The sequence below is a fragment of the Sturnus vulgaris genome, chromosome 3 (genome assembly GCF_052056855.1).
Source record: "Sturnus vulgaris isolate bStuVul1 chromosome 3, bStuVul1.hap1, whole genome shotgun sequence".
Classification (NCBI taxonomy): domain Eukaryota; kingdom Metazoa; phylum Chordata; class Aves; order Passeriformes; family Sturnidae; genus Sturnus; species Sturnus vulgaris.
This window is the reverse complement of record NC_142245.1, coordinates 48,026,602-48,507,567: the sequence shown is the minus strand read 5'-3', so window position 1 is coordinate 48,507,567 and position 480,966 is coordinate 48,026,602. Positions and strand designations below refer to the sequence as shown.

Here is a 480,966-nt window from a genome sequence, read left to right as displayed (position 1 = left end):
TAGAAGCAGGATGCCATACAGTGCAGGCTGGTGAGAGGTGACAACTTTCAGGAGGGGTTTGGTGCAGAGGAGGATTGTCACAAAAAACTAGGGGGTGGAATGGCTGCTAGTGTAGGTAGACCTTGAAGATTATATGGGTCTGCAAGCTAGTCCATGTCAGGACTTCTTACATAAATACCCTTCCTTAAAGGAAGGTTTCCTCTGTTTCTGACATCCAAGGCAGCTGGTCCTCTAGGCAAATGTTGAGCAAGATTATTGTCATGTGCTTCACAGAAGAGCATCCTTATAACTCAATGGATAAAGAACTGGGAAGACCCTGCTATGATTCCTTTTCCTCCCTGAAGAGGATGAGCCACAAACTCCACACTGTACACCCCCAGTAGCTCCTGTCTCCCTGGATCCAGCCCAGCAAATCAACTTCTGCTGCCAGAAGCTAGGGCCTGGGTAGGTAAAGCCCAGAGTGGCAGCAGAGGTGTGTGGCTCAGGGGCTTGAACCCAGCTCCCAAAGTAAACCCCCAGCCTACCTTCTCTTCCTGAAAATAAACTGTGCAACTGCAGGATCTGTGAGAGGCTGCAGTTTTACTAGTGGAAAATTTAGGCAAAACCCAATAAAATAAATGAAGCAATTCCAGTAGAAGCCGGGCAGACACTGAAAATAGTGTCTGGAGCCATAAAGGCTGCAGAGCTAAAGCTACCATGTTACAATTCATGGGAGGAAGCACTTACCCACAGGTGGTGGAGAGAAGAAGGAAAGGTCAAGCACTCTAGCAGACATAAAATCTTTCCTGTTTAAGTTTCTGGAAAGCTTTTCTTCAAAATACAGTTTTGCCAAGTATCTTGTTTCCTGATTCAAATAAATCTATTTTTTCCCCATCAAATTAATTTTACTTAAGCTAGTTTGTCAGGAGAGAAAATTCAAATCTCAACTTATATTTATATTGGGGAAAAGATGAATTTAAAAAAAAAGCTTGTTGACTATTAAGTTACACTGTGTAACTGCCATAAAAATTTGCAATATGTATGCCAAGAGGCACTCAGGTAACACTGAAAAGCCAAAAGAGGGGTTGTTCCATTTTAGACATCTCATTTTAAAACCAGGGGGAACTTTCTGCTAATTTTCAGCATAGGAATTTTTGTGTTTTGTGGGGGTTTTGGATGTGTTCTGGTTGCATATAAATGAGATCCACACACTTCTGGTTGGACTATGTTTTATGATCTTACTGAAGTAAGAAAGCACTAAATCAAGTTTGCCTTCAGTGTGTTAGCAAACAGAAGAGCAAGAGTACAACATCACCTGTTTATCCATGGACTGTGAAGCTCAGTGGGTTATTGCTGGTAAAGTCCTAGGAGGATGTTACAGTCAAATTGAATTTCAAAAAGTCATATTACAAACTGAATCCTTCAGGGCTTTGTGTGTATATCTTCTCACTTTGATGTAGGGCCTACATTTCTGGAAATTGGTTTAACAAACCCTCAGTTTTTGTGAGGTTAACACTATCAGGATTGCAGGAAGAGTATCAGGAAATTTGAAAATATAATACTTTGGAGAGGACAGAATTTTTCTCTACACTTGTATTTTCTGACCCTGTGACTAGGCCCAGGAGTACTGTTTCTTATATTTCTGTGATTATCAAAGTCAATGCCACACTGAAGTCTGCTACACAGCCTTAATCAAGAACTGCCATTTTTTGAGCAATGGTATATTTTGCAAACAATAAGAAAATAGGTGCTTCAAAATTGTTCTTGGTCTGCTTCTTGGTTACTAGAGGAAATTAATCGGAGATTAACAAAATCCTGGCATCTAGAGCAGGCCAAAATTCAAGGCTCAGACCGATTTCAGTGCTCAAAACACAAGTCTCTTTCCTATTTTGTCTCAGTTTTTGTTTTACTAAATTTAAATAAAGAGCAGTTGAACAGTGATTCCAAAACTGTAGAAGTGTCAAAACAAATCCTGGTGCTTTTTGTATTTTGAAGCAAACATGCTAAATTTAATCAGCTACTAAAGCCAAATACTTATACTTACCAGTAAAAGTATTTGTGTCATAAAAACAGTGCTTAGACTCACATTTAGTGATACCATTATTTACACACATTTTCTTATTTCTGCCATACTCCCAGGAGTGCTCAGAACCAGTTTTGGCTGCAGTATAAATTTCTGAAGAGTTATTTATTTATTTTTGCTTATTAATTGTGAGCTAAACACTGTATAAAGACCTATTCCTATAAAATACTGAGAAGAGGTGTTTTCTTTATATCTAATTCCTTGATTACTTTGCACGAGAAGTCATGATTGCACTGCAAGGGAACAGAAAGGAAATCTATACATGCTGGAGGTCTTTCTCCTGACTGAAGTTCTAATCATCTGCTTGACGTCATGGAATTTTACAAAGGTTTAACCAATGTCAGTCCTGCCTTTTTCTTCTTAATACTGTTTGATTCGCATCTGCATTTAATCTCTGGTAAAACAAATCAGAATTTATGGAGTTTACCCCACAAATTGAGAAGTTTCTTCTCTTGTCTCCTTGTCCACATACAAAGTACATGCTAACAAAGCTGGTACTTATCTAACACCCTTACTCACTATGCCTTCTAAACAAATAAAGATATGAATCCAAAGGCAAATATAAAAAAAATCCATAGAATAGCTAGTCCTGTGTATCTTGTGGGTATTGCAATAAGAAAAACAAAAATGTTGATGAAGATCTTACAGGAAGAATGAAGAGGGCTCTCATCGCTGCCTAGGTACTATTCAAGGGGGATAAATATAAAACCCTACATTAGGACAAGAATAATCAGCTGCATAGAGTGGAAAACAACTGGCTGGTGGCATTTCTTCTTAAAAGAGCCCATGGAATGAACTGAATCACAAGCAGAAATCAACACTATCATGCTGTTGTGAAAAAAGCAAACACAATACTGAGATTTCTAACCAAGAGTAGAGCCTGCAAGATGTGTGAAATAAGCCTTTTCTGTGCTGTACTCAACAACAGTAGGGCTTTATCTGAAATACTGTATATAGTTTAGGCACTGCACACCAAGAAGAATATGAACCACTTGAGAATTCAAAAATTATTGATGATGATGAGAAATTTAGTACAATAAAAGTTCCACTAAATGAGGTGGTTTAGTCTCAAGAAGAAAATGCTCAGAAAGCGACATGATATTCCTCACAAATGAAAGGCTCTTTGAAAAAGAAGAGGAAGAATGTCAATGCCTATGTGCCATGGATTATTTATGTATTAGAAAGGGGCTTTTTAGACCCTGCCCACCTTCCCATATTGTTCTTCAATTGAAACATGGAAGCTCTCTATCTGGATTCTAGAAGTATTCAGAAAGAAACAACAGCACAATTGCAATTAGAGTAACAATGATTGAGAAGTATCTCACTGTAAATATTTTACAGGGCAACAGACAGTGATAAAATGTGAAGATCAGATCACTGCTAGTGGGTGCTGTGAAGGTGAGCACATACAGCTGTAACAGAACAGCCATGTATAAAATCCAACTACAGCTGTAACTACAGGAGACGCTGCTGGGCCTTGTCTTGTAGAAGAGTATGAAAATAATCATATAGCAGCCACCATGTGTTGGCGATCATAAAAAAAAGCTAATACAATCCTTGGATATGTGTACAGGGAGGAAAATTTTAACTTTACTTCAGCACCTGTCAATGGAATGGCTGCTGCTACACTCAGTCTACTGGGTACAATTCAGGATTAATGCTGCAACTTGGAGAAAGTTCAAAGAATTGTCAAGGGAATGATTCAGGTGTTGGGTAAAAAACCACCTACTTTATGTATTGATAAGAGATGGTTAAATTAGTCTTTTTAAATCCTTACTAGTTTAAGCAAGAAGAACTGCTAATGGGTTCTTCAGTCCAGCAGATGAACATATGACCTGTGTGTGTCAGCACACTGATTTTTTGTTTCCTTGATACTAGTTTTCAAACAGATAATGTTCTTTAGCCTGATTCAAAAGGCTGCTAGATGCATATTAGAGGTAGGACACGGAAACCAGCAGGTAAAAGGGTTACTGGAGAAGAGAAAAAAAAAAGGCCAATCTTTTCTGGCAGCAGTGCAGACATCTTGGAGATTAAAGTAACCACGTAACAGTGGCCTAGTATACCTTCTTATGCAGCACAGAGAGTTTAGAACAAAGGCTAACCTAGCATTCTGGATTAATGAAGCCAGACATTTACAATCTGGTCAAACTGAGGCAAAAGGTCCTTTTCTAGAGTTCTCCTCCATAGGAGTGCTAAATAACATTGATATGATGCATTTGAGCATTTACCTCCTTTGTTGCCCTATATATGTCATCTTCCCTAAATATCTTTGAAATGTTCAGCTTTATTGTGACTTGTTCAAAGCAAAATTTCTCGTGAATTTCAAACATTTAACAATTGAAAACAGTAAGGTTTTGTTTGAAAAAAATATAGTCACGAAGAGAAAAAAGAAAAATAAGATACGTTCTGACTGAAAAGAAATCTGCCAGATGTTACCATTTTCCAGCAAACTGAGTTTACCTTCACTGGGCCACATGTATAGATACAAATAAGAAGCCACCAATTATCTTTCCTACCATGCTTTTCAGGGATTATTTTGCCTCCCATAAGCTGCACGGACACTCTGTGAGCCAGAATCTCTGGTCCAGCCAAGTCAGGTTCCAGGCAAGACTGATGGGTAGAGCTAAGGTAGGTTTGAATGACATGCAAAGTCCTCAAGTGCTGCAACTCCCCAGGATGCAGACCAATACCTGAATTAAACAACAGACATTCATTCTAACTGATATGTAGTTTCCCACAGTCCTGAAAGTCCAAATATTTAATCTGTCCTGGAAAAAACCTCCCCTAAAAATACATGATAAATAATGGATTCTCCTGCCACACACCTGCAATAGACTTCTCAGTACACGACACCAAATCTATTTTTGTAAAAGGACAAATGGAGCCAATTGAATGATTTCACTGGCTAGTGATTTCTTTGAAATAGTTTATCACATACATGAAAATACACTGCATTGCCTCACTTCAGAAGTCATCTTTGTTTTCATTTTAACTAAGTTATAGCAATTATCTTGATGACTAAACTCCAGCATGTGTGAATTCAGTGGCATCATAGAAGCTATTGTATATTCACTACTTTTGTACATACATATGCCTCCAGCTGTCAGGAAGGCAGCACTGGAGAAGTTAATTATACATGTGCAATATTTAAAGGTTGACCCACAGGTATCTAAGAGTTGTAAAAGACTTCTAGTCCAACCTCTTAATCTCCAACATGCATATAGACAGAAGCACACTCATATCTAAATCCACATCACATAGAGGAGATTTAAGTTCTTCAAATTTAATTAGTGTCATTTAAATAAGAAATCCACAAAACAAACTCAAGTATTAATGCTGATTGCTGGAGCATGCCAGCATTTCACAACAGCTATAAATGTGGGAGAGTCAACATTTTTGCACTCCTCCTCTTGCAGGCACAGCTGAGGAATGTTCAGACACTCTCACCCACAGCTATATTTGGCACATGTCTCAAGTGCAGAAGCAGCTTTATAAGTTATACTCCAGACAATGGAGGCTTAGACATATAACTCACTGGACTGATGCATTCTTGTGTCGTCTGTTCATTTAGTATTGTACAGAATAGACATGCATCTTTGGTCTCCAGCTGAAATATAACTGCTCTCAAAGAATATTGTTTTATCACCCAGTTATATGCAAGCATATAAGTTGGGAAGGGTAATGTGGTATTCCTAGATCTCCTAAAAGATGATTTTAAGTTTACAGTCAACCTATGAATTGAAGTTTCTGGGCTTATATGTTTATACTGTTCCTTTCTGACCATCTGTGACCCACTGCAGAAGGTCACATTAATAGTCTTACAATCGGGTTTCATTGCTGATATTATTTTCAAGGTGCTTTCAGGTGATTTCAGGAATGCTGTCTCCTTGTTACAGTGCAGAACTGCGATTCAAAGTACCTAAATGCTATTTTTTTACCCTCTCACTGGTTTAGAGGAGAACAGTGGGTAATCCTCCAAGCTAGTCCAAATAGAGTTTCTATTCTTTTTAAAAAATGAGGACAGTACTGTTGACCTTTGTTGCTTTGAGACCTGTTACTGAGACCTATAAATGCTAAATGACTACAACTCAGAATTTACTCTCACTACAATTGTGTGCAACAGCTGTACGCCATCAAGCCAGTAAGTAGTCCAGAAAACTTGCATCCTTAAGGAGTTATGAAGGTAAAGCACAATCTAACACATTAAATAAAATACAATTGTGATGGAGTAACTTCCTCTACCTGCCATATCTGATGATTTCTAGTAGCCCTCTGGGAAGGCCAGCTTGATCCTCTTTTCTGACTAGATGCATTTGCAAATCACTGGTAAATGGTCTCTTCCAAGTTATTAGATCTCTAGAAGCACAAATAAAGTAAATGTGAGTGATATAAATAGTCTTTTCCACACAGGAAGTATAAAGTTCCCAGTTTCAGTTCAGAAGGATATGAACCTAAAATATCCTTTAATTTTTATGATTTTTCAATGTGCATATCTAGATGTAATGTCCTGGATTACTCATACTTTGTTTATAGTTTCAGTGGGGACTCTTTAGTGAATTTATTATTTAGATCCCCAGAAAGGAGTAGGAATGAAGCAAGAAGACAGGGCTGAAAACTCAGGTCCAAAACATTCAGAACTAAAGATTGATACAAAAAAGGAAAAGCAGTTTCCTTATTAAGTACAATAAGATTCAGAACAACTGGTTTAAAAGTTTTTAAAGTCACTTTTCAATTCTGGAAACATTATAGACTCAGAACAGAAAGAGGGTCAGATCTTACACAAAATTAACTACTATGACTCTGAGCAAAATTAATACCTCTGTTCGGTGGCCCACAAGAAGAAAATAATTCAAATAAAAATTGGGATGGAATCACTACCACCCCAGGAGATCATCCTGCTGATCTGAAAAATAAAAACCCAAATAAAAATATAGTACTGCTACATATAAACTTAGCACTAATTATGTTCAATTCGGCTGTATTCAGCAACTAGTATCTTGTCATCCTAAGTGGGCATGACTTACTGCAGGTACTTGTTTAATACAAAAATCTTCCAGACATCCTAGAAAATTTGTTGTTAAGGCTTCTGAATTGGCCTAGAAGTTACAGCTTATATACAGAGTTTACTTGTGCTTCACATCTTTACAGATACCAGTATTTAATTTTTAAACTGAAAGTAAAATGGAGCCAGAAAACTTTATTAAGACTTTAACCAATCCATTTAAGGCAAGTTACTCTAGTCACAAGATTGAAGCTCCCCTGCTGCATACTTCTCATTACTTCTTTCCCCATCTATAGTTGATATTTTCTATTTTGCAGAAACAGTGTTCATAGTTTATGGGCTGACATCCCATCTTTCCTTAGTTCTCCCTTCTCTAGACTAAACAATGCCAATTCCTTCCATCCTCCCTCATACTGCCTTCTAGACTGTTGCTCATTCTTTTTACTTCTCTCTGGACTGTCTCCACGGCCTGTGCATTTTTTTTCAAGTACGGTGCCCAAAACATTACTCCTTGCTACTGGAGAATGGCAAGGAGAGTGGGAGAAGCACTTTACACACCCTGCATAAAATATATGTACTCCAGAACTGCTTTATTTGGCTTAAATTTGGAGATGCATGGTAAGTGCTGGGAGATTTTTGAACAGTTCAGGTGAAGATGTCTGTTCAGAGAATCTTTCCTTCTGAAAGCTGAGTTCAGGTATAGATTTGTGATCAGGGTCCTAAGGGTCTTATTTACCAATCGGTAAATATGTTTTTCCTTTACTACAAGGCATGCCAGCAAATCAGGAGTAAGCTCCAATTCACTATCTTTGTGCAAAATGGTCCCTAGTTTCAGACTGTGCATTTTACACAGCATAAAGCCTTGTTACTTCTGTGTACCTTTAGGCTGAAGCACTGTTTCATGAAAGGCAATTGAATACCTATTAACTGGATTTCACAATTAGCTCTAAAACTTTACACGTAGCAATGGGTTATGTACTATGTATATTTGGTTATGAAAATAGTTAATGCTCTAGACTTGTGTGGTCTACATATTCATTCTAATAATTGGTAACACATCCCCTACTCTTACTTTGCTGTGTTGCCTTAAATTGTGCTGTGATTTTTGAAGAGGATTTGGAACAGATCTTAATGAGATTTTCTACCAGAATTGGAAGGATTTTGTCTTTCAAATACTTGCCAGAGGCCAGTGGTCTATTATAGCTGGTACTGGGCAAACATGAAACAAATTCAGCAAGTTGGGCTAATGTTTTTAAATACCTGTGTTGATCCACAGATGTCAGTGAGTCTCAAGAAAAATAGAACTTTATGAAGCATCTAGCCTCACAATCTCTTAGTGCTTAATTATAGCTGTATAACTTTGCATGGGAAAATAAAAGTGGGGCTACACATCAAATATTGTCCTTTGCTATAGAGGAGGAGAGGTAGAATAAGTATGCTTTAAATTACTGTTCCACTTTCATGGTGGCACTAAGAAGCAAGTCTAAAACTTAAAAGAGGGAATGAAAACAAAGTCATAGCTGTAAAGTTCAGTAGTTGCTGTTCCCTTGAAGACAAATAATGACGTCAGTGAGCTAACTTCAAGGCTGAGTAAGTAAGATTAGAATAATAATCTATACCCAGGAAATTACAGAAATCTTCAGTGGGCTGTTTTAAAGACAGACCAAACAGTCATTCATTTTGGGGAAATTGCTACTGCAGAGTATTGTAACTTTTCCAGAAAATTCACAAAATTCCTTTTCTCCACTTGTCACTGCTGGCTTAAAAAGCAGATAAGCAGAAGGCATTTTGATGGTTTAATATATAAATAAAGCAAAATGCAGGTTAGAGCAAAGAAGGGAAGCCTTTCATGTCGTTTTCATTGAGGAAATAGCATAACGGCAGCAAAAAACCCCCCCAAAAAAAAATCAACCAACCCCAGAACTACACTTTCACTACTATAACTTACCTGTTATGCAAAGCTTTTATGTATTTTAAAGAATTGTATAAAATAGAAACCTGAGGATATGCAAGAGATGCATTAGTAAAAATACAGTGATATTTAATATGTAGTTTGTATTTATTCAGCTAAGCACTGCCAGTAGGTATACTTTTTTTTCCTTCTTCAAATCCAGCTGAAATTTGACTTAAAAATACTGACCCGAACATAGAAGCATGATGTTCTTGCATGCCTGAAGCTAGCAATGTTGTGAAATCAAAGTGGGTAACATGAAGAAAAGTGACAAAGTCTCTTGGTCTTTATTGTCAGACAGAAATTTGTCCCACACATATCACTTCAGGATTCTGGCATTGGCAAAATGTGCATGCCAGACACAGGAAACCAAGAAAAACAAGACAAACCACAGAAACTTCCAAAACTGTATCATTTTTATAGTTTAGTGACAAGATGGATGTTCTCACTGTGACTGACCTCCAAGAAGTAGACTTTTAAGCCAATACAAATATTAGCTTATTTAAGCCTCTGAACATAGATATAATATTGAACACAGGACAATCCAGCTTAGTTTTCATCAGATTTTAAACCATTAACTGAACTCTACTTGGCAATTTACCTTATTAAAAAAACCAACCAAACAACAAAATTCACAAAACAAAAACCCACCAAAAATGTTCAACGGTTTCTTGTGTTTAGTAACCATAATCTCAGAAGTCAGTGTTCTCTATATTTAAACTAGAAGTTATTTATAAATCAATACTTATGTTATTTAGCTCTTTTTAAAAAAATGTCCATTGTAAGTCAGGCGAACATTGAAGGTCATTGTGTTTGCTAATTAAAATGGTTTTAATACACTAAAGTTAGCATTAACTAATTTAAAATGGTCTTCATTGGAGAAAAAATGGTGAGACGAAATATCTAAAATTGTATTTAGTTTAACAGAATTAGCTAATTGTTAAAAAAAGGATGCTAATAGCTGCTAATTGGCCTCAAAATATCCTTATTCACATGCATTCATAAAAATTACTCTACAGTATTGATTTGTATGAGAAGGAATAAAAAGACTTAAACATAAACATTCAGTTGAATTTGGACAAGTCACCTATAGTTTCAAAACCATGACTGGATTTGGATGATCACACTCTCACATTAATTCTCTGTGATACTGAATATTTATAGGTCATAGAGAATTCTGATGATGGAATGGACAGCCAGCACTTTCAAAAGTGAAGTTAGATTAGACCACCATTAGTAAATTTAGTTTTTCTGGGCCAGATTTACCCTTTTAATATGGTATAGCAATGCTATCCATTTTGTAAGATTACTCTGAAGTCCTGCTGATAAAATTACAAATAGTAGTTATAGACATTAAAAAGGCATATTTAGTATTTTATATGAGATTATATAAAGCAAGCAACACACAGTCATGCCTCTGCTTGCCATTTGCTTTCAATTCCTCCTACTCGCTTCTTGTTTTCCAACTACCCAACTTTCAAATACCAGTCTCCTTCCTCCATATTTTTTTTCTTTCATTGTGTTATATTTTATCCTCCCTAGGCCATCATAACCTGTAACAATTTTTCCTATTCTGATACTTAATTTTTACTATAGAATATTACCCTACCCTATTAAACTCAGGAATAAAGTCTGGCACTAACTCATTTGCATTTTGTGTTATTGTATCTTCCACAGAGCAAACACTAAATAAATCCACATTGAACGTTTAAGACTTAAATGCTATTGTATGCTTACATGTAAGACATATTTACATGTAATGTAACAGATGCCTCTATTCCTGAGAAGAATCCTCTGGAATGTGTAGTAGTACCCACGACCTCCAAAACACAAATCAGGAACTATACCAATGTATTTTTAAGAAATCTGCTTTAAGAACATACAACGTAGCTTGCACATAAGATAATCCCTTAAAATCACCTGTCCTTGATAGCACAAAAAGTAGTTTGTCTCTTATGATGATCCACTAAAGCAGGAACAAGTGGCCCTTTTTTGATTGAAGAGGCAGGAAAGAGGCAAGGATGCACTGTACAAAATAACCTAGCAACTCCCATACTGACAAATAAGCAATGGATGAAAATAAACTGTTTTTATGTTTTCCCTTCAAAGACACATTCTGTCATTTTTATTTTATTTGTAGGAACACATAAAATTCATCCTAGGCAATAGTTCTGTGACTGGAAACACAAGTATTTATCTCTAGCCTACATTTGTAACATCATACCTGATACAATTCTCACTGAAGATCAACGTTAAAAAACCTGCTTTTCAGCAGTAGGGATTTTCTAGTGGTGCACGTATGAGAGAAAGTCTGTCCTAGAGCATCATTGCCTCAATTCCTTGTATCCTATACCTTCACCACAAATGTAAAAATAAGAGGGCTGATCCCACAAATGTATGCATAATATTCTTTTAAGCAGCTTTGTAATTTAATTCAGCCTGTCACTTTAACTTCATAGATAGAAATTCTCTTAGAGAGAAAAAAGAAGTACATTGCAACCTAGAAACCTCTGCCTCTCATAGGTAATTTCAAACTTGAAACTCTTGCAAAAAGCTCAAAGGCTCAAAGAAAGTATTAATCTCAGGAATAGAAAAAGATATATTTCACAGGTCAAGATACCTTTTTGTACCTCCATCTGCTGCAGAAATAATATCCATTCCTAGAGATAGAAAAGTTTCAAACATACCTTTACAGTGACCCAAATCCTGATTTGGTAGGTAGAAATCTGAAATCCCATCTAACTATTTCATGGTAATTGAGCCAAACACAAAGACTCGTCTCCTGCATTCTCTTTAGTTGAACACTGAAGTTTGGCCTGTTGTGATTACAATGCTATTTTGTAACCCTACCTCTGAGGACGAGCATTTTGGATGTCTGTTGTTGGAGAAGATAAAAGTAAAACAGACAGGTTAAACAGAAGAATACTTTTTTTTTATAGCATTCTATTAATGTGAGAATTTGGGCACCAGATATTTGTGATATTCATTCTGCAGATCCCAAGTTATTCCCAGCACCAACACGACTGTATGAAACAGAAAGCTAACTGTTGAGAGAGCAAACTTTCCCTTACACGAAAAAAGTCGTTATCAAAGTGCTGGAAATATACTGCAGACTATTATGCACACTTCACAGCAGTTTTAAACCTGTACTGAAGCCAGATTAGTCACAAAAGGAAAAAAGAGGCAAAAAATGATTAATTATTACAAATTAAGACACAAACTCGTTTTGCTGCTCTTGTAGAAACTTGGATTGCATGTCATGTGAGACCTACATAAAATGCCCAGGGGCAACTAAAAATCTTTGGAGAAAAACTTGGCATGGGGACTTTGAACAGGAGAACAGAAGAATCTGAATTATTTTATTCCAGTCAGTATAGAACTGTACCTTTGAATTCATGCTTTTATAAAGAAATGATAAATCACTAGTCAGACTAAAGTACATCGCTGGTTTTCAAAGCATCTTTTATATGTTGATGAAATAGCCAAAAGGTAAATTTTTGACAATGATTAAAAATCCATCCCATCATGAACAGCATGCAGTTCATTGGAATATAGCTCTCTGAACATGACTATGTTCCAGATGATTAAAGATTTCTTCTTCTGTCTCTGGAGTGAGCTGTATATTATCTTTGATTGGAGACAAAGGATCTGACTTTCTACAAGAAGGAAGCTTTTCATATTCTCTGCAGAAAAAAAACAAAAGCAAACCGAAGAACGTTATGATTATTTTGTGTTTGTAACCACTGGCCTGTAAGAATATACAGATTAAAACAAAGCAAGACCCCCTCACCTACCTATCCACTCTACCTATGAATAAGTACAGAATAAAAATTTCTCGTGCAAAGTTTTAGTTTCAATACAACTGAACTACTTCCCTGAAAGTGACAGAATGACAGCTGTTAGCTTTATTTATCAAGGACTGTATATACCCCATCCTACTTTGGGTTGTACATGCTTCCTTAACATTTAAGTCTTCTGAATAAGTGTAGTTTTATATATATCTCCTATGAGTCTTGACATTAAGGCAGAACAGATTAGTGTCCCACATGATTTATTTGCCATAAGGTAATGTAATCATTAAAACATAAGGCTAATTTAGAAATATCTTAAAATCTGGGAAAAAAAAAGAAGCAAGTTCTAGCAGTAAAAAACCCCAATTTGTAAAATATGTTGAGAAAAAATCTTCTAAAATCTAATAAACTATTTCTTACATAGAAAAATATATATCCTCAGTATAAATACCCAGAGATTACAAACCAAAAAAACTGGATGGATAAAATGTGCATGGTGGGAGCCAAGTCTTGCAGCCATCTGCAGAGAGTGCTAACTAGGCTCACACTGTTCTATGTGCCTGTATTCTGATAAATCCAAATTTATGAATTTTCTCCCTGTGTGCACCCCTGGTCAGACATTCTCAAAATAGAGGTCTAGCAATAAATACACAAACACTTTCACTTCCTCCTTGAAACTGTCAGTCATTCTTACACCCCATAAGAAAGATAATAAAAAGTAAGATTTTTCAAAATGTAAATACCATAAGTCATATTTTTTAAACAGAAATCAGTTTTGTGTTTATAATAACCTACCCTACAGCCCAAACTTACTAAAATACATTCATCTGAATTAACACATGCTCACCAATATCAACATTTACGACTCAGTGCAAAGAATACTTATGTCCCACTCACATTTGGTTTCAAGTCAGTGAAAATAATTTTATTTAAATAAGACTTATTTATTCAAAGTTGAGATTGCTACTTAAATTTGGGAGAACTTTGCCACCAGGAGTTTTTATCGGAGCCTATGGAGATAGTGTAAGCTAGAATATCTATACTTCATGTTCTCTTTTACTTTTTTAAAGTAATAATTGCCCTTCAAATTCAAACCTTGAAACTATTTTCAGGAACTTCAAGTTAGACAAGTCATCTCCACAAGGAAAAGCAAGAGCATTTTATAATGTGCAAGAATGTCTCTTGTAACCAGGTACTCCAACTAACAGAAATATTCCATCAACTCATCTTGAAAGCAGAACACTTCTGACAATCAGCCATCTCCAAATGTGAGGGACACAGAGTTAAATAGAAGTAGTCTGGTACTGAAATTTAGGAATTTTAATGCAGCTTTTGCATTTAGGTCAAGAAATTATTTTTGATGTTTGATGGCAAACAATGGCAATGATTTTCATATCAATTATGGTAAACTAAATGTAATTATCAATAAAATTCAGTAAGTGAATTTTTAGCTGAGAGGTTTTCCTGATTACAAAGAAAAATTTAATTATAAGAACATATTTGCTAAACACCGTGCTTCATGTTTACATCAATCTTAGGAAGTTATAAATTGTATGTAGAAAATATACAATTTTTCACTGTTATCCTTATTGAACTGTATGGAGAACATGTAGAGCCTGCTTTGAAAATTGTTGCTTTGGGAAAAAAGCATGCAGTGTACTAAGAAAAGCGTTAAAGCAACTCACCTTTTAAATTGGAAGCTTTTCCAGAATTCACCAATAGTGGATTGCAGCCCCAGTTTATTTTCAGTGTCACAGTCCTTTCTCTTCTGCACAGGTGACAGTTTCCTGCTTAGTCCACTTACTTTAGCTCGTATCAATGGCTTGAGCTTTGTTACCATATGTGACTTTATATTACTATATTTATGTAATCCAGGAACCTGTGGGATTTTAATATTGCAGTACACATAGTTAAAATGCCAACCTGCAAGCAATAGCTATAACGCTGCAAAGTTTGTAATCAGAAAAATAAAGTGTTTTACATTGTGTTGAGATAATGCAACCTGAAATGCCACAAAGTATATTTAAATAATCTATAATCTTAAAAATGGCATATCAAACACAAGACATACTGCAGCTCTAAGAGCTGGCAAACCAGCTTCCATAAGTCTTTGTGTTAAGGTTGTAAATACTCATTTCTTTTGAGTGCAGTTTTTAAAATCTACTGAATATTTATTTTTCATCTGTTTGAAGACTACTTGTTATGCTCTCATGCAATGCCATCCTTTAGAATTTTAAGAGAAACAACTCTCTGGTATCACTCCCTGTGACACTGATTTCATGAAGATGGAGCCATAAGCAAGAGCACAGTTAACAGTATGATAACCTCAAGGATCGTTAGACCTCTAGCTGGACCTTCTTATCCAGTTTCTATACTAGGAGCTCGGAAAAGCAACCAGACTTAAGTTGGGGCATCTCAGCAGCCTTTTCTTCAAAGAGAATTCATAGATTAGTCCTTTCTGAAACATAACAGCATTTTGCCATTCCTCCACCACACACATTTGTTATACATTTTTTCGCACCTCAAATATTGTGTTTGGTTTTGGTTCCTATCTACAAAGAAGACATTGAGGCACTGGAATGAGTCCAAAGACAAGCAATAGAGCTCGTGAAGGGTCTGGAGCACAAGTCTGATGATGAGCAGCTTAGGAGGCTGGGGGTGTTTAGCCTGGAGACTGCCCGAAGGGAAGGTGTAGCCAGGTGGGGTTGGCTTCTTCTTCCAGACAACTAGGAATAGGACATGAGGAAACGGCCTCAAGTTCCACCAGGGGAGGTTTAGACCGGATAGTAGGAAAAATTTCTTCCTGCAAAGGGTTGTAAAGCATTGGAACAGGCTGCCCAGAGAAGTGGCAGGATCACAATTCCTGTGTTCAAAAATTGTGTAGATATGGCACTTCAGGATACAGTTCAGTGGTGAACATGGTAGTGCGGGGCTGACACCTAAACCTGACTTCAAAAGCATTTTCCAACCTTAATGATTCTATTATTGAAATTACATTAATATTAATTAATTATTAATCTACCTAAATATATTAAGCAGATCTTGGTATTCTAAGGAGGGAAAAAAAGTGTTTAGAACGTAAGCTAAATATTTGAACAAGAATACTAGGACGAATAAAATAAAATCTTAAAACTGCCTGCTTTATAGTATTTTGCTTTTTATCTATCACCTTGGTATTTTGCAGCAGGTAAAGGCACTCAAGTCCTATGTAGCCCTGTAATACTGAATTATGTCAGAGCTATAACTTAATTTAGCTAACCCAAAAGTAGGCAAGGCTGCATGGTGAGCACCTGCTAAGAAATTTAATGCCAGAGCAGAAGGCTCTTTGCTATTATCAGTATTAGCCTCTTCGCTGGGCTCACAGCAATTGTGAAAAATAATTAGCAGTAAAAATCACAGCTGAAATAGTATCACAGAAAAAAACTTGAGGTCTTGGGGAGATCAGTATCACATAGGTATTTGTTAGTAAAAAGCTTCTACTAGTTTTGACATTAAAATTGCATAGGTAGCACTTCACAGTTTGGACTGGAACCACAATAGGAACTCACAAAATTTTCAGATTGCCTCCCCCAGTTATTAAATTTCTCTAAGTAAATCTACATAGCTGATATTCAGCTTCAAAATCAGAATAAATTATGCATTCCATGATTAACTGCTTCTTCCCCAAATCTGGAATTCATTTTCCCCTTTGGTATCTTCTACTATATTTAACACCAGCAAACACTTCCCTTGTTTTACACTTTTAGGATCCTAATGAGTATCCTAACAAGATTTTAATAAATTATAAAAGAAAACCAAGCCAAAAGTGCTGCTCCTTATCTCTACCTTCCCTCTCCTATGGTCTTACTGGTGCTACAACTCACAGGAGTCCAAGAGTCTGGCTGGGCCTAAGCTACAATATGACTGACTTCGTGGTTGTTGTTGTCAGGTTACTTTTTGGCCAAGACAGTTTTCTGGTGCAATTTTTTATAATTATTAATACCAGCACATAAAGGAAGAAGAGAGAATTCATGGCCATGAAAATAAGTGGTGGAAATCCTCCTACTAGCCACTTGCTTTAAACTGACCCTATTGTCCTCAAGATTTTCAGCAGTTTTTGTTTTCTGAAGGGCTCCAAGCTTGCATAAATTTTATTTTTATATGATGCTTATATTACATCAGTACTTCCATAATGTGATCCCCCAATATTTAATATATTCATTCTCCCAATATACCTTCTAAGATGAGCAAAATAATGGAAAACATATTAAACACAGCCTTAAAACCAAAGTATTATGAATTCTGAATTCTATTCAGGACTATTACCTGGCTCAGTCTTGCTGAGGAAAAGCAGGAAAAACGTTAATGTTCCAAAACACAAATGTAACTATTTCCTTAACAAATACGTTCCTAACAATGACCGCAAGATGTCACTATTTTACACAACATACAATAGTCTTGTCTGGCAGTGAGAAGTTTGTGATTTTTAGCCTGCCTACAAGAAAACTTAGTAAGGGGCATATACAGAAGGATGAAAACATCTGCCTCTTTGCTTACTCATCTTTTGGCCAATTCTAATGCCAACACCTAAGGTGTCAGAGCTGTTAAAGTCTTAGAAGTCTTCATCAACTAGACAAATACATTAAGCTCTTAGAAATGTTCCAAATACAAGGAACATAAGTTTATTCGTAGACATCCAAGCCAACACAGATAAGTCAAATTACAGTTGCATCTTGTGACTGTATCTGGACTGTGAACATTATTGCAATTTATATCATAAAACCTGAAGTGAGTTTTCTTGCTTTACACTTAAGTGTTTAAAATCCCCAAGCAATTTGCAACTCTGTTATCAATCATAAGTGGTGATATTTCACTCCAGCTCCAGGGTAGATGAACAAGAATATAACTGTCTTGCCAACATTTGCATTGCTTAAGTCTTTCATTACAAGTTCCAAAATGAACTAGTAGAAACTGATTTCAGAGTTTAGTAAAGCTCAAAATGTTAAAAGAATTCTTACCTTGGTCTTTATGATTGTAGTTTTTTTGTTAGTTTGAACAGTAGAAAATAGCAGAGACTGAGAACATTGATCATCATTCAGTTTTGAACTAGAATCAGGTTCCTTCAAGAGAAAATTGATCTAGTTTTAAAACAAGTTGTCCTTTCATAAACACAATATATGTTTTCATAGCTACATGTATATACTTTAAGTTACAATGTTTTCAGCAGTTCTAAGAACTCATACAAAACCCTGGGCTTTTAGCAAGCAACACTACAAAGGCATGCATATGCTTCCAAAAGCACTTCGAGGACTAAAAGCAGAGAACAAAAGGTTGCCTACCAGGTGTTTTTACGAGGCACTGCAGTGATAACAGCAGAAAGACTCAAGACAAACTAAAACCAGAGAACACATTTTATTTAAGCTAGTATGTCAATCCATTCTGTACAATTATGTTAAGCATTGACATGAATATGATCATTCTGTGATTCTATTCAGAGAAGTTTTGTTAGCACAAGCTACATCATCTGTATGGCACTATTCTGAAAAGGAGACTTCACTGCATAGTTTCTTTTATAATTTAAAGGGAAAACAAATGCTGAAATAATGTCTAATTTTCTTACCTTTGCACCTGAGCTGTTGTTGGACACTTGTAGGATTTCTGAAGACTCCAAACTACATTCTGATGGCTCACAAGACCCATGAGACTCTGATGACTGTTCCAGTTCTATTAAGGGGGAGGACTCTTCCTCCAATTCATCACACACTGCCCCATTAATCTGATCTTCCTGGGATACAATGCAGTTGTTTCTGTGTTGGGGAAACTGCTGTGAAGATACAGTATGAGATGGACCAAGATTTCCTGAGTTACTTTTGAGGCTGCTCAACCACTGGGAACAACTTTTCTGCATTTCTCCAGGAGGTGTAAGGACAGTCCATGATGATTTTTCAGTTTCTGAAAACCCAGAAATGTCTTCAGCTACATGTTTTACTTCCTGTTTCTGGCAATCCTGCTCAGCACCTTGAGTTAGATCACCATCTTTCTTCTTTGCTCTACTGTCAAATATAACTGCATCATTGCAGAAAAACCTAAAAGAAAAAAAAAAAAAAGGTGAAGGCAATGGGGAAGGAAGAAAGTTATGCAAATGAGTATGTCCTCACCAATCAATTTTATTTTCACGAATACTTGCAGACAAATTTTTTTGGCAATGAGAAAAGTCCCTCAGGGAGACATTTAGTTAAAAAAAAAAAAAAGCAGGAAAAAGCATCTATAAAAATGGCAGTCTTTGACTGAAATACTAAGAAGATTCTTCACCTGAAAGAGAAACATCTAGAAATCCTACAAAATGTAAGAATACATTAATTAATGAGGATAAAGCTAGTAGTGAAATACTTCAGCACCACGGATCAAGGAAAATAGAACCTTTCTACTGTTTTTGTATCCTATAGCAGCAGCTCCTGAGAATACTGAGCACAGATTTAGAGAAGAACTTGTCGTCAGTGACAGCTCGTAATTTTTGATGCAATAAAAAAAACTTTCAAAAACTTTCAGTTCAGAAAGGTGTGCTTTAAAACTAAGGCATTAAGACTGCTCTGTAAGATTGCCCTGCTCAAAAATATTCAGATTATTTAAGATAAAAATTACAGAATAATAGACTTAATTGTGATAATGTTTTGTAAAACAAATTAAAGTAGTTATGGCCAAACAACAACAAAAAAATCTAACAAAGTCCCATTCTCAAAGTGCTGCTGCAGAGATCAGCAGCATCAGCTGAATGGGATGGGATAAGAATAGTTATTTGTCAGAGTATGAACAGGTTTAGCTTTACAATAAGCCCTGTCAACTTAAGTCCATGAATTAATTAACAGCTTACATATTTGACAGAGTAGCTACCCTGGAAAAAACCCAGCCAATTCCTAATTAATTTTGAGACCCAGAGATATTGAATATTTTCTTGAGAGCCACTAAATTGATAACAGAGCTGGAGCATCTTTCCTACAAAGACAGGCTGAAAAAGTCAGGACTGCTCAGCCTAGAGAAGAAAAGGCTCCAGGGAGACCTTATAGCACCTTGCAGTACCTACAGGAGAGCTTACAGGACAGTTGGAGAGGGACTTTTCACAAGGGCATGTAGTGACAGGACAGGAGGGAATGATCTCAAGTTGAAGGAGGTTGAAATTAAATATTGGGAAGAAATTCTTCTCTGTGTGGTAAATGTGAGCGTGGTGGCACACTGAACAGGTTGCCCAGAGAAGTTGCAGATGCCTCATCCCTGGAAGTGGACAGGATCAAGCTGGATGATCTTTGAGCAGCCCAGTCTAGTGAAAGGTGTCCTGACAATGTCAGGGGGGTTGGAATGAAATGATTTTAAAGGTCCCCTCCAAACCAAACAATTCTATGATTCTCTCATGAATAGTCTACAAATAGTCTCAGTCTTCACTTCCACAGTAAAAAAAAAATGAACATTATGTGTCTCACAAGTAGATAACATGCCTAGCACAAAGGATCCACCACCTTGGCTGAGATGCAATACAGTTGCACAAAAAGTTTGAGGTAGCATTTTTCCTATGTTCAGTATTCAGGCTATTTTAGCAACCAGGACAGCAAATAGTGTTTTGCTACATATGAAAACATATGACATTACCATACCTGCTTCTTGTTCCAGGAACAACTACAGCATCCTTCTCTTTGTTTTTCCTTTGTAAAAAGGAAGCAAATTTATTTCTAACTCTGGGTAGGGAGTTAGAGCTTTCTTGAGTGATGGAAATTCCTGGAGATTCAAGGCTTTGTATTGCTGACACACTCTTTTGTGCTTCAACATCAATATCATTCTCCTTCTTGATTCTTTTTGTTTTTGAAAATGAATATTGCTTCAACAGATCTCCATCTGAGACTTCTTCTGAATCTAAAGACAATTTAAACATCACTGTAGAAGCACATTCTACAATTAACCAGTTATGAGAGAACGAAACATGATATATTTACTCTCACAGGCTTAAAAACATAAGTAAAGTCTGGTAAGAAAATTATTGATAATAGAGTTTAGATGTCTTAACACCATTGTTTTCTAGTACATAGGCTTAAAAATAACTCAGTGATAAGGTAGATGGAGTGAAGGCAGACAACTACAATGAAACTACATTTGATTTAAGGCAGGCTGCTAAACTACCTACAGACTTTGATAAGCAAGGGAATAGGAAGATACCACGAGTAACAAAGGAAAAAAATAAAGTCCCAGCAGTAGAATCAGAGGAAAACACTTAACATAAAGCACAACAGGAACAAAAACGTGCCTCTTCTATTCCAAGCCCACAGTTTATTTGAGCACGTATAACTCAGGTGGTGTGGAAGACAAGATATCACAGATGCACTAGAGGAAGTGAAAAAATTGGCAGAAAGAGCACCTATACAGGGGATAGAGGCAGCACAGTCTGAGTACAGAAAATATACTTTATGTTTTCTGTCTGGCCTAATGTCAATGCTAGGAAAACCAGGCTGCTTTAACTTCTTCACAAACCATTTTAAGATAGAAATTAAAATCAAAACTACATCAAAATACAGACTGTATTAAACATAACTTGAAATTGAAACCAGCAGAGTTTTACAACAAACCAAAGAAAGTTAAAATCAAGTCCTGTTGAAAGTCTGCTGTCACCCTTAATCATTATCTAGGCTTCAATATTATGGCTTGTTCATCTTGTTGAATGTTATTAACTGTATTCTGTTTTCAACAAGAAAGAGCTAAGCCTCTAAAGCCTCATACCATCAAGTACAAGATAAAATCCATTCTTTTCCCACAGCCTTCTACCATTATTCATATACTTAATATAAACATACCACTCCTTGGCCTTTTTGCCAAGAGCTCTTTGCCTGCGAACTTTAGTCCTTTAACACTAATTATTTTCTCCATGCCTTTGGTTATTGTTTTATCTGGGAAATGCATTTTAGGAGGAGCAGGATCTTCAGTGGAGCCAAACTTGTATTCTCTGCTCCAAATGCTATTGACATGATTATCACGTCGGTCATTCCAGCCAGAACTTCTCTGCTGCACAGGCTGCAAAAAATAATTAAAAACCAAAACATAAGTTTATAATCTTGACTTCTAGATATGATTTCCTGACTTAGCATACAAGGAAGGAAATGCTGACATTTCTATATCTAGTGACATATTCTACATAAACCTTTTTTTGTTCCCACAATGCTCATGCTTTTCATACTTTTTGTTGTGCTCCCATGATGTCTTCATTTCAACATGGCACAAGTGACTAACTGCTCATCTCAGACCAAATTTAAAGTTTAAAATTTATTTCTATTCAGGAAATAATTTCAGATTATTCTTGGAAGAAATCCAAAACTCTTTAAGAATTTTCTCTTCAAACCAGTTACTTCTGTAAATAGATTCAAGGACTTACCAAAAAAATCTGAAAGTATAACAGATATTAAAGTCAAATGTCATGAAAAATAAAACTTTACCTTTAATAAGAGTGAGAATTATGTGTGTGGGAGCACACAGTTTCTATAATACCAGAATAGCTTTCACTGGCAATTTGTTTGTGGATAATATTCAATCATATTTTCCCATTAACACTCAGACCCACATCAAATTCTTAATATCTAACTTCATAAAAAAGATGTTACCTGTGCCATGTCGGGGTTATAGTTGTCAATTTGTTCCATTGTATTGATATCAATATTGCCAATAGCAATTTGAAAAGCAGTATCATCACCAACATGTCTGTTCCCATCATAGTAAAGGAAAATATCTGAATATCACATTATATTTCAACAACTGTACCACAAAAGTTAGAACACCCATTTTTCAGCTAAAAAGTATGGCTAGAATATTAACCCAAAGGATTAATGCCACTACTCTGGACTCAATCTGATGTAACAGCAATTGTAATAGATCTTTGGCAAATCATGAAAGTCAATATTAAATCCTTCAATTATCAGCAGGAGAGGCAGCAACGTTCTCCTTCCTAATTTCTGCAAATGCCAGAGATTAGATGGCTTGAACATACAAAGCTAGTAACTACTTTAACAGTCTTCCTTCATTTTTCTTATCTTCCATGTTGAAATTTATATTGCACAGATGTGGCAAAATGTTACCTTTTACGAGATCTCTCTTCCTATAGAAAACAGGAAATGCTAAGATTAGAGACTGAGCACAAACTGCAAGAATTAAACTTGAAGAGAGAGGCAGAAATTCAAGACAGCTATAAAGTAAACAGTTTATATTTAAACTGTATTTAACAATTTGTTTTCTAAAGAAAACAACCAGATCAATAACTTCTGCCTAAAACCATGTATCAATAATAGGTCACTTAGTTACCCACTGCACTTAAAAAAAAAAAAAACAACACAAATTTAAATCAGAGTAAAGGAGAAAAGAAGAAAACCCTCACAAAAGTTTGACTGCAGAAAAGCCAGGCTTTAGTCAAAGCAGGGTTGCAACAAAAGAAATCCAAGTACACCACAGATGGAACGAACATTGTAAGATACCACATCAGCTCAGCCTTATTTCCCCATTCTGCTGTTTCAACACAAAGGATACCGTCCTGCATAAGTTAGTGCTTCTGGATCAATATCATCTCCATATGCATTCAGAGGAACTAATTTTCTGTTGACAGGATCAAAAACTAACTGATACAGGAATGTATTATTAGCTCGTGTAAAACCCTGTATGTATTCTTCTGATACTGTTATATTTGTCTTCAAGTACTGCCCCATTTTTTTAATAACCTGTCAGAAAAAGAAATAACTGTTTCATTTTAACAGGTCACATAAAAGGTTAAATACATTTCAAGTATTATCTTTTCTTGTAATTAAATGTAGAATGAGCGTCCTACTGCAACAAGCAGATGCAACTTAAAAAGGGGAAGGAAAGAAAATAGAACTTTGTACATTATTTTCCCACTCAAATTGTCTACAATTACATAAATAACACAATTCAATTTTTATATCTTTCTTCAACAAATAAATCAAAACAAAATGTGATCAGAAAAACCGATCATCTCCTTAATGTGGATTTATTTAAACTAATGCACATCAAATTTCTATCATTCATATTATCAAGACATATACACAGTATGTGGGTGCTCTTACAATGGAAAAAAAACCAAAACAAAACTAACCAGAATAAACCCTAGAATTTTGCTCAGAGTTACATTAAAGCAAATAATTATTTACATGGCAAAAGTTCAAAGTTCCTTTTACTTCCTCAAAAGCCAAACCAGTTGCTTTCACGTGAGCTCTATATGATACAACATTTTAAAATTAAAAAATCATAGTTCTTTGTCTGTGAGAGAAAAAAATAAAATACACCAAAACACACAAGTAATTTAAGAAAGAAGATAATGCACAAAGTTAATTAAACTGCATATTAAAATGCTTTTCTGGATTAGATTTACCTGCCTCCAGAACAGCCCCATGAGGTATTCTTATTAGCTCTTAACCTCTCTCCTCCCTTATTGCCCATACAGAAGTTATGCCCACCCTCTTAGCCTCTGTATTTCCTAATAAAAGATCTGTTTTAATTCCATACATGGACAAGAAAAAAACCACCCTATATTAATTTGTTTTGCATCATATCACACTTTTCTTCCATACTGTTTTTAAAATGGAAATGTCCATATCCATACATATGCCATTAAATAAGATTCCCAATCTCTGCTCCTCCCCCACACAGATACATCTGCACTTATAAAAAAGTAATAGTCCATTGAGCAATTCTAATAACTAATCTGCAGAAGAAAGCAGTAGTAGCGGGGTGGAAATCAACGTCTTACAAAAAATCAAGTTTCTCTTCAAACAGAATATACCCTCAAAGGATTAAAACAATTCTTTACCTAAGTTTACTTCAGTATATTTCTTATAAATATGTAACAGCTTCAAAACTTAAGTTTAGTTCAGCATCTTTTTTTAAGCCCAGGTAAAAAATACTTTTTCGTATTCTCCTCAAAATGGAGGAAGTCAAGAAACCTTCATATTTTCAATTCAGTGTTAAATTTAATATATACTGATACAGGCTCCCAAAAACCAAAACGGAGTTTACCTTTATAATATCTGGATTGTTGGCTAATTTTAGTAACTTGCATGCTTTAGCTAACCCAATTCCATGAATTGAAGGGAGGTAGTCACAACCAGAGAGAATACACATGTAGCGGAATTTCTCTTCTGTAAATACATTTCCAAGCTGCTTGCAGTTTCCTAGTCGAGCTTGATCTATCTCTAGCCCATTTCCAAACTTGTCAATTTTCAGAAACACCTAAAAGTTAAGAGGAAGTGAAAACAATAATTTTTGACCATATAAGGTGGTTCATTGCACTTGGTGGAAACAAGAGAGGCAAAGTTCTATTCTCCTCTCTTCTGTTTCCCACATTTGCTGCAGAAGAATTAATCTGTACATCAAACATATCTGGCAACTTCAAACTCTGCTTTTCAGATATCAGCAAGAGGTAAAGGCTATTAGTATTTTCTTTCATACCTTTTTACATCCAAAAGCCAAAAGATCAGAGTCTTCTGTAATTATAGCTTGAACCATGCCAGTCTTATTAAGATAAGCCAGCTGAGCATCAGCTTCATAAGGAGCAACAATACAATCAACTCCCTGAGCTCGTGCAGCCTGTACATAAACAAGAAGCATACAAGTACTTTGCATTAATTTTCAGTAATTACCTTAAGATATCTCAAAGCATAAAAACCTCTACATTAAAAAGTCAAAACCATGACCTTTTTAATCACATACCCATCCTGCCCCCAGTAAGAGTCCAATATTTCATAGTCAAAAACTCATCTTTTAAGCAGTTCAGATCTATATACACTGGTTTACAAAAACAACCTTTCCTATAGTACTATCGCCACTGCATCTGACCACAAGTGACAGCTTCAAACCCATCCAAGTCATATTCTGGACAAAGAAGAACAGTACTAGAACAAACAATAGTTTTTGATAAAGACCCTATGACTGCATTGAAAGTATAGCAAAAAACTACTAGAACAACTTTCAATCAGTCAAATTTTTTCCGCAGTCCATGCTTAGAAACTAGACAAAGGAAAAATGCAAAAAAACCGTTATTTTTTGTGCTGCGAAGTAAAATGGGTGCTATCAGATTCAGTTCACAGCAGTAGGAAGAGATGTGTTTTGTTTGACACACCATTATTATTTACAGAAATGGGCATAATAAACTTCAAGTTTGTTAATTGTGCCCAATTAACACAATCCAATATCATGCAGGACAATTAGAGACTAAGTAGGTGGGAATACTTTCCTATATAGGAGAGGCAGTGATGTAACCACAAAAATGCAGAGTATGTTATGCTACCTATTGCAGAGATTTTTTTTTAAACTGGCATTATTAATAAAGCTGACAACTTACTTTAATAACTTCATGAGCCATAGCATGGGTAATATTTACACTGCGCCCAAAACATTCTCTAGCTTCTGACAGTCTCCCTTCCTGCAACAATTGTTTCCCCTTCAGAAGACTGGCCTGACGCCTCCTAAAAGAAACACAAAAATATCCACCAATCTCAGATTACTTTTCACTTATAGAACAAATAGTTGAACGGACTAAGAGAGATGGGTAAGGGGGAAAAACTGCAACATCTTACAAATCTGGGCTACTTCATAATTTTTTAAAACAAAAGAACAACTAGGTCATTGCATTCACATGGACAATTAGATTTGAATGTTGACATTCATAAAATTTTCTCAAAAAACAATGACAAATAGGAACTGAAATCTGCAGTGTAAATGAAGAAATGCACCCACACAGCTAGCAGTAAAATATTTAATGGAAGTTGGGAGTATCTGATACTTATTGATTTAGACGACAGAAAATCTAATTTACTTAATTTCATAAATCGGAAATTGTTCATTTCATGCCGAAGGAAGCACATGTCTCAGGGGAATTCATAAATAACAACTACTACTGAAAAATTCTCATAGCTTCAGTGAAAAGTCCCATTTATAGGGACCTGAATCCAAATTTGAAACAAGTTTATCTTGTTAGTTATAGCACAATATGAGGAAAGGGTGCTATTTTAAAATAAAATTATACTGGGAAAAAATATTTTTGTCCAGAGATCACAGGTGTGGTTAAACTAAAAGCCTCTAATACACTACAGGAACTACTGCTGAAAGGTTTACTTCCTTCCTCTACAAAATGGCTTTCATATGAAGTGCATTTCTATTTTAGGAATAAAACCTCTAAGAAGTTTGTATGATTTTAGATGTAAATTTAAAAAAATATCACACTATATTGCAGGAGGGTTTACCAGAACTTACTTCCTAGCTGAAGTTTGAGGGTTTTTGATTTTTACTGTAGTGATAAAACTGTTTTGCTTGCAAATCAATACAGTTCAGTACTTACTCTCTTCGTGCCTTTTCCACTTCCTTCTTAGAGGGTAGGGTACATCCATCAAATACCAAAATTGGTTTAATTCCAAATGAGAGGAGCATATGAACAAGTTTCATACAGAAAGCTACATAACTGTATCAACAATAACAAAAGTAAGAAAAAAAAAAAAGATAAACTTTATTGTTAACCACAAGTCCATTACATATTTTCCAGTTGCAGGAAAGGAGAACTGTAGGACTAACTATTGTTCAAAAATCATAACAGGATGAATATTCTCCCAGTATCACAAAAAACTAAGAACACTCGAATGCAGTTTAGTTGGTTTTTTTACCAAGAGAAACAATCCACCTACCAATTCAGAAGTGGGCTGACTGCTCCTCTCTCTTAGACAAGATGAAATAAGAATTCAAGTATAATTCAGTTGATTTTGCTACATTAGGATTCATTATTGACAAAAACTTGACCAGTTAAAACATGGATTGTCTTTTTACTTTCAGCAACTCAATTAATAATGGCCAGGGAAACTGGAAGCAGACAAGCACAGTACGCGACCTTTCCCCAGAAAGGCAGAATAAATGCACTTTTGTAGAAATGGAAGAGATGGGGTTATTTAATCTCTCCTTGTAGAACTATCCACTCTTCTCTCCAGATAATGGAGAAGCCATACAAACCTATCTTCCCATACTAAAAATACAGGCACAATACTGAAAATATTCCAAAAGACGTAAAGTTCCCCTTCTGTACAAACTGTGAAGATATGGCCCAAGAGGAAATCCTCCACTGCCTTCAAAGCTCATCCCTTGAAAAAATATTTGTTGGCATTCCAGATATTATTTATTCCCTCTTACCTCTCATCTTGTTACCTGTTATTTCTACAGATCTGTATGAGATCATGTTATCAGCAGCACAGAACTAAAATCTAATAACTGCTGTAAATAAACTCTAAGCAAGCAATTGTAGCAATGCTCAAAGAAAAAAAACCGCAATTTTATTTTAAGGATACTGTTTAAAATAGCAAGAGCAACCTTAGCAGAGGAAGGGAGAAGGAGAGTGGGATTTAGAAGCATTTAGAACACAAGGATATGAGCACTGAAGAAACTGGATTTAAAGCTACTGAAAAATAAATGATTTTTGAAAGACAGGAGCAAATAGCACTGTAGCTATATAATAACCTTCATCCAGATGAATTTTGAAGTATGAAAGGACTCTATACTATAGATAAGGTTCCAGTCTAGGATCATACGTGTATGGAAACAAGATTTACCCACAAAGTATTCATGTATTCAAATTCAGCCATGCCAAAGTTCCCTATGACTATTTCTCCTGACAGTCAATTTTTTCCTCGACTGAAGTGTATCCTATTCTCAGGACTCTGAGGAGCCTCCAGTATCTTCAAGGCAGGGTTGGATTGAAACTTCACAGTTCTTCAAATTAACATAAGCAGCAGTAAATACTTGATTCCATTTGTAAAGCACCAACTCTCTCTTGCCTCCAATCAAACATTTGAGGGATCCAAGGTCCCCTGGGTGGTGCCAAGCAATAGGACAACAGGTAGCAGGCAGAAACCAAAACACAGGAATTCCACTAGAATATAAGTAGAACTTCCTTACTGAGCAAGTAACCAAGCACTGAAACAGGTTGGCCAGAGAGGTTTTCGAGTCCCTTCTCTGGAGATATTTGAAAGCCATTTGGACACAACCCTGAGTAATGTGCTCTAATGGAACCTGCATGAGATGACATCCAGCAGTCACTTCCAACCTTACCTATATCCAGTCTCTACAAAGAGTTCAACCCACATTTCCAGAGATGGATAAGAAACGCAAATCTGATCTAAGGTATGAGCTGAATCTGAAATATGACCACAATTTCTGTTCGCTTCCTTCCCTAGGAATATAACTGCGTAAATGTGTTTTAGAAAAACTACTTTAACTAAAAACATAGTATGCTAAGCAAAAAATCTTACACCTTATTCAGATCACAACACATCTCTCAAAATTTCTTGGCCTCATTACAACCTTTGTCACAGAAGTATTTACAAATTCCCTTTGCGTACGAAAAAGGTGTTTGAAAATAATATTAAATTTGAAATTAAAGAATTGCACGTACAGAATTTCATCAGAGAAATTATAGCTGAGATGGAGACATGTAAGAAAAAAAACCCCTAACTGATAGAGCCTTGGGTATTCTAACAAAAAAATATTTTGAGAGTCTTCCTCCCCAGTATGTATTATTTTTTTTTCATTTTACACAGCTGGAAAGCTGCTTATTTATCGCCAAAATTTTCCATTTGTAAAGAGTTCAACTCAGAATTCAGAAGCAATAGTAAGAAGCGAACTGCAGCATCTTAGTTTTCAGTTCAAGAAACACCAAGTTAACAAAACTTTAGTTTGTAAAAGGGTCGAGACTTAAACGTGACTTACAGATCCGTGGGCTCCCCTCGGGCCAGCTTCTCAGCACAAGCGTAGGCGCCTTTGTGCAGCCAGCAGTAGGTGTCCACAGCCACCGTCAGCCCTTTGTACTTCTTCACGTGCGAGGGCTCGGCAGCCTCCTTGATAAACTGAAGCAGGCCCTGGATCCCCATGATGCCGCAGAGCGGCGGAAAACGAACGGAGCGAACACAAAGCCGAATGCTTTGTGCTCCTGACCGGCTCTCTTGATGTTCGCCCGAGGGCCGTCCGGTCAGCTCACACACGGGCCGCTGGGCCACGCCGGGGCCGCGAGAAGCTCCTGCCGGTGTCCCCACGCATCCCGGCTCGGGGCCGCCTCCCCACGCGGCGGCGGCTGGACCTCGTTGCGGGCCGGCACTGCCCGGGGAGTGGGGCGAGAGAAGGAGCGAGGAAGGACCCAGAGACTGGGCCTGGGCTCCCGCTGTGCTCCGCCTCGCTGGGGCAGTCACGGCTCCTCCGGCCCGGCTCAGCTCAGCTCAGCTCGGCCGTGGCGCGCGGCGGTCGCCCCAGGGCTTTCAAGCAGCGCGCGCTAAGCGCGGTGGCCCCGCCCCGCGCGCCGAGACTACGATCCCCATGGTGCCCCGCGCGGCCCCGCCCGCGCTGCGGCTGCGGCTGCGGGAGCGGGAGCGCGAGCGCGCGTTCCTGACAACTTTCCTCACAGCCGGCGTGCGGCGGACACGGCTCGTGGATAACAACGGGAACGTGACACTTATCAACATTAAATGCGCAGAAACCAAAAGGCCCGCAGAGTTTTAACAGCACAATGGGCTGTAGCCAACGCCGTGAGAGGGGAGGGGCGGGGCTGGCGCGGGTCCCTGCTGCCAAGGATCGAGCGAGGGACAGATGTTATTTATTGTCACAGCTCTGAAACCCCGGGCTTAATGTGAGAACGGATAGCCAAAATTACAATTATGTGATACGTGTTCTTTTTCTTGTCAGTTAACGTAAGGGTTTGCTTGCAAAAATAAAAACAAAAACTGCAGTAAGATGTAAATTTAGGCCAATATCTACCAGACAAGCGTTTCTTTTTCTACATGCCATTTTGAAGTCTGTGCAGTATCTAAGAGATACTTTGACTCGGTGACATGGATGACTCCGTCAGCAGTGTAGAAAGCAAAGTAAAATCAATGCATTCTGGAAAGAGCACATTCGAATTACAACTTTTCAGCTAAGAAAAGCATAGAAAAAACTTGGCCACAGTGACAGCACGAGATATTTTAATGTTGAAAATATTGATTGAATTCTGCTTTGCGAATTCTTTATTCACGCCATGATTCTATGTATGACACACTCCACAAGTTTAAAATCCAATTGCAGTTAGAATTCCATTTGGATTATGTTCACTTCTCTTAAGAATATGGTCTTCTATCACTTCTGACATTTCTTTTTCTATCAAACTGCTGTGCTCATGGGAAGAAGAGAAATCAGAGTAGACAATGAAATCTACTGATATAATTCAAAATCTTACGTGCAATTCAATTTAGTATTCTTTCGATTATTTTCTGTAAATTATGTCAAGAATAGTCCTAAGGGGAACCTCAGAGTCAGAAGCACTGGAGCGAATAAACGTGCATTAAAGGAAGCCAGAGGTACAGAACTCTTGACCAGCTCAGATTTTCCTTTTCAATTCCTTCACCTGAAAGGATGGATACTTTGGCATTGACGAGTTAGCACAACATACCTTAACAATCAGTTTATTACAAATATCTTCAGCCATGTATATAGCAATATGACCCACGCTCATGACATCTCATAACCTCTATAAAATAACAGAAGCTTGATATCATGAGTCAAAGGCTTACTTGGTTTCAGTAGAGCTATCTTGACTTAAAACTGGCTAAAGATACCGATCTTTAAGTTCAACAGTGTTTCTTGGAAGAAAGCAGTGAGATGGCAACATTTTAGTGAGTTATTCCTTTGAAGAATACCGTAGTATTTCAGTTTTATTTCCCATAGGTACCAGATGAAACAGGGAAGCAGCATTATTGTGCGTTACAAGACTTGTAGTAATGTAGAGAATTCTTTTCTTTCACAAGTAACTCCTGTATCAGGAGAGCTGGTAAGACTAGAAATTACTATGCCAAACCTGTGCTGTGGGTTTTTTCTTTCCCGAGCAGTTTTGTAATAATGACTTGCAGAATATATTTTAAAGAGATCTCGAAGTAGAAAGTACAGCAGAAACATTTTGTTTTCTTTGCAACTGCTTTCTGTCATGTAATAAAAAATCCAGAAGAGCTATTCTGAGTCCCTGTTGACTTCTAATAGAAATTTGAGATAGATGTCCAAGATAAAAACACTAAAGTACCTCTAGAACTGCTTGTTTCTCAACACAGCTCTCCTAAAGAGAGGAAATGGGATCACTGTCTGATGTAAATGTCTAACTTTACACAGAAAACTAAAGCAAAATTAAATTTGTCCCTACTGTGGACAACAATGGGCAAGGACATCTTACAGATTTTTACTAAACTTCCTTCGGTGCACTGTCTGGCACAGCTGGAAGTGTCTTCATACAGTAGGTTAATATACGCAGAATGAAAACTGGCCCTTTGCTGAAGCTCACAATCAGACCATCAGCTTTGGTGATATTAATAGATTGGGTGTCCGGTTTACACTAATTTTTCCAAAATTCAGTGAATTTCTTATTACTGCTACTATATTGTTTTCACTGCTGAAGAAGTTTATCACTTTTATCTCAAAAAGTTGGTTTGGATGTTAGTTGGACTATTTAATCAATTTCTTAGAAAAGAAATTTGGTTTCTCTCTGATAGGTGGCACTATTACATTCACTGCACCCTTTATCTCCCTTTTATTGAAATTTCTATTTATGGATTATATATTTTTAAAGCCTTTTTTAGCTTAGCTAAGAAGTCAGACTTTAATACCACAAGCAAATTCATAAACAGCTGTACACACTTGAGAGAACTTTACAGAATGACATCCTTAAACTATATATAGTAACAGAGGAAATGTTTTTAAAAGATCCTCATTTATCAGGAAAATATTATATGATTAGTGTTAATAAAGTTATTAAAAACCTAGATTATCTAGTTAACATAGTTTTGATATGGTTATCTGTGATTATGTTAGTTTAGTAGCTATTCTGAACTTAAGTGTGGCTGTGCTACTTGTGGCAAGGTTTTTTTATCTCTGGAAATGTAATGTCAGTATAGAGGAAAAAAAAACAAAAACCATGTTAAACTGTAGTATCTCAGTGCATATTTTTCCCTTGTGATCTGTCGTTGTGAAATCATACATCCGGGTGCTGTGGAAGCCTCTGTTCCTTGTAGCTGCCTGGCTCAGCCTGGCCCCTAGAGGCTTCTTGGGACATCTGCAGCCGAGTTCAAGGGGAAGTTCAGTTTCGCTTTCGAAGAGGTAGGAAAAATTCTCTTAATTTGTAGATAAATCTTCAAACTAGTCCTGCAGTCATTACTATCACTTTAAATTACTCTTGATTTGTTTTTGACCTCACAATAACACAGGTGTCTCCAGACTCTCCAAGTCTGTCCAGAACTTGAGCTGTGCCAAGGTGACTTTCTTCAGTTTGGGAATTATACAGAGTTCTCTCTCCATATGTTATTAAGGGCATGATCTAGTAGCATTAATAGCTTGGTTTATTAATTAACAAGAAATTGCAGAAAGACAAACTGCTGCTAATAACCACAAACAGCTTGCCATGCTGTGGGAAGGGAACAGCTGTGTCATCGTATTTAAAAGAGCCTGAGACTGAAGAAACACGAGTCCTTCTGGAGCAGGTGAGCAGCCTCGGGGGCGTTGTGTCGAGTTATTTAGATTGGTGCTGGACCCCCTTGCACCTCAGGTAAGCTGTTCCCAGACTTACACATTCTGCATGTGTAGTCTATTTTTCTGAGAAGAGGGATTTTGAATAATGTTTGACAGCTTTCCTTTCCTTGGTGTTTCTGGTACCACACAGTGAACTAGCAGGTGAACGTCTGTTTTTCAGGAAAGTCTACAGAAACATGAACCATACAGGGCCTTGGATAAAATCTTGTTTAAACCAGTAGCTCAACGAAAAGGACCTCTTAAATAAAAGCTTAAAATGAAACAAAAAAATATTTTGTCATGAACAGAAAAACTGTAGATGAGATTCTCCAAAATCTGATTCCAGCTCACAGACTTTTATGGGACTTTCAGCCCAAAAAGAAGAGTGGAAGACAGATGTTTATTTTTCACGTACAGGCTCCTCAGAGTGCGGTGCAGTGGGCAGGAGAGATTATCTCTAAAGATCCAGCAGCACTCCCTCATAGCAGGAGAAGAATATTTTGCTGCGTTATTTGGGTGAAGTTGCCTTCTCCCTTTCTTAGAGGAGGCAGCTGATGGCGGGCGCTTCCACAGTGCCTGCTGCCCTCTCAGTATTACTGGCTGCTGTCATACATACTCTCAGGCCAGAAGTTGGGGATAGATTCGTGCTGATCTTTCTTACTCGTTCCTTTGTCTGTCCTATCCTCTGTATTTCTGCAGGTGCTGTAATGATAGGGGTGAGACCAGACAACAGGGTACCCCGATTCATCTGCAAATGTCTAAATACTCCTCAACTGGCCTTTAATGAGGTTTTTTTCTTTTACTCTCAGAAGTGAAAAGTATCCTTTTTTATTCTGCTTTTCACTGACTTTACAGGTTCATGTTACAGCTACTGGATACAGTTATATTCAAGACACTGATCTTGCTAGAGATACCTTCAAACCAGAAAGGCCTGTCAGCATCTTGTTAAATTCCAGCTTTCCAAAAAATGACATAATTAGCGAGGACTTTAAAATATCTTAGGTCACTTGAAGAGAATGGAGACTTGCAAACTAAAGAGAACAAAGCCACTACTTAATGCACTCACTCGTACCTATCTATAAAGGTGTTAAAGTAACTCAGTCTGGAACATAGTTAGAACTTTGTAGCACTCAATTTTTATCAGTCTCATTATTTTACACAAGCCTGTTCATGCAAGTGCTGGTCTGGACTGACATAGCCTCTAGTTTATATCACAAAGATATTTCATACAGGTCAATGACATACAGATGTTTTATCATTTTTTTTTAGAATTTTCTTACATTTCAGAGATGAAAAAAAGAGAGGCTTTAATTAAAAAAAAATCAGATATTTTTCTGGGATGATTCTCTGGAATCAGATAGGGTGGTCAAATATTGTTTGTGCTTTCTAGAGAAATGGGGGAAGACCAGTAATCTACCATTTCCTTTGCATATATTACATCTAGCCATATTTAAGTGCCCTGTTAATTTCTGTTTCTCATATAAGTGTTCTTTGTGCTACATGGAATAAAACTAAAATAGGTTAATCATTAACTAACTATGCCAGTAGCAGCTGAACAGTCTCATGGGCTCCCAGCTGTAAGTAATCTACAGTCTATTTTTTGCTTTTTTTGTAGGTACTGATATATTCCATATTGCTGAGTTTTCCAGCCGCAAATGAAAAATATGTATTTATTCCTCCTTTCCATTTTACCTTTGTTTTTAAAAGTCACTGGCACCAAAGATGTTATATTTGGTCATAATAATTTCACAGAATATCAAGTGGGCAACATGAACCTCATTCTCTCTGTCCCACATGGTGGGTCATTGGAACCTAAAGACATCCCTGATCGAGAGGCTGCCTGTTGGGATGAGAAGACATCCTCTTGTATTTTCTCTCATGACTGTCCTCCTGGAAGTATTCAAAATTCCAAGAAATGTAAAGTGTCTACCAACCAAGACAGGTATACTATAGAGGTGGCTCAGGCTCTTGCTGAAGAAATCAACAGCATTACTGGTGGCTTTTTTCCACATATCATCATAAACCACCTACAGAGGTTCAAGATGGATGCTAACAGGGAAAAGGAAGAAGCCTGCTTTGGAATTCCCCAAGCAGAACAGGCCTGGGAGGACTATATGGGATTTTTGACCACTGCAAAATCACAGATGTCAAGGGGCCTAATTCTGGATATCCATGGACAAGCACATCCTGAAAGGTGGATAGAACTAGGTTACACACTTTCAAAAACTTCCCTTAACTCAGGTGTTTTTTCTGCACTGAATTCCTCAATTAGCCATCTGGCCAGTCAGCTGGTCAATGTGTCTTCTGAGACTTTGGTTGCAGGGAACAGAAGTTTGGGTAAATACATCGAGGAACAAAAGAAGAGTTATGTTTGTGTGCCTTCTCCATCCAATCCTAGCCCAAATAATGGAAACTATTATAGTGGTGGGTACATAACAAAGACTTTTGGCTCCCGTAGTTCTGGCACCATTGATGCCATTCAGCTTGAACTGCCCCAGTGGGTGAGGGCAGCTGAAGAGCGTCACAGATTTTGTAAAGCACTGGCAAAGGCTGTAATGAAATTCTGGCAAACTAACTACTGCAGCCAGTACAAGCACAAACTTCTGCCATGCTGAAAGAGGCTGTCTTGTTAAGATACTTTTCCTTAATAGTGATCTGGAACAATCAAACAATTCATTCACCTGGAACATTTAATCCTGCAATATAATTGTGGATGCTGGTAGAAAGAAATCATTGATTGCTGATGCAAAGGAGTGCATCAACACAGAGGAAATCCACAGTTAATACCAACAAATCCATTAACACACAGCTTTGTACTAGACCCAGCATTGAAAAGACTGCTGTAAGATGAGTGGGTGCAAGTATCGCTTACCTGTCCTTAATTTCTTTGCAGTCTCATCCTCTGTTTTTGAAGCACACGATAAACAACTAATCTTCTTCTAATAAATTTTCTGCAATGCCTTAGTGGATTATCTGTTCAAAGAAATTAAATGTCTCTGCTTTTCGTTTGACACTTAAGAAAGACAGTTGGATAATGTCATTGCATAAAATGTTTGGAGCCAGGACCAGTTTCCATTTGGTGCTCATAAAGGGTTTGGAAGTAAACAGTAATGCTGAGCAATGATATGCAGTCTGATCTATTTTGGGTTTTTTTAATATAATGAATTAGGAAAAAAAGATCTGATAGCACTTACAGCACTGTAATTTTGACACACTTTAAACAGTATAACAGTAAGATGGTGACTGGGTGGAAAGCTGATAAAGACAGCACATGTGCATTTTTGACAGTTTTCTTTACAGCATGATTCCCTCCTGAGAGCTTGTCTATTGATTTCATTCATCATAGGATTAAACACTTGATTGTTACTGGGAATAGTACTACATTATAGATAGTTTCTGCACAGTGGAGAATATAGTGGCATGAACAGCCATGACTACAAGTCAGCTCCTAGAAATCACAAGCAAATTATAAAGAAAACCAAAGGGAGAAAGAAGCAAGACTGAAAAGGGTACCATTTGAAAATTAAGAACATATGAAATCCTTACACTGCTAAAAGTTTGGTAAAAAGAAAATATCGAGTAAATGGTCAGTTTTGAGGCAGTAAATAATCAGTTAATAAACTGAAGAGAAGTGGGATATCTGCATCTTACAACCACAGTAAAATAATTTAGGCCTGACTATTAGTAGGGAAAATGCCAAAGAGAAAATACTACATTACATATGATAAAACATAACACAGAGGAGCATCAAAATAAATGGGTAAGGATCTCTCTGAACCTGAACTGTGCATGTTTAATAATCTTTGAAGACTATGCAATTTTCAGGTAGCTGAAAGAGACTTTATGTAGCTTTCAAAATGATACAGGACAAAGAATTGCAAGAATGTTACCTTTCATATGCCAACTGCTAAATCATGGGTCAGATGAAATGAACACAAGAAGTAAACGGCAGACCACACTTCATCTGGTGCCGCTTGGTTTGTCAGACAAGTCTGATTTGAGTTTTGATCACAAAGTTGGCTAATGTGGTGGGGTGACCCTGGCAGGCACCAAGTGTCTGCCCAGTTTCTTGCTTCCTTACTTCTTCCAGTGGTATGGGGAAGAGATGTGGAAGAGCAAAAGTGAGAAAATTCTTGGGCCACAGTGAAGACAGTTTAATAGGTGATGAAGCAAAGCTGCATGCACAAGCAAAGCAAAACAAGGAACTGCTTACCACCAGCAGGCAGATGTCTGTTTAGCTACTTCCTGGGAAACAGGGCCTCAGCACACATAATGAATGGTTACTCGGGAATACAAACACTATCTCCATGAACGTCTTGGTTCCCTCCCCCATTCCATGAGGATGTTATATGGTATGCAAAATTTCTGGTCAGTTCAGGTCAGCTATCTCGGATGTGTCCCTTCCCAGCTTACTCACTGGGTGTGGGAAAAAAAGCACCTTGTTGTGCTGGCATTGCTCAGCAATAGCCAAAACACTGGTGTGTTATCAACACTGTTTTATTTACTAATCCAGGACACAGCACCATACAGGCGGCTAAGGACAAAATTGCATTAATCCCTGCCAGATCCAGTACAGCTGATGATAAGAATTTTAAATATACTCCCACAAAATATTTTGCAGTTATCCTTAAATCCATCATAGCGTTGTAACAAGTCAAGGGCAGGTAAATAATTGCAAGTCATTGTATATTCAGTTTGTGAGAAAAATGTCTTTTCAAGAAGGCCAGTGGATCAAACACCATTCAATACCAATGATATAGAAAACCTGCTATTTTCCCCAAAATACTAGGTAATAATATCACTAGTTATATGCATTATTCTAAGTACTCACTAAGGTGAGACACTTGGCACGATTTGTATGTTTAGACAAAGGATGAAAATATGTTCTGTGCTCTGTGTCATGTTGTGACAGTGTCTTGGAATGCTGAAATGCAAGAAAAGATTGGTGGCATCATGATGGATAATTAATTGAACATGAGCTCAGCAGGCACTTTTCTGGTTTAGAGGATGAACACACTCTTTGAAAGTGTAAGCAAGAAATGAACAGGCAAAAACAGCAGGGCATATTAACTCTTTGTTGACTTTATGATTAATCTGGTAGGAAAAAAATATTCAGAAGCTCAAACTGGACAAATGAAGAAGAGAGGAAATCAGTGATTTTGACATAGAGAGTAACTGTTAGCAAATATACATTAAATCAAATGGGCTTTTCAATATCTAGTTAAAATCATAAAGATTTGTTTTCTCTATGTTCCACTTAATCATGAAATAGATTTAAATGTAAAAAAAGAAAAGAAAAACAGAGAAAAAATAGCAAAAGAAATCTGCTAATCCACTTTAATGAAGATGCAAACTACATTTATTTGTCTTGACTCAATTCTTCAATGGAATCTGGATCCTTTTCCCGTCCCTTGTGACTGGACTTCTCAGCTTTGATCCTTTGGAGACCTTTAAAAAGTTTCACGAAGTAATTAACATACCGAGGTGAATATACCAGATTGATAGCATTTTCTAACACCACAGACAAAAAATATGTTCTTGTGCACATAGCTTACAGAAAATGTCTGATTTAATTTTGTTGTAAATCCATTGCAGTGCCATTGGCTTCAGAGTAGTTGCTCCTAATTTCCCAAGGCACAGGAACCTCTGTATTTTATTTTCTTTTTCAGGAAGAAAACAAAACACAGAATTCCAAAGTACATTAATGGTCAGAACAATAGCATACGTAATGTAAATATGTAAAAAGTAGCATAGCCAACTATGGCTCCTGAGTTTTTTTCTGACATGCTGTAATGCTGCATGTACAAGGGTTAGGTCATATATATTGGAATGCAGAGTATCCTATTAATCCCTAACCAGCCATCTGGGATCCAATTCTTATCCAAGTTAGTTCTCTAGGTACCCTCTACAGAAGGGAATCAGCACCTTTGCTAGGGGTGATTCGTTTCCTCCTATGACATGTGGGATAGACAAGCCTGTGGAATATTTGGATCTTGCTCCATAGAAGAAAAACCTAGGAAGCTTTGCTAGACAGCTTGCAATAGATCAGATCATTAATACCCATAAAATATTACTATCTTACAATACCCAAAGCTTTGGGCAGATGGGAATCAATAGATTTGGGGCTGGTTAGAAGAATTGAGTCTGAGCAAAACATTAATGACATGAGGTTGAACAGGAGGTGTAAATATCTGCAGTACTCACTTTTTGGCATGCTCACTTCAATCGGATTCTCAAGCTGCCACCGAAGTTGGATAGGTAGTAATGCAAATCATGGTAGAAAATTAAATTGACAAGCAGACAATTAACAGCAGAATGTCAGAGTATGTCACTGGAATAACATACAAGTGCTCATGGTGATGTATGAATGCCACCACAAAGGGTAGAAAACACTTGTGCTTACCTCATATATAGGAAGAAAACCAAATATTGCACCAGCCTCTTTGCTTACAAACTCAAAAGTTTCCAAAGTTTGGAACTGACCAAGGGAAGCAAAAATAAATGCATTAGTAGCTGAAGACAAAAGGTAATGAAGACATTCTTACTACAACTGCAATGACTTTTAAGGTTAAAGCCAGGTAATGATGGAAGAGCTCCACTGATATTCAATTAGAGTAGTAGGAAATGTATGTAATGAAATCTAATTCTCCTGGCTTCTGATTTCGTAGGAACCCTGAAAGAACTATTGTATGCAACCAGGGAGTCACTGTTATCCTAGTATTTTCACACATCCTTCAAGTAAACTTAAGATATTTAGGTTTCCCTTTGAAGCTGAGAAAAATTCTAGGGTTTCTTTTACATGTTTAAAACAGTGGATCAGTTTGTGCTACCTTCTAAACGGAAATTTTAAAATGTGAAAAATGAGAATGAAAACACAGACATTTCTTAGATCCCTGTTTTTGCATTTTTGTTCTAGCTTGTCCATTGAATGAGAAAGATATGTAGGGTTATTTACAGATAATTTTTAAATGAGAAATATAATTTTATTTCCTATACGTTGCACAGAACATAAATTTGTCATATACATAAGCTACCTTTTCAGAAGCCAGAGCTTTAAAATACTTGAAGCCGTGAGCTGCTTCCCCATGTCCAGCCTTTTCTAAATCTGAAGGTAATCTGGTCAGTGACTTCCACCTGTATGGAGAAGACAAAAAATCTGAAGTTCCTATCAAAATGACAGTTATGAAAACAATATTCTTATATGGCTCCAAAAGGAAATTATTTTTAAGTATAAATGATTTCACATATCTTCAAAATATAATTTATATTAGGACCTTCATAGAGTGGTTTACTAATACTTGTCAATCCAGGTATGGCTGTCACATGTAGAAGGCAGGAAATCTTAACATAAACACAATTTACAAAAGACATGTACTTACTCACTGATAATGGCTTTTCAGCACTTCCTGAAGTTCTGACTAGAACACCTGAATGTGACTTTCATAACAGAGGTGTCCTCTGCTCATATGTCTGGTTTCCAAAGTTAGTCATGAGAAGAAATTCTCTAGAGTGTCTGTTAGCACAGATTAACAGTTGCCTTTATAATCAGAAAAATAAGTCAGGTCACACCAGCTAAGGAACTACAGGGAGAAACTGAGACCAGTCTTCTACACAGTTCTATCTACCTGCTGGCATTTTTCAATAGCTCTCCTGAGATGCTTGTTTAAACTGTAAGCACTTGTGCTGTTCAAATGGGTTTGTGCCTTTTCCAGTACATGCACATTTGGGGAACACTTTCCCACAGTTTTCTCCTGGAGAAGCCGACTGGTCATGGATTGGCCAGGTGCATTGTTTGCTGGGTAAAAAATGACTGGATGGCCAGGCTCAGAGAGTGGTCATGAGTGGAGTTAATTCCAGCTGGCATCCAGTCACAAGTGGTGTTCTCCAGAGCTTACTGATGGGCCAGTTCTATTTAATATCTTTGTTGATGATCTGGAAGTGAAGATCGAGTGCACCCTCAGTAAGTTAACAGAACACAGTAAGTTGGATGGAAATGTTGATCTGCTGGACAGTGGGAAACCTCTGCAGAGGGACCTGGATAGGCTGGACCAATGGGCTAAGGCCAGCAGTATGAAATTCAATACGGCCAGGTGCCAGGTCCTGCCCTTGGGTCACAACAACCCCTGATAGCACTACAGGCTGGGGGCAGAGTGGCTGGGAAGTTGCCTCGTGGAAAAGGGCCTGGAGGTGCTGGTTGACAGTGGCTGAGCCAGTGTGTACCCAGGTGGCCAAGGAGGGCAATAGCACATAGTCACTAGCTCAGTTGGTAGAGCATGGTGCTCATAATGCTAAAGTCGTGGGCTTGATGCCTGTATTCATTCACTTTGGAACTGGACTTGATGATTCTTGTGGGTCCCTTCCAACTCAGAATATTCCGGGATATTCAATCAGTGATATAAAAATAGTGTGGCAAGCAGGACTATGGGTAATTGTCCCCCTTTATTGGCACTGGTAAGGGACACTTCAAGTGCTGTGTCCAGTTCTGGGTCCTTCAATTCAGGAAGGATGTTGAGGTGCTAGAGTGTATCCAGGGAAGGGCAACAGAACTGGTAAAGGATTGAGAGGACAAATCTTATGAGGAGCAGGTGGGAGAGCTGGAGTTATTTAGACTAGAGAAAAGGAGGCTGAGGGGAGACCTTATTATCTCTAAAACTGCCTGAAAGGAGGCTGTAGCCAGGTGGGGGGTCGGCCTCTTCTCCCAGATGACAACAGGACAAGAGCAAATGGCCTCAAGCTCCACCAGGGGAAGTTTAGATTAGATATTAGGAAAAATTTGTTTGCTGAAAGGGTAGTCAGGCATGGGCACAGGCTTCCCAGGGAGGTGGTGGAGTCACTGCTCCTGAAAGTGTTCAAAAGGCATCTGGATGTAGCACTTGAGGGATATGGTTTAGAAGTGAATATGGTGGTCCTTGGTTAATGGTTGGACTCGATGATCTTAGAAATATTTTCCAACCTTAATGGTTCTATGATTCCATGAATATATATCTGTTAATAACACTTGTAACGTGATTTGTTAATTGAGATCCTAAAATGTTATCTTAGTAATGAATATCGTATGAGTTATCCAATACCTGAATTATACTAGCATCACAAAGACAAGTGACTTGACAATTGTGTGCATCCTGCAAGGAACAAATCCTAGCCTTCGTAAGTAACACAGCCTTTTGGTTGGCTAGTTCTCTGCTACAATATTTGGTACAGTTAATCCAGAGGAATCAAGTCACTCTTGAGGTGACAGCACACAAAGTTGGTGGAATGATAAGACTGAAACTTTCTATTGCACAGAGTGTGGCTGCTTTTTTTCCTCAGCTCTCTACACAGTTAAGCATTTCTCATTTTCTTGCTCTTTGTCTGTTTAGTTAATGTGTTTAAATGTGTGACAGCCATTCTCCTTTACTGAAATATTTGAAGAACCCTCAAAAAGTAGTCAGAGTGTGACACAGGCAGGTAATTTATGGAAAGTTTCTTTCAGGTTAGCTGACTCAATGATAGTATCTTTGGTTCCAGAGGTTTCAAACTGGCTGCTGACTATTCAGAGGAACTACAGGGGTCCTTCAAACAGTCAAGCACTTGTCTGTATTGATGAGTTACTGTTCTGACTGCAGTGACACTACTCATATTAGTGAGAACTTCATGGAATAATAATTATTAGCAGGATACCAAATTAAATGTGGCAACAGTAAAGCACCTTAGAGATTTTCCCTTGTCCCAAATTGCTTTGGTTGAAAGGCAGCCTAAGAATCGACATGGTATATGAAACCTTACCATTAAACAATGCAGGACTTTTTAAGCCTCCTGAATAGTTTTTTTCCCTATCTGGATTACTTTGTTACTTAAGACATTGTGTGCATTGCCTTTGAAGATGCCCTCTTTAATCCTCTTTAATATTTCTGTTCACTTGGTCAATCCACTAATTAGTGAACCAGGACTAGAAATATGTACTTAAACTAAAGAGTCAAGGCTCTCTGACTTGACTTGTAACTAACCCACATCCCTTAAAAACTCTACCTAGAAGAACAGTTCAACACTGCTATTGAACACACATTTATGCCAGTTTCAGAATGCCATGATCTGTGAATCTGCTAGGCATGTATGCGAATGTATCCATAACATCCCAACAAATTTAAGATGACCACTTCCTAAACTGAAAGATTAAATTTGGTTTATTCTTTTAGAAGGATTTGAGTTTTGCTTGAAACTATTCACATTAAGCTTTTTCAGTAAATTTTTGGAGATCCAGAAATATAGCAACTTTAGGAATTTGAAAGGTAACAGGCTGCTAACCTGAACAGCACATATAATATATCACCTCTAATTAGGCTAAAAGCTGAGACAAGTATCTAGTCATCACTATTGCTAAGTTCAAACCTTGAATATCACCTAATCCTGAATATCACCAAATCATAAAAAGGAAAAGATTCATCCATACTGGGTCAAAAACCATCTTTAGGAAGATTTTTCCGAATAAAATAGTAATTCTAATTTTCTTCTGGCCTGCAGATGAAAGGTGTTTTTAAAGCATATTTTCAAAACTGATGCCCCAATCATACATGCATGTAAATATATGAGATCTTACTTGTCTCTGTCCAGCATGAGAGGATATTTAACCTTCTTTTCCATATGTTTGCTCTCCTCTTTAATTATAGCAGGAAAATTACTAACATCAGAAGGTAAAATCAACCGACTGGTATCTGATAATTCAAACTTCCTGGCTTGTCCAAAGTAACCGAAATAGTATCCAGTCATGGCATGCCAAAGTCTACAGACATAGTGGAAGCAGTGCCAAAGGACAGAAAAGAAAAATGGATATTTTTAGAAGTAGAGCAGAAGTGAGATAATATCTGTGTACATTATCAAATTCTGCAGCACTGTTCTAGAGTTCAGTGTGCTAGCCATAAAAAACATCAATGAGATTGTTTATATAATTTAAATAATTTGAGAGTGGAAAAAAAAATTCAGAAGGTTGTTGTAAAAAACAGAAAGAAAACCAGTTCATGCTTGTATTTATGAAAATGAAAAGTAAATGTACCAAAATCCTGAATTGTTCCTGTGGTAAAGTGCTGCCACCAGTGCAGGATCCTACACAAAATTTTTTTATTTATACTTCCAGAAAACCGAAAGAAACCCCTTCAAATGTACTTGTTAGCCAAGAAGGAGCTATAGTTGCCTATGAAGTGTCTTCAAGCTTCCATGGTCTAATTGTATACACACTGATTAGATGCCATGCTTAGGATCCATGTCAATTTAACAAGTATTGAAAGCTAAAATAGGATTAGAACAGGAGGTAATTTTTAAAATGATATAGCCATTACCTATGTGTTCAAAGTAAAGCAAGGGCTGAAAGAAAATGACAGTCTGCAAAAGATCTGACTTCCAGAGAAGTGTTACATTAAAACCAGCTCTTTTGGGTGCAGAACAGAAAATGCACTCAGAATTTTACTTTTTTTTAAGTTCTAGCCTATATACAAGTGCAGCAAGAAAAGGAACTTTGAAGATAGCTCAACTGATTTGCCATAGCGGTAAGAAGTGTTAGTTATTTTATACCTGACTGAACCATCAATGGATGCTGTCACTATCACATTTTTCTCCTCTTCTATAAATAATTCAACCACTTCAGTAGCATGCGCCCTCCAGCAGAGCTCCTCCCTTATCTCCTGAGGGGAAAAAAGCAACATAACCACATTTGAGGCAGTTCTGTACCCCACCATGGCTGCTAGCTTAGTGGATTTATTAGTGTGTCTTTCTGAAAATTAGAAGAGATGAAAAAATAATCCCTCCATGAAACAGCCTGCAAATGGCATGTAGTAGAAACACCACCCAGGGGACATGAATAAATTCATTCTTAATATACCTTCTTTGAACACAATGAAATAATGTTAACACCATTCTACTTACACTTTTCTATTTTTTTTTCATAGCATCAAGTTATTATTTCAAGCACAAAACATGATTTTTATATACAGAAAACATTTTTATCCCTGTAGAGCTCTGCATTTTTTTTTCTATTTGTCTGGGTATACTGTTCAAGTTAAGAAGATCTGAAAGATAATTCTTTACATTTTTTTTATTTCGTGGATCTTCTAAGAATGAAGCCATGTTCCAGCGAATAATATATCCCTCTGTTTAAGAAAGGAGAAAGCAAAACATCAGTAAGTTTCTTCAGTTCTACACCTTCACTTGTTGGTGCCGTTTACTCTCAGTAGACACTGGGCAGAATGAAGCAGAGAACACAGGTCAGTTAGTTTATAGTGAATACAACTATCTTACAGGCAAGCTCAGAGTACAAATAATGGACTGTTCATGAATATGCAAAGAAACACATATGCTAGTTGTGAACAATGTGTCATTAACTGGATAGGTTGAAATGGAAGTAAAGTAAAACTTTTTCTTTAAATTATGAGAGTGAGAAACAAGAGTCATCTTATCAAGACAGTTGTCTGTTGCTCAGCCGAGGTATGAGAGCTTCCTGGGGATTACATTGTTTTTCAATCCTGGTAAAATGGACAAAGTTTAATTGTATACATAATGAATGCTTAGTATTTTACAACCTTTTAGTGCACACATGTAACACTAGAATCAAAGAACCACCTTCCTTACTACCCACACCTGCTCTGTTTCCTAGGCTCCCTCTTTCCTGGTGAAGTTGCCTCTTTTAACTTCTACTACAAGACAGAGGGATATTTTGTGTAATTCCAACTTTCAAAACCAGTCACATCTGATTTCTAGGACTGTACATTTGCAAGCAAGGGAGCAGGCAGGCAGAGAAACTGACCTTATCATAACAATGAAAAATCTGCCGTGGGGAAAGGAAATTGGTAGCAGCACTGTAGATAAAAGAGAAGAGTGTGGAAAGCATGAAAAGCAAATACACAGTGACACAAAGACAAAAAGGCAAAGGGAGAGTATCAAATGAATAGATAGTAGGGCGGATATTTTCCAAAATTAATTGAAATACTGTTCAGTGCATGTTGCCTTTCTGAACTCATTTACACATTTGAATCAGAGAGGAGTGGAAACTCCATATCATTCTCAGTATAAAAGTCAAATTATTGCTCAATTTTAAAACAAAAGGGGAAAAATCCCTTGTTCCATCCAATATCTGACCACATAAGAGCAGGAAGCTGGAAGTATATCTTTAAAAAGAAAAGTGACACATTATGTCAGACACAGAAATGGAAAATTGCCAGGGTGATCCCAATGGTTTGAAGAAGAATCAGAGAGCAGATAAACTTTTGAAAATTCTGCCAAAGGAAAGCCAGACGTCACGTGAAATTAAAAGTCTAGTAATGAGCTGCTAGCATAGAAAAGTGCTTTTCCTATATAGCTGTGCCATTATTGTGCACTCCATTTCAGTGTTTGAATCACTGCCCTTGGTAAAGCCCAAGTTGCAACTTTTTATTTAGTATTATTACCATGGAACTGAAATGTTTGCTTGTTCTTAGCAATATGCCCTTGGGACCAATATCAAAATTTAGATGGAAAGTATATTCAGGGCATGTGAATGAAGAAAATTTTAGTGTCTTTTATGAAAACAATTCTACTGATAACACTATAACACTAAGCTTTAATCTACCATCATTTTATAAAACAAAACACCTTTTACATTTATTTAATTATAGCTTTGACAGAAAAAACCTAGCAGCACTTGGATCATTGTTTCCACATTTCTGGCACATTTACAGCATGATATTGTCTTGTCCTACTGACTCTCCTGAACAGAATGATTAACATGTTTACTCACTTTTACTGCCTGCCAAAAGAATTTTAGTGAAGATGTCTGTACACAGCGCTGTCAGAGGACCTGAGGGATGTTCTGAAAATGGCAGAAGTTCTTTCATCAAGTTTCCCTAAAACAAACAAACTCCACATATTTATCTTATAACACCCACATTAAAAATATAAATTCATCCGAATTCGAGTGCCATTGATTTTATCTAGTCAACATTATTGAGTTCATATCTATTCAGAGAGCTGCTAAGAACGTAAATTCCTAAGTCTACTGGATTGCTGTCTCTTGTACGTTGAAAGGAGAAGCTGTTTAATTCTTTGGGCAAGTCAGTCTAGTTGTGCCTACCCCTACTTCATCACTTACCCCTCATTTGCTATGGGATAACATCAGTATGCCCCTCATTTGCCATTGAAATGTTGTTTTTTGCTGCAAATGGGCCCAAAATGTCTCCTTCACCAATTTGTTCTATTTTTCAAGTTAGCACCAGTAGATTTTCTCCATTATTGCCTTTTCAGCATTGAGAGGATGTGAGGGAGAGTGTCTTGCTCATAAGGAGATTCTTATTTTGTCATCCATTTAAATAATGATAACATTCCAGTGATAACACCACTGGTATACGAACCTGAAGATTCCTATAGGAATCTAAGCACACTAACTGTGAAGAAAACAAAATTCAACAAAGCTCATACCTACTATACTTGGATACATTTACCATAATTTTCTATTTTTGCATAAAACATCGGCAAAGTTACCTCACCATCTTTCGGAAAAATTCTTCCCATGACTTGTTTTAGCTGGGATTCCTGGTAAAGCCTTACATGGCTGACTTTTTATGATCACTGTCTGCCACAATGACCTATATTACCAATCAACCAATCATATAGTGGTTCTTTCCCTCTTGCTGTAGTCACTTTGTGTATCTTACTTAGAGTAACATGATGTCTGGAAGTCTTATAGATCTGAGGTGATATGACAAATAAGCCTGTGCCATTTGGCTGCATGACTGGCTTTTCAAGCCCGTAGCAGCTGTAGATGCAATGTGTTAGGACACTGTTCTCTCCTGGCTTGTTACCCTACTAGTGCTAGCTGGCTTGTACAATTTTCCAGACATATTTATCCTCTTTCGAGAGTAGGACACTCTGTCTTGCCTATCATCCTTTCTTAGAAGGTAAATGTTGTGGGTGAAAAATCAAATTCTAGACTTTCACATAAATTTAGAGTCAGTTTGTTATACTTATTTCAAATCATGTTTCCTTGCTTTCCACTTGCCATTAAGCCCTGATGCAGTTACGAAAGCAGAACTAATTTGTGTCTATGGAAAAAACTGATAACCAAAAGATGCAATAAATATCTGCACTTGCTGCTGCAATTCCTAGTTAGAGTGCAATTTTCCAAAGATTCGTGGAATTATCTTCTCAATGTTCCAGTCCCATCCCAAAGACATTCAGTTAGCTACCTGAATACTCCATAGGCGGATACAGCTGCTTTCATGGGCAGAAGCCAGTATAGGTGACTGTCCTGCTTTAGCCTTCAACAACTGTACACTCATCTCTGGATTTTGGGAGTTCTTACGGCTAGGTGTTTCTTCTGCTTTGGAACACAAATGATCATGTATTTTCTCAAAAGGTTTTAGTATTGCTTTTCAATGCATGGAAATTACATAACACTAGAAAAAGAATGACATTTGAAAATAAAGTGCATTTTCAAGATGGCATTATTTTTAAAACATTAGAGGTATGGATAAAGACAACTGAAAAGAAATGGGAACAATCTTCATTATCTTATCTAAACCAGCCAGAACTATTGCTCAATGATGCAGGGGAACCTTATTTAGAAGAGAGCCATAGATTTTACAGGAACTGCAAGCACAAGTGAGAATGGAGGAGGAGTGCAGGACATCAGGACAGCTACCAGGCAGATCTCTGCATGAGGCTTCTAGAGATAACAATGAATTCAGCAATGAAATTTAATAGCTAAATGACACTTAATAATTCTGGAATCATAGATTTCTATACTTATTTCTCCAACTGAAAACTTTTGCTAAATGCAAGGAGATTTAGCAAAAAAAAAAAAAAAAAAAGGGTCACAGAGACCCTTTTTGAGTTTCTGCTGTGACTTTCCCAGAGCTGGAGATGCTGGCAGGATCTTCACAGACATTCAGCAGATGCAAGACCTAACATGAGTGTCTACTTCATTGGGCAACTACAAGGCTTACAAATATTCTAGTTTTAGGGAGTGCTTTCTTTCCCAAATAAATTAATCTTAAATCCATATTGCAGATCAAATTTCTTATTATTGGGAAATTCTGCTTTCCAGGAGAGGATTTCTAAGGGATTCAGAAGAATCTAGAGGATTTACTTCTTGCAAATTCACCAACTCATTTACACAGCTTTAACTCTTACGCACTACGCTCTCTTGATTATGATTTTTTAAAGACAGATACCATAATGAAGAATTTTTTTTCTAAAATTTCACCTAGTTTTGAAGCTTTTGTGAGGTCATTTACTGATGCTTGACTCAAGTTGGCTCTTCGTATACAATTTCAATAATTCATTGCTTCAATATTTATGTAGAAGAAAAGTGTGCATAGTTGACATTCTTAAGCTCTGAAAGTGCTATCATGTCTACTAGGAGAAAAAAGCAATTAAAGTCTTGCATATCCTGCATCCTGGCCTGGCTTTTGGGAAATAACTGCAAATCAGGAGGGAGCAGGAGATGATGAGATCTGTCATCCATATACCAAAGGTATACCCAATTATTCTAAACACAGTTTGTCAGACAAACTGACAAACTCAGTTTCTACAATAATCTGGGCAGAACTCATGGATCTGCATCAAAAAGAATGAAAACTGCTTTCCATACCTGTTTTAATTTCAGTATTAATTTCATCACTTTCTGCATTTTCCTAAAAGAAAGGAATAAAATGTAAGAGAATTAGGAAGTGGAATTTGGGTGTACACAGAACAGTTCACTAGTTGAAATGATTTTAAAAACGTATTTTTTTCAGTTGGATTATTCAAATATTTCTCAAATTTCCACTGAGTATAAACAAGAAACATTTTATTTGAAGATAATCAACATATTAACAAATCATTAAATTAATGAGAATTAAGGAGCATGTCAAACGTAAATTTGGCTGAATAGTCTTAATTTCTTAAGACAAGCAAAGTCAATCACTTACAACCATGTGAATGTAACCTAGATCTCTCTGAGAGTGTAATTCAGAACCTGCATATAGTCTTGTTACTGCCTTGAGCAAAAATTAACGCAGTGTATAAATACATTTATACATATACAAACATTGACTCATGTCTGCATATTCAGTAAGAGAATTTTCACAAATCCTCATTTTTTTCTTGCCTCACAGGCTTCTGAGGATCCCTAAGACTGACAGTAATCAGTATACTGACCTCAGAAATTGCCAAGTCAAATAAGGCAGGGAAAACTCGGGCTGCAAGTGTTTGAGGTATTTCAGAAGAGGATAAATCACTTAAATCTCATCCTACACATTTATACGTAAGGCTTGATGTATGGGACTTCTAGGGATCTTTTTAAAGCTGCAAATCACTTTCCATTTGTTATTCTAATGAGGACACAGCACAATGTATTGGGTACTTTAGTTTGCAGATGGCAATTAAGCCAGTGTTTGCTCGGGAATCTACCTAAGTACCTTGTTCTGCAGAAACAACATGCTGGTAAGAATCTGAGAGTTAGCAGGATTTTCCTCTTTTTGCCTACTTACTTTTTATTGCTCGGCAAGTATGGCATGTCCTTCTGGCATATAAGGGCAAAAAGTGTCAGAAAAAACATAATGCTATCCTTAGCAAAAATATACTGATTGAGATACTGATACAATGATGGTAAAAAAAAAACACAAAAAGAAACAAACAAAACCAAACAAAAAAAGCCCTTTCATTTGAAAGAGTGTTTCCGAGCAAGTGTGGCTGCAATGTAGAAGTGGTTCTGCTTTTATTCAAGTACTTCATGATTTGTCTATTTTATCTTCCCCTTGAATCCTTGTATATCCCCATTTGAAAGTCAGAATTACTAGTGATAAGTATCTGCCAAACACTTTGACAGGCAGCTATTCCATGTGTCACAAAGCCAGCTGACTAACAAAGGATTCTTAAAGCACTGCCACAGTCAGTTTAACAAAGCTAAATAAAGTTAATTTCTTCATAATTCTTAATATTAATTTTGCAGATGCACATGGAGGGATTTTAGTACGTTACAGTACTTTAAAACCAAAACCGAAAAGAAAACAGAAATTTGTTTTGAATGCTACCAAATCCATCAAACCACCATACCTCCTCATGCAGGTCCAAAGAACTTCCCTGCTCCGAAATGGCACTGGCATCACTCCTCACAGAAGGAGTAGGGGACATGGCACTTCTTTTCCTGTGTGAAAGAAATTATTGAAGATCACTGACATTCTTGAAGATACTATTTGATATCTGGAAATCAACATCATCCAGCATTAAAAAGGTATAATAAAATAGTACATGAACTGATTAGACTGATTCAACTATGGGTCATTGATTTTATATATATTTTTTAAAGTTACTAGGCAATATTTGCATATTACACTGCCAACCTCTCCAGGCAGGAGTTTTGAGCTAACGAAATCCATAGTAAATGTAAAGTAACATTGGTATTCATCCTTAAGGCATGAAAAGGAAAAATTAACTGCATGCCTATGGCTTGTTCCCTTTCATTTTATACAGTACTTTCTCTGCAAATAGTTTTCAATTAATTACAGAAACTTATTTTCTAATTTGTTATGAAAACTCTCAATAATGAGGTATTGTGGAAGAAAAGAAGGAAAAAAATGGATGTGATCTTCAACGGTTTTTTTTCTGAGTCAAGAAATGTTCTGACTGTTAATAAGTGGTTCTTGCCACATAGCACACTAATGTCAAGGCTGCTCTGTTTTTGGCAAGAGTATCTGAATAACTGGGACAGTTAGAAAGTATGTGGCTGGGGTAGTCCATTTAAATTTGGTCAGGTGGCCATAAATTTGCAATTTTCTGTGTTTGATTTTACAGATTTGCTATCATGCTTGAACATTTTTTTGTTTGTTTGTATGATCAAATTTATCCAGGTATCTTCCCAGTAAATACAAAACATCCTAAGACTGTATGATTTTCCAAGTCACTGTATGATCCTCCTGTTTAAGAACAGTAAAAGCTTATAATCATTTATAAAAAATCTATTTATGAATTTTAATAACTCAATTTTTATTTAGCTAGGATTTCTTAAACTAATTGTTAAGTTATAATGTCAAAAAGAGAATTTATGTTCAATTAAGTAACCCTGACATCAAGTAGCATAAGCCATTTTAAAGCAACATAAGACTGTAAACCAGCTTAATGGTTCACAAGAGCAAAAAAGCTGTCTAGTTGTTAAAAGCTTAAAGCTGCATAAGTATTTAAGCCATACTGAATCCTTTTGGCTATCATTGCCTTTGCATATCCATTGGAAGACAAACGTTTCTGAAATGATGTGCAGGTGCAATGCCTTTCTTTCAAAATGAGCATATTTAGCTAAAATTCTTTTTTTCATGAAACACTACCAACCTATGGAAGCTTCTAGATTGTTTTAAGAGGAATCTTGTGGCTACTTGTGGCCTACTTCGATGTGCTTGCCTCTTTGCTGAGAGTATCTAAAAGCAGGAGGATTTTATCAGGTCTAAAATAAAGAAAAAGCCTGCTGCCACACAATTATCTCACAGAGATAAAAGAAGTTATGGTACACTGGAAAACTGATACTGGGCAAAGGGTACGTTCTGTTGAATTCTTCAACATAACTGAGACTTATGAGATCATTTAGAGGAAAAACGGAGAACTGAATGAAAAAATAGCACATTGTTTGACAAGCATTATGATAGTTTAAGAATGGGTAAGCTAATTAACTATATGGACTTGCATTGATTAAATAAAAATAAATTCTCAATTCAATTAGATTTTATCTCATATTCTCAAATTCTTGGAGAAACATTACATCATTTACAACATTACTACAACAAAATTCCAAGTGACTTTGCCTGTCCCCAAAGAAGATCAAATACAGTTACCTGGAAGAGGAAACACTATGTATGAGGAATAATATGGCATTGACACCAGAGCCCTGGTTGTCTTCAGTAGTTTTACCCCTGAAAACAAAGATATTTGTACAGGATATGTCAGATAGGTTGTGTATTGTTCCAGAAAATGCTTCACATTTAACTTGTAATTAAAAAAATTTTAAACTTTTCATTTCCCAGAATGCATGCCGACTAAAGTTTTAGACAGTTTTTCAGAATCAGTGAATCAGTTATGATGGTTTAATGTCAGTGGAGAGGACTTACAGAATGTGCCTGTGCCAGGAAAACCAGGTATCTGATGGAATGATAAAAATTTCATTCAGCCAAGTATTTTCTTGAGGATTAGTATTTCAGAAGAAAATGAAGTAACTTAACTAGCTAAGTTAGTGTTAGCAATGTACCTTTTTCCTGGCACTCAAACAGTGATGTGAACCCTAGGTAAAGTACTCTATTTACAAAGCATTGACTTTCCTGTCTTCTATGCTTCAATATAAATTGTATGACTCAAATATGGGGGAGTAAATATAAAGAAAGAGCCACAGTCTGAACTGCAGTAAAGGTTTGATTATTTTCCATGGTACAGAAAACTCACCTCACTTTCTCACAAACTTGCCAATTTTATACATGAAGGATGAAGTGAAACTCGTGGGTAGGATAACTAAATACTGACTTTGTATGGTCCTAAAAGACATGTATTCCTTCAGTAACACAGGAATACTGCCATGCTGCTCCACTCAGTGTAACCGGACATATTGCCATTGTTCAGTTTACTGACGTAGCAGCTTAGTGGGCATATGAATATCTGGACCCATCCTATGCTCACTCTTTGTCACTTTCTCTGAAAGATCTTTACTCTCAAACCTCCAAAATCGCATCATGTTTCTTCTCATTGAATGTGACTTCTAGTCTTCTAGGTATGGACAGTGATCGAGATATGATAATGTAGAACATCTGCAATTATCATCTGAAGCAGCATTACTTCCAAATGTCCTCCCAAACACAAAACTTCCAAAATAAGGATGTTTCTCAGCTCAGTAGCAGCCTCTACACAATGACTAGAGTGATTTATATTGTGAGAATTTCCTTCAGTGGCAGTGCTGAGTTATGTTAAAACATTATTTTTAATTACATCATCTCTTCCCCAGATGACTCTCCTGATCACTTCTCCTACCTTTAATGTCAAGATTAGCTGGTAAAGTAATTTGAAGTGGGAGGGAGGAGGGCCCACATAAATTGCTACTTTAATTCCTGCTTGTAAATCACCCTTTATATTTGGGCATATTGGAATTTCCTGTATGCCATTTGAAAAGTTTGTAGGACATACAGGAGATCAAAAGGCATGAAAGTAATACTTACAGGCATTTCACAGAGGCAGATTCAAAATCCCACAAATTTATTTCACCATTTGCACTTCCTGTTGCTATCAATCTGCATCCTTCTACTTTTAAAACATCAAAACACTTAATATCCACAGAAGATAAAAAAGTCTACAAAGAAGATTAAAAGAAAAAATGGAGTAGGACTAAGAGTGGAATACTACAGATAGTGAAATATTTTAAATTAATCTAATAAGATACCTAAATGGACAGTGTCTACAACAACTGCATATGGGATGCTATTTTAATACTATTGTATTTGAGCTACATAGAAGCACCAGAGGAAGCAGAGAGTGAAAGTATTAGGATACTCCCTGCTGCAGAGGACAAGGGCCTCCAACCTGACCTGCTTTATACAACACAGTTGCAATTTGAGCATGTGAAAACAGGTGTAAAGGGCTAAAGATTAATCAAAAGTAGGTATCTGTGGAGATATTCTAATCAAGTAAAGGAAGAAGTTACCAAACAGAGATATAATGACTTTTCTATAAACATCATCCACATCTGTTACACAGTTAGTGAAATTTTACAAGACGGGACTTAAGTCTTGTGGACTATTCAAATTAAATCAAAACATAAATTGAAACAAAAATTTGACATTTTACTTTACCAAAGCAGTAAGAGGAGAAAATGGAACCACTCTGATACTCAGTTTGATCTTTCTGTGCCACTACTACTAAAGGTCAGCCTAGCTATAGGAAGAAAGACATTTCTAGAGGTGTTTATGAGAGAACCTCAACCTTACACTATATTGTGTAGGAATGTGCAGTGTATGTTTAGAGCAACTCTAACTCCTTAATTATGGTGATAACCATGCAATGGACTTCTAGGAAGACATAGCCCTTAGTCACTTTCTTACGTGATTTATTACGTGTATTTATTTCAGTGTACTAAAAAGTCTGTAATCACAGAATCATAGAACCTATAAGGTTGTAAGGGACCACAATGGGAAATAATTATTTGGTTCTTGTTTCATTGCTAAAACATGAAATCTTTGTGAGTACAGTAAACATTTTACTTTCCAAACTTCTGTAAATTATGTGAAACTTTGAAGTGTTTCTCACCTCTGTATCATTTCTCATGGAACTGGTGTTACATAGAAGCCGAATCTCTGGAAAAAAATCTTGTGTTTCTAAGGAGCTAGGCTTCAGGGCCAGATACACAACTGGATTCCTTCGTGGAAATGGCACTATCTCAGAAAGCACCCATGTGACATATAGATCTGTTTGAGCTGAGTCACCCTGTTAAAATAACTGACTTAATGAAAGAGGAAAGAAAAGATTTCTTTATTCATAAAGAATTATAGCAAGCGTGTATCCTGTTTAGATACACACTTAAAATATAGCTTGTTTTCTGTGACAAATATTATCTTAAGAAGCTCTTCTTATGGACTAAACACCATCTGTAGTAACAATACCAATATTTTAAAGCCCTTACCTCACAGGATCTGTAACTAATGAAACCTCAATCACAAATGAATAAGCAAACTCTAGGAAAAAATTATGAGAATGCTGAAAACCAGTGATGGACTAATAAACATTTTAACAGTAGACAGAAGGGCAAAAAGCTAAGTTGACTACATTGAAAAAGTAGATTGTTCCTTGACAGTTTCTAGAAGATTATTTACTAATTAATAAAAAAGTCTTATTTTACTTCAGAAATGAGGGGCTACCAAATTAAATTAGTGGGGGGGAAAGAAGCATATTTGAAAAACCTGAATGATTTTTATCTTCCCTCTCTGCTCCAAAACAATAACTGCATGTTGATCCTCATCAGCCTTCAGATATACTATCTTCAGCACTCGATGCTCATCATTGCTGTGTTGTGCTAAAGGCAAGGCTTTAACTTCTTGCCCACTTTCAAACTCCCAGATTTTCACTGTTCCTGCACAGGAATGACAAAAATGTAGAAAAGGGAATGAACTTTTAGCAATAACCTGTGCTGCAAATCCAGAAGCTTAATTTGGATCAAACAGGGAAAAGAGAAAGAAAGAAAATCCAATCTGAGGTCAAGAGCTAGGTCACTGGTCTTTCAAAAATTCTAACTGTGTGTTTCTTAGCAAAGCAGCTGTAGGGATAAAAAAAACTTACCAGAAAACATCACTACCCTCTCAATTTTTCTATCTTTTTTCCACGTCTTTTTTTTTGTGCAGCCCAGGATAAAAGATCTCTGCTTACCTTACTTCTTACAGTTTCTGAATAACATTATCAGAGAGCAATCAGAGTGTGGGCTATCTGGCAGAAGACTTTGGGTTCTGAGCGATAGCAATGAGCAGAGGGACCCGATTGCTGGATTTTTCCCAGAGAGCTAGTGGGGAGAAGAAGCTACGAAATTTTCTTAAGAAAAGCAATTAATTATGTGTAACTTTTCTTTTGTAAGACTTGACAACATTCACCTTCTCCTGTGCTCTTAAGATCTATAAAGGGTGCAGTCTCTGCTCCCAGGTAGAAACAAGGAATATTAGCCAGTATGTTGTGTGGAAAAGGCTATAATTTCCTCGTCATGAGAGACAGCTTTCGTAAGTTTCCCACATTTTAGAAATTCAGGTGTGTACTCTTGAACATTTTAATGTAAGAATTATTCTTTCATGTTAACAGATGCTAAAATTATTAAAGCTTCCTGCACAATTCAATGTGTACTTGTGTTTTGGAAAGGTCTGGTCACATTACCTAAAACTCATGCACCCTTAATACCAGACATGAAAAATACAGGAAACATTTATATCTGTATCTCTCTCTCTCACTCTCTCTGCCTTTATCTTCTAGTGTTCAATGACTTCTGTTCAATGATTTCCAACACTATAAAATTGAGCTTAGAGAGTAGAAAACTTTAGAACTACCATTCTTCATCTGCAGCCATTTAGTTATAGATCTAGATCCTAAGTATTATGAGGAAACAACTTGTCAGACCAAGAGCTTTGAAGACAATCTTTCAAAGAGTAATAGGCTAAAAAAGAACCAGAGCCCAAGCAGCCAAAAATCACATCTCTGTGAACCACGTATCAAAGAGAACCCAACCAAGACCCACCCCACCCTTCTACAGACTGAGAGCTGTGCAATCAAAATTAATTCTGTCACTGAGACGGTCACAGCAAAGATTTCTGTCTGCTAATGCTTATGCCATATTAAAAAAAAAAGGGTAATAAAAAGTAGTAAAGGTAAAAAAAATTGTAGTAATTATTTAATTGCTTTACCATCACATGCCCCAGTAGCAAGATAAACCCCATTTATTTCAATGGCTGCACAGGTCACCTCAGTATTCAGCCCATGTGCATCTTCTATTTGATATATTTGAGATCCTGTTTCTACGTCCCAGACCTAAAAAAATAATATGATAGTTATTTTTAATACATCCTCTAAAACCAGTCACACAATATGTTCTACTGTGATAGGAGAAATTATGGCCAATAGCAACATTTTGTACTGAAACACAGTATATTTTCCCTGAAAATGTCCCCCTCTCTGGGGAAGCCACCCAGGCAAGGGGAGGCTCTATGTTTTACGTATGCTGTGATAAAGACCCTTGTTAAGTTAGAGAGACTGACATTAATTAGAAAGTGTTTTTTACAGTTTCAAAGCAAAGAAATTTGACTAGAAAGAATTGTTTGAGTTACAGTTTCTGTGCAGAATATACAAATGAAGCTTTTCATAAACATTTGGTCCAAAAATGTAGAAACAACTGTCTCTGATCATTATTGAATACTTTTAGAAACTTAAGCAACACCTTATAATGAAACACCAGTACAAAATTTGGCCACTGTAGTGGGATCGCTCAGATTCAACAGGATTTATCAAGTAGCCACTGATTTCATACACACTGTAGTCTGATTTTCTGTAGCAACAAGTGCTCTGAATTCTCTTGCGAGTAATAGTGTTGCAGCCATTGTGGTCTAAGGAAGGCAGAGTTTACAGTGACAAATAACATCTTTAGACAAAGTATAAACTGAACAAACCATTACACACACAAGCCTTTCTCCATGGAATGCCATGCATCACCAACTGACCCAATAAAAGATGCTACCTCTCCCTACAAATTTTGCCATCTAATGTACAAACAGCTGGTGAAAACTGCAGGTTTTCAGTACCTCTTATGATTACTGTAGCACTGTTAAAAAGAAAAGTTGGATCTTCTGAAACCAAATAGGGCTCACGGCTACCACTTCTTTGGACCCCAAAAATAGCCACAAAAACACCTTTGAGCGAAAACAACTTTGAATAAAAATTACTAGTAACTTATCAAATTACTGATATCTTATTCCAAATAAAAAAGCTGAGAATTTTATTTTTCAATATAAAGGGTGAGGGTGACAACTTACACTCACCTTCAGAATTGACTCAGTGCAAATGCTGAGAATCTGGTGAAAAGCTCTGTTGTAAAGCACAACATTTAGGCTCTTCTCATGTGTCTGAGGCAACTCTTTTAAATCTTGTATCACATTAGCTAGGGGATAAATATCAATGACATCTGAACCTGCACAAGGTGAGAGAAGTGACAATCTATACATTTTGTCCATGATTACTTTTCCTGGAAATGAAAAGATTTCATGTAAACCATTTGGTTCATATGAGTTCTTCTGAAGAAGATATGGAGAATTTTCTGTTTTTTGAGAATACCTGTTCTCTGAAGCAGAAAACATTCACACACAGTTCCCAAAAAAGTCAAACAATGGCTAAGTAGTTACCTGTCGTACACAGTTCTCTGCCCACCTTTGATGAGATTGACATCCTGACTGCAAATTAGAAGCCATAAATCCTCCAGTCGCAGACTTGGTTGGCATGAAATGGAATGAACCCAAATACATAAAACTCTAACTGGGAGATCTATCACTCAAATAAATTCTGGTTTCTGCTTTCTGCTTTCTTAGACATAAAGCAATTCTATCTGCAGGCAATGATGATGTCTTTCAAGTACCTTCTGTTATACAGCACTGCAGTTCTGAATGGTGTTTTCCAAACACCTTCCAGTACTCTAAGATCAGAGGTGGCAGAGGCAGACAGAGACAGTAAGACAAAAGAAAGGACAAGTACAGTACTCTCAAGCCAGAGTGCATAAGCAGTCTCCCATTGCAGCTCCAGTATCCCTGCCCTGGTATCCCTGCTGACCTACCAGCACAGGAACAGCAGTGAGTACAGAGCAAAGGAGCATTATGCCTAATCCTTGGCATAAATCCAGGCACAAAGGCCAGCAGCTTGGAAACAGACACAGAGGGAAAGCTATGGCAATATTCAAATGAAGCATGAAGGTGAGCTGTGATTTATGAACGTTAGTGAAGTACTAAGTGAAAATCTCCTCTGTGAAGCCAGGTACACAGCAATGAGAATGAATTCACTCATACAGCCTCAGTCTCTTGCCCTCTTCAGTGGCAAGGAGACATTCTCTTAGGCTCTTAATGGAATGATTAACAGACTCTAGGACCAGACTTTTAGAAATATTTAGGTACTTACAGAACCATTGTTTATAAGGGCAAATTACCTCATTTTGTCCAGGATTGACCTGTATAAATTCCCGATACTGCCAAGCCTTGAAAATCTCACAAGCATAAATTTGAAATGAAGACAATATCTGTATCCTTTAGTGATTAAAAAATTCAGTAGAGACCATCAAATCACTGAAAACAAAATGTTTCACATTCATCTTCTCAGATCTGACAAGCTTTGTGCCTTGTTCCTAATTCAAGGACAGAAAAAGCTGTCTCCAAAGACAATCACTTTATTTGCCTGGTACATGTCAGGCCTCTATAGGCTCAGAACATAGCTGTCTTTTTTGTGACTACATCTCTGGGGCAGACAAACCCTGCCGATTTAAAGACCCTCTGCCTTACATATAAAAGGCTAACGTCCTTAGTGACAACTGCAAAGTTCTGGTCCCTCAGAGTTGCCAGGGTCCCTGCTACAAAGTCAGGAAACAGAGCACAGAAACCTCAGGTTCAGTTCCCACAACATTTTATCCCTAATCAGTTGGGCAGTGAGTCTGTTGATACCTCAGGTTGTTGGTCTGTTTTTAGCTACTGAGTTAAATAAAGGGTTTGAATATACTTGTGAGGGCTCCACAGAGATTGCATGCTGCTGTATGTTTTCATCTCCAAAAAGGAGGTGGGTCCTAGGGAAATAGTTAGGGGGAGATCAATACCTTAATAGTTTTCAAGAAATGACAAGTCTATATAACAACGTCTTGAGTTTAATTTCGCTGTGGGAGGCTCATCTTGCCTTCAGAGAAGCCTTTCTCATCTCCTTTGGCTCCTGCTGTTAATTCCCGTGCTGCATATTTTCATGCCATTTTCAACAGTGAAATTAACACCATGTATTACCCACTTTAAAATAGTCTTAATGTATAATACCCTCGTCTCCCAGTACTCTGTATATTCTCATATAACCCACTCCTGTACTCAACTTCAGTTGTCTTTAATCATAAAGAAAATTGGATTCTAGGAGAAGGGGCATGCTCTCACACACCAGCTGTAATAACATACCTGTGAAAAGCATGCCATGATCATTGTCAAATACCATAGGAAAGGCATTCATCTCTTCTGGAGTTCCATTACTTTCATAGAAGACCTGCAGTGGTGATAGAGTCTGTATATCCCACACTCTAAAAACCTAGAGGGAGAGAGAGAGGAGAAAATCTAGTACTGTATCCTGACTGGATTTTCAACTATTTTGTTTCTATGACATTAATATTACAGCTGCCAATGAAAACCACATTGTTAAAAAAGTACATCCCAAAATAAGCAAGAAAAATATCAAAGGTATCTTTATCCCCTTTTTACTAAGGATAAAATGCATAGAAAGGCTGAATTTTGTAGTCATGACCTGACAAGTCCACAGCAGAAACAGATCTCATGGAAACTGGTTCTACCCCTTAATGACAAGATGTCTCCATTGTGTGTCATACTTTTCTGTCACATACAGATAAATGCCACTTGTTTAAAAACTTGTACATGAACTAGAGTATGAAATGGTGTGCAACCAAGATAAATTTCAGGGGGTACTGGATAAAGAAATTCCTGAAACCTTTGACTGACAGCAGATATTGGTAAGGAGCATTAGAACTTACCTTCAGGTTCAATGGAAAGCACAGCATCTGCTTCAAACTCTAGAATAATTGTAGGTTAGCAGCACTTTTCATCTTGCCTGATCAAAAGCTGTGTTGAACTTACTGCTATCCCATGCAAACTATTTTTAATACTTCAAGAAATGATGATTTAATTTCTCAGATCCCATGGCCTTTATTATGGTGTATCTCTCTGCAAGATAATTTTACTATGCTCTCAAAAGTTATTCTGTCATCACATCTACCTGCAAGTATTATTCAGCTGTCATTACTGGTGAGTCATATATAGGCATTTATGCAAGTTATTTTTATTCATTCAATTTTGCTCTTATTATGGCATCACTTTTAATTGGGATTTTAACACAAAGACACATGTCGGTACAACATCAACACACTAATCAATACTCTGAGTGTTGTGGGCCTTGACAAAAGTCACAGACTGATTTTAAAGGATGTTACTGTGGCTCCATCAAAATTCTGAAAAGGAAGGGAAGAAAAGGAACAGATATATCAATCAGTGTTTAAGCAAATCACCTTTGGCACCAGAAAGTCATATATGAGTGGTCCAGAATGTTAAGTAGAAGATAATTTCTCCTTAATATTTTGTTTATTTTCAGGAAAACTCAAAAAGAAAGGACTCCAAATTTTTTTTTCTGAGAATAATTTTTCCCTGAGACAGTACTGAGTTAAAAGAACCATGTCCATCACATTCCTCTGATCGACTTCTGATTACATGTCAGAGTTCATTCACACATGCAATTTCTAAAGCCTACAAAGAGCAAAATGGTCAGAGAGAAGCCTTGAAACAGGAAATCCATTTGCATAGGAAAAAAATCATGAAGCTCTTTATCCAGCTGAACAGCAAAAATTGAAAGAAGAATGGATGATGAGAATTGAGAAAGTTAGGGCAATATCACAGGTGGATCCCCAATCTCAATTCTGGTACACTCACAATTAGGGCATGTAAAAACATTGGTAAGAGCTGAAAATTAAGTAAAAGTAGGTATCTGTGGAGATACTACAGTCAGGTGAAAATAAGAAGTCACGGAACAGAGATAAACCTTCCTATAAACATCACGCAGATCTGTTACAGTGTTAGTGAAATTACATAAAACAAAAATTGAAGAAAGAGAATTCTAATAGTCTAATGGACTATTCAAGTTCAGTTGGTCAAAAAGTGTGACATAGGTTTGACATAATGTCAAAGCAATAAAAAGAGAAGAGGGTTTTATGGCACAAGAGAATATAAGAGCTTCCTGTGCCATTTCTTGCTGCTTGTTCAGCTGTTAAGGCCAGTAGCACATTAAGAAAATGCAGTCACTTAAAGTGACAGCAAAAACCTAAATACATCGCAGCATTCATAAATCTCTTCCCTGCCTTATTGCTGCTTTTTTCCCCCAGCCTGTGGGCAGGGATGGGGAGATTACATAAACCACTGTTCCACATGAGTAACTCCCACAAAAGGCATCACCAGCATGGCCGCAAGACACAATGTCAGTGCTGCTCATCTGCATCAGCACACAGACTGTGCATGAATCCATGCATGAAGAGAGGCAAAAAAGACATACTTATTTAGAAATTAAGAAGTGACTAGGGGGAGTTGCCTTCGGAGTGTTTTGTTAATACTAACTTTACTGTCCTACTTATTTATTGAAGAATTTCCCACAGCAGCCTGAGAAATACCAGGAATCCCTGAAAACCTCTGAGAACATATTTTTTTTATGGCAAAGTGCTTTTGGACTGTGTCTTCTGAAATGCAAAACAGAGACTATATACAAGCAAACAAAACATATTAGGGAGGAGAAGGAATGTGGAAAGAAGGTGCTTCAAGTGCTATTGGAAACAACACACCCTTTCAACTTCATAGGGAAAGATGAGCTGTACTTCCAGCAACAGTATATATACAATATAGAGAAATTTCGTTTGGTTTAGCTGTTAGCAGAATTGTCTTTGACCCACAGACTTTTTAAGTTAGCAGAGCAGGGATACTCGCCTGTGTTCCCACATTGTGACCAGCCTTCTTCACACAGTTGGTATCTGGCACACAGGGGCATTCAAGGAATGCACACTGCATCTCTTTCCTCTATCTTGGCTGCAACAGCCCCAGCAAACTGTTATCTTCTCCAGGACTGCAATCTGCAGCAGTTCCTCTGTTCTGGGGTGCTCTTCTCATGTCATAAATTTTTCAACCCAATAGCAAAATCACATAGTTACAGATAGAATTTCCACAGACACTGATAAAAATTGGGAACCAAATCCCCCAGAATTCAGTGGGAGTTCTTGCCACTGAGACCCATTCTGAGCCTTCTAACATCCCCTGAATAATTTAAATGTCTGTATTTGCATTCATAAACATTTTCCTCTTGGGCACCACCTTCCTTCAAGCCCTAAAACTCAGAACACATTAAAAGTCTGAACAATCTTTTCCATTGGCTCTGAAGACCTTGTTTTATGAGCTTGTAAAACTAGCAACACATCTCTCTTCTATTTTTCTCAATACACTCAAAGACAGACAAAAGGCAAAAGATTCATCTTAACAACTAAAACGTGAAAAGCAGAGGGAAATAGAAAACAGATGTTTAATAGGGCCAGAAAAACCGGTAAATAAATTTCTTACATGCTCTCAGTACAATAAAGTTCAGGCTTGGGAACACTTATCTCTTGCCAGGTTTCTATGCAGATGCTACTGTGGAAATACGCTTTGATTTTCGAAGAAGCAAACCCTGTTCTCCTTTCTGTCTGTAATTAACTGAGATAAATAAAGACTAAAGAAGTTCAGGTTTTGCTCTCCCCCTTCTCCCAACAAAACATAATCCCTTCAAATTTCTGCTAGTTAAGAATAAGTGACTTTAAAACACTGTTCTATGGGAAATATCTCAACAACTCTCTAGAGAAAAAAGTAACTTTCTTTTATAGTTCTTCCAAACTGTCACATTCTGCTGATATTTTTTGAAAGTTAAAGAATATTTGTTTTTTGAAGAAGTCAACTCTCCTCAGTTTTACAGAATGGTGATGCTGCAAGTCTTTAAAAGGACTTAGGAAAAAACACTCATGCAGTAAAACTCAAAATCCTACACTTGTGGGGCAGCAAGAAGTTGCGCTAGCCACAGTATTCACTGTAGGCACAGACAGGAAGAGTAAGGAACAACTGAAGTTGATTTTTTAAAAGCATTTAGTTTATCTGCTCCTATTCGCTCTCCTGTTCACGTTTGAGAGGGTCATTAAAGGCTCCTTGGTCTAAATGAAAAAAATCACAAATTCATACAGAACATCTGAGGCCTCAAAGACTAAAATCACCAGGCATGAATGTCAAACTGCAGTTCTGCTTGCCGTGTTAAGTTATCTGCGGAGAGCGCCTATATGTCTTGTGATCCCTGAAGGTGATCCTGCAAAGTGCTGCTGTCACAGTAAGAATACTTAGGAACAAATTGATGTCAATGGGATTACTTGTGAGGTTAAGGCAAGGAGGATCTAGTTCTAATCATATTAATGCAATGTGGTGCAGCAGCCAGTACTATAGTTACTGCCTTATTAAGATATTAACTTGACAAAGCTCAAAATTATGAGCATTTCAAATCACAGATAATACCATTAACCTAGTAGTATATAAAATTACTTACTTTTCCCAAACATGAAGGGATGCTGTAAAGAAATCAAACTGTTGTTTGCAATAGTGAGTCTAATTACATAGCAATGAGCCTGAAGGATATTTATTGGGTGCTGCTATTGAGAGGGTATAAATGCTCTGCATGTCTTGTCTCTGTACTGTGTGGAGGATGCACTGACAATAGACATACCTGATCCCTGCTGCAAAGACAAAATAACACTCAACGCTTCTGGAGAACAGCTTCAGCGGACATGCAGATGGTGTGGGGGTCAAAAACAGGAAGCTAGAGGTGTAGGACAGAGGTGGTTGCCCATGAACACCTGAATCAGAAGAGTTAAAATGCAGACAGATTCCTTCTGTCAATCTTCAACCAATCTTAGAATAATTTTCTCACCTTAGACAAAGTTTTTGAAATAATTTAACCTTTTCATTGAATGACAACAGTTGTGATTGGAAGGGACTGCTGGAGATCACTTTGTCTAATACCATAGTTCAAGTTAAGCAACACAGAGCAGAGCCATGTCCAGATGGATTTGAAATACCTCAAAGGAGGGAGATGCCACAACCTCTCTGGGCACCCTGTGTCTGTGCTTGGTCCCCCTCATAGTAAAGAAATGTTTCCTGATGTCCACACAGAATCTCCTGTGTTTCAGATTTCATTGTCTTTGTTCTGGTCACTGGGAGCCACTGACATCAACTTTGCACTCTTCTTTCCAATATTTATCTAAATGTATGACATCTCCCTTGAGACTTCTGTAGGATTTTGTAGTGGTTGTGTTGTTTATTTTTTTTTTCCTTTCATACTAAGGCACAGTGTGATTTGAATATTAGAAAATGGGACATTACAGAAATTACAGAAAATTGAGTATCCTACATGAAAAGTCTGAAGAACATTCAATGCTATTGAAGGATTATTCAATATAAGAGAAGAACAAAATTCTTAGTATCTGGGAAAAACAAACCAAAGAGAATAAAGGCACAGCAGTAAGAGAACTTTGGTTTCAAAGCTATAAAGAAAAAATGTGTCTGATATAGATGTGGCCACAATTTTTGTGAAGGATGACTGGAGCAGATTTCCCAAATGCCTCTTTTTCAAATTATCTAGATTAAATTTAATATTGTTATACAGTACATTCCAGTAACAGCCATGATTACCAAAGGTTTGACATAAATTAAGCAGTGTGTTTCCAGCTGACTTGCTCTCATTTTTCAGGAAGACAAATGACTGTACTATAAATATATCCTTATAACAATATCATGTACTTTCAAAACTGGTTAGACAGACATCCACACTAACAGGCATTGATAAAATCACCTGCTCAGTTCCAGATTGACAAAGACACTTATGACTTCCCACAGGGATATTGCCCAGCCAATATTAAGCAGATGAGGAGAGAGAGGACAAGAGGCTGATAACATCAAGGGTTGAATAAATTAGCTAAAGTCAGAAAATGAAAAAACTAACAACATATCTTACGTCCCTTTATTTTCTCTGAAATGCTAAAAATCTACCCTCAGGTTGTGTAAGAGTAAAGCTAACATGTACAACAGAGTTACTTTAGGATAGGCAAATTTTAGCAGGGAAATGTTTATGTGGTTGCATCATGTTGGCTGCATTTGATTTTGAAGAAATTATGAACGGAATGAAACTCTCCCATGTCCCAGAATAGAGAGATGAAAAATCCTTGCTTGTTGTGCTGCTCTCCTGCTGTGTGTAAATGTATGCATTCCTCTTTAGCTACCAAAACTGAAATTACTTTTAAAAAGAAAAAACTCAAAGAACACTGCCTTCACTTGTTTAAAACAAGGGGGTTGCGTTTACAAATGATACTGTACAGTAGTTTAAAGACTAGGAATATACTCCTTATATTAGCCTACTGATCATCAAACAAGACTGTTTGTTTTTATGAATTGAAGCCTGTAGGCTCAAATCTTGTTCTCCTGACTCACTCAGGTGGTCTACTTCAACCAAACCCACTACTGGAAATGTTCTAGTAAAATCAGTGAGACAACTGGTGAAGTAAATTTTGCCTTTCTGACTTCCATTGACAACTCAAGTAGGCAAGACATGAAGTTGTAGCCTCCACTGTTGAAGTTGTGAATCCCCACTCTGCACTAAGTGAGAAAGAGTGGTTGTCACTGCTTCACAGCCTTTTAAGTATAAGAGTTATTCAGCCAGGTCTGGTCTCTGCCATTTAGCCTTAAACTCCTTGTTTCCACAGAGTGTAAGATCATCTTTCAGATAATGCCTACTTCCTGCCACATCTCCAGGCTTAATAGCCCCATGCCTATGAGTGGGGTTTTTCCTCTTGATGCTTCCTGAATGCATTTAATCAGTTCTGTAATATGAAAAAAATTAAGTAATAAATGCTCATAATGCAGGATGAAAATAAAAATGGCCAAACTATAGAGAGACAGGGGCAATGAAGGACTGAGTGACATGAAGGAGAGGAAAAAACTAAACACAGCAGAGATTTCCTATGCAGTATTCTTCTACTTGTGCTGAAGCATCAAGTCAGTTTTCCATGATTTCTTTACCCCACAGACTGTTCTCATATTACCACACACTCAGTAAAAGTAATTCTTCTGTTTATTTGGCCCAACAGGAAAAAAACCACCAAAACCAATAGTAATTTCTATTAAGTTAGAATACTGGTATTTGTAGAAAATTGCATTAGTGGTAATGTAATAACCAGGCAGACCAAGTACCTTCATACATGACAATCTTCCCTTGCCTGGCTTGAAACATCCAACTCGTGTCATAGTTCATTGTCTATCTAGTGTATCTTAAAGCATCTGAAGATGCTGCTTAGCTGTAATTCCAAGTCCAAAGCTGGCTTTTCTAAAGGACTTAATGTATTCTACAGCATTTATTGTCAATAAAAAAGAGGTTGCTTCAGTGCTTGAATGAGCCATACTATTTTACTTTGTAGAGAAAAGGTGTAAAATAGTTCTAACAGTAGGAAATAATCACTTATTCCTCTTTTTATAGCTCCCAAATGATAAATATCAATGGTGCTTCAATCACAAATCTAGAGATAGGCTTTGCCACTCATCTTGAAAAAAATGTTTCCTGAAAACTGCTTTAGTGGCTTCCACAGAATAATTCCAAAGTGTTATATACATTTGCATTCACAGTTATATGCTTTTACTTTTATGCCAATAATCTAATCTATGCCTATAACATGCTGACACTTTGGCAACGATTCCATGTATTATATCAAAATCTGAGTCTGTATTTTGGTACAATGATACAAGGAATGAGTTAATATCTTCAGAAAAATTTAACAGTTATTACTTTATGGAAATATTTTCAACCAAAATGTAAGTCAAGACAGACACACTGTAAGTGTAATTGTGAGGAATGTAGTTCATGTCTGTCTGCGGTCTATAATTTAACATACAATTGTGTTTGTGGGAAATCTCAGCACAAGATTCAGAGCATGTTCCTATGATTAGGAACACATAGATCACATCAATATTTTAGATTTTCTTGTAAATTCACTTAACTTAACTGCTGAAGAAAAAGATGCAGCTGTGGACTACAGCTGTAACTGCACCTATGCAAACTGCTAGCTCGAAGGTCTTCACAATCTGGAAGATCAGGAACAAACTTATTTCCATGAATATTATACTTTGGAGTAAGGTCAGCAACACAGAATTATGAAAATTCCTGCTTTGGCCCTCCCCTCCACCTCAGTGTCAGTACTATGGAAACATTAATTTATATGACTAAAGGTCATATAGAAATTATATACAAATTAATGTCTCTGCCTAATTTGTAGGTATTCTTATGTTATAGACCAAAAAACTAAGTTTAATTTTTGTGATAGTAGAATTAGAAAATTTTTAATAGCTGCCTGGCAACTTCTTTACTTATAATTAGTCCGATCAAGAAATCCTTATAATATTGGAGCAAACAAAATTCTTATGTGCTGGAATAGTTAAAGAAATCTTCATTTTCTTAAATAGAATGATTGTTTGAATCCAAATTCCAAGATAGTTTCTGAATTTTTGTATAAACCATAATATATATTTGTGTCCTATAGTATCGACCTAAGGTTAATTCCATCCAATAAATCTCCTAGTACTCCTGTAATAGATGTGTCAGATTTGTGACACAAATGGTCTTAAAATCACTCACTGCAGGTTTTGAGCCCTTAATTCAGCCATTACTTCTTTAGACTGCAACACGTTGATGCTGAAACAAAAAGCCAATGTCATTGGTCCCTTACTTTTGAACTGTGTAGTTCAAATCAACTGTATACAGGCTGCAGAGACATTCTTGTGAGCACATTTTACACTGCAAAAAGTATCTTTACAATGAGAAGGAACTTTTCAATACAGTTCAAGAAAAATAGCCATACAGTTTAAAATCAGTCTGAATCTTCAAATGAAACAATTATTTAAGAAAGATAATAATTGCAAATCTTGCTTAAAAAAAAATACTCCCTACTTTTTGCCTTGTTTTGCAACTTGAGTTGAAAATGCCACAATAAAAAAACTTTTATTTTAATATGGATAGCTGATACAGTGTAGGTTAAATTTAATTTTGGGAAGGTTCTGAAGAAGTGTTAATTTAATTTTCCTAAGCTTTTCTTCTAGTTCTTCTAGTTCTAGTTCTGTTCAAACACTTACTGTAAAATCTATATTAAGAGATACAATGCTTCTATGAGATCACTGGCCTCTAATTTATTTTCAGTAAAGATATATATTCTGTCCTTATTTTGCTTCAGAGGCCTTCTATATCACAGTCACTGAAAGATGGAAACAGAGAAAACTATTTTGATTTTTTATGTTAGGCAGATTGAAAAGCAAGTTGCTCTTTGTTTTTTAGATGGCAACAAAGTAAATGCTAAAGTATCATTAAAAGTTCCCTGAGAAGTTGCACACATCTTTATATAATTCCTGGTTCTTGTCTGCCAAACACAAATGTGCTTTAAGCAGGTTGAAAGCAATCCTGTTATAGCTGACCTCCTTCTGCTATTTGGTATACCATATTTCTTCTATAGATTGTGTATTTGAGGTACAGAGTGATAAGCACTTTATTTGAAAGTCTATGTTTAGACTCCTCTGTGAGGAGATGTAATTTCTTTTTTTATATAGTTTTCACTATGACCAAAAGATTTATCTGACAACTTGAAAGTCCAGGAATTTATGTCTATTTTTTTTTTGAGAAATGCAATTTCAGCCTTACAATCCACTGTACTATTTAAACACACATGGCTTTTAATTAAAACATACTTCCATATATTCATTTGCAGGTACAAGTGGTCTTGCTGATGTCATTGGCACTATTCAGCTATATTTAGTTAAGATCTCATGTGTCCACATAGTTAGAGACTTTTAAAATGTATTTTGCTTTCTTATAAATCATCCTATTGAATCATAGAAAAGCCCAGAAGGGCCCTCAAAAGATCTTCTCATTTAGTGCCCCAAGGGCTTCACTCTCAGTTGCTTTTTCATAAATATCTTAATGTTCATTCATTCCCTTTAAGTCATGTCTTACATCTTACTTCATTTTTCCTACATGTATAGCTTGAGGCTGTCAAAACCCTCCTTAATTCACAGTAATCTATGCCTGTAGCAAAGTTACAGTTATCTACAGAACAGACAGGTATAGATTTATATGAGTGAGGAAGGGGGAAGGGTTATGGCTCCAGGATTATGTGAAGATAGGAAATTTTTATAATTTATTTTCAGCTAGTATTACTTTTAGAAATGTGTGGGGTTTTTTAAAGAATAAGATTAAAGAAGTGAAAATGTGGTATTTACTGCCACCACAATGAGTAGTGGTAAGCAATTATAGCAGAAGAGTGACATGGGCAGGACACATAGTTCAGCAATATTTCGTACATAACTCAATAAAAATCTGGAAACCTTACAGATGGAGGGATATCTCAGCAGACTAATCACATTAGGTCCTTATTGATTCATAGAAGCTGTTTTTCATAATCATACCTTTGATTTTCATGACCATTCTGAAGTCTAATACTTCTGCTCAAGCACTGCAGCTTTAACCAGTTTGGCGTAACTGGTTAATTTAATATCCATCCTCTCCACTCCATCATTGTAGATGCTAATAACGATATTGAATATTGTTAAATATTGAAAATATGGCATTGGACCACCTTGAAAGAGTTCTATAGCCATTCGCTACTCCTTCAGGAGCTTCTTTTTATTTTTGCATGTATTCATAGAAGTTTTTATTCTTCCCTGAGAAGTCTCATTTTGACAAATCATAAAAATAACCAACAGCATGATTCCACCAATCACTTCTCGTATACCCATCTCTTTCCAGCAGAATCTTGTGTTATTACTGATTTTATTAGCAGTCCTGCTCATGGTCAATCCTTTGGATCAGTAAGCCTTGTAAAAGGCACTGGTTAGAAAGAGATCAATAGTAGAACATGATATATAGAGACACCAGAAAAACTCCACCTTATGGATTTAGTAGGCTGGTAGGAAGACAGAAGTGCAAAAGAACTGTAGGAAATTTTTGCAGGCGACCACTACTGAATGAAGCATTCGAGGTTCTGTTTTAAATCTATCAGTTGATAAAGTAATACAGAAATTATCAGAATGCTAATATCTACTATTGTAAGCATTCTTTTGTCACACTTGTGAAGACAATATGTCAAATAGTTCCATTCTAGTCTTAATTCTCAACATAAAATAATTTGGGAATTTTAACTTAAAGCCTTTTTATTACAATAAATGAACTGATAACCAATTGCTATCAGAAGTACTTACTAAAAAATAGATTCCTACTTGAATTTGTAACATTGATTTCACAGAATCGCAGAATCATTTAGGCTGGAAAGACCTCCAAGATCACTGAGTTCAACCTCTGACCAAGCACTGCCCTGTCAACCAGATCATGGCACTATGTGCCATGTCCAGTTGTTTCTTAACACTTCCAGTGATGGTGATTCCACCACCTCCTGGGGGAGCCCATTCCAATGTTTACTAACCTCTTCTGTAGATAAATTCTTCCTGATATTAAACCTAAACCTCCCCTGGCACAGTGTAAGACCATTTCCTCTTGTCCTATTTCTAGGTGCCTGGAGAAAGAGGCTGACTCCCAGCTGGCTACACCCTCCTTTCAGGCAGTTGTAGAGAGTGATAAGATCTCCCCTCAGCCTCCTTTTTTTTCCAGGCTAAACACCCCCAGCTCTCTCAGCCACTCTTCATACGACTTGTGTTCCAGACTCTTCATCAGCTCCATTGCCCTTCTCTGCACACGCTCCAGCACCTCAAATGTCCTTCCTAAAGTGAGGACCCAACACTGAACATAGGATTTGAGACGTGGATTCACCAGTGCTGAGTACAGGGGGACAATCACTGCCCTGGTCTTGCTGGCCACGCTATTGCTGATCCAGACCAGGATCCCATTGGCCTTCTTGGCCACATGGGCGCATTCCCAGCTCAAGTTCAGCTGCTGCTAGCCAGGAATCCCAGGTCCTTTTCTGCTGGGCAGCTTTCAGCCACTCTTTCCCAAGCATGTAATTCTGCCTGGGATTGTTGTGGTCAAAGTGCAGCTCATACTGTTGGCCTTGGCCCATCAATCCAGTCTCCAGATGCTTCTGCAGAGCCCTCCTCCCCTCCAGCAGATCAACAATCCCCCCAGCTTCGTGTTGTCAGTGAATTTACTGAGGGCACACTTGGTTCCCTCATCCTGGTCATCAATAGGGATATTGAACAGGTCTAGACCCCGTATTAATCCCTGGGGGTCACCTCTACAGACTGGTCACCAACTGGATGTGGCATCATTCACCACCACTCTCTGGGCCTGGCCATTCAACCAGCTCTTAGTGCAGCAAAGGTGCACCTGTGCAAGCTGTGGACTGACAGCTTTTCCAGATGAATGCCATGGTAGACAGTATCAAAGGCTTTGCTGAAGTCCAGGCAGACAACATCCGCAGCCTTACTCTTGCCCTTGCCTTGATCAGGTTGGTTACCTGCTCATAAAAGGAAACCAGGTCAGGCAGGCAGGACCTGCCTTTCCTGAACTGTGCTGGCTGGGCCTGATCCCTTGGTTGTTCCGTATGTGCTGTGTGATTGCACTCCAGATCTTCTTTTCCATAACTTTGCAGGGCACTGAGGCTAGGCTGACAGGCCTGGACTTCCCTGGATCATTCTTCCATCCCTGTTTCCTCAAGGTTCAAAAAAGTGTTTTACCTTTGCACAGGAAAGGCTGATGACATGTTGATCTTTTTCATTTGTCACAATTTCCACAACACTATGTTTGTGTCCGAATAGCTTCCCCACAGGACTAAAATTAACTACAGGATTCCACAAACGAAGGATTCTGTCATTACCTGAAATAAAAAAAGAATATATAGACAGAAAGATTGAATAGTCACTTGTATTACAAATTATCTTTGTAATTGAGAGCTTAGTGTTCATAAGTTGGTGATTAGCTTTTCAAAGCCTTTTTGTTTTGCTAAAGGAATGGCAGGGACACTGAATGGGACTACATGGTCTAGTTCCAGAGGAGCAGAATACTTTAATAGAAATACAACTGGGGCTCATATTTTGATTCCTTCAATGATGTAATTTAGAAAAGTGTAAAAAAATTTTGTGTCCAGCTAACCAGGACACAAAGGAGGAGGAAGGTGAACATGCAGAAAGGAGTGGGCATGAAAGTTGAGGACAGACAGAAAACAGTAACTGCTGATGACTGAGTTTTTAGTAAAGTAAATGAGAATAGAGGTGAATGTTTGGTACTATTTTGCTAATAGTTTCCATAAATACCTCAAAACACAAGGATGTTAAAAATGTATTTTAACTTCCAATTCCTGGCAAATATTGCAATTGTACAAATTATAGGCATCTAGCTGAACAGTCTATTTTTACACACAAGAAATGATACAGCCACATTTTGTCTAGATTTCTGTTTGAATTCTACATTTCTCTCAGCTTAAATTGAAGAGCAAAAAGCAAAAGAACTATAGACTAGGAAGTATATGCCCTAAGAGAACCAGCTCAATTATGTTAAGCGCTCAGCTCAATTATGTTAATAATCTTCATTAAGCTTGTTCAACCTACTGTCATTAGTCAGCCACTCCATTTCTCTCTCCAGAAATCTATTCCTTTCCTTCTTAATGCAGCAATATGTGATTTGTTTGGGAGCACCCCATCTCCCTTTTCCACCATTAAACAATATTGTTCTCTCAGTAAAATTGATTCTACTGTTTATGTGGCTTCTCTCTAAATGAGAGAGGCTCGCTGAAGGAATCATCTACTCTTAAAATAGCTACAACAGAAAGACATTTTGATTTATGCAGGTTCATTTCACAAGTGTGACTGAGAATTCAACTATGCAAACAGCTGTACCAGTACAATGAAGGCAGAACTTCTGCACAGGCAAGGAAGGCCATGTGTAAGTAGCTGACTGGCTTGAAACTTCCAGGGAAAGAGATTCTTTTTTTATGCAAAACTACTTTAGACAATCTATATGCTGTAAGCATGGCAGAAAGTAGCTTAAATAGGTTATAACTGCACAAATGGTTTATGAAACCCTTTTGGATGGGGGAACTCCAGAATGTGGTGGATGTCCCTGCTCACTTCTTCAGAGTTTGTGTTAGGCTGTCCCAGACATGCCCTGCAAGTTAGCAGAACCCTTGTGAAACCCTTGGGTTTAGGGTGAAACATGTCCATGGGAGTAAAACTCAGCTTGCAGACCTCCCATGAGAAGGACATGAAATACAGTTGCCAGAAGCCTCCAGTGAGACTGGTGAGATTGGTTACAGTATTAGAGGAAACAGACATTGCTTCAACAACATACCCCTTACCAACCCCAGATGGAAACTGTCATGTCTTAAGATGGTGGAGAACTGGGCAGAAGCTGTTGACAATATCTGATCAACTTGACGACCTGCTGGCTGCACTTCTGAGGAACAGAACCTTTCCTGGTCTTCCTAACTGCTCTGTTCTTTATATTCCTGAAGTGATGGCAGATGATTGAAGGGGAGGAGAGTGTCCTTTAATTCTGGCACAGAGTTTCTTTTAAGAGTAGAATCACTAATTATATGTCATTTACTTTAGATATTAACAGGAAGATCAAGTGACATTTGGGAAGAAAACCCTTCCTTACATTGAAAAATACTGTTTGCTTTTCATGTGAAATAGCGGATAAATTTTAATTCCTTTTACTGATGTGGAGATAATGGTAGATTTTATTATAGTAATGTGCTCTCTTCTCTCTTTCTGGACTAATGCCAGATTGGCCCTAACATTCACTGCTACACTGGAACATTTCCTGGAACATTTGTTCTTTCCATGCTCCAAATATGCCTCCAGGATTCAGAACTCTGAAAGTGTGGGTACCAAGCACATTCAAGAAAAGCTTGAATTAGACGATCTATTCAACAGCAATTTTTAATGATTTTGTGGAATCAGTGATTTGAACCAAAACAGATTCAGTTGTGTGTGGTTCTTTCCATGTTAAATAATTATAAAAACAGATGCTTAGAGTTTTTTTGGAAGTGAGATTCTACAGCCACAGCTCTATTCTAGCTAGATGTTATGGACTCAAATATCTTCTTTGAACATGTGATGCTTTGTCAAACTATCTCTCCTGCTGACACAGTTTTGCAATTTGTGTGGTATTACAAGCCTGCTGAGATGTCTGCATTTCAGTGGTGTTGAAAACCACTAGAGAACAATAACATATCTGAATGGAGAAATACTAGGCTTAGCCTGGCATCCTCAATAGATTGTAAATGAAAAATATACCTCCTGGCTTCTTTCTATGTTGCTACTCTCACACAGAAACTCTTTATCCTTTAAAATAACTTGTCCTTCTTTCAAATCTGTCTTTCAAATAACCTTGCCTTATAATGTCTGCAAAACGTCTTCATAACAGTCAGACATCTGGTGAACTAGTTTATCATACTGTTTTTTCTTTGTGTTTCCTTGTCTGTTCTTGTATTTAAGACGGCATAATAGAAAAGAATTTGCTATGCTTCTGAGAGCTAATCTTAGAAGAGTTCTGGCCATTTCTATCACTGGGATTCCTGGGAATTCCTGAAAATATACTTGTTCCAGGAATTCACAAAGGAAACTGAACAAGCACAGAGTCGTTCCTTTTACTGGTCTTAATCTGTTATTGTTAGATTTAGAAATCACTAATAGCTTTTCTTCTGCTTCATTGCCTACAGGAAAACAACAGCCAGATTTGAAGAACTAATATGGTTAGAAGTTGAAATTAATACAGAATAAGAAGAAAACCATGTAACTTTACCACTCAGTGTAATATTAATGCAAAATGCTACACAGAGAAGTTATTTTAAACTTTTCTGGGCTCTATATTTTAGACCACTATCAGGCTTTTATCATTTTACTAGTTGAATTCTAGCCTTTACCACGAAAAACTCAGTACCAGGTTTGTTTTTATCTTTTTCATTTTTATAAATATAAAATATCTAGAAGACAAAATTAGGTTGTGTCACAGAATTGACAAACTCAAGAGCACAACCAAATACAAATAAATGATGGTAGAGTGTTTCAAAATAAGACTTCTTTAATAGTCACAGTAATAATTTATCACAGTATGTAACATTCCATTTGTGCTACAAACACCTGGCTAAATAACATTAAATTGGAGCTTACTAAAATGTTTAGCCAATTTATCCCTGCTGAATACTTTAGAAGCTAGCCTGCAATCAAAGGCTGTATTTTTCTTTTATGTCAATTGCCAAATGAGACAAACAAACATAGCTTTTTACAAATGTTTGAACATGTCACCAAGAAATTTATATATTATGATTATTTACCTGAATTATTATGATTATTTACCTGAATTATTATGATTATTTATCTGAATTATTTACCTGTTATGGTCTCTCATTTTTAGGGTATATTACAGGTAAAATTGCAGGCTACCTAATTAACAGGACTATCTTACTTTAATTTTGAAGTTTTAGTTTAAATCTGTCATTAACTGGATCATCAGTGTTTCTCAACTAGTCAACAGTGAGATTACATTTAAGATACAGAGGCGAATGTAGTGTGCTCCAGCCTGACAGTGTGCTGTGCCAATGTGAGCAGTGTACTCTATTAACAGAGCACAGAATTCTACAGCTCAGCTTTTGAAGGCTTTAGTAGGGGGGTCTTTCAAGACCTGTAGCATTATTTTAAATTCTGGGTGCAGCTTCATAGTAGGCCCTGACTGATCTAACTTCACAGTGAAACTGAAAGAGATGACCCCACTCTGTCTTTGTCTTTGGACATGCATTCCAACTGTGTTCTGGGACTCTTCGTAATACAGCTCAGGAATAATTTCCTTTCATATTCAAGGGGAACAGCAGGGCTAAGCTTTGTGAAGGAGGGTGAGAGGCAGGAGGATGCCCTTCAATAATAAGATGAAGGATGGTGGGTAAATAAGCAAGACAGGATTCCAGCTCAAGGGTATGTAAATATTAATGGACAGGAAGATTGTTAGAAGTAAGTACAACTTCTTAAACTTCTTCAAAAATCATCAAAATCATCATTACAGAGTCCCTAAACACAATATTATTAAACTTTTCCATGTTGCTTACACTTTCAGTACTTTTGTGCAGTGAAAGTCAAAACAAATTAGAATTCAGCGTTGAGAAAACTCATCTGCTTCTAAAATGTTCTGATTAGGGATCTGTTTGGATGGGATAGAAGCTCCTGCATTCTAAGTCTATCCTCCAACCATCAAAAAAAGTATTCAATGTAATATTTTCAAAAGTCCAAGCTCCATTTTAAATTGACAGTATTTTTTTTTGCAACTGCCACTAATCAGATCACATCACTGCTCTAATTTTTGCTCTAATAGACATCAATGGTATTCCTTGTTGTCACTTTGCTAGGTTACAGAAAATATACTTTTTTAATCTCCGCACAATGGTGCAGTTAGAGCTTAGCTCTGTTGGTTAGTGCCTGCTGCTGTAAACACCAAGACTGTGAGTTCAGTCACTTTATGGGCCATTCACTAAAGAGTCGGATTTGATGACCATTATGGGTACCTTTCCCCACACTTTTTCTATATTCAACTAATCTTTCTCAAACGTGGTTCATACGAGCAAGACAGAACCAGCACGTGTACTATGGGCAAGTGCTGCTGCATGACTGTCCTATTCCTCTTCTGTGCCACAAGTGTTTACTGCTGGTCACTGACAAAGGGGAGTGAGTGCATTAGGCAGACCTTTGGTCCGACATACCACCGCTACTACAATTTTCTTAGAAAGTTTATCCAGATCTTTCTCTTCTGCTATTTCTGGAAGAAGATTTTTCAGTGTATAAAAGAAACTTCTTCTAGTTCCTGCGTAATTGACCTTCTTTCCTATTCAGACCACCCTGGTTTTATTACTATAGCAAAATCCTCCTGTTGTACATGTAGGAAATACTGACCACATTTGTTCAAGAGGACCTCCCTACTTTGTGTCATCAGTAAATTTCCCCAGACTACTTTTTTTTGTGACAAGGTAATCAGTGTAAACAGTATCTCCTCCAAGGCTAAACCTCAGAATTTTCACTAACACCCCTTCTACAGCTGTATTGCTTTTCCTTTAAATCTTGTGTCTAGAAAATCAATAGAACTGCCTGATATTTATTTTGATACCTTTCACAGTCTTCCTTTTGTTAAACAGTTACAATTCAACATGAATTGCTTTACTTCCCATATATTGCCATGTGTATTATCAAGGCTGGACAGCAGAGTCTTGGCCATTTTTTTAGTTCTTGTTGCATATAGATGTAGGAATTCATATGTTTGCTATTGCATTTTTTAACAAAGTTTTAAGCAATAAAGACTTGAAGAAAGCAGCATCCATACCAATTGAGGGCACCATCCTATCAAACAGAATATATAAATAAGATTGCTGCCATAATCCAGCAACATTTCTGCAGCATCAAACACGACCACTACAGTAGACAGGTCCATAAAATTATTGGATAACAGGGAAGAAGTGGATGTAAGAGTGCCATTTCTGCAGTCTCCTTTGGGAGAAAGAACAAACAGTAACATTTTGGGGAAACATGATCAGAGAGACCAATGCAAAGTATTAAGATGGGCCAATGTGACTGCTTAAGATACCAAAGGATGGTGAAAGAGTAATAGGTTGGAGGTTCTGCTGAAACTGCAAGGAATAATGTGTATAACCTGGTCAAGGCCACTGTGACTTGAAAAGATACCTTAGAGTAGTCGAACATACTGTTCCTTCTGTTTTATTATATAAATGATACTTGAATCAAACCCAGATGGAGCCCTTGACAGACTCCTGTCAGGAAGTATATCTCTTCAGACAATGGCTGACAGCAATTAAAAGCAAGGCCTCTGTTTCTTCTAATTGTAGCCAGAAGCCAATGTTGAAATTCTTAAGATGCTAACTCAGCTTTATTTGATCTTATTTAACTCAAATAAAAAAATTCACAATTTTTTCCAAGAACAATCTCTTGGAAAAAACCCAATACTTACCTCCAGTGACAATGACTTTTGCCTTTCCACAGTATGTGAAGGCATTTACTCCTTTAGGGACAGAAAATTCCTTTACAGGTCTGCAATCATTAATAAAACAATCATGTAAGAAATATTTGGAAAACACAGTCTACAGTCATTCTGCCTTATTTTTCTGTAGTATACAGAACAGCTGTTTCCATAATGTATGCAATCTCATGTTAAAAGCAAATTGATTTATAACAGAGACTTAGAGGGATACTGGCATCAACGAAATAGGAACAGAGTGCACTTCCATTAAAGAAATAAATATCTGATCTGCACACCTGAATCTTTTAACAGGCAAACTCCAAATAGACTCCTAAAATGGTAGCTGTTACCAAAGTAGGCTGTACACAAGTCTGTGTGCTTAAAGCAGTTCATCACTGAGGAGGTACCACAGAAACTGTCTGCCTGTTTCAGACATGGAGGTCTACTGTGATCTCAGTGCTACATTAAGCAAGTGCAGTTACTTTTCGGTTGCTTCTGTATAATGTACTGTATAATGAATAGTCTTTATATGATCTATTTTGCATTGTAGGACTACAGGAAGAGACCACAAGTATCTGAAACTCAACAGTTATTCTATTACGTTTACTGCTTCCATTCCCATTCAAAGCATGGGAATTCAAACAGCCAACACAGACTGAAATTGACTCATTGCCCCTTCTAAACCCTTCAAAACCTTCTAAATCCTTTGAGCAACTTCTGCTTGTCTCTCCAAGTTTCATCCATTGGTACCAATGAGTGAATATTTTGTTCATTTTTGGATGTAGTAAAAGCAGCATTAACACCTATCGTTCCCAGGAAACAATGACTGCCAGTGTAAATAAGCTAACTGAGAACTAAATGAGAATAATTTTTTCCTTTGAAATTCAGACAAGTATTAGTTCATCTACTCTGGGCTAGAGTAGCCAATAATATTGAAAACTGTAAATACGGGTGGCAGTAAATCTGACAAAAGACTGGAAACTTTGAGGATTAATGAAAGAGCTTGTTATTTCTAGGCAGGTGTATATAAAAGGTTGTTTGCTTCCTATTATTTAGAGGAAGAAAAGATTTCTTTCCAGAGGTCTAATAGAGAAGTCTTAATTCTCTTGACAGTACAAAATAACAATTAATTAATTTTAATGAATGATTAACATATTTCATAAGGTTTTTTCACCTTTTATACTTCTATATAACTGTTCATTAGCTCTTTAATGAAGTCTTGATACTACTCCAAGATCAGTGGGAATAAGGGATTCTGGCACTGTGAAGTCCTGCCCAAGCCATGGCCTTGCAAGAGAAGCACCTTGTCATTATATCCATACCTCTCTTTTTTAGATACTTTACTGTAAAAAAATATTATAGCTGTTCACCAGCCATTATTGGCAAACAAACCTAAGTCCCTTAAGAGAGAAGGTGCATTGCATCCTTCTTTGAGTACAATAACAATACCTTGGTACAAAGTTAATTGGGGAAATTCCTTTTGTTAGAATCAGTAAATCATATTTTTAAACTAGTTACTTATTAAATGGACATTACAAAGTGATTTGATCTATAGATATTTCTAGGACTATTAATTTCATTTTAATAGCTGTGTAATTTTTAAGTTGTCTAATTATAATTTCGTCTATCTACTGTGAGAAACCACTTAGAGATATGTACTTACTGCAACTATAGCCAGTGTGAAATGAAAAAGAACTACCAAGATAGTTGCAGTTTATGTTCTGCATTGAAGTGTATGACACTAGCATCTACTCTTTAGACTAGGCTTTTGGCTCTGCAGACTTAGTCTTCTTTCTCTTCTAACTAATTCTATTTTTCCAAAGCTCCCAACAAAAACAAACAGGATTTCTCAGCTTTTCAGCTGACATGGTATGTGACCTTGGACAATCAAAGTGTTTCATAGTTCACCTTCCCCATCCTCAACAGACATGCAATACTCATAAAACCCAAACTTACTGTATTGATTCAAGAATAGCTACAAGAATATTTACAGCCTGTGTTATACAAGAAATAAAACAGATCATAATAATTGTAGCTACTAGCTTTAAAAATCTATTAATCTCTCTGGATGTACCTCACAGAAGAATTGAGAAGCTGATCTAATATTTACAATCTTTTGAAACATTTGAATGAGAAGTTCTATTTGTACGTTATTTATAGGTCCTTCTTACATCAAACTGAATTTGTTTTATATAATCGTGCTATAAATTTTTCTAAATTCACAGACTAATTAGGCTTGAAATCAGTAAAATCAGCTAATATCACTGATGAGCCATATGAATAAAGACTTGGCACAAATAAGGAGGCCATAACCTCTTTTCTGCTGCATGGTAGAACCACTTCACAGCCCTCAGAATAAATTGTGTTCTTGGTTTAGTCTTGTTTAATTCAAACTTGTGAAAATACAACTGAAAATGAAATTTAGTTGAGTTTATTTTTGACTGGGTATAAATTTTAAATGAATGGATACATGATATAGGTATCCAATACATATAACTAATAAATTTTCTAACTAAAATTTGCTTGCTCAGGAGAAATTGGAGGAGACAACACTGTCAACATAACATATTTTAAGGGCTGTGAGTACTGAACATCTATGGACAGTCCTCTCCCACATCAAAAGCTAGCACACCAAAATATTCAAGCATTTAAACAAATGTATTTTTGTTTTTTATTAACAATGCTAGTAGAAAAGGCAGATTCAATATAAGAAGATCACATCTTATGAGGCACTGATCTCCAGCAGAGATATAAAGCAGAAGATCTATTGTTTTCTAGAAGATGTCAGATACTTACAAGTGGTCCTCCAGTCGCTTTATGTCATCCAAAATAAATGAATTAATACTGTCTGTGGAGCAGGATCCAAAACATTTTAGGGCTGAAAAATACCTAATCTTCCCAACCCAGTCATCATGCAGCTTGCGTTTAGGACTAAGGATACAAATGGAGAAGTTATTAGGCTACAGTAGCAACTACTGTGATGTGTCCGTAGGTGGACAGGGATTTTGTCAGTGAGATTATATACATCAATATATACAACCAATGCTAACATTTAATATTCAGGGCAGATACAGAACCACTCTTCCAGCTCAAATGCAAGCAGAGATAAAGTCAGGATTGAACCATGCACTTTTCTAGTCACAATCGTGCTTCCATCTCATTGGGCACAATAAAGCTGATCCTTTGTCAAACTGGATAACAGCAATTGTGAATTTTCCCCTTGAATTGTATTCTGCAACCTCTCAGTTGTAAGATCTCTTGTAAAATATTCAACTGAAAATGATGGCATTTCCTTTATGCAATGACAAGCAAATCATACTTACTGCAGTCTGAAACATTATTTTGGTTAGATGGGGTTAGTTTATAAACAGAAGCTTAGCCTCCACTTAGGGCAAACAAAACCCAAATTAAAAATAAAATGTAACAGAAGACTAGTAATATTTTATCATAAGCAACTTACATGTCAAAAGATTCGGAGTCCAAGACTTTAAATTGTGATTCTTTTCCGGCTCTAGATTGTTTCATTATGAAGTCATCATTGGTGATCGTAAGCAGATAAACATAACCCTTATCATCTCCCATTAAGATGGTATCCTTAGCCAGGTTATCTGCCATAGTCACCGTACAAACACAGAGCAGACAGTTTTTCATTGGTTTGATGACAAAGCCATCACTCTGTGGAATATGGTAGAGAGTTTATTAGATATTGCATGAGGGCCCTTAAATTGAATCTATCATGCTTATCTAGTTACATCAGCACTCAAATCTTGACTTCTTTTTTTCAAGCTGCCCCTGTGTTAGCTGTTTCCTGGTATCAGAAACTCATGGAGGACCATCGCAAAGTGGAGTTAAAAGCAAATCCTAGAGGTTTCAGCAAGACTTTGTTTCATAGGCAGCATTTTGCATTTCAGTGAAGAAGTATTAATTAAAAATCTAGGAAGGATCTCTGCATGCTATGTAAGATGGTGTATTTGCTAAGACTGTATATGGTTTCCTGTTCAAAAATAAGATGCTGCCTACAAGAAAATTGGAAATAACCAAATTAAAGAATAATTCAAATCGCAAAATACAGCAGTAATACACAGAGAGAATCTATAACAGAGTTCTAATAAATAATACAGCCTGGGAGTGTCAAGTGTACCAATATGGGCAGGTGTTTCAATTTTTGCAGCACAGAGATAGTGGGAATGAATACAGTTGCAAGACACTGTGGTATTTTGCTAGATGGCGCAGGAATGGGATTTTGGGTCATCTGCATTACACTATTTGTTCTACTGCCTGATTCCATCTCTTATTTGATTAAAGCATCCTTCCAACCTAAACTGGGAGCTGTTCACATGCCATAGGAATTAATTGCCTCAATGGTGTTTCTGTGTAGCACAGAAACATTAGAGACACAATAGAGATAGAACTGTCCATATATTATTTCTGTAGTCTTGAAAGAGAGCTGCACCTATTCATCAACAGGATACCTGCAGCTCTCACTGATGTAATGAGTGGAGGGAACTTGAAGAATAATAGGTGGAGACTAAATATTTCAGCACTCTTCCAAGAAGTCCAACTGGATTGACAAAAAGACTTAAATTGACCTGTCTGAACTTGGGAAGCAGCCTTTTAATATTGGAAAAAAAATCAAATAGTAAGAAAATGTTATCCTAAAAATAATACTTTGCTTCTCCTTATCATCTCAGCTAACTTGGAATTTCTAAGTCCCAGGAACAGGAAGAAAAAGCTAAGATATGGGTCAGTAAAAATTCATGAGACACTAAAGAAAAATTTAATAGTTTGGACATATATTATTAACATCTAAATGTTTTTTATCTTAGAAATTCCTGAACAAAACACAGCATATGAAGAAATATTTTCTTTAAATTGGGAAGTTACCTCAAAAAGAATTTTATATTTCTTGTAATACGTAATTTGTGTTATATTTCTTGTAAAACCTGTTCCTTGATTCTTAATAGTTTCTGAGATATATGTATGCCCATGCTCACATTTTAGGTATACAGGTGCATGTGTGTGCACTAGATACACAAGGAAAAGAAATTCTTTGGAGGTTTGTTTGCCCCATAGTGTAAAATTTTTCTTTTTCTTCCAAACTTTTAATACACTTTAATAATCCCATTTGGCATGTAGAGAGTATACCTCCTTTAGTGTTTCACTGAGCTCCTACAAAGACAAAAGTTAGAAGCCTTCATCCTGTTAGACCAAAGGGGTATGAAGGTATATTGGAAACAAAGACTGATCAACTTTCAGGCTTAATTTTGGCATTTGTCTGATCCAACATAATACCTGGCTCTCTTTTGATTGATAGTCCCAGAGAATGACTGTGCTTTCAGTTACAGCCACGACATATTTCAGATTAGGCAGGAAATCACATCCATTGATCCAAGTAGGATCCTGATGAAAATATAAAGAGTAGCTAAAGAAAGATTTTCTCTGTAAATTTATCAACTTTTCTATCATGTAAGCACATATTTTAAACCATTTCCACATAAATCACATATACTCTGCACTAGCACCTGCTAGGTCTAGTTCCACTAAGAGTTCTAAATCCAGGAATAGCTCATACATGAAGTTACAGAGGCACCAAGCTCAACCTCTGTTGTCAATGACTCACCTGAGAGGCACAAATGTTGCACAGGAGAGGACACAATACACATATACTGTTAGTTGAACTGTAATGACACTCTGGAAAAGCACTCAGAGCAGAGAAAGCTTAAGCTAAAACATCCATAGTAAAGCAGATTAAACTTTTACCTGGATACAGTTTGGTTTGAAACAAAAGAAATTTAAAGGCAGTCAAAATTGCAGCTATAAAATTAAAACTGAATATGAATTATTATGAAAATAAGTCACTTTATTAAATAATTTTAATTCTCCCAATAGGTAGATCAACTATTTACAAATATATACATCTGCCCATATTAAGCCATTGTTCAAGTATATCTCCTATTATACAGGTATTTTCTCTTGCAAAGTATAGATCAGACTCCTGATGCTTCTACTTTCATTTCTATTGTTGCACACAATATTGATTTTGCGCTTAATGTAAAGGGTCCAAAATCCTGACAGAGGATATCAACAGTGTTGCAGGAGAAAGCTTCTCTCCTTCCTAATGATGTGTTGGAAAGTGGTAATACATTTATAAGGATTTTTTGTGCCCTTTACTGCAATAAACATGTGGAAAATGTCAGTCCTGCAGAGGTCTTGTGGACTGTTTGGCAATTCTTATGGAAGAGGTTGTTAACTGTGGCTTTTTGAGGTTCTTATAATACTGTCAGATACCAATGACTAAATGGCTTGAAAAAGATGATTTTACATTTGTAGTTGTCACTAATTTATTGTGTTGGCTTGTGATGATGGAGTCAAAGTAACAGGTTTCAGCTTCAGAGGAAAGGTTATAAGAATTTCTCTTCTCAGTGCTGCCATACTAGATAGACAAACTAAGCAGCTGACCAGATCAACCTTTTCATTACTTTCTTATTCCATCCTGTCACTCAAGTGCTCTTACCTTTCCTCCTCTGTTTTTAATACAGCTTCTGTTTCACTTTGCCTTACTTATCCATTGGCTCTGTTTATGCCTTTCTAAGCCATATTTAAAAGACATTGCAGTTCCATTTTTGAAAGAAGTAATTTGTTCACTACTAGTAATCCCACCATCATTCAGCAATGATTCTATGCTGACTACTATTTTTGGGACCTGTCAGCTGGACAATTGTTAGCCAATGCAGCCTACTGATTTTTTGTCCAGTGGTTATATTTTAAAACAGGACGTTGTGTGGTGCTAGGCCAAATACTGTATAGTTTTAAGTGTATTATATTTACGCTTCTACTCTTCACTCAGTCACATAATCTCATCAAGAAATGAAATCAGTTTTTCTTGAAGTGACCTGTTCTCCATAACATCCCTGTAACAAATATACCCATAGTTCATGTTCCTTTTATACCATCACGATGCTAGGAAAGTTCTGATGGCTGCAGTCCACTGGATTTTATTTCTAGCACTACTGAGATTCAGTCTTTCTGGCTTAATATCCTCAGGGCCAAGACCTCTGCTGCTCTGCTTGAGTGGATCTCTACTCAGAAACACCTCAAGAATGAGAACATCGAATGGAAGAAAGCATAGGAGCATAAGGATTGTTACACACATCAGTATTTGTCAATGAATAGAGGGTTCAGAGTCTGATAACTTATCTCTGAATAAGTCCTCAATTCAGTACTTTACTTCACTGGCAGGAAGCTGTACACAAATATATAGCTTCATCAATTAGCTATTGATGCCAGTATTGATGATGATGTTAAAACAGCTGAAAATGGTGTAATAATGATAGTGAGAAAGGAATGTACTGTTATTTCTGCAGATCAGAAGAACTCAAATGTAAGCCCCGAAAGGCAAAGTCATCTTTCTCTGTTCATCTATTTAGATATTAATCATAAGCTACTATTCATAGTCGTACATCATGATCATTTGATGCTGAAGTTTTCAACTAGCATTGTTCACCATATCTTTAATAAATAAATGGTAGGCGATGATTTACACTCTTATAAGATATTGTGATTTGATTTTTAATAAATGTTTAGATAAAAGGTATTAAGATGCAAAGCTTCCATTTTTATAAGCATGCTTTACATTAGAAAAACTGTGACCAAATTCTAAAGATAAATCTCTCAAAGAAGCCTCAAGTTAACAAATTTAATATCATCATATATTTCAACTGTCTGGAAAGCAGTATTTAGTATCTCAAAGAAATCCAGAATTTTATTTCATTTCAATTTGTGAATTTATATTTAAAGAACAGCATGGCTTAAAATATTATGTCCTACAAACAACAAAATCTTTCAATAACCATCAAAAAGTTCAGGAACCTCAAGTCCAGTAAAAGTTCCTTCAATTCTTTTTTCAGCACAGTAGTTAGAGGAAAGATGAGAAGAAATTAAATTGAGCAAGGGCAGAACCATTTAACGCAAACACCTAAATAAGAATATTAGATAAAAATTCCAATTCCATAAGATAAGGCAGAGCACAAAGCAGAAAAGGGTAATTTTTAATTAAGCCATCTGAACATTTTGTAACTTTGATACAAAAAAAGTGAATATAATAACTTCAACAAAGGTAGAAGAAAAAAAACCACAAAATCTTTCAGACATAGAGTCAAAGGAATTTCATAAGGTTGTGGGCATGGGTTTCTCCTTTCTTTTCACCAGCTGTCAGCTCCCCAGTCAATCAAATGTTCCTGGGAAGCCAAAGACTTTCCCCTGGAAGACTTTACAGTAGAGATTATGTTCAGCAGTAATGATCTCAACTGATCAAATAATCCCCAAGAGCAATGATCCTCCATCCCAAAGACGGAGAGGAATTCAAACTATTTTTAACCTACTTCTTCCTGTCTCTAAGAAAGGCTGAAAAAGTGGAAACATCTTAGCTGGGAAAGTATGGGAATATGGCCTGTAACAACAGTGACAGCAGATCAAGGCTGCCCACACAGATCTGATGCAGAGCTGAAACAAGTGGATGCTCACAGATACTAAAACTACCAGCTTTAGTATTGTATTTGTTAGGAATCACAATCCTAACCATTATAGTACCATTATATTGCACCATTATACTGGAAGATACCATTATGTTAAACATATTCTTCTTTTGCACGTTTTATGGCAAAGATGTCCTTCAATGGTGCCTAATACTGCCACAGCTGCCAAATATTGTCCTACTTTCACAGCAAAAAGCCCTTCACACTCATAGAGGAATCATTTTAAGACAAGTGCGTAGTGCTCAGAATGGAAAGCGACCCTGCAGCCCACTGCATCATCCTTGCCTTGGTGTCTCTCAGGGAGATCCTACCTTTGCATATCTGAACTGGGGAAAGTGGTTCCTGCAAGCAAAGCAGGAATGACTAAAATTCACTCCTGTAGCACTACTGTAGAAGAAACTCTAATTCTAGTCAAAGTTTCCAAAAGTCAATTGGTCTCAAGAATATTTCTCAGAGTTACCTCTCTGCACTGATTCCACAGGTCAGATTAGCCCTTGCAATAAATTAAATGCAACTCAGGCCCAGAGCTGTTTTCTGAGTTGGAGTGGTAGGGCCTCTGGTGTGGAGTACTTCTATTGCATTTTAGAACTCCCACAATATGTAAAAGAGAACCAACAAAACACACTGCCTCCTGGCACATGACACCTATATTGACTTCTAGGACAAGGGGTCATGTAACTTTGCTAAGACTGATGTCTCTTGTCTACAGGTCATCTGAAAGAAGCTCATTAACTAAAATCTGCAGTGATACTCCCAGGGTAAGTATGAGGTTTTAATGTATACACTGTGTAACCAATCATCTACCTAGAAAAATGTAGAACTGTTTTTCATTAACAAACTTAAAAATCTACTTATTTAAATTCTACAGTGATAATTGAAGTTTTGGATTTTTGAAGAAAAAATTCTGGCAAGGTAATGGGTCAAGGATAATTTGACAGAAAAAGAAGGTTTCATCTATCAGAGGAAAGAAATCAAGTTACTCAATTGTTTCAATAATTGAAAGGAATAAATTGCAACTATTTGACCTACAGCACCCTATGAAAAATCATGCAGAAGTCTCAAAGTTAGAAATGGCATTAGAATAATGCTCAGTTTCTAATTATTTCAATTTAGTACATGCTGATTTTTACTTAAAGTTATTTAATAGGAAGGAGACAAAAAATAACTTACTTCAACATCGATGGTTGCCAGAACCTTCATCTGAAAAATCAAGAAAGATATTGTCACAATAACAAGGTACTTCTTAAATTAGAAGTCTAAACAAAGTAATCTCTCCTCTTCACAGGCAGATCAGAACTAAGTGCTAACTGAAAGAGGAGGTGGTTAAGATCTCAGAAAGATCTTAACCTGCCTGCTGTCTGTTCCCCTTTTTATTGTGAGGAACTTCAAACTTATCTTTCCCTCACAATGGTTTCATAGTTTCTGGTTTGGTTTGGGGTTTCTATATTGGGATGTTGAAGTGAGCAAAATAAGTAAAAAACCCTCACTTTAACAATGTACACAGTACAGATTAGCTAGTCCTCTGATGGAATTGTGCTTTTAATGGTTATTGACATCTAGAGCAGCATCAGCTCCTGTGAGAAACAGGATGTGTCATATAGAAACCCAAGTTAATGCTGCCCCAATGCCATGCCAACTAGTGCCAGCAAAATCCCCGGCAGAGGCAGCACTTCAGGCTGCAAACAGGAATACCCCCATTGGTACAGCATCTTTCACCAAAGGTAACTACTCCAAGACAGTGTAACACGTGGCTCAAAACCTGAAATGTTAAAACCATCATCCAGCAGAGATAGGGTTATCTTCCATGTCTTTTAACAAAACTACTAAGTTGTTAAAAGCAGTTTCAACTTTTTCCCTTCTGAAACACCCACAGATGATTTTTCACCTCCTCTCGCCCCTGCCTCAGCCCCTCATCAGTAATTATTCAATGGCACCTCATACCCATCCCAGCAATTCTACATTTGATAAACCAAGAAACTAGGATCAAAGTCTTTCTTCCCATAGAAGTGAGATGCCAGGTGTTATCATGGACAGCCTTTGAGCAGAGTTTAAGAGTACTGTTAACCAAGAGATGCATATCCATGCACTGTATAAGACTTAGTTTTATCTACAGTAACTAAAATGTGTCCTTAAGGCTGCCTACTCCTACAGGTCTTATGTGCTGGTCAAGGCAGTATCCATCTGAGAACCTGAGAAACTCAAGTGTCTCATATTCTGGAGTAACTTGGAAGTAGCTGATGGTGTAGAGCTGTATACAGGTGTTGAGTCATATTAGGCCCACATTTGTTGCAGAAAGCAATGCTTAGCCCTCAAATAGAATCATGGAATCATAGAATAATTAAGACTGGAAAAGATCTTTAAGATGATCAAGTCCAACTGTAAAACTAACACTGCCAAGTCTACTGCTAGATCATGTCCCCTGTGGCCACTCTACACAGAGTATCTTTCGAATACTTTCAGGGTTGGTGACTCAACCAGTTCCCTAGGCAGTTTCAATGGACAACCCTTTGGATAAAGAAATTACTCCTAATATGCAATCTAATCCTCTCCTGGCACATCCTGGGGCTGTCATAATGCCTTAGTCATTTCCAGAACATAGTTTTCTAAGTGGGAGTTGAGTCCTCAATTCACTGTGTTAAGCAGCTGAGTATAAAATCATTTACACTGCGATCACTGATGTCAGATAACATCAGTCCAGGCAGCAATTCAACTTGAAAATAGCAGGGGCAGGTGGAGGGGTAGGGAGAAGAGCTCTTTTTAATCTTATATTTGGGAAATTATTTTTCATAGGTACATAAGAGGGATAACGTTCTGGAGGACAGACTTTCAAATAAATTTTCAGCATTTACCAAAACTGCAGTACTGCTTTGTTATTTACATCCACAGGAGTGCTTTCTTGGTTTAAATGATCCTGTTATAAGCATTATGCACTAATTAGCTAGAACCCCTAGAAAATATTAGTGCTGCTTTCAAGTTTTACTGCATTGCCTGAAATAACTTTTAAGAAACTGGTTGCATTAAAATTGTACAAATGTAAAGCACCAATGAGCAAAGACGTGTGATAGCCTGGGTTTCTGCATGACATATTCCATCTCATAGCATCTACAGGTGCATACCACTAAACAGTAATATAATCATCTGGGAATTTATGTGCAAACTTCAGTTTAACAGCATCTTAAGCCTGAATTTCTACTTATAACGGTACAGATCTCCTTACATTTTACTGATGAGGCAGGTAACTCTGAGCGAGTGTCATGCAGACTTGTAAAACGCCTGACTTTCAAGCTTCTAGATGTTGCTGTATTGAATAAAACTTATTTGCAAACAACTGTCTCTGTCCATTCTAGATATTTTCAGTAACTGTAGAAAATAGTTAATTCTCTGATTTCCACTCTACATCTAAAAGTTAATTCCAATACCATATTTTTTATTTAGGGAAACATTTTCTAAACAGAAATGCAGATTAATTGCTATTAAATTAATTTCTATGAAGAATGTCTATTATTAGCCATCTCTACCTTTTATCAACTTGTGGGGAAAGAATAATGCATACTTCCTGCTGTACTTAAAAAGAAAGAAAAATTTAACTTTGATAAGAAAGATATGTAGGTTTTTTATGGGAAAATTTGAATTCTAGATCACAGTCCACTCAGTCCCCCGATGTACTGCCCAATGGAATAATAAAAGAGTTTGATTTAGACTTACCTTTTTGCTAAACATAGTTAGCACTCCTCTCTGAGAGGCTGTTATTGTGAAATGCAGAAGGGGCACCTTCACTATACCCTTGATCACATCTTTTCTCTTGACAACTGTCAATAACAAAATATTACTCTTCATCTTACAGACACAGAAAACAGAAACAAATAGAACTATTAGTAAGGAAAACATAAACAAATGGGACTATAATAGTAGGAATAGTTTCTCATCTTGAAATGCATTTTATTACCATATGCAAGGCAGTGATGCAATATATAACAAATTATCCCATACTTGGTTTAATCATGTTGCATTTTAAATATCATTAATATATAATTCTGGATGTGCCAGTTCTTCCTCCATATTTTTCAAAAAATACAGAGAGACAATGAGTAACTGCATAAATAAAGAGTCTGTTTCAGAAAAATTCATAATTTCAAAATAATTTAGGAATATGGAGAACTGGGAAATGCAGCGGTGGAGTGTTCAATGTTCAGTAAAAACCCACGTATTCTGGAACACAGAAGAAGAAGAAGAAGCATAAATAAGCAAAGACATGTGATCTTATCACTCTACTTTCAAGAAAGTGAGAAACACACTGCATTAGAAAAAATATAGTTTTTGATGTAAGACGAAGTATGCCACCTGAATGAGTAATCTGCCGTTTTTCCGATACAAGCAAAACCGTGCTTTCTTTTGATGGGGAAGACATGCCATCACTTTCTCTGGTGAAACAGCCAAAAATCTAATCAAAACAAAATAGAACTAAACAAGTAATTTATTGTAAAACTACTTCTGGAAAATATATGTATAAAGTCAAATATGTATCTCACATTTTAATCATTTAATATTCTTTCATTAAGTACCTTAGTATTATTTGCTTTAGCCATTAGCTGTCAATATGACTTTAGACTGCTGAGATCTGATACTCAGGCAGAATCTTTCTTCAATGTTTGTAAAGAAGTCAGCTTACACAGGGCTTCTAGGAATACAGCCCGCCATTTTTTAAAGTTGTTAGTACAGTTTTACTTTGTAAATAACCATATTCAATTTTCATTTTCCAGTTCTACCTACCTCAACTAGGAAAAAAAAAACTAGCAAAAGGCATACAAAACAGACAACTCTGTATTTATAAACTGAGACATGGAATGTAGCATAGTTGTTTGGCCTACACACAAGAGCTTCTCCATAAAGATATGCAGATTCCCATTTGCTTGAAAAAACAATTAATATAAAGACAATTCGTAAAAAATCCTTTTTTGGCCATCTCTACAAGTCTGACAACGTTCCATTTGTACTCAACATTATGAGGATGCCTGCACAGGATAGTCAGGTTAAGTAGCTTATTTCTGCTCCAGGGTGTGAAATTTTCAGCTGAAATGCTCTACAAATCTCAAGCTGTGTACCCAAAAGTAGTTTAGTAATTTCTTTAGGAAATTAGTTCCACTTAGCTGTACAGATTTTTTAAGCTTCTTTCCTCATAATATGGACATTGTAGATACTTCCTTTTATGAGTTCTAAAAGCAATACCCCTTTGGATGGGAGACAAAATGTTGTATTTTATTCTAGTTCAGTATTTTCTTATTATACAATAGAGCTCCCTTTTCATTCTTTGAGAGATTCATATGGACGTCTTTCAAAAAAATACTCTCACACAACGTTACTCATCTTTCACTTCACAGCTCCCTCCTTCTGTATACACAATTACTAGCTATCATACATCCATGGTTTTCAAGAAAGTTTATACACAAGCCATGTTAAAAGACTGTCATTAGTCAGCTCACATTTGGTAAAATTTGAGAAATGCTCATAGAAAGGGTTCTGGGGAATTTTATCCCAAGGAAATCACACACAGATTTCAAAAGGAAACTAAAAAGGCTTAACCTCTTTTTCTACACCTCATACTGTGCTTGCTTTGTAATTATGTAGCTGAATTATTTATGTAATTTGGTTACTAGTCTGACTGCATTAGAAATTCAGTAAGGTTTTGGAGTAAATGATCCACAACCTAGCAAACATACAGAGCTTTCCTTACTTCTCTTATAAACTAATGAGTCTGAACATAATTTGCCACTGTTCTGCTACCCTTAACAATGGACAATCAGTCCTTCAGACTGTCACCTATTTTCCAGATTTGCCTCAAGCCCTCCTTGAAGGAGATCTTTAATGGCTAACATGAGCAAAATCCGTGAATAATGTGACACTGTAAGTAAAAACAATGGTTAAGAAAGGTAGTAACCAGAAATGTTCCCATACAGAACCTTATTAATAGAAATGGCTGAACATACTGTTTTTAGGATGATATTAGGAAATCACTTGATAGCAATTGTTGATAACATATAAGGAACAGGTGTTGGGTATCTTCAAGGTTCCAATATTACCATGATGTTCCAGAGTAACGTAAAATGTAAATATGCTGACAAATTTATAGCTCATGTCACTTGCTAATACCCTGTCCCAAGACTTTAGGTCCAGCAAGGATTTGCCATGTATACAATGCCTCCCATGCTATCGTAGGAAAGTCACTGTGTGCTGGAAGTTACGTCCCTTCTGCACAATTCTGTCTTTGGGTAAGAAACAAACAAACAAGTCTTGTAGCAGTAAATGATGATGGCTGCTCTTGATAAGGATTGGCTCTAACAATTTAAGAATCAGTAATTTTTATAGAACAGTTGCCTGAAACACTACCCATGGGAAATACCTTAAGAAAAGACACCTTTCTAGGGCAAGCATTCATTTCTCATAACATGTGCAAATAAAAAAGAGCGCCATGTTTAAAAAAAACCTGACAAAGTACTTTCTCACAAAATATGAAAACCTAGGTGTTATGGAGATAACCTTCTTAGGTGGATTCAGAAATAAGTTACAAAAGGATAGATTAAAAATCCAGGAAAGGATATTAAACAGAGTACATTTGTAACTCTGGCAGAGGAAATCCTTCAGATATGTGCAGATAGATGCAAAGAGAGTAAATTGGATCTACTGGTTCATGGTTACCTCATTCTTACACGCTTTTTACAAAGATTTGCAGTTTACCACTATTAGAGACTGAAAAATTGATTACAAATATCTCATTCATCTACAGGACTAAATAATATATGCAGAATTCTCTGGTTAAAAAACTCTAGCAAAATACTGCTCTACCTTTAACGCTTCATATTCAAAGTAAGGGCCAGATTCATGCTGTGAACAGGGGAAGAGAAAGGCAAAGAAGCAGAGGTAAGAAAAGAGAGGAAAGGAGAAAAAGAGGAAGCATTTCTGAAGGTTTAGCTAAAGATAGACTTATCCTCAGAGCACGAATGGCATACTGTAGTCATAAGAGGTTTTGCATTTTGTCAAGAAGCCTGAAGACAGTGCACATAATTGAAGCAGTTCTGAAGACCTGAATACATCCCGGCTTCAGGCAGCTAGGATAAATAACAATAAGAGAGTGCCTCATTATGCCATGGAGGACATGAACAACAGACTCATGAACAACACACAATCAAAAGATAAATACTGTCACCATTTAAAATTCTAATTAGTTTTTCATATTCAAGAAAACTTTAGAAATACTTACCTCAAGCCATTCTGGCTTTTCATCAGGGTTGCTCATAACCTTCCTGAAAAAGGCCTGAACATTCTGATCCTTGACTGCTGGACCAAAAAGTGTTCGTATGGTTGTATGGAACTTCTCATAGTCTATCTCTTCTGTATGGGAGGAACAATGTCCATACAGTTTAAAACTGGCAAGCTGCAGATTCCTTTCTTATCCACCCTACCTCTGGTTTTATTTCTCCTTCAATACCAATAACATGCAAGTTACAGCTTCTCACATTGTATTCACTAAAGCATTTGAAAAGAAAAAATCAGTCCTAGTATTTGCTCTTTTCAAAACTACCTAATTTGCAATGCATGACAGGAAACAGATAAAAGAATCAATACAAATTTCTCAGTTCTTTTTTCTTCCCTTACTTATCATAACTCTGATCTGGTTTTTTTTGAACCTGAATGTTGTGTGGGATAAAGTTTATCCTTTCAAGAAGCAATAGCCACTTGCATTGAGAAAAGCAAAATTTTACCCCCATTATTTACAATTAGTAACTGTATTTACATAATTCATCAAGTTTGTGCTTTTATGGAAACAAGTTAGCATCATGCTAACTTCTAAATGTGGCAGCTGCACCAATGATATTTTCTGAGTGATCACCATAGCCTCATAATTTGGCCAGAAATCCTAACAGGAGGAGAAAAGAACTTTCACAGTGCAATCTCTCTATTTCCTGCAAAAATCAAATAGTTACAGTTAGGACATTAATTTGAAGGAAATTATAATCTTTCTATGATATGTCCTCTCCATGTGAAAATTACACTTTTCCATCTGAATTAATATCTCTCACCATCATCTTTAATATATGAGTCTGAACTCTCCTTGGTCTTCTGGATGATCATTTTTTCAACTAGATTCTGGAACTGCTCCAAAGCATTCTTGAAATCAATCAATTCAAGAGCAGTGCAACTCTCCTTATCACGATCCTTCTTTCCAGACATCCTTTACTAAAAGAAGACAAGAGGGAGAGCGCTTCTTAAAGCCATGTCCAAGCCTTGCTTTGTTTCTTTAACTCCCACATGTCATGCATCATTTGAGATGCAGCTGCATGACAAGTATACAAACATTATGTAATAAGAAAGAGGAGACCCTGGCTTAGCATCTCGAGCTGGCAAACAGTGTAGTGAACTGTGGAAATCATAGCACCCCATCACATCACAGAATCCTACTCACTGAGTGCCCCCAGGTCGTGAACCACGATCACTAAGTAACCTGGCATGTTTTATTTTATCTCACATAATTGGTGACAGAAAGACTTCATGCTTTTTTTCACAGAATAGTTAGGGTTGGAAGGGACCTCTGGAAATCATACAGTCCAACCTCACTGCCAAGGCAAGGTACTTAGAGCAGGTGACACAGGAACGCATCCAGGTAGTTTTTTAGTGTCTCCAGAGAGGTATTTCCCCCCAGCCTTTTAGTAACACTTTGCCAAATGTTTCTTTGGGGAGAGAGATGAGGGGTGGAGAGCATTTAGCATGTATTAATTGCATGAAAGCTCCACTTTCACGTTTATGTTACAGATCAATAAATATCAACCATTTATCATTACACTGACCACAAAACTTTGTTCTAATGTATAACTTGTGGTAAGGTGCCAAGTGTTGATCTTCAGACACAAAAAGACGGAGAATCCAACATGTTTGTTTCACAGGGAAATTACACAAACTGTTAAAGTTTAAGTCTCTTTGCGTGGCTTATGTTTCCTTTCACCAGTTCTTGTAATATCTTCACTAATTTAGTTGGTACATTCTAGTATTGGGGCCTTTGTACCTCGACAACTTCTCCTTTCCTTTAGGTTTCAATGTAATTGTGATTCTTATCCACATTTTTTATCTTTTCAATATCTTTAAAAGATACTGATGCCATGTTACTGAGCTATACTATAATAGGCAAATGATGAATTTCAGACTATTTGTTAAACTTACTTTTCTGTAGACCACACTGATCAATTTTTTTGTATTGTTCTTTAGCTATTGATCTCCAGATCCACTTTGCTATTATTTCACCCAAGGCTGATGCCAGGTTTACTGGATAAAGCCTTCTTGAATTCCTGAGCGTGGAGGCTTAGCTCTGTGGAGATTCTGGAGTGGAAAAGGAGAAATTATATTTTATATTTCCTCATGGCAATCTAAAGGATTGATATCAAACAGACATGTTTCAAGAATATTTCAGTCACTTCTTCAAAGAAAACAAAACAAATTAAGGCAATAGTCTTCACACAACTCAGCGTATCAGCTAAACAACATATTTGAAACATAGGGAAAGCAACTTATTGATATCAAACAGTTAATAAAAAATAATGCATGGAAACACCTCAGCATGAAATAGCTAGTTCTTCAGGGAAAGTTATGTCTCATGAGATGCTACCTAACACAAGCAATCCAACAGCTTGGAATTCTATCATTTCAGGGGGAAGAACCCAAAAGTTTCTGGGTATTTTTGCTCTACTGCAATGAGCATTTCTTTTAGAAAGATTAGAAGAGCATGGCAGAGAAAACTAGCAATGATGCCTGGAAAAGGGAGGGATAGCTTGAGGATACATTTTTTGTTTCCAACAGTAATTCTCCAGGAAAATACTTCCTTTGTGTGTCAAGATACTCAGTGGCTGGTCAGATACTATATCTTGATCATAGTTGTGGTGTATTTGACATAGTGCCTCCAGCTGAATTCTTGTTATGCTGTGCTTCCTGTTGATTAATATTTCCAGTCTCTCTCATCTAAGCTTGTATGACATCAGGTTGTATTCTCATTTCCCAGTTAATATTAGTGGTTTAAGGTTCATAAAGGGTATTAGCATCCATCATCAGAATAGCGAGATTAAGAACAGAAAGCCATGTTTTGTTCTCTTGCAAAAACCCATGCAGAAACTTCATGTTATGTAACATAATTAAAACACAAAGAAACACCAAATAAGGATCATTACCAGCTGATTCTGTTGTCTTCAATGTTTAAAATAAAAAAAAAGTACAGTACAATTTAAACATAAGATGTGGTGACTGAGTGGACCAAAAAAAGAGAAGATAGGAATTGCATTAGAAGATAAGTGAAGTCTAAAAGGCAAATTCAATATTTAATTGATGAGTCAGGAAGTCCTTGCATTAGCAGCCCTACAGTAGCATTAACTGTATGAAAAGCATTTCCTTCACTGCCTCCCTTACTGATAGTGTGGAAAGCACTGGATATGGAGTATGACATAATTGATGTTTATTCAGAAGTTGAGTATCTCAACTCTTCTCTTCTTACTACATGATCTTATTAGTCTCAATTATTTGAAATTCTCAGATACAAAGATAATTATATGTCTGTATGGGTGCAGAGAACAGATGCAGCAAGTTCATTGTAGGACTGGCACACGATTTTAGAAATCAATAATTTTCAATCTTTATCTCAATAACTACCATACGTCTATGAAACGCCATGCAAGTTTTAAATTTCTGACCATGTCATTTGACAGCACATAACAAATAACCCAACAAATAACAGAAGAAGACAAACAGCAAAGATGATAGATCTTTCCTGCCTGTACCAGGTTGCCAGTCACTCTTCCTGGCAGTCTCATGCAAAAGCAAATTCTCCTCAAGTAAAATAATGGCTGAGAACAGTCCAAAGTGGATCACATAGTGGATCTAAACTGGCCTTAGATGTCCCTAAAGAGGCTGTGGGACATAAAAGACTTTGTTTCTGATTTTGGTTCAGATAAAGGCCAGCCATTTAAAAACAAAAAAAGTCAAACCCTGAGGATAGATAAGCTTATCCATCCTTTGTTATTTCTTCCTTATAAACATCCCATTAAACCTAGCTGTGCTTAAGGTGAATCAGGATAGAGTTGCTTGAGTTCAGAGACTGAACTCACTGACCAGTATGGGGATGGGTAAGTAATACATTTTAACACTGTAAAATTAAATTTTTTCTATGAAACAGTGTTTAAAGGGTGCTATCATGTTGATATTTTAATTAGCTTACTCTTTTTTTTCTACTGGCACAATTTTCCACTTTTCTTTTGATACTAACACCCCATAAGCAGCATTGCACTCCTTGCTATAAAGTGCATCTCATCCTCTATGTCATTAACAGCAGCTGAAATGACCAAGTGATAGTTTTAAAAACTTTATTTCCTATGAACTATATATGGATTTGTATGTCGAGTTCTGGAAAATGACAACAAGGCAGTAAGTTTGTAAACACTTTCACTTTAAGTTGGTCACACTAACAAGATGCTGCAGCATAAGTATGAACTACTATGCAAGGTTATTCCTTAAAAGAAACCAGTTTATATCACAAATGAATTTAATAGCATTATTGTTGCAAAGACTGGTGTTGCTGATCTTATAATGGTCATACAATGCTAGTGTTTATAGTTCAGGCTGTCCTATGAGCTGGGTCTGTACAACCAAGGTCAGTATGATGTCAGCAGGGACAAGCATGTATCATCACTTCTTTTAACTTACTCTGCAAGAAACAAGTGCAACAGAGGCATCAATATGCATCTATTGCCTGAGCACATAGCACAGTCCCACACAGGTTTCTCTAGCTAAAATGAAGTTCATCTCATCTTACTTAGGCACCCAGAAGTTAATTATTCAAGTCATCTTATGGGCCAGTCAATAAACACTTCCAGAGGGTGATTCATCTTACTGGTCTTAGGAGCTTAACTTTCAAATGCATCATTTAGGTGAGATGAATCACACCTGCAGCTAGTACAGCTCTTTGTACACATGTCAGGTATACCAGAGCTCACAAATTATGGAACGGGCTGCAGCAACTTCCAACTGCAGCACAGATGCTCTGACCCTCGCCATCACCTTCCAGGACTACCTGAGTCCCTCTCTCCCACTGAAAACACCTCTGCTTGCTTCAATGAATCGTGTCTGAACCAAGCACTTCTCTCAGCTCAGAATATTCTCACATTCTTGCAACATTTGCATGTTACCTGCTTTATGATTTAAAGTTCACATCCCAATATGGACCAGATTATACACGTAGAATCACAAGTTCTGCAAGACGAAGCCCTAGCTTTAAATCTTTGCCATTAGGGTTGTGCATTTTGAGTTTTTTTTACTTAAAAATTGCATTATCAGCAAGTGTAGATTTATATTAAAAGCCTTGTTATAGAGCCAAGAGGTTAGAAACAGATGAAAAGTTTTTCTTCTGTCCACAAACTCACACTTGCTCTGTAGATATACCCTGCAGCTATACACAGATACAGTGAATAATCACTCAGCTTTCACCTGCCTGTAAGGCTAAAGAATAGCAATATGTAACAAAAAAATATGCCAGAAGAACACTCTAAAAAAAAAAATAAAAAATTTGAAGCTAGGTAGCCAGAGTTTTTGGGAAGTTTTGGTTTTGACCAGCCTGTATTCTCACTCTATACCATGCCCTTTGAAATAAATAAGCTTACAAAGTTCAAAACAGGCCTCAAAACCCCAGCATTACCTGATTCCTAGAACAAATGTATTTGATATGGACAAAAGCTTGACTTTGCTGCTCACTCTGCTTGTCAGGAAAAATGGAAAAGAGCCTGTGACTTCAAAGGCACACTAGCAGAAAACACAGAACAGAGAAAATGAGTGAAAGCAACACATAAGTCAGTGAACCATAAAATGAAAGAGATCTCTTGAATGCGTTGAAACGTTCTTTTTCCACTCCACAGTGTTCTCACTGCAAAAGCCCAAAAGTTGTAACTGGTGCAGTTACAACTGGGAGTCATATTTGTGGTTTGTATTTCTGCCCAAGCTTAGAGAGTAGCAGTGACTTTGAAAGTTTATTAACTCTTCTTCAGACTCTTCAGCTCTAACAAGTGACACTAAATGCTCTGGTGTGCTGAACCACTCCAAATTGCTAAGTACTATAAAGTTCTGAAGACAGTCCCAGACATCTGCAAAGTTTCTACTTTTGAATTATTAGTTCCAAGGATGAGTTTTAAGTTTGTCTTGTGCATATGTAAGCATAGGTTGACCACCTGAAAAATTACAGCCAATGCATTCTTCCATCCCACATGAATTGTGCATAAAAGACAACACCTTTAAAGGACACTTGCAGAAAAGGTCTAGGAAGTCCTTGGGAGTTTCAGAGACTGTTTTTGTAGAACAGGAGTGGGACTGTCTATTCCTGCTTCTTGTTGTACATTTTTAATTCCATGAGCTCAGCTACACACATGTTCAGTACTTTGACACACTTCCACATATACTTTAAGAAACGGGTTCCGGTCTATCGTTTTATGCAATGGTTACAGTAAAGGTAAAACCCTTTTTGCAGCAGAAAAGGATTGACTAAAGAATTAGTTAGATGACTAAAACCATAGTTGCATTGATTCTAGAGTGGGTTAGGTAAAACAGAATCTGGACTAGAACTGGGGTCAGGGTTCTGTTTCCAGCTTTTGACCTGATGATATAATAAAACAGTATTTCTTTTTGTTGTGCCTCATGTGAGAAGGGACACTGCAAGGAAGACAAATGGAACTCTCCTCATGAAGTATCCAAGACCACTTGAATAACATTAGCAATTTGACAGTATTAATAATGTGATCTTCACAAGTAAAGCACTGGAGAGATTGCACATCTATGGATCTATTTAGTTTTGCTATGCAAAAGCCCAAACCAGGAATTCTGAGATATGATCTTTATAAAATGCAAGTTATGGGTTCTCTTATCTTCTATAAATTCAAAGACATCTAGAGGGAGTATTTCTGACAGGTGCAATGGTGAAATACCTCTTAGAAACCCTAAGTATATAATGGAACCTGCCAGTGGAGTACTACTCAATACATTAAATTTTTCCCATTCTTCTTACCACCTTTTCTCTCCTTTCATTTTGCAGGGATAAAAAGATACACAATTTAAGATTTTCCCTTACAGGTAGAAAATAAAGATGTCTTGTTCTCAATGAGGTGTAATATTAATTTGGCATGGTCATGCCATTGTTAGACTTTCAGAATGCAGTGACTGTCCTAAACAAACTGCGCATTGACCTAATATTTTTGTACATGGTCTGTCATGTACAGGTAAATTTATTTTCTGGATGAGGAAAGACAAAATTATGTCTTCTCAAAAACTGATGTTTAATGATGTGGTCTATTACCACAAATTTTGGAAGGTCATGTGATTTGTAAATACAGCTTTTATGGTAAAAAATATATAATTGATTTTGAGAAAGGAAGCTGCTCCTTCCTCTGCAATGAGAAAAGCACGGTCGACCATTGATGAAGAAACAGACTGAACTAACTTCTTAAAGTCTAAGTTACTGATTACATTATATATGAGGGATTTAACAACATGGATCATAAATAAAGTTAACACCAATAAGAATAGGTACTTTAATCATTGTTTAGTTTTTCTGACCTATGACTTTATTCCTACTGCCTTGTATTACAGCAGGAATTTGTCATATAAAATGTACTGCCATGAGAAGCCATAATTTGTATACAGGTTTGCTTTGAAAGACATCAAACCTACCTCAACTATTCATGTTTTCAGTCTCAGTTCACCCCTAGTCTAGATCATTTAATACTACCATGTATAAGAGAAGAAAAAAAAAAGGTATTTTTTTACAAGATATGTATCCATTAAAATATTGAAATTCTGTTGCTTTCACAGCTGTTTTTTTGTTGTTTTTTAACTAAAGTAAGAACAGACCTAAACTGAAAGTTTTCTTAAGAAAGGCTCTTAAGAAGGCTGTCACATACGAACACACATTAAAGCAAACAAACTAGAGGTCTTCCTGCGAGGAAAACCGATCCGGCAAGGCGTTTTGTGTGTAGAACCATGGTGAGGAAAATGCCCTGTACAACACTCCGGGGTGGGTTGGGTTTGGAGACAGTACAGGCACCCTAACACAGCTGAGGCTCGGGACAACACCCACCACTAACAGCAGCCAGAGCTGTACACAGGCAGCCGCAGTATTCCTGGACAGCACACGCTGCAGACAAAGGTATAAAATAGGCGACTTCACGGTGCGAACTGTGGTGCCTTACTTGCCCCATGGCTGACGAAAAACAAGTGTTCACTCACACCACAGGTTTGCACGGGCCGTGGCGTTGCCGGGTCGCTTCGTGGAGTTCCAACTCCTAGAGACAAGCTGCGAGCCCTGCGGGGAATCTCCTGAGAAGACACTGTTGCCATAACAGGACTTTTCATGGCAGGACATCTGGGGAAGAAGGCTAAATACCGGTTCTGCCTTTTCCAGGAGCTGGCCGCGGAGCAGGTCTGCCCAGACGCGACCCCCGGGCGGGAAGAGCTGCTCAGGGCAGCCGCGGCCCAGCCAAAGCGAACAGAGGATTTTTAAGGAAGAGGAGACAACAACCACATCCCGGCCACAACGGGGCTGCTCACCGCGGCAAGAGGGCGAGCAGAGCCGGTCGTTCAGAAGGAGCCATTCCCGGGCCCGGGCCCGCCCCGGGGCAGGCGAGGGCGAAGCCACTCGAGGGCGCGCCCTCCGTGGGCGGGAAGGCAGCGGGGACTCCTCCTCCTCCTGCCCGGAGCATCGGCGTGCGATGGGGCTGGGAGCGGGCCGGGAGGTTTAGCCCCGCTCCGGCCGGGAGCCATGCCCGAGGGGAACGGCACGGCCACCTCCAGCCGCCCGGAGCCCGCGGCGCCCGAGCAGGAGGTGCCGGGCGAGCGGCCCCTCTTCAGTGCCGGCACCTACGAGCTGCTGGCGCTGCTGGTCGCCACCATCGGCATGCTGGGCTTGTGCAACAACTTGCTGGTGCTGGTGCTCTACTACAAGTTCAAGCGGCTCCGCACGCCCACCAACCTCTTCCTTGTCAACATCAGCCTCAGCGACCTGCTGGTGTCCGTCTTCGGCGTGAGCCTTACCTTCATGTCCTGCCTGAGGAGCCGCTGGGTGTGGGACGCCGCCGGCTGTGTCTGGGACGGCTTCAGCAGCAGCCTCTTCGGTGGGTGCCGGGGCCGCGGGCGCCGCCTGTCCCTCCCTGTCCTGCTGGGTCCCTCTCTCCTCACCCGCTTGTACCGGCGGTCCCGCGCTCTGTCCGCGCTTCCCAACCGCCCCAACCGCTCCCTGCCCGCCCCGGCCGCTCCCGCTCTGTCCCCGCTCCCTGCCCGCCCCGGCCGCCGCATCCCGCGGGGCAGTCCGGCCCGGGGGGTTCAGTCGCCGCCCTGGCTGGGGAGGGGTGGTGATGTGTGGAGCCGGCGCTTTTTGGTAAAAAGAGAGCAACAGTGCTGGAGAAAACGATCTGAAGCAAAAAACCAAATTATGCGGGAATCAGTTTTTCGACCTCCCGCCTTTGCCTGTGTAAGGTGTAATGGGACATTTAGGGAAAAGGAGAGCAGAGCTGTTGGAAGAGGTCTCGAGTTGACCGAGTGATGCGCAGAATTCATGAGCATAAATCACTGTATTTTATAGGAGGAAGTGCTGCAGTCTGTGGATAAGGAATGCTTATGGCTCTGGGTGTAGGGTCAGCAGTGTTCCACCTCCATGGAACAGGTGGAAAGCTGCTCCCCAGCAGCCTTCTCAGTGTTGCGACTTGTCTGTTTATAAAGCTACATAGTGTGTGGCAGTGCCTTGAATTTCCTTATCCATATGTGAAATTCGGGTACCATATTTCAGTCGTAACGGTGTCACAGTTGGGCTTTGGGAAACCACTAATTTCCGTGAAATTTTAGCACTTCAGAAGGAGTACTTACACTATTTCCATTTACAAAACCTATAAGCTGTTCACTGCTTTCCTTCCTGAAATGAATGCATACCCTTTGCAGAAACCTGCAGAAGAATACATTGCAGTCCAGCTATGTACGTGCAGCCTCTTAAACGGAATAATGCTTTTTCTTTACCAGTAAAGGATGCTGCAAAATAAGAGACTAGTGTGTCTGACCAGGAATGAAATCTAAAGCTCGTGTTAGATACTTCTTCTTCTAGCAGAGGTGTATAAACTAGAGGTGGATCACAGTGCACCCATTGGATGTGTATACACTGAAAATTGACTCTAAGGTGACACATTAAAGTCTTCAATAAGATTTGTAGCTTTCCTGCATACATAATCTTTGTTTCACATGGCTCTGTGGTCTGCATTTTGTGGGCTACTCTGTGAAGGTGCATGGTTGCTCATGCTTGATTTGACTGCTGCTGCATAGTGCAGCTAAAATTTTATGTCTTGGAAGTTATGGTGGGTGCAGGATGTAGTCAATCATTTTGTGCAGTTTGGTACCAGATGATTTCTGCAGTGCACAGATCTCAGACATTTGTGTAGCTGTTGGTATCAGGGAAAGTACTAGAGAACCTTGCTGGCATAAGGTTGTCTCCATCATTCAGCCTTTTCAAATTCTTGAGAAACTAAAGTACTTGTCTGCCAAGCAGATGCTGCCAGACAACTGAATGTTAATCTTACACAGGGGTGTAAAGTACAGTTCTGCTCCTACCATTATCTCTTATATATTATACTTAATTTATGTTGGAGGCATTTTCCATAGAGATTCAAAAAATAAGATACATAGTAAGGGTAAAAACCCAGACTATAATAATCTCGTGCCATCTTCTGAAATAGTAGAAATAGAAACAATGAGGTATATAAATTGGTAAGGAAATTGCTTGATCACATGTGACTTTCAATTTGTTTATTTTAAGGTGTGCTACATAATTTGTTACTATAAATATATTTAGTGTTGATGCTTTCCTGCATCCCTCTATTTAAGATTTTTTTTCCCAAAGAAAGTAGGTAAATTCATGGGCCTTGTCTAGAGAGTAGCCAAGTTAGCATCTGTGGTTTGTGAAATTATGTCTTCCCTTGATTGGTCATGCTGTGTTCCTCTTCCATAATGTGCTTCATTGGGAAGAATCTTTTTTATTACTATTATTGTTAGAAAAGTGTGTGTTTGTGTGTAGTTGATCATATGGAAGTGGAGATTAAATGCACGACTTAATGTTCAGGAATGATGCCTTAGTTTACTTTTTTCAGCATGTAAAGCAATAGAAAATATTTAACTTGACTATCATAATTGAATCTGATAAAGTGATGTCTAATTTTAACCTCCACAGTACTATTTTCATATTGTCATCTAGAAATAGAAGGATTGTTCTTTCCTTTTTGAATATAAGTGGTTCCCCACCTGCATAGAAAAGCAGGGGCATGGCAATGCTGAGGAAAAAAAAATTACAAATTATGCCCCGCAGATAGCATCATACTCTGTTTGCCATCTGGATTATTGCTACCATGGCTTCTATTTTCATTTTGTAATGTGTTTATGGAAAAAGCAGTAATTTGAAGGTTTTTTGTTTGTTTGTTCCTGTTTTGTTGTTGTTTGGAATTAGGTATTTTGGTTGGACTTTTTTTGAGTTGTTGTTTGGGTTTTTTTTTCCTTTGGGAGTTTTTTTGTAGTTTTTTTTCCTGAATTTTATTTGGGTGGGTTTTTTTGTTTGTTTATTTCCCCCCCCCCAGTGGTGAAGACACTGATAAAAGATTTCATTTAGCGTAACCAGGTATTATATTTATAAATATATTTCTCTTATATAAAACAGCTTAAGTCACCTGTTATTTTGAAGTGATAGTGGTAGGGAAAGTAATGTAATGGAAGTCTTACATGTGTATTACTTACAAGTAATAAAAATAATACTTACAAATGTATTACTTACTTCTGAAAGCATAACACTCTCCCCAAGAACTTTTGAGAATACAAGGTACATTCGTTGATCAGACAACATACAAAATTGACAGCTTTGAAAAGTGAAAGTCTCATTAACTAAGCAGAGTACTTACAGATTTGCAGTGTTGAGTTGCTCAGTAAGCCACAGTGACATAAAAAAGATGTTTCTGGAGTAAAGTGGTGGTAGCTCTGATGCATGGATATGGAGTCTATTAAATCATAACAGATAATGTGAGCTTGCTTTAGTGGTGTGGATATGTTCTGGAGTTGGACCCAGTCTGGATCATTTTAGATAAGATGACCAAAACTTCTTTATTTACAGCTTTATTATTTCATTCTTGGGTATGATCTTGGATATTGCTACATGAGCTTTCTGTGCTAGCCCTTCAGGTCTGAAGGCTGTTTAGTCTTACTTTCCATCCTTATGCATCTTTTTTAATTGGAAGAACAACCCCTAAGACCCAATACATGGTGCAAGTTGTTCTCTGCATATGTTGACTTATTTATAATAGGTTCCCCTGATAGTAAACAAGTTTGGGACAAATTATTACATCTGCTTGCTTTTTTTTTTTTTTTTAAATAGGATTTTAACTTTAAATTCAGAGCTAATTCTCAACTAATTTAAAAAATCAAATTCTTTGTAGTTACTGTAGTTAATCAGGAATCACGTTGAAAAAATGATTCAGCAGCTTTATTTAAAATTTTCATATGTCATTAGGTTTTTCCTCATTAGGTTTTTCCTCATACTGTTTCGAAAGCCAAGATCAAGTATTTCTGTGTTCCTCTTAAGGATTTCAATATGATTAAATACGTAGGTATTACATATGCTTAAAATAAACCGGTAGCATCTATATTTTCAGAAGCCTTCATTACATAATAATAATAATGACAACTTTTTTCCCCCCGATAGATACGAGGGCACTCTCTACACCTCTAATAATTTTGCATTGAAGAATTGAGCATTTTCTTTGTAAGAGTGCTTCTCATTTTGCTAGCCAGTTGGAAGCATGTTAAGATCCAGAACTTGGACATTGTAAGTAAGCAGATGTTCACAGTTTGAAACATTTAAGTTGAGAAGACGGCAGCAGGACTACAGCTTGTCTGTCTAGGAATAAATGGCTGGTTTTTGTGTTCCTCACAGTAATCTACTTCTGCATAACTTTATCGTGAGACAAGCCTATGTAGTAACATCTGCTCTTGACTTGCATTGCACAGCTCAGAACCTGATGTTTGTGCTACTGCCTATGTTTTCTGTGACTTGAAGATTTTCAAAGAGCCTTTAGAAGGTGCAGAGGCCTGCTTGCTACAGTGCAAAACTGATCATTTTGACTACTGAACATCTGTCATCATCACACAAATAACAGTCCCTGTCATTAGAGACTGAATATAGAAGACGGGGTTTTTTACTCTACTACAAAGCCATTCTTAGCACCTTATATTAGTGTAGGGAAAACGACATAAATGATTACCTGACAAGTCTTAGTCTAAGCTTTCCTGACGTAGTTGTCTGTTTTAGACACTAATCCCCCTTAATTTTGTTTCACTGAATTCCAGTGTTTATTTTTTTACAGGTGATGTATCCTGGTGTGAAATGATAGCTGCACATCAATTAAGTGATGTATTTATACCATGAGGGTCACCTTTCTAAGGAGGTGTGCAGTCAGCTCTATGTTGGCCCTACTGCATCTGCCACCGTCTCTTTATGTAAAAAGCTTCTAACTCTTTCCCTGTCTGCAGACAATCAAGCCATAAGTAGTAGAGATCTGTGTAATCTCTTTATCTGATTTAGCAGTTCAACTCTGGGAGGTGTGCTGTCTATCACTGACAGCATAGCTTTTTGGTTATGATTTCCAGAGAAGACATCTGACAGCTAAACATACCCAAAAGTCTTGGTTAGCAGACATAGATAATTTCTTTCTTCAGGTAAGAAGGTAATTGTAAAATACAGGATCAAGGTGCCATGATCTTTGTGTGTATCTCCTGGGTTGTCACAGATATTCAAGGGGTTTTTTTTGAATGACAGTGACTGTCAGAACTTGATGTGCACAAGAGAAATTTGTGTACTGCTCACCCTCAGGCAGCGGGTGTCTGCTTTAATGCCTTCAGTACATAGAAATAGGCCCTGAGGGTTTTGAGGTAAGCTAGTCTTATCACGTGGAGCATACACACATAACCCCTTACGCATAAATCACTTCAGCTAAAATTAATGGTAGCTAAACCATTGGCCAGTACTGGTGTTCTAACACCTTCTAAGTTCAATTGTGCAAAGGAAGAAAGGAGTGGCAAAACTGGTTGGTAGCAGGAATGGTCTTGAAGAACAGGCTCCAAAACTCTTTATCTGAGGCAGTCTCTTCACAGAAGATGGCACGGTCAGGGTGTGCTCTGGGGGAGGCTTTGTATCATTAAACCTTGTTTGTGATTGAAAGGCTACTGTTACTGAAGTGTGATTAGAGACCTCTGTCTTTCCTAACTGCAAGCTGTTTCTGTAAGGGTAAAAAAACTACTGCCAGCTTTTAATGTCAAATTAATTAAAAGTATTATGTCCCTTCTGGACAAATTACCACTGCAGCAGCTAGATCTCAATGAGCTACCAAATCAATTTTGATATCTACGTGTATACTCCATTACAGTAACGTGAACTAGAGGATGGGAAAAATTGCAAGAGTTTTACAGACTCTCCCGTGAAAAGCTACTGTGTGTACAGCTGAGGTTCTTTTGTTTGTTTCAAGGCACGCTGATACCACCACCGCCACACCCACCAAATACTGAAGTACGGATTAATTGCTTGAGAGCATCTTGTGGACCTGGCTTCAGTTACAGCCTGTTCATCTAAGGCTCTTCCCTGCACAGTGACAGCGATGTCCTGTGCCACTCTCTTGCATTACCCACGTATGTTATATGCACTGATTTAATCTCACTAAAAACATTTTCTGTTTTTACTCAGCAGATAGTTTTAGGATCTTGTGTTGCAAATAGCTGGAGGTTCAATCAGCGTGTTTTTTTTTTTTTTTCCCAGAGTAAGTTAATCACTTGGAATATTGAGTCTGGAAGAGGTGATTTATTTCACCATAATTTTATAGGACAGCTACATATAAAATATACTTTAAGTCTGTTATGTCTAAGAGAAGTGATTTTTCACCTACCTAGATTTGAATGCAAATGTTAAAATTGCTTTAAAAATTAGAAGTGATACATAACTGGTGCCTAAAACTTACTGTAATGACAAATTGCTGAATTCAAATAGACTGGTTATATATTTTGTAGTACAAAACTAGAGATTGCAATAACAGTTTTTCTTGCCATGGATAGGAAGTTGCTTCTACTAAAGTTTTGCTGTCTAGCTTTTCAGATGTGAAAAGAGGTAAAGAGGGATTGCAGAAGGATGACTTTTTTCTGTGATTAGGTATGCAAAATAGTCATTCAGCACTTGACTGTAGGGCAAGGATTAATTGATATAGAAAATAATATGGCCTTTGATGGAAGCCACAGTCTGTCTCAGAAATGGATCTTATTTGCTACATTATGCTGCAGTTGCTCTGTAGAGATGCTCAGTCTTCAAGAATATTTGATATCACCTCTGACCAAATTATAGTCCATGCTTGGGGCAGGGGCTTAATATGAAAATAAGGTGTATTTTGCATGGAGAGGGCAGAAGCTGTTGTGATTGTTCAAACTTTTTGAAACAAACACTTCAGTTCGGAAGGCACTGCAATATTTTTCTTCTAATTAAGGATTCTAAAGTCAGAATATACGCATTGTATGGTATAATGCAATACAGCTTAGCTGTGTTTTGCTGTCTTCTCTTTGATGACCTACACTCTATGCAGATTGAAGTATTTAACGATGTATCCTGAACTGACTCCTGGAAAAGCCCAGAATATGGAAGAGATAATTATCACATATGGCACATAATCAAATCTACACTAAATGCAGTATTTCAGTCGGAAAACAATACAAAATGGCAAAAATGAGAATTTTCTTCATAAACATCTGAGTAACAAGAAGCAGCTTGTCAGTGCTCCCTGATTCTGTGTGGCTGACTGCTAGAGAGGAAGAGGAGTTGCAACATAGAAATTGCAAACTAGTGGTTTAAACAAGAAGATACTTCAGTTTTCCTACATTTATCTACAGCTTCAATGGTAATGACCCCATTTGTGTTAGGGTAGTTGCCCAGGCTTAAATCAGAGCTAAAACTAGCAGCAATTCCTAAATACAAAGAGTTATTTTTATAATCAGCACTTACAGATAGGGTATTGTCTGAGATGAAAATCTGTATATCAGACATGCAGTCTCTGTAAACAGTGGGCAGTAAAGTCTTTCTGAAAGAGCTATAAACAGTGAATTGCTGATAGAGTAAATCAACCCTCAGAATCTTGGGTCTTAGCCTTGAATCAAAATATGTAGATCTCCAGTGCCTCAAGAAGCATAACAAAATTTGTTTCAGATGAAAGGTAGAAATTGGTTTGAAATGCATATTTTTACTAAGAGGGGGCTAATAGCCAAACAATAACCATAATGGCTTTCTGTAACAGATTTGGTTTTTTAATCAGCACACATTTCATCATATTAAAATATGCAACTCACTCAGGATGAAATTTAATAATTTCCAGAAAAGCTCCTGGAGAGGAGTGGGGGCATGGAGGGAAGTAAAATTCAGTGCTTTCCTCTGCACTAGAATACAGGACCTGAATGAAGCATAGAAAATGGAGCCATATGCATGCATAAGTCATATATATCTTGTGCTGTGACCTGCATTTCCTGCCTCATGTCTGCGTGCTGCCAGACAGTCCTTGAATACCAACAGAACAGGGATTTGCATTTTGATGCATACTGTCCAACAGGCTGTCCAAGGTCCCATTTACAGTTCAGGGAGGAAATTTCAAGTATGTCTTCGAAGAGCGGTGGTTTTATACAGAAAGGGGCTTGATAGAGCATTGCTTGAATATGTAAGTGCATATACTGATTTTTAGACATATTGAGCATCCAGTGACTTCCTTGAGAATGTCAAGGACTCAGGAAATTATTGCTTGTGAACACCTGTACTTTCAGCCAAGCATGTGTGCTTTTGATTACTTTGTTATGGCTAGAATTCAGCACTCATAAAAGGGATGGGGAAGTATTAAGACCACACAGGGACATTAGTCATTGAACACCATTCAATGAAGGAAGGTGGTAAGGAGCAAAAGGTTAATTTAAGTATTCTGACTCATCGTCCTGAGGAGCTGTTCTTTCTCTTCACTGATCAGACAAAGCTGCAGTGCACTATATAAGCAAACCGAGCCTTGAGTGATATGATTTTCCTCCATAAACATGTCGGACTATCATAACTGTCAGGTAAACTTTTGTAATTCATAATTTTTGGGGAAGAGAAATGGAAGGGGTATTTGTTGCCTTACCTCGTTTTTTATTGAATAAAGCATTTTATTGCTTTTATTGAATAAAGCAACTGCCTGTGTAAGTGTAGAATAGTACCTATAAAATCCTGTAGTCATTTTGTAATGCCTACTAGTATTTTGCTTAGATCCACATTGTTCAATGTATTTTCAGCATGTCAGGTCAGAAAAAAAGCATGAAGGACAACTTTTCAACTTCATTTTTAAAAAACCCACCAACAAACCCAACCTTAGGTCTTTGGAAACCTTCTGGCCCACATTTGCTAGTCTAATTTCAAGCTATGAAAGTGAAATTCTACAGCAATGATTTGTACAAGGAAAAAACCCACAAAACTAAATGTGAAAGGTTACTGCATGGCTAACAATGTCTACATCTTTTTGTGATGAAGGTTTAAAGATAACTAGAAAAAAAATTGTTTCATTTTAAAGAGTTCTAGCAAAGAGTGTTGCACATTTTCTTTTAGAGAAGGAAATTCCCTTAATCAGGAAAGTTTTCTAAGCTCACCTCTTATAAAAAGGGAATCCTTTCATAACTGCAGCATAAAGTAACTTTCTTAAAATCCTAAAGGATATCCTACTGTGAGATACTTGGTTAATAATAAACTGCCTTTGCTGTTGAATACCTTTATAAGGAGACTGTGTTGTTCTAAATTTTGTTACTCTTAGTTGCCTTCCTAAAATCCATGTTGCTTGTCCTTCTGTAATTTGTTGTCATTAGATGTTTATCCTTTTTTCAAAGTGAGATCAGGTTTCTGCTGACTAAAAAAATGGTTATTCTCTCTTTGGTAGTGAAATCTCCACAGTTTATCTTCTTACAGTTGTATACATGCATGTTATGGCACATATGGATGTACCTGGAGAAATTAAATGCTATGCATAAACATGGAAAAATACCTGTGCTTTGTATTAGATAAAATCTATACAGATTTAGACACAGATACTTTATAGTCTCACCGAATGCTGTGAAATACACCCTTTTGTTATTTAAGAGCCTGTGTTTATGAGCTTGATGACTGAATCATAACAGATTTCAGGTGTCTAGCAGTGGCCTGATGGCAATTTGGTTTTTTGATCATCAAGTGTTACAGACCATTGAAACAACATCCTTATATTCTAATCAAGGCAGAATTGCTTCAACTTCATGAAATTATAAAAGTGTCTGGATAGGGTAATACTGAGAGCTGAAGATAATGTGTGATTTCTGTTATAACATGCTGATAATTGTGTAGTGGTTTTGAGATGGACAGAAAAGGAAGAGAGTGCATAAATAAACAAGGAGTGATATTTTTATGAAAGCAGCAAGATAGGAAAGGACACTCAACTGAATGTCTTTCAGATGGGACACCTTCAGCAATGTAATGCTTTGCCTTCCTGGTTCTTTCTGGAATGCAAAGACTTCCAGGATACCTGGAAATAAATTGGAATTATTCTAGTAATTTTGTTCACATTAAAAGTGCCCACCTCTGCTTTTACTTGCTGAAGGCTTTCTTTAATTTCAGTCTCAATTCTCAATTCACTAAGTTTCCAAGAGATTTTTTTATTGCTGATTATCTCAGTTCTATATTATAGCTTTTTCTTTTTAATATCCTAAACACCAAGAGCCAAAGGAAACCACAAACCCCAAAGGAATTTATGTATAACAACAATAAACCATACAGCAATTGCCAGTAGAAAAAACCCCAAACCCTGGACCATGATACCTCACTTAATTAAGTAATTCTTAGGAAGAAGTATTGACTTGGTCTCTTTTTGCCTTGTCCCACTTCTTAGCCATTGTACATCCTGGATCAGATGTCAGTTTCCTACTCTGAGTAGTTTGAAGTCGGTAGTTCTGTTTGGCTTAGTAGTGAGTAATGCACAAAAAATCTTATTGGTGTTAGATTCATAATATGAGCTAGGTCATTTTGAGTTAACCTGCTAGCAAAGGAAACATTTACCAAGAGGAGTTCAGTCCAATTTACTGTATGTATGAATCACTTAATTGATTTTCTTTATTTTTCTTACAGGAATTGTTTCAATTATGACTCTCACTGCTCTTGCCTATGAGCGCTACATTCGGGTGGTCCATGCCAAAGTGATTGACTTCTCTTGGTCCTGGCGGGCTATCACATACATCTGGCTGTACTCACTAGCCTGGACTGGAGCACCTCTTCTGGGCTGGAACAGATACACACTGGAAATTCATGGATTAGGTTGCTCAGTGGACTGGAAGTCAAAAGACCCCAATGATACTTCCTTTGTGCTCCTTTTTTTCCTTGGCTGTCTAGTAGCACCTGTTGGGATCATGGCCTATTGCTATGGCCATATTCTGCATGCAGTAAGAATGGTAAGTTAGTTCAAATAAGACTTAATGTAATATTATCAGGGAAAAATGTTGAAGCTGTATATTAAGGTTGGATCCAAACCACATTTGCACTCTCACTTCCCATTAAAACTTTTGAATATTGGATGTTAATCTGTGTCAGGTACCATGAGATAGGTTGTAGGAATTGGGAGAGAACCAGCCTAGCGCTACTGGGGTCTATTTGTTGTGTGATTTTACTGGGAGGAAGTAGGGAACTGCTTATGCTTACTAATCCACATCAGATCCTCACCTGAAAATTTCATCCAAATCCTCAGTATGAGAAAGTGTTAATGATTCATATTCTGTGGGTAGTTAGTCTGGACCCAGTCAAGTTTATGGTAAACAGTATTGGCACAATGCATAATTTGTGGAGTATGTTCATGTGCATATCCTATCTTTTCCTTATTTTATGACTCAGGTAACATGGGAACCTGCTGTCTAGTATTCTGCTTTAGAGATTAAGGACAAAGATAGAGATGCAGATAATTTTAGGGTAACAAACTATGTGACAAAGCAGTACAGAGAAATCTATGAATTTTCTTTTCTCTAAAGATTTTTTCCACAAATCTACAGGACTGTGTAACTAGTCATAGGACCACTAATGTAAACTGAACTTGCTTATGCAATCGCTTGAGGGCAGCTTGTTTTTCTAAAGTACTTATAACTGCGGAATGCTTTGTTATATCTCTGGATTTGTTGTTTTCTAGCAGATTGGCTATTCTATTTTTTCTCAGCTTGTATTTTTACACTTAATGTAGAGAATAAAATCTGAGAAACATGATGTAAACTTCCAGAAGAATTGTGGTGTAAAAGAGAAGGTGTATGGTGTCTGTGACTTAAACTAAAGGAGTGAGTCAGTTACTTATAAATAACTGTAGAACTATCCAGGTTCAAGTAAAACATAAAGCTATTTTACTTTACTATTTTTTCTCTACAGCTTCGCTGTGTAGAAGATTTCCAGACAGTTCAAGTGGTCAAACTTCTAAGATATGAAAAGAAGGTGGCTAAAATGTGTTTCTTGATGATATCCACATTCCTTATTTGTTGGATGCCCTATGCAGTTGTCTCCCTCTTGATAACATATGGCTATAGCAACCTTGTAACTCCAACAGTAGCTATCATCCCATCTTTCTTTGCCAAGTCAAGCACTGCTTATAATCCAGTTATCTATATCTTCATGAGTAGAAAGGTAGGTACATTAAAGATTTTCTTGTTTGAATTATTAGTTGCCAGTATCATAGCTGTGGAATTTAGATCTGATGTACTTTAATCTGAGAATTTTTAAAAAATGTTAACAGCTACGATAAATGGTGACAATCTAGAAGAAATAAAATCCCTGATGGTACTTAAATACCACCATATTAGAAATTTAATTTGTTTATATGTGAATTCAAACATTTAACTCACAAAAGAGACAGGAAAGAGTGTCAGAATTTAAATGTCTAGTTTTGACAGTTTACCTGTGAAATGGATTTGCTACTAGAAGATTTCATCTGAATCACCCCCTTACCATAGTAGAACTCCATCTGAGAAAGTTTAGAATAATCAGTGTCCATTATTTAGGAATAAAAGAACTTGCCTCTGACTTCTGTGTTATAGCAACACAAGGAGTGATACTGGAAGTGTAACATGCACATTGTGAACTTCTGAAACTAAGATAGTATAAAGGTATCTGGTGTTTAATAGAATCCCTTGACAAAGGGTAAAAAACCATGAATGATTGGTGGAGGGGTTTTGCTGAGTTTTCCTTACCTTTAAACCCATTATAGAGATGGACTTTTCTGTGATTTCCTACACTGGCTTGCAGTTGCCAGGCAGCAGCTCGGGCCAGGCAGCAGCCTGTAGGAAGAGGCACAGGTCCAATCAGCCGTGCAGGCAGCCAAGCAAAGCCTGAGTGCAGCTCAGGTCAGGACCAAGAGCAAAGGGGAGCTTAAATGCTTTCCTGAGTAAAAGCAGGAGGCCTCCTATGTGGCCTCTTGCAGTTCTTCCCCCACACCTCATTTCACAGCAGGCTGATCCACAGTTACACAGCTGCACAATATCAGAGTTATCCTGGATATGGGAACCTAACAACAGTCACCTTCAAAAAGGCTTTTTTAACAGAGTGACCTTTTAAATACACTAGCACTGACTCTGTACCTGGTTGTCAGGCTGAGTATCTTATCTCAAAAACATTTTGTGGGTTCTGATACCCAGCAGCAAATCAAACTTGTACCAGGTACAATGCCAGTAAAGACACTGTCAGGATAACTATCAATCATTGGAACATGCTTATTGGAGATGCATTGTGAAGTATTTTTCTCTTGCCTCTAATTCCAGATTAGGACCAAAATGATAATGTTTTTGTTTAATGTTTTTTGATTATTTTACTCTCAGAAGGAATCCTAAAACAAGTTCTCTACAATAGCCTTCCTTTATCTGACCTGCTTCTAACATGCTTGTACTTTCTAAATTCTTTGCTGTCCTGAGGTAGACCATTTCCTCTGAAGTTGTCAAGGCTTCCACATGACCATTCATTCTCTGAGATTATCCTTCTATGAGATTTTGTAATTAGCTAGGTTCCTTTCCCAAAAGGACAGACCTGTTGCATTCCCTACGTCTGAGTAGGATTAATTTTTCACAGCAAAACCTTGTTCCAAGTTGGTGTGTCAGATTGCTTCTTGCACAATATCTGGGAAAACAGAGGTGCTGGCCATGCAGAATAATACAGAGTAGTATGCAACAAAGCTAAAGGGAAGGCTGTTAAAAAAAGATGTCCTACCCCCTTTTCAGAAAAAAGAGGCATTGTTTCCCACCTGCTCCTGGATGTTTGTTGTGTTTGGGGTTTTTGTTGTTCTTGTTTTGGGAGTTTTTGGTATTTTGGTTGGTTGATTGGAATGTATGAAGAAGACTTCAGGCAAGTCTTGTTAAAGGTTTTTAAACAAAGGGGAAGTTGCCCTCTTATTTTTTGTAGAACCAGAGTTCTTCCCCCAAAGGCTCATATTTGAGCTTTAAATGTGTGCAGACATGAACTGCTGAATGAATGCATCCTATAACCTTCATTCCTGGACTTTTGTTTTGTTGAAGGGGAGACCATAATTAGAGAATTAATACAGTGTTATTACTCAAATTTCCATCCTCTGTGCTGGTGTGAGCTTTCACTGAATACCTCACATAATTTAGTCACACAGTAGAACAGACTTCCTGTGTCACAGGTAGTTGCTAGTTATCTGAAAGACTTCTGTTCCATCCATATTCAAGGGGAACATTTGACTTCTGTGTTACAAACCATTGAAGTTTCATTTTACATCTGTGACAAATGCTTTTGTTAAAATTCCAGACCCTGGAATTACTTAAAAGGAAGAAAACATCCCTTTGTATCCCCTTCCTCCTATTGCTCCTTCCCTCTGTATTCTTCTGTGAAGTGTTCACGAGAATATTCTTTCCTTGCTGAATCTGATGTGTGATCTTTGAATATGGAAACAAAACCTGTAGCACACTTTGGAACCTTGTCCCCTTGTCCTCTTGTCTTTTGCAGATCTTGTAGATGTAAAATATTCAGTTGCATTTCAGTGCCCTCTGTTGGCTTGGTGATCCTCTTCAGATGTAGAGAAAAAAGTATCCACTACAAAGGCACCATGTTCTGTTACTGAAACTCACTCAGAAGATACACAGAAGTCTCTTATTTTGAGTCATTTACTGTAGTGTGCCCTTCACTTGCTTGTAGGTGAAGTGAATGCTTAGGAAGCTGAACATCATTCTGTTTATTCTCTCTTGCAGTTTCGACGCTGCCTTTTGCAACTCCTGTGCTTTCGCCTGATGAGATTCCAGAGGACAATGAAAGAGACACCAGCAACAGGGAGTGACAAACCAATACGACCAATAGTTATGTCTCAGAAAGCAGGGGACAGGCCAAAGAAGAAAGTGACTTTCAGCTCTTCCTCTGTCATTTTTATTATCACCAGTGATGACACTGAGCAAATTGATGACAGCAGTAAACACAATGAGACAAAAGTAAATGTCATCCAAGTAAAGCCATTGCAGGGATGAGCTGAAGAGACATGAGAAAGAGATGGATTTCAGCCACTAGACTGTTGAGGCTGGGGACTGGTTTCAGAAGCAGTGTCTGTGGGCTGCCAAAGGAAACCACATTATTAAGCTGTGAAATACTGAAGGGATTCAGCATTTGGAGCTCTCCAAGTAGTTCACTTTTGGTCACAGTACAGAAATCTCTGCTAAAATTGTTGATGGATGTCATTACTCTGAATTTTCTTAAAGCATATTTTATGATTGCCATTCAGAACTTCTCATATTTTAATGTTTTCTGTATATTGAGCCTTCAGTGAATAATTAAATGGATCTTATTCATATAATTTTGTTCTCAGTGAAATATTTTTTCCCCACCAACTAGGACATGATCTGATATTTTAGCTTGTTGGCTACATCTTGAAGGGAAGTACTAGGACCAGAGAAAACAATCGTATTTTAGTGTTTCCGTTGACCTCTCTAAAGATCAATAGAGAGTTTGTAAAGAGAAACTACCCCCTGTTTTTTGTTTTTGTGTTTTGTTTTTTTTGTTTATGAAGGTAAAATTTGAGTAATTAACAATAAGTATGTGATTCTTTATCAGTTGATGTACAACATGTTTACCACACTGACAATCATGTAACAATATATGAAAACTAAGCACTAGAAGTTGTACTAAATTTCTTATCTTTGTTTGAAGTGCAGTCAAATCAGCCAAAACTTTATTAAATGATTTTCAATAAAATAGCAAGATTTAATTTCCTTTCATAAAAGGAAATGAAACAAGAAATCAACACATGAAGTGAAAAGACAAAGAAAGGAGATATAAAGAAGTGAAATGAAATTGAAAAAAAATGAAAATTCTTAGGAGAAGTTAAATTTTGAAAGGGAATGGAATGAAGCACAGTGAAATGAGCCAAAACTTCATGAAGTGATACTCACTGAAATTGCGAGATTTCATTTCCTTTTGTGAAATGAAGAAATTCCATCAGGACAGCGTACTGAGATTGCTCACTCTACACTTTTGGAATCCGGGCCAGCCATGGTGATGGGGTTTACAGCAGCAGTGGCAAGTTGCCATTAGGGTTCGGGTTAGGGTTCAGAGAACTGCAGTGTACAGCTCCAGGAAAACTGGGGCTGGAAAAGGCATGCCAAGGCAATCCTGGCAGGGCACCAACTTTGCTGTTCCTACATCTTTCTAATCTGGACCTCAGCCCCTGTGACAAGATGCCACTAGGCCTAGAGTTGAGGTTAAGAGAGGAAAAGAGTCTAGAGCTCCAGGGACACTGAGGCTGGAAAATGCATGCCAAGAGGATTATGGCAGGGGCACAACATTGCTGCCTTCACATCTTGCAGATTAGGGCCATAAATGGGAATGGGCACCTCAGCTACAGCCCTGAGTTTGCTAAAAGGTTAGTGTGAAAAAAATGAAATTCTGAAAGGAAGTGAATGGAATGGAATGACTGAAACTTTGTGAAATGCTACTTATTGAAATGGTGAGATTTCATTTCCTTTCATGAAAAGAAAAATTTTCATTGAGAGATTAAAAAGTGTGGGGCTGGCAATGTGGGCACCCTGCTGTGATGCCCTTGCAATGCCTTTTTGAGGGTCAGTGTCCCTGGAGCTGTAGGCTGAATTAACAACCTAAAACTATGTTTTTTGATCTGTTGGCGGTAAGTTTTTCTTCTGTCATTGGCTTTGTAAGTGTGGCTCTGTGAAGTTAGCGTGCTGCAGTCCTATTTGCTCATCTTTTAAATATAACTATTTTCTGTACTTACTGCAGCACTGTTTCAAAATTCACACCCTGCTACGGAATTTAAGTGTTGTAACTATGAGTCTTTAAGCAGCATCAGGTTATTCACAGTTTTCTCATACTTTAAAAAAAATTGAAAGTCCATCTTTGGTCTATTCTGGTGTTGTCACAACTGGAAAACTTATTACGGTGTAGGTGGAAAGACCTTTTTCTCCCATTACAGGCAATGGACGATGGTTAGAGTTAGTATTTGAACAATCAGTTGTTCATAGAGTAACAGAACTGCAGACAAAGAAATAGGAAAAGAAGAAAGTGGGAAAGACAGAAGGATAAGAAGGGATGATAAGGGTATATAACTAATGAAGACTTTAAATAAACTAGTTGGTAAGAACATTCATGACCCTGTCATGCAAAGGGAAATTATGGGTGTGGTGAGTACCATGGTAACCTCAGAGCCAATTAATTTCTCTTAATGATGTTTTGCTTACTTTGTGCACTAATAGAAAAAAAACACAACCCATATAATGATTTAGCTAAAATTTAATTTAATCTGCAAATGCAGAAGCCTCAGTTTACCTGTTGCCTCCCAGCACCTGGTGTTTCAAGACTGTTGGGAGGCATTTCTGCATCTTCTTCGTTCTGGGGAAGGGATCCTCTCTCACCCTGTGTTTTGAGGCAGTCATGAGTCCTGAAGCAGTGCCCATTGACTTACCAGTGCTGGGGGGCTTCTGCTGCTGCGCTGGATCCCATGGAGGCAAGAAGCTGCAGGATGGCAACAGATCTGCTCCACAGCCCTGTGACCTTCCTTCTTTTTCAGTTCCTAGAAGAAACGATTTGTGCTGAATATATCTAACTTCCTACAGAAGAGTTGAGCCTTACACTATTAAGACTTACTTTTGTATCAGAGTGATTACATCAGTCAGGAGATCAGTATTCACAAGCATTCCGTTTTTGCTCATGTCCTGCATAACTTTGGTCTCCTGCTGCTGTTCCCTGCTAGAATTCTGCATCAGCTAAGTGAATTGGATATGCAACCACCATACTGTGCTAAACCACCCAGAAAGAGCAGCTTTTAAGAATACATTTCTCCTTGGCTTATATAAACAACCTTCAGCTCAAGAACAGAATTTGACTGTCTAATATCCAGAGGTAAGAGATGAGAAAAGTCTGGCTATGATGGTGGAAGGTTTCACAAACTCACATTTCATGCACATGCAAACATCTCAGTTTGAAAATATCTGCAGTCAGGTATTTCTTATGTCAGTCTGTATCACCACAGTTAAGTTTCTCATGAAAGAAAAAAAGAGGACGCTGAGGCTGGAATTGTCCCAGAGGATGTGAATTTCTGTTCCTGCTGCTACTTAGGGTTGGCAGTAGGTGCCCTTTTGGGGTTAGCCTGGTACTTGCCCATGTCCCCGTCCCTCCCTGGGTGGCGGCAAAGATGGGATGAAAAGCAGGAGGGAGAAGCGCACAGCTGATCTCCGTTTTTTTCTGCCGTAGGCAAGCAAGCTCTGTAGCCTTCGAATTCCACTGGCCTAATGCCCAAGGCTGCCTTGCCTGCTGCTCTGACCCGGCTCTGCATTCCATTTATCCAAATCAAACATAAAGAATGCTCTTTTCTCGCTCTCCCCTAACCAGATTAGTATTGAAGAAAAGCTTGTAACACGTTAAATCTGAAGAGGAAATCGAATTAATTTTTAGTACAAATGAGAAGGCACGTTATTAGCCATAGTCTCAGAGTGAAGCGCTGCCGGGCCCTGGACCTTTTTCCTCGCGTTTCCTTGCATTTTCCAACAGTGTTTGCGCACCCTCTTGTGGCTTGCTCAGCCCGGTGCCTGCTGACTGGAGAATGAGCCTGCCATCCTAAAAAAATTGTTTTCCTTAGACATTTCCTCTGCATATGGGAAGATTCAGTGTTTCATGTCTATTGTATTTTGTTTATATTGCATATACTTCTGTCTTTGAAAAATTATAGGAAATAGATATCTGTAACTAATAGGAAATCTGGTCTGTCATAGTGATAATTTGAGGACGTTATGTCTTTGTGCATTCTGAGAATCCAGCCAGATAGGCTGGTTATATAGATTGTGTAGGCATGGTGCTGGAGCAGCATATTAAAATACTTCTAAATCAATTTTTAACCTTGCTGAACCTTTCTCTGAGGGAAGGTAAAATTCCATCTGTTGCTTCTCAAACGAACCTGAGGTCTGCTTTGTGGGGGAATAAAGCGTATGTGTATCGATTAGCCATGCTGGTTTTCACCACTCTATCTTCATAGATAAATGATTGAGACTAAAGCCAGGATATAGCATAGAATTATTAAGCCTTATTTAATACGCTTTCTGGCACCCTCTTATTTATCTCTATTAACTGAAATTCTGTTATATTAGTGAGCTTCCAGGTGTAACTCAGATGGGAATTTGTTTCTGCGATGGACAGCATGGATGAGGTATTGAGTCATCAGTAAATTTGCAGATAACTCTAAGCTAGGAGCGTGTGTTGATATGTTGGAAGGTAGGAGGACTTTGCAGAGAGACCTGGCATTTTGGCCACAATAACCCCCTCAACATTACAGGCTGGGGACTGTGTGGCTGGACAGTGCCCAGGCAGAAAGGGACCTGGGGGTGCTGTTTGACAGCTGGCTGAACAAGAGCCAGCAGTGTGCCCTGGTGGCCAAGAAGGCCAGGGCATCCTGGCCTGTACCAGGAACAGTGTGGCCAGCAGGAGCCAGGAGATCATTCTTCCTCTGTACTCAGCACTGGTGAGGTCACAACTTGAGTGCTGTGTCCAGTTCTGTCCCCTCAGTTTAGGAAGGACATTGAGACACTGGAGCACGTCCAGAGGAGGCAACGAAGCTGGAGAGGGGCTTGGAACACAAACCCTGTGAGGAATGGCTGAGGGAGCTGGGGATTTTCAGCCTGGAGAAAAGAAACTCAGGGGTGACCTTATCAGTCTCTACAGCTTCCTGAAAGGTGGCTGTAGTGGGGAGGATTGGTCTCTTTCTCCAGGCTACAACTGACAGAACGAGAGGACACAGTCTTAAACTGTGCCAAGGGAGATACAGGTTGGATATTAGGAAAAAGTTTTTTATGGAAAGAGTGATAAAGTACTGGAACGGTCTCCCTGGGGAGGTGGTGGAGTTACCATCCCTGGATGTATTTAAAAAAAGATTGGATGTGGCACTCTATGCCATGGTCTAGTTGAGGTGTTATGGCATGGGTTGGACTTGATGATCTTGAAGGTCTCTTCCAACCCAGTGATTTTGTGATTCTGTGAGCTGAGGGAGTAATGAGAAAATACTCTTCATCTTCATGTATACCATTGTCTTCATGGTTTACCCAAGTGACTTGCAACAATATGCCTTCAATACACTGCACCTTTCATTTGATTTGCTGTGTTGGTGTGAGTTGAGTATTGAGTACATGGGATGGTCCATGACTGATATTTAGAACAGTGTTAGTGCAAATTCTATCTGCAATTACTCTTTCCTAAGGCATGCTGAAGCCTTCAGTAAGAGACCATTACACAACTGAGCAGGGTTTTCTTTCCTTATTCCAAATATGCATTTATTTTAGCACCCTTTCAGTAATGTCTGCTGATTGGGTCTAAAGAGAGTTTATACTTGGGGGCTCTTGAACATGAATTCTAATTCTCCTCCTAGTGGTAAAATACAGAAGAGGATTGGATTTTTATCCACTTCTGAACCCTTTCAGCACTGAGCTTAAAGGATTTTTTTGGTAGATAGTGTCAGTACAGTACCTATATATCACAAAATACCAGTGTACACCTCAGTGTCACATTATGGCTCCTATTAATCATGACTTATGGCTTTACAGAGATAATTATAAAATAAGCGTTTATTTGAACCCATCAGAAATCAGTGAAACTTTACAATTCACAGAACTATGTATGGTTTTCACTTTCTCAGTTGCCTAAAAGCTTCTAAATGAGGGGCTAGTAGGACAGGAGTGGGAAGCAAAGTGTGGGAAGACATAATTTTCAAAACCATTAGAACAATGCTCTTTCTTCTAATGTGAGATGATGGTAGCGATATGACTAGTAAGTACTTGGGATGTTTAAGAGGATATAACAGCATCTAGAGATTCTCAGTAAACAAATACTTCAAGTAAGATATCTATTTATGGCTACACAAAATAGTCCAACTCATGAATTTTAGATGTATTTAAAATTTTAAGTAAAAGCTTAGGATTTGGCAGTCTGTCTCCTGCCCTGGAGCTATTTCTATTAAAGTTAATAGCATGTCTGGTTTCCAGAGAATTACTTTGAAATGTACTGACAGTGGGGAGCATTTGCTTTGGCAACTGTTTTGAAATGGCTTATTGGTACCTACTGCTGCAATAAGGTATGATAGCATAATAATCATATTTATTTTGAGTTTTCTCAAACTACATTTTATGCATTCAGGTCAGGGTATTGTAAGACACTCAGCTTTTAAAAGAAATTTGGAAGACCATACGCTGCCAATTTCCAAGGTGCATGAGAAATTAGTGATTCAAAAAGGACATGTTGCTACCTAAAGTGGACAGAATGTTTCCCAGGAACAGTATGTCCCAAACCTGAGCTTTTGAACATCAACTCCTAATAGCCAGTCCTTGAAACACTACAAAGAGGCACATAATGATCATGTCTTTCTCTGAAAGATAATGAACAGAAATTACGTTGAAGATGTCAAATATCAGAAAGTTTGATATCCATGTCTTCCTTTCTTTATCTAGGCTATTATTGTCATTAGAAGTAGAATTTTCAGACTAAAAAAGCATTATTGTTTTTCTGATTGATGTCTCTTAAATATTCTTTCTCGGAGGGGATTTTTAAACTAGTTTTAATATTCTTTCATCAAAATTATATTATTTTCTAACAGAAAGGTTCAGATGTGTGGACTCTGCTAAGTTAAGAGGGAAACATAATATATTTGAGACCTTGCCTTATTGCAAGGAGGTTTGTGAGGGCGTCATGGATTTAGCAGTGGGAAAGAGAACTGAACTGGTACATACAGAAATTTTTCAGAGAATGATGTTCAAGTGAGACAGCACTTTAAATCTAATATATCTAATATATTGTACATTTATTCTGCACATAACACACAGTTGTATCTGAACCCAGGGGATTCACTGATCCTGAGAATATGTCAGCTTCCATTGGAAACAGCTTGAGATATGCATCAGTTACATAGCAAGACCATTTTATATCCAGATGAGTCATCCTGCAGAGGGAGCCATTGGGTTATCAAGCCAAACAAGACTGTTGCGTTTTTATTGCAGGAATTTGACTTTTTTTGTGTGTATGTTCTTGATAGGTCATTGGTTTTGTTTGTTTTATAGTGAGCTTGGATGAATTACTACAGATTTAATTTTATTCAGGCTTTGCGACATTTTGCAGAAACTCATCACTTGAACCTTTTGTCCTTCCTAGAGGTGACAGTTGCATGCTTAGTGCTTTCTCTACAAAGGAAACAAGATAGGAAAAGAGATTCATCCTGTTCCAAAGTAGCAAGGACAATGCTTAATTTGTATAAAATGCAGAAGATCTCACGATGGTACAAACTCTCCACAGTGTCATATCTGGGTTTAGACTGCTCTGTGCAGATGGGAGCAGAATTCTGCTGAGGAAAAGAGAACAGTTATTTTCATGGAAAACAAGACTTACTATCAGGGACTGTCTGATGTAACATTTACAGAAAAGGGATGGTTTTACTGATGAGAATTTGATTTGTTACTGATTCTAATTTTAATTATATTGTACCTCACCATTGCTATACTTCCCCCAAATCAGAAAGCTGCACTACTGTTTTTTCTTTGCCAGTCTGCTAAGGTGACTATGTCTGGAATTGCCTCAGATATTGGCAGTAGACCCATGCTGAATTACAATTACGTCAGACAGTTCCTCTTGGGAAGCTAAAGCTGTTACATTTGTATTATATGTGGACTGAACTGGAAAATATAGAGCTAAGAGATTTTTAATTCCAAATAGAGCTTCAGGAGATGTTTTATGCTGCAGCACATAACTATTTGAAAGTTAATATTCTACGTTGGACTGTCAGATTTCAATGTTCAGTTAAAGCAGTTATTTTGCTTTCTTCCTACTTTAATGTGTCACCAAATTAGGAACTGCACCCATTTCAGAACAATACCAGTCTGAAGAACATAGCAAGTAATTTTCACCATGCCAGTCCATTTCCTAATGTTTGGCATGCCTTTCCCTTTATTTGGGAGCCATTTAGCACCTATGAGCAAAATGGATTTGTGAACTGCAAGACTTTGTGTTACGACAGAAGTGTCTTTCTTGGAGTCAGTGTATGTCCAAGAGAGCTTCTATTCTTTTTAAAAACATTATTTTCTCTAATTAACTGTAAGGTTGTGTTGCCTAGAAATAGTTTTCCTATATTTTCTGGCTCTTGTACACCCCTGTTTAGATAATACTGGAGAGTTATCTCCTTGATTGATTTCTCCCTTCTAAAGATGAGAGATGCATGCTTTAATTTTAAAACAGGATTGTTTTTCCTTAGCATGTATTTTTCAGACCAGAGTTTTCAAATATGTCTAAATTTTGGTCAGATCATAATGAGAAATACTGACTTATAATATCCTTCACAGTGATACTTTTCCGAATATAACTTGCTTAAAATTAAGGACAAGGATTGCTAATATTGTCTTACACTGAGAATATACATTGAAGGCCTGAGAAATATGCTTGGGGAGGAGGAAATACCAGTAGGTAGGTAGTAGTAGGTAGGAGGCCAGGAATCAATATCAGTACTGCAAACTGTTCTTCCTATTCCCTTTCTACCCAGTGAAGCACAAGTTCTTCTGGTTTTCCATTCTCCACTGAGTCACTTTCTGGCTCAGTTAAAATTAATAATTCATAAAGGCAGAGTGAAGGTTTTTTTCCACGTGCTTCTTGGACTGTACTTCAATCTACTGTATAAACATGGAAACCTTTTCACAGCAATTTCACATTCCTGTAAAACTCTATGCTAGTACTTCAGTTAGGTTTTGGCTTTATTTTCTCCCTAGCCCACAAATGTCTTTGTAGGTCAGTCATCTCAATGCTACTTTAAAAGGCTTTAGAAAAATATGGCCGGGCAAGCAAAACCTCTTGTCTTTAGCTCTTCAAGATGAATTAATAATGATGCTACTTCCCACTGCATGTCCAGAAGTCCTGAAAATAACAGCAATTTTTTACTGACAGATCTGATAGATAGAAACTGCCTGCCCTGATATGATACAGTGTTGTTCTGTCAAACCTGTGTGGTACAGACAATGATTTTACTCAATCATTTGTTGCCCAAGCAGACTGCTAGGAAGAACCAGCAAGGTTCTGGTCTTACCTAGTTCCCACAGGGAGACTCAGGTAATGACCATTGACACAGTATTTTTGTAAAGTAGCAGTATTACTAAACAGAACTATTGGCTCACTTTGTTACTACAATTTCAATTTCTTAAAAAAACAACAAACCAACCAGCCATGACTCTAGATAGGCGTTCAGCTTATCTTGGAGCAGCTACATATGTTTGATTAAATGCCAAATTCGGAGAATTTCATTGCCTGTATTGACTGAAACTATTGATGGCAATGCTCATCAAAAATGCATGGCCTCAAGCTGTTGTTCCACCAGGGTGAAGTTCTTCTGTAGGTCCTATATTAAATTTATCATACCCGTGGATGTCTTGAATATCCTAGAGCATCTCAGGTGTCAACAGGCACCTCTATGGATGCAAAAGTATGGAGAATTAGATCTCTGCTGACTTCAATGAAAACCTATGTATTTTTCTCATACCTGAGCATTTAAATTTTATGTGTCCAAATATGGGTGTCTGAATGTGGGCTTGAATTTTCTCCCACCTGGCTTTTTAAAACAATGAGTGGGTCATATCATTTAGTAATTGAGTTTTATTGCGGGCTTCTTTTTCCTTCCTCTTTCTTTCAATGAACTTCACCCAGACACTTTGGTTCCCAGGCAGCTAATCACCTGCCATCCAGGCTGTCATATGTAATAATGCTTTATCCAGATGCATGATCTGGCCCAGTATTTACAACTATCAGGTGGCTACACAGTTTGAGGCAAGCTGTTGTCTGGAATGTGCTCTGTATGTGTAACTTGGTCGTTGCTGGTTTCTCCTATGAGTTTGACACTAATGAATGCAATTCCACTAAATGGTGTAATTTCCTTGGAATGGTGTTCTCTGACTGAAAAGCATTGCATTGAAATATTTTTGGCTAGCACTATTTGAGAAGAATGAGACAAACAGAGGTCCTTCAGTCTTTTTTATAAATAAAAAGTCTTTAAACATGTTTATGCCATCCCAAGTCAGTAGGGATTTTTTTTTCATTTCAAAGTGAGCAGCTGCTGAAGTATTATGGGCTTCAACAGGAGATATTTAATGCTACTATAAAAGTAGCACAAAAGATGGAGGGAAGCTGTTGAGAATATTACTGTGGAAAACCATGTTCTAACCGAAATAGCTTTCCTTAGGAACATATAATTAACTTGAAAAAAAAATTTGACTTCTTCACAAGGAGTAAAGCACTGTCAATTGAAAAATTTTGTTCCTGAGAATCTTTCAAATCCAGTGCTGTTTGTTCCTTCATACTTGTGGTAGTGTTCTGAATGTTAAACAGTTTTCAACTTGGTTTCATCAGTTTGTTGGCAACTGGTGAAAAGGAGATGCAAAATGCTGCCAAATCAAGATTGCAGTAATTTGCATGCATTTCGCATTTGGGGGAAACTGTATGAGATGCAAGGCAAAAGAGACCCCAACATAAAGCTTCTCCAGTACAATCTACTTTGCATCTGGCTTCTCCATCACTGTACTGCCTGATCACCCCAAATTATCCTCACATTTCTGTACAGAACAGTACTGTATCTTATACAAATAACCAATCTGAGAACAGGCCCCACAGGACAGTCTGTAGCAGCAGAAGGAGCATTTTTCTGTAGTTTAGTGATCTGTGAACCCTCCTACTCATGAAAAGACAATCACTACAACAGAGATTTGAACCACTTCTCTTACCAGGCAAGAAGATATTCTTATTGCTGCTAACAAGAATAAGATAGCAGTTCTTGATCAGGACACCACAGGGGGGTGATTTTTCTGATGGAGAAAAGTAATTCTGATGGAGAAACTAATTGTCTTCCATTAAATAACTTGTAATCCCAAACTTCAACATTGCTTTCCTTAACAGCTATTTTAGGTTTCAAGAACATTTGAAAGTTACATTTAATTCCAGTGTCTAATTATTTCTTTAATCTTCATTTTAAAAAGCTGTTGAGATAAAGGTCACAAAATGCTAACTATAAATTTCTCAGGTCACTGCCTTTCTAGAATTCCTTTGCTGTTACTAGAATGAGCAAAAATGTTATGACTGCAAAATGGATTAAATATGCCAAAATATGTTTTTACTCCTACTATCCTAGCAAACATGAAGATCACAAGACATAATTGTTTAGCAGACATTTTTCTATGGCTTGATCAGCTACTGAGTTAATAAATGAATCCCTTTCAAATACAATGTAAGAGGAATGTCAAACATTTTGTTTTATCAGCTAATGATGTAGTTTCAGGGGACACTGGTAGACATAGTGGTTATCTTTTTTCCATAGTGCAGCACAAAATAAGGCATTATCAAAATTCAAAACTTTAAAATGCTGAACATATAAAAGCTAGCTTTGTCTGTCTTGGAGAGAGACATTTCCTTAACTCTGCGAAAACAGAGCTCAGGGGTTGACTGCTTTCCCAGCTTGTTTTAGTCAGACTTCATCATCTGTTAGATTTCCCTGCAAGCACTCTTACACTTGGCTCTCGGCATTACACTACACCCTGAACAGCAGCGAGATTTGGAAACTCATTACTAAAAGGACAAATGTAAGCGCTTTGGAAATGAACTTCTTTTGGTTTGTTTTTGTATTGTGCCCATCGTGGTTAATGTTGACCCTAAGTATTTGACAGGTGACATTACAAACCATGACATCTCCTATGGAAAGGAACAGTATTGGCACGCTCATTCATTATGGCAGGAGTCTAGCTGAAGGAAATTTTGGCACCTGGAGTCATAGCTCCAAATGGAAAAGACAGATCCCCATAGAGACTGCTCAGACTGACCTTGGGTAATAAAATACCATTTCATGTTCACGGACGTTAATCCACCATGGAGTGGTTTTGTCGGCAATGCTAGTAGCACTGCTTCAGCTCATGCATGGTTGATAAGCAGAAATGTTAAATGGGAAAATAAATGTAGAATAAAACAATGTGTTGCGAGTACTTGGATGAAACAACAGCCAGAGAAAATCAAATTAGAGAGCAAAATCGGTCTGTGGCTGTAAAAAAGGTTTTGGCCTGGGCAAGGCCATGGGTGGGCAGTGAATTATGAAGCATCAGAACCATAACTGTGGCAGGGCAGATGGCTTGTGGCAATAAAGGTGCTACCTAGGAATTAGGAAGGCAGGTCTGTGACAGAGAGCTGGGCAGGAGGTGAAAGCAGGGGAAGCTTAGAGAATCTGGCAGGAATTTAAACGTCACAGAAATAGCTGTCTTTTCCTGCCTCAGGCTATCTTTCTGAAAATGGGCTAGCTACTGATAGTGTAGATCCTTTACGGATGATATACAGAAGCTATGTTTTAGCTGCTAATTTGCCAGAGATGTCACTCTGGCAGATTTCAGAAAACCCTGAAACCTGTACCAAAATTAAATAAGAAACTCTATTTAATATGAGCTGAATGGTGATTAGTTGTCTATAGTTCAGTTTGCTGGGTCAGAGGAGAATACATCTCACGGGTTATTTGGTTGATATCAACAGTGCTTGCTCCCCACAGAAGAGGCTGAAGTCAGTGTGAGATGGGTGTAGGCAGTGCCTACAGTTATTTAACAGATTAAATTGCTTTGGCCATCTTTGGATTTGTTTTTTAAACGAAGTTATACTTTTTCTTCCCCCTCTCTTTTGCATTGGTTTTGTCAGCTGCTGTTGTTTACCGGAAGCATTAGGAGAGAAGCAAAACTACAGACCCAGCAGAGTTCCTCAAGGTCAGCTATTATGAGGTTGTTGTCTATAAACACCATTGTGCACATGCTGTCAAGGTCCACAGGCTTTTCATTCCCAGCAACTGCAATTTTCTGTTAGTGGTAATTGGAAGGTAAATCAGGGCCTTATGACATCAAGCCACTGAATCTGTGTTTCACTTCTATTCTCTGGTTTGCCTGAGCACAGAGAAGCAGTTAGTATGATTTTCATATTAACTCATCTTAATGCTTAAGGGTGCTTGGATATCACAAAGGATCACTGGAATTCAAGGACAGAAAAAAACTACACCACAGACAAAGAAATTCATGTTTTTTGAGGCTTTAAACACAGTAACAATAAAACCAAATAAGAAACAGTTATATGAAGTACTCTGGCCTGTTGGTGACCCTTTCAAGAGAGCAAATTAATGAAGATTAAACTCCTCATAGTTGCTTGTAACAGCAAGCTCAGACCCATGCTGGTGTCATTTTGCAATAACATTACAGAGAAGTAGGGCTGCCCTTCTGTGTACTCTCTAGAGTTAAGCAGAGCTGGCCACAGGGCAACCCCGGGCTTAAGTGCAACAATCTCACTTGGAAATGTTAACTTACTGCCTGACTATGATGACCCAGGAGACAGAATAAAAATTCAAGTGTCAACAGATGTCCATATGGCTGGGTCTCTAAGTATGCTTAGTGTGTAATTTACCCAAAAAGAAAGCTTTGACTGCTCTGTGTTAGCTTCTGGCTCTGCAGATGGGCCTTTGCTTTTCTTTCACCATCACACTCCTTCAGCAGTATGTGACCTGTGACTAGCAATGACAACATTTTCTTAGCATATGCTCTTTGTAACACATGAGATAAAAATTGGCTTTCGGGTGCAATGCACCCAAAACTGCACCCAATTGGCTTTTGGGTGCAATGCTCCCAGCTCAATCCAGTACCTCCATTCCTACCTGCATTTATATCCATGTCAGTGCTTCTTTTTTGACACTAGCAGAAGTGCATACTGTCCTAGATTTCTTTTCCAAGCTGCAAAACTTACTCTCAAACTATAGTTACCCTGAACAAAGCAACAATGGAAGGTTTAAGCTGTAAAGGAATACAATAAGTGAGGAGTGTCTTCAGTTAAGAAACTTAAATAACTTTTTCTAGTCTTGATTGTCTCTTGCTACCCACAAAAGCCATGATGACATAGTTGTCTTTAAACCCAGACTTGTGTTCTGGACTCATGCTGGGAGTTCAGCTTGTTAGATATGAGAAGATATTTTTCCAAATGGATTACAGATTTTGCAGAAGTAAAAATTGGGACAGGTTCATATCTGATGTCATTCTTTAAAGACACACCAGTGCTAAACCTACTGTTTAAAAAGTCCCTGCTGGAAAAGCAATCAAAAAATCTGAATTTACATTCTTTTTCATATCAGTATCAACCTAGGGGTAGCCTGCCCTATAGGGTCGTTTTCAGCTGCAAAAGACTAATGAAGATGCCTGCCTTTAGTTCAGGAAATGCATCTTCCAGTTTCAGTGACAAAACAGCTAAAAATTTAACCCGTTTCTTCAGTCCACAATGTGTAAGCATGTTGTGGGGAGAGGGCTCCTGGCTTGGGGTTACAGTATTAAGTAATGGTGTTTTTTCCACTTTTTAATGTTTTAAATGTGTGGCGGAGTAGTATCCCTCAACTCATTTCTGTCAAGTAGATGTGGCAGCTAAACCAAAACAAGTGGGCTGGCAGCTGTCAGTGGAGAGATGTTATATATAAAGCCTTCACAGGAAGCATTTTGCTGTCAGCTGCACCAGAGATGTTATGAATTGAAGTGGCCTCCAGAGCGAAATTTCCTCCCTAAGCTAACTGGGCTGGTCAGCAGCATGGCTAAAATAAAATTTTGAAATCCTAGGCATGAAGTATTGCAAGCAGAGACCTACCTGGTTGTCCATCTTGTGAGAAGCAAAGATGTCAAAAAGGAAAGAAATGGGACCCAAAGCTGGGGAAAGGGTCTGGAGAGACCATTTTGCCTCTCTTGCTACTGCTGAGTGATCAGAAGGCAACTCAACAGCCACTGGTGGGCCTTGGGTTCCCTCTCTCTTCCATGTTAAAAATACACTGGTTTCCCAAAATGTCCAATACCTTGCAGTCTTTCTTAGGGTAGAACCCCCTCTGCAGTATTTGTACATCAATTGGTGACTACCTTAATGATGCAAAGGTTTAGTCAGAAATGTCACCTTGGAAATAAAGTCACTAAACTTATTAGAATCAGGTCCTACCTTATTTTGTGGGTCTGAGGTAACTTAAATCCACCTGAGAGCTGTAGTGAAAGTATCCTGCTTCATTAATTAAATCATAGGTGAAATTAAAATAGTGTATTCTTGAGGACATTGGAAGCCCCTGATGCCGTTCTCAGTTAATTAGCATTTGCAAACATGATTTGCAGCATGGGTGGCTACTCAGTCACCACCACACTGCTCTCTTCTTTCTTCTGAAACAAAAAAACTCTATGAAAACTGGGTTTATGGCTACTTTTGTGGGCAGTCTTGGTGTGTTAGGAAAGCATGTTTCAGTGAAAAAGGTAGAGAGGTTTTGGGCTTGAACATCTGTCCTCTGTAATTAAGTGTAGTGAGAGGCACGGAGCTGTCCAAGGACATGAGAGGACAATTTCAATGACAGGTTTTTACGTATGTCTTAGCATAAAAAAATTCCACTATTGTTATCAAAACAGCTCTAACTCTTGGAAATACTAAACTCAATAATATCTGCAAGCTTACAAGTGCAAGGTTTAGGAAGGGGAGAAAGGGAAATGTTGCTTGAAGGTTTCGTTAGTGTGAAGAGCTGTTTAATTAATCAGTGCTGGTATCTATTTATCAACCTGACAGCTGCTTCCCTCATCTCCATCCCACTGTTTGTTGACACCCCATTTGTTTCTTCACTTTTGGAGAATGGAACATTAAGGCAGTAAAAAAATGGTGCAAAATGTTACTGCTATGGGAATAGTGTAAATTAAATCTTTCATTGATTTTTCCTGAAAGGGAAGGTGACCCTACCCTGTGTGAAGCTGTAACCATGGCAGCAGATCTAGTCACTGGGAAAAAAATGATGCTGCTTTTACAGTGGGAGGTGGAAATGGACATTCTGAGCTGAATGTTTTCTAGCCCATGATTGGAGCTGGAGACCTTTTCATTTAATAGGCTTTGACTTTCAAAACAGATTAGGTTACTCTGTTTCTTACAGAAAAGGTGTCAGTGGGAAGAGACCACATTTGATAATTGGGCTACACCAACACACAGAACTGAGAAGAAACAAAGAAACTTGCATTAGAAGAAAGCCAAATCCCTGATGATAATTTCCAATAACAGGTGTCAGGGACACAACAGTGTCCCAGATAAGTAGGGATCAACTGTTACTTAGATAAAGGTTTTTTACATAATTGGCTGCATAAAGGCACCTTTAAGCATTGAAAAAGGACCTGGAAGCACTGAAAAAGAACCTGTATGCAACCAGGAATTCAGGTCATAGCAACTACAGGGACCTGTAAGTCTCTGAAGTCCTTTCCAAAGAGATAATTGTCCCTATTTCCTGGGAAAGGGGGCAGCCTGGATACTGAGCCAGCAAGGCCAGCTTGCTTGCCTAAAGCTGAAAAGAAAAATCTGTGCCAAATCTGTGCCAAATCTAGTGCCGGGAAGCAGGGTCTTCAAGTCTGTTCTCAGAGTATTCCTGATCCTACACCACTTGCCCCCACAGCTGCCAGAGTGTAGTCCCAAGCTGTGCACTATGTGGTTAATTAGAGACCTCTGTCCCTCTTTCTAGTCACATCAATAAAAGTTGGCTTGGACTCCAGAAACAGAAACTTGTTCCACAGCAGCATTTTGATTCAAAACTAGTTTTGTAATCCCTGCTGTGCTACAGAACCATGGTAAAATTAAAAACACTTGCTCTTCTAATGCCAGTTAAGAGAGAGACAGAGACTTATGTACAAACTGCTGCTTCTGCTTTTTTTGGATGGCTGTTGCTCCATAGAGAAATTCTCTGCAGTAATACACATTCAATTGGAACTCAGAGGAAATAAGAGAAAACAGTAACCAACTCCAAATGTAGCATTGAAAATCTGCCAGTATCAGGAATTCTGCCCACTGACAGAGCTGGACATTCTGCATGCTTTACCCAGTATGTTTTTTGTACACAGTATCTAAGGGTTTCCTTTTTGAAATCCAGATATCTGATCCCAAACTTCCTTACCATTTGCACAAAAGGCTGTGGCCCTGCCTGTGCTTCCTGCAGACCTATCAGGCATAAGACTTGCTGCAGAGGCCAGTCACATTTCCAGTGGAGCTGTTAAGAAATGTGTTTGTCAGGTGGTGACTCTTTTTGCTCCAGTAGAGACATCCCACTGGGTTTGTATCTACAGCACTGTCCTCCTGGCCAAGCTAAGGGGGAGAGTGACTGTAAGCAGACAATAAGGGGAAAGGGAATTTGCTTCAGTAGGCACAGAGGAATGTTAGAGTCTTCAAAAAAGATTGGTTTGAGGATAATGATCAAAGGAGAGAAGCAGAGGTCAGAAAAAAAGGCAAGTGTGAAGGCTAGAGAATCAGAGGATGGGAGAAAAAGAAATTAAAAAATACAGCAAACACTTTAATGATCTTGCTTGAAGATTTCAAAGGAGGAGAAAGATCAGACTTCCTTCAGTGCTGGGTCATTGCTGAAAGACTTCACTCTGATCCTCAGAAGATGCATTTTCCATCCTGACAGCTAACACATGATTGTTCAGGCTGAGTGGCAAACCTCTTCTTCAATGCACTAATCTGCTATTGGAATTTCTCTGGCACCATATTTTTTTTTTAGTAGAAATTGGAAAAGAAACAGAAAGAGAGAAAAACAAGGAGATCTCTCTGCTTCCCTTTCATAGGAATCTCTGCTCATAACTAATTCTGACGCTGTGTAGCGAGTATATCTATCTATCTATCTATCTATCTATCTATCTATCTATCTATCTATCTATCTCTATATCTAGTCTATATCTATATATCTCCATAATACTAAATGGGAAAGGGTAAAGGGAGAACTGGCCGCAGAAAGACAGGAAAACAGAAAATAATAGGACAGAACATTCAGTGGCAGGAGAACATCCACAAAGCACATTAGGGGACATGAGAAGAAAATGAAAACAATGTGGTTTTGGGGGGGAAATGCTGATGCAGATGGACAGATTTAGGATAGAAAATAGCAGATACAGATATAAGCAGTTAGTGGATGCATAAGGTGAAGCAAGATTTTGTCCCAAACTTCTATTTGGGCAGTAGAAAAAACTTCAAGTATTGTCTCTGTTTTAGCAAAAACCCCTGTGACAAATACCTTTCAAATGAAAGCTTTAATGAATGTCTGTTGGTTATTTTTGCACAACCTAAGCAAAACTAGCAACGCATATTTCTAAATGACTAAAATAAAGATTGTTAAAAGCCTTTTGCAAGATTAACTTTGTGTGACTCAGGGAAGTATATTGAAAAAGCATAATCATACTCCCAGTAGGACATGAAAATGTCCAGTTTTACAGAAGTACTTGATTTTTGCTGTATTGTGATCAGTTGCATATTGTACCTACATTATGTTGAGTGTTTTTGAATTGTGAAGCCACATAATATGGTACCTGCATATTATTTATAAAATCCTCATTTTGCTTGGGAAAGGTGATATTAGTAACCCACTGGAGGAGATGCTTCAATGCTGAGAGCTCAGAATAGTCCACAAAATGTTCTAGTGTGACCACACTACTAAAACATTCTTTAGGCTTTGATATGGCTCAGTTTCAATGCAGAAGGTAAACATCAGTTCATATGCACATTTGAATGTATGCTTATGTGCAGGACAAAAGGATAAACACAAGTACACATGCAGAAGGCAAAGGAAAACTGCTGGTGTAGAACATAGACCTTCATTAAAGAATTGTAGCTGTTACTGTATTATTGATATAAAACCTCATGGTTTGGATCCTGAAGATGCTAATCGCTGCTTTTGATAATATACACATGTTCTTTGGATCAAAAATGCATTAAGCTCCTAAAAGCTCTTAGGAGATACCTGCAGCTCTCTCTGTGACTGCTGTGTGGTCACAAACTGAGCCAACAGGGGATGAACAAACTAATGAGGAAGGCTTTAGATGGAGATGACAGAGATGAACATCCAGGTAGGCAGAACCTGAGGCAAGTTCCTGTTAGTCTGAGCTTACAGAAAGCACCTGTTTCAAAGACAAAGCATACCAACAGTGAGAATAACAATTAAGTGCTTCGAAACTGGCCTTTCTTACAAACCTTTTCCCCTTGCCTTTCTCCTTCTCCTCTCCACCACCCTATGTGCTGTATTTATTTGGATAGGGGATGCATGCCAGTGCTTGAGATGTGGTTTATTTCACCATACTGAGTAAGAAATCAGATCACAAGGAGCAGAGACTTTTTTCTAATGTTAATTAAGAGGTCTGCTGCTTTCATGCATGTGATTCACGCTGAAGATCTCAGATGCTAACTTACAGTACAGAAAAACAAACCCTTCCCTGTCAAAACTAGAGGGTGAAGAATGCCATCAATATGGGCAGGTGCTTGAAGAGATCCATGGGTTCAGCTTTTTAGGGGTGTGAGCTGCCTATTAATTGGTTAGACTAACTGTATTAAATTAGATAAATATTAAAATTCAAGTGTCAGGATAACAAATAACATTGCATTATAAAAATCATACAGAACACAGTCTTGCCTATTTATTAGATATATGCTTTTTCTTCTATTTAACTCAAACAAAGTGATCTTTGCCAAGGCTATATTGTATCAAATACTCTGTTGTATTCATCTTTTTGGCTCACGAACAATAATTCCTCAGGGAAACCTTTCTTGGTCACCACCTTGTTTATGCAGACATGTAACTTGAATGTCGATGATCTTTTCTTGTCATTATTTATTCTTGTTCAGAGTAGAAAAGCATGCAAATGTCAGAGACATAGAAGCATTTCTAAGCAGTGAGCATTGTCCAGGGTCTGCTGGTTTCCTTCAGCAACGTCTTTCACTTCACAGTTCAGTCTTTCACAAATAGAGGGCTGCTCCTAGAGATATCGTGCATAGGAAGAGGAAGGCTTCGCTTAAAAAAGTACCCAACTGACACAATGCAACATGTATTTCTAAAATGCTGAAGAGGTCTAGTTCGTGTTTTTCTTATGCTTGACAATTCCTGTCTGTTGACACTTTGTTATTTGTATTGTGTTAAATATCACTCTATCACTACTAAACATACCAAATATTGCACGGGGGTGAGGTCTGACACCCTTTGTTTTGTATAATCTTAAAAGGTGAACTGTGCAGTTTTTCAGTATTTCTCTTTCGAGAGCATGGTTTCCATGTCATCCTTACAGGCTACATAAGCCATCACATGATATTGTTTCATGGACTGAAGAAGAGGATGTAATTGAATAACAGCTATGAAAGATTAGTGTCCATCAGCATGTATTTAAAATTACATAGTAAGACTGTGTGCAGGGGAGTCCACCAGTGTTGACACCCTGCCTGCTCTTCTGGCCAGCTCTGAACTGTGGGCCAGAGGAGCACCTTGGAATAAGAAAGACAGAAAAGCTCAAGAAGAGGGCTGACGCACAGACTGACAATGATTTTTCATTCTTGCATCATCTTCAGCAGCCAGATCAATTTATATTCACATGAGTTTACTTTAAATTTTATCCCTGGAGGAACAACCTTCATGAAGAAGCCTTCATGAAGAAAGAGCTTCCTGGTATCCAAGAGTTAACATGATGACAGGCCCTGAGTGTAACCCTCCAGGATGTCCCTTGTGCTGAGACTGGGCCCTTCCAGACAGTGACTCCTCCAGTGCAATACGTGGAGTGCTGACATCACCAGCCACCTTATCCCTCCTCTAGCCTCTAATTTAGGGTACCTTGCAGCTCCAACACAGAAACACTGCTCTTCCCACTCCTGTATTGACAGAAGGGCAAGCTCATGAAAGGGTAAGAAAGCCAATGTTATTTGGAAACACCTTCAGATTTCTCGCTTAATTCAGCTGTTCTGGGACCCCTGAACCAGTGTGCATAAAAGCCACCCCAGCACCTAAGTCAGGAAGCTTATTTGCCGCTTTCCTTAAAAACACTGATGCAGATGAAAATCTGTCCCCTCCTCTCTTCTTCTTTCTTTTCTGGTGCAGTGTTAGGGAATCAAAATGCCAGGCAGAATATTCAGCAGCTAATAGGTGCAAGGATGAGCAAAATAAAATAACTAGGATCAGTGGGAGCAAGCTAACCTTATTCTGTCAGGAAAGACGTGAGTAGATGTATTAGTAGACAAAACAATATTTGGGTTTGGATTAGGTGTACTGCCCTGAACTCATTGCAGTCAGGTGAAAAACAATATAAAAATTAAAAAACAGGCCAGTGGCAGAAGGGAGGTTTTGCTTTTCCCCAGGCCAAACTAGAAAATTCATGCATACCTTCCTAGAACTTATTCTGTAAGTTCTATAGCATCCTTTCTGTGACTGGGGTAACATCCAAATGGAAATGTTTTCATGACAAGTATAATAAAAAAGTGGCTACTACCTAAGTTTCATCAGATGCCTCTGAGGTACTAGTGGAGATAAATCAATAAAAATTACTTGTTCAAATAAAAGTCATAAATTAATTAGATGTCTGTCATCCTTGATTAAAAATGTACACCCCTCAAGATGTCATGGCTGAAAAGTGGGAACCACACAAAAATTTCCCTATGCAATAAAATACCTTAGGATCCATCCTATGAGGTCAATAAAAATGACCTCATTAATCTCCTTCTGAAGCAAATACGTATTTCATCAATTAAACTGATAGACATCTCTAGTTCTGTTGGCTCAGAAAGGATGTTTACTTTCCTACCTGCATCTGGCCTCCTACATCAGACAAGACAGATGACTGCAGTGTATAAGCTTTTTCCCTGCACAGTCTCTGAAACAGATTGAGATCTCTAGACAGTGATGCACATTGGGAACCAGAGGAGCAGCCCAACAGATGGCTTGGGAGACTTCAAGCCAGTTCTCAAAAGCAGTTTAGGAATTAAGGAGCTGATGGGACTTGTGTTTACTTGAGAAATGGAATTTTAAAATCTCCTGGATTACCACTGATTCCAAATGTTGGCCTCAAACCTAGTTCTATTGAGGATACAGGGTGAGCTAAGAATATTCAGTGGAACTGTGTGGGTGTAAAAACATTTCCAGTTTTTACAGCTATTTAGATTACTGGGGAAGGTTCTGTATGTCTAACTGTTTGACTTGTACACAGAGGTCATGGATCTTAAGTACAACATTTTCAGAGCTGCTGAACCAGATAAGCAGAAGGATTTGGTGACAGATAAAGACTGTAAAGACATTGAAAAGGAAGCTAATTTGGTAAAAATGCAGAGAGGTTTTAGAAGAAAATCTTCAGAAATTTTCAGGACTTTTCAGATTACTGTGAAAAAGTACTGGCTGGAACCCCAGTTACTTTTATTTGGAATTTTATTTCCATGCACAGGAAGACCAGAATACTAGATGAGAAGATTAAAAGGCAAATTCTGAGGAAAAAAAGGTAGGATCCATCTGAACCAAAGCAAAACATCTAAGCCAAAATGCTGACAGCAGTTAGTTGTCTTTGAGCGGGGGACAGAGTAAATGTGACCCACAGCCACTTGATATGAATAAAAAGAATCTCCTAGTTAGAGATACTTGTTTAAAAAGTATCTTTCTGTCCTGGAAAGTATGTAAGATTTATCACTGAACAGGAATGGAGTCAGACAACTCACACAATTTTCAGAAAATACCTCAGTGAGGACAGTCCCTTCCCAGTGGGGAGCAGCACCATGCCAGAGGCATCCACAGAAACATTACCAAGGTCAACACACAGACAAACGTGCTCAGAAATGCCTCAGGGGCAGCAGCACCATACTGCTGAACATCCCAGCAGGGGAATGATGCTGAGGACACATTGCTGGGGAATTGTGGCTATTCCTCAGAGGAACAGGTAGCTTTGCTAGGCTGTTATTCTGGGGATGCATGAGGAAGGGATGGTGATGCTGCTGCAGAGAGAGACTAAGTCCTGAGTTCATGTGGCAGAGGATATATGTAGGCCCAGAATTGGATGGCTCCTTTGTAGCATTATCTGGCTTATCTTCTCATCCAGGAAATGAAGCACTTTCATTTCCAGAAGAATTTGTGCCTACAGCAAAAAATCTTGCTTAGAAGTTGACCTCACATTAATAAAAAAAAGGCCTGGAGGACACAAAGATAGGCAGCCTGAAGTATTATCTGCAAGAAGCTTCCTTGAATCACAGTAAGCTCATAATTCATATTAAGCATTAAAGACACATAATCCCCTCACTTTTATGATTTTATCATTTTTCTACTACTTTGAATCTAAGTAATAAAAATAAATGCAAGGATCTTTCACATGCTATTACTGCAGGTGATACTGTATCTATTTGAAAAGCTACATCTGTTTTTAATTTACACTTAAGCTCCTTTCTACAGTGTAGAGGGGCCTTAAAGGGTGTAATTTATACTCACACACTTCAAAGGCCCTTTACATTGCCAGTGTACCAAACAAAGCCATGGCAGCCTCCATGAAAAAGGAAATTGGGCATGGTTCCTCTTAAAATGAACTTCATGGCAGATCTGCAGCCAGCATTGAGAGTGGAAGGGCACCTGGATAGTTGAGGATTAGGAGTACTGTGTAGACCAGTGTCCATGAAGCTTTGTCCTTTACCACACATCTGTCCTCTCTTTCCCTCTCTCCTCTCCTCTCCTGCTCATACATCTTTTGCAGCACAGAGATCTCACAGCTAAGTATAAGAAAGAGGAAGAAAAAATTATTTTATCATGATTTCATGTGATCTCCTGGGTAGGTAAAAATAAAGTTGTTAAACTGGTGACCATGCATGAATCTCACAGAAGTGACAGCACCAACTCCTCTGTGCTTTCCTTATATAGCAGAACTAAAAATAGGCAATACGATATTGGCATGAGATTTTATAAGACTGTCTGTGTTCCACTGATGACAAAGAAACGACATGGCACTATCCATCCCAGTGCCAGAGAAGGATATGGCATGGAAGAAATTACATCAAGAGCAACAAGAAATGATAGGGAGCCTTTCAACAAAATCTTTTGAGGAGATTTCACTGGGGAGAGCAGGAGACTGAGTGGTTAGTGTGAGGCTAGGATCAGCAGGAGACAGGAAGCAATCAGTGTTCTATAGTGAGAGCAGGCATGCCCCCTTCTTCCCCTCCATATGACAGAGACAAGGTATTTTTAAAAAAATCTGAATTCTGAATCTGATATCCAAGAGATTACTCTGGTTTCAATGTCAATGACTATACTCAGACAGCACTAATGATCACTCTCACTATCTTGTCTTTCTTCCTGCTTCCCCACAACACTGCAAACATATCTTGAGACATATCTTTTCTTATGGTTTCACTCTAGTATCAAAATCTCTGCATTTGTCATCAAAAAGAATTATCACATTCTGGCCAATGCCAATGAGAATGAAAATGTAGTGAACAAGATCTATGTAACCTCAGTGTAAAATTATTTTTCAAGAGACACATCAGCAGTGTGAGGACTGAGAGAGGTAGTAAAAGCCACTCACAATCAAGAAATAAAGGGGTCCTCTCTCACCAGAATTACAGCTTTGCATGCTTCTTGCCTCAGAAGAGTTTCACAAGATAGGCTGGGAGAAGTTCTGACCCAAGCAGACCTTCCATAAGTCTTTCCATAAGAAATTTCCTAACAGAACTATCTAATAGATCGATCATGCAAAAGCACTTCATGACTGCTATTGCTTTCCTAGCCCACAGTGATGAGTAATTTCTCATTTCCTTCCTTCTTTCTTCCACAGGATGCAACAAGGCAGAGCAGATTGCCAAGAGAGCAAATGAAGGGATGGCACCAAAAGCAGCTGTCAAGCTTGGATTCTTAGATAGGAACAGTCTGATCACCAGCAAAGCCTACAGAAATATTTGGCTTTGAGTCATTTTCTCAAGCACCATGGGGAACAGAAAAAGGGAGGGCATAGTAGTGAGGGAGATTACTGCCTGTTTCATTTTGCTGTACACGAACATCTTTAATGTGGAGTTGAGTTTTTCATGCACATAACATACAGAAATCTAATATGATAAATATGAATCAGATATTTCCCAAATGCTCAAAGAATAGTGTTCCATTTGAGATCACTGCATCATGACAAAACTGTAACTATCTTTTGTAGTTTGAATACACAGTTAACTCAAAAGGAGAGTTATTCCCATGCCAGATTAAGGCATGAGCATACAAAGACTCAAGCAGCCTGTTCATTATGGAAATTTTGCTACTTGGGTCGGGTCTGCTTTCCTAATTTATTTCTGTGAGCTTCACCTGTATGATTTATTAATTTCTTTCAGCTTTTACCTTTGATATCTGTTTTGTATTTCTAAAGGGTCTCAAGAAATCAGCGTGGTCTCATGGTTGCTGTTGTTGGTCTCGCATACTGTTAAGTACAGACACAAGAGACACTTCCAATGATCTTTCTAACAGCAATATAAGTTGGTTCAATGCTGGTATGATATCAAGCATGTGGCGTGGCAACTTTCCAGTTTTTGTAGGAGCTGGCAACTAGTATAGCTCCTTAATAGAACAGCAACATATTTCTCTTTCAGATTTGATGTTTCTGAATGTCACTCTTGTATTGTTGATTTATAGAGATCTTTTTTCTTCAAACCCAACCAGAGCAGTAGATATATATGAAATAGATATTACATACTCCCAAAATAATGCTTTTCCCCTTGATTGAATCAAAATTTATGGGAAAGCAATGTAAAGTTTGTCTCCTTTAGGCCATTTTATAAAGTAAATCAAAAGGTTGGATCTCTTTGAAAGACAAGTCTTCTAATTTTATGCAGAACATAGCACGGTGCACTGAAGAATAAGGACGGTTGCTAATTTACAAATACTCTTGACTATATATTTACTTCCTGTAAGAGATTGTCATTTCACTGCCTAATTTGATAAATGTGAATGAATGATGCATCTGTACTGTTCACTGAAAGGTATGTGCAGATTTCTCTTCTAATATTTCACTTGAACACTCTAATACCCTCCAAACCTACATAAAGTGGGAAAAAATCTAATAATAAAAGTACTGCAAATGAGATTTTAATTGGACAGAGCCAGGAAAGACAGTCAGTCGCTCAGCAGTCTTACCCCTGTTATCTCTCATGAAGAAAGAGACAGAATTTGGTGGTCACTCTTAAAAAAATCAGTATTTGAGGGGCAAGGTCCAATTTAGATAAAAACAATATTGTGGCTTCTGCATATTTAACACAGAAGTGGCCCCTAATACTGGTGCAAATGTAAAGAGTTTTGTAGTCTTCCCAGGCTCCTGGGCTGCAGGTGAGAAACCTCCAGGGCTGCATGAGTCGCTGTGGTCAGTGTCACCCAATTTGCACTGGGCTGTGTTATAAATAACTCCCAGTTTTCTGCTTGGCTTGTTCAGTTAAAATAGCTGCCAGTGATGCCCACAGATTTGTAGCTTTCATGATGTTTCAGGTCCCAGTTCACCTAACAGCTTCACCTTTGCCCCAACACCATCTATTTTGCCAGAGACGCTGCAGTTGCATCACGTTTGTTTGCCCTGCCCATTTGTAGGGTTTCAGCTCCTCAAGTGAACAGAAAGCTGAGTTTATTGCAGTTAAGATTTCTGCTGTCTCCTGACTTGACCTACGTGGAAAATGGAGAAAAAAATATCCCTTAGTGCAGGTGTAAAGACTGAGCCATGGGAATTGCAGCAGCATCTGAACTTTGCTGTGTTGACAGAAACAAGCCCAGAAGGGCTGTTAGGACATCTGTAAGACTGCTGTGTCTTACAGGCACAACAGTCCTGCACAAGTGCAATTTGGTCATTCACAGACATATCATCCTCATGCAATGGACAGATTGGGCTGCAGTTTGAGATTATCTCGTTTGACATTAACTCATTACAAAGAATTCTTTAGACAAAGGCTTTTCTTTTCCCCATCAAGGAAAGCTGATTTTTTTTCTGTATTGAAGAAGAGGCTTGAATTTTTCAGAGAAGAATCATGTGGAAATGGCTGGGAAGTGGCTCACCTTGGCTCAATTGTCTTGAAATGTTTTGGACATCAGCTATTTGTTTTAATGCACTGTAGGCCCATTCTGTGCACAGCAGCTTTGAATGCAAGCAGAGAAATGGCCACTTAGACATTTGTGCCCTCAGACTTCGTTCCACAGACAGAGATCTTGTCCACAGCTGGACCTGGCTCCTTTCCGAGCAAATGAAAGGGAGAAGGCAGGGGTCCCTCTCTGATGTGACCTGTCACTTGTGTCCAACATGTTGAAGAGTATTTCTACTTTCTACAGAATATCTACATCAAAATATTAGAATATGAGGCTTTTGTTGAATGACTGTATGGTAAATACACCAGATATTTATTGCAGTGTATTAAATGGCTTTGTAAGACCAGAAAGATATTTTTACAAGTATTATATCCTTTAGCCACAATTCGGACTATAGAGCAATTCTTGGATAAAATTCTGTAGGTAGTATTGAAGTTTCACAGTAAGTGATCTGATTTAAAGGAAGCAGAATGGTTGCTAAGGCCTAGAGATGATTAATTTAGATGCAGGGTTTAGTCCAAGTACAAGGTTGAATTTAAAGATGTAAACAGGTTAATTGCCAGTGTGACACAAACCCATATACAATTAATGGATATGATATTTTAAAATGTACTTGTGGATAATGTTTTCAGAAAAGCAGAAAAACAGCAGTAACAGTGAATGTTTTTCCACTCTGGTGCACAACAATGCTATTATAATTTCCTGCAGTTTTTAAATGAAGTTCAACCACATTATCTACAGTAACTATTTGTGTGTGTTTGATTAAATTTATAAATAGACCATCAGAAAATAAAATTATGGGATATAGTGGGGAACACAACAAAACTGAAAAGATGAAGGACCGTTTAGAATGAATAAGAATACATTGTAATGGATGAAGTAAAACTAAAAGTGAAAACAAGGACACAGAGGCACTTTACCATTTCTCATGATTACCATTTCTTTCTAAATGGCTGCTAAGCAAAGAGGCTCGAATGATGGGTATGCCGTACCACAGGTTTGTTTATTTTTCTCTGTATTCTGCTTAGTTGTAATGCTTGTAATCAAATTTATTCTGGCAATAACAATGTATTCAGTGTGCTTTTCCAGATGGGAACCCCTATCCCTTGTTAGCTTTTGTAGTTCTGTGGCCAGCTGGCAACAGAAGCAGTGACATGACCACAGTTCCACTGCAATCAGGAAAGGGGATTTAGGAACTAATAAAATGTTGCTCCATCCCCACTTCTTGTGACAAACTGCTATTTACTATCTGTGTGCATTTTGGGTAGAACACCCAAATAGGAAGTTATGAAACTTCTCCAATATGTTAATAAGAAGTAACTCTGTAATTAAATTAAATGAAAGGAAATGTAGCAGCATGTCAGAAAATTTTCAGAAGCAGATTGGATCAGATGTTTTTCTTTTAGTCCAGAAAAAAACCCCAACAACCTCTTAAAAAAGATTGTTTGCTTTTCTGTGTTGGATGTTTTTCTTTCCTTTTACTTGCACAATTTTTGCTCATGTCAAGTGGCCAATCCAGGAAAGCCTAATCCAAAACTGAAAAGGAAACATCAGAAAACATATTTTGTTTCAAGAAGGAAAAAGAAGGAATTGAGATTTTTCACTGATGGTTGTCAGAATTACTGTGTCTATTATCGATTTAATGTTTTTTGTTTTTTTAAATTGATGAAAATCTCAAGGCTTTGCCATATTTTCTACTTATTTTTTCTGGTAATAGATATTCAGCTGGAAACAGAAATTTGTCAAAATGTAACCACTGGAGTTTCCTTGACCCAGTTGCCACTGGTCTATATTGAACCGCCGTCTTCCTGCTACTGGGAGAAAGGAAGTTCCCCTACATGCTGAGACAGAGCAAAAACATCCTGACAAAACTCCAATGTATTTGCACTCTGATGCAAACCAGCACACAGTAGAGTGGGGACAGCTGGGGGAACTCAGTTCCTTCTGCTCTGAACTAAATTACAAATTATGGCATGCTTTAACAACTTCACTGAGGTCTGCTCTCACCTTGTCATGGAATTTCTGTTCGAGGCAGCTTGTTCTGCAGCCTTTAATAGGAGACAAACCACAAATACAGCATTTATCATCTGTTTTGGGTGATAACCTATGTTGCTATAAATTCTCATCTGTTCTAGCAACATAAAAGGCATTTTAGTGACTGTAATGCTTTTGGAACGTGTTTGGTCAGCGGCGCTAGAATCCGAGTTCTCACAGGTCTCAGGAAGGTTTGCACATTACACATGTTACTGGTAAGTCCCTGAAGATAAAAGGATCACTTCTTGTGCAAAGGGATAGTTCATATTTCTGGTGCATCAAATTGGGACTTGTCAATACTGCACAGAAACATGTCTAATTTATCACAAGGATCTTAATATGTATTTTTGTGTTTGGGAAATAAATGCACACATTATTTGTATAAACTACTGAAAAGCTACCAGATTAAAATTACCTGCTCTCTCATGCAACTGATACTGATGATCTAGGTGTGACAGCTTTTAGATACCAACCTCTTTGCCATCTGGTCTCCCAGAAATGAAAAAAACCCTTGCATTTGCTCTGAAAACAGCTATGCCATATGGCAGCACAGTACCTTTTAAAATTCTGATGGCTGAAGTATATCCTTTAGTTTTCATGAGTGTTCTTGAAACTGCTTTGCAGACATCTGTCATTGGAATAACATCTGTAATACCCATGTAAAAGTGTGTAATTTTTTTCAATATTCTGATCCTCCTCTTCTCTAACGGATACCTTTTTCTTATTCATTCACCAAACACACATAAGATTATATGTTCTCATGAATATATTTGACCTTTCAGCTGCTAAACACTATGCAGGTTCAATGGCTAATGCATCACGATTCCTTTGTAAAGTGTTTTGATTTGGCCTGCAGTCAGAGCACTGGAAATAATTCTTCACCTTAGCTTGACGAGAAGTAATTGTGTTAGTTTTAGTAATTGTGTCAGTTTTTGAAAATGCATTCTAATTTAGGTCCAAGTAATGCTCAAATTTCAAGCAGCTAAGTCCCCAGCTGACATCTCCTATTTAGACAGAATGCCAGCTACTAATCTACACTAAAGATCAAATTGTAATTTTCCAGACTGCTAAATTAATATGGTTTTAGCCTTGATGAATTATAACAAAAGTATATTTTTGCACGAACTGTAAATTGTCTATAATGCATCTGTAAGAAAATGTCACTTCTCTTTCTGCATAGGCATAGGCAAAGACAAAAGTATGTGAGTGTGAAGCAAGGAGAAAAAAGTGCAGAAATCTCAGTGCTAACTAGTGGCTTTAAAGAAGGCACTTCCAAGCATCCTGTGGCAACCCTGCTTACCTTTGATGTCTCTTGTTGGGCTTCTAACCTCAATGTGAAAAACAAGTCGAGGCAGCTCTCAGAAGTGCAGAACAATCTCTGCTCCTGTTGTGATGAAAGAGTCAAGTGTGGTACCCATGCTCTGTCAAGAGGTAGCCTGCCTGCAGGCAAAAGACAAAAAATGTGCTAGTGTGAGAATAATTAAACAAACAAATCTGGTTTAGACAAAAGCAGAAACTTTCCCAACACTAATCTACTCCAGATTGCAAGGAAGTGTTTAATAGCTTTCTTTCAATTCTCAGGGGATCACTGTAAAATCAGAAACAACAAATGACAGAGAAATAGAGGGCAATCTTTTGCTCTGGGTTAACGTTAGCTGCCAGGTTCAAAGACCTCAGGATCATATCTACACAGAGCTGTTGGATGTAAGACACAGGGCTTAGATGGGAGTTGTGTCACAGTAAAGAACTGCCTTAGTGGCTGTGGTCATGCAGGTAATATATGAGCAGTTCTGAGCTACACCACAGAGAGTGAAGTTTCTTTTAACTCTTACGTTCAAAACACTGGGAACACAAGCAAATTCCTTTTGTCCAAAGTCACATTTCAATGGCATGCTTGGCTGCTCTCACAGGGAAGTAATGGGGAACAGGAGGCTAAAATGTGACTGCTGCTTTCCCTATGGGCCAGCAGATGCCACATTGAGGTTACACAGAGGGAAGGAGTGCAACAAGGAACATGCACAATACCTGGAGGAAATGTCTCTGAGGAGCCTGGACCTACCAAAGATAGCTGCCACAAGCTCAGGTGTGACCAGACCTCCAGTCTCTCCAGCACAACAGCTATTTTCAGCCTGGCTTGAATTCCTGAGATAAAACAATTTCTCAGCATGGGTCAATCCAGGCCAGGCATCATTGGCTATGCTTGGAATGCTGACTTTTCCTCTTTACTTAAATCATGTTTCAACTCCTCAACTGTATGTCTTGTCAACTGCAGTAGTCTGTAGAAAGGGCTTACTTTCTGAGAAAAAAATCACTTTCTTGTTCAGCCAAAACTACAGGCTAAGCTAATCATCCTAGACAGCAGTACATACCATACATACCAGAGCTAAAGACAACTATTGTTACAACAGAAGACAATTTCAGCTAAGGGATGGATCTTAATTTTATTTTGCAATTACACAAGTCATCATTACAGTACAGGTAACTGGAGTTGTGTCAATATATCTGTTTCTCCCGCACACTCCCCGTCTTTCTTTTCTCCGCATTGAAAAGATATGAAATCTCATAAAAGCTGTGTTTTCTTTTTGGGAGAGAAGGCAGCCAAGCTCCAGGGGTTTGGTGTGCTTGAATTAACCTGGCCTAATATGCTGCCTCAATCTATCTGTTTTTGAATTCCCTGGCCAGCTAAAAACACCTCTTTTTGATAACACAGATCTGTTTTGTCAGCTTTTGATTTCCCTTTTCTCCCCTTCTTACCTATCAATCTGTTACTATCTGCTAGCTGTCATCTGTGAAATACCAGCAAAACAAGATGCAGTTATGGTTTACTGGCACACTCTGGTAGCATCTGCTCTGGAAGAAAAGAACACGCAGATACCCAGGCCCAGAACTGAGGATTTATCTGGCACGCAGCTTGGTGTGGAGCCAAGGAATGCCAAGGAATGGAGCACATTTGGTGATGGGAATGCTCTGCTGGGGACACTTGTGTGGTTAAGAATCTATGAACAACCATGATGGATCAGACCAATATCCTTCTCCAAATGTGGCCAGCAACAGATGCAGAGGAAAAACAGAGGTGAGATTTGCCTAGAAATATTTCCCTAGTTCATGATTTGCAGCTTGTTGAGTTCCCAAGACCAGCTAATATGGTTTTAGTATTTAATAACCTGACATATTTTTCTATATATTTGGATTCAGTTGCTCCACAGCTATGAAACTTAGCACCTTCAGCGTCCTGTGTCTCCAACATTAGGAGATTAATTACCCATTTTCGTTAGTAATTAATCTGCAAAGGCCAAATTGTCTTTCGGGGAGAGCTAAGAACTTCACCCCTTCCTTCTTTCAATCCACACAAATATACTCCTCTACTCTCAGACCTCTCAGCTCTATTTTCCTGTTGACCATAAGGGGCCTCTTCCTACACCCTTAGCAGATGTTTATCCAGTCAGGGTGGGCATGAAGTCCCTGAATTTGCTGCTGCAGTATTACAGATGAAGATATATATGATTATATAAGGTATATCTATCTCTTTAAGATATGCATAGATCTATGAGGAGATACATACAGTGATATAGTATAGATTAAGGCAACATCTGGGTACCCTAAGAACTGCAGAGAAATCGCTTCTTGGCATGCTATGGGGAAATTTGCATTTGTGCATTCCCACCACTGATCCAGCCTCCAGCACTCAGCAAACACTTGTTCAGGAAGCCAACAAGGCTGATGCAAATGTAGAGCTCCCTGCTTCTGTGCAACTGCTGTGTAACTGCTTCTGTGCTTCTGGCACAGCACATCTGGTCCAGATTTCCATTTGGTAGTCTGTTCCTCTTTTAACAAAAGCTTTGGAGAAAGATCCAGGTAAAGAAATTGTTTCACCTGTATATGAATGTAGAATTGCAATTTGCCTTCATGGTGCTGCACAACTAGTAACTTTTTTCTTGGATAACAGCATAATATATTTTTTATGAATATACAGAAACAGTTCCTGAGCCATTATCTGTCATATCTGAGGTAGCTATTTATACCAGCTGCAGAATTGTCTGCTGCTTCATTTTCCCAATACATTTTCAATACAAGTTTCCAATGAAATCGAATGAGAACAGTAATAATAAAATCTTATTTAATTATGGTATCAGCTCACTATAATTTTTCTAAACCATTTTCCTAAATTGTCTAGCTTTTTACCAAGAATTCTATTAAAAGCTTCCAGATTTTCATTTAGCTTCAACAGCAATTCACCCTCTCCTAAAAATGCAATGCTGGAATGCACATGAGAACCTAACATATCCCACAAAAATAGTTTAAATGAAAGCAAAAAAAAAATTTTGGAATATTTTGTAATCAAAAAGTCTTTAGTTAAGTGTTTACAGTTTACTGCCAGTCAGACTTACAAGTGTTTCAAACAAGACTGCAATCACTTATAGCAGTGTGTTACTGAAATAGATTAGGAGACATGGTGGCTCAAATAAGATATCAATTAAATGTATCAAGCCATCACAACTGGCAAAGGCAAACAGCTCAGCAAGATGTAATCACTTCTAAATGATAAATTAGTGGCAGAGGCAAGACAACAGTCAAGGTCTCTGAGGCCTCACTTTTTGCCCTTGTTTCTTGATCACTTTGCTTCATCCTACATCTGTAAATTTTGGTCCTGGCCATGGTTTCTTTCCAGTGAACAAACAACATTTGGTTCACTTTGAACAACAAACTTTCTTATACTTAATCAGCCAGTTTATTAGACCATGAAGGAAAATTGGTCATGACTTCAGTTCCTGTACTGCTGGAATTAACAAGCTGGCTGATGCCAGCACTAAACTTGGAAGTGCTAATGGTAATTAAAATCTATTTTCAAATACATCTGACAGTTTTAAGGTGAAGTACTTGTTGTTCGTGTGAATTTCCAAACTGTGTATAAAAAAAGTGCTGCTTTCTTCATGAAGGTGTCAGGTGTGGGAACAACATAATTAGTTATTAATTAATTATTAATTCCCTCTGATATAGCATTCGTTCTCTTTTAAGGGGTTTACGGCTGTATGCGTTCTCCAAAGTCTTTGAGTAAGGAAAGCTTGAAACAAGAATTTACAAGCATTGTTAATTTCAGTTACTCTGTTTTACATACACACACACATACACATATCTATGTATATATCTCAGAAAGATATGACAAAATAGTGCTAATATTGAAGCTGACATAAATTATCAGTAGTTTATTATCATTTGACAAACGTCCATGTAGCCCAACCAGTCAATTTTCTCTCAGGTGAATCTGGGTAAAATACTTCATATTAACAAAGTACTCTAACACCTAGCTCAAATGGGACTCTGTTCTTCCAAAAGGTAATATTAATTATTCAACATATTCACACTATGAGGGATGGAAAATAAGGGGAGAATAATCATACTTTTTTTCCACTTCGTTTTCTAAGCCTGCTTCCTGGCTAATTCAATCTATTGGATCAGTAGGAGGGACATAGGATAGATTAAAAAAATGTTGACTGTGAGATCACCAGGGGATTTGAATTAATGTTCTTTTGCACAGAGTGGAAGCATATGGGCCACAAAGTGCAGCTCTCCTTGGAAAATTACTGTCAAAACAGTACCATCTCAATTAACATAGCTGCTGACTTGTGAAGCAGGAATCAGATTTTTACTTGAGTTAACCTTCAAAAAGCAGTTTCAGAGTAACTGCTTACTAATAAGTTCTTGCTACACCAACAATATTGCCTAATAATAGCTTATGCAAGTCACACCTGTACAACTCCACAAGTGCTTCTGTAGCATATAACATTCTATAGCCCCCTTATGATAATGAGAAGGAAAGTTATATTCATCCACCCCGACAACTGCTATCAAGATCCCATTTTCCTCCTGTAAAATGGGAAAGCACTTTTGATCAAATACCCTGCATATAAATAATGGAAATTTCACTGTATGGGCTTACTGCTCAATTTGCCTGCATTTCAGCTGATTTCCAAGGCTGAAGTTGTCTTTGTAGCTAATCAGGCACAGACATTTCTTTTTGACATTTCTCCCACAGATGTTCTAGCTGGCTTCCCCACCAATTTCCATGAAAAACAGGGAGGACCTCTTATGTGTAATTTCCTTATGTACAAGCTATGAAATGTTTTATCTGAAGAGATCATTAAAGACTGAAAGTTAAGCTCTAAGGATAAGAGACTGCTGCTAAAGCTTTACCTACACATGAACTAAGACTGCAGCCCACTAAGTGACCTTTTCTGCAGAGGCCCCTACCCCTCTCAGCATGTACCACAAAGGGGTCGTGAGGAATTCTGTTCAAAGTACTATCAACTTCCACCATTAAAAAATGACAAATTTTGGTCTTCTTCACCATACTAAAGAAAAATAGATATTCCAGCTATTAAAAATGCATGCAACAATTGCATGAATTTATTGCATCAATTTATTAAAAACCTCAAAACAATGGTACTGCCTCAAGAGAAATTTTTATCTTTCTAATAATTTCACTAGGTCTCTGACCTCATTCATCATGCATAAAGAAATAAGTCTCCTACACAAATGTGACTAGTGCAGATTTTTATAAGGAAGAACATCAGGATACCAGCAGAATGTGCATCTTCAAATACCTAATTAGCTGGTTCTTTATTGTGTCTATTACACCTCATGATCCATGCAGCATACAATTTTTTTTTGCATATCCATCAAAATTTATGTAATTCATTTTTAGAGGCACTAGAGATCCTGAGTGCTAAATATAAGAACTATCTAAGGAACCTCTTGTACAGAGGGTAGCTCTGAAAAATGTTATTCAAAGGTGTATTGACAGGGAATTTTCTTTTGCTTCTGTATGTGCAGGTAAATGTTTGGGCTTGTGAGTATAGTGCACGCAGATATGCTCTTAAGCAAGAAAATTGCTTGAGAGGTTGGGTTTTGGTCTGAGTAAAGGGTTTGTCCTAAATTCAGAGTAATCCTATTCCATAAAGCTGCTATCACTAGGTCATGCATTCTGCAGCTGTCTTTGGCAAATATGTGAGGAATACCTCATATATTTTGAGGTTCCCTGCATTCACTATGTATTTCTGCAGCCCTCTGGAATTAGATGACTTATTCTTCTCAGATAAAAAAAGCAAACCATTTGCTCCTATTTTACTCTCTTTTAACATTTACTTTATCTATACAACGTTATGAAAAATGTTGGTGTTTCCCCTTGCTGTTAAATGTAAAAGCCTCGTGGTTTCTTTGAAAAAGATAACTGATGAGCTCAGTTTAGCACACCTAATTGCTTTCTTTACTATTACAAGAGTCAATGCCACGCAAGTAACACACACACACAAAAAAGTTACTCAATAAGGACTAAGTACATTGTGTCATAGATGGTAATTCAGCATCCTCACACTAAAACTGAACGAGATATTTATTTTTATATTTTGGTTACCCTGCTTTTTTAATAATTGCATTTATAAATTTTAAAGCAAATAATTGTTAAATGCTGAGCTTTGCCTGAAGTCATACGAGAATCCAGTCATGAATCTTTGGACAATAGGCTACAGTGTAAAAATCAAGGCAAAAAATGTTACTTTTCTTGATTCTTCTTTTCCCTTTCTCTTTCACCTCTTGTCCTTTGTGCTTAAGGGCTGGTTTCAGCTGAATGTGAAAAATTTCTGCAGATGACACACCTTTCAATGGACATTTCAACCTTTTAAAAGCAAAGTAGTTGGCATTATAGTTTTGCAACTCATGGTAAGGAAGGACACCAATACTCAGACACTTCAGTTCCTAATTACAAGAGGATAAATGGACACAACATTATTAAGCAAAATAATTTGAACAGCATCAAATGCAATAAATGTTCCATAGGAAATGCATTTGGTGAATTTTTAGGGCTATTTACCATAACTTGTTCAGGAACTATAATTTATTTGGTACTCTATTAAATTATTTTAACCCTTTTTTAAATGAATAAAGTTACTCAATTCCATTTAACTACAGAATAGTTTTTTAAAAAGCAATTTGCAAGATCTAAACTCTCAAACATCTTTTTGTTTGTCTCCTTCAGTTTATTTCTCTTATCCAGCTTTTTATGAGTCATTTGAATTGCTTCTGAATCGCAAACACATTTGGGTGATTTAGAAAACAACTATAAAAAGAGGGACCCCTCCTGGATTATTAAAATGACGGCCGTAAATCTAGGACTGCAGGATTAGTACTGACCTTCAAAGGGAAGGTATCCTTCAGTTCCTGTTGCTATTTCAGAATTTGTATCCTGAAAAATGATGCAGAATTGCTGAAAAACTTGCCTTTTCAAAATGATTTAGTTATTAACAAGTCAAGAATGTGTTTTCCATAAGGAAATTACTTCTTACTTAAAAAAATACAATTCTGTCATGAATACAGTAAGTTAAATGCTGTTTTTTGTGTAAGGTTTTTGAGGTTAGAAATGCCTTTTGGCTTGCATTTGCTTTCTTTGCCAACAGGAAGGGATAAACACAGGTGTGGAAGTGTCTGCAAACAGCATAAGTAGGTCTGTTAAAGCAATATAGAACATTGCTCTGGGGGAAGAAAACAAGCTTTTTGCAACAGAAAAATGTGTAACAGAGAATGGAAGATCAGCTGCAAAGGAGAATGAGCCATTGCCTGGACATCAGGATGAAGTGAGCAGAAGTACTGCACAGAAGAGCCTGAGCCTCTTCAGTCTTCTGCTGAAGCTGGGTATATCCTACTGTGCCTTGGAAAATAAAGCCACATGGGATGATTTTGCTTCACACACTCACAGCACACACAAAATGTCTTGCTGATTAATATAAAACTGTGTGCAAGTGGCTTATGCCACCAGTTTTTTGACTGATGCACCTCTAGTGGAAGATGTAGACAAGCTAGTGCTATAAAACTTTTTTCATCCCAGACAAAGAAGGAAATCAGTGCCACGTCTGCCCCAAAACACCAAGATAGTCAAAAGAATATCCATTGCCTTATCCAATTTCTGGATTTACAAAGAGGCAGTCAGGATTTTCACAGCTTGAAGGCAAGTGAAAAGGCAGATGGCAGAGAAAAGCTTTCCAGTGGGGGCCAGAAACATCCCCCCCCCCCAATCCTCTGACCATGGAAATCACAGGGAAATCATCCTTCTTATACATCAGAATGTCTAAATTGGGCTAGAGTAGTATAAGGACATGGTCACACCTCCTGATAACATGGCCTTTGGCTCTGTGCTGTGGGGGCTCAGGGGTTTCCTCTCCTTTCATATAACCACCTCAGTGGGGTTGAGAAGCAATGGGAAAAGTTCACAGATCAAAATACTGTAATTCCATCTCACGAGGTAGCACTACAACCAGGAAAGGAGATCCTGTACATGAAGTAGCTGGAAGTCACTCAGTCCTGAGGAAGAGGGCTGCCTCAGGAGACACCAGGGTTCAGAGGCAGAATGGCAAATCCACTTGGCCATACCCTTTCCCAGTGACATCAACAGGAATTCCACCAAGTGGTCAAATCTATTTTGCCTTGAAGCCCTGCTCTATGTTACACACTAGGGGCTTCACTTTTGCATTGGATGTAACTAAAAGGTGAGACAAATATGAAAATTCTTCTATCTGGCATATGCCTATTTTAAACTAGATATTACTAAAATCCATTGCCTGTTTCCACCTCTGTCAAAAGCTGTGTACATCAGACCTCTTATGGGATGTCCTTGAGAGTATTAATTCCAAAATGTCTCTGCTCTCCTTTCACTATCACCGGGCACTCAATTCCAAATCTTCCTGTGTCTCCTATGGGAATAAATGTGTTTTGTCAAGTTGTAGAGCTATCTATTTCAAAACTTTCCTTTTCTTCTAGCAACTGTTCCATTTCCTCAACTCCTTTCATATTTTTATTTCTTTTTAATAGCAGAGAACAGAATCACTGAGAAACAAGACTTCCAATTACTGTTTTGGTATAAACTCCAGTGCTTTTGGAACATAGGTACCATTCTAACTGTACTTTGACTCTGCATCTGCTACTGTTAACACCCACAATAACCATATATTAACTGAAATTTAAGGCAGCGGCCTCTCTTCTAGAACCTGGCAGGAAGAAACCAATATTTAAGCTTTATACATCTCTGTGTGCCAAGACAGGTATATGGGGAAATCTTCCTCCATGACAAGGGCAGTAAATCTATTCAAAAATTCAAACAGAACAGAATATGCAAAACTAAGTGAAAGAGTGGCGTATCTGAATTCTAAAATAAATTTAAAAGTCTCAGAGTTAATGACATAAAGACCAGGTACAGGCCACAAACAGTGCATAGCTAAAATGTTATTGTGGAAACAAAAGAAAAAATAAACCCCACTGTAAATGTTGAGCAATTGCCTTGCCAAACACCCCGCTGACCTACTGGAATGTAAAAAACTGTCAAACTCCAATTTCATAATCAAACTCCACCTTTATAATCTTCTGTGTTAGTCTGACTAAGGCAGAGGTCATCAACAAGCAGGCTAACACTGAGAATGAGAAAAAAAGGTGCCAGGGCTATTCCATGAGGGAGTATGAGCAGAAAGAGAGGTGGCCCCAGCACAGCGGTCAAAGAGCAGGGCACAGTCCCACTATCTCTGGAGACAGCAGGTGAAGACAGTCAGTGAAGATGGGTACTGAGAGCCCATTCATCAGAGCCCCAAACATGGTTAAGTGGTGAACTGGTGCTTCCAGGGATTCTAGTGAGGAGTAAGAGGACAGAGCTGGAAGCAGTGCTGGAGGGAGGGTTGCAATGCAGTTTCAAGATGCACACAGGAGACAGGTACACCTGCTGACACTGCTCAGGGCAACTGACTGGTCTCAATGCTCTCACAGCCCTGAAACAGCAACATTTACACACAATGTGCTTTACTACAACTTCGGTGCACTTTTGTTAAATAAAATGCTGGTGATATGTGATGCCTTATCAAAGACAGTAGGGCTGTTTCTGGATTTTGGTCAGTTTATTACCGTTGTTTCATTTTTTTTGCAATGTGTGCTTCTTTTTGATAATGTGAAATAATCTGAACAATTATGAGGCTATTAATTAAAAGGAAAAGCAAGCCTGCCAACCATATGAATAAGAAAGTGTTATATCCTTTGAACTCCAGAAAGTACGCAGGAGTAAGCCACAGGCCTTGTCCGATGAACCACAGAAAGAGAAGCAGCACACTCCGATGCCAGGACATCTTAATACTAGGCATAACGAGGGGCAAAAGGCAGAGATACCAAACAAAGTATTGGGATGTGCACACTTTGTTAAAAGTCACAAAAATAGCGGTGTGTAAGAAGCAACTGAAGGCAAGGTCTCTGTAGAACGCTATGGACACAACCAGGAGCAAAAGCAGCTGGGGCAGGAAAGCTGCGAGCCCGAGGGCAAAACTCCATTTGCTCTCTGCTGTCAAGTACAACATGTAGAAATAGGGAGAGAAGTTATGACGGATATCCCTCCTAGTCAAGTGATAGAGGTAGGCATGCTCCAAAAACTCCCAGCCATAGAGGCGATAAAATGCCACAGTCAAGGCAGCCAGCACGGATCCGGCAACTGTTCCAAAGAGCAGCACGTCGCAGTTCATCATCCCTACAAAAAGGCGCCAGAGGCGCGCCATGAATGTGAACTTGGCCGTTTTGTCGCCCCGCGCCCCATCCGCGCGGCCCGGCCCGGTGCGCAGGCGGAGCGCTATGGGCAGCGCGTAGGTCAGGGGATAGATTTTCATGTGCACGGCCAGCCCGTAGCACACGGCGGCCTTGCCCACGCTGCCCGCCTCCACCCAGTACAAGGTGGCGAGCACCAGCAGCGCCACCAGCGCCTCCGCGTTGCCCCGGCTGGACACGGCCATGGGCAGGGGGTTGAGGAGCCAGGCGGCGGCGCAGCACCCCCAGGCGCGGCCGGCGGCGGCCCCCCGGCGCCGCAGGGCCCGGTAGGCGACGACAGCAGCCGCCAAGTCCCCGGCCACGAAGAGCAGCTTCCCGAAGGCCTCGGCGAGGAACACGTTGGGCGTCAGGAGCCAGGCCAGGAGCGGCGTGTAGCGGTACGTGGCCCGCCCGTAGGGCGAGCGCCCCTCGGTCACCAGGCGCGCCGCGTCCGTGAACACCCGGTAGTCGACGTCGGTGTAGCGCACCCGCATGGCGCGGTCCTGGTGCAGCCCGTACAGCACCAGCGCCAGCCGCGCCAGCAGCCCCACCAGCAGGGCTGCGCCCGTGCCCGCCATCCCTTCCGCGCGGTGGGGGGAACGCAGGAGCGGGGACACGCGGGGCGCGGGCGTTCCCGGCGCGGAGGGGGCGCGGGCGGCCGCGCTCGGAGCCGCTTCCGCCGGTGCGCGCGGGGAAGAGGCGGCCCCGCGCCTGCGCACCGGAGCCGTGCCCAGGCGGGGCGGCCCCGGGCTCACCGAGGCCCGGCGGGGAAAGGGGCCGGGCCCCGGGCGCTGTGAGGGCGGAGCCCGTGGCGGGCGGCGGGCGGCGGTGCCTCTGCTGCGGGCTGGGAGCCTGGCAGGGCGTGGGCGCCGGTGGCCGGGGAGAGCTGCGGGGTGCTGGCACCGCCGCCGCCCATTGCTCCCTCACCGTGCGGGACCTGCCTGGCTCCACGGGCGGAGAGGCGGCAGATACAGTAGTAGTTAAGTAAGAAGGAGAAGGAAAAACAACATCTGCTATTTACCTTCCGCGAGTGGTTGTGTTTTGCCTAGATATGTGAGCTCTCTCTAGAGCACTTAGGTGAGCTTCCTGCAACAGCTGATTTCTCATTTACTTAGATCAGGAACAGTATCGTGAAAATCGGAGCTTAGAGAGAATTACTAACAACAAAGGAATTAATTCCACTCTATTTTGAGGGCCTATTTTATATGCTTTTCAGATAGTTTTCCTATCTAGATGTTTGCCATCTCCCATTTGAATTGTGGCTGATTGAAAAACAGGAGTATATTACTTATCACTATTGCGGGTCCTATATTGGAACTTAGAAGGGATTTTCTCAGAGATGCTTTATTCGTCAAAAATATGCATTTGCTTGTTTAGTAGTTAATTGCAGCCACACTCTGCTGAATGGTTTCATTTGGGAACATTTTGGGGGCTGTAGCGTTGCTGGCTCACATCACTTAGAGAAAATACTCTGCTTTCTCTCTGTTCTGGGGACACCCATCAGAGAACTGGGAGCAGATCTTTTGCATTTGGCAGAGGCATCTTGGAGGGTGGCCTAACTGGTAGGATATTCAAGGGACAAAATATATTTTTGTTCGTGTGCACACAGCTATTAATTTTTATCTGTAAAGGCTGTTCTGTGTATAACAGTACAATGGGGTATAATCTGAGGTATCCAGTTGGAGAAGCTTAGTAACTAACTAACCTGGAGAGTCAGGTACTTGCACATTTTTTACTAAATTGGACATTTTCAATAGGAAATCTAAGGGGAATTCTCCATTAACTCACCATATGATGTCATTAAGTCCTAAAACTGATTGTTAAGATATTTCTGGGAAAGGGAATGAGGGTGGTTGTTGATCCTTGGTAAATAATTGTTTAGTCACTACTGCTGTTCTACTTTAGACCAGGAAAGATTGGTAACATTTTATTTTCTTTCCTCTTTTATGTATCTTGTGCTATAATGATTGGGGTACTTTTAAAAATGCTTCCATCACCATGTGCAGTGTTGTGCCCAAATGGGCACATTGTTGTGTCAAATCACTGGGACTGAAATAACTTGGAAATACATAGTACTAATGTTTTTAGTTTGGGAAGGTTTGCAAAGAACTATTCTTGCTATCTGCCAGCCTCCTCCCAGGATTGTTTGCTGTTTGGTTGCCTTCCTGGATAGAACATGTTTTATTATTTCAGAGCCTTTGAGGAAGCTGTTCATAGTCAGATCAGAACACATTGTAGTTTATTTGCTGAAGTGTCTAGGTTTAATTATATTGGTGGAAAAATACAAATTTAATAAATAAACTTAGAAGTATGCTGGCGTCTCATGGTTTTCTTGTCTGCTTCTGACAGTCTGTTTTCAGACAAATTTTTATTCTTATCTGAAGTTAACAGAAGTTGTTAAGCTGTCGGTAGTGTCTGTTTATCAGGATTCTAAAGAGGAAAAAGTAGGTAATTTAATTCTAAAGAGTCATGAAGTAAATAAAACTGAAAATCTGCCTTACCTATTGCATATACTGTGACTGTATGACATTGCCTGAGCTGGAAAAAGAATTGATTTTCCTTATCAATAATTTAACATCTTCAAGATATGCTTGAAGCTCTTTGGAGAATTAAGATTTGGCTCAAAAATGCATTTGGCTTCAGATTTGATACCAGCTTGCTTAACCTGATTTGTCATGTACTGTAGACTTTAATGCAGGAAGGAGGGCAGTCTTATTAAAGTTATAAATCTGTTGTTCCTGTAAAAAGCTGCTTTTATTTATATGTCACCAGGAGCCACTTTTAGAAAATGCTGGGAGATAAAAACTAATAGAACTGCTGGGACTGAAGCTGATTGATTCTGGTGCACATGAAGGTACAAACAACATGAAAAAAAGTGTGCAGTTGCCATAACATAAATAGGAATACATATATACATGTGTATTCACATGGGCATAAAGGTTTTATTTCACTACCTGCCAGGCATTTAGTTTACATGCTCTCAAAAATAGACCGTCTTATGAACTGAGGTCCAAATGTGTCCAAACTTCCAAATGTGCTTCTATTGCCTACTTGTGATGGGGGATTATAAACCTGAACTCAAATATTAACTTCTCGCTTCTATTTCTGTAATAGAGACTACCTGAACAGCACCAGGACATATATTCCATAAACTATCTCCTGTGATCTGCCACTACTTAGGATTTACACAGCAGTGACAACATTAAAAGGACAATGAACTCGGGGCTTTGTTATGCCAAGCATTCTAAAACCTAGTGGGAGTTTTAACCATCTGAAAGCCAAAGTACAACTGGAGGGTGGCAGCTGGAGTGAAGGAGGCAGTGCCATGCTTGTTCCTGCTTAGCCAGGGGCAATCCTCACATTTGGTCAGGTTCTTGCCTTTCGGGGATTTACTGTCCACACTAAGGTGGAAAGTTACGTTTTGAGAACGATTAAGGTGAGGCTACTGCCATCAACAAAGATGAGCCTATGGCTGAAACCTAGATCTGATGAATACAGTAGGGCTAAATATTGGAGGGACTAACAGGTTAAATCGGAGAACTCTGAGGAGAATATAGAGGGTAGTGAAGGTTATTAATTAGAAGATGATTCTGTTGAAGAATCTGTAACATAAGAGAGACATTGTGATGGTTAAGAGTGCAAGGAAAAAGAACAGGTGCTGAGTTGTGAGAACCTTTCTAAGATTCAGGTGACCTATAGGGCCAGACAAACTGGAATATCTGAAAAATTATGGAAGAAAGAGAAGTAAAAGGCTTTGTAGGAGGAAGGCAGTTGGATGATCCTTCCATGTGCTGTATTTTAGGTCATTCTACGGAGATACCAGGGTGAGACATTTCTCATGCAAGTCTCCTCTCATAATCTAATTATTAATGGCTAGCTATACTTTTAGACTTTGTTGTTATGAGATAAAATTTGATCATAAGGATTGTATATTTGTCTATAAGTTGTCATACTGCATGTATGCAGTGACACGAGTCTGTATGTATAGAAGGTGGTAGGAAAGTTGAGTATTTAAGGAAATAAGGAAGACACTGGGCAATAGCTGGTATTTAGTGTTCAGACTTCTAAAAGGGGAGACTGCTGTGCTATAAAGTATCAGAGTTCCCTTTTAACTTGGGTTTTGAACTCAGAATGTTTCCTTACATGAGAATACTCCTGCCTAATATATTTGTAAATTGACAGTAAGTTTTTGATAATATGAGAAGTACAATCTGTTTCTTGCAGCACGTGAAATTCTGTGGAAAAAGTGACTAACACTTTTCTTAGATATTTTGGGGTTGATCAAATAAATTGGTTTTGCAAATAGTATTGATGCCTTTCAAACACTTGTAGTGTGTTGAATTTTAGATATTATTAGCAAAAGAGAAATAAGATTATATAAGGAAGTGTTCGTTTCTGCATTAATACTGGAATGAGTAATACAGGAGGGTTTGCAAAAATTAGCTGAAGAACACATTAGAGCTATTCACAGAAGAAAATCATCACTATAAATAAAAGCCACCACTCCCCTTTAAGCTTTTTCTGTTAATGTGTTTTCTTAAAACTGCCTGATAAATCTATACCCTTTTTCACACGTTGTGTTGTAAATGTGGCTATCTGGAGAATGTGATGATTTGAGTTGTAAAGGAATTCTTTTTTTTCACCACATTATGATTTCACACAGTACGCTTTCAAGTGGTGTTGGCAGAGTTCTGCTTGCAGTGATTATGCTGATTGTATGTCAGTGTATTAGGTAAAATTCTATCCCTTCAGGGAAAATAAATACTGGATAAAAAGTAGTCTGTAAGGAAACCTGTTCAATTTACCATTAGAAAGAAAAGATTATGTCTGAGAAAACACATGTGGTGGCAAGAATAAGTCCACCAAAGTATGATGCTGGCCTAGGGGGCAATTGCAAAAATATGGCTTGTTTTACTTTAAGGCCATGGTGAGTCTGAGGTGAGATATGGTGAACAGGATTTGCCTGCATCTAAGATGGGCAGTGCCCGATTCTCACTGCCTAACTTGCAATGCCAAAACGAGGCACTTTCCCCCTTTGTACACAACTAACTTCTATAGCTTTAGCTAACACTGCAGGCAGCCCAGTGGATTTGGACTCCAGAAGTGGGAGCATACAACCAAGGATTGTATTGAATTTTCTTTACATTCTGATTTTTTCCTATTCACTTCTGCTAATAAAAGAATGCAGAGAGAGAATTGATGAACCTAGGCAAAAGAGAAACTGGAGCCAAATGACATATTATGGATTTAGAAGACTGAGGGTTTCTGGCACCAGACTGCTGGTTTCTGACCATTTTGCAGAGCCCAGTGACACCTCTAGAAAGCACCTGTGAAAAGCTAAATCTAATTGTGTTAAGCATCACTTCTTGCCAGCTTTGAATGTGTAAGGGAAATATTTTGTGCATTCTTTTTTCTTTGGGAGGGGAAAAAAGACAGAACTTGAAATGTAACTTTGCTGTTCTCTGGCTGTGTTGTGTTTCCAGTTACTCACTGAGGTAAGAACAAGTAACTGTAATTACAGATAAAGTCTCAAACTAAATCTTGCAGAGTTGGCTGATAGGAACACCAGGTACTATTCTCATCACCTCTGTTTCTTATGCTTCTGTGCATCAGATGGATTTCCAAGGTGCTTTATTTACGATAGATAGAAATATGAGTTCCAAGTCTTTAGTGCAGATGGAGCAGTTATTTTATATAGCACTAAAAGGTTTATAAATTTATGCAATAAAATCAGTGATGCAGTTTCCTACTTTTGGCTTCATGGTCAAAATTGATCAGTTGATCAGAGAACTTAATATCTTAATTTCTTTTATAAGACAAACGTCTTACTGTTTCTTCTGACTGTAATCCTGATGACTATGTTACATGTACTTTGAATACTAGGTGCAAACATTGAAAGTCATAAAGAAAAGGTCTCTTAACTTTCTCACTTCTTGAAGGTGCTTTGATCTGGTCACAATGAAAACAAAGGGAAGATGGTTGGACAGGGATAGGGATATAGTTGAAAGTGGGTATGGGGATCAGTAGGAGCACATGCTTCTCTTTGGATGATTTTCATTGGGGAAATCTCACATGCTTGGGCAAGAGATTTTTGTCCTACCACCTGCTTTATTTGTGCTCACACAATGCCTTAACTGTTCACACAGACAGAAGACTGAAGCAGTATGCTATGAGAGATTCAGACCTGCGAGCGTTGTACTGGACAATAAATATAAATAAAAGCAGATGTCTTTCTGATTATTATTTATTCTACTCCTCTATAATACGGTTCAGCCTAACTATTTTTCCAACAATGGCTGTGCAGCAGTTTAGAAGCAGCTGTTAGAAAAGGCAGAGCTCAACTTCTAGGACTGACTGTGCTGGAAGGGCTCCAGGGATGCTGTTTTTGAGGAGCTACTGCACGTGGGTGTGTATAGAGACCCTGGGACTCCTGTGGGAATGATGAAAGAGAAGAGGGAATAGCTTGCAGTTGTTTAGTATCCTGTTCTTGACTGGGGATGTCTAGGAGGAGGAAAACCTCACCTGCACTATTTCTCTTGGGTAGAATGAAGAAACATCCTTAGGAGAGAGGAGCAGCTATTGGGGAGCTGTGCTCTGTAGAGATATGAGTAGTCCTCTGGTCTACCCACAGCTGATTTTGCCTTTTGCTTTCAAGTATGTTTAAGATCCATCTACCTAAATAGATGTCAGGATTAAAGAAAAACAAACAAAAAAACCAACAAAGCCCACCCACGTTAGCTTTTCTCAAAAAAGGATGCTCTGAGAAGTGGTTGGTACTGCTAGCAGGTATACAGTGTGTGTAGAAAAATGAGAATGAAGATTATCTGGGTTTTTGCATCCTCCAAAAGTTTTGAAAAACGCAGTTCTCTGTTACAGTAAGCTTCAAATACTTCCTCTGCAAAGGGAATGAAACATTCTTTTAGCTGGCTTTGGTGCTTTCGGCCTTAACTAATAAAGGGCCTCCCTATCTTCTCTCATGAATGAATTACAGCTGGTTAAGTAACTCTTTAAATATCTTTTGAACTCTTACTATTGTTAAAATTTTACCCTTCACTATTTTCTAGGGGATGGCATGGCCTTCTAAATAACTTTTGGGAAAGAATCCTCATTTTTTCCTAAAGCCCTTTAAGAGCATTTATGGGAAAATGAGGATCTGTCTTTTTAATGCCATTGTCTTCCTCTTTTTTATAGCTGGTCAGACAGATCATCTTGAAAGTGTCCCTGAGTAATAATTCTACCTTATTATTCCTTTTGCAGTATCCTGTTGTATTCTGCATAGTGGTTAAGGTGCCATTGTACTTGGCACTACAGAATCATAAGCTAAAGAGAGCTGTCCTAGAGAGTCAGCTGTACAGGATGTATCCTTCATTAGCTGTCTGTGGAAACTCACCTTTTTTCTTCCCAGTACGTAGCGTTTTTTATCTCCTAAATATTTAGCTGCTCTTCATTCAATCTCTGGCATTTACTTGGCCGGATCTGTTGCTTGTGAACTACTTGTCTGAGCTCTGCCTCTTGCTGTAGGTGCTGGTGCTTCTGCAGCATATAATCACCTGGCAGGAAAGTTCATCCTGTCTTTGGTGCTGTCTTTGGCAGTCACAGTTCTTAGAATATAGAATTATACTGTCCCCTAATCTTATGTACATGTGTCTCTTTACTCAGACTTCAGAGCTTATTCATTCTCTGCTGATTCAAAGTGACAGCTGTGCCATCAATCTGTTTGTCAGTTTTTTTCCCATTTGGTGTGTTGGAGATGCTCTGCTTCACACATAGGCTCAGGAATGCTGTCTGGCCCCTTGTGCTCTGCAGGTCTGCTGCACCTGAATCTGGAGTCAGACTCCATTAGTGTGAGCACTCATGGTTTCAGTGGCAGAACTCCTATCATAGGAGGGAAAACCCAAGGAAGAGAATTCAGGCAAGCAACGTTTGGAGACGTGGGACAATTCATACATAGTGTTCTATATCTGCGATGCAGCTTGCAACAGACATCACTCATTTCAGTATTGCTTGTCTTTCTTCATTCTGGTTACTGTTGAATTTCAATATTTGTCCTTGCTGACTGCCACATTGCTGAGTTTGACAGGTTGTTGCCAGAATTTTAGTCTGCTGACGTAAACTTTGCATATATTTAAGTAGAGATTCAACCTGTGGTTATTCTATGTCAGATCCTGCTTTGATTGTGTATAGTGGAAGACTAGGAGAGGGTGTGTTTTGAAAGAAAGAGGACAGCTATATCTCATATTTATTTGATGAATCTTTCAAAGATTGGCAAAGGTTGTGCCAAAAAATACAGTATGAAAATATCCCCTGGATAAGATGTATGTTGTGTTGAATACTGATGCAATGAAAAGTAACCGTAGTTTTTCCTTATTTTTATTACTGTGTATTGGTACAAATTGTAAGGTAATTGTTTCTGTAAAAAGAACAGATTAGTCAGAACCTAATACTTAACCAGAAACCATGCTATTTAAGGGTGACGGAAATTGTCAGATTTCCTTGAACAACCAAGACTGAAATCAAGCAAAATTAACATTATGTTGAACTGTATGTCATGCTTCTACAGAATGCATAAATTACTTGCAATGAATCTTATTCCTCAAATGCTTTCTGGGGTAACTAAGTTATTCCTAAAAATTAGACGAAAAAATACGTTTTCTTCTTCTAGCAAAAAGTCTGCTGTAGTAATTTTTAGCTAGGATAATCCAGAGACAGTTGAAAAGTGAAATTTCTTCATCAGTAAATCTGTGGGCTTCTTCAGGAGGACTTCTCTGCTAGGTTTTAATTCTTGTTAAAATCATTAGAATTTTTAAAAGATGAAACAGTTCTTTGTACAAAATGACTAGAAAAAAATTTTTTTTAGTTTTGTTCTGTATTGTTTAGGCTGAGTTGATGTATAAAGACAATTTTCCTTTCGGAGAGCCAGGCTGTTTATAGAATTGCATAGGAAAAAATTGAGCAGAACTTGCCCAGGGAATATTGCTACACTCTTCCCTTAGCACCATCAACACCGAAAGATTCATTTATTCAGTGTCCCATTTGATTTTCGTCTGAATTTCAGAGTTCAGACTTCAATGAAGTAAGAGTATCTGGAGCAGAAAGAGATACCATGTTGAGGTTTGAGTTACCCATATCCTTTGATGTCCTAGTGCAAAACTTGGTGTATATTTTATTTTCCATTTGAAATAAATCAACATATCGACCCAATTCCTTGGAGAATTCTTAAAAAGTAAAAAAAAAATCATAATGGGAATTTATCTCTAAGCCTAAGTCAAAAATGTTGCATCTGTTTTTCCTTGCACCTCACAACGAATGGTTGTGACTTTTCATGTGACCATAATAATCACAGGGACAACACACATTTTTGTTTGAATGGATTTAAAAAGAAAACTAAGAAAGTTTTCACATAAAGTGGGGAAAGTTCTAATGGATAATTCTAACCTAGGTTGTTTGTTTTAACTTTTAGGCGAATAGTAACACATTCTCTGTACTGTTTCTCCAACCCTAACAATTTACAAATGACCACTGATGAAAAAAATGATATAAAACATTTTTATTACCAAAGTAATTTGACAGTTTTATTTTGTGGATCTTTATTGTCTCTTTCCATGACTCTCCAATTTTGGAGCTTTATTTTAAAAATAAAAGAAATTTTCTGCCACTCTATTTGGAGAGGGTAGAAAACAAAGCAAGTTTTCTCGGATACTCTTCAAACCAGGAAAAATCTGCTTGTGTTATCTTTGCCACATTTTCTGTGGGTTGAACAAAACTCTCTCACCAAAACTTTGACTTCTGTGGAGATATTTGGAAAAACTTCAGATACTGCCATCAGTCTGGGAGTTGTGAAACTAGTGGGTAAACAGGAATCTAGAGTGCTTTCAGCACTCTTCTACTCTGCTCAGAGCACTCATAGTTGACATGATAGGGATGGTGTAATCACGGGACCATTTAGGTTGGAAAAGACACTTAAGGTCAGGTCTAACTGTAATGGTACTGGTTCATTTCCTTCCTGCCTTTTGTAGGCCTGGGATATCTGCCCTTGCTGTAGATACACTATTCTGATGAGAGAGGTGGATATGAAATAGAACTACTAAGAAGAACTTCCAGCAAGGATTTGTGCTGGTGAATTCAAGTATTTTCCAGGTGTATGCTTCATGCTAGTGACAGTGGTACGTACTAAGAGGACCATATGGATTTATCAGGTTATTTAAGAAAAATCATCACACTGTGTATGGAAATGGGAATATGTTTCTAGTAGTATCTGTAATAGCCTCAGGAACAGATCGGTGTGTGTCTTCTCACTTGGTTTTCAGGATGCTGCTTTTGGGGTTACTAAAAAGCAGTGGAGAAGGTGATAGAATAGGCCATTTCCTATAAAATGGGAAATTAAGTTCAGAACAGAAACATACTCTGTTTCTTGAAATAAATAAATAAAAATTAAGCCAAATACTAATTAAGCCAAATATGGTCTATTCGTGTGATAGATTTGCTCCCTGTAGCATTCTGTCCACTTTTGATTTTTTGGATATGAAGATGTTTACTGGCAGGTTAGGGGTGGCAAGTGATGTCTGGCTTTGATTGCAGCATAATCCATGTAGAGGTGCCAGCAAATGGGCCTGTGTGCTTGGAACAAGTCATAAAGCAGATGTGCACAGTCAGTACATTTGTGTGAGGTTTACTTTGAGATAATATTTACTTATACAGTGGAGCATGCTCCTATTGTACGATGAAAGTACAGCCAATAATGCTGCACTGAAGAATTCCTTTTTTTCTGAAAGTAAATATATTGTTGTACATGGAGCAAGGAGAAAGAAAGAAAGATTAATATCTAGGAAACACGTGTGCAACAGTTCAAGGCTCTAGATTATCAGTCTTCCCAAGGAGTTCTGATTGCACTGATTATTATTTTTTTAATCTACTCCAGGTACATCATGATTTATCTTTTATTACATATCAGCATATGTGGTGATGTTGCTGTTGTAATTCTCTGGCAATGCAATTAACAATTATGACAAGAATTACTCATTATTTTCCATATTGCTTTTTGCTTAAATGAAGAGGCATATAAAATTGAAGGTAATCCAATTAAACTTGGCAGACTGTTGGTAGTTTGAATTGTTTCAAAGAAAATGACTGGAGAGAAGATGAAAAAAACAGTAAAATTAGAAGTCTTACTTTTTTTTTTCCCCAAGTTCTTATGAAAAGTCTTTGGCTTGGTATTAACTATTCCATGTAACAGTCAGTTTGGTTTGAATGTCATTGAGGACTGTCTCCAGCTTCTGTTTCCCAAGGGTCTAGTTGAATCTTTTTGGAGGTGTACTCAATTAAAGATTAATAGCAATAGAGAAGGGACTGTGGAAGGGTTAACTCTAAGGCATTGCAGGCTTGACTTACTACCTTTTAGAGATTAATTTGTAAAAAAGATTTTTATGAAGTATTGAATTTCATGAACTACTTTAGTCTGTTCCCATGTAAACTTAAGCCTTCATTCTTTCAACCTGTGTTTGTAAGTTTGAATAAATGAAGTAACACTAAACTCAGACTTTGGTTCATTATCACAAAATACAATTCACCTCAATAATTCTCCTATTATTTTCTTTGAATGAGATAATACAGTATATCAAGTTTTCGTGTATGTGTACAGTCTGTAGTGGTATCCAGGTCAGCAGTGCAGAATTGTGCTAGACCTAAGGAGGATTTAAGAACTGAGTGATTTTCAGTATGTTTTTTGCTTCAGGAAGGTGTTAGAAACTCTTATGTAGTATAGAACTGAATGGAATTAACCTAGGGTTATGTTACAAAGTCTTTGCAGTCTGACAGTTCAATGTCTAGCCCCTATGCTAGCTCTCTACTTTTCCTCTACGATTATATGGGAAGAAGTAGATACCTCCAGAGAGCTGGTGCAAGTGAATCTGCCAAACTGATTTACAGAGAAAGATAGACAAGAAAAATACTTTGTTTCCTTGTGTCTTTCATATATTCTTACAGTAGACATTAGGTGTGAAAATATGAGATAATGTAATAAGCTAAGTTTACTCCTTTATAATTAGTAAAAAATAAGGTTTAAAAGGGGGAAAAATAGATCTTAACACAGGGTTATATACTATTACATTCTGTTTCAAATTTTTGCTGACTGAAGGGCTTGCATTTAAAGGTTGTTCTTAAGGAGGAAAAAGTGTTGGTTTGGGTAATAATAAAGTTTATGCTATTCTAGTTCAGACTGCCAATCCACATATAAAACCCCATACTTTTCCCCCCATAGTCCCAATCAATTTTTTTTTCCCATGTGGCCAATTCTGAATATATATATGAAAAACCAGTAAATAATTTGTTATTAATTCACAGCAATGTCTATCTGATATGATTTGATTGTCCATATAAGTAGCTCTAAGACTTTTGTAAGTCTTAAATTTTTGCTTCAGTGATATGTGTTATGTAATAAAGCAGCTCTTCCTATTCCAAGAGGGAAGACAGCATTTAGACTTTGCCTTTTGTTCTGAGGAAAAATGTATTTCTTCTTCAGATAAATGGTTCTGTTTATTTTCTTAGATTACATCTTTTTCATCTCCTGTCCTCTTCAGCTTGTGAGCTGAGAGCTTGCTGAGACATGTGAGATACTATCTTTTACCAAAATACTTTAGAAGAGGAGTGGGAATTTGCCACGGGTTGATGAGTTTGCTTCTTAACCCAGAAAGTCCAAGCACGTAAAAATCACCCCTTGGTCTTCCTTCATCTTAGACTTGTCATAATTTGTCCTTATGCCTAAATTGATTGTACAGCTGAGAGAGGTACCTTTGTGGATAAGTGACTACAGGATTATTCAGCAGTGTAAAGCAATATCTGTCTTCTTTCAGATTCCTGTACAATCTGTCTCTCTGCCTACACACCAGCTCTCACTTCTAGCTTCTTTCCCTGTTCCAGTATCTACTGCCTCGTATTCTCAGTTCATGTCCTTTTGTTGGAGCCAGTATTGCTTTCTCCTGGAGTTTTTGTGGTGGCCTTTCCAGGAGGAAAATGCTTCTTTGCTCTTCATCCAAATCTGTTCCTCTCCATTTCTTGTGGAACCTTCATATGAAATACACAAATTGCTTCTCCCTAAAGGGTAGTGGTTGAAAGTATGGGATCTGTAACCTCCAACTTGGCTGATAACAGTCCAAAACAGCAAGGACAAGGAAATGCCCAATCACTGCAGCCTTCACCATCTTCTTGAAGTCTTCAGGAAAGTTCAGGCTACGACTAACACCTTTTGTGGGAATAAATTTAGCCCAACAGTTTCTGGTAGATTTCTAAGCAATTTCAACACTTTTAAGAGAAGTGCTAGACAGCTTTAATAGATGACTTGATGATATGACCAGCCTTTTGTATGCTTGGTTATTCATTCCCTTACCATTGCATATTTTATCTTGGCAAATGAATCTTGTCAGCACAATTACATCATGCTGTATAAGTCAGGAGGCTTGCTCACACATTAAAATTCATCCAAAACATAACTGAGCCTTGGTTAATGGAAAGGAGAAATTGTAGTCTGAAGCAAATAATTCTTGCAGCAAGAACAACCAAGAACTATTTTTAGAAGATGTTGAGCATGTACATTTCTAGAGAGCCAAAGACTGCTCAACGTGACAGTGCTTGTCATAAAATCAGTAGGAGGGATACCTGCTTAAATTTGGAAATGAGAAAGAGTATCTGTATTAAACTGAAAAGGTTATTTTTAAGGGTGATGCTCTGGCCTTTGTGATTTTTTTCAGTATTAGATGTGTTATTTTCACAAACTGTTCTAGTTCACCTTTTTTCTCCCTCCCTTCCCTCCCATGTTTTTTTAAGGAGTGGAAAGGAGTCACACGTCTTTAGTGCATCTTTAATGTGATAGTCTGAAAATAATTCTAATAGTCACACTAACTGTGATGAATAAAGAAGCTGCTGTCTTAAACGTTGTTACTTTTGCACTGCGCCATCACAAATATATCACTCTCAGAAAAATTTGAGAGTGCAATCTTTTTAAAAAGACCTTGATTACAGCTCCACCAGCCAATTCTTGTGCACTAACTGGAATATGGATGGGTGAGGGAGAAATAATCCGTTTGGACCTTAAAACCATCTCTGTTAGGAAACCTAGCAGGGCTAGGGATTATGTTTTAGCACTGCTTTGCGATTCCATATTCAGTGAATTTCCTGGTGTGATTTTCACTTGAGGCAATTGCTTTTTTAAAATTTTTTTCTGACAATACCTTCTGATGGATATCATGGACTAGCAACTATTTTCAATAAGAAAGAAAGCCCCCTTGTTTTGAGGGCGTACAGATTAGCCATATGGATGCAAACTGTTGTGCCACACTTCCCAAAAGTAAGTGAATGGAGAGTACCCTCTTTCATTTCCCATAGAAATGCAGTTCTATGGCCCAGTAAGACAAGGACTTGGTGATAGGACTGAGGTCTTAAAGGATGCAATAATGAAAATAATTGATGTTATTTTCTGTAATTGAAGTAGTAGAAGAAACAGAAGTATCTTGAGGGAGCTGGCTGTTAACTTGAGTCTGTAGCAGTATGCAAATATTGTAGGTAACAAATGCAGTTAGAGTTCTCCAAGAATAATAATGTCTGTATTTCTAAAAAGAAATCTGAATTTTTAATTTTATTTTATAAATGGAAACTACACCATCTGCAAATAGAGAGTGTTGTCCATAGGTTTTGAACCCAGAAACCTCAGCAAATTCAGGAAATTTTGCCTGAAGTTGGTGAAACAACATGAAAAGCATCTGTATGTATAAAATCACCTTCACTTAGTGCTGATATTCAAGTATGGATCATTGTTCAGAAGTAACAGAAAATAACTGATTCCTTAGCCTTCTAGTTTTCCCCACAAGGCAGACTAATTATCTGCACTTGAATTTCGTCAGAGCAGGATCTACCTTTCAGTCTTACTTAAATCCAAAATGAAATGATGAATGTATTTGTTAGATTAAAATACCAGGCACTCTCCTTTTAGTGAAACAACGCTCACAAATCCTATGAAAGGGTTTGTATTGAACACTGATTTTTGAAAATCTGATATTATTTTCCTATAGAAACAGTATTTTCCTAAAAGCCTGCAGAAAATCCAGGTCTCCATAATTTGTAGAATGTATGAAAGTACTTGCCTTACATGCTGCATGTTTCAAAACACAAAGCAAATGCAATTTTTCCCTTCCAAAATAATACATCTTCTGCTTGAAATTGCATAGTTTTTCCTGTATTTTGGGTCTTTTATAAGTCATTCTTTCTTGTCTCTCTCCCTCAAGCAAAACATACTGCTATGATCCTAGGAATACCACACCTAGCTTTTTTGAAACATTAATGTCTTTAGGGAGAAATGCCTGTTCGGCTAAAAATGTTTTTTCTTTCTCTTACTGTGTTCCCACCTTCCTCTTTGACAATAAAATCCGATTTTGGCAGTAAAATCCTTCAATTCTGTTTTTCATCTACCTGTACTTAACTTACTATGGTCCAGAAAGGTTTTGTACTATTGTCTCTTTCCTTTAAATTCATGGCCCTAATTTTGTCTCTCATTGTTCATCCGCTTGTTTCATACCTGCAAATTTCTAAGTTTTATTTTGCTCCCTGTGCCAGAGTGGCTGCCTTAGTGCTGTTTGCCAAGTAACACATTTCAAATTACCTTCTCCCGTTTGTGACCTGGTGTAATTGCACTTTTCTCTCCCATAGTTATATCTTGTATTCATATTAAATGTTTCTGTTGTTGGATGCTGCTGGAATGAGGTTTCAAAGAAGCCTTCTCAGGTGGGATTCCACAGGGTCTGGAGACCAAAGCCCCTTTCCTTACTGTACCTCAGGGAGCTGTGGTTTGCCAGGTAATTGCCATGAAATGGGATTTTGAAAGCTGTAGAATTACTAAGCCTGTCCTCGCCTATGGGGCCTTGCTGTTCAAGTCAGGAAGCTGTGGCTGTCCTGAGAAACGCTTCTGGATTTTTCTGCACTTTGGGAAGGTGTGCCTTGCTTGCAGCCCTGTTCTGATACTCTTGAATTCTCCTGAGCTCCTGCCTGCCTTGGTAGCCTGGAAAGTCAGTAAACCAATACGGAAAGTATTAAAAAAATAAGAAGTTCATGACTGAGAGAAAGAAAACTGGACGAGGAAGGAAAAGGGTGATTGCTGCTTTAGCACCAATTACTCAATCTCAGCACTGTAGCTGAAGGGTGAATTCAGGCCCCAGTGAGCAAGTTGGACTTTGAGTTCCCTACAGAAGAAATGAGTTTTTCAGGTCAGTTAGCACTCGCTTTGTGAAGTCAGTGTGTTCTTAACGAGGGGAACAACGCAGGAAAGGAAGAAGGTAGTTTCTTGGCAACCCATAACTGACTTGTGCTGCCAGAAGCATAACTAAGAGTTAGAGCCCTCCAATAGTCTGTAATGGAGATATTTCTCTGATAATCATGCTTTCAATCTTTTCCCCATCTCTTTGACAAATATATTGGGAAGATTCTACAGTTTATATGCATGTCCTAGATATAACTTAATTTGCAGAAAGTGAAATTCTTTATTTAGAACAAGAGACAGCCAAACAAGACCCTGGACCCAAACCTTTGTATTATATCCCACTGGTACAGGTAGTAAGAACTATGTAAATTGGTATCTAAAGATGGATGCAATAAATAATGTTTGCTTATAAAGTGAATGGTGAAGATTCTATTTTTTCCCCCAAGTCCTATAATTTAATTTTCAGATGCAGTTAAAACTGTTAATAATTACAAATCACAAAGCGTTTGGTGGCCTGAGCTATATTAATCTACATGAGTAATTCAAGTATGTTCCTTTTAACTAAACACATTTTTTAAAAGTTAAAGATCTGAAAAAAATTAATCATGCATTGTGTCCCACTTTTGATGCCTTAGAAAACTCCTTTTTCTATTCCCTTTTTTTGCTTCTTCTTATGTTTAATTGTAATGTTTTATATACTCTTCCAAGAAAATCTTCAAAAAGATGTTGTCAGTGTTAAGTGAAGCCAGTTGAACTTTACCATATGGACAGGTTTCTTTGTTGGTAGGGATGCTTTATTTGGCTCAGACATCAGTGCTGCATTTTTTAAAGTGATTATTTATTTTTAAAGGAAGAGATACGAAATAGCACCTTTAAAATGACCTGTTGGAACTTTAGAAGGTCAAACCTGATTTCTTGCCTCTTAATTATGGTGCTTTTTTTTCCTAGGCATGTTTTATGCTAGGATGATTTAAACAGGTTATAGAACTACTTGGCTTCCACTGTGAGAGTAATAATGTCTTTTTTGGCAAGAGAGCTGGGTGAAGAAGGATTTTGGAATACTGAAGAAAAATTAGTATGTTGAAATAGCAAAACTCCTCACCTCCTTAAGCTGATGGATGAAGCTATGAATATTTGGTATCAGTAAAAACTGTGACAGCATTTTCACTTTTAGGAAGGAGGACAATGGTGGTTTGAGAAGTAAGGAAGAGCCTGTGAGGTGGGGATGCCTCTATTACAGTCTATAGCAAAAGCTGAATAAAGCATCTCATTTCTCTGGAGTTGTAGGACTTATTCTGCGAGGATTTTTGTCCCAGAATGAGAACTGCAGTGTAAGTTTGGCTGCTTAGACATGCAGTCGTTGCCTCAAAGCACACTGCTCTCTGCATCCACAGACTGCCCAACTAACTGTAGAGCAGCAATTCTTTGCTTTTCTGCAGACTGCAGCAGTCAGGAATCAGCACTGTGTAGGAGGAGGAGGAAGTGTGACTTCTGTCCTGTTCATTTCCCTCTGAATTGCTGGTATGGAGAGGTTATCCAGGTAGCATTGCCCAAGTGCTGGGAGAGAGGCCAGAGTGAAGAGGATGGAATTGGATGCAGCACTTGTACCCTGTGATGATGCCATTATTACCTGGTGATATTTAGAATTGAAACGTTTTCATGTTACTGTTAATCTTCATCCATTTGAGTTCGTGACTTTATTCTTTTCCTACTCTAATTAACAAATACTGATCTTCCATTGTCACAGATGCCTGCATTTTTATGCCTGCCCACAAATTATTGGGATATTGTGTTTAGCCTTGGGGATGAGGCTGGGAAGGACAATCAATTGTCTGTGTTGTGACTAGCAAAGCACTGTTACAATCTTTCGAACATTAGGAATAATATACTGGAACATGCTTATCCAAACCAAAACGATATTTAGTTGGCTAAAAACGTGGTTAGGTTGGTGTGTGTACTTGCCTTTCTATATCTGCTGTTTGCTTCCTGGATGTGAATTTCTTGTCTGATGAAGCTTGCTGTGAAAGTGATTGTTGAAAGTGATTGTTACTTTGCAAGGTATTTTCAGTCCAAATTATAGGGTTGGTTCCATATTTCAAGGTCCTTCCTCTTATGTGTTTGCAAATTTTGATGTTTTAGGAGAATGGAAAATACTTCCGATGATGAGAACTGAAATGGTAATATGGCCATAGAAATAATCTCCAAACAACTCAGGAAACATGAAATCAACTGGGAAAAGCTGTGTCTGAGTCTGTGGACCTAATCACTGCCCCTCCTGAATATCTGCTGTACACCTTGATTGCTGCTATTTGCTTGGTGAGCTTTTGGTCTGAGGTGAACCAAACCAAAGCCAGATTTCACTTGTGTTTATTCTTCCACTATCAAATACAAAACCACTTTCTGTGATGAATTTATGCTAGACAAAAGTGCATTATAATGACATAAAATGACATCTATTACATATACTACATATCCAGACTGGTGAATGTAGAACAAATAGTATCATGAGGTCAAATGCACAGGATAGAATCTTTGCATTACCATCCTGTAGCACTATCAGGTGACAAGAGACTGTATAAGAGAGGGAGTGTGAAAGAGCTGTGAACAGTGCTTTGAGTTTGTGACTGTAAATTTCAGTTCCCTCTGACACATAAAAGCCATTTACTTAGGTTTCTAGCCACCCTATTGTGGCTTTTTCTGCCTTTAGAGAGATCCCTGAAATCTCTTGTGGCTTAGACTAATAAATTAGCTTTTCATATTGCAGCCAGTTTTGTTTCTTACTAGCTGAACTTTTTCCTAGATACAAAGCCATGTTCTCCCTATCTGAAAGTTACTCAGAACTTGTTCCCTAATTATTTGTGGTCAGGAAATAGATGTTATCAATTAAATTTAAAGACTAGTTGTCCTTGTCCAGTAACAGTGGACTCTTTCTACTCTGTACCTATATTGCTCTTCTTTTTTTTTTTTTGGTCCAATCTCCAAGTATTTTGGTTTCCTATGACTCCCTGAGTCTTACCTCCATTCTCTTTTCTTTGTTGAGATGAAGAGCCAGATGCATTCTTCTTTTCTATAGTATTCAAATTTTTTTCAGTGTTCTTGGATTTAGTTTTAATTTTTATTTCAATAACTTTTTCCTGAAAATCTAACCAATTTGCAGAGAAAGTGGAATCAATGCTTGTTTTCTGAATTGTCTTCCTTGCTTTGTCTCTTTCATCATTCTCTTACTTTACCACTGGAAGCTGCATAAGTTTCATTTGGCATACAGTCATTGAGATAGTGAAATCTGATTTCACTAAGCTTCCTTATTAAATAAGTAGTACTGTCCTTCCCCACTGTGGATCATTTTCCAGTCTGGATGTATTCATGCTGCCTTCCTGCCTTCACTATTATGACCTCTTTATTAATCTTCCCCTATCTCTCTCTCTTCTGTTATCCACAGGCTAAATATCTATCCATGGCTAAATATCTTTCTTTCCTCCCATACAAGACAAGCCTTTATACTGTAAAAATCTCAAGCTGGATACCTGATAGCCTTGCATAAAATTTTAGTTCCCAGTCTAGCACAGCAAAACTCTGCTTTCTTTAGTACCAGATTATTTTCCTGATCCTGTCTGTCTCAGTTCTTCTGCAAAAAATAAAGTGTAAACCATTGCTGTATTGGGGGGAAAGTAATTCTTTCATGCTAAGCATTTTATCTGTCATACCTCAACAGGCTTCAGTCTGCTTCTTGTACTTGAAGAAAAACCTAGTTAAAAGCCAAATGCATATATCCTTGTGTTAAGCAGTTCTTTAACTACAGAGTGGTACTGTGCACAGTTCCAAAATTCAGACATTTTGGAAAGAGAGTACACAAAATATGATTTCTTCTCCTACATGTCTTGGATCTTTTAATTTCATTCTTGTTTTTTCCTCACTGCCTGGATATTTCAAGGCTACTTTGTTTTCCTTGCTTGCAAAGTGGCTTGATATTATAGTTTAGTAAAGATGCATTTTTACTCGCTGACTCTCAAATATTGAAACCTGAGGCAAGTATTAGTATACAGGGTTTTTGTGAGACTATTCTTGACTGTCTAAACTATTCTGAATGACTACTTTGAACTACTAAATCTGTATGTAGTTTAGATACACTGTTTTAAAAAAATAAATAGCTTGTTACAATTTTAGATAATACAGCCAAGGTTTTGGCCCTTTTCTAAAAATAATTTTTTTTTTCTCAGCCAACTATTTTGGTCTATACATCTATACTTTGGAATTTAAGGAAGTTTCCTTTAATACTGGAGAAATTGTATAGAAGTTGAATGTTTGCTAATAATCTTGTAGGCTGAACTAAAACAGTCTTTGTGGTAAGGAGAGCATTCTGAGAAGGACTTGTGTTTATACTGTGGTTTGGAAAAACCCAGCAAACCCACATCCCTTTTTTTTTTTTTTGTTAAATGGGACTATTTAGCCATCATAGACACCTGCTTATTTTCTTTTTGTAATTTTTGTCCTATGAGTTTCTGGAGAATATTTTTAAAATAAAGCTCTCCTTTTAGCCTGAATGCTATGTAGAATTTCAAAGAATGAAAACTCCATTCATTTTCCTGTGAGAGAATGACTATATTTATTGTGTGTACTTGGATATAAATGGATGAAGATTGGTTCAGTTCGTGATGCGCAATCAGCAAATTGATTCTGGCTGATTTAAATCTTTAGAAAAACAAAGCAACCTTGGGGGGAAAAAGCTGTTTTATTCTATTGTCTGTGGATATGAGGCAGGGAATTCATCAATGCTAGAGGGAACTTCAAAATGAAAGGTGGGGGAAGGAAAGAAAAATGATGAACGAAGCCTGTTAAATTGCTGAGGTCTCATTTTCTCCAGTGCATGCAGCTCAGTGAATTAATGAGATTAAGTCACATCAACTCTGGTTGCTGGAGGGAATGAGCAAAGTGGGCAATTTCAGTAGTAGCTTGCATAGGCAAGTTTGATACTTGCAGGCTACCTATGATGGTGTGCTGCTAACATTTGAAGCTATTTCCCAACTTGATAGCTGCCACAGTTTTTATTGTTTTTGTGGTATGTGTAAGCTTATCTTGCAGTCTAAAAAGTATGATGTAGAAAAATTGTTTCTTAGTAAGAGAAAACACCTGTGAGAACTGACAAAAACCTGCAGAAGTCAACCAGTATTCTGTGGTTTTGGCATTTACCTATTCAACAGGAGTTTCTAGAAATTCTGTCTCTGTGTATAGAGGCTGAGATGAGATACAATAAGGGACAACTTCTACTTTTCAAAATTTCTCAGTTGCTCCCTCATTCTCCTTATGAACATTTTAAGGTATTTCCCCCCAAAACCGTTTCAGCAGCTTGCAAGAACCACCCCCTGCTAAATGTGTGAGGGTGTCTGGATTTTGTTTGTTTTCTCCGTGTTTTCTTCTGCTGCATTATTCTTACTTATCAGCTCAGTTCTTTGCCACATAAATTATTCCTGCAGCTAGTTCTCAGCGTTTCCTGATAATTCTGTTAGGAGGTCTTTTGACAATTAATCTGTTCTGGTCTGTAACCATGGCATTCTCATACATAGTGCTCTTTCCTCCCTTCCTTTATAGGGCTTCTGAGTCCTGCTTTCTCTGGTCCTTTCATGCCAAAAGATTCTAAATCAATGTCTTCCTAACTAATCCTTAATAAGTGGTTTATTCTATTTTGATCTGAGCAAGTGCTGTCCTATGAATCAGGCCTGCCTGAGAGATTGTCTTGAGGAATGAAGGGGAAGAGTCTGTTCTTTGGTTGGTTGGAGTTTTTTGTTGGGTTAGTCACAAAAAAACAATACTATGGATATATTTTTTTTAACCTGAGACTACTGTCAGATTGAATTAAGCCAGTAGTGTGGGCTAAAAGCATTGTAGCTAAATTTACAAAACCACAATCGCTGGGTTTTCTTTCCTTACTTTGTATGATCTGCTCAGTAGACACTCCTATGTGAAGTATGTGGCATCTGAAGATGCAGATATTAACTGCTCATCTTTGCCTCTGGGGAGAGTGTTGTAAATGCCAAGTGATAAGACATGCTGAGAGCAACACACCCTTATTTTAATTATTTTATCTGAAGCAGAGACAGAATGTCCTATTTTGTGAATTCAGGGTTTGTTTTGTGTCAATAATAATTTTTTTACACAAAATGGAAAACATCCCCAAGAGCTATTTTGGAAGTTGGGACACCAGGATTGTGCTTGAGTCAAGGCTGTTAGTATAATGAGATCCAAATTTGATTCAAACCTTTTTTTCTTTTTTTTTTTCCTCCCTGCAGATTTGTTCTATCTGTCCATGCTTGATTGATTTATCCAGCTTGTAATTTATTGTAAGATCAGGACTTATTAATCACACGTCTTCCAGGCAGTTTTGAAGGAATGTGGTGTGATGTTTCATTTCTGTAAACACACTCACTTTTTGATGGTATGATGTTGTATAACCAGTTGTGGTAACTCTTCTAGGTGGAAAAAAAAATCTTAGTGGTGTGTCAGCCAGCTATCGTAGCCTCTCTCTCTTTGCCTGAGAAAGCTTGCCCTCTTCTGGGTAAAGTTAGAACTGGAAAAATTGTCCGGACTTAAGTGGAATTGCTTGAGGTTGTTCTGCTTTGCCTGTTGAATTTCCATGGATAGCTTTGATGGGCCACTATATTGACATAAAATTCTATGTAACTGTGGATTTTCTGTTACAATAACAGTAAGGGATAAAATTTGTTGCATTAAGGTTTCAAATATATGCAAATTGTACTGTGTTCTCTGTGGGGGTGTATATCTATCTTATCTATCTAGCTATCTATCTCATACTTAAAAAAAGATTATGGGATTATGATCTTTCCCTATTTCTAATAATTTTGCATTCCTATGAAATTACATCTGTCCAAGATGCATCTCTTTTCCTATCGGAACAGAATTCTTTTTGTTAAATCCAGATTTCTTTTTAGTTACCTTCTTCTTTTATGTTCTAAAAATATTTCTGGTTTTTTTAACTCCTTCCCTAACTGACAGAATACCAATTGCTTTGATCATCAGCATCATAAATTGACAAAGATAATTAATGTTTCAATAAGGTTGTAAGGTAGGTGACAAGCCAAATCCCTAGAGCGTAAAAAAAATGCCATGAAGAAAGTGGTGAAGTTTCTAAGTCAGTCCTGGGTTCAGCTAGAGAAAATATATACTGTAACCTGTAATCATCACGATGACATTTGAAGACCTGCATTAAACAGATTGATTGCAATTCACTCCTGAAGGAGCAGGTGTTCAGATCTCATCAGAAAGGCCAAAGACTGGGCCTGGAATCACTAGGTATGTGCTCAGAGCCTGGCAGTGAAACACTTGTGGTTTGGTAAGGTCACAAATATATGAGTTCAATCAAAGTAGGCAGATTATGCTTAACTGGCTAGTGAAAAAAAATCTGGGTTTTATATTGTAAGGTAGCACAGTATTAACTCATGTCAGTGTTTAGAGCCCAGTTAGCATGTTTAAATTATTTTAGTAAATTTGAATGTGGTTGTTTATAAGGCTCTAAAGCTTTAAAAACTTGGTCATAGAACAAGATCATGCTGTGCTAAGAGCTTGCACAGCATGTCTTTACTCCAAGGAACATTTAGTCTAGGCATAAGATGAGATAAATTGATGGATGTAAGCGTCATACTGACATAATGCTACAGCATTGGCCAGCAGGACAGACAACAAAATTTCTGATCATATCCAGATAGATTGTTGTACACGTCCTAACATAATATTTTTACTTAAAAATGCCACGTACATGTGATGTTACTGGAATATTTGAGTTGTACTGATAGTGAAAGCTAAACACAGAAAATGTAGTCACCACCTTGCTCAATCATGTATACTTTATTGCCTTGTTAGATAAAGCTGCCCCTTGGCAGCCTTTCCCCATCATCTTTGTTTTATTAATGAGTAGTTTTGCCTTGCATTTTGAAAAGGCCATTCCTCTTCTGGCAGACCATGCTTTCTGGGGAGGCTAATGCTAGTTGTATATAAGTGATGACTTTCAACATGGGAAAGATTGCAAGTAATTTATAAATTAAAGCCTTTTATAGGCTATTGAACAAACACACCCAAGTACAATAGAATGAGACTATCCTGTTACACATTTTAAAAATAAATTATTTTCTTTCGACTTGCATTTATGGAAGTAGTCCAGCCCAGGGTTTCTTTCACCATGAAGTGACGGTAAAAAGGAAATTCTTTTGGGTTGATTCTGGTCTTGTTTTCTCTTCTGTTTAACCCCATTAGAGTTTAGAGTTCTACTTCATTTAGACAATGGACATGCTGGTGAAAAAAAATTGGTGTGCTTCAGTGTAGCAGGTCTGTAGTTGTGAGATACATCACTGAGATGTTTAAGGTATTCCTCTGGCTCTGAGGACAAGATTAGAAACTATGTGGAATACAGTTCCTTTGATGACACTGGAGAAATACCTATTAACTTCCATGGGCCCAAGTAATTGCTTTGCTTTAGAACTGCATTTATTTATTTATATCAAAATAATTTGATTATTTTCAAAGAAAAAAATAAAAACCTTGCTTATTAGTATAGGATTTTGTATTTTACTTGTAAAATAATCAGAATGGTTAAAACAAAGTTAAAGCAAAGGCAAAATTGGAGGCAGCATAGCCAAAAATCTAACTCAGATGGGGATGCTTCTTCCTTTAGTTTTAAGGACATTCTCAGAAAATAAAAACTTGGGAAATGTTGCTGCCTAAAATAATCAGATTTGTTGGGGAGCTTTCCAAAGACACATAACTGCTACCAAATATCTATTCGCAGAATACCTTATAGAAAGTAAGTAGTTTGAAGTCAGCTTTTAAGCAACTTCATGTAGGTAGTCCAAAAATTGTAGTACAAAACAGTTTAATTTTATGTGGGCTTTTTTGTCCCTTAATTAGCAACAAAATGAGGCAGAGTAAGAAAACAAATATTTGATCTCATTGGAAACTTGCTAATGTTTGATTGTTATGCCCTTTAACACAATTACTATGTTAAGTGGCTGGCAGAATGAATGGAAAGAATATGTCTTATCAATATTTTTAAGGATTTTCCTCTAGCTCTCTTAAAGGGTAAAATTATATTTGAATAATATTTTGTGCAGTTTCCATTTTTACTTTGAAAAAGAAATTTAAACACCAGTCTGATAAATGAGATTTTGAGTTTATTTTGATGCCATAGAACCACAGGGGTGTCACTTGTGTCCTTAGCAGATCTTGGGAGGCATTTCCCTTGGCTTCTAGTGCACCTGTCAGGCTTACAAAATCATATTGCTGAGCTCTGAACACTGCAGTGCTGCTCGTCTGTGTGAAAGCAAGGGAAATATAGACTGAGATCTTTATTGCTGGTTCCCATTTCTCAACAGTAGACTGGGCTGATTCAGAGAATCTGTTGGAAGATTAATATTTTGATTCTGACTTTATTAACCTCACCGAGATGCTAGTGTATGCCAAGTGAATTTTAGTGGGAAACAGGTCTTAGTTCTCTGTTTAATCTTTGGTTTAATAAATTCCTCTGCCAACTACTTTCAACATTGATACTTCTTCATTTTATCCTTGTGCTGTTGAATTCTTTCCTTTGTTCTCTTCCACCTCAAAACTCCAGAGTTCTCTCTTTTCTACCCCATTTGTTTTCACATTTCCTTTTCCTTGTGACATGCTAAATTATTCTCCTCTATCAAAGTTGAGACACACAATGTCTGTCTGCTACAGAGCTCCTTTTCTTTGCTGCCGATGTATCTCGCTGAAAAGTGTTCTTCTTGTGTCATTTCACCTTTTGCAACTTCTGTCTCTGAAAAACATTCCTATTTTTGATGGAGATAATATTTCTTTACTCTGGTTTTCATTCGAGGACCATTATCAAACTTATGTCTTCCTTTTGTCAGCTCTCCAAGAAGTCCAGATCAGTTATGTCCTTTTTCCTTCATTTCGTTGTGGCCACTGCAATTCCCTATTGTTGCTTGAGCTAATTTACCACATCCTCTGTTGAAGTATCTCAAGGCATCTACAAAGTTTGGAAGAGTAGTTAAAAGTAGTTGCAGTAGGTGATAATAACATACTTATTGCAGGATAATGATGGTTTGAGGCTTTCTGAGATGTGAAAAAGGTAGAACAAGTAGGGGTGAGGGTGACCCAGTATGCATGGAAACCTCTCTGATTGAATTGCGTGATTTACCAGTACACACAAGATGTGCTGTACAATAGAGGATTCTTTTGCAAGATCATTCTTGTAATAGAGCTACTGTTTCCAGAAAAGACACTTTTAATAGGAGATATACCAAAGCTTAACCACTTAAGTATCTTGTGTTCATGTGGATGTTGAGTTCTGGGCATTTCAACCCCGTTGCAAAAGTGGTATTGCAAAAGTATTCTTGTCTGCATGTGATGAGGAAGTAAGACTGACAGACCTGGTCTTTTTCTCTTATCATGGCCAATGCGAGGCAGTTGCCCAGGACATAGCAAAACAGTCCCGAGGGTGTCTTGAGGTGTCCTCAGGGTTTCTTCCTATCTGCCTGAAACAGACTCATTCTCTGCTCTCTGTTCCACTGCTCAGGGAAGTCTGCAGTGCCAAGAGAGCACAGGCTCTCCTTAGTTTTCACTGAAAATAATACATGAGGCGTCCAGCATAAGATAGAGGAAGAGGCAGATTCCCTGTTGCTGTCGGTAAAGAAATATGAAGGAGGCGGCACAGTTTCCCCAACAACTCCCCCTTTCCTTCCCTATCCCATTAGCCCACATTCTCTTCCTGCCCAGCCCTCCAGTGATGCCTAATCTCATTTTCAGGGGCTGCTGCCAGATCTGCTGGCAGCTGCAGTTTCTTGGCCGCGGTTTTCGGTGAGGGAGCCGAGAGCGCTGAGGAAGAGGAGGAGAAGGAAGGAGGAGGAGGAAGGCTGTGCCGTGTGGCGGAGCGGCGGCAGCGGCAGCACCTTTGACGTGCCCGTCCCCCACGTGACGGCCGCTCCATTGCGGGGAGGGAGCTGAGCTGCCGCCGCTCCGGCAGAGCACGGGAGAGCCGCAGCCTCGGCGGCGGCAGCGGCAGCAGCGCCTCCGCCCGCAGTGCGTGTGTGTGCGTGTGTGTGATGAGCGATCGCCGCGTCCCTCCGCCCGCTGCCGGCTGACACCCACCGCGCGGGGCGCGCCAGGAGCAGCAGGAGCAGGCGAGGAGCCGCGGCAGCGCGCAGTGACCTTGGCCCAGGAGGTAACCGAGCGGGCGGCTCCGCACCCCTCCGCGCCCCCGCCCCGCGCCTCCCACGGCGGGGCCGAGGCCCCGCTCCCGCCGGGGCCCCCGGGCGGCGCCGGCGCTGCCGCCGCTGTCCGCGGTGCTGGAACCGCGGGCTCCGCGCCGGGCTGCCCGGGGAAGAGCCGGACCGCCCGGCCTTGGGCCGCCCGGAGCCGGCGGGCGGACGGGGAGCAGCCAACCCGAGCGGTCTCGGGGCTCGGGAGGGCTCGGGAGCTTAGTGCTCGGAGTAGGGCTCGGCGGCTCTCCGCGCTCTCCGCATCCGCCGGTGTGGTCTGTAGATGGAGCACATTCTTACACCTGCGTGCAAAGCCAGAGCTACGGCATGATCCGAGCTCCTGCTTAGTGCAGCTCCCGTGTGACCCGGGGGAGGGCGGGGAGGAGACGGGGCTGGCAGGGAGCCGGTGTTTGGCGGTAAAGTGCGATGAAAGTAGGTGAGAGCAACCGGAACGGTGTTCTGGCTTGTTTCTTAATTTTCCCTCGTCACCTGCTCCCCTGCCCCGGAGTATGTACCAGCATAGATGTGCTGGTGAATTACAGGGAGCTCAAAGCGTCTGGTTTGCTTTTCGTGCGTTTGAATGTTGTGAAAGTTGCTACGACCCGAGCTGTGAGCGGAGGGCACTGCTGAATTCACGTCATGGGCCGAGTCCGTCCTCCCAAAACTGGCCTGGAGGGTGGAGAGCGTCCCTTGGCGAAGCCCGTGCAGGGGAGGAAGAAGCGCTTTGTGAGGAGGCGTCTGTGTGATGTGGTGGTTAGCGATGTGTCAGGGTTCTGAGTGACAATTCATTAGCGTTTAAATTAGATCAGCACGTTACATCCATTATTTACCGGCAAAAGAGCTTAGTGACAGTAAATGGTGAATTAGCAGCTTTTCTCCAATGTAAATATCTGTTGGAGTAAGAGCATACAGTGACTTTGATAACATGTAAGTCAGGTCCATTAATCATCAGGGAAGCAAGGAGACCTGAGGCGATGCCCTATTGAAACCACTTTTACCTTTTGCAGTGCAACATCCAAAAGCGGATCAAATCTGTGGGACATGGCACAAGGAAATAATTATGGGCAAAGCAGCAATGGGGTGGCTGATGAATCCCCAAACATGCTGGTGTACAGAAAGGTAAGCCTTTGTATTTTTCAGAAGCTGAGGAAGGTGAAGTCCTGGACCTTTTGCCTAGCAAGTGAAGCCATTATTTTTGCTGTTTCTCTCCAGTTTCTTGAATAGAGAAATGAATGTATCTGTTGTTTGAAATGATAAAATCTGCACACGTCAACTTTGCATCTTGTTCAGAAGCAGCTGCTTTTCAATTTGAGATACCTGATGTATTTCAGTTACTCTCTGCATTGATACATATGATACATGAAGGTGGTGACATGCCAGAGACTGGACCATGTTTTGAGGTCAAGTGTTCACTTTAAAGTTTATTTGTAAAACGGTTCCATATGTATTAAAGCTAAATATCAACTGTACAATACAGTATCCTGTCTCGTGCAGAGAAGTTGGAACCATTAAGTTATTTAATATGAGGGGAACAGCTGATTAAAGATCTCGCCTATCTGCAATTGCCACAAGTAAAAACCCCCCGAAAACCATACACTTTAGAATTTTTCTCTGAGAAGACTTCCAGTGTAGTTATTCTTACAACATCAATACACAAAATTTCCAGGTATTGAACTCTAATAGTGAGGCTTATTTAGTGATTATGCTTTAATTTAAGTGAGAGTAAATGCTTAGAGATTGTGAGATGCCTTTATAAATTTTTTTAAAAGCCTTAATTGCATTTAGGAAAAAAGAATAACAACACACGTTCTAATAATAATGGAGAAAACATAATTTTGCTGTTGCAAATTAAAATAAGTAATTATGCAACTGCTTGTTTATTCTTAGAACACAGTGCTTCTTAACTTGTTTGTGGTCGTTTTTACCAGGTGGAAAAAATCAATATTTTACTTTGTTAGAGGCATTGACTTTTCCGCTTACAAGTTAACTGTAATAGAAAACATCTGATATATAATCAGTTTAGTCTTTGAGGTGAACTGAAGTATAAACTATAACTGTGGTAAGTGTTATTTTCTCAGAAATTAAAAAATAGTCTCAAATTGAAGTCTGATGCATGCTTTTTCTCTTCGTGTTTTCAGCTATGTTGCTGATTTCGGTTTATTGTGTCTGCTATTTTGTGAAATTAGGCTCCTTTTATATAAGTCAATGAATTTATGAACCTAACTGTGGTTATCCTTCTACAAATGCACATCTAGAAGAATACAGATTACCTTGCCATTAACGCCACAAGTGTGTTTCAAAAGGCAATTGCATTTAAAATATGCTGTATATATGAAAAGCAATATACCACATCTTATATTGTTCGTTGCAGGTTTTTGATCTTTCTAAACAGAATCTTTCTACATTTGCTATTTACTTCAATGCTGGCAAAAAGGTATTTTCGCAGCTTATTTAGTACACAGAGGGACCAGCTTATTTAGTACACAGAGGGACAACACAGAGAAACTGTTTCTCTCTTCCTTTAGTGAGTTTGGTAAAATCTGTAGTAAAATTTGTGACCTATGGTATTTAGTATGACCTTATGCCAAAATTTATCATTGGCTCTGGGCAGTGTCCATCGCCTTTGAGCAGCATCCAGATTGAATGGAACAGCTGGGGCGAGTGACGACAGTCCCCGTGATGCACAGGAGATTTGAAAATGAGGAGTGGGAATAGGACACACCACCTCAGGTGTAATTTCAGCAAATCAAGACATAAAACACGTCTTTTGTTCTCTGCAATACATCTGTAAAGGGATGATACGAATTTGTGTCCTTCAGTGCAGCAGTGGTCCTTCCCTTGTTGTCACTAAACAAGAGGTGCTCTGAATATTAAACTTTGAAAAATACTGGCCTTCTACAACAAAATAATAGATAACTTTTCAAGACATCTGCCTTTTCTTGAAATAGGATATTGATGTAAGCAAATGTCCTAAATTCTGGATCTGGAACATAAGAGGATAGTCAACTGGAAATCATTTCACTTTAGAGTGTATAATTCTTTAATAGGAACAACTAAATCATAGGATTCCTTGTAATACATTTGAAAACACAATACTTCTCTCTCTGTCTGTCATTGTGCTGGGAACGAAAGCACTGTATGAACAAAGAACTAGATCTGACACCTTAATGGAGGACTCTCTTATTTGGCCAACTGGAAAAATATTAACAGTTTTTAGAAAAAAAAAGTACATGCTATGGGCTGGGTTCAATCTGAACTGAATTTGAAGTCTTATGTTTTGAATAATGTTGCTGAAATTCACAAAGGTGAAAATGCTTTCTTCTAGTAGTTTATACGTCAACAGATGGGAATGCACACATTTTGTGATATCTGTACCTACAAAGAATAGATGGAACATCTCTTACTTCTGTTAATGAAGAGTTAAAATTTGGATATGCTGTGAAGGCTGTTATTTTGGCTATAAACCACAATTTTGTAATCTGGTAATTCTGCTAGTCTGTCTAATTTACAGACACAATCTGAACTAAGTATGTTCTGTACTACATACAGCTCTGTATTGCCTAAATCTTGATTCTGTCATGAGTATTTTATAAAAAATTCTATACAGAATGAAGTCCCAGTGTTTTCAAATTTGGTTTTTAAAGCTCAGTTGTTTCAAACTCTTGAAAAAAATTACTGGTTTTCTATTTTTTTGAATGCATTTGTTTTTGATTATTTGCTTATTTGAAGAATTGAACAATTGATAATCAAATTGTCATCTCAAGTAATATAGAGTGTAGATAGTCTCTTATTTTCATCAGTCAGCTTTTATTCCTAGCTGAGCAAGGGTTTCATTACATTGTGCTTCCAAAAAGGAATTTAAAAAAATCAGCATAAGATAATTCAATATTCAATACACACATAACCAAGAATTACTTATTTGAATCTGGAAAAGACAGCAGCACAGATAAATAGTTCCCTATATAATTTTTACTCTGCCTTTTAAGATGCTTGTATCAGTGTTTTTATGCCTTGGGGAATAATTTTTATTTTAATAGAATGTCAGCTGCATTATTCTTTTTGTCTATCAGCCTAATTATAAAGTAATGACATGTGACACATCATTGGCACTGACATACCTTAGAAAAAGTCCTGAATTTTTCTGCTGGTAGCCTGAGGTAAATATGAAAAATGTAAAACCCCTCCTTTTATTTCCTCTCTGACAGAGTCCATTCCAGCCAGCAATTAGAAGAGATAAGACACTGAAATCCATAGTCTTTTAACATCACAAATTGCTCATGCAGAAATCTCATGTTTTGGCAACACTAACTTGCTGGTACAAGCTAGGTCTTAGGGAAGAAACTTGAGATGTATTAGTGTAGTAGAAGGCCCATACTATGAAGTTTTTCTAAGTTTCAGAGCCTGACCTGCCTTTTTTTTTTTTAATTAATTTTAAATCTCTGCACACAATTAAAAGAGTAAGAGTTTCCTGTTAGGAACTTGTATTTTAGACCTACTGCTGGTCTTACTAAACTTTCTGGTCTGTGCTTTGCTTACTTTTTCAGTCAAACATATGCTGCAGCTATTAGGAGTTCTGATTTGCAAGTTTGATGGTTATTGTATTGCTGCCTCAACTAGCTTCATTTGAGAGCTGATAGCTTTATTTTGTAGCAATAAGATTATCCTTGTCTGAAAGGTAATATTCTTGTGACTGACATTTTGGCAGTGGGGCTTTCAGTGTTCTAATAAAGATAATGAGGTGTTTGTTCTGTTTCTTTGACAATGGTGGAAAGTCATATATGCCAGTACTCATGTATAGCAAGGGCTGAATTTGTAGTCTCAAACTCCATAGTTTAACATGATCTAATATTCTTCATAGACACCACACCTTCAAAGCATGATACTTTCCAATATTGTTGGAAATGACCAGTAGTCATGCAGGGACAACATTTGAGGGAGCAGTGACACCATCTAATAACCATTCTCCATCTCTGCTTCCACTAGAGATGACTTCCAGTATAAACTGCTCTGTTCTCATGTGGCCTTTATCAACTGCTCCCTAAAAAGATTGTTGGAAGAAAATGGTATCATGGAGAACTGTGTTCCTTAGAGCCTGTGAGACTAAGAAGGACATTTTAGGTGGGTTTTTATGAGTGCCATCACTCTGAGAAGAGAAGAATCACTCTGATACTACACGTTTCTGAATATGCCGTGACATTCTGTGAAGGCATCTTGTTTGTTACTGCATTGGAAAAGGCAGAGTGCTCTAAGGTACTAGAGATAAGTAGTGTGGGGTTTTGGGGTTTTTTTGTGTGGTTTTTCCTAGTGTGTTTATAATTTTTAAAAAATTATTTATTAAATTACAGTAAACCTCTAGATTATGATGTTTCTTCTGAGAAGAAGAGTGGCACTGGTGTGAGTCTGGTTGATGGTCTTGGTGTTATTCTAACACTCATCATTATAGAGTTAATTGATGGGGAAGGGTCGACATTTGTGAACCATGGGACTTTCTGCTGTAGGAAGGAAATAATTTACCCTCCTATCCAATAAGTTATCAGGAAGTTGTAGTCCTGGAGTAGCTGGTTGATAGTGAAGTAAGCTTTTGCACAGGGAAATGTAGGGAGTGGGAACTTAATAGAGATGGACAGAATAGCTGGTTGATGCTGTGGAGTGACTTTTGTTTTCCTCTATGCTCTCACCCTCATGTTTTGTAGCTATTCTCTGTGCAGATTCATTTTGCTGTATCCTCACCTGGAATGGTGATAGTTAGTACTAGGTGTAGCTTGTATCTAAATTTCGTCATCATTTGTGATAAAAGCAGTATAAAGGATTTGATTGTCTTCATAACCATATAGAACAACTGAAAATTCCAAGGAAATTCCATTAAAAAAATGTGTCTGAGTCTGTAGGTGCCTAGATCAGCAAGAGGGACACTTCTCCTGTTTTGATGATTCCTGCTGGTGTTTTCCATCCTTTCTGTTCTGCTCTTCCTTCCACTAGGTATAGAAGTACATCAAGTGATACTGCAGTGAGAGATTCACTGCTGCTTACTGTTCTGAGCTTGATGTGCTCTCATCACTGGTATTACTGTCAAATGCAAAAACCCCACAGCATTCTGTGCCACCATGTTTAATTCTTTTCTCCATCCCACATGTGCCATCTGAAAAATGTATGTGCCTGTTTTGATTGTGCATTGTCATTTTCAGTTGCTCTGCTTCTTTCCTTTGAAGCAGTCTACATTTGTAGCTATGGAAACAATGATGCTATTGAGAGTGACGTGCAATATCGAGGCAGAAATTGTTTGTTTTGGAGTTTTGTTTTCATTCAGTTCAGGCTTAAAACATTCTTTGTGGACTGCAGGAATTTTTATAGTAATCTCTATCATATCATAATATTTGACAGGTCCCCACAAAGCTGGAAATAAATGGTGGGGACCATTTAGTTCCATGTAAATACAACTTTTTAAAATATGCTATTTTCCCAATTCAGGAATCTCAAACCAATTGAAGCATAGTTGCAACTTTTAGTACAGGAATCACTACACCTACTTCTTCAAATCAGTTTGTAAAAGCTGCTAAAAGAAAAGAAATTTAGTTAATTTCCACAGTAAAATGAGATTTTTGACTTTTTGGTCTTGATTGCCACTAGGTGTAAAAAAAAATAAAAATCCCAAGTCTAACCTAGAAAGAACAAACCAAAGTAAACAGCAGAATATATTTATTTTTTTCAAACATACTTTAAAATTTTTCTCACAGGGTTGCAGAAAGGTAAATCGTGCAGGTATATAGTAATATAGAGTGTGAAAAATGGCCAGTTTTCAACTATTACTCTAAAAGATAAAGCTTTTTGAAAGAATAGAATTATTCTCTGTGTTACAGATAGCTAAACTGAGATGCAACAGTGACATATCAGAGCAAAGGAAAAGCTGGAAATCCTTTTATTTTTGGTAAAAAAAGGTGCAAACTGTTTTCTACATAAGAGGGAGCCATTAGGGCTAAGGCTGCAAAATACTACCTGGAGTGGCATCCATTATTCCTGCTTTTTTCCCCCCCTGTATGGATTCTGTTTGTTTGTTTTTCTTTGTTGTTTGTTTTGGGTTTTTTGTTTGTTTTAAAATGGAAACAGATTGCAGTAGTAGGGCAAGAAAAGTCTGGATTTTAATGATGTTAATATGAACCGTACCAAAATGTATAAGGAAAGAAAATTTTGAGGGTGGGCTTAGTACTAGTAGAGGTGGACCACTTCAGAGAAATGTCTTCAGCTGAAACTTTGAGATGATGATGCATGGAAGAAAAAGTACATGTGCAATTTCCTGTGGTGAAGGAATCAGCTGAGAATTTTGATTTTTGGTGAGAGATTGCCAGCAGCTACAACTAAAAGCTGAAGATAAAAAAGGTTGAGCTAGTTATTAAAGTATGTGTTGGTTATAAGAGTAACTGGAATAGATATCGTGGGAATGAGGCTGGCTGGGAAGCCACAGGGGACATTGGAGCTGAACTGTCTGAGAAGCAGACTTGGGAACTGCAGTTTCATTTGGCATGTGAGAACAGCCTGGGTTAGTGCAGGACAGCAGGCAGGCCAAGAAATAGAGCTGTAGGAGCATCTCATAAATTCATTGCAACTGTCAGGGGAAGCTTTTACTAGATAACATTTGGAATTCTTACCTGACAGGAATGGGACTGTGGCATTTGGGCTATTTAGACACTAAAAATTTGGGGCTAGTTTTGCTTGCATGTGTATTTATTTGTGTTTGAAAGCTTCCTTTTTCAGATGCTGCTGTGGATCTTTCTCAGTTTGTAATGCTGAGCATGTCTTTGAGAAGACAGTTTTATGGGCTTAGTTTCAGAGAAGCTGTCTTGTCTGGGAAAGTGGTCAGGGCATCAAAAAAACAGTGACATCAGTCTTGCTTTCTCTTACTGTTATTGCCTTCTTACTGTTATTCCCTCAAATATACGTCTGCCTAAAAGTTTATTGCTGATGATTAGAAACTGGAAAGATGACACTCAATGTAATGTGTATTTTATCCATATTTTTCCAATGAAGAGGCCTATTTTTCAAGATTTTTATAGTTCTACTATTTCTACTTAATTGAGGATATCTTGATAGCTGTCAAATGAAACTAGAGTCTATTAGATCCATGGTGTCATTCAAACAAGAAATGCTTTTGGGGAAGGCTCTAAGAATTTATCATGTAGTATTCATATCAAACGTGCGCTGGTTTGAATCTGAAAAACCTCAATCAAGAGCCAAATAAACACCAAGAACCATCTGGATGGAAATTTATCCATTGCAGTGAAATGATCATTCTCCTGGCATTCATGTACTGTTTTTACTGAAACTGGGTAAAATGGGACTTTTGAAGCTGTATTAGCTCTTCTGCGTCACTTCTGCTGGAGTTGTGTGTTTGCTTTCTTTCTCTGACCTGTGCTGAATCCTGTTGACTAATGGAGTGTGAAGTTCTAGGGAGATTGTGCCGCAGAGAAAGAGGTAGCAAATAGAGAAGATCTCTTCACAATGCAGTTCGGATGTACAAGGATTATCTAGATGAAAGTGAAAACTGCTCCCTGTAACATAGAAGGAATTTTTTTTTTCTCATCCACTTATTCTTGATATTGAAGATGGTTGTATAATGTGAATGTACATGTGTGTATATGCATATCCTCTCAGCCATGCAGAGTCCTGCTGCCTTAAGACCTATTGATTATTAATTCATAATTGAATAGAGATGACCAAATGGTTGTATTAAAAATAGATAGTATTTGTATTTAAATATATAATAGTTTTTTTACAATATCTCACGTATGTGATATAACACTATTGTACATTGTCTTCCGTCTCATGAAAATGAATTGCACTGAAATATTTCAATTAACTTTGAAAGCACCCTTAATTCTGATGGAAAACTACAGTTTTCCTGATTTCCTTTTGTATCAGGATGAATAAGCAGTTTACTGAATGCCTTTTGAAAGACATTAGTGCTTCTTAACACCTACACTTCTCTAAACTAGAAACTGCAAGAAGTATTACTCTTCTGTGAGCTAGATTCTGCCCTCAGATGTAGATTCATGGCATCTCTTGATATCAGCAGGAACCATACTACTGCATTTGATATAGAATCAATATCAAAAAGAAGAATGACAAATCTTAATAGTAACCCTCAAAATTGCAAAATATTGTATCAGGTGTTTTCCAGTAAGAATTGTCTTTGTGTTGTATACTTTGGTCTGTACAGAGGGGAAAATACAGAACATTTTGTGGCTGTACTGCAAACCCTCTGATATTAGCATATTTAGTCCTGCAGGTATAAGTTCAAAACTGTGAAACAGGATGGCTTCTTAGTAGCAAATGCAGAACTTAATGTGTGAATAATGAATGCTATTGTATAGGGCTCTTCTAAAGTTTCTGTATGTCATGAGTAGTTTATTTTAGCTGTCATCTGCAAAATAGGTGGTCTGTGGTATAATTAAACAAGTCTTAGTGAAATTCTGTAAAGATCTGTTTACTCTGTGCAGAGTACCTTAAGTTTGTCAAAGTACTACGTTAGATGGTAAAGTACTACCGTTATAGGCATGCAATTTTAGACAACCAGAATACTATAAACAAGTGTTCTATACAGGTGCTCACAGCACTACTAGTTTTCAAATTCTCAGTTTCTTTAAGGGTTACTAAGCAACAAAAATTCTCATTCAAGTCACTAGGAGCTAAAGGTTTTTAGTACCATTTCATAAATCACATTTGTGACTTGGTGGAGTCATCACACTACCTGCCTGAAATATTTAGATTCTGACTCCTGTGATCTGGACAGCATATCAGTCTATCACAGTACTGGAGCCATGCTAATGCCCGGTAAAGTTAATGCACTGGTTTGGTTTCCAAAAGTAAGAAGCAATACCTTTGTCTTGTTTAAAAGATGAATAACCTATAGAGTGTTTTATCTGTGCTCATTTCTTAAAAATCTGTACCGCAAGAATAGTACCTCTGCTACAGGAAAATATTTTTTCAGAGTTTAAGCAATGTGCTGCTCTACAGATAGTTGTGCCCTGAAGCACTTAAGTTTGTTTGTTAGTTTTGTTGGAAAAAAAATAGTTCTGATCTTGCTTTCCCTTTACCACCAACTCCACTTCTATAGCATTATTTTTGGATGTTGACATTCATGTTCAGCAGTTTACTGAACACACTGTCCTGTTCTTAGGTTGAGGTAGTGTTTCTATCTCATTTTGAGGTACATTCAGAAGAAAAGCCTGTGGAAATGTTCTATTTATGTAGCTGTATTTGTATTTATCTGTGATGTATCTGAGACTGTCATGCCATCAGCTCTTTAACAGACACTATGGTGCACAACTGGTGACGCAAGCCATAGCTGCTTTTGTTGTTTCTGGGATTCTTTTGCTTTACATTTGTTTTGCTCCAGTATCTGAGGGCTAACTTTGATTCCAAGATACTGGACTTGAGAATAATTTCTAGTTCCCTATTCCAAAGTTTAGGAACTCTTGACTATAAATTACAGAAACTAAGATGTGCTGTTGTGCAGTGCAAAGCTCAGGGCTTTCACTTGCCATCTTTATATAATACATGTATAAATGTAATTTTAAATGTATTGAAGGTTTATACTTCTTCCTTTCCCTTCAAACAGGAATTCTACCTTTGTGTCCTGTGAAATAGTTTATTTCAATAGATCATTATATGGGATTTATTCTTGGTCACTTTTGGCAATATTAAAGGATACAGAGTGCGTTCAAGGACAAAATGCAGAGAGTGAGGCATGGAGAGAAAAATATTAATGGTGCATCATTCTGTCGTTTACAATACACTGTATTCATGTGAGCTACACCACCAATTTCTCTGGCTGGTGAATATGGCAAGGCAATCAGGGATGACCTGGACCGCCGGAATTCTGCAGGTGCTTCAAGAAACGGTGCTGGAGCTTCACTAGGTGGTGCTCTTCCTCCTGGGTAGGGAACACACATCCCACGGGGATTCTGAGAGGGATTCTCTTGAGGAAAGAATGAATCCGATCTCATAAAGAGGTCTTCCATGCTAGATGGTAATGTTGCTGCCGCTGCCCCAGTCAAATTGCTGCTCAAGTCTTTTGATAGTGTTTTTTAATTCATTGATCCTTGTTCTGTGGTTTCCAGGGTAGGAAGTCTCCACTGTTACCTTGTGTTCGTCAGTCAGTATAAAAACTGCTGGTAATTGTCTGCACTGGTGTTGCACATGAGAGGCTGCTGGGCTTAGCATTCTGTTGGCAAACTGAAAGTATAATTTTTGTGCTTAAGATTTGCAATCTAAATATAAAATGAGAGGTGTCAAAGTGATTTGGGGAGACCAGTCAGGAAAGGCTGGTTAATTTTCGTTTTCCCCTCAATGCATGGAATGGTCTTTGTATCACCTTCAAAATAGTGTTTGAGTATCACCAGAATAGAGCTTAAATTTGCTACAAATTCAGTCATTCACATGATTTGGTCCAAATGTCAATGATTTTATTTTTTATCTTGACAGGTTTTTAGGAAGAAGAAGTATGTTCTCACTTTTCTCCCATATCCCATCTTTTTGACTTTTGCATATAATCCATATAGACATGGATTATATATCTATATATATAGTAAATGGATTTTAGCTGAGTAGGCCATGGCTTATATGAATATATTAGCATCAGTTTAAGTTATGGCCATATGGTTGGTTGCATTATATTTTTGCCCTATTATTTTTCCAAGCTATCTTGATTGTATTTACAAGATGGACTGTTTCTGTACCTACATATTGGCCACTTAGACTTAGAATGTTACTAGAAATGCATTGTTGCTTATCCTGGGGACATCTTTGAATGTCTCAAACCTGTAGTGGATGCAGTTGAGGGTAAAGGTGCCTCCTCTGTTTTATTTTTTTGTTTTAAAGCTAGGTTCTTTCCTATTTACCTTGTAGAAGTAGAGGTGCAATTTTGCCTTATTTATGTGGCCCTAAGTGCAGAGTAACTGCTGTTCTCACTAAAGTTATTAAGATTAATTCCTTAAAAAGTGGTGCCACAAGCTTTCTGTGTTAGTGAAGTGCTACTACAGAAGTTGTTACACTGGGGCTGGGGCTCTGGTGGTGGTGTACTCGTGTGAATTCCAGCTTTTCTTGTTTTCCATTGAAGTACACTGTAGAATGAATTAGATGAAACATTAAAAAAATATAATATTTTCCATTTTCCCTTCAAAGAAAATAAATTTAATGATGACTTTTGAATGACTTGGTACTCCCGCGGACTAAATAACTTTTTACAATTGATATATCAATTGTAACATGGACTTCTAATGCAGTGAATAGTATCTGACAGGTGAGAATAAAGGACATAATAGTCATTAGCTAGCATAGCACCTTTTTCCTAGAGATGGTTGGTGTCTTGAGGACATAATCTGCATTAGAACACTGTGGCAAAACAGTGCCAGAGAGCATGTTACTGTAGAATTCAACAGTAGCCACAGTCTCTGCCAAGGCTAGGATGATTTGTGATCAATGTTCTTTTACATCACTGTCCTATTGCCACATCTTGGCTGATTGCCTCCCTATAGGGCTGAAAGTGATCATGCAGGGGGAGACTGAAAGTGTGAGAAGTTGTCTGGGTTGTGCTGCTGAGTGGTTTTGAATAAACCACTCCATATCAAGTGACCTGAAAGGCATATAGGCACTTTGTGCTTAACTCTGGATACAGAAAAGTAAAAGGTAGGTATTATTTTAAATAATATGTGAAATAGCATTTATCTTAAAAGTAAATGACCCCTTTCCACTTCTCTAAAAAGGAAGATTAGAACAACAGAAAGTCTTGATTTGTGCAGGGCTTTTGAAACCATAAGCTCCTCATGACTGCAGAATTCTTGCTATGCTACCAGAATGCATAAGAGCAAGAACTTAGTTTAAAAGTTGGGTACTGGAAACATGGATATGAATAATTGTTCTTCTGTTGTGTTTGAAGAAATGCTGGTTATTCTCTGCCTTTCTTTCCCATCTTCGATTTGGAAGTAATTCAGGTGAATTATGAAGGCACGCTGATGATAAGATTAATCGTGTTTTTGAACGTTATATAGTACAGTGATGGCAGTTTTGCAAACATTATTTCCTTATTTTTCTGACACACCTTTTTCCAGATGTTTTTCACAAGATCTCTGTGATTCATTACAGATCAAAACTTTGATGAAGTGATTTTGTTTCCCTTTTGAGTTAGATTTCATCAACCTGGAAAATTTTGTCTCCCAGTGGAGCGTAAGTGTAGACACAGTGGCTAAATCTCCACGTAGTGTACTGATAATATACTTTCTAGAGTCGTTGCTTCTGTTCCTTTACCTGCTTCTAATTCTTCAGTAAGTGATGAACAGAGGAAAGGAGATGTACATGACCTATGGTAGAGGCCCATCTGTGAAGACCAGATGGCATATTTAACAAATTTTCCAATGATTTGGTTATTTTCCCTTCCATTTCCTGTAAATTGTCTAGGGGAAACTCATGTGCTGAAAGAAGCAAGAATGATGGAAGTGCTGACCTTTATTGACAGAATAGCATTTTATGCTTTATAACCACTGCATCCTAATCTCACTCTGTAATGCCTCTAAGTGCTGTGTTCAAGTGCTTGTGTTTCTATGGAAGCCAAACACATGGGGTGTTGGAGTTTTTTGTTTGTTTGTTTGTTTTGTTTTGTTTTAAATTCATGCCACTAAAAACTCAGAGAATATCTGTAACTGATATGTGGAACTACATTTGTGAGATTTTGCTTTTCAGGAATTTGAAGCTAGTCAGAACACTGAATGGGTGTCATGGTGAATGTAACTCACGGAACATTAATCCATGCCCTATTTACCCCAAGATTTAATTTTTGTAACATATACTTTAGTTGTATCTTTAAGCAATATATCCTAATGTTCATGATGCTGAAGCAGACTTTCAATTTACATTCATATGGAAAGAGTGAGTCTAATATGGATAGTGTCGATTTGAATGAACCTATGCTGCTTCATACACAGTATTCTCATGAAACATGATTATACCTACAAATCAAGTGGCTCGTTTGTTTCTTTTGCTTGGCGGTTGTGGTGGGTTTGTGGTTTTTTGGTGGTGTATTTTTGTTTGCTTTTTTTTTTGTGTGTGAATGTGTACCCATGTAGGATATTCTGGTATTCTAGTTTTGCCTAAGTTGTGCTCTGGAATGATTAGCTTTGCCAATGATATAAAATATTTTCCTCTCTTTGGATTAGTGTCCAGTTTCTTTTTCACTTTTCATAAACTTTTATAAAATAGCATTAAAAACACCTTGCTATATCACTTCCAAAATCCATTATACTAAACCAATATATTTGTCAAAAACACCTTCACATCTCAGAGGCTGTGAGTTTTTTGATTATAAGTGGCAAATTATAACACTAAAATCAATATCCCTTTAAACTGTTTTTTTTTAGAATGTTGCTGCGTGCTAATGAGGTTGAGTCATGGTCCTAGACACTGCATGATTTTGAGTCTGATGCTATGTTGGGTTTAGTGCAGCTTCTGACTGTGTCCGCAAGACATACGTGACAAATTACAGTTTGAGACTAACCAAGATTTTCCTTCTGCAATCACAAAAACTTTTATAAGCCCTCAGACATCTATTTTTGCAACTTCAGTTCTATTTTCAGTGCTTCAGTTCGGTATAGAAATCTAATAAATCCTTTAATTTGCATGATTTTATTGCACTGAAATTTAAACCACGTTCTCTGAGCATGGGACCAAATTAAACACCACACACAGTTGATATGGGCTAAAGAAATGCAGCTTATATACAGAGGCAAGATTTATTTCTTAGTCTAATTAAAGTATTAGCATCCTAGTCAGAGTTTTTATTTGTCCCATTATAACATTTTACACAGATAGACTCTCATCCCTAATTATCCTATTGTATATCCTTCTCTCTATTCCTAATTATCCTATTATTGTTAATTTCAAGAAGTTTTAGAGCTAAAACTCAAACATGAGCAGTTTAGTATCCATTTCTTTCTCTGGTGTTAGGCTCTTTAGGTCCCTAAGGTCAATAATACCAAGTTGTCTTCTAGAAGGATGGTGAAGGACCTGCATCCTGATAGAAACAGTATAACATTGATGTTAAGTATTTCTTCCTCTTAGCTCTTGGATCTGCTTGTATTTCTTGTTTTGTGTTTGCTGACCTGATCATATTGCTTGCTCTTTATTTTTTGCTTCCCAAGTTCTATTTTTATATCTGAGTTTTCTTATATAGGTCTTGTTTTACCCAGCTACCAAGTCTGCATTTCTTCACCAGGAATTTGACAATATATGATTTGTGTTTTCAGCCCTGGAGCCCAGGTATCAGCCTATACCAGTACCAGCAAAAATATATGCTATCATCTGTTGCTTGATCTTTTGAGAGTTTCTGTAATAAGACCTCTACATTTCTGTAACAATATTCAAGCTTCTTTAACATAAGTAATGATTTATTAGAACATCCTTGTTATCCCCTTGTATTTGGGTAACTGAATTGTTAACTGTACAAAAACAATGATCCAAAATAATATCTGTGTATTTACTGATATATGTAGATATAATGTTTTGGTAATTTCTCACTGTTAATTTTGTTGGTATGTTACCAAAAGTCCCCTATAACAGTTTTCACAAAAGAAGACAAATTAATCTGGTTGAAAATACAATGACCTTTAAAGCTTCTAAATTTTTGTCTTTTCTAAAGCAATGAGAGAGCCACAGGATTTGTCTTCTAAATCTTATGTAGTCTACAATTTGTGGACCAGAACACACCATTTACACATTAGTAAAACAGAGGTAAATATAACAAGTCAAATCCATAGCTGTTATCCAAAAATAATCACTTGTGCAGACTTAGACTCTCGATGAGTGTAATCTAAGAGGCCCTGTTAAAAACCATGACCTTTAGCAAACAAATGATTGTTTCCACTCAAGTCTTATAACTGATGCCTGACTTTGCAGCAGTTTGAACTTTGCAATCATCTTGAATGCTGGAGAAAGACCTTATTAAATGAAAAGCAGAAGCAGGATGATTTTGGACATAATTTGAACATCCTCTTGGGTTAATGACATTTGCAGTATTAATCAGAGACCCTGAAAATCAGAGTTGTTGATGCCCAGAATAATTGAAGCATCTCAGCTGACAGTGTTGATGCTCTTGAATTTGATATACATGAAAGACAGTTTATTTGCATGTAACTTTTCTTGTCTTCAAGTGCACTCTGTCATCATTGACTATTTTAAAGAAAATCTAAGAATTTAATTTCCATTGTGAGGGTACAAAAATATGTATTTTCTTTTTTATATTAATCAAGCAATATTGCTATGAAAGCTACAACTCAGTAAATCAACTAACAGTTGCAAGTGATATTTATAGAAGCTCTGTTGGAACCATATGTCTTCATAACCACTGCAGCCAATGACTTCTGTTTGTTAGTTTTTAAGCAAGAAAATCTCTCTGAGCTTATTTTAATAATCGTCTACAAGGGCCTTTTTCAGTTTTGGCTGTTCATATTTTTTCCTATCTTGAAGTGCTCACCAGATGCTGTAGTTCAGATGAACAGAGTCTTTGATTGTCAGTGCTTCACTAATATGACAAGAGAAAATGCCTTTTATCTCACAGCCTGACAAATTGATTTTTTCCTGCAGGGTACTGTTGGATCTTACAGCTTAAAAGTGCTCCAGTAATGTCCCAGATATATTTCCATTTACTGTTCCTTAAATGGAATTTGCAGTTTCTGAATTTTGCCTTTTTTGGAGCCTCTTTGAAAAAAATAAGATTTTTTTAATACACAAAAAGGTGAGGAGAATGTTCTATACATTATTTCATTACTAACTTCAAGCACACTCCCTCAAAGGAAGTGTGTTTAATTTCTTTCACTTTTGAAATACTTTGAATTCAAATTTTAAAATGAAGTTCCAAGGTTGCACAAAGTTTTGAGATGTTTCTATTACTTAAGTTCATTTTTCAAATGTTTTTATTTTAGAGGAATGATTGGGTGAATGAAAACTAAGCTGTACACTTGTGATTTTGCTTTGAAATATATACTTTTATCAGTCCAAGTCTCCTAAAAATGATGGGATTTTTGCAAGCACTAATTGGATGAATGGATGATAGACAGCATGAAAAAAAATACTGAGTAATATTATCATCTCATTTTATTATATGGAATTAATGTGCTTGGAGAAGGACAAGGGAAATAAATTGTTTAGGGAAATAAATTGCCGAAAGAGTACTGGCTTCTATTACTCTGGTTTGATCAATCAAACATATGACATTGTTATTCCTTTTTTCAGTTGCTGTAAAGATCTTGACTGTTATTCTGTTTGAGAGGCTCTTAAGTTTGAAGCTTGTTGCTGTCTCATGTGTCTCTTTATGACCACTTGCACTCACTATTTCAATCCTTGTTCATCATAAACTTTGAAATGCTGAAATACTACCTGTAGATACTTGTTGGAACAAGTATTCCTGTAACTCTGTTGATGACTGATCACTTAATGCACAGGTTAGTGTATGCCTTTGAACTATTTTAGTATCCCAGTTGCAAAATAAAATAAATTAATAGTGGCAGCATAAACCACAAGATCCTGATTGAGTGGTCAAATTTTAAAACTGCCAGAAAATGGCAGTATACTTTTAGGCAGTATTCTGAACCACAGTTAGTAGAAAATAATAAAACATTTTTCTGACTGCATATCCATGACACTCTGAAATTTGACAAATATGAATAGCATTGCGTAGGTCAGAATGAGTTAGGTGACCTTTAAATCTCTCTTCTAACCTAAACTATTCTTGTATTCCATGAAGTCGTCTGAAGGTGCATTTCTTTGTAGGGGGATGGAGTGGTGGTTTTTTTTTAGTGTAGTTTCTTTGGTTGGTTATTTTTTGTAGTTTGTTTGGATTTTTTGCTGTTGTTTTAGTATCAACACTGGTTCTCGAAGTCTTAGCAGGAGACAGACTGTTGCCGAGCATTTATGTTGCCAAAATGGTAAGGCAGATCCATTCATTAGTAGGACTACATGGCTACGTATTTTTAGAACCTTCCTGTAGTTCAGTTAAGGCAAACTGTGTGATTTGTCTTTGACACAACAACTAACAGATACAATTTACCATGCTGCTGAGCTGACTTTCAGCATGATCTGGTTTTTTACCTCCTCTTGCACTGCAGAATGTTTGGCTTAGAAGCAAAACACTTGGCAAGGTTTTCTAGTTGAAGGATGCAGGCCTTTATGCTGGTGGGTACAAAAGCTGGAAGTATGAATTTGGAGGTTCCTTAGTTTCCTTCTGAAAAAAAATCTACATTCAAAGAGAGGCAGATTTTTTTCTTTTTGTTTTGGTTGTTTGCTTCCCCATAAACGGTCCATCATCCAACCACCTAACTATAATAAAATCTCTTCCTGTTTTTTCCAAATGTTAATTGCCCGTGTTTTATAAAGTAGAGTATACACATTTTAACTGAACTAGTATTTTAGAATTCACTTTTAAAAGAAATTTTAATTAAATTGTATTTTGTTTATTGGATATAAATCCAATTTTGTTGGTAATTAGTTTCATTAATGTTGCTTTGCATATGGAACTATTTATTGTTTGATGACTTTCTGGCAGGTGTGCTAACTGACATTAATTTAGTGGTTGATATCATTCTAATTTATCAGTGTTCTCATCTTAGGCTCCATTGTATTTATATTTAACTACCTGCTTTACCGCTGATAAGTATCTATTGGCTCACCTACTTACCTGCACATTACTGTATTGATCTCTCTTCTTATCTTGCATTTTGTACTCTTGTACTTGAGTCAATTTATTCCAAGGACACAGAGTACTTTTCAAGTCATTTAAACACACAGCAGGAAGATTATCCAGGTGATAGTTTTATCATTGATTTTTATAAAAGGGACTGTTGTTCTTTATTCTGAGCTGGCACCTAAGCCTGACACAGCTGCTCACTCTCTCTTCTCCCTTATGGGATTGGGGAGAGAATCAAAAGGGTAAAACTGAGAAAACTAGTGGGTTGATATAGTTTAACAGGGAAAGCAAAAGCTGTGTGCACAAGCAAAGCAAACCAAGTAATTTATTCACCACTTCCCATGGGCAGGCATTTGTTCAGCCATTCCCAGGAAACCAGGGCTCCATTATGCACAAAGGTAACTTGGGAAGACAAATGCCATCACTCTGAATATCCCCCGCTCCTTTTCCGCATCTTTATATGCTGAGCATGTTACTGTATGGTCTAGACTATCCCTTGGGTCAGTTGTCCTGGCTCTGTCCCATCCCAATTTCTTGTGCACTGCCAGCACACTTGGTGGGCTGGGGCGAGAAGCAGTAAAGGCCTTGATGCTGTGCCTGTGCTGTTTGGCAATAAATAAAACCCCCCTGTTTTATCAACACTGTTATCCTCACAAATCCAAAACATAGTTCCATACTAACTGCTTTGGATTGTAGTCTAGTGTATAGGGGTTCCCACAAGCTTCCAGTGTTCCACAACTATGAGGTGTGGGTTTTATTGCTTGAGGACTGATGGTATTGTTTTGCAAGCTTGGAAAGAATCCTTCAGCAAACCTGCCTGCATTGCACCAGGAGGCAAGAAGAGGATAAAAGGCTTTTTAATTGGATAATTTAATGAGTAGACCCAGAGATAACTTACGACTCAAGTTTTTTGTGATGCTACTGAAAAAGTTTTGTGTAGTGGTAAGTGGCTGAATTTTTGTCATCTTATTACCTTCCTGTGAAATGTAAAGTTCATAACACCAGTGGTATCTTAGTGCATCTTAACATCCAAAGCATAATGCTCTTGTTATTGGTTCTGTTATCCTTCTTCCTGGTGCTTAATTTTCCTGTTTTTATTATCTTGCTCCATCTTACCATATTCTGAATTGGTAAACTGTCTGAATTTCTTAGTATGTGAGTGGGGTCCTTCTAAATAGACTGTTATGCAAAAATAACATACTCTAAAACTCTTGGAAGTAGCTTTTAATATATTCTCTCCTTGTATGCATTTGCACAACTAGGAAACACATCACCTTTTTAAAAAGTGAAAGTGGCTGCAGCCACAAAGATACTAATTTTGGTTACTGTTGCAGATTTGTGTGTCTCCACATAACTGTGAATTTGTAAAAATTTGGTGACTCTTTCTTTCCCTGCTTAACGTTTTCTCAAACAGGCTGTGTTTAACAGCTTCCTTTTTCAGGTTATTCATGAGAGTGGATGAAGTGACTGGTTAAGCAACTGTACCCTGCAAATTCGGTATTTAATAAATGTGTAATGATCTTGTCTGCTTGGTGAAGTGAGACACTCCAGCCAAAGTTTGTTTTCAGACAACAGAGTTCCATCTGCATAAACCAGTGGAAGATTAACAAGAGATTCTTTTACCAACTGTTTCCTCACCAGCTCCTCACCAGTTAACACAAGAAAAAGTCTTCCAGGGCTCTGCAATAATTATTTGTCCACTATCATAACAAAAGATTTATTGTATAGAACCTTTTATTTTCTAAAATATTAGGCTGTTTTCCAGTGTATTGAAGTAATAGACCTCCCACACTGTCTCTCAATATACATTATATCCAAAACATGCCGAGATGATAGGAAAAGCTGTGACCAGTTATTTTCTTATAAAATGAAACTATTCTGTAGATAACTCTCCTAATCGATCTTCTTTTAAAGAAGGCAAACATTAATTTATTGTCTATTTGATTAGTTAATATTCTCTTGCAGAATATCTCATGATTATCTTTGTCTTGTGGAGCCCATTTGTGCCTGCTTCAGCTGACAAAATTGTTCCTGGTACCCACCCTGTTGAATACACTTCAAAGAGTGCTGCAGCACTCTCTGTAATGCAGATTATTCATTGTTGTTTATCTTTTGGTCCGTTTTCTACTTTGTACTAAAATGGTGGAAAATTTTGATTGATTTACTCCCCAGATGTTTTATGTTGGTGAAATGATATTTGGGCAAAATAATGCCAACTCTTTCACAGGCTGTGAAATTTTCTGCTATATTCCATGTTTTGTACAAAGACGTATAAGGTTTCTGTGCTGTCACAGTGCTTCTGATGAGTTAGCTTCCAGAATTGCTGTTAGGAGCCATCCATGGAATTCAGGCCTAAAGTGTGTGCATCACTTTTTAATTTATGTTCTACTTAGGGAGGCTGTGTAGATGTGATCTGAAACTCTTCACTTACAACAGCACCTTTGTTTTCCCCTTATCCTGTGAAGGTACTGTGCCTCACAAAACACCCCATAGTAGACGCTTTCTAAGTCCAAGCTTTTTGCGATTGGAGTTCTCCTATCACCATGGCACCTTTGCTTCAGAGGTACAGTCACTGTTCTAAGTTGATAATGAATGCTTTTATTAGTTGGCAAGATAAAAACACATTTTCTGAATTTATATAGCTACATCACGAAGCACTGAGTTTTGAAAAAAATCCAAATGAGATTCTCTAAACAGCTCTGAAATTTAATCTCTTGGCCAAGTCATATGCAGTACACTAAATACTTATTAAGGATAATCTGTTTCTACTTTTAGAACAAACATTAAATGGCAGATGCCCATAATTCTAATACCAGATGCCCTGATGGAAAGGATTTGTGACCTAAATACTCCTGAACAATTTCTTCCCTAAATGCACATTCACAGTGGCACATGACTTAACTGATCTAGGTAACTGGAGAGAAGCCTTTATCTCTGCTCATGTTAGGAAACGTACATTGGCAAGGTGCCCTTGATACCATTCTGTTTGCATGGAATAGAGGAGGTAAAAGTGCAGAAGGTATGGAGTTGCTCTGTTTAGTGAAATCAGTTAAAACACTCAGACTCCAACATAGAAGTCTGTAAACCAGTGTTTTAATTGGAACATGAGTGTGCTAGAGACAAGTATATTGCTCACCTTCTCCTGAAGAGGAACTTTTGGGTATTTTTGAGTTGCTTCCTATTGTACACTGAAAGGGCTCATAACAGTGCTGATGTATGCTAAAAGATAAGATTCCTTGGAGGAGAGAAATGGTTATGAAGACAGAATGGATGCATGAGGCCTGTTTTTTTTCCTTTACAAGCCATTTAGAAGTCCTAGGCTTGCTGCAGAATTAATTAGAGGAAGTTCTTTTGTACTTTGTTGTACACAAGGTCAGATTGGATTGCCATAATGGTCTCTTGGAGCTTTGTATTAAATCAGAGTCACAGTTTAACCCTGGCTAGAAAATAAATAGCAGACAGCTGCTTGCTCACTCCTCTGCCTTCTGGGTGGGGAGGAGAATCTGAATAACAAAAAGTAAAATTTGTGGGTTGAGATAAGAACAGTTCAGTCATTGAACCAAACAAAAATATAGTAATAATACTAATGAAAATAATGATAATAATAAAAACAACAACAATAATAATAATAGTAATAATAGTAATGAAGAGGAGAGAGAGGAATAAAAACCAAGACAGTGATGCAGAATGCAATTGCTCACCACCTGCTGACCAATGCTTAGCCCCCCAAACAGTGATCAACTCCTCTTGACCAACTCCCCCAGTTTCTATACTGAGCATGGTGTTCTGTGGTATGGAATATCTCTTTGGCCAGGTCAGGTCAGCTGTCCTCATGATGCTGCCTCTCAGCCTCCTGTGCACCTGCTCCCTGCAGAGCATGGGGAACTGGAAAGTCCTTCTCTTAGGGTAAGACCTGCTCCACAGCACCGAAAGCATCAGTGTCTTACCAACAGTGTTCTTGTGCTAAATACGAGCCACAGCACTGCACCAGCAGGAAGAAACTGAAATCTATCCCAAACAAAAACAAGACAAACAGTCAAAGGAAATTACACTTTCCTATGAAATTCTAAGATCTAGGTTACCTAAACTAGAGAAGGTTACTTTTGTTTCATAATGACTTGGCAGCTTTGCCAGTAAAATAGCCTTATTTTTTTCTTTCTTTATTTATTAAACAGAAGTTATTATTTTCTGAAAGTCCTTTATTTTTCCTGTCTGGGGCTGTATGTGCTGGCAAATGTCACTTTGAGACACGGTCCAAGAGATCTCAATCTGTGGTGGATTCTAGCATTGTTTTAAAGCCCAGCGATAATCAGCTTTAGCTGATGGAATGGCTGTGTGCTTGTCACTGGCTATTGTGCCCCAAACTTTGGGTGAAGGGCTACTTATTTACTCTCCACTGCTGGTTGCATTTGCAATTTTTTAAATGAAAAAATCTGCTGTAAAGTAACTCTGGCTTGAAAAAATTATTTTTTCCCCCCACCTATTAATCTGGATCCTGGCTGACAGGGAAAGTTTTGTATGCATCTATAGTGTCCTTTGAAGTAAATGAAAAAAGACTTATTTTCCCTTACAGAAATGTTTCTTCTGGGTTGGTGGCTGAATAGTTTGTCACAGATATCATCCAGTCTAAAGTTTCAACATTGAGAACCATTCAAAATATTTATCTTCATAATCTCCCCCACCTTTTATTTTTATTAAAATTCTCCCATGAATATATTTGCATTTTGTCCAAAAAAAACCCCAGTAAACCAAATTAGTTAAACATAGACTAAGCAATGGCCTTGCTATAGTTAATGTCTCTCTGTGTATATTTTATATTTTGAGGTTAAAATTGGTCCTTGAATCTAAATGGTCTAATGGTCTCTCTTTTTTTTAATCCTCCTAAACAATTACTTTATGATTTGATATTTCTCTTACCTTCTTTCAAGTATTTTCATCTTTTCTGTCTTTTTGGTTTTTTTTCTTTTCCCATCAGTTCTGTTTGTCCCTTTCATACTGCCAGGCCATTCAGGAATGACATGTGGTAATGCTTTGTTGGAAATGTTCCGATTTTGCTCATGGATTAACCTAAAAATACTGAACTATGATGCTTTGGTTAAGGTTTGTTTACAGTGCCTTTCAACAGATCAAGTGGAAATTTGATCTGTAATTATTAAACCTTATCTCCTAATTCTAGTTATTTACTAGATGTTCATATGAAAAATTGCTGTTCACAGAAGAGAGGAACTAAGAGGAAGGAAATAATAATGAATAAATAACTTTTTTATTAGAGTTTATGTTATCACTGAACATGTTCTGCACTTCTAAATTATGTGATATTTAAATTTATGTATCATTTCTTGGGAATAAGAATGCAATGTAGATGAAACTGCAGTTGGTGAAACTTGAGCAGAAACTTCTACATTTATTTATTGACAGTAAAATTAAATTACTTTCTAAGGACCTCTCAATACAGAAAAGGTAACAAATGTGACTGAAGCAAATTAATTTGAAGCATCTTTTCATTTGTGGGAAGTATTTTCCTTCTTTTTGCCTTCCTCTACTTGCCTATTCCAAAGCAAACAATGCTAGAATGCCAAAGACAACTTAGCTGCTGTGGTGGAAAAAAAAATACTGGGAAATCTCAGTGTGAAATAACAATAAAACATGGTGTTCTGGTCGAGTAACAAGGTAAATTAACTCCCTTCTCTTTGTAGCTTGTAATGGTAGAGGCAGGAAAAAAATACCTTAGACCTGTAGAAAGCAATAAAAATGGACAGTCTGTATTGCAGTGTGTAGACAATCAAATAGTTCTGTAAAAACCTTGGTCAATCAAATAATTTTGTTACTAAAACTGTAAACTAAGTTATTTCTGTGACTCAGAAGGCAATAATGCCTCATGATGTGAAACAAAAATTCTCCTTCATCTTTGATACTAGTATATAACTGCAAATTTTGACTGCATTATTTGGAAAATATTCTTTTGAACAGAAATGCAACTAATTAGTTGGACAATGGGCTTGTTTTGTTTGTTTGTTTGTTTTTTTCCTTTTAGGTGATGGCAGGGATTTACAGTAAATTTTGTTACTATACAGGAGAAGTACAACAGGAGAAGTTTACTTATCCCCAGCACATGTTTTAATAAGGTCAGTGACCAATGGCAATGCTTCTTGTAGGAACAGTGAATCTTTGGAGAATTTAATCAAGATGGAAAACAAGATTTGGAGGTATCCAGTTCCTCTCTCAGATACTCAACAGGACAAGAAATTTCCAGTATGTTTTCTTTGAGTCAGTGAAGTAGCACCTATCCTCAAAAGCACTGTAATATAGTTTTCAGTAAAAATACCCTTTAGAAAAAGGTCTGTGTGAGAGTCATATCATTCAGGCACAAATTGGGACAGGATTGTAATAAATTGGTCTTCAGGATATTGCATGTCAACACCTATGTCTGCAAGGCAGAGGGTACTTATTGCACACTATGACATTTGAATTGCCTATCAGCTGCCCATGGAACATTCTAATGTACAGAAATATCTCATATTTTTACAAATTCAGGATACAAATTTTTTACAAAGATCAATGAGGAAACAGAAACAGAAAGATGCCTCCTTTCAAACTATCCTCCAGTGTATGACAGAGCTGATACAGAATAGTCTGCAGTATGTAAAAGAATAGCATTTTGCCTGAAAGATGGGTTTGACTTGCAGAGTATTTTTAAGAATGAGTTTATACAGCTCATTACTTGTTAAGATGGAAAGGTGAGACACATGACTAACTCTTTCATTGCATTTCTAGCTAACTCAGGAAAGTATTGTCAAGACTATGCTGGACAATAGGATGTTTTTCAATAGTGTAGGTTTACACTAGTGCTACAGCAGGTGAGCACACACTGATATGGCTGGTTTTGGAGTCATGTGTACATACGCAAATATTACTTTTTAAAATATATATAAAAGGCTGAGTGATGTAATAATAGGTTTGAGAACACCTATTATTATTGCAAACAACCATGCCTCGAGAGAAGTACAGAATATCTTTTACAGAAAACATGATGGTGAGCAGGCAAATGAGTCCCTATTGACTTGAGTGGATGTAGCTGCCATAATCATCTATAGGAACAAGTTCTGTTACTCATTTATCTACATGAAGTACAGGGGATGGAAAAAAATGGATGTATGCATATGGAAATTCAGTTCCTATCAGTGTAGCAAATAAGGAAGAATTTAGAATTATTATGGTGTGCTGTAACTGAGTATTGCTTGTGAGCATCTGTGAAATTTACTCCGTGTTCACTGTTGAAGTATTTGTACTTATAACACATTTCTCATCCTTCCTGTAATTCTCATTTCCAGTGAGAATTCCATGAATGAGACTATATCTTATGTGTGAAAAAAAGAAAATCTTTATGCTGGAAGCTAGCTGTAGAATCTGGAGAGATTGCAGGCAGACTTTTTCTGATGGGATTACATTCCAATCTCTGCAGCCTCCTTCAGCTCAGTGGGGCTTGCAGCTAGGGAAGACGTGCTTGGGAAAAACCCCAAGAAATTTTCCTCTCTTCTCTAATGATAATCAGAATACTTATTTTGGTCTTCACTTCAAGTATAAATGTATTGTCTTTGAAGATGGTAAAGGTAGAAAACTTTATGTGTCTGTTCTGCATTCTGTGGTGAGTCACAGGGATTTGTGCTTCATAGAGATACTGTTTATATAAATATGCTGTAGTTGGCCCATTTTGTTTTCGATCATGTTCTTGATTTGACCCTAATAGTCACATTTTATTTAGAAATGTATTTTGCTTTCTTGCTGTTTGTTAGTTAACAAGCTAGGAGGGTTGTAAATGAATTAAATAATCCTCACCTTTCTCCTTTGGAAGGTAGTGTCTGTGCAATTGTGTAAACTTCTTAAAAGGAGTGTATGAATGAATGAGAATCTTAGCAAGTAGCAACTTCCCAAGCTCAGTGATCCAGGAGACTGTGAAAAAATCTCTGCTGGACTTCCTACACATGAGTAAGGGCTCATTGAGAATGTGAATGGCTGCAGTGACTATGAGATGATAGAGTTCAAGATTCTGAGATGAAGGAGCAGGGCAAAAAGCAAGATCACAGTGACGTCACTTTAGGAGAGCAGACTTTGACTCTGACTTTGGAGATCTGCTCAGTAGAGTCCCACAGGATAAGTACTCTGGAGCAAAGAGGGACCCAAGAAAGCTGATTAATCTGTGAGTATCATCTTATCTAAGCTCAAGAGCAGTCCATCTTCAAGAGTAGGAAGTCAGGAAAAAAATGTCAGAAGGTCTACATGGAGTGCCTTTCAAAACAGACTAACAAAACCAAGCATGCAGCAGGTGGAAGCAGGGATAGGCATCTTGGGAGGACCAGAAAGACACTATTTGAACATGTAGACATGGAGTTAGGAAAGCCAATCCCAAAGGCAACGAGACCAACTTCTCTAAGTACAAAAGTGGCAAACAGATCAGTAGTGAAAATGTGAACCTGCTGCTAAACAGGGCAAGGTAGGAAAGGCTGAAATACTCAATTCCTTCTTTACCTCAGTCTTCTAAAAAAGACTGTCCTTCAAGAAACCCAGGCCCCAGAGACTAGGGGGAAGATCTGGAACAAAGAAAAGGTGCCCTTGGTGAAAGATGATCAAGTTTTAGCAAACTGGACATACATGAATCTGTGGATCTTGAGATGGGAGGCACCTACAAGTGCTCAGGGAGCTGGTTGGTGTTGAGTTGTAATTGAGTGTGAGGCCACTCAATTATCTTTGAATGATTGTGGTGACTGGGAAAGGTATTTGAAAACTGCAAGAAAGCATCACTGCTATCTTCAAATAAAATAAGGAGGACTCAGGGGACTACAGGCAAGTCAACCTTGAACTCTGGAGAAGTGAAAGAATAAGTAATACTGGGAAGCCTTTCCAGGCACATGGAAGGCAAGAAGGTCATCAGGAGTAGTCAACATGGATGCAGCAAGGGGAAGTCCTGCTTGACCAGCTTGATAAACTTCTATACTGAGTTGACTGGGTTCCTAGATGAGGGTGGAACAGTAGTATTGTCCACATTTACTTCAGTAATGCTTTTGATAGTGTCTCCCATAGGATCATCATAGAGAAGCTGATGTAGGAGGAGCACACAGTGAGGTTGACTGAATACTTATGGAATGGCCAGGACCAGAGGGTGTTGATCAGTAACACAGAACTGTTGGAGGCCAGTAACTGGTGGTATGCCAGGGAGATTTTTAGAGTCCTAAGTTTAATATCTTCATTAATGATCTGAATGATGGAACAGAGTACCTCCTCAGCAAATTTGCTGATAACACAGAACTGGCAAGAGTGGCTGATACATCAGAAGGTTGTGCTGTCATCTAAAGGGACCTCAGTAGGCTGGAGAAATGGGCTGACAAAGACCTCATGTAGCTGCAGCTGTAAAGTTGGTCCTCAGTGTTGGTTGATTTTATAACAAAAAATGCAATAAAAGTGCTAAGCACTATGCAAAGGTAAGCATTGTTCTATATGATTTCCTATGCATCGGTAAACATGGGAAACATACAAACTCATTTGTCAGTCAAAAGCTTATATCTCTCCTTCCACTTCCCATCATCCTGCCAAGTCTTCTCTCTTTCATGAGAGGCTGAATATGATGTGATACTTGCTTTAAATTATTTCCTAAATAACTCTGTTACTATGGTAGCAACTGCTGCTGCTGCTGCTGCTGGAATTTACATGCAGAGCACTCCAGTCAGGAGATTTAGAGAAAAGTAATTTAAAATGGTCAAGTTTGTCAGCATTTTTGTAGCCTACCCACAAAGCAGTTCATTATGCATCTCTTTGCTAGAAACCAGATGATCTGTTATGACAGGCACAGTTAGCAATATAATAAAAGAGAAAGAAAGGCCCAAGCTATCTAATGTAGGGTCTTGGTTAATATTTTTAGTTTTTGCAGAATGTAAGTTGCTATTGTGTAGTATGATCAAATGATAAAGTGCAATGGCATTTTATGATTTTGCTTACAAAATAAGGCTGAGTTCTTTGAAAGAAAAACTTTTTGATTTTTACTTTTCAAATTAAGACTATATCAGTATACTACTTTTTGAAACATTCTGACATTGCTTTTAAAAGTGTTGAGGGACTTCTAACCTTGTACCCTGACCCCTGCTTTCAAAGGTGAAGCCCAAGCATTGCCACATCTGCTTGATTTTCAGGAGTGGTTTTATATATAAACTGAAGAGAATATGAGTAGCTGAAAGGGCTGAGCTTGTATTCCTCCTTAGACTTTGCAGTGAAATTGTAGCTTTTTCCTGAGTAGTAGTAGTGAATGTTGTAATTTTGATTCTATGAGAATTAAATTTGTACAACAGCACTGAAAGTTCATGACAAAATGAAATTATGGATTTGAAGATCTACTGGTTAAAAAGTTTGTGTCATCCCTAACACTTAACATTTATTCACCTTTTGTTTAATACTCTTCACTTTCTGAGGTCTTCAGTCAGTAATCAATTTAACCTGCAGCATTATCTCTGAAGGACATCTTCTGTGGATATGAAGCAGTGTATGTGTCATATGGTATATATGGCAGGCACATACATTGACTTAATTTGTTGATATCTATAGTGGAACAGGAAAGAAAGATGGGCTATCTTAGGCCATTCCGTGTGACCAGAAGCTTTTCCCATTCTGAGGCAGCATTGTTGCTCAAATGGTACAGGTTATTAATTAGTAAACAATTCTCTATTCTTATAGTCCATATAGAAACTCCCTAAGAAAGGAGTCCAGAAGTTGAGAAGCCATGCATAACTGGCCAAGAAGTGTCTATATTGTTGTGACCTATGGAGAAAATCAGTGTCCCTTAGCAGTTGATTAAGGTATCAATCTACTTTCTCCCCAAGCGGCTTCAAAGCCTCTGTTACCTTAACTAAAGCAAATAAGACCTTCATTGCAGTAAAACATGAGTTAACAACAGATACGTAGTTTTTCCCTAGTTTAAGTGGTTTATAGGCCCTTTTTATGTAGATGTACAAAATAAAAATAAAGGTTCTACTCTTCAATGAAGAACTAAATGTTCCTTTAGTTTTTGCTGTGATATATAAGCCTAGGGCAAATGAATGTAGATCACATCTATCCATTTTACTTACCCTTAATCAGTCCTTATTTTGAACATAAGAAAATTTTTGCTATTTCACAAGCCTTGGAATAAAACTCAACTTTAAAAGCCAACTGATTTTCTTTTGAAGTTTAATTACAGATATTACATTGGGATGATTTGAAATTAAATTTGGCTTGAAATGAAAACTCAAAGTACATATGACAAATATGTCCTGGTTTAAGTATATTCTGGAAAATAAAAATCACCTAATTCAAACTGTTTTGGGAAATTGCATGGCATATACTATGTTTCCTAAGAGGGTTCAGCCTTCCTTCCTTCCTTCCTTCCTTCCTTCCTTCCTTCCTTCCTTGAATGTGATTAAGGTGTGTTTTATACGTTTCTGGAAATAAATGTGACCAGTGGCAGCACTGCATTCACACTGGCTGTTAAGATTGCTAGTTATGAAGATTTGATCTAACAAAATGTTACTTAACCTTGTCATACGCAAAATCAATCATAATGCAAATTTATGCCCTCAGAAAAACCACTAAATACATCCTTAAATCTGTGCTATAGTATGTAAAACAGAGAACTATTAAAATACAAATGGAGTACGTGCAGCTTTAATTGGAGACTTTGAAGCAGGATTTGAATTTTAAAAATTCATTTGCCTGTGAAATCATTTGCAACAAACAGCAGTCTATCCATGAGGCTAAATGGAAAATGCAAGTGCAAAATAAATGCACTCATAAACTATTTCTTTTTCTACCAATGTGTACAAACTATTTCCCCAAAGTGAGGTGGAGCAAATATGTGCCTTCAAAAACTTCAGGGCTTTGATTGCCATAATAAATTTTCCTTGTATGATGACTTGTTATGCCACAAAAGAGATAGAGCAAGCTCAGTTTCAATAATATCTCTATTAAGTCTGGAATAAAGCAAGTCATAATTAAAGAGTGCCTGAAATTTGTTAAACTTCTGTGTAAACTGTTACAGTTTGAGAAACTCTTTGTTATGTAAAAATAATGAGGCAACCTACAAAGTTGACATGCCTTTGCAGAAGAGAAAATGTCTTAATGTATTTCTATTTGCAAGCACTTATTTATGAGGTAATGAATTGCTGAATGAAATAAATATAGTATGATGCTTTATCAGTTTTGCTAATCAAATACTCAGATGACAGGATTGCATGGCAAACTTGCAAAAGTTAAAAGTCTTGATGAGTCTCTAATGATACTCCCTTTCGTTTGCTATGTGTAAGAGATTCCAAAATGCTTCCCTGTGCAATCTGTCATTACACTATACCTGAAATGAAAAGGGCAAATCTGGAAGAGTCTTGGTAGGATGTGGTGCATTTGGTGGAAGTCTTGATACCTGGTTTTGACTGGGAATGGAAGAACAGAATGTAGGGTAAGTATCAAAGAGGTCACATTCTAAATCCTCAGGTCTTGACCTGAGTGTCATACACTTTATGAATGTATCATTAGTCTTGAACAAATGTGCTCTAGATGGTGTAGTTGAAAGAGTAGTGTGTATAAAAACAGTCTCTCAGGACTAAATGCAGGATGCAAACAAATTGTTTCTGTAAACTTGCAGACTTCAAAAACTCTTGCCTTTTGCCATCTGCCTTCTCTGCCAGCTTTTAACTATCTCTGGCTTTACTGGCTTGCTTATTGGTAGTACTTTCAAACTTCACTATCACCATCATTAAGTTTCTTGGAAAAAGTGCTCAATACATGATTGAAGATGCATGCTGAATTTGCACCTAGGACTGGTACTACCCTGAGCAGAATTACAGATATTTGGGGGTTTTTGGTGATTTTTTTGTTTTTTTTCCCCCAAGTCTGGTAAGTGGGATTTGTTCTCATTCTGTAAATCAATGTCTGCATTTTTACTGTAGACATTATTATTTCTTTTTTCCTTGTAGGGGCAAAAGGAATGTATGAGAAAGAGTAAGATTTCAATGCTAACACCATATTGACAGTGACAGAATACTAGTTGAGCTAGAACCTCAACTAGGGTTGGAAAAGGAGCCATCCTAGATGTTAGTTTACCTTAATATTAAAGGAGCTTCTGATCTGACATGCCAGGTTTTACACTGCTAACAAAAAATTTGAGAAATAAAAATTTCCTAAAAGCTTGTAAATGACCAAATATTTTGACTGTTCTGCTTATGCAGAACTTGACTTTGCTTGGCAAGGAGACTTAAAACATGGTGTGGTAATATTTAGGGACACTCTTCACCCTTCCTTCCCTCAAAGTAATACTTTTAAAGATACTACCTATATCTTTAATTCTTCTTTCAGTTCAGCCACTTATGAAGTTTGAGTCCCATATAAAGTAATAGTAACAACCCCTCACACTTTTCAGAGTTTTTTTGGTTTTGCTTCTTGTACACATTACAGGTACTTTTGAAGAAGATTTCGACGGCTGCCACACTTGTTGCACAGATTAAAAGTTTTTTTTACTCATGCCAAATGGGCTCCAAAATAAAAATTATACTCCAGGAAATAGCTGTGCTACCAGTAAGACAATCTCCTATTTTCAGCTGTTATGCGTAGCAGGCTTTTGGACAACTTGATAAATGGGATAATTCATTTTTTTCACTCTTCCTGCAGGAAACCAAAGACAGGCAGTCTTAAATTTAGTGCCTTGAATGTGGGACGCTCTATGGAACTAGGAGGTGGCCACTGTCTCATAATACCTATTTGTTTTTACTTGTCCAACTCAGAAATTCAGGATGTGCTTCTGACTCTAGGTCAGTCAAGATTGCCTTTAGAGGAGGCAATGATTTTCTCTACTGCTGATGGAAGGAAGGAATGTAAGAAAGAGATGTTATAATTCTTTGTAAATTAAAAGTAATGATTAAACAATAGGCTTTAACAGTAACAGTAATTTTTGACCAGGTCCATAGATCTAGCATTTTAAATACTTCTACGTGGAAAGACATGCTTTTATGAAGAGGTAGTTTAATATATATGCAATCTCTAATGTTTTTTAAAACTGATTTTAAAAAGAAAACAATCCCAAGAGAATCATGCATGCTTTGCAATAATTATGTAATTATGTAAATGAGACCATTGCAGTTTTAGACTGTAAAATGTCCAGTGCTGCTTGTTAGGACGAAAAGTATGTTACTGGGAAGAATGTATGCCTTCGAGCATAGCATAGCTAATGTCCTTTTTATGTAATCAAATAATCTTGCAGATTTCAAGTATCTCTAACATTCCCTTAGAACATAATGCAATACAAATGCAATCAAGATTATGATAGTAGTTCTTGTGGAAATCTGTTGGTGGTAGCTTACTAACCAGAATTTTTTTTTGTTTGTAGATTTTGAAGTTCAAGTCATATGCTTTTCAGTTGTGTATAGTTCAGCACAAATCACTGAATGCCAATGAAATATGTTCTTTATTGAAAAAGGCTTACATTTTAGGTGTTAAAAATTAGGAGACTTCATACATTTAAAATGTCCACTTGCATCAGCATTCTTATAAATCTTTTAAGTTGAATTTGACAAGCTTCAAAGGCAGCCATTTCTGTTGATTTTTGAGAATTACATATCCTAGAATGCTGTAAAGCAGTGCAGCATTATGAGACAGAAGATGGGAATAAAGCCACAGCACACCAGAACAAATAGGTTAAATGCTAAATATTTTACCAAATAATCTCGGTGCTGTTTAACTTTCTTGTCCTGAGACAAGGATTTCTTTTTCCTCTCTAATCCATTAGATTAATAGATATAGATGGCTTCTGTTTATTTAAGGTTTTAGACACACTCTGTGCCTCTCATAATTAATCAGTTTGGAGTAAGTTTTCAGGGTACAAACCTCACAGTGCCCAAAATGCTGCATTACATTTCTGCACTCATCATAAATAGAGACAGTTTGTTCTGTGGTTACACATAGCAGCCCACGCAGGAAGTAACTGATTAAAAAGAAAGGTCTCTGACCTAGTCCAGAGCATGAACCGTTATGAAACTCCATATCAGACCAGGTTTTTAAAAACAGTTCTCAATGTCTGTGAGCTGTTTTTATGCACTAAGAGCATATACTAAAAAAAAAGGTGACTTATAATTTTAATAAAATTTCACAAAATGCCAAAACACACATTTTCTTGGAAGAGATGGAAAAATGAAAGGAAAAGAATGAGACTTTCTTAGGTAGTACCATGAGGGAGAAATTGTCCTTTTATGAAATATGAATTTCCTGCTTATCATGTGTAATGGTATTTTGAGGTCAAGTAAAATGGCAAGCTCTCTTCAGAACATGGTGAAGATAGCAGAAAAATCTGAAGATAAGAAGTGATACATATCAGAAAATCCTACTGTTTATTCTAAGACCAGAGAGAAACTGTGATTAAGCTCTTATTTAAGCTATAGGTGACCCAGTTAAAGTTTTGTTTGTAACAGAAACTATAACTTTAATCAAGTCTATTTATAAATTCTAATTATGTTTCAATGTGTATTTAAGATTGAAAATATATTTGTGCTTAGCTGGGGGCAACAAGTTGAAACTTGCTATAGGCAATTTTGTGTGTGTGTGGGAATGAATGTAATAATGTAATTCTGTTTGCCTTATATTTTAATCGATTAAAAAATTGGTGTGTAAGTCTTCATGTATTTTTACCTTGTCAAAACTACTTTTTATCATCTTCATCTATCCAAAATTGTTTGGGTTTTTTTTCCTATATATGTGCAAACTGTAGCTTCCTGCAGCTTGCTTTGGCTTTGCAGAGAGGGATTCCATACTACAGGAAAAAAAATGGAAGCAGAAGAAACTTCTGCTTTCCTGTAAGATAATTTACCTCTAAGGAGTTTTATTATTGTTGGGGTTTTTTCAGTGAAGAGCGGAACACAGTGGTTGCTAAAAAGTAAAATAGTTGACTTTAAAAGAAATGAGATTTGCTGTTTATAAAATAGTATCTAAAAATGAACCGAAAAAGTACATGAACACTGCCTTCTAGTAAAATTAGTGAGGGAATGGAAATGACTATCACCCTGAAAATAGGAAACTGTATCACTTGGCCTTAGACTCATAGGCATGGTCTTTGTTCTTCCCCACTGACATTGTTAGTTTCATGGAGCAGTCTCACATATTCCTTGTATTTGCCTTTTATGGAAAGAAATATTATGGGTCAGATTAGAAGTAATGGATGTAACAACAATCTACTTATTGGAGGAAAATCTATGAAATGTTTACATTTCTGGATCAACCAGAAAGCTAAATTAGAGCCTCAAAACAATACACAGAAAATAGCACTCCTTCCTTTTTCCTGTTCCTTGTCTCTAAGTTGTATTTTCTTTAAAGAAAGTTTTGTGAACCAAAGGAAGAGTCAAAGAGTAAAGAAGATGAGACAACTGGAGATAGAGGAATTGATGCAGAAGAATAATAGGGTGCTCCAGCTGAACAAGTGAGCAATGAAACTGTGTGTGTCCATGTCTTCCTGCATTCAGAAGAATTTAAGTCTTAAGTTCATTTTAAGCAGGACTCTAACCATGATTTGTAGGTCTAATAATTTTCCTACCTCTAGCACTTTTTCATTGTCTGCAATATGCTGGAAGAGTTTTGACTTGAACTACCTGACTAGGAGAGATGTGAGAAATTGCACACTTCTCTTTCCCTATATTTCTTTGTGTAAAACCTGGATTATTTAGGTCTTGTTTTGGTTTGGTTTGGTTTGGTTTTTTTGTGGGTTTTTTTTTGTGTGTGTGTTTTTTGTTTTTAGGGGTTTTTTTTTGTGAGGGAGAACCCTGTTTTAAACAATACTATGCTTCTGGCCTGTTCTCCAAATGACTCATGTGACTAGAAAAGGAATGAGTGATTAGAGTTCTAAGTGTGTGATGGCTACTGCAAGTCAAAGGATCTGGCCTACATTATGCCTCTTATCACATGGTTCAGACTTGCTTTGTTGCAGACTGGGAGCATTCTTAAAATTATTCGCATGCATTTATAAAAGTACTTACTTTCATCTGTGATTGTGATTAAAAAAAAGAAAAGAATTATCTCCAAAGCAGTGGAGAAGAAATTGAAATTGATTTAGTGTCCATGGCCCCAGTGACTTCCCAATCTAAGCTGTAAGAGCTCTTTTATCCTAACATTCTTTGTTTTAATTGAATAATGTTAAAATTCTATTAAATGCAAGGGAAACAAAATTGGTTAAGAGTCTAGAGCGCAAGTCCTACAAGAACCATCTGAGGGAGCCAAGGGTGTTTCTGCTGGAGATAAGGAGGCTCAGGAGAGACCTCATTGCTCTCTACAACTGCCTGAAAGAGTTTGTAGAAAGGTGGAGGTTGTTACTGGGTTCTCCCAAATAACAAGCAATAGGAGAAGAGGGAAAGGTCTACAGTTGCACCAGGGGAGGTGTAGACTGAATATTAAGAAAAATTTCTTCACCTAGGGGGTTGTCAAGCACTGGAACAGGCTGCCCAGGGAAGTAGATAAGTCTAAGTTTAAATACCTCTGGAGATACTTAAATGATGTGAAGGAGGGGCACTTAGGAACATGATTTAGTGACAGACTTGGTAGTGCTGGGTTAATGGTTGGATTTGATATCTCAAAGGTCTATTCCAACCTAAATGATTCAATTATCTGAAAAATCTGGAGATTTTACCATTAAATTGTATTATGTTTTCGTGGATTTAAATTTTTCTTGTTACAGTTCATTGTCAGAAACAAAACTTCCATTCTTAGGTAAGTACCTTTTTTTGATAAGCACAGTTAGGCAATTGTCATTAACACCAGCACCAGCAGCTCTTTCCTCTAACTGGTAGAAATAACAGAATTACATTTATAGAAGAATATTTTCTGGGGACATGCTTGAGTGACACCTCAGTAAAGATCAAACAAATTACATTTTCCATGGTAGTTAGTGCATGGGCTTCATTGATCCCAGCTTGAACCACTACATACGACCTATATCCTGTCTTTTTCCTCTTGTCCCTCCTCCTTGTTTCCCTAATACATAATATTCAAATATATAAGAAATAATTTAGTATTGTCATCTCTGATTTTCACAGTCATAGTAGGTAGTAATTATTGCAAAATGGCAGTCGTAGTAGAACTCCAACCATCCTTGCTCCAACAGCTAGAAAATTACAAGGTGTCAGTGTGGCACTTTCTATATAATTACATTGATACTGTAACTTAATTTTCATACTTTGAATGAGTTTGCAGTTTGGTTTTTTCAAGGGTGCCTAAAAGTCAAACATCAGAGTGCAGGTCTTGAGATATGCTGCTGTTACTACAGCATTTAACATTGTGTATTGTAACATTTAAAAATGTTTTTTAAGCTTTAATTTTTTCCCCTCATAGAAGGAAACAGTAATGTGACAAAGAAAAAGTACTTGCTGAATAAGCATTCATTATTTCTGTACCTATTTCTTGTTCATATGAATACAGGAATACAGACAGGTAGGAGGTTTGAGAATTCTTGCCCTTATTCAAATACAGAATGTTCTAGTGTCTGTGCAATTTCAAGTTTTGATTGTCATGAAAGAGATCTATGGCAGAAATGTGTCCAATCAGCAGAGTGCAAAAGTGAACAGACCTATTGCTTAGCTCAGGAGAAGATTTCTGGTTTGAATTCTTAAAGATTCATGGTTATGAACAGGAGTGCCCAATACAGCCCATTGGATTTCAGGGTAGAACGACCTCTGTGACTGGCCAGGTTTCAGGCTGGTTTCTATTCTAAAATGCAGGAGCTGTTTTAATATTAACATAATAATTTTTAAATTTTCTTTTTATTCTTGGAGTTATTGGCTTGTCTTTTTTGCTTACTTCTTCTACTCCTTCCCCATCACTTCTTTGCAGACAGTAAATGTTATTTTCATTTATGTGGCAGAATGCATTAAGTTCCTGATAAAAATGGAATAATGCCTTAATGACAAGGATGTAAATCAGTAGGGATTAACTGTGGCTTTCAATGTTGTTGTTAATGAGGTGCAACTTTAGAGGACCTCTGGACCTGCTTCAGGCTCCTAATACTGTTTCTAAAGTTTCATCATACTGACATCTGAAGTCAAACTGATATATTTGGCTATCAGCACATTCTGCTTACGCATATAACACATATTTAAACTTGTATGGTTCCCCTGTGGTATCCAAACCTTTGAAACTCCTGCTGATCTGAGTCTCACCATCACTCTGCTCCAAAATTGTGTACTTCATTTTGATGCACCCTTCTGTGATCAAACTTTGTCACCAAGGAACAACGTTTCTGTATAATATCTAAGTGAACGGTGTAGGCCTGAAGCTAATCTCTGTTTCTCCAGTGAAGGCAAAGTTCCATCTCTTGCTGAAGATATAAAAGTTGTTTGTCCCTAATTTGATACTACAGCAAATTAATTTTGTCATAAAATTCTGTGAGTTCAGGTTTGTGTTCAAGAAGTCAAAGCCTAGAGCCCCTTAGAGGTTCATGATAGTTTGTTGGATGCTGTAGAACCTAAATAACTGTGGACTTCGAGAAAAATCAGTAGAATTGGTTCAGGGATTAAACTGGCTCTAAGGTTTCATGACCCATAATGTGTATTTTATAGTAGATCAAACCCATTTGTAACTTCATTCTAGATTTTCTGATATCTTCAGATTGTCTGCTAACAGCATCTGTTAAAAAGATCTCTTCTAAAGAAATGGATTGTGACTGTATGTTTGAAGAGACCTCTAGATTTTATACTTGTAGAAGGCATTAGGAACTCTGCTTGAGTAAATCCTCTGCTCTTTACCCTAATTATTTTTTTCCAGTGGAACTCTCCTTCAGTTTTGCGTGCATGAAGTAACTTGTATGATATAAGTATGCAAAATTTGTCCCTGAATCCCTAGAATGCCTAGGAGAACACAAACTGGAATCTCTTGTATTCCTACAGTTCTTGTTGGCATGAGATCCAGGGACTGAGGTTTCTTGCTTTGGTTTTATCTGCTATGCCAAGAGCCAAGTGAACAGGAAGGTATGAATTGTTCCTGCTAATGTAGAGCTGAATTTAATACATGTGTTCTGCTTTCTGGAATTTAAAAAAAAATCCTTTTAGGAACTACTTTCGGTTTTGATATCTCTGAGATGTTTGAGCAATCTACCTTGAGAGCGCTGGAGAATGATGGTCAGATCACTTCAAACTGTAACTCACACTCATACTCGTATTTGGTTTAAGATTGAACTCGAAGTGATTTGCAATGAGTGCAAACGTCCAGATCTTGCCAAATTTGCCTCAGTTCTCCAATCTTTTTTAACACCACCTCCAACATGATTTAGAATCAAGTTATATTTTTTCTGCAGTCATACTAAGATTGCAGTGGGTATGTAAGGCTCTTCTGAATTTGGCCAAGGCTGCTAAGTGGCTGCTGGCACCTGTTTGTCAGGGATTATGGCATGTTTTTTATGGTTGTTGTAAAAATTTTGAGTTGCAGTTGGGAAACAAAAAGCTTTTTTAAAATGATACATATCTGAAAAAATATACATTGTGAGAACATGTTGTGTTGAATACTGAGAGCTGTGTTATGCATTCCCTGCAAGACAGAAAGGCCTGCACCTGGAGATTTTCATTGATTTCAGATTAAAACTTGAAATTGAGTTTTGTACTTAAAGTTTTGAATATGAAAATGAGTAGTGGGATGTCACGTCCTTCCTGCTGATAAAGTTTTCAAAGGCAAATCATATCTATGAGTTAGAAATAACTGAGGCTTATTCTTCACATTCTCATTCTCATTCTAAGAAAATGTAGGAGAGAGATTGGTTTGCCTGAAGAGCATATTTGATTAACCATGAGACAGTTAATGCTGATGCTGAAGTGAAATGGAAGAATTCATAGTTCTGTGTTCTTATGTTACGGTTTATGCAAATTCAGGCAAACATGACTTCAACAGCCTAATTGCAGTTTATGATTCTAGGTCTTATTTCCTACCAAAAAGCTACACTAGAATTATATTTTTTTATGCTACAGAATCTTGATTTTTTACACAGATGTGTGGAAAACTCTACAGCTGCAGAATTTTAAAAAAGCCCCAGGCTTTAGTATGGTTTGTTATTTGATTCTGGTGCTTTACTAATTATACCTCCACTCTTTTATAAAATATTTGGAATACGTCATTCAGGAAAGTATGCATATTTCTTTTAACATGTTTTGTTAGATAAAAAACTTCTTCTTCCTCTCTAGTTTTAATACCAGTTTTTTCAGCTGCTCTGTCCCTACCTGCAGGTATACCCATGGAAGTCTAGCTGCACAGGGTGAATTCTACCTCTCTTATGCTGTGCCTCCCATAAAGTTTTAACTGTCTTTTGTTAAGTCAAAGAAATGAAGGCTGCTTACAGCATGAGAAATAATTGGGAGTCTGAACACAATTTTAGCATAACTTTACCTGTGTCAGACCATTTTTATGCCTTTGATTATATGACATGACATATCTTCAATGGATTAATGCCTGTAAGCAAAGAGGAATGTTTGAAGCAGGGGAGTCTGTTCATCAGAGTGTTTTGTTCCATGACATGGCTCCAAGCACCCTGAACAGAAAGCACCATATGCTTTGCAGTAGGACTTGAAATTTGTGAGTGTATGTAGATGCTGATGAGTTACAGTAAATAAAAATATGAATTCAAGTTTGATAAGGGAAACTGGCCTTGAAGACCTATGAAGTATGCTCAGGTTTGAGACAGCTTCTGCTCCCAAGTGTTACTGCCAGGTGTGTCTAGCTGTAAAAAGACAACTAAAATTGAGTTGTAAGAATAGGGATTTTTTTTTCTATTTTGAATTTTATCTTTAACAATATTGTGAACGTAAAAGTACGAGAATTATTGCATGAAATTGTCCCTGAAATAGAGATAAATCAGATATTTTGTTTCAGACTTAGTGCGCTCCATGCAGCACTATGATGACTAACAGATAGCACTCTTTCTGGAAAATGTTATTTTCAAATAACAAAAGCCAAAATGCTTGTGTGATGCATTATTTAGAGGAAGGTGAAATTGCTGAGCAGAGGTGTTTGCATCAGCATGAATATTTGACTCTGGTTTGAACGTATTTTTAATTTTTACTGATGGTGGGATTAGACATGATCATCCAACTCATCACTGGGCCTTCTTCCACTTTTCAGAAGATAACTGCAGGCCAGTTATCCTGTTCTGATGAGCTCATGAAACAGTTCTTCCTGCACCACAAAACACATTCCAGCACTTCATAATAAACTGCATATGCTGCCAGATGGTAAAAATGTGAAGCTTCTTAAAATGTTTAAATAGTTTAAAATATATGCTGTCTCCTTTCTCCCTTATTTTTCTCCTTCCTTAAGGTTCTTGCTCACTTCTTTCCCACACCTTCCCCCATACTTTTATGACTTCACTCTCAAACACCAATTCTTCTTTTTCCACCCCTTCACCCAGCTGCTTCCATTGCTCCTCCAACTCTTTAATTCCATTCTCAGCTTCGTTTTTGTCTGTCTTTTTGCTGCTCTCCTAATTTTAAAGCTTTTAATTATTTTCTGCAATTTTAATCTGATATTGGAACTCTTCTTCCAATTTGTCTTTATAAGGTTCTTCATGAGTTGTCAGTTCAGAGAGAAATTAGAGGGGTGAAGTTAACACTTGGCATTTTCTTCAGGTGTCCAGTGGTACTTAAATCATAACAGAAGTTCATCAGTTTTTGCTTTCTGTTTATGAAGATGATGTAATATATTTATTGCTAAAATCAAAGCAGTTCTGTACCTTAATATTGACAACAGATGTGTTTTCCAGAAAAAAATATCTGAAAGGCTAAAAGACCACTCCTTGAAATGTATCTTTCTCAGACTCTGTTTTTTCCTTGGTCTGTTTGTACTTTCACACCAAGTAAAATAAATTCTGAGAGAGAAATTTCAAGAGACCTAAAATGCGTTTGCTTTGTTTTGAATGAAATTCTCAAACTTTGTCTTTCCCTGAGTATATTTTTTGCAAAATACAGCATTATCACTCAGATCTGTTTTCTCATCTCCTCTCCATAAATCCTCTATTTTCATGCATTTGATGAGGTGCATGTAAACTTTTACCAGTCTAAAGTATCCATCTTGGCGTCAGCTTTGCAAATCTCTTGGTATATTGGGAAATGTGACTTACCCTTTATGTGAGGAGTATTTGGAAACACAGAAAAAAACCCATTGAATTCAATAGGGAGTATGTCACTGTATCTCTTTTTTAAGGTATGATTAGGGTGCAGCGAAGAATAAAATACCTTGAAGATAATCTCTATCAATTTTCTAGTGTTCAGTGAATATTTGTTTTCAGCTTCATATTAGTTGGTAAATATGCATGTGTTCGGTGATTTCTTGCTGGTTTGGAACATGTTCTGCATCCTCCATCCCTACACAGCCATCTCAGCCTCACAAATAAAGACCTAAGTGTAGCTCAACTTTTAATCATTTAACATAAATTATGACAGGAAATATTGTTTCATTTCAGCTCATTCAAATGGTTCAAAATTGTTGAATAATCCAGCCTAGTTTTTAGTGATTTAATTTGACTTTGAACCTTAACAATGATGTAGGCAAACCCAAAATATTTTAGACTTTTTTAAACTGCCTTTATATTTCTGCATAACAGAAATGTGAAGATTTTTTTTCCTGTCATTTTAGGACTGAAAATATGTTTGAAATCTTTCCTCTTTCTTCATGGGACAGGAAAAGTCTTGGTCTAGCTCTTATAGCAACTGATGGGTTTCCTGTTAAATTTTATTGCATATGCAAGAGTTGGGATTTTTATGTAGACTTGAATGGGAGCTGGGATATTTTAGTGTGAATGAAAAGGACCTGATTCTCCTTGTTTCTGTCTTCATGTCTAGTGTCCCATCTCCTTAGCCAAATGAGGCTGTGTGAAACCCTGACTGAAACAAGATGTTCTTTTGAGCATGTTATACGTTCCAGAGCTATAAATTTAGGACTACTGGATTTTTGCCTGATGAAACCTAGACAGATATGCAGGTGGATGTGTTGGAGAGTACACATGAAGTAAAAAAGTTTTACTAGGGATCCAACCACTATATATACACTCAGTCAACCCAGCTGCTGGACTGCACTCAGTGGGCGGAATGATGCTGGAGTTGCTGGAATGCTGCAGGCCGTGGCTGGGACTCTCAGTTTACTATAGACATGTGGTTGATTTAGTGCCTTCAGATTCTCTTTATGGTCAATGAGGATAAACAGATACTTTGTGGGATTTGATTTTTTCCAGCCAAATGTAGATGTTCTCTTTAGCAGAGGGAAATCACACCCTGGGCTAAAAAGAGAGCTCAGTAGGATTGGCTTACAGGCAGATGTCTGCATTGCCTGATGAAATCTATTCAGATGTCAGCAAATCAAACATAAGTATATTCCCTCACAAGAGAGGGCCGAAAGCTTTGTAGTCTTTGTACCCTCACTGTATTTTCCAGGTCCTGCCTAAACCCAGTTTTGTCCTGTTGCTGTAGCTGAACTTGTGTGAGGACAGAGGCCGTGCAATAAGAACCTGATATGAAGACCCAGAGAATAAGCTTGTCATCAGAATGAAGTGTTTTTCACATGAGATGTGCATTTCAAAGCTTAGAGAATCTGTAGCTTCCTGAATAAGAACACAGGATCTGTTTGCAGAATAAAATAAATCACATGCCTCAGGCTTTAGTTACATGGTATCAGAAAAACAGAAACATTGGGGAAAGAAAATGAAAAAAGGGGTGAACAAAGTCTCTCTAGCACTGCAGTGTAGGTGGGAGTCTTGCAGAGGACTGAAGGAAGTGCTGTATTGGTTTTCTAGAGGTGTTTTTAAAGAACTGAAGAAAGAAAATCTTTCATGATGATAGTCCTCAAAGTGTTAATGGGCTGCTAAAATAGCTCAAGGCTGATGATGGGAAGGATAGACTTTTTTTTCCTTTGAACAGCTGAAAGTATTCTTTTTTTTTTTTAACAGATCTGTGCAATAATAAGTATTAAACTAAATAGTGAATAGTGTGATAAGACTGTAGACAGCAGGATTTTAAGTTGGTCTTGATTTCGGAAAGGAGTGGGTGATTTACCTCTTGATGAAAACCCCATTTTCCAACTGAATTTTAGTGCAGAGATTGAAGAGTAGATTATATTTGATAAAATGCAAACCAAATGTAGAATGGGGATTTTTGTATCCTATCAGAGGGTGTAAACTTTATAAAAGTGCATTGCTGCTGTTGCCAGCTGTATAGTCCGTTGTCAGAGGAGTTGACAAAACCCAACAGGACGTGTAATGATACCTTCTCCCCCTTAGAAGAATGACTCACTACCCTGCTTCACTTAAAGATTTGTGGTTAAAATCACAAGTGGTAAAAATGCACAGATGGTTAAAATGATCTCTACTGATGATTTTGGGAAATTAAATGTAGGTGAACAAAACTTGTCCAAGCTTTGGCAAGGCAGGGTTGCAAAATCAGTCTGCAAAATACAGGAAATGTCTGTGAGGTCAGTGAAACTCAGGTAAGATGTGAACCCCATCATGTGTAAGGATGTTCGAGGTAGGATTATACCTGGAAGGTCCTGTGCAGTGTCTGTGTGCACTACCTCACTGCTTTCTGTGCTATTTCACAGAGGAAAACACTGCTCTGTGTCTGGCTGTGACAAAGATAGCCTAAATAACATAAACTGTGGCATTGGCTAAGCTCTGAACCAAATGTGAGGTGGCTATGTTTAATTTGAGAGTAGTAGCATTCTAAAGGCTCTAAGCTATGCTCTGTGAACTTTAGGAAATGTAATTTGCACCATTTTTCCTTTTGAATGGAGGGTATATTTTATGCATCAATCTCTGAATCTTATGCAATTGAGGCTTTTTCTGACATTAGTACTCATATTTCCCTTGGCATTTCTTCAGATCTCATGCTTTCATTGAGGAAGAGTTTGGCAGGAGGGCCTGTAGGTTAATCCTGCTACCCAAGAAAAGTTTTAAAGGGTTTTTTTCTCGTTTCCTTCTGAACCTTTGTTACAGGTAATTTGTAGCTTGCAAAGGAAATTTGTATAGGTCATTTCCTTCAGTCACTGACTGGTTGCATAGAGATGTATGAGATGGGTTTGTATCTGGGAGCTGATACTAACTGTGTGGTAGTTCATTCCATCTGTATTTTTTTCATAAGGAATTGCATCTTATCGAGAGAAATTTTATTTGGATTTGTGCATTAATTTTCTTCCTTCAAAGAAGATTAAAGATTAAAGGCATATTTTCTAGCAAAAAGATTATTATTATTACTATTACTATTACTATTACTATTACTATTACTATTACTATTACTATTACTATTACTATTACTATATTACTATTATTATAATTATCTGTTTAAATCCTGTATTAAAGGTGTGTTTTTATGGCAGTAGAAGTATGTCTCATTAAGCATTGTAGCATGAAAGCATTTTCCTAACTAATAAGTATCAGAGCAACCAGCTGATCCACAACTGCAATCCAGAATTGCTTGCTGACTTGTTTAGGCTGAGCTGACACTGACCTTCACCTCAAGCTCTTATCATCTATCCTGTCTCTTGCTGGCATAGTGCTTAGTCCCACCATGCCACTTTCTTTCTTTTGCGGGCTATGTCTCAGAATTCAGATATGTCTAAATGACTTTTACAGCTCTTAAATCAATTTTTTTGAGAAGTGAAATAAAAATCATGATTTGGCAAGTTGGAAGATGCCAAGGGAACAATTTTTTTTGCTTCTCGTGGCTCCTTGTCAGGGACATTTCTGTCAGGTGTCATAGGATTGTTAGCATGAGTTAATGATTAGCTGTACAGCTAATCATCTAGCCTCTATAAAAACTGGTGAAATACATCAAGGTTAGAATTCTTTTGCCTGTATCTCTGAGAAATGTTTAATGTCTTTGGAGATTTTCCATAATATTAAACAAAATGGAGACCAAATCTCAAATGGCGTTTGTTTTGTAGGTGAAACTCCTCAAAGAAGCAGAACTTCTTTGGGGCAGGGCTTTTCTTTGTGAGATTGTAAAGAGAGATATGAGAATTGCTTGATGAGCTTGTTTTTTTAAGGGTTTCAAGATACATGAGTCTCCTTTTTGCCTATGAAATGAAATCTAAAATGCTACTGAGGGGAAGCTCATTTATACTCTGAAAACTAGAGATAATGGGCAGCCTGCCTGCTCATGCAGCGCTTACTGTGTTTCTAACTTGTTATTGTTGTATCAGATGACATGGTGTTATTTTCAGAGTGGCACTGTGGGCTTTGGGGAACTTTCTGGTGACTGGAAGATAAAACTATCCTTTTTTTTCTTTTTTTTTTCTTTTTTTTTTTTAATTCAAAATACACTGTATGCCATAAAGTATCAGAAATAGAAAATAATTGCTCTTAGATTTGGAACACATGTAGCTGTGTTCACATATATTGTGGAAGAAAATGCCATATATATTGTGGAAGAAAATCATAAAGGATGAAGAGGAGAAGAATATCATATTGACTCACATGCATGACCTGAAAGGAAAACCATCTTTAGCACCTCAAACAACAATATGACTCTTTTTGCATGTGACAAAATAATTTCTTTGAATGACTAGATGAAGTCAAATCCTGCCTTTTGATAACTTGTTTTTAATGAAATTTGCTGGGTCATAGTTAGCCCTTGAGATTGCCTTGAGTGGTCAAGAATTGTACCACTTTGTTTATACTTGTGTTGATGTTATAAAGCTAAATAGCAGCATTATCATGGGAGGAGAGTTGACACTGTTTTTTTGAGGCGGTCTTATTTAACTAACATTACAGGTAGTAACAATACCACTTTTTTATAACTCTCAAGTTTAGTCTCAACACTAATATTCTCACTATTGTGACAGTAGGAAGCCTCAAGATTCTTGAACTGCCAGTAAAAGCTGAATTTAATTGTTTTGACAGCGGTCTAGTCTTCTGACAGTATTTATTTATTTATAGTACCATATACTTTTTCTGTGACAATAGTTCTTGACTATCTGTTCACTGTTGGAGTGTAAGTCCTTGCAGTTCTTTTGTGCATAAATTTTGTCCTGGTTGTTACTTTTAGATGTTTACTAGATGGATACTATCTGGAGAAGGACTTGGGCAGAAAGTTTTATTTTCTGGGCTAGGCAGCACTGGTCCTTTGGGAAAACCTCCGTGAGGGTCCTTGCAGGAGTGCATGTGGACTGCAGCTGAAACTTGCTGTTGGACAAGAAGACTCTGCGAGTGTTTAATTTTCTGTTGTCTTTGCAATTTTTGGTATATCTTTTTTATTACTCCACTTTAAGCTATCTTTAGGCAAATTGCAAATTGTCTTTTCAAAGACAATTTGCATCCTGATATAAGAATAAACTTTTTACTGTAAGAATAAACTTTTGCTGGAATGACCTCCCTAGGAACATGGTGGAGTCTCTGTGATTAGAGATTTTCAAGATGTGACTAGACAGAGTGATGAATAATCTCATTTTAAGGTTCCCTTTGCTACAAAAATTTGGCCTGGAGGATTTCTTGAAGCCCCTTCTAACGTGAGCTGTTCTACTTTTCTAAAATTTACTGTCAGTTATTTTGTAATTGCGTTAACGGAGGCTCGGTGTGTTCTATAGTTGCTTGAGTAGCAGTTAGCCAGAGTTCAAAATTTTCCATCAGACTTAAATACTAGGAATTGATGCATATAAAACTTACGTAGGCTTAGACAGCTTTGTAGTTGCAAACACTTTCACTGAGCAATCAGAGTATTTTTCTCAAGTGTAAAGCTTTATTTTCTCACTCCTTACACTGAGTAATAGCTGTGTGTCCTCCTCTTGCTCCCTCGTGTAGCTTAGTCACCCAGGAACAGCTCTCTGAGCTCTGCCTCTCTGCAAGGTGAACGACTCAAAGAGCTCTTGGTGGCTATTAATGTGTGGTCAGGGAGACCATAATTTGTGGTGGTTTTTAACTGTCTGTCTTGAGGTTGTTTATTTTCTGTAATAGATTCACCTGTCTTTCAAATAGATCATATTTGAAGAATGGAAGGAAGACAAAAAGCTTTTTGTTTTGAAGGTGTTTTGGTGGAGACTAGATGCACTTTTTCTTAACTTCTACACATTAACTTCTTCCAGCTATTAATCTTCTTTGATGAGAAGTTTCTCTCAGATGTGTAAAAATGCTTCCACTACTTCGTGCTGTTTTAAATCATGCTGAGGTAATTAGGATATAAAATTGTTGTTCCTCTGTCACCTGGACCTAGGCAGTGAAAAAACAGTGTTTACTTGCTGTTTGTTCTGGAAAGATAATGCATTTTTCAAGAAAGAAAGGGAACTGCAGAATAAAAAAAAAGAGTTCAAACAAGGCTACTAAAAGTGTTTCAGAGTTCTGTCTTCACTACAAAACCAGCATGGCTTATTTTAGGAGAGTTAGGAAGCAACTTAGAGGTGATATTTAAAAAGTATATTTAGTATGTGTCATTTTCCCTTACCGTACTCATCTTAATGCACAATTGCTCAATTGATTGTAGTGTTTTGGATCTTGTGGCAGCCTTTTGAGGGAAAATGAAAAGACAGTGGCTCCTTTTGCTTCTGTCTTCTGATATGTGAATGATTATCTGATATAATGAAATATTAGAAAACATAAGACAAGATAATTTCAAAAATTCAATCTTAATGTAAGTATAAGGTAAAATTAACTAGGATTCTGAGTCTGCCTGAAAATGAAATGAAGGGAGGTGATGGAAAGGACTTTCAAACCAGCAGAAAATGCATTGAACAGACATCTAAAAGGATAATATTACAAATATTTGAAATCTGTCTTTAAAATATGAAGTCTGGTATGTGTTTTCTAAAAATTTTGTCTTGTAAGTATTGTTACTGGTTTCTTTGTTAGTGCTCCCTCCTCCCACTATTCATAGTCCAAATTGACAAGAATGGTACTAAAACCTAGACCTGAGCTCTACCGCTTGCAGCATATTTCTCCTACTCCACAAGAGCAGTTCAGTGAGTTTAGGTTACAGACCTTCTGGGCCCAACCTGCAACTAACCAGGATTGTCAGCTTCTGAGAGTGGAATGATTAATTTTTGTGCCTGTGTGAAAAGGAAAGCTTCTTATTCCTGAATATGTTGGCGAGTTCAGATGGTAGATGTTTTCATGCATAAGAAAGTCTGTGTTTTTCATCATTTTGGATGGGCTTTGCTATTTCATAGCTAATACAATTTTTAATCAATTTCTAGCCAGAGATTCTTCCTTTCTCTTTCCTAGAAACACTGAAATGTAATGTGTCTAAATTTTAGCATTCTCCCTGTGTGCTACAGTTGCTCAGTGACATTATCAAGATAGCAGCCAAGGTTCCTGAGGTTCTGAGTCACAGTTCTGCAGTAGCCAAAATCCTTACTAGACTTCCCAAGCCTGCCTGATTTCAAGCTGAGGCTCCTGGGACTTCTAGACTGCCAACTGTGTGACAGAAACTTTGGCATAACTTTCTTTTCTGTATCTGGCAAACCGCAGGTGCTGGTGTCCTCTGTTAAACACACCTGGCACACTTTTCCACAACCCAGAAATCTCATTTTTGAATATCTCATGGCATGAACAGTCTGCTTGGTATATATGCCCTACATCTGTGGATTTCTTTATTTCACCTGCCACCTTTTGTGTAGAGAATTTTGAAGAATGTCTTGGAGGAAGTCTTCTGACAGGAGAAGACCTACTTCTATGTCCTCATTGTTCTACAGGAGATAATAAGTGTTAGAGAGTACCCTTTTAAATTAATGCATATTTTGGGATGCCAGGTACATCTTGGATTTCATAGTTGGAACACAGAACACTATTCCTGGAATTGTGCAAGAACTTTTTCACAAGAAAAAAATCCCAAAAAATTGGGATTGAGATTTGGTTTTTCAGAAAAAAAGACTGGAATAAAATACTCATGAAGATCAATTTCACTACCTTTTTTGAAAAACTCCCCCTAATAAAATAATAGTATCTGAGCAATATATATGTTTTTCAAATATCAAATGTAAGGAAGTAAATTCATACACATGAAGAAGCTCAGAAATCTGAATAAAATAAATTTAGGAGAAATAACTAGGAAATTCCAGGAAAAAAAATGCTGAGAATTTCTATGACTTATTCATTTATATCACTCTGACAGTACTTGTTATTACATATCTAATATGACTTTTATGTTTTACAAAACAGCTACAATTTTGATGATGTTTCAACAAGTTTTGTGACAACACTCTGTATTTACTTAAGACTGCCAATAAATGTTTGAAGCAAGAGCATTATGTATTACAGCTGTTCGACTGGCAGAACAGTAAAAAAACCCCTGTCCTTCATAATGACAAGTCAATAAAATGCAGTTGTTCAGGTAATGGAGATATTTGGATTTCATTTTTCAGTCAGGCTTATATTGTTTTGGAGCAAAATGGCTTGGATCTAGCATCTGTCCTAGAAATATTTCTGCCCATGCACACCAGCAATCAAAATGCCTGGGCTCGTTTCTATGTATTTGTGGGTGGAGAAAAGCTAGCAAGGAAAGTGTTCCGAGCAATGTCTATGTTTTTTGTTTTGCTGCTGTTATATAAAAGGCCAAAATAATATTATGAGATCATCTGAGAGTCTTAAATATGCAAATATGGGTTACTGTTACCTAACACTTGCTGTTTATTTTCCTGTACTTACTTGTTAGGTCCGAGAGGATTCTATTTTGTAGAAGAGCAGCAATTTCTTGGTGTTTGCTATAAGCAGCACATTTAGATTCTGTGTGTTTTTAATGAAATAATGCAAATGTAAGTTTGCGCATTTCTGTAGCTCAGTGGACCTCATTACACTTATATTTACTTGATTAAATAAAACATTGAGTTTTCAATAAATTTTTCCTATACCCAATGTGTCAGTGGGGTTTCTGGCATCACAAGTCAGCCGGGTAGTTTACGCTGGTGATGTCAAAAGTCAGACAATAAAATAACATACAGAGGTGAATTTGATTAATTCAGTTTATTGAATTGCTAATTTGAAATGTTTAATTGTATCTGACAGTTATACTGCTTCAAAATATGGAACAGGAGGAGTCTTTTGGTATGTCTGGAGAGCACCTACTGCCTTGATAACAAACCACTTGGAAGAGATGGTGCTTGCCCAGAAATGCGACAGGAATTCAAGGGGGAAATAACTGTATTACTACTGGCAATGCACAACTTTTCATTTAAAGTTTTCTTGATGCCTAGGATTAGAGGATGGTTAACACAATGCCAGTGTTTAGAAAGGACTAAATATGTAATCTAAAGAACTGCAAGCCTATAAGTCTCTGTTCTATATAATACAGTACAAATTACTTATAATAGATTCTGTGAACTAGTGAGTAAATATGATATTGTCCTGGGTTACAATGCAAAAATGTGTATTCTATCACCATCTGTTGAAATGTGGGAGGGGTGGTGATCCTTATCTCTGTGGAGATATCCTCTGCTGATGTGCCATCTGATAAAATCAGGGGGATGATCATCGTTATCTTTTCACAACCCATCCTTCCTCCAGAAGATATATTCCGTTAATGGGCCATTAAGTCCTATTGTGTGACTGATAAGATTACATCATCCCATTGGGAGATGCTCCAGCCAGGGGGAGGAGTCAAGCCTTGCCTACCTACATAAAAACTGAGATTTGGAACACCAAGGCAGCCACTGGATCCCAGAGGAAAGTCGGACCTTTTCCACATCATCGCTGGACCTTCGGAGGAAAACTGCACCTTCTACAGGAGCACTGCTTCAACTGAACCACAGCTGTCATCCAGGAGGACTGCAGCCACCATTTAATTGGATTGCTACCAAAACCTTGACTGACAGGGTGTCAAATTGTATTCTGACTCTGTCAGTGGTTTTCTTTTGTATTATTGCATGTATTTTATTTTTTTCTTCTTTTTTTTTCCTATTAAATTGTATTACTGACTTGGAGTCTCTCACTGGTTTTGCTTTCAAACCAGTACATTTATAGATACAGTAGATATACTTGGGAAGTGTCAGCATGGCTTTTGTGAAAGGTGGTCTGGCATAACCATTGTTTTGGAGTTCTCTGAAGGATTTGTTGATTGTTGATCATTGTTGATGAGGGTGACCTGAATGATGTGCTGTACTTACACATCCCATGTGTAGTAACAAAATCTAGTTTCATAAACCAGATTATTTTATGGAAGCAAGGCAGACAAGACCCAAGCAGGAACATCTTTCCTTTGGCAAAAAAAATCAGTGGATAGCCAAAAACTGAGGATAGTAATAAATTATTTGGTTTGGTGATGCAAGGAGGGAGAGAAGACTTGCTGGGGTTTTGTCCCCATTCTGAACTGTTCAGTATATTTTTAAATCATCTGAAAAAGGAGATAGTGTAATGCAAGTTATTGTGGTAATAGGGCTATGGCTAACTGTGAGGAGTGCCAAAGATATGTTAAAACATTGTCTGACTGGTTAAAGAAAAGGCAGGTAAAATTCAAGTAGATAAATATCAGGATCTTTATTCTTCCATCGATACATTCATAGTGGTTTCCAAGTTCTTCCTTGCTACCCGATGGGATACTGTCTAACAAGGACAAACACTAATCTGTCATTACAGATATAGCCATGGAAACATCAACCTAATGCTAAATTGCCATCAAAGAAGGAAATAAAATGCTAGTAGTCATTAGGAAGAGAATGCAGAGCAAAGCAGAACGTCAGGGCAGTGTTGCAGAAATCCATGGTTTGTTAGCATTCTGAATTCTGTGCAGGTTTTTGCTCTTCTCAACAGGATGAGGAGAGAGTGGAGAAAATTAAAAAAAAATAAGGGCAGCAACCGAAAAACCTTTCTTACCAAGAAGCCTGTTGCTTTTGCATTCCAAAAGATAAAACCACAATATTTCTCCTAGTTTTTAGTCCCTTACAAATAGGAATTGAAACTACTGCTTCCAAAATATGCCTAGTTTGATACAAATTGCAATATGAATCCAATTAATGTTATTTTCCAAGCAATTTTTCAGGATGCATCTGAATTAGAGCTTAATGACATCAGCTGGCTAGGTTCCTGTGAACTGCAGTGGGCCTGGAATCAGGCATCCCAGAACAAATTACGAGAGGGTTTGGGTTCTTACATAACAAAGCAGCAAAAAATAATCATTGTGCAGTTTTGCCAAATGTCCATTGGATGCACTCTCCCCTGAAAAAACAACTCTTTATCCCTGCATCCCAATTTATAAGGGGGAAAAAAGGGCTTTTTAAAAAACTTTTATCACTCTTCAGATTGTTCTTATTATTGCCAATATCTGGCTGTGATATTCTGGGAGAATCCAATAGTAAAGTATGTAATATGGAGTAAGATCAAGAAGGTTTTCTGCTATTTCTTTGTGTAAGAAAACATGCAGCATCTTGAAATGCATAAAGAGATATATTACACAACACTATTTGCATAAAACCAGTGCTAGTTACAATAAAGTTTTTGCAAATCTCAGCAATTCTTCATGTTGTCATCTACAAATAGGGTAGCTTCTGCATTTTTTTGTATTATTTGCAATTTAAACTTGTATTTCAATCACTGGCAGGAGATATTATTTTTAATAAGTATAAGCAGATGCCTTCTCTTGCTTTTGGCAACTTTAATGTGAGGGGGGGAAAAAAGATGATTTACTAATTAATGTTTTTGCCTGCTGAGACGCCTTACCTTAAGCAAGCCCTGTTTGTCACAGTTGTGTAGCAAGCATTTTGTCCTGAGGACTAATTGGCAGGCTAGATGGACTGTGACATTCAAAAATATGGAACAGAATTCAAGAAAGTAGAATGCAGCCAGAATTTTAGACACTTCTGTGCATTTAATATGAGGTAATCTCAGTGGTTTTTCATACTGTTTACAGCTTCTGGGTATTTTAAATTGCAATGAATTCTTCAGGTTTTCTTTAATTTCTTTCCTTTCCCCCCCCCCCCCCCCCCCCCCACTTAGAGTGAGCATCTGATTTAAGTCCAAACAATTTCTCTTAGAAACTACTTAATATTTTTTTGAAATGGTGGTGTAATGATGGAAAATTGGTTGTGGTTTCAATATACTCACCCTTGAATGTTGTACTACATTTGGGGTATTTTTTTTCCCCTTCTTCCTTTTGTTTACTGAGAAATTTTATCATTGGCTGTAGCGGGTTGGCACTGGCTGGATGCCAGGTATCCATCAAAGCTGCTCACTCCCCTCCACAGCTGGACAGGAGAGAGAAAATATAATGAGTGTTCATGAGTTGACATAAGGAACAGGAGAGATTGCTCATCCAATACCATTATGGAAAAAACAGGTTGAAAGTAGAGATATTATTTGAATTTATTGCTAACAAAATCAGAGCAGGAAAACTTCCCAGCTCTATCACCTCCCTCAGTGGCACAAGGAGACAGGGAATGGGGGTTGTGATCAGTTCATCACCTGTGCTTTCTGCTGCTGCCCAGGGAGACATGTCATTCCCCTGCTGCACTGCACTCCCTCCCACAGGAGACAGTTCACTGAGAACTTCTCCGATGTGGCTCCATATCATGAGCGTCTCTGAACTGCTGCAAACTGAATCCATCCCACAGGTACCAGTCCCCCTCAAACTGTTGTGGTTCCATGGGGTGCAGTTCTCCAAGGACAGGCTACTCCAGCCTGGGAGCAGGAGCCCTCTCTCCACTGGGCCTCCCACCAGATCACTCCTCCAGGAATGCACTGCTTTGGTGTGGGGCTGGGGCTTCTCTACAGGCTGCAGGTGGATCCCTGCATCCCTGTGCACCTCCAGGGGCTGCAGGGGCACAGCTGCCTCACCATGGTCATCACCACAGGCTGCAGAGAAATCTCAGGTCCAGTTCCTGGACCACCTCCTACGCCTCCTTCTACACTGACTTTGGTGTCTGCAGATTTGTTCTCACATGTTCTCACTCTGCTCTTCTCTTACCGCAATTAAAACTGTGAAATAACTTTTTTTTAATCTTCTTAAATATGTTAGCACAGAAGTGTTACCACTATTTCTAATTGGCCAAGCCTTGGGCAGTGGCACATCCATCTTTGGGGCTACCAGGGGCTGGCTTTGCTGGACATGGAAGATCTTCCTGCAGCAGGATGCCACAGAAGCCACCCCTGCAGCTCCCCTGCTGCCAAAGCTTGGCCGTGCAAACCCAGTATATTAACTGATACAGGAGTCTATCGGTTTAAAAAGTGCATGTTATTTTACACGGTTTCCAGAGGAACTTATTAAGGAAACTTCTCTGGGATAGCTAAATTCTGCAGGTCATCACAAAATCCTGCCTAGTATGGAGACTGTGATCTGAAGCTGTCATTATTTTTAGTCCATGAAACTGAAGTTAAGGTGTTACTGGTATTAGAAATACTCTGCTCCCATTGACTCCATTGTAAATACTGATATCATTCAAAAGAATTGAACCTTATTTAATATTGGCTTAAATTGTGCAATTCCTTTTGCTTTATTGTCCTGCCACTCTCTTTTTCTTCATTCTCCATAGGTTTTATATTTTTACTTGTCTGCTATGTACAGTGTTCAGAATTAAAACTCCTGGTTGCTTGGATTATGACAGTACCTGCAAACCTCAGTCAGGATCTGTTGAGCTGTGTGTGACAGAAGAGCACGCTATTTTTTCCCTTTGGGAATCCTCTGACAGTTGCATCCTGGGGGTTACTTATCCCAGCAACTGTAGGCTGGATACACATCTGACAGTTTTCCTATATGCTGCAGTTCTGTTGTGTTTTGTGATAGAACATTAATGACCAAGGAATATGAGCTCAAAATACTTTTCTTTGGCTTTAATGGTGATATTGAGATCAAGTTTATTCACTGAGATAATAAACTTGAATTCGAAAAGAACAAATTTGGTGTTCCAAATTTGTCCTTTAAAAAAGATGAGAAAAAACCCAAATAAACCCAAAGCAAACCAGACAAACCTGTTGTACTAAGAATCCACAAACCATGAATGGAGTAGGGGTAGTTAGCTCACTTGGGCTGTAGTCATTAAATCACTTGTGCTCTCTCCAAATTTGGGACCTCTCTTTTCGGAATACTCTTAGTGAATGCAGTAAAACATCTCTGGAATAGTTGCAAGCTAATGCGGTGATTGGCATAAAATTTACTAGTAAAAGTGTAGCAATGCTTCCTCTTTGCATTTTCTATGCTGTTGGCATATTTTGTTAAATATCCTTTTTATCCTTTTTATCCCCAGATGCTAGCCCTTTCAGTATATACAGTAATTAAAATGCAAGTCTCTAAATTTACCTCATTAATGTCGAACAGCGTTGAATACCTATTGGGCTTTTAACATTATATCTGTAAAACCTGCAGTTGATGATTTTTAGGAAATATATGGGTTTTACTGTGTTTCTAAGTATTTGATTATTTGATCCTTGTTTAGATTCAGTTGTGAATATGTACCCTGAATGACAAATTAAAATAATATAAATCATGAATAGACTTCAGATGAAACTGTTTTCTAACTAAAATATTTGCTGAAAATTTAAGGTATAGGTGAAATGTTGACAAGAAGGGAAAAATCTAATGCTTAGTAAAATGATGGGTTTTCAGTTACTAATAAATGCTGGTATGGTTAATTTTGTGGAACTGTAATTTAGCTGGTTATTATGCCTTGTTGCTTTGAAACCTAGCATTGCTAACACAAATTGTATCAGCATACTTACTGAGACTGCCTTATTTAGCTGTGATAACTCATACCTTAATCTGTAGCTGTGATTTTGTGAAGCAACAGGGCCATGACAGAGACTACGTAACATTAGACAGAAACAAGAAGTGGGCTAAATTTGAAATGCCTCCTTAAATTTGTATCTCCTTAAAAACGTATTTTAAAGCATTATATGGGATCCTGGCATACCTCACGTCTGTGTGCTTCAGCATCTGAAATTATATGGATTCCAAAAGCTCTGTGTTAGAGACTGCATCCAAGACTGCTACAGATTTGTAGGCATGGGGGTTTTTTTTAGTTTTCTTGTCTATTTAAGTGCTGTTTAGGTGATAAAGGATTTTGCTGTCCTTTAACACATTTTAATTTTCACTTTTTTTTCTCCCACCAAGTTTCAGTCATGTTATTGCACCACTGCCATGAAAGGATTTTGAGATATGTGTCGCTTTTAGGTTGACTTGGATGATAGGTTCATGTGTATTAACAGTAAATTAATATATTGCATATGTAATATTTGAATTCTCCACTACTCACGTGTTTGGTTTGGGTTTTTTGTGGATTTCCTACTTATATTAGTTGGGAAATATGAAGGTGTATTTATTCAAGGTCGCAAGTTCTTCTCAAACAATATTCAAAGTGTATACAGTGAAAGAAAATCAGGTTCACATTTTTAGTCGTCTGTGGGCTTTGAATTGTATGGATTTTAAAATGCAATATAACTTAGCAAAATCCACCATGATCCATGGAAATATCAGTAGCTTTTTGAACATCAGGCCTCTTGAATACTCTTTGTGATGTATGGGAATTTTCAGATGGCAAACAAATGCTGTTCTTCTGCCTATGACTGTGATGCATTCTGCTTTGTCTTCAAAAGCACGGAGTCCAAAGAACTGAGTATTCAAGGCCTTGGAGTTTTGATTTGTGTATTTAAACAGATTTAACCTAGCTGAAGACAAAGCGGATATTGATAGAACTAGTAACAATAACGTATGTGTTAAATAAATTTACAAAATATTTAGAAATGTCTTTGTACATTTTTCATTGGATTCATGTCAAAAATCTTTGGTTCAGAGAAGAAGAAAATCTTCCTTGTGTTTTTTTACTAACTACTAAAATTAGAAAGGCTTGGATTTTGGAATGTGTTTTACCTGTATATTTGATAACAATTTTTAATTAATTGAAAGAAGGGGTAATATATTAGTTTATTTATATTTGTGTTCTTGGTAGGAAATATTTGACGCTGTTCCTACTTTCTGTTTTATCCCTTTTCCTCTTGAACCACGCCATGTTCCCTCCTGATATGAAAAAAATATTTTTTAATTAATTCCTTCATTAACTGCTGAAGTTTATCAGGGCTATCTTGGGTGAACTGAAGTTTGCTTCTTTCTGATACCTCAATTTTTTGGGGAAAAGTTATGAAACTATAAAAGGCTTCCATTCTTCCAGAACAGGGTACAGATGAAGAAAATCCTCCACACAACTTTATGGGAAGATTTTTATAGAAAAATGAGACATTATATGTCTTTAAAAATTATTCAAAAGACTGATATAGCAAGTACCAATATTATCTCAGAGATTACCTTGGATGCTTCTGTAGAATTTCAGTATGTTCTAACTGGAAGTTATATTTAGTCCTTTAGCATTTTCAGTGTCATTTAGAGCATTAATAAATTTGGAAACTGTATCAATTGCTTCCCAGAAATTGCAAAATTACTCTTTCAGTTGAGGCTTCCAAGTACATAATGTTCTGAGACTAAATATCAGTATTTACTGATAATAAACCCAATAAGAGGCAACACTGGTGGGCAAATGAGAGGAATAATGACATGATAGTGGCAGAGGTAAATGACTTAATGAAAATAATTTTTCAAGAACACCTTTGTTCAATTTGAAAAATGTGATTCATTCGAATAAAAAAACAGTTAAGTTGCCAGCCAGAGATGGTATCTGACTTTTTTTTTCTTCGGTAGTGTTTTGCCACAGGCAAATGGCATCTGATAATTACAGTGGCAAGATTGCTTTTTTTCTTGAAGACAATTTCTTCTGAAACCATGCAGAATTAGATTGTTTTTCCACCTTGTTGCCAGGAGATTTTAAATGACATGAATGGTTAATTGAAATTACTTTTTGTTTCTAAACCATCTACTTCTACATTACATATTTACATGTTTTGAAGGGATTTTAACGTTGGAATTGTGTAGCTCTTTTCTCATCATTAGATTCAGTGTGATTTAGTTTGGATTTTTATATTTTGTTTTCATAAATTGGAGTCTATTTCTGATCCTTGAAGGGCTTGCTCTGAGTTTCAAAACAACAGCAAATGCTATGTGACTATGTTTTCTCTATCACCTTTTGAATACTGCAAATAACATTGTCTAATATAGCAGAGTACTCTGTAAGAAGGTCCCAGGCAGACTTCCAGGCAAGGACTAATTCTTGATAGTTGGCTAGTTACATATCTTTCCTTCAGTAATTTGATTCTACTTGTTTATGAAATACTGTGGTGTTATGAAAATGGATACCAAAAAGGATTTCAGGATATCTACTGCCTCCCAAAAATACTGAAGCAAGACCAAAAGTAATAAACCTTCTCTTCCTTCTTTTTGGAGCTACTTTGCAGAATATTGGGAAAGTCTTGTTCCAGTGATTAACTGTTCTTTCCTAACGATTCTTATTTTCATACCTAGTTACTTCCTAAGATGTTACTTTCTCAACATCAGAACACAGCTGCATAAACAGCATTGGAAACTTACTTAAGCCTCGTATATAATATTTTCTCCTTCTTTGTTAAGAATCATCTTATATAAAATGAAACGTGGAAATATGGATTAATATAATTATTGGGGAGTGGGATGGTGGGGGTGCAGACAGAAGGTGTTCTCAGAAACCACGTACTGAACATCATGTTATCTTGTATGCACCTCAAACGTTGCTTAGCATTGCCCAGTATTTTCCTGAGTGCCACAGTCAGATTGCCTCACCTGTAAGTTTGTCTATAGATTACTCCCTCTGACTTTAAAGTATTATATTTGTATTTCACAAATCCTTTGGGATTTCATTGGTCTTCCTTAAAGTATCAAAAAGATGCTCCTTTAGCTGATTCTTAAAATACTCTAGATTAATTACTAAGTTCTGCTGAATGAAATATGTCTAACCCCTCTAAATGTATTTAGCTCTCTGATTCTGATCTGTGTTTCTGTAGACAACTGGTGGAAAGGAGTACATGGTGTTAAACAAAGGTGAGGTGCAGATGTAGAACAGGGAAGTGGGTGCTGCTTGGCCTGCAGCACATGAATGACTGGTTTTGGCATCTAAACTGGAGATTTTTGAGATGCAGCAGAATGTTTCAAAATCTGGTATTTATATATTACAGATTTCTTTTGACTGTCTCTAGAATAGTTTAACTTCTTGTGCAATACAGCAGTTACGTTTCACTGAAGTAGGAAGAAATACATGGGGCAAGTTTTAATCTCAATAGCCCTATACAATTATGAAGCCATAGTGCCAAAAATCTAAAGCTCACAATAAATAAGTAGTTACAAGTCTGCCTTGTACTCATTTTTTGCCCTGAACCCTCCCTTTCTCCAGTCCCAGAATCAGATATTTTTACTAAAGCAATTGCCCATGAAATAGTTAATAAATAATTGCTATTTATTTATGTAAATAATGTGGAACCCCGCAGATGGGGAAAAACATTTCACACTCCTCAGGATGGGAAACTGTATTTGGAGACAAAGCCCAAACTAATTCAGAGATGTGCATGTTAATTAATGTAACTCCTGAGTTTCAGTTACATTAAGTTACGTTCTTTCTGAATGTTCATTTTGTAACTGTAGGGGTAACAGCTTTTTGTAATGTTTTTGATAACACAGATTCTGTAGTCTCTAAAACATCTAACCCTGAAACACATCCTAAAACTAAGACTAGCAGGTGATGCAGACTGATAATCTGCCACTTCAACTGTTATTGATTAGATAGACTAGATCAGTACACCTCAAGATAAATCCATACTTACTCAAAACCATGAAAATCCTTTGCAGTTTTTCTTCCCTTATCTCAGAAACGTTATATTTAAAGCTAAAAAAGATTCAAAGATGAATGACAAGTATGTTTAAAGGCATGGAGTAAATTACTTGCTATCAGCCCACTGTTAAATTTTGCCAGAGCGGTTTTCTACTACTTCTTTGTCATGATGAGATATTGTGCTCATGAATTACAAAACAGCAGAGCTCATTGGTTACAGCAAGTACAGATCACTTTGTTTCCATTGTGCAGACTGTGATGTTGAAGTGTAACATATTAGAAACAGTAATTCTTCTCATTTTGACTCTGTCTTGGCCCCAGATAACAAATAGTAGCATTTTTGTTTCCTTTAGTGTGAAAACAAATTTAAGTATAAAGATTGTGTTAAAAATCTCCTTTCTGGAGTGGTGGTGTTAAAACAAAAATCTTCTGTACCCATCTGCCTAGAAAGTGTCTCATGCTTACCTTAGAATGAGAATGAAATTCAGAATACCTCTCCAATACCTTCTGTTGGAGACTCACTTTACTTTCATTTATTAATTGGAATTATATGACCTGAAGATATTAGAATTTTTCTCCAAAACAACCCCAAATAAAAAAAATCAACAAAACCCCAACTAAACAAAACTACTGTTTTGTACAGATTATATTCAGGAAGTTTTTATTAATTGCTTTATTTAAAGAATTTAACAAGTCAACAATTTAAGAGTAGGGAAGTACTCATAGTGATGTAAAACTGTAGTTTTGTCCATCATAGATGCACATTTTATTTAAAAATTCCTCAAGCGGCAGCAGAATGAAAATACTGTTCTTATGGGAAAGAAATAACAGTGGAAATAATTATATAATAGTTACATAAGCAGATTCTGCAATGTGTATTTTCATGCAGAAAATACAAAGATTCTTAGGTGGTGACGTGGTACATGAGGCATTATGTAGGAGGAAAAACTATGTTCTTAGAAGTAAGAGATGTGTGAAAATGGCTTGGCTGTGCTTATATTGGGAATAATGTGACATGTAAAAATTGCAGTAGTAAGCATATTTGATCGTGTGTAAAAATTGTTCTCTGTTTCATGCATTTTTTCAAAAATACAGTTGATTTGTCTGGACTGCATCCATAGTAAACTACGATTTTGGATACCATCCTGTGCTCAGGAGTTGGAGAGATTTAGGGATTGTGTAGACAGCTTTTAACATAAGACCAAGAACATTCCTATAAGGACACGGAGCAGGGTGAGCATACCTAGTGTGCCCTTGTCCTTGCCACATGTTCCATCTGGCCCTATGCTGTCCATAGCGAAGTCCCTATAGCCTTGTCCCCCAATATACAGCTTGAAAATCTTACATCCCTCCCTAAGACTTATTTAGGATTAATAAAACCTGGAAATAAATTTTTTGGATCATAAATTACATGGCAAGGAGCTAAAATATTCAACAAATTCTAGTGTGAAATTAATTTTCAAACTGACACTTGTACAATAAGCAAATAAATATGACAGTTGATCAATAGAAAAGAAAATCAAGTTAGATAATTAGAGTGGACCTTAAGGATTACCTCAACTTTCCTGATTGTCGTGAAAAAAACAAAATTAAACTGCTTAGCATAGATTTAGAAAGTGCATGAACTACTTTGGTAGAGTTTGTATTAATAGAGCCACATACATTGTCTGATAGGTAAAACTGCTTTTGAAGTAAGTGCTGTAGAAGTGTTAGCCATTGATAAATTGAACTCACTTTTGCTGTAGGCAACTTAATATCTTCCACATTGAGTATAAGGAGTTTATCTATTAACATAACCTTAAAAGATTATGTTTGAAAGGAAATATAATTTGCACACAAACACTCAGCTTTCCTAACAGATGTTTAGTGGAAGAGAAAGATGCTACCTGTATGACAGAATAATTTGTATGATACTAATTGGAGGCTTAATTTTACCAGACACACAAAAGGAGGCTCAGAAAATGTGGAGAGAGTTGGATCTGAGGGACAGCTGTGCTTACATGCTGGAAGAATCTTCACAGATGTGAATTTATGAAACCCAGTTTAATGGCAGCAAACCAAAGATGCTATGACTCATACAAATTGAAATCTGCTTTACTTATTCATCACTTTAACAGATTTTTTTTTTGGACATGTGCATTAGTTAACGAAGACATGGACTATATCTGGTTACAGTGAGTTACTGAAGCTTTTTCTGGAAAAATGCTGCCAATTTTGCCATCGAAATTCAATACTAGGGTAGGTTACTGAAATTTTAAAATCTATAGAATATAAGAAAGATCTTTAGGAGTAGTTATTTTTCATAATACACCACAAATACTTTTTCAATAACAAGCACCAGTTGGAAAATACAAAATTGGTATAAACTCAAACTTCCAATCTGAATATTCAGATGATCTATGATTATGTAACTGGACCATGCTACAGTTTACCTTTAAAAAAATTCTCTTAAATTTCATAATGGTTTATAAATGTTTTTATTTAAGCTTGCAAATATATTGAAAACTATTTGAAAATCATGGAGTTGTAGAATAATATGGCTTTTGACTTCATGCTGAACAGTTTCTTTTAGTGGGCAGTGGTGGACCTCAGCTGTCTTGTGGCAAAGGATTGCTGCAGCACTTTGTAAGTTACATTAAAAAAGAAAAAAGTAAGTTGTATCTGTATATTGCTGCATAGACACATTTATTAGAGGTCTGCACCAGACTTTTAAAATAGCTTCACAATTTGATTGGACATCTAATTCCCTAGTCTGGGAATATAACCCATTAAAGTCCTCAATCCAAATATCTGCTGACTCTAATAAAGTTATATTTGATTTTGGTGCCAGTAAATTCTGCAAAAAATCCAGCCCGTGTCTCATTTATGTGTTCTTGTATTTTAGGTAAAAGCTAAATAGTGTAAATTATTTCTATTTTAAAAATTCTTCTGGTGTTCAAGAGTTAATAAATTCTGATTTTGACTAAAAGATTCAGACTTTAAGAATAATATGTATTTTATTGTCTCGTCTTTGTAAATTTTTTCTACTGATTTTGAACTCAAAGTTTTCTGACCTCCCCCTTGCCCATGCATAAAAAGACCAATTTGGTTTAGTTTGTTCTTTTCAGCTTTAAGGGACTAAGCTTTGGTGGCTTCCTAGCAGTACATATGTTTGCTAACATATTCTATTCAAACATGGTTAGAAACTGCCATCCCCAGGCCTTATACAGCAGTTAGCCTTACGGATGAGGAAATTTTCTTCAATGTGTGGAGCTTCATGAGTACTGAATGGCCAGCACAGGAAATGAATAATAGCTAAGCTATGCCTCTTACTCAAGTTAATTTCTTCTATTAGCCACTGATTCTCCTAAATTCTGCAAGAATTTGATGTTTAAGAACTTTACCATTGTGTAGAATGGAATAGAACTGTCCCTTGAATGTAGGAGCTAATAAGACTGAGTGAAAGGACACAAAAATATAAAATATGTGATATTAACTTCATAACCTTGATGTTTTTTGGAAACCAGCTACAGCCTCTCTCCTTTGCTGTCAGAGTTAAGAGTAGCAGTGTAAAGCAGCTCCTCCATGCTTGTCCTTGGACTCTGAAGTGGCTCTTCTGTTCTCTGCTACCAGTAGTCTCTTATGGTTTCCCACTGGCTGAAGGGCAGAAGTTGGGCATACCTTTGACTCTCAAGCTAGCATTCACTTTTACAATTAAGCCATCTTCTTTGTAGTAATTTCTGTAATAGCTCTTGTCATTTGTCTTTATTCCTTTATATGATCTTCCTTCCTTCATCCCTGTCTGTCTGTGGAGCACAGGCCGTCATTCTTGATCGTCTTCTTCAGTGATTAAGTCACAGAATTATTTTGTTTGCAATACGATTTTAACTACAGTTAGTATGCCAAATTGATAATGTTTTTCTATTTGAAACTAAATCTTCTTGTATCCAAACTAAATCTGTTTGTCTAACCTAAATTTTCCTAATTTTAAATAGGAAAAATTTTTTCTTCTAAGCCTTTAAAAATAAATGGTATTGGCTTCTGGAGACCTCAGGCTGACAAATACAAATATCTTCGTTCAGACTGAGTGAATCTGTCCATGTCTTCTTGCACAATATTTCCCATATTACTTTTCCTCTCCAGCTGTGCAGCACTAATCCAGACTTTGCCAAATTATATCTGTTATTTAAATACTTTCCTCTCTGTTTTGGGAAAGTGCAATCTAGTCCCACTCATACCTTCAAATGCTTTTTAAAATTCAGCCTGTTACTTTCACTATGGGTATTTTTTTCTTCATTTATGTCTCATGGTGTAAGCTCTTCAGATGTCTCAGGTTTTCAACTCCTTTTGTCTCCAAATTTCAAAGTAGTTTATATTGGAGTCCTTTCTTCACAGCAAGGTGTTGCTACATTTTTCATGCTCGTTAGTGGTGAGAGATCTTGTTCCCCTTTTAATAAATTTCAAAATGAGTGCTTGTTTGAAGAACTTGTTTAATGCTCACTTAATACTTGAGTATTCAGATTCCCAGCATCATCTTTAACTTAACTGCCATGGGTCTGTAATTTTGTCCTGCTTAGGATGTTCAGTTTGAAATATGCAATGAATTTTCAAAAGTGAATGTGTTCCTCATTTTGTGGAATTCCAAATGCATTTTGAAAACTGGATTATCTAATGTTTAATATTTTTACACAAAAAAATGCTAATTGAGAAAGATTGCCAAATCAGAGGCTTTCTTGAGTAGTAATCATTTAACTAGAAACTAGAGGTATCACTCACAGTATTTGAAAATATATTAATATCCATGTTATACAAGTTTGCATGGGTACATGTCTGATTATTTTCTTTTTGCTGTGATTGCTGTTGAAGCGGAAATAAAAATCTTGGATAAGAACAGGAAAAGGTACATATGCACAATAATGGTACTGTCTTATCAAAAATGCTAAATGCAGCAGATTTTCAGCTCTCAACAAACAAGAAATATATTTTCCAAGTCAATAGTTGTCATTAGACGTAGAGATAACATTAGAAATTCAGATAAGTGTAATGAAAACATAAAGGTGACTGAGTGCAACTGTTGTTTGCTCTCCTCACTACCACAGGCTAATTCTGGACTGTAGCTCTTTGTAGACATGAAATTTTATTTAATTACGGTAAGGTGAGGCATAGCATTCTAGAAAGAAATATTGAGCTTCAGGGGAAAAAAAAAGCAATACAGTTCTTTTCTTGACAAGAAACTGAAGAGATCTCTAAACACTGCAGTTCTCAGTCCTCTTACTGGCATAGGAGAAGTAAATGGCTGTGATTATATTTAAGCACATTAGTGTAGCACAAAGTTCTGTCTTTTCATTAATCACATTATTTTCAAAATCAACTAGCAGAATGTTGGCAGAGCTTCACATCAAAATCTGCACTACAAAGTTGATAAGGATGTTTGAACATTGGTCCAATTAAACCTAGAGCAACTGAAACGCTTGCTGTCTCCCTTTCTTAGGATTAAACTGGACACGAACAAATATTGCTGTTTATATCAATAAACTGGCTTTTGTTCTTATGCAATACTTGCATATTCTCAGTAGCATGTAGCCTCCTGAAGTTCTATTTCCCCATGTCAGTTGGAAGAAATAGTTAATAATTTTTGTCATTATAGCACTAATAAAAACTGTTGTAAGAAGTTAGCATAGAAGATTCTCCATAGGTGGCATTAACAGTGACTTTGCGAGGAACTTTTCTTGGGAATGACAGTACCTGGTAGGAAAAGGTTTCTAGCACAAACTATACAAAGGTTTTTAGAGAGAGTGAGGGTTTAATACACAACCCCAGACTAAAAGCTGCTGATTTGTTGCCAGATTACACAGGGATATAGAAATATTTTGCATGCATGTTATCAGACTGCAGACATCGAAGGAGTTTAAGCTTGCTGAAATGCTGTACCAAGATCTGCTCATAGCAGTTACTAATTACTGCTGGTTTTGCCTGTGGGATATGCCCTGCAGCTTTCTATAAGCTCTATGTCTCATACAAAGTGAAATTTAAGGTCTTGATATCTTTCTAAGGATACAGCATCAGTGTGCTTTTCATAGTCAATAATTGTTTTTTCCCCTAAGCTTCAAGACATTGAAAATAAAATTTATGTAATCACCCAAGTTATAAAGATCTTCAGTCTCAAACGAATTGTAAGAAAGGAGACCAGGAGTCTCTATTCAATATGCAGAAAAAAACCCCAGAGAAATTAGTAGCACTTTGTATGAACTAAATTTGTTTTATGAACTGGATTTCTTTTATGCTGGGAAGTAAATGAATGAATGGAGCTATGTTTTTCCTCCTTATTTTTTCTTGAAATAAATTCCAGCTTTCAATTAGCCCCAGACAGAATGGATTTTTTAAAGGCAAGTCCTGCTTGACCAACCTGATCACTTTCTGTGAAAGGGTGACCTGCTTAGTGAAGGAGGGAAAGGCTGCAAATGTTTTCTTTAGGAAGTGACTTTAGGGTCTGGAAGTCAAGTAGGTGTTGTCATAGGAAGAATCTGTTTCCATACTTAGCAAATCCCTTTCGGGGAGGAGTAATTTGCAGTGCCTTAGCATACTGGTGTATCATCCCTGAGGTGAACTCTTAGACTTTCTTAAATTATGTTTTTATTATTGAAACCCTTATTTAAAAGAATGGTTTTCTGCCATTTCAATAAAGCTCCCACTCACGCAACAAAAGAAAAATTAAGTAGGCATGAGTTGGATGCTGAGACAGCTCTAAGACAAAATCTCTGTGGTTGATGTTTTGTTACAGGCATGTCATAGAATTTGAAGTAATACAAGCTGGCTGCAAAGAGTTGCTTCTGTCTGCTAAAACTAAGTCAAAAAAGGGGGAAAAGTTCCATGAAATGACAAATGTTTTCTTCCTACCCTTATATTTTGCAGTTCCCCTCTGGAATGTACCTCAGCTGGCATAAAGTAGTAACTTTATTTTGGATCTATCTTCTTTCTCTTAAGCCCAAATTTGTGTTTCATAGTCACCACAATGTATCAAACCTGATTCAGACTGACAGCTCATGGAGCAGAAAGCTTACGTCTGAGAAATGCTGCTTATGTAAGTAAAAATATTACTAAAGGTGCTTTCTGTGAATTAGGTCCAAGAGTATTAGGTAAATCATAGACGTTACTTAGAGTTTCTCTTTAAATTTGTAGTTCTTTAACTACATGTTCTTTCACAAAATTCATGGCTATTCTGAGTGAATTAGATAAGAATCTAGTACTAAGCAAGTGTTGTAGGCTTTTAGACGTATTTTCTAATGGAAGCTTAGAAATAAAAGCATGGAAATCTTCACACTTTAAAGTATCAAGAAAAATATTATGAATATATAGTTGTCATGGAAAAGACACAGAGTTACTAAAGATATGTCTGGCGTCAAGATGATGGACTGTTCAGTTGCCTGCTCCTATTTGATCAGAATGTTGTGTATGAGTTTATTTAGAACTTTCTTTGCTGACACATGTTAAATATATGCAGCTGTTTGGGTGTTTTGTGGATTTTTTCTTAAAAAAAATCCTTACTTCAGTTCTTAGAGACACCTTATGTGTGCTTTTGACCACAGTTAAAATAACTCTACTTTCAAAAGAGGAGCATATTGCCTTTGTTTTTAAAATTTAATTCCTGTGACTTATACTATACTATGTTTTTTATTAAAATGACCCTTGGTGCTAGCATTTAAAAACAGTTTCATTCTTTCACAGTATGACCAAAAAAACCCAAACCAAAAGGAGCTGGTGGGGGGTAGTATTTCCTTTCTTTGTAAGTGAAATAATCAGATATAATCAGAGAGTTTTGTACATTGTTGGGTTCTTTTTTTCTATTATAAACATACTCTTTATGTTACAGAGCTGCTACTAAAGAGAAAAAGGCAGGCAATTTACGGATTTTCCCAAAGTTAGGAGATTTTTTTCCAAGCCATTAAGATTCTCTCACATTAGGATTTCTAAGCCAACCCCATCCTTGATTGCTTTTTTCATTGTTTTGTTGCCTCAAACAGCATGTAAGTAAAGAACAAAGTGTTGCAGAGGAAACTGAGGGATGGATGTATTACCAGAATCTTCTGCCATTTCTATCCTATTGTAATTATTAAAGCTTTTCTAATTTGCATAATTTCCATTAGGAGAACTGTTGGTGTTAAAACTCACCAGCCACTCAGTGGTGGGTTTTTGAGGTGTGCCATGTTGTGTTTTGAAATGCCTTTTTCAAGATACTCTGTTCTTCATTATCCTGTGTTACTTATTCTTATGCCCAACACCTGCTTTCAGATTCTTCTCCTGTTTCAAAATATTCCCGAGTTTTCCTGACTTATTTTAGTTTTGTTTTGTTTTTCTTTTAATAGAGGGGAGAATTCTGCTGTGATATCTCTTTGGATGTTGTTATTTAATCAGCCGTCTCCAGCTTCCTAGCTGCATTGTGATAGGGCAGGTGTTTGTTGAAAGCTTCGACATTCTGTTGTCTTCACCCTATAAAGGTGATCTCCAAAGAGGAGTGTGGGGAACATGGTTTTCCTTCTAATGAAAAAGGGCAAGAGCAGCTTTTGTCAGGTGGTGGGGGGAAGGAAAGCAAAATGCTATTTATATTATTGCAGTAGGGTAATAATCCTGAAGTAAACATGGTGAATTCTTATGTGTCCTTGAGAAGGGTGATAATCAGATTCATGAGGACAGTGATTTAATGTGAGCTGGGTGATTACTCCACATGTCCTGCTCCAGGCTACCTGCAGGATCAAGTCAGTATGGCTGTGTTGTTTATGCTTACTGTACTATTGCCATATGTCAACTTCCTGAAAAAAACCCCAAGGTAACTTTCCAACAGAACTAGGGGAATTTCACTTGCTTTTTTTATGTAAGGATGTCTCACATTTGGGATGAAGACTACTGGCAATAATCTAAATAGATAGTGGCACCTCTTGGCCTCCAGTATTGACTGCAGTTTTGGCTAGCAGTGGTTATTATCATTGCTCAAGGAATAACCAAGAAAGAATATAAATGAAAGAAATAGCTTGTGAACTTTTCTGTCAGTGGGTTGTGGAGTCAGCTTGGACTGCTCTGAGTCAGTGCTTCTGTAGCACTTATCTTGCCAAATCCTCTTCACATGGGAGCTGTTTGTTCTTAGCGGAACAGATAATCTAGAGTCCTAAGCCTCTTTTTCTTCCTTTCAAAGTAACTAGGCATTTGTCCTCAGTTTATACAGGAGATTATCTTAGATCCAAATACCAATGCCTGTTTGCAAGATTCACTTTGTTGATAAGGCCTAATGATTCCTCAATTCGGTAAAAGAGCCACAAACCATAGTACGAGTCTCTGGCTAAAGGAAAATACTACAACAGATTGAAGTGGACTCTAGTTTATATCTTATGAGCATATTTATAAGCCTTGTTTGTTTCTTTTGCATCATTCCTGTGTCCAAACAGAAGGAATCCATATTTCATCCTTCTTGCAGAAACAAAAAAATAGGGAAAGAAAAAAAAGCAGAAACAAGTCTTACTTTCAGAGTAATTGTAGGTGGATAAAATATGCTCAAATTACCTACTTCATAACTATTTAAGAAAATAATGAAGTTTAAAAAGCATGTTCATGTTTTTAATAACTCCAGAAGAATACTGTCTGAAAATATAAAACACAAACTTAAAACAGCTGCATTTTTTAAGCTATATTTCAAGTGTCAACCTTTTTATTCTTATTTTTATTATTTTTATTCTTTATTTTTATTCTTTTTATTCTTTATTTTTATTTTTATTCTGATTTCTTGCCATCTGTGCACTAATGAAAAAGATAATTTTGGTATGAAGATTGTATGTATGTATTCACAGTTTGTCTTTTCATGCAACACACCTTATTATGGTAATTATGATGGATTTCGACTAAAAAACAATGTTCAAAATCTGTCTGAAACACCTCAAAGTACCTGAGTGTACCAATAATAAGCTTCATGTGATTATTATGTCACTTTGTATTGCCTTGATTTCATTGCACTGATCAAACATTATGTTTGCATTGCTGCAAAGAACCACAGTAGTCTTTAAGCCTGACCCTTGGAGCTATTTAAAAGGATTTTGTGATGTACCATGAATGTCTTTGTATGACACTGAACTATAATACATTGTGAATACCCACTCTACACACATTAGAAGTTTTTATGCTTTATAGCCCCATCAGGCCATATGTCCTTTTGTATGTCAAAGGTAAGCTGTTATACATGACATCAGACTTGCACTGCTTTGGTGCCAGTAAATAAAACACTTAGGTCTACAAGACGCCTGCTTTGTTTCTATTTTTGTGTTTAAAATGGCAAGCAGACAACTCTCCTCGATCTTTAATGAGGACAACACTCATTAGCAGCTGCTTGTGCATCTCCCTTCTCATACCTCATACTGTTTCTGCCTTGGCAAAAGTGTGCGGCCATGCAGGTGAGGTTTAGGTTGGGTGCTTTGGAGGCGTTTCCAGCTGTGGCAGCAGAAGTCACCTGTTTCTCTACAGGCAGAATATCTAAAAGCTTTTACAAGCAGAGCTCTTCCCATATGTCTGTACTCTGAACAGATCTGCTTTAAGTGGGACATCTACAAAGCTTCTCATTGCCTCCTCACTTTCCTTGCAGTGGGACAAGAGGGAGATGGCCTCCTGCTCCTCTGATTGCTCTCCCTAAGCTGAAGGGACTGCTGCACTAAGCAGCACTGGTAGCCAGTGGAAGCTGTCAGTGTGGCTTTTCTGACATCTGCAAGTGAGAAACCTTGCTGACAGTAGTTGCTTGTTCTTTGGTGATGGGCAATGCCAAATTCTTGCAGAGCTCTATGTGTTTTGTGTAGTTCTTGTTGAGCTTTCGTGTAGGTTTTCTTTGAGCAAATGATGGCAAATAAAATTTTCTAGCAGATGATTAAGAGCTAGATAGCATGATATATGTAAGCATTTCAACTGAAACAGTGAAAGTAATAAAATCAAGCTGAATATTTCCCCCCAATGCATTTTATATTTCATAATTCATGGTAGATATGACAGACAAATTGGACTGTTAGCTTCATATCGAAAAGCTTCAAGAAGTATTTTGCATGTGTTGAAACGAAGCTTATGTGCAGATCAGTTAGGCTTAATTATTCTTCCTACAGCCCAGACTTTTGCCTTCTCTAGGAGTCACAGAAGACTATGTAACCACATCTTAGAGTATTACTGATTTTGTTTAATAACAACAAAAAAAGGAGAAGTAGATATGTGTTGATCCTTAGGCTTAGGTATATGAACAATAATTTGTAAAAATAGATCTGCACCAGTAGGTTTTTCCATCAAATCTATTCCATTGTAATTATACACAGATGTTACTTCCTTTTGATTTATGAAGTCTCTTCATTTATGAATGTATGGACCAAAATTCTGAAAAGTTGAAGATGCCTTTTGAATTAAAAATAATATTTTGACTGTTTTAAAAAGCGCTCTTAAATTCATTGTTGAAAAACAGTGTTTAATTCTGACTCCTACATGTCCAGAGAATGTTGGACAGAAACCCAGTACTGCCAAAAAGCAGTAGAGCAGTAGGCTGGAAAAAAAAGCTATGGACTTGTCAGCTATGCCTCGCTGTTTTCAGTTAGTCTTTCATCTTTTGAGGTAAGGCAAAAATAGTACAATGTCATGTTAGTGTCTGGAAGGGAGAGAATGAAGGCAGTGCAGTGCTGGCAACCTTGATTTTGGCTTTGCTCGGTGTTTTTAATGATTACATGACAGTTACTGCTGTTTACCAGGTTTTTTAATATCTTTGCAATGCTAATATGTTTATTACATTATGCAATGTAATAATGTGTAAGTAGATTAAAAAACAAATAATATTAATAAATGCCTTGTTTGTGAAAGAAAACGTAGCCCTATTATAACTTTGCACTATTCAATTTATACTTAGCTTACCCTAAGAGATTTTTAAATGTTCATTGTTTATATTTTGGATGTTCCTTCATTTTCTTCAGAGGTGAACATGGTGTTTCTGAATCCTCTAACTCAGGGAGAAATTGAAAAACAGAGTGGACAATTTATAATCTCATTCATACATATTGGTGTCTTTCAGATGGCAATATAATCTGGAAGAAACTAGATGTCATTTATTTGTTTGAAATGTGTTTTGGTAAGTGACATTTCATAGCAATTCACAAAGAGAACAATTTGCTGAGAAAGACCTTTTTTTTTCTTTTTTTTTTTTGCATAATAAGGATCAAGAGTATGGGAACATTAACATGAAGAAATCGAGTTCTTGGTAACATTTTGAAGGAAACTTCCATCATAGCCCTTTCAGTTTCTACTACTTTTGTATCTACCTTAAAGTCTGCAATATTTCATGCATGGTTTCTTGTTAATGGACCATGTATAGAGTATGTGCTAAGTTTAAGGTAAATTTGCACATCATATAACATGAAAGACGGATAATCTCCTTTGTAGTGCTGAAAAACCAGTAACATAACTATAGCAGGAAAACTTGCTTTCCTGTTTTCTCAATTGCTGGTGTTCACAATCAAGCATTTTGAGATTTGTAAAAGGAGTTCCTGAGCTTATTTTCTGTGACAGGTTTACCTTTTATGATTTGTACCACCATTCTGCCAGACCTTAGCAGAACCCCTTGCTTTATGCTTCATCTTCTGCTTGCACAATAAACACACAGACTGTACATAAATGTGCAGTTCATGTGACTACGTGAAAGGTGCTATAAAACTCAGTGCAGAAGTATTACAAATATTAAAAATGTGTATGCTGAATTAGGTAAGAATATTGAGATATTGAGATAAAGGCATTAAACCATGACATAGGCTTTCCTTTCTCACCTGCATCACCTTCAGCACAAAATCTGCCACTAATCTTTTTTGTCATAAGCACAGCAGTTGCTGTACTCTATTGAAGTGATGGCTAGGTGCATTTGTAACATATCAGCCCTTGAATCTGTGATGATTTTCATGGACCAATCAAATCGTGATCACTAGTAACCCACCACCCCCACCCCCAAATTAGTGATATAAATGTAAATTTATTATACCTTTTAAATATTTCAGTTTGCATTCTCTAAAATAATCTTGCACCAAAAATGTGGTGATATTCTCAATTAGCTTAATTGATGTAGGTTCAAGGCAGTGAAGAAACTCTAGAGACAAAACAATAGAAAACAGTATAAATATCTAAAAATTTGTCACAATACTCCCAATACTCCAGATGACACTATCTTTGCTTTGTCACTGAGCTGATGGAATTAGCATGCAAATTATGTTAAATTGAAATGCCTTCATGGATGTTTTTCAAAAGCTTCAGTGAGTTTTTCACTCAGTTAAATATCAGTGCTGCTTTCGTGCGTAGAGCAGGTACCTCACAGATCTGACCTCTGACCACACACTGGCTCAGTCTGAGCTTATAAAAAGTTACTCTTGGGGGAACCATTTGACCATGAAAACAAAGCAAATCAGCAAGTGGAGGAAAGTTTTGCAAATGTGGTGCTCTGCTGCTGAGTGTCGACTTTGGAGAGAAATACTTTGTACTGATATGAATGGTTTTCTTGACCTTTCCATTGAGCAAGGGAAAGAGAACGGGCTGAATATCAGGATTTGTCTGTTGTGAATCCCTCTTTTTAGTTTTTATATGAGCAGGAGTTTGTGTCCTGTGTCACCAACAAATTTGTGGGAGGAACAAAGTAACCATTTATAACTGACAATGGCACAAATTAGAAACATAAACACTTTAAATGTTTTTGCATGTGAGGTATCCTTCATCCTCTGGAAGAAAATACATTTTCTTCTCCTTTGTAGTTTTAGGATTATCAATAGCAAAATAGCACTAATGGACTCATTTCAAGTCCACTAAAGTTCCCCCAAACGGGTAGTATTTTCTTAGTAATGGAGGGGAGCTTTAAGGCTATGTTCATATGCAGTCATATCCACCTGTTCTGGCTGGGCTCCTCTGCGGGCTGCCAGGGAATCCTGCCCCAGTGCAGACAGCACAACTTCCTGCCTTCTTCTGGGATGACCTGGGTGTTTCCAGAGCTGTTTCTCACACTTTTTTCCCTCATCCCTTGTTGCTCTACAGGCATTGTTTGTCCCTTCTGAAACACACTTTCCGTGATCTGGGGTGTCTGTGGGACTCAGCTGTGCCCCACAGTGGGGAGGTTGGAGCTGACTGGCATGACCTGCTCCTGGCATGGGGCAGCTCCCATCTCTCCTGCAGCACCCTGGTACCTGGGCAGGGACATCCACAGCAGACGTATTCTTACAGCAGCAGAACATCAGCTTATGTTGTATTCTGTGACTCTTCTTAAAAAAACAGTGGTGAGAAAGGAATCTGCCATTTCAGTCTTGGCCACTGATGACAGACTGGATGTGACCGAAGGTGGGGTTCCTGTGCTCTCCACTTTGGCTGCCCTTGCTGCACTCCATTGGGTTTGGCTCAGGTTTGCCTGGTGTGAGTTTTAGCTAAGTGGCACTGAAACACAGAAATCTTTCAGGGTTAAAAGAGAGGCTGAATGATGAACTCACTGCAGTAAGCTCGAGTGTGGGAAGGACATCCCTCAGCTAGGGCACAGGTCTGCTGCAGGCTGAGAGCAGCAGTGTGTAGTGCTGGGCTCTGAAATGCCATCCTCAGCCTTGGCTGAGTGCAGCCTGGGCATCTGCTGTGGTCAGCAGTTTTTAAGGCATACATGGCTAAGGTGCCGGGTAATTGTTTCTTGAACTTGAAGCAGCTTTATAAAAAGCATATTAATGTGTCTAAAGTCCCACTGATTCCATGACTTCCAAAAGCCTTGAAAAAAGATATGTTCTTACCCACTCTTTTTGCTGTCTTTTGTTGACAGACTGATGACTCATTTATCTGTCAGCAAAACTACAACATCTGAAACTAAAAAAAAAATTAAAAAATCAATCCATATGGAGTGCTATGCCTAATTATGGCAGTTACTAAGAAGCTGATAACACTTAAGAACAATAAATGGTAGAAGCATTCAAATTTCAAATTGAAATATTAAATCAAAGACTGTTTTCAGTTATGGTTTACTGAAATGTTGTACATCTTCATTTCATAAGACTGGAGTTTAGACTCAGGTAGAAAGCTGTGGTGGTTTGAAATGGACTGGCAGCAGGACTGAGGTCTTGGCTTGAAGTGCTTCTGGTAGTGAGGTAAGGACCAGGAGGGGCTGAGAAATTGGAAGATGAATAATTCCTGTTGTCTGTGGTTACTGCGCTAAAAAGAGAGAGAAAGGACAGCAACACACACGGACCTCTTTAGGGAAAAAAGGCCAACTTTATTGTACGGACATCCCGTATTTAAAGTGTGTTATGTGCAGCTAGGACAGGACAGTAGTTCATTGGACAATTGGGAAAAACATCCTTGGGACAGTACCTCAGGATGTATCCCACGGGAAAGACACCAGGTGTTAATCTTTATTATGAATTCCACTCTGTTTTTCACCATATTATCACCTTGGGAGACTTGCTCCCTAACTGAAGCTGCAGTCAGCTTGTCAGCCTGGGAATGGACCTGAGAGGCAGGAGAAATCCAGGCCTGAAAAAGAATTTCCAACCTGTAATTCCCTAGCTCTCTAAATGTGTGTGTCCACGGTTGTCTGTCTTCTTGGTGTTTAAAAATGTAGGAAGTTCTGTGCATGGTGATAGACACTAATACTAAGAATATGAAAGGGAACTTAAAAGTCAAGGCATTGCTGAGTTGATCACTATGATAGTGTGCCCACTACCACTTCCCCCTCTTTTCTTTCTTGCTTGAGTACTAGATATCAGTGGTGGTCTGACTGGCTGTCTCTGGCTTAAGCTGGGCTCTGGGAATATACAAAACACAGTAGTTAGGGCCATAAGATGTGCTGAACAGCTGAGGGCTATTTGAGCATATGCCAACCAAACTACAGCTGTGTCTACCAAATGTGACTATAAGCAAATCATCTTACTCCATAAATAGTGGACAGGCCAGGGCGTGCTAAACTCTTGTCCATGGCAGAAGGCTGTATGCCAGGATCTTCCCTTGAATTGGGACACCTCTCAAAGTTACTGCTTTGGGCTGAGTCAGCAAGGGAATTGGGAATAAATGTGCTGAAACTTTGAAATATTTTCTAAGTGATATAAAGGATTGACTGTACACATACAATTCTTTAGACATAAACCATTGGCTAAGTCTGGGATCCGGTCTGGATCCAACACACCTTGAACTCCCTCAGAAAGGAGTTTAGAGAGTGAGGGGTCCTTTCTCGGTTTTGTCTGACCCTCTTCTCTAGAGTAAATAATGAAGTGTACCTTGCCATTGAGTCTTGTTAAACGTCTGAGACATTTACTATTCAGCTAGGTTAAATTGCTGTTTTATATCAACAAACTTATTGCTACTTCTCTCTTACAAGTGCAGTGCGTCGCTCCATCCATGACACCCATGCAATGGGAGTTTGTGCATCCTTACAGGGCCTCTTGTTAGGAGCTCTTGTACAATTTTTCTCACAGCAACCCAGCTCATTGACAGCATAGTAAGTGAAGACCTTGTGGAGTAATTCAAGGTCTTATATACCCAGATTTAGGATTTAATAGGAATGTATGACGTGGCTACAAAAAGAAGTACATTCATAAGCTATCTTTGAAACAGATTATTTCTTTTAGATTTTGGAACTATTAGGTTCTTTGATAGAAGCTAAGCAGTCTCTTCCTGTTTGAGTTTTTATGGGTAAATTCTGTTTAAAAGGATTTTAATATTTTAATTATATTATTAAAATTAGTATTATAATAGATATTAATAAATACATTATATTAGTATTATTTGTACTTTAAAAATGCTCGATATAATCATGTATGCATAACATATATAACCAAACCATGGTTGTGGTGAATAAACTGTCGATATAAATCTGAATGTGTATGTAAAAGAGAACAGTTAATATTGAGATGTAATTGTAAGAATAGGCAGGAACACAGTATAGCCATTAGCTTACACTGGAAGTCTCTTCATCACATTGTGTCTCCAGCTAAACTCCTATTTCTTTCAGTCTTGTTTGCACAGAAAATGCAAGTGTAAATGTAAAGTGCTCGCTTCTGTGTAAATGTAGTGGCAGTGGGAATTGCAGTGAGCATTGTATCGGTATGTTTCTATTTCCATAGCTGTAGCGAGGTGTTCTCTGTTTCAATCTCTTCTTTTGAGATCTTCACATGGAAAAAAATGTCATGCATCAAATTACAAATGACACTGTGCTTTGGATTTTATTTATAGATATTCTCTCATTCTATCTGCTTTTACTTTTGAGATTTTTCCTGGGGCCAGTAAATTAAAGATTGAAGCTGAGAGTTCTATGGTAGAAGAAAAATGTGTTCTGGTGTTTTAAGAGAGTCAGAGAAAAAGAGACAATGAAAAGCTATTAAAACTCAGAAATATGAACAAATGAATGTAAAAGAATATCTCTAGTCTTTCTGCTGATGGATCCTCCTATTTCCAGCACATAGTTGGCTTGGATAGAATCAATAGTTTAAATGGGTTAGGTGATGGCTCTCTGTACAATGTCTGTCTGTTTGGAACACAGTGCTGACTAGGAATGAAAATTTTTGCCCCACAATAATTTTCTGACTACTGGCACCGACTGATCTTTCTGCCCCTACGTTAGTGCATACAGCATCAAAGTGATTGACTCAGCACAGCTAAGGATGTGAAAATCAGCAGCAGCAGAGAAAGTGTGGCATGAGAAAAAAAAAGTCTCTGGTTTTATAAACCTTTTATATAGATTAAAGAGTAAAAATGGTCTCCATCAGTGGTAGCTCTACTAAGTAATTTTCTGATTCTTATACACTGAAGGTTTCTACCTTTTAGTTTAGCTATCTAACAAATCAGTTGCTGCTTTTTTTCATGGCTTGGAAGACCTGAAATAAAGTCAGAAATGAAATATTATTTTTCCATTGATGTCAGTGGATATGATGTTTTCAGCTTCAACCTTGACAACCTTATTATTCTTTTAAAGCTCTGAAGTACCTTGACCCTCTTTGTGAGACATGACAGAAAACAGGAAGTCCTGGGTCTGTGTCTATCTGGCAATGTGTCTTGGTTTAGGGTAGAAGATTCAGGATCTGTAAAAATGGATGGTGTCTGTTTGGAAAAATCATTAAAGAAACTTTGAAATAGGTTTTTAGTATATGCAGAATTACTCACAGAATTTGTTGTCCTGCCAGAGTATTTCACTTTCATCATGGAGACACTATTTATGTTGCAGCAAAAAAGTTATGATTTACCTTTGTCACACTAAGTGATTGTGGCTGGTTGAAATTCAGAATTCTCTAACTCAATTTTACCAATATAAACCAAAACTAAACTTGAAATTAAGTTCAAGTAAATTAATAAATTAAGTTAGTTAAAAATGAAACTTTTTCATTAAATTTTCATAATTCTGAATTAAGAGAAACTTACATTGTTTTTATAATATATAAACTATTTAATACTTAATATTTATATTGGTATCTAGTGACTTTAAATACAATAGAATTGAAATTTTAAAAAACTAAAAAAAACTCCAACCAAACAAAATCCCCCCTTTTCAATAGAAGGAACAGAAAGTGGGAAATTGTTCATAAAAGGAGGTGCTCAGCTCATAATAAGAAATACAACATTAATTGAGTTTATTTTATGAAAACTCATTCTTTGGTAACTGCATCTTGTGCTTAAACCTTGGTTTCTTTAAAATTATGCATCATTTTGCATATTTTATACTAGAAAACCATTAAATTTTAAAATGTCTTTTTAAAAAGTATTAAATATATGTAAAATACTGTATGCACGTACTTGTTTAGTCCTTTGATACAGTCATGTTGAGATTATCCTTTTGTAAATGAGCACAAACTCTCTGAAGATTTTGTGAGTATGTATTTGCAGTTTTTGGGAAATGTATGAAGTGCATGATTTTTTGTCCAGGTGTACCAACTTGATGTTTTCTCTCCCTCCCCTTTATGCTCCTTTTTCTTCTGAGGATTGCCTCTTTCATAATTTGGATATAAGAAGCTTGTGGTGTGGTTTAGTTGTGAAAGAAAGCGAGTGGCAACAATGTCTTTATACATTTATAAAAATGCCTGAATTAGCACAAAGAAAATGGAGGACTTCTAGCGGGAGACCTGAACTGAAAGGATGATTCCCTGAGAGGATTCATTACCAGTACTAGCCAGTTCTTTGTACTTAGGAGAGAGCAAGCCCTCCATTAATAATAATAAAAAAAGAAATCACCAGAAGTTTTTTTATGCTATTTTTTTTCCTGGAAATTTTTTCTCTCTCATTCTGAAGCAGTACATCCTGAAGTATGTGCACTCCACAGTGTTCATTAGCTGGCTCATCATCTGTCAATTATAGATTTTTGTTTTTTTCAGGCACCTAAAAGAAACGGCAGAAATCAATCTACATAACTACAAAATCATAAATAATTGAGTTGTAACAGAGCTCAGCCATCTGTCTACCAGTAGCTGTCCTAATTTCAAGATGTTGCTTGGAAGATATTTCTGTGTAGTTTACAAACAAATTATTATACTTGATTTGAGGATATCAGTGAATACTTACCTGAAAAATCAATTATATGGGGGATACTTACTATGTGGGAGACTGTCAATGTCACAATTTGAATTCTGCAGGACAGAGAAGAGTTCTGTTTGCTGTAACTTTGGATGAAAAAGGCTGAGACCTTAGCTGAATTCAAGGATGTATTACCAACAGCTAGAAGGCTGTTAGGACACTGAGAGTTTGAAAGGAAAAAAGAGCAGATTACATCTGGAAAAGCAGAGAGGCACAGAGAGGAAAAATAATTGCTGAAGTTGATGCTCAGATGGATAGTGCCACACTTTTGAATGGAACTATCAAGAAGACCAGCTGTAAATATTGGGGTTGAATTGAATTGTACAAATAAAAACAAAGTAAAAATCCAGCATGTATCTAATAATAGCTGTGAAACCTTGAATCAAAAATTTGGAAAAGTTGCTACATGTTATGGTAGGAATTGATTATCTCATTTAACTTCCTATCTGAGCAAGCATTCCTGTATTGCTATCACTCTTAGTTCAATTACATTGAATTGATTAAAAGAGTTTATGAACCAAAATTAAATTCAAAGAGAAATTTGCATACTATTAGGTGAGAGACTCTGCGACAAGTACAGAAGAATTTATGAATTTTATAAGCCCGTAATTGCCTTGGGAATAATTCTTTATTATGACTGAAATAAAAATGAATTCCATGGTAACATGTGCTGCAGTATAAGCAAACCATTTTTTAGTGGGTTTTATTTTATTCTTTGCACTGTTACTTAACAATATCACTTGATCATATAGCTTATCTAATGAGCTCAACACTGAACCTCAAAATAAGAAGATGTTTTTAACAGATAAGCTAGCTGCAAGTATAATATATGCATAAAAATCAATTACAATATATGCAAAAAAAAGGTAAACACTAAACTTGGAGATTCAAAGCCAGGACAAACAGAAGAAGACTTGAGCAGCATTCTACTCAAGGACGTACAGACACTATCTTGCAGCTTTAAGCAAGAGTAAAGGAAGTCTGTAGTGGTCAGAAAGTAATAAAATATGAATAATGTAGGTGGAGTTTATAGAAATCTAAAATCAATTTCAAATGGAGTTCTTTTGTTTTTGTGTGTGTGACTTGAGATAAAGATTATTGAATCAAAAAGTCTTTTTGGCACTTGAGGTGTTGACGCTGATGATGAAGATACCTCTTGCCCAGTAGGAGTGGAAGAATGATGAAAAATATAAAAATGGAGATGTTTTCTACATTTTATTTTATTCCATATCTTTTAAATGATGGCAGACCTTTTGTGAATTCAAGTTGATTGTCTCAGTCTTTGCAGTCCATGTGCCCTAGGCCCAAAAATTAGATTGCTTCAATATGTGGGATGATGGTTGTGAGTACTGACAGACACCACAAGAAGGGAAAGAGGTTTGACTTGCTTATGGTCTATCCTTGTGAAGCATGGATTAAATTTATTGCTTTTTCTGTATTTATTTCACACCTTTATGAAATTACTAATAGTAGAGATGTATTGTCCTATGTAGGTGAATGTGAGTTATACCCCCACTGCCTTGGGGCTGCACATGGAGCACAGACCTTATCCCAAGCTGGAAAAAGCTGTGAGTCTGGCTATGAAAGGTTCTGTTGCCTTTGTGTTCATGTGGCTTCTTGGCTGCTCGTTACTGCAGAGCACACGCAGGGCTTGCTTGTATTTGTGTGGAGAATTTTGCCTAGGTACATTCTCTTTCTTCACTGGTTTATATATAAAATACATATATCATTTCTCCATGAAAGGTTTTCTGAGAAAAGAGGAATTGCATGTTATGAGTCGATCAGACTTGGTCACTGCTGCCAAGATTGCCCCCAATCATTTTTTTCTTGGTTTGTCCCCAGCCAGTTTTTTCTTAAGAGACTGTGAAGCTCAAAAGAGCGCTTGCCCTTCTCAGTTTGTCAATCATCTCTGTCAAGTTACCATCAGTGCCCTCCAAAAACCTCCTTGGAATAACCAAGATCTCCAGCTCCTCCTGCGTGTTTCTCTTGCTGTTTGTCTTGTGGTACAGGCACTTCACAGAGGCACCCTGTGCTGATTTCCTAGGAAAGGCAAGGGGGTTATCCTCATAGTGCTGTCCTGTAGGCACATCCTTACTTAGGTGGACATGCTTGAGGTGGGCTCATTTTAGTCCTGTGCTTCTGATTACGAGGACTCTTGTGTCTGATCAGCCCCAGACAACTTTTGTTTTCCCATCTGCTCCACCACTTCCTCGCTTGATTGTTGATCGTCCTTTTGCATCCCTGTTGGTCTTAGTTTATAGCAAAGACGCTTTTGCCTCATTTAGTCAGAAATAACTTGAAATAATTATACTGCAGTGTCTGGAGAAAATATGGATTTAAGACAAAAATGTACTATTTCAGAATTTTTTCAACATTAGTAATATAAAATGGAATTACGGGATAAAGACTTAAATGATACATTTTAAAAATAGTGTTACTTAAAGTAGCTTTGAAGATCAGTGGTTTGATTCTCAAAGATTTTGATGAGATGGGGAAAGGAGGAACATGGGATACAGTTCTGAGATCTGAATATTGAAGACATGTTTTCAATACTGAAACTATGTACTATGTATCAGCATGCACAGCTATGTAGGTTCTCTTCAAAAAGTGTTTCTATTTTTCTTCGTTGATCCATTTTGCTATTACTTGATTTCATCATAAAACCACTACCTCATTTTCTTCCTACCTAATTTTCCTTCTTCTTCCATGTATGAACTGTTTTCAGTTGTATGCACAAAATACATGATATATATAACACTCTTCTGTCATGCATCATCCTAACTAAACCATTAAATGGTTAATAAGGCTCTCACACTGTACCAAACTTTTTGCAGTGAAATTTTGAAGATACCAAGGATGAGAAAACGTGACCTGAATTTGAATAATGTGTTTAAAATAGTATAGTGTTATACATCTTTAATAACTGCAACTGAAGTTTCTGCAACAGCACTGAAAGCTGTGCTTTGCTCTCGGTATAGGGAAAATAAAGATAATTTAAATTTTAAGAACTCTCACGTGCTGCAGAAGCTGGAGTTGTGTAAGTTGAAGTTGTGTCTCACAACTTACTTAAGTACTCATTTCCTTCTTAGCCTTAAACCTTTTATTGAATATAATTTACTTCTTTTAGTTCGTGTGTCACACACAATATTAATTCTCTCATACTCTTGGTTTTTTTTGTCTTTCATTGATCAGTAGAATCACAAAAGTCTACTGAAAGGGCCCTTTTGGATCATGTAGTTAACTCCCCTGCCATGGACATGGATGTCTTCCACTGGACCAAAAACCTGTCTATGTATTTCACATCTATCCTCTATCTATTTGGTAATCTTGATTCTTCCTTTTTCAGTGCAGATGTTTAACCCCTTCCTTCATGGACCAGATTCCATAACTTCATTCATTCTTTTCCATACTTCACTTTTTGTCACTAGATCTTCTGTAGATATAAATAGTAATTATTTCTGCACAGTCAGAAGAGGGAATGATACTGTTGTTTTTACTTCTGCAAGTTAAATTTTAAAATTCTAGAGAAGTTAAATGTTTTAAATGCTGTTAAGTTTGTAATCAATGCAACAAACTACTGTGAATGTTTTAATTATATGAGCCTTTCTCTAATGTCTGAAGTTCTAAAAAACCTTCATGTTAATCACTTATTAATTATATTAATCTGATTGTTTGTGCTGGAATCATGGATTTGACAGCATCTGAGATGACATTAGGAGAGCATTAGTGAGGCTAAGAACTAATTATTGTTTTATACATGTGCTTGGCAAGGATGCAAGAGCAAAGGCAGCAAAAGCAGTTTGGTGCTCAGAGCAGCCCTCGGGGTACTGCACTGTGCCAGTTGGCTCCATGTGAACTGCAGAGGGACTGAGGTGGGGCTGTGCCCTCACTCAGGCTTCGGGGCAAGGCCAGAGAGAGCTCCGCCCTGGATTTCTAATGAATTTCAAAATGGATTTCAATAGATTTCAACAGTGCGGCTTACTGCTTTGCCAGTATGAAGAAAACATATTTTGGATATGAGTGAGGTGCTCTGGTGCAGTAATCTGGTAGGATTATTTACCAGCAACAATATTCAGTAGTTACAAACTATGGGAATTACCACGTGTTTTTCTATATTTTGGCACCTGGTTTATCTTTTAATTTCTGTCTCTGAGGGCTATCAAAGAACATGCAGTGTGCTGCTTTTGAGTTTTTTGGTAAAAAAAATTAGTTTTACGACCTGGTTTGGAATATGTAGTCTTTGGAATAACCTGAACCCTCAAGTAAAGTCTAGATTCCTCGTTTTGGTATGTATACTGTGGAACAAATTCTGATTGTCACTTTCCAGTTGATTGTTACAACTCCTTTCGTTAGAACACACAGTGGGAATGGTCTCACAGGATAATAAGCCTAACTGACATTATTAAAAAGGGAACAAGGCAAACCATAAGTGCCTCCTTTTTGGTCAAATTGACCTCATAATTATTCCTAATGAACTTTCTGTGTCTGGGGATTTCTTGCATGTATTTTATTTGGAAAGTACAGTTAAATGTGCAAGTGATTACTGTGTGGATTCATAAATATAACAACAATTTTAGATTTTAAGTCTATGGTTTGATGAGAAATCTAAAACCAATACAATATTCCAACATCTTCAAAAAGCCCTTTTGCATCAAAATTTTTTAAGACATGCTTTTTTTAAGACAATGGACTACTGCTTAGGAATGAATGTCAGACTTTCAGTGACGTCATGTTACCAAGGACAAAACCAACAAGGAATGGAACCTGCTGTCCTCCTGATTACTGTGTTTTAAGCCCAGCTGGAAATTAGGCACCATGCAACCTCTCTCTCAGCCCACACCTCTCTGCCCCTCACCATTGTGGAATGGGGAGGAGAACCAAAGTAAAACTTGTAGGTTCACATAAGAACAGTTTAATCATTGAAAAGAAAGCAAAATACAACAATAATGGTAAATGATAATAATGGTGATAATAAAAAGGGAAAAACAACTGATGCACAATGCAAGTGCTCATCACCTGCTGACTGATGCCAGATCCCCCTTCCAGATAACTCTCCCAGTTTATATACCAGGCATGACATTCTATGGTGTGGAATATCCCTTTGGTCAGTTAGGATCACCTGTTCCAACTGTGCTCCCTCCCAGTTTCTTTTGCTTACCTCCTCACTGGCAAGGCACAAGACAAGAACGAAGTCCTTGTCTTGGGATAAACATGACCAAGAAACCAAAATATCAGTGTGTTACCAACACCATTCTCATTCTGAATCCAATATACAGCGCTGTAATCACTTCTGAGAAAGAATAACTCTACCTAGCTGAAACCAGGATACTGATGCAAAAGTCTTCAATTCAATTTGCATTAGGCTGCAAGATATAGAGTGGGCATTAATATGTTCAAGACTGTTCCTGAACCAAGTGTATCATGAATGTCCTGATATCTGACAATCTACATTGCATATGTAGCATTCGGAGATTAAATATTTTCATTGCTTTTACCCATTTATACCACCTTAGAAGTCACTGCTGTTTGCAGTCTAATCTCAGCAGGTTTGCTCAGAATTTACAGTCTCCATTCCCTTTTGTCAGCATCTTTTTATATTAACACTCAATTTACAGCAATAGTTCTTATGATAACAGATCTATAAAATATTTGAGATAGTACTAGAAACACCATGGTCACTCTGGTGAAGACTGTTTTGGAGTGAGGAATCATTAAAATATAATGTCTTTTCTGTCAGAATTTGTCATTTTTGTCACAACAATCAGATCTGGGGGTCTTTGATGTTGTAAGATTTCCCTAGACACCACATTTATTTGATCTGTAAATAAAGATTTCTTTTAAATAAGAATACAGTGCTGTTACCTAAGTGATCTATTCTGGATGCAGGATTTTGGGAGGTCTTGCCAAATGTTATGAGACTGTTAATATTTTTGTAACTTGATTTTTCAGTGTTAGACTTGAAAGATCCTATCTTATCTCTAAGTAGGATTATGTATGAAAAAATAAATCCTGGTAAGGGTGTGTATGATGACCATGAACTAAAATGCAAATCTACACAGTTTCAAAGGAGATGAAAAGATAATGAACATGGGTCTTTCCTTCGCCCTCCTTGTGATTACCTCCTCACTTTCTGTTTTGTCTAATACATAAAAGCCTTTTAAAACTATTTCAGTGTACAAGTTATTCCTTATATTTCTCTTGCAACATCATGTACTGCTACAGGATGTGATAAGGTAATGATGGAACAAAGAAGCATACAGTAAACAAATATGTCTCTAAACATTCTCCTTCAGAATAATGAACATCTAAACTAAGTTTAACATATTAAATGCTTTCAAGAAATCAACATCCAAGATGTTAAGTTAGTTGTAAGGGGGGACCATACAGAAATACAGTTTTGTGGTTTTGTATATGGAATGCAACATCTTTAATTTAATTTCTGGAACATTATAAATAGTTTAGCTTTTGATAGAAAAGGAGGACATATGCTGTGACCATCATGAACTACTTAATACTTAGAAGTCCAGCACCCAGTGATGCTAATAGTTATTCCCAAAATATCAAAGGAAATGCCTTCAATGACTACAGTAGACTTTGATTCATGTCTTGAGAAGATATAGGGTGGGGAAAAAATGTCAAGACTCTGCAGCTTTCTAGAACAGAAAGAAACTCCAGTCTACTTTAAAATCTTTATGCTTTAATTTTATCTAGCATTACAATGCTCCAGCACATCAAAAACTTTAGAAAGTTTTTTATTTATTTCTATTTTATTTAGAAAGTTTTTAATCTAATTTACATTTTACATTAAATAATTTTTTTTTGTTTCCTTAGTTGTCTTTCACATTTCTCAGCCACTGGAGGTTACAGTGACTTGCCAAAGGTCACTTGGTAGCAAAGTGGAGAAGAAAACCAAGGATTCTTAAGTCCTCATTTAGTGACTCCTGTGCTAAATGTAACTTGTTCTGTATTTTCCAAATGCCAGGGGAATCTTATCTGTGTGTGGGTATTTTACTTTTCTCTGACCTTATTTGGAACCATTTAAAAGAACAGAATTAGGGTTTTCTGTATTTGTACACAAAACCTGCAGCCACTTCATTTTTCCAGGTAAAGACCAGTTGTCTAATGTATTACCTCTATTCAGCCAAAAGTAGGAATCTCTGGTTTCTGCTTGGAAGGTGTAGGTGCTTGCAGACTACCTCTATTTATTATATTTTAATGTATTAGTGTGGAGATCTCTTTCAGTGTAATCACTCCATAAAGGAAAATATGGTTTCTTTTTAGTAAGAATCTCATTTCTTCTAGCAATTTTTCATATCTAATATACTTGCAATATGAGACAGGTAATTCAAAATGCTTCCTAACACAGACACAGGATTAACTGAAGTAGTGCTTTAGTTGTTAAACCTGGTTACTTTCCATCCTTTAAACTGGTAAAATAGGTAAACTCATGATGGAAAAAATCTCTTTCAAAAGACTTGTGATTTTTCAACTGAGAAATGGCTTTATTGCAATCAAGCTTTTCTGTTCTGAAAGTAACTTCCTATGAAAATTGTTCTCATTTATGTTACCGGTTTGATCCAACTGGATCTATTCCAGAGATTCTGACTTTTCCAAGTATTCAAATTAACCACCTACATATCAGTTGAGAGATTTGAGGTTGAGTTGAGAATGTCTTGTCGACCCCTAAGACTGACAGAAAGGTAGGTATGGCATTCAAACTTCCAGTGAGCATTCTGTCATATATACTGCTCATTGCACCAGACAAATGGAATGAGTTTGTCCTTCTGGCAAAATAATATTTGACCAAAAAATGGTGTTCCATAATTCTTTCCTACAGTGTGTTGCCTATTTTTTTTCCTTGAGTAAAAAATAATTTCACAAATTAATTTGTGGGCTTTAATTCTGGTTTATTTTGGTTTTATGTTTTTTTAATTTGCTCAAATCCATTTTTGTTTTTTGGTTCTTAAATTACAGTGTGTCTGATTTTAATATTGTTCTAATCTCATTGCATAAATATGTGAATACCAAAACTTGTTCGTAATAGAAGAATATTTCCTTTCCCAATTGTGTGTCAGGTAGAATAAAGAAATGGTTTTATAGCCATTATTCACAATTCTCGGAGCTCACATATTTCAAATCTGCTAATGACGGCTGCTCTACTTTCTTTTGTGGCGCAAATATGATTTGACAATAAAGACGTAGAATGTTTCTAATCAAAAGGAAAATGACTGCAAAGGAAAATAAAATGTAGATACTGTAAATGTCAAATTGTGAATAAATTGGACAAGTACAGAACATCCAGACCTGATTTGTTTAAAGTGTCTAAATCATGAGAATTCAAAGGCTCTGGTGTTTTGATGGCAAGATAGCATTTTCTGCTTTCTTTATTCCAAAGGAAATTAAAGTGTGGTTGGTTCTTCTGGAAAAATACAACATGAATTCATAACATGAATTCATAAGACAAATTCATGTTTTTAAAAACAGAGAAAAATTAAATAAGACAAAGGCATATAGTCCATTTTAAATTTCCTTAATTCCTTCAGTCCAAGTCCAGTGGAGCACTAGAGCTGATGCAATTGCTGCATACAGCTGAAAGGAAGTATCATAAAATATGTTTTGCTTTTCCTAATTATGCTGCAACCAGTCAAAATATAAACTGGGAAATGTCACATTGGAATGGGGTCCTATTTCACAAAGCACTGGAACATAACACAATCACCACTGTGTCACCCACTGTCTTTTGATATGTCAGATCACTGGTTTTTAATGAGCTAGGTACTTAGTTGCTTCCGTTTTCTTAGAAAATTTCAGCCTTAATGTATACAAACTGTTTCAGTGCTTTAATAAATAAACTTTTACTGAAATTGCTCACAAATAATTACATGGCAGAGGATCCTTGTGAAAATACAGCAATTTAGAGAGGGATTGAGAACAAACTATATTCTTTTTTAATGAGAAAGAAATTGGGTAAATTTAATTATAAGCTATGAAGCCAAGAAGTCTTGGCTTATGTGATTGTAATGTAACTGTGTACAATGGAATTAGGTGTAGACTGGCATTACTGCTCTTTAGCAGTGATTTCTTTTAAGAAAACTCCTACTTTTATCAAAGAGTATGGCTGACTTAGCTTTCATTGGTAAATAAGGAGCTTTCATTTCTGTTTTACCCATTCGTTGTGTAGAAACAAAAACCTGTATCAAAATTCTGACTAACTTTCTTCTTCCAAATAACTCCTAAAGGAAGCAATGGGCTCCATTCTGCTAATCAAGTTATTTTGGTATGACTTAAGTAATTTTTAGAAGAATATCAGGATTTTGTGAATGTCATATAAACGTTTTGTCTGCTTTAGGAAAACAGGATTTTAAATTTGTCTTAGAGTCTGGCTGATACAGTTAGAATCCTATATGGGAATAGCTCTGGAGATGCTGAGAAATTGTAAATAAAGTAGTTGTAGTTTTGGCATTCTTTCCAAAATACTATTCCTTATTTAAATTACATTTTATAATTTTTTTCATTGCAAATACTCACTTTTTGGAGGTGTTTTACCACCATCAAATTAAAATACATTTTAAAACTGTAAAAACCAATGCAGAAAAAACACATTTATTTCCACATAAATTCACCCCAATGTTTTTGTTTTTTAAATTTATGTAAAATGTATTTTTTATTACTCTTTGCTGAATAAGAAGACCTATGACCTATTTTTCTTAAATCTTCTAATGTTTTGATTGATGGAAAGCTTGACTAATTTGTGTAGTCAATAAAAGATGAAAAAATTTGCTTGACATGTAGAAATGCATAATTTTTGTCACTGAAGGGCAGGCTAATATTTATATGCATTGCTTGTCTTACATAAACTGTAGTTTGCACTACAGTTCCTGAATTACTACTAGCAAGGGCTATATAACATAATTTTGCTTTTTAGCATGAAAATTAGTACTAGAGTGTGTGTGATCTTCTCAAGAGGAATAAAAAGATGATCATGCCTGGAGCTTCAGCTGGCTTGAAGGGGAGATGATGATAAGGCTTTTCATAAGGAGGGAAAATGTTCTGGTATTATTGGAATGCTAGTAGCTTAATTTTTATGGAAGAAAGGTTTAAATATTCTGGTTCATTTATTTCAGTACTCTTCTTGATATGTTTGGGGGGGTTTTGTGGTTTTTGTTTTGATTTTTTTTCCTTTTTTTAATTGTAAAGGGAATGTACCATGATTGTGTTTTCTGTGGACTTTATCCATTAATTATCTGTGTTGTTCACTTGGCAGATCAATAGTTCAGTATTTCAGTTATTTTCATTACTTTTACATTGTTCTCTAAGGGAAAATGGGTGAATTCAAAATGCTCTAAGATCTGACATAGCCAGAACATCCACAACTGTCTATTTTCTATCTATTCGGATTAGGTAAGAATAAAATATTTGTTTTAAAGTAAGTTGTGTAACAGAGGGTGAATAGACTACTGTGAAACCAGTCCATCTGTCATACAATGCTACATTACTGTATTGCATCAGCAGACTGTTTTTTAAAATGCCAAATAGAATTGATACTGAAAGCTTTCCATACTGTAATACAATTAAGAATCTTTTTTTTTTACAAGAACATGATTTAAAAGTCACTTGTAAACATTTATTTTAATGGTAGCAGTTTTACTTCTGTATTTAATGGAGTTTAATGACTCAGAGCAATTTCAAGGACCAAGAGACTAGAAATGAAGTATATATACAGTATTTCTTTTCTCTAGGTGCTGAAATATTAACAGATCAGCTAGCCTCCTTCAGTCTTTCCCTACCAGAGGGCAGAGAGCAATGCAGAAATCACCAAAATACTTATTATTGTTTGCCCTAAAATGTTAATTCTGTCAATGTAATTTGAAAAATTTATTGTAAGTACTTTTTTGCTCATCGATATTTGAAGGATAATAATATTGTACCTTTTAAGAAAGGTTTTATCCTTGGTCAACAGTAGCTGTTTCTAAAATAATTTGCTGCTGTGATGTGGCTTTGTAATGTTTGGAATCATCTGAGAAGCAAGGAAAAGAGATTCCGACCAGAAAAATTTAGATTTAAAAACATTAGTAACAGATGACATAAGACAGATGTACCAATTTAGAAAAAAAAAAATCTGTTTTTTCAGACTTTAGAATTAAGTGACAATATTTTGGAGTAAATGTAAGTGTTCTCCAGAGGAACATCACTTTTTTGTTAGGTAGATGAATATATCATAGCTCTGTTATAGCTAATATTTTTATGGCTCTTTTTTGTGAAGTCAAAATGTGCTATTGGCTACTATTCACTTTTTTATCTGAGTTACCTATGTATAAGCTAATTTATTTCATTATTTTCCATCTCCTACAAAAATGTCTGCATCTGTTTTCTTCTTTCACACTAGCCTGTGTGCTGACCAGAATCTATCCTTTAATTTTTTTTCTGTTGTATTGTGGCCTTTTACTTTTCTTCTTTTTTGGAAAAAAAAAATCAAACATTTTGACCACTTTCATGATAGTTTTTGGGAAGGTCCATTAGGGATCTCAGAGATCAGGTTTCCATTGAACTTCTCTGTTTCTGAAATGTACAGGGGACTTAATTTTTCGTGTCAGGACCATCGTATTACAAATGATCAGTACAACCCAGGAAACAGCTTGGCTTTGAAAGACTGTATTCTTAAAACTTTGTATTTGGCCTAAGAAATATTATTTCTATCTCTGGTAGCAAAGTCTAGAAGCTCAAATCTTGGCCTGACAGATTAATAAAAACTATTGATAGGTTTAGGTGCTTTAAAAATATCTATTTTATTCTGAACGAACTATTTTTGCAGAAATCTCTCTATTAATAAAAACAGTCTTTCACCAAGTCTTTCTCCTTCATCAAGCTGTGTTTTCTTCTGAAGTGTCCATAGTGATGCTTCTCTTTCCTCTGTCTTTCCAACCAAAGTTGTAATGTGATGGAAATAATTATTTTACTGAAAGCAGAAATGCAATTTCCAAAATTATCATTGACTTTGGTGGTTTCGAAATTTCACCATCTGGATGTGTTTTTTTGACTCCTTTGGGTAAGCTTTCTCTGGTTTTGTTGTGCAACAATAACATTCAAGGTTTGAGAAATGTGTTTTTAAAATTAATTCTCATTAATCGTTTCTAAGTTCCAAGAAAAACAGGTAAACAAAATAAAATGCTTTTCTTTATCTATCTGGAATTTAAATATGAGAACTGTTTAGTTAAAGTAGTAATTTTTGTATCAGTTCATAGCCTTTTATATTTTCTGTATCTGATTCTGACATTGACTAAATATAGAAAATGCTTCTTGGCTAGGAAAGGCCAGAGTAAAAATAAATTCTGAAGTATTAATACTATGAAACAATTTAAAATATCTGAATTATTTTGCAAGTGGTTAATTTAAAAAAATGGCCTTTCTTCTTGCTTAATATTTTGTTGTTGTTGTTTTAAATTGCATTTTTATGAGGGCTAGGGAGCTAGAATTGCCACTGCCTGATTTTTCATAGACTTAATATAGCATTTTCTGTAACCTTTTCTTGATTTCAAAGCTGAATCAGTATGATACTTTCCTCCTAAGTTATATGATCTTTCTGTAATGCCAGTTGAGTTGTTTTTAGCAACTACTTCAGTCTGCTCTTCACAGTCCAACTCTATAGGATTGATACACATTCAATTAACTGGGTGTATGTCTTATATATCCAGACATAGGATTCCTAGGTGAGATAAAAATTTAACTGAAAAAAGTGAGAGTGATAGTCCTTGCTATAGTGCTATAGGTTTCTTGACAGTGTTCCAACACGCTGAGTTCTCAAGAAAATTACAGTGATACAAGCAAACGCGCATATTTTTCTGAATTAGAATTAATAACTTTTTTTTTTTTTTTTGGGAAGGGGGGTGGATGGAATACAGTATTAAGTAAGTGTTTTCAGATCAACTTATCCAGAGAAATAGCAGTGGGAAATAACTATAGAATGATGGAGGAAATAGGCTACTGGGAGATCTTTTGTTTAACCAGTGCATGAAACAGAGAAAAAGAGTGGTGCATCAAAGCATGAGCTCAAGACTAGCAGTCCTTAGGAAAAAAGACAGTTACTTATTGGCATAAATTACTACCTACAGAATGTACTATATAGTATCTTCAAGATTTTCCATTCAGTATTGAACAGTTTCTTGTGGCAGTCCTTACCTAGGGATCACTGACAGCTTTATGCCACATGATTACAGGTTAATGACAGGAGCTCTAAGTATGATTTTAAGTTGTCCATCCTTCAAAAAGTATTATAATAGGTATTTGAAAAGCACAAGAACTGCTTGTATTGTTTGTTTTAAACTACAAGAATATTTTAAATTAAATGCTGGTTTTGATGAGTCAGCATTTTAATTACATGAGTAAGACAAGCTCATGCTTAAAGTTATCATTTAAATCACAGTTTTAAATCAGCAAAATGTGCAGAGCCTATCTTATTGATGCAAGCTCAGTGATGAACATACAGGGTCGATATTAAGGAGAAGCCCAGTGGGACCGTTCATTTAATTAGGCTGCAAAAATAATTGCACAGAACTGACATCAATTTTCAAATAAATTCAAAATAGCCTTAATTATTCTTAATAAATGACAAAGGTTTGCCCTATGCTCATGTAATGTAACCACAGGCTTAGACACATAGTACCACTCTTGTTTTACAACCAGTCTGAAACATTACCTGTTTGTTGAATCTGAAACGGTATGGATAATTAGGGGAAATAAATTTGAATCTTAATTAGAAATTCACATTGACAACTACAAATGAAGCCATAAGAGTAATGACAGATAATGACTCAATACAGACCTTTGTGCTATATGTGAAGCCAGAACATCTTTGCTCTCCACAGGTATTCTGTTTAGGGCCGGAGTATGAACTATTTGCTCACACCAGTGTCTTCATATACTGAAGGAAAGAAACACGAGGCAGAGGTGCCAGCATCATATGTACATGTAGAAAATTAGGCTTTTCAAACTATCTCCTATGCATCTATTTAATATGATTGGAAACTTTTGTGTTGGTTTGTTGTTTGATTTTATGATGTCAAATAATTATTTCAGCAAATAGAAGCTCTGAAAAGAATGAGGCCAGTCATCCTTGTATGCTTTTAATCAAGTTATTCTATAATTTAATGTTCATCAGAGAGTACCTAGGGCTGTTTCCTGTATTGGTAGACCAGAGATGCAGTATTGCTGCCTTACAAAACCTCCTGACTGACTGCTTTTATGTCAGCAAGCTCAGAGAGTTTGTGCTTGACTGTGATTAACAGTTTGGTTATTCTTGCATGCTTCAAGCTATTTTTCAGCACTGTATTGTAGTCAAAAGTCTAAATGTACTTTTCTGAACTTCTGAATGTTTTAAACTCGGTTTTCATACCAAGTAGGAATAAAGAGTTGCAATAATCTAATTCTGCATTAAATGGAAAATGCTAAAATCTCTGACATCAAGATACTAAACCAGCTTGCTTCTACACATTTGATTTAGAAAAAGAGTTGCCAGCATTGTTAAACTGAGATTTTTTTATTTTTCTTTGGTGACTTTGCCTCATACACTGGGCAAACGGAAGGTCTCCCATTAACCTTCTCTCTCCAGCTCCATGGTTATTTCTTACTGTTTTGATCTGGCAATCACTTTGCCTGTACCTGTGCTTGTCAGGTAAGCAGTAAGAAGAAAAGTGGCCTTTGCGTTGTAAGAAACCTTGTGTCTGTCTCCTACTGTGCAAGTTTTGTTCAGCCCATGTTGCTTGAGGTGCATCTCTGCACAGGGACAGGCTGAGGAAAACTTCCTGCAACCTTCTGGCCAACTGCACTAATGGCCTTGGACTCTGTAAAGTGCTAAAGAAGAGAGGGGAGAAAATATCTAAGGAAGCATGTTGCATACTCTAAGAAATATACTTTTTTAACAAGTTTGGATGAGGTTTGTAGCTAGTTTCACTGGGCTATTCCACACCTGCATTTATGTAAAAGGAAAAAAAGATTTTAGCAAAATGAAGAAAGCTGTAGAGTGTGTGGACCCCAGTACACTCAACTAAGAGCAATCCCTGTTCTGATGTGTGATAACTGAGTACAAAATTATGCTTATTTAATTTTGGTATTCCTGAGTATAGTCTTAATTCCCTTGCATTGAATTTATTTTTTAAGGGACAGAAATCATATTAAGACATCTATGTAAGTAGGCCAAGGCTTCAAGTTTTTACCATGTATCTCTTGAACTAGCTTCATTCCAGATGAATACTTCTATTATCCTTGTATGTAGTGATCATCTTTATGTGGAGTTGGTTTAGGCTCAATTTTAATGGAAGAAAAAAACTAACACTAACAAAAGTTTTGTTTTTCACTTTTCTTGTATTTGAATTAATGAAAAAAAGAAAACCCAAACCAAAAGCAGTTCTTAAGATGCAGTAATGCTGAATTATGGTTCAATTTGATAATTTTTGCCAGATGTGCAGATGAGCAGCAATGAAGTTCTTATTTAGATTTGGAAGTTTAAAGATCAGGGTTTCCCCCCACAAGTCACGTGGCAAGGTGGCACTGAGGAACCATAAAAATTCTGCTCTTAGGAGCTGTATTCCTTTCACCTGGCTGTAAGTAGTTAAAGGATACTGCCCCTGGTGTGTTGTCAAGTCTTCCACTGGTTCTGCTCCTGGGGTAAGCTGGGCATGCCTGCATGCCTTGCTCCCCGTGTGTTCAGAGCAGTCACTTGTCATTGCTCAATGGCTCCTGTATCCTGTAGCCCTTCTATTACAGGATATTGTTATCTGCTTTCTTTTTGCTTTAGAGAAGATGCATTGTCACTGTTGTCATAGAGTTAGGCTTTGAAATAGATTTCACAGAGTCTTTACGTGTCAAGATGAAGGCTGCAAATTATCTTCACAAGGAGACAAGTGAAGTTTTAAATATTAATATTGCGGGTTTGTTCTGAGTTGCCTATACATCAGAAGCTTAGTGAGTTTTTGTCAGGGTTAGAACTACCTCACTGGTAAAAAAAAGACACATTTTTTTAAGAAGACATTTATTTAGAAAGCCTTCTGTAGGATTTGTGCTGCACTGAAATGTCTTTCTAGCTATACTTTTTATACATTAACTAGCTATACTTACTTAATGATGTATAATGATGACTGAAAAGCTAAAAGATATGCTTATACAACTTTTTCTTCTCGAGCATATTGACCTTCATTTGCAGAGTGATCAGGAGGCAAACTATTTATGGGTTTGTTTGAGTTACTTGAGAATGCTTAGGATTAAAAAGGACCCCACTGCAAGATGAGGGCCAGACAGGCTTAGCCAGGTAAGAGCATATGACTAGAAAAAAGTCTAATTCTGAGGTGAAATGAAGAAGCTTCTGTTTTATTTTTGAACATTGGGTCAGGTGACTCAAACAAACAATGATACATCAGGAAGGAAAATTATTATATCAGGCAGCAGCATGTGTTTCCCAGATTAGGCTTCTTGAGCAAAATTAGATTAAGATTTTCTTTCATCATTCTAATTAAACTATTCTGCCCTTTTCGTTGTCTTAGGTCATTGTTGATGAATGACAGAGGAATGCCTTGACTGCTGCTTCCCAAATATAATTAAGTTTGATGGTTTTCAGTGGAAGAGGTTATATATTTGCTGAATTTAAAGCAGCTGAAACAGAAACAGCAACTGCATATTTTGAAAGTTAAACTGTGCACCTGCATATGTTGGATTGGATAGGTTTGAATCTTTAAATTAAACTTTTTTTTTTTAATTTAAATTTCCTTTCATTTTCTAGAGTGTTTATGTTTAAGATTTAAGATAACCACAAACCACAAGTAATTTAGATTTCCATGCAAGAGGTCAACTGTACCTAATTAGTGGACTGCTGTTGTGCTGTTTGTTCAGAACATTCCTGCTCACTTAGGAGGTAATCTTTGCTCACCGAGTTATCCAGGCAGCTCCCAATAATGCTGTCTGGAGTGTGAGCTGCCTTTTGCACAGACAGAATTCATGCACAACACAGAACAATATCAGCTTGATATTAAGGGGAAGGTGTAATTTTGCAGTGCAGACATCCTAGAGTTCACTTTGCTAATCAAAACCAGAGGACTCTCCTAGAGCTTCAGTCTCTCTCAGAGTTAGATTTTATGCTGCTTAGATTCAATCCTGTCCTTGAAGAAAGTTTAGGAAAGCATATGTCAGTTAACAATTTGTTGTGTGTATTCTCAAAAGACTGACTGCTGACTGCCCTGGGCATTTAACATTTGCACTCCTGTGTTCTTGAGCAAGCAGTAACTGCATCTCTCTACCTGTAATCCTGTGTTTGAGAAGTGTGGCCTGTGTTTGTAGTAATCCTTATTATATTGCAAATATATCTTTACCATGTTGCCTTATGTACAAATTGTCTTCTGTACCTTGTCCTAATGTAATGTGCATTATTCACTCTGGGGCTCTAGCAGAATTCTCACAATATTCTCACAAGCTTACTCTGCATGAGTGGAATTTATCACCAAATAGGATCAGCAAAAATATTTACTTATATCTGATTGAATTCTTATTCACTTAAGGGCAAAAAAAGACAGTTCACCAACTGAATTTGGAAGGAGTTGATACCAACCTTCAGTTACTATGTGGATAAAAAATGTAGGGACAGATGCCGTTTCACAGATAATGGTTGACACGCATAGATATGCTTGACAGTTTCTTCAGAAATCTATTAATAGCCTTTTCTATTTAAATAATTAAATTCAATGTCAGATGAATATTGGTTCTTTTCTTCTGTTACATTTTGCAAATTACTTAATTCTGAGCAATAGATTGAGTTTTTCATACCTTGGTAACAATATCTACTTCTTGGTTTACTTTTTGGTTTGGACAATGGCACTGGATTTGCATTCCTTAGGTTGTGAATATGTGATCTGTAAATACATGGAACATGGGAACCTCCAGACACTTTATGTATAAATGGCTTTTTCATGAGCAGTCAAGCTAAATGATTTTGTTTTCTTTTTTGGTATGGATATTTGTTATTTTTCCTAAGTACACCACTGGTGGCCCCAAATGCTGGTGGTCTCTTTCCTGGCTGTATACAACTCCCTTATTGGGCCAAGTAATGCACAACTGCACCCAGTGCTGGTTTGCTATTTGCTAATGTGAGACATCTGACTTTAGGGGAAAAAGAGGCCTGACAGAATATTATCTGTTATTCTGCTTTCACAACACAGCCCAGCCACAAACTTTTAATGAAGTTTTTGGGAACCTATTGGGGTACAGAAGCAACATCAATTTTTTTTTTAAACTTTGACTAATAAAAGAGCATAAAATGCCCTGTCACACAGAATTTTTCATATGGAGCATGTTGGTGATTTCAATAAAAAGAAAGAATAGTTGCAGTTAATTTTGTCATAATTTCATTAAACATTTTGAAAAGTTAGATATTCAAATAAAGAAATTATTTATTCTTCTATTTTTTATTTCTCTATTCAGATGGAAGACGTCATAGCCCGCATGCAAGATGAGAAAAATGGGATTCCTATTCGTACGGTGAAAAGTTTTCTTTCCAAGATTCCCAGTGTCTTTTCTGGTAAGAGACAAAGTAAATTTCATACAATTTTAATGTTTTCACTCTGTCTTTTGTAAGGAGATGCTCTAGTGGGAAACACTTTTAAACAAGTACTGTTGAGAATTCACAGTCATCTAATCTGGAGGAGACATTCTTTATCCTTTGAATAGTTATAGAAGTTTTTGATGTTTCAAATTGGAGTGGGTTTACACAGAGCTGTTTTTGTCCTGAAATTTAGGTGAAATGCATACTTAATTTACTACAAAAAGTTAATGATCTCAAAATGGCAATATTTTTATGGCAGGTCAGGTCAGGTTTTTATCCGGCTTCCATAGCAAGTATGAGTTTAGTGTATTGGCCAGTACATGAAGATAAGAAATTTCATAGCAGCAGAACAAAAGAGAAATCATCACCACACTCCACACACCACACTGTATAAGGAGCGTATCCTTATACAGAAAGTTTTTATGCAAGTTTCTAGTGTCCAGAACACCAAGAAGAATTCTATATTTTAATTTTCAACCTTCTGAACGTTTTTGCTAGTGAATAATCTTACCATAAAGAAGGATAGAGTCTTAAGAGTGAACAAAATTGCTTCCTGATTTTAGAAAATAGATTTTAGATTTTAGAAACTTGCACAAAAGTAGCCTCTGGAGAATGGATCTTTATTTGCCATGAGTTAGTTGCAAATTTAGCATGACATCTTAATGAATAATTCACATTGATTGTTAATCTCTGCCTTACTTGTGTACTATGGGTTTCAAAATAATAGACCAAAAAAAAAATTTTTTTTAGTAGAATAGACATCATACTTTTAAAGATTGAGTATATCAGTTATACATAAAAGTTACTGATGTACCAACTTTTCTATCGATGCATTAATTTTATTAATTCAGATTCAGAAGGAAATAAAAATCATAGAACAGTTCATTTTTTTCCTCTTATTTTTCTCTCTCAAATATCAGGGAGTACCAGTAATTTTTGCTACATGACTACAACTCCCACCAGAACAGCAAAACTGTCATTTTAGTTCAATTAATCTACTTTCCTGTCAGTTCTCTATCTTGAATGGAATCTAAAAGCTTCAAATCTATGTCCTTAGTCACTAGTTTCATTCAGTGTGCTAGGAGTTTATGTATATGTAGCAAACATATATTAGCTTGAACTCAAAACTGTTGATTGCTAGGAAACATGGGAATATTGTTTAAGGATCAACAATAATGCAAATAAGGGCAACAATAATGCAAATATATTTAACAAAACCTTATAGTGCAGTTAATACCTACCAAAACATTAAAGTAGATGCTCTTCAGCTGAAATATATATACTTATATGCTCATATTTTTTATATGTGTGTTTGTGTGTGTGTGTGCATAAAAGATGTCTTGTACACAGCAATCTGTCCTGGATTATGCCCCATAAATACTGGAGCTTTGCAGTTGTTTGGTATTTTTTGGGAGGGAGACACAAAACAGATAACTACCACAGTGAAATCATGTTCCTGCAAGCACTTAGGAAAGACTCTACAAGTCCTTTAAACAACTTGTAAAGTCTACGGATGTCCGTAAATTGTCTGTAGGAATAGGGTCTTTTGTGGTACAATTTTAATTACGTTGTTATATACATGTTTTTAATGTAAAGTGAGAAACCAGTTGAAAGAAGTCACTTTTTATTGCTGAATTACTGACCATCTCTAAAGATGACTGTATTAGCAAAATTAGCCTGAGGAGTGGTATTTGAATTTAACAGAATGTTGTGATTGTAATAAATAGGATGATGTAATCATACTATCTCATTTACTGAGTCATTCCCGAAATGTTTTCACAAAACATCAACAGAGAGAAACATCTGAAATACAGATATTTCCCTATACACTATACAGACTTTTATGCTTCAGAAAAATATAATCCTAAATTAAAAATTATTCCACTTTGTGAAATTTTGAAAATATGAGGAATCATTTTGCTTTATGTTGCATATACTCCATAGATTCGTAGAGAGCAAATAAAAATCTGAAACTTTAAAGACTCTAAGGAAAAAATTAGGCAGGAGACTGTGCTCTTTCTATGTGATTATGCATTTTGATGAAAAAAAGAAGGACTTACTGTTATTGTCTTCATGCTTTTGAAATGTTTTGGAGGAGTGAAGAGGATAATATATATAGACATCTTGCTGGTCGGCAATAATAATTGCATAAAGATTGTTATATGCATTCATTATTAACATGGATTAGAGTATTAAGAATAAAGAGGAGGTGATTTTCCTGGTCCATAGCTCACCTTTAGACCTGGAAATGGATTAAAAAACTTGCTTTAAATGATGAATTTAGGGAGTCTGACATATGAATCATAGAGATTAAAAGGAGGTCTAAAATATAGTTTTTATTTTTGCTAAGAAGGGATACAAGAAAATGCCAAAACTTTCCTGTTCACTTTGAAGCAGAAAGAATCATTCAGAGTTTACTCACAAAGCAATAGTTGAGGGTTTGTTTTGGAAGTCTTGGTGAGGTGGTGTGAGTAGTTTACCCAGTATTAGTGCTGAAAGCTTCATAAGCCAATCAGAACATGAATATTTCATTAAGAAGATGTAGTGATGTCTTGTGGTCATTATGGAATGAGTGTTCTTCATAGGACTTTAAAGTGTGCAATACTTGGGTGAGCTTGGTGATGAATAAAACCTGTGGAGAATGTGCCAATTGAGTGGTGTGTAAACTTGAGTGTGGAACATGAGAATTTTTATTGAAGGACCAGGGAGAACTATGAGAAATGTGAGTTCATTTAAAGAATACACACAGAGGGAGAATAAAAACTTTTCACGAAAAACATGCTCATACTAGTTATTACTGGGTATTTCTGATGCATGGCTCAATTATTTTAGTCACAGCTTGAACCAACAAAAATAAGAGAAGGAGATCAGTAGAAAGGTGTGTTTTTAACATCTCCTGTGTTAAAGAGAAAATGAAAGCATTAATTTCCCTTTCACTGGAAAATATGACCCATGTGAAGTCTAGTTTTTTTCTCATTCCTGTAGGTGAAGCTAATATAATATCTTCTCTATATAAACATTATGTTTTCCCATTTTTTATAGAAAGATTTTTACCTTTATATCTAATTTTTCTTAAATATTTTTACTGATCTCAGAAAATGCTTATTTCTCTTTTACCTGAGAAATCATGAAAATAATGAGATATTGCATTTTGATTAGTAAATGTATTAATATAATGATTAATTACCAGTAGCAGTATGCCTGGGAAGAAAATTAAAGAATTTATGTGTTTGAACATAAAAAAGTCCAAGTTAAAAGCAGATTGTCAGTCTCAGTATCCTGGATAGATGTAGTGAGCGACTCCAGAGGAAAGCAGTGTTATAATAGTGCATCATACTCACAAATCACAGGTGGGTAAGCCCAAGGAATGAGTCACAGGGGCTACCTGCAATAGTATTGCTTGTTATACAGAGGCAGGCAGCAAAAAATGAGGAGCAATACAGTGAGAATTGTATGACTCAGGGGACTAATAACAGGAAAGAGAGTTTCATCTGTCATTAATTTTGATCTTCTACAGTTGAGTAATGAGTTGTTAACATCTGATGACTTTTCAGTGCTGCATCTGAAATTAGTTGATTGGTTTATCCACTTCACTACTGGAAGTTACCAACCTGAAACACAAAATGAAATAGAAAACAATACTGCTTGGTTTGACAAGAAGCAAAAGCCACAAGGCATAACCCTTGATCATTTGGTGCCTTTGGACCAAAGTAATGTTGCATTATAGGTAAATTAAAGGATTTTTGAATTTATATTTTTGAGAGATTTTCCAGAGTAAGTTAACCACTTTAGAGAACCTAGGATTCTCATCTCCCAAGTCTTGAATTTATAGACCTTGTTTTTAACTTCAGTGACTCCCATGCTGGGTTGATGACAGGTTCCTACTTTCTTGTTCTATCCATTTCCTCTTCTCTTCTTGCATTGTCCTAAAGTGTTATTTAATGGTAGAATAATTGCTGATTTCTTTATGCTAAAAGAGCCTCGTTATTTGCAAACTGAGCCTTCAGTGTCAAAACTGTAAGCTCTCTCTCCTTGACAAGGTTCCACTCCTAGTGAAATGCTTCGATGAAAAGCTTGCTGTCAGTTCATGAAGGATAGAAGCTGGATTATTCCCTCTCCTGTACCCTCTCAGATGGGCAGATTGGAACAGGGACTTGCCATCTTTACAGCTTCACTTTTCAAAGCAGAATTTTGAGAAGAAAAGGTTTATAAACCTCTATTCCTAAATGAACAGTTTGTTTGAAGTTATAACACCAGTCTCATTTGTCATTTTGTCAGTGAGATGATTTGCATCCAAATGATCATTAGGGAGTGGATATGTTTTGTTCATGATTTTTAGAGTCATGAGTGGAAGAGATTGACTAAGTGTAGCCATAAGATTAGACACATAGTAATTTCCAAGTATTGACATAATTAAGTGATTAATGAGTGATGCTTGTATGCTTTACAAAAAACCAGAGTGCTGATATTTGGGTGCTATCTGCATCCCTTCACCTCCTGTTTCTGTTTGTTTGCCTGTCTTGGCCGGGTGACTGGGATGGTAGTTAAGGGTGATCCTGAGCTGCTTGAAACTGGACAGAAATTTTATATCTTATGGAAAATCAGTTTTGTGACAGCTTTGCCTTTGGAAAGTGCAGAATGAGCAAGCTATGGTGGGCTGGGATCAAGTAAGATGAATGCTCTTCAGAAAGAAATGAAGAACTCTTTCCACTATCTTTAATAATAGAATCATAGAATTGTGTGGGTTGGAAGGGATCTTAAATACTATGTAGTTCTAGTCTCCCTGCTAAGGGCAGGGATATCACCCACTAGATCCAGTTGCCTAGGGCCCCATCAAGCCTGACCTTGAACACTTCCAGGGATGGGGCAGCCACGACTCATCTGGGAGCCTGTTCCAAGATGATTGTACTCTCCATTTTCATTTTAAGGAATGTGTTAATATCAGACCTTTATTAAATTACTATTGGAATGAAAAACTTTTCAAAATGTGAAGTTATTTTAAACAGAACAGCAAATACTAATTTAAATGCTATTGATTCTTCTTAACCACACAACATAACAAAAGGTTTTATTCTTATGCTTACTTTTTGATTCAGTGGCAATTGCCAATGGAGGCATTAGTAAAAAGAAGCAAAAGTAAAGTAAAAAAAGTCTGAGGCAATTTTTCAAAATTGTCCATGGAAACTGAGATATGCTGGAAACTCATTGAAAAAGTCTTTTAAAGTGATCTATGTGCAGAAAAAATATCATAAATTTCTATTCCCTTATTATTTTCACAGACATTTACAAAAGGAATAGGTATAGAAGTTCTGCAATGATGGAAAAAAATACCTTAATAGCTATTCACTTGTTGTGAGATGGAAAATTGCTAGGAATATTCATCTTTGAGGTTTGTCCACATGAAATGCACAGCTTGAATTAGATGATCTCATTTCCTAAATGCATGCTTCCTCCCAAGCTCCTCTTTCTGGAGAATTAGCTCTAGGCCTTGTTGATCAGTGATAGAAATTTTTTGCTACCATTTCCTGCTATGTTGTTTCATAATGAGAATACTTCCCTCTCTTTGCTGTGCCTTCTTACTAATCTCCTTGTGTGTAAGATTTTGCCACTGTTTTAAATGGAACAGGACTGCAAATTTGAAGTGTGAGAACTCAAACGGCATATGGGAAAACCTACTGCATTCAGCAAAGCCAAAAATGTACCTAGTTTGCCACCCTTGACACTCGGTCTCTGGAGTGCAACATTCATGGAATATGTGGGGTGAAAAGGGAGCCCTGAATCAGCCTTACATAAACCTGAAATTACCAGGAATTCCACAATCTATCACAGCTTCAAGTTCAGTAGTGTGCCATTTTTTCTGTTGTTGACACTGGTAATAATTGTGTTTTGCTTGTTTTCCATTGGCAACAGTGAACAGTACTTTGGGAAAGCAGAGAAAATAGCCTCATCCAACACAGACATAAAAACATAAGTATTACACATATTTATGCCATTTGTGTTTGCCCATGAAGGCAGCGCATCATGTATCAGCTTAACAGAAACCCTCTTAAGCTGATCTAAGCAGCATCTGTAGTGGTGATAGCTTAACCAATATCTGTGCACAAAGCCCTGTAGGAAGAAAAGACTAAATTATATCTAAAGAAGAGTGAATGTACAGAAATATATTCAGGAGTTCTGTGAAAATAGTTTTCTCTCCTCGCTATCTCTTGGAAATCTCTTTAAAAGAAATATTACTGATGCTGCACAGCAATGATTAGAACTAGTGGAATAAGTGTCAGTAAGAATTTGTCGGGGATGTGTATTTTAAGTAATTGTTTTAATTAGGAAGCAGAGCAAAGTAAACTATTTAACTCCACCAGTTTAAGAGGCACTTCTATGACTACAAAGCTGTTTAAATCACTTCGGAATTTTTGCACAGAGCAATTTGAGGGAGGCAGAAGAGAAGTGCTTTCTCAGAAGAAAGGTTTGGTGCTGCATCTGCCATCACTAATTTTTGAGACAGGAGGGAAATTTTCAGCTCATATTAAGAATGGGGAGAGGAAGTGTGTGCCTGAAGACAAATAAAGTCCCATCATGAAGTCCTTTTCCAGCATTAGTAATGTTGCCACAATGTGAAATCTGTTTCATGGTACTCTTGTTAAGTAGTCTCTTGATACTATTTCAGAAATGAACATCCACTTGGAAAAGAAAACCAATCTGGTTCCTCTAAGGTCAAATGCTTGAGTCCCAAGAAGTATCCATTGTCTTGCCAAAAAACAAAACTTTGCAATGGTACATGGGATTTGTAAATGTCAAAAAAGAGTGCAGTGTAATTCTAAAGTACAGTGTAATTATAAAGCTGGGAATAGGTGTGAGCAGTTTGGGGTCCTGAATATATTGTCAATTAGAATGGAATAAAATAGTTACAGGGAATTTCTGCATGCAATGCTGTAGTTAAGCAGGTACTGTAATTGTTTTATAAACAGAGACAATAATTATTGATGCAATTACATTTTGGAGTGCACACTGAAAAATATCTGATTTTTAAATTTACGTGGTGTAGTACCCTATTGTCTGGTGGCATGTTTTTGGTTGCGTGATGATTATTAACTATAATTTAGCAAGCAATGTAGTCATGTGATAAGTACTACTGGTACAGGCACAAATAGCATATTATTTACAGGCATCCTGCTAGGTATAATACAGTGTAAACAAATTGCCTGTTCTTTTTAGGATGATACATATGTGTTTGTAATAGTAGTCTGCTTTTCATCTTAAATGATGTCTAACATTGACTCCTTTTGTGACTTTTCAAGCAACATGATTTCTTTCTACTTCAGTTTTACTTTTTTAGTTCATAATTTTCTATCTTACTGTCTTTAAATCTATTGTTTCAAAGAAATTTGAAATATTTAAATCAACTTTATGCAAAAAGAAAGTGGTTCTGTATTTGCAGATTTCAATCTTCCATTTTTACAGGTACATACATATATTTGGCCAGCAGTTATAATAATCAAACTAAGTAAAATCATTCCCTGGTGAATATACCCCTTAAGCAAGAAATCAAATTAGCAGGGTTTACAAAATTACTTTTGATTTAGCTTCTTATTCTGTTGGTTCCAGCTATGAGGAAAACGATACTGTCATTGCACTTGCATCAGAAGACTGCAGACTTGTCTTTGCAAAAGGAAGCAAGGAATAAATTGTAGTAATTGTAATTGTTTATATTTCTGTTGCTGAAGTTATCTATAGGCTAGTTTTGCATGGTGCTGAAGAAGTCCTGCTGCTATTTTCTGTCAGCTGCATTCCTGGAAAAAGTAACATATATTAAATTAGAAAGTCACCTTCGTGGGAAGTAAAGGTAGTTTCATAAAGCATACTGCGACTGACAATCTATCACTGTGCAAATAAAGCATCCACTGATAGTAATTAATTTTCTACAAATTATCAAAATAATTTTAAATGGAATTATGGTATCAAGAACAATTTGTTAGCAGGAATTGAGTGCTCAAATATGTGATGGGTGTTGCTTACAATGCTCCACACGTTTGACAAAGCCTATTATACTCCCAAGTTTCATAATAAAGGTCAATAATTGAGTTTATTGTTTAAAAACCTGCTTTCTAGTCTATGCAGTTGGAGAGTAAGCCCTGATGTTACACAACCAGCATGTAAGCTGGCTGTAGTTACCATGTTTTCTCTTATCCCAACCCCACAGACTAAGCAATCCCCAGGGCCAGAGGATGTTGTCAGATTTGGAGGCACAAAACCCAGTGCTCCTGCTGTGTGCCTTGCCACACAGCATCTGTCTTTTTTTCTTAAGGATGGAAGACCTCAGTGGGGATGCTCTTGGTTTACTTGTTTCTTCTTTTAGGGAAGATCACTGGAGTAGGTGCTGCTTCCCTGCACAGCTCTCTGTAGCAAAGGTTAGACCACAGTGGGATCAGGCAGAGATGTTGCAGTGATTGTATGGAAGTCAGAAGGAGCAGGCTGGTGAGTTTGGTGTCTGAGGAACAGAGCAGAAACCCAGGAATCTTCCGGAATCCAGGTAGATGACAAAAAAGAATGACTTGCTGGTAGGAAGGAGCACATAGTCATTGCCAAGACTTGACTAGTGAAGCCAAACTAATTAGAAAGCATTGAGAATATTTGGGGAAAAAAAAAAAAGACAGGGAAATCAGGATTAAACTCCCCTCCCCAAGCACACATTTTGTAAGATAATAGTTTTTATTAAAAGGCTTTGTAGTGTTTGAGTTTACGAGCAGACATGTGGGACTTTTTTGCAATTTTTTTCTTCAGAGGCAATTACCATAATATGTGCATACAAGGCTTTCATGGATACCAGCACCCATGTGCTTGTCTGATTCCAGAATTCTTGCCTTTTGAGATTTTATAACAAGACGTGAGACAGCTACAATTTAGAAGTAGTTTAAAGACATATAGAACTGAGTCTATAGGTCTATATCAGACACTTTGCCTTTTCATCAAGACCACCTTCTTGTAAGTTTTGGGCTTACTTATTATGGAAAGAAGCTTGCAGATCATAATTAGTATATAGTTTTCTGAGCTGTATCTGTAGACGAAGCAATATGTTGAGAATAGAGAAAAGGCATTGAGCCAAACCTGCCTGTTAATGGTTTGATCACATAAATTCCACCTTCTGCTTTTCTTCCTACATTTTTACCCTCTTCTCATTTTTCTAGTTGCTTTAATCAGTAATCAAGTTGATTTCTCATTTCTTCCATACTCTTTAGAGAAAAAATAGACTTTCTTTGTTCTCTATTCACTTGTTTTCTGAGTAGTAGTATTTTTGTATTCCTAGTATCTCAGTTCTAGAAGTGGGTGTTTTTTTTTAAAAATTTTATCAAGTCCCTTCATACTTACAAAAGCATCTGTTCAATAGAACAAATCAGAATCTGTCTTAATGAAAGGTGGGGGTGGAGTGACTCATCTCCTTGGCTTTTGTGCCTGAGGTCAAATACAGTTTTACAGAAAGATTTAGGCCTTGCATGTTACTTACGTCTTTTCAGACTGTTGATATGTCATCTAAAAAAACTACCATGAGTGCTAAAATGGCAAGCCACGAAGACATGGTTACCATGGTCAGCATTTGCAGAGGGACCTCATCTGTTCTGCATGAGTGATAGATTGTTCCTCTGGACTGGAAGTAGGTAGAAAATATGGTTCTGTTAAAGAACATCATGTTACTCAAGTAGGATTTATGAGGCTAATCTTAATTTTGTATCATGTTTGCAAGGAAGCTTCCAGCAGGCATGACATCCCCAAACTCTAGACCATTTAAAGGCTAGTAATTGAGTCTATTTTCCAGAAAATGCATTGAAAACTGGTCATAGTAGCAATTTACTGGTTTTGGACAGTTATTGAAAGTAAATAGAAGAGTGTAGCTTGTCTTGCTTTTTTTGCTCTCTCTTAAAAATACATTTCTTCATGTTTAAGAAGAAAAAACAAACCATCACCCCCAGACAAGTGAGATGTCCATCTCTCTCCATGTGTTGGTCATAGCTCCTTTGGACAGCAATGCAAGGGACAGGGAATGCAGCTCCAGTGTGCTGAGCAGGTACAATTCAGCAGTGGCTGTCCTGAGCTCTGTCACACCAGCAGAAAGGTAAAGTACACATGAATTGGATGGTCTAATGTATTGCTTAATTTCATGTGATGTCACTGAGATCTCAGACACTGCTTATAAATTACCTCTGCAATGAGTTGAATGACCTCTGTAATTTAGTCACAATTAGTGGAACTCTCCTCCTATTATTCTAAGGGATGATATGCCATGTTTAATCCAAACACTCACCTAGTTAGTTTTGGATTTAGTCTGATATAATTACACTTTTGATTATTCTTCAACTTTTGATTTCTACTAATTAATGATGGGATTCGAAATTTTAAAAAGCATTTGAACAAGTTTACATGGACATAGCTATATTAAAATGGAATTGTGTATTAGGCAGAGGAAGACCTTATAGGGCAGCTAATAGGCTGTGAAAGCCAGGCTATTGTAGGAGGCTAGAGAGAAACCATTTTCAGTCAAATGCTAAAACTGAGAATAAATTGAACATAAAATACTCTTTTGAAATGTATTTTAGTAGAACCAAAATAAACTGATAGAGTAAAAAATATAAGCTAGCGTACTAATTGGAAAGTCCCAATAGAGAAGTGGTCTTCTATGATTTTAGAAAGGGGAAAGGGACCTGTGAGCTCTCAGTTGCAGAGAAGAATTGAAACAGACTTCTGAAAAGGAAGTGCATTGGGAAGAGGGAAGGCACCATTAAATCTTTTTAATGAGAGAAGGAATGGCATTAAAAGACCCTACCAGTTTAAAGGCTCCAAAGTGCTTCAAGATTTATACTTTTTGATCAAAAGCATTGCATTTTTTTGCAAACAGTATCTGTTTGGATTATTTGGGAGCAGTGATTATTCATGTAGGTGTCAGAAAATAGGAAAAGATTTCCTCAATGTACATAAATTATTAAATGTGGAATGAGTCATTACTTCTTGTGGAAGGAGCAGAATTTTATATGGAAAGTGTGTCTTAACTTTTGAATCATGTGAGTTTTGAAGGGCATTCATGCTCTATAAAAGGCTATTTGAATTATGGCTATCCAGGACAAGGTGTCTATGTAGACATTGTCTTTATTCTCTGTGGTAATCTTACTTTTTTGTAAGAATTAAGTATCTCTCTTCCACATGTACTGATGTTTTAAAATGTAATATTATAATTAGTTTCAATTGAAAACTCACTGCTTGATAGCTGAAAATTAAAAAAAAAATTACATTTCCTTCCAATTTTATTTCTTTTAGAACAGTACAGAAAGGAAAATATATATTGAGGTTAGGGAGTGAAACATCAATTTAGTTCTTCTATATATTACATCTATTTTAGATCAAGTCATATTTATTCGTCTGAGAAGTAGCTCCCAGTGTAAGGGGTTTGTGTCAAATAGTTTTGGATCCTTTGTTATAAAAGATGAGATAAAAATCTTAACTTCAGTGTATTTGAAATGTTCTTTTGGCACATCTCTACAGCCTGGCCACTCCATCAAACTTAGACATCAATATTTGCTGAATCTCTGTGCTCAGTTTGTTACTAGTCAAGCCAAAATAGAAACTGTACTATCTGTACTCAAAAATGGATTCCTGATGTGCAGATGGATGTAGTGTGAGAGCTAAAAGTCCAGAAATAAGGAAAATAGATAAAATATAATTTCATTAATAATAATTTGTTACCTTCTGTCCGAGACACCACTTACAGGTGTAGATAATTAGTTTTAAAAATTTACATGTCATTTGTGGTTTAACAAGGGAGTTATTCAGTTTAAATGCTGTATTTTATGATGGATTATCCAAACGGAAAATTTTATTTACAGAAAAATAGCAAACAGAAAGAAAAAGGGACACTGCAGAGAATATAAGCAAGAGTTCCTAAGTTTTGCATTAGCTTCAGCAAGCATATAAACAGGCACAACACATGGCAAGAAGAAAAATGGATTGTATTAGTGTAATGAATCATTAAAAACTGGTATGATCATAGACAAAGACCCTCTAACTAACTAAAGTTAGAAAGTGGCATGTTTATTCACTGGCAGGCAGCACGGGAGTCACCCGTGTGATTGCCCTGAACAAGGTTCTTTGCCATCTATTTATTCCCCAAGATGTTAGATACAATACATCTGCATAACCCCAGCACCTCCCATCCCCACCCCATATTAAAATGAGCCCATCAGTCCTTCACGTGTGCGCAGTTCTTCTCTTGAATTGGGTCGGTGGTCTCGAAATGGGTCAGTGGTCTCAAAGGATGAAGTCAGGACAGTCTTCATCAGGTCTCTGTGACCCTCTGGCATGATCTAAGGCCCCCTGCTTCGTGATTAATTGATATACAGTCCAGGTGCTGGCCATTGTTCTTACTGGTTTCAGTTTCTTCTTATAATGGTTCACTTACTCCACTTCTTTCTATATGCAAGCTCATAACGGCAAACAATATAACAATTAGCTCTAACTTAAGCATGTAATAATCATTAACCTATCATTTGCTTACCTAACTTACATCTTGATCAATACAAATTGCTACTAACCCTTAGCTAAAATCTTAACTCTTTATAATCGTGATTCAGTAGCATTTGCAGTAGGTGTCCTCAGTCAGGTGAAACTCTTAAATCAACAGCTCTGTCAAATAAGGAGGAGATTATAGCCCTGGGTCTCAGATCCAATGAAGATTTGTATCACTATTGGAAATCTTTTGGAACTATTTTTCTACCATTATTTTGGGAAGGAAAAAGTTCCTTTTGCTGACATAATTAAAAAAATAAAATTAGTTTTTCATCTGTGATTAGTATTGGCATGGTAAGAAAGAAGAATGAAAGAAACAGAGTAAAAAATTCTGCCTCAAATAAAAAATGCTTTTTTTTTTTTCTGAGTATTACTATTTCTAGCATGAGATTATGAGATTTTTCTGTTGGTAAGTGAACTCTGCAACTTTAGTGCTAATAAAATAAATAGATTTATTTGAAAGATTTGTATACGCAAAAACAATACCTAAGTATCTTGAGTAAAATCCATGCACATTTGATTCAATCTTTCTTCTCTCAGAATTTAACTAAATGACTGAACATATACCACAGCACCACTACATGAAGTGTGTGTCTAAACAGCTATGAAACAGCAGCCTAGTTTCCATGATTATGGGTGAAGAGTCTGAAACTATTAATGGGCTACAAATGAGACAGCACCGAGCAAGGCCAGAGAAAACAGGAAAAATGCCCCCTGCCCCTGTAGTCAGGGTCCTAGGCTGCTGCTGTGCTGGAGGGGATGAAAAACCCTCCCTGTGCCTGCTCCTGCTGCTGCCAGGAGCTGGGTGCCCACATGTGGGTACTTAGTGGAGCAGCCACTGGCTGAAGAGCGGGGCTTGGAACCCCCACGCTGCTGTCAGCCAGCGCCGCACTGTGATGATGCCTGGGCACCTCTAAACTCGTCCCTCGTATAAAACAGACCCCCTCTGTGGCTGCATTGGAGGCCCAGTTAATTGTCTGAAATCTAGCAAAGTGTGGGTGCACCCATTAGGACTGAGATGCTGCCTTGGGTTTCCAAAGGTGTTTACTTTTTATCTGCAAGGTTCTTCTCTGCAGTTTCCAGTCAAGGGTGTTTGTTAACAGTATCAACCTTAGCACTGAATTACACAAATTATGGTGTAATTTAATGACCATTTATAACTGCAAAATAATCCTGTTTTCCTAAAGCAACTTTTGTACAATTTTGTACAACTTTAGTACCTCAGACTGAATGTAATTAGCATTTCAAAAAATGTAAGGGAAGTGATAGGAATCAAAGTGCTGGAAAAGAGTGATTAGTATTATATACATGTTGTATTTTTGCATGACCTTTTTATCTGGTAGATACTCAGGGTAATATATAGTTATAGTGCAGCAAAACCAGAGAGAAAGCCTGAAGTTGAACTCTTTTCATTGCTCAAGTGTTCAGTTTATATTTCGTCTCACCTGCTTAAATAACAGCAAAAAAATACCTGGCAAAATGAATGCTAACATTCATTTTAAAAAGCATGAAAACCTATTTAACTTATGCCCAGCCATCAGTGCAAATGATATGAAGAATTTTTGTATGAAATAAAATCAAGAACAAGCCTGATATACTTTGAAGTCCTGCCTGAATTCATCATGTTAAACACTGACCTTTATCTGTATGTTTCCTGTATCTTGCATGGCTTTTATAAATAAATAGACCAAGGGTCATTCATTATTAAAGAAGTACTTGCAATAGATGGTTCAGCAGGCTAACAATCAATGTTATTAAGGCTGAATCTTCCCATTTGAAGCAATATGAAAATTTGCCTGTCATTCTTTAATTACATTTTTAAAATATTTTGAGTATAGTAAGAGCATAGTATTGCTCTTGTAAGTGCACCAGCTCCTCCCCACAAAAAATAATAATAATTAAAAAAATAAAAAATAAAAAAAAACCCTCAAAACCCCTGGTGTTGCCAAAGGCATACTAGCATAACCTATGGCCCGCTCATAAGTGAAGCTTAAAATTAAATCCCTTGGATTTTCATCATTGGCTTAACTATTCTCTCTTTGGGGCAGCAGTCTTTTCATTTGCCTCTCTGACCATTACCACAGATATAAAGTGAACTGTGCACTCATTTCATCGTAGTAATACTAGGGGACTTAATGTTGCTGGAGTTCTTCCATATACCATTGTACAAATTGTAAATCAATTAAATAATTTTCTGTAATTCTTTGCAGGGCACTTTGTAAGTTTTACATCTTTAGGAAATAACACTCACTTTAGTAGTGCCTCTTCTGGGACAAACTGAGCATTGTTGTTTCCCTTGCTGAAAGGCTTTATTAAGCAGTAATCATTCTTTAATCAAATCCTTTCCCTTGTGCCAAATATAGGTAACCAGCTTTGGTGCAGGTGACCACATCTGTCAAATCCAAGAAAACAGCAGGTCCTTCAAATAATATGTCCCTCAATAACCTCGTCCCACTTGTTTGTGCATGCCCACTTATCTTTCCTTTTGCTTTGTTTCAGCATAGTTACCTAACTGGCATCTAAGACACTCCCTGACACCCCAGAGATCTGTCTTCCCTCAGCTTCCCTGCACACAGAGAGGAGGGAATACAGCTTCTCCTGGATTTTACATACGTGACTTTAATTACCAGCATTTGTGTACTTTTCCTTGTGAAGGCATCAATCATACATCAAACAAAGTGTTTTTGAAGGAGGGAATATCATTACGTTGCTAATGCCTCTGGTAAAACAAATGTGTTTTATGTCAAAATAGTCAGAATGTTTCTTTTTTATAGACTGTGATCATGCCCAATTTAGAGCATGGTTGCTTTAGTTTGCATAGCCCAAGAAGGTGCTTGAGAGACGATCAGGACAGCTTCTTAAACAATATGAAGGGCTGGAGCCTTTTTTTGCACCTCCCTTTCACCTGTCAGGTAGCAAAGGTGCAGATGAGTATAAAAATGTACAATATTGTATAGAGAAGTTTTATGTTAGAAGTAAATAGCTCTAGATGGTTATGGTATTGCCACAATTTTGCATGCATACTGACCTTAGAAGGAGTAGAGAAATAGACTTTTAAGTTTCTTAAGCAACTTTAAATTGCCATTTGTTTTCTGTAACTCTCAATATATGTCATAGCTGAGAAAAATTTGAGCCATATTTCAATATCTATTTCAATCACTTCTTGAAACTATATTGATTTGAAACTTTTGAAATGTTTTTAGTGACTGTAATGAAGTTGCTTTGGATTTTCCCATTGCAACTAAGAGGAAGAATGGTTTTATAATATTCTCTTTGATTTATCATTCAATAAAGAGAAATTACTTTTAAGCATAACACCGGAATTAAAAATAGATTTGAAATTAAAGCTTAAAAGAACATGATTCAAAACTGCCAAAATAGTAAGTTTGCTCTTACTCTTATTTTCAAAGAAAACATCTTTTAGAAGCTGAATTCCAGATACTTCCCAAATGTTTTCATCCCCACTGTATATAATGCACTGACTGGAAACTGGTGGAGTAGTTACAGGAACTGTGATTTTACAGATGCATTTTCCAAATGGTATTTGCTATATAAAATTGCACAAGTGTTAGCTTTTCAAGGCTCATCTGTTTTCTTTACTACATGGTGAGAGGAGAGATGACTCATAAACAAGAGAGAGGCATGGTATGAAATAAGGGAGAGCTATCACTGCTATCATGATAGTGTTTATATGGCACAGTAAGAATATCTTTGAATTTAGTTTAGATTAAAATGGAAGTAGCAAGCTATTAAAGATATACAGTGGAATAAAATTTTTACTTATACTGATAATGATTGACAACCTAACACCTTAAGAGAAAAAGGCAGATGAAATTGCCCATTATTCTCTTCTTATTTTATCTCTTGTGTCTAAAACTATCAATTGAATGTTCCTGAGTGCTCTATGTAGCAGGTCCTATGGCTCTGTCCTCTGGTCTTGTCAAAGAGATCATAGAATCATAGGATAATGAGGCACATCTATCTTAGTTCTGTTCAAGCCTTCTACATCTGCTTAATTTAGAAGAATTATCCATTAAGGCTATTTATGGTGTTATATCTGGCAAACCAGTTTTCTGCTGTGAGATTTTTTCAGAGCCACACTTCTTCAGGAGAATTTTTTTTTACATTGCCATTATCAGAAAGTATTGAAATACTGAAGTTTTTTTTACTGTTTTATTATTATACTCCTGTTAGAAAGTGTTGTATGAGTCAGAAAGATGAAGATGAAAAATTCTGTTTGTTTTATGCTAAGAAAAAGGTTTTGTCCCTGTTGAATCACACATTTTGATAGCATTAAAGGAAAATATTCTTAATTTTTCAGTTTATGCAAAACTTTGATGTTTGATCTTGGGGTTCCACTTCATATCCAAATGAAGTTTGAGAGCCTCAAAGTGTGCTGCAAGGTAAGAAACTCCTGTGTCTCTGGTTCTGTTGGGATTCGTGAAGCATCCTTTTGAAGATGCACTACATCAGAAATGCTGATTGTAGGGTCCTTAGCAGAGAGACTCACTGTTCCAACATGTTTGAATAGCAATTAGAATAAAATGCTTCCATATTTAAATTACTGAATGAGCTCTGCAACATGAAACAGCAGAGTTTCTCCTACCTCTGCCAGATTATCTGCCTTCACTGACATGCTTGCTTTGGTGATCATCATATTTACTAAGTTTAGAGTACATCAAATTTAGGCATCACTAAAGCATTACATGTTTGTATTTTCCATGTGTTTAACAAGAGTCCCTTGTGGGGGCTTCATCTTAAGAACCTGTGCTCAGGGCTGTAATTTTCCTCTATTTTCTCCGCACACACGTTCTTGTTTGAAGAACAGGAACTTGTCTACCTTTGTTAGCTTACTTGCTAAAAACAAGAAAACACTAACTAGCAAGGACATCTTTCATAACGCAAGCTAAATGATAATTTTAAACATGTGAGAAGGAAAAATTTCTGAAATGTAAAGTGTATTAACAGTAGTAACACCTTGTTGCTTCCTTTCTCTGAGTGACAGTCATTTCTAGAAGCATAACATGTAAGGGAAAAATCAATACTATAAGTAAGAAAGGTAGTCAATTTTAAAGTTGAATCTTTGGATATTTAATACACTCACCTAAACTAGTAAGCCATCACTTTCTTTAAAAAAAAATAAAAATAGAGGCATATGAATGTATTTCATCAGCCATTACTTAAAACTATGGAACATTGTTCCAGAAATGGCAATGGCCAAAGACATACTCTTTGTTAAGTCAATAAAAGATGAGAGTAGTGAATTTGAGATGAAGAAATTCTTCTGATATTCTCCGACTGGTGTGAATTGCTGCTGTGTTTGTGTGCTGCAGCACAAATAGAGTGGTCATCTCTCGCTTGGGAGCAGAATGTTTTACTGGCTGTTAATGTGACTAGCCTGTTCCCATCCATTGGACATTATTTGTTGAAAACAATGCTAAGACAGGCATTTATTTGTATATTGGTTATTGACAGGAGCCCAGTTTTATGCTGGGTTAGACATAATTGGAATAGTAGAAAGGAGGACTAAAACAGCCTAGTATATTCTTAGTTTCTAAGTAGAAACCTGCCTCATTCAAAGTGAAGCCGAAATTTGAAGGGGATAAGCTACTTAAGACTTCCCTTCTGTATTACTTATATCCAACCTGGTTTGCATCAAGAAAAATTCTAAGCGGTCATATTACCTCTACTCCCTTTCCCCTGTATTTTGGAGAGGAGAATGAGTCTGTTCCCAGGCTATCAAGGGGAAGCAATCTGCATACTGCCATAATCAGGCTGCTTGCTAGTCCAAGCACAAGCACCCTTTGCTGCTTTCCCCTGATTTCTTATCTGACAATAAGGTAGCAGGAGAATCATATTAATTTCTGGTGCCAGATTGAACAGGGTACATTTATCTGTGAAGAAATACTTTAAATTTTTGAATTTTGGGTTTTATTGCTTTTTTTTCCCTGTTGCAGGGGAGGGAAGCTAGTTTTCTTTTGTAATCTGTTGATGAGTTCATTTTAGCTCTTTTAAGGATGTAAGGAGATCGAGCAAGAACATGTTTTTCCCAAAACATGTCTTCTTGCCTCCTCTCTCCCAACCTTGGGACCATATTTCATGTAGATGGCACAATTCCTTGACTGACTGAAAAATCTTTGTTGTCTCCAGCACTAAACACAAGAGTTGTGTCTACTTTTGCCTTCCACTAGTGAACAGTAATCCTATATATCCTGGATATCTATTTGCTCTATATTTCTTCACTGAACCTGCCTTTATTTTCCCAAGAGAATATAGATCATCTATTCCTGAGTCTGCAGTCAGTGGTAAAGGAAGAAATGGTGGCCATCAACAATTTTGCATAAAATATGTACAAGTCCTCAAAACTTACATGGAGAAACTGAAAGTCAAATAAATTGTACAGGGGCTGGGAAGGAGGCCAGGACTGGTTTGGATAGGTAGCTGAATGGTTGTGTATACTTGTTCCCTCACCAAGGGTGATTACACCTTGATACTATTTATTCTTACTCTGACAATGTAAACAGCAAAGACGCAACAGGTGCTAAAAGTAGTATTCACGTCACTGCATACTCCTAGGCAACTGTATGAACCTAATTTTTTCTGCATTTTGTGAAGAAGGTAAAAAATAATGAACTACAGTCTCATCTTTACAAAGAGCTTCTGTACTCTCAAGTCTAAGTTATAGAAGATCCATCCTATGTTCACAGTAAGACACCATCCGTTCTCAGCTGTTTCATTTAAAGAAATAAAACATTGAAATGTATATTAAATTAACATGAAGAAAAGACTCCGGACTCCAGGACATGCACTATTATTTATTGCACTAATACTTACAGGTTGATCTTTTCAAAGTGCTTTTCTGTTCTCTAGCCCTCAAGATCCACAGCACAGTATGAGGAACTATTATCTTTACTGTAGAAATAAATACCGAAGGTTACATCTTAGTCCAGGATTGTTCAGAATAATGTCTTTTTTATCATTCTTGTACTTTATAATGGATGGTGGAAAATTACTCTCTCCAGCTTTTCCACATAAACTTATAAATGCTTCCCATGAGGTCATGGATTAGTGTTATTAAATGGTTGCTCTGCATGTAATGAATGTGAGGGTAAGGATGGGAGAAAACAGAAGGTTTTTGCAGAGAGTGTTTCTTTGTCCAGGCTCCAAGAGACATTCCTAAAATGGAGACATTAGTGATGGCTCTGTGAACATTGCCTGACACTGATGGAAAGCAAAGTACTTTGCTTCAAAAATGTATTTGACTAATGTGGTACCACATTACTTGTCAAAGCAGAAAGGTGTCTTTTGAATTCCTATAAAAATGTCATAGAGAAAAAACCAATACTAGCTACAGGGCTGCAATTTATATCTTACAAATGCTGATGTGAGTGTCCCTTGGGAAACAGCAGCAAGGGAATGAACTTGGTGAACTGAAATGTGGAAGGATTTATTTTCTCCAAGTTTTACTTCTTGGTTTGCTAAGTTCATTGTGATGGATGGGAGCATAATATATAAAATGACTGGCATGTATACGGACATATATGAGTATATATCATTGAGCATGTACCATACTTCAATTTTCAATTTGAGATAGAAATATATTACTTATTATGGATAATATGATTAAGTTTATTTTAAACCCAAGAGCTGCTGATTGCACATTAAAATAGTAGTTCATGTCTACCTCAATTTTTGGTAAATCTCCATTGATGGATAAATCATGTTAGAGAATTTCAATTGTCAGCAAAATTTATATTTCAATTAATATTTTGGAATTTTCCTCAAGAGCTAATACATTTTACCTTTCTTATTACAGGGTTCTTGAGGTACTTATGTAAAGAACTACCATGAGAAATATGAGATTTTTATGTCTTTGAGAACAGACCCAGTAATATCTGCTTCAGATAGTTATGCAGCACAATTATCGATATTTAGATAAGTTAATTCATAGTCTCTGAATAGTGATGAAAAACTGAAATGAAAACTATGTTGAATTTGCTGGAAGTATTGAGTTGGAGCAAAGTAATTTTTATTTCTAACACAGTTCATTCCATACTATATAATGTAAGTTATTTTTATTATGCCAAGCAACTGAGCATACTAAACTCTTGAAGCAGTCCCATATTTTGGTCAAAGCTGAATAGGATTAGATTTTCAGTCAGAATAATGCTCCAAAATATAGATATTTAAAATTTGAATAGCTTAATTTCCTTTCCCTTTTGAAAATGTAACCCTGAAGCAGATCTTTGAAGTGTAAACTCTGAGACATAGAGGTATTAAAATAATCATGGATCTGGGGGAAATGCCACAAAAACATCCAGCACAGATTAATCAAAAATAGAAATTCATTTGAACTTTCTGTCGTCTATTGAATATTAAAACATTTCATATTTCAAATAGAAAAAAAAGAAGGCTTGAACAAAGTTTTGATCAGAGTCAGTGACATTTCTGGTGTAACACTTGAATATTCAGATTAAGGTTGAAGGTTTCTACTCAGCTTCAGTGAACTTTCTTGGATTTTATACTTTGTATTTATTACTACTAGTTGAAAAATAGCTGATCTGTGCTACAGCCTGTGGAACAAGGGGAATAAAGAACCAAAACTCCCTGATGACTACTTTGGCCAAAGAAAGTATTTTTATTCTGCAATTTCTTGGGATTTTGTTATGAAATTCATGTTTTCAAACTTTCTGTTATAGCCTGTGTCCCTGCACTGGATTGTATCTCTGAAGCTAAATATTTTGTGCAACTGCTCTATCTTTTTATTGACAGGTTTCCTGTTGGAGTGATTTTTGTATGTGTGAGAATGGCTGGGTAATGATCAAATTCTTGAGAAACTTGTGATTCAGAAGTTTTTGCAGAGCATCGCTAAATCTCTCTAAAAGGTGTATTTTTGTCAAAATAACTATATTAAATAGAGTGTGTTAGTCAGGAAATATACACTGATCAAAGGGTTTGGTTTTTTTTTTCCTAGACATCAGTTTTGAGAGTCTTAAGTAAAGAGAACAGTAAAAGCATGAGTCACTGAAAGAGCGTTTTGAAATAGCAACAGTGGAAAAACCCGTTTTCAAACCAACTGTATAAATTAACTATTATTGTTTGTTGTAACTTTGTGAGGAAGTACATTGACATCGTTGCTGGAGAGATATCAAAACTGCAAGTCACTGTGTCCCCACTGACTTTCTTCCGGGAGTCAAAATCCCAAATCAAGTCTAGTATAATTTATATATTTATTCCCATTACCCCTGAGACTTGGGGACTTTCCCTTGTGAAAATCCTCCATGAATTTTAAAAGTCTAGCAGAAATTACATTGCTCCTCTCTTCCTTCCATTGCCATCTGTGTGTGGGTGTCCTTTGGGGGCCAGCATGACAAGAATTAGAAGAAGCATTTCTGAAGGAAAATATTGTATTTCTTAGAGATATTAATGTGGAAATATGAAAAAAAATACATAATTGCTTGAATCATGGTCAAAAATTCCACAAAGCTTTTTTGTTGAATTTAGACGATTTTTAGTTTTACAATCTCTTTTCAAACTGCTGATGTAAAAATATAAGAAAGCGAAAGAGTTTCTTGTGGCAGAGATAAACTCAGGCACCTTTTACTGTGCTATGAAGATTATCAAAGTGCAATGTGCAAACACTTACTGATATGTGTGTGAGAGAAAGAACATATGCTTATCAATCTACCTGTTTGCTATATGCATAGTTGTCAGCAAGACACAGTAGAACATCCAGTAGATACAAAAAGAAGGCTAGATGAACTATTTATAGCAAGTAGCAATTTTTTCTCTTAAGAATACATCATCAGTTTTGCTGACATAATCTTGGATGGATTTTTCAGAGTGAGTTCAAGATAGTTCAAGATGAAAGTGATGTTACTATTACCCTTTTATAGGTTATTTCAGGACTGGGAGGTCAAACTTGGCATAGGAGTCACATATCCATTTCCTTCTCAGCTTTTCCTGAGAGTGGCTGCTCTTACATTCGTATCCTGCAGTGTTCCCCACCAGGCTACACTTGCCAATGATGTTCTACTTCCCATTAACCAGACTGCACAACAGTAGGGAGAGAACTGCAGGTGTTCAACTTCCCACATGGGTGTCCTACAGGGCTGTAAATAATTTATTTTCTCTTCTCATCTCCCAAGCTATTTAACACAAAAGAGTTACAGCTCCAGCAAAAGGAATTAAAAGGGGCCACAACCAGAATGCCCCAGCCAGAACTCCTAAAAACTGAGGTGGAGATAGTCAAGCTCAAAGGCCTGAAACTGCTTGTGTCTGAGCAGAAATTTGGATTAAGCTGCCTCATGATTTAGAGAATGTAATTAGCAGACAGTAGAGACTGTTCCATGTAGAGTTTCTCATTATTTTTAGAAAGGAAATACATTGTCATTGAGAAAGATAGAAAAGAAATGTTTTTTAAGCTGGTGACTAGGCACTCCTACAAAGTGAGGCATTGATATTGCAGAACAGCCTCATTGCCTGTTGATCTACACAGTACACATTGGTGGCTGGGAATAGCATGGACACTATTGTACTTGGTGTTTGGAGGCTGCCTGCTCTCCACTTGGCATTGGATCCAAAACTCTTTTGGAGGATGTGATTTAGCTTAGGTTCCCAAAGGTAATGGTTGATAGAACATGATGAGTAGCTGAATTCTTGTCTGTTTCTCTCGAAATAGTACCCAAATGTGTCTACGGGTGTCTGAAAGGTAAAGAGAGGAATTGATTGAGAGAAAAAGCAAGAGGCATCATGATGAGAAAAGACAGAAATCACTTAGCTTCTTCTTTTAGCATTATTTAAGATTTCTGATGAACAGGAAATCAAGTAGGGCTTACCGGTAAGTCTCCTGGCCTCCTTGTTCATCTCGGTCTTTACAAGTTTTGCTTGAAGAAAGCTTGCAGTAGTTAAAAATGAAGTGTGTTTTTTTTTTCTGGTTTTGGTTGGTTGGTTTTTGTTTTGTTTTTCTTTTTTATTTGGAGATGAGGATTTCTCATAAATGAAATTTCTTCAGGGAATTTTTACAGTGTTTAAAGTTCTACTTATATTTTATGGGCTTTTCCCCCCACAAATATTTTTTACATAGAGGACATTTTTAAGATTTTACATATCATGTGCACACTGATACTCTATTATCTTCATCAAGATAACATGGCTTTACATAATTTCGAAGAAAAGCTTAAAAATTCCTTTGCAGTAGACAGTCAGTACAGGGCTTTCATGCAACTTGGTTTTTCTAAACAGCATCACTCTTGTCTTGCAAATGTTTAGAAGGGAGGAATGTTCTTCACCAAGATGCTAAACCCTAGTGCTTGGGATAAGAGCCTTGGGATTACAGGGGTTTCATCAGTGGTTACTGGTATATTGCCAATTATGCACAGCTAGTGTCATTTGTAAAATGGTCATTTGTGGCTGTGGAAGAGATCTAAGTACAGGATGTCTTTTGGGAAAATGTAGAGATAAATGTAGCTGGAATGAAGCATCAATCCCTTCTGCTGGAGGACACAGAGACCTGTGTGGATTGTCACTTTTAGAATAAAGAGTAGCACAGATACTCAGCTGTATTTAATTATGCTTTTAGTGTTTATAAACCAGATTCCTGCTCTGATGGTTGGTTATGAGATAGAGTGTTACTCCAGGGTTTACATTACTGAAATTTGTTGGTCAACATTATTGATTTATTTCATACTGGTATGGAAGTTGAAGAGATTTCTGCTTTCTTTATTAGCTCTTTCACAATATGAATGTCGATGAATTTTCCTGTCTAAAGCAGAAAGTCATAACATTATCAAGCAACATGTTGTTCTTCACAAGCTAGGCTAGTCAGAATTATGGATCCTTTCTGCCCTTTTAGGCTTGAGTGTTTCTGAGAACTGCTTACAGATGAGAATGAAAGAATCCAACTCAAAAGCAGTAGGATGATTCATTTGAAGTTTTCATTTCTGAAATTCCTGTATCTACCTTCACTTTGGAAAAAAAGTATGTTTCAGCTTATGTTGTTTTAAAAGTAGAAAACTGCAATTACTTTTGTGCTTCAGTAGTTTCATTAAAATATGTCATATTCTCTCTACAGTTAGTATTATTCAGATGACATTTTAAAATCTGCACCTGGGTACAGTCTTCTGTAACATAACTCAAACGAATGTGTGGTCCACCCTCAATTATAGTAAGTCAAAAGAGTAAGTTTTGGCATTTGCTTTCATCAGTAGTTCTAAAAGAAAAAGTGGCAGAAATGTGTGTGTAAGTTGAGATATAAATAATTTCCTTAATCAAATTGCACTCTGATCACTGATGTTTTTTTCTTTTAAAAAGTCAACCCATTTAAATAGTAAAGGTCAGAAAGTTAAATATGTTAGTGCAATCAGCAGAGTATTCAAATTATCAGTGTCAGCTCTGTTGCCACTCATGATAAAAAATTCTACCAAGTTAAATCTATAAATCTATTTTGCCTTAATCCAAAAGAATACAGAAAAGAAAGAAAAAACCTATTAACTAAAAATATAAGGTGGAAAGATTTATTTGGTATATGATCCCTCAGGCACTTCTGCAAGCCCAGTCTCAGAGAGGAGTCCCCACATTCTTCTTTCACATTTCTGTGGACACTGCAATCGAGTGATGCAAAGCCTATCTTTGCTCAGCTGTAATAGACATAAGGAAAGAGAAATATGAATAATCCAGTATAGGTACTGGATAATAAAGTATTTTTCCATATTTTAAGCCAAATATAATATAGCCATTGTTTTTCTTCCCTCTGTCCTTCTGCTTGTCACTATATAGTACTTGATTGCTTTCAGATATATGCATGAAGAATTCATACACAAACTGTTTTCAGATAAAGAAAAGAAACTGTAAAATATCAATGCTGATAGAACTATGACAGTATATGCTATGATTTGTGATTGCAAAAGCTTCAGGGAGAATGCAGATTGTTTTTGTCCCATTCACCAGTGAAAGGCCTCTTGCAGAGTCCTACTCTCCATTAGACAGCAGTTTGTGTTCGAAAACAACTAAAAGCTGTTTTCTAAAAGCCTGAGAGATCATTGGCTTTTACAGTCTTCCTGCTTACTTTCTATATTTCCAATGTCTGAATCAGGGGTGAGAAATTAAATTGCACATTATATTTTTTTTAGTCATGATCAAGGGTTTTGAAGTTTATATCAGTGACTAAACTTAATTTCCTGATGTATCACCACGAAGTGATGTTGTTGAAGACAGAAGTTAAAATTACCCAATACCCTTCTCTCTCAATATAAAAAATAAAGATAAATAATGGAAATACAGTACTGTTTCCTTACTAATTTAGTAGTAGTGTTGTCTTAAATTTGGAGTTAAATTTAGAGAATTTAGTAATATTTTCTAGAGTCATGCTTACTAAGTTTTCTGTACTGTGAGCTGGCCTGCAAACAATTCCCTAGGTTCTCAAGGCTAGGTGGTGGTGGTGAAGCACTGAAGCTGAGCCAGCCGACCACGAGGCTCCCTTGAGGGAGCACTGGAATGATCTGCTCCTGCCTTTCAGCACAAACAGGCCCAGCTGCCCAGATTTCACAGTGCTGGGCAAACATAACTGTGATGGTCATGTTGCTCTTGAGAGTTCAGATGGCAAAAGCCTTGAGTGCCAACAGCAAAACGCTTTCTCTTGGTATCAGCAATGCAGGGGAGCTTCCTGCATTGCTTTCCTTCTTCATTATCTGCGAATACTCTGAGGTCTAAAAGTAAAAAGAATAGGTTTTACTTACTAAACCAAGATATCAACTATAAAATACTATTTTATTGGCAAGGTTTAACCCATCTCTTTATGAAGTAAGAAATCATTGAATTAAATTTCTCAGTGGTCTCTTGGTTTGTGATTCTGATAATAAAATATATTTTCTTGCAGCTGTCCCTTCTTCCACTAGATATGTTTTTGAATTTTGAAAAAGATAGAGCATTTTGAATTTTTCTTTTCTTTTGCAGTACTACTAGCATATCTTTTTTTCTGTCATATCAAGGCATTCATGGCTCATTGCATCTATGCATATCAAAATTTTGATTTATAATTCCTGTGAAATTTTCTATAGATCAGAACCAGTACCTTTTGAAAATGTATTCTGTAAGGACTTGTTTAAAGTAGGTGATTTTCTCTGAAAGGTAACCTTTAGCATTGCCCTGACCTTTATGACTTTGACCTGGAAATTAGTATTGTAGAGTTCACAGAGCATGCTTTCCTCAAAAACATTTTCTTAAGATGCTGTGACAGCCTCAGCAACTGCTATTTTTGGACCATTTCATTTAAAATTAATCACTTGTGGAATTTTCAGAAAGTTAATTTCACAAAGAACATGACTGGGTCTTTTTCATTTGTGTATGAATATAGACATGTTTTTGCCTATTTCTTTAAAGAAGATTAAAGTCTGTCTGGTTTTTTTTGGACTTGAGTAAGATTTTGTGAATTTTATTGTTTTTATTGGGATAGATGCTGGCATTTAAGGAATCTCACTCTTGGCTTTCAGGCTCTATGTCTAAAAAACCCCTTTTCCAAATGTTTTCTGCTTTTGCTAGCTTTAAGATATTATTAAAAATTATTGCTTTGCCTTGTCCAGTTTTATTTGCTTTAGAAATTGTCATGACAACTGAAGGTTTTCCTGGGATTCCAAAATTCAGTTGGCAATTTGACTGAAGTCTCCTGCACTTTGCAGATCCAATAGCCAACTTGCCTTTTTTGATGCTTGCTGGAAGTGAGGCAGGGAGACCTGAAGAAATTGAGAATCTGCTTTGGCAATGTTATAGCTGCATCTTTGCTATCACACATTAAACAGTGTGCAAAACTTGAGTATCTGACACAGCAAACGTTTTCTATTTTGGATTGATGAAGTTTTCCTTTTCAGGTGAGTCCAGTACCCAGGTAGTGGCATCCATGAATTTTATATAATCTGACTAGCTTGTCTTTTTGCTAGATTTCTGGTGATAAGACAGAATCAGGTTTGAAGGCTAAAGATTTTTCATCCTATAAGTGTTAGTTCTTGTTTACAAATAATGAAGTTTATAGTCTTGGATCATAATTCTTTTAGATGCGAAATGTTGTATATGAAAACTGTCATTAATTTACTGGTCAGGTTTTTTTCAAAACTACACTCACAGGAAGTATTATTTTCCTGTTTTTGCCTGAGTTAAAAATCAGAATAATGATTTTACTTTTAGAAACACATTTGCGTAAGTAATAAACCTTAGAAAAAACACAGGAATAAAGGAAACAATATTGTTGGTTAGATGTTAAAACTAGCAGCTAAAACAACACCCAGCAAGCTCTACAAGTTAATACCCGTATTATTTTAGGACTAGAGTCGGCCCCAAGATCTCCCAAAGAAATATGAACTGATACATTTTTCACTTCCCTTATGACAAATTACTTGCAAGTTTGTTTTACTTGAATAGCCTTCACTCTAGAAGGAGAGTGTTGATGTTGATATTTATTCCTCTACCATGAAAGCCATACCTCTGAAATCATCAGTGTGTTTGAATGCAATACTGACTTAAACTCCTGTCCAGGTTTTCATGTGCCAGGGCAATGGCTTCACGGTAAAGGGTGAATAGCACATCAGTGTACTTTCATAATCAGATGGTGCCATTTTCAAGAAAGTCTATTTCCCACTATTATTTATAATAAGCCAAAAGACACTGGAATGTATGGAGGTGAAATTTCAGATGTGCAGACCATGTGTACTCAAATGGGAGGCCAGAAGCTGAGGACTGAGGAATATAGCATGTCACTGTAAGAAAGTTTTCAAAAGAGGCAAAAGCAAAGAAATGTTTGAAGGCGAGATGAAAAGAATAGAAAACATCTTCCCATATGGTACCTGAGAGATTTGAAAGAAGACAGAGTTAAAAATCACTATTCAAAATGTCATTTTGCTTTTCTAGCTTTTTTCTTTGATCTTTGAAGATTTAGGAAAATATTTAGGGCTGACTAACTTCTCTAGTCAGCTGACAGAAAAATATAGCAATGCTTGGAACTGTGTCATTGAAGTTTATGAAGTTTAATCTTATATTAAACTAAAATTCTTCCTTCAGTGTCAACCTTGTAAACTTCACATGTATAAAAAAGGATTAAAATTGTCTTTATAAAAATAAAATCTTTTTGGGGTAGGAATATCTGTCTGAAACATTTGTAAACCTCCAACAGCATGCAAAGGTAAATTGCCTTATTTAAGGAATAAAGCCAAGTAAATGCTATGATAAACTCTGTCACTGCAATTTAAAATCTCTCAAAATTTAGACATTTAACATAGCAATGAAAAATGTTTGCTCTGGACATGGTTGCTAAGTCTCTAGAGATTTTCATTGCTATGTAATCAATTTTGTAATGCATACACACATGGAAAGCTATGATATAATCAAAGAGGCTTTGTAAAATACATGATGAAGCTATTCACTAAGTGTAATAAACTAAAATCTATAAGGAGAAGTAAATTTCCTTTCTTTTCTGAAATGCCTTTTTAAAATATTGTTTTCATTGCCTTGAGAAAAGCAAAGGAAATTATGCAGAAAGTACAGGAAGAAATCTGAATCTAAGGAGTAACAGGGGAAATATACTTCACATTATAATGTTATATATTATAGTCCATTCAAGAGATTTTATTGTTTGATTTGGTTTATATTTATGTAAGTTGTATGAATTTTTATTAATGTTTTATATTTAAGGTTTATAAAAGAGTTTTGTTATTATGCTTGGTGGGAAATGGATGAGCAACTTAAATATTGGTTCTGTAAGGAAATATGTGATGTCTCTCTTTATTACTTTGCTTGTCTGAACTCGAGGTATCATGAAACATGAAGAACATGCATGTAACATCCCTCAGTGTTTCACCCATTTTCTCTCTAAGCCAATTTGGTTATTTCAAGTTACCCAAATTATGAATGTGGTTTGGGTTTTTTATATGCAGCAAAGCTGCATAATTTATTTTGCAAATCATGTTCACAGTGAACATAAAGTTCACTGTATGAGTGAAGTTCAACTGTAGCTTTCTAACTTGGAAAACAAGTTGTGGCATAAAGTGCAAGGTGTGATAGAAGTGCATTTGATAGAAGTGCATGCCCAAGAGGAGCAGATGGGTTAGGAATTAGGAGGTGAGTTTGGAAGGATACTCAGTGTGAAAGGCAGGAAGAAATCTGGTATCAAAGGTGTTAGGAGGTAAGCAATAGCATGGGACCTTAAAATAAGCAGGAAATTAAACAGAAAGAAAATTATATGCAATTAATGAAGGGATAGAGAGCAAGGGAGACTGCAGGGGTAAGGAAAACACTTTAGCACCGAGGGAAAAATGAATTTTGTCAAGAGCTTAGCCATGGGGTGGAATTTGATACACTAGTGGTCCATATGTAGGTAACTGAATATGCCTTTACTGGTAAACTAATTTTTAAGTGGTGTGTGTGTGTTTTTCTATGTACATTTTGTGGTAGTATAATTTTTAAAACACAGACTACTATTGCACACTTAGTGCACTTCTATTATTTTTTTATAAGTCTCAGCCTAAAGAAAGAAGTTCTATGTTTCATTGCTAAAACAAAGCTAAAAAAAGAAACTAAACTGAAATAGAATGGCCAGTAGACAAACTGAGCAAAAAATGTAGATCTCTTCCATGGAAAAACAATATGAATTGCCTCAGGGATCTGAAGAATAGAGAGAGAAAACTTCCTAATCTATAACTGCCTTTTCTTTTGCTCCTAGGTTCAGATATTGTCCAATGGTTAACGAAGAACTTATCGATAGAGGACCCAGGTAATTTCTCTTATTTTCTTGTCTTCAAATTCTAGTTTGTTTTTTTTAAATCATTGGACCTGATATTGTTTTCTGCTGTGGTGGGAGTGACAGGATTTGACCAGTTCAATTTCAATAGCAAAACAGATATAAAATCTTAGAAACCTTTACTAACAATCTGAGGATTTTGATTGTCCATTTTATTGCAGCAGGTACCAGGAAACAATATGAGAATGATAATGATAGTTTTTCGGTAGAAAATATATATGAGTCCATTAGGAATTTACTCAGTGTTATGCTAAACAGTTTGTTAAATACATGCTATTTTCTTACAGAATTTTTCATATATAAAAAATAAATAGAACTATTAAAATATATTCTTGTACTGTTACCAAATGCTAATCTTAAATTTGGACACTTTATACCATCTTCAATGGAAAATGAAATGCAAATAAAATCAGTGAAATGAGGAAATGAGGAAGAAGAGTTCATTGCTTGATCAGCTGGGTTGAGACGTGAAAGTAAGAGTTTGGTTCCAAAGTCTGCCATTGTTTTCTTGTGTGCCCAGCAGGAAACATAGTTTGGTTATTGTATTTAGCTATTATTTATTTCCTGGATTTACAAGAATCTGGTTACCTGATCAGAAATTTTTCATAAAGGAATGATTTCTAGTCAAAAATGCTGAATTGTAGAAATAAAATATTCTATGGAAGTTCCCATTTTCTTTTGGCTAGAGGAAAGAAAATCTTCCTTCTTTAAAAATGATTAAAAGTGCATTTTTTCCTTGCTGTTTTCCAGGTGGTTTTGGTTCTTTTTAACATTTTGGGGGGTAATTTCTGTCTTTATTTTTAAAATGGATTTTTCTGTCAAATTAGAAATCAAAGTACGATCATTGCAAAAAGCAAAATCACAGTATTTGCGACTTGAGCAATGAGGAGCTATCAGCACATAATTTGGTATTTGGAAGTAGTCAGTTGACAACATATTGACGTATTTCGTGGCAGAGATCACTACATTTTTATCTAACTTTGAACCGCGTTGTATGCTTGCTTCCTGGAGATAATGTGAAGGTTTCAAGAGACCTAAGAGTGATATTGCATTTCTCAGTTGTCAGCTACAAAACACTCACCTATTTGTATTTACCAGAGTTTGAAACATTGTTAGGCTAAGTTTATTTGATTTGGAAGCTTAACCTTTATTTGTCAAACCAGAACTGCAGTACTGGAATAGGTTGTCATTCAGAACTTGTTGCAAAATTTGGAATAGAAAAAGTTTCTACTAAACAGAAACGATGTCTCCTTTTTCCGTTATGTTTGTATCCAATTAAAATTAAACAAACACACAAACTACTAACATATGTAACCAAAACACCACAGTAATTTAACTGAAGCTGGGTTTTATCCTCTCAGATTACATGGATGGAAAAAAACCAACTATCCACAATGACAAAAATGTCTTACGTATTTTGGTCCTAGTCCAAAGTCAGCTATCTGGAGCTGCTTAAATTCAGATCTTCGGAAAACAAATAGCCCTAAATGCTTCCTTTGGGTAATGCTCAGAATTGCCAGATGACAGTGAACTTGACAGATGGTGAGCAAGAGCTCTTCACATGACAGAACTTCTGAAAATGTTCTGGTTTTTTTCAAAATCCCTAAGTGTCCTGCTTTTCATTTTGGTTCTGGACAAGTCAATCTAGAACCTCGTCTGGAAAAGCCCTAAATTTCTGCGATCTGTTGTCACCATAATTTGGATTTCCAGTGTCTTCTGATCGCTTTTAACCCGTGTGTCAGGGTTGTCATTTAAAACTACTCCATGGGTCCTGTTACAAATCACTTGTGAAGCTATTCAGTTTTGTGATACAGAAATAAATAATGCCTTAGTTTGCACTGAAAATTGTCATCTCTGTCTAAATATGATATCACCCACATACCTGGAAGAGCAACATAAAATACACCTTGGAGCATATATGATAAGAGTATATTCTACTCTGTATGGAAAAATATAAGGACCATTTGCACACCTCACCTACCAGTGCTGTGCAACTACTCATGCAAGCAAGGCAGGTAAATTGTGATTTAAGTGGTAAGTAAAGAGATTCACAGAAGGGACCTCAGGCTAGAAGGGACCTCAGAAGATCATGTGGTCCAAACTTTCATGGAGAGGCAAGCCTGGGTGATTGATTACTGAGCAGTCTGTCCTGTCTCATCCTGAACACTGCCACTGATGAGAACTCCACCACATCCAGTGACTGTTTTCAAACAATAGATGAATAGATGAAACCTCTCTCCATTCAACTTGTACTCATTACCCCTTATCTTCTCAGTGTGGCTCCTTTTGAGGAGAATTGCTATTCTCTAAGCACTGGAAAAATGTGATGAGGTCCCACCCCAAGCCTTCTGTTCTCTAGGGTGAAAACATCTAACTCTTTCAGACAACTTGTTCTTTAATAAAACACAGTAAGAAGAAAGTGACACTACCACAATTTATATATAAAAAAGTGATATTTTGAAATGCAATTTGTTCCTTTCTTTTGCATAGAAAATACAACTCCAATACCATTTAAGTGGGGATGAAGTAGGCAGCTTTATGGATAGTAGGAAAATATAAGGCAGAAGTAGGTGTGACAGCAACATTTGCTTCAGTGTGTAAATAAGTGTAAAGCTTTTACCTGGAAACAGCAATTTACAGTAAAAAGTAGTAACAAGTTGGACCTTGTAAACTGCCAGTCAAAACCATGCACATTTTTAATAAATGGAAAATAATATTCAGTGAAATATTTGAAATGTTTTGGCTTGCTGTAGTAGATCTCCATCAAGAAAATAAACTGGAGATGATAGGTGGATTCGGCTAATTTGCACCAGATTTGGAGTTATTTCAGTGGAGCAGAGCTTGTGCCCAGAATAGCTGTGCACAATGCAATGTACAGTTGCTGTTACATTGTTTGCTATTCAATATGTACTTAAAAAATGTTTGTGTTTCAGCCTACAACTCATCTGTAAAACTTTAAGGAACATAAATTGTCCAAGTTATTTTTAATGGGCAAGTTTTATTCAGGCATAAATATAATCATGATCTCAACCTGAAAAGAAGCACTTAACTGAGTTTACAGAATTGTAAGGGCTTGTGATTTGGCACTTAGACATGTGTTGTTGAATTGACCATTACAGGGTAAGTGCTGATGTTGGCAATTACTCTTAATGTGGAAAATCTACTCTGTTTTTCTGCATTGTGTTTTTCTTTTTTGAAGTGATCATTAATGATGTGATATGCACCAGACTGAGCACATCAGATACTGAAGTTCCTTTAATCCTTAGTGGGAAAAATAGAACAAAAATGATAGATGAGCTGATTTAAAGGTATCAGCACAAATTGCCAAGAGTCTAATCCTATACTTGGTACTTGCACTGATTTCTTTGATGCCCTTTAGCAAACATTTGATTTCTCTATTCCCTAACATCCAACATAGTAAATCAGGCTGTTGTCTCCTAAAGGAGAAAGAACTGCATGACTTTTCTAGTCTTTTCACAAGGATATGGTGTTATTCGCAAACAGTCATTTCATCTTCAAGTCATCCCATGAATAATTTTCATCTCAGAAAATGCCTTTTAGTGTAGATAATATATTTAGACATAATCCTCGTGTTCCTTTGAAGTACCTTTATTCCCAAGTGTTGCTTATTTAATTTTCTCATGGCTGCAAACCAGCTGAATTTGGCTGGAGGCACTTCTCTATTGAATGGTTGCTCCAGCACAGCCACTGCAGCCACCTGCTCTAGAATGCTCAACCTCTGCATTCCCATTGCTTTGCTCCAGCTCATTTGGGCAGTCTGTTGAAGTAGTTTGCTACTGCTCTTGGACATCAGGAATTACACTGAAGTAAAAAAATATATATGTAGAAATCCAAGTTTTATAGTTATGAAAAAAGACTACCTTGATATTTACACCCTCCTGTGATTTTTCAGTTTCAGTTCTCACCATTTATAGTTTTTTCAAGTAACTGGTGTAACTAATTTGTAACTAGATGCCCATGAGCATCCATGTAAACTGTGGTCACTGATCCAGTGCAACAAAAAGGCAGGGCTCAGTAACACAGCATCTGTTTATGTTTCTTCCATATTTCCCTCTTTAGTACAGTCTCTCTCCAGCAGCTGGTGTACTAATAATGACCTTGTGAATACACAGTATTTGCTTGAAAGAGCTAGAATAAAAATGTTAAGGTTTTTATTTGAGTCTATGAAAGTTTACTTGAAAAATTGTTCAGTTCTCAGTTTTGCCCTTTCCCCAGTTATATGCAGAAAGGTAGCAGCAAAGAGCAGGAGCCAGACAAGATGTTCTAAACAATTGTCATTTGGGAAACAGCACCAGGGAGCTGCAAGCAAATGGGAAGTACTTCCAGAGATTGCTAACAGAGAAAAGAGTCTCTTATGAGAAGGAATAAAGAAGGGAATGGAAAGGTCATGCTTATCTTTGCAGTCTTTGCATTAATCAGAACAGGTGAAAGAGGAGCAAGAATAGAATGCTCCCCTTTTATTATCTTGACTTAAAAAAAACCCAACCTGAAACAACTCCAAACCCCAATAAAAGTAATTTATACTGCCTGCACACATACCATACCCCTCATACAGGGAACTCAGGGACACCAGACCCTCTCATTTTTCATATGCCTGATGGAAATTCAGGCACATTTTGTTCAGTAGCAAATCTCATGAACCTTTGTCAATTCTAGTGTAACTAACTTCCCAACTTTCTTCTACTGGGTGAATTTGATCTGAGCTTGTCAGATCCTGTAACATTTCAATGGAATAATGACTTTAATCTCAGATGAACAAAAAAGAAAGTAGAACAAAATTCTGTTTGAGAATGAAAAATTGTCAGAATTTACAGACACTGCTTTAGTACCAATAATATTAACATTGTCATACTCATGCAAAAAATGTATGGGTCTAGTTTCATATAATTAAAAGCAGCATAGGGGATACTTATCTGTGTGTGGCAATCAGCGGGCTTCTAGCCACTCCTAAGGTTACAGGAGTGCAATGGTAAAAGTTCATGTGAGAGGGTATTTTATTTGCCCAAAGCCTGTAGAGAGATGTTGTAAATGGTGAACAGAAGTGTACTGTCTGCAATTCAGTTGTGACAGGATAAATCAGATTTAATGGATTTCATGTTTTTTCCTTTGAATCTACTTCCAGATCAGTATAATCTATTTTCCTGTGTAGACTGCATGTGTTAGGAATGTTTCCAAGAGCATACAGACCTGCACAGCCTCCTGTCGTGAGATGTTTTTCTACAAATGTGCCTGCACTGTTTGAACAGTCCCATTTCCACGTAGTCACTGTTGAAAGTGATTAATATGTTCCTAGTTTGGCCATTTTATTTTCTCATTTGTAGATAGTTGGTAGGCTACATCAGTACTCATTTTCAGTTTTCTTTGATGGAGCAGTCATTTCTTCTGATCTTTTTGGTAGTGTGGTGTCTGATTAAAAAAGAACAGCTTTTTACACTTATTGGGAAGATACAAAGGTTGTGACTGGTATTGATGCAAAGTATGGGATAATTATTGTGATGCAAAGTATGTTACCATGGTATTGGTGACAAAGTGCTTCCTTCATATACCCAGATAGGTCAAACTATTACAACTGTTTCGTCATGCTAAGCATATCTAAATAAAATTCCTCCTTTGTTATTTTTTTAAGGAGGCATTATTTTGCAAGATTTCATAAAAAATAGTTTATGTTTTTCACCCTAGCAATTAAGAAATTTTATATGCATTTGAATTACCTGGGAAGTATAAATGAATTTTGTCTGTTTAGTTTATAAATAAATGTCCATCTTGGAGTAATGGACAAAGATGACAAGAATGGAATTTGCTGCTGTCTAGCATAATTTTCTGTACAATAAAATGATTGTAAAAATAACATTATAGTACCAAGTATTGGTATAACAAAATGCATGTGTTCTAAAGTTATTTCTGTGAGCAACCTGTCTGATATTGTCAATAGCATATTGATTCGTAATGGATCTCTTTTGGTTCTAATTAGGCTTTGAGCAACCTGACCTACTGAAAGTTGTCCCTGACCACGTCAGCAGGGTTGAAATTAAAATAAGCTGTAATACTATATATATATCTATATCTATCTATCTATCTATCTATCTATCTATCTATCTATCTATCTATCTATACACTGTACTATAATTGTATAAACTGTACTATAATTCTATGATTCAACTATAAAACTTGTGTAACTTCTGTATAAAAGAGATAAAGAGATCTCTGTTGATGGTTCCTTATCTCTGGTTAAAAGCAAGGCATCAACTGAATCTTTTAATTTGTTTTTCTAATAGTAGCCCTGATTCCATGGTGCTGACTTCAAAGATATTTATTTTAACAGGACATAATTTTTGCCTTTAACATTAAAGTCTCCAGATTCTACTCAGAATTGTTTTCAGTATTAAGTATAATACCTTCACATGACATTCACTCCTTCATCCTTTGTTTCAATTATTAAAGGTGAAATTCCAACCTCTGCACAAAGTTGGAAGTTTTATTTTTAACTCCAATGAAACAAGATTCAACTATGATCCTTTTAAAACAGGATCAGGTGTAACCTGGCCTTTAAGCAGTATCTCAGGCTAAAATACAAAATCTAGTTTATAAAATGTATCTGATACTCAATTAGGTTTTAAAAATTGAAACAAACTAACAATCAGCATATTTTTTACAATTCTGTAGGCAGCATGGGCTTTATTCCACTGAGGTCTTTGAGAATCTTTTTGAGAGAAAAGGATGAAAAAACGTATGGGCTAGAATAGAAAATACTGATTAAAAAGATAAGTCTGAACCAGCCTACTGAGATAAAAAGTTAATTTTAAAACTATTAACCTGATCAAGCTGACAGAAGCTGAAACATCTGTAAGCTTTAATTTTAAGTCATTTCCTTGGAAAAAATTTCAGATGGTCTGTTGCACCATTTGAGGGAATGACTTTTATCCTGTCACAGAACAAATTAATCTAAATTACACAATTGAAACCTTTACCCATGAAGTTAGGGCAAAGTATGCTCTTTTAGGGGAGAACTCTGATAACTTTTAGAAATAAAGCTAATTATTTAATTACATAAGTTGAATTATAATGACCTTCTTAATAAGTTATCTCATTTCTATGAAAATAACTAGGAATTTTGTGGTTTTCTTACTGTTTGACAGCCTCCTTCTGAACCTTTGTGATCGTATCAAGTTTTGGAGGTTTAAGAGGAAGAACATTTACTAATTCCCAATTCACACTGGCATAATTAATTAAAAACAGCTAAATAACTGTCTAGAGACTTCATTAGATTTCTGCTTCCTTGTTTGCCAAAGAACTGTGTTATATAGTAATGGAAAATGCAAGTAGGTGGAAGTGAGATTTTAAATCTGGACAGTTTAATTGAATAAAAGCAGTTGAAATCCTATTTCATCTTGCCGACAGCTGCAGCAGCTATTTATGGTCAAGTAAACAAACATGTTTTGATATTTACATATTTTATGTAGTATTTGATGACTTGAAGGTTAGGGTAAGGCTTTCTCTTGATTTTGTTAATAACTGACCGTAGGAGTGTTTGAAGTTTTTCCATAGCACATGTAGAGAAATACTGCTCCACACACGGGGGCACACAGTGATGGTCCAACATTTACTATGCAAGCACATTGCTTGCCATTTCATCTTGGACAGAATAATATTCCTTGGACACTCTCTCATTGTTTTCAATATCCCTTCACCAGCTCCATTGCCCTTCTCTGGACACACTCCAGCACCTCAATGTCCTTCCTAAAGTGAGGACTCAGAATTTATTATGTGTGTGTACTATGCTTAAGCTCCTTCTGTCTTCTGGGTTTTTTTCTATTTCTTTCCTAATAATTCATTATTTTCTGTTTGAGATTTGAGTGGACATTTTCACAGAATTACATATAACACCTCTAGTTTTTCTGGAGCAGCAGCAGTTACCTAGCAGCCACATCTGGGCATATACAATTGGGGAGGGAAGGTTCATATCTAAAATGTTTAGCATCTATCAAAATTCAGTTTCAACTGCTGTGTCATTGTTTAATGAATCAGTATTACATAGTTTTACATGATTTCCTCACAACTCACTTTTTGCTGACCTCAGTAATGTTATACTTGCAAGAAATTTGGTATCTGATGTAATTTCATCATTCACAGCCTTCTAATAATTTAGGATTATCCTGAACAGTCCAGGACCTAATAAACACAGTTCTGTGGTTGCCCTCCCCCCGCTTCAGTGTAATATTACTCTATTTAGTGTAATAACTGATGTGCTATGCCTAACCTATATTCCCTTTTCTACCTATTGCTTTTCTCATTATCTACTTAATACCTTTAGAAATCATGCCAAGAGCTCTCTAGGAATCCAAGATAATATGTTAACCAGACTTTCATAACCTCATATGTTCTCTGTTTCCACATAGGAACACTCACAGATTTGTGAGACATATCCAGCAACAAAAGTCATCCTGAATCTTCCTTTTTTGTTGCAATTATCTTTATTTTCATTCCTTCTATCTTTTATTATAATTCCTATCCTCTTGTCTATATGGGTGTCTGTTTTGTACATCCTTTTCCCCCTCATATTTCCCCTGGATGTCTTTCTAAAGCCTGAGGACATATTTTTCAATTTTTTTCCTTTAGTACTAAGGGTGATTAAATGATAAGTGGCACACTATGGCTAGCAGTTCAGACCCTTAATATTTTAATTGCCATAAAATACAGATTGACCATTATTTTGAACCAGATACTTCTGTTCATTTTATCAATTTATTTTAAATACTTTGATAGTTTTTGCTGCTGCTGTTGCCGTCAGTCCCATCTCTTCCTTCTACATTTAGATTCTATCACTAGAGAAGAAATAGGTCATTTATTGAGGCCTCTTCTCTTTTTGTGGGAAAAAAAGGCACTTATGAAATAATTTTTACTGAGCTATTTTCGCTAGTTAATATCTGTCAGTATTTCTGTATTTTTAATAGCAGAGTTTGTCTGGCTGAACTGATAGTTCTCTATAATTATCTGTGTAAATCCATTGCAAAAGGGAGAAGTGAGCACTAGGAGTGGGAGTTATGATAATAGGAACACGGGATGGCATAAAATGGACTTTTTTTTTCAACATTTTCTCCTTCATTTTGATGAGGGCAGTGAAATACATTTTATTTTCCTACCAAACTACTATAAATAATGGACAAAGAAAACTCTCTACAAGTGATCCTATTTGTAATAACTGCCTTAGGGATTCTTGTGTATGTGCACCCCAGATAACTGTGTCTGATCACATGGGGAATGGCATGTTGTTCTTCAGAAAAGCCACCTCCACATTCTTTGTTGTTACCCTTCCTGAGCTTTGATGGCATTTTTTCTTGATGTGTATCTCAGTGACACCAATTTACTTATAAAGCTTTTAACTCCTGGTGGACTTTAAAATCACAGCACTCTTCCCACAGAAAAAAGGACACTATTTTCAGTATTTTATGCTCTCAGTTTGCTGGAGGTATGAAAATTGTTATAAAGAGAACAATTGTTTTCTTCTTTATTGAATTGAATGCAATGAAAGAGGCAGTTATTTTTCTAGCTGTGGCTGCTGCATGTTCTTTGTATTTTCTGAACTGCTTGGTCATAAGTGGATGTTCTGTGATTATGATAGAGATGCTTAACAATGCCACGAAGTTAATGGTTTGTGCAATAGCAATTCATATGAATACAGACTTATAGACTAAAAAAAGTAATATGATTCATCTTGACCAGCAGTAACCATTGTGAAAGTCAGTGCTACCTTTTGCTCCCCTCACCCAACTTCAGAAACTCCACACTAACTGATGTGCCTCTGATTCAACAATATTATCTTCTGTAGTTCCTTCAGGAACAAATATTTTGTGCACTGAAAAAGCCTGCACTTACTTTTTGTATTTGCTGGCCACGAATCCAAGTGGTGCATCAACCACACTAGTTATTCACATGCCCCAGATCTACCAAGCCTTAAAAACAGGTCTCCTTCTTTGAAACCCCATCCCAGATATAAAACTGTCTGTGGCAGTCCCTACTGGTCATGTGCCTGGAATGCGCTTTTCTAAATGCTCCAGCACTTGTGGTGTCCAAGCAGAGCTGACTGAGAGGGGAGTTGGCAGCTGTGCCTCCCCTTGAGTGTGACAAAGAAGGGGAGAAGCAATGGCACTGTGCTGTGGCCAGGAAAGCACACCATCACCCAGGGCATTGTGTCTGAGGGAACTGTGATGTGAAATACCTTTCCTGGCTGATACTAACATGCACAAATTCTTGGGTGTCATGTGGAGAATGAATCACATGCTTCCCCACCGAACATTTGCAGCCAAACATTTTCGTCACATATCTGTAGACTCAGCCACTGGGGGCGAGAAAAGTAGGAAGATCTGGTGTGCTAGCAGCGATTGGCAAGCAGTATACACGAAAACCTGAAATAATAGCATAATAATTATAATACTGAGTAGAAGCACTCTATGTCCAGTATTTTGGGTCTTTTATAGATGCTTGAAGCTGTGGAGCAAGATTTCAACTGAAGGAATTCTCAAAAGTAATGTATTTGCAGTAGCTGGATTGTTTGGGGTTTTGTTTTTTTTTTTTTTTTTTTTTTGGTCTTTAGCAGGTTTGCTCAAAAGGGTGCACATATGACTTTAAATATTAGCTCAGAGTTTCATACTGGAGGAGGGAATGAGTGAAGTGTTTGGACATATATTATGGAGATAAATTCAGAAAGTCATCAGGGAAAACAAGACACACAAGTTTTGATTTCCTCTATTTTGCCTTAAAGAAGCATGGGAATCAAAGCTTAAACCAAAAAGTTGCAGTTTCAGAGGAGGACCCAGAGGGGAGAACAGGAAACCCATATTTCAAAGGAGTTTGGATTTCATCCTTTTATCATTTCAATTTAAAGAGACAAGAGATATCAGTGAAAGAAGAGCAAAAAGTCTGTGATTTCTACAAAATTGAAAATAGAAAAGATCAAAGAGTAGTAATAGTGAAATTTGAGAAAAAGTTTTATAAATGCTGACTTTCATTGGTACATTCCACCACTGGCAGGCCTGACTGCTTGTGTGGTATTTGATAGGAACTTTAAAAAATTGAGGCTGGAGATGACAGGGAAACTACAAAAGCAATTTTAAACATTTTCAGGCTGCTTTCATGACTGCATATTGAATGAAACTGTGACAAAATCTAGTTACCAAATTGTGCCGTGTTCTGTTTTGCCTGGTAGTTAAGTCTACCTGTTGGCTGCAGCTTGGATGGATGTCTTCCAGCCTCTGTAGTGGTGCTTTTCCAGTTTGCCAAACAAGCGCCACAAACAAATATCCCAGAGGTGAAGTTATAGCACTGCTCAATGCCAGGGCCTCACTCCTCATTTGCCTGTTACTTGAGACCTCATGTTGCAACTTCAAATTTTTTTTTTATTTTTTCGTCAACATGAAAGCTTTGGTTATCACCTCAAGTCATTGCATTTTGACTCAGTCATCTGCCTTTCAAGATACAAATGTATTAAGAGAATTAAAGCAGACTTTAATAGTTCATAGCAACAGTTAATGTGTAATCAGCTGAAATGCAGTGGGAAACAATCACATGGCAGTGAGATGCAGTTTCTTTTTCAAGGACTGTAGGCTAGCTTCCCCTTTCCTTCAGTCTTTAATGGTGACATGACTTCTGTTATAAAGTTTTAAAACTAAAAAAGTTTTAAAAGTTTTTCAGATTTAGGTCAGGCCCCCTTTCACCCACATCCTGTGACCACATAAGGCAAGACTGGTAGTGTGCCACTGTAGCAGAGTGACCGAGAAAACGCTCTTGATCAGGCATGAGATGTAGGACATGGTGATTTATGTAGATGACTATGATCAGATTTATTGCTAATATAGCATCTATATCTTGCCAATACAATATTTAAATACCAACTGTATTATCTAGTATAGTGGATTATAATATAAGCGGGCTGTGGTCCTTCCTGTCGAGTCAGTCAGACTCCCCTGCTTTCTAAATTTCTCGGACAAGTCTGAGTGCAGCTGAGTCCACTTAGTCTCAGATTTGGTCAACAGTTGATGTTTAAAGGCTTATAATATGAGCAGGTTTAGTTAGAAATGTACAGGTTTGCAGTCTTTGCCCTTGCAGAATTCACAGTTACAAAGCAACTAAGCATAAATGTAGCTACTCCAGGATTTTATCTATGCATTTGACTGGATCTTAGCGTTCTAGATCCTAAAGTGTTCTTTGCCTTCGGGCTGGATCTACTCTGCCAGAAACCCTGCTGGGGGGAGTTTCCACCCAGAAACTGTGTCCAGCTTTAGAAGACCAGTTGGGCCAATCTCCAGAAGCATTTTACACCTTCTTGCAGGCTGATGAGGATGAAAATCAATCACAAGCATCTCACCACCCCATCACTGGATTACATTAATCATGTGAGCATCCAGAAATTCCTCCTGAAATACCCACCTGGCATTCTTATCTTAGGGCAAACTGCACTGCCCATCAGAGACAGAGACAGAAAGGGGTGTAGTGAGGGGAGGATGCAGGAAGACACAGCTATCTTTCATCACTGTCACAGTGCCTGTTTTGCTGGATGTTTTTGTGAAGAAAGTAGTTGATGTTTCAGGTGTGCATCATTGTCTCTAGACTTGGGATGCACCACACGTTGCACGTCATCTCAGAGTAAGAGTGGAAATCACCATTCCTTGAGCAGATGGTGAATCATAGCCCATCTCTGATAGGTTTTCCTCCTTACTTGCTGAGTGATGCTCCTACCAAAGCCTCTGCCCTGTTGATGGCATCAGCAGACACTGTCTAGCACAAGAAAAATAATACCTATTTAGGTAAGATGCTTTGTAGACAGATAACATTTTTTGTGATTGTTATCTTGAAATAAAGTATGAATCTCGTTTTAATTGTGTTTGGGTAAATAGTGCTTCTTCCTTTACCACCTGGTTTATCCTCCTTGAAATGACTATCACCAGGTGCTGTTCCCTGTTCAAATTCAATCCTTCAGATGCAACAAAAGAGAGTGGTTTACAGTGTTGTGGGTGTTCAAGAATGTTTCTAGCTGCTTTATTTCTCCTCTTTAAACACCAAAGTCAGGCCGAGACAGTGAGTCTCTCCTACGCTCTATGTCAGCATGAGAAGCAGGTTGTATTATATTACTCTAATCCTTTGCAGCTTGTGTTCACACTGGCAATGAAATGACAGCAGGAGTGAGGTGAGAGTAAGTGATAAAGTCTTGGCATTAGACACTTACAATGAATGTGTGCTTGTGAAGTTCTGACTCATTAATTCTTTTTCCTGGCTTCTGTGTGGCTTAGCAGTGCACTTCAATACTGTGATGGGTTTTATATTCAGCTAATAACCCAGAATACCAAACACTTTATTGTTTCATAGAAAGGGAAGTTTTCATCTGTTTGACATTTCCGGATCCTAAAAATATAGGAAAAACTGGGAAATTTCACTCTTTTTCACATCATAAAGCAATTTTAAGGATGCAAAATGCTCCAAGTCACGTTCCTTGTAGGAAATCTTTCTGCACAGAATGTAAGACAGACTCCAAAAAAGGACTTCTGAAAGTGGAGCACAATTAGAAAATACTCGATTTTTCTTTCTTCACTCTCTCAGAGATTACTGCAAGGCACTTCAGATGTTGCAAGACTATACTGATATGATACCATAAAGTGTTTTATGGACTTCAGAGTAAAAATAAATATAGATACCACATCACATGTAGACCTGAGATGTGTAAGAAAAAATAGAATCCACACTAATCGCTGGAAACATATCCTTTAAGGGGTTTATTCCAAAGAAAAACAAGGAAAATTCTACCTTTTTAATTCCCTCCTGTGGACATTATCATAAGAAACAACTTGTTCCACCAATACTCTATGCCCTGCAATCTAAGATGAACAGTCAGCAATCCATGCAATAATTATTACAGTAAGGAGAAAACTGCACTATGTTTAAAAATAAAATGAAGTCAAACCTCAACCACTAGGATATAGTTTTCATTCCTTAGATTTTAGGATTTCATTCCTTAGACTCAGGTTACATTGTCCCAAAGAGTTTAAAGTATCTGACTCTTGTATAAAAAAGTATATTAAAAGTGACTGACATTTAATGTCTAGATCACTTTCTTGTAAAGGCATAGCAGATGGCTGGGCAATATTATGTCTCACAAAAATGATTTCTAATCAATCTATGTACATGTGTTGCTCACTTCACCCACTCAACTAAATAAAGTTCAACAGCAGAGTGAACCATGGAATTTTTAGCTTTTTCTGAGCTTTTAGCCCAGCAATAACATACACATTAAGAATCAAACATACACCCAAAGCAGTATTTTGATTTTATATGAAATATTTTGTATCCTGATGAATTGCAATGGGCTCATAAAGATGCATTTCTGCTTTCACCTGAGGAATACTTCTTCCATTAGCTATTGTTGCTGTCAACACTCTCCTATTTTTACCAATGAAAGTTAAAACAGTGGTTTGGGTTAATTTGTTTTTTGAATGTGCCACTCCACTTTTCTATAGTTTAACTACTAGGAAGTATCTGGAACCTCAAATCAGGTAATTGATATCTTCAAAATAAAGGTGTTAAGTTGAGGAACCCAAAGTCTACTCCGTTTTACCAGTTACACCTTCAAGAGCTTTGTCTTCTCAGATTTACTACGTGACGTCTTTGGCTGCAGTTTGTATTCCTTGTACAGCAGCTGACTGCCATTTGAATTGTGCCTTTGATGCCTTGAGGAGCTGGAACAGAGGCTACAGAGGCTGGAACAGAGTTAAGGGGAATAAAATGGGTATTTATTCATAGGCCTACGAAAGGCGTACAAAAGCCACACCCCAGCAGTTTGAGTGCCACAGTCGTGGCCCCTGCCTGGATGGCTCCAAGATGGAAGGAAAGGAGGGCTTGGTCACAAAATCTCACACTTTTATAGGTTATGGTTCATTTGCATGAACCCACCCTCCACCTTTCCACGTTGTTTATGCTTAGGGCCTGAAGTTTGCAGAAATTGTCTTTGAATTCTCAACTGGAATAGGACTGTTTTGTCTTCATCACCCTAGCACATCAGAAAAGTACATCCAAGCAGAATAGAAAAACTTAAAACTTAAGGCATCGCCTCCTCAGCGCAGCTATCTGGGCATGACTGGGGATGTTGTTTATGTTCTATGTTTTTATACACAGTGACTGATATTTGCAAAATAATAGTTATGTAGATATCACATTTCTATGTGCACACTTGCCATCTAAAGAGACAGTATATTTTTTCTTTTATTCTGTTCCTCCAATTTTTTGAGTTTGCATTCTGAATACATATAAACCTCACTCTTTTTACCTGGCAACCAGTATGTCTAAAAACATTTCTTTCAGACTTCTTTTTGCTTTGTATCTAATGCACTACATAGACATTTTTGATCTTCCCAACCTACAGTTGCCATTTTTCCAGATGAAATGTGCATCTTAAATGAAAATCCTCTAACTTCACACGCAGGAATAGCTGGGAGATATAGAAGCTGTCTGTATTTGAATTCTAGGAATTTAGGCATGTCAGATTAGTCTGCTGCTGGCTTCATTTTCCTTTTCAAGCTCATGGGTTTGTTCCCTAAATGTTACTGTTGCACTTCATTGGCTTCTTACAGTAGTTATTTTCTCATTCTGATTTTAGCAAAGTGAGATGGATATTAAAGTGTTGCCTCAGTAATACACTGGATAACCTCTTGCTTGGAGATTAGAGACCTCCTGAGAGCTGAGTTGTCTTTCTGTGTTGTAGTTATACTGTTACTGCCCAGAGAGCATCAGCATTAGTCCTCAGGCAGCCTGGTGTGAGGCAGGAATACAAACTTGTGGATGTTACTCACAGGGTATAATTTTGTAACACCCAAAGTGTGAGCTACAGTGGATCTTAGGTGGATACTAAAAGGGAATATTTATGCATTTATAATCATGTAATTCTGAAAGAAAATCATGGATTATCAGCCATAAAATGAATATTAATTATGTTAAGGAAATAAAAAGAGAAGTTTATATGTCCATATTAAGGCTTAGTGGCTGAAGGGACAAAGATGCACCTTAACACTGAGTTAGTGTGGATTCCAGCTGAATTAGGTTGCCTGAGGTAAGAGTATAATCACCTTACTCTCCATACATAACTGAGAAGAAATATAGGCTGCTGTTGGGACTAACTCAGACCTTAAATAACTTTAATTGACTTCCAAAGAAGGGCAGGTGACTCTTTCCATTTTTTATGGGGAACTGTTGTGATTCTATACTTGCTTAAATGACTCAGTGGTCAGTGAGAGAAATACAAGCTCTTACTGCTCCTGTATCCAACCTTGCCTGGGGTATAGACTGTTATGGCAGGAGCTTTCAAATAGTTTCTTCTCCAATTGTCTTCATCCCTTTTTTATGTTCTACATTCCACTTCTACTTGACCCATCTAGAATCAGAGAGCTGTAACATAATTCAAGCTGAGAGGGACCTCAAGAAGATTCTAGTCCAACTTCTTGCTCAAATGAGTGTAAATTTTAAAGCCAAATATGTTGCCCTGAACTTTATCTGTTCAGGTCTTGAAACCCTCCAAAGATGCAGATTACAGAGTGTGTCTGGGCAGCCTCTCCTGCTGCTTGTCTGAAAGTCAGAATTATACCTGATTTGGTTTATTACCATTTTCTCTTTTATTTATTTCTTCGTTTATTTATTTTATTGCTCTGCAACTCCATAAGGATCTTGGCTCCCTTATTTTGAAATCTCCTTTCAGGTATTGGAAAGGTACTTCTAGACACCTCCAAAACCTTCTCTTTTTTTCAGTCTAACCAAGCCCAGCTCCTCCAACCTCTCCTTATACGGTTCTCCAGCCCTAGTGATCTTGGTGGACTCCCACTTCAGTCACTCAAAGTTTGTTGATATCTTTTTTTATACTGCAGTGGATATGTTAATCATAACTGGACACAGTAGTCGAGATATACTCTAAAAATTCCTGGGTGAAAGGAAATAATATGAGCTCCTTGTGTTCTTGAAAAATATTATGATTCAGAATCCAGGAAGCACTTGAAAAAAATCTGGAGTCTATTTAGTGTATGCTAAATAATAAGAGAATGCAGTCTCATCTGTGTCAGAGCTCCCTGGCAAGCCCTGTCACTCTTGTCTGAGAAAGCCTTTCTCCAGAAAAGTCAGCATATTTCTTCCTTGTTTTTCTCTCATTCTACCAAAATAAATAATACATGCAAAAATAAAGATTTTTTGAATTGAGAATAGGTTGCAATGTAAAGAACAAAGAAAAGCTTAATAAAGTTAAAAGGCAGATGAACTGAAACAGTAAAAAAAACCTCAGTGACTGACACACTTCAGAAAGCATTGACTCAAAATTTGTCATTCAAGGGATAATAGTATTTAGCAGTTTGAAATAAATGAATAGCAACCATATATAAACTTTGGATAATTAGGACAAAGTTCAGATGGGGTTTTACAGACATTTCAGACACAAAGAACAAAGCAGTTCCCTTCCTTCTGTTAGAGAGATTTCTTGTAGGCTTGCAACTGGGAAAAGTCTGAACAGCATTAGAGAGTTTTACATCAGGCTGAAGGGCTCAGTGCCAGAGGTGGTGTGTTGTATTTTAGGTAATGGCTCTGGCTGGAGGGACAAGAACCAGTTTGCTAAACACAGGGATGGCAATAAATATTTAGTATCAAATAAACCCTGTGGGTTTATTTGTGCTCTCAGTTGAGTACTGTCCAGATCCCCTTTCTTGCTCCTTTCACATGCTTGCTGGCTTTGGGTTACCTAAACCTGTCCCACTGCTTCTCCTGTATCTCCTATGAGAGTCAATGTCTTCAGCAAGGAGGGAATTTTTTGGGATGCTGATGAAGTATGGGTAAATAAATAAGCCTTCGCACACTGAAAATAATAATGAGTGAAACATTAGTAAATGTCTCTTTCTGTGTTTGTCAGCAAGAACACATATGTCAGCACTTGAATTTCTTTCTGCATGATGATGCTTGGCTGCTGGTCGGGTGCTGCAGTGGTGTTTTTAAGAGTCAGGACAAGACAAATCTGTGCTTGCCATTGCTGAAAGCCAAATTATTAGGCAATAGGAACAAACGATCACTTCTTAGAGGATGAATATGAATCTGTACATTATCCAGAGGGGCTGTGTTGTCTCACTCCTTTGAATTATTCAAAAAACACTTGAAAAAGGCCCCCAGCAAATAACTTAAGGTTTCTCTTCTGGAGTGAGGGGGTTGGACAAGACAACCATCACAAGTACCTTCCTACCTCAACTGTTCTAGGAACCTGTTATCCTTTGCTGTTTTTCCAGAAATAAACTTTTGAGGAAATCTCTATCCTTTATAGTAGCTCTGATAAAGCTAGTGAGAAAGATATAATGTAATTGGAATCAACCATTTTAACATGTAATCAGAAGCTGTTCTGAAGAAGAAAAGCAGGCTGCACCATCAAGGTAAAAGTGATAGTTGTTTTCAGCTTCAGAACAAGTCAGTGAACATTAAGGCTACCTTTTAATGTTGATATAAGTAGTGGAACTCAGCTACACGTAGGACAGATAAAAGCTATTTGTTAAGGAAAGTGCAGTGTTTTTTTGGTTGCATCATTATATTCCATAGAAGAAGACAGCTCTTTCATGATGGTAGGACTTTGAGAACAAAGTGGTTATCTGCAGGATATCAAGTGATTCTTAACCACAAAACTAAATTGCTGAAAAGAAGTTATTTAACTTTTAAAGTTTATCTTTCTTTTTATTCTTGAAACAGTTGAAGCTCTGCATTTGGGAACTCTGATGGCAGCACATGGCTATTTCTTTCCAATCTCAGACCATGTTCTAACCCTGAAGGATGATGGCACCTTTTATCGATTCCAGGTAAGTATTTTCAATATGTTCTTGACTTGCACAAATAGAGGCTCGAAGGCCTTACAGAAAAGTTCATGGCAAATTTAATTATATTTTTTTCTTTACCACCTTGTAAAGAGCAGAAATTCCCCTAAAAATAAAAAATGGTAGAAGGAGTTTATTTATAAATTTTCAGCAATGTTGAGATGATAATGACTATTTTGATATCTGGAATGGAAGTGTGATAATGCTGAGTGTGGAACTATCTCTCATGAAATAAATTTATGTAGCATTTTTGAAATATAGTAAACTAAATTATGTTATTATGTCTCATTCTTACTACAGACTGAATTTGGAAAGGGGGAGGTATTTTTAATACTAAGTCTATAGCGGAAATCTGATAAATAATGGATAAATAAATCGAATAAATAAATATTTCTTTTTCTTCTTTTGCGAGAATTTCCTTACTGGTAACTCAGTAGTATTGGAGTAGTGTGTGTTCTTCTAGCAAGTACAGAGACTTTTTTTACATTGATCTGTCAGGCCCGTTGCGTACAACAAATGTGCAGATTGTTTAGAACAAGCTGGAAGCATAAATACGTACATATGTCTATACCTACACTTGTACATATATTATTGAGAAACCTACATAGTTGTATTTTATTATATTAAATTTCAAACTAAGGCCTGTTTTTCTAATAATGACTAGTGGGCTAGAATTTTGCAGAACAATATTGCTAATGACATGAAACAGAAAGGACTGCAAAGTACCAGATTACGGATTCAATGGAAAGAATTCACTTTGCTTGTCATGTGCCACTTTTGACAATAGTGGCTGTGTTCTGTTCTCTTTCTATTATATATATATTCTCTTTCTATTAGGTGGTATTCCTGGTAAGTATCACCAACAGCTGCTTCAAGCTCTTTTTTAGGTATTTATTGCTTTGAAATGATGTAATGACTATCCCTATGAAATTGAGTTTGATAATTCTGCTCTGTTACTTCTAACGGTATTAAATACTCAGTAAAAAACCAAAATCTATTGTCTTCAAGATATATAGGTCTAAACTTTGTTTTAAAGATTGTTTAAATAAGAAGACATCAAAAATAAAATGGTACTGAAATTGTGACTTTCAAATCCAGAAGAAAACTAGAGATTGGAGACCAGTCATAGTTTCAAACTAATTAAATTGTATTATATTAATCTCTGTATAATACTTTCACCAGTATTTTGGCTTAAGTCCTATAGACCCACGTAAGGGAAGAGAAAGACTTGTAATATTTGTATAAATCAAAATCTTAGCATGAATATAATTAAATATGCATAGCACAATCTGACAAGGAAGAAAATTATTATTGCATATATACAAACAATATTATCCTATTTTCATACTTAGTTCTTGTGAGTCAGACTACAAAAATGTGTTCTTCAGCAGAACAGAAAGTTAGATTTGTACATGAGTAGTACTAAGAGCAAGCATTCCAAGCCTCCTCCCCTAGATCCACAGCTACCTTTGATCCTGGAGAGAGTATTTGAAGTAAAAGGGGTTTTTTAAGTTCACGAGACTTCATTCTCCTCGTGCTCAATATAAAGAGACATGGCACATGATTGAAGGGGTTTGCTGATGTACTTATGAGGTAAGTGGAAGGGAATCATGGAGTGGTTGAGGCTCCAGTTCTTGGCTTGATGTCTGAATAAGCAGTGTCCAGAAGGACAAAATATAGAAAGACTTAATTTTCCAGGGAATAGTACTTACTTACAGGAGTGCTAGTCATTGAATTCTGCACATCTGCTGCCCTGCCTCCATCTCTAGCACGATAAATAAGCACCTCTGCTGGCATGATTGAGTGACTGAAGGAAAGTACAGACTAGAATTAGCTGCATCCTGGACAACTGTGAGTACTGCAGGTACCCTGCTGTGAGCTTCCCTCAGAGAGGTCCACAGCCTACATGTTTGGACACAAAGCTTCAGTGAGGGCTAGACTGTAAAATCTTCTCAGTTTACTTACATAAGCTAAGAATTTGGCACCTAACTGACAAATGCATATGAAATAAAACACTTTAATCAAGTGTTTCTCAGTCTGTATCTGCAGTGTTTGGCTGATTTGCTTTTCTGTGGTACCTTTTACATTGCTATTCCTATGCAAACGATGTGACTTTGCTGTTGTGACAATACAACTTTAGCTGTTAATGTATAGGATCAGAAAAAATTCATAGTGGTGACATACTGCTAACTGGAGTTATAACAGTAAAATCTGTGTGATTACATCTCCACATTCCCCAGCAAAATAAGACTAGTATAAAATCTGTTACTGAACTGTTAAATTGGAAGATGAAGAGAGCATATTCAATGGGGAGGAAAGTTTTACTTCAAATGTGTGAACTTAGCACTAGAATAGACATTCAGATTCTTTGCAAATAGTGCTGGACAGGATTCACAAATTTCTGGATATTTTGATAAAAAGAGAAAAGCATGCACCTGCCAGCACTGAAAAGTTCAGAAGCCGTGCCTGCAGAGAAATCTTTGCAATAAAAGACCTAACCTACAAAAAACAGACTAGCTATAGTAAGGTTCTCCATGTGCTTGGTATTTTGTTTTTCAAAGGGTGACACATTCCCTCCTGACAGTAAAATTATCTCTAGCTTGTTTTAAACCACCTTCTGTTATATAGAAATAGCTAAAAGCAGTGGAGCTTGTGCTTCATTTGGACAAATGCCCTTTTATGGGCAAAAATTATACTTTTTCAGTTATTACTCTTGCCATCAGGAGGCAAGAGTATAGTTACATCTGCTTTTTTTAAATAATGAAAAATAAAAAAAAAATTCTGGATCATTCAGTGACCATTCAGGTGTTAATTAGGTTAGCTTTTGTGATATCAATTTAATTCAAAGGACATGAATTTAAATATTAATTGCCTTATTGAGAGAGGATTTTTTAAATTAGTCTCAATAAGAAAAAGCAGAAACAGCTGCATTGCCTTTTCCTGGTAATTTAAACCTGTGACCAAAAAAGGAGCTGAATATTTCCTCACCATCTTCCTCTACCTGAGAGCAAATAATCATGAGGGGCCCAAATAAGAAAAGCAAGCTGCATCTTAGAAAGTGTATCTTCCCTGGGCCAGGGATTACTCATGGAGACGTTTCATTTATGTCCACACAAATGATAATATGTCCATCTTGGTGAGGAATGCCTGACTTGCCCTCTCAGCTGGTAAGCTTCTGTAATATCATCCTACAGAAAAATATGCTGATTTCCTCTACAAGCCCTAAATGTATAATGTCACCTGATGCAAATTGTGAAAAATAACCTTTCCCAGTATCTTTTGGCTGTAAACAAACTCCTAGGATACCTGAGACTAGTGATAATCACACTCCCATTTTTAAATGAGATTAATTAATGATTTAACATAAATTAATTTTCTGAGATGAGGGTTAGGTTTTGCTGTTGTTTTGTAACATCAAAGATGAAAGGCACAAATATCTGAGCAAAAGTGTGAAAACAGGAACAGTTTCTTGTGAAAGTTTGAGTCTGGTGAAGATAGCAGCAAAATTCATGGACCTTGGAAAGATGAAGGTGTGGACTTTGATGTCTTCTCCTGTTCTGCCACTGGGAACTCTTTCTTGACAAATGCATTCAACTGCTCTGGCCTTGTTTTCCCATGCCTAGATAGGAGATAAAATTATATAGCAATCAGTGTAAGGATCTTGAAATATCTTTGTTGTAAAATAGTTTAGAGTGTGAAGTGTTGCAGACACCTCATGTCTCAGGTGGAATTCCATTGCTTTGCACATCTCTTTGAGTCAGCCTTTCTGAGCTCACTTCTTCTTGGCTCATTCTGGACCCACCTCTGGCCATTCTGAATGCTAGACTAGCAATCTTACCCTTTTACTTTACTAAGAAATCATTTTTGTCAAGTGCAACGAATGTAAAACAGAATGCCAATGAAATCTGCCATTCATCATGCAAAGCGTTTGAGATTGTGCATAACTGCTTTTCAGCAAAGGCTTGATTTCTGCTGTTTATAAAGACTCCCTGGTGCCTGAGAGAAGAATAGCAGTAATATGCAAAGGTTTATAAGTGATTTGAATACTCCTCCCCAATCCAAGTAATTGGATTTTAAAAATTTGTGGAGTGGAACACAGGAGCTTCAGAAACAACAACTCTTCTTATTACTATCAACAACGGGTAGCTAAAAGATGCTTAGTGATTTCCCTCCTTGGTAATACAGTTTAATTCATAGAAATTAATCATAGTTTATAAAAGCTGATAGATAACACTGATTTTTACAAGTGGCTGTTTCATTAGCTCAGATATTGTTATTGATTAATTTTGAGGTAAAGACAAAGCAGATATATTTACTTTATCACTGGATTCCTTACAATGCAGCATGTGCTGGTGCTTGTTAGTTTATTGTGGAATATGTGCTATATGACAGGATTTTGTTTCATATTACTTTATTACAGGAGGATTATGGATTTATTTGGTTAGGTTTACCTAATGATATTAGTGTATAATGCAAGAGAACCAGTATGTGTTTGTGTGTGCAAGACCAGTTTTCTGGTTAAAGGGATAAAGGTGCTTGTAACTGTTTTGTTCTGGAGGCTTAAATGTATATGAAATCACATCTGCAGTGCTAGGTAAGCCTTCTTTCTCTAGCTCCTGACTTGTTCTGGCTGCTGATTCAAATTACACCTACAATTAAACAGAGTGCCTCAAAAGCACGCTGATAAAAACTGGCAGCATTATTTCTGCCTGGGCTGATAAACAGTACTTGACTTTCCCATAACCGCTCTACCACCCACCTTCCTTCAGCTATAAGTGGGATGTCATGGCAAAATGACAAACGTTCCCTCTTTAATACTTCTTCATGATGAACTGCTTCATATTTCCTTCTGAGGAAAAGTAAAATTCTTAAGTATGATAACTCCTTTGGGTTTTCTACGCTCATGAAAGATAACCAAACCACATCAGTATTTCATCATCTTCTCTTTGAAACTGGTGGTGTTGTGGTACATGCTATACCACGTCCATAGCTCTCCTGGGTGAAATCTTCACTTATGAGCTTCCAGATCACGAAGCCAGGCACACAGATTGTGTAATATTCTTGCTATAGGAATATATGACATTGCAGGGATGCTATAATTCTACAGTGTTTTTAGATATGTGATTCGTAATAAATAGCTGAACCAAGCTTTGTTTGCATAGTCCAGCTATTTAGAAGGTAATTTATGCAAGCAGAGCCTTCCTGCATTGCTGTGGGATATTTTTAATAGATCAGATGAGAATAGGCATCTTTCTTCTTTGCACATGCCTCCTATTCTCATTCCTGACCTCATTCCATTAGACCAGGGATCTTCTTATCAGACTCTTCTTATTTCCTAATCCTTCTGTGTTGAACAAGGCAAATCTTTCTCCCGTAGTCTTCATGGATAACCTCTCTACCAAAGTCTTCTCAGAGATTGTTAAATAGCTGGAGCGTGAAATTGTGTGGGGACTTTTGAAACAGAAATGGAAATGTAAACTCAGCACATGCATTATAGTCATGTGTTATGTGATTAAACTGTTTGATGTCTGTAATAAGGAACAAGGTAAACTTCAGATTAAGACCAGAATTTTGTGGTGGTTAAAAACCAAGCAATTAGACAAGAAAATATGGAATATTCCTTTGGAAAAACATCAGTCACTCTAACTACATGCATGTTTATTGTTGGTGGTTTTTTGTCCATAAAGTCACAGCATAGCAAAAGTCCGTTAATCAGAAACTGATTTTTATATCAGGCTTTATTTTCAGTGTCTAGGATTTTCGAAGGTCTTTTTTTCTTGATGTTTTGTAGTTTCTTTCTCTTTAAATCTTAATTTGTCCCTTATCCCTAATTTTTGCCTGTTTTTAGTAGTTTTCCTTATCTCTGCACACATCAATGCAATTTCCTGCTTTGAAAGTGAATAATAAATATCTACTCTTCCAATACAACTTTATCAGCAGCTGTAGCTGCATTTGAGCACATATCTTAGAGTGATACTCTAAGTCTTTACTTGCTGGTAAGAAAGTAACATAGGACTTTGCCTTGGTCAAAATACATAGCATCTAATGTTTATTTCTCCACTAGTAGGGGTTTTACACTGTCAGTGACCTAATGCGTTTTTGAAAAATCTAAATATTAGTAACATTTAGCTTTCAAAGATTGGAAGCATGTAGTGTATTATAACTGTTCAATCTAGAGAGTAGATGTAGAAACATTATAAAAGAGAAAATATAAGCTTTTTACTTTTTCCGGAAATATACTTCTTCCTTTTTCTGTAATTTTCTGAAGCTCCTCTGCTTTATGCATTTTTTAAAAAATAACTGTCCATGTTTCAAAGGTTACTTGAATTAATATTTTTTTCATGTATAAATCACCCTCCAGGTAACTTGCACCCCTTTAAACATCATGCAGATAATTCAGTACTTTTGATAACTCTTACCAGTTAGATAGTCATTGTTATAGAGTACTGGAGATAGAGGAGAAAGAGAAATACCAGAGGAAGAATTTCATCATAATATTTACACATGCATATAACTCACAGTCCTGAGGAACCAGGAGTCATTCTTTAGTTTGGTGAGGCTTTTTTTGCTTTTTTGGAAATAAACACAGTTTACCCATGTGAAAACACAAAAAATCCTTGAGCTTTCTGGGCTGAATTTCATCAGCCTTCTAACCTGAACTGTGTGACCTCATAAAAACATTTCCTTCCCTGAATTTTTTTGCCCTGTGCTTTGCCCTGTAGCCTTATCTCCATGTCCAAATTAATTTTGGGCATGCTCTCAGAGCTGATTGCAGGCAGAATTGAACTTTGTTCCCTCTGGGAGCCAGCTGGCTGGAGGCCAGCCCTGGGCACGTTGCGGTGCCTGAGCGGATGAGCTGTGCTTCTCAGCAAGTCCCATTAAATGCATCCGAGCAGCAGGCAGGCAGGGTCATGGCTTGCAGTTCAGAGACAGCCTGTGCCTGCCCAGCTCCGAGCATCAGCAAGGAGACCTCATGCCTCTGTCATCTCCTGGGCAGAAAGACCTTTATCTGCCCACTCTCTCCCTCCTTCTGGAGACTCAGACAAGGAAGGCATTTAATGATCTTCTGTACTTATCTGAACTAGCTGTTATTTGAACCCTTTTCTCATGTTGTAATGTCTGTCTTTAACTGGGATTTCTTTTTGGCTTACCCTATCACACATCTTTGAAACCTTTTAATATGGCTTTGCTAATTAAAACTCATGTTGTTTTAACTTTTCTGCTTTTATCCCCCTGGCACAGGGAGGCTTACACTCATCCTTAGTAGCCAGTGCATTATTTTCTGCTTTTTCCTCAATCTCTTCTCCACATTTAGGTTGCACCATTTTATCCTTCAGAAAATCCTTGGTCATCTCTGCCTCCTAGCGAGCTAAAGTGACAACATTTCACAACACTGAAGATGATGTCCCCTTTCCCATATCGTGTTTAGTGCCCACACTGCCTTCACCACCAAAGTGCAAGTTTCAGTAAATGTGTTATTTTAACTAAATACTGAAAACAGTACTCTGGCCACACGTTTCATTTATGTATATAACAACAGAGTCCTCCTCTAACATCACTAACATAGTTGTGAATATATAGTATTTGTTCATAGCCTGCTGTGAAATTAATGCTGAAAGCAAAGTTTGTGATTTTTCTCTAAGTCAGAAGATGGAATTTATTTTTGATCTCAGCTGGGATGGGAATATATGCAATTTGTCAAGAGATATCCTAAATATGCATGAGGAGCTTTAATATGGACTTTGCAACAAGTATGCCCACAACTGGAAGAGTTTCAGCTGGAGTGCTGCTTGAGCCGATATGGTTTCTATGTATTTAGTAACCCTCACTGCATACATTTTTCAGAAACTCAGCTTGAACCTGTAAACAGAGGTTAACCTTCCTTTTAGCAGAAATATGATGTAGCTGTGCTTTTTCTTCTTGGGCCTCTCTGGATATACATTTTGTGCCTGTAAGGAAGGAGTGTTCTCACTTCCTGAGTTTGTAAGCTGTGTATTTCAATGAGGGTGACTTTTCGCTTTATATGAATCACACTATTAAATTTTATAGTTGCTTCTCCAAAATGTGCTGAGTACTGCAAATCATTCTTTAGGGGTTCATCTTCTTTGTATTTGTGCTTATGTGTACTTCTACTCGTCACTTTGATTTCAGTGGCACTGTGAAGGAATGGTTGATTGGAGAATTACTTATTACTTATATTACTTATTATTACTTATTACTCCCTTAAAAAGTACAAAACAGCTTGCAAGAAACACATCTTAGCCTTTGAAGTTAGCTTGTGATAGTTCCTTTTTTATCCTTTATCTCCTTGCTGTTGCTTGATAAATACCAGGATCTAAATGCTTCTATTAAATTTGATGTGTCAATGTTACAAAACTAAGAGGTTTTTCACAATATATATTTAATTTGAAAATTGGTGTGAATGTGTCACCCTTCAGCCCTGTCGGTTTCCAGATTAACATTAAAACAATTTTGAAGGGAAGTGGGCAGAAAAGTGGCTTCCATTTTTGCAGCTGGGAGATTTTTGAGAAAACAATAAGAAATAGAGAGTAAAACAGGTGGTTTTCCTGAAGAACCACCTGTGTTTTGAAATACCAGTCAAACCACTTCACACATTTAAAGAGTTTCATTCAACTGCTCAAATATTATATAATTCTCTGTATCTCTGTGTATGTGTTTATATATAGATCAGTCACTCAATCACAGAATATCCTGAGTTGGAAAGGACCCACAGGGATCATTGAGTCCAACTGCTAAGTGAATGGCTTGTTAGGGGCATTATGTGCTCTAAAAAAATGCTATAATATCCATTTTTAACCAAAAGTTGCTATTGCTATTTTAACAGTGAAGTAATTTGTATGAAAAATGTCTCATCTTCTCCATTTGTTAGAAGTAAATTCTTTTAACAATACATGTAGCACAGTCTTAGTAAGTATAGTGTTGAAGTAGTTTTTGGTATTTAATTGTCTTTCCCTTAAAAAACCAAAAAACAACATTTAAATCACAACTGGTAAACAATTATGAAAAAATAGACCTTGATTTCTTTCTGAAAACAGGATGTTTTTAGTGGCATTTTTAAACAAATAACACCTAGGAAAGAGAATTGAATATTAATCTGTGTATGAAAACTCTCAAAAATCAAGAACTGAATGAACTTCAATGCATCTTCTGTCTTTATACCTGATTCTCCAGGACATGTGAGAGATTTATTTCTAGAGAGGATTTAAGAGACAACTCCATTACCTAGTCTTGTGGATTTTGTTCCCTTAACTTTGAGAACAAAAAACCCACTTTATTTTCTTTTTCAATGTCATTCTGACACTAGCATGATAAACAGGTGTACAAATGTAATTTTCTGTTTTGATGCCTATTTCAAAAATGTCAAGTTAACAGTATCAAATATAAAATATAAAAATATAAATTGATTCTGAAAACCAGTAACAATCCAAGGACTGTGTAATGCTTGCATTGTCTAACTTGACTTTCCTACTTCTTTGTTTTGTCCATAGACACCCTATTTTTGGCCATCAAATTGTTGGGAGCCGGAAAACACAGACTATGGTCAGTGTAGAAATATTTCCTATTTCTTTTGGAAATTATGCATTATATAAATGAATGCATCATTGCAATCTCTTGTTTCACCATCCCATTGTTTAAAACATAATTATATGCCATGTAATTCCTGTGCAAGAGCTGCTGATATTGAAATGAACATGTTGCTACCTTTTTCAAAGTTTATCAGAAGCTTATCAAAGTAATATTTTTGAGTGGATCTGAGTAAAATAGAAAAAACTACAAGCCTCAAAATTAAAGACTCATCAAAACCTGCCTTGCCCTTTATATCCTCTGTTTGCTTCAGCAAGTGTAATTATTTACAGTGGGAGAGTCTCAGTGGAGCAGAGGAGACTTTATTGTTGGTTGTGCAATGGTAATTATCAGATTGAAACCCAAAGATGTACCTAGTTTAGAACTCTTCTAATATACACCAAGTTGAAAATTACTTGTTTTGAAAACAAATATAGTTCTAATATGAACTGTATTAGAAAATACAGTTTATTGTTTATTTGCCTGTGTGTTGGGGGTTTATTAATAAATTATATACTGTAATTACTGATGTGTGCTTAGACAGCAAAATCTGAAGATAATAGGTGGCAGTGTATTAGGAAAAAATATTATTAAAAATGACAGCAAAATTAGGTTCCTCTGTACATCAAATAGTGACCTAATTTTAAAAGAAAGTGGATCTGTGAGCGGCCTCCTGTTCATTTTAATCCAAACTGTAAGTACTGAGTTCATCTGAAGACCAGGTCACTTATTTAGGTAACTGAGCATGTGCATGATAGTTATGTTTTCAAAACTTCAGACCACGAATGTCTCTTTTTACAGCTTTTCAGAAATTCAAGTGAATGTTCACTTGTAATTTGGATTCTATGTCCTTGGGAGTTGAAGACTTCAGGGATGGATAATTCCAATAAATGCTTCCTTCCTTTTTGGAGCAGACACGGTTTAATTCCAAATACATTGCCAAATAAAGTAATTTTAAGCTGAGACTCTCAGCAGAGCTGAGTGTCTCCAAGGTACAGTTTGAAAATGTGACAGTTTCCTTATCCTATAAGAGTAGAAAAATGTTCAATTTTTTACTGATATTCAAAGATGTCCAGTAAATATTTATTGAAAACTCCCAAGGAGGAGAGATCCTTACCACATGAATTTGCTTAGCCATTCCATATGAGGAAATTAGTCACTGAAGGAAAAACTATTGATTTACCATTCATTACTTCAGTATAGTCCCCTAATATGTTAAAGATCAGCAAGTAATTAACTATGGTTTAAGAGACATTGAGTTGTTCAGCTGTAATGTGTATCACATTACTGGGGTAGTTTTAATAAATAATTATATGCTTAACATGTCTGAATTTGAGATCAGGCTGAGAAAGTTTCTGTTAATATCCTTTAGTCTGAAGTAGGACATACTAATTTTCCTGTCACAGTTGATCAGTGGATTGGTCAATGAATGATAAACCTTAGTCAGTAAGTAGAAATCATGTCTAATGTGTCCAGGTTTGCATGCCAAGAATACAGAATTAAACTTGGAATCAGTGTCTTCATCATGCAGGGAGGTGCTTTTGCTGAACAGTAAATGTACTCATTTGAGAGCTTTTGAAATTTAAATATGTTTCAGATGCTGAGTTAAGCTCTTTGGTTGCACAGGGGAGAAGGAAGGGGAAGCAAACCCTCCAATCCTGCAATCTTATTGCTTCTCCTGCCATGAGCCTAAAGTGCAATCCTCTATGAAACAGACCCATAGCTTCCCTGTGTAACAGGACCAGAGCATTGTACTGGAGCTACCAAAGGGGACCGTGTGTCACCAAAACTGGATAATGCTAGAGCATTTGCAGGAAAATAAACTTTTAAGCACCTTTTCAATACTGTTCTTATTAGGTTAGCATCATCTGAGTCCCAGCAATTAGCATTTCCCTTTTACAAAATGGTGATCAGAGCAATACAGGAAAATCAAAATATTTAATCAAAATCTTTAAGTAACGAAAATAAATGAAAAGTAGGCTTGAAACATTTTGAAAATACTAAAGGACAAATATCACCTCAAATATACACCAAATAGGTTCTGCAGATTTTCATGGTAATTGTTACTTCCTGGAAAATATAGTACATGGAATTTATGTTATCACAGATATGCAAATACATTTCATAGTTACCATGCATTATGGTGCTGTGTAGTGCTGCCAATTTCATGGACTTGTCCTGAAAAAGCTTGAAACTGTGCCCTCTAAAATTAATGACTGTGGTCTCTCAAAACCAGCAAAAAGTAAACTCTCTATGGAATCTTCCTTGATCAAAGTTTCTAACAAGGCAAATCACTTTCTTTGCCATTAACCTAATTTTACAAGCCATTGGAAATACTCTAGAATTTTATTTTAATTTAAAAATTAATCCTAACCATTCATCTTTATTCATCCATGACTGGGCTACTGTCCAGAATGTAACACACTGCCAGGAAAATAATTTATCTTAAACAAGAAATTAAATAAGATTGAGATACTGTGTGTTAGTTTATTACCAAAACTAACTAAGAAACAAATGATCCTTATGTATTTGTATAACATGCTAATATCTTCTCTAAAATATAATCTGATCTATATGAGCTTGTAATAACAAATATTCGCCTTAAAAATATTTTTATGTAGAAAGTATAACTGAAAAAACCATATAAACAGAATCTTCCAATATGTCAAAAAACCCCAGACACATTATCATAAAGGTGTAGTGCACTGCTAATTTGTGGTGGCAAAAAGAGGGCTTGGATTAATTTAATTTATGTCAAAATGGAAAATAGCCTTTTGATTGTAATTTCCAAAGTATTCACTGTGATCATTCTGAAGTTACTGAGAAACTTCCCATTTTCCTAAATTGCTGAAAATCTTCCTTCTTTTCTTGAAAATCATACTTTAAGTGTTGTTGAGAGAGATTCCTCAAATTGCAAATAATTTTTACAAAGGCAGGTCCTTAAGTTCCATCTGTTGAAGTCTCATTTTAGTTCCATATGTCTTGGATTCCATCCAGGCAGGACATGTTGTCCTTTGTAGAATCCCATTGGTTTTAGTGTGATTATGTTAGTGAAAATAAGCAATAATAGTAACAACTACTATTATTAAGGCCAGTATAGTTCAAATAACTTTGCTTTTTCCTCTGAATTAAGTCATGTTCCTGAATTATGATTAGGTTTTGTGACAAGTAGAATTGGATCTCAATTCAGAAAAACTGGCTCTTGAAATGAACACAGCTAGTAGCTGAGCATGTGACCTGTTTGTAATTATCTTCTCTTTTCTTACAGATATAATTTTGTAACTGATGGATTTTTTTTCCTGGCATATTATAAACAGGTCATGTCATTAAGAATTAGTTAAATAGGGAGGCTAGTTAAGACACTTGCATCCCAGAAAAAGTCAACTGCATCTATATAGTTGCAACAGGATGTTGTTTGAGCATTGTAATTTTTTTGTGTGTGCATTTCTCTCAAATTAGTTAAAAATGGAGGAGAACTGCAGAATGTTGGTGAGTTATAGAGAACACAGTAAATAACTGATAATGCAAAATGAGTTAAAGAGCACTTGACCATGTGATCTTTAAATTATGCTAAATTAGACTATTTTTCTCTATATTCAAAGCATATTCTTAAATTCTGTTGCTATGAAGAAGGACAGGTTTTGAAAATGTAACATATTTACAATAGCCTTCCAGGTAAAGTTCTGTATTACAAAGGTAATCTCCTAGGAGATTAGAGCAATCAAGGGAGTTGGGGTAAGTCTTAATTAATTGCTCCCTTTAAAAGTGTATAATACTTGTCTGGATAAATGCTGCAGTTCTTTAGATAGTCATCACTTTGTTATCTATCCTGTGGTACAGTAAAATGAGGCAGCCGTTTACTTTTGCTGTGTCAAAGCTGTTTCATTGTTGTTCTCCAGCATTTTTAAGAAAGTACAAGTATTTCCTTATTAAATTTACCTGATAATCAGCTAACAAGTCAGTCTGAACAGCACTTCGTTCCTAATGATACCTTCTTATCGCTTAAAAGTAAACTGACAGAGGCCTCTCCATGTTGCTTCTGCTGCTCTGTTCTGAACATGAGCCATTTCCCCTGGGTCGTTTCCCTCTTCTCTCCCAAACCAGCAGTAATGCTAAAAAGTACATAGTGCACTAAAAGTAACTGCAGTCATGTATCATGTTTTTCTCATGTTGAAAATTTCCAAATAATTTTCTCTTTAGAGTCTCTTGCCTACTTATTTTACATGTTTAGCTTCAAATTCCTCTATGAAAATTTGAGTAGTCCAGGAATTTTCTTACTCATTTTTCTGTACCCTTTACCATAGAGTGACTGTTTGGAAGGAGAACTGTGTGGAGAATGCATTATATACTTCCTTTGCCCAAACGCACAGGAAGGATTTCCTTGGCAATAGCTTATTAGTAAGAAATTTGTATTTGAGAAATACTGATCCCTATTGCTTATCTGAACTCTGCTGGAACGCTGCATGTTCTCAGCTTCTCTGGAAATCAACCCATAACCATGAGTCAGTAACTTGTGGCAAAACTGGTAGCAGAGAAGCAGTTTTGATACAAATTGTCATATATATATATATTAAAAAATAATTGTTAAAATTCATGCCATGAGAATTTACAAAAAACGTGTGAGTAGTTTCTGGAGAGCTCTGCCATTCTATAATCTCATATCTCGATTCTCAGTTCCCATTTTTTCAACAGCTGATGTCAGAATATGTCAGCAATGACTCCTGCAAGCAATTCCTTTAAGTCCTTAATACAGATCCATCTGTTAAGGACCTCCCTTGCAAAATTTTCTGGATTTCTAAGTGTAGTAAGAAACAGAGTTTTCCTTCTGGAACTCAGTGTTTCTAAGAATGGGTTGTGACTCCTTTAGTGAATGACTTGCCTTTAGGAAGCTGCATATACAGAATATATTGACTAAGATATTGGTGACATGACTAAGTGAGGAGTACAGTATACCAAGAATAACAGCCTCTCAAGAAAAATGTGACTGGTGTCAGTGCTTGCTATGCATAAAATTTGATCTGGGTAGAACCAAATCAAATGAGCTTTAGGAAAGACACTTATATTAGCAGATAGGTGGAAGAGGTGACCTACAGTATTTTTTCCCATTCTGAATTCATATACCATTATATTTCTCTGAAGATATACATTATCAACTCAATAGAAGCTATCTCTGTCATATAAATTATGAAATGAAAGTCTCACTTCAACAAGCATGGTCTGAATTTTGTTCTGATCCTTGCTAATTCTGACATTGATAAATCACTGCAATGAGGGCTCTGTAACCAGGAGGCATTTCCTGATAATGCTTTCCAGTCATCTCACCACTTCAGAGTTTTGCCCTTACCTGAATTATTATTTCCATAAAAGTGTAACTTATTCCCATAATATGAGGAGTGTGGCAAATGTGTTTGGCCAATGCATGTGTATGCACACATAAGAAAGGGTAACATGTTTCTGCAGTACTTTTTAAAAGCATTGATAATCTGCATCTAGGTCCCCTATAAATAAAAATTAAATTTCTTATCAGAATTGCAGTATTCATAAACATAACTTGGAATTTTCTGAATTGCTTTCAAGCTGCTATGTTGAGTAAACTAAAAAGGTTTCATAGAATACATGAGTTGGAAGGGAATCACTGAAGTTCAGCTTCTGGCTCTGCACAGGTCACTCCAAGAATCACACCCTGTGCCTGAGATTATTGTTCAAATGCTGCTTGCACTCTGACAGTCTTGGCACCGTGACCTCTTCCCTGAGGAGCCTGTTCCAGTGCCCAAACATCCTCTGAGTGATGAACCTTTTCCTGATATCCAACCTAAACCTCCTCGGACACAACTTCAGGCCTTGACACTGGTCATTACAGAGAGGAGATCAGTGGCTGCCCCTCCTCTTCCCCTGACCATGAAGCTGTAGACTGCAATGACATCTTCCCTTTTCTAGGCTGCAAAGCCGAGGGACCTCAGCCCCTCTTCATATGATTTCCCCTCATCCCAACACCACAAGTGACCCAGATTAGGAAGGTGTGGAGGAAGCAACGTTGGTGTGCTGCTGTGATCACCATGGCATGTCTTCCCCACCACCAGTGTCCCTGGAGCAGGCTCTGGGGCTATTTGAACGCTGACCCTAATGGAATCTTGATGCTGAAGCTGGGGTCCCCATCACTGTAGGTGGTCCAGGTTAGAAGGGTGTGGAGGCAGCAATGCTGGCACTCTGACATGCTCCACTTTGCATGCCTTTTCCTGCCCCATTGTCCCTGGAGCTGTAGGCTTTGTGACTCTGAAAAGGTATCCATAATGGCAAATTAAAAGCATAATGAAAATATCAAGAAGCATTAAATGATTCAATGAATGTAATTTTAAATTATATTTGACAATTGGATATTCCTCGTCTGATCCTATGCTTCATGGAGCTTGGGTGACCATTCTCCCACAGCCGTTTTGTCACCCTGCAGGATTTTCCAAGGCCACCATCATCTGGGGACTTCTGTATGTTGAAGATGAATTTGCCTTTGTTCTAATTCTTGATCTCTTTGGTAGTTTGAAATTTGGTTTATTTCTTGCCCTTTGTTTATGTAAGAAAGTCCTCTGCTTTTGTAAATCTATAATCAAATTGCTTTCCTGAAGTGCTACAGGAAATAATAGGATCAAAGAGTAAAGAGCAGAGAAGGGGAGAAGTTAAGGTTTTGATGATTTTGCAGTTTAATGTACATAAACCTGATCATGGTATTCCCTCTGACTTAATGTTATAAGCATTTACTTAAGAGTGTGGTTCTTTTATAGATATACAGGGCTCTGTAGTGACCCATTTTTAAGACTAAATGAAACTCAATAGCTGTTGCCAAGGGCAATTTTTATTCTATTGACTAAGAGCAGAACTGACCTAAAGATGGTATGAAATAGCCCTAGAATTCACAATGTTAAAATAAAAGATTTAATTTCATGCTTTACATCCTGCAGTCATGTTTTGTGCTGATTGTCCTGTAATTCTCCATCTGAAGCAGGCACTTGCATATAGAGGGAGAATTCTCTGCCCACAGGGCACTATGAAACCCTTAGACTTGCTAATTTCTTTGCTATTTAGATACAGACTAGGCTTATATACACTGAATCTGAAAAGAGGATTTTGACTCAGGGAGTACGTAAATTTAACCTGGCCTCAGTGGAGATAACGAGCATTGACTGAAAGCATGCTCACCATCTGGGGTGAACGGAGCTGTGACACCACTGGCACCAGCACAATTATGGAAGGAGTTTGTGTGCATGCTGGTGGGTGTGTAGGTGCCATAGTCTGTGATCTTCAGAGGCCTCCACTGAACTTCCACTGAATTTAGCTGTGGCCTTTGCTCCACTGTGGCAAAAGGAAAGATTTAGCCCCTGTTTAGCAAAAAGATAAAACTCCCCAGTGTGGGGTTTGGGTGAAAGTTCTGGATTTGGCTTTTTGTGGGTTTTTTTGAGTCAGTGTGTATAATGTAATGTGTACTCAGTTCAGTTTCTTCAGTCTAGAATTAAACCTGTCATAATCTCTATGATCTTATCTAAAGAAAAACTCTATAGAGGTGTCTTAGGAGCTTTCAAGTGCAAGTGAACAGCCAAGAATAGGAGACGTGTGTAGCTGACCATGAAAATGGTTTTTTTTGGGGTGTAACAGCTTAAAAATTTGCAAGAGGGAAAATATAGGCATCGTCTTTATGCAACTCTGGCTTTGTAGTCTCACTTGAAAGTCTCAGATTGCCCACATTTTGTGAATGCCTGAACAGAATTTTCAAGAGCTAGTAGACTGTATTTACTGCACAGCTACTGAAATGTGTTTCAGTACTGTTTTGTTGTTCAAATACCCATTTAGGAACATCACTGACCATCTTTCATTATGAAATGTTACAAATTAATATGGCCTTTAAAATTATTGGTGAATCTGTTCTCTCATGGTAATCAGTCACTTCTAAAGCACAAGCTATAGCATCTAATATATAATTCACTTTAGTAGAGGCAATTATGTTGATTGCAAAATCCATCAGAATACACTGGCTCTAAAAATAAGAGTGTATAAAGCAGTCCATATTTAGCAAATTGAGGTTATTAATCAGACTCTGGCTCTTGCATATCATTCATCCCCATGGTGAGCATATTTCAGCACCCTTGCCAGAGAGTGGCAAGCAAGGGAAGGTAGGCAAGAACTGAGGTTGGCAACACTGCAGGCAGGAGCAAGGCAGCAGCATGGGTAGGCTACAGGGCTGATTTGAGATACATCTACAGCACAGCTCAAGCCTGTGCCAGGGGCAGTAGCTAGACTTGAGCACAATTTCTGAGCACAGGCTACAGTGGAGCCCCTAGATGGGCTCCTCGGTGGAATTACAGCTCCTTGATGTACTGAGCGCCCTGATCAGGACCTTTGTGGGATAGATAAATAGAGAACTATGTACAGAAATAGAGAGCTTTAGTTGGAGATCCCTCCTTCAGGCTTCTTCTGAAGCTGTAAAAACACTGTCAACACATGGGATTGGAAAAGCAGACACTGTAATTTGCTGAAATTCTGGGAGATCCTGATTCTGCTTTGAGGGGGAAATCGATTGGCATCCTCAAAGTCCAGCTACTGGACAAGTACAGTTACTGCATGTGTGATTTGGTGCAGAAGAGGGGTGGTGCCTGTGAAAGGTGGGAGTATCCACATTTCAAATCTCATTGTCCTAAAAGTCAGAAGAACAAAACCTCATTACTCTATATCTTCAAATTATCTGCCTGAAAATGAGGGTGATTTTCACATTCTTGCTTTCCAATGTGCTACTGAATTTTTTACAGGTAAGTCAAATAATATGATCGAGAGAGTGTAAACTGCTGAACACAGATTCCTGAGCTGCTGCCAGCTTTTCATGGCAGTACAGTTAGCTCTTAAATAGAGGCTCAAACTTGTGCTTTTATAAGGGTGCAATTGTTAGCACGTAGCAATAGCAGTAAATTGAGTCAGAGTAGGAATGTCCTCCAGAACTGTTTTCTTCTAAACTAGTGGATATGCCATACTTCCCACAATAGTAGTTCTTCCTTGGGCATATTCTACCTTATTCACAGTAGCACATAGAAACATTTCTGAGATAAGGAATCCAAGCCACACATGTTATAACCATTAGGCTCCTGTGAAGGGGAAGGAATCTGGATATTTCAGTTTAAAAAAAAAAGTCTGAATATGATTTTTTGAGTCTTGGCCAAGTTATGCTCATAATGGAAACCAAACATCTTTATATTGACTCTTTACTATGGATTGGGAGTTACACAGTATAGACACGGTATTAAATTAATAATGTGTCAAACTAATTCATCTCCTGGTGACCTGGTGGTTGTTTCTCCAGTGTTGAAATCTCTGTTACCTGAAGGTACTTTTTTGATGGAAACCTATCCTGAAAGTCAGCTACCTCTGAAACAAGAATTTTTGTAGGAGGCAGCAAGAAATATAATCCCAAAACTTGCCCACAATGGGACTCAAGGAAGAGCTAAACTAACTAAAAGTGCCTGTACTGGGACTATAAGAATGTGGTTTAAAAGTCTTGATCAAGTACAGGAACAGGGAGCTTTTTTGTTTCTGTTCAGGTGGTATTAAATTGGTAGACAAATTTTGACCCCTGGAATTCTCAGAACTGTCTACATATATAAAGTGTGTATTTTATTGCTAATATTGACAAGGGGTTTAGGATTTTTTTTTCTTCTTCAATGAAATAACCAATTTTGAAGGAAGAGGAAAATGTTTCACTGTAAAAGAAGCTAAACGACAAAGACCATCTCTCTCCTCAAGAATCTCTTAGCAGTGTACTGATTGTGAATGCAACCTAGGTACAAAAGGTCCAGAATTCATCCCCTCACCTTTTTGTGACATTTCAGCATGCATGCCAATGCATTAGTCTAAATGTATAATAATATTGCAATGCATGAAAGCTATAGAAATATCTGTGTGCTGCGTGTGGCATGGATATATATCAGTCTTTGTAGATTTTGTAGACACAGAAGCTGCTTTGGAACCAGAGTGTATATGGGGGGCAGGGAATAGTGTAAGAGACCATGGCTTCTTATGAGAGTGGAAAATGAAATATTATGAAAGAAAATAGACCAAATAACACAAAAAGAAGGGGGGAAGAAAAGACAAAAATAGCATTAAAATATAGCTTCATTTTACATCAAGTAACATCTTTAATTGCAGGTAGAAGTGCTTGTAATCAATTCAACTGAAAGAACATTCACTGGAGTGAGTTTGCATGCATTTGCAGGTGTCTTGTCAGGAATAAATATTTCCATGGAATCTTAAATTATATTTAGGTTGACTACCTTAATACTCAAAGCTTTATCTAAAATGAGCATCTCCCTCTTCCTAGTTAGGAAGAATTAAGTTCCTATGTGAAGTTATTTCCCAGAGAGGCTTTGCTCATGTAGTAGACCAGTTGGCAGTCAGGGAGCAGGAACATTCCTAAGTACAACCAGTAACTACGGGCTCTTTTTGCTGACTGTAGAGACAACAGGTAAGTTAAGGTTTTATTACCTACACTGATCAAAAGATTCATCCATCTCACTTGAGCAGTGCTCTGAAGTAATGAAATGGGTAAATATTGGAAAATTAAGAATTGTGCTGCACTCATTGTCTCCGTGGTGGGAGAAGCTATAAAATATTCAGAGTTGTTTGGAAACTATTTGCTACTAAATAAAGTCTATTGAAAATGTACTTCAGCATTTCATTACCAAAGATTCTACTTTGTCTGAATGAAGTGGAGGAAGGACAGGTCTTCTGGAGGTTTTTTGGATTTAGAAAATAAATAAAAGATTATTTGTTTCTCATATGTAAAAATAACACTTTTTTTTTTCATTTTTTGGTCTCACATTATTTTCTTATTTAAGTATTGATTAAAGCAGACTAATCTGTATGAGATATGAATTTTATCTGATTTTTTTTTTAGCTAAAATCTTAGGTTGAAAGTTTTTGTTTCCTAAATATAGAGTAAAAAAACCAACATATATTCATGTTCTTAAAAATCTGTTTGATTAATACAGCATCAGCTAGTGCTAAAATTCTTATCCATTATGATTTATACACACATAGTTTGAAAAATGTCTTTGCCATTTTTCTTTAATGTGCTAGTTCCCTGGCCATTAAAAACCCTGACCTCAAGTACCTCATGAATTTTGCACATGATGGCTGTTGCATAAAGCAGATTTTATTATTATTTTATGAACCTCTCTTTCTGATCCACCATTTCAGTTACAATACTGCTAGCATTGATCCCATATTTAAAGCTTTCTAGAACAAAGGGAGAAATCAAACCAAAAAAAGCTAGCTTTAAACCAGACATGAAGCTTTTTTTTTCTGATCTGCTGTGTTTGTGAGATAGTAGCAAATTCCATGTTATTTTATTCTGTTCCAGCTGTTTACCTCTGCAAGCGGACAATGCAAAACAAAGCAAGGCTAGAACTAGCAGACTATGAAGCTGTAAGTACCTGGCAAAAAGTAAATTTCTCTGCTGGGCCTAATGAGCCTGTGAAATAATGTTAAGCATGAGAACTATGGGCATTATGTGTGAAAATCTATTAGTTATCCAGTCCTTCCAGCTTGTGGGTCTAACTGCTCAGAAGTCTTAAATGGTGTTTGAGAGATGATAGTGAAGGTTAACTGGACAAATATTGAGATCACAGCCCATCTCTAATTTTACTCTGCTCAGATCCCCATGCCAGGATCACAAATAACACCATGAGTCTTTGGAAGCAGTTGTTCTCTACACCATTTAAGATTTTAACAAAGAATCCCTGACAACATTTCCAAAAGCCCTTGATAGATGTTGAAATGTAAATCTCATTCTTTATAAGTGATGCTGACACTTGAGCATTTTCCCATCAGCTAGATGAGAAGCAAAGAGGGTCAGACTAGAGGCGTTCCTACTCTGAGGCAGTTGTGCTGTGCCTCGGGCAAGGTAAGGTAATTGGGGCCAGGAAAAGCCTGAAAAAGAGGGAGTTGGATTAGCTGATGAGGATGGCATTCGATAGAGATGTCTTGAATTCCAACTCTACCCCCAAAAAGTTCCTGAATTTTTCATAAGCATGTCAACATAAAATTCACAAACAGCCCTGTGTCTGTGCTGAAAGCTGTCCAGCTGTGCTGCTGTGACCTGATAGCAGGATAGTCAGCCAGGCCTCTCAACACGCCAGGTACTCCAGCCACAGCACCATGCTGACACGCTGTATTGCTTCTTCTGGCACAAGCTTGTTTTTCAGCACACTGCACTGTGGGGTAATGTATAATTTCATACTCACATGCCTTAGAAAACTCCCCTTCAGTGCACAATCCATGAGAGCCTTTTCTGGTATTGACAAGATTTCTAGAAAGTCTGCTCTTCTCTTTCTGTAGTCTTCATTTTCAGTGAGTATGGCACAGAGATACATTTGCAATTCATAGAAATATAGTAAAAACAACACATTTTTTGTTAAGAAGACTGCATATTGCTGCTGTTTAAGCTGGGAAGAGATTTAAAAAGCTCTGTTGGAAACAGTGAAAATGTTCCATCATCAATGGAAGAATGAATTTTGCAATGATTTTATAAATGTTCTTCCTGTTATTATTAACAGGCTGTAGGATAGATGCATTTCCTCTACAGTATTGAAGAACTATAGTCAGCATTTTTGAAAACAGGGATAGCTGTGGAGGTTTGGCTATACTATCAAAAATGGCAGCCAACAGTGTTCAGTGGAAACCATTTGCATAGATGGCTGATGAGGAATTGTCATGTGGATCATCCAGTATGGAGACAACTGCTGTTATCTTTCATTATTACATACTTTCAAAACAAGGATGTTTCTTTGTACTATTTCAAAATTGCTAAGATAGCACACAGTATATAAAAATGTTTCAGAATTCTCATGTTCTGCTGAGGGATGCATCTACCCTTTTAATCAGATTTTCAAAAATAAAATAGTTGACACATTCAAAAGTATTCCATGTCATTTGGTGTCAAGAAAAAACTTTGTATCAGATAAGTAAGGTCCATTTATACTGACACAAATATGATGACTTGTATTACATCTTGGTAAGGGGGAGGGGAGGAGAGGAGGGAAAGATAAAGCCAGAAGCTATTAAAGAGTAAATAACATGCAACCTAACCCACTAAAATTGTGATGTATTTTCAGGAGAGTTTGGCCAGGCTACAGCGAGCTTTTGCTCGGAAATGGGAATTTATTTTTATGCAAGCTGAAGCACAAGCAAAGTAAGTACCTTTGGAGACCAGCAGATTTTGTTTTGCATGCTTTTTGAAAGGGTGGGGGGAAGAAATAGGTTGGACACATTTTTTTGTTTAAAATTACTGTCCTCAACACTATTTCTTTTAAATATCCTATGACATTGGCAGGGTTGACAAGAAGAGAGACAAGATAGAGAGGAAGATTCTTGACAGTCAGGAGCGAGCATTTTGGGATGTGCATCGTCCGGTGGTGAGTGCTGGGTGGGGCCGCTGGGTCTGTGAGCAGGGTTGCTGATAAATGTCTTCTCCTGTGGTAGCCTGGGGACAAGTAAAAGAGCAGTAGGGTGAGGGGTTGGGCTTGCCTCCCTGATTTTAGGATACAGAGTTTATATGAATCTGATATTGTAGACATCAGATGTGTGAGCATCCAGTTCATGATTTTTACTGAATAGATGTGTTGTGCCTGGTTTCTTGAATCAGAAGGTACCTGTCTTTGACTATTATCATCTCAAAGGTTTCCTGGGATATGAGTCACACAACTGAAATTATCAGCATAGCTAAAAATACCCTAAAATAAGTCTGACTATTTTTCCTTTTTAGTCTGCTTTTTTGCTTGCTAAGCCTTTTAACTTCACTCTAGTTATGTTTCCAAGCTATTTTTGAAGTACATAAAAGTTAGATATTGACTTTGAGCTGTGGGAGTCACTCTGTCTAAACAATATTTGTCTGAGCTCTTTGTCAAAGTGCATCTGAAACAAAACTTTAAAAAAGAAAGTTTCTTACATAGTCAACTACATTTGAGTGCTAAAATTGTGAAAGAGAATGTCAATTGTTGCAATAATTCCAATTAAACTGTACATTTTTTTGCTTTACTACAGAGCAATATTGGTTTCCATTACCTAGAGTTAAGCTTTCTTTTTCTGTTTATGCAGTTGGGTATCATTACCAATGAAATCATATATGAACCAGATTTTTTGCTCTGACACTGGAGAATGCTACTTTTAGTGGGGGAAGTAAAAGTAGGTGATGACACTTGTGGAATAGTAGAATGCAATGAGAAAGTTAAAAGAAAAACTAATAAACTTGAACATGGTCAGCTTACATTTGTGACTGTGGAACTGAAGCGGTTGTAGAAGAAATGGATTTTTAGGTAGGATTTAGAATGTTAGGTAGCGAAAATAACTTGATGTAAAAGATTCCAACCACGGTAAATAGATGCAAAAAGACTGGGACATTATTGTCTAATCACTGACATAAGACAAAGAAGAACAGAAAGCAATTTTCCATCTGATGTAGATTGGAGCTACATAGGGAATAAACACTAAGTATCTGTGGACCTGAGACCTGTGAAGGTGCAGAGAGCTTTTATATTTGCTGCAGAAATGGATTTAAAGGTTTTGAATCTGAGAATGAGATGTTATTTTCAGGTTTGGAAGAGATGAATTGTTGAAGCTTCAAGAGAGTAAAAGGGACCAGGACAAGAGGAAATGGAATCTGATTAAGAGCTTTGGATGAACTGTGGATAAATCTGCCTGGGCCAGCAGATGTTTTTAATCTGGCTGTAAACATACCTAGGAATTATCAGAGGCAAAAGGCTGGCTTACAGTCAGCAATGTAGGCTCCTGGCTTTAGAAGATATAAATAGATGAATGGAGAGGTTCATACTTTGGCTAAACTCCTCCTCTCAAGACCATTGAAATAATATTTTTGAAAACACCATTATGAATTTACTGTCACAGTAAAAGGCAGAAGCTTCTTTTGAAAAGAGCAAAAGATAAAACACAGACAGACTGAAAAGAGGAGGGTGATGTTAGAGCTAATTACAATTTGTAATGGATTTTCAAGCCCCCCAAAGGCCCCCCAAAAACTTACAGAAGTGCTGCTGCAACTCTGGAGAGCTAAATATTTTAAACAGCTTTTTAAGGTAATGTTTGGATGAGAATCTGTGTATAATGCTTATTTTTATTTACAGTGTTTCACCTTTTGGTAAAAGTTCAGAGGCTAGGGGCTGTGACAACATAGAAATCCACCCCAATGTGATTTTTTTTTTACTGAAAACATGTTCCGAGAATCAAATGTTTCATTATTTTTGTTTGTTTTGGTTGGTTGGTTGGTTGGTTGGTTGAAGGTGAGTAAATAAATATTTTTTCAGGGTATTCTTGCAGGTGTCCTGGTCCTTGGTTGCTTTATTGCTATATTTGTTACCTACCCAGCTACAGAAGATTTACATGTAAAATATAAACTATGAATATTAAATTTGCATTGTATTTCAACTGTAAGTTGATGAAAGGAGCAGAGGAGGGAAGCAAGCCATCCTTCCTAAAGGACAGTGCAGCAGTGCACTAGAGGAATGGGAGACATGAGAACAGCTGTATGGCAGTGGAGCCAGGAGAATGGGGATGCAGAAAAAGAGGGTGATTAGCTATCAGAAACATCACTGTGACTTATAGGCTTAAAATAAAGGAAATGTACCAAGGTAAAGAAGATTTGCCTCAAAAACCACTGGTGTTTCATAGGTTCCAAGTCAAAGGCAACCCTGCAGGTGATGACAGAAGTTCTAGAAGATTTATGCCACAGTCTGAGGGACAGATAAATTCTTGAAAGTCATTATGACTGTTACATTTTGATTGGCTGGCCTGTAATTTTCATCTAGGTCTACAGACTGAAATGATGATTGGAGATGAGCCAGAGAAATTGGATTTGGAAATGTTTATTCAGATAATCATCTATTCCTCAGTTTTCTTCTGAGAGACAGTTAAGAGACCAGCTTTGTGGCCTCACTGTTTAGTTTCCATTCCAATGTTTATTTAATTGCCATTTCCCTGTGGGGGTATTTTGGGGATTTTGGGGGGTGGGGGGAGAGTGGGAGTTGTTATATGTATTTCAGGGTATATGAAGTGCAATCTTTGTCATTTCTGTAAATCCCAATTTCTGCTTTATCTAGAAAGATCTTAGCTTGCAGTTAAAAAGAGTATGGCTGAGCTTCAGCTATAGATAACTGCAGCTGGCAGAGACATTCCCAAACAAGTTTTAATTTTACTAGTTCAGATACCAGCCATAGTAAAACTATGGAAATTGCTGTCAGAGAGAGCTGTATCCTGAGCAGCAGGCCTAGGATAAAGTCCATACTGTTATTTCTAAGGTAGATCCAGTATCTGGCACAGGTCTGAGTTTAGTATTATTGACATATAGTGATGCATTTTTCTTTTAGATGGCAGAGTAAAAAATATCTTAAAAATCTTTCTCTTCTTTTCACTTGCCTAGAAAGGGTATTATTTTCATAATTTTGAAACTTCTATTGATAACAGGCTGTGGAAATAAGCAAAAATTGGTTAGGATGGTTAATGTGTTAGTCAAAAACAGTAACGAATCAAGCTAAATTGGGGAAGTGAGTTACTTCCAGGAGAAAGAGAGAAGCTGCTTTTGTTCAAAAAAAGTAATGCTCCTTATTAAAGTCTTTGAAAGAGAACTTGCTTCAGCTTTCCTGAATTATTATCTCTTTTTAAATCCCATAATCTTGCAGTTGTTAAAAAGGGACAAACAGGTACAAAAGCAGTAAATTCTCTAAAACAGTCTCAAACCCACGCTAAATACAGTCAGAGCAAAGCAGCTGTGGCTTGCTGTGAAATTAAGTCTTTTAGGTAACAAGCAAGACAACTGATTTCTTGCTGCTACAAATTCACACTTTTCTTCCTGAGTTATACATTCATGCAATAAAAAGGCCTTTTGGATACTTGTTGAGATTCAGATTAATTCAGAAGATAATGGAGGAAGTATCCTTTTCTTTTGAAGGTCACCTGTATACTTTGTAATGTAAAAACTTTAAAAACCATTTCATTTTCTCCAATTCATCTCTTTGCCTTCAGTCCGTGTTGGTTGTATTACAGTCACGTTTAGCAGGTTCCTGTGCAGTTGTTTTTAAAATGAAGATGGGAAATACACAACAGGTGTGCTAGAAAACTGCATTGACATGTGTCCCTCTCCAAAGTTTAAACACTGGCTGTGGTTTAGCCATAGTGGGATTTGATAAAGCATGAGCATGAGTCAAAGTGTGAGCCAGTTCTTCCATTTTGCCATTTATAACCTGGGGTAAACCCAATCCACAAGATTTCTATTCCCTTTGCTGTTACTGGTTTTCAGGGTTATGGTGATTATTTTGGTTCTTTGGAAAAAAAATTGATATAGAATATTGATAAGCGTCAGACTTGATGGCCTTCAAGATCTATTCCAGCCTAGAGGATTCTATGATTTTATGAAAAACAGCAGCAGTATTCCTGTGATTTAATAGAGGACAGTGAAGTATCTGGGGTGAGCATGTCTGGTGAGCAGAAGCAGTAATATCAAGAACAAGAGTGGATTTATGGTAATTAACTGTGGCATACTGGACAGCCAGGGAAAGGAGCAGTCTGAGTTTTCTCAGGCTGCTCAAAGTAAAACAGTATTGATTCATGAGTTGTATTCTGTTTTAGATAGATTTCATTAATGTATTACTATTACTATTGTATTAGCTGTAGTAGATTTCATTATATTAAAAACAGTATTCTGCAGCCTCTTGTAAGGACGAGCAACAGGTACACAAATTTCTTGGGTGCTCGGGGTATCCTCAGGTCTCTTGAGCTGTGTTTGTTCTCCCTTGTGAGGGCCCGGCATGGGATTACAAACACTTCTCTTTTTTCTTTTTTTTTTTCTTTTTTTTTCCTTTTAAGTAAAGAGAGGGGACTTGTGGATGCACAGGCCTGGTAAAGTTGTGTGAAAACAGGAAAGCTTTCCCATGGACTGCCTGAGAAGCAAGAGCTTTCTCACAAGCTTGGAGAAAAACAGAAAGGAAAGAATCTTAAACAAAGATGCACCTGCACACATTTACAGCATGTGTACTGTGAGAAACTGTATTGTTTGCAGTAGGAGCATCTTGCAAGAGGTGTTGCTTGCTCTGGCTGATGAGCTGTGTTCTGTTCTAGGGTTAGTGATCGAGTGTACATAAGGAAGGCAGTGTTACAATAAAGTGTCCCTTTCCTATCTTGGAAGGAGACGGTGTTGCTGTGTGTTTCACTCTCACCACCATTCCATTGCTAACTATATACCAAACAGTGACAATTTACTGGTTTTGTAAAATTCAGAAATATGTATCATTTCTGAATTTGGGTGTTCCTTGACATTTTTTAATAGCACCAAACTAGGAAAACAGTGTTCTTCAAATATTTTAAACTTTGTCACACATCCCACACCTTTTGCTTTTTTCTCTTCTTGCTAGACTCTATGTCCGTTAATTTAATTTTCTCTATGTTTTTTAGTTGCATTTTATGTGGTCTGAACATGACCCTTGACCTGCCTGACCTGGCAGGTAACATTACCAGGTATTGAGGGCCAGGCAATGGGTTCTTTTGTATTTTAATGATTATTTCTTCCTGTCCTTAAAGATCAGCCTCAGAGACTTGTCAAAACAGTGAATTTACCCTGGATAATATGGTGCACGCCTGCATTTCACACTCAGTGCTAGACTTTTCTGGGCCAGTCACTTCTTTAGCCAGAGAACACTTCTCTGCTTTTTCATAATATTTTCAGAAATTTTTAAATCATCATCAGAAAGCAAATGTGAATCATGCCATCCAACTTCTCTAGTGATATATATACATAAAATTTTCATGTCTTTTTTGCACCTATTTGACCATATCCTTACAAGGGAGTTACATTTACAGCAAACAGGGAATGCAGCCAAACCAGGAATTGTCATTCTCAGATAATTGCCCTTCTGATAATGAAACAAACCCTTGTACAATGCTTTAATTTAAAAAAATGGTTATCATGTTTATGATCCCTACTTGCATGGAGTTGAGGCACACATTTATTAACTCTCTAGCTGGCCTGCTAACTAAGACCTTTGTAGAAGATTTTGTACTCACATTATTTAGCATTTTTATTTAGTCTAATACTTGAGTAAAGGTGGGGCAGATGGGGAAAAAGAAGCCAAGTTTCTTGCAACAGTGCAACAAAATGAAGTTTTGGAAGTTAAAATTGAGAGATAGTAGTTAATTGATGAGATGGTGGAAGGGCACCAAGAAAAATAATATGACAATATGGTTTTGAGTAAGACCCAGTTCTGTGTGAAACTAGGAAAGTAACCTGAAGAAGTAAGTATAAGGAATTTTTTTGATAAGTGCAATGTTTAGACATTGATCTTTGTGCCTGTGGGAATTAAATTTGCTGCTTTAATCCAAAGCATTTTGTCAAAGATCTTCTTATAAGTCAAAAGGCATATAATCAGTTTCTAAATGTCACCTGTATTTGCCATCAACATTTTCAGAGATGTGTTAGACTTTTCTGTTGCCACTTATTTCAAGTGAATAACCTAAATTTCTTCTGCATGGAATCTGTTAACAGCAGTTTCCTGCCTTATGGTGTAAAAAAAATATTGAGAAAGCAATAATTAATCTAACTATTTAGCACAGGGGCAACAAAAGGGATAAATTTAATAAGATTCCTTGTGCAAATAATACAGCCTTAAGTAAAATTAATACTACTGAAACACCACTTGAATAAATATAATAGATCTAATTTCTGTGCAACAATTTCTGGTTCTGAAAACCAGTCACTACAAACCTGAAACAGTATATCATAAATTAAAACTAATTAGAAATTAAATCAACTTGCAAAAAAATTAAGCATGGAACTTCAATGCAGTAGTATTTTCTTGGGTACAGCTTCTTGTTTAATTTCATATGACTTGTCTCAATAATTAAATTTTAACATCCTTTTCTTATGCATTTAGCATATTATGTAATTCTGTGACACACAGACTACTAATTTTTTTAAAAAAACCAATTATCTAATCTTGTTCTCTTAAGGTGAAAGCTCAGCTTTCAACAACAGGTGTCCTTAAACAACCTAGTGGGTGAGAACATAAGGATCAATGTCATGGTTCAAGATGTTCTATCTCCTATTGATACATTTTATGGTTACATTTATTAGTATTATATTCATTGAAAGTTTCTCTATGTCGCTCTATCTCCTGTTTCAAACAGGTCTTTTTTTTTTCACAACCAGTGGAATTCCTTGTGTATCTGATTAGGAAAAAGATCTGAACTCTAGTTTGAGAAGACAAATAAGTATAAAATGGAAATTGGTGCACTGTAGGTTTCTTTATTTTGGAAATATGATAAAAATCTTTGAAATTTTAAGTGATCCTACAGTCTATACTAAGTGAGACTTCCCATCTCTTAGTTTGAAAATCGTTTGAGTTTTACCTTGCTGCAAACATAATTAAAGCTTGATCAAACTGATTGATCAAATGTCTCTCCTTTGTCTGATGGTGTTTGAATCTCATTTGTCTTTTCCAATTAAGACAAACAGCTCACAGTTGAACTTTTATCCATCAATTGCACATCTTTCTGTGTTTTGATTAGGTCCATTGCAGAACAACAGTGGAACTCCTGTTATTTTGGTAGTAGTCATTGATCTCCAAATCAATCCTTGAATAAAGGATTTTTTAGATTTTACTAATTGGTCCAATGGCAAGTTTTCTGTCCTCCATGTGAGGCTCTCTACAGTATGTTTAACTTACACATAAATGCAAAATTCATTATTTCTCCATCAACGTATTTCTAGTGTATGACAAAATAAGGTTTATTGCTCATCTATTTTAGTTTAACAAATAAGTCTGTAACTTTTTATTATTTATCTCTGTTCTTTAATGAGTCAAAATGAAATTAGCTATTGAGGACAAGTATTGAGCATTTAAACTCATTCTATTCCATCTGCATAATTCTCTACTAAAACCTTCAACAGAAGACTTAATCCTAACAAAGTTTTTATTAATTCTTATGAATTAAGACAATCCCTTCCTTTGAAGGAAGAAGCTCAATAAGATTTTACATTGAACATTCTGTGGCCTGAAATATCAGTCCAATAAACGAATAAGAACAAATTAAAAGCTTTTATTTACTTAATTAAAAGCCAGTCAGTTTTACATTATTATCAGCTGATAGCTGGCTTTAGCAGTTAAGATGTGCACAACTAATTTGTTTGCATTATCCTACTTGACTGTAGATCACTGTTTTCAGCTATATTTGTAGCATATTGACAGATGCATTACATGTTTTAAAAATAGATTTTTATTAAGAAATATTAACAGATTTGAGGTTATTCTATGCAAGTCCAGTTCCAAGATATATTCACTTATTTCAGTGTCACACTGAATCCATACATTGCAATTATTTACCCTATCCTAAGTTCCAAAAAGATAGTATTTAGAAGCATAACGCATACATAATGAAAAGACTGTAGATACGGAAAATATCTAACAAGTCAGTAGAACAAGCAGGTTTCAATAACTTTGCCCTGATTTTCTGGCAAATTTATGAGGCCTCTAGAAATAAAAGATGAATCATGCTAGTACAGAATCTATACTTGAGAATGATCTTGAGATTTGCTTCCTAAAAATTGTGTTTCATAGGTGGTAATTGAAAGATTTAGCTGTACTTCTGAGAGAAGATAATTTCTAACAGACAGGAGTCCTTAGGAAAAGCTAGTAACATCGTGAGCTAATTTTAGAAATTCAGTCTGGAGTTGTAAAGAGGTGAAGTCTTGGTAGGAGCTCTTTCCAAAGTAGTCATCCAACTTACATACTTATTACAATTCACATTTGCGGTTACCATGGCTGTTGGACTGTATTCCAAATATTAGTCTCTCTGTGTTTGCTTCTTATTAGAACTATTATGTAAATGGGACCTCCACTAAAGCACTGTGATTTAACAGCAGGTGGTGGAAGTCCAGTCAAACTGCTTGTTTGTCAATCACACAACTGAATAAAAAGACATGTTTTCAGAGACGTAGCTGTGCTAAAATTAATTGTGCAGAAGCTTGGAGTATAGTAGTACTACAAGAAGCATATAATATGATAATTTCATATTTTATACTACTATACATGTGTATGAAACTCTAAATACTGTAACATTATATAATACAATCATTAAGTAGCTAGACTCGTCAAATTTAGTTTAGAGTTTGTAGTTATGGGATTATGCTGCATAATGAAAAAATAAAGTCCACCACTTGTGTCATAATAACTCAGAATAATATTTTTCCTCTTTCTTCAGACATCTGCTGATTTACTGGGATCTTGTTACTAGAGGTGTTGTCAAGTCCAGGTGTTCACACACTTGATTTCTCAGTTATTTTCACAGAACTGCTGAACCAAATGGAAATAGTAATTAAAACATACACTTTTAGGGAGGATCATAAATTTCACAGGGATGTTTCAGATTAGGTACACCTAGTTGATTGTAAATTAACCCCATGATTAGCTTCTGCAGTTTTAAGTAACAGTATCTTTTTCGAACCAAATGGAAGTGGCTCCTGTAGCCCCTTGATCACTGCTTTGTCTTTGCAGCTTTGGGTGGTACAACAGGGGCTGGTGAGATCTCCCAGAGCAGAACATAGTCCTACATATTTGCAGGTTCTGGCAGCTATGGCTTCTGGGTTTATTTTTTTCATCACTTAGTTGAGGTTCATTGATCTCTAATTATAAAGCGAGCTACATTTTAAAAAACTGCATTTTCTGAAATTTTTATGTGAATTTGAAAGTTTACTGTCCTTTGACTGGACCTTAAGATAACAGCCATTTTTCCAAACCCTGCTAAAAGACCTGACCACTTGTACTCAGTATGTTTGAAACGTTCCTCTGAGACTTTCTATTGCAACAGCAAAGTTTTTAATAGTGCAGCTCTTCCACTGGAAAAGCCTCTTTATTTGTTGACTCTGAAGTGTGTAAAATGAGGTAAAATCCCAGAATATAGTGATAATCATTACCTAAACCTCAACTTGTCCTTGTAAGCCTTTGTGGGTTCTGCACACTTGAATAACTTCCATCTCAGTGAAAGGAAAAATTGGTGCAGTGCAGGAGAATGTAGCCTATGTTTTTTTGTATGAGAGCCTCAGTTTTAGCCATTACTGACAACTTACTCAATATAGGATTTTAATGTCTCCTTTGATGCCAGACTATGTATGAGAAAAAACAAGCTTTCCCACATTACTGGAGCCAAACTGGGTATTTTTCTAGCTAGTAACTCCTTTGATTTTTTCCAGCTGAGTGCCACTGATTTTTTCTTTCCTCATTCCTTTATTTTGTAATCTTCCATTTCTTTATTATAATCTCCCCTTGATTTTAACTATGCACTGTTCAGATAGCTGCACAAGTAAACTGGAATAGAAAACCTACAAATAAAAATGAACTCTGCAGTTCTGCTTATCACTCACTGCCTAATTAGCTTATTTTCTCTGCTTTAGAAAATGATATGAATAGTTACTGTTAAGGATTAGAAGACTCCTAGAAAAATTACAGGAATAGCAGCAATGACAGAAATAGCAGAATAGATTGTTGCAGACTCCAACTCTAACATTTGACACTCAGAAAATTTTAAATTTTAAGCTTACTTTTTTTTCTGATAATCTTCTATTTCATGTATAAGAAAGATTTCAATCTCTGCTTTTTCTTTATGTTTGTGCGTCTGACTTTTCCTTTTCCAGTGAAAGAGACAACATGTCATGTTTGTAACCAGGTCCATAATTTAAATTTAAAGTCTTTAAATTCTGAAAGCCTGGAGATCTTGAAGTTTAGTATTTTGCAATTACACTTAACAAGTTAGCCCATGCCTGCAAAACAAATAGAAATATCTATTTCGTAATTTATTGACACTGAAATGCAATGAAATTGCATAAGGTATGTGAATCAATCTACCTAAATATTTACTGCTTTAATGAACTCTGAATTTATGGGTGTGCATATTGAAATGAGGTAATTATTTTAAATAGCACCTATATATTTTTAGCTACAGAGACTGTGAAATTACATTTCCTTAAATCAACCCGAGGCTTGTTTGTATGGGTTGAGAACGCACCACAGGCTGCTGCAGGGCAGGGCAGCAGTAAGGAAGCCAATGCCAGTCTTGTTTCCACTCTGCTGTTGTGGGCTGGGGAAGGCAGAGAGATGAATTTCACACCAATGTGAATGCTTGATTGGAGTGTTCTGTAAAGTGGATTATTTGAATTTCACTCCCTGCAGCTTGTGAAGAGCAGGCTGCACCACAGAAATGCAGGCTGAGAGGGACCTCTGGAGGTCTTCCAGTCCGACTTCCTGCTCAAACCAGCGCTGACTTCTAAGGTGAATAAGATTGTCCAGGCACTTGGGTTACACAAGCTTTGAAAATCACCAAGGATGGACATTCCACAGCCTCTCTTACTTTGATCGTGAAGTATATTTCTTTATAGCTGACTGGAAATTCCTTTACTGCAATTTCAGATTACTGTCTCCTTTCCTTCCACAGTGGACCTTTGGAAAAGGTCTATCTCTCTAAGCCCCTCTGGAGGCACAAAAGGGAGTGGTTAGCTCTCCCCTTTTGCAAGCATAAAAAAAAGTCTGTTCCTCCCCTGGATTTTCCCATTTGAAATATATTTGTTGTGTTGCTTGTGAGGCTCAAAAGTAGTCTTGTTGTTCCAGAAGTTTCCTTATGATGCTGAGTAGAAAGAAATAAACACTTTGCCTGCTGGCTAAGCTGTTGCTAATGCAGCTGTGTATGTGGTTTGTCTGCATTGCTGCAAAGAGATACTGCTGACTCATGTTCAGCTTCTCCTTCAGATCATTTCCTACAAAGCAGCAATACAGACAGACAGCTCCCAGCCTATCGGAATGCACGAACTTATTCCCTCCCACATACAGGGGTATATTTGTCTCAGATACAAGAAAACTTCTGGTTATTTTGGCTTAAATAGATTCACAGTTAAATTGCCATCTTCTTTGAGAAAGAAAAAAAGACATCAAAACTTCAGCTGACCTAATTATAAATATTAATTTACTCTCTGTTGAGCATTTTGCACTTTTTAGAATTACATCATAGCAAAGAGATTTTTATACAGAAAAGGCATTAACAGCTGTTGATTTGGGTTATATGGCCAGGCAATAAAAAGGATATTTGGAGTGTGCAAGTTTGAACAGCAAGCAGACTATAAATACTCTGCACTCTGCACTGCTTGGATGGAAATGTACCAAGGCTCAGGCATGCCATTTTATGTAAATAATTAATTCTTCCAGAGAGTTGTTACAGGTTTCCTAAAATGAATACACTGTAACACTGTTAGAAGGGCTTAATTAATTTATTCACTGTTGCCACAGTTATCAGGGATAGAACATTAATATCAAGTGGATTTTTTTTTAACTCAACATGCTCTCAGGTGGTTGCTTCAAATGCCAGTGATAGCCAGATCAAAGCATGTATGTTCTCCTACCTCCTCTGCTTACAGACCAGGCTTCTTCCTTCTTTTGTGTTTCTTAGCAGAATCCTGGTATGCATCCTCCTAGACAGCATCATTAGAAAGTGGGGCTGCTTGGGATTCATACTAACATTGTTATCCAATAATTGAAGTAGGAATTGAAATTCCTCTGTGTGTGGTTTGGTTTTTTTTAATATTATTTATCTGTATCCATTTATATCAACAGTAAATTTATTACGACTGGACTGGCCTGTCCTTTGATGAAAAATTAATACAATAGCATTTGTACTTTTAGATAAGTACATGCTAATAGATGGATGAAAAAAGCTAAGTGAATGTATCACAGGTTTTCACCCAGATATTTAAAAATTGATGAGGACCAGATTCTGCCCTGGTTATGATCTTGCTGTATGATAATTTCAAGAAGGTCACAAGGCTTTCCTCTGTGTGTGTGTTGGGGGGAAATTGTTTTCACACAGAACATTACTCCTGAAAGAAATAAGCACTCTATTTACACTTACAGAAGAGTTCTCAAGTCTTCCAGGAAATCTGTTTGAAAACTATTTACAGTATTAGTATGCAAATTATATGCTACACACTAAATGGGATTCTTGCAGCAGAGCACTCTGACAGGCATCTCACTATTTGAACTATGGTAGTACAGTTAAAAAAACAACACAAAAAGAAAACACAGCTGGACATAATTGTATTCAAACACATACTTATTATGTTAATGAGGGCATACAAATAAAATTAAATGTTGTCCACCAAAGGTTTTCCCACAAGGACTGAGTTATTTTAGCAAAATGTTCACATAATGCAACTTTTGGTGTTTATTTAAATTGAAAAGGTGTTTGATATTTATTCCTAAATATTGACAGATGAAATTTGGGAACATCAGAAAAACAATAAAACCCATCTTGTATGACGTATAATTTAATAAATACACTTCCAGTCATTTAATTTAAATCAAATTATGAGAATGGTATTGTATATAGGTAGTGATACATGTCTTAAGCTCCTGTTGTTATCCCAGGTTATCAGAGTAGCTGATACCCCCTTTAGCCACCTCCCCTTCTGCACTGCAGCTTCCTGATGCTTCCCTGCCTCTGCCTTCCTGGGGCTGCTCTCCTGACAGCTTCTCTTCAGTCCCACCCTGGTCCAGCTTCTCCCCCACAGCCTCTCCTGTGTGCCCCTGCCGGGCAGCTTCCCCCCAGTGCCAGGGCTGTTCAACAGCCGGGTGTCAGTGAGAGCCCACTGAGTGCTGCAGGAGTCACTGCTGGGTCGGGCTGCTTTGGCCCCAGCCAAAGCTTTGCCCCTGTTTCGTTTCTAAAAGTCTCCCAGAATTTCTTGTCCCCATCGCGTAAATCTGCACAATTCTGGCATGTAATTTACCCAGGCAAGTTGCAAGATCTGCCTGTACCAATTTACTGCTGGTGGGCTTGAATCTTTAAAAATAAGGGGCTTTAGATGAGGTTTATGCCTTTTTTTTCTCCCACTCCATTTTTAGGACATGCTTTTAAAAAACCATAACTGAAAACTGAACAAATAACAGTTTGTGCCTTATGTAAGTGTGCCTGCTATCCAAATTGTTACATTCAAAGGCCATAGATGTTGTTAAAGCCCCTGCCTTCTTCACTGCCAGCTGCTGCTGTAATCTTAAAGTAGATGCACTTGTTTTTTTTAAACTTTATATCAGTTTACTGCCTGGGAAGTAGTAGGGAAAAAGCAAGGGAAATTGCTTTCTGCTTTTAAATTGACCATCATGCAGAAGTTTGTATTTTTCAATCTGTCTTTTTCTTTGAGATTTGCAAGTTATTTCTGAGTTTAAAATCTCACATTTTTCTTCAGAAGCACAAAGGTTACCATCCCAATTCCAGTGTGTCAGATTCAGTCTTAAGAATATTGTCTATTTTTACCATTAGCAATGAGGAACTGTTTCTTCTTCAAACGTTATATGATCAAATGTGCGATAATTTATTACTTTAAAATAGAAACTTATTTATTTATTAATTGACAAACACCATACTGGATCTAACAAAATCTGTCTGTTGTTTAGAATATTTTCCAGAGGCAAAGTACCACTGCTCTGTTTAATGAAAGCTATTTTTTTCTTAGCTATATAAGAAATTCTTAACCTATATAAAAATTCTTAAAATTTTTGTCTTATTAAATTTCCAGTCACATAAAGCATTTTCCATTATGATAAGAAGGCAGAGGTTGTATCATTACAGCAATAATAAGTCCAGCTTGGTTGTTGGGCAAGTAAATTCAATACCTAGCTTCTTCCATTAAAAAAACCCCAACCTACTTTCACTAAAAATCAGATCCCACTAGGGAGCAGATTTTGTAGTTTCCACTCTGTCAAATGTAATCTCTCGAAAATCAATAGATAAAACTCACCTGAGAGCAAAACACTTATCATTATTATTTGTTTCCAGCAATGGGTAAAAAACAGATTTACACATAGATTTTGTACTTAGAGGGAAGTGTCAAAGGAAGATGAATTAGGAGAAACTTGAGTACTTGTGTGCTTTGGGAGGCCACAGAGTTGTGAGAATGAACCACTGAAACCTAAATCTGATGTGTTGAGAGTAATTTTATTTAAACTGTTAGTCTTCTGGTTAGGCTGTAGAAGAATGTTTTGTTGTTTTGGTTTGGTTTTTTCCCTTTCTTTTCTGAAGAAACAAAACCCATTTTGGTACCTTTTTTAATTATTATTTTGTTTTAAAAGAAGATCCTCTTTAAAAATTGACCCAAAACCAGATGCTCCTGAAGAGAACCTGAGGTTCACAGCTGAGGTGAATATTGCACAATTCTGTTTATTTTGTCTCATTAGGTCAGTCATGCTCCTTAGAGGGATAGCTAGAATGTAATGAATGGCTTTCTTGGCAAAACCAAAGCATAAACTGACTTGTTTCCATTATCTTGGCAAATTATTTTATTTCAGTGTCATGGTGTGGAATTTATTTTTCAGTCTTGCACACTGAAGAGGAGTAGGTCAGAGAAGTTCCTTCACAGATTTAGCCTTTTGCTTTCCTTTCTCTTTCTTTTAATAGCCTGGCTGTGTAAACACTACTGAAGTGGATATAAAAAAATCTTCAAGAATGAGAAATCCACATAAAACAAGAAAGGTAAGTATGGTTATTATGTCAAAAGCAGGAGGTGGAGGAAATTTATAGAATGAATTTCCATAATTTATTAAAGCACTTTTTTTCTTACAGCTGCAAGGGACAAATGCATGAATATATGTTAATATTTCATAAGCTCTTAGTTGAGCAAATTTGCTAATGCTAATTAAGTGCTATCACGTAAGATTTTGGAGAAATACAAAAAGATTTTGAAGTTAAAATTCATTTTTGCATGCTTTATTCATGTTGTTTAGTAGATTGAATAAAGCATGTTAAAATGTTTCTGTCAGTAATTAATGAAAAAAAAAAATTAAATTCAGCGTAAACTCTAACAGCAGTTCTTGTCCTGGTCTTAATGAAAAGGGCATCTCTATTTCACAATTATGCCCAAAATGGATGACTGGAAATTATGGAAGAAATTAGCTCTATCTAAATTAGGTTGTAATTAGAGTGTAACTTCTCTAGGGATGTACAGATGGATTGGCTCAACACTTCTAAATCCTTTGCACCATAACCATGTAGATTGACTCCGACCTTAAAGTACTTCCTTTGAGGTGCATTTGCATGTTGACCCATAGAAAAGTGTGTTTTAAGAAGGAAAGTGGATTTAGAGAAAGTTTTAGCTTGGTTTATCTGTGGTAGTGAAAGGTCCAGATTAGTGTAATTTACCAGACAGTAGTTGCAATTTTGGGAATCATCCAAATAATCCATGTGTTAGTGTACCTCTTGGGATACTCCATCTACCAGTCATCTCCCCTTACTGTAAGAGCATCTCTCAGTGTCATTCCCCGTGTTTACTATGATGCTAATATAGAGACCTAATAAAAGTAGATCCTAGTGTGTGGCTTTATGGAATTGTGGGAGTTTAGGAGTCTTTATTTCACATGCTAGTGCAGAAGCACGATTTTATCTGAGTGCATGGGTTATTGCAGTTTCTTTAGGGAAAGATGATCTTGTCTAACTTCTTGAGCAAAATGTACTAAACCATGACAGTTACTATGAGTGTGTGTAGAAAGCATAGTCTGAAAGCAACCATCATTGTTCCATATTTTTTTGCATAGTCTGTCTATGGCTTACAAAATGACATTCGAAGTCACAGCCCTACGCACACGCCAGTGCCAGAGACTAAGCCACCCACAGAAGATGAACTGCACCAAGAGGTTTGGAACGTAACTACAAACATGTGCTTTTAAATGAACCATTTAGGAAATAACTTTTTAGATATAAACCCAAAAAGTATTGTAACTGGGAAGTTATTCAAAATGGCTGTTGCAAACATTTAATAAACCTTTTCCTTGTCTCAAAGTATATGGATTTAGGCATCTAACTTCATCAAAACTAATGAGCTAAAACCTTTTTGTATCATGCATTAAACACTTAAAGGTAGTGGGAAGTAGGCCAGTGAGTGGGTTAATTGTATAGCTAAGCCCATTAGCCCCTTCAGCTGTAGACAGCTTGCTCTTCTTTCAACACTGATTTGAGGCTTGGGGTATACTTACCACTACATGTGTGCATGTATAGGTTCACACACTTATCTGCTGTTAAAACCTTGTTAATCTTTCCTGAGATGTTAGAGTCTGGAGAAGGTAAATGTCTGAAGAAGTATTAGTTCTCCTCAAAAATCTAAAAAAAGGATAATTGGATTTTTGTTGATGAACCTTTAGGGAAAATGTTATATTGGACACATTTTTTGTCTCTGTATGATCTTTTCTCTTTAATGGAAACTTCCACTTATTTTAGAGCCACACTGGTGAAATGTTGTTTTAATTCAGATATATTTCTCTTCTGTGCCCTAGGATAAATTAAGGTTCAATTACAGCCCTAATAAAAAAAGTTATAGAAATAGAGTCAAGCAATAAATTACTCATAAAACTCTTTGCCTTCTTTTCTTGCAGATTAAGCACTGGCAAATGCAATTAGACAGACATAGATTAAAAATGTCAAAAGTTGCAGAGAGGTACGTATATTGTCACATTTTCTATTTTTTTCAATTAGACTGATAACTATTGGGGAAAATGTCAGTATGAAATAGCTTCAAAGAGCTATTCACAGGAAATAGCTTTTCAAAGAGAGACATGGGAGCTCAGATGTCATAGAAATAACTGATGAGAGTTTACTTTAAGTGAAGAAGTATGAAGTTCTTTTAGTGATAAAAATATTCCAGATATTTCATGATATATTTCTGATAAACACAAGTCACTGAAAGAGCCTGTGACCAAATGATCACAAGTTTCACCTTTCATTGGCAGGGAGGCTACATGGGAATAGGTCTGGGGTTATTGTTCTGATATTTCAGAAGGGCAATCACTGATGAAGCAAGGGAACTTGCTGGTGTGGAGCGCAGTCAGTGGCTGAACAAAGTGAGTTTGGGCTCAGTTTGGGTCAGAGATGTAACACTAGTAGGAATCTATTTCCAAATAAGACCAAAATTTGTCAGGAACGGGCTAGAAAGCAAATAAAACAAAAAGCACAACATTGAGAAAATCGAGCTGCATAGGGCATAGTAAAGGAAATAAAGCCAAATACAAATTGCTCTTCATATTTTCATAAACGTTTGTGCATATATGTCTACTTATATATCTGTGTGTTTGCATACATATGCAAATACATATAAATATTTATTTATAAAGAGAGCAGGTTAAGATTTTTTTTGTTTGCTGAACAGTAAAAAATATAATGTACGCTAAATATAATAGGAATTGAAAAGAAAGAGTAGTTGTCCTCACTTGTAATTAATTTTACAAAAGTTATGAGGCTAAAGGAAACAGCAAGCATAAATAAGGAAAATGAAGATGTAAATTACCAGAATACGAGCAAAGTTTTTAGTGTGTGACTGAGTCAGACCAATTCCCGAATATTAAAAAATGGTGGAGAAAAATTAATTTTGAAATAATAAACCTGGGAATAGTGTCCTTTGATTAGGAAAGAATAAAAATATTAATTATATTTAATAGGAAATACAAGCAGTACTAGCAGCTGCAGGGCCAATAAATATAACCTGCATAATATTCAGTGTTTAAAACAGATTTTAAGAAAACACATGATTAAAACCACAGGGATATAACACATGTTCCTTTATGGAAACAAATATGCATGGAAGAGGTTGTATGATCTAATTTATTAGTGCCTAAAGAAACCTTAAATGAAGCTATGTGAAAGTATTAGGGAATCTTATTTTATTTCTATTCTTGGTAGACCTGAGTCACCCCTCCTTCTTCAATGGCCCACTTTCAAATGGCTTGAGCAAACCATTTCAGCCTGAGCTTGTAGCTGCCTTCTGAGTGTGAGCACACACAATTACCGTGGTTTGGTTGGTGTAAGGTAACTTGTTAACTGGGGTAACCTGGTCAGGTTTCTTCTCCTCCTGACATGACAATGTTTGACACTTTTGTTTTCCTAGTCTATTAGCTTATACAGAGCAGTATTTGGAATATGATCCTTTTCTTGTGCCCCCCGATCCCTCAAACCCTTGGATATCAGATGACACCACTTTCTGGGAACTGGAGGCAAGGTATACAATTTTATTTCTTCTTTGAAAGTAAGGGAGAATAACATATTTTTCTGGAAATGTGAAGATTTCAGACAGAGGTACTGCAGGAAAATATTGAGGCAGAAGGGCAATGCAGTAGCCTTTTGGTCTTTCCAGTTTTACACTTTTGTAAGATGGGCAGTCCTATAGATTAATAAATCTGTGTGAAATCCTACAGTAACCAGTTTCCAGGCTTCTAGTATGGTGAAAAACAAAAAAGACAGCTTTTAAAATCTGATAACATTCCTAGTTCGAAATCTTTATTTTTATGTGTATTACCTTCAACTTATGTAAGTACTAACAGTCTGTTTGCTTATTGCTGAATATTGCACAGATGTAAGCACTCTAAAAGGTGAGAAAACCATGGAACTTTAGGCCTTAGTGTAAATCATGAACACAGATTGTTAGAACACTGAAGTATTGCTCACTTCAAGTTCTGTTGTTTTTTCTTCTGTAGCAAAGAGCCAGGACAGCAGAGGGTGAAACGATGGGGATTTGGCATGGATGAAGCTTTGAAAGACCCTGTGGGAAGAGAGCAGTTTCTGAAATTCTTAGAGTCAGAATTCAGTTCAGAAAATTTAAGGTAAATGCAAGTTACTTTATTTTTTAATAGCTTGTAAGTTAAATGGGGTTTTTGCTTTGTTGTTTTGGGATTTTTTTTCCTGATACTTTTCATCTTTTGAACCCTTCAGAAATTTTCCTCACCTTTCAGAACTACTTCATCCAGATTGCAGCCCATTTTCATGTATAGGCTGAGGGAAATATTCATATAGTTAACAGAGACTCACATTAAGCATATTTTTCCATTCATATTTAACTTTTGGTCAAACTACTCATATAAGAGCTTTTCTCTCAGCATGTTTTTTAAGCAGGTATAAAACTGACTCATCCAAAGCCTGTTCAATATATTTTATTTAGTAAAATATTATGAGAAAAGTAAAATTAAAATTAAAAAGTTTTAAAAATAAATAAAGGATCTAAACGTAAAATTCAGAGTTTCATCAGGTTGATTGGTTTCTGGGGATAATTTTGAAACTCTCCACCAATATTCTATTACTTGTGCATCTGACACAGCTGAAGTAGGGTAACATCTAGCTCTCAAATTTCTCATTAATTGAAAAATGGAATATTTTTCCTAGTGTATAAAGCACATAGGGTATGTTTTTAAAAGTATATTTACAGAATTACTTTTAAGTGAGGGGAAAAATGATTTGATTTTAAAAATTATAGTCTATTCATTGGTTAATACCATGCTTTCTTTGTGCTGTTCTAAGAAAGTCATATTACAGTAAGAGTTATTTCAGAGAGATTAATAATAGCCTTTCTACAGACAGACAAATTAAGCTGAGCATAATACAAAAATATAGGCAACATGTTTTTCTCTTAATTCCACCTTCTTGTCAGATGTCATCTGTATCACTTTCCATTCATCAATAACATAAGTAGCATAAAATCCTATTTGCATTTACATTCTAGAACTCAGAATAATCCTAACCTACTTTTGTCCTATGCCAATTCTCACTCTAAAGTGGTGCAGCATAGCCATTCATACTAAAATTATGCTTTTGTAGCATCTTACAAGAGGCATTTAATATTTATGATGTTGATTTATAAATGCCGAGTAATTGCACAGATATCCTTCTTGTTAGTTCAAATTTGTCAGCAGAATAATTGGAGTTCTCTAACTTGCTGACCATGTTCATATTCAAACATTAACTTTGCATCACAAATACAGCCTGACCTGTATGTATATGTTGATGACTTTATTTGTCACAGATACAGATTTTTCTTATTAAAAACTCCAATTGGTGAAATGAATTTTAAAAAATCAGAATACCAAGAAAAAGAAAGGTAATAATAATTTAAAAAAATAATTATTATTTAAAGAGCATCCTGGTGATTTGTTATTCAGAGCAGCTGTTCAAACATGAAGCTATTGAGCCCAGTGTGTGCTGCAGTTTTTGGTGCTTTTCTGTGATTAATTTCTCTCTCTGCCAACTGGACTGTTACCCACATAATCCCTAACTCTTTCATCTAATCCTATTTACAACACTAAATACAGGCAAACTGCAAGTAACTGATCTAGAAAAATTCCCTCAAGAAATTTCTTCAGAGATGATTCCTTGACATACTATCTACTCTTTTGTCTCTTCCTCTAAATTCTTAAATTGGCATTATAAAATATAATAGCTGAGTAACAGTGAATATGATCTTAAAGGCCAGGTAGGGGATAAATTTGCTCTGAAAAGGTGCTTTCTGTGATAATTAACTGCAGGGTAACTGTCTCAGAAGCTCAGAATTATGTTTGTAAATTCCCAAACTGTAGGGAAATCAGTCCATTAGGTTCACATAGTAAATTTGGGTTAGAAAACATGAATTTGTAAAGCTTGTTGTGTATAGCTGTCAAAATGTTTTAGATGTCAATAACAAAAGTTAAAAGGTTGATGATTTCAAGCATTACCACTAAATAAACCTTCGGAGGTGATCAGTTTTGTTGTTCACCCATTAACTCCATCATGGTAATTTGGGGTTTTTAGTGGTATTTTTTTAATGATTATTTTGACAGCCACCTTGAGAAAAATAATTATGTACACCCACATCTTCCCACTGCAAAAAATTGAACTCAAATCAGTTGCTGGTTCTTGTCCTTTTACAGATCTAATAATGATAAAATGTACAAAACTGCCAAGCCTATAGCTGGGTAGGCAGCTGGGACCCTGCTTTTGAGCTTTCAAGCCAAGTACACAGGATACAGCAGGGACTGCAGGCATGACAGGAGCTTCACTATTAGTAGATTAGATGTCCTATACCTCATTTTGGTGAAACAAATACCAAAACCATGAAATAAGTCTACCAGATACACCATTTCTATTCAAGCGTCATGATCTTACATAGCAAAAATTCCCAGTGTTACCGTCACATTAACTTTGACTGAGAGTGTCTAAGGTATCTGAGAATATCATTCTTGGTGGATACAGATCCTGTCTTAAAGAATGCAGCAGGGATGAAGGAACTTGAGCTGTCATTTAATACTAAGAATTGTGCAGTGATCAGGAATATAAGCAGGTTTCCTCTTCTTACTTTGTATCTCTGTGCTTTTTCCTTTGCCCGTTTATGGGGCTTAACAGTATTTTACTCTCTGAAGAAGTGTTCAAAAGCATAGCAAAGGAATAAAACTGTCTAAGCAGTTCTGTCAGTGCAGCACCTTCATTACAGTGTGACTGCAGTTTGGAGGTTGGATTCTGCACTCACCTAATGCAGGGTATGATCTCTTGTGATCTCTTGTTACCATGCAGAATTTTTTAAGAACTGCTTTGTGTGCTGCTCAATACATAGAACAAATACCTAAAGTAACATATGATTTGGATAATAGATTTATGAAATTCCCAATGCCTATTACAAAAATGGTGACCATTGTTTAAAATTCACAAGACTGAAGTTTGAGCATGATCCAGTGCTATTGAGCTTGGTCACAAGGTTTTCCAAGTACTAAAAAAAAAGTACTTTTCAAAGAGAGTGAGTTTATGAAATGAAACTTATTGCAGCATGGCATCTGGAGACCTAATGTCTTTAATTTCTATACGGAACTGTACTCCTCTTCTTGTCCTTCCTTTGTAGTGCAACAGAATTCTTTGGAAAGTTAATATTTGTATGCTGACTATAGGTTTGCTCCCAAGTGGTTATTTTGTAGGAATTGCAGCCTGTAAAGATTAAATAATTTCAGACCAGCCAAACTGAAAACCTGTCCAAATCCTTATGCACTATTGCAGTGGGTGTGATCTCCAGTGCAGCTCAAAGACTGAAAAACCTCCTAGGTTATGAAGGGAGAGTGATGACAGGTTAGGTTCCATGATACACATAAGGAAAAGCCACTGGACCCCCTGCCCCCTTCCTTTGATGCTCATTTCTTAGGTCTGTAATGTGTGACTATAGTAGGGAAAATGGACTTTGCATTCTTGTTCTCCAGTAAAAGAAGAGAGGCACTGAGAAATTTGCTAGATTTGGATGTTTTCCCTCAATAATTTTTGTCTAACTCTGCAAGCTGACATTTTGTGAGGTGTTTATCCTTTACACTGGTGATTATGAGGCCCTGTTGTGGGTGCCAATAACTTGACCAAAATTTAATCCTCAAAGCAGAAATTGCCTGTGAATTATTTCTCGTTCAGACTCAAGCTTAAATGCCAAGTGCCAGCAATTTACCATTTCTGCAGAGTAGGTGAGAAAGAACTAGTTGTAAGATTTAATGAGTTTCTCTGTCATATTCTTGAAATGCTTCAGTTCTACTATGAAGTTGTAGTTGGCAAGAAGGTGGAATCTAGAAATCAGAGGGCAGTGTTTCCTGCCCCTGGAAAAATATTATGTGATTTTATTCACAGAGTTTGTTTAGGTTTTTATTTGCTTTTTCTGAAAATGCTGAAAGATCTGACCTCTTTCTTGTTGTGTCACATGCACTGAGTGCAAAGGTCACATAATTCCCACGTCAGTGTTTCCACAGTGACTATACCTCACACATTTCACAGAGAGCCACTGCAGCCTTTCTCTCACTCTTTGTTCCTGCAGGCTAAATTTAACTGATTAGCTTGGTCTGGAATCTGGCTGCACCTGACATTTAGGTTAGTTAACGGGACAGAAGCTGTGTTGCAGCTGTGCTATTTATCCATGAGGCTTGAAAGTAATCCAGCTGGAGGACATAATCCCCAGATATCTCCCAACATGTGTTTTATCAGTCCACGTGGCTGGATGTGCTACTGCCGTGAACTCCACACTCTCCCTCTGCCGTGTGTCTGCTGTGTGGCACAGCATGTGGCAGCCCAAATGCTGGGCTAGGGGACAGCAGCGAGGTTTACACTCAGCTCCTCAGGTCTCTGTTCAAACAGTGCTGAGCATCTGCTAGAAAGAGTCTGCATGGCAAAAGCAAACCTCCACCAACAGGAGATGCAGTTTCATCCAAGGGCAGCCAGACTGAGTTGTAGTTCCTTACACAAAGTAGCACCCAGTCAGTGTATATTATTCTGCAAAAAATGCAATTCCTCTTCTCCCCTCTCCTGCCCTTGCACATAGTTAATGTTGGAGACTGTGTGCTTTTTACTATAAGTGTCTTCACGAGGCAGAGAGCTGTAAAACCAGGACAGGGAGCTCTTTTGATTTGAGGCCTTGTGCTGAGGTCTTGCTGACTCCATTTCAACTTCATTTGTGCTATTGGTTGCCATGGGATATTGGAAAATTTTATTTTTGAAAATTCAAGAGGGGGCAGACTTATTTTTGTTATTTCCTAGCTTTGAATATTTGAATTCAACTATCTGTGGGAGGAGGGCAGGCATCTTTTTTTAAAAGAAAGTAAGTTGATTAAAATCTTAAAATGTGTGTTGGTTGTGAAATAAGCACCCTAGACATAACACAGAAATCATAATTCTTCCCAGTTTTAGCGAAGTTTCTATATTTAGAGCTTCACATTTTTAGTAGTCTTTGAATGCTATTGTTAGAAGGGTAAAATTAAATTAATCTATCAAAGAGCTGGTGTTCAGCCTGTAAGAATGGGTCTATATAACCTCCCTATTCTACGCTGCAAACATAGAAGTTAAATTTATTGAAATTTATCTCCCATCTATTTCCCCATAATTGAGTATAACCTACTATATGAAAACAGTTTACTAGCAAAAGAAAATAGCATCCTAAGGATGTTTGCAGTGACTTCCAGAATTATTGACTGTGATACAATGGAACAAAAAAAGAAGTGACATCTCTGAGCTAGATCTTCAGGATGTCTGCAGGGAGAGAGAAAATGTGTGTTTACAAAGAGCATCTTTCCCTTTCATTTTTGTGTTCCTTACCTGACTTGGAGACACATGAGCAATCAGTCAATCCCAGAAGATGCACTTGAAGGGGTTAGCACTGCAGGATATGTGCTTTTAAATGCAAATATCGAAAGCAGCTTAAGGAAACCAAAGTAGGTTGCCCAAATTTGAGAGAGTGAACTGAATTAGAGTTTGTGAGCTTTGCAGTTTTAAAACTTGAGTTATCAGGCATTTCTTCTTGCTGTCAGATTCTCAAGATACATCCCCAGTCTCTGTGCAGAACTCTGTTCAATTCACACTGTAGTTCATATATAAAAGTGATGCTACCCAGAAGTTTTGAAACTAGAGTTCTGTTGACACAGATCCTCTCTGTGGCCTTGGAGAAACCACTGTACATTATTACATTTTTAATGTATTTGCAAAACTGGGACAATATTGCTTCTCTGTCTCTTGGAGAATCTTAGATGAAAAAAAGTGCTTATGTACTGTTGAAATTGAAGGTTGTAGAAATACCTAAAATAGTCTTCTTGGTAGTATGAAGCTGACCATACTGGCCTGTGGAAAATGAACACAGGCTCCTTCTATGTGCTACAAAGAAATTTCAAAATAGGACTATAAAGGAATAATTGCTTCTTGAAAGGTAAATTTTCTCAAGTGAAGAATATCTTATAGCAGGAATACTGTAAGGTTTGCTATGTTTTACTATCTCCTCTTAAGTGTTTGCAATTATTAAATTAGAATTTGGACCGAGGGGGATGTCATTTTGCTTTCTTGGGGTTCTGAGTACAGTTTCACTGTTCTCTCCTATCCCATCCTTGTTGAACTGAGCTAAGAGAGCTTAAGTTGATCTCACAGTGTAAGCAGGGTGCAACCACATTTTAAAGGTACATCCAATCTATTTGTGATCCTTGGAAAATCCAACTGATTTCAAAGTTAAGTAACTTCAAGGCTCAGCTTATCTGTTTTGTAGGATCAGCTGTGTCAGAGCAAAGATGAAAAGTTGCAATGGTATATATTGCATGTTTACCAAAGTCAAACTTTTTTTGAGCTCTTGGATTTTGGGGAGAACTAAGTGGTCTAAGAATGGGATCCTAAATTAATTTAGGATTATTTTGTGCCAAGAGAAAGTCTGAACATTAGTAGAAGAAATAATTAAATAGAGTTTACAGCTAGTTAGCTGTAATCATAAAGTGCTCAAGACCTTTTTAGTGATCTTGCTCCAGGCTGAATGAGGAGACAGTGAACTGGCTGCACTACATATGGCTGCCCAATGTGGGTTTGGTCAGCAGCAAAAGAGAGAATATGTAATTCCATTCAGCAGCTTCAGCAAAAATATGCATATAAATGGAATGCTGAAAAGATAAATTAAATTACAATTAGCAAAACAAATGCTTTTCCACTGTATGCATGATTTGTGGGTAACAAAATTAGAGTTACACAGTTTAGGATTTAGTAGGACTCAAATTCATGTAGATAGCAAAAATATAAATTATTAGTTTTTGAAGGAATGTCAAAAAGCAGTCAGCTTATAAGTAATATAAGCCCTTGTGGTTCAGCCAAAATGAAGTCTGAGTTTAATTCCAGCTAAACCTGGAATCTTCCCATAAGTATGTTACCCATACATAAGTAATGAAGGACTTCCTATCCATCCCAGGAAGAGCCTTCTAATAATTGCTTCTAATAATCCCTAGGTGGATTGATTGCCTTGAGACAGTATACCAGAATCCTGATCCCAACATAAAATCTCTCAGCTTTTTCTTACTTTAGCTTGTCTAGATGAAAACTTCAGTATTTCTTATTAAGAGCAAGGAAGAATGTGGACACTTCATTAGTGGTTATCCTGAGCTGGGAGTCAAGATGCTGTGTTGTGCCATAGGTTCTGGTTAGCAGTAGAAGACCTGAAGAAGAGGCCTATCCGTGAAGTTCCCGCTCGCGTCCAAGAAATCTGGCAAGAATTTCTTGCTCCGGGTGCACCCAGCGCTATCAACCTAGATTCAAAAAGTTATGACAAAACCACTCAGAATGTGAAGGAACCTGGAAGATACACGTTTGAAGATGCTCAGGTCAGTTTGCAATCGTGTTTGTGGACATTTGAAATGGAATATTGGCTAGTGAAATCTCTGTACAAAAATGAGATGTATTTGGGAATTAAATGATAATGCCCTGTTTCCTAAAATGCCATTTTGGCAATGCAAATGTGTAGCATTCTTTTATGAGGCATATGAAGTTCTTGATGAAACTTCTGTGCTTGATATAGAGTTTTCAAGTGGACTGTGAAGAGAGGAAAGAATGTAGTGAAGAAAAAATGAAGTACTTCTGTATTAAATGCAGCACTTCATGTGACTTATAACTTAATATTTAATCTTTGAAGACTTCTGAGAAAAGGAATAGAAAATAATTGGATTCACAGTAAAAGTATCAGAACTGGTATCATCCTCCATTTTCATCAGCAGCCCAGTGATGAAGATTTAATTATTAATGCAAAGTGAAATGGTGTCAAAAGGAGAGATTGAGATCATATCCTGCAGAAATTTCTACAGCTTGATTATTAGGTCATCATCTTGGGAGTCTGGAGATGCTCCATCATCCCCATGAAGGAGAGAAAGGAATTGAATTGAGGCTTTCTACTTTTTGGGAGAATGCCTCTGCCCTAAATATGAGGGGGAATAGTTTTACCTCCTTGTAATTTTTCCATTATGAGAGTAGCAACCTATGAAGAAACAATAAAATTTTCATTAGACCCTATGTCATAGCCACTGTTTTAAAGTACTCTGCATTAAACCAAACATATAATTTTTGCTTACATCTGCTGACCCCTGGAGATTTAAGAATGCAGTGTATAGCAAAGACAAAAATGGAAAAAGTAAACAAGAGAGCAAGGTTAAAGGTTTAAAAAAATGTCTTTGCAGTTGAGCGAGTAATGGACATACTTGCCAGTATCCCTTTTCTTTTTCCTTCAGTAATAAGTGTAAAATTTCAATACCCTTTTACTGCCAGATCTCTCTTCTTGTAATTTTGTCCTTCATTTATAAAAAACATGGAGTATTCGGTATTTATACAAGCAGGACTTTGCCACCGGGAGAGGACCTCTGCTTAGTTCATCCAATTCTGCAAAAAGCCTTAAACCAGTAAACCTCAGTTTCTCTGGAAAAGGGACAGGCTGCACCTGCTGTGTTCTCACTTGAAGCTTTAGGAGCTTTAAAGTGTCCCATCTGAGGTGGAGGGTTTTGTCAGGAGTAGGGCTCTGTCTCTGCAACAGGATTTTTTTGGCCTTCCAGCTGGGAAGGAGATCGTTGGTGTGCCATTCTGGCAGTTGGTGGGTCATTTAATTGTGGTTAAAAATGTATGAAAAGCATTTTGGGACTGGAAATACAGAAAGATGAAACTCCATGTCAAATACAGACACATAATTAAAATGGGACACGTAAGTAAAAATAGCCCGATTGTGCTAAATATGTGCATTAACATATCCTGGCTAATGTGTACATTAACAATACTAATACAGCCCAATTTATTCTTGCTTTTACAGGCATATTTCTTGTACAGAAATAAAATTTTAATGCCCATCATCACTTTCTTCTCTCTGTTGACTGTACTGTCTGTTTTCACAGACACTGAGTGAAAAAAAGCCTTCCCCAAATAAACCAGTCTAAGTTCTGAATATACATCAGAATTGCTCTGCTTAGTGTAACAAATACAATCAAAGACATTTAGAATAATTTTTACGGTTTCTAATACAGCAAAAATTAAATATCAATTCTAATTTTACCTTGCATTAATTTTCAGACAAGGGGGGGAGTTTTTTTAGGAGGGTTTTTTGCCTGTTTGTTTTGGTTTTTTTATGCACTACCAAGCTGAGAAACAGTATTTTCTTTCCAGCTTGCTTACAGTATCCCCAGTACTGTACTACATGTTTCCTACAGTAAAAAATACAATTTGAGTAAAAGAAAAACTAAACTGCTCTTGTAATTTATTTTCTGAATAAAGGTTTCCAAATTTTCATATGCCTCTGAAGAGTTGATATCTAGAAAATTAGAGTAGCCTGGAACTGTTTTTCAATTTACATATGTGTTTTCCTTTTTATGTTGTTAGCTGGAGAGCAGACTAAACATCTGTCAAAGGATGTTTTCAAGAGTAGCCAGGGGAAATCCTCACTAACCTAGGCATTATTTGTGGTGCTGAACTGAAAACCTAGTACCACATCCTAGTCTCTGAAATCACAAGAATATCTCTAAAAACATCAGAAAATCTGATGAGAAAGGACCCACAGCTCTCAATTTCATCATTTAGCTAAACTGTCTAATGTAAGGGAGGTTTGAAGTTGGACCTGAACCTAGGACTCAGTTGTGAATTCTTAGAAAATAATTTTGTACTGGAAAATTTGGTCTATAAATTAAAGAAAGGTATGTTGTGTAATTATACATAAGAAATGGGTGGGATTTCTGCTTTAAGAATAGAAAGCAATTAAGCCTTAGCTTCAGAGCTGAAACCTGCTATCCTGTAATACTTCCTATTCATAGCAGTGCTAGCTGGTGTGCATTCCACAGCCAGAACACGTGGCTGCCTCCCATTTTACATGTGTCCTCTTCCGTGGGAGTAACAGCTCCTCCTTTCCTTTTCAGGAGCACATTTACAAACTGATGAAAAGTGATTCTTATCCTCGTTTTATACGATCCAGTGCCTACCAGGAGCTGCTACAGGCCAAGAAAAAGGTATTGGTCCATCTTGCCTTTGTCTTGCCACTGTGCAAAGCAGTGGTTATGTTTGCAACAATACTCAGTCTTCTCTCCCCTGTGCCAGTGCAACTGGATATCTGGTAGGTGACCAGCTTGGAGTTTTTGGAGGGTCACATACACACAGGAGTTCAATATACATATATGTGTATATATCCTGCATGCGGGCATGTTTCAATAAGTTAATCTAGCAAAACTTATTTTTATTTTTACATCCCATATTGTACTGTTTTCTCTGTTATGAAGCACCTTAAATTGCAAAGTGCTTTACAAATACATTAAAAAAAATAAAATAAAATCCCAGAATAGTCTTTCATGTTTGCAAGTTTGCTTATGTAATAATTGTTGTTCTCTTTATTCCACCTATGAAAGCTACAGAATGTGTTTAGAAACAATCCTATTCATATGAATAGCTTCTAACTTCAACTATAAATATAGGGGCTTCCTAATTTTGTTTCTTTCCCTATTACTATATGAATAGTTTGGAGCAGGCTAGGAATCTGACTTGAAAGACTGATCATGTCACACTTTGGCAAACAGAGGTTCATGTCTTGGTATGTAATATTTTCTTAGAAAAGTCCAGATTATGGAATGGGTTCTGAATAGCCACAGCCCAGAGTATGTGGAGCAGCTTGTGCAATGCAGATTTCCATGATGATAAATAATTCTATTAGTGGGCTCTAAACAGTAATCTCCTAGAATCAGCTGGGAGCCCTGTGCCTTGCAAAATCAGGACCCCAATTGTTACTGAAACAAGGTAGTTATTAACACCATAGCATTCTATTGTTAATAATGACAACCTAAAATTATATGAAAGTACTGTGTGATTTTGTTTTTTGTTCAAACATTGATTTCTGAAGATCCAATATAGAGAGAGATGTTGAAAATACCAGAAAGCTTCAACTGTCCGTGTGAAGTCCTTAAGTTTGTGAATGTCAGTTCATTAACACAAGATGTGCACTTCATTATTTCTTTTTACTTTCAGTTTTTCTTTAAATTCAAACCAATTTGATCCCCATGAAAAATTATTTTTGTCGAGTACTATATCTGTTTTGCCCATCCCCTGTTTTGCCAAGTCCCATTACAGCCACATACCTGTGTTTGCTTCCTGATTTATACAAACTTTGTTTTGCAGTCCATTGTTACATCAAACCTTCTTTTCTACTCCATTGTTCTTGCTTTTCTTTCCCCCCTCCTTTTTCTTTTTGTTTCCTTTGTTTTATTTATTTCAAATTTAAGTTGGAAAACACTCTGGATCGTCGAACATCTTTTGAGAAATTCACACGCAATGTGGTAAGTTTGTTGCCTCGGAAGACTAGTAAGCCTGATGGGACATCCTTCTCCCCTTCCCCTCACTGATCCCTACTTTCCCTTTTGCTTCTCTAACTTGATGGTTAAACGTGTATTCATCACAGCTTGTGAATTTTCCTGGGAATGACAGCTTTATAATGTGCTTTCATTACAACCCCTCCTCCCTAGTCCCTTTCCCACTGATCTCAATAGTCACACGTGGAGGAATGGACCTTTGGGAACTATGCTTTTTGCATTAGGAAGCATGAAATTAGTCACTTCCCCCCTATAATTTTAGTAAAGAATCTGTGAAAACATGCTTGATGTTGTTTCTTTTTCTGATGCCTTCTAAAATACTAAGTCTAAAACAGCTGAATGCATTGGATTTCCATCCTGTATTCTTTTAATTTTATTTTAAAATACTTTGTCCCCCTTTTTTCAATTGGGCACAGGGAAAAAAACCACACTAATAATTTTCCCATCTTCCTTAATGTCTAACGGTTTCTACAGGACCAAAGATTCATGCTGTTTATGTGCAAGGGCTTGATTTGCATTAATTTTCTTTATGGACGACAAGAACTGATTTTTTTCTTTTCAATGCATAACTTTAGAAAGCTATTTCTCAAAGGCAAAAAAATGAAGGCCGGTAGATTTTGTGTGGGCATTCTTTTCCACCTGCCAAAAGATCCACTGATTTCGTGATACTCGTGATTCTTTTTACTTATCCACTTTCTTTGAGATTTTTTTTTTTTTTTACATTGTGAGAGTTCCAACTAAAGAATTCAACGCATTTATTTTTGTAGGGCAGAAACATCCCTATTTTTCCATGCCATAAAAACTGTACACCAACACTGAGGGCGAGCACTAACCTGTTATGAAAAGAGGTAGAAAGATCTTGGATTATACTCGAGTTCGTCTGCATTGTCTGTTGAATTGTGCAGGTGACGCTGCTGTGTGTGTGTGTGCGTCTGTGGCTTTTTCTGTGATCTGGTTAGTGGAGCTGTGTGTGTTGAAATGAACAATATGAGAGCTTTCAGCAAAGATCATGGTTTTTGTTTTTTTAGTTTCAAGGGAAGGAGAAGCAGTTGTCAGAGACTGTCTCTCCTGTAATGAGGCTCGAGACTGTTGCCTCAATTGTTTAAGAAATACATATATATCTTCCAGTAATAAAAAAAACAAACAACAACAAAAACCAACCAAACAAAAAAACCCAAACAAACACAGTGAAAGTTTTGTGAGGCTGTGGGAATATCTCACTTTTGAAAACAAAACAGTAATTCTTTAACTACTTTCTTATAGGTAAAGGCTTCCTCTAATATGCTTTGAATCCACTGTAATCAGGAAGAAATTTGGATTCAATGGGACAAAGTCAGTAAAGGACACCAAAAGTAAATAAACAGCCACAAAGGAAACTATCCCAATGTTTGAAACAAAAACCCCTATGTTTTGCATGGTGGTGTTGCCATAGCATGTTGCAGTGTGATTTGTGTGTTGTCTGAACAGGTTGGATCTGTAAAACAACATTATACATGATAGCACTATACTTGATAATTCCATTACAATTCAGTAGAAGTTCCATACTAAAAAAAAGTCTGTAATTACAAAGAGAGTGCATAGACTGGGTAACATGTTGGAGACCTCTGAGAGCCAGACGTTTTCCCAGTTACAGTGCCTGGCAAGCTGCAATGTTACTTTTATTCATGGCATTTTGAGCAGCCCAGGGGTCAGAAATTGGCTGTGGTAAACATTATGCAAACAGGTGGCCATGAGGGAGGAAATAGCAAGCTGCAGGTAGAGGGGTTGTGAATACAGAGCAAAAAAAGGAAAATGTGAAGACAAGACTGGGAGATGCTGAAATCCCTCAGCCTTATGGATAAACCAGCAGTTCTGGGCACAAACACTGAAGCATTGTGCCCTGCAGCCCTGCCTGAGTTTCATCCTTTCTAATCTTAGGGCAGAAGTATCAGAATAGCAGCATGCCAGAGATGGAAGGCAGGCCCAATAAACCAGCTGTGAACTAGAAATGGAAAAGAGGATTTCTGGACATTAGTAGTTTGATAGAAGAGGGGGATTTTTTTTTTTTTTCTTTTTCACAGAGCAAACTCGGAAATAAAATCTGTGGTTTTGCTTTTTTTCCAACTACTACCTGTTAACCTGGGTGGAGTCTGTCAAGTCGGGTCAGGTATGAAAGAAAAACATGTCACTGTTAGATTTATAATCTCTATTAGACTCACAGCTCTGAGGCTTGCAAATGAATGCAGAATATCATGATGCTCAAATGCAACCTTTTTTCCAAGATGACGGAATTAATGTCACCCACTTCCTCAGGACCTCTTTCCACCAGACATCCTTGTTCTTCCACTTTTGTTCTTGGTTGTGATGAGTTTACAATATGTAATTATCTGTCTTGGTACAGTGGTTCCAACCAGCAGGGATGAGGGAAACATTTCTCAGAATATTCTACAGTGTACTGATTAACTTGATCAACTGTGAAGTGAGGGACTGTGGAATAGATCTGTTGTACTGATTAATACTGAAGATAGGTGTGAAAAGGGTCTTCTACAATCTAAATAAATGCTATCATCTCTGACTTAGTGAGATGAAAATTACTGTTTCTCTTCTCTGAGGTTTGAAATATTTAGACTAATTTTCACCAGATTTTTTCCTCAGTTATATCCAAGTGGGTTTGTATTAAACTAAATTAGACCTCGGTTTTTCTCCATTTGAAGTGTTTAATAAAAACCCAGTAACGCTGGCTGTGTCTAGGGACTCAGTCTGAACAGATGGACTTGTAATTCATTATCTGATTTGTTGACTCTAAGAGGCTCCTGATCAATGTTAAATGAAATTGGGTTATCCTTGCTACAGAAATAATTTGTTAAACTAGAAAGTTTAGAAACTTTGTAGAGGGCAATTACTCTATACTATTTCATTAATTACATGGAAATAACCTATTGTAATGAGTCATTATTTTAGTCTGATGGAAAAAACAGAAATGGAGCTATGCACTAGGCTCAGCTCTGCACTTCTTTGACATTGAAGGGTTTTCTTTCCAGAAAATTTTCAGTAAGTTGGTGCAGTTCATGAAGGCCCTAAATGCTCAGTTTAAGAACTGCCTAATTAGCTGCTCTGTAGATTTTGTAGTACAAAATTGCTAATGCCTTCAGCAGTCTGAAGCAGAAAATATGGATAGTGTTAGGTCTTCATTCACATAAAGTATCCAGAAGTAGCAGCAAGCTGGCATTTGCTATATGTAATATTTATTACTGAACACTTTATAGTTTGCATCTGAGTAGTAGCCCCAGGTATCCTTGGTCTGCCTCACTTAGACTCCCGGGTACTGTGTGAAAATACACTTCAGCACTACTGGAACGAAGCCATCAGATAAGTGACTAGCCTTGGACTAACACGGGCAGCCGTGCCTGTCCCAGCTTTGAGTCAGAGGCACAGAGAGCAGTGACACTGTGCTCTGGGCTCCCCCCTGCCTAGCTCAGCCCCTCAGCTTTCTCTTTGAGAATGATAGAAGTCCAGTCACCTGCAGCTCCCCAAGGGACTAGGGAAGTTAAAAATTGGAGTCATGCAGCAGGAGGATCTCATTGCATGCTAAAGCAGTAGAGAGACTGAAATCAGCAGTTTCTGTGGCATTTAAAAACTGAAATTCTTTTGAAGAATTCACATGGGGAAAAAACTATTTAGAAAAATTTAAAAGCTAAGCAAAATTACCTCAAGTGATAATACCTATATTGCAGGGGGAAAAAGCAGATGAATATACACTGGTAATGCTGATGGGAGCAAAGAGGTTCTTTAAGGAACAGTTTTGTCTGTAATTTCTCATATGCATGCAGGACTTGTGACAGTGGCAGACTGAGCAGGACTTTGTAAGCCCCAGCCTGGTGCTTAGCTGTGATTACTGGCCTTGAACACTTGAGACAAAGGGACCTGATTTACACGGGGAGTGAGTTAATTTAATTTCCACCCCATGCAAATTTTATTGTTCTACCGGGAACCAAGTTAGTGGGGCAAAGAAGGGTAATCTCCCTCCTTAGTGCTGTGGGAGGAGACACTCCATCCTCATGTGTTGGTGCCATGTCTTCAGACACCACCATCAGTGTTAGCATTTCATCTGTCACTGCACAGTTATACAGAACACAAAAAGGAGGTGCTTGTTGTACGTTTGTGAGGCCTTAGGGAAATACAAAAGCCAGTACAAAAAAGAGACCAAATTCAATTCATATATTCAACTAGAAAGCCATCAATCTGTAATTATCTCCATTCATAACCTCCTAAACAAGACCCCATTTAATAATTCAGAGTTTGAAACCATTATATGTTATATTACTTGTATCCTTTCCAACTGTCTTCTCCCACTTACCTGGAAGAATTTGCTGACCAGAGTCCTTTGATTTTTTCTCCCTCCAAACCAGTAACAACAGACCATTTCATGCATGAGATGTGAAATGCAAAGATCGTTGAACAGAGCACATTTTCACCAAGTTTCAATCTAATGTCACTTAACATGACATTGTGAATTATGGCTTAGTGATGGAAATTAAAACTCATTAAAGTAGCTTCCTCAATTCTTATGAGTGGGTCATAACTTTCTAGATGTTTAAACAAGTGTAATCGCTTTTCATGTTTAAATCTATCCCTTTTCTAGAGGAACAAAGCAGATAAATAATCAATTTCATCTGTTAATCAAGAAATTTTTCTATATAAATAGGTAAAACTTGTGTACACAAGGTCCCACTGTGCCATCTAGTCCATCTAGTCGTGAAACCCTGCTGAGGGCTAGATTTTTCTTAAGTATAGCTTTGTCCAAGAAATTCAATACAGTTTCAGCTGTGGAATCTAATTTTGGATTTATTTACAGGTTATTCCCAAAATTTAAACAAAAAAAACCAGCAAGTCAGAAGAAATATAAATCACAAAGCTACTTATTTGAAAAATACAAAACAAGAATGAAAATAATAATTATTTGTAGAAATGAAGGCCTTTTCCATTTCAGGAAGAGATGTCTTATTCATGTTTGAATAAAAAGAAAAAATAAATAACTGAAAATTTTAATTTGGCCTACTAATTAGTAAAAAGCCCTAGTTTTAGGAGGCTTTTCTAAGAGTTATGCCCACAGAGGAAAATGATAAAGGGCATGCCAGTGAGGAATGGCCTCCTTGTGCTGTTCTGCAGTGACTGTAGCTAAGCTGCTGTGCTTTTTGCTAGCAGAGAGGAGCTTAGGAGTTGCACAACCAGGTCCATGCAAGTGAGGAGCCAGCACAGACTGGTCAGGTACTGGGCCAGTGTCTGACAGTTTACAACTGAAAAACATTTACCTGATTCTTAGGCTATCTGCAGGAATGACAGCTGCAGAGAGGTATGGAAACTTGAGGAGTCAGGCCCAGGACAAACATACTAAAAATATTTTTCTTGTGGATTGGTTCCTTGGAAACCTACATTTTAGATGGTTATTCAAGTTCAAACTATGGATTTATTCAAGTTCAAAATCTGGCAAGAGGTTTTAGCTTAATCACAAATGAGAGCAGCTCAGCAGTAAATGCAAAGTGCAAAAGAAGAAAGAAATGGATGTCACTGGATTTGGAGTGAGCCAAAACAGTTGTTCAGCCACTGCCTCCTGCTTCAAATCAGTGCAGGATGACATGTATGGCCCTAATGAGAAGGGAACAAAGGGCTGCAAATCTCAGCCAGAGGCAGGATTTCCCTGCACATGTAACCACTTAGCACTGCAGCTGTGCTGACAACTTGTGCCCCAAATTGAGTAAATACTAACCTTGTCCCCTTCCTCGCATCTGAAAGAGAAATACACCTGCACAGATGGCTGACAGCAGCATCCTGTGCTGCTGTGGAAGCTAAAGCAGAATTCTGAACCCCAGAGCAGTGCTAAAGCAATTCCCTTATGCTGGTGGAGCAAGGGCTGCCTCAACATGGAAAGGGATTTACTGCTTCTTCTGCCATGTCCCGCCAGATGTGCTCCTGTCAGGGGCTGTTTACACACCAGCTCTGTGTGCAGTGCACTGCAATGTCACTTGGAAGCTTTCCCTGCTGATCTGGCTGAGCTGATGGTGTGCTGCAGGTGTTTCACACGTGAGCAGATGGAGAACACTGAGACCAAGGAGGGTTGCTTCTCCCTCCACATCTCATTTTGCTCACAGTAGGACTCTACCTCTCTTTCCCCATCAGATGCATGGAGTTCTCCTTTCTAGTGCTACCAGTATAGGTCCTGAGGAGTAGCACCTGCACTGGCAATAAAGAAACATGAAAACTGAACAGTTGAGGTTACTTAGCAGAAAGGAAGATAATTAATCTCCTAAAAGGGAGAGAAGTGATCTTTACCATACATTTCAACTCCAACACCTGTATACATTTCATATTGATTTCTTTTAAGCTACATATGTATGGAGGTTGTTGCTGACTTTTTTGCTGCATTATTTGAGATATTAGTGCATAAATGGGTCAGCCAGCACAACTGTATTTAGCAGCACCTGCACATAGTCTACAATTTTGCACCCGAAATTCACTAGAAGTAAAGCTGGAAAGACAACTCTATGTCAAATAGTTAGTATGTTCAAATAGGGACTGAATGCTGAGGCCAATTGATTTTGTACTTTTAGATGTACTTGTTCATTCCAGATGCTGTGCTGCCTTTTTGTATTCTGACTCCCTTGTCAGGGTATGTGGGCAAGGTTCCATTTTGGCATCTGCATTATTAATAAAATTCTTAAATAGTTACCATTGTTATGTCCAAAGTGCACTAACACAGCCAAAAAATCCTAATCATCTTTAGAATTTGGCCATATGCTTCTAAATGTTGATGGTAAGAATATATTGAAAATATTAAGGATCTCCTTTTCATTAATCAGATAAGCATCTACTATTTCTGATTTTTTTCCCCCCTAATTTTCTTTAATCTCATTAGCACAGGAAATATCTTCAGATGTTACAACTCTGAAAACTGGCCTGCAAGTTCCCAAATCAATATCTGGCTTATGGAAATGCTGTTAATATTGTATCTGAAAGAAATAGCGAGGCTCAGGTCTTAAATTATGACCTACAATGGTTGATCCTTACATCAGTCTGTAAATTAAGTAAATCTGGAAATCCAGAAGCAGTAATTATTCAACCCTACCACAGGGAGCTAAAGCAAAAGTATACTCTGGAACAGAGTTTGAAAGGAATATTTTGTAAAGTGGAAAATAACAAGTCCCTGCAGATCTAATAAGAAGATGTGATAATTCTGTATCTGGGGCTGCAACGGACTCTGTGTATTAAAAGATTATTTTCCTAATCAGAGAACTTAATATGATTCAGAGTAAGCATTTAAGATCTCTTAAGGAGGATGTATCTTCTAAGCTGTCACTTTTCCAACTTTGTGATAAATTAGAACTATTAATGCATGGAAAAAGACAAGTTGTTGTTGTTGTTGTTCAGAGGGAGGTTTCTCTGAGGCAGGGAGGGGAGTTGAAGGAGAGAACCATCCTGAGAATTCCTGGTCACTGTAGGGCTTTGGCGAAAAAGTATCCAAAGATCAGCAATATCCAGGGAGCAAGTTATGTGGAATACAGAAAAGAACTGTCATGACAGCTCACTGTGTTTCTAGGAGAAAATTCAAACAATATGTAGAAAACAATCACACAAATCAGATCAACTAATAACTACTTTTTGGCCTGATTTTATGTCAAGACTTCCTAATTTATGTGATAATATAATTCATTCCTGAGATGATAGAATTTTTTGTGGTCCATCTAGAAATTCCAGAAATTTTTAACTCCTAAATAGTAGTAGCAAATAATAAACAATTATTTCACAGATTTTTATACCACAGCAAGCATTTATGCAGCTTTTCAATGTAGTACTGAGCAAATTGTAACTAATTGAGAACTCCTGGGTTTAATATTTTAATTAAGTGGGTTATGCAATTCAGTACTATAGGGAACTCATAACATATTTACAGAAAGAAGCCAGACCTGTAGACCTGTAAACTTTATTTTCTGCAAATAAGTTAATGAAAGGCAAAGATAAGCGTATGTTCATTTTCTGAGATTGTGTCTAGAACCAAAAGTCATGAATTGTCCAACAAAGTTGTCTAACAAAACATTAATTTTGGAAATGTTTTTGTTGTTTTAAACTGTATTCCAAGGCCACACTACTGTTTAGGTTTTTTTGATTATTTAAAAAGAAAGTATGTCTTAATATAACAGCTTACCTGCTGCATTAGAGGAAAACATAATTTAAGGGATAAAAAGTATCAAGAAGCTGTGAATTTAATATAGGTAGAAAGTGGCAGATACAGAGAAGACAGAGTGCCAGGAAGGAGACTTCCCATCCTTCAAAGAAGTAGGTGTTAATACTGTCAGGTGATATGGGGTACCTGATGGATGTGCAGTCTTGTCAACATTGCAAATCATGAGTTCCCTTTCAAATTATGTTGTTGGGGAAATATTCATCCTAATTTGTTCAACTTGTATTTCACAGCACAAAGAATAAAATAGTTATTCTTCTTTTTACGAAGACCCAGTCTGATACATTGCATTTAAGTGAATGCTCAAGACCAACTTACAGATCCCCATGAGCTTAAATTTAATTGACAATGACAATAGATACTAAATTGTGTAATTCCACTGAGTTATAACACTGCAGATGACTTAACAATTTATTGATATGGCAGAATAAGTTCATTTACCATTTACTGCAGAAAATGAAGCATCTCTCCATAGTTACAGTATTTTTTACTGTATTCTCATTGAAATCAGTTTGGTATTTCTGAATTGGGCACTTAAAATGAACAATATAATAAATGTAAGTATTAAATATCTAACCGGTGAGTTAGAGCCATTTTCTATTTAATATTTTATGATATATTTGTGTTACATTGTCAGGGCATGCCTGTGGTGTCAGCTTGCTGTGCCCGCTCTGCCTCTGTTGGATCAGAGCCACAGTAGGATGGCCCTGGGAGAGCTAACTCCTTTTATGTGTCCGTAGGAGAGCTAATTCCTGTGGTACTGTGGTTTCTGTCTGGCTCAGATAAAGCTCAAATCTGCCTGGAATATACCAGGGTGACATACCTTACACCACTTTCTTCACGCTGTAGACTTAGCTCTTGTGGGACAGTCATTACACCTTGCTAAAAGAACTTGTTAAAAAATTGAAACCACATCCTTGCAACAGGAGGAATGATGAGGAAAATAACAATATGGAAATCCAACAACTTCAAACAGTGTTATGCAGTCACATGTAATAATACCTGACCAATGTTCCTTATAAATAGTAAATATGGTCTCAGCAGATGTATAGCTGTGCTCATGGAAAAGCTGCTTTCCTACCTACATGCAATCTGCCTCTTACCTTCTTACCTTAACTTGAAAGTATCTTTTTTGTCCTCTGTGCACAGCTACCGCAGTTTGCACATTCATCTTTGCAGCACAAGGCACTCTTGCTTGCAGTAGCCTTCAAGTTCTGGGTGTGACTGACAGCAAAAACTTCAGCTTCTTATCAGCCAAAACCAATCTCGTTCAAAAATGGCCTTTAAATTTTCTGGCTTGTTCTGTGAAACAATCTGGCTGGCTGGCAGTGCAGGTGTTTAAGTGTAAGGACTTCCTGTGGTTTAAGATTTGACAGACTCCAGTTGGTGCCCCTAGTATTTGAGAGTGATGTGGCAACACTGAGTGGTTGCTGATGAACAGGTTTGCAGTGATCATGCCTCTGTTTTCTGTTTTTGTTTTTTGTTTTTATCTTTTCCTCAGGGGAAATCGCTCACATCAAAGAGGTTAACCAGTCTAGTGCAGTCCTACTAAAAGGATCACCTTGTAGCATGGAAGCAGACTCAAATCATTATACATACTTTGTAGCTCACTGATTGCCTGACTCAGAGGACAGTAGAACAAGATGTTGCATGAGCAAGGACCTGACTTGTTTTCTTTTGTGTATACTAAGGCATTACAGACTCCGAGGGACTCTCTAGCCTTTCGATGCCTCCATTTCGAAAACTGTCTGCTCACTTCCTCCTTCATATCAAGCTGGATCTGTGTCTTTTTATTTTCTGCAAGCTCAAGTACAGTGAAAAAAAAGCTTCTGCTAGGCACAGTTTATTAAAAAAAATACGTCAATCAAAAACTGGAAGAAATGTAAAAAATGCATATATTAATAAATATACATATGGCATCACATTTATTGCACAATAAATTAGCACAGAAGGTTTCATTTCACTGATGTATTCACATTGAGAAAGAAAGCCTGTGTCTTTGTCTGTTGTCTGTATATTCTCTGTTAATGTTTCTTGCATTTATTTTTATACCATATTTAAAAAAAGAACACCTTTTACTCCAGATGTATTAAAGTTGATCCTTTCTCTGTAAATTTGTGTATGTTTATATTGTTGTTTTATCTTTCATTAAAAGATGCAGAATCTCTTTCCTTTGGGAAGTTTGAGATTTTAATATTGAATCTGAAGATTAGTCAAGAGCAAAATGATCCCCAAAAGTTATACACCTTGTGCTTTCTAAAAAGTGACATGAAATGGCATTTTCTTTCTCTCAGTGACACCTAATCAAACACACTTTATTGATAATCATTTACTTTTTCTTTCCTTTTTATCAAGCTAGCAGCAGAGAGACCTTTCCCGCTTGCTCATCATGGCATAAGCAAACCTTTCCTTCAGCTAGGTCTGTTGTGTGGCAGTGCAGCTGCAGCCTGCACAGCGACTCAGTCGCGACCGCAGAGCGCATGGACTGCGCTGCACTTCCTTAGGGATGGACTTGGACAAAGCTGCCTGAGAACACAAGGGTGCACTTGCTAAATAGGAAGGACAGAGCTTCTTTCTCCTTGCTGTCACTTGTGATGCAAGGCAACCTTTGAAGCTGAAAAGGCAGTGGTTTGGGAGTGCTAAGTACGCGGTCTGTGGAGTAAACCTCGGGTAGCAACGTGGGAGGAGGCTGTCATTTTAATTCCAGGGCTCTGTTCGGGGATGCTGTTGTGTGTCCATTGCTGAGCTTGCTCACACAAAGACCTGTTGACAGATTTATGAGCATGTGTTGATGTTGCCTGTGAGACAGTAGATATGGAGCTTCTGAAGCTAATCTGAGCCAGAACCAGAAATCTGCTTGGCCTAAGAGACAGCACTGTCGGCTGATAGAGGTGATGTAAGGATAGTAGACAGAATCTCAGAGTAGGAAAGAAAGGATGGGAACTAAGTCAAATGACAAAATGCTGATACCTCCAGGGCATGGTAGGGTGCACAGGACAAACAAGCCTTTTTAGCAATGCACAGAATAGACTCAGGAGAGCCAACTTTACTGCCATCTGTCATGCTGACTTTGGTTTGATATTGAGAATCTTGTTTCAAAGGGACTATGAATCCTAAACACGCACACACAAAGTGAGATGGTCATAGATACAAGCAGACAATCAACTTGAACGCCTTAATACCAGAGACATCTCATTGAGCTTTGGAAGACCACCTGCATTGGTGCCATTAGGGACAAGACTGTTGCACACAGCAGCTTTGGGCAGAAGGGAGCTGAGCTGCCTTCTGCAGGGAGCACTCACTTCTCCACCAGCTGTGTCCATAGCCTGGTCCAGCCATAACCAGGAATGCAGCATCTTTAAAGAGGCAGTCTGAGTGAACCCAGTACAAAATGTATTACAAATCCATAAATGACTGTTCCCCATATTCTGCTCAGTTGCGGTTTCTTGAGGTTTAGGATTTCTGTTTGTTCATTGTTTTCACATGCCACTGTTTCTGGTTTCTAGCTAGGATGGTAGTTACTGCTTTAAAGTGTCTCTGTTTTTGTTAGGACAATTCTTCTAAGCTTTTATGGAAATACCCTATCAGAACTGGGTCCTGTCAAGATCTTAGCAAGAGCTCCATGCAGGCCAACTCAAAATATTCACAACCTAGGGAGGTCAGATGAATTTTAGTAAGTAGCCAGACTGAATCACAGAGCTTAAACTGAGATTTAATTTTACCACAGAAATGTGAGCTCTGAGACATGAGCTTGGGGCCAGGCAATCCACAGAAATTTGAGCTCTGCTTCACTTCGCAGTGCCAAATAGAGATATTTATTTCCAAACTCCTGCTGCCACCAATTGCATCAACTGGTATATTGCCTCCTTTGCATTAGTAGTTAACTAATTAGATGCCACTGTCTGCTTCAAAGAATCGCTTCCTTCAAATACCTAATGTTTCAAAGGGAAACATTAGGCTTTTCATGTAACTTCACCCTAAGAAATTTTTTTTTTTTCCAAATCACTTTGCAACACCAACTGGTTGATAAAAAGTCATGGAGCAGTTGTATTCCTGAACCCATTCTGTACTTATTCTAGTTCTTTCCTTTCATGGTTTAACTACAGCTGGCATCTAAGTACCATGCAGCCACTTGTTCACTCCCCTCTACCTCCACAGGGACTGGGAGAAAAAGAGGAAAAACTAAAACTCATGGGTTAAAATAAGAAAAATTTTATAATTGAAATAATTTATATTAATAATAACAGTAGACTTAATGAAAATCAAAGTGAGAGAGGAAGGAATAAAGCCCTCCACCCACGACAGACAAGTGATGCAGAATGCAATTGCTCACCACCTGCTGACCAATGCTTAGCCCCCCAAACAGTGATCAACTCCTCTTGACCAACTCCCCCAGTTTCTATACTGAGCATGGTGTTCTGTAGTATGGAATATCTCTTTGGCCAGGTCAGGTCAGCTGTCCTCATGATGATGCCTCTCAGCATCCTGTGCACCTGCTCCCTGCAGAGCATGGGGAACTGGAAAGTCCTTCCCTTAGTGTAAGACCTGCCCCACAGCACCGAAAGCATCAGTGTCTTACCAACAGTGTTCTTGTGCTAAATACGAGCCACAGCACTGCACCATCTACTAGGAAGAAACTGAAATCTATCCCAGACAAGTCCAGGACATTTCCTTTCAAGAAATACAAAGTCTGTATTGAATGGCTGTCTTTCCCTCTATTTGCACAGGATTTAACATGATGTCTCTAAAGTAAAACCAGGCATTACTAATAAGGATTTCAAAGCAGGTCACGGAGCTGTGTTAAGGTTTCTTTTAAGCTTGTTCCAAGTGATACAACTCCACGGTTACATATGAGTGAACCAGGCCCAAACAAAATCAATCCTATGACTAGATGATTTTTAAAAGGTCTATTTGCAATTTTCTGATATGTCACCTCGACACTGTCATCAGCCAGTGATACAATACTGGGACTGGAAACTCCAAGCAAGCACAAACTTCCTTTTGCTTCCCCACAGAGAAAAGCTAAATTTGGGTTTCAAATTTATACAAAGATCCACTTCAAGAATTAAGCTTATCTCAGATTAAGGCATGATTGTACAATAACTGAACAGCTGCAGTATGACTTTGGTTACAAATAATTTATCAATTAAGAATGTTAGTGAGGAATCTGCTCAGAAAAAATCTGCTGAGGAAAAAAGGACCAAGAGAGAAAATCACTCTGAAGGGACCGTATTTCTTGTCTTCTAGGGAAAAGCCGTCAGTCAGTTCCTCCTGGCTCTGCCTGATAAGCTTAAAACCCCCATGCAGGATATTAATTGTAATATTCCTTAAAATAACTGGTTTGAGCATGAAACTTTCATCTGAGAGTTGGGGTTCATCAGTCAGTCTCTTTCCCCAGACATCCTTGTACATAAAAGAGCTCTAAAGCCTACAGGATAAAGTGTTTGATGGTGCTTCTGCACACTTCGGGTGGTTTTGTGCTTCCAGATCAGCCTGTGAAGGAAAATGGCTGGTGGGAGAGGTAGAAGTTACCCTGGCACCTACCTGACAACAGCAAAATATTCACCCATTCTTCTGTAAGAAGCAAGTGAAAACAGTCCTTCAACCCTAGAAAACCAAAGAAGGGTAAATTGCAAAATGCTGAGCTGAAACAGTAGTGGAGAGGAGCCAAAACCTAATGAGTCGAAGGTGAACACAGGAGTAAGAAATGAGAATTAATTGTGGTGACCAGAACAGAACCGATGAGGGAGGAGAACTGGAGAGCTGAATAATTAAGAGCAAGAGAGGCAGAATGCAGCTGGTGGGTTGCCAGCCTATTGGCCACAGTCATGCTGAGCTGGAATTAAAACCTGAAAAATCAAGCAAGATCAACTGTGACTGGCGCCTTAAAACCCAACAACAACTTTTTTTTCATCTAGAAAGCAATACTGAATAATAATAAAATATCTAGGGTTTCTTTTTTTCAAATTGCACCCCTAATATTGTCTGAAATCATGAGACATAAATGCCAGATAGTCTCTTAAGAAATAAAACATAGGAGGGCAACAACTAGTTCCAGAAAATCAGACCTATAGGAATGAATTTAGGATGTTATTTACCAAAAAAGATTAAAGCCACAGCAGACCACCAAAGTGAGGAAAGGCTGGTTTTCAATGTTTCTACTGGAACTAGGAGTTGGATGATTTATTTGTGGCTCTTCCAATTATTTATTTTTATGCATAGTGAATAACATCTCTTTAAATTTAGATTTTAAGACTAACGTATTTTATACGTCTCTTCTAGCTAAAGATATCGTGAATTGAACTAACTGCACTCATTATAGTAGATGCATAACACTGGACTTATTATAACAGGGACATAAAACATAGGAATTTTGCTAAAAGATTTTTAATAGCTATGGAGGTTTAAAGAAAAAAAGGTTTTGATCCCAACATATTCAAGGGAAATTATCAGCAAATTATTTGAACAAATTCTCTGTCCACAATTCATTTAAGTAAGTTGCTAAGTGGTTGTGACTCACACCAGTCTGCCTTTTGATCTGACTATGCTGAACAGATTGCTTTAGTCTCCTGTGTATCGAAGATATGCTGAAGTCCCAATATTAAAGAGGTGATGGGGAAGAGAGGATGAGTTCTCTGAGGCTGGATTCCCCTCCTCATGCTGTTACAGACTGTGGAGTCCTCAAGTGGCATGTGTACAATTCAAAGTGTGTTGTTTGTATGGACATAGACTTGAGGGCTGTAGAGTCTCTCCAGACAGTCATTATCTGTGAAACTACAAAGTTTGTTTCCCTAATATCTAAACAGAATCTTCCTTGCTTTGATTTATCCCTTTATTTTTGACCAGGCTTCTGCAGTCACTACAATAGTATGTCCCCAACATAAATGGACATTGCAACATCACAGCCTCCTTTGGTTTTCTTACTGGTTTCTCTGGAAGTGTTGAGTGACTTTATTACTCTCCTCTGGGCCAGGGGTTCATACAAATTTCTTGGAGGATGGTGCTTGCAGGACTCCCACCAGGGTTATACAGAAGGATTATTGTTGTACTTCTGCCCATACACACGACTACAGGACTTACCCTTTTTGCAGTAGACAGCCACTACTGAACTGTGCCAGCTTATGTGACACAGTGATGCCCAGATCCTGTGCAGTCTAGTGTAGATGTTGATCCCCTTTGTGTGTAGCTGACTCTTCTTGGGTCAGTGAGGTGCCTTGAGTTGTCTCTTGAATAGCATCATCTTTTTTCAGACCATCTTCCTCTTTTCCCAAGATTGTTTTTTTTTATTTTTTTCCTCTTTTTCTTTTTCTTTTTCTTTTTCTTTTTCTTTTTCTTTTTCTTTTTCTTTTTCTTTTTCTTTTTCTTTTTCTTTTTCTTTTATTCCACCTGTGCACTACTTACTTGCAGTCCTTTTATCTGCAGGTATCTTTATGTGAGAGTGAGGAATCTGCTGGCCTGGTTCTTTAACACAAACACTTGAATGAGAATGAGTATCATCATCACTATTTGCTGTAAGGGATCTGTATGTGTAAATTGCAAAGAAAAATTGTCCAGATAATAAACTCTAAGAACCTGCTCAAATGCTAGATGATAGTCCTTATTTACAAGTGTGGACATGGACAGTAAATATCAAACAATATTAAGACACGATGGTAAATGTTACCTTGTTAGTGGCATTTGCACAATTTTTATTGTACTTTGCTCTCAAAATATATTCTGCTTCATTCACCTTCATTGGCTTTCCTTTTGATTTGACTAGATTTTGAAATCTCTTGTTAGATTCATCATAGATGTCATATTTCAAAAGGGGTACTATTTCCCACCCTTTCTCTTAACCTGGCAGCTGCTCCTTCAGTGTGGGCATCACATAAATGAGGCATTTCATTATGCACATTATCTGTTCTATCCACCTTTTTATTCCTTTACCCCTTTCATTTTTAAAAGATGAGTGGTAATGACATATTTAATGTGACTTGCTTTTCTACCTTTTTGCTGAGAGGAATGTATAACCCAAAATCTATGAACTTGTTTTAGTTCATCTTTTTAATGCACTGTTCTTTAGACAACTTTTCTTTTAGATTCTCTTTCTTCTCTCCCCCTCCCCATCAGTAACATCTCTTTTAGGATTCTTCATCTTTTATGGTTTTTTTCCTTTGTTCCTCTGATTCTTTGTCTATTGATCTCTCCTGTATGGTCTGATGGTGCCCACTAAGGCTCTTTGTACTTACCTTCTCTGTTTTATCCTTCTTGGAACTAAAAAAAATTAGAAAATAAAACTAAAACAAAACAGAAAACATTAAAAGAAGGGTAGAACTGCGATAGAGCAGGGGCTGATGTGGATGCACAATGTGCCTCTGACTCTGGCCTGATCTCAGGGGACCATCCTTCTCCCAGTAGTCTGCCTCTTCCCTTCCCCACCCTGTTCCCTTCTCCCTGTTCCTCCACTCCTCCTAAAGCCACTGCTGCCCCAGGGTGAAGGAGAAGGGGCGTGGGACAATGTCCAGGGGAGGAGGGTGCCTGTACATGGCAGGGACATGCTTCCTCTCTGCTGGGGAGGTGTCTCTGGGAAGCTCAGGAGATACGAGGGAGGTCAGGTATTCCTCTGCTTAGGTGAATGGAGATAGACAAAAAGTGTGCCTGGGACTGACAGAAGGAAGGGGGTGGGTACTCAGGCCATTCACTCCCAGCATCCCAGTCTGGAATAAGTAAGAAGCTTGAGCTTCTTCCATGGTAAAGAGTGAGGTGAGGGTATCCACACAGTGACACAGAATGTCTCTGTTATCAAAGAAAGTGCCTGCGGGAGTCAGGAAGAATATTAAAGCCCAAGACTAGGAAATATTTCTAAGTCTTGGTCCATACTGGTCTAGGTGGTAGCTCCAGTGACATCAGTGAATAGGCCTATGGAAGCTCATGTTGTGCCTAAATCACAATTTTTTGAGGGAGGAGGCACAAATATGGAGTTTTATCAATGGATAGAGTAAACTGCTGATACAGTTCAGATAATAGATAGATATGCTCAATTAATGAGGGAATTGTTTTCCAGAAAGTTGTTTTTAGGGAACTGTTAAGTTTTTAACTCCTAAGTCATTTTAGGTGACTCCATTTCTCCTTCCTCTATCCCTTCCGAAGTAGTTCAGTAACCTTTCTTGACTAGCAAGGTTTCACCTTATCTCTCTTCCCTTGATTTCCTTCTCAGCTGTTTTCCTAATCCTTTTCTGACAGTGTGGGAGACCTCAGCCAAAAGGGAGTAGCTGAAGCTGTTCTCTCACCAGTGCATTTGTGTGTCAGCCTTCCACTGTGTTCCAAAGGGCTTCTTCCCAGTGCAATTCCCATCATACAGACCCGTATCATCTACCTTTTCTGTATACTTGTGGTATTGGGAAAAAAAAAAAAGACACATCCCCACACCTGACCAACTAGAAAAACAAACACAGAAGATATGAATTTCAGATATCTCTTCTGCTGCTGGTCAGAGATAAGTGGAACAACAGAGAAATACTCTCTCAAACCTCATTGCTGTATCAAAACTGTACTTTGGGATTCACATCTGCAAGAAGTGCTGTTTTTTTCCTGCCCCAAAGCATGCTTCCACTGAAATCAGAGATGTGGAACCTTTAAGACTGGCTTTAAAATAGAGTTACCTTTTGTTTCTAAAACTGTGCTTGCTAGCTAGATGTCAGTGGTGGAATCTCTGTAGGGTGGGTAGTAGTGTGAGTTTGGGGTTGTTTTTTGAAAGATGGTTTGAATTTCTCCTGCTTCTTCTCTCACCCCAGACCACAGCATGTGCTGGGAATGCACCTTTGTCTCTAGAAAGCTTTTGAAGACAACCTCTTTCCACAAAAAGCATGGACTAGGTGGAGTGGCTTTGATTATTTTGTGTCTTTTAATAAGAAAGAAAAAAGCAAGGGTTTACAGGCCAGAAGACTTCAAGGAATATGAGAGAGAGGAGGGAGTGATAAAAATAACAAAACCAGCTGCTTTTATTTTATATCTAAATAAAGATTTTAAATATGTTACCCTAATAGCATTCGGGGGGGGGGGGGGGGGGGGGGAAGCCAAAAAGAAAGCAAGAAAGGGGAGATAAGAAAAAACTTTTCCATGCTCAGTGTGGTGAAGACATCTGATGTTGCCTGGAGAAGTTTCATCCTTTTCAGCTCTTGAGAGCTTGTGCACCAGGATAGAGGTCATTACTTCTCAACAATGAGGCCTTGCCATGCTTGCTGTGCATACAGCAGCAGCTCTACCACAGAAAATCTGTCTGCAGCAGTCAGCATCAGTCCTACATGTAATACAGAAAGGGCTTTTTTTAGCAACTCCATCCCCTGCATAGTCCTACTTTCTGTTTTGTAGGTACTGACATTGTAGGACCAGCATGGCCAGTGTATCAGCACTGATCTTCTTCACTGCAGCTGCAGTTTCCTGCTAAGGAAAAATGTGTAATCTGAATGGTGCTACTATGAACTGTATAATGCTTGCTACAAAAAATATTCATTAGAGAAATCTACTGGATGGGACTATTTTGGTATACATTCTAAACCATTATTTGAGAAAACTAAATAGAGCATAAAATCAGAAACAAAGGAAGGAAGTCAAAGCAATTTTTTTTTTACCAAACTAGTTAGGTATTATCAAAAGCCTGGTGATTTTTTTTCCCTTCCTTTTTCCTCCCGTAGTCCTGACGTTTGATCATATACCTCTTTTTTGTATATGACATTTTCGGTTTTCTTTCATGCGGAGTCCTGCTGATGTACGTGCTGACAAGTGATCGATATTCATCGGAAACAAACCAACCCGGTATTACTCCTCCTGTGAGCCCGCCGCTGCGGTGATGCTAGAAGCGGCCGGGCAGCAATCGGGAGCTTCCCTGGCAGCACCACCGCCCGGAGCCGCGGCCGGGTGAGCGCTCGCTGTGCCCGCCGGGCGGGGCCGGGCCGGTGGCGGGGCAGCAGTGACACCTCGCGGGTGCGCGCACGAACCGCGGCCGGGGATGCTGCTGCGGCACAGGGATGCTGCTGCAATACAGGGATGCTGCTGCAATACAGGGATGCTGCTGCGGTACAGGGATGCTGCTGCGGCACAGGGATGCTGCTGCAATACAGGGATGCTGCTGCAATACAGGGATGCTGCTGCGGTACAGGGATGCTGCTGCGGTACAGGGATGCTGGTTCGGCCAGGGGACAGCAGCACCCCGCGCCTCTGTGGCCGCGCTCACACCAGCACTCCCTGTCCCCTCCCCTGGACAAATTAACCACCTTCTGTCATATCCCGTGAAAGACTTTTGTCAGGTTACATCAGAGGAGACCATCTGCTTTTAAGAGGATTCCTGGGAGCCAGTGTCACATGAGTTCCTTCTAGGATGCTGGGGTTTTACCAAGATATATTTGATTTGTCCGAAATTAATTCCCTAGCCAGTGGCACTTGGTCTAAGAAGAAAAACATCAGAGTGCTGTGCAATCAAATATGAAGTACCCCCAGAGGAAGAAGAAATAGTGACAGCCACCATGCAAAGCCAGTACATCAAGGTCTGATTCTACTCTGGAGACACGCAGAGGCTGAGGACTGATGGAATAAGCAGTTCTACTTCTACTAGTATCATGTCCCCAACAAAGACTGCCTCCCTTTCAGCTGGCTGCCCACAGGGAAGGGGAGTTTGGAAGTAATGCATGGGAACATGTAGTTTGTTCCTGTTTTCCTCCAGGGCAATGAGATTTTGGAGCTATGATCTGTAAGCAAACAAGCTGTTCAGAAGGAAACCCATTGCTGTCTACTTCTTATTTTAGGGAGAAGCTCTTGACAAAGGCCAAAATATAACTGGTTAACAGCTGCCAGACAGCAGCAGTGTGGTCTGTTTTACTCTCCACGCTTCATTTGTTCTTCATTTGTTCATTTCTGTACTTGTTAAGAATGAGAAACCAAATCCAAAACCGTGCTTGATTTTCCTGGGCTTCCACCTGCATGGTTGCACTGATTTTGGTTTTTCTCCTCTTCTCCAGAACCCCCTAGTGCCTCTGATGGGATTGCTGAGAAACTCTGACTGTTTTTCAACTTCTTTTAATCCCATTTTTTATATATCCCATTCCAGCTTTACCAAAGAACCTGCGCTCTGCCTGTAAGGACAACGGGCAAACCAGGAATAGGCACCCTAACGACCTCAGGCACTGAATCATTTTAGGGAGGTTTTCCTGCTGAGAATCATGTATGAGGAGGATCTACTCTCCAGTTTTGAAAGCCAGAGGATGAAAGAAATATTTTATCTCCATTAGTAATAGACAACTAACCTTAATAACATAATGTTTAATGAAAAATACTTTAGGTATTTGTATGTAATATTGTTTTATGTCTGGAGTCGATATTATGGGGAAAATTGCCCTGACTTTAGGGGATGGAGAGGAAGTTTGTCTTTGCTTGGATATATAGCACTACCCTTTGGGATGGTGTCATTTGATAATTTCTGCCACATGTTCTTATGAGTAGGATGTTTTTGTTTCCTTACTGTGTCTCCCCTCAAGTCCTGCTGGGTAATATTTCAGATGGTCACGGTCAGAAAAGGCATGTGACAACTTCCAGATGTTCAAATAATCAAAGCGATCTGCAGATCTAAGGGAGCACACCAACAAACAAATGGAGGATAACTTGAAGGGCTGCAGTCTAGGTGGGGGGTCACGTTCAGAGGTGGTGTAGCAGGCTGAAAGATAGTCTTTTAATATCTGGAGAATTCACTGATGTCTAGATCATTTGCTAAAAATGAGGTAGTCTGATGATGTGGCTGGGCAGGCAGTAAAAACCTAAAACATGGGGTCTGGTTGTGGTTTTCCCACAGCTTGGAGCAGAACTGGCTTCCCCAGGGAGCGAGGAAGGCTCTCAGTAGTGCACCATAGCTCTGAGCTGAGCTGGCCTCTGGGCTCCATCTTGCGTGATACATCCGAGACTAAGAAATGTGAGCATGCCCTGCTGTCGTCCACACCACCACAGCATCTGGAGCTGCATCCTTGCTGAGCTAGTGGTGCCTGAGAGAGACAGTGCTGTGCTCAACTGAGAGGGGAGGGAACATCTCAGCTCAGAGAAACATGTGTGCTTGTTTTGCTCCAACCTGGCTTGTATTGGCACCTATTTGGGCACTAATAGTTAGTTCTAAACTGAGTTTGGAGAGCCCTTAATCAAAGCCCTTCATCACCCTAGCTGATTTTTGTTAGTCTATCCTCCCATCTTTATACAAACAGACATGACAATTAAAAATGTGCGGTGAGACACAGAATTCCTCTTTGGGAATGTAAAACTATTCATCATCAAGATTTTAAAAACTCATATTAGTCACTGGTGACCTGGTATTTCTAGAGGTGAATGTGCATGACTGTGGTGGTGCAGCGTGTGTGGAGCAGCAGGAACACCAGGATGGAGGATGCATGTTGCTTCTGTGACACAGACTGAAACAGTCCTGTCTCTGGTCACAGGAGGGACAATGCTCACTCCCCACAGGATCCTACAGTGAGTTTCCTGATGCCTTTTTTGTACACTGGCATTTGATGTCACAGTGCCTGCACCACTGGCACATCCTTTGAAACAGATGTTCTCTGCATCTGCCTGCTGTGTGTGCAACTGGCACAGCTCTGCTGGAAGATTGCTTTCCAAATCCTTCCAGTGATGGAAAGGGGCGGGTAGTATTACTACTATTATTTCTACTACTAATAATTTGTTTGGAAACACTGCTGGCTCAAAACCTGGCTCAGCTGCTGATGAAGAAGGGAAGACCCGCTCATGTCGAGAGAGCTTCTAGAGTTTTGAACTACAGGCTGATGTTTTTGAAGCATGACTATTTGGGACATTACTACCAATGCTTTCCCCTTGGTAATAAGGCTTTAAATGACATTTCGTGCAATCCTATATGGGTCTTTTGCTGCTTGGGAGGTAATGGTGTAGAGTGTTAGAAAATTCAGTTCCACTCTTGGAAAAGGAAAAGCTTTGTGACAGTTTGTCCATTATCAGTGCCTGCTTTTGTCAGTTGGATTCCCCATATGGCATTCCTGAAGCACGTGGAGAATTTCTGACAAAATTAGTCTTTGGTTTTGTGCTAGGAATACTTTTGTAGGTACATGGAAGGGGAAACACCAATACACTGATGTCCTGAAGAATCAGACTGGTGCCTGTGTGCTTGCAGGGGCCTTAGACTGAGGAGGGCATTGGTAGCAGCAGCAGGGGCTTGGCAGAAACACCACAACATGGGCAAACACACAAAAGTGAGGAGGATGCTGCAACACATGAGAACACTGGTACTTGAATGTGCTGCAGGAAAGTGGTGGCCAAGAAGAATTAGATCATATGACAGATATTTATTGTCACAGCTCAGCTCTGTCCTGATCCATGTTCATAAGACTAAGCTAACAAGGTCATCTTATGTAGTAAACTGAAAATATTGGAGGGCGGTATTCAACTAACTGGAGCATCAACAGCACATGCTTCCATAATTTATAATGATTGTCAAGACTGCAAGTTCTTTGCCCATGTCCACAGGGAAAGTTATGACTACGTATGTATGGTATATTAAAAATGGAACCCATTCATTGCGCTGGAGACCAGCTCAAAAAGGACAGCTGGGGAGATGTGATAAGGGAAATAAAGCTGCTACAAACCGGAAAACTGAGAGAGAACCGGAGAAACAAACTAAGTGGCCTCTATCTACCAACTACCCATCTGTTGGTCATCCACCAATCTCTCTACTAGCTACATATTTGGATGTTACTATTTAAAAAACAGACGAGGGAACAGCATGTGGAGGTCTGGCTGGGACAAGAGGAAAGCGGCTAAAGGATCTTTTTACTGGCTGGTAAATTCATGCCTGGTCTCCCTTCAAGATTTCATAGTTTAGAAAGAATTTCAGTTTGTTCTTCAAAAGATGTGTCAGTCTGTTCTGGATTAAGAAGACAATATGCCTTCCACATTTGCTCCCCCTGCAAAGACTGATTTTTGGAGGATTTACTAGTCATTTTGTTTCAGACACACTTCTTAACAAGTTGGCTTTCCTTGTGGTCAAACTTAGATTCTGTCCTTCCTGAATCCTATAAGGCTCACTATGTGGTGTTTGTCCTTTCATAGTAATTACTGATACTTACTCGCTACACTCACTGTGCTCTACAAAACTTGTTTTGTCAGGGTAAAAATTGCAAATTAAAACATTCTCTAAGAGGGACGGACCCCCCCCCCCAAATATAATTTCATAACAAAAATTCCCCAATCATTCCCAAACAATTTAAATTTGAAGATAAATCTTTCCTTTACTACCATATGTGGTCTTCCAAAAGCTTCAGACATGAATAATCTCTCCGAACTTTCCAGCTATTTCAATATCCTATCCATACCGAAACCAGCCTGTGCCTCTATGAACTATTCAGGAAAATTTGCAAACAAGGCCACTGTCTGACATCTTTATCCATTATAATCAATGATCATACATATTTTAATTTACTTGCTCAGTTTTCATTCCCTTCCATTGCTTGTTTGCAACTGAACCTCCATCCCCCCCACCTTTTTTTTTAATGGGAATCTAGGAAGTTCCCTCTATTTTCCTTTCTCTGCCTTTTATTTCTTTGCAGTCTCTAGTCTCTTTCTCTTATTTTAGTAACCATCATTCTCCGTTGACTGCACATCTTGACTATATCCTGATAAAGTCAACAGAAAGGTTTTCCCTGGCATTTCAGATGTGTTTCCATATTGGTTTTTCTTTCCACTCCTCTCCTTTTTCTTGTTGATGCCTGGCTGGCTGATTTAAACAAACATTTTCAGAACAACTTGTCCTCAGCTGACTAAACTGGTAAATAAAGGATAAATATAGTTTCAATTGGGAACAGCTTTTTGGCACAGGATGGAGAAGAGCACTAAAGAAGAATTTTTCTCACCTTGAGTCATGGGACATGTTTGGTTAAATTAAAACCATTTACTTAACCTGCGTGTACAACACACAAACAGCAGAGATGTCCTTTACTTGTTCTGATACTTTGTGCTGCCTACAGTACCCTTGTTGTTGTGAAACAAAAATAGACCATTTTTCTTTCTTTCTTTGAATCCAAAGCAGCACAAACCCAATTTATATATTTAAGCAAAGGCCCAGGCTTATTTTTTCAGTCATTCTTTTTTTTCCCCCCACCAGCTAGAAAGCTCTGTCAAAAGCTTCAAGCTTCAACATGTAAAGACAGAATTACAAATTCCTTGATGTCCTAAGGCTGGCTACCTCCCATCGTAACTCAACCTTGCTGCTACACATTACTGTCTTCTTATCAAAGTGCACTTCACCGAGCATACAAAAAGGATGTTGCTATGTTTGTAAAGGTGATAATTTGCATATTTGCTATGAAGCATACAGAGGACTTTTATATATTTTTTAAAATATATGTTTATTCATACAGAGGGGTTAGAAATCTAAATATTACAGTGCTTTCGATATATAGAGAGAAAATAAAAAAACAATTCACAATAGTAAGCCATTGTACTTCGAATTTTTGTTGTAATAAATTATAGCAATAGTTCACACAACCCAGCTATTATCTCAGATTGTCTCTCTGCAGAATCACAAAAACAATCTGAGTCATCCCGACTTGATTCATGTTCAGTTCCTGTTTGGGAAGATTTCCCTCACCATCAGACCGCCTGGTAGCATTTTTTTTTCCCGTGAAAGCTCAAATTCTGTACAACAGTCCCACAGCCTATGGTGGGTTCTGCAGCATGAATCATGGAAAATCTGCATCCCTTCTTGTTTGCAGCTGGTTATTTTTGCCAGGGTCCATGTGGAAGGAGCGCTATGCAATTTTTTCCTATGTAATATGTGTCTTTTTAGCACTCTGATGGAAATGGATTTAGAGACCCAACATATCAAAAGATGCTCAGCATTTAAAAGAGGGAAAAGAAGTGGAACTGACATGCAGAGCCAAGGTTGAGTATCAACCAGTTTCAGAAAGAAAGTGAATTTGTCTTTCTGAATAAAGCAAGGCACAAGAGAGTTGTTTCCCTTTTTGTCCCAGGGTCCTCTTCATGGCCTGTCACTAAATTCTTGTGAAACTTTAATTTATACTTGCTGTGGCTTTCATTTCACTTACATATGTTATGTGAATTGGTACATGCAGAATATATTATTTTAATTAGTTCATGGAGCTGATTAATTAATAACTTGATGCTCTTACCTGAAAAGCATGACAGGAGCACAGAAAATTACTTGCGCTTGTTACCCTTCCTTACATCATTTGAGAGAGACCTCTCTGAGCTTAAAAATGCAGCACAGTAACTTCATATAATACCTTAGACATGAAGTGAATAATAATGTGTGACTTCAGGGAAAGGCAGGTACTCAGAGTACCAACGACACTGGCTAATACTTCTGCAGCTGAACAGTTCAGCAGTGAGCAGCTTTGCTTCTCACAGTGTCCTGAAAACTTATGGTACAAATTTTACTATTAGTAATAGAAACATAAAATAAACACTTAAAACCTTACAGTGATCACGAAGATTACCAGATTCCTCCATCGAAAATGAGGACTGAAGGAACTTTAGAAGCAAAATTTTGAAGTGTTGGGTCATTTGATGTTGTATAACGGAGCAATAGTCATTTATCTGGTGGGCAAAGGTGAAGTCAGGTGCAGAGAAACAAGTTGTAGGGGCTGTATGTACTGTGGGGAGAAAGCCTCACCAGTGGTCAATGGGCTTAAAGTGGATATGCTGGTTCATGCCTAGGGCATCAGCTGTGTGCCAACTCCAGGAACAAAACTGATCGGAAACTAATGCAACCCTTGGGAATTTGCGTTTTTGGCATGGAGGCCTAATTTCCTCACTATGTGTGTTGAGCTCTGAAGTACAGTGTTTGCTTTAGACACTCTTAAAGATTGCTCTGAGACCAACCATAAGGCTGGAAAGTGTCTTTGGATAGAAGTGGTAGGTGTGCCATCATTTAAGCATGCCAAGAAAAAGTTAAGGATTTTGGTTGTAGATGGTAAATATTTACTTCAGGACTAATGCTCCTCCAATCTAACAAGAAAAGATATAAAAAGATCTGGTGGCTGGAGCTGGACAAATGCACAGGATGAAAAGGCTACGCATTTCACAAGGGAAAAGCTACTGGTGTGGATTGCAAGAGGTTATTGTGGCTTTTCTACCATTAGCAATTTTTAAATCGAGAATAGATGTTCTTGGGTTTTTTTAATCTAGAAGATTTACTCAAGTTTAAATTGGAACAAATTCAAGGATGTTCTGTGTCCTAAATTATGTGGTTAGGTGACCACACAGTGACTCCTGGTTTTATAATCTGAAAATCCTTTTGCTCTGACAAATAGGGCTAGAGGAGCTTTTACTGTGATTGATGACTTGGATTCATGGATGCGCATGGTGTTTACTGGGGTCAGCACTCACCTTTCTTCCTTCTGAACCAGCTCAGCACTGACTGTCCAGGCTACAGAACTGCACTGAGCAAACCTGTCCTGCCTAGCCCAGGGATGCTCCTTTTTCACTTATTTCTCTCCTCCCAGGCTGGAACCCCACATTCCTTTTTCCGAGGAGCCAGGAGCCACCTTGAACCGGGGAACTTCTGTAGCGCTTTGAGAGTAACCATTCACAAAGACCTTACAGCTCTGAACTACAGCACGCACAAAGAACACTTTTTTTCTAACAACTACAAAATGCTGCAATAAGCTTTGCTTCAATGAAACCTCTATTAGTGGTAGTGGAGCTTGGTATGTTAGTGACCAAGGATTTGACTACCAGGTAATTGTGATTATATATTCTTTACAGAACAACTTGCATTATTTAAGAAGAAAAACAAGCTCCAATCAAGCTGGTCAGAGAGAAATATTCAGATGCAGAGCTCCAAGCTTTAGCCATTGGGGTATAGTGCAAAATGCTGCTAAGCAGGCAATAGGCTCAGGATTTATTGCAGTGACTGAACTTATAAATACAGAAAGTTCACATAAAACCTGTTCTTGTGAACTTTTAACCAGCCTTTGCAAACTAAGAACCCACAGATTACTTATATAATAAATGGATGCATATCTGTCCAAATGTTTAATAAAGATACTATGTGAGAAGCATGTAACAAGTCATTTTCCTCTGCAGTAACAATATATTTTTTCTATTGTCTACAGGACAGTCACAATAGCAGTTTAAATCTTTTGAAGCTTCTATGTTCAGAAGATGATATTTTGACAACAATTATACCTAAAATACAGGTAGAATTAGAATGGGAATTTTCAGGTTAGATGAGACTGAAATTTGGTAATGAATGAATTCTCTTTGACTGTTATTGATACCTATGCACCATTTAAACAAGACCTTGATACTAAAAAGTAAACTGAACTGTGCAATATCATCCAGTAAAAGCTGTTTTTATAAGTGCTCTTTGTACCCTGAAAGACATGGGGATGGTGATACTATTGATTTTCAAAGGCCAGATCACCTGTTTGTAGTTACTTTGGCTTGAAGTGTGCTTGGCCTGGAAAGGAGAACACTGTTTAGCCACAGTTGCCTTGTACCCTTACAGCTGCCTGCTCCATATGATTGCTCTCTCTCTGGCTCCCCTGCAAAGTACTGATCAAGTGCACATGAGTTACATCTACACCAGCACAAAAATGGTGATTTTCATTTCCTGGTTGCTCCCAGAGGCACGAACACAACCTCCAGCCCAGGCTGACACTTGCTGCCCTATTGCCAGCACAGCCAGCTCCAGGTCTGGAAGTCTGGTAGGATGAGTTGAAAGTATTGTTTCTTCCACATGCACTCATGTTCCAGCTGCAGCTCAAATATATTAAAGACATTTTATCTCTCTAAATGTATCTTCACATATCTGCATTTCAGATTTATGCTGTTGCCAATTCACTTGACATTTTGCATTACACCAACTGCCTACTTTAACTGTTGATATTTGGGCTCGACAAGAACAGGAGAGAAGTGAGGAGATGACTTGTAGGTGTATTAGTAAGATTTCTAAACTTGGGTTTAAGTCTACTGAATCTTTGGCAGCACAATTTCCGTCTCAGAATTGGAGTGATGGGTGCCTATCAAGATTGGGCAGTTCCCAGGGAGCCCATGCTGTCCCACTGGCACTAACCACGCCTGGAGCATGAGCTCTGCTATTCTGTAAGCACGAGTCTGCTCTCTGGCTCTGTTTACATCTTTTCACTAAAGCTCACACAGAGAAAATGCTTCTTTTGAGTCTAGCTGCTTCATCCTGAGAGGATGCAAAGATGCCTGTTCTTCTTGCACCCAAAGGACTTCTAAAGCCTTGCATTTTTGGAAGAGGTAAGTGACGGAGGAGATGGATCTGAAAAGGTAAGAAAGACCATTCCTCAGAGCTAGAAATTACAGCACAACTCTGTTAAGTTCCCAAGCTCCAACTTTATGGAGTCCACAGTACTTCCCAGATGCCACTTGGCAAAGATACCACTCTATAGGATTATTAGAATAGCAGAAGGTGAAGCCAGATGATGAAAAACACATTTGTCAAGAATTTGGTGTGACAGACATCCATTCCTGAGCTGTCATGTGCTGTAATATCTGTTTTACATTCCTACACAGTGTTTTGTAACAGTGAGAGGAAGTGGTCAATCCTTTCAAATTTGAGAGAGCCTACTGGCACTGATTTCTGTGGCTGCAGTCATGTGTCAAGAGATTATTTGTGCTGGCACAGTGAGTTCAATACATGTCTACGTTCTTGATACTTGAATCTCAAAAACTTCACTAGAAGAGATGCCAGTAAACTGTTATTTTCTCTAAGTACCAGTTCTCCATAGATGTAATCATAGTAACAGCCATCACATTTGTGCTAACACTGGCCAGCAAGGGTTGAAATCTTGGCCCTCTTGAAATCTTTGGTAAAGATTTGGCTGAGAAGTGTAAATAGGTTTCCACACAAAAATAAAAGTACGGAAGGAATAAATAGAGGTCTGTGTAATAACAGTAAAATGGTTTTGATTTTCAACATCCTGGATATCAATGCTCTTACTCTAGAAAAAGTTCAAATTTGTTTGTGCTGCAAGGACCTCCCCCCGAACAAAACTTCCTCCTCATTTCCATATCTACCTCCAAAACAGAAATCCTGTCAGGATTGTGTTAAAACACAGTTAAAACACAGATGGTGGCAGAACTACAGCCCAGCTAGATATCAGACAGCCCAATGAGGGGAGAGGGGGCAAGCTGAATTCCTTTTAGTGAACACAGGGATTTTGTTCGTGTTCTTAAAAGCTGATGATGCCCCAGAGGGTATCCAGCCTTCGGACAGAAAGTTTCATCTTTGCAAAGGTGATTTAACAAGTGCCCTGTGCTAATCAAAACAAGTTTGTTCCTTGGTTTTAACTGATTTTGGAAACCAGCTCTATAAAACAAATACCTGTGGCACCAAATATCTAAACCATGAAAAACATTGTGGAGCATCAGGTCCTCGACCCATAAGCCACAGGAAATTCCAAACTAAATATTCCTAAAAGCTGAGTTGATCATGCCTCATCTTTTAGGCATGTAGGAAGTAGGAATTACTATTAGCATGTTACACAAGGATTCAAAAATGCTGCTAAAAATTAAAGTTTAACTGAGATTTTTCCTTTCTAGGCTCTTTACTTATTTCTCTTTAGAATTACCTTTTATTTATTCATGATGCTGATTTATTTTAGTTGCTCTTCGCTGCTTTGCCCAAAAACGTGGGCAGCAGGAGCAACAGCAGATGGCAGCACCAAGCTGCTGGATCAGGGCTGTCAGCGCCAACACGGGGAAAACACGAGCTGAGATGAACAAAAGTTTCTGAGAGTTTGTTTGCTCTCAGATCTCCTTCTTTTCTCCCGTTCATTTGGATTTATTTTGTTTTCTTCTGATTTCTCTACTCACTATTGGAAAAAATAAAGAGAAAAAGGACAGCAGATGAGGAAAGTTGCTATGTCAGGTCATCCTGTATTGATTTAGTAGAAGATGGTAAGACCTGATGTGACCTGATGAATAGATGACATGAGGTTATGGCCTAGTCTACCAGCACTTCACGTCCTATTAAACACTCCACAGGGGCAACATCTGGAGGGTTAAACAGCTGCTGGGTAATGTAATTTTAAATACCACTTCATCAAAGTAATAGACTCCCCAGGACCCTCTTGGGATCTGTAAACTGATGTGTTCCAGGCTTTGTGTGCTGCAGCCCTTTTGTGTAACACATTAAGGAGACCCTGATAGCTCTCACTTTAGCAGAATGATAAAACCGAGGTTTGCAAATTCATCTACAGAACAACGCCTTGCTGAGCCTGGGATCAAACACATGGCCTTTATGGGTTTTCTCTTCTTTGTTTTTTTCTTCCTCAAAGCTTGGTATTTTGTGGATCCAAAACTATTGTAAGCTAAAGAAAAGATTTAAGAAGAATAGATTTACTCCTGAGTCTATTTTAACAGCAATGTATGAGCTTCCAAAGGAGATCTCATCCATGCTTTCTGATCTCCAGGGTAGTTACAGAGGAGGGAGCAAATCTTCTCTGTGCTCAACATAACCAGCCAAGCTTTCAATCTGAATAACAAAAGGATTCTTCAGGCCCTTACCAGATCTGGCTCTTCTCCTGCATTCTTCAAATTCAATCCCTAGCTCCAGCAACACAAATCATAAAGGAAATGTGGTCTCCAATTTGGTCAACCATGGAGGCTGGTGCCACCCTCTAGCTGCAAATCAACACACCTGACAGTAGAATGGTATGCAGTTTTCCAAAATAACTCCTTCCACTCCTTCAGATCTGCTAAGCAACAATTAAGAGAAGTTCCATTAAATAATTAATTAATCACTTTAGTCGCATTGAATAATTAATCACTTTGAGAGACAACAGCCCAATAACTTTCCATATTGCCTGCTAACACAACATTTGCTTTCTGATTCTGAATCCAGTGAAACCCCTAGAAAACAAGGATCTCTGCTTCTGGGCAGGCAGAATTTGATAACTGTCACCGATTGAACTTTGTCACTACCAGAAGCACATGGATGGACACTTGGTAACTCCTTTCCAGGCACAAAAACATAGGGTAAAACTTGTAACCAGCATGAGCCAACATCCTCTGGCCGAAGTCAATGGAAAGTCTTCGGTTCTTTCTGAGTGAGTATCTGCCCTTGGTCTTGTCCTTACTTGGAGATCCTTCTCTCTGCTATACTGCAGTCATTTCAGATTAAAGGGCAGAGGAAAATTCCTCAATTACCTGCCATAGTTTCTGGTCAGAAATTCTGGGTAATTTCCTTTGAAATGCCTTTTGAAGAGGGATGTAGTCATAGAGGAGCAGGAGGAGCTATGAACCTGGCAATAGCCACCACTGCCATTTTATTTTTGTTATAGGGTACTTATAAACTTTGGGAGGTTATGAAGAGGCCAGAGAAATGGCTTATCTCTTTCTCTACTGAGCTATACAAAACAATCTTCAGCTGTCAACAGGAGCACAGCCCTGAATTGTTTCTGAAGCGTGTGCTGTAGCCTTGCTTGACATCCTCCAGGCCATTCCTGCATAAAGTATTTATATCAGCCAGTACTACCCACAGATGATTCTATTAGGTCTTTTTATTCTTTTTTCTTTTTCATTTTTTTGAAATTATTTAAAATATTTTTTTTATTCTTTGGAAATTGTAACATTTTTGAATGCACATAATATGAAAGATGCCCTCCTCTTACTAAACTTGTTTGTGGCCCATGCTTTAGAAACAATCTATTTAGACTGCAGGCATATGAGCTACTGTAATTTACTTACTGAGATTATTTTTCCTCACTCATTACTGCTGAGGACACCACGGCTGCCCTCCATCTGTGGAGAGGTCTTCATAAGAAAATGGGGAGCAGTAGGAAAACAGCATGGATTCTCCAAAGAATGCCTTAGTTTATTTATTTATTTCAAATGTCTTTCATGTCTTGGCTTTGTGCATCTTTTCCAAGAAGCAAATGCTTCACAGATGGAAAGAAGCAATTTTCAGTTGTAAAAATTCTAAACAGTTCAGGTGAAATGAAAAACAGAGCTTCCTGGAAACGTGCCAGCTTTTTCTTTTTATTCATTTTTTTTGCCCCAGCCTCACTTTGATTGTAAAAATATTCACCCAACTTCAGACTTTATAGCATGAGAAATGCCCTTCCTGGGGTCTAATCCATGCCTGAGGTATCACTGCAGATCGATCAGAAAGGAAGGCTCCTATTTCCACATAGACTTTACACATCTGCTCTGATTTTCTGCAGGATGGATCCTCAGTAACCCTGCTGCAAAAATTGAGTCTTATATAAACCAAGCTTATACTGGCATAGCTCCTCTTCTGGAGGGAGCTGTGTTATATTGTCATCAGGAAAAGGTCTAATTTGTCCACTGATACTCTGTTTTCTGTCAATTCATAAGGTTAAGTAGTGAAATTAGGGAAAAAGATCGCAGTCAGTTGGTGAGAAAGAATAATGAGCTTATTTTTGGATTCCTCCTGCTGACAAAACCTTTAGGATTTATGGCAGATCAAATTAGCAGGAGCTTTAGTAGATACGCTCACAACCATTGGATATCACACACTGCCTATGAGGCAGTTAAATCTCCTGCACACTCCCCATGGGGAGCTTAACTCATCCTCCAGGACATCTGCCTTGGAGCCAGACACCCACAGCCAGACGCCTACAAATCCATGGCCTCCCATGGGTGGACTGAAGTGGACAAAACAGTATCTGCCTGGCACTGCTGGTGGCCATGAGTATGGAGCTGGAGCAATCCCCACATGGGGCAGGCATCTGCAATGAGTGGCACAAGCACAGGGCACCGGAGCAGCTTCTGGGTGCTGAGGGGTTGGTCCAGTTCCCTGGGCTCTAAATTGTTTGGGACACTCAGGATCAGAGACTGAGAAAAGCAGAGAAGGTAGCCTGTAATTATGAGCTTCTGCCACGTCTTGGGAAATGCAGGTCTGGCACACACTAATGCCGAAAGCTCAGTCACTGGCGCCCTTTGGATATTGCAGTGGATTTTACAACGCACATTTGACAAGCATGCCGTGTGAGGGCCTACAGGAAGAGAGTGAAACACTCAGCAGTGGGTGCTGAATCAGGGTCTGAGTGTGCAATCCAAGGTTATTTGCTATAAAATCTAGGACATTCCCTTAATAACGTTGAGTTGCACAGGAAATGTCTGGTCACTTGTGTAACTGTTTGCAAGATATACAAACTCATCAGACTCTGACTCCTAAGTCTTATGACAATAATGCAGTTTCTTCCAGACATGTTCAGTTGCATATCTGATACACATATTGCTCAGCCAAAATGACTTGTTAGTGATTTATTTGGAATATCCAGCCTTTACCATATGACATCACCTCCTCAACTTGATGAAAAAAAGGTTTAGACTGAATTCTTCCCATTAAAAATAATGGGGCAATGGTTTCTTGGTGCCAATATTTACTGATATCAAAGCAAAATATTGTCTTGGTTATTTGTCTTAATTTAGCCCAAACAGTACACAAAGCACAGTGTTCAAAAACAATATGTTCCTTCTTCTAAACCAGATCATCACTTACTAATTGCTATATGATTTTAATGAAAACAGAGGCATGATTCAGTTATGCTTCATAAAAATTATCTCACTATATTTGTTTCTTTTCTTACCCTGATTGATAGAGAGGTCATGTAAAATTACTTTCTTTATCTGCCTTCACACAGAACCTCAGAAAGATTGCTTTTAGAATGTCCATTATACAAAATACAGGAGAATGAGACCCAGATCCTTTGCTAAGTTATGTAAGAAGCAGTTACGTTATGTGTATGTAACTGTATATACACAAGTAGTAAAATATATACTCTCTGTGTCTGTGTGTGTGTATGCCCACACATATATATAATTAATTTTTGTACTTTAACTAAAGCTTACAGATCTCAGTGGTATTTGAACATTCCTAAAATTCAGGTGTTAGATTTGGATATGTTTTGCACAGACGATTCAATATATCTAAATCCAATATGAAATACAGCTTAGCATTAGGGCAAGTTCATGTGAGAACTGATATGCTCAGAGAGAATCTTTTGCTTCTGAGCATGGACCTGGAGGCAGAGAGAGATGTGCCTTACCTTGCTGTGACTTTTGTTCTGTTTAGAAACTCACATGGAAACCCAAGTGTTACAAGCTCAGATAAAGCATCAGAGAAAAATAATTTCAAGCAAGGATTGACATGCGAATACCTAGAAGACTTTGTAAGAACTAGTCTGCTTCCAGCATATCAGAAAAAGAAGACTTGAACCCAGATTTTTACTCTAGGACACATTTGACGATGAATGGAACTGCCCCTTCTCTGTTGCCTTTCCATTGCTTAAGAAACCTTTATCAGAAGTTACAAGTGCATTTTTCTCAGACATTTCTACCACAGCACCCCTTGTTTACAGTCATTCAGCAGATCTTTGCTCCCATCTACACTGGGAAATTTCTCCTCCTGCCTCCTCTTGAGCAGTTTCCATTCCAGGCTCCTGCACCAAGAGGGGTGTGGTGCAATGGGAACCATGGTGTCAGTGGCAAGCACATCAAAACCCATTAATTGATGACTCCTGGACTTCAGTGACTATACCCTGCCCAAACCCTGCCCAAACCCTGCCACACACATCCAAAACTAACTTTTAGCCATAGCTCACACACTGTTATATCTGCGGGGAAGGAGGAGGGAGGATTTCTGCCTGGTTGCCACTAGATGGAGTGAAGCCAAAACTGTAGATTTTATTAGTCTTGATCTGGAAACACATCCTTTCCCTGTATAGGTTTGGGGATTTTTGTTGTTTGGGTTTTTTCCTTAAATAAGTCTATCAAGCTGAGAACCAAGCCTGTCTGGTTCTGGAGGGAGAGAGCCCTGTTTATGTTAGTGTGCTGCTCTGATTCGTAATTTGGGTTCACGCAAAGGATTGATGATATTTGGACTTTCCATGCTGTACACTGGAGAACTGAAGTCAAAACTCCTCAAAGACTGATTCCTTTCTTTGTCTTCCAGTATCCAATTCATTTGAGTAAATAAGGAGTTGCAGCCATGGAAAGGGTGCTTGTGCTGTGACTAAACAGGCACAAAGGTTCTGTCTTTAGGCATCTAAGGTAGATCATTAATATCAGGTGGTGCCAACAACCTTCAAAGAATTTAAGCAATAGTCCATCTTCCTTTTTTCTCTTTCACTCTGTTAGCTCGCCTTTTACACTTGTCCATGCGTGCATCTAAGCTCCCATCCTCTGCTCAACTAATTACAAACGCATAATACATAGAGAAATCAAGAGATATTTCTTCTCAGTGTGCAGTAAATTATCAATCACTGTTTTCACAGCACTGTTGGTCCTCCCCGATGTGCCCAGCATTGCTCTACTCCATCTAGGGGAGTTTGGTTATTGTTTTAAATTGCAGGTGACAATAAGGTAACAGTTATGGTTTCTGAAAATCTAGTACACACAGATGTGTACTTTGCAAAGTGCAGTGCACATTGATTGCTGAGCATACCTACATAAAGTTGTGGGTTTTTTAATTATACCAAATCTGCATATGCCTGAAACAGTTGAAATCCCCAGAAGTCCAAGGGTGTTTTAGGAACTGTTTTACAGAATAGAATAGAATAGAATGGAATGGAATGGAATGGAATGGAATGGAATGGAATGGAATGGAATGGAATGGAATGGAATAGAATAGAATAGAATAGACTAGAATAGAATAGAATAGAATAGAATAGAATAGAATAGAATAGAATAGAATAGAATAGAATAGAATAGAATTACTTGAGTTGGAAGGGACCTACAATGATCCTCTAGTCCATCAGCCTGACTGAGGACTAGCACATATTAAAGGCATTGTCCAGATGCCTCTTAAGCACTGAAAGGGTTTGGGTGTTGAGCACTTCTCTAGGAAGCCTATTCCAGTGTTTGACCACCCTCTCAGTATCTACTAAACTCCTAAGAACTCCTAAGAATTTATTTCCTCCTACATCGTATTTGGCAAGAAAGTTCCTTGAATCTGAATTATAAGCTATTTTTTTACCCTTATTCCTTTTGAAGGTGGAAACATTACTACTTTATAAACTTTGAAGGCCTTCTGTTAAGCAAATGAAAACCTTGCAGATTTCTGCTACTCCTAATATTCTTCTAAATGAGGCTGCTTGCATGTTACTTCTTTTCCACTAAGGGAGGCTCCTTTTTACAGAACTCAGTGATGAAATGATTTAAGGCAATAGCTGCTTAGAAATCCAAACACATCTCATCAAGAGCCTTTTAAAAGAAAATTTTGTTGAGGAATGTTTCTGCTTGAAGAATAATCTTGTATTTTCTCCAGGAAGTTTTGAACAGATTCAGAAAAAATTAGAAACTTTGAAACATTAATGTTTCTACTTTAAATATTCTGTTAGAGTATTTTTCATATTTTTGAGACAGCAATGAAATTACTAAATATAACAGAATGAGAGATTATAAATATCATTATTATTAATTGATTGATATTTTGACGATAAACATAATTTTATTTGAGATTTCGAAACTGATTAGTGGAAATCATGGGACAAAAAAAAAAGGCAAAAAAGTTGACATTTCAATGTAGAGTTCATTAATAGGAAACAAAACCACTGTTTCTGCCTGAAAGAGTCTTTCAACCTCTTTTAGAGAGCTCCCCATGTCAAAGGCTTACCTTCCCATGTTGTGCACGCACACTTTCAAGTCTGCCAGAGTTTAATAGTGAGGGACAGATTCTGAGATCTCAGTTGTGCAAGCAAAGCTGATTTTTTCCATTCCAAGACTGGCATTGAAGTGGATCAGGGCAAGAGCCAGATATTCTTATCATGGACAGGAGAGGAAGAGTGGGCAGGAATACAGAAGAGAAAGAGACAAGGAAATGCATTAGCAATCCAGGCTTGTTGCTTCTGGGACTTCCAGGGGCAAAGGGAAACTGAGTGCAGCTGGGCTGCCTCCAGCCAGGATTATGACAACTTCCCACATCCCAGCTCTTCCTTCAGGGAAGCAGTGGAAACATCAGGTTTAGCCTTCTGGCACATATAGTCTGATTTCTAACCAAAAGCAATGAATTTTTAAGCAACCAAATTTTTCTTACCAACACTTTAAGCTGGATAGAGCTGTCATATCATGACTTCCCAATTAGGAGTATGGCAAGGCTATCCCAAGTACTACAGGGTGTTTTGAAGCAAAAAAGAAAGGGTTCATTAACCCTTCTTCACTAATAATTTTCTGATTATCTCCCTCTTCCTTGAAAATCCTGCTGGAGTATTGTTTGAGTATCACATCTTACGAACATCAGGTACACCAATAGCTCTTGAAATTAGCATAGACTTTCTTTCAGGGCTCTCACACATCTTCTAACGATTCCTCATCCTATTTTCTTCACAATAGCTGGCATCACTGCATTAAAAATGTGCTACAAAGAGGTTTCTAATTATTTGTTGCTTTGATTAAACATTGACTGTAGCCATTAGTATCCAAATACATTTCTAATCTGCATGGGTGGGAGTATCTACAACAACTACCTAACTTCAGTTTCTTAAAAATCACATCAAATAAAAAAGACTTCGTGAGCTTTTTTGAAATTCAATGGAGAGAAAGAAGCATGTTTATAGAGCAAATAATTTCTTCTGATGCCATATGGGAGGCTTTGGTACCAATAACTCAAGGGTTATCTTTTTCCTTCTGACAGTCAAAAAAGAGGGCCTAGGTGACTAACTTAAAGTAGATAATTAATACTTTAGAAGGTAAAATTGTGTCAGGTGAATCCCAACAGCCATGTTGTAACTTTATCTTGCAGTGAAAAATGGGGGTTTGGCAAGCAAAAAGCTCTGTATTGGAATATAGCTATGCATATGTTAATGCATATGTATTTAAATACTAATGAGTCTATCCAAACACCATAAAAGCAAAACTATTATTCTGATAATATTCCAATAATATACTAATTCTTTGCACCAAATATGTTCTTTCCTTTTCCACCTGCCTTCCTATCTCCTCATTGTCTGGAAGACATCACTACCTAAATACAAATACTTGGTATGTGGTCATAGTTTTTTAACTTATTGAAGAAAAACTATTTGGAAACATCTCACTCTCTTCATTGCCTATTGTTTGGCAATGAGAGGTTTAAAATCAGGTTGCTTCCTGCTACTCATCTTGTAAGCTTCAAGTCTTTAGGTAGTTTTGCAGCAGTGAAATACCATTTCATTCTAAGGCTGTAAAGAAAATTGCTTCCTTCACTGTTGTTCAGGCAGGACCACCAAGCAAAGGGGAGAAGAGATCCTGCTGGGGGCTGCACTGGCTGTGCCTGAGGTCAGAGAAGGGGAAAGTGAGTGGCTGCAGCTCATGTGCACACAGTGTTTGCTCCCTATGTGTTTGTGCCTGTGAGCAAGGGAGCCACAGCCTGAGCTCAGGACGGACACAGCTCTGGCAGTGTGTCCTTGCCATTCAAACCTGTTATTCAGCCTGCCCAGTGCTAGGCCTGTCCTTAGTCATGAAGGAAAATTATGCCAGTGAAAGCAATTCTTTTTGATATGGAAAAACGTCAGAAGGGGCTCGGATAAGATTAGAAAAACAATTTCCTTTGCTGACCAAACACAAATTTTAAGCCAGGTCACCAAAGGTGAAATGTCACTACACCAAGTTATGTAGTTTTGACTTCCCAGTTAATCCTTATTTCAAGGTAATGAAACTTAACTGTCAGCTGGAATACCGTGTCCAGCCTCAGTATCTACACCTTCAAAAGGATTTTGAAAAATTGGAAAGCATTCAGGAAACCACTTCAGGAATGCTTTGAGAACTCTTTAATCCAGCAGACAAAGGCATAACAAGATCCAGTATCAGAAAGCTGTGTTTTGAAATATTCAGATTAAAACAAAGGTTATAAAATTGCATAAGCAGGGAAGGATTACATTATCCATCACTGCAAAGTTTTGAATCTAGACTGGCTTATCTTATTAGAAAGATCATCCTTTGCTTAGCTAGAACTATGGATTTGAGTAGAGAATTTCAAGATTTTTAAGATTCCTCTTGGGACTTGATAAGCAATAAGTCAATGTGAAGTAAGGTACTTAATTTCAAGCATTATGTCTCATGTCCTCTCCATTTGAGCATGCACTTAAAAGTTGGTACAATAGCTGCATACCCAAAGGAAAAGCTTTACACAAACTTTGATCTTTGGTTATTTTAAACTATGGTCTTTGATTCTTATACATGAAAAAATACATTGAGGTGTTTTTTGTTGTTTTGTGGGAGGTTTTTTGTTTGTTCTGTTTGGTTAGTTAGTTGGTTTTTTGGGGGGCTTGGTTTGGGAGTTTTTGGGTGGGGTTATTTTGTTAGTTTGTGCTTGTGTGTGTGTCTGTGTGTGTGTGTGTGTGTGTGTGTAGTAGACATGTGAGTTATGGTCCAATCTTAGATATATGTTCAAAGTGCTGGGGAAGAGATGATGCTGCAAACAGTTATAGATAGCAGTTTTTTCTAGGACTCTTTCTTTCCATACTTCTTCAAAGTTCACTTGAAAGTCATGGACTTATCAGATTTGATCAGTATTTAGAGGCACTCAGCTATGTTTTATTAAAAGAATATACTTCAAACCATTCATATTTTCGTTATTTGACATTTTTATTGCAATGGTTACCTGGTATTGTTTATGTTACCTGAGTGGATGAGTGGTCTAACACATCGAGCACAAATACTTGTACATGTGTCTCATCCACAGATGCTTCCTTGAGTAAAATTTCATTACTTAATCAGAATATGAAAAAGCGCATATGCAAAACTGAAATTATTTGAGGTCCTTAAAATCTTCTCTGAGTTCTTTGCACCAGTGCAATGAACTTCCAGAGGAAAGTAGACTGATACATCAGAGACTTGTGATGTTCCCTTCTCTTTTATACATTGTTTTTCTAGGTGCTATGCTGCACCTTTTACCTATAGCTTCTCCATTTCTTTGTATGTAACTTTGTAGTTGTCAAATCCTTCTATCACCAGGGCTTTTTTAGACTTTTCCTTATGTCTGTTTTCTTCCCAACCTGACCACTCCAATTCCAGATTATCCCATTCCCCCAGGCCCTAGATTTAGAAAAGTATGAAAATTGTGAAAATTAGGAGGCATATGTGCACGTCCCCTTGCTCTAGCTACACTATGGAGTTTTGCTCATCTGAAGTCCATTTTTCCACTGCAGATGTCCAGGGCACCTGGATGAAGCATATGGTACTTTATGACATGAGGTAATATTCTCACTATGTGTACCCACAGCACTTCAGGAGCTGCAAAAGTCCTAACATTTATCACTAAATCTTTTTGAATTTTCTTGTGTTTAGAGGGAATAGCACTAAGTCTGCCCTCTTATATAACATTTAATCAGACAGTGATGGTATTGAAAGCAGACCTGTAGACATGTTTATATATTCAGAAGTTTGTTTGTTTACTTCTAACTATGTAAGCTGGCTTGCTAGGAGCAACATACACCTCCCTTTTCAACTAAAGGATTCATGAGGTTGTTAAATGAAAGTACAGATATAGGACTAGAATAAAAATAACTACGGGGTGCATTGCCTTCTGGTTTCTAGAGTGATTTAAGTGGTCTAATCTTGTTTCATTAGCCTGTGAATTTCTCCTTATTCCTACCCAGGCTTACCATTATATATAGAAAAGTGGATTATTCAGATCTTAAATAGCATGGCATGAAAAGAGAGATAAGTATGAATGGCAGTACTGTCATTTTTAACTTGCTGAAGATCCTTAAGTACTTTGCAGCTGGAAGCTTTATAAATACTTAGTTGTAATCAAATACATCATTTAGAGAAAGTACAGTGCTTTTCCACACGCAGTGTCAAGCACTCATGACAGCTGCTGCAGACCCTGTGAAATAATAAACATCTCTGCAATGCCTGGACTGCTCTGTGCTCTAGATGGATGAGCCCCTTCTGATCCCTGCATAATTTAACATAAATTAAAATAGATAGCATATTTTATCACTTATTGATATAGAAATGGATAAGCATTTATGTGAACAGTAAGACACCTCATTATCAAATCTTATTATCAGATTTAAAAATTACCAGTGTTAGGTATAGCTACCTGAAGCACCCTACCCTTTGATGTCCTTTACTCTAGTATTTTTTTTGTAGTTTTGCTCTTTTATCAGTATGAACGTGACATTGTACCTTTGTGGTAAAGGACAAAGTCAGCTCAAATCCAAAATATTTCTAGCCTCTTCGAGAAGAGAAAAAGACAAATCTTTATTTAATTTTTCCTTAAATTCACTCTCTTTAAATGTTCTCTCTTTACATACATAATTTTTATTGCATTACACACAGTACTTGGGATCATGTTTTATTTAAAAGAAGACTTCATAGTGAATCCGCCCGCATCTGACAAAGATCTCTTAATAACTAGCAACAAAAAAAGAAGGACTGAAGGAATTAAGAAACAATGTGCTATATTAGTTACACAGCATATATCTCTCAAAGTTTAACTGGATACTTTAGTCAGAAATGGACAGACATTGTTGTATGACTTTAGGATCAAAGAGAAGGAAAGAATTCCATCATTCACATAGAGTCAATGAATGAAGCATTAACTGTGCATAAATTCTATAAAACTGGCCAGGTAAATTAATAAAACTTGGCAAAAATAATTCAATTCATGGTCAAATTTTACAATTAAAACAAGTTGGTGCTGCTCAAACTCGTACATTCCACTTAAAAATACACATAAATATTCCTAGATTTCCAGCAAATAGAAGATTCTACTTGTTCTGGACAAATCTCAGTCCCATTCTGTTTCATGCAACACAATGTATGGTTTTGTAGTGATACAACTTTTTTTGAAGTTATTCAGTTTTCATGGAGTCTGATCACATCTATTTATTGCCTATTATGCGAAAAGCCTCTTAAGAAAATTACTGAGAATCATAAAATGTTAATGGAAGGGACCCTAAATATCACCTAGTCCCAACCTCACGTGCCATGGGCAGGGACAGCTTTCACTGGACTAGGTGCCCAAGGTCTTGTCCAACCTGGTCTTAAGTACTTGCCTGAGCTGGGGCATCCACAACCTTCCTGGGCAACCTGTTCTGGTATTTTACCACCCTCACTATAAAGAATTTCTTCCTAATACCTAACCTTTTCTCCCCTAATTTTGTTTGCAACCATTATTCCTTGTTCTATTGCTAGAGTTCCTGATGAAGAGCCCCTCAACAGTTTCCCTGTAGGCCCCCTTTAGACACTGGAAGGTTGCTGTGAGGTCTCACACAACCTTCTCTTCTCCAGGATGAACAGCCCAAACTCTCTCATCCAACTTTTGAGGGAAGTTTCTCCAGTTCTCTTAACAACTTCATGGCCCTCCTCTGGACTTGCTCCAACTGTTCCATGTGCTTATGCTGGGGACACCAGAAATGAACACAGTACTCAAGGTGGAGTGTCACAAGAACAAAGTAGAAAGGGAGAATCACCTCCATCAACCTGTGACCAGACTCCTTATGATGCAGCCCAGGATTCCATTGGAGAATCTTTCTGGGTTGCCAGCGCACATTGCTGGTTTATGTTGAGTTTTTCATCAACCATCACCCCCAAGTCCTTCTCCACAGAACTGCTCTCAATTACTTTTCTGCCCAGCCTGGAGGTACACCTGAGAGTGTTCTGACCCAGGTGTAGGACCTTGCACTTTGCTTTGTTGACCTCAATGAGTTTTGCATCAGCCTATCTCTCAAGTGTGTCAAGGTCCTTCTGGATGGCATCCCTTCCCTCCAGCATGTCGGCTGCCACTCAGTGACGCCACTCAGCTTGGTGCATCAGTGAAATTGCTGAGGGTGCACTCAATCCCACTGCCCATATTGACAGCAAAGGTGTTGGACACAAAAGGATCTAGACCAGGCATTATGTTTTCAAGGGCTTGCAGAAACAGCCATATGTGGCAAATGTTATATTATATGATATTCTGTGCTCTGTCACCTTATCACCTAATTCAGAAGCAGCTTAGTGTTATTTCTTCATAACAATTAGCTGACATGTTCATAATACATTTGAAATATTGAAGAGGATACTATCTTTTTTTTTGAACTGATGGTTTCAGTTAAACGCTTGTGTATTTCCCAAAACATCCAGTGCTAATCACTATTAGTGAGATATATTTGGGTTTAATTAAAATATCAATTTAAATTGTGCCGTGTGATATTAATATAACAAGGGAAATTAACTTCTGCCTTGTGTGATGCAGATATTAAATTGTTATCACATGTACTCCATCCTCAACATATCCCTGCCACTTAAAATCTGCCCCGCAATCAGAAGGAACCACCTATCATTTTATTTGTTTGATAGGAGCATCTTCTGCTGCTTGGGGTGGGGGTAGGCTCTGTTTGCTTTGGGCCACTCAAACATCTTCCACAACCTGCTTGCTCTATTTTAGTGAGGAAGAAGGTGCTTGTTAAGTTCAAAGGAGACATGTACTCAGTCATGGACAGTGATGTACTGCTTCAAGAGCAGTACCATAAGAAAGCCTGAAGTGCAAAAGAGATGGATCATTCCTTACAAAGTGTAACAGTGACAGCAGGCTGAGAATTGTCCTTTCCTCTTCTTCAGAGCTGCTGTGACATGAGATTCACAAACAAGGACAATATGTTGCTTTTTGTGAATTTCTTCTCCTTTGCGACATGATGCAACTAACTAGGCTTCTTTCATCTCCAAAGTTCTGAATGATTTTTCCTCTGAAACACTAGAGATTTGAAACACTTCAAAATGCAAGAAGCTAAAGCAAGAAACTGGGGCATGTTATATGAGGATACAATAATTACAGCTGGATTATAGACCAGATTTTGAGAGGAAAACCACCAGGAGATGAAGAACTAAAGTGGAGTAAGGATAATACACTAGCTGATGCAGCTGGAGAAAAACTCCCCCCAAATTCTGAAACTGTGAATTTTACTTTTTCTCCCTTTCAAGTTGCATGTTTGGGAGTAGAGGGAGACATCACACAAAAAGCACCAGTTTTAAGAATCTCACTCAACACGTTTTCATGAAAGAAATTAACCAGAGACCCTGTTAATTACTCACAGTTCTTGGAAGAAGCTATACTGGCTGCCTTCCTGGTTCCACACATACTGCCTTTATTAGGCGTTATACAGCAAGTGAATCATACATGACAGAGCTAGTCTGGCTCTAATATTTTGAGGTTATCTGGTCCTATTTACTGATGTTCCCTAGAGATCCAGATGTCCCCAAAGCCCCTCAAGGCAGAGAAGAATGAAGAGGACTCATCTCAAATGGACTTCTGTTCTCTGCTACTCATCTCTCTTCTTTGTCTAGATAATATCGCAATCCAACCAGAGAAAATAGAGAAGGAGTGGAGATTAACTGGTAACTTAATTCATTCATTTCAACCCAGATTTTGGCAGGATTGTCTGCTCTAAAATGAGTAAAACATCGTCAAAACAGGGTAAAAGAGTGTCTAAGGTTAATTTAGAGAAGGGGAATGACAGACTTCAGAGATGTTAACAACATTTTTTTCTGTTGTCACTGAAAGTTGTTATAAGCAAAAGTCTAGATCAGTCATAAAGCATATGAAACAGGAAACATAGGATATGTGTGATGCTTTGGCACATGAAATCACTGCTTTCATTCTAGATAAGCAGTTTTTGAAGGATTCTGGGTAGCTCAGGTTCCTCAAGTTATTTTTGAGAATTGAAAGGTTTTGTAAAGTGTTCACGACTTAATGAACCACAGCTTTAAAGGTAATGTGGAGAGGCACTTTTGACAATCATATCCTGAGAGAGGACCAGTGAATATTTACAAACCCATTCTGTCTTAAAAGGGAATTATAATTTCATACCCTTCTCCCTCCCTCTGCTTTTTTCTTTCTGTTCTTCACTAGTTATCCCTTTTCTTATTATCATCCCCTGAAAAACAGTATGGCAGCATTTTATATAAAATCTTTATCAGTCAAAGTTGGAATCATCCCCAGAGTAGAAAAAAATTCTAATCAAGGAGAAATTTACTTCAAGTAGGTCCTGCGTAGACTAATCTTATTTTATCTGGTAAACTGAATTTGTGAGCCTTCTGGAGACTTTTCAAAGGTAGATGTTTGAGGAGAAATTATTTCCTCTCAGAGAACAAACAAAGGAGAAACAAGTTTCAGCTACCTAAAGCCTGAATACCTGGAGCACACAGATGGGCTCAGGGCATCAGGATAGCTCAAATGAAATTTTTATAAGAATGAAGTGAAAGAAGCTAAAGAAAGGTGATAGCACTTTCTTTTCCTTCCAAGGCGTGCACAGAGTAATTTAGATTTGAAGTCAGGCAATACTAAGAATGTTTCATTCATGATAATTGTGAAATACAGAGATGGCATTTTTGCAAAGAACGTATTTATCCATGTTAATGAAGTTCTTTATTGGGGGTTTTATGAAGTATTTACTCATGTTCTGGGATGGGATGTTGCCCTGTCTAGGTAGAGACATATTTTAGAGTTGTTTTTCACATAGCAAAGATAAAGTACTGAAGAAAACAGGATCAAAATTACTGCTGCTTAGAGTGCTTTCCTGGCTTGAATCCACAATGTTAGAAAGAACTCCGAACTAAAAAACAGGTGCACTATGTCCGAAGGCATTTAGGTGCCTAATTGTCTGTGAAAACAGTACGAGCCGTTGAAGATCTTGACAAGTGTGATTTATCTTGCAGGGACGCCACATTCTCCTGCATTCTTGCATCTTCTCCTAAGGCACGACCCAACGCTGCCCATGCGACCTCCCCCAGCGGCGGCTGAATTATCGCGCAGATAAGCCACGTGCCAAATGTTCTGCGTCAACAGTGGGACCTCGTGTTTTGTAGCTCCCATTCAGGAAGGTGGCTTTGAACGGAAGTTATTAAGGAGCCACAAGTGGAATACTTGTGCTAAGTGAGTGTAGCTGGGGCGGGTCCAGCCACTGAAACTGAAGAAACTCAAGACTGACTCAGGAGTCAGTCACCAAGGACAGACCAGCCCAAGGCTCCAGACGGAAATGCACCTAGGAAAAAACTGAGAAATCAGGGCTACGTCAAACCAAAGAGCAAATCAAGAGCAAGGTCAGGAATTCAAAGAGCTTGCCCTGGAATTTGTGGATAAACCTGAGCTAGGAGTAGAACAAGACAATGAACGTTAGTTGAGAGGCAGGAACCATGAAGAAACAAAGGGGTATTTGTATGGCAGTGAAACCAGTTTGTGGGACTGTACCTGAAACAGAAACATCCCTTGGACAGTCAGGAGTCTCAGGACACCAATCTCCCAAGAGGATATTAAGTTAGCTATTGGCTGCAGAGCTTGACTGGTTACTCAAGGCCTAAGAGAGGAGGATGTGTGTGTAACCTGACACAAATGATCAGTTTGTTCAATCAGTGCAGATATGTCAATTTGCAAACAGGAATAATTCATATAATCACCAATGTGGCCACCAGATCTCCCAGGTTTCTTCTCTTCTGATTTATGTAACTGTGGATTGTGTCTTGGGGCAGGAATGAGGTTGGAGTATGTGACTGACAGTACCATCTCTCTCAAGCCTCCCTTGGCTCTGGGGCTGTGCTACAGCCCTTCGTGCTCTGCAGGCACTCCTGCCAGATGTGCTCACAGATCAAGACAAGCTCTGTGTTCAGGGCTGCAAAGCAGAACAGTTTCTGTAGTGGCAGTGACAAAGACACAGTCCTTGCTGTGAAGGAGATGGGCACCAGTTGTTTGTGTTTTGTCTCAGTGTGAGACAAAAGACATGGATTACAGTCGTTCCTGAAGTGTGGCCACATCAGTAGAATGTACTCATTAAATCTGTAGATTGAAAGTAGGTATAGGCTTCAACATCTTGCTGAATTAATGGCTCTGTAATTGCCAGAGGACATTAAAAGGTTAGTCTGTTAGTTTAACTACAGCATACAATAGAAGTCAGGCACTCACAGTGGAGGAAAGATGCAGCAATATCAATACAAATGTGCTTTACAGTGATATTACTGGACAAATGCTATCTGCAGAATAGAAGTATTTTAGTTTTTAAAAAACAAAAAACTGCATAACTAAAGTATTTTTAAGGGCATAAAATTCTAGTTGTAGACCACATCAAAGAATAAATATGCCGTGTACTTTCAATGTCAGATCAAGACCCTTTGCAGTTTCTCACTAACCAAACTGTAAAAAAAAAAGAAAAAAGTTGTTTAGAATCCAAAATGTCTCATTTTGCTTACTACTATATATGTGAAATAAATATGTGGGGAAAACAGTCATTGATCAAACAGAAAATGAAACATTTTTGGTTTAAAACTAAAGCCCATAATGAGAAAATAAAAATTATTTATGAAGTCAAACGACTTTTAAATCTTTAAATTCCCCACATACCTTCTGGGATTATAGTAACCTGTGGAAGGTCATTATAGTTATAAGGGAAAAGATTAAATAAGCACTTAAGCAGACATAAATAAAACAGACAGGTTAAAAGCTATTAAATTGAACAAGACTAGAAGGAAACTTATCAGTGCTGTAAAGGAATCCAAACACAGAAGGAAACAAACACAATGTTGAAAATAGCTAATGGGAAGTAGCAACTCTGGAAGTACAAAATCTTATTAAGTCCCAAGTCATCTATACCAAAGAAAGTTATTGGTCTGTAAGGAGGAGTATGATGAATATATTACAGGAAAACTCCTGTAATGTGTTTAGAGCTTTTTCCCCCAAATAACACATAGCAGGATATAAAATTTGCATTAAAATTATAAGACAATATGATTGAAAATTAGAAGGAAGCCTTCTAGAAGGAAGGGAACAGCCTGCTATGATGTTTGCTTCAGCCAATGCTCAGCTGAAGGGCTGTATTCCTTCCTCTGACACAAATAGCCATCTGTTGAGGGAGAAAAACAGGAGGCTGAAAAAAGGCCTTGAAAATGGAGTCTGCATTCTTCCCAGAAAAAAGTCAAAGTACAGACAGGCAACACTTTCTGACTTAGGAAATACTGAAAGAAAGTGTATATGTATATGTATATGTATATGTATATGTATATGTATATGTATATGTATATGTATATATTTGAGCCAGTCATTTGGATCAGGAGCATGCAGGGAGAGAGATGCCTGTGACAGAGGTGTCGGGGGGGTGATGGAGGTGCAGTGGCTGCTGTGTCTCTTAGGCCATGGCTGGAAATGTAACTTGGTCTCTAAACCAGCAATTTCATTTCTCCGGGGAAAAATAAATCGGCAACATGTGACGGAAAAACGTATAATAAAAAAGAAACAGGATCTTTTAGTTATTCTTGGGAGGTAACTAAAGTTCCAGAGGTGTCATTGAATTCACTGAGGGATGGTTTTGCTAATAAAGCTTTTAAAATGAGAGATCGATTATACTCCAAGTATGGATATTTCTAAATATGTCTGGGTTTATATATTTCTCAATATTTCTATTTTTATTTTTCTGACTTTTGCCTGTACAAAATATAAACCAAACCATACTTAACTAGTTCTGTATGCCCCAAAGAGACAAAAGCATGCATGCTTTATAGGGAATGAAAAATAACATACCATTTTGTAGGAAAAAAATTAATTAAATAGAGAATCAACTAGAAATGGTATGGAGGTCACCATTAAAAATGTACATACCGGTGTCATGCAAAGGTATCTCTGCAACTTCATTCTCTGCTTCAAATGCTTCAATCTGCCAAATTTGGATAAATAGTGACTTAATGGCATCTGATGTAGCAACAGGCATAGATGCTGCTTAATTCAACAGCATCAGTTAAATGCAGGTCATTGAATTAAGAGTGCATCTGTTATAACTCATCATTTTGTTCTCCCTAATTTTAATAAGCAATTTTGCCAGCATGCTTACTGGAAATATTACAACATCTTCCTGCACTGAGAAAACCCACAGGACCTATTTATCTGGTTCAAGTGTATATTGTTTAAACAGAGGGTCAAACCAAAGGCTTGCCATTTTGCCCAGAAGACAGGTCTGAGATCTGCCTTAAGATTACGGCACATCTGCAGGAGGGAGAATACTTTTCTACAGGTCACTTAAGTCATCCTGAGCAAAAGGAATACCAACAGCAAAGATGCACCAAGGAATGACCACAGCCGCTGAGAGTGAATAACCTGAGATTCAGCATGAGAAAGCATCCTGATTCTATTTTCTGTGCATGCCAAAATTTGACGTGTAGTTAACCCAGCTGGGGCTAGGAGCCCAAACAACGTAAGAAAAGCAAACTCAACTCAGGCAAAGAATGCTTTGTCCTACCTCTGATTTAGCCCTCAGGTGATCAAACACTGCATGCTTTTAATTTTACTAGCTAAGGATATTTTTTTAAATGTTCAGAGAACAAACGTGTCTGAATATTGAGCATGACACAAAATGTCATGAATGCTTAAAGTTGCGGGTCCTTCAGCTCACGGAGGAAGATGCGAAGGGAAGGAGGGTGTTTTGTCAGACCCACGGTGAGAATGTCCCTACATAAACAAAGGGCCCGGGATTGGACGTCGTCTTAGGCAAGGGGGGAGCGGGAGGGTGTGCGGGGGAAAGAGCGGAGCCGGCTGTGCCCGCCAGGTTGGGAAGGCGGCGGGCGGCAGGGAGGAGCGGGGCGGCGGGGAGCGGAGCGTGGGGCGGCGGAGGGGAGGCGGGCGGGAGGCGGCGGGCGGGCAGGCCGGTGTGAGCTGTTTGGCCACCGGAGCCAATCGAAAGCGGGGCCTTGATCCTCTCCTCGGGCAGTGGCTGCGCCGAGCCAGTGCCGCGCTCCCCGCAGCCGTCGGGACCGGCACAGCCGCCTCGCTCTCTCCGCGCACCGCTGGCTCCACCGAGCGCCTATGGGCATCTGCAGCCGGCCAGGGCTTCGCACCACCGCCACCGGCAGCAGCGGCAGCGGGCGGCGACCGCCACCGCGCTTCATCGCCCCTTGGGATCTATAGCCGGCGGACGGAGCGCGCTGCGGACCCTTCTCCGCCTCCGTGCAGGTATGGGGCGGCCGGGGGCGCCCAGCGCCCTGACCCGGCACCGCTCCTCTCGTGGCCGGCTCGCTCCCTTCCTCCTCCCCTGCCCTCCTACCGCCCCTCCGGGGACAGGCGGCGGGGCCCGCGGGCGCGGTGGCGGTGACAGCGCGGGGCCTCCCGCAGCTCCCGTCCCGCAGCTCCCGTCCCGCAGCCCTGGTCCCGCTCCTCGCCCCCTGCCCGGTCCGGCCCGACCCGGCTCGGGGCTGCGGCGTGTCCGAGCCCTCGCCGCCCGCGGGGCGCTCGCAGGGCAGGGAGCGGGATCAGCGAGAGCGGCGCCGAGCTCCGGCTGCCTTGCTCGGAGCGCCCTGGGAAGTTACCTGGATGGCCAGGTCCCCCAGCCTTTGGAGCGTCGCGCGTCGCGTCCCCACGCTCCCTCCCAAAGGAAAAAAGAAGACAAACCAGAAAAAAAAATCAGCTCGTGCTTGAAACCTGTGCCCCTTTGTACCTTTCTTTCTTTGCTTTGGGTTAATGATGGTTTGTGATTATGAAACCCCACGAGGGATCAGCTCCAAGAGCGAATAGCATTACTTTAAGTCATGACTTGGAAATATACGTGTGTGTATACAGACACTCTTTTTTGTTTTTTTACCTTGAACTTGAGCATTATACAAACCCATGTCTGTCTCACACGGAGCTCCTCATTGACTTTCTGCTAAAGTTAAGGAAATATTTGTGCTTCCACAGGTCTTGCAGAATTGGAGGCACAGGTCTTATAAAAAATTGCGGTGGCATTTGGCTGAACAGCTCTTATTTTTAGCATGCTATTGTGAAAGTGGTTATATAACTTCTGGTGGATTTTTGAGGACAAAATTAACAGCTCGTAACAAGTTAAACCTCTTTTTTTTTTTTTTTTTTTTTTTTTTTTTTTTTTTTTTTCTTTCTCTGAAAGAGGATAAATAAACAGAATGAAATCCCAGTGAGTAGAGTCAGGTGAACTTCAGCCCAACGACAGAGATTTCCTGAGAAAAAGCCCCAGGTTATGAATCCTACAGCCCTCTCAACAATCATGAAGCAGCAGGTGCAAGACCAAGCAATGTCAGAGCCCTAATTAGGAAGTCGGTTATCAGGCTGCTTCAAGGCTGTTTCTTGCTAAACCAGGGTGAAATCAGCAAGCACTTCAGAATCTTATGTTCCCACTCGTGCCAACACAATACAGGTGCTGTGTTTCCTTAAGGAATTAGATTGTTTTGTGAACTTCAGGAAGTGCGCACAGCCTGAAGTCTATGCTTATAATACTTGGTGTATTTTAATGCAGATGCTTCACTTGCAAAACTTGGTTCCTGCTTCTCAGGCTGGTCTTTCTTCATTACTTGCAAAAATTAAAGAAGACTGATAGCCTAAGATTTTTAAAAATCGCTTCAAAAAAGTAACTGTGTGGAACAGCAGGGTGCCTACATTGAGAGCCAGGACGTGAGGGTGCTGTGACAGTGTTTCAGGCTCTGAGCAAGTGGTCTCTCTCTCACTTTTGTTGTATGGTCCTTGTGAACTGCTGTCATCCAGGTGAAGTCCTAAGTTCTAAATATTTGTGATCACTGTGCAGCTGAAAAGAGAGGACTTGTTTGCAAAATCTCTCTCTGTTTTAGGATGAGTGAGAAACCTAGCAAGTAGGATTTTGCCTCCTCACCTTTCTTGTAGCCCGCTGTTCAGGCAGAGCTCTTGTGTGCGGGGAGGAGGCGTGCCTCGTAGCAGCAAATTTTGCTCAGTCTTCATTGCAGTATGATAAGTAAGGGAAAGATGCGTCAGTGAAAAGCATCAGTAAGACCCCCACAAGAGTGCCACAAAAATAAATATTGCTAACTCAAGATTTTGAACTGATTTGTTTTGCTGAAATATATTATTTTTTAATCTTTCGAATAGACAGTGCCTGACTTTCAATGGGGAATAGAACAAATGTTTGAAAAGCTGAAGAATTTAACTGTGGAGATTTTTGTTTTTCGTTTCATAGTACCAGGTGAGGGTAAAAATTAATATCTGAAGTACCCACTGAACTGCATCAATAAATTAGAAAATGCTTTGTTTCAATCACCTTTTGTCAATGTTTATGAAAGTGCTAATCTCAGAGATCTAGATCATCTTCTGTAATAAATAGTCCTGTTTGAGTTTTGTTTAATGGATCTGGTAACTGGTTTATTGTGACACTATTGCTAAAATAATAAAATAATTCTAATCCAATAATCAGAAACTGATAAATTCCAGTTTGGGATTGGTACAGTGGTATTTACCAATTTCTGATCTGGAGTTAGAATTGTTTCAATAAGCAGTTCCAAATTACTGGATAAGAATAGAGTGGTTCAAGCTACTGTGCAGACTTTTTGACATCTGAAGAGTATCTTAAAGAGTAGCACAAAGAAGTCTTTCCCTCTGCTCGAAGCTGCTCTCAGGTGTTTTTGTGCATTTATAGAGTTGTGGTTCATGTCAGGAGTGGGCTTTTGATGCCCATCCTTCAGTTGTTCCACTTACTGCCCATCTCCATATACCTCATGGTGGGCCAGTTGGATTCCTTTAAGATGAATCCAGACTAAAAGATGTGCTAGAGTTTTGCTGGAAATACGATCCATAGGACCAGCTCTAGCATGAAGTAAAACCCTCTAAAATACATACAGTGTCTTCTGTGCCTATCTATTTTGCTGTGCCTGTCAGTTCCTGTTGGGCTGTGCTAGTTGCTACAGTGAACCTGGTCCATTTGCAGCATGCTGTTGCTGAGGTACCACGCAGTCTGAAGCACATACTAGCCTGCTTTCCCAGGGATGTGGGCTAGTCCCTGCTTCTTGCCTCATTGCTCAGGTATCTGCTACCAAAAAACCTCCTGGCTCAGCTGGAAAGCACAGCCTGCAACCAACCGGGGCTGTCCTGCTGAGATCTCTTCAGTTCAAAATGAAGATGAGGCCAATTTTTTTTTCTAGTCTGGCATGTGATAGCAGACTAGTTTTTTAAGTGGGAACTGTGGATAGCGTAGCCTTAGTGTAGCTTGTGTTGGGTGTGGACACAGAAGTTGCGTTTAGGAGAGGACAGCTGGTTCTTCACGGTTGTTTGCCTGTCACTCGCCATAGCCCTTCTGCGAATAAAGGTCCATAAGGCTGTTTATATTCCTCTTTGTGTTTGGGAGTGGTGAGAAATGTTGGCTTGAAACTTTAAAACTCTCATTTAGAAATGCTGCACTGTGTTCCCTTGGTCAGCATCGTGGCTGACTGCATCTCCCACAGGGCACCAGAGGTATTGCTTGGGAAGAGATCCCACCTGAGGGGATAGTTCCTGGGTTCCAGCACATGATGAGAATCACGCTCTGATCCTGGAGTCTAGTTGCCTCAGGCAGGGGGCAGTGTTTAAGGGGAGATGTTTAACATGTTTTAATCAAGCTTGAAGTTTTAAGTGGAAGTTTCTAAACCTTTTTTCTGCAGTTTTCTGTAAAGGGAAAAAATTTCCGTTCTCTCTTTTTTGGTGATTTGGCTGGCTTCTTACAGTTTCATGTTTTTCTTTAGTTTGCTTCTTTGGGAAAAAATTTAAATTTAAATTGAAAAAATATTTTGTTAATTATAAACAGTTATCTCTTTTATGAAAGCATTTCTTAAAAATATATTATTGGAGCAAGTAGGGATCAAATCCTTCTTTCACGTAGAAACAGGAGAGACGGTTGTCATTGCTGCAAAAAATGGATTTCTTAATAACTTTTCAGTTTTACATGTATTTCCATTGGATCGTGTTGGAAATGGTAGGATTGCATGTGTATATCATACTTGATACAAATATTCTTCTTGTCCTGGATCACTGTGACTGCTCCAAGACTGCTTGTAGATTGCAGAAAATGTTGTGTTATGCGAAACAATAGGAGTGTTTCCTTCTCACATGACTGTATTTCTGTTGCTAGAATTCTTTACTCCAAGTCTTCTTTCAATGCATAGTTTCTCTGTGGGATGAAGTATAGATTTAACATGAGTTGTGTGGATGATGATATGTCACTTGAAACCGTGGTATTTCTTGTTCTCAATGCATTAAGCCTTTTATTATCAATTTTAAGAAGATTTTTGAAGCCTGTTTCAGAAAGGGAAGCAGACCATAAAAATCTGTCTCGCTCCAGGACATTAAAACAGAAGGCAATCCATCTTTCAATATCTGGTGTGATACAATCATGGCAACTTCAGTTGTAACCTGTCTTTCTCAAAAAGTCATCTTACAGCACCTACTTTTAATTTTTTTTTCTTCTGTGCTTAACCATACTTATCTATGATATTCTGAATATTTTGTTCTTCGTTGCTGTCCAGATAATATCTCTAAGAGTTAAAATGGTGTATTTTAGATTAGCCATTAAAGTTAGGGGGATTTACTAAGGTCAGTTTTTCATATAGACTGTGCAACCATATAGAATTGGTTATACTGTAAAGATGAGTTGTGTATAGAAATACACATGCTACTGTCTTTATTACAAGACTTTTAGAGAAAGAGAAAGGGTAAATTTATCTCTTATTCCTGACAGTTTTAAAGTCATTGTTGCTTAGGAAGTGAGTATTTTCAGAAAACATAATTTGCAATGAAACTTGAGGAAATTAAAATTATGATATATTCAAGTAGAGAAAGACTGATAAAGCCTTTGTTTCTGTCTATTTTGTGTTAAGGAAGTAGGAGAAGTAAAGTACACTGTGAAAGGAAAATATATTATTTACCCTCCAAATTTCATTTTGGAACCAGTTTTTATTGAGTGTGATGGGCAGTACACAAATACAGCATCAGACTGTGGATTTAACGCAATAAATCTTGAAAATTTCCTGAATTTTTAACATCTCTTAAAACTTGGAGAGAACGCTTGTACAGCTCACGCAGAATGCCTTGTTGACCTTGTGTTGTACAAACACTTTCTGGAGTTGGAAAACTGTGTTGAGCTGGTCTAGATGTGAATTAGTTACCCGTCTCCATTTACATGCAGTTATGTTGTGGATTCCAGCCATGTCTCATCTATCCTATTACCCTACTTAAGTACTGTTATGATAATGCTCAAATAGACTGATATTATACAGTAGTGCTAAGAAAAAACAAACAGCATTGTAAAAATTCTCCATGACCATTTCTGGCATGTTTTTTTCCCTGGTGCAAATCTCAGACCTAATCTCATTTCCAGTGAGGCCAAAACACTAGCTTGGCTTAGAGTTAAGCGAGATCCTGCCTATAAATCTGGCCAGTCTCCATTGAGATAACATCTAGAAAGTTGTCATTTAAAAATATGTGAGAGAGCTTGGGATAGGGGTGTAAATAGTGGGTCAGAGCTTCTATCCAAAAGGAAAACATCCAAAAGGAAGCTCTCAGATATCAGACATCCTTGCTCTAGGCATGTTCTTTGTTATGATCTATCTATCGTTTGTCTGTTCCTGTTCTGTCGACATAATTTGGGGCTCAGTGTCCTTTTGTGAGGAACAAGAGGAGGCTGACAGGCAAAGAAGATGGGAATATGTGAACATGTTGCATGACTTAATGGATTCATCCAGTAAAGTCTTCTAATAAAGAGAGAGATGGCTATCGCTTGTATTTTGATTTAAATTGTTCTCTGGCTGACACCTTTCAGATTACTACACACAATGGATTTATACTAAGCATGTTTGTTGACTTTGGTCTATATTCTTCATTAATGATGTTCATGGAAATTCTGCCTGATTCTTTGGTGAGAACAGCTTTTGCTAAGATAGTCTGAAGAGTGAATGCTTACAACCTGAAACAAATTCTAAGCATTTTGGATTCCATGTAGGCAGGGGAAGGTTGTTCATCTGTCTCTTTAATACTTCCATTCCTTAATGAAGCTGAGCCTCCAGTAAATTCATAGCTCAGAATGTGTGGCTTCTTAATGGTAGCTGAAGATTCAAATGTCACAGAAACTTATTGTGATTATTAGGAATATTTATTGTTTTGTTCAAAAATCCCAGAAGGTACATGAAAATATCACCTTTGTGTTCCATTTTTTATATATGTAATGACTCTTTTTCTATAGAAACCCTGAAGGAAACAAGACAAATGCACACAATTGGAAATTGAGCTAGTGTATGTCACCTGAAACTGTCTTGCTTTCAGGTTCCCAAAGTCCCTTCAGTCACTTACATCAAGTTATTCAACAATTCAGCCTAGATTTTTGGGTTTTTTTGAACTGTAAGACAAATCCCACCTTTGTCTACTATACATTCCTCTCAAATGAAAAGAGGCTTTAAATACTATTGTACCATAATAGATCCCATTTTGTTTTCTTCATCTAATTTTTTTTAAAGTTGTCTGCACTTGAAGTTCTTTCTTCTTGAAGGAGCATTGCAAAAACTCCTTCACAAAGTAAAGTCTCCTATTTTCTGAAATCTAAATCCAGAATTCTGGCTTCTTTTTCCTTCAGTTCAGGTAGACTTCTTCCAACTAGAAATATATTTTTCTGTTGATGTTTCGGTAGCTGACTTTAAAAATATGATACATGCAAGCATTATATTGAGTTCCTATCAGAATTTGCCAGTTTTCTCTTTATAAAAATAGCCTTTTTTTTTTCAGTCCAAAAATATAATATTTTGTGAAAGTCGTTTCTTTGGAAACAAGTTGATTGTGTTATTCCAAGTTGAGCCTAATTATTTTCTGGACATCTCTAAGGTTTCTTTAAAAGAAGCATATGATATTACAGGAAGAATGTTCCTCTTGTTTGCCAGAGAGCTGTACTATGTTTACTATAATAAGATTAAAGGAAATTTGAAAGTCAACGCTAGCTCAGTGGGAAACTGACAAACACACGTTGTACTTGTAGGAACACTCTGCCCAGTAGTATTAGGAAATTTATCACTATTTATTTAGCAGCTCAGACTCTCTCCGCCAAACAGATTTGGTGTCCATTTAAAAGTACACCAGACGCTAAAAAAAGTTAACAATATGGATATGATTTGCACAATCTGAACTGTTATCCTGGCATAGCCATCTCGTGTGGCTTAGGATTGGGAATCTCATAGCATAGTCTCTCAAAATAAGGAGTCTGTATCTTATGGATCCTGTTGCTTTCTGAAGACTGTGGTTTGATTCCTGGCACTTCTGGTTAGGTCAGCTATTACAGCCACAGTCATAAACAGCAATTTTCAGAATTTGAGCAAGCTAGACAAGGGTGTAGCTCCTTGGAAAAGTTATTCTGGAAGAGGTAAAACCAGCAATATCTCTGGATCCATATCTGGCATTTGCAGACATTACTCTTGAGAAGCAATGGCTGTCTAGTCTCATATTTACTAACGTTTGTTTATTTGTGCCTTGGGCAAAGTTTCAACTAGAGAGTGAATTCTGGAGAAAGAAAAGGCCGCAGGGATGACTTTTCATTCCTAAATTTGAGTTAAGAGGTCATTTTTACGTGGTCACAAATGCTGCTTACAAATCAGTAAAATAGAATGAAGTAATTTTGCTATGAAATGCATGCAGGAAATCTTTTGGGAAATACTAGGAGTAGAGGGGAATGTATAATCACACAGTGATACATAAGCTGCTATTGTAAATGTCTTCATCGCCTCTGAAATGTCAGATCTCTTGCTAAAGTGGGCAGATACTCACTGTGTGCTTCTGAGCACCACAAAAGGCCAGTGGATTATTCCCACCATGTGTTGGTAATTAGTAGGAACTGCAGGATGAAGTCACTATTGGTTATAGAAGCTACTATGGTTAGCTGTTCATGCTGTGTATGGTAATACATTTATTTGATAAATAGGTGATTAGGGAAATTAGTTAATTTCCACACTGCTCTCAACTATGAAATTTCTTAGAAGCAAGCCTAAAAAGCAAGGATCGCTCTTTTTGTGAAAGTTGTGGGTTTGTATGCTACCCGTGAAGTCACCCCAAAATATTATTTCTTTTCCTGGTGATGTAAGATGTGAATGTGAGCTCCTAACCTGCTTCAGATATTAAAGTCTGATGTGATTTGTTCAGGCTGTGGAGGAATAATCTCATTTCTCTCGCCCCATATGGTCTTTAAAGGTCTATGGATTCAGTGGAGATGACCTTTCCATGCCAGCTGAATTATCATTTCAGTAAGGGCCATGCCTTTCCATTATAACCATGACTGTAGCACAGTCCAGCATGTTATGGAGTCTTCAGGACTTCAGGAACCATGGGAATTTTTATTCTGGTTTTAGGTGATCTGTTCAGGCAGTAGAACTGCAGAAGCAGGGGTACAAAGCCCATACCAAGGGTTTCCTGTCTCAAGGGAGACTGCTGTGTATGTAACTCTGCTGGCCACTCCGGGGGTTCAGGACACTGCTGGGGTGAGTTCTTTTGCAGATCTGTCCTTGGCCAGTTCACCTGCAGATTTCTTCAATCTGTGCCATTAGGTAAACCAGAGTATTGCCTGTTTTGGCTCTTCTGCTTAGCTTTTTCCACACAGATGGATAGGCTGCAGTCAGTGCCTGCAGTGTGCCCCATTATGTACAAATTGTACCTCAAGGCTCTACGGCACATTGCCAGTTCATCTCCCCTCTCAGACGCCAGCTTCATTGACTCATATAAATAACTGGATAGCAGTCAAACATGGTTGACTTAAGCTGTTACTTTATCTGAATGTGTGAAATACAGAGAGTTTGAGATGCCAATGCCGTGCTTGTTGTTTGGGTTTTCTTCTTCCACACTGAAGTTTAGATGTGTTTTCTAAGAGCATTGAAACTTACTGGTCATTATATTTATCACGGGTTTAGCTTTATTGTCACTGTTTATAAAACCACCCCAAATTAGGTTTTTTTTAATTCTGAAATTAGAATCTGCATGTTTTGATGTGTATTTATTAAAGGGAGGCTTATTTTAATAAAATAAGTGAACTGCAATTTAAGATTTTTTGGTTATGAAGTGCTCCTAATTAGATTATTTCACCAATATATTTATTTTTCCTTTAAAAACATTTGAATAGTGGCTTACTTTACTGTGATTAAGGCTGATGCCTTAATTTGAGCAACAGATACGCTTTGAACTTCTAGATGTACAATAACATGTAGCAGTTAGTCACACAGTAGTGCTGGTAGAATTTTTTGGGTGACAGTCACGCTTCAGTGTGTTTTTAAGTCCTGTATCATACTAATTGTAAGCCTTTCCTAAAGCTTCTGTGATGCCTTTTGATTTCTGTTCATGACCAGTATTTTTTAGGTGACAGGATCTAATAATTTCTGAAGTCTGTGTCGTGGTTTAGCCTAGTCTGGCTACTAAGCCCCACACAGCCACTCATGCACTTCCCTGCCTGGTGGGATCAGGAGAGGGTAAATCGAAAGAGTAAAAGGGAGAAAACTTTTGGGTTGAGATAAAGATGGTTTAATAGGGAAAGCAAAAGCTGAACATGCAAGCAGAGCAAAACAGGGAATTTGTTCACTCCATCCCATGTGCAGGCAGGTGTTCAACCATCCCCAGGAAAGCAGGGCTCCACCGTGTGCAGTGGGACTTGGCAAGACTAATGCCATCACTGCAAACAGTTCTCCTAGCATGTCACCATATGGTCTTGAATATCCCATATGTAAGGTGGGGGCAGCTGTCATAGCTGTGTCCCCCCACTTCTTGTTCATCTCCAGCTTTCTTTCTAGTGGGGTCAGATCAAAAGCAGAAGCAGAAAAGGCCTTGATGCCATCAAAGTGCTGCTTGGCAATAACTAAAACCCTGTGTTATCAACACTGTCATATCCAAAACAGTTGTATACCAGCTACTGTCAGGAAAATGAATTCTGTTAACTCTCCCTGCCAAAAGCAACACAAAGTATTAGTGGTCCAAAGAGTATCCATGTTTTGTTCTTCTGCCTACAGCTATGCCCATGTGACATCGCTTAGCAAGGCGTAGGTCTAAACTTACAAACTAAAAGGAGCATCCTGCCCTTGGCTCTGCTTCTGGCTATTAGGCTGTGTCTTAATTCTGTTCCAGCTTTTCTTTGTGACCTCTGGCATGTCTGAAGCAGTATACAATCAATAGATATGGAAAACTCAGAAAGTGTGCTGCAGATGTTGAAATAAGTGTTCAAAACACTGTATATCCTCTATCCTCTAGGCTGGTAGGTTCAGACTCCCTGCATAATGTCTTGAAAACCCTGTTAGTACTGGGTGGCCTTAGTGGTCTAGATAGACAGGCTTAGTTGCTAAGTGTGGAAAATCTTTAAGTAAGATTGTTATTTAAGAGACAGCCGGAAGACCAGAATTCCCAAATCTTCTGAAATGACATGGGTTAATGGGAGTGGTGAGATCCAGGAACAGTTTGCTCAGAGAAGCTGTGTATGTCCCATCACTGCAAATGTTCAAGACCAGGCTGGATGGGGTTTTGAACAACCTGGTCTAGTGGAATATGTCATTGCCCATGGTGGGGGGATTGGACTGGCAGGTCTTTAAATTTCCCTTTTAACCCAAACCATTCTGTGATTGTATAATGCTGTCATTCTTTGAACAGAACCTTATGGTTCACTTCATGAGCTGTAAAAACTCTTATTGCCATTGAGCACTTTAAAAAATTATGAAAGGCTAACATATTTCTCTTATTCACTGCTTATTGCATTGTGACACATGTGCATGTAAGCAAATATGAATAGTATCTAAAAGAGGTAGCTGTGACCTTATGTGTACATACATAACATACAAACGTGTTTTTCTGCAAAGCCTATAAGGATGTGAATTCTAATGCAGATTTGCACACTGGATTAAATTCCTTACACAGAGAAGGAGAACAATGTATTACTTCAAGACAATGCAAATATGTTTTTATACTTAAAAACCCTAACACTTTTAACCATGCCTTCTATATAGAGAGAATTTCACCCCAGTGTGTATTGCTATGCTACCTTCACTGTTTAATGTTTCTAACCTGAGACATCCAGAGCTTTTATCTATGGTTTGCACAAGGCCATCCATACCTGTAAAAAAAAAAAATACTGTAGTAAAAGAAAGAGACTGCAATTGCTAATTGCCCTTAAACTTTCCTCTTTTGAAGCAGCATATATAAACCCAGGTGCTATAAATTAGGGAAGAGAGGATGTGCTTCTGATGAGTTGAATTATTCCATACATAGATTTTTCTTGGACATTTCAATTATACCTTTTACTCTGTGTGATTATCATAGTAGTTGTGAGTTAACATAATATTTAGATGGAAAATTCCAAAACATTTTTGTACCTTATGTTTTATGGTAAAACTTGTATCATTTAATTCTGAAATTATTCAATCAGCTTTTCCTGACTTGCATGTGTTGTAAAGGTCAGAATTGATTTCAAATTTGAGTTAAACTTGCTTAGGTGCTTTGGGACTTGGAGTCAAAGATATGTCCACTAAAGGGTTGACATTAACACTTCTGAGCTTCATTCTTTAAGAGTCATCTTATTTATAGCAAGATAAATGCACTTTCAGCTTCACTTGCACAGAATGGCAAAAGCATTCTTTGGGTAGCCTAAGTAATCTAAAATATATCTTATCTGGAAACCTCAAAGGATCTATTTATTCAAGAAGTTAGGAAAATTTAAGGGATGTATACTTACAGCCTGAATTTCAGAATACACAACTGCTGCTTGCACATTTTAAGAGGACTGTTAATTTCTTTTAATTAAATAGAATGTTTTAAACATCATAAGCTATGTCTTCACAGAGTTTATAGGAAAGATATCATGCCATGCTAGAAATTTATATAAGAACTTGAAAAGTACATTCAAGAGGAAAATCCAAACAGATTAATGCTTTCATGTAACTGGAAAAAAAAGAAAAATGCAAATAGTGACAGAAATGAAAAGTGAGTTGAACTTTTCAGTGGTCTGAAGTTAAATTCCAGACTGTTTATGGCTTCACAGTGTGTGTGGGTTCAACAAATGTTTTGGGCTTTTTTAAAGCAGCTTTAGGATTTTTTTTCATTGCAAACTATTCTGCTCACATATTCACTGTTTTTTATTTTTACATGGCAACGTAACATGATTCCTAAGAAATACTTAGAAGATGCATCTTTAAGCAAGATATCTGGCTGTAAACTAATAGTCTCAGGGTATAATCTTTTTCTAGGACTGTATACATAGACCTTGCTGTTTTTAAGGCTTTTCATGAGAAGTCAAGTGGGATTTATTCCTTCATAGACTTCCTTAGTTAGCATATGTGGGGGAACTCATATCTTACCACTAGTAGATTTTATGTTGGGTAACCTTTAGAAGTATTCATTGCATGTTAACTCTTGACAGGTAAGTCAATAGTGAATAAGTAATTTTATCTTTGAAGGATGATTTACTTTGTCACTATTGAGTCATCTCCATGCTATGTTGAGACAGCAGTTTCTCTCCAGATCATCTTGTGGCATCCAACTATTGCCCTGATGCAGACTTGTTAGAGGTCTGCAGGAGAAAAGGGAGAAAGGCAAATGCTTCTGAATCTGTGCTGAGGACAGCAGTCACTGGTGTCTGCAAGGAGAAGGGCTTCACATTTGCAGATCTTGCTTGCTCCTGTTCACAGGGCAGCTCTACAGAGCATACTAGTGCTGTGAGGAGATGAAGGCTAAGTATTTTGCCATTTTTTCTTTCTTTCTTGCTGCTCATAGGATTGTGTTATTTTGCTACACTAACAAGATTCCAGAATTGCTGTGACATTGTTCCTCTGTCTCGGTCACCTTCTCATATCAGCTTACTCTTTACTTAAAATATACCTGTTAGCCCAATCTTGCATATGTGTATGACTTGCAATGAAACCTTGATTAATGCCTAAGTTAATGAAAGGAGCATTTTGCTTTTATTCTGAAAATTTCAGCGAAATCGCTGAGTAACTTAAGAAGAACTTAAGAAGAATATAAATGTGTCTGGCCCCTGTGGCACTGCTTAGTGATGTGGCACATAAAAGTAGCCTTTGCCTTCTTTCTTCTCACTTATTTTCACTATGCAGAAGACTGGCCTGTTAAGAAGGTCAAAGAGATTCTACAAATAACAATGCTTAGAGTTCTAGTTTGTGAATATGAAGCTCCAAACGTTTTGTTGGGTAACTTGCCTTAAACCTTTTTCTTAACAGTGCTTAAGTCTTCCTCTGCCTAAAATTACAAAGCCTAAGAATTTTACGTGGTCCTTGCTCAGTTTGTGGAGCTGTGAAGATATGTATTAGCCTGACAGTCTGACTTTAATAAATCTTGCAGAGAAGCAGGAGGCTAATAGGTAAACTTCTTTGTGGTGTCCTGCCTAGGTGGCTTCCAAACAAAATGATCTGTAGAGTGAACTGCACAGTATTATAGAAGTGCAAGTCGTGGTTTTCCAAAGCATCTGTTTTTGAATATGAAACTGAGCAACCAAAATAATTCAGTAGAGACATCACTCTGAGGACTCCTAAGGATTTTTGAAGAACACAGAAATTAGATGTCCAGTATCAGGAATTCCAGAGGTAGGGCAGACACCTGTACTCTTTGTTCTGCCAACAGGGAGTTTGGGGGATCAGCCTTAAAGTGTACAAAAGTCATTGTGCCAAAGTGAGAAATTACTAAACTTCAGATAATGCTGAAGAAATGAATGTTTACAGAGCCCTACATCTCATGGGTGGAGGCTTCTGCAGAAGTGCTCAGAAAAAAAAAGGTGGAAGAAAGATTAAGAAATGTTGCAAGGTGCTTCTTAATGCTCCCGCTTTTGGATATATCTGCTGAGATTTTCAGTCTGCACGGGAAAAGGTGCAACTGCAGGCTGGGGAGGATCTATGAGGGTTGAATGCATAGGTTGAATTACACTCTGGAACTAAAGGTGATAAGATCCTTGGAGTTGTAAGAAGATGTAATTAGATCCACAGTACAGCTAAACACATTTTACCTCCTCCCCTCTACTGTCAAGCCCTCACATAAGGAATGGCCTCTTGTGCCAATAGCCAGAATGTCACAGTTCAGAGCTGGTGAGCCTTTCAGGGGCAGTGAGAGTTCCCAGATGCTTTTAAGGATCACTGAACATGACTTTACTTCAAGATGAGGAAGTCCTATATAACAAACAATTTTACAAGTGCAAAGTTCAGTTGGGAGCTGTGCGCACAAAGGAATACAGATACTGAATTCTTCACTGATACTGTATTAGCCTTGCATGAGAAGAGATTAGGATCAGCCTTTCTTTGCTGAAATGATTTGCCTGGTACCGCCAACTGGCAGTAACTAGGTCCTTCCAGCCAGGGAACTACCAAACAAGACATTTGTGTTATGAAGCCAACAAGTAATACAAACATTGTGGGAAAATTACCATTAGCTTCAGAAAAACAGTTATGTGTCACCATTGCTGAAACTGAACCTCATGACTTCAGATGATCTGATATCTCTACTTTCTTCAGCTGGTCTGATGTCTCTGAAGTGAACCTTAACTTAGTTTAAAATTGGTTCAAACCAGGAGTGTAAATTCATGGAGTATGGGGTGATTTCTAGTACATTTATATATTTATTGCTTTAGAATTGCATGGCACTTGTGCCGCAAAATACTACTCATTTTCTCCCAGAAAAATTTGTATTACAGCTCTTTCTTCACTTACTTCAGTGTTTTACCCGCAGTGGTCTTCCATTAAGTGTTTACTAGGTCCCTATACCTAAGGTCATGGAAGGAGAGAATGTTAGATAATTATCTGTGGTGTGTTGATACTAAATTATTGTGGGCTCAAACTTCTTAGAAAGGCATTTAATGGGAGACTGAACCATTCTCAGATGTCTTAAGTGAGCCTGACAGGCGGCTTCACTAACTTGCATGAGCAAGAAAAATCAGAAAGCATAAAGTGTGGGTTACCTCTGCAGGATTTCATTGGACTGGATGTCCTTAAAAAGAGGAGATTTGTGCAGGCACTTTTGGGGGATACCTTTTTAGTCATGTTTAACAGCAACTTCTTGCAATACTGGTGGTGCTGTAAAGCCAAGGGCTTCTCTAACCTAATTAGGATTTACTAGGCTAGATTTATTTGCTGTTTCACACTAGGCAGAAAACATTCATTTTTGGAGTTTTCTCTTCCCTTGTCCATTTTTTTCCTATTTATAGCTAGATAAAAAATAGTTAATTATAATATGATTCTAAGAACATAAGTGTTGGTAATCTGTTGTTTTAAATTACTTCCTGCTAGGCATTTTTTGTGTCATTTTTATTCTTTTTTTTCTAGCTGTCAGCTGTCAAAATAACTTATCTGTAAGCATTTGCTGGCTACTTCAAACTGATCAAGTATTTTTAATGGCAGTACATTTTTGTGCTGCCTGAAATGTGTCAAATATCAGCAAGTTTACCTAAAGACAGATCATTGCCTGATCTAAATTACAATATATTTTAAACTTTGTACTAGTATTTCCACAGAGTAAAATTATTGTCTCTATTGAACTAAAATAATTTTTTTCCTTCACTTCAATGAAGTCAGTATTTGTCAGATAATGCCTCTGAAATATTTTAAAATATATTCTTGCAGAGAATCCACCTATCTGCCATATTTTCTTTTCCTGAGCTTACTGAACACAATGGGCAGGTGTGGAACTTTTTGTTGGTAGAAAGCGTTGCAGTATTGCCTAGTTCATGAAGCCTTGCAGGATGTTCTCATCCTCTGCTATGCTGATCTGTTTAAGGATTCTATCTTGTATTAAACTTCCCTTTTGTTCCAATCCTGCAGTAATTCCTTGGCCATAAGTGATGGATGTACTTTTTATTAGACCATGAACATAGGTATATCCACCTGATCATAGCTTTGCATTGCATTACAAGAGAGTATAAATGTGGCATTGGTTTAAAATACGTACCTCAACAACGGGCTTCTCTCAGAAACAGCAGTATATTGGTTACTAAATAACAATACATAACAAAAATGTAATAGCAAAGAAATATGTAGTATGGGTTGTAGGTTGCTCTTGGGACTCTTTCCTGGCTTTTAGGAAACCACACACTGTCATGTCACCTCACCTGTTTATGGTAATCAGAAATATTAGACTATATCTAGGTAAGGAAGCAGTTCCTCATAGGGAAAATGTCAAGCAGTTCTTCATAGGGAAAATACTCTCTGTATTAATTTTAGGGAACTAGCAACAGTAAGTAAATAAAACTTCAAAACTTATCGGGTTTGGAAGGATAAAGAAGGCAGGTGGGAAACTTGAATTCTATTCCAGTGTGTGTTCAGTTTCTGTTTGAGGGCAATTTCATTATCTTATTTGTCGTGCTCTGTGGGAAAGGGAGTGTTGGACAGTGGGTACAGCTTCACAGAGCACTGCTGTGCTTGTAGGATAAATGCCATAGCTTTATGATAACAGCTGTTGACAAACTACTCCACACCTGTTAATTACAGGTATTGCAAATAGAGAGGAATTTGGGTGTTTGCTGTCATGAGGACATTACAGATGTTTTCTTCTGTGCAGAACTCTGCAGTTGGCCTCAGATATTTGAGGACGTGGTTGTTTGTCAGCCTGTTCTGTCATCCTGAGACCTCTGTTTAAGAAGCCACTCAGCTGCCCCATTCAGTTTTTGATTGTGGAATTTGATGGCTCCATCAGCTGTTGTCACAACAGCAGCAGCAGTGCCATTGCCAGCCTTCTAGTTCAATGCATCAGTCACTGACTCTGAAGGGACTATGGGGAAAAAGTGTGCAATGGCACAATATTTCCATCTTCTCATCTAACCACCCTGGCTAATTAAGCAGTTTTGACTCCTCTGTCTTGATATTGGTCTTCAAAGAGGGTTTAAAACTTTAAAAATTAGCCTTATGTGGAAAATGGTGTCTGTATGTTTCATGCATATTTAAATATCTTTTAGGAAACCTGACTTATTTTCTAGTTATTTATAACTTACATTCATCTTCTTTAAAAAATAAATAAGGCAATGTTTCGTCTAAATAACTGAAATTTAGGAGAAGCCAAGACATTCTTCAAAATCTTGAATCTTGACCTCCTTTGCCAACAGAGGAGCATTGCAGAAAAGTTATGTATTCTGCCTGCAGCAAAAAAAGTCAAGCTGAGTCTTTAATTCTGAAACCATCTGATAGTATCTGCATCATAAGCCTGGTAGGTTCACATTTAGCAGATTGCAGTGTGTTAAACACCAAGCTAGCTTTGAGTAGTGGTTTGGTTACCCCGTAGCAAAAAAGAATAATGATTTATTTCTGTGATAGCTAACACAAAAACTAAAAGCCTTGGAAGATGAGAAGAGAGATGACAACTAGGCAAAAATCTCCACAACCTATTAAAAAGATGGTTCTTTGGCAAATAATTGTTGTTCTATGTTACATATATATGTGTATATATGTCTATTTACTTAAAAGGGAATTGAAGGAACTTTGAGAAGTCGTCGGCCTCTTCTCCTGCTTGTTAGCATCCATTTCATGTAACATAATCCATGGAAGGTGTGATTTTGCTTTTTCCTTTTGCATCACATTTTCCTTAATAATTCTGATGATGAGTCTACAGCTTAGGCAAATAAATTCCAATGGTTCACTATGTGTATCATGGTGCTTACTAATAGGAATATTGTCAGAAATCTTATTTGCTGACATTACTACATTCAAATCTGTGAAGACTAAAAACATACTTTCATTCTTTGCTATTGTCTTTTATGCTTTTAAAAGCTCTTAACTTCACTCTTCTGGACTATTGCTTCTTTGTATTAAAGATCACTGATTCCTGAAATCTTGTCACGCTGAGTTGGTTTCTGTGTATATAAGTGCTCTTTCTTCCTTGCCTCTCCTTGGGAAGACTTTATGGCTTTCCTGAAGCATGGTGCCCAGAACTAGTTCATAATCTACTACTTTCCATGCTGTATTTGTGCACCCATATTTTCAGGGCCAAAAGTAGCCTCTTGATTTGTCCTCAACATCCTCAGTGTACCACCAGTGAAGGGTGGTGGTCACAGGTCTGAGTTTAACATATAAATTGGATTAGCATCTGCTTTTGAATTTTTGTTTTAATTTCCAGGTGCAGGGGACTTTCTTGTCTACTGTGGAATGTGTTGGGGCCTATGTATAACTGTGATGACCATTGTGGGAGACATCAATGCACACTGAAACAATAGAAAATTGGGGGAGTGTATAGAAGCTGATTTAACAAAAAAGCTGTCAGTGAAGTACAGAGCCTTTAAGAATAAATATTACTTCTCAATTGACTAAAAAATAAGAGATATAAATTTAAGATGGCAGGCACCTTTCCCTGTTTAAATGCCAGCTGATCCGAACTTCAAACTTATTCAACTGTCCTAAAATTTCCATCTCTTAGTTCTAATTACAAGTGGGTAGAGGGTGTGTTCCCTGATGCTTATGACTTGCTGGTGTGCAGGGTACATTACCACAGTTTTCTTCTAATGTCTGGTAACTTTAACAGGCTTTTAGGCCTGAATGCAGGAAGCCAATTAAGTGTTTGCTTAACTTCTACAGTGTTAGTTTAAAGCTGCCCTGTATTAATCAGAGTCCTAATTACTAAAATGCTCCCATACCTGCATGAGAGCTTAGTCCTATCTGTTGACTGTTAATTATATTACATTTATGCTTGCATAAAAGCAGCTGTAGTTAAATGGAAAGCCTTAGCCCACGTGGTTCTCAGAATCACCCAGGCTTTTGGAGAATGAAGGTGCCTTTGTACAGTAACAAGGGAGAAGCTTTATGAACATGATAAGGCATGTTCCCTTTGACTTGCTGGCCATTGTGGTGTCTGTATGGTGGCAGACGTACAAGCTGGTGCTCTTTGGCACTGGAGCCTGAGAAACAATAGGAGGTCAAATGAACAGATTGCTTCAGCCTTGTGCTGAATGAATACTCCTGAATGTTTGCCTTGTGTTTTTCTTATTCAGATATTTACAGCATCACTCCATCTCTTAGCATGTCATGCGAACACACAACTTATGTTTTTGCCCAAAGAGAGCAAAAATCCATATTAATTCAATAGCAGAACAAGTGACCAACTCTTTTTACAGCACTAGTACTCTGTTCTGAAGGGGAGGTTGGACAAATATTTGCATTCAAAATGTATTATAACTTCTGACAGTTTTTCCAAGCTATAAACCAGCAGACTGATCCTGTCTCATAAGTATTCTGGCAAATCTGTTCCCTGGAAAGAGAATGGAAAAGTGTTTCCTCCAACTTTTTTTTGCCAAACCACACTAATTATTTGTTTGTTTGTGCTTAATTCAGTTTTGTTTAATTTTGCATTTTACTAATTGCATGGGCACATAGCATTTTCACACAAAGAGCTGCCTTGCCACCATCTTCCAGGTTAGATTCTGGATCAGGCATGGAGAATCCAGCAAGGGTAAATGTTAGGACAGGTAGGATGATAATGATAATGGAGAAATATGAAACACTGATGCCTTCTGCTTCACTCTATCATACAGATAATTTTTTTACAGTGTAACCGGTGATTATGTTTAATCAGTTAAAACCTTGATGTTTTGGCAATACAAACCTTTGCACTTAAAAGGCAAGACACTCCAAAGTCAGACAGTAGGATGGAGAAGTTTGAGTACATTTCCATGCTTCTTTTTCCATGTTTAATATTTAGTTTTGCACTACAGTTGCAGAGCACATTTTCAAGATAAGATAAAAGATCCTCTTCTTAAGTACCCCATATCCATTGAGGACTTGAGATAAACTGCACATACCACTTTTGAAAATCTAGTCATAAGTCAGAGCTGTAGTGTTTAAGACACTTGCCATAATCAAGTTCTTGTGTCTTTATAGCAGAATGAGGTCTTGATGGAGCGCTTGCTGCCCTAGCACATATACCTGTTCAAATATGCCACATCTCTCACTTGGCTTCCAGTGGCCGCTGTGGAGGAGTGTGCATTTCTCACAGGGTCTGTCTCTGATGTGTCAGCCTAAACAAACGTCTTTGTGAGGCTCTTGTGCATCTGAAATGGTACTACTCATCACATTCTATTCTGTTCTATTATTATTATTGTTATTATTATCAATCCTTCTCACAGCAGTGGTACAGACTGTACTACTAATATCAGGTCATTTAGATATAAGGACCATGCATCTCTTATAGGAAGCCAAAGCATGCAGTTTCATCTGTCAACGCTGCCTTTATCAGCCACACCCTCCCAGTTACATTAGCCTCCTCCGCCCTGAAACAGGTAAGTTGGGTGACAGCGTTCCCAGGCCCCAGTCTGGAAGGAGTATCAGGGTGTGGTGTGGCCACTGGTTGGAGGCAGTGTGCTTGTAGGCTGGAACTAGGAGGGCAGAGCAGCCCAGCACGGGCATGGGAGCCCAGCAGCACCCCTGATCCTGCAGGCAAAACAGAAGAAGCCAGGCCTTTTTGGCTGGATCAGCAAACTTGTCTTGCTGACTGTGTGGCTGCACATATGCCTGTGTCCTGGGTGGGGGGGAACATGAGATCAGGAGCAGAGTGACAGTGGCTCACAATCCAGAGGACTTAAACTGCATCCTGGACTGGGTGACAGCATAGGATGATTTAAGCTTTATCTCAGAGGAGCATGGTTTGCAATAAGAAATATATCTAGCTGACATTAATTGCTGTTTTGATTATTTCCCAAGGTCAGATACAGGGTTTTCTATGTGCCATTACTCTTCCTGAAAGTGGAGTTTTGCTGTCCTAAAATGACTATAATGTATATATAGAGGGAATATATATTTGAACCAGTATGTTGCAGTATTCTAATCAGAATGTAAAATTGAGGGGAAAAGGCATAGATTTTAATTGTTTTGGTCTGTGATTAGTTTCATTTTCCCTCAAAAATGTAGAAAATTGACCTTCTTAATCTGTCTGGGAGGATGATATAATTCAGGGAGCTTAAATCAAGACTCACCCTCTATACCTCAAAGCCTAATGACATCAAAACAATGTTGAATATGGTACTGTAATTCCCTTCAAGTCCAGGAATTTTCTGTTTATTGCCTACCTTATAATCCAGCTTTAACTGTAAAATACAGTAAGTGTCTATTTATGCTTTCCATTTTCTCACTAACCTTTTCTGCAATTTTTAGGGTTTTTTTTTGGTTGGTTGTTTTTGGTTTCTTTTAAAAATTGGATGATTTTGGTTTTGTTTTTGTTTTTTTTCCAAAGAGAGGGAAATGCAGGTCCAAATTATCTCCGGTTCATGTGTGTACAGAAACTGTGAGTTTACATTCGCAAACAGGGAAGATGTGTTTGAAAGGCTTGTTACAAGAAAGATAAGTAGCGTCCCCCTCTGGCTACATTGTTGGATGACTGGTAGCAAGCAGTTCCAGTGGTTCATCTCCCACTCAGTGGCGGCTGCATGTGAAACACACATGACAGAGCAGGGCTGTTGGGGAGCTGCTGAGAGGCTCCCAAACTTCATCTGTCTTCTGTCTGAATGGCAGAAGACAGCATCACCACCTACCCAGCTGTATGTCTGGGCATCCTACAGAAACACCAGCATGTGGACACATAACAATGTCACAGTCCAGAATGGAACTGGAGGCTTTGTAGGCGTGGGAACAGGTGTCTTCTGGATTGCTCACATGGATTCAAGTGATATGTGTGTCCCTGTCACCTATTTCTAATGTGTCTCTAAATCTCTTGTTTGTCTTAGATGCTTTGCCATGGCTTTGGCAAGCAGCTTTAAACAAATAGTATTTTAGTTTTTATGAGTGGGTGGAGAAAAGAGATAGAGAAGATTTTGTTAAAACTATAGTATTGAGAGGAGCTCCTCATGTCTTCTGTACGCTTATGCTGTAAATCCACTAGTAGCATGCATTCTAAAATATGTTTCTATTATTTCAAAATAATCTGTCTTGCTTTTTCTGCTTTAAGTCTGCAGTGCCATTGCATATTCTGCTTAAACCATAGAGTCTAATGATTTAATTCTCACTCCTTTTTAAAATTCTTTCAACATTTTCCTAAGTAAGCTTAAGAGTCCTCCCCTTCAAATTTATAACAAAGATGTAGATAAAGAAGTGTGCACTTGCTTTGATGTAGCTTTTTGTGTCATTCATGTTGGAGAACAAAGTGTTTGATTTTGAGGGTGGGAAACAAGGGAAAAAAACCCACAAATGTCCCTGTGTTTTTAATAAGCAGAGTTTTGCCAAGTAGCAATTAATACTCTTCAGTTTTTGTGCTAATTAAGAGCTTTTTAGGATCCTCTAAGAAGAAGGGGTTTTGCCAAGTTAGCAGAATTTTAGACAGGTGAGCTGCTTTTAGCTTTACCTTTGCTAGGTGCATTCTATATAGTTTTTTTCCTAATTCCTGTTCTGTTGCTGTGACATTCACCATGTTCTTATGCTGCCCAAATCACTGATGTGATATGTATGAAGCTTCTCTACAATTTTATGCTGGAGAAGAATTACAGAAGCTGAAATAATCACTCAAAGCAAAAGCTGTTGTTCTGAGACTAAGTAAGGGAAGAGAGGAAGCATAGTCTTGTTTTCCTAAGCCAAGCCAAATTCTTTGCTCAGCCTCCTTTCAAAATACAAGCATAGGAAGTCCCATGGGGCTGTGGTTATCACTGACCATTGAGGTCCATCAAACTACTGGAATTGTGGTTAAGATCAGTTGCAACTTTTTTTGTCTCTTCACACAGCGAGAATGAAAGTTTTCACAAGTGTTGATCAAAACTTTTTTTCAAATATACTTTTTCAGAGGAAGAGATTCAGATATTTTTGGACTGAAAGCACCTGAAGGCCCTAGTTTGAATTGACATGCATTTTTAGGGCTTTCCCATTACTGAGACAAAAACGTGTTTCATGTTAACTCTGTGAAATGTCTTCTTGGCTTTTGAGGATTTAGTAATTTTACATTGAAAGCATCTTAAAATCAGTTTTTGCTCACTTCACTTCCTTCTTGAAAAGAAAGAATAAGGGACAATTTAGAATCTTATTATTTAGCGATCTTAAGTGGAAACATAGGCTAATACTTGCTTCAATATCAAGATGAGGTTTTCAATATGTCTAGTTCTCATAGTGTCAGAAAATGTTTTCCCTCATTACTTATTTTAGATTCCTGCCTTCTATTCCCATATTACACATAACTTATTTTAAAAGACTACTGTTTAGCCAAGACATAGGAAAAACAATCTGAAAAGTCTAGTTCAAGGGTATGTAATAATTTTTGCATTTTTGGTCTAAATCACTCATAAATGAACATGTGAGCTGTGTGTGCGATCACTCATTAGAAAGCAGAGTAAATCTATGGATCAGAGCATTTTCTTTAGGACGGTCTTATTTGGCTACAATCAACTACAGTGAGACTTAGCTAGTGGCACAGATGGCATCTGGTTGCTGAGCCATTACAAGCACTTTGATGTGATGGAACAAAACCTTAATCTGATCAAACTCCCTTTCTGCTTCTGTACGAAATCTGTGATTGCGTGAACCAGCACTAAGTGGTTAGGAATGGTGGGAACTGTGATGCCTATGTTCTCTGACTACTTTGTAATAAGAGAAAAGAAACCAAAGCAAACACTGAATGGGCAACCTTCCTGGTCACTCATTCCCTCTCTTCCCATTCAGTTTTGCATTTACTGGTCACATGTGGACCTGTTAGCTAGGATCTCACATTGTAGTTGTGTCAGAAGGGAAGTTCTTTGCCCCTTCATTTGGACCATTCATTACTCTCAATCCAATTAAGCACGGACATGCAATGGCATCTTGGTATCTTTTTCCTTCTGTGTAAGAATATTAAGTCATCCAAGATGACCAGAAGGGTTGTCACTCTTGTCTCTAGATTCAAGGAAGAGCTGCCTAAGGTAGAACTGGGGAAGAGTCCTTGAATAGACCTGGAAGAGAAATGTAGCTTGTGACCTCACACTGAAATTTATGGCTGGCTGACTCTTTCCAAGATACTTTCCTGACCGTTCTGAGATTAGCTTTCTGAAAGAGCCAAAAAGAGGAATCTTTAGATTTCTTTTTATTGTTGTCTATTTCTGCTGATCTTGAAAGCATCAATAATGGAAAAATAGCCAAACCTTAACTGTGGTGACACAGTTTGAATGGCTTGTGGCCAAACACTGTGAAAAAAACAAGGTCAGAATAAGTTAATAAAGAGCCTCCAGGTGCAGTTTATCTTCTGCTTGTGTTTGAGTAAAGAAGGTGCCTAGTTACTATGAGCCAAAAAATAACCCCTCAGCCAGTAAGTCATGAAGTTGGAATCCTTCCTCTCTGATGCTGCGAAATCGTAAGTGCAACTGAGGTTACAGGGATAGAAGTGGTCCTGAAACTGTCTACAAAAGGGGAGCTCTAGCACTTTTCTGTGGATGTGTGAGCAGAAGGGGTTGGTGATTGCCCCTGTTGGCTTTCTCCCGTCTTCTTTTGTCATAGTGGAAGATTTTCCCTGCTGTTATTAAAAAGTGTTTGAATTCATTCCACCCCACAGGACTCCTGTATGACGTCTGGTTTCTTGTCACTTTTCTTGCTGGATTTAAAACTGGATCTACCCAGATGGCTGAACTTTAAAATCCAGGTCTGATCATCTGCTTATTATGCATCACTCCATTTCCCAAGTTCTGTATTTGACTGACAACTCAGTTCTGAGACTTTGTCCAGCTCCTAAGTTTCAGTCGTTGTCAAAACTCGTGAATGTAGGTCTTGCCTTCCAAATAATGACGAAGTTGCTTCTTTATGTCTGTTACTAGCTTTGCCTCTGGCTTACTAGTCCAGTGGCACACTACTGAATCTCCTTTTGTTCTGTGAAGGGAGTCTGGAGAAATCAGCTCATGTGTGTTTTTAATTACATGTTTGTTCAAGCTTCCGAGGATGTCAGGAGCTGTGAACAGCAAATGCCAAGTGATTGCCAGGAAGAAAGCTGCTGACTGCAGTCCATCATAGACAGAACCCTTCTGTGTAGCTGCCACTGCCTTGCCATGCACATACCGACGATATCTGATTTTGATTATAGTCTCTCCTCTGATGATAGTGCTGTCTCGGGTTCTCCTGGAGACAAAGTCTTGGTCAAGTGAAAACATAAGCAATGATGTAGTCAAGGCCAAAGTCAGTCAGTCTCCCCCAGATTCCAGTCTTTTGACTCTTCTTTCTTCCTCATTTGGAGTGAACTGAAAGCCTAACGATCTCCCTTTAAATGAGCATAACTCGCTGTATTATGTTAGTCTAGACAAAGGAAATCAAATTAATTAGCAGAAAGACTGCAAATGTGCTGTGGAGGAGGACCTGTCATTAGAGTACCTCATTTAGGCTCCTGTGGCTTGCTGTGTATTCAGAATGATAGCTCTGGTCTTTCTCTCCACAGAAGAGAAATAGAATAATACTAGGCTTCAATTAGAGACAGAACTATAATTCAGTCATGGGCAAGGAGAGGGGGAGGTGAGTAGGAAGACGGCTGCTCTGCAAAGCCTAAGTCATAAAACATAAAATCCTGGTTTACACATGGCAACAGATCCTTCTGTGATTGAATTACAGCCTTCATATTCAGTAGTTGGTCAGGTCTGTAAACCAGCATACAGACAGAGCAAATATTTACATTCTGTTTATAATGACAGAGGGAGAATCACTGATCTGAGCATGAATCAAAGCCACAAGAACATAGATATGGGACAGCCACGTGTTGCCAGCAGTGTGAAGTGGGAGGGATGGAGTAAATTTCCAGTATTTGGACGTTAAATTTCCTGCAAATCATCCTGCAGCATTTAACTGAAACTTTTTCTTCTATTTACTTTCAGTTGTGACACACACTGCCAGTAATAGTGCATAAATGGCAGTTTGCCCATTCATTCTGTGTGCTATATGTTTTCTAATATTTCTGGACAGTTATTTTGAAGTGCATAGGTATTTATCATTTTATGTTGACACTGCATATATGATTAAAATTTTGTGTTCCTGACTTCACAGTATCTCAAAAGATTTTTTTTCTCTCAAAAGATTTTTTCTTTTGACAGCTGTTGAGCTGCTATGATTTATTTTTGTCCATCTGACAACTATGATAGTCAAAAAGGTTTGTCGGTTTGGAAATATCAATAGACACGTAGTGAAGTAAAAATTCTTTTTTATATATTAGAAAACAAAAAACAAGGGTCAAAATATTTCCAAACTGAAGAACTTGCATCAAGATATCAACTGGTGTATGGGCTAGAGTAGCCAAGAAGCTGTGTAACTCTAAAGGTTTTGAACTCTAAATGTCACTTTTGTTTGTAGGCTTGCAAAAGCACAGAAAAAAACCCCATCAGAGCATGTGGTTGCTGCACTTTTCAGCCCTTACGAGTGTGAATTATATTTTGGTTGCATACATCGTGTTTTTCATGTAGAGACCCTGAGCGAACAGGGTTCCTTTCAGAGCAAAGCCCACAGCTGAGTTAAACATTTGAAACAAAACTAATTAAACAGGGATTGTGATGGGCCATTGGTTAACCCTAAAAAGTAACTGCAAAAGTAAGCCAAGCAGAAGGCTGGTGCTCTTAGGGAAAGAAGAAAACATCTGGTAATTCTCCAAGTAAGTTTGTGAACAAAAGGGGTTACAAAACATTACAGGATCAACCTAAGGATAATAACATGCATGGTGTACAGCAGTGACTTGTTCCTGCTTGGCTTCCATCAACACAGAGTGCAAACAAGCTTTATGCTGTTGGGCCAGCTTACACCCTGGGTGAGAGAATGTATTAAAAACTTTGAGGTGACCCACTGCTGTTTCAAGGTAGTCTTGTGTTACATGTGAGCATTAGAGCTCATGAACTCTGATTTTCTATGGGTGTTTTCAGTGTGCCAGTCCACCATAGTAACCCTAAACATCCCCTTTATTACTCACACCTCCTGTTCTAAGTTATGATATCATTGACTTTTTTCCCCCATCCCCTTCCCTGAAATATACTTCATGCCTCCCTGTGTACCCTAGGAGACAACACACTTAGTGTAATGCAATAAAAGTTGCCTCGATGTCCAAACCTCTTGAAATTTGGCAGAGGAAAAAAAAATAATTGTGAGGTGTCAGATGTGTTGCTTCTAAACTGAAGGAAAGGCAAAATAGGATGAGAAGATTCCCCAGATTTAACCTCACCCCAGAGAAAAAGTGCTTTTCTGTGAAACTAGTAAGTCTGGTAAGGCACTTAGTTACATGTTTGCGTGGCACAGACCTGGTTAGAGATAGCAGGCTGCATGGGGTCAATACTTGTTTTATTTGCTCATTAGCATAGGTCTTCTGCACTCTGTTCCCAGAACTACTGTAAGTTTTAGTCAGGAGGACTGATGCTTTATCAGGCAAATTTAAGCAGAGATAAATGTAAATGAAAAACGCTCAGCTGGAATGGTTCTTATAAGTGGCATATTGGAAAGTAGAGGGATATATAGCTGAAATTTTGTTCGTACAGGAATTTGCATACTACCTAATAGAAAGATTAGCCTGTGGGATATTAGGATAAGAGCAATTCTTATTTGAACCATCTGTGTTTCAACTCTATAAATAGAATACTGGCTTACAGAAATTCATAATATAAAGACTAGACTATCAATAACATTTTAGATTTCTCAAACAGGAACATGACCAGAGTCATAATGTGGTAACCGAGGATAGCATCTTGACAGAGAGCCTGAAAGAATAAAACTGTCTGAATCTACCAAAAAATCAGGAAAAATTTAAATGTTACTTCTCTGCTGATTAATCTCGTGTTTCTTATATACATAAGATTGCATGCCACCTGTTGATTTTGAGAAGTACTTGCATTTTTCTGCTCATTAAGAGAAGAAAGCACTTTTTTTGAGCACTTTTATGATGCTGTAGAGACCTCAGTTTTCTCCTAGAGCAGAACTCATTCAAATGCCCTCTTTTTAGAATGGTTCAAGTACAGTAAGGAGCATATATTGAAGATTAATGGCCATCTCCCTTATTGAGGCTAGAAAATGAGCTGTGCAACCTAGAAGTTGTACGTTGTTTGAAGCTACAAAGAAATTAAGCTCCTAGATCCATCCCTGTTCTATCAAAACTCAGGGAAACTATATTGGAAATTTTCATACAAAACAATTTTCATTTACGAGAGTAAAATGTTTTTAAAGAAAAGCTTGCCTAAGGGTAACAAATCTGTATTTCTTTGCAAAAAGAAGAGTATTGGTGCCATGCGGTGCAATTGAAAGACGTTGGAAATGGTCCATTCTCAGTTAATTTCTGACCTCCAGTAACTCACTTCCCCTCTGAGCTCAGTTCTGGTCCCACCATATGTTGGTCACCAAGTCAGTCTACAAACATTTGAAGTTGTGTCACTTAGTCAGGCATTGGTCTTGGATGAGATTTCTATGTTCTGTTGTAATGCAAACAACAAAAATATAATGGAAACTGTTCATTGCAAAATAGTCTTTTGTAGCATTGATTCTCCAGTGAGGAAGCAACGAAATGAGCTATTGTATTTAAAACTTTCCCCATTCTTGTGTTGACTGTACTCCTTTCCAACAGGCTGAGGGATGGTCACAAATGAAGACATTTGCTCAAGCCACTGCTTCCCTTCAGATTTAGTTTGTAGTTTCCCAAGGGCAGAAGTCTGCTGTTTTCTCCTGAATGAAATGCTGCCAAATGGGGGTGTAACAGCTGCCTTTGACACAGAAGAATAAAGTTAAATGTAGGCTGTTTTTACTTTCTGGACAAAATGTTCATATGCAAACAAAACTGACTTGCCTCTTTGGGGCTCTTTAACTTGTGCTGAAAAGCTGAGAAACACTGAGAAGGAGGCTAAGTATCTTTTCAACTTAGTTCACTCTTGCAGAGAGACATTTTTTAGATTCATAGAATTATCAGTCCTTTCCAAAAAAGCTCTTCTTGTACCCATTCCTTCCACCACTGACAGTTGCATTCTTCAAAACCAGGTTGTGAGGAAGAGAATCAGCCTCATGGACAGCTAGGAGAAATCTGGTTTTATTTTGTGGGTTTTTCTCTCCTCCCACTCCCCCTTTTTTTCCCCAGTGTTGCATATGCTGCCAGTACTGATGACTACCCAGACACTTCTGAGTAGGACATCTCACTCTGCTTGGGACAATTCACATGTGCTCACCAGGCAGACATTTGTCTGTGGTTGGTTCTAAAACCACAAGTTCCTGAAGCTGAAATAGCAACAAAATTTAGGGCTTTTAATCATAAGGATATAAAAAAACTTTTGTCCACTTACCTGCTAGTATTCAATTAGAGTTATGTGTGTTCCTAATCCCCTATAAAAGGCTTTGCTACATTACCTCAGGTACTATAGGATGACTTTGCTTTTACATTTCTTGCAGCTTTCATTCCTTCTCTTTATTTCACTTTTCCTGTTTTAAAAAGCTAAATGCTGACACAATTATTCAATCCAAATCTTTGCTACTGATAAATACAGGGTAATACGAAGTTGATAGTGTGTTTCTTCACTATATTACCTGGCTGACATTTAGCCTTAAAAAGATCCCAAACCAACAAAACTTGCAGCATTGTTTCCTGCACTATTTTCTTCTAGTTGGGACCTTAGTAATCGTATCTATTATATGTGTGTGTGTTTTTTGGGAAGCACTGGTATTTATCATGGACATAATCACAGAGGAGGAGTAAGGTTAGAAGGAACCACAGCAGGGCATCTGGTCCAACCTTCCTGCTCAAGCAGGGTCATACTAGAGCACATTGCACAGAATTGCATCCAGACAATTCTTGAATGTCTCCAGTCAGGGATAATCCACTACCTCTCTGGGCAATCTGTTCCACTGCATGGTAATCCGCACAGTGAATAAGCTCTTCCTCATATTTAGATGAAACGTCCCATGCATCAGTTTCTGTCTGTTGCCTCTTGTCTTATTGCTTGGCACAGTTGAAAAGAGCCTGACTCCATCCTCTTGGCACCCTCCCTTCAGAATCTTCTAGGCATTGCATGGTCTTTCAAAGACGATTGTGAGCAGCCTTGCTGTGGTGTCCACCAGTTCTTTCAGCACTCATGGACACAGCCTGTCAGGGACCATGGACTTGTGGGTGTCAAATTTGCTTAGGTGTTCTCTAACCCAACCCTCCTTCCAGCATTCCTTAATGCTGGTCTCCTGGGTCAGAGATGCCTAAGAGATGTCATTAGACCAATGCAAAGAAGATATTCAGTAATTCTGCGTCCTCTGTTACCAGTATCCCTGTTCCATTTAGTAACGCCATCCCCATTATGCTTAGTTTTTCCTTTTGCTACAGTTACATTTGAAGAAGCCTTTCTTGTTCTCACTGGCATACATGGCCGGGTTTAATTCCAGATGGCCTCAAGCTTCCTTGTCTCATTTCCACTTCTCTGACAACATCAGTATATTCATTTCAAGTGGCCTAGCTCTACTTCCATCTCCTTAATGATAAAGGTATGTCAGAATACCAGGGCTGACTTCATCAATACTTTCCTTCCCCTCTCTTCAGTTTTCTGGAGTAATAGTTTACAACTAGGTTCTTCAGTGACTCTCCTCACAAACTCCTGATCCTGGATTTAAAAAATGAGAAACTTCTCTCTATTCCTCCCGCACTAATACTACTTAAAACAAACAAACAACCCAAAAAAATCCACAGGTTTAAAAGCTATGCAAGATAAGGATTCAGCCTATGAAGAGCCTAATATTATAAATCAGTGATACAAAATTTAGGTCATTATACTTTGTGGTAGGATGAGAGTGCGAAGAAGAACTGCTGGAGTAGTGTGATCCTTTAACACTAATGAAGTGACCAGCTGCATTTGAACCGGTCTCAAATGAGCTTATCTTAAGTTCCTGAAGGAAAGAATAGCTCAGTGGTTTTAAACATGAATTTCTGTTGGCAGTAAAAGCAGATAAGAAAGTAAGAGGACAAGATGAGAAGGAAAATCTGAGCATTCAAGCTGGTTAGTTTTAGTGTAAAGGATTAGTTTACTTTCCAGTTTTCTTCATTATTCCTTCTGTCCTAAAAATAACACATAACACATTGCTGAAAGACAGGAATAATTGCCTGAGTTGTTGGTTCCTCTTATATTTTTGTGCATGGCTCAAGAATTCTTCTGAACTCCCAGCCTTTTCAGGGAAAATTCAGGATAAAGCTCTTGGTAGTAGAAAATCTATTCACTGAGAGGTGAATTAGTATAATGCAACATTCTTTCAACTAGCATAGACTGTCTCCACCAGTGTCTTCTACATACTTCCATTTTGTTGATGATTTACTTTATTTTTCAATACTTTAAGTTCATTGTTTTCAGGAACTGCCTTGATAAGGAGAACTTCGAAGTTCTGGCATTACTGGGGAAATGCTCTCCTGTTCTGAGGAATGGTGGCTGGCATTGTTGAAACCTAACTTCATCTACCCCTTTCAAAAAAACAAAGCAGGAGCTCACACAGTAGAGTGTGGCTCCTAACACATCCAGCCTGCAGGAGGACCTTTCCTGGTTCTTTCAAAGCTTCGTGGTGTTCCCTGTAGGCAGTCTTGACTCTCTGGGGGAAGAGGTGTTTGTGCAAGAGAAAAGGATGGATCTGCTTTGTGGAAGGGAGAGAGAAGGGGGAAGGATCTCCATGCAAGCGAGCCAGTGAGGGTACTAGGAATTTATTAAGTCTGAAGGAAATGTTTTCTCCCCCAACCATCTACTATTAGGGCTGTGATGCAACAAAATAGCTTTTCAAATCACTGTAGAACGTTCTTAGAGAACAAGAACGGAAAAAACTTCTGCCTGTAAATTTCTGTAATGGCATAAATTATTTGTCTTTAAATAATTGCTGCCTTTTGTGTTTTGAGCAGTGGTTTAGAAAAGCACTGTGTTGTACTCCTAGAACATGGTAAGTACTGCTATAATGCAGATCTGAATGACTGAATCCTAGCTGCAGTATTGTGTTTTTTACATTTTTAGAAGTTTGGTCTGCCCAGCCTCCTGCATGTTTTGTTGCAGCTGGCCTCACTCTTGGCAATTTAGTAATGGGAATCTATTAATGATGGAACGATTTAATATGACGCCCATGTCTCTGCAACAGGAGATACAGTACAGTGTTCAGTTATTGCTAATGCTCTTGGGACATGGGAGAAATAGTTTCCAAAAGATAGTTAAAAGAGAAAAATTAGCACCAAATACCTTCCTTGCACAGAGATGCCTGATTAGTCTTTACTGAAGTCTTTATGAGAACATTGTACCATTAGAATCATGCCTAACTATTAATAAATTAAATAAATAGCATTTTTGGCTTCCTGGTAGAGAATTTGATATTTTCTGGCTTTCCACATCTGTTGTAAAAGCCAAGTTTTAGTTCTTTGAAAAGCTATTGCCTGGCTTGTCTTCAAGGAGTGCTTCTTGTGTCCCATCTTAAATGTGAGAACTAACCATGTACATTGTGTTCTTATGTTATTATACATAAGACTGTTTTATACAGATTCTTTATCTGACGAGGTCTAATATGAAAGTGAGGGCAGACTAGAAAAAAATTTTGCCAACTTTTTCTGCATTCAGCCATGCTCAAGTGATCCCTAAGGAGAGCTCTCATGTCTCTGAAGTTTGCAGGGTGGAAACTGGAAGCAAGTGATATGGGTGGTCAAATGTGGCCACCTATGTACTATACTATGCAATGGGACCTGATTTAATTTAGTCTGTAATGCCTGCCTTTTGCTGGTAGTTACAGAGAAATAATTGTCCAAGGGAAGCTCTTCAGCTGTTAATTAAATTAAAATTTTTCCAAAAGCAAAAAAATCTCTGAATTTGTTTACCATCTTCCCAGCCACTGGCTCTTACGGTACTTGAGACTGTACTTCTGTTGGATGTCTGATAGGTTTATACTACTAAATCTTCATTAATCTATGCTGTGATTAAGCTGAATAGGTAGAGTCTCAAATTCCATGGTAAGACAGGTTTTGCAGGTTTGGGTTTTTTGGTGTGGGTTGATTTTTTTGGTTGATGAGGAGGTTTTTTGGTTGTTGTTGTGTTTTGTTATGTTTTGATTTGTTTTAAATTGCCTGTGGCTTTTATTTCTGCATTCCCTCCAGAAAGGCCTGGTGAAGAGATGATTGTTTCATACCTTTATCAGAGAGTTGGATGCTTCCAGGAATGCTGATAATGCTGAGTGCTTTGTAGGTGCTACAAAGTAGGTGCTAAAGCAAACAAATGGGTTTCACATTTCCTGATTTCCTGAGCAGCTAACGTAAAATATCACAGTGATCTTTCCATTAACATCCCTCTTTCTTTCTGTCCACTTGCAACCTTGAAGTAGGCTGATCTTCAAAACAGGAATTCCCAGTCAGAATCTGCATCCTGAGCTGAGAAACTGGTCATGACTTTGAAAACTAGAGGAAACATCAGAGTGGCCAGTCAGCACAGATAGTCAGTGGTGTTACCTTCTGCCCTGCCTTTCAGACCATAGCACAAACTTCTTCTCAGGGAGTCTTCTCTGAAAGTAAGGACCTTGAATTCTGAAAGCAAATCCAATGCTCCCTGTCAGAGAGAACTTCCCTAAGCACAGAACTATAAGCTATTTTGGGGGTTACATTACTGCCTGTCCCGCTCTGGAGCTGGATTACTTTCAAGAATGCATGAGTTATAGGGCCAGAAGGTCAGTATGCAAAAGAAAGCTGCCTTGGTAGGTACTTTGTTACACAGTAATTGAATACAAAGAAGAAATAAAGCTAAGGGCACACACAGTGGTCCTGGGTCTTCCCCTCCTAGCACAGTGATCTGACCTCTGTATGACAGAGCTGGATTTTGACATCCTTGCTTCCATGGTCAAGGATTTTTTATACTCTTAGGCCTGATAGCCCAGCTTCAGCATGTTGGGTGTGATGAGTTTATGAACTCATACTTGGTGCTCAAGGAGAAACAACTTGCCATGTGATATGTAAATGCAGCCAGGCCTCTTTGGGTGTCTTGTCTAAGGCTAAGTTGTTCTCAGCTCATTGGAAAAAAGGCATGGGGGGAACTGGCAGCAGCGTTTCAAGAAGTTAAAAACTGTCCCAAAGGAGCTGCCACTGGGTCTGCTATTGGGACCCTTGGTGCAGCAGGAATGGGGGGCCCAGGCTGGCATTGGTGCAAGTCGTAGGGGCATTAGTCTCTTGAGGCAGTTCTCACTTGCAGGGTCTCAGCCACATGCTGTTTCATTCTGTTCCATCTAAGTAGGGCAGAACTGCCCGTCCTTGCCAAAAGCCAGATTCTTCTCCAATAGGTTTTGGGTTTCTTCTCATGCCACTCTGTCTGCAGACAGACAGCATTCACCATCTTGCTTTGCATTCAAATTGAGTTTGCCAAAATGTTCTCTTTATCTGGGAGTCCTGAAATTTTTCTTCTCTTTGCATGTGAGTGCTGAAAATATATGTGTAGTCCTTGGCAAGTTGCTGGCACCGTGTGACCTTGTTTGCACCCTTACTTGCTTGAATAGGGGATTTGTGTGCCAGGGCTTAGAAAGGAATGATTTGCAGGCTAGTAAGGGGTAACGCTGTGATTAGAAATTCCACGATCTGACAGAATGCACATTTGACCTGCTAGTGAATAAATTATTGCTCCATTATGTAAATATTTCAAGGTTCAAGTTTGATAAAGGATCAATGACAGAAATAAGTGGTGCGTTCGTACCTGTCTGTAGAAGTACTTGCTCGTATTGCAATGTTTGGTTTATAACTGTACAATAGTGGCTTTGATTAATAATGCTTTATTAGTTATAAACACAGACTTACTGAGTAAATCCTACTTACTCTGTTGAATGGCTCTCCATGCCTACATAAAACCATTTAAGCAATTAGAATACTGCTATAGTATTACACTATATTGTAGACTTTGAGTTGTTAGTTCTCTGTCAGCTTTCCTGAATTCCTACATAAGATTTCTGCTTGACCACCACTCTTGGCACAAAAAGGAAACATGCCCTTTCAAGCTGCATTTTATGAAGAGAAAGGGCAGGCGTGGTAACACAGGGTTTTGTAGAATTGTAGAGTCATGAAAGTTGGAAAAAACCTTAAAGATCATCCCAAGAAAAGAGGGGAGGGGGAAGGGTGTGTCTCTCTTTCTGACCTTTGCTGTCGTCTTCTATGCCAGGATCAGAGAAATGAGACTGGAGAGGCAGTATCCCTTGTGTTTCAAAAGAGTAGAAGAGTATGCCTGAGAAATGTGGCATAAGGCATCTTGTGGAGAGCTCACCTCTGTCTTTTTCTAGAAGAGTTTTCTAGAGCACAAAGGTTTGTAAATCTGGTTTCTTTTCCTCCCCTTTCTATATAAAACACAAAGCACTGGGAATCAGTTGTTTTATCTACTACTGAAATGCAGCCATCAGTGCAGAATAGCATGAGAACAATTTAAAAGAAGCATGGAACACTATATTCAACTGAAACTAATTACCTGATTAGGTTTTGGCCTGGCTGTGTGGCTTGACATCCAGTGGACTTGGCGACAATACCTGCCAGCAAAGCCAAGTCTAGTCTTGCTTCGTTTAAAGACTCTGGACAAAACTTCTGGACTTGCATGCTGAATGCTAAGCAGTGTGAAAATAGGCCACTGATTTAAAGTACTCATGGCTACAGGGAGTGTTCAGTGGGGAGATGGCATGGTTGCAGATGAATGAATTTTTTTTTTGTTTAGAAATGCTAGTTTCTACTTAAAGGTGGTTCTGTTTCAAGCATACACTCTGGTGAAATTTAACCCTGCATCAGAACATCCTCTGTTTACAGCTATACAATTAGCACTTTTGTTTCCTTTAGCACTTTAGGCTTCTCCCCTTAGAAACTTAGTCCAATTCTGACATTGAGATCTTGTAGACTTAGAAAATAACTTTAGCGAAGTTATTTCACCTAGTCTGCTAGAGGAGTTTCTTTTCTTTATCTCCACAGAAGTTAAACATGTTAGGTCTGCTTTATTAGGTGAGAAGCATTTGTTGCTGCTATTCTTGTCTTCTTTTGCACCTTTACTGCAAACACGTTTTAAATCTTTTGGTGTCCTTGTTTGGAAAGTGACATATTTTCCAGATGGGAGTACCTATGCAACATCTGAAGTGTCAGTAGTGTTAGACATTATAATTACAATGTGATGGTAGTTTTTTTGTCTAGGCATCTCTCTAAAGCAAAAGAATTTAAATCATTACTTGGAAGGGCTTGAAGCTTTATTGTGAGGAGAGGGATAAAAATATCCACTAAGAATAAAGGTGAATAGAGCACTTCAGAAAGACTTGGCAGTGCTCTAGTTATAATGGGAAGCTTCTGTTCACCCACTTCTAGCATTGAAGAGATCCTCTGTTCTCCTTTCCCAGGGAGAGTGATATGAAACGAACTGTTAAATGAGCAGTTCACTAGTGAGCATTGACTTTATAAGGAAATTTAGTACACCTAGTCTGATGTTCTGGAGGCACATTGAGACACATTACTAAAATGAATTGGACAAGAGCTGGTAGGAGATGCTCCACAGAACAAGAACACATAAGAGACAATCATAAGAAAAATTTTTTTGCCATCTGGCTGACTGTTTTAACTTAGCAACAAGTTTATGCTCTAACCTATTCCTTAAAATCTAAAATAAATATTGAATCCTCTCATGTTTACAAACCTTCTTAAACCATTTGCTTAAGAGGCCTTACAGTTGTGAAGTCCTCAAAGCTGTTTTTAAGCATTTCCTCTTACTGCAAAAATAAATCCATCAAGGTTTTGGCCTCATACAAAGACAACAAATATAAGCCTGTAAGTGCCATAAGAGCCATAAGAAATGTCAGAAGCAATTTAGAATAATAAAAATAGTTTTTTGGACACCCCTTGCTGTGGGGAATGAGGCTGGACTGGGACTTGGGGACTGAAGAGACATGGGAGTGCACTTTGTGTAACCTAGTATTTCCTTCTCCTCTCCCCTGCTATCCCCAAAGCGGCTCTCACCATCTTGGCAAGAGTCTCTCGAGCCTTTGCTAGCCAGGAGTTTGCCCAGCTGTTTGGCCCAGGATTTCACAGAGAAGGAGGAAGCGTTTCTGGCTGAAGCTTCTGTAAAACCACCGCTTCAGCTATGAAAGCATTAGCGTCCCTGTGGGGGAAAAATAAGTAGTTGGAGAGTTTGGGGAGGGCTGAGGGGGATCAATGTGACTTTCTAAAGGTCTAGGCCTCTTCGTGATAAGTAATCACCCTGGAATAGAGCTAATCTAGGAAAAGTGATGGGATTATAAAGACGATAAGATCTCCACTTGTAAAAGCACGCGTGAAGTACCAACTCCATTCCGGTTCTGTGGTTTGAAAATACGTTCCTCCTAACGGAGCCTTGTGTCGCCCTTGCAGGATGGTTTGGAAACTTGCCTTGTCCCTTCTTGTGATGGCAGCGCTGGTTCGAGTAGCGGACGCCAGGAAGAACCGCCCTGCAGGTGCCATCCCCTCCCCGTACAAAGGCAGCAGCAGCAACCACTCGGAGCGCAGGCAGCAGCTGAACAAGGAGGTGCTGGCCTCCAGCCAGGAGGCCCTGGTGGTCACCGAGAGGAAATACCTCAAGAGCGACTGGTGCAAGACGCAGCCGCTGCGGCAGACTGTCAGCGAGGAGGGCTGCATCAGCCGCACCATCATCAACCGCTTCTGCTACGGGCAGTGCAACTCCTTCTACATCCCGCGGCACGTGAAGAAGGAGGAGGAGTCCTTCCAGTCCTGTGCCTTCTGCAAGCCGCACAAGGTCACCTCTTCCACCGTGCAGCTGGAGTGCCCCGAGCTGGACCCACCGTTCCGACTCAAGAAAATTCAGAAGGTCAAGCAGTGCCGGTGCATGTCTGTGAATCTGAACAGCTCAGGCAAACTGTGAGAACAAGCACGTAGCTGCTGCTTGGTGTTGTCTCCATCAGCTTTACTGCTGCCTCTCCTCTCCCACTGAGCAGACTGGCCATTTTGTTGGTTTGTTTATTCTTTTCCTTTTTTTTTTTTTTTTTTTTTTTTTTTTTTTTTTTTTTTTTGTGTTTTGTTTTCTTTCAGGAGGCATCTCTCCAGCAAGGAAAGGCTCCTTGTCACTTGCCTACTGGAATAATGCTTTTTAACTGGCTGTGTTAGGCACTTCACCATAAAGTTCAATTGTATTTTAAATAATATCATCTGGCAGTTGACTCTTCTGGAGTGGAGCAGGCTCACAGAAGTTGGGATTGATCATCTAAGTGACCAGTTGGCTGAATCCAGCATTAAATGTTTCCACTGTGTGGAGTAAAGCCCTCTGCCTTACACTCCAGTTCCCTCCACAAATTGAGAACGTCTTCCCTGTGCTTTGGTCTGGAGCTTGCTTCTGTCACTTGGAAATGCTGGGGTGCTGCCCAGGACTGGGGGACATAGATGAGGGAGAGTAACGAGGAGTAATGTATGAAAAGCAAGCAAGACTCTCTGATGAGGCTCCTCTCCTTAAGACGGCTTCAATTGTGCAATGACAAATGGTTCTGGGTTTGTTGTCTGAACGGCAGATCAGAAGCAAGGGGAAGAGGGTGAGGCGCTGGGTGAGCCACGGTGACCACAGAGCAGACTGAGGGTGGGTTCTGATGCTGTTGTGGTTAGAGTATATTGAACACATGGCCTCTGCAGCAGTGTTTATTTTGTAACCTAGCTATAGTAAACAGCTGTTTAAAGTATTATAGACCTAGCCATGTATATTTTTCTTGTGGCAGAGTATGCCAGCGATTAAAATATGTTAAGAGACTCAGTTGCTAGGTCGGCTGCCTGGCTTAAAATGGACATGGATTTATTACGCTTTTGGTAGGTTTTTGTATGTTAGATATATGTGTGTGTGTTTCTTACTCCAAAAAGAACAACATCCGTTTATGACCTTATATTTATGCCTGCTCAAACCAGGGGAGGTGGAAGGCTAGTGGGAGAGAACACTTAGGGGAGGGACGTGCCCCCAAAGGTATAAAAGCACTGTCACACAAAGGACAAAGTTTGATCATTTCTGGACTGAATACAAAAGCTACATAAGTGTCATCAAGTTTTGGGAGTGGTGTCTCTCTCATGATTGGAAACCATGTTAAATGTGTTAGTGTTAAAGGACAAACGCCTTAGTGCTGCTGGAATAGGTCACTGGAATGGGAGAAAGTTGTAATTGCTACACTATTGGTGGTCCAGTCAGTTTTTGAGACCTGCACAATAAGTGTTGGTGAATACTTGCAGTTCGTTTTAAATCATACTCTGTTGTTATTCAGTTGATGGAGTTTAACATGTCCTGTATACCACATTTGTTACAGTTCTGATCTGTATTAGTCCCAGCTGCATTAAAATCCTATGTCAAACCAGCCCCTTCCTCCAAACCAAAGCCAGTGCTCACGCAGTTGTCTGAAGCTTACAGATTAAAAATGACACGCCGGCTCCCTGTGCATGTCTCACAGTTCAGCATCTGCAGCCTGCTGCCAGAGCCCCTCCCCACCAGCCTCTTGCATGCAGCCACTTCAGGGGGTTAATGTGTTCAGCAGTGTTGCCAGCCGTGGCTCCAGAGCCACAGGTCTCCATTATGTGACACAGGCCTCCCTAAGAGGCTTTCAGGACTGATCTCCACAGGAGCTCCAAGCGGTTTACAGAGCCTGGCGTGGGCAGGGTGAGGTTGGTCAGGTCTGGCAGCCCTGTTACATGAACAGACGTCGCTTTTCTGCTGTGACCTTCCAACGCGCCAGAAGCGCACAGGGAGACTCCTCGCCCAGGGAATGCTTTAGGGGTTGTTGCTGCTGCCCTGTTGCATCATGCCAGCCCTAGGGTGGGCACAATTCAGACTAGCCTTGGGAGTGTGGGTGTGGGTGGAGTGCAGAGGGGGAGGTGGCAATATAGTCTACTAAGATTCTGTGGATCTTAGTCTTCACTTGAAAGGAAAGAACTGAAAGTTTTACATTTTAGACCAGAGAGAGAAAGGCACACTAGTAAATTCACTTAAGAAAAACGTGCAAGAATCTTTACATTTAAGCTATGCCCTGCCTGGGTTTTTCACCAGTTTGCAATATGAATATGCTGCAGCTTAAAGCTCCTTCTAGGAGCTGTGTTTATGTAAAAACTGAGTTGAGCTTGTAATGGTTAAAACTGTATTTAATTCTGTTTTATAAATGAAAACAAAAAATGAAGAAATGCTTTAAGTATAATGTAATTATTTTATAGGTCATCTATTAAATTATAGATTAAATAATAAAGCTACTCTAGGGTTATATGGCATCCAGGTGTTTTGCTTCAACAGTTTGTGTCCAACTGCTCTCTAATCAGTATATTCTCCAGCTTCCTTTTCAGCCTCCCAAATATAGGTGAATGATGGCTCACTCTGACTGCTTGGGAAAACCTAACTACTTCTCCCCTGGTTTCTCAGTCCCCTCAGAAGTACCTGGATAGCAAGAGGGAAAATAAAATGCATTATTCTTAGATTCTGGAGCTGATCCTGCCTTAACTTATTTCGGGGTTTTTGGTAAACTGATGAGGAAAGCTTCACCACTGGCTGAAACACTGCCATCATTTGCCATAAGAAAAGTAACTGACCTAAATAATTTTGTTTAAAATATATATATCCTTATGTAACAGGCACCAAACTACACATAAGGAAAAAAAGTTATTTCCTAAGATATAGGTGATCTTTAGTGGTTGCTATCAGCTCTTGAACAGGTTCACCATATGGCAGTCCAAACAGAGGGTAGTATTTTGAGGTTTGTGGCGGTTTTTTTTCCCTTACCAACTCAGAGATAATGCAATTTCTCAAGGGAAAATTTCTGTGTGGAGAGGGAGCTGTCACATTGATCGATGAGCCTCCATGTGACCGGAAGAAATGCCTGTGATGGGTCTTGAAAGAAGCAGGAGGAGACCACTACTAGCAAGGAAGGGCTATGTCCTTTATGGCACTACACTTGTACCCTTTGCTGTCTTCCCTGTCTCTTGCCCAGATCTCACAGTTTAGTGGTTGGAGAGTTGTATTTTTTAGTAGCTGTTGCTTTAGAGCATTAGTGTTTTGCTTTGTCTTGGCTACCTAGGTGTGGTCAGGCTCCCTGCTCAGACCTCCTAAGCTCCTCTGTCACTTGGCTCAAAGGGAACTCGGCAGTCATCTCCTTGAATGCTCCCGTCTCATTTTCACCCATCTCTTGGCCAGCCTCCTGCTTCACAGGTCATGGATTGCCCTGCGTGCACCTGAACCTCTGCTGCTGGAGGCACAGCCCAGACTCCAGCTCCAGTTCTCTCAGTCTCTTGCTGCCCAACTATTGAACTGTCATCGTACCAGAGGCATATCCTGTGATCCAAAAATCTCCCCCTTGTGGAAGCAATCCAAGAACACGGTGAATCTCTCAGAGTAGATGGAAATGCTGTAGGTCAGACAGATGCAGTTACTTCTTGAAGTGGACAGGTGCTACAGGACAGGGAAGGGAGGAGGACAGTGCATGTTAAGCTCACTGTTATGGGATTGCTATGTCAGCAGGGCCCCAATTTGGGGTGGGTGGCAAGTGAAGTTTCTAAGAGCAGAAATTCAAGCAACAGCTGGGAATAAATGAGATAACAGTGCTGATGCAATAGGGACCCTTTATATTCAGAAAGACATCATTTTTTTGAGGCAATGGACTTACCCCGGATGCCCTTACAAGTAGGCTGGATGAATAGCAGATACAGGAACAGATTGGTCTGTTGTAAGAAAGAGAATAGCTCTGAAAACCTGTTCTCTAATGAGAATCCTCTTGATGGGTGACAGACATGAATGGCGTGAGGTATTTTCTCCTTTTTTCCTTTGCTGACTGTTTTCGCTATCTCCAGAAAAACTCAACTTCCTTAGTTTTCACTTATTCTGTCCATAGGAGATTAAATTTATGTAACTGACGTAACTGGTATAGTGGATTTGTCACAAATTTGGCTTTTCTTTTAACCTAGAGTCTGCAACAAAATAATTGCAATGCAATAACTTGCTATATGTTTTCTCAATGAAATTAATATTTTCTTCCAGCTTTTGAAGCTGATCACTGAAAAATTGGGCAAGAAAAAAAGCCAGTCTGTGGAAGATTCCTCTAATTATTATTCCCACTGCCACTCTTGGTTAATACTTAACTAAGTTTTGGAAGTGTTTTGGGATGATGAAAGGTGCTACAAAAAAAGCTAACCCACTACAGTGTCATGATGTGAGAAAGTACCATGCTTCTGAAAGGCTTTAATTGGCAGGCAAAAAACATTAATCCTCTCAGCTCCTCATAAAAAAAACAGATTCAGCCTTCTTTACCCAAAGAGACTCTGTAAAACTCACTTCAGCAAGTCACATCTGCTGCTCAAGTCTGAAAGTCCTTATTTTGCTGCTGCATTTAAGTAACAGTCAATAAAAGCTCAGAATTTTGTCTGTGAGAACTCTTTTAGAATTAGGGCAGTAAAGGGGAGGATTGCAGCAAATGAGGAGAGAGGGGACCAGTGGGGTGTTCAACCACTTTAAAACATACCCAAACAAACAATCAGAAGAGCATTGGTCCAGAATTCTGTAAAAAGTTGAGTATGCTGCTAAAAACAAAGAGCAGAAGTGAAACTTGTGCTGTGAGTCCCCTTTGGATGTTCTGTGGGTCAGCTGTTGTGCTGCTACTTTTCATGGAAGTTTGAGACAGGTTGGAGAGGAGCTATATTAAAGAGAGACATGTTCAACCAAATAGGTTGGATCTGATTAAAATGCAAGAAAAATCTATGTAGCAGCATGTGTCTTAAGATTATAATATGGTTCCATCAGCTGCAGTCAACCTTTGACACTTCAGAGAGAGAGAGGCTTGAAATAACTTCTAGCATCCATGCTGCAGATGTAGAAAGGATATGTGTGTATGTAACAGATTTAGGAGGTTGCTGGACCTTTTTGGAGGTTGCTAAAACACTTGTATATGTATGAAAGAATTACAATATGCAGATAATACTTCTCAATGCATATTTTTGCCTTAATAGCAATTTCTTGAGACTGTTAATTCAGCAATGTTTGTAGGTCCAGGTTACAAACCTGAGCCAAATGCAAGACTGGGAGGCATGCACAAGCTGGAGAACTGAGTTTTACATAGTGTCCTTGGGTAAAGAAGGCTGAAGCTCTCACTACCACCA

The 480,966-nt window shown here is 37.7% G+C and overlaps 6 protein-coding genes and 1 long non-coding RNA gene across 38 annotated transcripts; 4 read left to right on the top strand and 3 right to left on the bottom strand.

Annotated features, from left to right (window-relative positions):
• Positions 1 to 9,278: 9,278 nt before the first annotated feature.
• Positions 9,279 to 29,817, bottom strand: EXO1 (exonuclease 1). The gene is made up of 13 exons (XM_014885185.2): positions 29,565 to 29,817; positions 27,157 to 27,276; positions 26,161 to 26,284; positions 25,269 to 25,406; positions 24,837 to 25,049; positions 23,337 to 23,524; positions 22,421 to 22,517; positions 21,620 to 21,836; positions 20,432 to 20,687; positions 18,406 to 18,871; positions 17,804 to 17,905; positions 14,492 to 14,685; positions 9,279 to 12,698 (listed from the first exon to the last, which is right to left on the bottom strand). The coding sequence occupies exons 1-13, from the start codon at positions 29,723 to 29,725 to the stop codon at positions 12,557 to 12,559; spliced, it is 2,418 nt and encodes an 805-aa protein (XP_014740671.2). The 5' UTR covers positions 29,726 to 29,817; the 3' UTR covers positions 9,279 to 12,556.
• A 542-nt stretch (positions 29,818 to 30,359) lies between these two features.
• On the bottom strand, positions 30,360 to 158,304 carry WDR64 (WD repeat domain 64). 12 transcript variants are annotated; one of them, XR_015802373.1, is made up of 34 exons: positions 158,173 to 158,304; positions 149,078 to 149,217; positions 121,294 to 121,401; positions 97,418 to 97,573; positions 96,283 to 96,439; positions 95,463 to 95,593; positions 92,549 to 92,648; positions 91,913 to 92,016; positions 89,378 to 89,407; positions 84,966 to 85,073; positions 83,134 to 83,348; positions 82,470 to 82,604; positions 79,665 to 79,744; positions 73,397 to 73,536; positions 61,028 to 61,154; positions 58,880 to 59,028; positions 57,752 to 57,875; positions 56,273 to 56,442; positions 55,623 to 55,799; positions 54,539 to 54,669; positions 53,174 to 53,251; positions 51,408 to 51,498; positions 49,963 to 50,005; positions 48,557 to 48,690; positions 47,113 to 47,218; positions 45,429 to 45,490; positions 44,916 to 45,025; positions 43,948 to 44,130; positions 40,406 to 40,505; positions 39,775 to 39,849; positions 39,576 to 39,609; positions 38,729 to 38,819; positions 36,244 to 36,344; positions 30,360 to 30,991 (listed from the first exon to the last, which is right to left on the bottom strand). XR_015802373.1 is itself a non-coding variant. In XM_088161554.1 (33 exons), the coding sequence occupies exons 5-32, from the start codon at positions 96,431 to 96,433 to the stop codon at positions 38,731 to 38,733; spliced, it is 3,177 nt and encodes a 1,058-aa protein (XP_088017680.1). In that variant the 5' UTR covers positions 96,434 to 96,439; positions 97,418 to 97,573; positions 121,294 to 121,401; positions 149,078 to 149,217; positions 158,173 to 158,304; the 3' UTR covers positions 34,985 to 36,344; positions 38,729 to 38,730. The 12 variants fall into 12 exon arrangements, 10 of the variants coding, with proteins under 10 accessions (XP_088017680.1, XP_088017686.1, XP_088017687.1 ...); XM_088161554.1 differs by lacking the exon at positions 30,360 to 30,991 and having other exon boundaries at positions 34,985 to 36,344; XM_088161560.1 differs by lacking the exons at positions 30,360 to 30,991; positions 39,576 to 39,609 and having other exon boundaries at positions 34,985 to 36,344.
• LOC106858504 (uncharacterized) lies at positions 32,256 to 36,495 on the top strand. Its single transcript, XR_015802378.1, has 3 exons — positions 32,256 to 32,963; positions 33,071 to 33,343; positions 34,987 to 36,495. It is a non-coding gene; the product is annotated as an uncharacterized LOC106858504 (long non-coding RNA).
• On the top strand, positions 103,942 to 119,175 carry OPN3 (opsin 3). The gene is made up of 4 exons (XM_014885215.2): positions 103,942 to 104,385; positions 114,486 to 114,805; positions 115,761 to 116,012; positions 118,583 to 119,175. Exons 1-4 carry the CDS (start codon positions 104,034 to 104,036, stop codon positions 118,850 to 118,852), a joined length of 1,194 nt encoding a protein of 397 aa, XP_014740701.2. The 5' UTR covers positions 103,942 to 104,033; the 3' UTR covers positions 118,853 to 119,175.
• A 382-nt stretch (positions 158,305 to 158,686) lies between the features above and the next one.
• On the bottom strand, positions 158,687 to 160,060 carry PIGM (phosphatidylinositol glycan anchor biosynthesis class M). Its single transcript, XM_014885209.2, has one exon. The coding sequence runs from the start codon at positions 159,951 to 159,953 to the stop codon at positions 158,709 to 158,711; it is 1,245 nt and encodes a 414-aa protein (XP_014740695.2). The 5' UTR covers positions 159,954 to 160,060; the 3' UTR covers positions 158,687 to 158,708.
• Positions 159,644 to 436,634, top strand: RGS7 (regulator of G protein signaling 7). 19 transcript variants are annotated; one of them, XR_015802375.1, is made up of 20 exons: positions 186,633 to 186,824; positions 187,869 to 187,980; positions 285,230 to 285,326; positions 315,601 to 315,651; positions 334,441 to 334,547; positions 344,072 to 344,123; positions 355,540 to 355,604; positions 357,293 to 357,369; positions 357,511 to 357,592; positions 372,663 to 372,737; positions 373,796 to 373,894; positions 374,630 to 374,691; positions 376,135 to 376,245; positions 376,721 to 376,846; positions 383,935 to 384,121; positions 386,681 to 386,770; positions 388,031 to 388,084; positions 388,885 to 388,965; positions 390,178 to 390,263; positions 397,834 to 398,499. XR_015802375.1 is itself a non-coding variant. In XM_088161570.1 (19 exons), exons 2-18 carry the CDS (start codon positions 187,903 to 187,905, stop codon positions 388,957 to 388,959), a joined length of 1,488 nt encoding a protein of 495 aa, XP_088017696.1. In that variant the 5' UTR covers positions 186,633 to 186,824; positions 187,869 to 187,902; the 3' UTR covers positions 388,960 to 388,965; positions 398,024 to 398,499. The 19 variants fall into 19 exon arrangements, 16 of the variants coding, with proteins under 16 accessions (XP_088017691.1, XP_088017701.1, XP_088017696.1 ...); XR_015802376.1 differs by having other exon boundaries at positions 398,024 to 398,268; XR_015802377.1 differs by lacking the exon at positions 388,031 to 388,084.
• A 1,305-nt stretch (positions 436,635 to 437,939) lies between these two features.
• GREM2 (gremlin 2, DAN family BMP antagonist) lies at positions 437,940 to 478,088 on the top strand. 3 transcript variants are annotated; one of them, XM_088161552.1, is made up of 3 exons: positions 437,940 to 438,225; positions 473,018 to 473,157; positions 475,225 to 478,088. In XM_088161552.1, the coding sequence occupies exon 3, from the start codon at positions 475,226 to 475,228 to the stop codon at positions 475,730 to 475,732; it is 507 nt and encodes a 168-aa protein (XP_088017678.1). In that variant the 5' UTR covers positions 437,940 to 438,225; positions 473,018 to 473,157; position 475,225; the 3' UTR covers positions 475,733 to 478,088. The 3 variants fall into 3 exon arrangements, with proteins under 3 accessions (XP_088017678.1, XP_088017676.1, XP_088017677.1); XM_088161551.1 differs by lacking the exon at positions 437,940 to 438,225 and adding an exon at positions 467,678 to 471,080; XM_088161550.1 differs by lacking the exon at positions 473,018 to 473,157 and having other exon boundaries at positions 437,942 to 438,225.
• Positions 478,089 to 480,966: the final 2,878 nt, after the last annotated feature.

Excerpts from the sequence above, each read along its gene's own strand:
- WDR64 (XM_088161554.1), bottom strand. The coding sequence starts at position 96,433 with ATGTCTGGAAAGAAGGATCGTGATAAGGAGAGTTGCACTGCTCTTGAA. Across the intron at positions 56,443-57,751 it reads TGCTACTGGGGCATGTGATG|GAACAGTGAAAATCTGGGAG; the intron begins GTAAAGCAATTA and ends ATTCCTGTGCAG. Across the intron at positions 38,820-39,575 it reads TGAAGTGAGCATGCCAAAAA|GTCTCCAAAGGATCAAAGCT; the intron begins GTGAGTACTGCA and ends AACTTTTTAAAG.
- PIGM (XM_014885209.2), bottom strand. The coding sequence starts at position 159,953 with ATGGCGGGCACGGGCGCAGCCCTGCTGGTGGGGCTGCTGGCGCGGCTG.
- GREM2 (XM_088161552.1), top strand. The coding sequence starts at position 475,226 with ATGGTTTGGAAACTTGCCTTGTCCCTTCTTGTGATGGCAGCGCTGGTT.
- OPN3 (XM_014885215.2), top strand. The coding sequence starts at position 104,034 with ATGCCCGAGGGGAACGGCACGGCCACCTCCAGCCGCCCGGAGCCCGCG. Across the intron at positions 104,386-114,485 it reads CTTCAGCAGCAGCCTCTTCG|GAATTGTTTCAATTATGACT; the intron begins GTGGGTGCCGGG and ends TTTTTCTTACAG. Across the intron at positions 116,013-118,582 it reads ATATCTTCATGAGTAGAAAG|TTTCGACGCTGCCTTTTGCA; the intron begins GTAGGTACATTA and ends TCTCTCTTGCAG.
- EXO1 (XM_014885185.2), bottom strand. The coding sequence starts at position 29,725 with ATGGGGATCCAGGGCCTGCTTCAGTTTATCAAGGAGGCTGCCGAGCCC. Across the intron at positions 21,837-22,420 it reads ATAACCCCGACATGGCACAG|CCTGTGCAGCAGAGAAGTTC; the intron begins GTAACATCTTTT and ends TATTTTTTGCAG. Across the intron at positions 18,872-20,431 it reads GTTCCTGGAACAAGAAGCAG|GTTTTTCTGCAATGATGCAG; the intron begins GTATGGTAATGT and ends TTTTTCTTTTAG.
- RGS7 (XM_088161565.1), top strand. The coding sequence starts at position 187,903 with ATGGCACAAGGAAATAATTATGGGCAAAGCAGCAATGGGGTGGCTGAT. Across the intron at positions 187,981-285,229 it reads ACATGCTGGTGTACAGAAAG|ATGGAAGACGTCATAGCCCG; the intron begins GTAAGCCTTTGT and ends TTCTCTATTCAG. Across the intron at positions 285,327-315,600 it reads GATTCCCAGTGTCTTTTCTG|GTTCAGATATTGTCCAATGG; the intron begins GTAAGAGACAAA and ends TTTTGCTCCTAG.